The sequence below is a fragment of the Mirounga angustirostris genome, unplaced genomic scaffold, assembly GCF_029215605.1.
Source record: "Mirounga angustirostris isolate CCGP_5_RB_7025 unplaced genomic scaffold, mMirAng1.0.hap1 SCAF_15, whole genome shotgun sequence".
NCBI lineage: Eukaryota > Metazoa > Chordata > Mammalia > Carnivora > Phocidae > Mirounga > Mirounga angustirostris.
In genome coordinates this window covers 70,946,477-71,512,807 of record NW_026991723.1, presented here as the reverse complement: position 1 = coordinate 71,512,807, position 566,331 = coordinate 70,946,477, and the positions used below count along the sequence as shown (strand labels likewise).

The 566,331-nt window shown below is 43.1% G+C and overlaps 3 protein-coding genes, 2 long non-coding RNA genes, 1 other non-coding gene and 1 pseudogene across 14 annotated transcripts; 4 read left to right on the top strand and 3 right to left on the bottom strand.

The window, feature by feature from the left end:
* Nucleotides 1-41,500: 41,500 nt before the first annotated feature.
* On the bottom strand, nt 41,501-45,539 carry LOC123849235 (ADP-sugar pyrophosphatase-like; annotated as a pseudogene).
* A 14,266-nt stretch (nt 45,540-59,805) lies between these two features.
* TXN (thioredoxin) lies at nt 59,806-72,522 on the top strand. Its single transcript, XM_045882892.3, has 5 exons — nt 59,806-59,964; nt 64,340-64,444; nt 65,026-65,085; nt 71,787-71,852; nt 72,308-72,522. Exons 1-5 carry the CDS (start codon nt 59,941-59,943, stop codon nt 72,368-72,370), a joined length of 318 nt encoding a protein of 105 aa, XP_045738848.1. The 5' UTR covers nt 59,806-59,940; the 3' UTR covers nt 72,371-72,522.
* A 31,981-nt stretch (nt 72,523-104,503) lies between these two features.
* Nucleotides 104,504-106,568, top strand: LOC135362682 (uncharacterized). Its single transcript, XR_010407639.1, has 2 exons — nt 104,504-104,619; nt 105,787-106,568. It is a non-coding gene; the product is annotated as an uncharacterized LOC135362682 (long non-coding RNA).
* Nucleotides 106,569-113,361: 6,793 nt separating this feature from the next.
* CUNH9orf152 (chromosome unknown C9orf152 homolog) lies at nt 113,362-118,655 on the top strand. Its single transcript, XM_045882891.3, has 2 exons — nt 113,362-114,296; nt 116,941-118,655. Exons 1-2 carry the CDS (start codon nt 114,104-114,106, stop codon nt 117,465-117,467), a joined length of 720 nt encoding a protein of 239 aa, XP_045738847.1. The 5' UTR covers nt 113,362-114,103; the 3' UTR covers nt 117,468-118,655.
* A 15,182-nt stretch (nt 118,656-133,837) lies between these two features.
* PALM2AKAP2 (PALM2 and AKAP2 fusion) lies at nt 133,838-464,758 on the bottom strand. Of its 9 annotated transcripts, XM_054509339.2 has the most exons (11): nt 464,609-464,757; nt 395,535-395,615; nt 383,923-384,053; nt 344,536-344,650; nt 343,648-343,669; nt 338,029-338,130; nt 326,957-327,652; nt 267,311-267,396; nt 164,886-167,301; nt 147,827-148,005; nt 133,838-137,744 (listed from the first exon to the last, which is right to left on the bottom strand). In XM_054509339.2, the coding sequence occupies exons 1-11, from the start codon at nt 464,651-464,653 to the stop codon at nt 137,646-137,648; spliced, it is 3,972 nt and encodes a 1,323-aa protein (XP_054365314.1). In that variant the 5' UTR covers nt 464,654-464,757; the 3' UTR covers nt 133,838-137,645. The 9 variants fall into 9 exon arrangements, with proteins under 9 accessions (XP_054365314.1, XP_045738839.1, XP_045738840.1 ...); XM_045882883.3 differs by lacking the exon at nt 147,827-148,005 and having other exon boundaries at nt 464,609-464,758; XM_045882884.3 differs by lacking the exon at nt 326,957-327,652 and having other exon boundaries at nt 464,609-464,745.
* On the top strand, nt 241,934-280,041 carry LOC129046057 (uncharacterized). The gene is made up of 2 exons (XR_008506768.2): nt 241,934-242,408; nt 268,171-280,041. It is a non-coding gene; the product is annotated as an uncharacterized LOC129046057 (long non-coding RNA).
* On the bottom strand, nt 378,330-378,436 carry LOC123850301 (U6 spliceosomal RNA). Its single transcript, XR_006792268.1, has one exon. It is a non-coding gene; the product is annotated as a U6 spliceosomal RNA (small nuclear RNA).
* Nucleotides 464,759-566,331: the final 101,573 nt, after the last annotated feature.

Here is a 566,331-nt window from a genome sequence, read left to right as displayed (position 1 = left end):
GCGTCTGCCTTCTGCTCAGGTCATGATCCCAAGCTCCTGGGATCGAGCCCCACATCGGGCTCCCTGCTCAGCGGGAAGCCTGCTTCTCCCTCTCCCACTCCCCCTGCTTGTGTTCCTCTCTCGCTGTGTCTCTCTCTGTCAAATAAATAAATAAAAGCATGGAATGCATGGAGGAATACCATGAGGAACACAACTTTGGCCACTGCCACTAGCCCTTCCTCCAGGGAGTGTATACCTCTTCCCTCAGTTTAGATTGTCTCCAACTGCAATCTCCGGAAGAACAGATGAATTGCAACACTAGGCAGCTGTCATTCTCTTTGTAATGTTTCTGGATCCTAATAAAAGCGTATGAGAATGTACTGGATGCCACTGTTATAACCCAGAGAGTGGTGGCTTTATAGGTGCAGCACTGTGGTTGGGAAATGGGCCTTGAAGGCATACCTGCAAATGACTCTATTTAAGATCAAGAAACAATCAATTGTGCACATCAAAGAGAGGACTCTTCTCTGAGATTCTGCTTCCCAGATCTTCCTCTCTCTCTATTTCCAGTTACTCCTAACCTGTTTCCATGCCTTCGCCAATTAGCCAATTAAGTGAAGCCTTGTGTTTTATCTTGAAACCTTCAATTCATGTGGTTTCACATTTTTGGAAGTGGTAATATAATCTCCTAAATGCGTCTGCATTGGTTTTGATCGTGTTTTGTGTTAGTCTCTTGGGGGAGGAGGTTGGAGGGGAGAAAGGGAGGAAGGCAATTAGGGAAGGGATAGGGAGAGAGGAGAGCACAATTTTTTGATCAAGTACCAAACTGTTTTCCAGTGCCAATACTGGGCTGATTCACTACCAGCTCCAGTACTGAGGGAAGGCTCTTACAAGGTGTTTTTGTCCCAGAATTGTTCATTTAGGCAAGGTGGGAATTGCAGACTGTGTGCCTTTTCTACATCATGCAGCACATACAGAATATTGGAGTAGAGTTCTCAAATTAGATCCTGGCATATGTCCCAATGAACATCACTGAAAAGAATGACAGTGGGAAAGGTCTAGGGAGTTACAAGTGATTGAGCTGCTTACCTGATCATCCAACAGCTTCTAGAAAAATTGACTAAAACACTGAAATCTCCCCTTCTATGTTCCCAAACATACACATGCCATATTGCATGTATAAAAGCATGGTTTGAGATTTTTTTTTAAAAAAATGGGAAAGGGAGGAAGAAAGGAAGGGAGGGAGGGAGGGAAGAAAGGAGAAAGAGAAGGTAGTCTAGTTAAAGGGCTATATACTCTGAATTCTCTCTTGTTTTGCGTTATCAAAATCCAAAAGAGGATTTTGCCCAAGTAGGCCAAGGAGAAGGTCCATTTCAGTAAATTTAAGACCTAGGTTCTTTTTTTTTTTTTTTTAAGATTTTATTTATTTATTTGAGACAGAGAGAATGAGAGAGAGAGAGCACATGAGAGGGGGGAGGGTCAGAGGGAGAAGCAGGCTCCCTGCCAAGCAGAGAGCCCGATGTGGGACTCGATCCCAGGACTCCAGGATCATGACCTGAGCCGAAAGCAGTTGCTTAACCAACTGAGCCACCCAGGCGCCCAAGACCTAGGTTCTATTTAACGCTTAGATAGAACCTCTTCACTAGGTCATTCATCTGTATGCCTCAGTAGGTGCCCAGTGACTGCTCAGTGTCAGAAGGATGGCAATAGTAATCCCATGGATTTGGGGAGCACTTAAAAGCCTTCAAAGCCAATTTCCATATACAATCTCACTTGATCCTCGAAACGACTCAGTGAGGTAGGCAGGCCAGGACATCTTAGCCCCATTTTATAGATCAGCAGTTCTCAAACTATTTAGGCTATTTAGGTTTGGAGCGATCAGAGGTCCTGGTACTCTTTGAGGGACAGTGTGAACTATTGTCACTTTAAGTTACATAGCAACTAATTGTAGATTCTGGGGCAAGCAATGTCCAACTATAGGTCAGACAGAAGCCATGTGGGCTTTGGGAGAAGAGGTGAGTAGAGCCGGGACTTGGTTTAGGTGAGGGTGGAAGCAAAGTAGAGACCCGGAGGTAAAAGCAGACTTTTCTACAGAGGTGATTTGAAGGCTTTTTAGAGCCCAAATTCGAGGAGCAAGTTAGCAGGCTAAACTAGACAAAGCAAGAGGCTCAGAGTAACAGGCATGATAATGCAGAGAAAGGGGTCAGAAGGCCAGTTAGTTGGACTGTGAACAGGGTTGGGGTCCCTGGGTTCCTGCTAATTTCATGGTGGTCAAGTAGGAAACCGAAATTAGCCAAAAATTTGGAACCAAAATGCTGAAGTAAGGTCAGTGTTAGTCATCTTTTACCCTGATGAGATGGGCTGGACCCATCCTTCAGGACTCTTTTCCAAGACCTAGATGTAGCGTAAGAGAAGTTTGACTCTAATCTATTGATGATAGATGATGTAGGAAAAGACGTTAGGGTCCAAAGCTGATGGCCAAGAAAGAATTCTTGAGACATCTTTGGTGCAAAAAGGTGGTTTTATTAAAACACTGGGACAGGATTCGTGGGCAGAAGGAGCTGCACTGGGGTCAGGAGGAGTGGCCCATTATATACTTTCAAGTTGGGAGGGGGTTAGGGAATAGCGTAAGTCTCTAAGGAATTTGGAAGCAAGCTTTCCAGGACCTTGAGTGGGCTAGCTATTGTTGGGAAAAGGTCATTTATTACTGTTTAATAAAACCTGAGCCATGAGACCCTTCATATGTATATCGGTGAGTCATATGCTTGGGGGATGATTGCCAACATGTATCTTGGGGGGGTAGAGATAAAGGAAGTTTTCAAAGGAATTGTTATACGTTGAAGTAAACTTACAGGATCCTGGGGTTGGGCTAAGATTGCCTTTTGTCCTTAGCGAAGTATTAACATCGAGGCAGTTAAGTCCCTAGAGGAATGTCACTCTGCCTCTTTTGAGGATTTGTCAATGGGCTGTAAGTAGTAAGGAAATTTAGTAATTTTTCTTCTGCCTTTGTTTCCCACATCAATAGAGACCTCTACTGCAAAGGGCCCACATTAGGGCTTGTCCTGCATGGGATCTGGGGAGAGTGTAAGGAAGCTAAGACCACCAATAAATCAGAGCATATGAACAGTGATCACAACAGGACTCCTCATCCAAGGATTGATGGACCAAAAAAACAAAACAACAACCCACAGGAATGTTTGGATTCCCCTCAGAAATTATTTTAGAGAAAAATGACAAGGACAGAGTTTCTTGGGGGTTAGTTATGATCAGTTGAGTGGGAAAAGGATATGCAGCAGTCCACACAATGTTCCCATTTTGATCAGTGGTATTACTACTTCTTCAAGGTATAAGGCTCATAACAGTGGCATTCTCTGACTCTTTGCTGTCCTTTATATACCTAGAGTATATGCAAACTTGACAAGTATTCGTTGAGTGGGTGCCTTATGTCTATCTTACACGTGATGAAAACATTGCCTTCTGCATTGCCGCTCTTGTAAAATTCCTCCTTCTATCACAAATGAATTTCTGTAATTCCCAGTATGCTTTTCTGAATCCAGTGTCCCTGTCTCTAGCCTTTAGAGCATTATCATACTAATGGCTCTTCCTCATCATTAAGGCTCCTTCTTGGTTGCTTATTAACCTCAAAGTTCTCCCCTTGAAGTCCCTCCATAGTCTGACCCCAGTTTACTTATCATCCAACCTTAGTTTTCTTATACGTCCCCTCAAACCTGCCCTACATGGGGAGATTCAATGTTCAAATGTTTAACTTTCATACAGCTCAAATCTCCATATGTCATATACTAACACTCTGTTGGCCTTAATGTGAAAAACTATTTTTTATTTATCTTTACCAGCATCGATATTTTCTCAGAACTCTTTTTTCAGAGCTAAGTTTGCAGTGAGCAAGTAATCATATTAACTTTTATATTTTCATTAAATGTTTAACAAATAAATGTGATTCTGAGGCCAGAGTAAACACACAAGCCACTGGAGGAGAAAATGCTTAACATGCTGTATGAGATAGGACTTTAGTAGGTTATACAGGAAACATCACAAGGCAATGGAGAAAGACTGACTGACATTCAGTAAATTGACTCTAGAGAAATGTATGTATATTCTCCTCTCTTCCCGTAACAACAAATAGTGAAAGAAAGATTAAAATGTACATGGACACAGCAGGGAAGCAGTGTATGTAATATTTTATTTGTTGAGCGGTGGGTACATCTTTTATCCTTTATGTTGTTAAAAAGAAAACCATACGCCCAAAATGGCATCTTAGGTTAAGGACCCAAGTCAGTAAGCCAAGATTTAATACCTAACCTAACTGCAGTTTCAACCCCCCCAGAAATGTAACTTCTAACCAGTCAGTTAGGGATTTTCTAGTCAGTCAGTACTAATAAAGCAGTCTATCACCTGGGCCCTCTTCATCCCCTCACAGGAGGATAAGGTAATCCACCCACTAAAACCCTTTTGTCCCCAAATGAAGGTACTTCACCTATAATAATCCTTCTGTTTATGACTTCCTGGGCCTGCCTTTAAAAACCTTTCACTTCCTGTAGCCCTTTGGAGTTCCCCTCTACCTGGTAGATGGGATGCTGCGAGAGTCATGAATCATTTAATAAAGCCAATTAGATCTTCAACTTTACTTGGTTGGATCTTGTTTTTTAACAATGTATTTTGATTGTCTTAGGTTTTTATAATATGTTTTAATTTGAAACGTTTAATGTAAAAACTAGAATTACTTTTTGTTATTAGGATAAATATGGTACACATAAATAACCACAAGATAAGAGCATTTTTTCAATCATACAACCAATGCAAAAAATGTCAAAAGACACAATCAAGAGATTTGACTGAAAAAATTTAATTTCTGTACTAAAAAAGAAACATTAATTACTAAAACACTTAAAATACAAAGATCCTCTTACAAATTAAAAATTAAACGGATCTAGTAAAAAAAATTGGCAAATACTAAATAGTTTTATATTAAAAAATAGAAATGTGTTCAACCATTTTTTTTTTTTAAAGATTTTATTTATTTATTTGACAGAGAGAGAGATAGCTAGAGCAGGAACACAAGCAGGGGGAGTGGAAGAGGGAGAGGCAGGCTTCCTGCCGAGCAGGGAGCCCGATGTGGGACTCAATCCCAGGACCCCAGGATCATGACCTGAGCCGAAGGCAGACGCTTAACGACTGAGCCACCCAGGTGCCCTGTGTTCAACCATATTAGTAATCGAGGAAATACAAACTGAAAACTATAATAACAAGTACATGGACTGCTAGTGTATGCAAATTGGTATAAGCACTCCAGACAAAATTTGACATTACACATTAAAATCACTAACAATTCCTAGGAAATGACTGTAAGAGAAATAAGAGTTTCCACAGCGGTTTGTTAGACACGCATCACAGTGTTGTTTTATGACTGTAAGGTTGTAAAAAATAAGGAAAACAGTTCATTAAAACATGATGCACCCAAATGATAAAGTAGTATGCAACAATTAAAACTCATGTGGTATGGGGGCGCCTGGGTGACTCAAGTTGGGTTAAGCATCCAACTCTAGATCTCAGCTCAGGTCTTGATCTCAGGGTCATGGGTTCCAGCCCTGTGTTGGGCTCCACTTAAAAAAAAAAAAAAAAATCATGTGGTCCGACTACATTAGATAATGGGAAAATGACCCTGGCGTAACATTAAACATTAAGGAGTAGAACAAACACAAAATCGTATTATAATATAATGGCAGTTCAAACATAAGAATAAAAAAAAAATTAAAAAAAAATAATGGCAGTTCAGTGAAACTGAATTACACATATTGTGACACTGATATATAATAAGGAATAAATATTTGCTCTTCTACCGGTTCCCAAAACCCTGTGATGACCCCGTGGTAAGGGTGGTAACGATGTTTTTGTTGTGCTAATGAGCTGACTTTTGGAAAGCCCTGAGGTAACCTAATGCTGGGGCTGGTTGCCAGGGAAACCAACCTTGTGGTAGAAGGGTTGGAATTTTCGGCACCACCTCCCTCCCCAAACTCGGGGAGGAGAGAAGGGCTGGAAGTTAACTCGACTGCCAGTGGCCACTGATTTAATCAACCATAAGTATGTAATGAGGCTCCGTAAAAACCCCAAAAGGACTGGGTTCGGAGAGCTTCCGGCTTGGTGACCAAGTGGCCATTTAGGGAGAATGGCCCGCCTGGAGATGGCAGCGGAGCTCCAAGCCCTTTCTCCATTCCTTGCCCTGTGCATCTCTTCTGTCTGGCTGTTCCTGAGCTATCTCCTTCTACAATTAACTGGTAATCTAGTAAGTAAAACGTTTCTCTGCTCTGTGAGCCGCTCTAGCAGATTAATCGAACCCGAGGACAGGGTCATGGGAACCTCTCGTTCATAGCCAGTCAGTCAGAAGCCCAGGCAAACAAACTGGGCTTGTGACTCAGGTCTGAAGGGGCAGGGTCCTTTTGGGACTGAACCCTCAACCTGTGGGATCTGACGCTCTCTCTGAGTAGATAGTGTCGGAATTGAGTTGAATGGTAGGACACTCTGTTGGTGTCCCCAGAATTGCACACATTCTGCATATAAACGTGTGTGTGTGACGTCAAAATACCGTGGTGATAATACAGTCTTAGAGATCGTGTATCCCAGTTGCTTTTCTACTTTCTAGTTTTCAGTGTTTTCAAATGTTTTTGAAATAACAGTAATCAGAAATACATAGTTACTCTAGATTTATACAAGAAGCGTCGAGTCTGGGGGCGCCTGGGTGGCTCAGTCGTTAAGCATCTGCCTTTGGCTCAGGTCATGATCCCAGGGTCCTGGGATCGAGTCCCGCATCAGGCTCCCTGCTCGGCGGGAAGCCTGCTTCTCCCTCTTCCACTCCCCCTGCTTGTGTTCCCTCTCTCGCTGTGTCTCTCTCTGTCAAATAAATAAAATCTTAAAAAAAAAAAAAAAAGAAGCGTCGAGTCTCTTAGAGAGATTGCAAGCCTCCTGTGGAAATGGGGGCGATACGGTAAATGAAGATTTCCGGAGTTGGGGGATATAAAGAAAACGAAGTGTTATGGCGGTTTCCCCGTCTCACAGCGGGGCGCCACAATCTGCCCACAGAAGCCTGGGCAGGATTCGCTCTGTGCCAACTACTGCCATAATACTAAGTAACTCACTTGTGTGAACACTTGGCCCCGGCACAGTTGTCCACACTTACACTTTCCTTCACTTCCCTGAAGGCACAGTGCAGGGGTTGAGTGAAGAGTGAGAATGGCCCTTTTCCATCTGGGTCTTTCTTTTTCTCCACCTGATCCAAGATGTGTACTCTTCATATTATCCACCGTCGTGGCTCCCGACCCATTACTGGGAGCAAGTGCCAAGGGCCTTTCAAATCCTAGAGCTCCTTCTGGCTCTGTTCCTGAGGCTAGGCATTGGCTCAGGGACCTTGCATGGTTTTGCTTCCCAGGAGTCACGGGATCACTGAAGGTTATAAATTCCCATTTAGTGCTGAAACTCCAAGCAAATATGGTTGTTTATTTTGAATACAAATTTTTTTTTGGTCTGGTAAAAAACTTACATCTGAATGTTGCAGTTGCCCACCTGATCTCTGGAAAGAGCTGTTACATTTCCCATCGGTACCACAAGGCTGATCTTTGGTCAATACAGGCAGGAATGGCCAGTTTAACCAGTTGTTAAATTATTGGAATATATAATGGCTGATAAGTAGCCTCTGCCCCGAGCCCCACCCTCACCTCCCAACCCATTGAGGCTGACTCATTCCCTCCCCTAGGACATTCTGGATCTCCCTCAAATCCCGCAACCGAAGGTGTTAATACCTAGCAGAGCAGCCCTCCTTCCCCCCTCCCCACCGCTGAGCAGATGCACAGCTGTTGTCCATCCTGATTGATCAGCCTCCAAGTCACTCAGGGTGTTAAATATTTGGAATGACACTCCTGCATCGTTATGGTGTTAAAGACATGCTACACCAGACCAACATAAATCAATCCCATTGTTTAAAAAAACTTCTAGCCCAATGGTTCTCAAACTTGAGCTTGCAGCAGAATCACCTGGACTCCTTGTTAAAACCTACCCATCTGGGCCCTCCCCTCAGAGATTCGGAATTCAGCAGGTCCAGGGTGGGGCCTGAGAATTTGCATTTCTCAGGATTCTCAGGCAATGCTAATGCTTGTGCTCCTGGTCCTCGGTTCACCGACAGCTCCCTGATAGAAACATACCTCCAGAGCCCTGCTTTGCAAAATCGTTGTGCACAAGAATCCCCTGGGGAACCTTATAATAACAGATTCTTACGCAGTGAGTACCGGATGGAGGCTGAAGTTCGGCATGTCTATCAAGCTCCCAAGTGATGCCACTGTTTACAAATGACGACTAGCAAGGTTTTACAGCACTAAAGAGAATTCACCCTTCTCCTGCACATAAAGAAAGTCCTAGTTGTAAATCCTTTATCCTTTCTGTATGCAATTCCCTAATCTTCCTTCTTGCATTTCTTCTTCTTGTTGTTGTTCCTGTAGCTCCTCCCCCTAACAAATTCCCAGGTGATGCTGATACTGTTGGTCTCCGGAGCATACTGAATGGTAAGACACCAGTAGTAGGTCCAGTCCGCCGCCTCTCCTGCAAAGCGCTTTAGAGAAGCCCCTCCTATCTTTCCCTGGCATATATCCTTGAGTTACTCCCTCCCAGCGCTCACCCAAAGCCCAAACCTCCACAGAGAGGAAGATTTCACCAGGGCTTTTGGTAAAAGAGCACAAAACTGATAAGACTAATAATGACCTGAATTTTCTATTAGTTATTTACCTACTTCTGTGGTATTTAACATTCTTGGGGGAGTGGCGGGGGGGGGGAGCAGAGGGAGAGAGAGAATTTCAAGCAGGTCCCACGCCCAGCACAGAGCCTGATGTGGGACTCGATCTCATGACCCTGAGATCATGACCTGAGCTGAAATCAAGAGTCAAATACTTAACCCACTGAGCCACCAGGCGCCCCTATGGTACTTACCATTCTGCTGTGCCTCTGTAAATTCTGAGGTGGATTCCAAGTAATGTATAGGAATGATTTATCTATTTATTTTTTTCTTTTAAAAAAATTTTTTTCACTTTCTCTCTTTTGCCCTTCCTTTCTCCCTTTTCCTCTCATCAGCTTTTTTTCTCTTTACTTCTCTTCTGCCCACTCTGTTTTTTCTTGTCAATTTTTTCAAGGTTTAAAATTCACAACCCCACTCTCAGGATTCCACCCTGGATAAACTGAAACACACACATACACCCCCCCTGACTTCTCAGAGACTCCACCCAGACTACATACAAGCTTCCTGCTTCCAACAATGAGGTCAGAAATGAGTCTAGGAAAATACATGTGAGTGCATGTCAGGGAAACAAAGAAGGCAGTCAAGTGCAAAGGGGAAGGCTGGTTGCACTTTTCTAGAAAAGACTTGACCAGGAGCTTTTTTCCAGGACTTGAACTGTGCTCTATTTACCGACTAAGCACTTTCTCTGCAAACCATAAAAAAAAATCCATTTTTATGAAGCTGGCCATTTTCTGGGTTTTAATAGTGCTTAATTCCAGTTAAGAATAAACATATTTCTGTGAGCTGTCAACTTATACTCTGACAGTACGAGCAAATTCTGTGGAAAATTCTACAAGTACTGACAAGGCAGAATTACCGGCCCTCCCTTGCTCACTTCCAGGAACCCTAGGATGTGGCAGGAGTTTGTTGGTACAGCAGCCTGAGAGTTAATTCTGTACTACTTTCTTTACAAATGCAGTGGAGGAAAGTTCAGGAAGAGCTAAATGTATGGGGAAAAGTAAGGTAGAAATGATAGATGTGGTCTTGATGCAGAGAAAAAAGAAATTCACTCCCCAAGTTCAGTTCATCCATTGCTAAATGGCTTTCTAAGAGACCTGCATATTTTTAGCTGACCCCACGTTCCTCCCTGCGTGACAGTGACAGGTGACCCAGACTTGAATTCTAAATTAATTCTGCCTAAGGTAACTTGTCTAAACTTGCAGTACTGTACCTTGATCATCTCACCTCTGGAGCAGACACAATCACCTTAACTAACTGGGTACTTGCAAGGTAACCTAAGTAAAGTGATGCCTAGAACCAAGCCCACACTTCAAAGCAGTGATTCCTAACTGCTTGTTTGGAGGATGTTCAGTATGTGTCAACATCCATCTCTCCCTCTTGGATGAAAAAGAAAGAAAAGGAGAAGGAAATGATAAGATCTTCAGTATATGGCCAGGCAGAAAATTCCTGGCTGTAATGGTAGAAACATCAGCGTCAGGGGTCTCAAACTCAAATGCCAGTCGAAGCCAGGCAACTAGTATAAATAAGTAGGGCCACCCTAGAGGCAAAGAGAAAGGAATAACATTAGAAATACTTCAAATACCTATTGTAGTAGAGGTCAAGTAGCTGCACACTCACAACAGAAAGGCACCTTGCCACCCTACCTTGAGTTCTTTTTTTTTTTTTTTAAGATTTTATTCATTTGACAGAGAGAGAAACAGCAAGAGAGGGAACACAAGCAGGGGGAGTGGGAGAGGGAGAAGCAGGCTTCCCGCCGAGCAGGGAGCCTGATGCGGGTCTCGATCCCAGGACCCTGAGATCATGACCTGAGCCGAAGGCAGACGCTTAACGACTGAGCCACCCAGGCGCCCCTCTACCTTGAGTTCTTAAAGTGGTAAAAGATGGTGGGGATAGTGGTTAACTGGAAAGAGTATGCCCCTTCCAGAGGGCGGTCACTACTGTCCACCTGCCAAGTTCTCATGCAATACAAGACTACAGGCCCAGTGCTGCCAGAGCTTATGACTTTTGTCAAGACGAATAAGAGGCTTTGTTTATTCCGAAAACATTTAGTTTGTAAATGTTGGCCAACACTCTGGTATGGCCAGCCTAGCATGCCATCAGAGGCTTGTGGGCAGCTAGGTTTTCTTTCTCTTTTTAGAGTTCTGCCAGCTCAAAAGGGAGCACATTGAATTTCTGTTTGCTTTCTATTCTCTAAGAGGTAAGAAAGGCCTTTCTGAAGCATGAACTTGGGAATCCAGAAGGAAATGCATGTCTTTGCTGGCTTGGGCTAGGACTTGTACACATGTGACTAGATTTTTTTTTTTTTTTTTAATCTCTCTTCATTCTCACCACATCCCTATGAGGTGGACATTATACCCATTTCACAGATGAGGAAATAAGCAGTAATTTGCTCGAGATCTCAGAAGAGCAGCTTTCATATTTGAAACCAACTTATTTTCTCCAAGTGTAGCCCCTGTCATATACTATGAAGTGGAAAGATAACATTTGTCTGAATCCAAAGCTCATGTTCCTTCTACGTTCTCCCTGGGTATTCCAGAGCGTTAATGAATATTTTGAGCCTGGATATATCAGAAACCAGAATTTAAATTCCCTGAAGTTAGATTTTGGTCTATTACCACATACCTCGTGTGAGAAATTTTAAGACACCCATGATGAGGTTAGTCACAGTGTTTGCAGTTTGACTCAAGTGGAGAAATTTCTATAATATTGTATCTGAATACTTTCCGGGTAACTATCAGAAATCCCACCTTAATCCAGTTTAAAGTATAAAGGAATTTATTGTGGAAATGAACATTTCAGACTTAGCTTAAGCATCTGGCCACGCTTAATCCAATGGATCAAGGTATCACCAAAACCCCAACTTTCTTCGATGTGTCCTCACATCTTTGTGGAATATTGGCCTTAAACAAAAACTGGGTTCCTGTGTGTTTTGTAGGAGCTGCCAGCCAGCATCTTGTTTATATCCAGATGAGGAAAGAGAAAGTTTTACTGACGCTGTCAGAGGTGCTAGAAATGGCATTCTCTTGCTTGCTTCTCTCTTTATTAACTCTTGACCTAAAGGTAAAATTGTTGGTGGATTAAGATAATGAGGGTCTAACCCTGGATTTAGGGTTAGATTAATCCCACACAATCTGCATAGCTGCTATAAAATGGAAGAGGAATAAATTCACCCACAGGAAAATCAGTGTATTTTTGGTGGCAAGTGGAGGAAGCAGGTACTGGGAGGTGACTGTTGATATCTGCTACAAAAGCCAAGTTGGCCTGTGGCCATACAGGAAATATGCATACTTCATCTAATACATACAAAAAAGGAAAAGCAGGCAACTCATTCCTGAGAGACCTGACTGGATGTATGGAGAGGCCAGAAAGGAGGATTTTGCTGTTTTTGTGTTATTCTAGAATTCTGCAACTTCTTTCATTTTTCTTGTTATTTCTCTGAAGAAGATTTGGGGAACATCGGTCATGGCCACCTTTGGGTTATTTTCTAATGTTAAATTCTGAAAAATGACAAATCACCATGTGTAGGGTTTGGCAAAATGCTGTTTTTGTATGGCCCGCCAGCTAAGAATGGTTTTTGCATTCTTAAAAGATTATGAAAACAAAGAATAGGTAACAAAGTCCACATGCATGTGGTCCAGAAAGCCCAAATTATCTGGTTCTTTACAGAAAAAGTTTGCCAACCCGTGATCCAGTCCATAAAAGTGGTATTTCATTTCCTCCTAAATAATTAGAGCAAAATTACAAAGTTTAAGGAATCTATGACTCATAAAACCTAATTTACAGGAAACGTACAATTATAGGATTAAGGCTTTCATATTTTTCTCAACTGCAAAATAATCCCTTCAAACTCCTAAATGAAAGTAATCTTCATCTATTTAATATTCGCTTGCTTATTTCTCATTTGGTGATTGCAGGGTGTGGAAAAGGAAGAGGGGTCATGGAAATAGATGACAAAAGATCAAAAGTAGACAGACTTATTATTGGGTCTGCACACAAGGCCTGCAGTTGGCTGGCTCTTGGCTAACCACAGGCTGACTACCCAGTCATGACTGAAAAGTGAAATTTGCTTCAAGTCTGCCAAAGTTCTAGGTTCTGAGATGTCATGTTTAATGATGTCATAGAGAAGTTATCCTTTTATTCCAGCTAGAATCCTTTAACGAGAAACTGCTACGGTGAGCCAACTGAACCAACAGGCGGGTTTCGTCAGCAATTCCCAGTAAATCATGGTTCAGATTATTAAAGACATGGCAAGTATTTATTTGGCTTCACTGATATTTCAAAAGAGACCACCTTGAGAACAGATTTGATAAACTTTAAGAATGATTTCCTCTATTAGTATTCCTTCACTGCTCTGTAGCAAGAGGAGATTTTTTTAAGTTTTGCTCTCCTTTTTATTGCTCGAGGGATGGCACTTTGTAGAGAGTAGACAAGGGACGAATTGATCAAAAGGGTTTTGTTCCTCCCTGATTCTCATTTCTTCCTCTGACTCTAGCTGAATCCAGGCCAACTCCTAACACATCCTGTCCTGTACCTGATCCCACTGATTCCACCTTAGTTGTACCTGGAACACGCTATGAAAGTAAAAGTCCGTATATTTCTCTTATTCTAGAAAGCAGAAACCTCAGACATGCCTATGCAATAGGGTAGGAAAAATGACAGTCAATAGTATCAACAATTTCTTCGGTGGTATTTTATAAAGCCATTTTCTATCCATTATCCAGTGTTACTGCCACAAAAAATCTAAATGTATAGATAGGCTAGGGAGATTTCTTTATGTATAAAGAAGAAATTTGCCTCTAAAAGAGTGGTTAAGGTCCTACACCATATTGGAGGGAAATGGACATTAGAACCCAGACATTCCGATGCTGGGCCCTGTTACAGGAGGCATGGACCTGGAGGGAAGGGGGAAGGCATAGGGCCTGGGCCTGCCATCCATCAGCATCTTCTGACTTAGACTTCTGATATTTTCACCAAACACAGCTATATATAAGGTCACAAAAATGAGGCTGATCAGATTGAAAGAAGGCATTGCTGTATAGATTTGCTATAAGAAAATGTTTTAAAATAGCACACATTTGCTAATGTATTTGGTACTGCTTTTTTTTATTTTCTGGGAATGTCAGAGAATAACCCAGGGTCTCGCTAGCCCCCTGAAACACCCTCTCCATTCCTCAGAGACCTCTCTTGAGGGCCTGTTGTCTCCTTCATGTCTGTATCCAAATGTCGCCTTCTATTTGAGGTGGACCTTGGCCACCCAGACTACAACTCCAATCCAGCTCATTTCCTTCCTTTCAGCTTTATCTTTCTCCTTTTGTCTTTATTAGCAATGATCACTAACACATTGCATATTTTACTTACTGATCTTACCATCGGCTTCTGCCTCTAAACATAAGCTCCAAGAAGGCAGGGAAATGTTTTTCTGTTTTTTTTTTTTTTTTTTTTGTACACAGCTGTATCCTAGCAGTGTGTCCATTACTTGGCATAGCATCAGTCTCAATAGGTACTTGTCAAATCAGTATGTATCCTATGGGGGTATTCCCTTCAGAGGACTTAGCCAAGTCAAATTCATGAATCCCGCTAGGCCAGTTTACACCCTAGCAACTGCTGAGAAGTAAGGGTGTTGAGGGCTTGTGAGGATGGCATCTACTGTATAATTTCAGAAGCAAGTGAGAAATGGAAGCTTGGCATAGCTCTCTTGAGGAGTTAAGTAACCCCCATCCTAGAGGAATATGGGTAAAGAAAGAGAGCATATCTTCTTTAAGTCATCTGTTTCATCTGCTTGAAACTAAACCAAATGGCAACATAATTGTCAAGATTCCCCTATTACAGAGCATTATGCCATTTGTATGGAATTAACCCCATCCCTAATTCCAATGATAGACCCTGCTTGACTTGATCTAATTAATGATCCCATCCCCCATCTTGATGATTGGTCCAGGGATGAGCACATGATAGAATTAGGGCCAGTGAGAGGGAGAGCAAATCCCATTGCTAGGAAGAACTCAGGGAATGATTTTGTGTAGTGCTTAAGGAAAGGGACTCTGGATTAGGCTGCCTAGGTTAGCAGCCCCAATCAGCTGCTTGACCAGGAGAAAGTTAATAACTTTTGTTTTTTTCATCTGCAAAATGGAGATAAAACTAATACCCACTCCAGGGGGTGGTTGTAAAGATTAAGGGAGAGGACACCAGGTGCAGAGTACATTAGCTACTATTGTTGCAATTCCAGTGAGAAAAGGAAAAATAAATCTTGAACAGAACACTATATATTAGCAAATCATTCATCAACTAAACACTGCATGAGCACTTACCATGTGCCCAGTCAGAGGCCATGGAAGTTCAGGAGCAAATCAGGATTGAGTTCTGTAGGATGTTGGGGAGACAAGCCATGAGGGAAAGACCTAGTGTGGGCAGTCATTATCCATAAAGCAAGGAAATTATGATAAAATGATCTGAGGTTCTAGAAAGGGAAATCTTTACTTAGGTGATCTGGACAGCTGATGGAAAATTCAATGAAGATATTCAGTGAGAAGCATGTCAAATCCTTAAATGTGTGGTTTGACTACAGCTTTGGTAATGATTACCTCCCAAAACAAAACAAAAACAGGAAATGGATTCAAGGTGTTAGATTACTTCTTCTCGTTTTAAATTTCACTATTAATGCATGTTTAGGTCCTTGTTAAAAAAGTCAAATATAGATGTCCACCTTGAACAACTATCCACCACTACCCTTCACCCCTTATCTTTCATTGGCCAATCTCACTTCTCCCCGCAGGTAACCTATCATTACAAACCACCACTTGGTAAATACACTCCTAATCACTTTTTGCAGATTTATGCGTCACTTATATATACTTAGAAAGGTAAATGTATGTGACCTCAGGGACTTTTAGGAAAGGTGTGTCTCCTGGAGAACGATAGTGGCAGGGTAACTCGTTTAGGTTTTTAAGAACTGAAGTGTCATTTATTCTCTGCAAGGCTTTATGAGATGCAGTGATTATGCATATTTCTTCATTTATGCTCTGGTGTCAGGATGAATTAAAAACATTTTTGAAAGCTGCCGGATGCAAACTTGTGGTGGTTGAATTCTCAGCAAAATGGTGTGGTCCTTGCCAAAGGATTTATCCTCTTGTTCATGTAAGTATCACCTGTATATATTTCCCAGTTTTAGAAGGAATTTTAAATCCCCTAATAATTTTCTCAAGCTTAAAAGTTTGCACTTATGAGCCATATGGAATTCATTTTTTGAAGCATCCTGATTATCCTGATGATAATATACCAAGATCTAATTAAATCATTGTATGCTCACCCAGAAGATTAATACTACTTATCTATGGATAATTCTGCAAGGAGCATCAAGATGTGCAAAAGACTACAATTGTACAGATGAATGGATTATTCATAATAATGACATTTTACCAAAGTTCCAGAGTTCAGAACTTTTAAATATTGGAATAGTTTATAGAAAAAATATGAAACATAAAAATATGTTTTTAACTATAATATAAAAGAATAAATTTCTCCCATCCTTCAACCCTATTATCACATCTTATGTCTTACATATTCTTTCATGTCTTTTCTACTTTATAAAATATCTTAGTAAAATATTCTAATTAGTTATAATCATATAATTTTATTTGGGTCTTTTTTCCATGTACACATTCATTCATCTTGTAGGGTCTCCAGATTATAACTTTAATGTCTATACAGTGTTTTATGTAGTTAATTTCCTTATTGCTCCACTTAAAAGTTTTCACTATTTTATTTATTTTTGGTATCATATGCCACAGAAAGAACCTCAGGGCATTTTCATTAGTCCTTATCATGGAGAAGTTTCACACTTATGGTCAATTTTGTGAAATCTATTTCTTCAAATTTAAGGAAGTTTTGATTTCTCTACACAACTGAAAATACTCTGGTTTCTTTTCGGCAAGATTTCTAACATTTCAATTTGAACTCTTTTTTTTTTTTAATTTAAATTTTTTTGTTTCCCTGTTCTTTTTTTTTTATGTTCAGTTAGCCAACATATAGTACATCATAAATTTTTGTTGTAGTGTCTTAAATCTACCTGAATTCATTCTAACTACCGCCACAACCTTTGACAGTGATTTAAAAACAAACCTATATCCAAGTACAGAAATTGGCTACATGACATCTCTATCCATGCTATGCTTAAAATTCTTGGAATATCCAGAAGAAACATTTTATTATCTCATGGGCCCCTTTATTCTGACACTCAAAACTTGAAGAAAAAAGTGTTCAGTGTTCAGCTTCCAGAGTATAAATATACTCACATGCCACAAAGTCAAAGCTGATCAAATTCCAGCAGCCAACATGTAACATTTTCAGACAGTGCAATGAAATCTAAGGCTTAGTAACTCCTCCCTTCATACGTTTGCCCTAAAGGCAGTAACAGCTCTGCCACTCTTTAGTCCAGGCTCCTGCAGCTCTTCCTATACCCATTCCTACCTTTATAGATATAGTTAGCCCTTTGGAGATAAACTTCCCCAAATGATCCTAATTTGAATGTGCCATCTGTTTCCTGTTGGAATCCAGATTAATGCAAATATAGTTTTAAAATAAATTTTGGTGCATTCATTCTGAAATACTATCCAGGTGTTAAAAAGAATCAAGTAGACCCATATGGAATGGTGGCATTGTCTCCAGGACAATGTAGTATTAAGTAAAAAGAGTACAATATAGAAAAATGTATATAGTATGGTCCCATTTATGTAAAACAGACATATACATGTATGTGTATATAAACACATGTATATATGTACAGAAAAGGGGAACAGAAGGATGCATATCAAAGAAGCTTTTTTTTCAACAAAATGCTGTTAAATTTGGATTCCTTTATTTTTCTTGTAATGTTTGAACTTTTGTGTGATAATGTATTCAAGTACCATGTGCATAATTTTTTTAAACTCCTAGTACATAAGGGGGTGGAGAAAAGGCTTTACTTACCCTAGGTCACTTTATTAGTCAGAGATCAAAGCAGGCAACAGAAACCAAATTAAACAGAAAAAAATTTTAATACAAGGAATTCATTGCTTTTAAAATTATTGAAAGACTAGATGAATAGGTTCCATGAATGACTCTCTAAGAACACCACATACCCACCTTTGGGGATCCTGACTTAGCCATAATCAGAAGTGAGGGGGGAGGAAAAAACAAACAAACTGACAATAGAGCAGCAGTTGGGAATCAGAACCAGAATCATGAGGCTCCTGCTGTCACGAGTGCTTCTGGACGTCCAGAGAGCTGATGTCTGGGCACCAGAGCCTGAGTCTGGTTTCTGCTGCTGCCTCCAGCACAAACACTTCCATTACCCAGAGTCTTGCTTTCCAGCAGAAACATCCAAAGACAAGAAGAAAGTACCTGCTGTCTCACTTCGGCCTTCCATATCTTTCCTGCATGTATCTAATGGTAAAACCAATTTGCATCCAGAACTCTAGCTGCAAGGGACCCTTTGCCTTCCCAGGCTTTGCAGGAAGGTGGAATGGAAGTTAGCCAGCTAAACTTCTGTAAAAGGACAAGGCAGTCAATATTTTCAAGTTTGCGGGCCCTGTGGTCTCTGATAACTACTCAGCTTCACTGTTGTAGTGCAGAAGCATCCAGTGGCAATGCACAAATGAACAGGCAAACCGTGTTCCAATAAGATTTAATTTACAAGACCATGTGGAGACCTGGCTTTGTTCTACAGGGTGCAGTTTGCTGACCCTGGGTGAAGAGGATCACCAGGCATAAAACCCTGAAAAGAGCACTTCTGGGAAAGGAGAAGTTATATATTTGTTGAGAAATTGCATGGTATGATCATGGGAAGACAAATAGTCTGTGAGGCTAACTTAAGTGTACACGGTGGGAGTGGTGACAAATGAGCTTCAAATGGAAAGTTGAGGCCAAATCAAGAAGGACCTTATGTTATAATTTAATGAGTTGCTGTAGATAGGAGAATTTTAAAAAGGGTTTTGCCATGGTCAAATGGAGGTTTGTAGAGAATATTTTTAGCCATGCTGTATACAAATGGATTAGAAAGACTGAAGGCAGGTAACCCAAGGTGACAACAATCTCAGTGATAGGTTTTCCAAAACTAGGGCAGTGGTTTTGGAGAAAAAAGGAAAGATCAAATTCAGCAGATAATTAAGAGTTAAGACCAACAGAACAGGTGACCAAATGGTAGCAGACTACATATGAGGAAGAACAGAGCAGAAGGAAGAGTGGTTGGGGTTGGGGATGGGGTCCTAGGTGGATGGAAAGGGATAATGAGGGAAGGCAATGTCCATAGGGGAACCCCAACCTAGCAAAGAACCTGTATCTATCCCATGTATATGTACTACTTGATGCAAAAATGGCAACTGCCATAACCCTATCCATTTCCTGACAGACTTGTGAGGTTCTGAAAATGTCATAAATACAATTAGATGTCCACATGGGTGAAACTCATTCCCATGACTCCTACTAGGGAACATCCATATATCTTCAAACTCTAAAAGTGCAAGTCAATTGCCCTAGAGTTCGTGGGTGATACCATTTTCCTGCCAGACATAGAGATGCTGCTGACCAAAATCAGCTTCTTTTCTGTCTGAAAAATACTCTGAAATCCCAGAGGCTTTTGGGTCTATTATCTAAGAGTTTTTCCCCATTTTCACAACCTTGATGGGTCGCTGAAGAAAGAACTCCCACTTCGGTCCCAACCCACAGACAAACAACTGGAGAGAATCCCTACAACAGAACTCTGCACATATCCACCTAATGTCCCCATGCCATGCTTCTCCCTGCTTCTCCGTGGGAGCAGCTCCCAGTGCAAGCTCCGTCTGTTCCTGTCTCCACTGTCTCTGGACACCTCATACCATCAGAAAGAGGTCCCATTTGAAATAGGTCACTGGAAATGCCTGAGATAGGATGTTAAAGCAAACAAATCAAGATGCTATTAAGTGTCCTTAAGGTATGAACACAGCTGTCTGAAAAAAAACCCCAAGAGCTGACATTTACCTGCTGCTGCTGTGTCCACTACTCTCAGACCCGTTATCAACATCTTTGTCACCATTGCTGCCAAAGATGCTTTCAGAACAAAACAGAATCAGAAGAGAGTTGCTTCTTTCCTCCTCCCACCTTCTGTTTTCCTGCAAATGCTTCCCATTAGCAGAACCTACATGGAAGACAGCTGACAAAGGATCCTGGAAAGTATAGTTTCAAAACATAGTAGAGCATGGAAGACGTCAATGGAAGCAAAGAGCAATTGGCCAGGGGTCAGCGCACATATTTTTATATCACCTCGGTCATAAAGGCCTCTCAAAAAACCTGGCAAAAGGTGAAGGTGAAAGCAGAGTTTGGGTATTTGGTTCAGAAATCTGTATTTTGAAGACCACTGAAGGCAGCCCCCCACCTCCGGCCACTCCGGGACAAAGCTACTACCTGTCCCTTCACCCTGCAGAGTAAATCTGGACCCACCACACACATGTCATGATTTCTTTGCATCCTGTCCTTTCCCAGCTTCGAAACTCTGACCTTCAGTCTGGTTCTTTAGCCTCTGGTTCTGCCACTGATCTTTCCTTGACCTTGGTGTCATCCCATATTTGACTTCGGTGCTTCAAGTTCCAGGCCGTAGTGAAATGCCAGAGTGATGCTTAGCTCTCCTGAACAACCTTTTTGTCCGTTGTTTGTTTTTGCCAAGAGACAAGTGTGTAATTCTAGTGTGTGATTTAGTATTAACGCTAAGCTAATAGGAGCTTTTATTCCTTTATTTTGAAGGCAATGTCTCTGCAGTACCAAAATGTAATGTTTGCTAATGTGGATGTGGATGATTCTCAGGTAAGCATCTTAAATCCTTCCATGGGGATACATAAAATCCAAATGCACTGTCATTTACAACACTACCTCAGTGACCATATAATCAATTTTAAGTCGAGTAGAATTTCATGATTTTTTCTGATGATTGGTAGTAAACTTCCTCATAATGTTCTTGTATGTTTTGTATTAATTTTGAAGTATGTGATCAAGTATGTGACTCTCTTGCTGCCCCCTCCCCTCCCATACTATGGCAGACTTCCCAGCATTTTTCTCCACTTGCTCTGAGCTCTGCCCCAGAATCCTGCTGAGCAGAATTGCTCTGTGCAGATAAAACCAGGTGGTGGTGTTGGGCTCAAGGTGAAAAGTGGCTTTCACCCTTGTAGTAAATTATGAATCAGTTTCTAAAACCCAACTCAATGCATTACAGACATTTTAATATACCTTGCTTTCCTCTTGCTTTAGCTTATGCTTTTTGTGGGGTTTTTTTAAACATCATAAGTAATTCCAAGAAATCTTTCCTTCGTTTCCCTCCCTAGACCCTTCTTTCCTCACCCCCACAAAAATAATCAGCCTCATATCCTCAGTCGAAATGTGCCCTATTAATATACACAAAGTTTCTGAAAAATTATTCTTCCTAACATTTGTCCATTTATAACTCAGAAAAAAAAAAAACAGTAACAAGTGATCTTTGCACATATTGGATTGAATCTGAGCTTTAGAATATTAAAAAATCTATTATCCACCCATCCTTTTCTTTAATAGTTTTGTGACTTCTTATCACCTATAAACTTCAGTTTCTTCATCTGTAAAACAGGGCAAATAATATTTAACAGAATATAAAATGAGATAAAATACATAAGATATATGACATGGTGCCCAGAACATAATAGAAGTTCCATTTCTCCATTTCCTTCAGGCTTCATCAAAATGTGACAGTGTTTAAGTGCCCTTTACACTGAATCATATATTGTGCATTCAGAATACACCTAGGATCATTATCTCTTTGTCCTTTTTTATATTCACAGAGTTGTGCAACCATCCCTATCATCAATTTTAGACCATTTCACCACTCCAAAAAAAAAAGACTACTTTTGGAGTTCCAGTGGTCACCCCCAGTTCCTTCTATCCCAACTCTGGGCAGCCATAAGTCTATTTCTGTCTATAGATTTGCTTATTCTGAACATTTCATATAAATGGAATCATCGAATAGGTGGTCATTTGTGATGAGCTTCTTTCACTTAGCATGAGTTTTCAAGGTTCTTCCATGTTGTAGCATGTATCAATATTTTATTCCTTTTTATTGATGAATAATATTCCATTGTATGGCTACCCCACCTTTTATTTAGCCATTCAACTGTTGATGGACATTTGGGTTGTTTGCACCTTTTGACTTTTATGAGTAATGCTAGTATAAACATGTATGTATATAGTTTCATTTCTCTTGAGTACATATCTAGGGGTGGAATTGTTGAGATATGTTGTAGCTCTGTGTTTAACTTTTTGAGAAACTGGCATAATGTTTTCTAAAGCAGCTGCACCATTTTATATTTCCACCAGCAGTGTGTGAGGGTTCTGATTTCTCCACCTCCTCACCAACACATATTATTGTCTGCCTTTTTGATTATAGCTCTTTCCCTTTTAAGGTGAAACAAAATGCACAATTTTCTTTAACAATAATTTATTTATTAGTTGTCATTGCTGTGGTCATGAAAATTATAATTTAATGTGTGTGTGCATATGTGTTATGGGTGGCAGAGGAGAGATTCACCCCATAAAATGATAGGTATATTAGAGAGAAAAGTCCAGTTCTGTTGATCCTGTGGGTGGCTAATTTTCTTTTGACTCTTGAACAAGATAAACAAAAACTGGCATTTGAAAGCAGATTGTAATGGATTAAAACAATTGGAATTCTGACATACTTTCTTGCCTTTTGGTTCATCTTTCACAAACATGGGCAGTGAAGGGGGAAGTAGGGCTTAAAAGAAAGAGACACGTAAACCTCACTTAACATGCAAGACGAGCATTATCACCCCATGTCTCAAGTGTGCGTTATAAAGATACCTTTATTCTTCCTTATTTTTGCAACGTGCTGTGTCCATATTGGGTTCCACTGGGGTCCCTCTGCAATCTTTCACAAGTTCTTTTAAATAGAGCTTGTTTAGTCCTTTGGCATCTGTTCTATTTTGGCCTCCATCTCTCAGCCCTCTCCTAGGGCTCTGGGAGGAGAAAACTCAGGAATTCAGAGAGTAACCATTTTCTATTGTAACATTCCTAGAAGCTTTGACATTCCTTGGCAAGAGAATCTACCAAGTGTTAGCTGTCCCTGGGCTTTCAGACATGCCTCCTGAGAAGTCACCAAGTTCCAGGCTCAGTATAGAGAGAGGATACCAAAATTGTGACTTCATGCCTTTTCTTTCCTTTCCCAGGAGTTGGCCCAAACTTATCATATCAAAGCAGTACCCACATTTCAGATGTTCAAGCAGGCCCAGAAGGTATGTTTCCATGGTAACTGGCAGAGTTGAATTATAGAATCATCAGAATCTAAAAAAAGACCTGGGGGTATCCAAGATGGATGAAACAACTGCATTTATTTTTAATATTTAGCAATGGAATTCTTAGTTTCTGAACTTCCCATATGGGCAAGGAGTACCAAAAAATGCAAGAATTATAATAAATCTCCACATTCAGACCATCTGAGATATCCAAATCCATAAGAAATATCTCACTATTGTTCCTATCTTATCCCTTTTGATGGGACAGAACCATCAAAAAAGAATCTTACAGAAAAGGACATGATGAAATTCTCACACAAATGTCTACAAATTGTTAGCAACACTTGGGGAAATAGTAATCAAAAACAATCACAAGGCAATATAACCTAGTGGTTGAGCATGCAGGCTCTGGATTCAGGTCTCCGTGGTTCAAATACCTGTTCTACCGCTTCCTAGCACTTTACTTAAAAACCTCTTTGATCTCAGTTTCCTTATCTGTAAAAACAAAGATCATAAGTTTTCCCCCTCACAGGGTGTTGGGAGAATTAAATGAATTAACATGACTCAAGTTTGTAGACCCATCCTGACACACATTAAGTGCTGAGCATGTTATGGTAGTTGTTATCACGAAGATATTAATGAAATAAGATGTCTAAAATACTTCATGTGTGATGAAAGTAGGAATTCCACAGTATGGCTGGGAGCACTGAAAATTGTACATACCTTATGAAAAGTGGCTTTGCAGCATGCTTAAGAGGAACAAATTGTTTATTCCCTTTCACACAATTACCCATTCTTGGGAAATTTGCTACAGAAATACCTCAAGGAAAAATAAGCGGCTAAGTGTACAGTAATTGTAGCATTACTTCTAATGAAATACGAAAGCAAGCTAAATGTCTTTTCTAGTAGAACTGCTAAGGGATTTGTGATACATCTAGCGTGCAATTAAAAGTGTAAGGAAGAACATATGTAAAGCAAAAATATTCAGGCTTAAACTTTGTGAAGATTGTGTCTACAGCATAACAAATGAAAGCAGTTGATAGGCTAGCTATAGAATTTCATTTTCAGCTTCTATTTGTTGGGTATTCACTGTCATAATTGGTGCAATAGATATAAATAATTCTTCAAAAAGAATTAATACTACCTATTCCCTCTTGAGTGTTTCCTTGAAAATTGAACCTTTTGAGCATATGCACCCTCAACTCCCCACCCCCCACATATCAAATTGTTCATGTGTCATTTTTTATCTTCTTCTCTTCCATCTCAGAGTTGAGAATGCTTCCTTCTTTCGAAATGGATTTCATCCATTGTACCTTTTTTTTATTATGTTATGTTAATCACCATACATTACATCATTAGTTTTTGATGTAGTGTTCCATGATTCATTGTTTGCGTATAACACCCAGTGCCCCATGCAGAACGTGCCCTCTTTAATACCCATCACCAGGCTAACCCATCCCCCCACCCCCTCCCCTCTAGAACCCTCAGTTTGTTTTTCAGAGTCCATAGTCTCTCATGGTTCGTCTCCCCCTCCGATTTCCGCCCCCTTCATAGCTGGGTGATAGACACTGGGGAGGGTATGTGCTATGGTGAGCTCTGTGAATTGTGTAAGACTGTTGAACCACAGATCTGTACCTCTGAAACAAATAATACATTATATGTTAAAAAAAAAAAAAGAAGAAGATCATCCATTGTACCTTGATTGCATTCCCTCCCTTATGCTCCAGGCCTCGATCAATCAGCTATCTTCTTTCAGACCTGGTGTTTGGACACTCAATTTTGCTACCGACTGCCATTCTTCATTCTCTATCAAGAGTTCTTTGATTTTCCTCCAGGGAACAATGCCCTTTCCCGTTCTTGGTCCATGTGCTTCCTTAGGGCTCCATCTCCAAGCCTGGACCTACGAGTGAACTCCATCCCCATCAAGAATGGGCCCTTGACTCCGATCAAGCCAACTGAAGCCCAACCAGAGCTAATTCTAAGACTTGGTTTAAGCAGCTAGGTAAAAGTCTTCTCTTTTGATTTCACTGGATTTGAACTTGGGAAGATATGAGGCTGATGGTAATACAACTAGCTTGCCACCACAGGGATCCTGAAAAAGAAGCCACCATACAGCAAAAAAGCAAAGTCAAACCAGGAAATACCAGGAGTGTTGATTGAACCCTGAATCTATCCATGCCTGAAGCCTGAACTACCCCCACAGATTCTTTAGTTATGCAAACCTGGGGTTGCTTTTGCTGTTACTTGCAACCAAAAAAATTTCTAATGACAAAATTAATGCTCTCTCAGACTACTCTCCTTCATTTCATGATGTAACTCTTGAAAAAGTAGAATATACTTATTGCCTTCAATTCTCATTTTCCACTTCTTCCTTCATCTGCTCTTTTAAAAGTCACAAGGGTCTTCCAGCACCTAATTCAAATAGCCATTTCTCAATCCTTGTATTCCTTGGTTATACAAAAGCACCATTAACTAATTAGCTTCTATATCCTGAAAACTTCCTTTTTGGCATCTATCCCTGATCCTTTCCCCCAGCTCTCCTCTAGCTTGGCTCCTGCTGTCCTAAAATATGAGTGTTTCCCAAGGTTCTCTCTTTTCCCCATTCTACTTCTTCTCCTCTAGTAATTTCATCCCTACGTATAGTTCCAGCTCTAACTACCTTTAACATAAACAAGTGCGATAGCCCTCCTCACCCCCAAGTTCACACCATAGCTCTGTTCTCTTCTCTAAATAGATCCTGGCACGGCTCCATGTATGTCATTCCCTTATTTAAAATTGGATCCCTCTTTCCCTCCATTGACTGCAGAATCAAGACTAATTCCTCAGATTCGAGTCTAGCATTCAAATTTCTCCACAATTTTGTCCCAATCTACTTTTCCAAGCCCATTTCAGTTTGACTCAGGCCTTAACTTCATGTATTTTTCTCATACTATTCCAAGCATCTGGAAGAGTTCCTGTCAGCGTCTAGAAGAATCCCCCCTGGGTAGAGAATACTCCTTTTGTGTTTGACTCATGAGTGAATGAACAAATGAAAGAGTAAAGGAAAGCTGCTGTCTTTGGCCCGCCTCCCACCACCAGCTCTGCCTCTCCTCCTCATTCTGTCCTCATGCACATCTAACTCAGGTTTCTCTTCAGCTCAGAACAGCTCTCCGCTTTCATCTCTTCTGCAGCTGATATAGCTTAAGGTCTGCTGCAACCCAACAGTTTGTTCTCCACTTTATTAAACAAAACTTGAGCACTAGTGCTCAACTACTGTATGTCTAGGCTCTTGAGCAAATCCATAGCTATGCTTTTGAGGAAAAGCTTGGCCCTGCTTGGTCTCAGTTCTATATGGAGGTGGAGGAACTCTCAGTGGTGAGTGGGGTGACCTCTTGCATTCAATTATTTCTGAACAGGTTTCTACAGGATATGGATCCCTTTGGAATGGTTGGGAAAAAATGCCTGTATTCTAGGCATCATGAAGGATCTGAAATTTGAATTTTATGCCAGTTAGCTAATGGAAAATAAAATTAACTGAATTGATGACATTATTCATTAAGCTGATCTACCTCCCTATATTCTAATTCCACAGTCAGCCAGCCAATATCTGATTATAACATGGCTACCCATGTTCTGATAAATGTTCTTGAGAACTGAGTGTCTCATTGAATATTACCAACTTAGCATCCTGGTTATGGAGTTATTTAAAAAACAACAACTACTTGAGATCATTTCTGTCATAATATTACAAATAAGTCTACTTCTAAACTTTGTGTAATCATATCTCCAGAAAGATTCATACTCGGATCAATTTAGACATCATTTGAAAACTTGCAAAGATTTGCAATGCTGGCTTCCACTTGACAGAGAATATCTATCTCCTGTGCAAAAGACAACAGCAAAATTATGGGGGCAGGAGATCCTAAAGAGACGGTACTACAAATCTCTTTACCTTTTTCACTCAATCCCCAGCATTTGGTATCTGAGATCCGTATAGGGCTTCTGGAGGGCCCCCCACTTCTTCCACTGCATCCAGAGCTGCAGTCAAAACCTGAGACCTCTGAAATGCCCCCCAGGTTCTATCTTGCAATGATCTGCACAGGAAAATAACTGGAACCAGAGAAAATTGGGGATAACTGTGCAAAAGGACCAGTCTATGTGAATTTCCCTCCTCTCTCAATAGAATTGATTAGGAAATCTGCCAATGACATTCATTGTTCTCATTGGGGTGGAAAAAAATTAAATTCACTTCTTTGAGACCACTTCCATCTCTCTTTCATCTGGGACAGCACAGCTGAAAATTGACTTAGGAAAGCAGTTAAGTAGTATTTATCTAGTATTAAACAAAAACAAAAACAAAAACAAACCCAGAATCCAGTTTCTATTAAGGGATGTTATAAGAAATATGCTCACATTTCTGGTAAAACATCTGGCAAAGAACCACGATCCATATGCCTTTTAAAATATACATTGTATAAAAAGCCCTGTGATAATTCCTCATAGAACAGAGTTAGGAGAATATTTGCTACCCTCAAAAATATGATCTACTCCCTTGCATTAGATCAGAAGGCTTAGGGAATCCCTTGGGTTTCTCTTTTTTCCATTGCTGCCAATAATCTCAAGATTACTTCCTTTACTCAAACACAATAGCCTCCCTTATCTGCAGTTACCTGGCATTCCCTAATTGCCATCTCCATACTGAATCATACCTGAATGGTTTTGTTACTTTATCTTGCCCTTGATTCTAGCTCATTTCAAATATTTTCAAAATACACAAAATATAAACAAATAAAACTTTAAAAAACTGAAACAGATAAAGCTGTGTAACAGTGACTCAGGGTCATGGTGGATAATGGGCATTACTTGATGCTGGAAGTTTTCATGCAGATTTGGATGGCCACCTAGCAGGGATGCACCATAAACACCAGTTGTTATTTCACAGTGTTGGGGCATAGGACAATGAAAGCAAATTCTAGGTAATAATGTGGGATTGTTCTTCCTGCTGTATTCCTTCGTGTTTTCACCTGGGACATCACATCCTGTTCCAGTAAGATTGACTATGGTTAAAAAAAAAAAAATTCTGCGGTGTCTTTCAGATGGGCCATTCAAACCTTGGCTGATTTTTTTAACCAGAATATTATACTGTATTCTATTATATGTAGAAAAATACATAAATTACAATGTGCATATAGTACTAGTTATTCATTGAGTCTCTGAGGCCCATCTGTAGATCCCCTGGGTTAATAACATTGATTCCAGACCAAAGTTGACATATGTCAATGGAATAGCAGAAAGGAAGAGTAACAAAGATTTAGCAACTCTTGGCCAACTGCTTAAACATGGGCCAACATCAGAAATTGGTTCCATCTTTCATTCTTTGATATGAATAAATGGCTTCTCAAAGCACTTTAATCTATTCATAAGAGCAATGGGATATAGGTGCATAGATGCTGGTAAGTGAGTTATTTACAAATGATTAATTCAGAAGAACTGAGAGTTCCTATGCTCACATCGAGTGGGAGGAAGTGCCTGCCCCTTTGCTTGTGAACAGCAGGGTCATAGAAGTCATTTCCAACAAGCTCCCTTCTTCAAGTAGGTACAGAGATGAAAAGAATCCCCAAGGGGCAGCACCATTGTGTGCTCCAGAGGACAGGATTGATGTCTTCAAGAGATAGAGAAAATAAATGAGACAATAGGAAGTGAGGAGGATGGTGGTCCTTGGAGAATCACCCTCCCAAATGCTCAGCGTTCAAGTTCACAAGAAACAGTGCTTGACCCACTGCCCAAAAGAGTGTCTGTGGCTAGTTTTTGCTGTCTCTGGAGTCAGACAGCTGCGGGTTGAACCCCAGGTCTGCCTTTTATTAGTGGGTGACCTTGGGAATGTGCCTTCACCACCTTGAGTTCAGTTCCTTCTCTATGAAATAGGGGCTATAGCATGTGTCTTTGAACTGTTGTCATGAAAATTTGTGATAATGTATATAAAGTGCTTTAGCACTGGACTTGGTACATATTATAAAATAAGGTTATTGCTAGAGCCCCAGAATCTGTCTGTGCTCCTATCTCCCTGAAAATCTATGAATAAATAGGAATTTGGAAACAGTAGTTAGGAAAGACCTCAAAAACTCTTTGAATAACTACAATACCCATTTAAGCTAAGTCATCTTAGCATTCAAGAGTTACCGACCAGGGATATTCAAACTGTTAAGGATGGTGTTAGACACAGAGGGGTTCCACCTGAGGGAAAATAAAAGCACTCTCCCATAGTGTTCAGGTCCAAAACAGAGTTACATGTCAGCCCCATAAGTAGCTGATACATTGGCAGAGATTAATTGACTGGAAGGGGCAAGAACTAAGTGAAAGTGAGATGGAGGGAAAGTGAGAGAGATGGGTAGCAAACATTTAGCACCATTTAGCACCATTGCTAAAGATACAGGGCAGGGATTAGGGTGAGGCAAGTGAGGCAGGCAGGAGATTGCAAGTATAGGGTGGAATCCTGTCTTTATTTGAATTTTTGATATCTGTTTATGATGGATTTTTGCATTAATGTTTAACTTTTAAAATATTTATTAAAATATTATTTATCTTGATTACTGAGTTCTGGGAACCCCTTAAATTTTACATCCTCCTCCTAGCCCTGCCCTCTAAATTTTAAATCATTGAACTGTAGGAGTACTTCATTCAGTGATTGGCTAGAAGGACTTAAAGATTCAATAGCAGGTTATACTTATAGCTAAGATTTATTACAACAGAAAATACAGAGCAAAAACATCAGGAAAAAGATAAGCATTGGTAGAGTCCAGAAAGGTCAGCACAAGCTTCTGATGTTCTTCCTAGGCTGGAGACACATAGGAGTGCTCTGTTTCTCTCTCTAGTAGTGAACTTCAAGGACATCTGTGGAATGTTTCTGCCTAGGGATGCTCTTTTGAAGCTCAGGGCCTGAGGCCTTTATGGGGGCCTGGTCACATAGACATATCTTGCTAGGCAACCATTGCTACAAAACTAGCTATGACAATGGAGACTAGGACCCCAACAATAAAACCAGGTGCCCATCATTAATATTGATGTTTATGCCAAGCAAGCCAATGTGGCTTGGTCCATCACTCCAGGTATATATAACAAAATCATCAATCATTAATACAAAGAACACTTTGGTGGGGGAGAGGACCCATTCTCTGGGGGGTCGATGACGGATCAATCATGGTTTCCTTGGAGACAAGCAAGAGATAAGGAACCAGACCTGCTGTGTTAACTCTTCTCACACAGAATCATGTGGACAATTGTAAGTAGCAGTAGCATTAAATTGTGCTAATTACAGAACATGGCTTGGACGCATGTCAACAGACTTCCTATGATTCCCTTGAAGCCTAGACTTTGGAAATGACCCACCTAAGGGAGAATCTTGGGCTGCAGAGGAGAAACTTACCCACCTAGGTGAAGGAGATATTGCTGCTTTTCACAACTTTCATACTTCAAAAGTGAGGAGACAGGGTGATGATGGCCTTCCCGTCCTACCTGAGGCCTGTTTCAGATGTGCTTTCCAGAAAAAGAAAGACAGTGGGAGGAGAGCAGACCTGTCCCTTGGGCAGAGCACCTTCAAAAAGGCAGAGGATAATCATAAACTCATTCCTTTGTCTAGGCTCCACTGATATGCTCACCTCAACCTGGGGAGAAGTCAGTGAAGGGATTTCCCAGTATTGGACAGTTGAGCAGATTTTCCAATGGGAACATGAGAACAGGAGTATAGGCCATTGAAGGGAATGGCTCTGCAACCATTATTATCCCCATGAACAAATTTTCATCCCATACTTCTAGTAATGGGCAGAATGACATCTCTTCCTGCCAGAGTCCAAAATCACTTTTCCTGATTCTCAGTGTGGCTTAGGATAAATTCCCACATTAGACTCATGCTCCTTTTCCCCTTCAACAAAAAACCACATTGTACTGAGTGATGAGCTCTTAGGCGGCTTCACGTGTATGCTCAACACCTTCAGCTGATGGCAGTAGACTAAGGATGGCAGTAGACTAAAGCTTGGCAAACTGTGGCCCCAGGGTCAAATCTGACCCTCCACCAGTTTTTTGTAAATAAAGTTTTACTGGAACACAGTCATGTCCATCTGTTTAAGTATTGTCTTTGGCTACTATCACACTACTATAGCAGATCTGAGTAGTTTCAACACACAGCATATGGCCTGCAAAGCCTAAAACAGGTATTGGGCCCTTGCAAAAAAAGTTTGTCAACCCCTAACATAGAAAAGCACCTTAGTCAATATTTATGCCACTAGGCTTAAAAACAGGTAGGTAGCCAGAGTTTCTAAACCAGCTATAAGAAAATGAAAGCAAATTAATGTTTTACTGAAATCTCATTATGAACAAATTGAGAAGAAGACCAGTGTAGCTTAGAAAGAAATAGATAATAGATTGCTTTCATATGCTTTTTTCCTGAATGCAAATGCATATAAATTCAAGCTGTTTGAAACGACTGTTTCTAAGAGGCCCTGCCTTCTCGGTTTGATTTTGCTAAAGTCCGAAAACCACAGTTGAGCTGCTTGCATTTGTAAGGCCTGCCCTGCAACGTGTTGTGAAAGTCCAGGGAGAAGTGTGCAAACACCTGCAATGTGATGCAGATGGTCCTGGGCAAGGCATGGGTCTGGTTGAATCAGAGAAAGAATCCAAGATGGGATCAAAAAGTAATCAACACTGTCCAGCTCTCAGCAGGTGGGGGTACTTGTCAATCTCTTGTTAGACATATTCCTCCCATCTCATTAATAAGATTTAATGCCTTAGCAAACCCTTTGTAAAGAAGAAAAGGAACATCATACTATTACAGCTTATAAAATTATATTGTATGTACAAACATTGCTACAGCCTTCTCCCAAAAAACTGTCTTGTGTTGGTTGGTTGGGCTCTTTCGTTTGTGTTGTTATTATTGCTTTGAGGATTTTGTTGTTGTTTTTAACTCAGTAAAGCAGTCTGGAAAATTGGCAAGCTTTCATTCAGCTGGTCCAAACCTAACTTCAGTATTCACTTAACCACATTGCCTACCAACTGTCCAAAGTATTTTATTATAATTATTCTATGAATGCATCATTAGACTCCTTAATTGATACTCTCAGAAGTCCATTTGTTAGGAAGGGACCCCCGTCTCTGGACCTTTTGCATTTTCTCAGTAACAGTAATATACTTTTTGCAGGTGATTGAATGTCTTTGGCATAAAAAAAAAAAAATGCTGCTGGTTGGACCTGGGTGATAGGTAAATGAGGGGGTAGGGAGTCACCTTATTATTCTCTTTCTGTGTATGTGTTTGAAAATGTTCATAATGAGGGGTGCCTGGCTGGCTCAGTCAGTGGAGTGTGTGACTCTTGATCTTGGGGTTGTGAGTTAGAGCCCCACATTGGGCATGGAGATTACTTAAAAATAAAATCTTTTTTTAAAAAAGTTCATAATGAAAGATTTTTTAAGTGACTGTTGGACATAGGTGGTTCTATAATGCATGGGTAGCCCCCCCCATATCCCGTTGGGCTCTGCAAACTGGAACTCACCATTTTCATTAGCAGTCATTATGGGGGTGGCAGCACTGCTTAAACTGAAGGCGCTGAGAGAGAAGTAAACATTGCTTCCTAATCCCTCATAGTGGAGCATGCCTTTGAGAGACATAGCGAAACATTCAGATTAAAATGAGAAAATATTTTGAGCAGAAATTATATGCTGGTTTCCTTGCATATATCTCTCTTCAAAAGAAAGCTACCTATGTAATAAGCTCTTATCACTAAGCTGCTCCTCATTCATTAACTACATATATGAAGCTCCTGTGTACAAAGCCTCATGCTAGACAGGGAGACATATTCCATTTGCTTTTGGCAAACTGGACAAAAAATAAAATAGATAACACCTGGTCTCTGAAGCCTAACACTACCCAGAGTCTTGGATCTGTTCTTCAGTGGCCAGAAATCAGCTTAGCTCAGCTCACTTCAGGCCTAAAATCATTAACAGAGCATCTGCTCTGTATACGGTTCCTCGCTAGATACTAAAAGTATGGAGGGAAAAAAATGAGACAGAGTCCTCGTCTTTGGTCAGCTGCAAAAGATGATGTAACAAAATCAACTCTTGAGTAGTGGAATGCCCAGGTTCTGTGAGATTACAAAGACTTCATGAGTTAAATCTTGAAGGATGGTTAAGACTAACAGGTGAGAAAGAAGGGAAGAAGTGGGAGTTCCAAAACAGCGTGGGTATGTATCAGGAATTTTTTGATAACAATACGATAGTATAAAATTATCACTAGAATATGAACTCCAGAGGGGATTTTTGTCTGGCATGTTTACAATGGCTGGCTCATAGTAGACACTTATTAAGTATTTATTCAATTAAATAAATAAGTGAATCCAATTATAATGCGTCGCTAGAGGTCAGAGTTTCAGGTGGAGGACAGTGAGGTAGACAGGACAAAATCAAGGAATCCCCGTAAGGACCTTGGATTTTATGGTGGTGGAGAAACACTGAAGAATTGTACAAAGACTAGATTTGTGTTTTTGATCTTCAAGGAGAAAGGGAACTAAGGGACGTAAGACTGAAGACAGACAAGTCATATGCTGTTGCTTAAGTTCAAGGGAAAGTTGATGAGGTAAAATCCATGAAATTCGGTGACAAATTTAATGTCCCCTAAAGCCACCAGAATGGCTAACACGATAAAGAATGGGCAATACAAAGTCTTGTCAAGCATATGGAGCATATAGAGCACCCAGAATATTCATCCTCTGCTGGTGGAATGTAAATTGATAAAATCACTTCGGAAAACTGTTAGCCAAATCTGGTCATTCAGGTGGCCAAGCCCTGCCTATGTTCATGCCAGGGGTTCTTGTCTTTGTACCTGCCATGGGCTCAGGGGATTATGAAACTCCTTTCATGCCTATAGACACCATCCAGCTACCACCCGACTCATAGAAATGAAACACATTGTAAATCCTTTCTGACACCTTCCTCCCCGGCAGCCAATGCTATGAGAACTATTTATAGAGGAAATGGGTACAAACCAGGCAACCCAGATAAACCATGAAATTCTGCACCCACACTTAGGTAACCTTATTCTCAAGACTAAAAAGAGCAATTTGCTGTAATGGAAGTGGATTCATGGGCGAGCCGGTAAGTGAAATGGGATCAAGATGGAGTCAGAAGTCTGGGCTCTACTTTCAAGAAATAGAATGAACCATGATGCCCACAGGCAGCACCCAGATAGAATGCTGCTGCCTGGGGAAGCAGAATCATTAGAAGCAGGGATAGTTTCTTCTCTGCTATACACTGAGCATTGAAGTTGTTCTAGAACTTTCCAACCCCTGTCCCAAAGTCCTAACACCATTTCTGGCTGCTGAAACCTCCCTCACTGGAAACTCAAATCTTCAGCTAATCCCGTCCTCAGTTTGCCCAAATTCTACCTTCTCTACAAGCACATCATACAATTGGTACTAAAGTGATAATGCATGGTAAGAGTCTTAAACTTCCATATTTCATCAAATATAAGATGCCCATTGACAGAGGCACCATTATGTTACATACGACTGAAAAGTGTTGCAAATAAAATATACCACCCACTATGAGATACATCCTGAGTCAGAGATGTGACAATATGAAAAGAATATGTGCTTCTTAGAATCAGTTGGTTATAATACTGTCACCTGTGCAAAAGTCAGGGCATGGGAAATCACGTCTCATTTGATTTCAGGAAATCATATGTATGAATTAACAAGTCCTTAAGACCAATGTATAAAGGCTCTGAAAGGTTTCAATGATTGAGTTTTCTCATTTCTAACACATTATATGTTTTAGATCTCAGTTTAGAAGACTATTAAGGAGAATTATATAAATCTGGCAAAATGTTAGCATAAACAATTTTGAAAAGGTGCCAAATAATTGAAAACATCATGAATTTAATGTGTTAGATATGTATTTATATTTTAAGTATCTTTCAGACAATGGAAATGAGTAGAGGGTAATTTAACAGGAACAAAACTCCTCAAAGCTTTAACGTCTTTGTAAATATTTAAACCAATACATATTTCCCCTTGTATATTTGTGAACAGATTTTTGAATTTTGTGGAGCCGATGCTCAAAAATTGGAAGCGAAGATTCGAGAACTAATGTAAGCTGATCTCCAAGATAAAATACACTTGCAACATTTTAAAAGGCCGTGGCTAGTGTGTTTGCATTTTTATTTGCAGCGAATATTGTTAATGCTCCATTCATTGGTCTTTCTCCTAACGCTTTACAGCTTGAAGTCCACCTTTTTTGCAGTCTCACTGCAAAATTGCTTAAAGCTCTTGTGGTATCAGAGAATGTATCACTTCCATTCTCTAACTTGGCCTTTCCACTTTTCATGCACATCTCTTAGGCAATGTTTTTATGACCTCCACAACAGAGGCCCCTGCATAGCTAAGTAATACCATGCCATTAAGAGGGCTTTCCAGAGATTGCCAAAGATGGGATTTTTCACAGTGATCAAGAAACAAACAAGTGCCGGAGCACCTGGGTGGCTCAGTCAGTTAGGCGTCTGCCTTTGGCTCAGGTCATGATCCCGGGGTCCTGGGATCAAGTCCCACATTGGGCTCCTTGCTCAGCGGGGAACCTGCTTCTCCCTCTCCCTCTGCCTGCCTGCCTGCCTACTTGTGATCTCTCTTCTCTCTCTCTGTCAAATAAATAAATAAAATCCTTAAAAAAAAAAAAAAGAAAAGAAAGAAAGAAACAAGTGCCATTTTTCCCTAGTGTCCTCCAAATACATAGAAGCCACTGCTAATTGGGCCATCATTTGTGGTATAAAATTCTTCTCTGATGCATCAGTTTGTATTGGAATGGTGTCATTTTTCTCTCCCCCAGTGCCTTTCTAAAATTCTTTTATAAAATTAAAAAAAAATCCACGCGTACACACAAAAGCTAGAAAGTCCTTTTACTAGCTATAATGTTTTTGTTTTTGTTGTTGTTGTTAACTGAGACAGCTCAGTTAACTGACTCTCTGTGTCCTGAGTTTGAGCCCCATGTTGGGGGTAGTGGTTACTTTAAAAAAAAAAAAAAAAAAAATCGACAAAGCAGGAAAGAATGTCCAATGGAACAAAGACAGTCTCTTCAACAAATGGTGTTGGGAAAATTGGATAGACACATGCAGAAGAATGAAACTGGACCACTTCCTTACACCACACACAAAAATAGACTCCAAATGGCTGAAAGACCTCAATGTGAGACAGGAGTCCATCAAAATCCTAAAGGAGAACACAGGCAACAACCTCTTTGACCTCAGCCGAAGCAACTTCTTCCTAGAAACATCGCCAAAGGCAAGGGAAGCAAGGGCAAAAATGAACTATTGGGACTTCATCAAGATAAAAAGCTTTTGCAAAGCAAAGGAAACAGTTAAGAAAACCAAAAGACAACCGACAGAATGGGAGAAGATATTTGCAAATGACATATCAGATAAAGGGCTAGTATCCAAAATCTATAAAGAACTCATCAAACTCAACACCCAAAGAACAAAGAATCCAATTAAGAAATGGGCAGAAGACATGAACAGACATTTTTCCAATGAAGACATCCAAATGGCCAACAGACACATGAAAAAGTGCTCAATATCGCTCGGCATCAGGGAAATCCAAATCAAAACCTCAATGAGGTATCACCTCACACCAGTCAGAATGGCTAAAATTAACAAGTCAGGAAACGACAGATGTTGGCGGGGATGCGGAGAAAGGGGAACCCTCCTACACTGTTGGTGGGAATGCAAACTGGTGCAGCCACTCTGGAAAACTGTATGGAGGTTCCTCAAAAAGTTGAAAATAGAGCTACCATATGATCCAGCAATTGCACTACTGGGTATTTACCCCAAAGATACAAAAGTAGGGATCCGAAGGGGTACGTGCACCCCGATGTTTATAGCAGCAATGTCCACTATAGCCAAACTGTGGAAAGAGCCAAGATGTCCATCGACAGATGAATGGATAAAGAAGATGTGGTATATATATACAATGGAATATTATGCAGCCATCAAAAGGAATGAGATATTGCCATTTGCAACAACGTGGATGGAACTGGAGGGTATTATGTTGAGTGAAATAAGTCAAACAGAGAAAGACATGTATCATATGATCTCACTGATATGAGGAATTCTTAATCGCAGGAAACAAACTGAGTGTTGTTGGAGTGGGGGGTGGGGTGGGAGGGATGGGGTGACTGGGTGATAGACACTGGGGAGTGTATGTGCTCTGGTGAGCGCTGTGAATTGTGCAGGACTGTTGAATCTCAGATCTGTACCTCTGAAACAAATAATGCAATATATGTTAAGAAAAAAAAAAAGAAGAAGAAGAAGAAGAATGTAGCAGGAGGGGAAGAATGAAGCGGGGGAAATCGGAGGGGTAGACGAACCATGAGAGAAGATGGACTCTGAAAAACAAACAGGGTTCTAGAGGGGAGGGGGGTGGGAGGATGGGTTAGCCTGGTGGTGGGTATTTAGGAGGGCACATTCTGCATGGAGCACTGGGTGTTGTGCACAAACAATGAATCATGGAACACTTCATCTAAAACTAATGATGTAATGTAAGGGGATTAACATAAGAATAAAAAAATTAAAAAAAAAAAAAAAAAAAAAAAAAAAAAAAAAAAAAGAATAACACCAAATGAAGACTTCCATCTTGAGTAATAAGAAGTGATTGAAAGACAATAAAAAAGGAACCAAGAGGGGATATATGGGAACTCTGTACTTTCTGCTCAGTGTCTCGTAAACCCCAAACTGTTCTAAAAAACAAAGTCTATAAATTTTTTTTTAAAGATTTTATTTATTTATTTGAGAGAGAGAGAATGAGAGACAGAGAGCATGAGAGGGAGGAGGGTCAGAGGGAGAAGCAGACTCCCTGCTGAGCAGGGAGCCCGATGTGGGACTCGATCCTGGGACTCCAGGATCATGACCTGAGCCGAAGGCAGTCGCTTAACCAACTGAGACACCCAGGCGCCCAAGTCTATAAATTTTTTAAGTGTATACATAAAAATAAAATTAAGAGCTTTAAACTGAAAAAAAAAAAAAAAGGCAGATTAACACCCCATGCAAGTCAAGGTTATTTAATGCTGCATTCCCCAATACTATGCCAAATCATCAGAAATTATTACCTAAAATTACCTCCCGCAGTAACATTGGTCCATGGCCCACATTTTGTAATAAAACACTTCTTAGTCAAAGTCTGATTGTATGAAAAAATAAGAAAAAGTATTTGGTTGGGTGGTTTCCTACTGATGGTAGAATGAGGTCTGAATCCTTCACCTTTCTACCAAAGCCCTTCATGACCTGCCCCTCACATTCGTCTCTGCCCTTCTCCCATTGATCACACACTCCAGGCATTATGTCAAATTCTGTGTTCTTCCTGCATCTGGAATTTCCTTCCCCTCATCTTTGCCTATCAAATCTTATTCAAGATCACCCTGCAAAGGCACCATTCCTTTAAGTTGGCCCACACAGTCATGTGAAGGTTCCCTTGGCTATCCTTCTCTTGTGTGCCTACAGAGCTCTATGTGCACAACCATTAGAACCGCCATCTTTTTGTTGGGTGTGGTGGACTTTTATGTCTGCCTATGGTTTCCAGCTAAACTACATGGCACCTGGTTAAATTATATTATCCAGATAAACAGGACAATTTTTTAGAGTAATTATGTTCCATGAAATATTTAACAGGGTATCCTGTATTTTTTATTTGCTAAATCTGGCAACCTTATGTCTGTCTCCAATGAGACTCAGCTCCCTAAGGACAAAGGCTGTGGTTTTCCATCCTTGTGGGTGCAGTACTGAGGACATCACCAAGCACTTAGTAAAGGCTTGGTAACTGTTGGATGGATGACTGCCACCCAGACACACACAGGAAACTCAAAGATTTCAGCTAAGATCAAGAATACATTTCTATTCCTACTTGGAAATGCAGGTTTGGAAGGAGGAAAGACAATGTGCTCACATTTAATTCATAATCCATAAACTCGACCTGTCAGAAGGAGCAAAACATGTCTGCATTATTCTCTATCCTGTCTTTAACACGTATAATAACAAGTCACACACTGCATGGCTTCTATATACTTTACAAGTCTATAATCTGCTCCCACACAAATCACATTATGAGGGTGAGACGTTGGTGTACTGAATCCAAAACGAGGCAGAATAAATAGTAGCAGCAGCCAAGAACAAATCTACTCTGTGTTGGGGCCAATTCTGTCTCTATTAATCAGGTTGAGAATCACCATGCTTTGCTGTAAAGCTTTCTTGTGAGGGCAGTGTGCAGTGATGGAAGGATCACAGGCTCTAAAGTCAGACAGACTTGGGTTTGCACTTATGACTCAGGCACTGCCAAGCTGGAAGCCTCTCTGGGGCTCAGTTTTCTCATCAGTAAATCGGGTTATAATAGAACCTCCTAAAGGTCAATGCGAGTATTAAGTGGAATGATGTACATGCTGTGTTTTGTATGGTATCTATCCATAGCAAGTATTCAAGGGTGTTAATGATGGTGGTAAGGATGATTTTGCTTTTTCTGCTGCTGTTGCAGCCAGATTATAATCTCTTTGAGCATGTCAACATATGCTTTATTTATTTTTAATTTTTGACTTCTTTTTCATTCTCCAAGGGGCTCTAGTAAAATGCGCAATAAAGAGTACTCGTCTTCTAGACTTCCAAAGACTGAAGTGTTAGAAATGTTCAGTGTTGGGGCGCCTGGGTGGCTCAGCCGGTTAAGCAGCTGCCTTCGGCTCAGGTCATGATCCCAGGGTCCTGGATCAAGCCCCACATCGGGCTCCCTGCTCAGCGGGGAGCCTGCTTCTCCCTCTCCCTCAGCCTGCCTCTCTGCCTACTTGTTCTCTCTGTATGTCAAATAAATAAGTAAAATCTTAAAAAAAAAAAAAAAAGAAAAGAAACATTCAGTGTTTCAGTGCTTTTCATAAAGCTGATGACATTTAACCACAGTTGGTTGGATAAGACCAAAAATTATCCTTTGGAGGTGACTGGTGGATTGTACACTATCTTTCATAAATCACTGATAGACTAAATCTGGGTAGATAAGAAACACTAGCCACTTCCTTCTTAAAATAGTAAAGAACAGTTTTTACATAAAAACTGTTCTTCCCACATTTTTCACCAAGATGTTCTATTGGCTGTGTGCCCTAATCACAGGCATTCACCTTGAGTAACATATCTCCATGAGGTGATGCTCGCCCTTCTCACCACCTGCTCAGGAAAAGAGTTCAGAATGATTGCTAATGTACTCTCGGCAAATGAATACTCATCAGATAGAAGTCATTCACTAGTCTTTGTCCTTATTTGTTCCTAGCTTAATTTAACTGCAGTCATTATTAAACTTCTATTTCTGTATTAAAATATCTTCACTTAAATCTAGCAGAGTCCTTGTTGGCACCTGCTTTTATAACCATGTCACCTCCCCGACCCCACCCCCTACCACCAAGTCTTCTTGGAGCTCTGTGGCTTTAGACAGTTTACCTGGTATATAATTTTTTGCATCTGTACAATGAGAAAGTTGGAACTCTAAGCTTCCTTACAGCTCCGTATCCTTAGGACCCCATCCCTCTCTGCCTTATTACATCTCTTTTAATTGAGCCAGAATGTCCCCCATGCTAAGTCTCAGTCTAGGAAAGACTACATTGGTCAAAGTATTTTTTTCTCATCATTTTCACATTCATTTCTAGGTCAGCTCAAATGTGTACTCAAACCGATTAAGGTAAAAAGGATCCAAAGGTGGAGGTTTAGCTCTAATTAACCAGAAAGTCCACTGACCACTCTTTCACAAGGCTTGGGGATCAAAAGGGGCCTGACACCTAGAAAACATACAGTGATTGTTGTGTCATTGCTGCTACTGTTGGCATCACTGCAATGGGGAAAATTAATATATTGGAATTATCCCATCCTTGTGTATGCCATTGATTGGGCCTGGAAATGCCATCCCTCTGGCCACTCTTTTGTGCAAAAAAAAAGCCAAGATACAGGAAGACAGAGAGAATTAGCTAAGGCTAGCGGCATGGATTGGTCCATGTGCCAAAATGAGAGAACAGAGTTAGATCTTCCCAACTTTTCTCTGTCTCTTTACTCATTCATCCCAGGTTGGTAGTTCGTATGGGGAGCTTGTCCATGTTGAATAATTTAAAGGACTCCAGATGTCTTGAATTACACCAGGAGTTATTCATTTCCTTATGGTTAACAGTATCCTCTGCCAGTGGTCTTTAAAATGCAAATATGGGCGCCTGGGTGGCTCAGTTGGTTAAGCGGCTGCCTTCGGCTCAGGTCATGATCCTGGAGTCCCGGGATCGAGTCCCGCATCGGGCTCCCTGCTCGGCAGGGAGTCTGCTTCTCCCTCTGACCCTCCTCCCTCTCATGCTCTCTGTATCTCATTCTCTCTGTCTCAAGTGGATAAATAAAATCTTTAAAAAAAAAAAATAAATAAAAAAAAAAAAATAAAATGCAAATATACCCAGGTGGTAACACATAAAATTCCTAAGTAACACTTTTTTTTTTTTTTTTAAGGTAAGTTCCTTGCGGGGCAAAAAGGAAAGTAAGAAACATCCTGAGAACAGTTCAAAGTTAGAGATCAGGCAGAGGGAGGGTGGTGGTGATGTGGGTAGAGAAAAGGATGCTAGGAGGGGGGACAGGATTCTAGAAAGGTGGGACAGGGGACAGAACACACATTCCCACTTGCTTTCTGCTTTCATCTCTGGGCTAAGCTCCACCCACCCACCTCTTGCCACTCCTGGGATGCTAAGAGTCTGGGAGTTCCTTTGGGAGCCAGATTGGCCACATATGGGTCAGTGGCTCTGTGCCTGTAGCGGTTGTGACTTCTGACAGCATCTCAATGCCCTGTCCTCAGGAGACCTGGAAGAAACAGCCCTAGGATACTTGGTGATGAGTCTAACTCTAAGGATATCACTGAGGACATTGCAAACCACACTATGACAGGGTAATGATGATTCTTCTTGAGAGCAGCTGGTTTCTACTCTGTGGGCACTGTGAACCTTGAAGCTGAGCAGGATTCCTCTAGTGGATGCTGTAATGTCCCTCAGATCCCCTACACCAAGTGAAGGTCCCCACCTCTCAGTTGTTGTGACTGTTGGCTGATGATGGCTTCCAGCTGCCTCGCTTCTTCTGAGGATTACACTTGGCTGATGAAAACCCCTTGCCCAAGAGGTATGACCCCTCTAAAAGCAGCCCGTAGTCAATGACTAGCTAATTGGGTGACACAGAAGGCCTCTTTCCTCAAGAGAGTAAAACCGTGATGGGCTTATGCTTCAGAACCCACTTCCTATGGATCAGCTAGAGGCTAGTCTTGACTTGAGACCCTGCTTATAGCTCTGTTCCTTCCCTCTCCTGCTGCACTCCCTCCCTTACAGGCTTTTTGGAAAGAGCACTTCTCAGTAAATTATGTAAACCCCAATACCTCTCTTTGGCTCTGCTTCTATGAACTTGACTCTTGGACATTCTACTTTATTGTATCTGAGACACTACCAACTGTGAGACTATTATTTTACATATCACCAAGAAAGAAAAAATGCTGACAATGCATACGTGACACATAAGATGTGTATGTAGTTGTAAGACACGTCATAATTTCAATGAAAAAAATGTGCATCTTTGAATTAAATATGGTATGTTTAATATATATGATCTCAGTACATTGCATACATCTCTCTATGTCACATGTTTACACATAGGCAAACAAACTTTGTTTCAACTATCTTTCTATACATACTAATTTACAAGTCTGGAGAACCATTGCTATGGTCTGAGTGTTGGTGTCCCCTTCCAAATTCATATGTTGAAATACCATTACCAAAGGTGGGTCCTTTGAGAGGTGACTAGGTCCTGAGGGTAGAGCACTCATAAAAGGGACCCCACAGAGCTCCCAGCTCCTTCCACCATGTGAGAATAGAAGTCTGTCCCCGAGAAGAGGGCCCTCACCCAGCCATGCCTGTGCCCTGATCTCCAACTTCCAGCCTCCAGAACTGTGAGCAATAAATTTCTGTTGTTTACAAGCCACCCCATCTGGGGAATTTTGTGATAGCAGCCCAAACAGACTGAGACATCCTAGTACCATATCTAAATTCAGTTTTAAATCTCTCTTATTTATGGCTAAGTTTCATCATATGCTGAGCCAGAGCAAGCAACGAGATCTGTTTTAAATAGTAGGGGAAATAATTGTACATTATACAGTATAGCTGCTTATCAAGGGCTTCCAGAAAAATTATTCTCACCCACAGAGAATGAATCAGACTTTGAGACAGTTTCAGATTTACTAAAATAGAGCTAGGGAACAATATAGGACAATGAGACTCTGGGAGAATATCACTGCTTTCAGGATGAAGACTTAAATCCTAACATGGTTACAGGGCTCTGCATGATCTTACCCCAACCTACTTCTCTACCTTCCTTCCAGAACACTCTGGCCCCCATCTGTGTGTGCATGGCTACTCACTGTAGCCACTCTGGCTTCTTTCTAGTTTGAGAAGGTGCTAACCTCTTCCCCACCGCAAGGCCTTTTTCACATGTTGTTTCCTCTTGCTGGGATGTTCTTCCCTCCCACCTTTTTGCCTATTTACCTTTACTCAAAGGAGTCTTCTTCCAGGAAGCCGCCTCTGATTTCCCAGATTGAAAAGGGGCCCCTTGGGGTGCTTGGATGGCTCAGTCAGTTGAGTGTCCGACTCTTGATTTTGGCTCAGGTTGTGATCTCAGGGTCATTGGATCAAGCCTGAGTCAGGCTCTGCACTCAGCAGGGAGTCTGATGCTCCCTCTGCCCCTACCCCTGCTCATGCTCACTCTAGCACACTCTCTCTCTCTAATAAATAAATAAAATCTTTTAAAAAAAAAGGAAAAGGGGCCCCTCATTTTATATTTGAATAGCACTCTATGGTTCTCCTTTCTGTTACCGCATGTTGCAACTTTCCATTTATTCCTGTTATGTAATCAAGACCTATTCCCTTACTGAGTTATGCAGTCCGTGAGGGTTAGCTCCAAGTCCTTGCTCACTGCTGGACCTGTCCCCAATATATGGGGCACCCAGTGACTCAGTTGGTTGGCTAATTGGAGTAAATCACAATAGCCTTCCTTGATCAGGTGCATGAGTGCCAAAGAATAGTATAGTACAAGGGTTACCTGAGTGTTTAGACCTTAAATCAACTGCACAGTTCAGGAGGAAAATCCTGGCTCTGCCACTTACTAGCTGTCGGGTTTGCGGCAGCTTAATTCACATGATTGCGTCTCAGCTTTCTCATCTATAAAGTGAGCAGAATACTTTGTATTTTATCGACTCCAAGTGGCCCTTGATTGTAAGACACCTCGTATACGATTGAAGAAAAACCTACCAATTAAGCTAGAACCCAATGTTTTCTTATCACTGAGGCTTTTTCCAGGCAAAACCAGCCCCTGTTCCATCGAAGGATGAGCCAAGCAGCATTTCCCAAAGAAGCTCTCCCCTATGCATGCCTCACCTGCTCCCTCCCCTATCTGGGAGACTTTCTTTCCTGTCACTGGCACCCATTCTGCAAGATGATCTTAGCAGCAGATGTCAACAGAATGTTTCAAGCAAGAACCAGGAAGCTGTTACAAATAACAAATAACTCAGCACATGCAGTAGCAATGCTCATAATTCAACTGAAATGCTGAAAACATAAACAGCCATGCCCAACTGTGTATTGTAGACAATGTCCCCATCACTACCATACCCTGCAGACCGTACCTAGGAGAGACCATGGCTTCTAAGACACCCCTCAATTCCAGAGAAGTTAAGATGTGAAAAGAGGTACCTCGGCAAATTGTTGATTGATTGATTGATTGCATTCTGTGCTGCTTTTATTTTATGAAAAAGCTCATTTCAAATCTATGTGAAACTAAGTGGAACACAGAGTCTTAGTGAAGGAGGTCTGGTGGTCTCATTTACAAAAAACATATGGCCTCTGTCCTTTGGCCTTCCAGTTCCAGGAAGGGCACTTCAAACAGCTTCGCATTTGCATGGTTTGGTGCCAGAGCCCGGGAACAGCTGCTGGCGTCCATTATTGGATGTCCTTCAGCCACCAGAGTATTGGGTCTCTTCAGCAGGTCATTCCTTGGTAAAGAAATCATTTCCACAAATGCTCCATCCCCTGGTTTTGGCTTAGGACTTAAACGTTTTCAGCCTCATCTCCATTAGTAGTTCTTGTCACCATGTGTGATCAGTACAGTGTGACAGACCTGGATCCATCCTTTCAGCAAGGTCACCTTCACAGCCAGTGTCTTCCTCAAGCTCCTGAAGAGGAGCTGCAGATTCTGGGCTTCCATCGTCAGCTATGACACCTGCGGGGAGTTCTAGGCATCAGCCTCCCCACTGGTGGCTGGAACGGCTTTGCCGGATACATTCATCACGAAGAGTGAGTTCTTCGCAGCCATGGAACCACCCCACACCACCAGTTGACTGTCCTCTCCTGGTGTGTGTTTCACGGTGTCCCAGCCTCTTGCTGTACCAGTAAGGAGCCATGTGAGTTGTTTTTCCCAAGCTTGACCCATTTTCCTTCTGAAATGAACTCCCCTGAAATAATAGATTGGTGGGTATTTTGAGACCAAGCCATCAGTTCTTGGTTTTTCATTTTCACACTAGTCAGTCTTTATAGTCTTCGGACAGGAAGTTCATGCCCCAGGTGTGGGGTTCGGGGAAGGGTATGCCTTTGGGAACGGGGACAAGAGAAGAGACGACAAGGCTGAGGCAGCAGTCTGAGGAGATGCAGTGCTTCTGCTTTGAGATCTTAGGTTGTTTGAGAAGTGTGTTAGCATATATGAAGCGGAGGGCATATTCGTGTGAAATCCTGGGCAGGCAATAACGAATCGTGATACTATGGCCTCTGCCAAGCAGTCTGTTAGCCACAGTGTCCTTCCCTTGGGCCCCTTGGGAAGTACGAGGCCAGCTAACCTTGCACGGACTCAGACTCAGCACAGCCCTCGGGCGAACCCATCCTTTCATTCACTGTAGCAGTGGAAACAATCAAGAGCCGGGAGAAATTCAGGTTTTTTCAATTTTGTGGTCTTTGGAATTACAGCTCCCCGCAAGAACTCTAAGGGCCATAACGGCCAGGATTTTCGACTGCTCGTTCCCTGCCGTAATCCCAGTAGCCAGGACAGTGCTTGGCACTTAGCAGGTACTTTGTAGGTTTAGTTGAATGAATGGGCGAAGAACCCCTTAGATATTTACTAGAGTTTAACTATGGTGATATGAGCAGGATATGACTCATAGCTGAGTCAAATGTAAAAAAGGCTTTAGTCCTCTGCGGTCCCCTTTTCTATGGCAGCCTTTAAAATATTGCAGTTTTATGGGGCAATTTTAATGGAAATAAACCTAGTAAGTTAAAGTTATATAATTAATTCTATTCAGCCTCCATTGTAATTACTTACTGATCTGAGGCTGCTCGTGGAACACCTGGCAAACAGTGAAAGAAAAACAGCAGCAGGTGTTTGGACTTAGTTCGTGCTTGCTAACTAATTAGATGAGGATTTTTCCCCTGGAAATCCTAAGCAGTTTTCATCTGGTTCAAAAATTGAAAGTTGGAACCCAGGGGCCTCAGCCAACTGTTTATCCTTTCTTGCTTCTGGACTAGAAGACATTCTTTGTTTTTTTTTTTTTTAAAGATTTTATTTATTTATTTGACAGAGACACAGTGAGAGAGGGAACACAAGCAGGGGGAGTGGAAGAGGGAGCAGCAGGCTTCCCGCAGAGCAGGGAGCCTGATGCGGGGCTCGATCCCCAGGACCCTGGGATCATGACCTGAGCTGAAGGCAGACACTTAATGACTGAGCCACCCAGGCGCCCCTGGACTAGAAGACATTCTGTCATCAAGATGCTTTTACACAGGACTGATCTTATGCATTAGAAGTCAGTTTTGTAGTTTGCCTCAGCTTTCTGATGATGCCAGATCTTACGCAGGGCATCCAGAGCACCACCTGGAATCAGGCTGTCATGGGTCAGGTTGCAACTCTGCCATTTACTAGCGGTGTGACCTTGAGCGTGTTACTTAACCTTTCTGTGCTCCAGTTTCAAAATCTGTAAAATGGGGATAATGATAGTATTTACCTCACTAGATTATCATGAGGATTAAGCAAATAAACAATGCCTTGGACGTGATAAGTGCCATGTGTTTTTTGAATAAATCCTTAAAGTTAACTGTCATTTCCAATATGTTAGTTCCCAATAAAATTTGTGTCAATAATTGATTATATGATAACTTGGGCATATGATGGGAGTTATTATAAAAAGATTGATATATGTGCCTCATAAAAATTAAGAAGGTAGCTCCTAAATAAAGGTGTGGTGTGGTCAAGGGTTGTTTCGGTGGAGTGTGTCGGCTAAGGCTTTTGACAGCGTGCATGCGAAATTCGCTCTGGTTACCTGACACAAAACCACTGGGGAAGCCTCCAGAATCAAGCCTCAGAAAGGACTGGAATCAGGCATTTCCAGGGATATCAAGAGCCTGGACCCATGAATGGTCCCTTTAGGAGTGATTCCAGTGAGTCTCCCTCTTGCATCACTCCCTAGAGAGTTACGTTCTTTGAGAGAGTTTGGTCTGAAGTCACATGCCCACCCTTGGGCCTCAGGGTAGGAGCAGATGTGGCACCTGGATGACTGGTCCCAATGGGATGACACAAAATGGGGGGGAGAGAGTATCCTAAAGAAAAGCCAGGTGTCATCACCCAAAGAAGGGGGGAGGGTTGCTAGGCAGGCCAAAGAAGCAGCTGTCCACCTCATGAAGAAAGAAAGAGGGTGGGAAATGTTTTCCGAAATCTTGCTTATGTTTGTACTGCTGGCCCTTCCAGGAATTTAAATGTTTCTCTCTTCAGAGGGTACTCCCCGAGAGGCTGGCTCATCCTCAGGGCATTCATGCAAAAAGAGCAAGAATCTGGCACTAATCATAAACCGCTTCTCTCCCTGGCTTAATGAAGCTGCTCTCTAGTTGTTTGTGTTGCATTAATTTAAATACTAATCTTTGCCTCACAATTTCATAATAGCAATAATTTCTAGTTCAATCAAAACACATTATGCTGAACTTTCAGAATTCAACAAATAACAAGCTTACAAAACTGGCTCGCATATTCATGAATCCTTCTTTTTCGGTTGGGTTGTTTTTGGCTATAAGTACGAGAACCCCCAACTTGATGTTGCTTAAGCCAAACAAAAATGTCTTGGTGCCCAGAACTGAATGTCCAGTTGTAGGACAGGCGTCAGGGGACTGAATCCAGTGGTTCCAACTCGACTTCTCTGCGAATGCCATGAGGCTTTCTGCTTTTTTTTCCTCTCTCTGTTCTTTATCTCAGGCTGGAAGCAAGATGGCGCAGGATTTTCAGGCCTCTCCAGCACCCAAAACAATAACCGGAGGAAGATGAGATCATTTTTTAACGTAAGTCTCAGGAATAAGGTAACTTTCCCTAGAATCTTCTAGTGCTTTCCTCTCATCTCCTTGATCCAGACTGGATCACATGGCCAATCCTGCAAAAGTCCTTGTGGCCAAGAGGATACCCTATGCTAACTGGCTTAGATCTGGGTTCTTGAACCAGTCACTAGCAAAGAGAATTATATTATCCTGCCTGGCCCCCAACTCACCGGCCATTAGACAATGAAAAAGAGGAAGAATTTATGTTAAAGAAAAATAGAGTAGGCCTTGATCTTTTTTTCTCCCCCAGTATCTGAACCTCACTACCGCCCCACTCCATGTCTGAGGAATTTAAGACTTAGTGGAAGACAGAGGCCACTTTCCACAAACAATGGAGACACCATCAGCTCTCTGACCTTCCTCAAAGGCGGAGCAGGGGCATGGCACAGAGGCTCCGCTGATCACACATAACGGTTTCAGTGAGGTTCATTTTGGAACCCATGAGGCCAAGAGCCAGTAATGGCCTGAAAAATCTGTTTGAGTGGTTATGGTAGCTGGTTTCCAAGGACAGCAATGGTAATAGCACATACATTTAGTAGAGGGTTGCCAGGTTCAGCAAATGAGAGTACAATTAAATTTGAATTTCAGAAAAAAAAAAACCCAAATAACTTCTAGTATAATTTTTTCAGTAGATTTCAAATATTGCATGGGACACAGTTATACTTTTAAAAACTCATGCAGGGTGCCTGGGTGGCTCAGTTGGTTAAGCGACTGCCTTCGGCTCAGGTCATGATCCTGGAGTCCCAGGATCGAGTCCCGCATCAGGCTCCCTGCTCGGCGGGGAGCCTGCTTCTTCCTCTGACCCTCCCCCTTCTCATGTGCTCTCTCTCTCTCATTCTCTCTCTCTCTCTCTCTCAAATAAATAAATAAAATCTTTAAAAAAATAAAAAATAATAAAAAAAACCCTCATGCATTCTTCCCTTAAAATTCAAACTTAACTAGGCATCCTGTTTTATCCAACTATAATCCAGTGGCATCGGAGTGCTCAGTGGCAATGGCAAGAGGATCCTCAACCAGACTGGGTTTGTGGCTGGTTTTGGGTTGTGGTCCATGCTGCTACCCCCACCCCCCTTGCTCCTGCTCCGTTTCCAAGCCGCCTTCTGCATCATTACCAGAAATTCTGTGAGAATCAATCGTATGGCGTAAGTTTCAGTGGCTTGCAACTGTGAACTAGTATCACACAAACCTCAACATCCATTACAAAAATTTGAAACTGTCCTTTAGTATTGATATCAGGATGAGAGACAAAGAGGAAAAGGAACGTTTTTAAAGCAGAAACAGCATGGTACTGCCTTCTGCGGTCTGGGCCCTAAGGAACTAGGGTTTGTTCTTTTTTTTTTAGAAGCTTCTGCTTTATCAGTGGCTTAAGGAATTTCACAAAATGCCTCCTGCTTCGACTGACCTAAGCGTGAAATGGAAACAATCCTGGAATGTTAGATGAATTAAAAATTAAGGATTACAAAATTCTGGCATAGACAACATCTTTCCCTTATTATAAGGACTCTTCCTTTCCTTTAGCCTATCGCGACTGATACAACTAAATTCTTCTCGTATAAATAATCACCCTATTATTAAGTTTAATAATATTATTAAGTTTAATTGAAAACCTGTAACATGAAATGCATTATTAATACTTTTTGGCTCCTACATTCTATTGTATTCCTAGTCACCTTCTTTCTTTCCCAGAACAATATGTTTCCTCTTGGGGATCAGGGGCCGATGCTGATTTCCTGCTTGTCATTGAGTCATATAATGAAGCAATTTAATTACACTAATGGTTATAAACTGGAAACACTGCCCTTCTTTCTTCTCTAGATATGAAAGAAGCATCTTGGTTCCAGATCATGAAATTTGTATCTTGCACACATGCCGGGGGATACTGGGTCTCTTGGGCTACTGGCTTATTAAGTGATGATAAAGTTTGTTGAACTTGGTGTTTAGATGCTGGACACAGCCTCCCTGGCCTTTTCCAGCTTATTCCCTCGCAGCTGGAGCTGCTGTCATGGCTCTAGAAGCCGAATCTGAAGCAAAGATTCTCTTAACAATTGATCATTTTAGACATGCACAGACTACAAAAGGGGTGGTGAGTTTTTGGTGTGTTGTTTTTTTTTTTTTTTTTATACCCAGGGTCCATCCCTCTTTTTTGCACAGAGAAATACAGACCCCACAATAGGAAATTTAAGAGGGACAGTAAAATCACAGCCTGCCATCCTGAAGAAGCTGAGTGGTCCCTGAAGATTCCTTCTATGGGATCCTATTTCTCATTGTCCAGTCTAGCCAAAGTGGTGGAGCATGTGACCTTGGCCTGGTCCCATATGTGATCATAATGACTAGTCCTCTCAACCACAACCAGGGGACACAATAAAACCTGGACTGGGGCTCCTGAGGAAGGAAAAAATTTGCCCTTTTCCCCTGGATTTGAAGTGATAGTAATTTAGGTTTGGAACTGCAACAACCAAACTGCTACCACAGTAAAGAGGCTTGTCTGAAAATAGGGCAAAGCAGAAGTTGTAGACCCGAAGATAAAAGAGAAACGAGGCCCTAGTGACATCCCTTGACCTCCTTCATCGTTTCTATGCCAGACCTACCCCTAGAATTGCCAAAGTCCTCTTTCTAGGTCAGTTTGGTTCCTAGGTCAGTTTGGTCACTTGGAATAGACGGAGTTCTAGTTGATACAGTGGGGTCTGTCCCCCCCTCCACCCCGCACTTGCAAATGTGAGACTGTCCAGAATGAACAACACTCACAGCCAGGCCTGGGACCATGGCCTGGGACTTCTGGGTCACTATTAGGCAGAGTCTCATCCAGGATCTCCTGCTGTAGACCATGTAACTTCAGACAGGTCATCTCTCTTGGGTGTCTCTGTCTCCTCCCCATCAGAAGAATATTCCTACCCCCCCTAGCGACTCCCATTGCCATTGTGGGGATAGTAGTAGGGAAGGAACTGATACGGCAAAGCACTTGCTACAGTGTTATTCTGCAATAACACAGCAGTAGTCTACTTGCTTTCCAAGCAGCCTGGGGAGCTTCATCCACAGAAGCAACTCTGGGACCACACTTTATTGTTTTTGTTTTTTCCTGAAGGACATGATGTGTTCCAAACCCAGAGAGTTTACACGATAGATTAGCTTTTTATTCAGCCACCTTGCAGGTCATGTTTTGTTTCATTACGTGTTTGGGGTCAAACCACATTTTCTACTAAGAGCTCATGGCTTGTCTTTATGTGGGAATGGTTAAAAGTTAAATGTGATTATATCTGTTTGGGGTCTATGAATAATTTTGATAATAATGTTCAATACTTGTTATTTCATAAAACCCTGCCCTCAACTCAGGATTAGATGGAATTGACATACTGGTCTGTTTGGTCTGTTTGAGCAGAGGTGGGACAGTGCTAGATGACATGTTTCAGTTATCAGATTTCTAATAGTTTTCCAAATGTGTTCCTGAGAAAAGGACCAAGTGTGAGTGACACTACAATAAATGTCCTGTGAATTAGAAAAGTGAAAAATCAAAGAGGAGAGAAAGCTCAATGTCTCTACAGTTGTTTTAAGAATTGTGTTAACGTGGTAATGATGCCATAACCTGCCAGTTTCGTATTAGAAAAAGTATTTGCTGGTTTCTACAATCATCAAGAAACTAGACAGAAAGGGTCCTGAAGTAAGTGGAGATGAAACCCCTATATCTCAGTCTTTGTATTTCCACAAGGAAATTTTGGCTCCCAAGAAGGTCTAATTATAGCTGCACATCTGTTTTCCAATCCAGCATTTTTAGGAATAAAACTGATGTTTTGATCTTCATGGGTCTGACTCCTGTGTCCTCTTTCATGAGTTTGGAGTTGATCCCAAAGTGGGAACATTTTGGAGAGAGAAACTGAGGGAAGCATGATCCTGTGGCCATGGTCAGCGTTCGTGTTTTATTCAGGGGACGACGAAAAGATCATTGAAGGGTTTCCAGTAGAGTGACGTGCTCAGATTTTCATACTGTTGTGTGAAGAATGGAGTATAGGGAGCAAGAATGGTGGAAGGGAGATAGGTTACGAGGGTATGGCTGTGGTCCAGGTAAGGGATGGAGTGGTTGGAACCAGGAAGGTAGCAGTGGAAGGAGAAATGAAGAAACTCCAAGTACTTTATTAGAGTAAAGATATCATTTATGAGCAAAATAAAGATCACTTCGCATTTGGTGTACATTTATTTACAATGATACATTTTTAAGTTTCATTGTCTCTTCAATTCCCCTTTATTTCTGATAAACACTCTATTTCAAGGATTTACCCCTGCTTCCCTGGGAGAGAGTCATGATAGAACATGCTTCACAAACATGTGCCAAGTTACAATGATAAACAAAAGGTAAAGGCCAATATCATGTAACAGTCTGACTGATAATGTGTTTACGTCCTAGCTTGTGACACTTTGACCGTGCCCTCAAAATTGTCATATCATAATAATCTTGAATGTGCTTATTGGACCACTTAATTACTTCTTTGTAGTCAAGTGATATCTAAATGGTTCTAGGATTTGACATCCTGTACAGCCATGTATTTCAATGGAACACTTCTTTTATGTGTTAAGGATCCAACCATGTACAACTCTTTTATGGGGTCAGTTTTGTTTCCTTAAAGTTTACCTGTTTGTAAGAATAATTGTGCGTAGTTGGATTGTTAATAGAGCGCTGCTGAATGACCTGGCATACCATACTTAGGTAAGGAGCAGATCATAAAAAATACGTACTTCCTGGTTGATTTGTGGTTACAGATTAGCAAGTTGTCCTCCCCACAAGAGTCAGGATCACCCTTGGTTAATGGCATTGGACAAAGATATTCTACTCCCATTAGCTTACACGTTTTGGAGAGATAAGTTTTCCAAAGTAAAATTACAGGAACTGGATTCACCCAGCTTCTGTGAAAAGGGTTTTATTTCTTTTTCTTTCCTTTTTTTTTTTTTTAGAATTTGCAGAACATATTTATTTATGTAAGATGATTTTGTGAAGTCAGAATAGATATCCTTATCCCAATTTTGTTTTATTCTTCAATGGCTTTTAGTATATTCACAAGGTTGTATGATCATCCTATTATCTAATTCCAGAACATATTCAAGACTTAAAAAAAAAACAAAAAAACAAAACAAAACAAAAAACAAAAAAACACCATCCATACCCCTTGGGAGTTCCCCCAGTTCCTGGAAACCACTCACTTACTAGCTCTATGGATTTGCTTATTCTGGACATTTCAGACAAATGGAATCATTCAATATGTAGCCTCTTCTGGCTGGCTTCTTTCTCTGGGCATGTTTTCAAGGTTCATCTATATTGTGGCATGCATCATAACTTTACTCCATTTTATGGCCAAATAATATTCCATTGTGTGGATACACTACATTTTGTTATCCATCAGTTGGTGGACATTTGGGTTGTTCCTACATTTTAGCTATAAAGAATAATGCCGCTATGAACATTCATGTATGTGCAAGTTTTGGTGTGCACGTGTATTATTAACTTTGTTGCGTATACACCTAGAAGTGGAATTGCTAGATCATATGGTAACTCTATGTTTAACTTATGAGGAATCGCCAAACTGTTTTTCATAGCAACTGTGCCATTTTCATTCCCACCAGCAGTGTGTGAGCCTTCCAGTCTCCCCACGTCCTCACCAACACTCGTTCTTGTCTTTTATATAGCAGTCTTAGTGCGTGTAGTTTGTTCTAGTAGTTTTGTATTTCCCTAATGATTAATGATATTGAACATATATTCTTGTGCTTATTGCCCATTTGTATATCCCCTTTGGAGAAATGTCTATTCGAATGCTTTGCCAATTTTTTTAATGAGTTGTTTTTTCACTGTTGAGTTGTAAGAGTTCTTTATATATTCTAAAATCAGGTCCCTTCTCATATATATGATTTACAAATATTTTTCTCCACTCTGTAGGTTATCTTTTCACTTTCTTGGGTGTCCTTTGAGGCACAATTTTTTTTTAAATTTTGATGAAATCCAATTTATCTCATCTTTTTGGTTGATTGTTCTTTTGGTGTCATACCTATGAAATCATGGCCTAATCCAAGGACACAGAAATTTATGTTTCCTTCTAATAGTTTTATAGTTTTAGTTCTTACATTTAGATCTTTGATCCATTTTGAGTGAATATTTGTGAATTGTGTAAGGTATGGGTCCAACTCATTCTTTTTGCCTGTGGATATGCAATTGTCCCTAGCACCATTTATTGAAGATACTATCCTTTTCCTGTGGATGGGCTTGTACTCTTGTTGAAAATCAACTCAACATAAATAAATAAACCCATGTTTATTTCTGGACTCTCAGTTCTGTCCTATTGATCTATATGTCTGTCTTTATGCAAGTACCACACTGTTTTGAATATTCTAGCTTTGTAGTGAGTTTTGAAATTAGAAAGTGTAAGTCCTCCAACTTTGTTCTTTTCAAGATTGTTTTGGCTATTTTATGTCCCTTGGATTTCCACATAAACTTTAGGAACAGCTTGTCTACCTCAGCAAAAAAAGGCACCTGGGATTTTGACAGGGATTTTATTCAACCTACAGATCATTTGGGGAAGTATTAATGCCTTAATAATATTGTCTTCCAGTCCATAAACATGGGCTGTCTTTCCATTTATTTAACATTTTAATTCCTTTTAATGAGGTTTTGCAATTTTCGTTGTACAAGTCTTATATTTCTTTTATTAAATTTACATACAAGTAATTCATTCTTTTTGAATTTTGTATGTTGAATCAAATCCTACATCCTTGCTAAACTTGCTTATTCTAATAGTCTTTAGGATCTTTGGGAGTTTCTATATATAAGACCATGTCATCTGCCAAGAGAGTTTTACTTCTTCCTTTCCAATCCAGATGCCTTTTTTTTTTTTTTTTCTTAATTGGTCTGGCTAGGAACCCACAGTACAATGTTGAATAGAATCAGTGTGCATTTGGTGTGACCAGATGACCTCTTTGAACCTTAATTTTCTTCTCTGTACGATGGGAAGAATCGTATCTATTTCCTAGGGGCTGTTGAAAAGAATGATGCAAGATACCTTGCTCCAGACTTGGCACTTAATGACTGTTCCACATGTGTATAGTTATTCCCTTTCCTTTGATTATCTCCTCTACTATAGTATTTTGAGCTCCCTATTTTATATCACATACCATGTTCCTATCTCAACTCTCTTGCTAGACAGTCTTCAAGCCCCCCCCCCCGCTCCCCACGCCAAGGACTGTTATTACTTATTTATTTAATTTCAGTATATATGACATGCAATGTCACATCAGTGTCAGGTGTATAACAGTGATTCCATACATCATGACCTGCTTACCACAAGTGTAGTTGCCATCTGTTACCATGCAATGCTATTACAATATTATTGACTATATTCCCTATGCTGTGCCCTTTATTCCTTGTGACTCATTCATTCCATAACTGGAAGCCTGGATCTGCCACTCCCCTTCACCCGTTTTGCCCATCCTTCCAACCTCCTCTGCTCTGGCAACCATCAGTTTGTTCTCTGTATGTACAGGTCTGATTCTGCTTTTTGTTTATTCATTTGTTGTGTTTTTTAGATTCCACATATAAGTGAAATCATATGGAATGTCCAACAGTCTCTGTCTGACTTATTTCACTTAGCATAAGATGGACCCTCTGGGTTCATCTGTGTTGTTGCAAATGGCAAGGTCTCATCCTTTATTATGGCTGAGTTAATATTACATTGTGTGCATATGTGTATGTGTGTGTGTGTACATTTTTTAAATTAATTCATCTATCCATGGGCACTTGGGCTGCTTCCATATCTTGGCTATTAGAATTAATGGGGCAATAAACAGAGAAGTGCATATATCTTTTCAAATTAGTGTTTTCATTTTCTTTGGGTAAATACCTAGCAGTGGAATTACTGGATCATATGGTATATCTATTTTTAAAATTTTGAGGAACCTCCATACTGTTTTCCATAGTGGCTGTACCAATCACAGTCTTCAAGCTTAACTAATGCTAGCTTCCTCTGAAGATGCCAGGGCAGTCTATCAAATCTTAGTGTTAAGATGCAGATTCCAGAGATCTACCCCAAACGATTGTTTTTCCATGTGTCTGGATGTGGCCCAGGAATCTACAGTGTCATCAAGTACCCCCAGCTATGCTGAATGGGATGGTCAAGGGCCACACTTAGGGAAAGCTATGATCTGACAAAAGCTTACTTTAGAAAACTTAGAGCTGCATTTTCTTCAAATTTGGACCTGTACAAAGACAGCAACCCTAGTTCTCCAGGCCCCCAGGGAGCCTCAGATGGAGCTGACCCAGAAACGTGACACAAGTTCATCACCCACGCTCCTTGTTTCTGTTCTTTTTGACAATGTGGATGTATCATTTTTGCCTGTCCAGCATCCATTTCCCCTTTCTTTGCTAATCCTCTGGATTTTCCACATTCCTAGTCCAAATGGTTCAAGCCAGGCTGATGCCCTTCCTCCCCAACCCCAACTCAAGTCAGTGAAGGTCAGCCTCCAGGACATTTACTAGAACAAAGGAGAGGAAAGCTTTTCCTCCAGGGATTGGAGGATGGTAGGAACCTAAGGCTGGCGCTGCTTGGGTTAGTCTCACATAAGATGGAGAGCCCACTGAGAATGAAACAGTAAAGATGGTGCTGTGACATCTTTAGCCCTCTGGAGTTCTTGGTAATATGAGTTACTAATTCTCTTTTTGGTGTGAGTCAGTTTGAGTTGGAATTTCTTCTTACAGCTGGGAGTTCTGATATGCAGAACCAACCCCTCAAATGGAGGCCTTGACGTCATCCTGTCTCTACTCTTCTCTCACTACCTCTGTGCCCAAACAAATCTTCCCTCAGTGGGCTGTCCCAAACAATACCCCTGCACCTCACTTTCCTCGCAGAATGTCACCTCCTTGCCACAATGGGACACAAGTTTCCCATGTCCCTATAGGTGGGGGCCTTGCTCTTTAGGGCCAGGTCTAGCCCACTTTTCTTCTACCCTTTGGGGCAGAAATCCTTTTCTTTTGAGAGTCATGTTATAGAGCTCACTGTTCATTACCGATTTCCTGATTACTTGATTCACTTAGGACTCTGACACCTGTTTTATAGTCTCTCCTTCCACCTCTGCCGTCATTCCAGAGGGATTTCACCATTCCATTTAATAGCCTGTAATCACAGCTCATAAGCATTTACTGTGTACCAGGCATAGTTCTAAGTAGCTTACATATATTTTGGCTCACTCAACCCTTATAACAGCATGAAGTATTATTAGCCCCATTTTATAGATGAGGAAACTGAGGCACAGAAAGGCTATTTAGACTTTTCTAGAGTTCCCCAGCTACTAAGTGGTAGAGTGGGGATGAGAACAAGGAGTCTAATTGCAGAGTCTGGGCTCTTAACATACATGCTAGCCTCCCAGTTCCCTTTTCTCTAAAATTTTAGCATCCCCCATAGCCACTCTATATTGGTCCTGTGAAGGTGGGAGGCAGTCAGTACCTCCTCCAACTGAGTCACTGTGTACCTGGAAGGTCCTTGGAGAGAAGGAGAGGTCAGCTGAGGGCGGTTTGGATGGCCATTGAAGACCTGTACTTCACCTTTCTACAGCACATGATTTACTGTCATCTCCCATGTAAATGTACCCACTAATACATAAGCCCAGAAACTGGTGTTGAGGTTGGGTTGACAACACAGCAGCAGAAAAGAAGGCTATAGGGACGCCTGGGTGGCTCAGTCGTTAGGCATCTGCTTTCGGCTCAGGTCATGATCCCAGGGTCCTGGGATCGAGCCCAGCATCTGGCTCCCTGCTCACTGGGAAGCCTGCTTCGCTTCTCCCTCTCCCACTGCCCCTGCTTGTGTTCCCTCTCTCGCTGTCTCTGTCAAATAAATAAATAGAATCTTTGGGGGAAAAAAAAGAAAAGAAAGTTATATATTCTGTCCTGGTACCCCATAAAACCTCTTTTCTGCCCCAATAGTCCTTATACTCTGTGGGAATGCATTCAGGTCATTCCTCAGATAAGGAATGACCCTTGTCCTTTGTCTTACTCACGGCCCTGTGCTCCTCAACCTTGTAGAAGCTTGGCACGATGGGTTCAAAACCTCTGGTTTTCTTCCTTCCTTTGTCTGCAAGAGAAGGGAGGCAGGGGGGCAGTTTCACCATCCCAGCCAATCACACCTAGACGTAGCTCCATCCAGAGCTGCTCCCCCCTGAAAATTCCTACTCAGGACCCCACTCCATCATCCCACCTCCAAGCCTTCATTCCTCTCTCCAGCTCAACAGTTTCGCTACCTTCACTTCCGGCTGCTGACGCCCCCCCCCCCCCCCCCCCCCCGTGGCTTCACAACGCCTCCTAACCTGCCAGACCCAACCTGCAACATGCATCCCTGGATCAACACCTCTGCTCCAGGTTCTACCACTGGTAGAAAAAACTCACACAAGTGTGTACTGGCACCATTATAAATATAAGGTCGCCAAGATCAGCATGCCTCCCCCCTCACCATGACACCAAGCAAGCCTAATTAGTACTCACAACAGCTTTAATTATAACTATTGAGTACTTACTACGTGCCAAGCACTGTCCTAATCACTTCACGGCACTTCATTTAATCCTCAAAACACCCCACCAGCATGAGTTGGGGACCAGCATGATTCTCATTTTACATAAAGGAACACTGAGGCACCGGGAGGTCAGGACCTGCTCATCAGTCCAGCCGCAGGTACATCCACCCCACAGCAGCTGCCTGCTGGTCAAGTCCGTTCCCGGGCCGTCTGTCCCGCACTAAACTGCAGTGTCACGCCGGAGCAGCGGTTTCATCGGTGAAAGCCAAAGAACAGGAAAGAGTGAAAAGCAGACAACCATCGCGATAAGCTCCAGAAGGGAGGCGGGGGCGCAGAGATACTTCCTGGTCACCGTTACTCAGCACTTTGTGGGGCTTACGGGGTTGGGGGGGGCGGGAGCGTGGCGGACCTTTTCGAGGAATCCAGCCCTACCTAAGCGGCCCCTTCTCGAACGTGGGAGCGTTCCGTTGAGGCCGGCTGACCACTTCCCTGGTGGCCCTGTGGCTCTGGGGATGGCCGTCCGCGTCCCCGCTTCCCCCGCCCGTGCACAGTGCATGCGCCCCGTAGGCCGCTCGGCGGCCGGCATACACCCCCACTCCCAGCGGGGGTGCGGGCGGGCGGGGCAGCGGGCTTGGAGCCCAGGGCGCTCCGTAGAGCCCCGCCCAGCACCCGCGCGAACTCCGCCCCCGGGGGGCCCCGCCCCCAACCGGCGTCTCGGTGGTTCCGGAAGGCGGGGCCTGGCCGGGGCGCCGTGGCGGGCGCGAGAGGCCCGAGCGGGCGCGCTCCCGCAACACGCACGCCGCGCGCGCCCGCCTGCCCCGCCCCCAGTTGCTATAAAGGGAAGGCGGGCTGAGCTCTCCGCAAGCTCTGGCCGGCGTTTTGGATCCACTTTCGTCGGTGTTTACGGTTGCTTGTCAGACCCCAGCCGCCAAAATGGTGAAGCAGATCGAGAGCAAGGTACGCGCTTCCCGGGGAAGCCCAGGGCGCGACGCGCAGCCTCCGTAGCTGGGGAGGGCGAGGGCGGGAGGTGGGCAGGCGCCCCTCCGCAGCCCGGGGGAAGGGGACGCGACGCCTTGGCCTGGGGCTGCGGGAAGCCCGGGCTTGGGCGCGCCTGAGGCGGCCGATCATGCCCTGGAGGAAAGGAGGAGAGGGGCGAGGGCGCCCTGGAGGGCGGGCTCTGGGTGCCCAGCGCTGCCCGTGTCCAGTGCGCCGAGCGTTCCCCCCCAAAGCGCCCCCCTGCACCCCAGTGCTCGGGAAACCCCTGTTGGCTGAGAGGATGGAGTCTGCTCTTGGCTCCCGTCCGTCTCTGGATACGGGCCGGGCAAGGAGATGGAGGGCCCCTTGAAAGCGGCACGGGGTTGCGGGCCGCCGCTCCCTCCCGGGTGGGCGGCATGATCACCCACGTTGGGCAGCGTGAGCTCCCTAGGGAGCGTATCCGGGCCGGAGACCCCGGCTGCCTCCATCAGTGCCGGGCCCCAGAAATGGCGCGTGCTGGCCTCCGCGCAAGGGGGCGGCTCCGGGCTGGAGACCCCCTCGCCTGTACGAGGCGGGCCCCGCGGCCCGAGGGGCCCAGGTGGCCGCAGGGAAGTGAGGCCGGGGCCGCGCCCTCGGGACTCCTCCTCTAGCGGCGCAGGGCGTGTTTCCGGCAGCGCTGGCTTTGGAATGACTCAGTCCCCAAGACTGAGCCCAGGGGCCTCCGCTGCCCTGCCCGTCCGTGATTCACCCACGGTGGGTGGGTTTCGCTGCAGCCAGGAGTGCCCCCGAGGCGGCCCTGGAGTACCAGGTGGTGGTTCTGCCCTATTAGGAATGTCCAAGACCTTGTTCCATCTTCGAGAGTTATTGCAAGCCTCATACCCTCCTGCTCGGGAAACTCAGAGCCTGACTTCGTGTTTGGTATACTGCAGCCATTCAAGAAATGTTTGTTAGTTAAATGTAGTCAGAAAAGGGAGTGGGAGAACATTGATGTTGCTGGAACAGTAGAAGACCCTCGAAAGCGTTTACCCTGCGGTACCTCCCATCCCAAGCCCTCGCCCGCCTTGAATGTCTGGACCTGAGAGATGCTGGGTCGCTTTGGAAATGGAAGTTTCTCTGTAATGGTGCCTTGTCTTTTTGTTACGTTTAAAATCAGAAAGCATATATGATCATTGTAGTAGATTTAGCAAGAGAGCGATCTTCTATTTCCTAGAAGCGGCTGCGAAGTAGTTGGATTATTTTATGTATCCTGTTTTGTTCCTGAGCTTTTTTTTTTTATTCTCTCCTCTAGTTTAGCCTGAACCCTTTTTGTGTAATTAGAAGCTTTGTAATCATTTCAGTATCTGAACACATTGCTGGACATTTAGGCAGCTTTCAGTGCCTCGGTGCATATTTTTGTTCATAACCCTTTGTACAGAGTTCAAGCTGTTTCCTCAGGTTAGGGCCCAGTGTAGTGATTGAGTCAAGGGGTGAGAACCTTTTATTTAAGGCTTGTAAATCCCCAAGAAGCATATGAGAGTGCTCTTTCACTCCACCCCCATCAACGTATTTTCCCCCAACTTTGGCCAAATCATTATTAGTAAGAAAAATTGTCTTGTATTTCATTTCATTATTAGGGACTCTGAACTCCACTTCCCCACACATATGTTGATTGACTAATTGCAGTTTGTTATCTGCTTGTCCTTAATCAATTTTTTCCTAATGGCATGTTTTATTGTGTGAGCTTTTATATTAAAACTAGCAACCCTGTCATTTGTTGGAGAGGTCATTAATATGGAATTCCCCCTACTTTTATTCAGTACCTACTGAGTGACAAGTATCAGTCTCCGTTGGGGGAGGAGGGGTGTTGTCCAGGGTCTGACCACATCATCAGTATAACCTAATAGGTGAAAACCCATAAACGGAGGGAGAAGACTTTGAGTGGTTTATAGTAGTTGTCTCAGAATCCATACACTACAAACAAAATCGATTGAATCCTGGAACACATCTTTCAGTTTTCCCCTATTTTAGTTGTCATAGTTTTGGCACCCTCCTCCCCTCATCAATGAGAAGCTGTGCGAGGGTGACCAGAAATTGGTTACAGACTGGGGCGCAAAGACCCTGGTCATCAGTTGGTCTTCAAAATTATGATCCAGGGACATTGATCAAAAGTTAAGCTCAGTTCAGTGTTACTTGTAAATGTCGAATACACTTTAGATTTTCATCCTGCTGGACTAAAGTTGGTGCCATTGGCCGTCTAAGACAGCTCTTTCTGAGGTGTGATAGATCAGAGCCACTGGTATCTATTTTAGAACAAGTGGGATAATGGACTGTCAATGTGATGAGAAAGAAATCAACACACAGTTGTATGTTGTTTAAGAATGGTAGCTGCCTTTTATTGAAGGCCTGCCTTCTATACATGGGCACTCTTATGCTTGCTAATTACCTTTGGAATGGGTATGTTTAGGAAAAGAGACACTAGAGTCTGTTCTTATCTACCCCAAATACATTGTTTTGTTTTCAGAATATTTAGGTCCATAATGGGGACCTTTATTGTTCCTCATTGTTAGTCTCTGAGTGTTAGACAGTCGTTTTCAAAAGATATCTCTTTTAGACAAACGTAAGTATCAGGAGAAGAGAATTTGTTGTGAAGTTTACACATACCTGGCTCTGTAACTCCTCAGTTAAGCCAAAAGTTATTGTTGCATGCTTCTTTTCTTTTCAGAATTTTAGGTAGTTTTGCTTGAATTTGATTCAGAATTGTTTGGGAAACCATTGAGAGTGTATATTTTGTTTTGCAAGTAATCTCACCAAGTATTTATGGAGGGCCAACCGTGTTCACAAAACAGTGCATTCGTCGGACGTTATCATTCCTTGATTTTTTTCTTGTCTAACCTGGTTCTTGAAGTAAAGAATGACTGGTTTGACTTTTTTTTTAAGATTTTATTTGTCAGAGAGTGAGAGAGAGCACAAGCAGGGGGAGCGGCAGGCTCCCCACTGAGCAGAGAGCCTGATGCGGGACTTGATCCCAGGGCCCTGGGATCATGACCTGAGCTGAAGGCAGATGCTTAACCGACTGAGCCACCCAGGCCCCCATAGTTTGAGGTTTTTAAAAAATCAGGTTAGAGAAGGCTCCAAATTAAGTTCACCCGGAAAAACTGGTGGTTTGGAAAAATAATTTCTATAATTCTAACTTGTTCTCTCTCTCCCTCCCCCCTACCTAGCCCTCACACACAAATATCTCCCCACACCCCAAAGGTGGGATGGGAACTTGTATCTGAATAACTAAAAAGGTTACAGAAGTCAGGACATGCGAATGCCACTTGTGAATTGTTTCCCCCCAAAAAACATGAAGTAGAAATTAGAAAAGTAACTGTACTGCAGAGAAATTCACTTCATATTTTTTTTTTTAATGATGTTTACTTTACTGAATAGGATCTGATATGATTCTTAGCTTTCAAGGGAGGGGAATGTTGGTTTAATTAAACCAATGTGACCAGCACTTTCCCCTTGAGGGAAAACCCAGACTTCAGATACAGATACTTGTTTTGATTGCTCTTTGTTGCCCCAGTGTTGGTAAGCACTAACTGACTAAACTGTGGTTAAAAAGAAGTCCCTTTTAACTAGAAGGTTAGGTTCCTAAGGTTACAGTATCAAAACCATTGGTAAATTATTCAGGGAGATTGGTGGTAAGGGATTTCTTGATCAGGTCTCGCTGGTGGAATTTTATTTGACATAATTCTAATGCAAAATAGCACCTAAGGAAAATTCCCTGCATGAGGAATTAGAGCTATCATTTGGTCACCGGTAAGGGCAGAGTTCTGAGATAAAGGGCAGACATCAACAATACACAGTACGATCTCCTCTCCGGAAACCCATTAAGGAGAGTACGGGGAAATATGCTTAATGTCAGCAGTGCCCCTCTGAGTGTGAGGGTCTGGAGGAATTTTATTTTCCTTGATATTTTTAAAGCTTTTGACATGTTCCATCGTAGACAGTTTTAATCAAAAAAGTGTTAGCTTTTAAACTTGTTTTCATTGCAAAATTCTGTGCTTTTGTGACTTATTTGATCGAAGTGACCCTCTTCATCAATTGATAAGCATTTAGTGCTTGTTTACCATATACCTAAATTTGATGTGGAAACCTAATAGAAATGTCTTTCCATTTGCTCCGTTTGAATATAGATTGATGTAGACATGAATAATGATACACTATATACATCATACTTTTTTCATCTTTAACACTACACACTAGGATTTTTTTTCAAGTTTATTTGGTTCCTTTTAGTTTATTAAGTTTTTAAAAAGCAGTACGTCACATTCTCTCACATTTGATCAGGACTTTGGGAAATTTAACCCATGCTTTTCTTTTTTTCTTCTAGTATGCTTTTCAGGAAGCCTTGAACAGTGCAGGGGATAAACTTGTAGTAGTTGACTTCTCAGCCACGTGGTGCGGGCCTTGCAAAATGATCAAGCCTTTCTTTCATGTGAGTATGAAGCTAGCTAGTTCTGCTTTATCAGAGTTTCTATATTTCGGGTTGGTGGTGGCAAAGCTAGGGACAGAGTGTTTGTGTTGTTGTTGGATATTTGGTCTGAAAGTAATAGTGTCACAATTTAAGGGGCACCTGGCTGGCTCAGTCTGTAGAACATGGACTCTGGATCTCGGGGTCATGAGTTCGAGGCCAGCGTTGGGTGTAGAGATTACTTAAAATCTTTCAAAATAAAGTAATAGTGTAACAACTTAAATAATTTAGTTTTGACAAATGTGTAGCCCACTCAAGACAACTGTCAGAACTTAATCTGGTTGTCTTAAATGGTTTTTCTTTTTCTTCGGGTTGAAACCCAGGCCCTATTTGAAATTCAGGCCTCAGAAGTTGATGTGCCAAATTCTTTTAGGCTAGGAGGAATTTGATTCAGAGAGCGCGTATGGCCTTTGTGCTTACCTGGTCCTTTGGATCTTTAATGAGTAGTTTCTACTTTTATTATTTTCTATTTAAGAAGCTTGAGTATAATGACTGCCGTTACCCAGTTCTGAATCTTTCTGGATTTTTCATTTTAAATTTTCCAGTCCCTCTCTGAGAAGTATTCCAACGTGGTGTTCCTTGAAGTAGACGTGGATGACTGTCAGGTATGTGCCTGGAAATTTGACTACTACTGCCCTTTTCACATTGGCCTTTTTCTCTGAATTGCAAGTGCTTGTTTTCATACATGTCAAGTAATAGGAGAACTACAGTCCTAGCCAAAAAAGGTAATTGTGCCAATTAGGAGCTTATGCTAGCTATCAGGAACTATGTATATCATATCCTAAAATAAGCATAAAAACAGATGGTTGAGGCTCTGTACCTTACCAGTCACCTTTCTAAAAGCTTAGACATTCAGTGTAACACTGAGGCGCTCAGTAAATCGATAATTGAATTTGATTATAACTAAATCCATAGACTTAAAAATTGGGAGACCACTTTTAAGATTCGTTGTGAACTAGTGACATGAGAAAGTATAATCACAAGCTCACTCATCTTGCTTGTTTTTAGTCAGTTAGAAAACCCAGTGTTGTAAAGAACACACACCAAGGTGCTTGATAGAGAGCAGAGAGAGTAATTTGGAGGGAAATTTGAGGGTTGATTTAATTTTACAAACACTTATTTCAGACTCTCTGTACCCAGTACTCTTCCACATGCTTTACAAGTATTGATTCATTTAATACTTGGTGCTGTCCATCCCCATTTTACAGATGAGAAAACAGAGAGGTTGTCCATGGAGTTACAGTTAGTAAGTGGCAGAGTCCGGATTTAAAATGAAGCGCTTGTTCTTCAGAGGAGGCTCTGGCCCAGGGTGGGTACAGATCCCGTTCCTGGCCTAAGACTTGCTTCCCACACAGCCCACTGAACTAGGATAGCTTGTTTATGTTCAAGAACAGCACCTAGGAGTTCTTTACAGATATGTGGACATTTTTCCCCTAGCCGCAGGCAGGCAGGAGGGTTTAGGGTTTAAGGTGGCCAAAAGGGTGCTCACCTGGGTTCCAGGCCTGACTCTGGGACTTCTGCTTTAGGCTAACCTCTCTTGTCCCTTGAGCTTTAGTTCTTTAAGACCAGGTCTTAACACCTGCCCCATTAGCCTTCCGGGGTGGTTTGTTCATTGAGCAAACATGGAGTGTTTAATAAAGGTACTGAAAGGTTTATAAAAACAGGTTTTTGGCAGTATTTTCTAAACCTGTGAGGACCTATCATCACCATGTTGCTTTTTCTTAGCACATTTTCTGATTCCACACACAGGCCTTTACTGGTGGGGTCTTCTCTACCTGGCACATGCTTTCCTTTCGTACCTCAGAAACTCCTAGCTGTAAGCTTCACACCTTCTCCAGGAACCTTTCTCCACCCAGACTAGGTTAGCTTCCTTCCCTCCGTGTCTCCAAGTCGTCCTCTACCTCGCTTTTCCCCTTGCATTTATGGTAGTAGAATGGGGCAGATCCCCTGCCTAGACTTCCTGCTTTATTTGAGCCTTCATAAAGGAGTTGTCAGGTGACATGATCCCTAGAAAGTGCCTAGAGTAGTGCCTGGCACGTGTTCAGTGAATCTTAGCTAGTATTAGTCTTTTTGTCTGTCCTTTACCATTAGTCCCTGTGAGTTTCTTGGGACCAGAGACTCTCTTATTTACCTGGCTGGCATGTAGTAGGTATAGAATGGATTTATTATATAAGGTAAAGTGATTGTTCTGAGGTGTTCCAGAGTTTTAAGAAAATGAGAGTAGATATCAGGTGCTTGTGAACAAATTCTTGCTCCCAAATCTAAACCTAATTTACAGACTGACTTTTTCTATATGGTCACTTTAGCCCGGTGAAAATGGGACCTGGAAGGGACTAGAGAGATTGCTGACTGGTACTGTGGCCCTATTAGATAGTAAGTGACTCTCATAAGTTTTTATTGGAAAGTAATAACATGTGCTAGATGGCTATACTAGGTCCTTTAGTCCTCAGGCAGCTATGATAACTGTTTTTATTAGTACTTCCCTGGAACAGATAATGGGACTGCAGTACAAGAGGAGGGGTAGGTCAAAGCAGGTTGACCCCTTGCCAGACAGGTGTTCTCACTGCCTGAATATGAAACCTTGGGGGGAAAGATATGCAGAGCAGGCAAGGACTTTGGTGTGACAGAACTCTTCCTTCATGTCTGATTAGCAGATACGCCCTCTAAACTTTCTAGACCTTGGAGTGACCCTCTCACAAGTTGGGGACCTTTCACTTTGCCTCTGTATTCTAAAGATTGAGCAGCGCACGGTGTTTGAATACCTTTAACGATACTATTACAACACCATCTAAATAGCCTCATCGACCTGTTAAGGAGATAAAAATTGAACTAATTCCAGAATCCTTTGGTCCCATACATGTAACAATGTCTGTCAGCCCCTACTCACCTGGCCATTCTGAATTACCCTCGTTGCTAATTCTATGGAAAAGCAGTTCATTAAACAATCAGGCAGTTGTTTTTTCCTCATGGAATTTGCAGCTCTAGGTAAAACCATCCCCTCATTCGACTCTCAAATAGAGATAGGGATAAACATTACGTCAATCACATTTCTCAGTATTAAATCATATCATTAATGGATGAAATTTTTAATGACTAGTTTTTAAATTTTCGTGCAGATAATTCCCTGCTGATGAATTTCAGACTTAGGGTACTTTGTAGTGTCTTCGGCATAAGCAACATATAATTTTAATAGAAGGCTCTGTAAGCACCTGGGCAGGAAGGAGTTACCTTTCAGGTGTAATAGAATGAACTGGAAACTTTTCCAGGGCCTGGAAGAATTAGGAGGCATGGACATATAATGTGATACACGAAGAAAATTTTGTATTTATAGAAAAGTTAGGAGTCCCAGTCCTTTGGAAAACGATAGACTTGACTCTAGGCCAGACTCTGTATAGGGTAAGATACTTACTTTGTAAATGAAAACAAGAAACGAAGTAATTTAGACCGGACAATTGTGCAACCTTTTAGAACAAGGTGTGTTTCCGTTTTGATTAGATGAGTTAATAGGAGTGACAAAAGCAAGTTTAACGTTACTTTGGCTGTAGGGAGTTTTAAGCTAGAAACCAATGAAACTAAATTTAGTAAAGTAAAAAGTAGTCTTATTACACTTACTAATAAAAACAAAAAATCAGATTGGGCAAAACTATAGGGATGGAGAACAGATGGGGGCAGAGGGCTGGGGGAGGATTGGAGTATGAAGGAGCTGCTGAGGAAATTTTAGGGGAGGGAGGGAACGGTTCTGTATCTTGATTTCATTTGTCAGAACTCACAGAACTTAAACATTCCCTAAAAAGTGAATTTCACTGTTTTTAAAATTCCAGATTGTTTATAAAAACAGGTTGGAGGTATTAGTTTTATTTTTAAGTGAGGAAAGTGATAAATTTCAATTGTAACTAAGTTTTTATGTACAAATATCTTAGAGTCACTATTGGAATAGGCAAATTAGTCCATAAAAGATCTTAGGAGACAGGTGTACTGTGTTCCTGGATAGTGACTCATTATTATTAAAATGTCAGTACTCCCAGGTTTGTCTGATGCAGTCTCAATCTGACATTTTAGGGCCATTGACTGACATTCTGAAATAATACAGTCAGGAAAGTCCTGGAAAGTATTTATAAAAACAAACACTAACTGGGAGAGAAGTCGTGGGGGATGAGAAAGGTCAGGCCCCATAAAAATACAGTGTATTAGCTGCACTTATGAACACAGTGTGGTCTTATAACCAGAGTAGGGAGGTATACCCATGGAATAGAATAGAAAGTAAAAAAAAAAAAAGTATCTATTAAGCATGTATTAATCATTAACTGTTAGGGGTTAAGATGCTGCAGCTCTGCCTCATTTCCTTAAATGTCTTCTAGGTTTTACTTGGGAATAAACAAAAATCCTAGAAAATACTGAACATACTTAGAGAAATGATGGACATTGTTAAGCACATTAACCATTCTAGTTCTTGTAGTCTCAAGAACTTAACTGTTTTCCGCTCTTGCCACTGAGGACATGGGCCTGGAAAAATTCTGTCACAGAACTGAAGTCTGTTTGATGCCTAAGCTAAAGCCCATGCTTTTAATGAATGGGGTAGAGAAGGGCTGATGGCAAAAATCATGATAAATATTGATCAGTTAATACACATTCAAATTGGGAGGTCATTTTAATATGTATCTAGAGCCCTTAAAAGGAGCATGATTCTTTTTCTTAGCAGTTCTGCTTCTGGGGGTGGTGGCCGAACCAGATACAATTTATATAGGAAGATGCAAGTGTTTACTTGAAGCAAAAATCAAAGCCTTTTACATATTGACCAGTGGATTAGTTCCATTGATGCCATGTCCATAGAACCATAAAAAAGAACTGTGTACTTTTTCATGGGGAAAAGGCCATTGTATGTACATTATACCGAGTATATAGGTATAAGGTCCCTAATATGTGTACCATGCACACAGCATAAGTTTTATAAAGAAAAGTGTTTAGATACAATAGTAAGATGTTTTTAGCAGCTAGTCGAGAATAGGAATGGTTTCCCTCTCCCAGTTTTTCTGCAAATTGAATGTGGGTTATACTTAAGTGAATAAAAATGATCTTAAGATCAGCAATTTCACTTTATTCATAAGGATGTACATAAATTGCAGATAACAAAGCCTCGCTTTGGGGAATTAAATTATGGTTTGGAATCCTAGGTCACTTTAAAAGAAAAGAGCAAACCATTTTCATACCCAGTGAAAGAAAACTCAGTTCTTTAAAAATTTCCCATGTAAAGATTTGACCGCAATTTTTAAAAGTATTTTAAAAATCTTATTCATCCTCTTCTCTCTCAAAGCATTGACACCACTTCTGAGCATTCATCTTTTTTCCAGTTTTAGGATTTTATTGTAAATTAAGCAGTTGTACCAGTGTAGGAATGCTGAACTTCTGGGTAGGTGAGGGGTACGGCATCCGGAATCTGAGGATTGACTGAGAGGAGAACCCTGTATTTTCTGTTGAAAAGCTTTCTCATTCGGAAAGTTGTGCTGACTTTCCAGGTTCCTTTTACCTGCCTTTGTGTGTGATACAGCTCAGTCAGTCCCCCTGGGAGTTTCCAATTAGCAGTGGGGAAGAGGATGGCTCATCGTTTTCAGGTGGCTGCCCTTCCACCATAAATATAAAACAAAATGAACATCCTTCTCCTTTGAAACTGCTGCCAACTGCCTGCATGAAAGGTAGCGTCCAACCAGTGGCTCCCATGTGCATGAGAGAGGGAAGGGGCTGAGGCAAACAGCTGCTCTCCCCGGTGCTGTGAGGGCTGAGCCTGGTGTTCCCAAATACTCAAGTTCAAGAGGTATCTGCTATTGGTCAGCCAATGCAGAGATTCGCTCTAAGCTCTTGCACGAGCCAAGCAACGTATCTGGACCAGATTCAGCCCCCTAGACTACCAGTGTTCAATGTTTTACCTCAGCCAGCCCCCCTCTCCCTTTCTAACTTGTCATCTTCTGATTTCCTGAATCCTTATCCACAGTTCTTCCAGAACCTGGACACATGCAGTTCATAGTCTTCCTGTCCCCTCTTCACCCCATTTTCAATCTTGGATGCTCTGGCCACAAGGGAATTACTGGAATTGTAGAACCTTCATTTTCGTGGTCTTATCACATGTTCTTGGTAACTTCCCTGGGCATTCCGAATCTATTAGCCATTTTTATCCCAGTTATGACTGTCCTTGTGCCTCTTTGTCAGCCAGCATTTAGAGGAAAAGTCAAGGTTATCTGGAAGGAACTCCCAACGGTAGTGACCACTACCCTTCCTGCCCAAGCTACCAGCAAAGCAAATTTATAAAGCTATAAAACCACACTTTTTTTCCCAGAGGAGGAGGTGAACTTCGGCTGGCACACTGCCATTGCTAGGGGCTCAGACGGCTCCATTTTTTTAATCCTGTTCCCTCCCGAATACTAAACTAGAAGTCACCACGACACCTTCCTTTCCTCTGTAAGCTCTTTGGGTTCTGTGATCTGGTTCTCAGAACTCCGCCTCTTTGGGTGCTGTCCTTCACTGCCATGTGGTTCTACCTTTCTTTCCCAAGCCTCTTGAGGACCATTCGGACATTTTCAGTCCCTAACAGATCTCTCCATCTGAAACTCTTGTCCAAAACCATTTTCCGAGGTATTTCCCCCCCAACCCTTGTGTGAACAAGGTATTGAGAGGCGGGTGGGTGTTAGAAGCTCCCATTTAGTGTTCCTGTAACAGAATTAGGGAATGCTTGATACTTGAGGCACCTTTGTTTCGGATATGCAGCCAGATTTAAGAACCTGCAAGTAAATGTTTAAAGCAGAAAGAAGTGGTGTGGAGCTTTGCCTTTAGGTTACTAGGCCTTTGTTCTTGAACAGTTCTTTGGTGAGTGAATTGTTGGTTCTCTTGCTAACGCTGTTTTAGTCTTTATGACCATCAGCTGTGGACTCCACTGCCATAATAAGACTGGAAAAACTAGGAACAGTACTAATTCTGAGGAATAGTTAAGATTATAATCCTGAGTATAGTTACAGAAGGATTTGTTATTGCTTCTTTACACTTGAAATAGCCAAGATATAATTGGATTAAACAACTCACTGGGTCATTGTATTTATCTGATGGATTCTGCTTGTTGGTGGCCCCCCCAAGGGGGGAGTGCATGTTAATTTTCATTGAGAATATAACCAAATTCATTCATTCTATCAATTTTCATATGCTTAAAGATCCTGATGCTGACTTGTGAGGTATATAACGGGGCGAAAAAGTCTGGTTAGAGATTACTTCTGTCAAAGCTCAACCCTCAGTCTTGTTCTTATCCTTTCCCTTCACCCCACAGGATGTTGCTTCAGAGTGTGAAGTCAAATGCATGCCAACCTTCCAGTTTTTTAAAAAGGGTCAGAAGGTAGGTACATCTGACCTTATATCCAGCTGGCCAATAGGAAGACATGGTGTAAATTAAGACACTGAAGGGACTTAACCCTTCACGTGGAAAAGCCTGTCCCCATATTCTACTTTTAATAATATTTAAATAGGTCATTCTTAAGTACATGTTGTGACATCTAGTTGAAAATGGATCTTTGTTAGAACTGGTCACTAATCCCATGATTGGTGCTTCATATTTGTTAAGTACGTTTATCTTTGAGAGGTAAAAAGTTCTGTGTCTTAAACACAAACTAAGGGGGGCAAAAAAAAACAAAACAAAAAAAACCCCTTGTTTTTAACCTAAAATGTATTTCTCTGGCTTACAACCAGCTCTCAAGTAAGATTATACTTCTCCCATTCTGTGATATCTCAGTCACAAAACACAGCTACAGTGCGTGCTACATCCCTAACCACAATGCAATATTTTCTTAACAGGTGGGTGAATTTTCTGGCGCTAATAAGGAAAAACTTGAGGCCACCATAAATGAATTAATCTAATTGTGTTTTCTGAAAACATAACCAGCCCTTGGCTGTTGAAAACTTGTAAGTTTTTTTATTTACAAAAAGGAAAGATCAAGTATGAAGATTCTATACCCGACTTCCATCTGATTATAAGTGACAATAAAATATTAATTCTACCCTTTTTAAAACTGTCTGGTGTCTTTGAATAGCTTTCAGCATAAATGAAATGTGGCCATTAGATGACATTTAATGTCCTAATTTCATATATTCTTGGTAACTTTTTAGTGACTTGGTAGGCCACTGAGTAAGATTAAAAATCTTGTTGGGGCCAATGCAGATAATGGGGTCGTATAATTGTTTGACTCCTGTGAACAGAGAAAATCATGTTCTCTGTTCTAGCAGGTATATATCTCCCACTGTCTGCATGATCCTCAGGACCAAAACTGAGCTCCACCCGTGAAGGAATTGTCTCTGGTTTAAGATTCCATTCTCAAAGGCCACAGTGAGCTGCTGTTTGGTTGCTAGTGGTAACTGAGTCCTGTTCTATCCATTTTAGCACTTCTTCATGGTTGGTTCACAAAGGAGTTCTGCAAACATTGCCATGGGAATTTTGATTCTCTCAAAGTATCTAAAACTGGTTTTATAGGCCAGATCGACATACTAACCTAAGTGGTAAAGGGTGTGGCATTTACTGGTCATTTCATTAAAGAACACGAAGGGTTTCATAGATCAATGTTACAGAATAGAGAGCCTAGAAATAAACCCACACGTGTGCTCAGTCTGTGACAAGAGTGTACAATGGGGAAGAGTCTCCAATAAATGGTATTGGGAAAATCGGACAGCTACATGCAAGAGATGAAACTGGGCCACTTTCTTACACCATATACAAAAAAACCCTAAATTTGAGAGACCTGAATGTATAAAACTCCTAGTACTCAGATATCAGCCCCAGCAATGTTTTTCTACATGTGTCTCAGGCAAAGGAAAAGAAAAGCAAAAGTATTGGGACTAGGGCACCTGGGTGGCTCAGATGGTTAAGCATCTGCCTTTGGCTCAGGTCATGATCCCAGGGTCCTGGGATCGAGTCCCACATCGGGCTCCCTGCTCCTTGGGAGCCGGCTTTTCTCTCTCTCTCTCTCTCTCTCTGTCTCTCATGAATAAATAAATTAAAAAAAAAAAAAGTATTGGGACTACAACCAAACTAAAAAGCTTTTGCACAGAGAAGGAAACCAGCAGAAGGCAACCTACTGCATGGGAGGAGGTAATGCAAATGATAGATCTAATAAGGGGTTGATAATCCAAAATATAAAGAATTCACACAACACCAAAATAATCTGATTTTAAAAATGGACAGAATCTGAATAGACATTTTTCCAAAGAGGACATACAGATCAGCCAACGGACACATGAAAAGAGGCTCCAACATCAATCATCATCAGGAAAATGCAAATCAAAACCACAATGAGATATCACCTCACACCTGTCAGAAGGGCTAGAATCAAAAAGTAACAAGTCTTGACAAGGATGTGGAGAAAAAGGAACCCTTGTGCACTGTTGGTGGGAATGTAAATTGGTGCAGCCACTGTGGAAAACTGGAGTTTCCTCAAAAAAATTAAAAAGCACATAATACAGGATTTCCACTACTAGGTATTTACCCATCAAAAAACAAAACACTGATTTAAAAAGAGACATGCACCTATATGTTTATTGCAGCATTATTTACAATAGCCAAGATAGGGAAGCACCCAAGTGTTCATTGATAGATGACTGGATAGAGATATGGTATGTGTTATATACACAATAGAGTATTAGTCATAAAAAAATGAGGTCTTGCCATTTGCAACACGCGTAGACTAGAGAGTATTATGCAAAATAAGAAAATACCATAGGAGTTCACTTATATGTGGAATCTAAACAAGAATGAACAAACAGAATCAGACCTATGAATACAGAGAACTGATGGTTGCCAGGGGGGAGGGGGCGGAGTGGTAGATGGGCAAAATGGGTGAAAGGGAGTAAGATCCAAGTCTGGAATGAATAAGTCACAAGGATAAAAGGTACAGCACAGGGAATATAATCAGTGATATTGTAACAGTGTTATGACATGGTAACTACACTTGTGAGCATAGAATATATAGATTTATCACTGTTGTACATTTGAAATTAACATGTGTCAACTATTTTTAAAAAAAATATTTTTCCAATGGGGGAAAAAAAAAACCCAGAGTATATTAAAAAAAAAAGTGTTTTTATGTTCTAGACACAGCAAAGGGCTAGAGATGTAGAGTTTTTAAATTTGTATAAGGAAAATCATAATCAAATGCAGTGCACCATCCTTATGTTAATTTCTACAACAATCCTAGAAGATAGGTACTGTGATCCCCATTTCCCCAGTGAAGAAACAGGCAAAGAGGTTAATTCTCTGGTGTCACCCCAGTCAGTAGAAGATCGGTGATTTGAACCAAGGGAATCTGGAGCCCATACACCTACTCTCAACCACTATACTGCCTCCCAGTTAAAAATCTGAACAACTGGGGCGCCTGGGTGGCTCAGATGGTTAAGCGTCTGCCTTCGGCTTAGGTCATAATCCCAGGGTCCTGAGATCGAGCCCCGCATCGGGCTCCCTGCTCTGCAGGAAGCCTGCTTCTCCCTCCTCCACTCCCCCTGCTTGTGTTCCCTCTCTCGCTGTGTCTCTCTCTGTCATATAAAAAAAAAATCTGAACAACTAGTAAAACAATGAGCCCTTACCTAGTTTTCTTTCCTCATCTAAAATTGGGATGCTGAACTTAGAAGCTCCCTCAAAATAAGTAAATATCTTCTGTGCTAGATAGGACTACAGCTGTGAATAAGACACCCTTCCCATAGAGCTTATAACTCTAGAAAGGAAGGCAAACTAGTGAATAGTAGCCTAGTATATCCTAGGAGGCCAAAACAAATGGGCACAGTAATTGAGAATAGGGGGACTTGCTTTGGATGGAGTGGTTGAGGGGACTAAGCTGTGAGACCTGATGAGTGAAAAGGACTCCAACATGCAAAGAGCCAGGGAACCCACGACAGTAGAGAGAACGGCACAAAAGCCCGGAGTCAAGAAAAAGCTTGGTGTAGCAGAACCATCAAAAGCATGAAATAAAGCTGGATAGAGTGGCAGGGCCCAATAATCTGAGGCCTTCCTTATAGGTGCAAAGGGAAGCCATTGTAGGGTAAGCCAGAGATAATGTGCTCTGATAGTCTATTTTGGCAGCTGTATACAAAAGTGGGTTAGAGAAGGAGACTTAAGAACTGGAAAACTAGTTCGTTTTTGCGTTTACAGTAGGCCAGATAGTGATTAGGGGAAGGTGGGCAGGTGTAAGAATGGGACAATGTGTACGAGCTCAATCACATTTAGGAGAGAGAATCCAAGGACTTGTGGGAGTAGGATTTTAGAGTAAATCCCCAGATTTTGGCTTAATCAACTGAGTGTCTGGGGTACCATGTAATGAGTGAGAGAAGGATTGGCAGAAGTAGGTCAGATTCCCTGTAGACATGTTGAGAGATGCTTCACTGGTGTGCATTCAAATGACGATGTCCTACAGGCTGTTGGATACTAGTATAGAACTCAAAGGACAGGTCTGGACTGGCATAGGAATTTGGAAGACATGGCCATGCCTCAATGACCCATGTGTCTAGATGGCTCTTAAAAACAGGAATCTAGATCACCCAGGAAGATAATCCGGAAGGAAGAGGGCTCAGGACAGCCTGAAAAACTCCCAATATTTAGAGACCAAGTAGAGCAGGAACCAACAAGACACACTAAATGGTTTTTCTCCTTCTTGCTGGCCACTGTAAGAGGGTTTTATCCCAAAAGCAAAGAGGAGAATATTTAAAAAAAAAAAAAAAAAAAAAGGCATATCAACTCTCAAGTGCTAAAAAGATGCTGACAAGCTAAGAAATAGCAGAGGAAAACAAAATGGAGGTGGTGACTGTGACAAAATAAATCCTATAGAAAGATAGGGATGGAAGCTGGATTGCTGAGAAATGAAGAGTTATCAGAAATAACCCAGAAATCACACTATTCAGTGTAAAGAATGTCCAAGGATGATTGTTATAGGATTGTTTATGGCAGCAGCTCAAAATCTGATCTCTGTCAATAGTGGAATGGTTAAATTCAATATGAGAAATCCTTTCAAAGTAACATAAAATAAGGAGCTCTTGATACTGAAATAGGAAAATACCAAAGTCACAGAAAAAAAAGTTGTAGAACAATATTAATACAGAACAGTAGAATTCCATCTGTATAAAACATGAGACATGCTAGCTATCTCTACAGGTAAACCTGCATGTAAAGAATAGATCTCGGAGGAGATTTTTTTTTTTTTAAGATTTTATTTATTTGACACAGAGGGTCTTTAAAAAAATTAAGTGAATAGAATATAAGGAAAGGGAAGCAGAATTTGTAGAACTCATGAGAAATTTTGTCCTAAAGTAGAGCTGAGAGGTGGGATTAATAAAGCCTTCATGTTTAAGATAGCAGGTTTGCTAGCATGCAAATGGAAATGTACAGAGGTAGAGATTGATTTTGTAGGAGAAAGGGATACCTGAAAAAAGGAATTCCTTATGTAGTCAAAAGAGAATGGGATTTGGGAGTACAACAGAAAAGACCAGTCTTGGATAGGAGGAAAGTCATTTCCTCCACCATAACCAGTGGAATAAAGATGGGTGCATGGGCACCTAAATATGTAAAACAAGTTTTAACAGACCTAAAGAGAGGAATAGAGAGCAATAATATAGTAGGGGACTTCAATAAGTCACTTATATCAGTGGATAAATCATCCAAACTAAAAAAATAAATAAGGAAACATTGGCCTCAAACAACACATTAGACCAGATGGCTATAATAGATTATATAGCACATTTCACCCAAAAGCAACAAAATAAACATTCTTCTTAAGTGCACATGGAACATTCTCCAGGATAGATCATGTTACGCCACAAATCAAGTCTTAAATTTGAGAAGATTGAAATCATATCAAGCATTCTCTTCCAACTACAGTGATATGAAGCTAGAAATCAATTAGAAGAAAACTAGAAAATTCACAAATATGTGGTGATTAAACAACATGCTATTGAACTAATGGATCAATGAAGTCAGAAGAGAAATACGTTGTGACAAATGAAAATGGACTACAAACCAAAACTCATGGGACACAGCAAAAGCAATTTAAGAGGAAAGTTCATAATGCTAAATGCTTACCTCAAGAAACAAAAATCTCCATTTAACTATACACCTCAAGGAACTAGAAAAAGAATAAAGCCCAATACCTAGGAATACACTTAATCAAGGAGGGTAGAAGACCTGTACTCTGAAAACTACAAAACAATCATGAAAAAAATTGAAGATTATACAAACAAATGGAAAGATATTCCATGCTCATAGATTGGAAGCATTAATGTTGTTAAAATATTTATACTACCCAAAAGCAATCTAGATCCAATGCAATCCCTATCAAAAAACCAGTAGCATTTTTTACAGAACCAGAAAAAAAACCTAAAATTTGAATGGAACCATGAAGACCCTGATTAGTCAAAACGCTCTTAAGAAGAACAAAGTAGGTGGTAGTACAATCACAGATCTCCACATATACTACAAAGCTGTAATAAAACAGTATGGAACCTGCACAAAAATAGACTCACAGGTCAATGGAACAGAATAGAGAGCCCAGAAATAAACCCATACTTACATGGTCAATTAACCCACAACAAAGGGGGCAAGAATATACAACAAGGAAGAGACATCTTTTCAATAAATGGTGCTGGGAAAACTGGACAGCTATGCAAAAGAATAAAACCCACTTTTTACACCATACACAAAAATAAAGTCAAAATAGATTAAAGGCCTAAACATGAGACCTGAAAACATAAAACTAGAACATTGGCAGTAATTTGGCATTGACCATAGCAACATTTTCTAGATAGTCCTCCTCAAAGTAATCAAAAACAAAAATAAACTATTAGGATTATACCAAACTATTGGGATTGCACAGCAAAGAAAACCAACAAAATGGAAAGGTAACCTACTGAATAGAAGATACTTTCAAATGATCTGATAAGGGGCTAATATCCAAAATATAAAGAATTTATACAACACCCAAAATATCTGATTAAAAAATGGGCAGAGAAGGACACCTGGGTGGCTCAGGCGGTTGAGCATCCAACTTGGTTTCAGCTCAGATCATGATCTCAGGGTTCTGGGATTAAGCCCCATATTGGACTCTGTGCTCAGCGTGGAGTCTTTTTGAAATTTCCCTCCCTCTGCCTCTGGCCCTCACCCTGCTCTTTAAAATAAATAAGTAAAATCTTTTTTTAAGAAAATGGGCAGAGAATCTGAATAGTCATTTTTCCAAAGACCTACAGATAGCCAAGAGACACATGAAAAATGCTCAACATCAATCATCAGGGAAATGCAAACCAAAACCACAGTGAGATACCACCTCACACCTGTCACAATGGCTAGAATAAAAGAGACAAGAAATCGTGAGTGTTGGTGAGGAGATGGAGAAAAAGGAGCCCTTAGGCACTGTTGGTGGGAATGTAAATTGGTATAGTCACTATGGAAAACAGTATGGAAGTGCCTCAAAAAAATAAAAATAGAACTAGCATACAATCCAGTAATTCCACTACTGGATATTTACCCCCAAAAAACTAATTTGAAAAGATAAATGCACTTCCATGTTTATTGAAGATTTACAATAGCCAAGATGTGGAAACAACCCAAGTGTCCATCAATAGATGAATGGATAAAGAAAATGTGATTATACAGCCCCACACACACACGATTATATATAGTATGTATACACACATACATATATACACATAAATACACAATAAATTACTCAGCCATAAAAATAAAAAAAGAGGAGATCTTGCCATTTGCAACATGTATGGACCTCGAAGGTATTATGCTAAATGAAATAGATCAGAGAAAGACAAATACTATATGATTTCACTTATATGTGGAATCCAGAAAAAACAAAAAGCCAAAAAGCAGAAACATACCCATAAATACAGAACAAACTGGTGGTTGCCAGAGGTGAGGGAGTCAGGGGCGGGTGTGCACAAAATGGGTGAAGGTAATGGGAGATACAGGTCTCCAGTTACAAAATGAATAAATCCTGGGAATAAAAAGGTACAGCACAGGGAATATAGTCAATGGTATTGTAATAGCATCATATGGTGACACATGGTAACTACACTTGTAGTGAGCTCAGCATAACATATAGAGTTGTTGAACCACAATGTTGTATACTTGAAATTAATGTAACTGTATGTCATCTACATTTCAACAAACAAATGCTTTGATGGGAGGGGGGAAGGAAACCTAAAACTGAGAAGGAATAACAAATATCAGAGCATAAACAAATGAAATAGAGACTACAAAGACAACAGAACAGATCAATGAAACCAAGAACTGGTTCTTTGTAAAGGTAAATAAAATTGACAAACCTTTAGGTGAACTCAAGGACAAAAAAAAAAAAAAAAAAAAAGAGGAGACTCAAAGAAATGAAAGATGTTACAACTGACACCACAGAAATACAAAAGATCTTAAGAGGCTACTGTTACTATATGCCAACAAGTTGGACAATATAGAAGAAATGGTTAAATTCCTAGAAACATACAACCTTCCAAGACTGAATCATGAAGAAATAGAGAATCTGAACAGACTGATTACTAGTAAGGAATAATCAAAAATCTCCCCACAACAACAACAACAACAAAAACTACATGACCAGATGGCTTCACTGGTGAATTCTAGCAAACATCTGAATACTAATCCTTCTAAAACTCTTCCAAAAAAAAAAAAAAAAAAATAGAGGATGTAGGAACACTTCCAAACTCCTTTTTTGAGGCCAGCATTACCTTGACGCCAAAACCAAGACAAGGACATTGCAAAAAAGAGCAAATTATAGACCAATATCCCTCATGAACATAGATGCAAAAACCTTGAAGTATTAGCAAACTGAATTCAACAATACAATAAAAGGATCATATACCATGACCAAGTGGGATTTATTCCAGGGATACAAGGATGGTTCAGAATCCAGAAAAGTCAATCAACATGGTATACTACATTAACAAAATGAAGGAGAAACATTACATGATCATACCAATAGATGCCAGAAAGCATGACAAAATTTAACATCCATTTATCATAAAAACTCTCAGAGTAGGTATAAAGGGAACATACCTCAACATAATAAAGGCCATATATGATGAGCCTGTGGCTAAAGCTGAAAGCTTTTAGTCTAAGATCAGGAACAAGACAAGGATTGCCCATTCTCGCCATTTTTATTCAACATAGTACTGACTGTCCTAGTCAAAGCAATTAGGCAAGAAATATAAGGCATCCAAATTTGAAAGGAAGTAAAACTGTCACTATTTGCAGATGATATATTATATATAGAAAACCCAAAAGAGGAGCAAGATGGCAGAGATGTAGGAGACCTGGATTTCGTCTGGTCCCGGGAATTCAGCTGGATAGGGATCAAACCATTCTGAACACCTACGAACTCAATAGGAGATCGAAGAAAAGAAGAGCAACAACTCTCTCATTAGAAAAGCGACCACTTTCTGGAAGGTAGGACGTGCGGAGAAGTGAATCCGAGGCGATATTCGGGAGGATAGATGGCGGGGGAGGGGCCTCTGTCGGCCGCTTCTGGCAAGTGATGGAGCCGCGGAGCACAAAATCGGAACTTTTAAAAGTCTGCCCCGCTGAGGGACGTCGCTCCGGTGGCTAAGCGGGGGGTGGAAGCCTCAGGGGACAGTGTGGTCTGAGGACCCTCAGGGTCACAGAAAGACCGGGGGTGCCCGAGTGCGGCAGAGCTCCCAGGTATCGGAGCAGGGAAGCCGGTGGCAGAGGCAGAGCCGAGGCAGGGGCTCTCAGCTCGGGGTGGCCATAAACCGTGATCCGCGGCACAGTCGGGCCCCTGCTCCTCCAGCAGGGACCCAACAAGCGGCAGATCCAGGGAGACTCACCTTCTTCTTCCGGGACGAGCCGCGCGGGAGCCGCGCGGGAGTGCACCGCAGGGATCTGCTGGGTTTTGGAGACTCCACCCGGGTCGGGCCAGAGATAGAAACGCGCGTCACAGGCCGGGTGAGCACGGAGTGGTGGACGGAGAGCCGGGGAGATGGGAGTGACTGACGGCTTTTCTCTGGGGGCGCACTGAGGAGCGGGGCCCCGAGTTCTCGGCTCCTCCGGGGCAGAGATTGGGAGGCCTCCATCTTCACTCTCCGCCTCCAAAGCTGTACGGAAAGCTTGCAGGGAACAAAAGCCCCGGAGAGCAAACCCGAGCAGATTACTTAGCCGGGAGGGGGCAAGGGCGGGGCAATTCCGCCTCCAGCAAAGACAGTTGGGAACCACAGCAACAGGCCCCTCCCAGAAGATCAGAGAGAACGCCATTCAAGACCAAGTTTACCGATCAATGAGAACGGCAGAACTCCACGGCTAGGGAATACTGCACATAGGAATTCATGGCTTTTTTACCATGAGTCTTTAGTCTTCAAAGTTAAAAAAAAAAAAAAAGGCAGTTAAAAAAATTTTTCCCTTTTTCAACCAACATCTTATCAATCTCTTTTTTTAAAAATATTTTTTATTTTCATTTTTAGAGTCATATTCTATCCCTTCAGAGTAGTTACCCTTATTTTTGGTATATATATATATATATATATATATATATATATATATATATACATACACACACACACATATATATATGTTGTTCTCTTTAAAATTTTGAGATACAGTTCTTTCTAACAGATCAAAATATACCCTAAATCTCTAGTGTATGCTTTGTTCTAGTCTCCTGCCTGATCACATTCTTTTTTTAAAATCCTCTTCTTTCTTTTTTCAACCAACTTATCAATTCCTTTTATAAAATCTTGTACAATTTTCATCTTTACAGTCCTATTCCATCCCTTCATCATATTAACCCTTATTTTTGTACATATATAGTTTTTCTTTCTTTAAAATTTTGGGAGGCACTTTCTTCTAACAGACCAAAATACGCCCAAAATCTAGTGTGTGGTACTGATCTATGCGCCAGCCTGATCATATCTGATCATATCCTGTTTTGTTTTGTTTGTTGTTTTTATCTTTTTTATCCTTTTCTTTTTTCTTTCTTTCCCTTTCTTTTCCCCCAGCTTCAGGTCTCTTCTGATTTGTTTAGAGTATATTTTCTGGGAACATTGTTACCCTATAGCATTTTGTTCTCTCATTCATCTCTTCTCCTCTGGACAAATGACAAGATGAAAAAATCACGTCAACAACAAGAACAAGAGATAGTACTGACTGCCAGGGACCTAATCAATACGGACATTAGTACAATGTCAGAACTAGAGTTCAGAATGATGATTGTAAAGATACTAGCTGGGCTTGAAAAAAGCATGGAAGTTATTAGAGAAACCCTTTCTGGAGAAATAAAAGAATTAAAATCTAACCAAGTTGAAATCAAAAAGGCTATTAATGAGGTGCAATAAAAAATGGAGGCTCTAACTGCTAGAATAATGAGGCAAGAGAGAATTAGTGATATAGAAGACCAAATGATGAAAATAAAGAAGCTGAGAAAAAGAGAGATAAACCAACTACCGAATCACGAGGGCAGAATTCGAGAGATGAGCAATACCATAAGATGAAACAACATTAGAATAAATGGGATCCCAGAAGAAGAAGAAAGAGAGAGGGGCAGAAGTTATATTGGAGCAAATTATAGCAGAGAACTTCCCTAATTTGGGGAAGGAAACAGGCATCAAAATCCAGGAGGGCACAGAGAACCCCCTCTCAAAATCAATAAAAATAGGTCAACACCTCAACATCTAATAGTAAAACTTACGAGTCTCAGAGACAAAGAGAAAATCCTGAAAGCAGCTCGGGAGAAGAGATATGTAACCTACAATGGTAGAAACATTAGATTGACAACAGACCTATCCACAGAGACCTGGCAGGCCAGAGAGGACTGGCATGATATATTCAGAGCACTAAACAAGAAAAATATGCAGCCAAGAATACTATATCCAGCTAGGCTGTCATTGAAAAGAGAAGGAGAGATAAAAAGCTTCCAGGACAAACAAAAACTAAAGGAATTTGCAAACACAAAACCAGCCCTACAAGAAATCTTGAAAGGGGTCCTCTAAGCAAAGAGAGAGCCTAAAAGCAACATAGACCAGAAAGGAACACAGACAATATACAGTAACAGTCACCTTATAGGCAATACAATGGCCTATATATCCCAATCAAAAGACACAGGCTATCAGATTGGATTAAAAAACAAGACCCATCGATATGCTGTCTGCAAGAGACTCATTTGAGACCCAAAGACACCCCCAGATTGAAAGTGAGGGGGTGGAAAACCATTTACCATGCTAATGGACACCAAAAGAAAGCTGGGGTGGCAATCCTTATATCAGACAAATTAGATTTTAAACCAAAGACTGTAAAAAGAGATGAGGAAGAACACTATATCCTACTTAAAGGTCTATCCAACAAGATCTAACAATTGTAAATATCTATGCCCCTAACATGGGAGCAGCCAATTATATAAGGCAATTAATAACAAAAGCAAAGAAACACATTGACAACAATACAATAATAGTGGGGGACTTTAACACCCCCCTCACTGAAATGGACAGATCATCTAAGCAAAAGGTCAACAAGGAAATAAAGACTTTAAATGACACACTGGACCAAATGGACTTCACAGACATATTCAGAACATTCCATCCCAAAGCAACGGAATACACATTCTTCTCTAGTGCCCATGGAACATTCTCCCGAATAGATCACATCCTAGGTCACAAATCAGGTCTCAACTGGTACCAAAAGATTGGGATCATTCCCTGCCTATTTTCAGACCACAATGCTTTGAAACTAGAACTCAATCACAAGAGGAAAGTCAGAAAGAACTCAAATACATGGAGGCTAAAGAGCATCCTACTAAAGAATGAATGGCTCAACCAGGAAATTAAAGAATTAAAAAATTCATGGAAACAAATGAAAATGAAAATACAACTGTTCAAAATCTTGGGGATGCAACAAAGGCAGTCCTAAAAGGAAAGTATATAGCAATACAGGCCTTTCTCAAGAAACAAGAAAGGTCTCAAGTACACAACCTAACCCTACACCTAAAGGAGCTCGAGAAAGAACAGCAAATAAAACCTAAACCCAACAGGAGAAGAGAAATAATAAAGATCAGAGCAGAAATCAATGAAATAGAAGCCAAAAGAACAGTAGAACAGATCAACGAAACCAGGAGTTGGTTCTTTGAAAGAATTAACAAGATTGATAAACCCCTGCCCACACTTATCAAAAAGAAAAGAGAAATGACCCAAATCAACAAAATCATGAATGAAAGAGGAGAGATCACAACCAACACCAAAGATACAAACAATTATAAGAACATATTATGAGCAACTCTATGCCAGCAAATTAGATAATCTGGAAGAAATAGATGCATGCCTAGAGATGTATCAACTACCAAAACTGAACCAAGAAGAAATAGAAAACCTGAACAGACCTATAACACTAAGGAAATTGAAGCAGTCATCAAAAATCTCCCAACAAACAAAAGCTCAGGGCCAGATGGCTTCCCAGGGGAATTCTACCAAACATTTCAAGAAGAATACCTATTCTTCTGAAACTGTTCCAAAAAATAGAAACGGAAGGAAAACTTCCAAACTTGTTTTATGAGGCCACCATTACCTTGATCCCCAAACCAAACAATGACCCCATCAAAAAGGAGAATTACAGACCAATATCCTTGATGAACATGGATGCAAAAATTCTCACCAAAATACTAGCCAATAGGATCCAACAGTACATTAAAAGGATTATTCACCTCGACCAAGTGGGATTTATCCCTGGGCGGCAAGGTTGGTTCAACATCTGCAAATCAATCAATGTGACACAATACATTAATAAAAAAGAACAGGAACCATATGATCCTCTCAATAGATGCAGAAAACGCATTTGACAAAGTACAGCATCTTTCTTGATCAAAACTCTTCAGAGTATAGGGATGGAGAGTACATACCTCAATATCATAAAAGCCATCTATGAAAAACCTACAGCGAATATCATTCTCAATGGGGAAAAACTGAGAGCTTTCCCAAGATCAGGAACGCGGCAGGGATGTCTACTATCACCACTGCTATTCAACATAGTATTAGAAGTCCTAGCCACAGCAATCAGACAACAAAAAGAAATCAAAGGCATCCAAATTGGCAAAAAAGAAGTCAAACTGTTATTCTTCGCAGATGATATGATACTTTATGTGGAAAACCCAAAAGCCTCCACCCCAAAACTGCTAGAACTCATACAGGAATTCAGTAAAGTGGCAAGATATAAAATCAGTGCACAGAAATCAGTGGCATTCCTATACACCAACAACAAGACAGAAGAAAGAGAAATTAGGAGTCGATCCCACTTACAATTGCACCCCAAAACCATAAGATACCTAGGAATAAATCTAACCAAAGAGGCAAAGAATCTACTCAGAAAACTATAAAATACTCATGAAAGAAATTGAGGAAAATACAAAGAAATGGAAAAACGTTCCATGCTCATGGATTGGAAGAACAAGTATTGTGAAGATGTCAATGCTACCTAGAGCAATCTATACATTCAATGCAATCCCCATCAAAATGTCATCCACTGTTTTCAAAGAAATGGAACAAATAATCCTAAAATTTGTATGGAACCAGAAAAGACCTTGAATAGCCAGAGGAATGTTGAAAAAGAAAAGCAAAGCTGGCGGCATCACAATTTCAGACTTCAAGCTCTATTACAAAGCTGTCATGATCAAGACAGTATGGTACTGACACAAAAACAGATACATAGATCAATGGAACAGAATAGAGAGCCCAGAAATGGACCTTCAACTCTATGGTCAAATAATCTTCGACAAAGCAGGAAAGAATGTCCAATGGAAAAAAGACAGTCTCTTCAACAAATGGTGTTGGGAAAATTGGACAGCCACATGCAGAAGAATGAAACTGGACCATTTCCTTACACCACACACAAAAATAGACTCAAAATGGTTGAAAGACCTAAATGTGAGACAGGAGTCCATCAACATCCTAAAGGAGAACACAGGCAGCAACCTCTTTGACCTCAGCCACAGCAACTTCTTCCTAGAAACATCACCAAAGGCAAGGGAAGCAAGGGCAAAAATGAACTCTTGGGACTTCATCAAGATAAAAACTTTTGCACAGCAAAATAAACAGTCAACAAAACCAAAAGACAACTGACAGAATGGGAGAAGATATTTGCAAATGACATATCAGATAAAGGGTTAGTATCTAAAATCTATAAAGAACTTATCAAACTTAACACCCAAAGAACAAATGATCCAATCAAGAAATGGGCAGAAGACATGAACAGACATTTTTCCAAAAAAGACATCCAAATGGCCAACAGACACATGAAAAAGTGCTCAACATCGCTGGGCATCAGGGAAATCCAAATCAAAACCTCAATATCACCTCACACCAGTCCGAATGGCTAAAATGAACAAATCAGGAAATGACAGGTGTTGGCGGGGATGCGGAGAAAGGGGAACCCTCCTACACTGTTGGTGGGAATGCAAGCTGGTGCAGCCACTCTGGAAAACAGTATGGAGTTTCTTCAAAAAGTTGAAAATAGAGCTACCATACGATCCAGCAATTGCACTACTGGGTATTTACCCCAAATATACAAATGTAGGGATCCAAAGGGGTATGTGCACCCCGATGTTTATAGCAGCAATGTCCACAATGTGGAAAGAGCCAAACTGTGGAAAGAGCCAAGATGTCCATCGACAGATGAATGGACAAAGAAGATGTGGTATAGGGACGCCTGGGTGGCTCAGTCGTTAAGCGTCTGCCTTCGGCTCAGGTCATGATCCCAGGTCCTGGGATCGAGCCCCACATCGGGCTCCCTGCTCTGCGGGAAAACTGCTTCTACCCCTCCCACTCTCCCTGTGTTTCCTCTCTCGCTGTGTCTCTGTCAAGTAAATAAAAATCATAAAAAAAAAAAAGAGGTGGTATGTATATACAATGGAATATTATGCAGCCATCAAAAGGAATGAGATCTTGCCATTTCCAATGACGTGGATAGAACTGGAGAGTGTTATGCTGAGCAAAATAAGTCAATCAGAGAAAGACATGTGTCATATCACCTCACTGATATGAGGAATTCTTAATCTCAGGAAACAAACTGAGGGTTGCTGGAGTGGTGGGGGGTGGGAGGGATGGGGCGGCTGGATGATAGACATCGGGGAGGGTATATGCTATGGTGAGCGCTGTGAATTGTGCACAACTGTTGAATAACAGATCTGTACCTCTGAAACAAATAATACATTATATGTTAAAAAAAAAAAAAGGAAGAAGATAGCAGGAGGGGAAGAATGCAGGGGGGGATATCAGAGGGGTAGATGAACCATGAGAGAGGATGGACTCTGAAAAACAAACTGAGGGTTCTAGAGGGGAGGGGTGTGGGAGGATGGGTTAGCCTGGTGATGGGTATTAAAGAAGGCACGTTCTGCATGGAGCACTGGGTGTTATATGCAAATAATGAATCATGGAACACTACATCAAAAAAAAGAAAAAAAAAAGATTTCATACACACAAAAAAAACCATTAGAATAAATGAAGTTATAAGATACAAAAATTGATATATAAAAATCTGTTTCTATACACAAATAAACTATCAGATTATATAAAGAAATTAAAAACAAAAGTCCCATTTACAATTGCATCAAAAAGAAGAAACTATCTAGGAATAATTTAGCCAAGGAAATGAAAGATACATATGCTGAAAACTATAAGACCTTTATGAAAAAAAATTGAAGAGAACACAAATAAGTGGTAAGATACTCTGTGCTCATGGATTGGAAAAATATTCTTAAAATGTTTAAAATACCCAAGGCAATCTACAAACTCAATGCAATCCTCACCAAAATTCCAATGTCCCTTTTCACAGAAATAGAACAATCCTAAAATTTTTATGGACCCACAAAATAGCCAAAGCAATCTTGAGAAAGAAAACCAAAGCTGGAGGCATCACACTTCCTGATTTCAAACTATTACAATCCTATAGTAAATAAAACAATATGGTATTGGCATAAAAAAACAGATACATCAATCAGTGGAATGGAATAGAGAGCCCAGAAGTAAATCCATGAATAAAGATGCACATAAATATAAACAGAATTGTGGGTTTGGGGATAGAAAGACTGAATGGTCATCTTATGGTTTCTATTTTCTAAGAGGAAAGTAGGAGGAAAGCAAGCAGGCAACTTTAAAGGACAAAGTATGAAACAGTAATTGTCAAAATGGGGAAGTACACCATGGTTTCTAGGCAAGGTTGAGTGCCCCTGAGAAGTTTGCTAGGACTTCAAAACCCTGTTCTGTGCTTCTCCAGCCATTCAGCTGCTTCAGAGGTCAGGCAATCAAAGGTGGAGAGTCAGAAGGCAAGCAGCATAGGGTTTTAGGAGGTGAATCCAATAGAGGGAGGAAGCAAATGAGTAGACCATATTTTCAGAGGATTGACTACACTGATGCAGTGTTTTTATAAAAGGAAATAATCATGGCGAGATAAAGGGAAAAGCAAAGTTAGGAGGAACCTGGTGGAGATGGAAAAAATGATAGTCTGGGGATCGGAAGTCTTGACAAGGTCAATAAAAGGTAGCAGTGGGAGTGATTGATCAAGTAAAGGGACAGATGGGAGATGAGGAGCAGGGCAGGATTTTAGAGGTAATGCAGATTCCAGGGAAGATAAGGACTAAGTGACCATGAATGGGTGGAGAGGTGGCATAGAGGAAAATGGTTGGAACTCAGCAGGTCAAGGATTGGAGGCCAGGGGATTACATGGTTGCTGAGAAAGAAAATGAGAATAGGGTAAGAAAAGTATGAGGTGAACCATCTTCACTGAAGGAGGGGGTTGGTAGACAGCAGACGGCAACAATAAAGAGGGTAAGAAGTTGGTATAATGATGTGAATGAGTTTCAAAGGAGTGGGAAATTTTGCAGGAGGTGGTTTATAAAGGGCACTGGAGGGCAAGCACAAAATCCAAACACCTCCTGACTCTGGGTATGTGGAATGTAAAAGATTAGGGAGGAAGAACCCTTACAAAGTTTCAGTTAAGGAAGGAGTAATGTTCCAAGAATACACTGAGGATACAGAGAGAGCTCCTGATCTAGAGTCCAGCAGATGCTTTGAAAGGGATTGGGAGGGAGGGAAGAAGGGTAGGGCAGGATTTGGTCAGATTAAGGGCATGTCTCCTAATCCTGGCAGTACATTGGAAGGTTTTAGAAGGGATTTAAGCAACTAATTATGTACAAGGGAAACCCTATAAGGATATCAGCTGATTTTTTAGCAGAAACTTTGCAAGCCAGAGGAAGTGTCACAATATATTCAAAGTGCTGAAAGAAAAAACTTACAGCCAAGAATACTCTACCCAGCAAGGCTATCATTCAGAATAGAAGGAGAGATTAACTTGTTTGGGAAATTCTGTAAGGAATTCATGACCACTAAACCAGCCCTACAAGAAATGTTAAAGGGGAGGGGACTCTTCTTTTTTTTTTAAGATTTTATTTATTTATTTGAGAGAGTGAGAGAGAGCATGAGAGGGGAGAGGGTCAGAGGGAGAAGCAGACTCCCCACTGAGCGGGGAGCCCGATGTGGGACTCGATCCTGGAACTCCAGGATCAGGACCTGAGCTGAAGGCAGTTGCTTAACCAACTGAGCCACCCAGGCACCCCTAAAGGGGACTCTTTAAGGGGAAAAGAAAGACCATAAGTAGAAGTAAGAAAAGTAAGAAATACAGAAGCAGTAAAAATAAGTATACCTATAAAAAAAAATCAGTCAAGGGATTGACAAAAGGAAAAGATGTAAAGTAGGACGCTATATACCTAAAAATGTGGGAAGGAGGAAAGGAGTAAAGAAGGATTTCAAACTTCAGCAACCATCAACTTAATGAAGACTGCTATACATATAAGAGGTTATATACAAACCTAATAGTAATTACACATCAAAAACCAGTAAATATGCAAAAAATAAACAGAAAAGAATCCAAGTATATCACTAAAGAAAGCCAGCAAACCATGAAAGAGAGAAAGGAATGAAGAACTACAAAAACAACCATAAAACAAAAAACAAAATAGTAATAAGTACACACCTATCAATAATTACTTTGAATGTAAATGGAGTAAATACTCCAATCAAAAGATCAATCTATTTGCTGCCTGCAAGAGACCTAAAGACACATGCAGACAAAGTAAAGGGATGGAAAATCATTTATTATGCAAATGAAAATGAAAAGAAAGTCAGGGTAGCAATACTTACAGTGGGCAAAACAGACTTTAAAACAAAGAAGGATACTATATAACCATAAAGGGAATGATCCAACAAGATACAAATATTTATAAAGATGTAAATATTTATGCATCTAACATGGGAGCACTCAAATGCATAAAGCAGCCTAATAACATAAAGGAAGTAAATCAATAGTCATACGGTAATAATAGGGGACTTTAACACTGCACTTACATCAATGGATAGGTCACATCCAAACAGAAAAATCAACAAGAAACAGTGGCTCTGAATGATACATTGGACTAGATGGATCTAACAGGGGTGCCCGGGTGGCTCAGTCGTTAAGCGTCTGCCTTCGGCTCAGGTCATGATCCCAGGGTCCTGGCATCAAGCCCTGCATCAGGCTCCCTGCTCCGCAGGAAGCCTGCTTCTCCCTCTCCCACCACCCCCCTGCTTGTGTTCCCTCTCTCGCTGTGTCTCTCTGTCAACTAAATAAATAAAATCTTAGATGGATCTAACATATTCAGAACATTCCATCCCCAAATGGCAGAATATACATTCTTTTCAAGAGCACATGGAATATATTCCAGAATAGAACACATATTATGCCACAAAACAAGTCTCAACAAATTTAAAAGATCAACTTCCAACCACAATGCTATTAAACAAGAAATGAATCAGAAGAAAAAATCTAGGAAAAACACAAATACATGGAGGTTAAATAACATGCTACTAAACAATGAGTGGGCCAACCAAGAAATCAAAGAGGAAATAAATATACGGAGACAAATGAAAATGAGAACACAATAGTCCAAAATCTTTGGGATGCCACAAAAGCAGTTCTAAGAGCGAAGTTTATAGCAATACAGGCCTACATCAAGAAGAAAAATCTCAAATAACCTAACCCTATACCTAAAGGAGCTAGAAAAAGAAGAACAAATAAGACCCAAAACTAGCAGAAGGAAGGAAACAATAAAGCTTAGAGCAGAAATAAAGGAGAATTATATATTTATATATAACATATAAATTTTTATTATATATTTATATATAAGATATATAAATTTATATATATATATAAAATATATAATAAATGAATCAATGAAACCAGGAGCTGGTTCTTTGAAAAGTTCAATAAAATTGATAAACCTTTAGCCAGACTCATAAAAAAAAAAACCAACCCAAAAATCAGCCATGAAAGAGAAGAACCACCAACACCACAGAAATAAAAGGATTATAAAAGGATATTATGAAAGACTATATGCCAAAAAAAAAAAAAAATCGGACAACCTAGGAGAAATGGATAATTCCTAGAAGCATATAACCCTCCAAAACTGAATCGGGAAGAAATAGAATACCTGAAGAGACCAATTACCAGCAATGAATCAGTAATCAAAAAATTCCCCAAAAAACAGAAGTCCAGGACCAGATGGCTTCACAGGTGAATTCTACCAAACATTTAAAGAAGAAGAGTTAATACCTATTCTTCTCAAACTATTCCAAAAACAAAACAAAACAAGCCAAAAAAACACAAACAAAAAACAAAACAAAAAAACCCAAAAACAGAAAAGGAAGGAAATGTTCCAAATTCATTATATGAAGCCAATATTACCCTGATACGAAACCAGATATAGACACTCCAGAAAAGAGAACTACAGGCCAATATTTCTGATGAACATAGACACAAATACCTTCAATAAAATATTAGCCAAAAAAAAAATCCAACAAAACATTAAAAAAAAAAACATTCAATATGATCAGGTGGGATTTATTCCTGGAATGCAAGGGTAGTTCAATATTAGCAAATTAACCAACATGACATATCACAAGTAAAAAAATCATCAGTTCAATAGATGCAGAAAAAGCATTTGACAATTTCAATATCCATTCATGATAAAGACCCTCAACAAAGTACATTTAGAGGGAATATATTTCAACATAATAAAAGCCATAAATGAAAAACCCACAGTGAACATCATTCTCCATGGTGAAAAACTGAGCTTTCCCCTAAAATCAGGAACAAGACAAGGATGTCCACTTTAACCAATTTTTTCAACATAGTACTGGAAGTCCTAACCATAGCAATCAGACAAGAAATAAAAGGCATCCAATTGGTAAGGAAGAAGTAAAACTTTAATTATTTGCAGATGACATGATACTATATATAGAAAACCCTATATAGAAAGACTCCACCAAAAAATGACTAGAACTGATAAATGAATTCAGTAAGGTCATAGGATACAAAAAAAAAAAAAATCAATATACAGAAATCCATTGCATTTCTGTACATTAGTAATGAATTAGCAGAAAGAAAACAATACCATTTATAATTGCACCATAAGGAATAAAATACCTAGGAAAGGGCCCAACCAAGGAGGTAAAAGACCTGTACTCTGAAAACTATAAAACACTGAAAAAAACTGAAGATCATACAAATGGAAAGATATTCCAGGCTCATGAATGGACAATATTGTTAAAATGTCCACACTACCCAAAACAATCTACAGATGTAATGCATTCCCTATCAAAATACCAATAGTATTTTTCAAAGAACTGGAGCAAATAATCCTGAAATTTGTATGGAACTACAAAAAGACCCCAAATAGCCAAAGCAATCTTAAAAAAAGAACAAACTGGAGGTATCACAATCCCAGACTATGAAGCTGTAATAATTACAACAGTATGGTACTGGCACAAAATAGACACATAAATCAATGTAACAGAAAAGAGAGCTCGGTAGTAAACCCATGATTATATGGTCAGTCTTTGACAGAGGAGGCAAGACTATGCAATGGGGAAAAAGGCCATTTCTTTAATAAATTGTATTAGGAAAACTGGACAGCTACATAAAAAAGAATGAGATTGGACCACTTTCTTATACTGTACACAAAAATAAACTCAAAATGGATTGAAGACCTAAATGTGAGACCTGAAACCATAAAACTCCTAGAAAAGACCACAGGTGGTAATTTCTCTGACATCAGCTGTAACATTTTTTGTAGATATTGAGGCAAGGAAAACAGAGGCAAAAATAAACTATTGGGACTACACCAAAATAAAAACTTCTGCACAGCAAACAACAGAAGAACAACCTAGTGAAGGGGAGAAGATATTTGCAAATGACCTGTCTAATAAAGGGTTAGTATCCAAAATATATAAAGAACTGATACAACATAAAAAAAAAAAAATTCCAGTTAAGAAATGGGCAGCAGACATGAGCAGACATTTTTTTTCCAAAGAAGACATACAGATAGCCAACAGACACATGAAAAAATGCTCAACTTCACTCATCATCAGGGAAATGCAAATCAAAACCACAATGAGGTATCACCTCACACCTGTCAGAATGGCTAAAAATCAAAAACACAAGAAACAGCAAGTGTTAGTGAGGATGTGGAGAAAAAGAAACACTCATGCACTGTTGGTAGGAATGCAAACTGGTGCAGTCACTGTGGAAGACAATATGGAAGTTCCTCAAAAAATTAAAAATAGAACTACTCTATGATCCAGCAATCACACTACTGGGCACTGGGTATTTATCCAAAGAATACAAAAATACTAATTTGAAAAGATATGTGCACCCCTATGTTCATAGCAGCATTATTTACAACAGCCAAAATATTAAAGCAACTGAAGTGTTCATTGATAAATGGATAAATATGAGGCACACGCGTGCGTGTGCACGTGCACACACACAGGCATATTACTCAGCAATACAGAAGGAAATCTCACCATTTGCAATAACATGGATGGATCTAGGGAGTATAATGTTAAATGAGATAAGTTAGAGAAAGACAAAGACCATATGATCTCACTAATGTGGAATTTAAGGAACAAAACAAATGAACAAAGAAAAAGACAAACCAAAAAATAGACTCCTAACTATAGAAAACAGATGGTACCGGAGGCGAGGTGTGGGCTAGGGGATTGGGCGGGGGGCTGATGAGTGAAATAGGTGAAGGGGATTAAGAGTATACTTATCATGATGAGCACAGAGTAAAGTACAGAATTGTTGACTCACTATATTATACACCTGAAACTAATGTAACACTGTATATTAACTATATTGGAATTTTTTTAAAAAGTGGTAAAATTAATTAGATCTTAAAAAGTTAGTTAAGGGGACTCAAAGATATAAAATATGGCAACATATGCATAAGACAGTGGGGGGGGGGGGAGTAAAAATGAAGTTCTTTTAGAATGTTTTCCCATTTAAGTGACCAACCTAATGTAGACTGTCAATTACTTAGGATGTTACATATGAACTTCATGGTAACTGCAAACCAAAACCCTGTAATAGATACACAAAAAAATAAAAGAAAAGCCAAGCATAACACTAAAGAAAGTCCTCAATCAAAAGGAAAAGAAAACAAGAAGGAACGGAAGAACTACAAAAATGACCATAAAACAATTAATGAAATGGAAATATATACCTGTCAGTAATTAATTGTAGATGGTCTAAATGTGCTAATCAAAAGATAGAGTGATAGATTAAAAAAAAAAAGCCCATCTATATGCTGCCTACAAAAAATTCATTTCAGAACTAAAGACACATACAGATTGAAAGGAAGGGATGGAAAAAGATACTCCAGCAAATGGAAGGAAAAAAAAGCTGGGGTAGCAATACTTCTATTAGACAAAATAGACTTTAAAACAGACTGTAACAAGAGACAAAGAAGGGCATTACATAATGATAAATGTATCAATCCAACAGGAGGATAACATGGCAACAGCTGAATACATAAAGCAAATATTGATAGAGAAAGGGAAAACAGACAGTAGTACAATAGTAGGGGATTTTAACATTCCACTCACATCATGGATACATCATCCAGGAAGGGGGAAAAAAATCAATAGGGAAACAGTGTCTTTGAAGGACAAATTAGACCAGATGGACTTAACAGATATATACATATACAGGACATTTTATCCCATAATAACAGCATACATATATTTTTCAAGGGCACATAGAAAACTCTCCAGGATAGATCACATGTTAAGCCACAAAACAAGTCTCAAAAAGTTTAATAAGATTGAAATATCATCAAGCTTCTTTTCTGCCCACAATGGTGTGAAACTAGAAATTATAAGAAAAAAATGGAAAAAATAAAAACATACATATGGAGGCTTAACAAAATGCTACTAATCAATGGGTCAATGAGGAAATCAAAGAGAAATTAACAAAAACATACCTTGAGGCAAAGTCTTTGGAGGCATGGTGAAAGTTCTAAGAGGGAAATTTATAGGGATACAGTCCTACCTCAGAAAAATACCAAAGCCTAAAGTTAGAAGGAAATAAAGATCAGAACAAAAATAAATGGAAACAAAAAAAAGAGAGAAAGAAAGAAAAGATCAACAAGACCAAGAGCCTGTTCTTTGAAAAGATAAAGAAAATTGATAAAATTTAGGCAGACTCACCAAGAAAAATAACTCAAAATCAGAAATGAATGAGAAATAACAACAGACACCATAGAAACAAAAGGTTCATAAGAGACTTAAGAAAAATGTCCCAACAAATTAGACAACCCAGAAGAAATGGATAAATTTCGGGGCGCCTGGGTGGCTCAGTCATTAAGCATCTGTCTTCGGCTCAGGTCATGATCCCAGGGCCCTGGGATCGAGCCCCGCATCGGGCTCCCTGCTCGGTGGAAAGCCTGCTTCTCCTTCTCCCGCTCCCCCTGCTTGTGTTGCTGCTGTCGCTCTCTCTCTCTCTGTCAAATAAATTAATTAAAAAAAAAAAAGAAATGGATAAATTTCTAAAAAATAATCTTTCCAAACTGAATCAGGAAGAAATAGAAAATCTAAACAGACTGATTACTAGTAACAAAATTGAATTGGTAATCAAAACCTCTCAACTAATCAAAGTCCAGGACCAAATGGATTCACTGGTGAATTCTACCAAACCTTTACAGACGAGTTAATACTTACTCGCCTCAAACCACTGGAAAACAAAACAAAACAAGAACACAAGAGGAAAGAAAACTTTCAAATACATTCTACAATGCCAGCATTACCCTGATTACAAAAACAAAGACCATTAAAAACAACAACAACAAAAAAACACCCAAAACTACAGACCAATATCCCTGATGAACTTGGATGCAAAAATCCTCAACAAAATATTAGCAAGCCACATTCAACAATACATTAAAAGAATCCTTCACCATTATCAAGTGGGATTTATTTGGAGGGATTCAAGGATGGCTCAATATCTGCAAATCAGTGTGATATACTACACTAACAACATGAAGGATAAAAATCCTATGATCACCCCAGGACCCTCAGCCACTCCAGCCACAACTCCAGCCAACCAGCCAAAGTCATCAGACACACACGGTCTCCACAGGGGATGGCCATACACAAGACCACTTCTTCAAGTTTAGGAGAAGTAGCTGTTTTGCCTAATTCATAAGAACAAATACAGAAAGTCAAGCAAAATGAGACAGAGGAATAAGCTCCAGATGAAAAAACAAGACAAAACCTCAGAAAAAGAGCTAAATGAAACAGAAATAAGGAATATGCCTGATAGAGTTTAAAGTAATGATCATAAAGATGTTTGCTGGACTGGAGAGAAGAGTAGAGGAACTCCATGAGAATTTCAACAAAGATTTTTAAAAATATATATTAAAAAAAGAACCAATCAGCACTGAAGAATACAATAACTGAAATGAAAAATACATTAGAGGGAAATAACAGATTAGTGGATGCAGAGAAACGAATCAGTGATCTGGAAGGCAGGGTAATGGGAAGCACCCAGGTTAAACAGAGGAAAAAAGAAAAATCCTATAATCATCTCAATAGAGGTTAAATTTTATCAAAGGCTTTTTCTACGTCTGCTTATGATAAAACTCTCAACAAAGTGGGTTTAGAGGGAAGATACCTCAACATAATAAAGACCATATATGATAAGCTCACAGCTAAAAGCATACTCAATGGTGAACAATTGAGAAAGAATGTCGTCTCGCTACTTTTATTCAATACAGTACTGGAAGTCTTAGCCACAGCAATCAGACAAATAAAGGGCATCCAAATTTATAAGGAAGTAGTAAAACTATCCTGATGTGCAGATGACATGACATTATACTGGAAAACCCTAAATACCAAAAAAACAAAACCAAAAACACTATTAGAATAAATGCATTCAGAAAAGTTGCAGGATACAAAATACAGAAATCTGTTTCCATATACTAATAGCAAAGTAGAGAAATTAAGAAAACAATTACATTTATAATTGCACCAAAAAGAATAAAATAATTAGTAATAAACTTAACCAAGGAGGTGAGAAGACCTGTATTCTGAACACTATAAAACACTGAAGACCATACAAGCAAATGGAAAGAAATTCCATGATCATGAATGGACAGATTATTAAAAGGTCCACATTACCCAAAACAATCTACAGATTCAATGCAATCTCTACCAAAATATCAACAGCCCTTTTAATACAACCAGAACAAAGAACACTAAAATTTGTATGGAACCACAAAAAGACCCTGAATTGCAAAACAATCTTAAGAAAGAAGAACAAAGCCAGAGGCATCACAATCCCAGATTTCCTGCTATACCACAAAGCTATAATAATTGAAACAGCATGGAACTGGCAGAAAAATAGACACCTGGATCAACAGAACAGAACAGAAAGCCCAGAAACAAACCTATACGTCTATGGTCAAGAAATCTGCAACAGAGGAGGCAAGAGTATACAAGGGCGAAAAGACAGTCTCTTCAATAAATGCTGCTGGGAAAACTGGACAGCCACAGCAAAAGAATGAAGCTGGAGCACTTCCTTACACTATACACAAAAATAAACGCAAAAATATGAGACCTCAAACCATAAAACTCCTAGAAGAGAACACAGGCAGTAATTTCTCTGACATCAGTCGTAACATTTTTCTAGAGGGGTCTCCTCAGGCAAGGGCAACAAAAATGAAAATAAACTATTGGAAATACACCAAACTAACAAGCTTTTACCCAGCAAAGGAAATCATCAATAAAATGAAAAGGCAACATACTGAATGGGAATAGATACTTGCAAATGATGTATCTGAAAAGGGAGTAATATCTAAAACATAAAAAGAATTTACACAACACCAAAAAACCCCCAATCTGACTAGATAAGCAGAGAATCTGAATAGAGGTTTTCCCAAAGACCTACAGATGGCAAACACATAGAAAGATACTCAACATCACTCATCATCAAGGAAATACCAATCAGAACCACAATGAGATACCACCTTACGCCTGTCAGAATGGCTAAAATAAAAAAACATAAACAAGTGTTGATGAGGATTTAGAGCAAACGGAACCCTCATGCACTGTTGCTGGAATGTAAATTGGGGGCAGTCACAATGGAAAACAGTATGGAGGTTCCTCAAAAGAATTAAAACTGGAAATACCCTACAATCCAATAATTGCACTGTGGGGTATTTACCAAAAACCAAAAAACCAAGACACTAACTTGAAAAGATAATATGCACCCCTAGGTTTAGTGCAGCATTATTTATAATAGCCAAGATATAGAAGCAACTCAACGGTCTATCAATAGATGAATGAAGAAGATGTGACTAATAATAATGGATTATTACTCAGCCATAAGAAAGGAATGGTATCTTGACATTGTGACAACATGGATGGGCCTAGAAGGCATTATGTTAAGTGAAATAAGTCAGATACTATAGGACTTCATTTATATGTGGACTCAAAAAAAACAAATGAACAAAGCAGAAATAGACCCCAAAATACAAAAAACTGATGGTTACTAGAGAAGAGAGTGGGGGGGGGGCAGCGATGCACAAAAGTGTTAAAAGGGGGGCGCCTGGGTGGCTCAGTCATTAAGCATCTGCCCTCGGCTCAGGTCACGATCCCAGGGTCCTGGGATCGAGCCCCGCATCGGGCTCCCTGCTCAGGGGGAAGCCTGCTTCTCCCTCTCCCACTCCCACTCCCCCTGCTTGTGTTCCCTCTCTCGCTGTCTCTCTGTCGAATAAAATCTTAAAAAAAAAAGGGGGGGGTGGGGAGTTGAAAGGAAGGTACAAGCTTCCAGTTATGGAATAAGTCACAGGGATGAAAGGTACAGCACAGAGAATATAGTCAATGGTATTGTAATAGTGTTGTATGGTGACAGATGGTAGCTACATTTGTGATGACCTTAGCACAATGTATGGACTTGTCAAATCACTAGATGTACCACCCGAAACTAATGCAGTGTGTCAACTAGATTTCAGTTAAAAAATAAGTAGCAGAAATAATTAAAGCTCTTAAAAAAAAAAAAAGTAATGCTTCCACCTCCAGAGATTTTCACTAGACTTAGGTGTTGCCTGGACACCAGAAGATCTGATGTGCGGCGAAGGTTTAGGGGAGGGTAATATGGCCGGGGGATAACAGGAGACTAGTTGAAGCTTGGACTTTTGGCAGTGATTATGGTCAACGGGGGTTTGGAGCCTGACAGAAATTCATTATGATTGTCTTAGAAGGAGATGGACAAAGGTCCAAATTGTTACAGGGGACGTTTACCCTATCCACCCCTCCAAACACACACACTTCGGAAGAATTTTAGGAGATGAACATAAACATCAAGGTATTTCTTCTTCCCATTTGTACAGCTCTAAAGCCCTTTCTTGCCAACCTTCAAAACAAAACTTCAGCTGCTAAGGTTGGTTGCTTTGTTATGGACCAAGTGTAGAGATGCTTCATAGCTTGAAGAATACCTTGTTAGCTTTACATATAGGGGAGTTAATGCTAACCCCTTTAATATTAAAGCTACAGGCTAGCTTATAAAAATTTCAGTAACGGTATACTTGAATGTCATAGAAGATTCTGTTGTCCTCAGAGTGGATGACTAATGAATCTAGAAATAATGGTAAGCACTTTTCACTTGTTACCAAATTCATGTAATAATAAAGATGAATATTGGACTTACAACTCCACAGAATATAAAAGGAGGTCATGAAAAGGCAAATATTGTTAGAGGCATATATAATTTATTTAAAAATATTTCATTTTTTTTAAAGATTTTATTTATTTGAGAGAGCGCACATGAGAGGGGGGAGGGTCAGAGGGAGAAGCAGACACCCTGCCGAGCAGGGAGCCCGATGCAGGACTCGATCCAGGGACTCCGGGATCATGACCTGAGCTGAAGGCAGTTGCTTAACCAACTGAGCCACCCAGGCGCCCTATTTAAAAAGATTTTAAAGATCTATTTGAAGAGAGAGAGAGTGCTCACACGTGAGTGCGGGGAAGGGGCAGAGGGAGAAGGGAAGCAGACTCCCTGCTGAGCGCAGAGTCCAACAAGACCCAGAGATCACGACCTGAGCTGAAACCAAGAGTTGGCCACTTAACCAATCGTGACACCCAGGCTCCCCTATAAGTTGTAATATGGCACACAGCTCTAGAGTTGTTCATAGTCTAGCAGAGGAAAAACAGGTCAAAACAATGAAACATGACTTGATCAGATCATGAAGTGTTGTGAAAGAATAATTAGTCTAGGAAATCAGAAATTCTTTTGGTGGTGGTGTTTTATCAAAGCCCAGAGGAAAGAAAGAAGAGCATCCAGGGCATTCTAATAGTGGCATGGCAGGGTCTTTGGAGAAAGGCAAGTGATCCAATGGCTAGAATTTGAAGTAGAGCAAAGAAAGCTGCAAGGGAAGGCTGGGACCTTGAAGGCCTTTGAAATATGTGGCCTCTGGGTCCCTGCCTCACAAGGTTTTACGTTAGGTCACAGTACATAAAATATTTGAGCAGCTTACTGGGTTAAAGTGAGAGGATTTGGGGACATCTATATGTGCCTTAGTGAAATGCTAACTTATTTGAAGTCATTCATACAAAACCCCAGGACAAACAATTAGGAAAGATAATACAGAATTTGTATACAACTTCCCTCAAAAAGATCCTAATTTTTTAAAGTAAAACTTCAAGCTTTGTTTCCATGAACACCACTTAAAAGGCTTGTGAAATACAGAGGATATACAAAACACATGCACAAAGATAAATGGAATCACCATTCTGTTTCTTGCCCTTACCTTCATGCATGTGAATGTCATCCGTGTGAATATGCAGTTGTAGTTCATTGGTCCTCCTGACCGTATAGTAATACATTCTATGGCTACACCATAAGTTCTCTGTCCATTCCACTGTCGGTGGATTAGGATTAGTCTCAGTTTTTGTTTACAGACAATGCTGTCATGAACAAGGTTAAGGAATAGGCATGGAGTGAAATCACTGAGTCACAGAGCGATGCTTCTTAAACATTATTGTGTACATGATCTTGTTAAGATGCCGATTCTGATTTGGTGGGGCTGTGATTCCGCAGTTCTAACAAGCCCTCAGGTGATGCAAATGCTGCTGGTCCGTGGACCACGTGTTGAGTCAAGTATGAATTTGCTTAAGCTTATTGAATGCCAGTTTTACTAGGTACTACAGGAATAAGTTTGTTACTCCACATACTCCCCAATTTAGTATACTCAGACCTCTAAATTCAAATTAAATCCAACTTAGTGGATGTGTAATCCTATTTTGATTTTATTTTGCATTCCTGATTAATGATGTTGAGCATTTTCACCATGCTTATTGGATACTCAGATTTTCTCTTGTGAAGCACCTATCCAAGTCTTTTCCTCTATTTTTCTATTGATTGTTCATCCTGATTTTTCAGCATTCTTTGTCCATTCTGGATGCTAGCCTTTTATTGATTTTATGTCACAAGTGTTTTTTCAGCTGGTGACTTTTCACCCACTTTGTGGATTTTTAAAATAGTATTGTCATTTAACATTTAAAAAAAAATCTCATGTCAAGAATTGAGAATGTCCCCTGGCCCCATTTCCTCTTTCTCCCATGACTACCATTATCCCTGACCTGTGGTACCAAACACAACGCTACGGAGCTCACTGTGCCCGGAAACCACTTCCAGTCCTTGTCTGGCGCTCAGGAACAGGAAGCCTCTGGAGTGATCATTAGCTGTGCAAGAGCTAGTGGGATCAGGCTTAGTGGCCTCTAGTTTCACTTCAAGTGAGCAGGCTCTTTCAATGAGCATTTTTCAGAACATCTTTCAACATGATCCAATGAATGGACCAGCAAGTTACCTTCGTGGAGTGTTTGAGTAAACGGAAGTTCATAATTTTGATATTGTTGAAACCTTGAAGTCAGGTAGATAACCGCTTTTAAACATCTGGGAATGTTTTTGTTTTCATAGATTATGCTACACACAATTCCTGGTCAAGCTTTTGCAAGTTTCCTCCTCCTATTATAGCTAGTAACCATCAATTTAAAACAACAACCTTTGATCACCCCAGGTGATAAAAACTTGAAACAATTTAACAACTGCCGTCTGAAATGTTTAAGAGAAATAACAGTTCCTTTTGTTCCATAGCCCAATACAGTGTTAACACAGTGATAATGCCAATAGATTTCAAATCCAGTTTCGTGTTTTTAGATCAAATCTTTCCCAGTGATAATGCAACTAATTTTCAGAACGCATGTACACTATTGGAGGAGTCACCTGTAACCACGGAGAGGGCATATCAGTAACAATTGGGTGAAAGAATCAAATATACATGATGACAGAGATTTGGGGGACCACTGCTTGCAGATGGGCTTTCCACCCACCCCAGTTCACACAACACCCCTTCCCCAAGCAGCCATACCTTGGGGTTGAGGTTCCTGGGCACCTGGGCCATGTTCTCCTTCTGCACTCAGTGGGGACCTCATCTACAGTGGGCAGCAGAAAGCGCAAGGTCCTGGAGAAAAAAGCAAATGCAACTCAACTCAAACTCCCGTCCAAGGAGCTGTAGGAGAGGATACTTAAGAGTGGGAGCCTGTGGGCCCAGGAGCAGCCTGATTACTGGCAGGTCAATGTTTCGTACCACACCTGTGGCCTGTTTGCCTTCTGCCCGGATACCCGCAGGGAAGCTCTGCTCTAGGAAAGAAGGAACCTTAGAAAATTTTAAGGCAGGGTAAGAAAGACCAAGGGAGGCAGTGCATGATGAGAATGGTCATTCTCCACTCTGGCTGCACAGTTCTATTTACTGGGTTGCTTTAAACTATACTGGTAGCTGGGGTCTCAGTCCCACAGAGTCTGATTTAATTGCTATGAGCAAGGTAGAGGCATCAGGAAATTTTTTTTTAAGATTTTAGTTATTTATTTGACAGAGAGAGAGAGAGAGAGACAGCGAGAGGGAACACAAGCAGGGGGAGTGGGAAAAAGAGAAGCAGGCTTCCCGCCGAGCAGGGAGCCTGATGCGGGGCTCGATCCCAGAACTCTGGGACCATGACTTGAGCTGAAGGCAGTCGCTTAATCAACTGAGCCACCCAGGCGCCCCAATCATCAGGAAATTTTTTAAAGTTCTCCGGGTGATTGAAATGTGCAGTTGGTAATGAGAATCACTGCATTGGTGTGTCCTGGAGGGGTTGTATCAGTGAGGAGTCTACGCAGGGAGAAAATGGTAGGGGGTGAGGATCTGAATCGTTACTACAGAGTTAAAGAGGAGGTGCTGGTGTAGATCTATAAGATCAGTGGTTCTTAGAGTGTGGTCTGGACACTTCCAACAAATGCAGACTCTATATAAGCAGAATTTCTGGGGTGGGACCCAGGAATCTGCATTTTAAATAAACTCTTTCTAGGCGATTCTTAGAACACTAAACTTTGAGAAGCGATGGAGGTAGAACCTACAGGATTCTATCATTATCTACAGGCATTAATATCAAGACGAAAAAACTGTAAGACTTCACTGCAGTGTTAAATGCCCCCGAGGGCATCTGTGCATACATTCGCCAACAGGCCTGCACTGGAATGAACCTCAGTGAAAGAGCGTATGTGACCACCTTCAGAGAACTAATACATTGCTCTCCACGCAGCCTCGGTTCTGAGTTTGTGTCATAGCTCCAACTGGTTCAGCCAATACATATTTCGGCTGTCGTGGATGTGGGAGACAGGCGTTAACTGCAGAGTGCAGAGAGGAACGGAGCAAAAAAAGAAATGGGTAAGAGAAAAGAACATCACTTCTTCACCGTCAACTCTTCTCAGCGGGGAGGAGGCTGTTTCTTGTAATACAAAGTGTCATTGACCGGTCATGCTAGAGAAACCTTCTTGTTTCTCTTGGTGTTTCAAGTCTCAGTTCCTGAGGTTCTCACCAAGTAGTACAGCGTTTGCAACAATGGCCCTGGGCAACCCAGGAACATTTTGCAATATTACAGAATTCATATTACTCTTGAACTTGTATATAAACATACAGGCCTGGATGTAACATGTGAAAATGTGATACTAATTATATTTCTTTATATTGGGAAGTAGATGGACACTGAATACTAGAGTGGGGCTTTGTTTTTTATAAAAGTATTTAACACAATTTGTTTTCACAAATAAAGTAAAAATGTTGGCCTTTTTGAATAATTTCTCTATATTTTTGTCCCTTAATTTTTGAGGCAATTTTGAATATTTATTTATTTTTAAAGATTTATTTGAGAGAGAGAGAGCCGTGCAGGTGTGCCGACATGCATGGAGGCAGAGGGGCAGAGGGAGAGGGAGAGACAGTCTTAAGCCGACTTCTCGCTGAGCAGGGAGCCCGACGTGGGGCTCGATCCCATGACCCTGAGATCACGACCTGAGCTGAAACCATGAGTCCGATGCTTACCTGTCCGCACCACCCAGGCGCCCCTGGCAATTTAGAATATTTAGAGAAAAATAATTTTTGAAGACATGAGAATGTTCTAATTTTTTAATGTTCTAACTTTTAATTTATATTTTTAGATTAAAAGATATTCAAAATTTGAACATTTGATTAAAAACCTCACACATTAGTTTTTAATCCTTTAGATCATTGAAATGAGTTCAAGTCAAGATCCTAGTAGAAATAATGACAGGATGACAGGAGAGAAAAAAACTGAAAGGGGAAAATAGAGAATTTTCAAATAAGAAGGCTGCTGAAATTTTAAAAACTAGCAGCAATAAAAGTTTGCAGACTTTATTGAGTATAACCCATATAAATTCAGAAATATGGCACTCTAAGTTATTTATTAGTGAAGATTTAATTATTTAGGAAAGTTAATAAGAAAATTATTCTGATCAAATCCACACCTTGAACTTCAAGTCTGACTGAATCCTTGCAACTTCATATTATTTGGTAAATGATTCTTTTTTTTTTTTTAAGATTTTATTTATTTATTTATTCATGAGAGACAGAGAGAAACAGAGGGAGAAGCAGGCTCCCAAGGAGCTGGAAGCCCGATGTGGGACTTGATCCCAGGACCCTGGGATCATGACCTGAGCCGAAGGCAGACGCTTAACCATCTGAGCCACCCAGGCGCCCGGTAAATGATTCTTTAGCTACTAATTAAAACACTGAGATGGAAAAGAGAATTCTTCATGTCAAATGCATAATTCAGAAGTAAATGTAACTCTGGGCTACACCTTGTGAGATAAAATTATATACACAAAACCAGCAGATTGATCAAAAAGGACAGAATCTCTGGTGTGTCACTATGTTTGTTGGATAATGATACTGGAAAATGTCTCTAACCCTTTTGATAGCATGAAATTATTTCTAGCAAAACACTGTGCTTCAGATAAATGGGAATGATTTTCCACTGGTTAACATGGGGTAGACAATGTAGTCTTTCATTTAACACCAAGTCTTTCAAACACAGTGTATTAAGCACGTCTTTTTATCCTGATGTTTCAATGTGCGGGATCTTAGTGAGTCTGATAGGACTGCCTGGTCCAGGGCCAGCCAATTCCTAGGGTTAGTAAAGCACTCACCTATGAGAGTGACTGTCATATGCAAACCAACCAATTTTGAGTCTGTATACCTCACCGCCTCTCAATCAGGCTCTTACACTCAGAGACATGATTCACCTGTCCTTACCACTCCAAAGCCAAAAAAAAAAAAAAAAAAATATTTTGTTAAAAATCCATAGTGTGTCTGTCAATAGATGAATGGATAAAGAAGATTTGGTATATATACATACACATATACATACATGCACACACACAATGGAATATTATTCAGCCATAAAAAAGAATGAAATCTTGCGATTTGCAACAAGATGGATGGAGCCAGAGAGTATAATGCTAAGCGAAATAAGTCAGAGAAAGACAAATACCATATGATTTCACTCATATGTGGAATTTAAGAAACAAATGAGCAAAGGAAAAAAAGAGAGAGACACACAAACCAAGAAACAGACTCTTAACTATAGAGAACAAACTGATGGTTACCGGAGGGGAGGCGGGTGGGGGGGGGATGAGGGAAACAGGTGATGGGGATCAAGGCGGGCACTTGTCATGATGAGCACCAGGTGATGTATAGAATTGTTGAATCACTCTATTGTACACCTGAAACTAATGTAACCCTGTATGTTAACCACACTGGAATCAAAATAAAAATTTTTTAAAAATCCATCGTGTGAATTCCCACCATGTGTCACAAGGACGGAAGCCTAAGGTTTCCAGGTGACTTCTCCACCTGGCTCCCTCCGGCACAACATTTGCTCCTCCGGGCTGAAAACCAAACATAGGTGTGTTTCTAAAAGTTGGAGTGAAGGGCCCTCACTACTCGGGTGAGCTGAACCCACAGCTCAGATTCTGAAACCCCAAACCCGAGGCCTGACATCACCAGGAGGGGAAACCGGGTACGAGGCCGCTGGGGACAGTTCCTGGGCCCTGGAGCCCACTGCCAGTGTTGAAACTCACCGACCCTCAGCCTGTTTGCCCTGCCTCTCCTGCTCCTTCCTGTGGAAGCCACAATAAAGGCACTTGCCTACGTTTTCCCTCATCCTTTCCACGCCCTGCCTGACCCTGGTGCTTCCCCATGTGGTCCTTGCACGGTGTGGTCTGCCCCTCACACGAGGACTGTGAGTCACAAGCTATCTTTCCAATGGCAGACAGCTCCTGATCCGTTGGCCTCATCATATCTGAATAGTAAAACCGACATTTTAAATCACAGAAAGAAGCTGGGGGACACTGGCTTGTACATTTGCAGTTCACGGAACAGTATTTTATTACTCCCACACCATGGTGTACAACTAGTCTTTGGAATTCTCTTTGGCCAATGTTGGTATGTATGACTGTAAACTAGATTCTCCACGAAAGCGATATGAAACATCACTTGCCCATCAAAAGAAGCACGTACAGAACTGTCAGAACCGGGAGAAGAAAAGGTCGTGAACAATGGATGATACCAAACAGACAGGTCAATGCTGACATAGGGTAGTGGCTCGAAGCTCCTCTAAAAAAAAACAACACACCAGCACTAAGCCAAGAATTGTGTGTCCTGGCTAAGCATCTTTGCTTAGCTGACTGCACAATAGCTACAGAAAATAATGGAAAGTAGTATAAATGATTTTGAGACTAGGTGCTAGAATAAAACAATGAGATGGAGGATTATTATCCAGGAAGAAAAATTAAAAATGGAATTTATACATAGAAGAAATGATCGTAATAGGTTCAAATGAGAAATTTATATTCAGTTCAATTGGATGATGACAAGGACAAATGTCAATTCAACTAGCAGTTATTAGATGTATTATTGAACTACCAGAAGAAACCAGGAAAGTTGATGTGAATATTTCATTCCTTTTAAGTCTATTATAAAAAGCCCTGTTATTGACTTCAGTGTTACGGAGATTGAGCATCTTTCCATATGCTTACTGGCCTCTTTTTTGAAGTACCTGTCTTTTGACTATGTCTGTATTAAATGTCTATGTTTTCTTGTGGCTTGTAGTTCTTTATATCTTCTAGATATGAATCTACTGACTGGTATTTCTATTTGGGGGCACAGAAGCTAGAGACTCATCAAAGGCTTATTCTTTAGTGATTCACCATTGAGGAAGTGGGGAGGCCACCCAGGCCTGTCTCTACCCAGAAATTCTGAGGAGAAAGAACTAAGCAGCCCAGGAGGCATGGAAAGAGAAATTCCAGGAGATGAAAGGTTCCAGCAAATGTTTAACCTGACTTCAGGTCTCAAAAGCCTTTGTGTTCTTGCCCTTATCACCTCTCCAAATCCACCCAAACACAGAAATAGCCCATTAAAATACATATCAGAAATAAATACAATATCACAAAGAGTCAGATGTCAAAACTTGACAGGGAAGTGAGGCCAAATTGAGCAACTCTCACCTGACTAGTTCACGTGATTTCTGTAAGCCCAGGGGTCATCAGCCAAACCTGCTGGGATCCAAAAGTCATTTTCCAAAAAGCCACAGATGTAAGACTAGAAACAGTAGGAACGGAAGCAGAGAAGAGTAGGACTTTCAGTAAATATCCTTGACGTTCAGGGCACACAACTGGATCTGTGCACAAATTCACATGCCATGGAGAGGCCCACGGTGTCGTTTGTGAACAGCAGAGCAGAGACACGGGACTTGGACAACACAGTCTAAGCAGAAGCTCTTGGCCTGGGTAACCTGACAGGGTGACATTGACAGGTCAGTCTGGGCAAGAAGCCTCTGAAATTAGGCTCTCTCTTCTTCCCCAAATCTTTGCAACAGGTCTTGAGTTCACAGGCCGCAGTGAAGAGGACATACCTGTCTTGAGATCGGACAGAGGGCTCGGAGCAGGGAAACTGAGACCTGGAGCAGATTCCCTTCTTCCACATCCCCCACCCCGCATTCCCATATAAATGCATCTCTGCAAACAGACCTGCCAGGCCTGTGAGCAGAAAAAGGTTTCTCCAAAGCTAGGCAGCTTGTTAAGTAACTATTGAAATAGTTCAGTGGTTCTTGGCTTTGGTTGCACCTGGCAAGTTTAAAGTACCAATGTCTCGCCCCCTCCTTCTGTGATTTGGATCCAGTGGGTGTGGGATGAAGCCCAGGCATAAGAAGCTGTAAAAAGTTACTCGAGTGATTCTTACTGTGCAGTCAGGATCAAGAACCCCCAAATTAGTTTAAACATGTTCGGACTGCAGCCATCACACTATAAAGCAGAAAACAGTCCCCAAGAATGTGGGCCCAAACTGCTAGGGAAGACTTTTCAGTCAATGATCAGATTCAGGATGAGGTGATTAAAGGAAAATTTACAGATTATGGAACAAGGGATCAAATTGTTCCTGGATCTTAACTTACTATTATTATTATTTCAACTTTTTATTTTAAGAAGCCTCCGCACCCAACATGGGGCTTGAACTCACAGCCCTGAGATCGAGTCACATACTCTACCAGGTACTCCCCTGGATATTAACTTATTTTTATGGCTCATACAAAACACTATCTGAGAACCTGATTAAAGTTGTTTAACCAAGGTATTTTTAAAATAGGATTTTGCTAATAATAAAAAGTGAAGGAATATCTAATCTCATACTCCCATTAGACTCAGGTTTCAGTACCACGGGATATGGGTTTTGGGAAGGAACTCAAGCTCTGATAGCAGAATGAAGTGGGTGCAAATTCTGTGCTGCCAGTTATTAGCTGTGGCACCCTGGGTAGGTCAGACAACCTCTCTGAGGCCCTATAAAGGGGGTAATAATACCTGTTTCTCAGAAGGCTGGCAGGGATGAAATGGGACAGCATATTGGAAGCATCTTCGGTAAGGCTCTTTGACACTGGATCTATGTGGATTAACTCAGGGTTATGGTAAAGATATTCAGGGAAGATAAGAACAAGGCAATGGTCACAAAACCCACTTGGACTTGCCTGGAGCCACTACTGAGATATTTTGGGAATGGGGAGCAACCCTGCCTGGTCAGTAGCAGGCATTCTTGGCCCTGATGCTCTGCCACCAGCGTGGTTCAAATACTTTCCATCTGTTTCATTGGCTGGGTCTTGCTCTATTTGCAGGCTGATTAGCTGGGCCTGTCACCCTCCTGTATGGGTAGGCCTATTTAGTAGATCTTCTACCCCAGGCCACGTCATAGGTCATTGACAAGTCATAGATGGGCCCAGGGAGGGTGGTGAGGTCGCATAGCACCAAGCGTGCAAAAAGAAGCCCTCTGAAGGAAGTTATAGGCTTGTGGGGCCTGATACCTTGCTGGGCATCCCAACCCGCCAGAGCTCATTAAATAGCAGAAGAAAACACCAAAACCCCTCAACCTTTCCCAGTTGTTTGGGTGGTTATGACTCAAAGTCCCCACTAGAGGGCAGGCAACTTTAATTTAAGATGATGGATTTTTTTGTACAGGTGAATAAACTGGATAAATGATAATCATTATTGGTACAATAAATAATCATAGGTAACATTTATTACACACATTCTAAACGTTGGGAACTCCCCCAAATGCTATATATGCATTATTTAATTTAAATTACTTATTGTATTATCATAAATAATACAGTTCTTTCCCCAAAACTGCATTGGAAGTTCCATGAAGATAATGTCTGTTGAATTTGCTATTCTGCACTGATTGATTAGTGAGTCTGGAAGATTGTAGTAACTGAATAAGCACTTGTTGAATGAATACATGTTAAATGAACTGAATCTTAAGTTCAAAGCCAAAAGGTGGAGGCTGTTATTCTTATAGCACATTGTGCTTTGTCATTAGTAAAATTGTTTTTAAATTTTGTAATATATCTTTTTAGGTATTTGAAATTATTAAGTAAGTGTCCCAGAGCGTTCCTTTAATAGCTTTTATATGCTTTATGTTGGGGGGTGGTGGGAAGTATTCTTTAATATTCTTTAATATTCTTCAGGCCTCCTATTGTCAAAACTAAAATCAACAAGATCCTTCTTTAGAAGAACTTGTACTATTAACTTATTATCTTGATTAAAGGTATTGTAATTATCTGGACCAATCTGTAAATTTACCTTCAACAAGGTCTTATAGTGCTGACCTCATGCCAGGCACTGCTCTAAGGACTTCATACTCTTATAATAAAAGTGCTATCATTAGCCCCATTTTACAGAGGGGTAAATGGTAACTATTATTGGCCCGTTTTAGAGATGGGGAAACTGAGGCATGGGGAGGATTAAGAAAAGAGTTTTCACAACCAGTAAGTGGTACAGCCAGGATGAAAACCCAAGTGTTCCGGTGGGAGATGTCTCCCGGGACCTGTCACCACACCGCTTCCACAGCTCATTACATAAAGTCCTCATTGCACAGGAAATGATGCTGATAGGCCACAGCAAAACAAATTTGGGGAAACTTTCATGCATTTTTATCCTGGACTTTTCATTCACCTGACATAATAGTGTTGGGAAAAGGTCAGACGGTGTCCTGGCCTCTCGAAATCTTGCTTTTAGACAGGGAGTTATTCTGTCATCGCATGATAAGAAATTATAAACAGTGATCCCCTTTCCAAAACACCAAACACACCAATTTGCAAAGGCCAGCCTGTTCCAGGGCAGAGTTCTTGGCGTATCAACAGAAAAACCAAAGCATACAATGCAAACATTTTTTTAATATCCTCAAAATGCAATATACTTACAGCCAAGGGAGTTTTGCAATGAAAACAACAGGTAACAACCATATGACTCAGCAATTCTGCTCCTAGGCTCTGTCCCCAGGGCAGGCACCCCTAGTCACCAGAAGAACTGTAGACAAGTATTCAGAGAAAAACCTATACGTGAATATTCAGAGCAGCACGATTCAACTCTTCCAATAACGAACTGTATCATTTTCACCAAGGACGACATTTGCATGTCTCTACCAAGCTGCTGATTCCCTCCTGATGACCCAAAGGCCACAGGCACCCCTAATACACCATCTAAAACACACCCCTTCTCCTCTCCCACACTCCAGTCTGCTCCTCTCCCAGGCCTAGCTCTGTGACTGGAACTACCATTCATCTACCTGATATGGGTTAAATTGTGTCCCCCTAAATTCATATGTTGAAGTTCTAACCCCAGTACCTCAGAATGTGACTGTATTTGGAAATAGGGTCATTGCAGATGTAACTTAACTCAGTTGAGTTAAGATGAGGTCCTTAGAGTGGGTCCTAATTCAACATAACTGCTGTTCTTATAAAAGGGGAAATCTGGACACAGAGACAGGCTCACAGGGAGATCACTATATGAATATAAAGGCAGAGATCAAGTGATGCTTTTGCAGGCCAAGGAGCACCAGAGATTGCCAGCAAACCAATAGAGGCCAGGGGAAAGGCCTAAAACAGATTCTCTCAGAGTCCCCAGAAAAAGACCAACCTCGCTGATGCCTCGATCATGGACTTCTGGCCTCCAGAATTCTAAGACAACACATTTCTGTTGTTTAAGCTCTCCAGTTTGTGGCACTTCGTTATAGCAGCCCTAGAAAACTAACACACTGCCCAATGGAGATTTACTCTCACTCGCACACCCAGTGACTAGATCCCATGCAGTTCAGCTCCAGAACAGCTCCTAGAATTCAGCCACTACCCTCTTTCGAGGGCCTCTGGAGGTGTGTTGGGAAATTGGTTCTCTGCAAGACTCATGTTAGGACAAGATAGGAAGGGACTTTGTTGACCAAATGGCACAAGGATAGATCCAAGCTGGCACAGGGGAGAGAGGGTCTAGGACTCCATGGGGATATAGAGCCGGTGGGGCTGGCCAGCAGGGGTGAGGGCGCACCTCGCCATGGGTAAGAGAAACACCAGCTCCCTGCTTGGCTGGAGAAGGCTGAGACCAAGGAGGCTGGTGCAAATGTCAGAGAGCTGGGGCTGCCCTGGGCTCTGTCCCCAGGGCAGGCTTTGGGGCTGGGCTTTCTCCTGGGATGTGTGTGGTGCATGAGTGGAGACTTGGGGGCACCTTTCCTGCTGGGGTTCCCTCGGGCATGGCTGCCGCGTGCACATCCCTGAGGCACCAGCTCTGTGAGGCTGCAGAGGGTGCGCTTTTCCAAGGCAAACCAAACGGACGGGTTTGCTGATGAGATTCCAGGTTTCAGTCCAAGAGGTGCGAGCTGAGCAGGCACCTGGCACAGCCCAGCATTGGCTCTGGCTCTGCCCGGAAACAGGAAATCTGGGAATTAGACTCTAAACATTGGGATTGAGCAGTGAAGGACCTGGAGCCCAGGGCCTCCTGGGCACCCAGAAGGACTCCGAGCAGCTGTGCTTGCCTTGCTCTTTCTCCCCTACTCCTCCCTCACCCCATGCCCCTCAGTCCCTCCCTCCAGGTCCCTCCTTCCCCCTGCCTACACCTGCCCTGATCTCCTCCCTCCTCTCTCATCCTGTTAGCCCCCTTTGCCCTACCACCTTCCTCCTCTGTTCCTTCCTTCCCTCTTGGGGACTCCTTTTGTCCTGCTCCCCAATCTTCCTCCTCCCTCTGACTCTTCCTGCTCCTCCCCGCTTCCCCTCTCCTGCCTTTCCCCTCCTCATTCATGACTCCCCACCTCGTTTTCCCCTCACCTGTCTTCCTCCCCCTGCCATAGCTTCACTCCTTCCCCTACTTTCCACTTAGCCCTGCCTTCCCCTCCACCTTCCTTCACTCCCCTTACCTTTTCCTCCCCCTCATTTTCCCCTTACCTTTCCACCTGCCCCCCTCACTCCCCCCTCCCCCCTCCCCCCGCAGCTCCTTCTCGCCCCTCCCACGCCCCCGCCCATCACTGTTTGCTTTTCTCCCGGATCCTGATGAAGGGCTTGCCCTGCCCCTGCCCTGCCGGGCCGCATTTCCTGCAGCTGGGGTCTTGCTTCATGGCTGAGGGCTTCGGGACGCAGACCCCGGGGAAAGAGCCCCCGCTCAGCATCCAGGTCCTGCGAGCCCAGTACGCAGGCTTGCGAAGGCAGCAGATGGCCCAGGCCCACCTGGTGGTGCTCCCGAAAGGTAGGGTTGGGCAGGTGCTGGGGGCAAAAGTGGGGGGGGTGCCTGGCCGTGGGCGCAATGGGTGGTGGGCTGCGGCCAGGGTGGGGCCAGGGCTCTGTGGGCCCTCCCGGTGGGAAAGAGCAGGGATGGCAGCAGAGCAGGGCGGGGAGGCCCGTTCCGGGCCGCTGTGCTTGGCTTGGTTCCCCTCCAGGGGCCTCAGGCAGGCTTCTGGCCAGCTGCCGGCCGTACCTGGCCTCAGCTCTTATGTTCTCACCTGACCAGACTGTTCTGCCTGGTGGACGGTGGTTTGGCCCCCTGCTGGGCCAGGTGGGGCGATGGGAGCTCTTCCCCGCTGGGTCTCACCTCCTGCAAAGCTGAGAAACGGGCTCTGGAGAGAGCCGATGTGGTGTTCCCGACAGCCCTGGAGCGGGCCAGAGGAAGAGCGGGGCTCAGGGACTCAGGGACTCAGGAGGCACCCTGGCTCACGGAGCTTGCTTATCACCGTCTCAAGCAACTTCCAAGGAGGCGTGAGATACAGAAGCCTCAAAGGGAGAATGCCTCTTCCCTCTGGGAACTCAGATTTTATTCCTGGAGGAAGTTAGCATAAGGCTCCATCCCAGCCCTTCCCTCTAACGGAGGAATGAATGGGTCAAGGGAGGTGGGAAGATCAAGGCTGTGCCTGGGGGTTTCTGTGGTTATTTGTACACTTCAGGACTCATGGAGTAGCCCGCCCAGCACTAGGCCAGCTGGGAAGGAATCAGGGGCCAGAGGGACATCACCATCCGGGGCAGGAAGAGTGCTGCCTTTTGGAGACCAAAGTGGTATCCCGGAGCTGAAGGTGCTCATCTCCCATTACTTGGGCTGTTGCCAGCCAGTGGGTTCTGTTTGAACTGAACTGGCACAGCCAAATAGCCCTCCATCTCTGCAGGGTATACACTGAAAGGTTCCTAAAGCCCTAGTCCATCCTCAAACGTATTTATTCATTCAGTCATTCAGCAAATATTAAATTAAACCACTATCTAATGCAAGTACGATGCTTAACAGACCCACAATTCAGACTTACAGATCCATGTATGGGCACATCCCAAAGACAGTCCAAGTCGACATGCCCCAACCCTCCCTCTGGCTCTTTCTCCCACACTCTGTAACTCAGTGCGCTGCCCCCCGCTAGCTAGCATCAGGTGGTCAGTTAAGGCAAGTTAATGCCGGAAGGGCTGGTCAGACACTGCTTTGTCAGGGAAGACTTCTGACTCCCAGGCGAGGTCAGCCACTCAGCAGTATCTATGTGGGGGTCGGGGTCCAGGTGTCCCTCCCACTTTGTCTTTCTCCTTGTCCCCTGCGGACCCCAAGCTGGGACTGACAGCTAAGGAGGCTCCTCTCTCCAACCAAGACCTGCCCATCCACATGGACATAATGGAGAGGATACTAGTTCCTATGTTCTCCCATCACGTCCCCTCTTCCTCTGTTCTCAAATAAGCACATAACATTTTGACTTTTTGTGAGAGTGTCCATGTTTGTCATGCTTAGAAAAATCTGGTAGTCCTGAAGTGGGAACACATTTTCAGGCCCTCCACTGTTGGCAGAGATGGCCGCACCAGTCCTGCTTCTCTCAGACTCCCAGACCCGGAGCTCAGGGCCTTCCCTCTGCCTTCATACCTCAGCACCTCCGTCTCTCCCCTCCTGCATGCAGGGCCTCCCGCTGTGACAAATGCCAGAATGCTCAGGGGAGCTCCACTGAGGATTCAGAGGCAACTAACTGCAGGCTTTGGAACACCTTTCAGGCATTCCCACAACCCTCTCTGCCACCAAGGTTGACCATAAACTGTCGTGTGCCACAAGGTGGTAAAAACAGGTCCCTGAGAAAGAAGAGAGACACTGGTCTGGGTCCTCATCCCTGCAGCCAGTTCGGAGAAGCAGGAGGTGCTGTAAATGTGTTCCCAGAACAGGGTCTGTGGGATGGGAGAAGGCGAGGGGCCAGTCCTCCAAAAGTCGCTGCTTTGAAATACAGCTCCTCCCTCCTCCACCCTGGGCAGTAAACCCATTACGGGAACCCCAGAACACAAAACCCCGTAAGTGAAGAGTACTCCTTTCCCCTGGCCAGTGTGCATGTGAGTCCGTCCCATTCTTTCAGTCAGAACGCTGGGGTCACTTCCTCACTGCAGTTAAGAGGTGGAGTCTATTAGTAAACTCTGTTCTGCTTGAGTTTTTCTTTATAGCATTGGTTTCCACCTGCAATTTTATTATAATATATTTGTTGGCTTACGTCTTTCTACCCCACTAGAACATATCTGTGAAGATGGGGATTTTTGTCTCAATGTTTGCTGCCATAGTCCCAGAACCTAGAATAAATAAAGGCTGGCATGTAATAAGTGCTCAATAAATACTTGGCGAATGAATGAATACTTGTGCATGAGTGTGTATGTTAGAGAGCGTTTGTGTGGGTGTGAATGTGTGGACATGGGAGGGAGTATACACGTGTGAGCATATGCAAGTGCGATCACGTGTGATCCATGTATGCGTGTGTGCAGACATGAAGTGTTCTGACTACCTCGCTTCCTTGACATTTTGGGATAGCATTCCTACGGCTCGAAAGCTCTGAGACCCCCCAAATGAGAGCTGCCCCTGTTCGTTCCAGTGGTGACCCTGCTGTGCCTTGCTTTGTCAGGAGGGTACACGCCTGTTCCTGCTGAGTCCATGGTCAGTCCTGTTTGGATTAACAAGGAGAGAAGGCATTCGCTGTCCCTGGAGGAGGCAGATCCGGAGGCAGAGGGGATGCTGGAGGAGGCTGACGGAGGCTGTCTCCAGGCCCCTGAGTCTCCATGGCACACACACCTAGAGATGTACCGCTGTATCCAAACCTTCCACCAGGAAGCCAGTCTTCCAGTAAAACACAAGGACAAGCTCACGGGGTCTGAGCAAAGGCTCCCTCAGGAAGGAGACCCAGGCTTGTTTGAAAACAATCAGATGACTCGGCAAGGGACCACCATCCTACAAACAGCCCAGCGTGAACGTCCGGTGGGCAATGCCAAAATAAACGCAGTGGGATCTGGCTTAAATAAGGACATTCAGCTTCCTCCTTCCAGAAAGAACCCACACTGGTCTGGAAAACCAGCTCACTATCCATTTCCCCAGAGGAAGACTCCCCGGATCTCTCAAACTGCCAGGAACCTGGGATTGTATGGCCCAGCCTGAAGTCTTCTCCTCAGCCAAATATCTGTTGAAACCATCAATGGCCTCATCAAAGAACCCAGGAGGTGGAGCCACGACTCGGGCCTCTACCTATGAGCAAGAACGGGACTGACTCAGTTGTAGGGATTTTGAACTTCATGGTGGACGCACAGTCTCGTCCTTCAAAAGAGAAGAGATTGGCTAGGCCAGATCTCACACGGTCTAGGATGAAAGAGTGCTGTCTGATCAATGTGGCCCGACTGTGCTTGTATATAAAGACATGACGATGGAGCCCTAGATGCCCGTTCCTTGGAGAGCTCCAGTAGGACATCTCCGTCCCTAGAAATGGGAAGTTTGAAGCATAACACCGGCACCCTAGCCAAAGGAATGCCTCAGCAGGGCCCTGGAGCCAATGGGTGTGGGCAGTCTTGTTCTCAATGTCTTCTGATGATTTCTCACATGATCTGGAGATGAGCTCTGAGAATTGCCTTTTTCTGGTTACTGTGTCTGGAGGCCAGCTCACTGAGAAGTCACTACATTCATTGGTAGTGACCATACCATTTCAACTGAGGCTCCCAAAGTATGGTCACTGTGGGTTTAAATAAAAAACAAAACCCTACTGTTTTGTGTGTTTAAGGGGTGTTCAGGAAGGGTGGTCATCTCTTCCCCTTCCCTGAGACTGCACGTTCCAATGTCATTACAGGTGTATTTCCTCCCTCCTTCCCTCTCATCTCCCCTTCCTTCCTCCTTTCCTCCCTTCCATCCATCCATCCCGTTTGTCTGTTTTCTCACCCTCCCTCCCTTTCTCTCACTCTCTCCTAATTAAGTTCTTATTAAACACTGCCGGTCATTGAAGATATATGGTTAAGAGGAGCCTGAGCAGGAGACAAGGAAATACTCCTGCTTGGAAAATATGTATCTCCCACAAACTCCTTCCTTTTCAGCCAAATTTGAAGCATTCAGATCCTTCCTGGGATATGTTAAACTTAAGACAAAGTGAAGCAGGTGTTACTGCCTGGGTGATGGGAAGAAAGTAGGTCTTTCCTGGTTAATGTTTAACCTTTAAATGATATTTAACCACACCGAAGGTGCCTTTCCCTCACATCAGACAATCTCTCTGTAGAGTTTCACTTGTATTTTCCTCTTTTTTCCCCAATGGTGATCCAGTTTTGCCCGTCTACACCCAGAGTGGTTAACTAGGTGTGTCATTACCTGGCAAAAATACATATGTGCCTGCTTCTTGGATCACCCAGAAATCCACTCCAATTTGGGGATTTGTTGCAATTCCTTCTGTGAATAATCAGTGAGAGCCATTGTTAATTTTTTTCTAGTCTAATGAAAAACAAGGACATTTTCTGAAAACCCTTTGTCCTTTGCTTTGTTGTAAAGAGGACTGCCACAAATAACCCCTCTTTCTACAACGTATCAGTCAGGATGGGCTATGTTTTGCTGCAGAAACAGACCCTCCAAGCTCGCAACAGGAGCTTTTCTTCACTGATGAAAAGTCCACGTGGATTTTGGCGGACTTCCCAGGGCAGCTCTTCTGCATGTACTGCCAGGATCTCAGGCTGCTTCCATCTCGTGGCACCTACGGTATCAACACTGGTTTCCCTAATCACTGTAGCAGGAGAAGAAAGTGCGCTAACAGTCACGCACTCTGGCTTTCGAATCACTTCTACTTACGTTTCATCGCCCGAAGCAAGTCTTGTGGTCCTGTCTTCACTTCAAGGGTGTGCAGTCATCCCGTGTGCCTGGAAGGAGAGAAGAAATGGAAGGCACAGGGGAACGGCACTAATGGCTAGCAGGGGCAGATAGCCTTCCAACCACAGAGAGGACACCCCGATGTGGCTGTTGGGGGCCGGGTTATAGCACAGCATTCGATTTCATTCTGAACACAGTAAGTAGCCATCAAGAGATTTACACACGAGACCAAAATGATTTAATGTGCAGTTTAACCAGATTACTCTGGTTGTTCTTTGGAGAATGAGTTGAGACACATTAAGAGGCAACACCAGGGAAAAAATGGCCAAGGCAAGTTCAGTGGGAAAGATGCTGGTCAAGCAAGAGTAGGAGCCGAAGAGATGGGGAAAAAGTGGATACACTGGATATGTATCTTGGAGCTAGAGTCATTAGGATTTACTGAAGGAAGATTAGAAGTTCAGTTTGAGGGATCCTGAGTTTGAGATGTTCGTGAGACACACAAATGAAGATATCGAATGGGCCAGTGGATAAATGAGACCATAGGTCTGGGCTGGACATGAATTTAAGTGGCATGAGTGCGTGGAGGTACTGAACAGGACGAGGGCATACCAGCTGACCTATACATAGTATAGAAAGAAGGCAGGGTCCAGAATGAGTCCTGAAAATGCGTAATTTCCTTACTTGAAAAATCTCTAAGGATTTTTCCAATCCTTTAGGAGAGGTGGGGAAGAGGGAGGAGGGGCAGTGAAGGACACTGAAGAGCAGGACCCTGACTGGGGAGAAAAGGAGAGCCAGGGTGCTGGGGAGTCACAGACCTTGAGAGGCAAGATGTGGCCCAGGTCACTGCCCTGACTAGCCTTCCACAAATCCCTTTTCTAGATCCACATTCCTCAGTCTGAAGTTGCTTTTTCTTGAGGATGGGTTTAAAAGGCCAGAGTCTGGGGCGCCTGGGTGGCTCAGTCAGTTAAGCGTCCGACTCTTGATTCAGCTCAGGTCATGATCTCAGTGTCGTGAGATTGAGTCCTGGGTTTGGCTCTATGGTCAGCGGGGAGTCTGCTTAAGATTCTCTCTCTCTCCCTCTCCCTCTGCCCCTCCCCTGCGCTCAAATAAATAAATAAAAATAACAACGACAACAACAGTAATAATAATAAAAGGCCAGAGTCCAAGAGGCAATGCCCGAGTGGAAAAACTTTTCAGCCAAGAACAGGCCAGGTCAGTGTCAGCAAGTTCAGGTCAGAGCCAACTGCCTGCCTGCCATCGAGGCTGACCTGACAGGAAGACACCTTTGCCCCCAGAAGCCTGACCTTCCCTGGGACTGAGCTGTTCTCATGCTGGGGGTGGGTCTGAGGATCAGGTGTTCCCCTCAGAGAACTTGAAGGGAGGGAGGGCAAGAGCAGGGCTGGTTTGGAATCCTTCCTCTTCCCACAAGGCTGCTTCTGCCAAGAGCATTGGACCAGAACCATCCCTCAGTTGCTCAATCACACTCATGCATCTACCAACCACATGGGCTGGCACACCTCCTCGGGCAAAGGGTTCAGCTTAGTCTGGGCTGTCACACCACCCACAGCTCTGACAACCTCTCTCCTGTGCTGGGCAGGACTGGAGCTAACCTCTTCTCCACGGTGCTAGCAGAGGAAGGTTCTCGGGAACTAGAGACCAACCAGCTCACACTGTGAGTCCCGCATCGGGCCTCCTAGCCTTCCAACCACAGAGAGGACACCCCGATGTGGCTGCTGGTGACAGGCTTCAGTCTTCCAGGCTCCAGTCTCAGCATTGCCATTGGGAGACATGACCCTGGCTGAGTTAGACATGAGGGGACAATAGCTCCTGGGGGCAGGAGCCAGGACAGGAGGGTCCTTGGCATTCGCTGGCAATTCTGCTACATCCCCACTAGGAGGCAGCCTCCCCTCATGCCACCTCAGCCTGATTCCCTAACTTTTCATCCCAGGTCTTACCTCTCACTCAAGTTAGACCCCACCAACCTCCCTCCCTGTCCCAGCACAGCCGGGGAGCACATACCTTTAAGGCCAGCGTTGGGGGGCATGGTCTCCTTGTTCATACAGCCCTCTCTCATTATGAGGGTACAGCCATTCGGCATCAGGGTGGAAGGCACAGAGAGCACAGAAGGCTCTTTATGTGATTGGCTGTGTTGTCTTTTGGGTCTCTCTTCCCTTGGCTGTCTACGGTGACCTAGCTCATGGTCTGTAGGCTTGGTGTGGACAGGTGGGGGCCCCACAGGCTCCTGCAGATGAGGGACTCCCTCCCCTAGCTCCAGCCCTCCCACCCCCTCTGCATCAGAGGTCCACCTCTCTTTACCAGGTGTCCCAGTCTCATCTACTCTCTGCTGGCCCCGCTGGGGCCTGTGCACATAGGCAGGAGCCATCTTTGCACGTGTATGCCCTGCCACCCCCTTTGTAAGAGAAGCAAACCAAATCCACCCGTAATGCCTCAGGTTACAAAATTGAAACCTAAGGACAACCAGTCACACACAACCAACTAGGCGTTGGGCTATTGCCAATCAATAATTTCCTCACTTTGCTTCCCTGTCTGCTGTACCAAAGTCTCTCCCTGAGCTCCTCCTGTTGGTGGGGCACCCCTAACCACCTTTAGTTTGGGGCTAACTGGTCTGAATCGATTTTTGCTCAAATAAACTCTAAATGTTTACTATGCCTCAGTTTATCTTTTAACACTACTATGTTAGACTGCTTCCTTCTGATTCCTTCCCTTCATTTATTTCTATATCATAGCTAGGAAATCCTTTCAAAATATTTTTGACTTGAAAACTGTCAGTGGTGAAATTGGTACTTCTATCTGAAGGCCAGAGAGAACCCTATGACTTTTTCTAAATACTCTGCTTCTTAACACCTAACCCTGCCCCAGCCTTCCAGGCATTGGTTATCCCTACTTTGCATGAACATTCCTTTAGGTCTCCTCCTTATTGTTTAGAAAGACCCAACTGACCCACCATCAACATTTTCCATCTGCACATAAATTACTGAAGTTGATTTTTTTCCTTACTGCTGTGATTACATTTCTTCCACAGCTAATGAGCAATATGATTCCTAGAAACAGTATTCAAGGGATTGAACATTTCATTTTAATTTTATTCCTTGGCTCTGGGTTTGTGGCAGTTACATGAAGATTTCCCCTTCACTTCTGTCCAGGAAGACAATACACCCACTATGTATTTTTAATCCTTTGATCTCCCCTTTGTTCATTGATGAATCTACCACCTGGCTGTTTTAATCCACCCCCTGAATTCCCCAATTCCAGGATCATAACCAAAGCTGGGCAGCATGCCAACCTTTCAGCCTTGGCCAAGAAATGGAAGAAGGAAGGGAAAAGGTGCTGGGGGTACTTTCTGCCAACCCAAACTTCAAGTGTTTTTAAGCCCAAGCTGGCCCTCAGAATCAATGTGAGAGCTGGGTCAGCAAGTATTGTCCCAATGCGGGAGCTGTTCCCCTTCACAAGAAGAGTGGTGCTCTCTTGGTTGGAGGGTTCTGAGAGAGCCCGTCCCCATCCCCACCCGAGCCGTGGATACCTGCCCCTGCCAGTCTCAGGTTCCACTTGCCAGATTCTCCCCCAATACTAGACCCTTGCTCTCTCCTTTTAAGGTTCTGCCCACAGCACATGTGGCCATACTCACAACCCTAGGACCAGGGGAGACCGTCCCCAGATCCCAAGCTCCTCTCTGCTGAGCTCTACCACATGCTGACAAAATCGATGGGAAGACCCCTGGCCAGCCAAGGACCACCACCAGTCCCCAAAGGGTGTGTGTGCAAAGGATACTCAAAACAAGTGCTCGCTGTGGTAAACCCTGGTGAGTTGGCCCATACGTGAGCTGGCGGCCCACTTTTGCCCCTCCAACCTTAGGCACGTACCTGGGTTGGCCCTGTTCTTGAAGACAGTGCTTTCCAACCCTGACTGCACAAGGGAATCATCAGGGGACGTGGAGAATATCTAACTAAATTACAATCTCTGGACTAGGGCCAGAGCATTGATATTCTATATTTTACTTTTTAATCAAGGCATAAAACATATATGATGTGGACAGTAAGCTAATCTTTAGTGTATATCTTAAAGACATACACACACACACCTATTTTCACAGATAGATACACACACACACATACACACCACTCAGCATAGATCAAGATAAACGTTTCCAGCATTCTAGAAATTCCCTTCAGCCTCTTCCCAGTAACCAACCATATTTTCCCATTGTCCTGTTTCCATTTTTTGCCATCATGAATAAAGCTAGTATTGTGCTTTGTACATGTCCTTTGTTTTCATTTCCCTTTGTTAAATTCTCACCCCCTCCTTTTTTTTTTTTTTTTTTTTTTACAGATGTCTGTCTAGACAAGCTGGTTTTGAGCAGGGGCACTTTTTGAAAGCTCCCCCTGGTGGTTCTAATGTGTGGTCAGCATTCAGACCCACTACCTTAGGACCACATGGATTGCAAACCAGAGGCTCAAAGTTACTCAAGGGACAGAGGCTCCTCTGTGAGACCAAGCACAGCATTTGAATTTTCATGTCCCTTCTCCTTTGGGTCTCACACTTCTTCTACTTGACTTCCTAAGGAGGAGGAGCAGGGAAGGGGGACTGTTCTATGGGGGAGCAGGGATGGGGGGCTGTTCTGTAGCCCATGCCTATTGTTCCATGCTAGCTTTGTGGGTGGGAAGATCTACCTCCGCATCTGGGGCTCTCTGAAAAAGAAAGTCGACCAGAAGGATCATTGATCGTCTTACCAATATGCAGACCCAACTGTATTCTGTGCCAGGGTAGAGTTATGTGGGGAGAGAACACTTTGGACTGCCTCGAGGGCCCACCTGTGTGCCCTTCTCTATACATGGAACCAGAAACATATTGGTCACTTCTGACCGCAGGGTTCTGTAATTTCAGGGTTCTTCTTGAGATGAACTAGAAGCCATCCACAGACGAGGATGAACTCCATGATTACGATGAAGAACACTTCTGGGCAAGGGCCTAGAGCAGTTTGGTAAAAATGCTCCTGAGACCACTCTCTGTGGTATTTCTCTGGGGATGAGGAGTGTGGGCAAAGAGTTATTTTCAGAGTGTTATATAGACACTTTAAAAATTTCAGAGTGATTAACTTTGGAGCGATTGGGGTTACCAGTGGTACCCCAGCAGAGCACCTAGCTCCATGGTCCGCAGACCAGCAGCATTATCTTTACTGGGCACAGGTCAGAAAGGAGAATCATCTGGCCCCACCTGGACCTGCTGACCCAGAAACTCTGGGCGTGAGGCCCCACAGTGTGTCCTAGCAAGTCCTCTAGGTGATTCTGATGCCGTCTCATGGGTCATGGTACAGGCTGTCTCCTGCCTTCATGTGTGATTGGTATGCATGAGTCACATTTGCTAGATTTCCTCTTCCAGATTTAAGCAAAAAAAGATCCTGTCAGTGTTCCAAGCACTTGCATAGAGACGTTGGAGAATTGCTTACTGGTTTTGGAGAGACTGAACCACTGTAACACGTAAGAAGCATTGCTTACTGACTTTGGTCCCATTTTCCTATTCTGGTCCAAAGAAAGGCAGTCCTGGTAGCCTTTGCTGAACAGGGACGAAAAGTCACCCCTGGAAGCCCCATAGAAAGGGAACAGAGCCCCCTCCCCTTTGTTCCAGTTGGCCTCTTGCCTGTGGCTGAGTAGCCCGAGTGTGCTTGCTTGCTGAGTCCAGGCTGTTGTGGGTTAGCAAGTGAACCGTCTGCTTACGGAGAGAGAACGCACCTTTTCCAGGTACTGAGCGGCTTCTGCCTACCAGGCTCTGCGCGGCGACAAAAGAGACAGAGACACAGGAATGTCACATGCTTTGTTCTTCCGGAGGGTAAGTAAAGCTCAACCACATTGAACAGGCACCACTCATGGGCTATAATCATAAATCTAAATCATAAATCACGAGCAGTGGTGCACACAGAAACGGAGTCAGAGGAAGGGGAAGACTAAGTCGGAAGTTCACTTTTTAAGCAGTACTCAACTCAGTGGACCTGAAAAATTTTGGCCATCCCAATTCTTAACACCACACCCTACTCCAGCGAAGTCATACTATGGTAACAATGACCAGAAGCCCGAAGAATTAAAATGCCAACACCAAACCTTACCTAACAGCTCGGGTCTATACTGCTCCCTTGCATTTTAAACACGTTATTTGGTTTTATTAAAAACAAAATGCATGGTCGTGGATGAAGTTTATGGCTGGGCCTGTCGCGTTTCTGATCACTCACAGAAATGGGAAGTGCTCTGGCCACTAAGTCACGAAACACTGTTTCAGTTCGGAACTTAATGCATTCTGTCTGGTGTAATTTAAAAAGGTAAAAGATTTCTGCTTTCATTCAAAGGAAAACTTCTTCCTCTGCATCTCTGTCCACAGTGGGAGGGTGGGAAGCTTGGTTGGTGCTCACCTGCCTGGAGCTTCTGGTTCTGGTCCTAAGTGCCTTGGAGAGGGCTGGGAGTGGGTAGTGGCTGGGAGGGAGGGAGGTGAGGTAAGACCTTACTTGACTAATATCACCATGAGGTGGGCAGGGAAGGAATTAAAGCCAACACGTTCTCTTTCTTGTTTGGGAGACCCACCCTCTCCTTGCTGGGATCTTCCTTTGACAGGGGAGGGAGGATGCACCCCTGCTCCAACTGGCTGCTTGGAACTTGTCCTCTTCTATGTGCAAGGGTGAACCTCCAGCTTCTCTCTGCAGCTCTTCCCGCCCCTCTCTGGGCAGCCGTATGCACAGGATCTAAGGAAACCTCACACCTCTTCCATGAGAGGCCCATCTCTGCTCCACCGGACACCCGCACCGTGCTTCGTGCCCACCGATTCTAGCGAGGAGGTGGTCTAATGTCCACAGCCAGCTAGCTCAGCTACATTGTTACGAAGCCGGCAGCTACAACCTGGAGCCTTTCGTAGGGCTCACGTGTGTCCACCTGCCAATTCCCCCATTTCCCCAATTTTCAGAGAACGTATACCAAGCTGCTTGAGGGCCCCTTAAATCCCTTTCAGCTTGAGGAGAGGACGGCACCCCGGCCCCCTCTGCGGGGGTGGGACTCTGAACTCACTCAGTTTTCTCTCCAACAACCCTCTGTTAATCCCCAACTCCTGACACGGGCGTGGTTGAAAGTTATGGATGGAATTAAACCGGATTTTCAAATGACTCCTCAGTCCCACTCCTAGGTATGTGCCCCAAAGAACCAAAAGCGGGGACTCAAGTAAGTACATGTCTGTGCCTGTTCACAGGAGCCTAAAGGTGGGAACAGCTCAACTGGCTACCAGCGGGTGGATGGATAGACAGAATGTGGTCTGTCCACACCATGACAATACCACTCAGCCTCAGAAGGGCAAGAAGTTCTGACACATGCTATAACCGGGACAAACCCTGAAACCATTATGCTAAGTGAAAGAAGCCAGATACAAAAGGTCACATATCGTATGATTTCATCTACACCAAATGTCCAGAATAGGCAAATCCATAGAGACAGCAAGTAGATGAGTGGTTGCCAGGGGCTGGGCGAGGGGGACTGAGGAGTGACGGGCTTCTGTCGGGGATGACGAAAATGTTTTGGAACTAGATAGAGATGGTGAAATAGTGCAACATTGGGAATGGACTAAGTGTCCTGACTTGTTCACTTTTAAAATGATTAATTTTATGTTATGTGAATTTCACCTCAATAAATTGCCATTTCTTTCAAGTCAAGTATGCTTACCCAGCCAACCCTCTGGTTCCCTCTTGCCATCTCTGACTGCATCCTGTCTCATCCACATGGCTCTGCCCTGGTGCCCATCTCCTTTCACAGCTGCCTTCCTCCTGGGAGAGCTGCTCTATGGTGTCCCCTTTCTCTTCCCTGCAGGTGATTGATTCCCTGTGGGAGACCCTTTGTGCTTCATGCTTTTATGTCTCACACACAGGCCGGGCAGAGCACCTGCATTCTCTTTGGTCATATTTATGGAGCCCAGAGAGTTACAACCGAGAGCCCTCATTATTGCCCCTGTCATGAGCCTTTCCCTTTCCAGGTCACCAGACTGATTGCCAAGGACCAAGTGCACCGAGCAAGCAGATGGCTTAGGTGACATTAAGAATGGACTAAGAAGGCTCATCGAAAGAGAATGTGTGTTAATTACACATTCATTACTTCAAATGTTCTGCTGCTGAAAGGACTCACAAGATTCCACCGTTTTATGCTCAGATAGCCTTGTCCCAGGGCAAGGGTGCAATGCAGGAGACACACATCGGAAGGGGTCTGGTACTCTCGGGGACAGTCTTCCTGGTCTTCCCCTTGCTGAGTCACCCAGGTCCCACATCACCACCAGTGTATGTGCAAAGAGCCTGAGCACTAGGAACCTCAAGTCTACTTGTGGTGGGCGTCTCCTTACAGTGAGCTGGTCCTCAAAGCACAGTGCAGCTACGTGGCCGGCCTTAAATGGTCAAAACCCCATGGGCTCCACAGTGGTATCTCTGTTACACAAGGAGGCAAGCATTATTCGTTGTGTTAAAAGACAAGGGAGATCCTGATCAGTCCAGAGGGCTTTCTAGTTCTCTGTTCCTCTTATCTGTCCTTGTAACTATTCATCTTCTTATAGGTTGTGCTGTTATAACTCTGGAAAAGGATAAACTAGATGTGGACTGTGGACTGGGAGAGGATACACAACCCTAGTCACATTTTTTACCAGCTTATTCCTTTAGGCTGCATTTGGGTTGTACCCTTGCCAGCTTCCATGGTAGCAATGGAAATTCTAGAAATAGTTTCCTAATCTCTAGAAGCCAGTCTATTGTCTGTCTCAATGCAGGGAAGCCGGGGCCCCTGAGGATCCAGGGAATGAGCACACCTATGTTTTCAGTAAATGGCTTGCCTGCATCTTTCGTTTCCTAAAGCTGGACCATGCCCATGACCACAGGTCCTGGGGCTGATGAAGGAACAGGATGAAAAAGATGCCAACTTAAATAAATCTGCCCTCAGGACTTGAATGCTCCCCCTTGGACTGTAATGTGAGAGAGAAATCAACTGTGTTCTTTCAGACACTGAATTAATTATTGGGTCTCTTTGTTGGCAGTCTAGCTTTACCCTGCCCAGTCCAGAAGCAGACATCTAGAAATGGAGTGATCCTGTAAAATGTGTGTGTGTGTGTGTGTCTGTGTACGTGTACATGTGAACAGCAGGGGCCAAGGAACACATGCTGTAGGCGAGAGAGCTGGAGATCATTTCTATGGCCCACCAGAACCTTTGCATGGCTCAGTAGGCACTTGTGATAATTAGGAGGGCAAACCACATGCCTTGTTGGAAAGAACCAGAATTTCAGCATGTGGTGGTTCTTCGCGACAATGGCAGCTTTTAAGCAGACTGTCAATTTCCCCACCCATAGCCCCGACGTGGATGTACACACCCAATTTCCAGCTCCCCAGGAGCACCATCTCCCTCTTGGCGCTGCTCTGTGCTAAAGGCAGGCTCTACTGGTCTGAGAGAAAGCGGAGCTGGCCCAGGACCAAGACGGGAGGTGTGTCTGCTACTGAATCAGGTCAATGAGAAGGACAGTTTGGGAGGGAGGCTCATAGGCTCTGGCCCAGACAGCCTGGATTTGAACCTCCTTGCACCCCAGGTCTTGTCACGGGTACCGAGTTATTCAAACTCCCTGAGTGTGAGTCTCCTCATTTGTAAAGTGGAGACGATACTACTAGGATGTCCCTCAAAGGAGTATCATAAGAATGGAGTGAAATAACCCACCCAAAGCGCTCAGCACAAGGCCTGGTGCATTGCGGGCCAGTGCAAGGGCGATAGATGTCTGCTGCCCTCTGGGGGCGACGGTCAGTTTTCCACTGAAATGGAAGTCTAAGGAAAGGGCCACATTTGACCTCCACATAGGATTGCACACGCGGTGGTTTCCATTTTGGTGTTTTTGGTGTAGCTATATGTACGATCTCAAAAGATTCCTGGGCTGTGCTAAGAGTGGGAAATGTCCCGACTCCCCCGGGAAGGCTCGTGGCTGGGGAAGCGGCTTTCACCCTAGAGACTATCGCCACCTAGTGGCCACATTTCATGCTTGCAGGTAAAGGCCAAAACAAAAAGTGAGAGACTCCATCCACCCTTCCTGTTACCAATGACGCGATCCTGCAGCCCTCCTGTTCATCCAGGGAAGTTCCTTCCTCCGTGTCCCCTGGCAGGTTCCTAGCACCGTATGACCCTCCACTGATGAGTTCTGGAATATATCTGGCTTCTTCTAAACATCTTTTCACTTGAATCTCTCTCTCTCTTGCCCAGAATACCATAATTATATGGGTCCTACGCTAAGGGGAAAAATGAAAAGCATGCTAAGAGAGTGCAGGACCTGCACAGGATGGCCCTATTTAACAGGCAGGTGTGGACACAGTGCCTGACTTTGCAGCAGGTTTGTCCCCACATTCCCGATGCTAAGAGCTCCCCCAATCCCAGTGAAAACCATCCCAACAACCCTTGTTTTCACTGTTCTTATATCCCCAGCATTTGACACATAGTTGGCACTCAATAAGTATTTGCTGACTGAAGCCAGGGCTTTCCAGGAAGTATACTCTGAGCACATCTGTACCAACCATTTCTATTCATTCCCCACAGCAACTCCAGAAGTCAGAAATCCAATCTAGAATGGATAAAGAAGTGGTATATATATATATACAATGGAATATTATCAGCCATCAAAAGGAATGAGATCTTGCCATTTGCAACGACGTGGATGGAACTGGAGGGTGTTATGCTGAGCAAAATAAGTCAATCAGAGAAAGACATGTGTCATATCACCTCACTGATGTGAGGAATTCTTAATCGCAGGAAACAAACTGAGGGTTGCTGGAGTGGGGGGTGGGGTGGGAGGGAGGGGGTGACTGGGTGATAGACACTGGGGAGGGTATGTGCTCTGGTAAGCGCTGTGAATTGTGCAAGACTGTTGAATCTCAGATCTGTACCTCTGAAACAAATAATACATTATATGTTAAAAAAAGAAGAAGAGAAAGATAGCAGGAGGGGAAGAATGAAGGGGGGAAATCGGAGGGGGAGATGAACCATGAGAGACTATGGACTCTGAGAAACAAACTGAGGGTTCTAGAGGGGAGGGGTGGCGGGGATGGGTTAGCCTGGTGATGGGTATTAAAGAGGGCACGTACTGAAAGGAGCACTGGGTGTTATATGCAAACAATGAATCATGGAACGCTACATCAAAAACTAATGATGTGATGTATGGTGATTAACACACATAATTAAAAAAAAAAAAGAAATCCAATCTAGAATAAGCAAATGGTCAAAGGTTCTGCTGAAAAAGTGGCGGGCCCCAAGTCCGAGGTCCCTGTCTGATCCCAGAGGTTTGTCAGAGAGACACTGACACTCACAGTGAAAATACTATATGTCCAGGGCCATGGTCCGCAACACAGGCTCTCTGGTGTCGCAAATGTGGTCTTCCCAGCATCCCCTCCTCCCTCTCCCCCTGCCACGGCCCCTGGCAACAGGAGGGGGCACAAGTCCTAGGCGGAGTGGTTTTGCTATCTGGGACTAATCACGAACATCCGAAGAGACGGTCACGATCCTGAGCCCCTGATTGCTATCTGCTGTGACTGGTTCAGAAGAACCATTCAGGCGAATGATGGCTCTGTTTCTGGGGCTTTTGCTCCATACCTCGAGGTTATCCTGTTTTCTGATCTCCACCAATTATTCAATATTCAGGGATTTGTGAACCAGTTGTTAAACCATTGGCATCTTGCAATCAGCCATTGTAGGAATATTTATACCACAGAAACCAGCAAACGCTTGTAAAGACAAACAGAATGACCATGGCTTCATCTCCCAGAAATAACCCTGTGACATTTTTGGTTTTTGTCCATTTCCCTTCCTCAGTGAGCAGCCATTAGAGGCTAGAACATGCCTCCCTTGTAGCTTTCACATTCCTCAGTTTCCCCAAGAGTTTGAACAGGTGGGCCTGCTGTCAGCCGGAGGGTTGGAGGGAGGAGAGCTGAGACTCTCAGATGGGTAGCAAAGTCCCTTTGCAAAGCCCCCCCCTCAGCCATCAACACTGCCCTCTGTCTCCTGGGACCCGTGAGATGGGCCGGTTCAGCCCCTCAAGGCCTTTTACTCATTTCGAGGCTGCCCCCGAAAACTTTCTGAATAGAGTCAGGCCATGAGGCAAACACATTTCTCCACTAGACTAGCGATTCTCAACCTTGGTTGCACATTAGAAACACCTGGAGAGCTGCTAAGCTATGCCCATGTTCATAGCCATGTCTGAGCCCAATGAAGACAAAATACATCAGAATATCTGGCGGTGAGGCCCAAGTGCCAGTATCTTAAAAGCAAACACCTGGGGATCCTACGTACGGTGCAGCCACATTAAGAGCCCCAGCGCTGGGCAGGGATGCTCAAGGCTTGTTGCAGGTGAGTCTCCTGGGATGCTTTTTAATCGCCAGCCCAGACCAATTGAACCCAAACTTTATAGCTCTCCTAGTGATTCAGATGGAGTCAGAATTGAGAAGCGCGGTGTTAGACCAAATAAGAATTACCTCTTATTTTGTATCTCATCTCAAATTATGCAACCACATTAATACAAAAAAGACTTACGGGGTCTTGATGTTGCTATCATCCCACACAATAAAAGCTTCTTCCAAAGGTCAAACGAATCCCTGGATCTTACCCTGAAATCAGAGTCTGAACGTATATAGATACTACGCTCTCTTCACATTTTCTTCTTAATTCGCCCAGCCCCTTCGAGGGGGGCCTCTCTGGAGACTCTGAATGGAATCGAAGCTCTGGTTCACCAAGACCCACAAAGCATTGAGCTGGTGTGCTGGGCAAAGGCACGAAACCCCACCCCCCCAAATACTCAAAACAACCCAGGACCACATGTGACTGTATCTGCAGCTTATAAATCATGCATCCATTCCACAGTTTCCAAATGTTAAGTGGTATGCCCAGACCCTATTCATCACTTACTCCAGGTCGGTGATTCTCAAACTGAGGTTCCCGGACCAACAGCAGCATCTCCAGGAGACGAGTTAGAAAATTCTTAGGCTGCATACCCTAGACCTACTGAATCAGAAGCCCTGGGTATGAGGCCCCAATCCGTGTTTAATGAGCCTTCCAGGTGACAGAGATGCTTGCTCAAGCAGGAGAAGCTGCGCTCCCCAGAGGCACGTCGATCCTATGAGCTGAAGACCACTGCAGAGACAGAATGCGGTCTAAATGGGTGCGCGGAAAACAGCCAAACAAGGGAGAGAGAGATTTGTGATTTGATTTTTCTGGGGTACCTGCACATCCATCCCAGGTATTCAGAGCCTACCACCTGTGAACTGAGAACAAAGCAGCCAGATAATTCTCCCATCAGGGTTAACGGACACTGAGAATACTATATCATGGCAGAATTTTTAAAAAAAAATCTTTATTATGCAAACATTCTTCTTTCTCTGAAAAAAAAAAAACATCTGAATGCTTGGGCAACATCTTGAAATTGCTAGTGTGCCATCTCCAGGGATTTTTGGAGGCCCTGTTCTTTGCCTTTGTGTCTTCTTGTACCTTTAAAACCCTTTAAAGTCTCCCTTTGAATTCCCCATTTGTTCTCTGTGTTCCCAGCAGCCCAATTTTGAACTTTGTGTGGGTTCTGTGTAGGGAGGGACATAATCACCACACTCTTGTGGCTCAGGCATCCCATAATGAAAATGAGCAATGCTTCGACGTCACTTCATGGCCTCATGTGTCCCCCAGTGATTGTCTGACACTGATAAGTACAAGGGAGATGAACCTGGCGTAGTAGGGACGGGAGGTCTCGGCTACAGAGCAAAAAGCCTGCATCCCTGCCATCTACCCATTAGTGGTTTTAATGCCTCACACTGGTTTTGCTAAGAGCCTCCTCAGTGAGAATCCCTGAAGATACCTTCTACCTGGACTATCCCAGACTCTGTGTCCCATTCTGAGTGCCTCTCCTGTGTACCTTGACACCCTAGCTTTGCCCAGCACCCCCAGACATTAGTAGTGATGGATGCAAAGACCAGGACACAGGCTCCAGAGCTGATCACAACTCCGTTGTCTCCAGAAGATTGGAAGAAGTCACATACAGCAGGAGAGATGGAGGAAGAGACCCCAAGGAGAGGGGTGGGGTGGGGCGGGGGTGGGGAGGAGCAGGAGACCGAAGGTCTGGGGCACAAGTACTTGCGAGGGGCCACTCGGGGAACAGCTGGCTGTGAGGGAGGGGATAGGAGGGCAGGAAGAAACTTGGGGAGGAACCTGCGATCTTCATATGCCCTTCAAAGTCTGAAAGTCTCCATTCTTCAGAGGGGAGCCAAATACAGGTGCTGGGAATATAATAATAAAAACTAGAACCAAGAGCCACATGCGAAGCTTGGGTTTTACCGTTTGTCCTGCTGTTTGCCCAGCCATCCCCTTGACTTTGGCGGTCTACCTACCTCATCCAGAGGCACCCATATCATTTCTGGGGTCCCATCAGAGGTTTGCAGGCTCTAGCTGAGGCAGCTGGAGACAGCATCACAGAAAGAGGCACTGGGACAGCCTGTCACAGTGGTGCCCCACCAGCTGGTATTGCTTTTTCGGTTCCAGATGTGCAAGACGCAGGTACTGCCACACAGAGGTCAAGACCAAGGGCGCCGGCGTGTCGTCGCGTGGCAGATCCGGCTTCCACCCCCAGTCAAACAAGCAGCCATCATTTATAAAAACACAGCACACACTGGGTTTTAATGAGAAAATAATTGTATACTTGCATTGAATGCCTCACAATCACTATAAAACCGAAGCAGGATAATAACATTTAAGTGGTTAACATACACAGGAGAGCCAGATACAGAGTATAATTTTCAAACACAGTATTGCTGCTTTCCCCCCTCCTCCTCCTCCAAAAAAAAAAAAAAAAAAAAAAAGTCCTTTGGGTAAAGGGCAACACAAAATCAAAATTGGCAGCTCACTCACTGAATGCTTAAAATTCAGGAAATTGGTTCTGTCACTAAAACTGGATATATTCACCATCTCTAAACACTTAGGCTATTTTTTTTTTCAATACATAGTTTAATTACATCCATTATTTAGTTGGAAAAATGTTTGTCTTCAGAGACAAGAGTCAACACTGTTTTAGTGTTTCTTGTGACGCTTTATATGTGTTGTGTTGTGTGTATATGTGGACACTGATCTATATACTGCTTATATGTCATTGTCTAGGGTGGGCAGCATGCAGAAGTGTAAAGAGGCAAGGAAATCGCATTGTGTCATCCGAGTAGAACACAGCTCAGCCTCCTACCACTGACAGACCCTGTTTCCATAATTTCTGGATGAGAAAGCCAAGGCATGTCAGTAATCAGCTCCGGAGGAATGGGAGCATGTATAAACACTGTGGAAAGGAACGCTTTCAGGAAAGCTTTGAACATCTACAGCATCTAAACATTTGTTATAGTTGAGATTAACAAGCTTTCGTGCCATTTGGGGGCAGGGACGAGCATCAGAGGCCCATTTTTCCGACAAGCCTCTTCCTCTTGATGGATTAGGCAGGAAGGACCCTCCTCCTGGGGTCTATTGCATTTTCAGAAGATTAAAGGGGTTCATTTGGGATCCCAGAGCCTAGCACGGTGCTATGTACAAAGCCCAATGTTTTCGGAAGGAATAAAAAACTCAAGAGCGCAGAGAAAATCGGGCTCTTGCAAGGGAACTGTTAATTTACATTTGAATAGGATCGGAAGTGAGTGGAGCAGTCATCAGAAGGCAGCAGAGGGAACAAGCAAATGTTGGCCATGTAGGGGCCATAGTTAAGCAGCTTTGAGGCTAGGTTGGGGTCATGGGAACTCTGCATTTGTTGCCTTATCCACACACGGAGCACAGACCAAGGGAGTGGGCTCTAGAACTCTGCGCGATGCGATTCATGCTTCTGGTTCAATCGACTGTAGTCAACGGCCAACTGGTCTGCCTCTAAAGCGATTCCATGAATTGTGTGACCTCCTAAGTTTCCCAATCAGCTGCAAATCCCCTGTTTTCAAATGTAGGTGTAAGGTGGGTGGGTCCATGGCTTCCTTCAAAACAGAACAAAAACCTGCCAGTGGGTCCTGAGGGCTGTTTCCTCTTAGGAAAGATGGTGTTGGTCTCTCTCATGTCTGTATCACTACCAGATGCAGAGTCAGTTCCATTTTTGGTGCCCCTCATAAAATCGCTCTGCTCCCCAGCCATCCTAGCTACCACTGTGCCCCGGGGACACACCAAGTCTCGTCCCAGCTGCTTTCGGTCCCGTGCCTGCCGTGGGAAGCCTGGAAACCCTCAGGCAAGGCGGCCTTCCTGGGTCCTCCCATTTTACCCGTCAGGACTTCCCCCCTAACACAGACCTCATTTTCCTGGGCATGGCTGTCTCCATGCCAGCCTCCGCCACTCGAAAATGAATTCCTTGCAGCAGGGATCTTCTTTGTGTCCCCAGCGGCTAGCACATTGTGTTGAGTGTCCCTTCAGAATATTCAGGAGAATACCCCATACAACGATGGTGCCCACGACCCACCTCTAGAGTTTGGCTTCAAATGGCAGGTTCCCTTGGCAGTTTTAAAGGATCCTTGTGAGTTATCAGACAGTTGCATGTGTACGTTATGCCCACTGCTTGTCTGTGAATAAACTCTCCCCCCTAAAGTCAACACTAGCCTATTAAAAGAAGCAAAGATAACGTGCCTAACATCTACATACACACTGTTGCGACATTGCTACTTGTCGGAATAACATATTAGAGCTTATGACTTAACAATATAAAAACAGAGAGGAATTTTAGTGAGGTCTGGCTTAATTATTGCTCTTTAAAAAAAAACAACATAGTTTTAAAACAAACAGGAAAAAAAAGGCTGGTCAGTTTTTTTTCTCATGGCCAGATTTTAAAATGTTTCTCATCCAGAAATTCGGGGCACCCAATTATTGAATACCCTTATCATATTGCTTTAAATGACAGAGTAAACCTGGCATCCTCTACAGTATACTAAGCTATGAATACAAAGCATGAGAATAAATATGGTACTTTTCTAAATGTCAAATTACAAAACTGCTCAAAACTTTTCAATTGTGACTCATGCAAATACCAGGTTAGGTCGATTTAATATTACAAATACTGTATCAGGTCGGTGCCTCTATATCCCTTTTCATAAAAAAGAAATTCTCACTCCTGACGCTGGCAAATAGCTTTGGAGGAAATAACTGTACACCCTTGTCCCATGATCATTCTGGAATTTTAATGCTTGTACACACACTTTACCCAAACACACAAAGGCACGTGCACACGTGCGCGCACACACACACACACACACACACACCCCATCTTTAGGATCTGTAGCTGATTCCAAGCCTGCGCTTAAATTTCTATTCTGTATTTTTCTCTTTATCATCCTGAAAAACGCTGGTTGCTCAGCAAAAATAATCTCTCTTATGCCTTATTTTCCTACTTTCTCCCTCCCTGTTTCTCTGTCTACCTTCATGACCTTTTATGATTCCCTTCTGATCGATCCAAAATAATCTATCATTCTTCCTACCAAGGTCCACTTTATAATATAAAACATAAACACCTTTTTATTTCCCGTCCTCTGCCTCTTAAGGCAGAGTTTGCCCTTTTTCAATTATTGCCATTCTAAAAATACCCCTACCATCTTGAGCCAAGCTGTTGAATGTGTACAGATTTTACACATGGATATACTCCCCCCATCCCATCATAAAAATAGTTGTTGCCCACTAAATATAGTTTTCATATGAAGAAACATAATTGTGAAAATGTGTTCTCATAAACAGCAAATTAGTCAATACTATAAGCAGATGAGATCCTAAAGCTAAGACAATCCATTTGGTTTGGCTTTCTCCCTCTTTCTCAACCCCTTCCTGTAGAATAGATTGTGTTTGCAACATGAAGAAACATTGTCTTAAAAATGTGGATTTTATGTATTGCCATCATCAATTGCTCCCCATTAAAAACAATTAAATGTAAGAGAAATGGAATCCTAATTGCCTCTTCCGGGCAAATATAGAGAAACTTGCATTTCACTTTATGGCTGCTGGAGTAAACAAAGTTATCCCAACACCTCGGATGCCACGAGTGAAGGTGGGAAGCTGGTGCAGGGAGCATCCTACGCCCTGTAGACTGCACCAGTGTGGGTTCTACTGCTCTAAATGGCCCTGTTACCAATGTTTGTCCTCATCACCCAGCGAGGCTGGTCTCAGTTCTGCCTGTAGCAACCATGTTGATTTGCTTGTCCTTTTGGATCAAAGGACTGGTCCACATCCAGGTGATCCTTTGAGTCTCAAAAAAAAAAAAAAAAAAAAAAATCTTTTCTCTTTTGACTCCTGGGTGTTTTATAGAGTTTGATGGGTGGGTTCTTTTTACTTGATTTTTCATCGTTGGTCATTGCAGCTTCTGGTCTACGTAAGGATTGCGGAGTTTGTTCGCACTTTAATAAATATTCCATTAAAATGCTTCAGTGTGTGGATTTCTTGGTTCCTTGGTAACCCAAGCACCAAAGAAGCTTCCTGGGTGGAAGGAAGTTTGTTATTCATTGTCTTCTTCCTCCTGGTTGGCATAGATCCCTGCCTCCCAGCGCAAGGCCAGGGCGCTCTTTCTTCGATTAACCCGTGTGGCCTGAAGGACCTAAAAAGAAGGAAAAAAAATGAATCGGAGTTCATGGATGTTCACCACGTAAACCAACGAGCTTTTCCGGTTTTTTGTTTTGTTTTCTTTCGTTTCTGTCCTTTCCCTCTCAACAGCATCCAAGAAAGGGAAAGTAATAGTGTCTGGTATGGCCGGGAGGTAGAAGAGACGTGGCAAATAAAGTAGGGTGGGAGGTTCTGGATATGCATTCATTTCATAGCCAAATTTCATTTGCTCTTTGACCCACAGTTTTCAGTATAGAAAGATTTAATTTCCCTGACGTGTTCTCCACGTCTTTTTTTCTTCTTCCATTTTCATTGAAATTCTAGTGACTTAACATATAGTGTCATGCTGGTTTCAGGAGCAGAATTTAGTGACTCATCACTTTATATATATAACACCCAGTGCTCATCACAGGTTTGCGCATGTTTTTGAACTAGACTTGACTCTGCATTAAGTGTTTTGATAACACAGTAGGTCTCTACATGTTATCCGATCAGTGCCGTCTGATGGAAATGTTCTGTATCCGTGTCAGTAATATGGTAGCCACTAAGCTGCACGGCTATGGAGCACCTGGAATAAGGCTAGTGTGGCTGAGAAACTGAATATTTGATTTTCATTAATTTTAATATCCTCATGGACCTTGTGACTACCATATCGGACAGCACAGGTATCAGTTGTCTTAGTCTCTTTGCAAGCAAGCAAACCGGAAAATAATCCCAAACAACTGGACCAGTGTGAATTCAACCCATCAAGCTTTGTGGACATACATAAGCTATGATCATATTTATATCATAAAAGTCTACTTTGGTAAGACTAAACTTCCAAGAGAAACTAGGTGGAAAGAAAAACAGCTTCCCAGGCCAATAAAAAGCAATCTGAGCATGAGGATGCAACATCAGGGCACAGGTGCTAATAAATGAAATGCAAGGTGACAAAATCCAGGACAGGTAGGCTCACCACTGTTGGGGTAAGGCCTCCCTCCCTCCAGTTCACTAGAATAGTCTGTGGACTCCAGAGGGAAAACCTCAACCAGGCTGCTCCAGCTTTGGTTTGACTGAGATGAGATCCAGATGGATGACATTCAGGTTGCCAACATATGAGAAATGGCTCAATTTCATGACACGGCACCACAAGCAAGCCCATGCATGCCAATCAATTAAATTACGGTGGCATTAGCTTAGGATGTGCAGGTTCTGATATTAAAGAAAAGTCTAGCAGAGCCAACACTGGTTGACGACCCAAACTGCAGTGAAGGCTTTGCTTATTCTAAGAACCATCATTTTGGCAAGGGACGGAGATGCGGGCAACTCCAGAGAAGCAAGGAGGTGCAGGTTGCAGGCAGTATTGGGAACCAAGGCATAAGCAAGTTCTGGGTAGATTCACGGTCTGGGGCTCCATCTCAACCTGCTTCTTTGGACCTCTGACAAATGGATGGACTTCCCAGACCTCCCATGTGCTTTCCTCTGGGAAGCCTTCCCCAGTCCCCCCAGCTGGGACAGCTGGACCTAACATGTAGGATGCACTCAGCCATGTCTCCTAAATGAATGTTCATCGTTAAGCACATAAGCCATATCATAGTGTCTTGTGTGTAAGCATACCATGGTCACTTATTCAATATTTAAGAATAAGAGACCAGTAGGGGCAAAGAATGCTACTAAGTCTGGTATAGTTAAGTAGAGGATTCGTCTAGAAGGTCAGTGCGTGGTAACACGGTACTGAGACAGGGTACTGGACTAGATCTGGAAGTCCTGACTTTCTTTCCAGTTCCGTCTGGAACATGGTGTTGTCCGTGGCATCTCGTGTCTCAGCTTTCTTCATCTGCAAGACGGAGACAGCACCTGCCTTGGGTTGAAGGCTTTCTCCGGAGACAGCGCCGACTCTGAAGTCCAGGCAAGTCTAGATTTAAATCCTAGTGACTGTGTGACCTTAGAAAAGTCACTTACCCTGGGGCCTCAGTTCTCTTAGATGTGAAATGGGAATCATAAAAGCTATAGTACAGAGCTGGCGCAGGGAATAAATGAGACAAAGTCCATACAGCATAGTTCCCAGTGCTCTGCGAGTTTTCAAGCAATAATTATTTCTATCATTATTTGAAGGGGCTTTGTAAACAATGAAGTGTTCAGACGTAAGGCATTTTTATAAGGAGCACTACATCGTGTTGTCTCTGGGTAATACAAGGCTTCTGGTCTAGGACTGGCTCAGGGGTGAACACATCCTACAATGGCTTTTTGAAGATTCAAAGGCTAAGCTCTTGGAGAAGGTATCTAAATGAGCATTTATTCCATAATTAATTCAGAGTACAGTATTGTGTGTGTCTATAAATCTCAAGCAAATCTAGAGCTCTGATACTTTAGTTTCTGCATATTAACTTTATTTCCTAAAGTTCACTCCTTTCTTTTTGGGGCAAAAAAAGCACTTGCCTCCGGAGCTGTAGTAATAGTAAACACATCACACATACTGTGAACCACTTACTGTTTTGATCCTCAAGACTGTTCTACGGGATACATACTATTATTACTCGCATTTCCCATAGGAAGAAACTGAAGCACGGGGAAGTTAAGTTGACCAATGTTACTCAGCTGGGGGAAGAGCTGAGGTTCGCACCCAGAATTCTGGGTGTGGAGCTGATGCCCTAGGCCACCATGCTACATTGTGGCTCAGTGCCCATCAGGAGTCTGTTGGGAGAAGCAACAGAAAGAGCAGTAATACTCTCTATAGGAATGGAGAGGGGAAAACATAAAAAAAAAAAAAAATTAAAAATAATAATAGAAAAATCTGATTTAGATGGTTTTATCATTTTCACAAATTCAGATTTAGGTCTGGTGAGAGGGAAAAAAATCAATTCTCTTTGAGCAACCCTCTAATATTAATTTTCTCTCTCTCAAGCTGGGGGAATTCAAGCAAATCGCTCATCTCTGTGTAGAAATCAACAGACAATTGTATTTGGAGTATGGGTAACAAAAGGCAGAGGGGTTAAGTAATGTCAGTCACTCCATTTACATTAATATTTTGTCTTCCTAAGTCCTCTTCAATTGAAGATAGACTGGGCCCAGTTTTATTTTCCTTGAACATATTTGACCAGATTTTCATTATTCTTAATTATGTTAACTCAAAGGGGATGGGGCCTAGGGCCTAATTCTTCCACTGCCATTGCCTAGAGGAGAACAACAATTAGCCACTGAGGAGGGTACATGGGATGATATATCTTTTATATTTCATTACTCATTTTATATCTTATGAAAGAATACTCGTATCTTTTGAAAGAAAATTACTGATAATCATCAGCTCCCATCTCTGGTACTAATTACTTTGCAAGATAGGGAGATTTTAAAAATACATTGTGCTGTAAGTTAGCACAACCATTCTGAAGAATAATCTGCAATATGTAATGAATGCGAGGATGTAAAATCCCTCTAACCAGTACTTCCCCTCCTAGATATATAGAGAGAAATTCTTCCAGAGCTTACACAAAGAGAAACGCGCGTAACATTCACTGAAACATTGTTTGTAATTGCAAAAAATAAGGAAAGAAAGAGAGAAACAACCAACATTTCCATCAATAGGAGGATGAATAAACAGTGATATATTCATTCAGTGGGATACGACACAACAGTTATAATGAATGAGCTGGAGTCTTAACAACTTGGAGGCATCTAAAAACAATGTAGACAGAATAAAGTAAGGAGCAGAGGATGTTACAATGTGATATCGTTTCTAGAAAGTTTTAAGGCATGCAAAACCAAGATGTTATCCATGTAGACAAACATATGAAATATAAAGACATGCATAGAGATGATTAACAGCAAACCTAAGAAAAGTTACCCCCAGGAGAGAGAGAAATGGGGATTGGGGAGAAGTAACAAGGGGGCTTGAACGGTATTTGCAAGATTAATATTCTTGATATTATTAATATGTTATTAATATTAATAATTTAAAAATATTAAGCAAATATGAAATGATAAGAATGGTCAAAGCTGGATGGGTGGGCTTTATTGTTTTATTATCTCTTATTATTGGAACATCTGAATGCCAACTCCATGACATCGAGGACTTTGTTTTGTCGACTGCTCTATTTCTGGAACCTCAAAGAGTGTCTGGCATGTACCAGGTCCTCAATAAATTGTTAACTGAGAGAATGAATGAATGATTCTCCCTACAGTTCTGTACATTTGAAATAATTCTTTTAAAAATAATAAAATTCTAAAGAAAAAATACAAAAACATTGTTTACCCATAGCAAAAAAAAAAAAGGAAAAACATTTAAAAATTAGGGGAAAATGAAAAATACTGTGACTTTTCATAGCATAGATAATTGTGAAATCTGTGTAAAAGGAAATTGTAGAAGAAAGGAGGAGACTTGGAAATTCAATGCTTAAATTAAGGAGCTTCCGAAAACAAACAAACAAAAACCAGGTTTAAAGATGGGAGCGGAGAGGGGAGTGGGCAGTGGGATGGTTCACTTTTGGAACAACTTATCCTGAAGATTCTGAGGCTATGGAGTGGAGCTATCTGGATTTATGTTATGGGAAACAAAGAACTGGATCAACAGCTCAGGCCTCTTGAGTTGCACTGTTTTCTAACCAGACCAGAGTTATCTTTGCTATCAGTGCCTGAAGAAACTAAAGTCCGTGCCCTTGAATGCAAACACCTTCCAGATCCATGAGCAGGGCAAGGTCTTCTCCAGCCCCACCACACAGCACAGCAAAGCACAGCAGCGGGGAGCCCTGTCGCATGTACCCCAACATTTCCAGGCAGTCCCCAGTTCCGAAAAGGCTGGAAGAAAGAAACACAGAGACGAGCTGCTTCCGTGCCCGTCTCCTCGAACACATCGGGAAATGGCAAACCACAAGAGCATGCACCTGGGTCAGGCATGCAGGAACACCAAGACAAACAAGTGGAAAAGTACCTCGGAAGTCACCTTGCAAGACAGTAACTTAGAGGTGTACTGGCAGAGAGGGAAAAGAGCAGGTTAGTACAGAGCACAGACACACTCACACAACACCCCCCAGCTGGAAACTGGCACCACGCTGGGTGTGGGAGGGAGGGGAAGTAACATGGGGAGACCATCACACACCCACGCCAGACTCGCTTCATCTGATATTAGTTTATTTAAAAATCTGTATCTTTTGGAGCATGTAGATACCCTGCTATTCATTAATAAAAATATCAGATAAGCCATACTTTGTTAATTCAAGATTCGTTGCTTCTACTTTCTGTGCTTTGAATTAACAAGAGTCTTCCCCGCCCCCATATACAAACAGCTGCCCGCCAGTGCGGTCTTTGATGGCCATTTTGGATTTGCTAGAATCTGTAGCCAACCAGCCTCTTCTCTTCCTGTAGTTCCTTTGAGCCCCATAGCAGTCTTGTAGCCCACTGTCCCACGAAAAGAGGACCCTAAGCACAGGCTCAGGACTTCATTTGGATACAAGGTTTGTGGGGGCGGGTCCTGTGAACCTGAGCTGTGGATGGCACTGACTAGGGAGGGCACACAGCCATCCTTGTCACTATTTTGGGGGCCTGGATAAGTTTCTGACAGTGGGGTGATCATGTAGGAACTAAAATGACCCTTTAGTTCCTGTAGGAAACTAAAAGTCTCTGCAAGAAATGCTCAGAACAAAATGGGCCAGCTATGGGAAATGACATAGAAGAATGGACTTTGGGCAGCCCCCTCCGGAATTATGGTAATGGTAATGACCTTGCATTTACACAGCTTAGGACACTGGAGGCATTTCTCGGTCTTTGCCACTGGCATCCACGGACTGGTTAGGTGGGGTCATATGTCTGTGGTCATTAACTGCTTCTAATGTGTAGCACTAAAAATGATAGTTCTGTAATGATCAGGCTGAGGACTCGCGTCTGATGAATTCTCTTTGCACCCTCACAGGGTATGAGCAGCTAGGAGAAATCTGGGCAGCACAAAACATCCTTGCTTGTGGCTAAGCTTCCCATGGAGCCTGCGGTGTGGGACACAGGATGGGCCTCCCTCATCCACTCACTGAGAGTAAATATGGCCACGGGGTGTCTTGCTTTGAGGGGGAATGTGTGCGAGGAATTCTTAGAAAAGCGGTAACGGCTAGCCCCCAGCTTTGACTTAATCCAGGAGAACAGGTGAGGCCTTCTCTTATTCCAAGACAGGCAGTGATGACTGAAAGACGTCTCAGTAACTATTTTGGGGGTAAGAGAGAGAGTAGAAAACCCACCAAGAGTAGATCCTATGCTAGAAGCCGGGTTGGGGCTAAATGCGTCTAGGAGGCTGTAATTTGGATGCAGGCCAGCATCTCTTCAATTGAGAAAGGGAAAGCAAATCCACCAACCTGTTCAAGAGCATCACTGACTCAGGAACCCATCATCTTCTGAGGCTCAGGGAACAACTGGCCAGAAAAAACACTTTCGCCTAAATATCCTTCCTTTGCAAGGCATCAGGGAACCTTTTAGGAAACTATGATTCATTAGTCCATTGTGTGTTACATGATGGACCAGAGATGGCATCAGGTCCAGCTAAGGGGACACTTCCACAAAGAAAACATTTCCAGATAAGAAACATGACTGTTGCGTCTGGCTGGGTGATGCGTGCAAGGCACAGAAGCAGCAGGCTGAGGGGGTGGATGGGGTTGCAGCTCAGTTCCCCCATTCCCCTCACAGTGTGGCAGGGGCCGGGGTGCATCCTGGAAGAGGAAAAAGGATGCCTTTTTCTAGTTCTTACAAGGGCCTTGTGAAGGCTGGTAAACAGCCAGGGTAAGGAGGTAAGGGTGGGGATAGCAACCTCCCTAGCCCCAAATTAGCTGAGGGGTCACTTAGTCAGTGGGGCCTGGCTGAAGCCTTGAGCTCAGAGACACTCATCGGTGACCACATCACACACAGCGTGGAAACCAGCAGGTAGCACCGGCCCCAGGTCTGAGCTGGTAACAAAGGTGGCCATGTGGGTATCACTTCTCAAGAAAAGGGACTTCTTCCAGTTCCTCGTTACTGACTTTTTCATCAACTGTGAAAGCAGGAGGACATCCACAGGTGACTTAAGATCCCCGATGCAGTGACTTGTGGGTAGGTATCCCAAAAGAGAGTCAGGATTGAATTTCCCATCTTCTGTCGTTCTCTGAGCCACCCCCTTGTTTCCAGCAGAAGAGAGGGACAGCTCAGGGACATGAAAAAGGCCACCGAATACGGCAGCTTCTCCCCACACCATCCCCTGGCAGGGGATCCATGAACCAGCGGCCTCCTTCTGGTCCGGCATATGATTTTTTATAAAGTGGGAAGATTTAAGCTGGAAACAAGCTGGGGACAGGACTCCAGAGACCACTGCTGCTCTGGGGCGGGGAAACTGAATCTGTTTGGAATGGCAAGGATATCTTTCTCGGGGGCTGGCAAAAACCACTCGTGAAAACTACAGGCACAGCTCATAGCTTCCCTTGACTCCTCTGTCTACTCTTTCTTCTGTCCTTCATGCTCAGTAAGACCATGTGTCTACCGTATCACTACACATACATCCTAACTGCCCCATTTTGTTTTTAGGTCTTCCTTCTCCTTAGCAAGCGAGTAAGAATTCTTTTCATTCCAGTCAGAAAGAACTCGCCGCTTCCTATGAGCAAACAAACACAAGGTTTGCTCCTGATCATCTGTGAGGGGCCCAGAGTGCGACCAAGTGACTTTACTGGAAAGAATGCTTGCAGGTGGATGCATCAGGTGACACCGGACTCAGGTGAGCCATGTGAGGCTTCTGGAGGGTGGAGGAGCTAAGAAGCTGTGTTTCACCCTCAGAATAGTGTATGTGAATGGCACCGGGAAAACAGGACTACCAGCTTCTGCGGCAGGGAAGCCAGGTACGCAAACATCAAACAATCCACTGGCTCCCTATGATTATCCTCCTGGTAGGAGAGATGATTAAAGAAGGGGCCAGAGATCAGCTAGGAAAACAAATGAAGTTTGTTCATTCCTACAGGGAAACTTTAACACGTTCTCCAGTGACTGATGTAGATCCAGTAGAAAGTATCCCTTGAACTAAAAGGCCTAAGGGATGAAAGAACAGGTGGCTCTAAAATCAAGTTTGGCTGATGGTCACATATGTGCTTTAGAAGCAATCCGAGTAGGTTTTTGAAGTTTTGGGTCTCTTAAAAGAGGATATAGTGGATTGGATAGATTTTGCTCTGTTCCTAAGAGTTTCCTACAACAAACTTGGTTCTCTTGTAATATCAAGAACAGCGAGCACAACACCTGGCTTTGAATCCAAGGTCTGGGGATATTAACAGCCTGATTAGTTAATAGGTTTCTTCCTTACGCAAAATGTTTATTTCCTTGAGAAAAACAGAGATGGGAGGCTGCCACTGGTTGAGTATGTGAGGGATAATTAGCATATTGAAATGTTGATTCCAAGTAGATTCCTGAATACAAAGGGGATATCCAATCTGGTTGCGTCCTGAGTTTGCACGAGGGTGGCTTTCAGCCTGTGTGTGTGGAATGAGTGGCAGTGGGCTCTTCACTTTCGTGGGGAGTATTTGCCTCTAATATCTGCACTTCGACAACGTGTGGACTGTGCTTAGAAAACACCTGCAAGGGTCACATGCAGAGTGGTTCCGTTCATTCTTCCCCTTCCATGCCAGGATGCAAGGGGGCCCCCCAGCTAACCTCTACCACAGCTGCTGATATACGGTGTGGACTCACTGGGAGAAAAGAAAACAAGCCATTTACAGCACTGAACTTCAAAAGCACAGGCTCCAGAAAATACCTAAAGGTAAACTCCGTATTTTCAGTGGGGCTGCAAAGAAGTGCTGGCTAAGGTGACCTTATAGGCAGAAGTCCTGTGGGCTTGGGGAAGGAGCCCCAGCAGCAGAATTGTCTGCAACAGTGACCGAGGGCCAGGCCCCATCCACCGTGCGGTAGGAGGAACGGCCCCCGAATGCTCCAGCCGAACAGAGCAGCTGAGGCAGTGTTCTAGGCAGCTTAGGTGGAAACCCAAGGGAGAGCCTGGGGGAAGCAAGTGAGTCAGCAGCTGCTATAGATGTGTCCGCTTTCTTTATCACTAAATATTTTTAAAAGCATCGTTCAGCATCTGGCTTCAGGTCCCGAAACCCTTGAACTTAGCCAACCAGGATATGCGAGGCAGTAAGTAGGCATGGGATTCCGACTGTGAGCCCGTAGCATTCAAGTTTAAGGTGACCCAACAATTTATTATCCAAACTGGGGCAGTTTTTAAAAGTGAAAGGGGATGCTGTTAAAAATTACACCAGGAACACAGGCATAAACCAGCACCGTCCGGGTCAGCTGGGCAATGTCTTCAACGGACCCAAGCTATTTGTGACCTAGGTGAAACTGGGGGGTGGGCAATGACCACTTCAATAAATGGACGAGACTGAGGCCACCAGACCCCCAGGAAGTCGGCATGGGCCCCCTGAGGCTGGTCCCCGGGCTCCTGGCTATGGAGACTGTGTCTCTGACTGGAGAAAGAAACTCCAGAGCAGATGATTTCCTTCACGGCTCATGTGAATGTCACATGCAAAGGCGCTGAGAACCGAGGGTAGCAGGGTAGCCCTGTGGTTTCTAACTGTCATTTTAAATGGCTCTTTCCTGCCAAACTGTACACACATGCTTGGTAACAGCCCAAAACCCATTCAGCCTTCTGCACGCTGTGTCACATTTAAGGGGACTGCTCAGAGTAGACAGTAAAAGGGACAGCATCATCAAAGTTCTCTAGAGAAATTAAACCTCTACGGGGCAGGCCAGTGATGGTAGCAGGGAGTACCCGGAGATGATTTGGGGGTGCCTGTGTCCTTCCTCCTGTGTTGTGCTGACGTGGTTTTTTTTTTTTTCTATACAGCAAACATCCCCTGCACCAGCCTCGCCGGTGGGTTCCAGCTACACTTGGCAGCAAAAGGACCCACTCCTTGCATCATCCACATTTTTGAGAAACATGGCAAAACACCCAAACCCAACTCCAGGCACGTTAAACGGACACATTTGAGAATTGGTTTCAGAGCCAGGACACGGGCCAGACGACAGCATACACACCCGTGCCTGAACGGGGATAACTGCATGCCACGTGGACGTTCGCCCTCAGAGAAGTGAAAGAGGAAAGGAGGAAAAACTTACACTACTATCATCCATTCTCTCACGCCTTTTAGATTTGTGGGTCTCATAGTCTTCCATGAGGGTCTGCATCAGATTCTTGGGCCGCTGGGATCCGGCAGCCTCTTCGGGGGCTAAGTCAGGCTGTGAGCTGGGGCCTTCAGGTGAGGGGGATGGAGGAGGTTTGACTTTCTCTATTTTCCCTGAAACAACACGAAGAGAACACCCTTTCTAAGCTTGTCTGCTCATGGCGGCTTCCAGAAAGAACACTGGCAAAAAGCAACCTCTGACAGAGAGCGGTACCAGAATGGTTGTTAAGTGTGGGTCACCGTACTGCAGGGACCAAAGGTTAAAGATGATGTCACAAACCCATCCGACAAAGACCTCAAGGACACAGTGCTACAAAGTCAGTCAGACCAAGGAGGCCTGCAGGCACTCTGGAAATGTATGTCAGACCAGACACTGGCTCCAGTGGTTCTGGGGACGTGTCCTCTAGCACAGATTCCAGAATTCGACTGTCAGAGGTGGCGGTGCGGCCAAGCCTTAGGAACCCACGTTCTACAGTTGAGGAAAACAGGCTCTGCAAAGGGGACATCGTGTCGAGGGCCCAGGGAGCTGGGCATGGTTCCAGGTCTCTTGCTTTCCTCACCAGGTTCTTTCCTTATATCAGAAGCCACCAGTGGGCAGCTGACCTGCCCAGCCTTTCTGCATGGACAGCACAGGACTACAAAACATTTGAATGAGAACCAGGCTTGTTGTTCCCAGGTCACCCCAGTCTTCTACTGGCCAGCTTCTTTCTTGACCTTACCTGCCGGGGTCCTGAGAGCAAATGGTTTGAGACTCTCAGACCTTAGGGTCGGAACACCAACAAAGGCAGGCTGGATGTTGTAGAAAGGCGTGCGCCAGACTTGGGAAAGGTGAGATTTTTAGCTTTTGAAGTGCCCTACAAGAATTCTCAGGATAAGGACATCGGGTCAACTGTGATGCCGTGGTGACTCCACACACTTTCATTAAGACCGTCTGCATCCTTCCCTCTTGGGAAATGCCTGGCCCATCACGGGGTGGGTTTCATTGCCAGAGCCCCAAATGCACCTCTGAGAGGTATCTTCAGGTGCAACAGCCATGATTTTTCCAACTATGCCCATCACGGGAGACACAGATAGGGTGTGTGAGCAAGGAAACACACAAATAAATAGGGCCATTCGAGTCTAAAAGTTTGGAAACCACCAGGGGAGGAGACAGATCCATTTCGCCCCTTTCATTTGCAAGTGGAAGGTGGCTTGTTTCTTCCTCTTCCCCCCCTTGACTTCTAACTTGGCAACTGCTATAGCGACAGTCACAAGTAGAGCCTGGGGACCATGTCTCCATGTGGACTGCTACAGCTCTTTTCTGGGCATAGCTCCTTTTGATGGGAGTTGGACAACCTCCCCACCCCCTAGAGTTCAGAAAACTCAGGTTTTAATTCTTGCACTTCCATTCACTAGCACTGTGTTGACTGTAAACAACCATTTCATGTTCCCACTCTTATCTTGGGCTGATCACTTAAGATCTCTAAGCTTCAACTTTCCTAGTTATAGAGAGAGAATTTGGGAAGAAGTTGTCTTTGAAGTCCCTTCTAACTCAAACATTTTGCTATTCTGTCAAATATTTTTGGCAAGAGGATCAATCTTTACTGGTTAAAAAAAAAAGGCATATGGCCATTATATTTGTCAAATTAGGTGTAAAGTGGTTTTTAATACACAGAGCACTCTATCTGTAGACTCACCATTCCATCATAACTTAGTGAAACTCATTGTCTTGGCCTAAATTACCCAGATCACTAATGAAAAGTCTTTTGATATCGAGAGTAAGGCAATAAATATTTCTAAGTCCTCAAATTCACTAGCAATGGATTCTATTTTTTATTATGGAAACAGGGAATGCTATCATGATACCTATAGACCCATCAACTATATTAAATAGTTAGCAACATTTTACCATGCCTTCTCCATCTATTCTTCCTTCCTCTTTTCATACTGAAGTATTTTAAAACAACCCTAGACCTTAGGTAATATCACCCCTGAATGCTTAGTATGTGTCTCTAGAAATTCCCATTGACTTTTTAAATGAAGCCTTGAGAACTTATACAGCATAGTGGTGAGCGTGCAACTCTGGAGCCAGCCACTTGGGTTTGAATCCACCACTTAGCAGCCAAATCTTGGGCAAGTTACTTACTGTTTCCATGTCTCAGTGTCCTCATCTGTAAAATGGGTATGATGCTAGAGGTACCTACCTCACACAGTTGATATAAGGACTAAGTTGATATTTATAAAGTTAATATTTAAAACAGTGAGCATCCAATGAATCTAGTTACTTCTATTTGTAATCTCAAAGAACAATATGTCTACCCAGTGAGAATGAGCAGTTTCAAGGGCAAATTCTGCATAAGATTTTTGCAACTCTTATAGAACTAGAACTAGACACCAAATTGCCAGGGTGATCATTTTTCAACCGACTACACAGGTGTCCAAATAATTTCCCAGCAGTCGCCTCTCCAGTATTAACCTTCTAGAAAGCAGAGTCCATATTCACTGCTCTAACTTCACCTTTTCACACATACCACAGTAGGACCCCTGGCTCATGGCACTTTGTTTATACTTCTGTGAAAGCCTTTTCACATACTGACTTGTATCACACCCGGTTGTTTAAGCTTCTCTTCTCAGTTAAGCTATAATGTCAACTCAGGATAGGGATGATTTCAACCATTATGAATCCCTTAACTCATCTGAATGTAAACTCCATTAGAGCAGGATCTTGTCTGTCCTGGTCATTGCTGGATCCCAGCACCCACTGGGTATTTGGCACAAGGCAAGAGCTCATGTTTGTTGAATGAACCAGTAAGTACATTATGACATATACGTAGCATCACTTGTTAAATGCTTGTGGATTGGGACAAAACTCCCAGTAAAGAATCTGAGCAAAGAGTTTAAATGTTTTCACCAAAGTCATGAAATAAAGCAATCTTGGTGTACAGAATCACAGACTCAATGGCTTTGTAGTAATAGCAAGCACATTTATGTGTCATTTTATTTATAGGCTTCATGTCATTTGATCCTTACAACAACCCTGGGATGTAGTCAAGGTTGATGCCATGACATCTGTGAATGGTTTAGATTACAGAGACTCAGAGGCTAATGCCAGCCCAAGTTACCGTTAGCTAGAGTTAAATCAGAGTTGGATCTGGTCTGGAACCCAAATTGTTGATTATGGCTAAATTAGATGATGGGCTGTGTGCTGAAGGAGAATCATAAAGAGGGCAAAGGGTTAATATAGAGAAGTAGTCAAGTATTGAACATTAAAAGACATTTTCCTGCTTCTTCTTTTTTTTTTTTTTTTAATTCTTAATATTCCAGCCCAAACCACCCTCCCTGGAGCAAGTTTTACCAGTTCTAGCCACTAGAGGTCACATGAGTAACAGGTAAGAAAGACGGGCTGAGCAGGTCCGGAAAAGAAGAGGTTAAGAGGTCTTCCAGAGAACAGGTTTCAGATTAACCAACCCCACGTCAGAGCCTCAAGGGAAGCTGTCATGGGTCCCCAGAGAAAGGAGACACCACAACTCGTCCTTGGATTTCTGGCCATCAGTCTGGTTGGGATCAGGGGAAGTCAGCTTGGCTGGGCTTCTCTGCAGGGCCCTGTGATCTCCAACCATCCTGCCCCCCAGTACGGTTCAAACTATGCACTGTGCCATCTCAGGAATCACACAGATTGCCAAATAGCTGGAGGGGCATCTGCTCCATACCCAACATCTTCCTCAGAGGGCCCAAGATTGCAGCCAAGAGTCCTCTCGATCGTGAGGAGACTTCTAATGCTCCTCCCCCAGCGGCAGAGACTAAACACACCACCATTGTTTGGGTCTCAGAGATCATTACATGAATGTGATGCAAAATGGGCTGTGCCACAGACATGGGAAGTCTGTCTCACCTTTGTCCCTGGCCCTGTAAGGCCCTTTGAAATTCCTTGGCCCAGAGGACATACCCCATTACAATTCCAGAGCAGGGACGGTTATCTTTGGCGCTCACTGGTGCACATCTCACACAGCACTTCCCAGCGCCAACACGTTCCATCCCCACTTGCTCCATCAAAACTTGCTCTCGTGTTTATTCACTCAGTGAATGACTGAATAGCTGATGGTAGCTGAAAGGGGCCTCTGTTTGCAATGACAAACACCCTGCTGTCTAGCTCCTCGTCTGGACTGTATACTCTACAAACTAGCTCCCTTGAAGGACACCCCTCACTGTCCCTGTGGAACAGCATCAACAGAAAGCGTCATGAAGACCCTGGGGCACACCTGCGTTGGTCTTGGTCAAGGGCTGGTACCTGACCTTTACAGAGCAGAGAGCAGGTGCAATGTGAGTTCTAGGACATCTGACATAAGGAACCAACAGAATAAAACTCGGTGGGAATTCTCAGTGGAGGGTAGGAGACATTTTCAAGTTTCCTTCATAAACATGATTTTGTTCAAACCATTCCATCTAGAGTAACTTTATTTATTGATTAGTTATTATTTTTTTTAATTCATTTTTTACAATTCCAATATAGTTAACACACAGTGTTATATTTGTTTCGGGTGTACAATCTAGTCATCCAACAATTCTATACAGTTACTCAGTGCTCATCAAGATAAATGTACTTACTCTTAATCCCCATCACCTATGTCATCCATCCCCCCTACCCACCTCCCTCTGGTGACCATTAGATTGTTCTCTATAGTTAAGACTGGGTTTTTTTGTTTGTTTCTTATCTCCTCTGTTCCTTAAATTCCACAAATGAGTGAACTCATATGGTATTTATCTTCCTCTAACTGACTTATATCACTTAGCATTATACCTTCCAGATCCATCCATGTTGTTGCAAATGTCAAGATTTCATTCTTTTTGATGGCTGAGTAATATTCCTGTGTGTGTGTGTGTGTGTGTGTGTGTCTTCTTTATTCATTCATCTATCAGTGGACACTTGGGTTACTTCCATAGTTTGGCCATTGTAAATAATGCTGCAATAAACATAGGGGTGCATATATCTTTTTGAATTAGGTTTTCATATTCTTTGGTTAGATACTCATCTAGAGTAATTTTAGACTTAATAAGCTCTTAAAGGTGTTTGAAGGTAAGCAACTTCATTTGGGTGGGACGATTCCAGAGCTTTTTCTAAAATTGTGTCCTATTGGCTTAGCTTTGTAAGGTAGTATTAGCTGCTAACAAATAGTCATTGGTAAACACTTGGTTAAAGAAAGCTTTAAAAATAAAATGAGATGGGTTTCTTTACCAGAGGACCTCTCCAAGGTTTTAGTGCTACTGTGATTGTGAATCACCAATTCAAGGATGGGTGGGTAATATTTCTCAAATTCATTTAACCAGAGAACCTCATTTCATAAAATCCCTATTAATATCTCAAGGAAAACAGTTTATGAAATGCTGTTCTCTAGTGTATACCAGTTAGCTTAACCAGCTCCCACAAGTTCAGCTAATAATTAAGTATAGGCACAAAGCTTATGTACAAGCATTTTTACCATCGTGTCTTTGTATAACGACACATGTGGAAACAACAAAGATATCTGACCACAGGAGAATGATTAAATTAGTTTTGACTTACGCAGATAATGAGGTATTATTTAGTTATCACAAATCATGTTTTTTAGTCTCTCAAATTTAGAGGACTAGTTAAGGTCATGGGAAAATACTCAAAATACTTTAAGAAAAAAAAAAAAAAAAAAACCCAACAGGCTGCAAAAGCAGATCTATTCCAGGGGTCTAAGAAGAGTACAGGCTCTGGATGGAGCCAGACTGCCAGGGTTCAAATCCTAGCTGTGTGAAAGAAAGCAAAAGTGCATGCGTGACATCTGGCAAAACTGTCCTCCGTGTAAGATGAACAGTCCTGTGATAGCAGAATAATAGCCTCCACGAGGACGGCCACACCCTAATCCCTAAAACCTGCGAAGATGTTGCCTTCATGGCAAAAAGGACTTTGCAGGTGTGATGAAGTCAAGGACTCTGAGTGGGGAGGACGATCCTGCATTATCCAGTTGGGCTTGATGTAACCACACGGGTCCTTATAAGAGGGAAGCAGGAGGCTCCGAGAGAGAAAGAGAGAACGGAAGGCACTCCACTGCTGGCTGTGGAGATGGCGGAAGGGGCCACAAGCCCAGAAATGCAGGCAGCCTCTAGAAGTGGAAAAGGGAAGGAGCCCGAAAGAGCCGCTGGAAGGAAGAGAGCCCTACAAACGCACTGGTTTTAGCCCAGACAGACACTATCTCAGTCTGCTTGAGGAGCCATAACAAAGTACCATGGACTGGGTGACTGACCCAACGGAAGTTTATTTTTTCACAGTTCTGGAGGCTGGGAGTCTAAAATCAGGGTGCCAGCGTGGTCAGGTTCTGGTGAGAACGGTCTTCCTATTTTGCAGATGGCCGCCTCTCACGGTGTCCTCCCGTGGCCGAGACAGAGAGCGAGCTCTCCGGTGTCTTCCTAGAAGGGCACTAATTCCATCATGAGGGCCCCACACCCTCCTGACCTCATCTAACACTAATTACCTCTTATAAAGTGCTCATCTCCACTGGGGGTTAGGGCTCAACCTATGAATTTTAGGGGGGAACACAATTCAATCCATAGCTGACATTGCGAACTTCTGACCTCCAGAACTGTAAGATACTAAATTTGTATTGTTTAAAGCCCCTATACTTATGGTGATTTGTCACAGCAGCGATAGGAAGTTAATACAAATATAAACCCAATATTATCTTCCATGCACGTATGTGCATGTGGAAAACTAAGCAGGTAGCAGTTAGGATTATGAGTCACTTTTATTTTTATCTTTATTCCTTGTTTTCTATTTTTTTTCCTACAATAAGCATGAATTAATTTAAAAATATAAAAACAGAAAAAAAATCTTTTAGATATTATCAGCCATGCTGAGAAAAGTAGATAAAGCTGCCTGCTTTAACCTCCATGGACGAGGCAATCCACAAGCCTTTCCATCTCACCGAGGAGCTGACACGTCTGCAGGGCCTCTGACCTACAGCCGTACTCGCAGGCTGTAGGTCTGCAAGGTGGACTAAGGAGTAGAGGGGGCAGCTACATCTCGCTCCAAATTAGTAAACGCTGTGTCCCGTCATGAGTGGAAGACTAAAAAACTTGACTTTGTGTTTCCTGTTTCTGTTTCATAAAGAAACTATTATTATAAATAACTATTATTATAAATCGTTAAACCAGTTTCTGGCCGGGAGACAGAAAGCCATGCCTTGGCTGCACTTTTGGATTTTCCAGGCAAGAAGGATTTCCCTTGGGCATCTGTGATGGGCTGTGCTGCCCGGGGGCTGCAGACAGAAGAACCAGGAACCCGAGCAAGGGGCGCACGTCCTGGGAACACACAGCTGTCAGCACCCCTGAGAGCCCAAATCCTCCTTCTGTAGGAACAAGGCTAACTTCTAACAGGCCAAGAACATGGGTTCTAAAAGTTCAGAAAATTATTTGGACCGAACACTATGATTTGGGTGATTATTATATTCCATATCTACTGTATCGGAGTTCTTAAATCAAAGATGCTTTGTTTCGGGGGCATCTGGGTGGCTCAGTCGTTAAGCGTCTGCCTTCGGCTCGGGTCATGATCCCAGGGCTCTGGGATCGAGCCCCACATCAGGCTCCCTCCTCCACGGGAAGCCTGTTTCTCCCTCTCTCACCCCCCCTGCTTGTGTTCCCTCTCTCGCTGTGTCTCTCTCTATCAAATAAATAAAATCTTTAAAAAAAAAAAAAAAGATGCTTTGTTTCTACGTTTCTCAAAAGAAAAGAAAAAGCCGTCACCCACTCTTACTTAAAAACCGAACCGAACCGAACAAAGACGCCCACTAGATGCCATGCCTTGGCCAGGCCTCCTTCAATGACCTCCTTTCTTCACGCAGCATGGGGATAAGATTGCAAACATCTAAGAGTCAAGTCACAAGTCCCCAGAAAGAAGTGAGCTCACAGACTTGTATTTTCTTTCTTTTTTTTTTTTAAAGATTTTATTTATTCATTTGAGATACAGAGATACAGAGAGAGAGAGAGAGAGAGAGAGAGAGCATGAGCAGGGAGAGAGGCAGAGGGAGAGGGAGAAGCAGACTCCCCGTTGAGCAGGGAGCCCGATGCGGGGCTCGATCCCAGGACGCTGAAGGCAGACACTTAACCATCTGAGCTACCCAGGTGCCCCCACAGACTTGTATTTTCAATTTCATTTCCTCCCAGTAAAAAGGAATATCCTGCCTGTCAGATCCAGAGCACAGGTGCTTGTGGGGTTCCAGCTGTGACCCACATACCAAGAGCTGGTCCCTGATCCTTTCATCTCTTTTTCTGAAGGCCGCAGCAGTGGGAAAATGCAATGACACGAATTTTCCGATCGTAAGCCTAGCTCAGACATGAGAAATAGCCCTGTCTGGCGAAACAAGCCTGAGAAATTTCCAAATATTATTCCTTAAAGGTCGGGGTGTTAGATGAGTTGCTGATATGGGGTATTCCCCTATGAACAGGACTGGAAGGTAAAACCCCTAGAAGGAAAGAACTCTGCTTCTCTAGGGGAAGCAGAGTTTAAGACCAAAAAAGCAAAAAATTTAGTTAAAACAGGAAGAATGAAAATCATGGCAAGTAGCAATTCCCCCACCAAGATCTTTTCTTTGCTGAAAGCATTTCCACAAACATGGTGGGTCCGACTGTGTGACAATTACCACCCCTCCCCCTGACAAAGGGAAAGAAAAAAGGAAACATTTTTATGAACTTGCCATTTGATTGTTATCTAACACACTTTGTTTTTTGAAATCACAGCTGACTATGGAAAACTAATTCCTGAACTCAGATTTTATAAGTGAGGCTTTAGTTTTAATGAAGTAAACATGAAAATAACACCAGCTGGGAATAGAAAGAGAGTTTATAATGCATGTTTTGACATTTATTTTAGGTTCACAGTAGCTATAGAAGAGCAACCTCATAAGTAATTCTGTAAGGTTTTCTAGGCCTTTTCTTAAAACATAACAGTAACTATAATAACCACAAAACAGTAACTCTTTGGGAGAGCCTTCTGTGTCCTGGGCACGGTTCTAATTTATTGTTGAGGTTGGTACTAGCTTATTCCCATTTTACTGGCGAGGAAACGGAGGTTTACAGAGGTGAAGTAAGTCGGTCACACAGTTAGCAAGCAGGGGAATCAGGATTTGAACTTTAGATATAAATCCAGAGAAGTGATGGTCACATGTAGGCACCTATTTTCCCTTGACTAGTTTTTTTTCTAGAAGGTATGAATTTATATTTGAGAAGTAAAGACAGGCTGGAAATACCTGTGAGGTCAGACGCACACAGGTTTTGGGAAACCTTTGAAGTTTACAGGGAAAGTCATGAGAAATAAAATATCATGACATGAAATACAGTATGTATTCTTTGGTGCTTGAATGGCATGTCTTACACACTCCCCACCACCGCCCCTAGTTGATCACCCCTTAAGGAGTAGCTTATTCACAAAGATCAAATGGATCCGAAATACCAGTCTCCTGTGGGAAGTAACAGCAAGTCATGATGGCTGGTAAGAGACGTAGTCATATCCTGACCGGACTCCAGCAATCACAGGGGACATCCTGCTCCCATGCCTGGCTTTGATTAGCTCATATTTCTTACCGGGGGTAGAGCAGGGATCTTACAAGAATTAGGTCCTTTGATTCATCTTTTCTTTCTCAGCTCAAGATGACATCTTTTTTGGCATGCGGTGGAGTCTTGAGTTTTTGGAAGCCGCTCTCCTAACTTGGATCATGGAGCAGCCACCCATTGGGGTCAAAGGTAAGCAGCAAGGGCACCATGAGGTGGCCCCAGAAAGGCTAGGGCACCTTGAGAGGCAACCCAGACTCTCTGGATATGTCAGAAGACCAGCACAAAGAGCAGTGACAGCAGAACGTGCTTACAGAAGGGAACTATACTCATGGAAATGTAGTGGCCTTTCTAAAGTTCTTCCCAGAAGCCATACCCCATAGACTTTGCATGGAAGGAAGACAGGAGTCCCTATCTTCTCAGGAACGAGGCTGACAGGTTTAACCATGGCAGGTGTTCTTTTCAAACCCTGAAGGAGAATGTCCAAAAAAGAACTTTGAATTCTGTAATTTGAAAAGCCCTGCTTTTCATCACATACACTCGCCCCTTGCCAAACACTCCTTCAATCTAGCCTTTTCTTGACCATTCCTTCCCAAATGGCATGCCTTTTTAAAAATGAACATACTTAGGGCACCTGAGTGGCCCAGTCGGTGAAGTGCCCGACTCTTGATCTCAGCTCAGGTCATGATCTCAAGGTCATGAGACAGAGCCCCCCATGTCGGGCTCTGCACTTAGCATGGAGACTGCTTGAGATTCTCTCTCTCGCCCTCTGTCCCTCCCCCACCTGTGTGCTCTAAATAAATAAATAAATAATAAAAAATCTTTAAAAGGGTGAACATATTTGCTGGATTCAGATGAAGTAAAAACACAGGGAGCTTTTGGTCCAAGGCAAAGGATCAAACTTGAGCAAACGAGAACAGGAGAAAGCAGTCACAGTGCTCAACAACTACCAATAAACACAGCTGGCTTTGACCCCACTCCACCAAACATGTTTGGTTAATGGAATGAACACTTACTCCTGCTCGTCCTCAAACTAAGAAACTGATTCTTTGAGTACCCAATTCTTCCAAAGATTTCAGGGAATGGGCCTGTTTCTGGAATGGATGATTGTGTTTCTTTTGGGGAATGAACTTTCAGCAAGAACTCACGGGAACCATCAGGCTAGAGAGCTGACACAGACTATGCTCGTCCCCTCTGCCATCTGCTCAGCTCTTGGAACAGCACCAGCAATTTTGCCTATTGTAATCTGGAGCATTGGCGTTAAGTTCTGGAACCACTCGGGGTCACTAGGGCAGCACTGCCTCATGGCCTCTGGTAGCAAACGCATTCACCCAGACCACCGTGAGCAGAGGATTTCAGAGCTATAATGGTTCCAAAAAGCAGGGGACAGGAAGGACCCAAGACAATGCAGGGGTCAGGTCTGATACTGGGAGAAGGTGGGAGGAGATTGAGCTCAATCACTGTCGGTTGGAGAGCGGAGCTGTTACTACACCTTGTAGACCTCCAGGGCAGAGGGGCAGGCTCTGCAGAGGACAAGAAAGGGTATAGAAAGAATACGGACTTCGGAATCAAATGAGCCTGAGTTTGAACGTGGCTCTGCCACTTCCTGGCTGAGTGACCTCAGGCAGGTTACTTAATCTCTCTGGATGCTGGTATTAATTCTTTGAAAAGGGAATAATATTATAGGTCCATGATCTCTTATGTCTAGTTTCAAAATCCAAACAAAGCTCTGAAAACCAAGCCATAACCTATTTGGCAACAAAGCCTGGCAAGATCTGGCATGAGGCTCTTCTTAGGCTTTATTTATCCTACTTAATGTAACTAAGTCTTCCTAAGTTTTATAGAAGAAATCTAATTTCTTGATAGGGGGTTGCTCCAGACCCAACTGGGTGGGTTAAGTAATAGTATATGCCTTGCATTGCTTTTCTAAATAACAGTTTATACACTTTATGGCTTTTCTGAAATCAGAAAAATTCTGAATATTTCTGGCCTCGGGTAATTTGTATTACATCTTAGAAGATTGACAGGAGGATTAAATAAGCAAATGAAAAATGAGAAAATGTGTGTAAAATAACTAGTATGGTACACTCTTTAAGGTCTTGGTAACCCGTAGGAATCATGATACTAGGCTTGTGTCACCAGAGAATGTTCAGAGAAATATGGTAGTAGACAGAACGCTCTGCAAGATGTTCCACATTAAGCCTTAGTACTTTCACAAGGCCAGCTGGACCCCTGTAGCTTGTACAATCTGTGCCTACCTGCAGGAAAGGGAAGCACTGTATACCCCTGAAGGAGAACCTTCTCTCACATGGGCCTGTGACAGAATCTTTCCACCAGTTGCTAAGACAAGGTCTTTTGTGGAGCATTGAGGGCATCTCAAGTGAGACTTGGCCTCATCCAGCTCTAATTTTGCATGGAATAAGCCATCAAGCTCTCCTTCATGAATATTGTGCTGACATAAATATTTTCTCCTGTCCAGGACTTTGTGATATTTGAAGATAATGAAGTGAAAAGAAAAAAGACCCCGTCACTAATCTTTATAATAACGTAATGGTCACCTCATCCGCAATCTTAATTCAAACTGACAGTAGAAGTTGAAACTCCTTGGAAATTTCATCTTTATAAGATGTATAGCTATCACATCTTTCCACATATTAAAAGACATGAACAGACGCTCCACGTTATGGAACTCAATATCCACACCTTCTGCTTTACCACTCCCCATAACGTCTCACTGGGCAAATTATCTGACTTGGTAGATCAGTTCAACATCTGGCATGAAAACGGAAACTATTTTTAAAAACTAAAGTAATCACCACCTAACTAGCTGGGTTTCTCTGACATGCCTAGAACCTGGAAGTGAAACCAGGATGTCTAATAATAGACAACAAGCACTAAAGTGAGAACCGTCTGTTGACAGCTTTAATATGAAAAGATATTTGAGAAGATCTAAATCATAACTTCAATCAAAAGTTTGAGTTTTCCTCCCAAACTTGATCCTCAAGAGTGTCTGCACCCGGATTGCAGGTTGCACCTTCAAGTTAGGCTAGGGCACCTGCTGGAATGCCTCCTTTCTTCTCTATTTTTGAGGACTATCAACAGAAGGCACATATGTGCGCACTCTTGGGGATATGGCCTCTCACACGGCACACGGCCTTTGTCAAGATGGCAACATGCCGTCAGAAGTTCTTGTACACAGGAAGAGCTCAATAAAAGCTGGTGGAATGGACTCATTAAAGCAGCTCTTCATTGTCTGGCTCCAAACCAACTTTCTTTCATTTTGTTTTAAATCTATTCCTTTAACCCACCCTAACCTAATTTAAGTACCTCAAACATAAGTTCTCTCTTCCTTTTTGGGCCTCCTTAGGTGTCCTCCCTTCTCAAGAAACAATTGCCCCCCACCCCCAAACCCAACTTCTACTCCTTCAGTTCAAAAGTTGGATGGTAGTATCCTAAGAAAGGAAGACTTCACGTATACCCCCAATGAGGTGATCTTCCTTGATGTGGGCTCCTGTAAGTTTTCATGCTTCTCTGCCATGAAATTGCCATCTTTGTCTGATGTTGTTTCTCTCATTGAACTGTAAGTTCCCCGAGGGCAGGAACTGCATCTGCCTTGCTCACCCCTGTATGAGCAAAAGTCACACAGACCCTATTTAAGTGAAACTTCTTCCTTTAAAATCACATAAGAGCCAACAAGATAAAATTTCCAAAATAATTTTCCTAATACCTTGCTTTTGAGAATGACAGCATCCTTTTAAAAATCTCGTCTTCATCTTTGAAAGGCAAGGAAACTAAAAGCAAAAACAAGTTGTCTTTTCAACACCTGGGGAATGGTTGGGAGAATCAGCAGATCTGTGTTTCCCTATGACATCTTGGCTCTCAGTGGATTCTACTTCCCTTAGGTTTTAGGATTCCAGCATGTTTCCAGCATGATCTCCACCAGAGGAGAAGTTAAAAATTGTATTTTTCATCACCTAATATCGAATCACCAACCTGAGTCATGCAACAAACAGGCTGAATCCCCTCTTCTGGTGGGAGATGTGGAGTATTGCAGCAGGAACTTAGCATCATCTCCATTCACAAAACCAAAGTTGGAGCAAGCAGTTTCAACCCTGGCTATGAATCGTCCAGTTTGGCTGCTCAGAGTGATGTGTCAGCCTCCTCCCTGATTACGAACTTGGAGGCTGGCTAGCCAAGCAATTCGCCAAACATTTCCAGGCATGGATAGAAAGAAAATTACATTTTGTATGCAGTTGTTGTTTTTTTTCCCCCCAATCCATGTTGTAATTCTGGGAAGCCCTGCCACCTACTTTAAATGTTCTAGAGATAAACATGAAGGAACGAGGTGCACAAGCGTCATTATCATGACTACGTTCAGTGCAACAGTTAGACCACTGCAGTACACAGACCTGCCTGGATGAATTACCGTGCAGAATCAATCCTCTGGGAGGGGGTATGGGGGAGGATATTAGCATTAGCATAGAGGGAAGTGCTGGGAAAATCAGGCCTGGGCTGCTGGGATGCTGAGGGCAAACACAGAACCCTGTCTTATTTTAAGCCTGGTGGGGAAGCCCGAGAGACCACAGCAGGTCAGGGAATAGGGGAAAGTGTTGAAATGTTTTATTTTTGTTCACATGCTAGAAATAAAGGAGGGGAGCAATACAGTGGGAGTTTCAATTAAGAGGTAGAGTAAAGAAAACTGAAAATACTCACTGAGCATGTGCACTTTAAGGAAGGTTTTATAATGAGATAATGTAAAGGGAGGCTTAGGCATGTAGGGCCAGCTATAACTGGTAGGAGAGACATGGTATCCACCTTCCATGTGGGCAGAAGTTGCTAAGATGCCTGAAGAAACTTCCTCCATTAGACTTTGAGTTCCTATGCAGGACTTTTAGAGTCATTAACTTGTCAAGTAGGCTTCTTAGACTGGGCTGAATTCAAGTGGTATGAAAGCTTTTTCTAGGATACTATATAGAATGCCCACTGGCATCTCTGTGCCAAGCTAGCCCACAAGAATTTAAAGTGAACTTGACAACTAAGGATCTTTGGGCAAAGCCAACCAGTCTCTCTAAAGCACACCCACACACAAAATGCCCTTGAGAGTTTTCTTTGCCTCACCCAGCTGGCCATTGCCCTGTGACATACAGGAATTAAAAATCATATCAAGAAAGTCACCATGCTTTTCCTCTTTCTCCTCGCTTTCTTTTTTTCATGAACAATTCAGTCCAAAAGCCATTAGGGAGGGGCTCAACAAGATGGTATCTGCAGTGGGGGTGGGAGGAGTCAGTGATCACAGGACCACAGTGTGCTGGAGCCACAGCAGGGTGGGTGGGGAAGAGTGGTGATCCAGCACATGGTACTGGAGCCGAAGATGGGTAAGGAAAATAGGAGATTGGTTACATAAGGTGAGGAAGGGATTGATCAAATAATAAATATATTGAAGGTAGTAGGAAAGAGGCATTTTGTTGTTAGGAAGGTTACAAATATGGAGAGAATATGAACCCCATGGTACTAGATTAGAATTAAAGGTATCAAGGTAAGCTCATGATTTTCAAGATAGGTAGGTAGGTAGATGGACAGATAGACAGACAGATGGAATCTGTGTATATTCTCTAATTCTGTTTGTTGAGAGTGCCTGGGAGCAGTGACAATCCAATAGCAATGAGCACACCAAGCTCCCAGATGAGATGAGACTGGAACATCTTGTGGTGTCAGAAAGTGAGGACATGCCCAGAGAACAATGAGGACATGTCAAAAGGACGCTGAAGTTAGCTTGAAAGGGCTCCCATAAGCTATATCTAAACAAATTAAGAATAAAAGTAATAGAAATGGATTCTAACCCATTGAATATAATAGGAATCCACAAGACTACACTGACATAAACAGATAAATGAATAAAGTTTGATGAGGAGTGGGATAAAGATTACATAGTACCAAAGTAACTCCCCAGAGAATATTTATTACTTACAAAGGACACAATAATTTTACTGTAAAAGCCTGTCAGATATTCCCTCAAACAAGTGATCAAAATTAATATCATGTGAAAAAAGTCAGTATCTGTCCCTGTAAGGGACACCTGATTGGATATAGTGAGAAGAATATAGCAATATTTTTGTGGTATTCCTACCAAAGATGCATAACCTAAATGTACTCATGTGAAAGCATAGACAAACCCAAACTGAGGGACATTCCGTAAAATTGGGCATGATGGAGCATCATGTTGGCAATTTACCCTCAAGTGGTTCAGAATAAAAGATATTTGTACTATACCTGGGAACTTTTCTTTAGGTTGAGATTATTTCAAATCTAAATATTTATAATCAAAAGAATTACCCTGAGTCACTGTAGATTTGATGGAAGCCAAGTGTCAGATGGGATTAAGATCTGGGTAAACCAAGTCAAACGCCAGCAATTATATGTTAGGATAATGCTTTTTAGATGGTTTCCAGTGAAAGAAGTTTTCCCCTCAGTCCGTCATGAGCCAATACTTTTAAAAAACACAAAATTCCACACTTGGATTTGAGGACAATATCAAACTGCAACAAGAATTGTCAAATGCTTGCTCTCAATGTCTGTACTGATTCTCAGTGTGGACCTGGAACAAACAGTCCATGGACTAGCCCAGACCACACTTCGAGCAGCACTTCTCCACATTAGGATGTGTGGCGCTCAGACTGCCATCACATCCAAATGGGAAATGAAAACAACTGGTCACACTGTTAATCCATAATGGTAGCAACATTAATTACCACCATAATTAACATCAACCATTTATACAAAGCATTCAAGAAAGGGACTGCCCAGGCAATGGGAAGGGACTAAAGTAGTCAATTTCTCCAAATGTGTCATAGGGCAAGAATGAATGAGACCATCCCTGATTCCAAAGCAATTGCATTGTGATGACTAAAAGGAAGACAAATCCAATCATACAGAAGAGGGACAAAAACATCTTCTATGGGTCAATCTGCACCGGGTCATGACTGTCATTGTTAGAAAGGGATCTCGCATTTAGAAGGGGTTAGCAGAGCACATCCCCCAAATCAGATGGGTTTGATTTAACCACAGATACTAAGGGTCCAAGCCAGTCCACATGCAGGCTCACTCTGCCAGGGTCCACGCCACACACGGCCCCTCCCTCAGCCAGAGGCAGCCCTTTCAAATAGAAGAGAACAATTCTCTACTAAAGCAAACCCAGAGCAGAACAACGAGGAAGAAGCAATTGTACCCTCAGGGAAATGGCACACCATCCAGGCCCAGGGTTCTTCTAGGGGACATTCGGACCTCAGTTGTCTGTCCCTGGATGGACGCGAAAACCCTCGTTACCAGTGCCCCCCCCCCGCCCCGTCACTAATCCTAGCCACACACAGAGGAGGCTCCACAAAGACTCACATAAGCTGGAGTCACCCTTTCTGTCCACAGCATCTGTCTTTGGCGCGTGGTTGGCTTACCTGGCGCGGTTTTGTAGCATGATGTTCGGGAGGGCAGCGACGGGGCATTCTTTGCCCTGGGGCTCTGGGTACTCTGCAAGACTTGTCTCTGCCTCTTCAGCTCCTCTTCCCTTTCCTGGGCTGCTCGGATCTCTTCCTCGATCATGGACAAAGTCCGCTGCTTCCTGGACCTCAGCTTGAAGGGCCCAACCATCACATCGGACTCCTGAGTGGCCAGGAGCGAGGCTGTGCTTCTCAGCTCAGCTGCCTCCGAGTACTTGCTGAAATAGCTCCCTTCGGGCCTGGTCTCCTCCATGTTTACCGGGCCACTGGGCTGCACTGCAGGCGTCGGCTGGGAGGGCTCCCTTTCCCTGAGTGCCCTGTCTTCGGCAGGCAGAATCTTTGGTAACACCTCCCTTTTCTCCTGAACAGGAGAGGACACCTGGGGTGGCTCAAACGTGCTCTGAGGCTTCTCTGAGCCGGGAGCCCCAGTTCCGGCTTCCTCTAGAGTTGCTCCAGGTCGCTGCTGCTCTGTCCCACCCTGGCTGGTTTCGGACACGGCTCTATCCACTTGCTCGGCTATGGCTTGTTGAATGGCATTCTGCACCAGGAGACCAGCCTGATATTCCAAGGGGTCATCAACCGAGGGCGAGTCTCCCAGTGTGGACGAAGGGGAATAGAAACCGTGATCACTAAATGACTTGGAGACGCCTTCTCCCCGGCCCTCGGAAGGGTTGTCAGTTTGCGGAGTCTGGGGCAGAGAAAAATCGGCCAGTGAGTTTTCCTGGAGGGCATTGGTGGTCTCATTGGATGCCCCGCTGTCACTGATGTTGTCCATGCTAAAATCATTGGACAGGGTCTCCAGGACAGTGGTATCCTGGGACCTCACTGACAGTTCATCCAAACCAGAGTCAAGCTCCTCTTGGGTCAGAGAGACATTGACTGACCTGGAAAACTGATCCAAGATCCCAGGGTCGTCATCCTTGACCACAGTGAGGACGGCCCGGGCACTGGTAAACTCCCCGTCCTCTGCCCACAGTTTGGATAAGGGCCCGCGTTTGGAAGTCTCATTGTAGGGCCCTTCCTTCCCCTGAGGGGCCGTGCTGCCCTGGCTTCCCCCCGAAGACTGGCTCTCCAGGGCACAGCCGGCTTTCTGCCCCTTGGCTGCTGATGCACCCCCGTCTTCCGGTGGCCCCCCGATGGAAGCTGGTCTCGAGACGGTCGGTGGCTTGTCTGAGTTGATTGACCCTAGAGGCCTGTAAAAGGGCTTGATAGAGAAGAGCCTGGGTGTACTCTGGCCCTTGGCCACTGCTGGCCTGGAACTCTCCATGAGCTGGAACTGCTTGCGCGCGGCGGAGAAGTCGATCTGCTCGGTGACGACGTCCTCCTTTGCGTGCTCGCTCGCGCCGGCGTGCTCGCTCGCGCCGGCGTGCTCGCTCGCGGCGGCAGGGGCCGCGCACAGCTGCGGGGGGAGGGGCTGCCGCGGCGCCGGCCCCTGCTCCCGCTGCGCTCTTCTCTCCTTGCGCTCCTTGTACTTCTTGTGCGACTCCAGAGACTCCTCGTCCAGCTGCTCCTCCGTGGTTTTGGCCTGGGGAGGATTCCACCATTTTGCCGCAATGCCAGGATTCTTTTTCACCGCCTGACTCCGGATGAGCTCTCTCCTTTCCTTTTCCAGCTCCAGCATCTCTTCCGAAGGCCTCACCTTCCTGACACAGTACTGTTCCTTCTCGTTCTCGTCGTCCTCAAAGAGCTTGGAGGGCTTCTTGTCCTCGTGGAAGGCACGCAGCTCAAACTTGGCCGCCTTCTTCAGCGTGGTGAGCGTGAGCTCCCCGTCGCGGCCCGAGCACCGCGAGCTGGTGGAGGAGCTGGGGCTCGCGGGGGCCTGCGGGCTGTCCCCCAGCAGGTCTCGGGGCTGGGCGGGGGAGTGGCCATTGGCTTTTCCGCCCTCTGCCATGGCCTCAGAGTAGCTGGTACTGAGCTCAGTGTGAGGAGGGGCCTGTCTACCTGCTGCCCTCTCCGGGGGGTCCGGCTGGACGGCTGCGTGGCCGGGTGGGCTTGGGCCACCCCCCACGATGGCTGCACCCGGCTCCGGGGACGATGTACCGTTGTAAGTTCCGTCCACAGCAGAATCACAGCAGCTGGCCTCCAGCACCTCGTCTAGATAGCGGATCTCTCTGGCCACATCCTTATCCAGAGCTTCATGGTGATCACCCAGGAGGCCATTGTGGGGGGGTGAGTAGAAAGGGGAGGAGTGGTCCATGGAATGTGGGGTACAGGTGATTCCGGGAACACTTTTACATTCCGCAACAGAGACCTCAATTTCCATGTTTTTGTGGTCTGGGGGAAGGGAGCTGGTTGCAGGCTCCGAGGGGCTGGCACTGCCTTTGTCTCGCTGGTTTTTTAGCCGGATATCATCCTCAGAAAGCTGGGGAGGCTTCTGGAATAAAGAGACAACCAAAGTCAGAGTTAGATACTAATAAATCTCTTTTGGAGGTGAACCCTGAGAAATTAGTTGGTAACTCACTGGAAGGAAAACTGAAACGATGACAAGTTCTTCGGACCTGAGATTTCCCTCTGGTAATTCTTCACGTATTCATTTTGCTGTGCTGATTCATACCTAAACCTCTCCATGTTACAGATTCGGTTTTGTTTACTGGGTGTCCGGAGAACTTTCCATAAATGCTAATCCCATTTTTAAATTTCAACGTAGGGGCGCCTGGGTGGCTCAGTTGGTTAAGCGACTGCCTTCGGCTCAGGTCATGATCCTGGAGTCCGCGGATCGAGTCCCGCAACAGGCTCCCTGCTCAGCGGGGAGTCTGCTTCTCCCTCTGACCCTCTCCCCTCCCATGCGCTCTCTCTCCCAAATAAATTTAAAAAAATTAATAAATCTCAATGTAAATTAAGATTCAGATCATTTGAAGACACTGTTCAAATATCTTCTAAAGTAGAAGAGATTATATAGCAATTATACCAGAATTACTACTACTATTGCAGAAATGTAATAGGACTATTTGTGTGTCCCCAACTATAATAAGATGGTCCCTTTGCATGAGCAATTCTTCTTGAAAACATGATTCTCTGCCAGATGTAATGCAATTATTCTGGAGACAAGAAACTTCTTGGAAAATTTTTCCAAAATAAAATACTGGAAAACAGTAGATCCCTTCCAAGGCCACTTAACAGCTACAGTGCCCCATCACTATGGCTCTTAATTCAGCATGTGCATAAACACCATAACCAAAGCCACTGACTGCACAGTTCTGTTCTCTGGGACTACATCAAAACAATACTCCTTAGGTTAAGGAGTGAGGGTTGCTTTGAAAAGTTAGTGACGAGTGGCTCCTCTCTGGTTCCTAAAATGTTCTCTATGTGATGGTTCCAGTCTTACTGTTAAAAAAGAAAAACCACATCTTAATGTTTTGAAATAAATCCTACTTTCCCACCAATTACCAATCCCATGTAATTTTGTTATTTGGCATTAGTAAAATTAATTTTCAAATTCTAGGATGATATCTTTTTTCATACCCAAGGACTCTGGTTTATCTCAGATAATTGAGTGGTAAATTGTGAGGTTTAGGGGCGCCTGGGTGGCTCAGTCATTAAGCGTCTGCCTTCGGCTTGGGTCGTGATCCTGGGGTCCTGGGATCGGGCCCCACACTGGGTTTCCTGCTCCGCAGGAAGCCTGCTTCTCCCTCTTCCACTCCCCCTGCTTGTGTTCCCTTTCTCACTGTCTCTCTCTCTGTCAAAAAATAAATAAAACCTTTGAAAAAAAAATTGTGAGGTTAATTAGTGAGTGTTCCTCAAGGATTTCACGGACACCTTGGTCAAGTTTGTCTTCCTCTCTCAAGTCCATAGTGTGCCTCATATTATTGACATACTTCCACGCAAAACTGCAAGATGGCATCGTTTTCATTTGTGTCCATAATAAACGATTTGAAAATCTTAGAACATAATGTTAAAACACCACCTTAGGATGATTCTCGGGGGATTCGTTTCAGAATCCCTCCAAGGAAGGTGCATAATTACAGATTTGTTCATGAGACCTAGAACAACATGGGAATTCACCCTATGTGCTCTGTACTGCTGTCAGAATGCTGAAAAATTCTCATGGTTTTCCATGAACTAGAAGGTTCTCCATGAACTAGAGGTTTCCTTCACTCTGCATTGTTTACATTCCCCTCTAGACTTAATCCAATATGTTCCTTCTTCAGTCATAGGCAACAATAACAACTATTCCTTTGTCAACACTTTCTGGTCTTGGATGACCTTCCTGTCTAGCTCTGGTCTTTGTCCAACTCTGGTACTTTAATATCATTAATATTTATAACACTAATATCTTTATTTTATTTTTTTACCATCATTAACTAGTGTTCTTTTATCTTTAGAATGAACTCAAAGACGTTTTTACTGCCTTTTAAAAACATTAACTAGACTTCCTTTTGGTAAGGCAATTGCCAGTGACTTCCAGGTCATTAAGAATTACAGAAAATTTGAATGCCTGAAACTTACAGGCTGCCGTTCAATTTCAAATAAACCTAGGTCAAAATTAGCCCACTCCTGTGGAAAGCTATTACTGGAATAAACATCAACAAAAAGAGATACGAGGCACTGCTACTGTGAGAATCAGATTATCTGTGACCCTCCCACTCTGGCTTCATTTGGCCAATGACTTACTGCTAACATTCTTTATGGGAATAAGTAGAGCTTTTCTTATATCCTTTTTGGTTTGGGGGAAAAAGGTAAGAAAATGGTAGGAAGCTGTTGGAACTGAATTATGGTTGAAAATCACTGCCCTCCTGAAACATAAAATACTTCAGTTGACATAAGAGGAAAGAGGGCAATGTAACAGTAAAGGAAGCTAAAAGGCAAATAATTCATTCTATACTTCATTTAGTCATTCATCCATTCATTAAACACGCAGGAAGCTTGTTTTGTAGGGTCATAATGAGATTAGCAGCAACCATAAGCTCCAGGAGACAACACTTTTTTCTTAACAAAAATTGGACTTCCTAGGAAGCCGTAAGTCTATTTTGGAGTTTATTTACTCTAGTCAGGAGGAGTGAAAAACTTGCCTACATGATCTCCTGTTGCTAATCACAGAGACAGGAGGTCCTGAGTCCACCTCCACAGCACGGCCCATGAGCACCTTGTCTCTTTTTCCTGGGTGCTTCAGGTCCAGTGTTGGGTGATGGACAAGCAGATGCCCTATCAGCCTTTTTTCTCTTTTAGAACTTAAAAATTCTACCAAGTCTTTCCAAGGCATATTTTCTGAAGTAGCAAGTGTTCCAATTCAAAATTTTAAAAGTCTGAGAACAGCATCTGACAATACATTTTTGCCGTGTCCAAAAAAACTACCATTAGCTCTTTGAATCAGATATGATGAGTCTCGTTCCTTGAATGCCTTCTATGATGTGTCAAACCAAGATTTTAAAAATGCGAATTACTGGATAAAAGTCAGAGTTTGGAGTCCCAGTGTAATTTGAGACGATTCCGTTCCAATACACTTGTTTAAAAAATTGAGACACTGGAGGGTATAAACAGGAAACGGCTCTCTCTGCTTCCTGTTACTTACAACGGGGCTCCTCCCACTTCTTTCCACAAATTCAGGAAATTTTTCTTGATACTCCATTCCATCTACTTCAGGGAGTAGCAGCTCTACGCTCTAATCAGGGTAGAAGTAATGAAAGAGATAAGGCTGCATTACTGATTCACCATCAGGCATCAGAGGTCCTGAGTTTTTGTAAGCAAAGTTAGGCAACAATTATAACAAAAGAGCAAATTCCTGAGTTCTGTTCTCAACAGGATGAATTTACCTTCCTGAAAGAGGGCCTGATGCAATCAAAGCCACCAGTAAGTACACCAGGTAAATGGAAGTGGGCCGGAAAGTCCACAGCACGGATTTGGCAGGAATCTGGGCTTGGTGTCATTAAATGATGTTTTGCTTAAGCCAACAAATGCTCATTGCTCCCTTTGAAGATTAGAAAGACTAGAATTTTCTCCATGCTTCAGATAAGATGAACCTGATTCCTGATTCGGATAAAATGCACATTCATTAAATGAACTGGAAAGTCCTTTCTGAAATAAACCATGCCCCAATGCAAAAAAAAAAAGATATAAATGAACCATCAGGGGTGCCTGGCTGCCTCAGTATGTAGAGCATACAACTCTTGATCTTGGGGCCTGGGGTCCTGAGTTCAAGCCCCACACTGGGCGTAGAGCTTACTTAAAAAAAAAAAAAAAAAAGAACCACCAAACTGGATTTTGAAAGGGTGCTAAGAGACTGAAGGGAAATCCTTGGATTCCCCCTGCTAACCCTCCAGGTGGAGCCCTAACTGCATGACGAGTATTACCTGCCAACCTACTGGCTTCCTGGAATAGCTAATAGCCAGTCAGGATGTCTACTATTTACTTTAAAATATGTGGACAGAGACAATATAATACAGCTGTGTGTGTCTGAATTAGTTTAAATTCTATTCAGGGACAGACAGCCGTCCTAACTGGGAATATATACTCCGAGAGTGGTCAACCAGGATCTAATCAGAAATTCCAGGCTCTGTAGGTGGCGTCCTTCCTGGGTGGGCTAGCACTCTTTAACTCCCATGGCCCCCTGAGGCTTAGCTAATTGGCATAATTAAGGTGAGAAACGGGTTTTCATCAGTGAAATTAGTGGCTTGTCAATTAGCATAATAAACGTTAGAAATCGGTGAAATTGGTGGTGTTCAAATTTGCGGATTAGAGATGTTCTCTGGCCTTTCCTGAATAGGATTTACGACAGAGTGAGCACCATGGCTTGTGTACCCTTAGGGATGGTGATGGAGCCCGAAAACCAAACAGCCCTTTCCGCAGCCTTTGGTTCAGAGGAGTTTGGTTGTTAAACGACTACTATACAGCAAGGGAATCCTGCCTTTTTAAAACTGCCACATCTATCTTCATGCAAAGTGAGGTTGGGAGCGTCTAGAATCTTCCGGAGCTGAGGTTTCTTTGAGGTTAAAGACAGTAGGTTTTATGCCTACTTTTGCAAAGGTTTATTTAATAACTATCTGTATGAGTGCCAGAACTTGGTCCAAGACCTGCTTTTATTATAACCTGGTAGCCCGGTTGTGTCTCAAGCTGCCACTATTTACAAAATCGCGTTTAATAGTTATGCAAAGCAAATTATATGGGTTAATTTACAACAAGGGGGCCCGTGTCTCCTGTGAAAGTTCTGCCAGACCCTATGCAAGACAATCATGGGACTCCTCTTGGAAGAATAGAACTCCTTTGTAAGCAGGACTCATACCAAGATCTTTCAAATCTGTTTTAGGAATTTGATTAGATAATGTGTTTAAAAGTACTACATAGTGGGGTGTGAGTGGCTCAGTCAGTTAATCGTCCCACTTGATTTCGGCTCAGGTCATGATCTCAGGGTTGTGAGATCAAGCTTGTGTCGGGCTCCGTGCTTGGCAGGGAGTCTGCTTGAGATTCTCTCTCTCCCTCTGCCCATCCCCCACCTCATGCGTGTGTGTGTGTGTGTGTGTGTGTGCGCGCGTGCGTGCGCGCGCACTCTCTCTCTCAAATGAAATAAGTAAATAAATGTTTTTAAAAAGTCCTATGCAGGGTCGCCTGGGTGGCTCAGTTGGTTAAGCGACTGCCTTCGGCTCAGGTCATGATCCTGGAGTCCCGGGATCGAGTCCCGCATCGGGCTCCCTGCTCAGCGAGGAGACTGCTTCTCCCTCTAACCCTCCACCCGTAATGTACTCTCTCTCTCTCTCATTCTCACTCTCTCAAATAAATAAATAAATCTTAAAAAAAAAAAAAGTACTATGTAAACTGCAAAGTGTTTAATGCAAATGTTCCTTATTATTAAGCAATTTTACACTGAAGTGTAAATGACCAATATTAAATTCTCTCTGGGAGCTGGTTGACTTTCTTGGAGGAGGAGTGGGGGGGTGATGATGAAGCTTTGATTTTGAGAGGAAATCAACATGAGGCGTTTAGAGGGGAAAGGCCCAGCAAGGCTAAAAGTCAGACCTAACCTCCCTAATCTTTTCCTACCCCAGGTCCTCAAAAGTTATTTTTAGCTAAAGCTCAGCACAACTGGAAGATGCATTTGCTGCTGCAATAAACAGAATAACTGCATAAAACAATTGTTCCTGTCTCTAAAAGTCAAAATCTGAGGATGCAGTTGAATGGACAGTCAAGAACCACACCCCCTTTCACTGTGGACACAGTGTTCACAGTGCACATGCATATACACTCCCAGCTGATACTGGTAACAGGGCCCTTTGGCATGCAGGAAAGGCAGAGTTTTCTACTTTCATTTTACAACTTTAGAACATGAGGTTTAGAGAAACTGAAAGATTTTTCCCAAGATCACCTGACTAGGAAGTGGCACAGCCAGGATTTGAAAGCCAGTTCTTCAGTCTCTCCCCATACCTCAAAAGTATTCTCAGTGACAGCAGGCTTCCAAAATGCCTAGCGATAGGTTAAGAAGGGTGAATAGTTTTTATTAAAGAGTATCTACTTGGCTTTCTGGTCAACATTTTGCACACTTGCATCTCTAGAAGTGATGTGAGACTCATAATTTGGCTCCAGAAGTCAGAGACCCCTCTCCCATCTTTATCCAGAACAGAACAGAGACAGACTTCCTGGAGACTGAGTTTCCACTTCCTACCTTCTGCTCTACCCACAGGGCCCTCCAGTTAGAAATGAGGGTACTGACTTCCTGCTCAGTCTGGGAATTTTACCTTTCGAGCTGGCTGGCCTCTAAAGGAGAGTCCTCCGCTTCCTCCAGCAACAATCCAGGGGCAAAAGATTAAGATCCCACATCCCAGGCATTGCAATGGACACCACACATTAAAGCTGCAACTCCTTCCCAACAACACAGGTAAGATTCTAGAAGACCGTTTTTAATTTGCACAGAAAACACCTCAGGGTCCTGACACCTGCCCCGCTGGGTGATGGACGGCAGTGTGCTCTTTCTTCCCACGGTATCTGGGTCAGTGGCTGGGCGCATGGTGAGCAGAAAGAACTTGCAAGAGGTACGTTTTCCTTAGCAGATCTGTCTGGGCCCAGGGGGACACCGGGAAGGTATCCTTTTTTTTTTTTTTAAAGATTTATTTATTTATTTATTTGACAGAGACAGAGATAGCGAGAGCAGGAACACAAGCAGCGAGAGTGGGAGAGGGAGAGCAGGCTTCCCGCCGAGGAGGGAGCCCGATGTGGGACTCGATCCCAGGACCCTGGGATCATGACCCGAGCCGAAGGCAGACGCTTAACGACTGAGCCACCCAGGCGCCCCGGGAAGGTATCCTTTTTTACAAGGGCAAGCAAGAAGCTGAAGCTTCCACTCCGCTTTCAAGGCTGGTTGTGTTCACAGCTTCCCCACCACCCTCAGGCTGTTACCTCTTGACAAGCCTGTTACCAGCTGTGACCTCCCGGGCTCCTAGCCTAAATGCACAGTGTGACCCAAATCACTCACACCTCAGGCGCCCGCTGCACCACCAGCTTTCTACTCTGAATAACCCAGCTTACTTCCTACAAAGGCCATGATAGTCAAATTAGAAACACTCTTCCCCAGATACTAGGTGACCTGATCCTTTAATCCAGTTATTTTTAAGTTCCACCAAAAATACAAACTCATTCTTGGCCTAGGAACAGAGGCGTGGCTATAAAATAAAACTTCCGCATAGCTGTGCAACCAGAGAGCATCTCCGTTTTCCTTTCTTACCCTTGTTCTCTCTCTCACCTAAGTCGAGTTCTGACTACACAGGACACGACAGCTGTCACGGCAGAGCACTGGTTCTGTGGTCTGTGTAGTGGAACCATCTAGAATGCTTCTTACAGGACTCCACTTCCTGGCTATAGTTTCTGTCACAAAGGTAAATGGAAGGAGGGGATGCATCCCGGGTAAGGGAGCCTGCCAAGACACCTGCAAGGTGCCCACATGAGTCTCCTGAACTTGATCCGACTTAGAGGCACCGGGGTGGAGCTATGGGCTGGAGATCTGGGGCAGAGGACTCCCCAGGCTGAGGGAACCCCAGGGGTGTAGGAGGGGAGCCCAGGGGCCGAGGGAGGTCAAAGTGCAAGGATAAGCATGCCCTGAGTACCTACAGAGTGGCAAGCCCTGGGCTGGGGCCACGGGGTGGGGGGTGGGGGCGGGGAGGCCCCCTGCGCTCTGAGGTGGCCCCTACTCAGCAGCAAGGAGTGCGCGGCCTTGGAGGGAGAGAGTTCCAGTTCCCATAAAGAGAGCAAAAAGCACCAGGCAGAGGAAGTGCTCAGTGGAAAGAAAATCCCAGCCCTGTTCAACAGCACAAACTGGGCTGGCTAGAAAGAGTTTGTGGAGAAAGCTGAGAGCACCCGAGTTCCTCATCTGCTGGCCTGCAGCTCCTCGGGCCCTCCCTGCTGAAGATGGCAGGCTCGGGCCGGCTGGAGAAAGTGCGGGGACTTTGAGTGGGCCCCTTCCACCCACCGCTGTGAGGGAACAGAGAATGGGAACGTCTGAGAACGCCTTGCTTCCTTCCTTGGTTTGCCTTTGGGCCTCTGGGCCAGGAAGCGGAGGGGAGAGGCCATCACCCGGGGCACATTCCAGGCCCAGGCAGCCTTTCGTCTTCCGCCCCCTCGCAGAGCTCCTTCCGGCCTGGAGGACCAGGGGCCTGTGTTGATTATGGGAAGCCAGAAGCCTTACCACTCCCCGAGAAGGACCCCTTCCTGGTTGATGGAAACAGGCCAGACTTAAAGCCCCTAAGCTCTCCTGGGCAGTGGCAGGCTAAATTTAGGGCGGGCGGGCTCAGGGTTAACGCTGTGACCCCCGATAAAGGGAGCGAACACTCACAACGGCTCTCGGACTGTCTGCCATGACGCATTACGGCCGAATGCGACTGGGACAGCTCTAAAAAGATGTTCCTGCTCCCGCAGGCCCAGCCTTTCTTTCTGAGAACTGCCAAGGCATCACCACTAAGCAATTCTCTCTGGCTTAGGGTACAGACACAGGCTTGAAGAGGAGATGAAAATACTCTGGAAACTCCCTTCGCTGGGGACAAAGGATGTCTTGGCTCACACTTCTGTTCAAGGAAAGTGGGCCCTTTATAACATAATGGAGTCTCCCCAGGACCACAGCCTGCCCTATTAATAGCATCCCCTTCACCCAGCCGCAAAGTCACCGACTGGCTCAGATGTCAGGCTACACATCTGGAAAATGTCAAGGTGTTGTTTGATTAACACATTTATAACTTGGGCTTTCCATGAAAGCAACTGAAGATGTGGGGGGCGGGACGCGGCAGGCAGGGGGATTGGAGGGAGGGAGGAAGCCGTTTCCTTTTCTACAGCCACTGGTGAAAGGCTTGCTTCTTTCAGCTGCGTGGAGATCCATTCCCTACAGGAGTGACTGAGAATGGTAGGGGAGGCTTCAGGATTGCTCCTAACTCAGGAGAGAGGCCTCCTTTCCGCTCCAAGAAGGTCAAGGTTCACTTCCTCCTCAAAGTAACAAACTCCGCGCTCTGTCAAGGAGTCCTCAGATGCTCTTCTCCCCAAAAGCCTTTTTCACCAGGAGGTGATTTTTACAGGGCAGTCCCCACCTCCAGAATAAACCAAGATCAAGGCCCCAGAGGGAACTTTGGCTGCTCCAGCAGGCAGAAATTTCTAGGGTAACTAATTCTGCTGAAAGCAAACACAGGGCTAGCTTTAGTTCTTTATAACTCAGCTGTGTCCCTCTTGGTTTTAAAATAGTTCAGGATCTTGGGTTCTTGCCTGGCCAACCACTAACAGCAGAGAGCAAAAGCTGAGCACCACTGTGGACCCAGCACAAACCCACGATGTTGAGGCTGAGAGCCAGGAGCAAAGAGGAAACAGTGCCAGATGCTTCTGAGATTAACCCCTTGTCCACAGATGACACTCTATGTAGGAACAGAGCTGAGGAGCTTCTCTTCCCACCCCCCCTGGCTCCTACAGGGGACAGGCACGCACATTCCCATGAAGCCCCAAGTCACTCCATGAATGTGGCGGGGCCCACAGCACGGCCTCGTTAGGGACTAACTAAATACAAGGCGATCACTAGAAAACCAGCTACCAGAATCGCTGGGTCACTTGCTTCTGTTCTGGACAAGGACAGACACATGCACGCCCCATCTTCACGGCCTCATCTGCCACAGAGGACTTGTGAATCTTGGCGTGCACTGCATGGCTGGGGCTGTGCTTCCTCCTCGCCCTCTAACTCCAAAGCGGGGAGTTTGACGAGGTTTCAAAGAGAAGCAAGTCGCCACTCAGAGCTCAGCTGCCCCGTCTCCCTCCCTCCGGCAGGAAAGGACTCTAGAGCTCAGCCCTGCTCGGTCCCCACTCCGAGGCCCCCTCCACCAAGACTGGCCTGGGAAAGGAACCCACTCCTTTCAGATTAGAAGGGAAAGGACAGTCAGAGAGGTCAGCAGACTTGGCTTACCCTGCCCACAGTGTATGTCTCAAACGTCCCCAGTCAGAACTGCCTCTTTTTCCAGACAGATTCCTGCGCACTGCCTCAAGTTGGACAAATTCCTTCCGAGCCTCCTGACTGAAGACTATGATGTCACAGCTGCCCCTCCCTCTGCTCCCTAAAAGGCCATTCACACAAAGAAGGACTTTAACCTCCTTCAAAGAGGCCCAGCCCCTCCCTAGTGGCCCAGCCTGGAGGGCAAGTGCCGTCCCCAGGCAGCTCGGGCCGGCGGGGTGCTCAGAGAGGTCCCGGGCTCGGGGCTCCGCAGTGGTTGATAGGAACCAGTTACCACTGCCTCCATGGAAAGTCACGGATGGGCCTTGGGCAAGCAGGGGATTAATAATATCCTGGCGATGCTGAGGTAGCAAAAAATCTGAAAGATCCCGAAGATCCCGTAAAATGGTCGAGATAGATCTAACAGATCTATGGGCATGTGTGTCTATGAAGTAATAAGTGCTCACCATTGAAAACTTGGAAAATAAAAATTATTCCTCTCCCTTCCACACAGAAGAAAACAGTTCCTATTTTATTGCATTCCACTTAGTCTCCTTTGTAGAAATATGTATTTAATAGTGTGGAGACCAGACAGTACATGCCGTTTTGTAGCCAACATTTTTTAACTTTGTATTATCTCACAAACACTTTCTATGTCCTCTAATGGTCTTTGGAAGATCTAGTTTAAAGGGTTACATGATGTCTCACGCTGAAGTGGGACAGAGGAATCTGAAGTCTGGGATGACTGCTGTAACTTCAGGGAATGTCCAGGGCAAGTGGCCCCGCATTCTCAGAGCTCACCACTATCCTCCGCCACCAAAGAACAGCAACAACCAAGAAAACAGATCTCTACATGCCTTGGGTAGACACGAGTGTCCCAAACATCCCCCACTCTCGGCCACAGAATCAGACCCCCAGCACTACACGCTAAGGCTAATAAGGGAATTGATGTAGGTCAGCCTGCCCAGGTATATTCAGAGTAGCCCCCAACACTGCCCCCTGGTTCCACCCACCTGGCCCCCAACTTTGGGTTGACCTAGAAAAAACTTGGCATAACTCAGTGTCCGGCTGACTAGAAAGTCAGTTGGAATTCAGGTCCCCGCAGGGCCATGGAGAACTCATTCTGGAGAAGACAGAGAGAATGGGTATTTACAGTACACAGGGAGAGGAGGGAAAATGCCAGGCATGGTCCTGCACAGCCAGAAGTTCATGGTCAGCTTGGGAGCAGTTCCTCCTGGTGAAGCAGCCGAGCAGCCCAAAGCTGGTGGCAGGACTGCCCAGCGGTCTGCAGTTTGGCCAGCAAAGCTGACCTCCTGGGACCTCCCGAGAATACAAGTCCAGGAAAGAATAATCGGAGTAGAGGGAGCCCAGGCAGGCCCTTTTGAAAAGGAAGCTTAAGGTATACCATACTTGACAACTCTTTCCAATATCTACGTGACATTTTTAATATTCTGACATTTATTTAGAAAAATCCAGGGTTTTCTCAAGGGCTAACTTGGTGATACCAAGTCACCAGGGAGTGCTATGGAAACTCTGAATTTATGTGCCCTTTGGAATAACTGGAATGTTCTGTAGTTTAGCCAGAGGCATTTCAAGATGCTACTTAACAGTCTAAAGGAGCATGAGGTGGGGAAATCACACACCAAAGGTGGCATTGCTCTGCTCAAGAGTGACAAACAGGGCCTTCAATGAAGAGGTGTTTTCAAGCCAAGAGGCAAGAGTGGTCCTAGGACTTTCTACATAATCACACCAGCTCCCCTGCTTCTATGAGGAGGTATATATACATATATATATATAATCGTTTTAAATCTTCCCTGTTCACAAAAGAGAAAACAATATGTGCTCTTAAAGTACTATTATCTAAGGCACACCTGGCTGGCTTTGTCAGGGGAGCATGTGACTTTTGATCTTGGGGTTGGGAGTTGGAGCTCCACGTTGGATGTAGAGATCACCAAAAGTATAAATAAACAAACTTTAAAAAATAAATAAATAGGGGCGCCTGGGTGGCTCAGTTGGTTAAGCGACTGCCTTCGGCTCAGGTCATGATCCTGGAGTCCCGGGATCGAGTCCCGCATCAGGCTCCCTGCTCGGCAGGGAGTCTGCTTCTCCCTCTGACCCTCCCCCCCTCTCATGTGCTCTCTCTCATTCTCTCTCTCTCAAATAAATAAATAAAATCTTTAAAAAAATAAAAATAAATAAATAAATAAATAAATAAACTAAAAAAGAAAAAAAAAGGTACTATTATTTAAATAGTGGCTGGCTTCTTTTTTTTTTTTTAAAGATTTTATTTTTAAGTAATCTCTGCATCCAATGTGGGGCTCGAACTTACAACCCCAAGACGAAGAGTCTCATACTCTACCAGCTGAGCCAGCCAGGCGCCTCATAATTCGTAGGCATGTTTCTGACTGGAGTCTGAGATGTTATAGTTCACTACACGCACGCACATACATGCATGCACACACACGCACACGCTCACTGTTATGGGTTGAAACCCAACTTCATATGTGTAAGTCCAAACATACAGTACCTCAGAATGTGACCTTATCTGGAGATAGGGTCTTAAAGAGGTAGTCAAGTTACACGGTCGTTAATCCAATACTAGTGACCTTAAAAAAGAGACTTAGGCGCAGAGAAACACCTAGAAACAAGACAATGTGAAGACACAGGAGAGAAGGACTGCGAGATAGTACATTTCTGTTGTTCAAGCCGCCCAGTTTCTGGTACTTTGTTATGGCAGTTATGGTGGCCCTAGGAACACACACAGACACACACACACACAGCCTCCTTCTGGTTGCAAAAATAGGGTGGAGTTTAGGAAAACTGGTTTATACTCGGAGGCAGAGGGCAAAATTAAATCAGGTCAATGTAGGCGGCAAAAGCATACCCCGAGCCGCCCTGCCTTTGATGGCAGTGACCCTCCTGTCAGGACTGAGCAGACTAAATCCGGTGTGCACGCCTCACCCCTGCTCCCCCCTCCCCCTCCCCTCAGCACAGCCTCAGAGCTTGGGGTGGTTTTCCCGAATTGACGAAAATACATCGGACTGCCGGTTGAATTCTCCTGTGCTGTAACCTGATCTTCCGTTCAGTCTCTGAGGGCGTCTGGCTCTGGGGGAAATGAAGCCATGTTGAAATTTGGTCCCGGGTGGCTGGGAAGCGGAGGGCAATTTGCGAGCAGTCAGCATGGGAGGTCTAAAGGCAATGGATGCTCTAAAGCCCGCCATTCAGCGAGTGTCTTTTGCACACCTGCTGGGTGCCAATCTGTGTCACACACCCTTACTTACATAGCTTCTCTATTCCTCCACCAAAAGCAAGGTAGAGTTTCTCACTCATCCCACAGAGGGGCAGGCCCCAGCCTGCGAAGCGGAGTCTTCCCTAGGGTGACACAGCTGGTCAAGAACAGATCTCTGGCTAGAATCCACGACTCCCACCCACAGAGTAGGGTTCTGCCCTGGAAGCCACAGTGGGCAGCTCAGGAGGGAACCCAGGAAGTATGCACAGGATCAAAGGGGACAGCAAATGCAAGGCAGAAATAGGCGGTCTCTGAAACCATGCACCTGCTGCTACATGACTTTGGGAAAGCCGTATTTATTTTCTGGGTCTCAGTTTTCTGGTCTGAGAAATGGGACACCTAAACCAGGTGCACCCTCAAAATTCACTTCCGTTCTGCTCCTAACCTCTGTGGTTCTGTGATGCCAGGGTGAACCTTGGGCAAAAAGGAAGTGCTAGGTAGTTCTGAGCCAGTAACAATGAGGGCAGAGCTGAGAGCAAGCCGGCACAGGGGCGCAGGGCTGAGAGCAAGCCAGCAAATGGGAGCAGGGCCAAGAGCAAGCCAGCAAAGGGGAGCAGAGCTGAGAGCAAGCCTCAGCCTTTGAAACTGCTTGATATTTGTGCCAAGAGAGACTGCAAGGATTCCCGGCCAGAACTCAGCTGTCTTAGACATTCCCCTTGTCGGAACTTCACTCCTTTGGTTGAAGGAGTTTATTCTGCTAAATGTAGCCATCCTGTGCATATACCTTAGTGTGACAGAATGTTCCAAAGTAGATTTGCTGGGATCAGGAGGAACCAGATGGAAGCAGGCAATGTGGAGAGCGGCTGGCTTTAGAAATGGTAAGACCCAGCCTGCTGCAAGGCATTGCAAAGCAGAGAGGAGGGGAGAGGTCGGCACTGGGAAAGCTCCCTCTACATGCTGCCCAGGACGGAAGGGAGCTGGAGGTTTGCGGCTTTTCAAACTGCTCCAAGGTCCAATGCAAGGCACATACCGAAGGAAGCCTGGGTCTCGGCACCTCCAGATGTCCTTTCTAAATGGCCATGGCTGCCCTTTCCCCAACTACCATTCTCAAAGTCTCAGCTCCACATGACTTCACACCTTAGCATGGAGCCAGTCTTCCAAGCCCTTTGCACTTAAATGTGAATTTGATGGGAATATTGACAATTTAAAAGTTACCCAAAGGAAACTCTAATTGGGGTTAAGTGTGAGAAACGAAGACATACCCATCCTTAATTTATTGAGGGAAAATTGTTGAGATGAGAACAGAACAGGGACTTTGCTTAGAAAGGCTTTAGGAGGGGCATCTGGGTGGCTCAGTCGGTTAAGCATCCGACTCTTGGTTTTGGCTCAGGTCATGATCTCAGGGTCGTGAAATCGAGCCCCACACTGGGCTCCATGCTCATTGGAATCTGCTTCAAATTCTCTCTCCCTCTGCCCATCCCCCACCACGGTGCGGGCATGTGTTCTAACAAAACAAAACAAAACAAAACAAAAAACAGACCAAGTCTTACCTACTTGATAGGTATTGCAGTACCTCCTAAATTCCATTTTCTATCTCTACAATGAATACTAAGCCTTTACTCAGCCATGATGAGCAAATGTGCATCAAAATGCAGCCTGCCCCCGAGGAACTTGTGCTTTCTTGCTGTGATCCATTATACTTTTAGGAGCAGTGTCTCTCTGTACATCTTATGGTAATATAATCTTCCTTTTCCATCAAAGATAAGTAATTGACTCCTGTTATATACGGACATTTTCCTTCCATGAGCTTCCCATCCCCAGAAAAGTTGTGTAACGCTATGTGAGTAACCAAATTCCTCTTGGGAAGTCGAATGTCATAGAATGCCATGAACTATGTCACAGACAAGATATGTCATAGGAAAACCCCATTGAAAAATTTCTGAAGGTCTGATCAGGTGGTAGAGAACAAAACTTGGAGGCTGACTATCTATTATTCTAACCAATAGTTGGGTTTTCTTTCTCCATTCAACTTAAATGTGCAGGCGAGTCCATCTAGTAACCTCCCCTGTAAGACAGACAGATTGGTGGACACACACACACACACACACACACACAGTGAATTTAAATCAATTTTTTGTTCTAGTAAAGTATTTTAAAGATTTGAGTCAAGTTTTAAAAATAATATTTGGGGAAAAAAAACATTTGGGGTTTGGCAAATCTGGTAATCTGTAAGCAAAACCATCTCATCTCTTATTAATGTCGAAAGTGAATGCTGAGCAGCTTAGAGACGGGCAGTAACCACACTGGGGCAATCCCGAACGCTGGGCCCTGGACCCAAGTGCCAATTCTGCTTCAGGATTCCCGTCCACCCGTCCCCCAGGTCTCAGCCCTCGGGCAGCAAGAGGACTTAGCCTGGAGCTGAGTCCTGTAGTAGATTCACCCACAAGCTCTTCCCAGCCGAATGCCTGTACCTCCCCACGACTATGCTCACAAGTCTGGAGAAGAAAGGAAAACACAACAATCAAGAGGTACTTTTAAAATGAAATACCTGGTGAACTCCAAGAAAACTCAACAAAAGCATCTACCACCTACCAACAGGAGAAAGGTTTGGTCCTATTGAATCAGCTACCTGTGAATTGCAAGGGAACTGCTGGAAGGCTCTAGAAGGTTTAGACCCCCACTCACAGAACGGGTTTCATCATCGTAGTTATTTGTGTCACTATATACTGCCACTCAGTTTTCTTCAGTTTCTTCAAAGGCGCAAAGCCACAGGTGAAGGCGGACTGGGTAGCAAACAGACCCCCGATCCACCCAACTCCGTGCTCTCTGGCAGCAAAAGAAAACTCCAGATGGTCAGTGTGAGGGTCCTGCTGTGCCAGGATTTAGTGGCAATTCTGGATCAGGACAGGTGCTGGGGACATTGGTCTGCTGAAGAAGAGCAAGGTGTGGAGGGCAGCCAAAGGGCAAGGAAGGCTGAAGCCAGGCCCACCCCAATTTTTGACTCCCACCTCATGTGGCAAAGTGATGCCCTTGAAGACACGGGATTCTGAGGCTGGTACCAGAGTGGCATTTGTATTTTAAGCCAAGGTGAGCTTGCCCCAGACTTTGAGGACCTGATCCTGGTTCTGTCCTGTGCTTTAGCCAGAACGAGGGTGAGCACATGGATCATTCCCTTCGGGCCCCTCAATCCTGCCCTGGGCCAGCTCTGCGGGGCCACGTTCTGGTAAAAGTCTGGGCAGCTGAGCTCTGGAGGCAGCCGAGGGCCAGTCACCTGCTTCCGTCCACTGCCTCTGTGGCTCCAGATGCCAGGAAGGAACCTCTGCGGGAGAAGGAAAGCATGGAATTTCTCCATCCTCCTAGGGGATGCAAGATAAGCATAAGCCAGCAGTAAGACGGGGTGCAAGAGAGCTGCAGGGGAGTATTTGGCTTCACACTAAGAAATGTGTTCTTTCCTTTTGCTCAACGCCAACAGAACCCGACAACTACCTCATGTCTCATTTATGAGGAATCTCTCTGCCCGGCCATGGAATCCCAGGAGCAGAGCACTGTGGTTGAGAGTTATGCTGATCATGCCAACAGGATAAAGTCTGAGAACCAGCAACAAGAAAGGGGGATACCATTCACTTGCACATTCTGCTTCATCCTGTTCACCCCCCAGAGGCCCTCTTTGATCTAGTAGCTGACCGCCGCTGACCATTTTGCTGCCATGATTTTTAGAGCCTTATTTTATTCTCCATTTATTTATGTGCAGTAAGGTGATCCAGCGGGAAGAACATGAGTCTTAGAGAAAAGGCGGTCAGGGTTTGAATCGTCTGGTGTCCCAAGCGGACTGCATGATGCTTACACAAAGGATTTGCTCCTCTGGTAAAGCTCAGGATCCTCATCTGTTAAATGGGCATAATTACTGTAGTGGGTTGAATAGTGTTCCTTCCAAAATTCAAGTCTAGGGGCGCCTGGGTGGCTCAGATGGTTAAGCGTCTGCCTTCGGCTTAGGTCATGATCCCAGCGTCCTGGGATCGAGCCCCGCATCGGGCTCCCTGCTTGGCGGGGAGCCTGCTTCTCCCTCACCCTCCTACTGTTCCCCCAGCTTGTGCTCTCGTGCTCTCTCTGTCAAATAAATAAATAAAATCTTAAAAAAACACAAAAAACAAAAAAACAAAATTCAAGTCTACTTGTAACCTCAGAATGTGACCTTATTTGGAAACAGGGTCTTTGCAGACATAGTTAGTTAAAATGCTGTAGAGTGGATTAGGGTGGGCCCTCAATCCAATGGCTGGTATCCTTATAAGAGGAAAAAACACACAGAGATATACACAAAGAAGGAAAACTCCATAAGAAGACGGGGTGGAAACTGGAGTGATTCATCCACAAGCCAAGGAGTGCCCAAGGCTTGCTGGCAACCACCGGAAGCTAGGAGAAAGGCATGAAACAGATTCTCCCTCATAGTTTCCAGAGAAAACCAATGCCGCCATCCTTGATTTCAGACTTCTGGCCTCCTGAACTGTGAGAGAATACATTTCTATTGTTTTTATCCACTAATTTTGTGGTAATTTGTTACAGCAGCAATAAGAAACCAACACACCCACCTTCTGAGGCTGTCGTAAAGATTCCCTAAGAGACAGCATGTGAAGGCAGCTGGTCCCATGACAGGGACAAGGTAAGGTGGCCACACAAGGCAGTTCATTCTGGCTTTCTGTGTTGGCAGCAAGCCAGTAACATAATTTTTAAAGCTTTGTCAGAGGTGAGTGGCCTCATGGCATTGGCACTTTTTAAAATTTGCGGACCAAACAGGAAGAGCAAAGGGATAGCTGTGGAATAAGGGCATACTCAGGCTTACCAACTGCCTACCCGGAACAGAAGCACATGTGGGTACCATTGCCCACGGAAGCCGATTTGCAAAGACTGAAGCTTCAGAGTCTCGAAGCTGGCCATGGGATGCACCCTGTGAAACTGGAGAAGGAAGACAGGGCCCTACCGATCTCGAAGGTATTGGGTGAGGTTGATGATCAAGTGGTCATAGCCTTATGATAAGCATTTATGAGATGCTAGCCATTGCCATTAAATGATTTCAATGCACAGTCACATTTATTCCTCAAAACCAGCCTCTGAGGCCAGGACCCCTGACATCTCTAATCATACAGCTACAGAAACTGAGATCCAGAGTTTTAAGTGATTTGCCTCAAGACACTGAGCAGTAAATAGTGAAGCAAGGATTGAAGCTAGGCCGCCTGTCTAAGAACAATGAACTATGACCTTGTCTCACTAAGATTTGGAATCAGAAGTTGGGACAATCTAGACTAGAGGCTTATCAAACAAGGAAGATTAGCTCCGGGATTCCTTGTCTACTTTACCACCTACTCTAACTGGATCCTAGAACTCTTCTTCTGTGTGCCTTCTGGCTTAGTCGTGTGCCGGTTTCCTTTATGGGAAGTAAAAATGATAGGGATGACAAGGGTCACAATTATTAACTGGACATTACAATGTGTAGGCAATTTACTATGCCCTTTGCATACGTTATCTCAATAAATCCACACAACAATACCCTGAAATAGGGTATAATTTCTATTTTTCAGGCGAAGACAATGAGCTCAGAGTTGAAGAATTTTGCCCAAGGACGCAAAGCAAGTAAGTGACAGAGTTGAGATCTAAGCCCTGGCTTATGCAGCTCTTCAAAGTCCACAACAAAAAATCAAATGTTGACATCCTTTTTGCCTTCCCAAGACACATGATGTGCCTTGGCTCACCGAATGGAAAATTCACTTTGAGCTCTTAGCTGTATCTTGGATGGTAGTCTTTTTTTTTTTTTTTTTTAAGATTTATTTATTTGAGAGAGAGAGAGGGCACGAGTGGGGGAGGGAGGGGCAGAAGGAGAGGGAGAGGGAGAATCTCAAGCAGACTCCCTGCTAAGCATGGAGCCCGATGCGGGGCTTGATCTCACGACTCTGAGGTCATGACCTGAGGCAAAATTGGATGGTAGTCTTAAAAGGTTGTGTCTGCCATCTGCCCCTATTTGAGATGCCTGGAGTTCTCCTCTAAATGCTCTAGGTGAGTGACTTTCTCTTCAGCTGAATGGTTGGAATTCTCTAGATAGTGTCTGGCCACTCCCAAAAATGTCTATTTGTCTTGTACACAGTTTGGGCCACAATAGCAGGGAGCCCAGAGAAGCCAGTCCATTCCGGATGTGGACGCCTCCCCCAAAAAGAGGACAGAAGGTAGGGATCCAAGAACAGGAAATAACAGGGGCCAGGAATGCAGGTGGGGACTTCAATGGCTCAGGAACACAATCAACAAACATCTCAAGCTGTGAGATGCTGGAACCAAAAGGTTGGCTTGCGCCACAATGTTGCTTTGTTGTGTTCTAAAACGCTGAGTCTCCCATTTTTTACCCCTTAGATTTTCTGAGCACCTCCTATGCAAAGTGAAGAAATAACCCCAAGCCACACTCCCTGCATCGGTGATGACATGGAAACCCAGAACTGGCACAGATGGTTAAAACTCCGACATGTCAGCTTGGCAAGGTGTTTGGCCATTAGGGGAATGGAAAAAGGAAGGGGCAAGACTTTACCTGCAAAGAGTACAGCACTAATAAGGGGTTTGTCAGCTCCCCACTAAGTCAGCCTCCCTCAGTGTCACCGTGTGGTGCCGAAACAAGTAAGTTGGTGCATTTTCTTGTCAGTACCGTGGTTGAACTTGTCATGGAAAACATTCTTTAAGATCACTCTTGATTTCATGAGTTCATATTTAACAAAGTATTGGGCCAGTGAATTTCAAAGTGGGGATATGAACACAAAACAATACCTTGAGAGAGTATGAGATGTTTAACACCTTGATCCCAATTAGATTCACATATCCAGCTTGCCCCTGTTTTTGTAAGCCTGGATCCATCTTTGCAATATTTAAGAATTCAGGAACATAAATGCACCACATCCACCATGTCTGGGACCAGATGTCCCAGGAGCAAAGGAAGTCAGGTGTGTGGTCTAGAAAAACGCACCAGTCTGTGATCTGAACCCTGGTTACCCCAATGGATGCTTGAGATCAGTGATACCATTGTGGTTTTGCTCTGGATCTTCCTTCCCACCACCAAAGTGTAGCACAGACATTTCCTGAGGGTCTATAAGTCCCGAAGCCCTGACTCGGGGGCTGTAGAAAAACTAAAGGAAGCAAGAGATGGTCCCCAGATGAGGCCCTCAATAAATGTCACTTGGACTATTTTTTTTTTTGAAGACACTCCTGAATCTGGAATTAAGGGTCTGCTACCCTTTCCAAATCTGATCTGTTTTCCTCACTGGTACCCCCTCTCTCTCACTCAGCTTTTCTGCAGGGCCCAGGTCAAACCTGCTTCCCTGCGAAGTCTCCTGGTGCAGCAACATCCCGGCAGAATGAATTGCTCTGTCATACCTGGACGTCCTTCTCGAGGACTTACCCAGTTATTGTTGAAACTCCCTGAGGGCAGGATTTGGCCTCCCTTGTGTTGGGGAGCTGGAAATTTAGTTGGAAAAGTTATTCATTTGTCATTTTCAGTCAAGGGCCATCATCCATCATGGCTACCCTCCTTCCCAGGGGAGGAGGACGTCTCGAGGAGGCTGTTGACGAGGAGGCTGTTGTGTTCCTGGAGGGGCTTTAATGACCTCAGCCTGAAACATGATGTCTCTGAGGTTTCTGAAGTTTTATTTTATTTTTTTAAAAGATTTTATTTATTTATTTGAAAGAGAGAGAGAGAACAAAAGAGAGCATGGGGGGTGGGGGCAGAGGGAGAGGCACACTCCCTGCTGAACAGGGAGCCCCATGCGGACTCGATCCTGGGACTCCAGGATCATGACCTGAGCCAAAGGCAGCTGCTTAACCAACTGAGCCACCCAGGTGCCCTGTTTCTGAAGTTTTAATAACATGCCACTCCACTGCTGAAAATTCTCCTCTTAAATTTTAGGCTTATTTCAAAGACTAAATAGTGTTAAAAAGTTTTGGTTTTTGAATCTCGTAGAAAATAAACCCCACACTAACATTTTCTCCCAGCGTTACAACTCTGAAATCTATCAGTGCTCTACTTCTCAAAAAAGGAAAAAAAAAAAAAAAAAAGGCAAACAATGTTGGGGTCACAGCTTTTATATACTTTTTTTTCAATGTGGTGTTAAAAAGAAAACCAGAGGCCCCAAATGGCATCACTTGAGCCAGGCCAAGTCACCAAACCAGGGCTTAATACCCAAACTAATTGCAGTTTCAATCTCCCCCAGAAATCTTAACCTGTCAATCTGGAATTTTCTGATAAGCATCAATGAGATCATCTGTCACATGGGCTCTCTCCATTGCCCCCCAAAGGAAGATGAGGTCATCTACCTAATATGACCCCCAGCCCTTCTCCCTAAGGGAAAGTGAGCTTGCCTGGAATAATGCTGTCTTCTCTTTTGCTAAAAACTTTCTTGCCCCTTCATCCTCCTTCCTATAAAAGCCTTCCGTTTTATACACCTCCTTGGAGTTCCCCTCTACTTGCTAGATGGGATGGTGCCTATTTCAGGAATTGTTTAATAAAGCCAGTGAGAACCTCAAATTTACTCAGTTGAACTTTGTTTTTTTAACAATGGGAAAACATATATATATATAAATATATATATATAAAATACATATATATAAAATACATATATATATAATACATAAAAGTTGCCTTTTTTCTTTTATCATTTTAAGTGTACAGTATGGTGACATTAATTACATTCACAATGTAATGCAACCATTACCACTATTTCTAAAATTTTTTATCCCCCCTCAAAAGAAACTCTGTACCCATTAAGGACATTAAGGAACATGGGGCATAATTTCTGAAACATTCTATGAGGCTGAGGAAGTAGGAAATAGAATCCAGGTAGATGGATTACATTTTGTAGTAAACATAAGGGAAAAAAGACTAGAAGAAAATAAATTATTGATTGCAGTAGGGTGGTGGAATAATTACCCAATTCTACTTTCTATATTTTTGACAATATATATTTTAATAGCCCCGTTTTGGTTTCCTATACATACTAGAAAACAGAAGGCACCCTAAAAAAAGTAACAGTAAAATTAGCTCAATTTATGCAATTTATATTTTCCTGAAAAGCTGTATATAAATTAGCACTAGAGTTTGTCAATATTTTAAGATATTTGAAAGTCAAAATAAAAAAAACTTATTTTGACTTGCAAATCTCAAGCACACAATTACCGATTTGCTTCATCTGCATTGTGCTTAAATTCCCAATATTGCTAATACTCTTATAAAAAATACTCATAAAAATAGATGGTTCTGCTCACTTTTTGTAAAAAAATAAAAACAAAAACCGGAGCAATTTAATAATATTAGGACCAATTCTTGAAGGAATTCAAATGGTAACTTATTTGGAAAGGAAACTATGGTCATCTCCATCCCAGGCTCAAGTGACCGAAGATCCAATTTCTAGAGTGACTTTCAAAACAAACCAAATAACTAGAATACTTCTGCACCCTCCTTACACTCTGTCTAGGTGGAGATTAAGCCTTTCCATAAGAATATATCCCAGATAGATAACATCAACCAGTGGTTAACTTGGAGATAAATCCCTTCCTTGAAAAGTCTGCTTTCAGCTTAACCTTCCAGTTGGGTTAATTGATGACTTATCTTCCATTAGGAGAGCCTTGCACATCAAAGCATTGTTTGGGAACCTCGCAAAGCAGACTAGAGAGAGGGAGGCTCTATAACCCTCGGGGCTAACTGCTGGAATTGAATATTTCCTACAGGACATAGCAGCTTTCAGTTTCGTAAACAAGCCATTTGTTTGAGAACTGAATGGCAATCCAATTTCTGGACTGTTGATGGATGTTGATGCACACATATGCTGGTGCACACACACAAAGCAACACAAGCCTTTGTCTACCAACCCTCTCCGATCCACTCCTGGTTGCTCTTCTCTCTCTCTACTGGTCTCCTATCTTGCTCTGCACCTGGGAAAGCACAGTGGTCCTCGGTGCACCTGGAATCATGGAGCCGCGTGCACAGGGACAGAAAAGCACTGGGCGCATGTGACCCGTCTTCTCAGTGACACTGCTCCAGCACACCCCCACCAAGTCCTCTTCTCTCTACCTGAAGAAGCCTGCGGCATTACACGTGCCCCAGCAATATTGCCCAGGGGGATCCTGAGGTGGTTAGAAGCACAGACTTTTCCCTTTTGGTCCAGTTCCCCACTTCCCACCCTAGAAGCTGCTCTGGGGGGTTAGAATCTTCTTATTTCTTTTTTTAAGATTTATTTATTTATTTGAGAGAGAGAAAGAGCACACAAGCGGGAGGGGCAGAAGGAGAGAGAGAGAGAGAGAGAGAGAAAGAATCTCAAGCAGACTCTGCTGAGCACCGAGCCCGAAGCAGGGCTTGATCTCACGACCCTGAGATCACAACCTGAGCAGAAACCAAGAGTCGGACGCTTAACCGACCGTGCCACCCAGGTGCCCCAGAATTCGAATCTTCTTCCTGCAACGTAACTGTGGATCCAGCTCTCTGGACTCCTGGTCTTCTTTGTGGTCAACCCAGATTTTAGTCACAAAATCTAGTCTGGAGGTCAGAGTTATGACCCTGCTAAGACCCTGTGTGGTTCTACCTGGGTCTCCACCTCAGAAAAAACTAACCTGATGAACCCCAGGTTCTCCTCCCTCAAGAAAACCAGACCATGTTTGTCAAAGAAGTGCTCCCCTCTGCAAATTATGCAGATGTAGCCACTTGATATTTTCTAAGATCTCTAAGGCTATTGGTGACAAGTAATAATTTGTGTAATTTTATTGTGAAAAACAAGAGTAGGGAGTTTGGCTCTCACAGAAAGAATCTGAAGGGGAAAATAAGAGCATTACGCGCGAGAGGGTATAATACATATATAACAACCTGGACTGCTTTGCTCTTTCAAGCAGAGGCCGCTTACCAAGTTACACAAAAAGCTTTGGAATGAAAACCACATAGACTATTGAACAAAATTAACTAGCTGGCTGAGGTAGTTTGCAAGTCTAACAGGATACTTGTAATAGAGTTAGTTCCTCATGGATTTGCCTGCTGATAAATTTTATGCCCACCCACATGCAAAAAAAAAAAAGTATGACCAACTCCAGGAAGGAGCAATGAAAATCCAGCAGGACTTAGGCATCTCATTAGCTCTGTTGATCAGCACTGACAAATGGCAGGATATGATGAATAGGGTCAAATATCAGGGATTTGAAAACATATGAATTCGTAGTCACCAGATGGACATTATTAAAAAATTAACTGATTATTTCTTTAATGATATATATAGAGTAGGTGTACATGCAGATAAGTAACCAGAGTCCCTTAAAACAATCACTACTGAGGCCGCCTGGCTGGCTCAATTGGGAGAGTATGCAACTCTTGATCTTGGGGTGGTGAGTTCAAGCCCCAAGTTGAGGATAAACTTTACTTAAAAAAAAAAAAAATACTACCTAATGTCAAAGACAAAATGTCCTCAAAACTGGAGGGAAACAAGAGGCTTCCATCAAGTGCATTGAAGTTAATTCAGTTCCCAAGTAGGATCCACAAAGCAACCAAATTTCAAGGAGCAATAAGAGAAACATTTAGATGCTATAATGAGAACACTGCCATAGACTACTGCTATTGTCTAGGAGCTACAATGCAATCATTTCCATCACAAATTCCCTCTGTGCTCTGCAACCCCCCCCCCCCCGCCCCACTTTCTGGCATGATTAACCCAAGGGCCTTCCTACAAGCCCAGCTCAAAAGACATAGGAGACATGCATATCTGAAGCTTCTGAAGCGAAAACTCTTCAGAAGACTAACCATTAAAAGGTATACAGAGCCCTGCCTCAATTTATAGGCAATAAGGGGTTCTAGCCTTGATCCTCTGCCATCTTTATTTCTCCTCCTATAAAATAGGGGTGCTGTGTAGGATGACACAGTTTATAATCTATGGGATATTATTACTAACCTGAGTAAGTTTATCAATCTGTCAACTAATACCTCAATTTGGAGATTGAGTTCTAGAGAGAAGGGGCCAAGATAGTCTCAAGAAACATATAACAACACGCCAACTACCATTTTGCATTTTTGCAGCACAAAGAAGATGGAATCAACTCTGAAAATTTCAACACGGCCTTACGAGATAGCTTGGAATTGCCATCATTATGTTTCAAAAATAAATACACAAAAAAGCATAATTCCAGGTTTGAAATATTCTAACCAGCTATAAAAATCTCAAGTGAGTCCAGGTTTTAAGCACATTACAACTGAGCAGAAGAATCAGGTTTAGAAAGGGGTTTCATTCCACATCTGTGAGTTTTGGCAGCTCTCTATCTTGATTCTGCCTTCTTGGAATTCCTAAGCTGGGTCCATTCTGATCATCCCAAATATTCAGGTCTAAGGAGTTTCCAGGCCATTGGAGCTGATAAACCAAAGCCTTACATTAGCTGTAAAAACCACCCCTCAGAACTTGATAAGATGAGGCCTCAGAAGTGTTGATGCTTATTTTCTCAGTCACTGAAACATTAGCAGATTAATCGTTAACTGTTTTTACCATGAGTGTTTACAAGGAATGCAGAGATTCAAGATTCAAGAACTGCACTTAGGGTAGCTTTAAGTGAGGGACGATTTGTGCTCCAGGAGGAATTTTAAGCAAATCTGGAACTGTTTCAACTTACATCTCAATTTGTTTGGGGCTAAACATCTGAAATCCAAACAAAAGTCTGGACAGAAACCAGTTTGAGACTGAAATAAACTCAAAATATGACACCTTGCCCTTTAAAAAAAAAAAAAAAAAGGAGAACTCCTCAAATGTGCCAGGCTGCATTTAGATTACAGAGAAGAGGAAGAATAGAACTGAGTGTCCAAATGACAAACAAAGAATAATATGGGAGCCTCCCAAGGGAAACTCAACAGGCCTCCCTGTTGTGGGATGGAGACTCTTGAGTAGTTCCTACAAGATGATGTGACTGGCATTCCTTTAGATGTTCAAGGGATCAAACATAGCCAGAAAGGAGAAGGAAGCAGATGCATCCATATTCATGAGGCCAAGAGAAATCTGAGCAAGTATGAAAGTGATAAAAATTTAAAAATGGGTCTTTTGCCAATAAGGCAAATGATGTCTCTCTACTCAAGGGAGCTCTGGGAACAAGGGCCCAGCTCTCCCTAATCCCAGAGGTCTTGGTTCTATATATGCCACATGGATTCATAAGGGACAAGCCCCTTCAGATAAAAATTCAAGGACAAGTAGAAAAATCAACCAGAGGAAAAACTGCAAAGAAGATGCTCAAACAAGAGCCATACTCCAGTTTCCGATTCCTGAGCAGAATCACCTGAGGTGAAAGATCAAAGCTTTATCAAAATCTGAACCTGTGCAATTCCCTTGTTCTTCTCTCAAAGAGCTCTCCGTAGGCTATTTAAGCCAGAGATGGTCTAAAAAGTCTGGAAACTCCAAGTGAGAAGCAACAAGTTCTCCTTTTATTTATTTTATTTTATTAAAGATTTTATTTATTTATTTGACACAGAGAGAGAGAGATAGTGAGAGAGAGAGGGAGAGCGCGCACAAGCAGGGCGAGGGGCAAGCAGAGGGAAAGGGAGAAGCAGGCTCCCTGCTGATCAAGGAGCCCAATGCAGGCTCTATCCCAATGACCTGAGCCAAAGGCAGCCGCTTAACCGACTGAGCCACCCAGGCGACCCCAAGTTCTCCTTTTAAATTTAACACCATGGCTAAGAAATGTGAACTGTTTACCTGCTTAATATTTCCCTTGCTGCAACTTAGCACGGACTCTGCAATCTCTGTGAGCAGATCTGAATACTGCGCTGGGCTTCACTTCATTCATGCATTCATGCATTCATTCACTCTTGCAAGTGAGTACCTGCTGTGGATCAGGCACAATGGGGAGAACCAGGCATGGAGCCGCCCTCTGGAAATTGATTGCAGTGGGAAAACAAGACACCTTGCAAACTCAAATACATGGAAAGTTGCATTTGTAAGAAGTGCTTGGAAAGAAAGTACTTTGGCAGTCTCTAACTGGGGAACATGAGCTAGTCAGGGAGGTCAAGGGAGGCTTCTGGGAGGAAGTAACAAATAATCTGTTATCTGAAAGATAAGGCCTTAACTAAGCCGTGAAAGGGGACAGAAGCTTGTTCCAGGCTTGTTCCAGGCTGGTGGCAGTTTCCAGAAAGGCCCTGAGTTAGGAGCAAGAGAAGCAAGGACAAAAACGGCAGTGGCTTTGGTGCTTTGGTGTCTGGTGAAGGGGAGCAGAATATGCTACCCCAAAGTATGCCACTTGGGCATAGAATTATTTTGAGGTGAATGCAATCGAGATGCAACACATACAAGAAAAGCTCTCCGTGGGGTGCCAGGCTGGCTCAGTCCATGCAACTTGCAACTCTTGATCTTGGGTTTGTGAGTTCGAGCTCCCTGGTGGGTATAGAGTACTTAAAAATAAAATCTTAAAAAAAGAAGAAAAGAGCTCTCTGCTTTCCCCCTATTTGCCTAAAAACAGGGCATGAATTTGTAAAGGTGCCCCCCCCTTCCTCTCTCTACCAGGCAGCACAGAAGTTAATCACTGAGACAACCTTAGACGCTCATCAGCCCAAACTTGGCATGAGAAGAACATCCCTAACACACCTTGCTTCTCTACCATTTGTTTCCCCATCTGTTTGCCTTCTCACAATGTATCACCCTAGAAACTCAAAGTCCTTTTCCTTTGTCTTGTTACTTTTCTATAAAATTATCACTTTGCTAAGATGCTACAGAAGTTCAAGTTCTAACCACCCCTTTGAGTTATTCATCACCAAGTATTCCCATGTGGATGCATATGCACACATGACATGTGCATTAATAAACTCCTATTTGTTTTCCTCTCGTTACTCTTCTTTTGTCAGTTTAATTTGATAGACCCTAGACAAGAAACCTAGACAGATAGAGTAAAAAGCCTTTTTTCCTCTCCCCTACACTGGAATGAGGTAAGGCACTCATGGAGGAAAAGATGTCTGGAGAGGTGGATGGGACCAGACCATGGAGGATTCGGGTCTTCATCTTGAGAGCATTTGAGATCAATGGGCCATTGAAGGGATTAAAGCATGGAGGGTACACGTGGGGGAGAACATACCATTTGCTTAGCCCGTCTTGGTTTTCTGTCCTGACACTGGCCTGCTTCTCCCACTACCTCTGGACAAGGCCAGGAGTCTGATCAAGGAATGAAATTTTGGCAGTGTTCACGTAGCCTCGGGCCTCCTAGAGGCAGTGGTCCAAGGACTTCGGGATTTCTGTTCCAGAAGCAGTGAATCTGAGGCCAGGCCTGAAATAATTTATGTACTTTTGCACATCAGATCTTTTTTTTCTTACGTTAATCTTTCTAAATCCAGCCCTGGAGATAACACAAACGAAAAATATGTGATGCCAGTAACAGTGGATGGAAAATCTATTCTCTGCTTGATAAAGCTTATACTCTAATACATAGTAATAAACCCCTGTGTGATTTCCAAACATGTTGTGTCTTTCTAACAGTTCAGTGAATACTGTCTAGAATACACAGGTAAGCCTGATTCCTTTAGGCACGCCTCTGCTAATGAGGATATTCCTGCTTTGGGAGGGTGTTCAGTTAGCAGTTAGGACACTCTCGGTGCTGATATGAAGCAAAATGCACTGCACGGATAGGAAGTGTTGAACTCAGCATCAAACAAAACGGGTTTCGGATCCTAGTTCTGTCACCTGCTCGATGTAGGGCAAGCTGCTGGATCTCTCTGAGCCTCAGTGTCCTTATCTGAAAATGGGATGGGCGTAGGGTCTTTGGAGTATCGCTGAGCCCAAGGAGACTCTGTATTAACATCATCAGAGGGAGTCCAGCAAGCAGGAACTGTCAACCGTGGCAGGAAGGTCATGATAGAAGGAATAATCTGGAGAAGACTCCCACTCCCCAGATCCCTGGGGGCCAGCGATCTGCCAGGCTGCCTAGCAAGAAGGTCGCACATCACATCCAAAAGGAAAGGGAACCGTGAAAAAGAAACTTTTTCCTCCAGATTACCCTCTGCCGACAAGGCTTTCTTTATTCTCCTACTAAAAGCACATGAGCAGCTGTGGATGATTTAGGGCAGGCCCAGAAGTCAGCTGCGTCCTCTCTCTGGGGAGGCTGGTGGCAATGGCAACAACAGCTGCCCCAAGATTTCAGGCAGGGAAAGGCAGAAGCGCGTCTCACCCCAAAGCACCTGAGGGAAAGTGGGAGCCGTGGGAGCCGCGTCCTGGTCCGGCCCCTGAGAGGCACTGCCCCGTCCTCCTACCTTCTGTTTGTCTTTTAGGCACATCCAGAGAGCAGATTAGCTCCCAGCAGATGTTCTCGACACAATGAGAGGAGTAGGGGACCCAATCGCTGGGCACACAGCCTTGGCCCTCAGGGCCTTCGGGAAATAGAAAATGCTGGACCCTGAATGCGCTGGCAAAACTCCCAGGGCCAACCCTGCATCCCACGTGCCTTGTTTTTTAAGATTTCTGTTCTAGCAAAGTTTGATCCCTAATTTGATAGAAAAGGGGCCAATATCCACTAGAAAGCCACAGGGTCACCTTATGGACCTTAGTGACACAATGGAGGTTTGTTAGCACTCAACAAAAGCTTCAACTCTAAGAAAATGTTCTTCATAATCCCCATTCGCATTTCTTCTATTCTAGATTTCTGGGAAAGTCTGAGGGAACATCTCATGGATGTCAGGAGGCATCATGACTTGGCTTCAGGGGACCTCCTCCAGGTAGTTACTCACCACCCAGAAGCTACCCCTGGCTCACTTAGCAGAGGCCACCGGCCTCCCATAAGTCCTCAGACCAGTGTCTTCAAGGTAGCTGGGAGAATCCACTTCTCCCAAGGCTGAGGAGGGCTTGGGTCAACCTCGCATGTTCTTGTCATGGGCCCAGTATGAGAGCATCGCAGGGATCCTTGTAGTTATTCAGGATTTCTAAAAATGTTCCTTGACACAAATTTTAGAAAACAACTCTCCTTTTTGCAAGAGTGCCCTTGTGGCCATCAAGGGGCCAGGGAGCCAACGTGGGGTGTGTGCATAACAGAAGCCAGATGACACGGTCTTCTGCCTCTCTTTTAGCGCAAGGAGATTCTGGGACACAGTAGAGGAGTGAAAAATTAAGCCGCCCATTTCTTTTTTTTTTTTTTTAAGATTTTATTTATTTATTTGAGAGAGAGAGAATGAGAGAGAGCAAGCACATGAGAGGGGGGAGGGTCAGAGGGAGAAGCAGACTCCCCGCCGAGCAGGGAGCCCGATGCGGACTCCATCCAGGGACTCCAGGATCATGACCTGAGCCGAAGGCAGTCGCTTTAACCAACTGAGCCACCCAGGTGCCCTTAAGCCGCCCATTTCTAATGGCCTTTCTCAGGACCCCCACCCCAGCCCATGTAAACAGGAGTCTTTGGGGGAATCACCTCATTACCCGAACCAGAACCTGAACCCATTTTTATTAAACAACTCCATAGAGTCTTATGATAAGTTGCCTCAGCTTCCTCCATGTGACTGAGGGGACACTAGGTCCATGGACAAACATGGGGTAAGTGGACAGTGATCAGCTTCCTCCCAGATTGGGGCGGGGGAGCTCTATATGGCCTTCTCCACCACTGTCTCCCTGTTCTAGAAGAGCGGCACTGTGCTCTCCTCTGGGGGCCCAGTGCTACCCATCATGCCCTTTCGAACCTCAGCTTAGGTTGAGGTCAAAAGTGTAACCCTTGATAAGTCAGATTTATAAACGGCCTAAGGTTGTTTGATGAAGGGAATCTATTACCGGGCTCTTAGCACCTTTCCAGATAAAATGCTCAAGTGTGTTGTGTGTGTGAATGGAATGAGTCTCTTCTTACCATCCCCTCCCCCTCCCCGTTGCCCTCCAGCTATCTGCTTTCAGAGCTAAATTATATGCCCCAGATGCTACAGTCCTAGAAAAAAAGAGAGAAGGGAGGGGAGCCACCAAGGTGTTTACAACTGGTTTTGTTCCTACTCACAAGAAATGGAATTCAATTAAAAACCCACTCCATCACAAAAGTGCACCATTACTATGATTATTACCTGCCAAGTCGGAGCAGTTTCAGGGCAACACTGATTTACACGGGGAGCTGTAAGTTACAGTCCTAATTTATCATTTTTCATTTTTAAGATTTTGTTTTCTTGGGACTCCTGAATGGATTCATGCAAAGCAAATGAGATTTCGTAATAGCCTCCGCCACAATTCCACCCTGCTGGGGGCAAACCTATTCATTAAAATGCAGTGAGGTAATGCTGCCCATCTGCTAGGAAAAGCCGGCTATGTCTGGGCCATTGAAGCAAGAAGTACTTGGAGTTCATCTTGGGGAAATGGATGCGCTGAAAGCTTGTACCTTCTTATGTTTCCTTCCGCAAGATAGTTGCTCAGGACGCTCAGAGAAACATCTCATTCATAGGTGCCTGGAAACATGAGCCATTTTTTTCCTGATAGTATTTTCACTAGTTCAGGGGAAGTCATTTTCCCTTATCCTGAATACCAGATGTCAGGAGAAGGAAGAAACCCCAGAACAAAGCATATGGCAGAGAAAAAGCAGGAGGCTGACGGGAGCCCAAGGCTGCAGGCAAGTCTGGATCTAAAATAGTGACTATATAAATGGATCCAGCAGGGAGAAACAGTGACATTTTATTTTTAAAACACTTCTCTCTTCTTATGTACTCTAGATTCTTTAGACTTAGCTAAGAAATCTCAAGAATCAGTGAGATCTTCTTCACCATGAGGACAAAATTTGTATTATTAGTTTTTGGTAGTGGTGGTAAGAAGGGGTGGTTTTTAAATACTATCTCTGTCTTGTAATAGGAAGCTTTCCTTTCCTTTCTCCTTTCCTTCCCTCCTTTTGTCCTTCCTTCCTTTCTCCCTTTTTTCTTTTTTCTTTTTCTTTCTTTCTTTTAGAAAGCTCTAATTCCTAAATGTCAAAGTTGGGAAATTAAAAGCAATAACTCAACTGGAAAACCTAATTAAAAAATATCCATTCTGTATCTAGAGCTGGGGTGGGGAGAATGTTGTCATATTTTCCACAGTGTATTTACATAAGTGTTTACAATAATTTGTCTGAAGTTTTGAAAACAGAGGTGTGGCTGGTAAGCAGAAGTGCTGGAAACAGCTCGTAAAGGTAGAAAGCTAAGGTTCTTAGGTCATACCACTATTCTTTCTTAAAGTCTGGTTAAGAAACTGACCTCAGCTTCCAATCTGAATTGCAATCTTCATTTTATTCTGACCATTTGCAAAGAGGCTGGCTTGTGCCCCAGGGGACTTGAGCTCTAGAACCATCTGCACTCGTTCACCTTGAGTAAGTTACTTACCTGTCAGTTTTAAAAAGGCAGTGCTCAGCACATAATAGATAATTAATTTTCTTTTTTTTTTTTTAAAGATTTATTTGAGAGAGAGTGAGCACGTGGGGGGTGGTGTGGGCAGAGGGAGAGAGAGAGAATCTCAAAGCAGACTCCCTGCTGAGCATGAAGCCAGACGTGGGGCTCGATCTCATGACCCTGAGATCATGACCTGAGCCAAAATCAAGAGTCAGACGCTTAACTGACTGAGCCACACAGGTGCCCCATTCATCTTCTTTTTTTTTTTTTTATAACAGCTACATTGACATACAATTCACATATCAGAAAATTGACTCTTTTAAAGTGTACAATTCAGTGGTTTTTAGAATATTCACAGACTTATGCAACCATATCCACTAGTCATTTTTTGAAGAATGAATGAATCAGTATTTTAAAAGTAACCTGGCTCTAAGTGCCAGGCTTTATTCTGAATACTTTTTTTGTGAATTAATTCACATAATCCTCCTTACAAATGTATGAAATTAGTACTATTATTATCCCCATTTTACAGAAAAGTCGATTGAGACCTGGACCCAGGCAGTCCAGATACAGAACCAGCATTCTCAATCTGTTTGAAAATTCTCTGATTCTATTAAGAGTCTGACATAGTCAAGTTCCTTACTGAATACATCATTCATGCTATGAATAAAAAATAAAATATCAACAGACTTCCTTTTCATGTTTAGGACAAATTTGCTGTCCTGGACCAAAATGTCTCTTTCCCAGGAAGTAGTAGGAAGACTGCTAGCTGTACACCCCTTAATGCAGGGATGCATGGGCCTCATTTTGGGGTCCTCAGCACCTGACACATAATGGAATTTCCATAAATGACTGGCTAGTCAGTCAGGAAAGGACACTGCCTGCTATGCATTATACATGAGCCACCTGTAAGTCTCCACTCTGGCTAGTCGAAAGGAAGAGCCAGGTGCCTATGTGTGGGGGGGTTGGGGTGGGGGGGGTTATTAATGAGATCCGATCAGCCATCTCCAACCAGTGCCAGGGGCCCTTGGACCTGAAACTGACACTGATGCTGCAGTTTTGTTTTGGGAGCAGTAAGAATGAATCAGTCCAGATAAACCAAGAAGAAACACATCCCCCTCCATACTCAGAAGAAGTAGCATGAAACTGCCCAGCCTACTCCACTCTTATTGGAAATCAGATTCGAACTTGTGCCTTCAGATGTCACAGGCTCACTGATTGCGGGTTTGACTGCATAGTGTTGTGCATTTAAGCTGGCCGCGGGTGGTGGGGGGAGGGGAAGATGTAGAGATGCTCTAGTTCAACCCCACGCCCAGCCCCAGCCCCAACAGAGGATAAGTATAGCCTGCCCAGGCCATCCTACTCCAGGAGCTCAAGACTTAACAGACACCACTTTTTTACTGCTATGGCCAAATGTTGTGATTCAGCCCAGGGTAAAAAAGCAGAGCGGAAGTGGGTAATGGAAGAATTACAGTAATGTATTTTCATGCTAAAAAAAAAAAAGTTTCTTTCCCCTCTCCCACTTGCTTGGTGCAGTTCCCCAAGAACAAAAAGGCTATTCTCATGCTTGACAGAAGCCCATATGTGATCTGCTTTCATAGCTCAGGGTCCATATGAAATCCCAGAGTAAAAAGGAAACTCAGGGGGAAGCCTGGGGTGGCTGCAGGGAGAGCTGGCTCCCTTCCGTTTCTGAGGCATGCCACCAACCCAAACACAAGCAGCTCAAGTTAAAAGCAGGCCTCCCCCTGCACTCTCCCCCATGGGACTCACTGCTAGCAAGATCTTGCAAAGCAAGACCACCAGAGTCCTCTTGGTCCGCAGTCTTTAATAACTAAATAGACATCCACCCTGCTGTATTCAGTATGACCCATTTAGACAGTGTCCTCCACTTACATGGTTTTCAGAGTGATCTCCATGATGGAGAGGATTTTCAAGAATTCCTGGCAGCCCCTTGACCCAGGGGAAGAGGGAGCCAGCCATTCATGCTTGGCATAGGAAGAAAAAAGTCCGGCAGTTGGAATAATCAAGATTCATTAGTTCCGCTCTCAGAATTGTTACTTTCTGATTTTTCTTTTCTTTCTCATCAAATTTCATCAATCCAGATCCCCATGTACATATGATAAGAAAAAGCATCATAGTCAGAAATGAAGGGAAACAATAGCATAAATCTTTGCCAGAAGCAACTGAAGGATGTGCCAGGCCACCCAGTTCACCAGGCAAGATGTAAAATTGGACAGAAACCTAGGTACATCTCGAAAAGAATTGGAAGCAAGGACCCAAACACGTACCTGTACCTTAATGTTCATAGTAGCACAATTCACAGTAGCCAAAAGGTAGAAAAAACCTGAGTCCCTCAATGGATGTATGGATAAACACACAAAAATATTATTCTGCCGTGAAAAGAAATGGAATTCTGACACATGCTACAATATAGAGGAATTTAGAAAACATTATGCTACCCGAAAGAAGGCAGAGAGAAAAGGACAAATCGTATATGACTCTATTTGGGATGATGAACAAGTTCTGGAAGTAGATCGTGGTGATGGGTGTGTAACACTGTGAATATACTTGATACTGCTGAATTTTGCGTTTAAAAATGGTTAAAATGGTAGTTTTATGCTATGTCTCTTTTATCACGATTACAAAACAAAAAAGCAAAGCAAAACAAAACAAAACAAAAAACCAGACAGTAAGCCTCTCAGAGGCTGAGATCCTGTCTTAGCCACCTTTGTGTCCCCAGCACCCAATACACATCAGCTCAGAGGGGTGACTTCACAATGTCTGCCAAATTGGCCACTTACGCAGTGGAATGATACAGAGTTAATGCTTTCATCAGTTTGCAATGCACCCCCGCCACCAGACCTATATGATGCCCCAGGATCCAAATCATATTAGAGTTATCATTCCAAGAATTCATAAAATGATCTCAACTGCAGAAGTAAAATTTATCAGCTATATTTCTCCAAAAGCTTCACGTCTATTAATCCTGGGAAAGTGCCATATAGATTTTATTTCTCTTGCTACAGGAGCTGAACATTGGCATTACAACCTAGGTCATTAACATTAATGATTAAAATGGCCCCAGATACACATCTATTTGACAAGAAGACAGACATAGCTCTTGATGAGTCTTTGCACTCACTGTTATTTTACAGAAAACGCACAGATTTGGAAGGGGTCTTTGGAGTAATTTTCTCCAAGACCCTCAACTAAAGCATGAGGATTAAATGTCTTCAACAAAGATTCAATCGAGCATCTAATCTATGCGAGTGCCCACCATTCAGGGATGAGGTGTTAAAAGACAAAGTGCAAGGCAGTAATGGGGAGAGGCAAGGCTGGAGAGTTAGGCTGGGGTAGGTCACAAATGTCATGTTTGGGAATCTGGACTTTATTCTGGAAGCAATCACACTTCATATGATTAGACAAACCACGCCTGTCTTTAACCTTCATGAATTCTCATCAAATGTCCCTAATAGCATTTCTATCCAAAACACTATTCCTGCTCTTTTTTTTTTGGACACAGAGAGAGGGACACAGCGAGAGAGGGAACACAAGCAGGGGGAGTGGGAGAGGGAGAAGCAGGCTTCCCACCGAGCAGAGAGCCGGATGCGGGGCTGATGCGGGGCTGATGCGGGCCTTGATCACAGGAGCCTGGGATCATGACCTGAGCCGAAGGCAGACGCTTAACCGATTGAGCCACCCAGGCGTCCCGACACTATTCCTGCTCTTTCAGCAATGCTACTCTGGGCTCAGTTTTCAGTCAGTTGCCAATCTTTTTTACCCCTGGCTTTTTCCTCGGATGCTAGGTTCCCTACTCACTGATAGGCACAGGACTGATTTTCCTCATGTCCCATCAACTTAACTTAGCACAGTCCCATAGTCATTCAATTTCCAGTATTCTTTTCCAAAATTATTACATCTCCCATTCAGTAAAATCTTTCAAGTCCCCACTCAAAAAAAAAAAAAAAAAAAAAATCAATCAATCCTGAACTTTTTTTTTTTTTTACTGGTTTGGAAGGTCAGCCTAGAGTAGATGTTTATAAAGATGATTTAAAACAAATACAACTGACTACATGGCCTGAATGTCTCTGTAGAGGACATGTGTTGTCTTGGTCTATCTGACATACCTGTCCCTCAATTTTCCTTAAAGAACTATTACTTCTACTACTACATCCTTCTGGAGCTCTAGGGTTGAGCATGTGACCCAGGACCGGCCAATTAGAACACTATACCTCACCCCTCCCAGTCCTCCAGGGCCACAAGGGGCAAGAGACAGAGCCAATGAGATTCCATTCCAAGGAATGGAAGGAATTGAGAAAATGGGATAAAAACCTGCAGCTGCTGTCAGAGAGTCATACTGATCCCACAAGGAAAAGAGCCAACCAAGAATGGGCCAACAGAGGAAAACACAGGTGAATGGGGGGAAAGGGACATTGATGATGTCATTTGAACCCCTGGATTCTGCTGTGCCTGAAGCCTACCCGGAACCTCTCAGTGATTTGAGCCACTAAATTCCCCTTCGTAAGCTAGTTTGAGTTATGCAGTCCTTGCATTTCAATTTCCTTAAAACCCCAGAACTAAATTTACATAAAAATATACACCTCAACTCCTCCTAAATTAACTTTTTTTCATTTTTAGTATATTACTTTTACGAATTACAGTATTTCTTACAAATTTCTTCAGTTATTTTTTAATATATTGTACCAAGCATTATGCTGTTCTAACCCACTATTATAATATGAAGAAACAACAAATCAAACAGTGCAACTTTGCCATGAGTGACTCTTTGAGAAAAAAAATCAGCAAATCAGACCTTGCTTCTAACATCTCACTCCACTTTGGGGTGGAAGGTGTCAGACGCTGTTGTGTTATTTGTAACAAAATGGTTTGGCTTCACCTTCAGAAGTAAGAGTAAACTAGATACCCAAACATGCCAACAGAAATTGGAAATAAAATACATCTTGACTGTGGAAACAAATCTGCACCTGCATGCATTGATCCAAACCCCTACGCGGTACTGTAAGCAAAAAGGGGTTTACTGTGTGCATATAAAAAGTGAATAAACCTTAAACAATGATTAAAATATACATATATATCTCAATCAGCACATGCAAATTTGAAAGAGTTCTGAAAATGAAGTCATCTCTCTTGGGTTATGAGGATGATTTTTCAGCCTTATTGACCTTGGGCAATACCTGATCATCGTGAACTTGAAGACGTTCAAGTGTGCAGCTCCATGCTTCCTTTCTCTACTTTACCATCACTATATTGATGTAGGCAGGATTGCACATATATCCCTATCCTCTTTGCCTTGGGCTAAGGAAGCGCAGAAATATAAAAACTGCCCCCAAGCCCCTGTGGGGTACAGAATGCCTGGCCAGAAGTGGGTCTGAAAGGGAGTTCACATAATAGTTTCAAACACTAAGAAGGATAGTCTTTAGCTTTACCCCCAGGCCTACCAACCTTGCCAACATGCTCAAGGTCAGTGGCAAATAATTTGACCAGATTTTAAAGCATAGCATGGTTACCTTTCACGTATTCCACATCTTATGAGCGCTGTATGCCTGGTTTCCTAGCAATGCGTCTAATATCATTACTAACTGGTTTAGAAATAATTGTAGCATTAAATCATCAGGTAAAAATCCCAGAGAACATTTCCACTTGAGCTTTGCCTCCCTGAGAAGAAAACCGCTATATAAATTGAAGGTCCTACGATATTACAGTAATTACTAGGGAAAGAGAAATAATTCACAACAAAATTGGAACTTGAAGCATAGCATTTTTTTTAAATAAAATCTTTTTTTTTTTATTTTTATTTTTTATTTATTTGAGAGAGAGAGAGAGAAAGAAACAGCATGAGAGGGGATAGGGTCAGAGGGAGAAGCAAGCTCCCCGCTGAGCCGGGAGCCCGATGTGGGACTCGATCCCAGGACCCTGGGATCATGACCTGAGCCGAAGGCAGTCGCTTAACCAACTGAGCCACCCAGGCGCCCTTTTTTTAAAAATTTTTTTTTTTTTTAATTGAAGCATAGCATTTCTAACAGCCTTAGCGCTATTCTGCTTTAGCTTTCTTAAAGGAAACTTGGCCATGGAAGCACACCATTAGCTACTTAGAACTTCCAGGCCCTGAAATGTCAGGGACGTGCTTTTTCTTTCTGGGTGACTCCCATGCCTTGAGTTCAAAAAGGTAATTCCCCTGAAGAATAATGGGAAATGTGCCCTCCTGAGTTTGAGACCCTAAAAGTGCAAGTCCGTCGTCCCCCCCGCCCCCCGCCGCCGGCACGCAGCAGAACTCCACGATAAAAGTAAGTAACCTAGGAGACCTACCGTGAAGAGCGAGAACAGCATCCAGGTGGCAATCATGACCTAACCGGCCCTCAGTTACAACTTGATCTCGAGAACCAGCTGTTCCTAAAGCTGCAACCAGGTTTCCCTTTCCTCGGCTGAAAATCCGATGCAAGGACACAGCCTTCTGCCAGGTCACAGCCTTTCAGGTGAAGTGGGACTGGGCGGGCAACCCATGTGCGCACGTACCTGGCGGACACTGCCCCAGGAAGCACACGGACTGCAACGTGAACCGCCCCAACTTCTCTGATTCAAAGATACAGTTTGGAACCACGTTAGAGCCTTCAAGGGCAAATGAAACAGGAGTCGAGTGTATTTATTCTTACACAGCTCCTAATTATCAGATTACATTTTATCAGATCAATTATGATTCAACAAACTCTAGCTGTCAGTTGGGCTCAATTGTAATGGGCTCATAAGCCCAGAGGAGGCAGTGTGTGGTTCATTTTTTTTTTTTTTTTTAAGTCACGAAGATTTATTTTATAACATCAGAAGGTGACCTTGAAGACTTTTTTCCTCCTGTGAAGCTTTGGTTCTCCACAATAAGGAGAGTTACTGGACACTGTGTTTACAGTAAAGGCAAGTAACTCTATTGGTTTAAACAAAGGCACCTTTACAAAGAGAGGAAGAAAACCTGTTTAGCAAAGAGGCAGGAGCAAAAAGGGACGAGCTTCTCCTGAAAAGGGAGACAAAATGAAGTCAAGGCACAGATGCTCCTGTTTATAAAACAAGAATATAATTCTAGCCTCTTAAGACACAAGAGTCAAAATCCTACTTTTACTAAGAACCATATTAAGAAGGATTTTAAAAGACATTATTCTGTTTTTAAGAGATCTGGGGAAAAGACCGGGGAAATTATGTTCTTGGCTGGCACCCTCCTTCTAAGGCTGAGAGGCAGCAAGTGACCTCAACCCCTGGCCACTGGAGTCAACCAGGATTTCTCTCCGAGTCAGGACATGCCTTATTCTTCAATAGAGGTCTTTTCTCCGTGATTTTTACATACTTAATATTATCTCTAGAGATCATTTTCATTCTCCTTTTAAAAGTTCTCTCAGACCCATCTAATCTTGACTTCATGCCCAGTTTCAACAAGTAAAAGGGAAGGAGGCAGTTCTTTGAAAAAAACATCCATGTACTCTTCTGTAAGTAATCCAATTTCCCTTTCTCCCCTGCTTCTTACATCAGTCTCACCAATGCCTTCCCTCCCCTCTGCTTGATACACTCTACCCATGACTGTCTTCCGGTCCCTCCCACACGAGTCCCATCATGCCTCAAGGCCTTTGCACTTGCCGGTCCCTCTCCCCCGAATGCTCTTTCTTTAGCTCAGCTCCGTCCAATAGAACACTCCTGTGATGATGAAAATGTTCTCTATTTGCGCAGTCCAATATGGTAGCCACCAGCCAATTGTTGGCTATTGACTACTTGAAATGTGGCTAGTGTGACTGAAGAACTAATTTTTAAATTGTATTTAATTAATTTAAGTAGCTACGTGTGGTCAGTGGCCACCACATTGGACAGTGCCGCTGAACTCTTTATTTAAGCAGCTTCTTTTCGTCATTCAGCACAAATCCTGCCTCCACAGAGAGGCCGTCCCCTGGTCCCCATGCCTAAGTAGCCTCCTTACCCCATACTCCCTTGTCTCCCCTTCTCAGTACCTGGAATGATTTTGCCTCTGTTTGCTTTGGATTGTTTGCTTCTCTGTTCTAGAATGGAATGTCTTCAAGGATAGAAAACTCATCTTATTCACTGCTGCCTCCCAAGTCCCCAGAACAGTGCCTGGCACAGAATATACACTGTACATATTTGTTGAGTTAATCAATGAATGAATCCATTCACCTGGCCAAGGTGCTTCCCTGGCAGAATGGAAAAAGAGGGAAATCCATGTTTCTTGGCGAGTGAATTGTGAACTGTTTTCATTGGAACTCTGACCCATAGAACCATGTCCCACAGATCATCCACAGCATCTAGTTCTGCATTCAGATGGTAAGGAGGTGAAGGAGCCTCCGAACCAGGATCATAAGGTTGGACACTTGGAGGCCATGGCCTTGGGATCCTCGAGGAACTGACATGAAGCTCCTCTCACAGAAGGGAAGAGTCATCTCTAAACAAGTGGCTGCAACCCTGAAGACCCCCACGATTAGTGTCAGCCCTAGTGGGAGTCAACTGTGTCACATGCAGGGCAGAGGGCACTGATCAAAACAGATGGGACCCCCGACCCATTGGGTATTCACCTCCTTCTGGAAGAGATAGCTACATCAATAATATTATGATGATGCATTAGCTCTGGGACCCGGTGAAGGGGGCTTGTATCTGTGCTATGAGAGCACAAAAGGAGACACCACGCTCAGCCTGGGGTACTCTGGGAAGGCTAGTTGGATCTTGAAGAGGAACAGAATAGTTAGAACTTTCATGATAGTAGGAGTTGGGGGTTAGGACTGACAAGGAGCTGGGGAATGGCTATTCGAGGCAGGAAGAATAGCAAGAGCAAAGACATGGGCAGGAGATGGCAAACTGTTTACAGAGAACTGTAACTTCTTTGGTTTTACTCGCCTGTAAAGAGTGAGGCCTGGAGGGGCAAGAAATAAGGCTAGAGAAATGGGTGAAGGGTGAAATCGTAGCTTATATAGACGCTAAATACCCCAAATTTGGGGTGTTACTCTCAAGGCAGTAGGCGAGGGGCTTTGAAGAAGGATGACATAACTATCTGCTTTTTAATGATTTTCGTGATCCTAGAGAATGTATTGGTAGTGAAGAAACTGGAAAGGGCTTAACACTTGAGACAGATACATGATGTAGGTCAGGGACGGAACATACTGCCCGACGGCGTCAATGGGGCCAGAAGTGATATGGCTGTCAATGATATGACACAGTCACGTCATTTGGACTGACTTTACAGCCTAATGCATGTGCACACATGTATCTGCACACACGTGTGCACATGTGCGAGCACACTCACCTGTGGGGTCCTGAGCCCAATGCACACCGTGCAGCAGTGATAATCAGCCACGGCAAGAAATGCCATCTTGGAAGGTCAGGAAAGATGGCCAAATTATTCTTACAGCTTTTCAAGTAACTGTTTCTTAGTCTGGTCAAACATGCTTGTTTTAGATTCAAATCCAGCAAATACTGATTTATCACCTACTGTGTGCAAGGTGCTCTCACAAACATGATCTCCTTCAATAATCACAGCAAACTCATCTCTTAACAAGATTCAAGAGCCTTTATATTGTCCACACAGCTGCATACAGATTGTTTTCCTATTTGAATTATTTTATATCTTCATTAGGGTTAAAATATACATAGCATGCAAATAGTTTTTTAAAAATCAAATGGTCATGGAAGGGTTCAACTGTCAAATAGTTGTCCCACTCCTTTCTGTTTCTTAGTTTAAACCACTTTCAAATCTTTTTAATTATTTCTTATGGTATTTGCCAAAATTTTCTAGAGAAGATGTTTATGTTATGTTACTCTATCAGTTTTAGACAATCCCCACTGACTTCCCCTCTGCTTGTCCTCCCAGCACTTGTTACTTACTTCACAAATGGTGGTTAATTACTCTTCACTATTTACATTACTACAATCATGTAAATTTCATACACTGCTGACCTCAGAAGTACATTATATTTTCTTGTCTAATTTTATTCCTTTTCTCTGGAGTTAGTAATTACCTCATTTTCTCTAATTCTTGGTATTTTATGTACAAATCACTAACTCTTCCCATAAATTCAGAAGGTCTGCAAAACCTCCCAAAGACATTTTCTGAAGAGTTGAGTTCACCAGAAAGTTGATTAGCTCCATTGTGTCCCTTCGTCCTGTTCCAGTCTTGCCTGGGTGATCACTAGACTCCAGTGGGCACTCTCTGAACTGGGATCCCCGGCTTTCTGCATGCCTTCTGCTTTTGTTATTTACTCCCTCATTTTGCTGGAGCATATCCTTCAGTACCTTTCTCTCTCTTTTCCCCACATTCTCTTCAATTTTAATTACTCTTTCTATTAAAGATATATAGGCATATAATTTAAATTGCCTAATAGTCCTGTGGATTTTACAGAACACAAGGATCCCTTAATCCCATTCCCTCACCTCACTTCCCTCCACTTCTTTCCTGGTTTACTTATTTCAGTGGGCTACCTCTTCTAGTTGCTTCCAGAAAACTTGTATGTCTGACATCATTAGTCTACCCTTTCGTTCGACTAAGAGTTTGGCTGGATATAAAGTTCTAGCTTTAACATCATTTTCCTCCAGACTATCCAAGGCATGGCCCCACTGCCTTCTGGCTGTCAGTGTTACTGTGGACAAGTCAAAATTCATTCTGACTCCCGATCTTTGCATGTGATCTATTCTCCGCCCCCCCCGCCCCGGAAACTTATAGGATCTTCTCTTTGCCACCAATAAAAAATTTTAATAAAACTTTGGGAGATGGAAAGCAGACACATAAGTAGGGGGAAAAAAACCCAAATCATTTTGCAGACCTGAAAAAAACAGGACCCTAAGCTGTCACTGGGGAAGGCTGAGAGCCAACTGACTCATTTAAAAGACAATAAAAGACTCAGGAATGTTTTGACATTCTGAAAACAGGCCAGTCCTCCTTATTCTAACCATAGCTCTCCCCTTCAACGCAGTGCCAAAAATTGTTCCTATTCTCTCCTCTCCTGCTATCCTGGTACTTGTAGATTTGTGCCTTTAAAAAAGCTCCTTTAAGGGGCGCCTGGGCGGCTCAGTCAGTTTAGCGTCTGCCTTTGGCTCAGGTCATGATCCTGGGGTCCAGGGATTGAGCCCCACGTGGGGCTCCCAGCTCAGCGGGGAGCCTGCTTCTCTCTCTCCCTTTGCCCCTCCTCCTGCTCCTGCAAGTGCCTGTTCTCTCTCTCTAATAAATAATAAAAATCTTAAAAAAAAAAGCTCCTTTAAGTGAAATAAGCCAGGGACAAAAGGGCAAATACTGTTAAGATTCCACTTACATGAGATACCTGGAGTAGTTAAATCCATAAAGACAGAAAGTAGAAGGGTGCTTACTGGGGGCCGGAGGGAGGGAGGAATGAGGAGTTGGTGTGCACTGGGTACAGAGTTTTGGTTTGGGACGACGATAAAAAAGCTTTGGAGTAGGATGGTGATGATGTTCATACAAGGAGAAGGTACTTAACACTACCAAACTGTATGCTTTAAAATGGTATTTTTTGGGGCGCCTGGGTGGCTCAGTCGTTAAGCATCTGCCTTCGGCTCGGGTCATGATCCCAGGGTCCTGGGATCAAGCCCCGCATGGGGCTCCCTGCTTGGCAGGAAGCCTGCTTCTCCCTCTCCCACTCCCCCTGCTTGTGTTCCCTCTCTCGCTGTGTCTCTCTCTGTCAAAAAAATAAAATCTTAAAAAAAAAAAAGGTAAATTTTATATTACGTACATTTTACCACAATGAAACAAAAACAAACCTCCTTTATATCACTTTAATGAGGTTTTGTTTGGTAGGGAGCAAAAGAAGGCGTGTGTCTTCAATCACTACCTTTATGTGGAAGTCTTTTGCAGATAAGATTTTTTTCTTTAATCCTATTGGCCAGATCAGTCACTCTAAACTTGCGGGTATATAAGAAATTTTGTAAAGGGCTGGAGACACAGAACCGCATGTTGTTTGCATTTCCTTTACTTTGTATGTGATTTCAAGGGTGTTTGTAACTATACTAGTTTTCACCCTTGAGAGCCTGACCCTCCCATGGTATGATGCTACCCTGGGCTATAGTAACAAAAGATTAAAACTAAGAGCCAGAGAAGTGATATTCTGATCTAGACACAGGTTCCTTTCTTGATTCCACAGATTAAGAAGGTTTAGGTTAGTGGTGAAGGGCTTTAATTATCAACAGAAATACAGATGGAGGAATTACAACCTGGTGAAGAAGCGGGGGTGAGTTGGGGGGTAAGGTGTGAGCATGAAGATAGTCCTTCGAACCTCTGCTATCTGAAGGGTTCTCACAGGAAAGAGGAATTGCACAGATTCTGTGAAACCCCCAACAAGAACAAAGCTCAAGAAGGGAAGTCAGTGTGAAAGATTCTAGTTCGGGAGAAGGGAGAATATTCTGTCACTTGGACATTGCCCAAATATAGACTGGCCTGCCACTGGACAATGAGGACCTGGTTGCTGGCAGAAAGACCACTTGGGAAAAGGGAGCTGGAGCCTGGACTAGTTGACCTCTTTTTACGAGCTGTTTCAATCTCAGGATTGTCTGTGAAAAGGTTCATGTCCACAAAACATTAGCCCAAGCGGTAAATAAAATGCTGGTCCTTGCCAAGCCCGAGAATAAATGTGCTGTGCTCTATTTTAAGACCACAATCCGCCAAGAAAAACAGGCTCTTAAAAAAAGAAATACATGATTATAGGCAACATGCAAACCACGATTCCCGTCCCACCCCTGCCTTTCCAAAATTTCTCTTTTTAACAATGTGAATTCCAAAACACAACCAACAATAATTCTCAATGAAATACTATGGCGTGAGTCGTGATTTTTTTTCTCTCCCTGAGAAAACGATCTTTGAGTTCATCGCTTTGCATCAAGAGGAAAACATTCAACTTGAGCTAACTTGATTGATTTTCCAAAATATACTTTTTTCTAGAAGGCTTTAGAAAACTAAGCAAATAGAGTATCAGAAGAATTGCCTTCTCTTATTTATTAAAATGTGCATCTTCTTCCTGTAAGAGTCCCAGAGCAATAACCATATATTACCAGGTTCAAGCAGTTCTTCTTTCCATATACTGCATTTACTTTAAATATACATTCTTCATTCAATCTCTGGAAAGATACAAAATAGTTTCTTAAAGATTTTATTTATTTCTTTGACAGAGAGATAGAGAGCTCAAGCAGGCAAGAGCAGCAGGCAGAAAGAGAGGGAGAAGAAGACTCCCCACTGAGCAGGGGGCCCGACGCGGGGCTCGATCCCAGGACCCTGGGATCATGACCTGAGCTGAAGGCAGACGTTTAACCAACTGAGCCACCCAGGCACCCCAAAGTATTTTCACCCAAACCACAGATTCTTGAATTTCTGTCCGTTGGTTTCCTGAGATGCTCAAAACACTTTAAATATTTGGCTTATCCAGTTCATTCTAAATTACCAGTGGGCGCTGCTTTTATAGGCAGAGGAATAAAAAAAAAAATCACTGGGGATGACAACACTCTAGGGACAGGCCCCCATATCTAATCATAACCCCTGTTTGTGCCATGCAGACTTTCTACACTGTGCTTCCCACCTCTCAGCCTGTCTGCCATCACTCCTCTATGGTTTTGATTATCTAAAATTACCAAACTTACTGGCAACTTCTTTTGAATCTTCCTAATGGCATAAAACACAGAGCTGGAAATTGAAGGAACGTATGGTTTTTTTCTCCCCAGTTTTCTTCCTCCTGGAAAAACTGAGACACTGGAGACCTTATCTATCTATGTCTGTGACTACCATTGGTTTCCCTTCTAGGACACAGCGTTCAAGTTACCAGAACATTAACAGTAATGGGTTACACGTTTGCATCGCCAGGGATACCTAGCACAGCACCTTGCGCATAGTAGCTGTCAAATGCATGTTCACAAAACTGGATGCAGAGACAGAGAATAAAGATCCTTTTTGAGAAAAGGAACCCCACACTTCAAGGTCTATACCCTCTCCTAGTAAGCAACAAGTACAGAGAGAGATGCATGACAGTGCTGTGCATCCTCTAGACATGACTGAGCTGCTCTGTTCATTGGCTGAATCACAGTGATTTCTTCCCCAAGTCTTTTCCATACAATTCCTTGTAGAAAAGCCCAGGGAGGGGCACCTGGGTGGCTCAGTCATTAAGCGTCTGCCTTCGGCTCAGGTCATGATCCCAGGGTCCTGGGATCGAGCCCCGCATCGGGCTCCCTGCTTGGCGGGAAGCCTGCTTCTCCCTCTCCCACTCCCCCTGCTTGTGTTCCCTCTCTCGCTGTCTCTCTTTCTCTCTCTCTCTGTGTCAAATAAATAAATAAAATCTTAATTTAAAAAAAAAAGAAAAAAGAAAAGCCCAGGGAGACCAATGATTCACCTAACAGCTCAGCTTGAAGATGAAAATGAGCTACGTGACCTCACCCCTCAGTATACACCAGAAAAGTATACTTGCTTCCTTTCAGACGAAATGTTGACCGTTGCTAGGAGATTCTGAGGCACTTCATCAAGTTCTATAAATGGGGAATAATAATTCTTGGCAGGCTAATATAGAACAACCATTGAGGGCAACAAAGTACTGATTTTGAAAGAAAACATCTTTATTCAGCCAAGGTTGAACTACCCAGGGCAATATTTCAAATTAACTACACAAGTTTCCTAAAATTATTTGTCATATGGGTTTTGCTATCATCGGACACCCTCATGGACAAAGCACAGCTAGTCATGTACATAATACATGTATTTTAGACCGAGGGTCAGGAGGCCACCACCACCATTTCCCTTACCATGAGAAACATTCTTGGGGAGCAAACACCCCATGCGTATCCACAGGCTGGTTCTTTTCTAGATTACAAAGGGTAGTTGTTTACTTTTGAAAGAAAAAAATGTGTCCTCAGCCATTATTTTTTTTAATAATTTGAGTCAACAGTAGTATAAGTGCAAGGGAGATGGCCTTCTAATTAAAACAAAAGCTGTTTATATCCCCAAAGAGAGTTTGCATTAAAAATTACCTTCAGTGCGAGAGAAAAAAAAAAAAAAAAAAACAAACTAATGTATGATAAACACTAAAAATATCTGAAAATATTTTTTTGATCTACATTTGGGGATAAAAGCTCTTTTCCCAATCTCCTTTAAACATCGTTTCAGGATGACGTGAAACAAAAACAAAATAAAAAATTCATAGGTGCTAAATAAACCATGATCCTTTTTGTAAAATATAGGAATATATATCTTGGAGGAAAATGCAGATTGATAGAAGCTCTCACGTATCCAGCAAGCAGTGACCACAGACCTACTATGTGCCAGGCCTAAGCTACTAGAGGATTCTTCACTATGTCTGAAAACTCAAAAGAAGGTCCCTGTGTGGCCAGTGCAATGAAATGCACATGCCCCCTCCCAGAAATGCACTGATTGGCCAGATCACCAGTTGATAAAGATAGCCCAGACATGAGCCAAGTCTGATGGCCACTGGTTCTCATGCATAAGGTCCTACTGGAACACAGCCACGTCTGTGGGCTTAACATATTGTCTAAGGCTATTTTCACGTTCCAACAGCAGAGTCAAGTAATTGCAATGGATGTCATATGCCTGCAGAGCCTAAAATATTAACTGTTTGCTCTTTATAAGAAACATTTGCTGATGCCTGGCCTATATCAAGACATGTCCGTAGGAGAACCCTGGAGTTTACCCAACATTTGCCCGAATAGCTTTGGATTTCCAGGTACAGAGTTATGAAACAGGCAGCAGACCACAGGGAAATAGCTCTGACCTGTGAGGCAGAGAACGGAGATGAACGTCCCGCCTCACCATGTACCGGATGCATAGACTGTGCAACTCACAGCACCTCTGAGTGTGGGCTTTCTCATCTGTCCGATGGAGGCACTGACCCCTGGCTTGCCTACCTCCCAAGATGTGAGAGTGATTTGGGCCACTGCAAAGCACAGCCTCAAAGCGAGTGGACTGTTAACGATCATTATGAAAGCTAACGCCAAATTCGTGCTCAGAATGTGCCGAGCGTCATGCTAAGTGCGTTCTCTGTACTATCTCATCCAGTCCTTAACAACCGCCCTATTTAATGGGTACCATTATGATTCTCCTTTTACAGATAAAGGAATCAAGGCTCAGAAAGGTTAAGGGATGTGCCCATCGTCATACAGCAAATGAGTGGTGAAGCTGAGACTCCAGAGCTTACGCTATTAACTGATTCTCTGATCCACTGAGTGGTATCTACCAAATCTATCCACTTCATTGAACAAGGGCCTACTGGAATTGTTCCTGAGATAAGCCCCGCCTGAGCCTGGCACAAGCTCTGTGTGTGAGCTTTACTCATGTGCTAGAGGTTAAGCATTGCCCATAAAATAAACATTAAGCTTGATCTATTCGAGCATTGAAAGAAAGCCCCCAAGCAATGATACGGTCAGTAATCTTACCTTGACGGGTGCCGGGGTCAATTTCAAATTAGTAGGTAATTGCCTACAAAATTTGCCTTGTCTGCATTGACTCAGAGGGGCCACCTCATCTCCCGTACACTTGTAACTACTATGTTTGCGTAAGTTGAGACCCTGCATTTCTGCTTAGCAAAGCACATCTAACAAGACTATTAGGGGAAACTTAAAACTAGTAACAACATAGAATATATCCCGTAGCTCTTTATTTTATATTCCTGGATTTCAAACATGGAGCTTAATTTGGCAACTTATGAGATCTTACTGTTGCCAGTTTTATACCCTTCTACAAAGCAATTTGGAAGTCTGTCTCAGGAGTCTTCATACCCATGCCAATTTACCCATTATTTTCATTTCCAGGATTCTATTAGATCGAAATAATCAGGAATGCTTACAAAAATATAAGTGTAAGGATGTTTGTTGCAGTATTACCATTTATAAAGGCAAACATCTGGAAGCCACCAACCCGTCCAACATAAACCATTATCTAAGTACATTTCAGTGGAATCTTTTGCAACTATTAATAGTCATGTGTAGGAAACAGACTAATCTACACAGAGGGTCATTGCCTGGACTCCTCACAAATGTCAACGTCAAGGAAAGGGCTAAGGATCTTTTCCACATTAAAGAAGGCTGTGGAAACATGGTATCTAAATGATCCTGGATTGGGGGGGGTGCCTGGGTCGCTCAGTCGTTAAGCGTCTGCCTTCGGCTCAGGTCATGATCCCAGGGTCCTGGGATTGAGCCCCGCATCGGGCTCCCTGCTAGGCGGGAAGCCTGCTTCTCCCTCCCCCACTCCCCCTGCTTGAGTTCCCTCTCTCGCTGTCTCTCTTTGTGAAATAAATAAATAAATAAATAATAAAAATAAAAAAATAAATGATCCTGGATTGGAACCTAGTTTGGGGGTCAAAAAAAATTGCTATAAAAGGGCATTTTGAAGAAACTTGGAAAACTTTGAAAATGTAGTTTATAGTAAACATTAGTAGCATATGTCAAATCTCCTGAACTCAAAAACTTCATCATGGGTGCCTGGGTGGCTCAGTCGTTAAGCGTCTGCCTTCAGCTCAGGTCATGGTCCCAGGATCCTGGGGTCGAGTCCCACATCGGGCTCCCTGCTCCGCAGAGAGCCTGCTTCTCCCTCTCCCGCTCCCCCTGCTTGTGTTCCCTCTCTCGCTGTGTCTCTCTCTGTCAAATAAATAAATAAAATCTTAAAAAAAAAAAAAACAACTTCATCATGACTATACAAAATAATCTGAAGGAGCATGATGACTGCAACTTGTTTTTAAATGGTTCAGAAAATATTGTATTAAAAATTATATGGGCGCCTGGGTGGCTCAGTCGTTAAGCGTCTGCCTTCGGCTCAGGTCATGATCCCAGGGTCCTGGCATCGAGTCCCACATCGGGCTCCCTGCTCGGCAGGAAGCCTGCTTCTCCCTCTCCCACTCCCGCTGCTTGTGTTCCTGCTCTCGCTATCGCTGTCTCTGTCAAATAAATAAATAAAATCTTTAAAAAATAAAAAAATAAAAAAAAATAAAAATTATATATAATATACATATATTTATAAGTACACACACACACACACACACATATATGAATATGAAGAGAGAGGGAAAGCCACTATGGAAAATGCTAACAATTGGTGAAGGGAACACAAAAATTCTTTGTACTATTCTTGCAATTCTTTTGTAAGTTTAAAAGTATGTTAAAAGGAAAGCTAAAAAATACTGACACATTTTGTGACCTGGGAAAATGTTTTCCTAAAATGAGTAAAAACAGGGGTGCCTGGGTGGCTCAGTCAGTTAAGCGTCTGCCTTCAGCTCAGGTCATGATCCCAGGGTCCTGGGATTGAGCCCCATATTGGGCTCCCTGCTCAGCGGGGAGTCTGCTTCTCCCTCTGCCCCTCCCCCCACTCCTGTTCTTTCTCTCGCTCTCAAATAAATAAAATCTTTAAAAAGAAATAAATAAAATAAAATGAGTAAAAACATTAGGATGCAAAACTATATATTCAGCATGATGTCTCAAGAATGGGGCAGTTTAAAACAGTGTATTAGAAAGAAAAAAGCCTGAATGTTACCAGTGGTATGTTGTCTGTGAGCAGTGAGATTCTTCTTTTTTTTTTTAAGATATATATCTCTTTTTAAAAAAGATTTATTTACTCATTTTAGAGAGGGAGAGAGACAGAGAGAGGGAGAGCGCAGCAGGGAGGGCAAGAGGGAGAGGGAGAGAGAGAATCTCAAGCAGACTCCCAGCTGAGCGTGGAGACTGATGCAGCGCTCAATCTCAAGACCCTGAGATCATGAGCTGAGCCAAAATCAAGAGTCAGTCCAACGCTCAACCAACTGAGCCACCCAGGAATCCCACTGAATGGTGAGATTCTATTTGAACTTTATTTTCTTTGTATTATTTTGCTGCTTCTTGTGTATCTATGGTTTTTATAGTCAATATGTACTATTTCATAATCAGGAAAAAAATGAAATATTATAGGAAAGCTACATATTTTTATGAATCACATAAACATCTGATTTAGTCTTTCAAAACTTGTATTGCACTAACTTAATACTTCGTGTCAGAGGAATTTGAAGATAAGGTTTCTAAGCTCTAAAACAGATTAAATCCTGTTTACAGCAGTAATATCACACTGGTAAATTTTACAACATATTAGAAACTATTTTTCCTTCAAACCTGAGAAGAGCAGGGGCAGACTATAATATTGCTGTGTGAAAAAGCTTGCACTCCAAGCTTTAGCTAGAATTTTTTCAGGATCGTCAAACTGACAGCCTAAATAATTGTCCCTGAATTAAAGAGCATTAAAAAATGTTCCAGTGCTTTTAATTCATCTCTTACGATACTGTGTTTTACCTGTTTCCACTCTTAAAAATTAGAATACTACATGGTGTGTGTGTGTGTATGTGTGTGTGTGTATAATTTTTTTCTAAATCATTGGAGTCAGTTGCAGATATAATGCCCTATGATTCCTAATACTTCAGTATACATTTCCTAAAAATAAGGATATTCTTCTACCTAACCACAGTAGAGCCTCAAAATCACACAAATAACATCAATAAAATCCTACCATCTAAAACTACAGACCCCATTCAAATGTCAACAGTTGTCTCAGTGATGTTCTTACCAACAAAATGGTTCAGTCTGGGGTTCCATGTAGCATTTAGTTCTCATGTCTCTTTAATCTTTTTCAATTTGGGGCACTTTCTTTTTTTATTATTTATTTATTTATTCGAGAGAGGGAGAGTGCGTGCATGGAGGAGGGGGAGGGAGAAGCAGACACCGCGCTGGGCATGGAGCCCGACACAGGGCTCCATCTCACCACCCTAAGATCACCACCTGAGATGAAATCAAGGGCGGGTAGCTTAACCAACTGAGCTACCCAGGCACCCCATTAATTGGGGGCACTTTCTTAGTCTTTCATGACCTTGACACTTTTAAAGATTATTTTGTTGACTGTTTTTCAATTTGGGGTTATCCGGTATTTCCTTATGGTTAGATCCAAGTTGTGCATTTTTGGAGGGATATCACAGAAGTGAGGCTGGGTTTTTCTCTTGTTGATCTTGTTAAACGGCGCTCAATGTCAATTTGTCCAATTACTGACGACGTTAACTTTGAATGTTTGATTAGGGTGGTGTCTGCCAGGTTCCTCCACTGTAAAGTTACTATTTTCCCCTTGCAATAAATATGGATTTTGTAGAGAACTTCATTAAGCTATATAAATATCCTGATGGGACAACAGAACAGTTAAAATCTTTATTCTGAATTGAAACAACATTCAATTCAGCCTCAAGAAAACAAACTAACACATCTTCACAATATATTTGCTATAGTTATATTTAAGAAATATAGTACCCCTAAAAAGATTTCTCATAACCTGCATGGAGAAAAGACTCCTGGGGGGAGTTTCCCATAATATAGACACTGCAGTTTCAAAAGCAAATCTACTTTTATCTGCACAGGTTACAGACATGATGACATTTAGATGTGCAACCCGTAATCCCTGGGGAAACAGTGCAAAATTTACATGATTCGCCATCGAGTTCTATCCTTGGAGCTCGCATTGAAAATACAACGAGTTTTTGACTCATCTGAACTTTCTTGTTGTTCTTGTAACAAAAGGCTTTTAACTGAGCTAAAACAACAAGCCAGGCTAACCGTGGCTCGAGTCTGTACAGGGTCACATACAACATGGGTCCTTGTAAAACATCCTATAAAAGCTGTGTCAGCCGTGGCAAATCTCCACCAGGTCAGGAGGCTCCCTTGAGGTGTCCCAGTTCTGAAGGGTTCCAGAAACTCCCACGGGAGAATCACCTGTCGTCTTTTTAGTCAAGCTTTCTCCCCCAGAAGCTTTGTGTTAACTGAAAAACACAGGACCTACGATGACAATGACGCACTCATGCTCAGAGCACAGAATCTATCATTCAGATGGGCTTGCAGAGAGAGGCCTCGGGGCTCTGCAGTAGAGACTCACTCTGTGCTTTAGAATTGATGATGAGGTTCTTACAAGAGTAATCAGAATCAACTCGAACTTTCTTTTCTTGTCCCTGGCAAGCACAATGTAGAAACCTTTCCTAAGGTGATCGCTAACAGTTTGGGTTTGTTGTGTGAATTCCTAGGCCTGAGTAAAGGTGGCTCTCATTGCCTCAGATTTCCGTTTGCTAATAAAATGTTCTCTTTAGAGACTGAAAATGAGGCCGATATGCAAAGTCAAGCAAGGAAGGCGAGGGGAAAGCCAGCTAGGTGAGCCAGAGAAGAAGGGTCAATTTGGGGTGTCAGATCAAGGTGGACCTGGGGCAGAACTCAGGAGACAGGGGAAGTGAATTGAGTGGCCTGAGAGGGGAGAGCCGGGTACAGGGAGAGGAGTCAATTAATTAGAGTCTAAGAGCCGGCTGCTCCCGAAGTGGGTTATCTGGGCACACTAGACTGGTTGCATCGGAAGGGCAAGAATCCCATGGATAGATGATGCCTCTGGTGGTTCACAGACCTCTAGAGGGTTTACCTTCTACAAACCCTGCTCCCCCAAATAAGACTTCACTCCTGCATGCAAGGATGACTGTGTCCTCACTCCAAATCTCTCTCAAACCAATGTCTTCTCCATCTTCATCCCCATCCTTTCCTTCAAACCCTCAGGGCCATTCTCAGACCCTGGAGGATGCAAGACAAGTAATTTCTCTAAGTCTCCCTTCGGTCTTTTTCCCTCCTTTTCCATAAATGACATCATGGACAAATTCTATCATCTGCATGATGCTAGAAAGATACAAGCTCAGCAGGGGCAGTGTTTTGAGGCTGCTGATAGACCAGGGGCAATCATGTTCCTCTTGGCCATCTGACAGGCAAGCCACGGAGCTGCTCCAGAGGGAGCCCACCATCTGGAGGCATGGTGGACAGCATGGCTGCAGGGTGTTTGGAGAGGTTACGTTTGCCCTCCCTGCCTGCGCTCTGCACCCCTGCATCCTCCACACACTGTAGGAAGTGCGGTGTTGCGATGAGCCCTGCTTCCACCCCACCAGCAGCCTGGTCCACAGCTGGACACCCCACCCCGCTTCTCTCCTGGCTGATGAGTTACTGTTTTTCCAGAAGCAAGAATTCACTTGGTAAATTCCCAGAGCACAAGGTAAGTCTCAGATCTTGAAAGGCTGCCGTGGAATCCTGCCCTCACAGAGGAGAGAAAGACAAAAGGTGGAAGGATGGGAAAGGAGCCAAGGAGAGGTCACGTGAATGGTCAGGGAAGAAGAAACATGTCTCTTCCTTGTCCCCAGTGCCATCCCCGGTTCGGGCCTCGGACAACAGCAACCCCCTCTGCCTCTAGCCTCCCAAGGTCACCTGGGAAATCTAACTAAATTAGACAACTTTTTAAAGGATGTTTTAACCTTACTTAGGTCTGGTTTCTTAAAAGGTTGTCTACCCTTCCGCATTACCTCTTACTGACAGTCCCTGCTGCAGGGCAGGGAGGTAGTGACATTTATTCTTCCTCTTTTCTCATTTCTTCTACTTCCTGTGTTTATCTAGGCTGCAAGTCTCCTAAGATGACTAAAACTATGTGGACAAGTAAAACAGATGACACACATCTGCAGTTTTAATGAAACAAGATAAATCTTGGAAATGTATGCAGAGAGATGTATGTTACCGCCAGGCCTAAGATGCTGTTGAGTGAGTTAAGTTGTATATAAATGTCGGCTTCCTTTTTCTTAATCATTCAAAAGACCAAATGGAAAGGATTAGCCTGTCACTTTAGGGAGTAGAAAATTGAGTTGAATCCTGTGGAAAGTGATGAAGATTTGGGATTTTCTCATTTTGTCTCACATTTCTTTCTCCACCACCCCCATCCCATCTGCTCATGTCAACAGTTTGCTTTGAATGAAACGTGGTTAAGTTTCTACATTTTACCAACAGGCTTGAGCAATGTATTTCTCTGGGTGTTATATCAGTTCAGAGACAATTTTTGATAAGAAAAACTAGGAAAATCTAATAAAATGAATTAAAAATATGAACTAATGATAATTCACCCTTTGCTGTTTCCCTACCATTTGTTCACGGTCTGTATTGTCTATAAATATATAATGGGGAGATAATCACAAAGAACCAAATTTTCTACTTACAATCTTAGATTTTGTATATTGACAAATGAATCATCTGAAGCCCAAGGTCAAGCATTTAGTTAATAGCACTGTGATGTCCAGAAGAGAGGTATCTCTCAAGTCACCCCAGGCTCTTATCACTCAATAATACTACTTCAGTTTAAGCAAATTGTAGAGATATCCTTTTAGCCAAAACCTACCCAACAAGAAACTATGTCAGTGCTAAAAATCCTGAAAATATACTCATTTTCTAGGCATCAGTGAGGCCGGGCAGTTATTGCATAGGAAAGTTTCTGACCTAAAAATAATGGATCTTCAATGAAAGAAAACTGGACCCATGTATATCCAAGAAAGCAGTAACAGAATGAGAGGAAGTGAACCAAGCCAGGAACTGTCACCATCAAAAGGTGGAACACGACGTGAAGGGACATAAGGGGGGTGAAGCTCAAGGAAGTAGAAGGTTTTCAAAGTCAGAGAGCAGCTACCATATTTAAGAAAGCGTAAAGCCATAGGTATGTTCCTCATTTCCTTGAGAAAAGGAAATAGTCATTTGGGATCCAACTATAATATCCGTAAGAATTATATTTTTATCTCCTATTACAGCTAGAATAGTTTATTTACTTAGTGCCTATCAGACTCTATATTTTAGGTTATGCTGTATGAAATTCCCAATATTTGATTTCAATCTATAAAAATGGCTATTTCAGATGGATTTGGCCTAATTCATTATCTCTAATGTCTAATTCTAACCTTGCCAGATGGGTATTATTATTCCCATTTACAGATGGAGAAACAGATGTAAAGAAGAAGAGCAATGTGCCCCGAGGTACCAAGAGGTGCCATGTTCCCACCCTGGGTCTTGCAGACCCCAGAGCCAAGGGCCAGGAGCCTTCCTCCCAGTAGCACAGCCTGGAGTTGTCTGTGTTAGCAGGTAGCTAAAGATGTATTTAATGGAATTATGGACCTTAAGTCATCACATTTAGTCTATTAAGTTTTGAAACATATTTTATACCACTAGCCAGCTTATCACATTGACCAAATTACCTCATTATATTTATCTAGTCTTCTGATCTGTAAAAAGGAGATGATTAGGCAAAAGGGTTGATTAGGTCCTTTTTCATTTTCTTAAATTTGAATAATATTTACAAATACAATAAATAGAATTTTTAGTTTTTTAAAAAATGGTTACATAAAAAATTATCATTGTTCTTTCAAAACTATCCAACCAACACAGAAAAGTTTAAAGTAGGAGAAAATCTTTCTAGACCTTCCCTTCTCCTCTAACTTTGGTAGTCTCCATCTGGAATTTTGCCAGATCCAAATGTGTGACCCTGAGCCACTCACTTTAGCTTCTCTCAGACTCAGTTTCTTCGTGTGCAAAATGAGTGGATGACATCAGCTCAGCCTCCTCCCAGAGGAAGACGAATGTGTTAAAGTAGGTGAAAGTGTCCCCAGGATGGGCTTGTGTGCAAGGTTTTATACCTGTTACTGGGAGCCGTGATCATTCGCTTCCCTCTCTGGAATTTGCCAGGATAACCAGCAGGTGGGAATGCCTGCCAACCCTCTTCCTCCCCAGGGTCTCACTGTTAATTAGCGAGTTACCTCCCTCAATGAATCAGGACAATAAAGGTCGGGTATCTCTGAGCTAATCAAATGATATTTAAAAACTGGAAATAGCCAACAAATGATGATTCAACCAAAATAAAAATTCTTATAAAACCATCTCTGACTCATGTTCACATCACTCCTGATAAACGAGACCAGGAGGAAACCAGTGAGTGTGAGTGGACTCCTGGGAGTCACCTGATTACATCTCCTCTGCCTCACTCATCTCCCCCGACCCCCCCCCCCCCCCCCGCCCAGACACACAGGTTCTGTGAGGTTAATGGACTGTTTGGAAGTTTTCATTTCCTCTGTACCACCTGCCCACTGACCCCCATCATCTCACGACTTTAGAGTTAAGTCAATAAGTAAATGCACACATCATTTAATTTTGGAGCTGACAGGGGCCCAGAAGATCATCTGGTAACTTACAACCCAGAAACACAGTTAAAAATACAAGGTTCTGTGCCATCAAGAATATGGATGGGTTTCGGGGCGCCTGGGTGGCTCAGTCAGTTAAGTGTCTGACTCTTGGTTTTGGCTCAGGTCATGATCTCACGGTAGTGGGATTGAGCCCCAAGTGGGGCTCCGCGCTTAGTATAGAGTCTGCTTCATATTCTTTCTCCCTCCCCCTCTGCCCCTCCCCAAGCACACACTCTCCCTCTCTCTTTCTCAAATAAATAAATAAAATCTTTAAAAAAAAAAGAATATGGAAGTATTTAAATTAACCACATTAATAAGCCACATACTAAAAATGCACCTGTCTTGTGATCAAAGGATATTTCTCTTCTGTTGCTGGAACAAACAAATGTTTTAAAGTCAACTAAGAGGGGCACCTGGGTGGCTCAGGCATTAAGCGTCTGCCTTCGGCTCAGGTCATGATCCCAGGGTCCTGGGATCGAGCCCCGCATCGGGCTCCCTGCTCCCCGGGAAGCCTGCTTCTCCCTCTCCCACTCCCCCTGCTTGTGTTCCCTCTCTCGCTGTGTCTCTCTCTGTCAAATAAATAAATGAAATCTTTAAAAAAAAAATTAAAAATAAAGTCAACTAAGAGGGGCACCTGGGTGGCTCAGTCGTTAAGTGTCTGCCTTCAGCTCAGGTCATGATCCCAGGGCCCTGGGATCGAGCCCCACATCGGGCTCCCCACTCAGCGGGAAGCCTGCTTCTCCCTCTCCCACTTCCCCTGCTTGTGTTCCCTCTCTCATTGTCTCTCTCTCTCTGTCAAATAAATAAATAAAATCTTAAAAAAAAAAAAGAAAGAGGCGATCACAAACAATAATTAATATCTGTAGTTTTCAAAACACTTTACATGTCAACTCACTTGATCCGGGATGCTGGAGGAAGGGAATTTACATTTACTTAAAACTACCTTATTGAAAATGTGAATAGAAAAACTTAAAAAGGAAAAAAGAAAGAAAATGTGCCAGCACATTGGATTTGTTACTGCACGTAATCCTTAATAGCAACAGCTAATCATAGGTATTATTAAACCCATTTTGCAGTTTACAAAGCCAAGGCTTCGGGAGGTGGACTAGTTTGATGAAGTCATTCTGAGTTGCCCACCTCTGCAGGGCTCTTTCCCTACAACCTAGTCCTCTTAGAGACTGTACGCTTTGGTCTTGATGAGTCTGTGGGTTACTCTATGGCTTTAGAAAATAAAGCATTTTCAAATTAAAGTCAGGCTGATGCTGAAAAATGTCAACTTTCTTCCTACACTATGTTCTCACTTCCACAGTGTAGGATCCCTCCTTGGTGGGCAGTCCCACGCTCTGCCAACCAAGGTCTAATTATTTCAGGACCTTGTTTACCCAGAAGTGTTCTCCTTTAAGAGCGCTCCAATCTTGCCCTCACTGGAGAATAGCCCAGACCCACCCCTGGGGCAGCCAGAGTGGGGGTTTCCATATCACTTCATTATTAGCCTGGTCTGTTACCAAGCGCGATACAATACCCCTTAGTAAATGCACCACCGGGACGCCTGGGTGGCTCAGATGGTTAAGCATCTGCCTTCGGCTCAGGTCATGATCCCAGGGTCCTGGGATCGAGCCCCACATTGGGCTCTGTGCTCAGCAGGGAGCCTGCTTCTCCCTCTGCCTGCCTGTCTGCCTACTTGTGATCGAGCACGCTCTCTCTGTCAAATAAATAAAATCTTAAAAAAAAAAAAAAAAAAGTAAGTGCACCACCACCCAGACACCTTATTTTCATGCAGTTCAGCTGACCCCTTAACAGGAGTAGAACAGAAGTCTAATCAGGAAAAAAGGAAAAGAACAAAAGAGCAAAATAAACCAAGTCAAATCTGCTGGAGTCTTTGTCCTATTTATCCAACCCCTCATGAAAGTTTGAATAAAATATACAACCCAAAAGGATTATACATTCCATGACATTCTATCTGCCCCAAGTTCTGTTGATACTCAAAATATGGCTTTACAAAAAAAAAAAAAAATTTTAGGACGTAAACAAATACAAATCTATAACTAATCTGGGAAATTCTCACTTGCTAAAAGCCAGAGAAGTATTTCAACTACTGCCGCCTTATCGCTCTCAAGAGATTTTGGCAAAAAGAAAAACATCCAAATTTAAATAGAGAAAATAAATCTCCAAGTTTTGTTTTCATTTCTGATGACAAATATCAAAATACATTTAAAGGCCGCACAGCGCACCTTTACCCACCCCAGCAGATGGAGCATACAAGAAATTCTTGATCAGAAGTGCTAACAGGAAGACACCACCAGGATAAACTGAAGGTATAAAAAGAACCTCCAGGAGGAGTCTACGCAGCCTTGAATTAACCTAAGCAAACTCCTAAGTCTCCATATTCAAGTGCCAACCACCCAGCTTTAACCAGTCCTTGGGGTGGGGGTGGGGGGGCCCTTCATTATTACTAATAAACAAAAATACAAAACAATATGTCAAGGAAAGTTGAGACCTTGATATTTTTCTCTCTCTCACAACAGTAACTTACAGTTTAGCAACAGTTAGGGTGGAGGGAGGAAATCCCTACATTCATACCCATCCCCCTCGAATGTCTTTCTTTTTTTTTTTTTCCTTCAGAGGACTGTGTACAATGCATTTAAAAAATCCATTGTTGGGGCAAGGGAGACGGAGATGTTTTTTCTCCCGGCTAATAATGGATTCAATTGCCTTGAAGTCAATGAACTCCTGGGTAGGAAATACCAAGCAGACAAACAGGAATAGAATAAGCAATGCACCATCCAGATGATGTGTGTTAGACCTACATTCTAGACTACTTAAAGGGCACCCTTTAAAAGGAAAAAACACTTCACTCAGCAAAACGATTCCATTTTACTTTAACCTTAAAAAGTTTCCTGAATTATTACTCGAAAAATGAGAGTGTTTCAACACTTGAGATTAAAGTAATCTAAATATGAAATCTTCAGTTGCGAGAACAGCCATGAAAGCGCTATCCACCCAGGCAATGTCATCAAGACCTACTGTTACCAAGAGATTGGAACCTGGCATCCTATTCTCTCTAATCCGAGCCAACTCCCTTGTCAATTAGATGAAGGTTATCTATTAACAGTCATTCTCCTTCCTCATTCTATATCTTCCCACAGATAAGAAAGCCAGGCCATATTTACTTTCATTATCAACTATCTGATAAAAACAAATGAAGAGCTTTTTCTCCACTTGATAATGAGTCTCCGAAATCCGTTACTGTCGTGCTAAAACTACAACGCTAACCGGGGGCCAGGCTCTCTGTTAAGCTCTTTATCTACATTTTCTTTTCTTTCTTTCTTTTTTTTTTTTTTTAAGGCTTTTTATTTATTCATTTGACAGAGAGAGACACAGCAAGAGAGGGAACACAAGCAGGGGGAGTGGGAGAGGGAGAAGCAGGCTTCCCGTGGAGCAGGGAGCCCGATGCAGGGCTCGATCCCAGGACCCTGGGACCATGACCTGAGCCGAAGGCAGACGCTTAACGACTGAGCCACCCAGGTGCCCCACATTTTCTTGTTCAATCCCCCAAGAACTCTGTGGGGAAAGTACTATTATCCCCATTTTACATCTCAGGAAACTGAAGCTTACAAAGCTTCCACAGTTGAACCTTGCTCCCAGGCAACATGGATTGCAAGTGACCAAGCCCGATTTGAGCCTGGACTTGGAACCCTGGAGTCCTTGCTGTGAAGCATGCTCTCTCCAACCCGTCCATTTTGCAAATCCACACCCATGCTCTCGTGACACATCTTGAACAGAAGTCTCCTCTTCTACAACTTTCTACACCATGATTGACTCTTTCCTGTGTTTGTGCTTTGGCACTTGCTAGGGATAGTAAACCCCTTGAAAGCAGGCACTGGGGATTTCTTTTGATTTCCTGAGGACCTCACAGATGGATCACACCTCTCAAAAACAATGGAGAGACAAAAGGAGGAAGCAGCCCAAGTGTCCCTCAAGGGGTAAATGGATACACAAAGCGTGGTGTCTATGCAAAGGAATATGACTCATGAATATTAAAGAAGAAAGAAATTCTGACACATGCTATGACATGGATGAACCTTGCTAAGTGAAACAGCTAGTCAAAAAAAAAAAGGACAAAGACTGAATGATTCCACTTAAACGAGGTACCTAGAATAGGCAAACTAACAGAGCTAGAAAGGAGAACATGGCTGCCAAGGGCTGGAAAGGGAGAAGAAAATGGGGTTCATGTTTAATGTTTCAACTTTACAAGATGAAAGAAAAAGTTCCGTGGATGGTGATATCACGACAATGAGCATCTACTTAACGCCACTAAATTGTACATTAAAAACGGTTAAGATGGTACAATTTATGTTCTATGCACTTTACCACAATTAAAATTAAAAACAAACAAGGGCAAGAGGAGTGCCCGTCACAGAAATGCCTCGACATGCTTGTTGGGGCTGCTGGAGGGCAGAAGTCTGGCCGCTGGCTCAGGTGTCAGGGAGCTGCCCCCCACCCCCACCAGGGAGTCATCCTGCCGGTGTGGCCTGGAAGTCCCCTGACAAGGACGAGCCATTCAGGGCTGCCACTCCTGTGTTTCCACAGCCTGGCGACACGCAGATCACTCTCAGAATGCACCCTTTCGGACAACCGTGGAAGCACGAACTGACAGCAAACTCCAAGGAGGAATGTCTTTGAGACCTCGATGGGCACCTCTTCCTGTCCCAGAGGCTGGGCCGATGTAAGGGTGCAAATGCCAGAAGGCAAGTCTGGGCATATATCATCTCCCTTGTTATGGAGCCATCGTGGCAAAAACAAAAAGGGGAAAGGTAGCTTCCACCCTGGAAGTGGGACAAGCCAGAGTTCATCTGCAAAGGAAACAATATTCAGAAATGTGACAGCTTGGGATTCCTTTGATGACAGAGGGGTGGCAATTAAGGAGCTGCCCTCCTCCAGGGGACAGAGGGCTGCCTGGACAGGGAAAACGTAGCTTGGCTCATGTCCTTCTCTTCCAATCAGAGCCCTGTGGCCTCCAATGACTCATGTCCTTCTCTTCCAATCAGAGCCCTGTGGCCTCCAATGAGGCCACCATTAACCGCCCAGACTTGTCCCACTAAGTGCGCTTCGAGGGAATGGACCCCTTGGGCCCTCAACCACTCTCTGGGCCAATTCACTCCTGGGTGTTTAGGGCCTCTGTGTTCAAGACCCAGGCTGGTCTCAGGGGTCAGACGAGACGGGGCACTTCCCCAAGGAAAGTAAACACATCCACCACTGGAGGATTCAACTCTACTTTTCTCCTTTGGCATTCAAAAATTTCTCATGAGCTTCTTTTTGGAGGGTGACAAATTCTTTATTTCTGTCATTTGGATTTATCTTTTTACTATTTTTTAATTAGGCTTTTATTTTAATTCCAGTATAGTTCACATACGGCGTTGTATTAGTTTCAGGTGTACAATACAGTATTCAACACTTCCATACATCACCCGATGCTCCTCACATGTGCCCTCCTTCATCCCCATCACCTACTTCACCCATCCGCCCACCCTCCCTCTGACCGTCAGTTTGTTCTCTATAGTTGGTTTTACTATTTTTTAATGAGTCAAAGTTTATACAAAGGAAATAAAACTTCTGCACTGATGACTATGTTTTATTGTGGTAAAATATATATAACCTAAAATGCACCATCTTAACCATTTTTAAGTGTACCGTTCTGTGACACTAAGTATGTTCACGACTGTTGTGCAACCATCACCACTAACCGTCCACAGAACCCTTCTCATCTTGCAAAACTGAAACGCCACCTATTAAACACTGACTCCTTATTCTCCCCTTCCCCCAGCCCCTGGCAACCACCATTCTACTCCACGAACATTTCTGAGACCTTAATAAATGCCTTCTCCTTTTACTTTCTCTCCTCCTTAGGCAGGCAACCAAGCTTTTAATTTAAATGCTTGCTTTGGGGATGTGATGTCAAGGAGTCAAAGTTCTTCCTGGCTTTTGTAAAAATCTAAGCCATCAACAAGATTATGCAAGGCATTTTAGAAACCGGTCCTTTCTCCCTCCACCCCTGGGTGTTTTGCTCTGTTCCCTGGAAGTTCCTAGGGGAACCGGCAAGACTTACAGAGGAGACTCCAGGCTTCAAGTTCACAGATTTGTCAAGGATCCCTGTGTGCCCTGCATGGACTAGCAGCTTCAAACTTGACCACGTGGATAGAAACAGTCAAAAGTGATGTAGACATGTGACTGGAAATCACAGCTAAAGCCAGTGCAGACAGGTGTCGGGATGGCCTCCTTCCCACAACCTAGCACCTTCTAAAGCCTTAAATCTTGGATATAATCACAGGGTGGGAATATCCCCCAAAGGACTGGGGTTAAATGTTCTGTTAGCTGGACAGGTTGAGGGCTTGGAGACAAAATTAAGTTAATTTATGTAAATTTTAAAATGTATTTTTTTTTTTGCAAGCCTTTGCTTATGGACTGAGATTCATAACTTCAACCACAGTAAAAGCAGAGGGCTAGCTTAGCTTGTAGTAAGCACTAAGTAGGCAGAATAAAGACGGTAATGATTAAGAGACTATAAAAGCCAGACTACAGGGATTCAAATCCAGCTTGCCGCTAGCTATATGCTCCTGTCCTAAACCACAGTGTCTCGGTTTCTTCATCTGTAACAATAATGAATAATAATGGTATCTTCCCCAACAGAATGTTACAAAGGTCAAAGATAAAAATACGTACATGGCACTTGAAAGAGAGCCCAACTTTCAGAAAATAGTCATTATCAGAAGCAGCTTATATCTACTTTGCTCTCAGAGTATCTGCTCTTAGGGAAGGCTGAACTCAGAAAAGAAATAAAAGAATTTGAACTTTTCCAACGTTACGCTCTTCTGAAAAAAGCTCAATCACACTTTGTGGTTGAAAATAAACCAATGTTAAAGGTTCAAGGTTTTATTCAATTGTACACATACTGTATTATGTCTTCCTCTGTTCATATAAACTCTATCCTTGGTTTGGATCCATTCTTCATAAAGCCCCAGTAATCGGTACTTTGTATTTGTCCAAGTATTTGCAGTAGTCGATTGTGTAATAATTTTTGCTTGCATTTTTCCAGGCCAATTTTGAAAGGTATCATTTGTGGCAGAAAGAGTTCAGTGGAACTTGCAAGAGATGGCCCACATTATCAAGCCCAAGAGGACCCTTGAGGAGTTCTTGAGCCATGCCAATGCACCTAGAGTGCGTGGGTTGGAGGGAGGAGTGGTACCTCAGGGGACAAAGGCCTCGAAGGTTTTATACACCTTTAAGGCAGGTGCTAAAGACAAAATTGTTTCTATTACGGATTTCCCAATTCTCTCAAAACAATGACTAGGAAGCAAATACCAGGTGACAAATCTCCCCTTTTGGTGACAAAACTGATGATCCTCCATGGCAACTGCTCTCATGTTCTCCGACTCCCACTCTTCCCTAGAAGTCCCCATCTTCCAGTTTAAAGCCCTCTGGAACTGATCGGCTGGTCTGCTGGAAAACCACAGGCTTCCCTGGGGAAGATCATTCTACCCTGGCCAGAAGCCCAGTGCTCTGGCTTGTTCTGCCTCGGCCTCTGGATCCCAGGGCTGGAGCTGGATGCGCAGCACAGCCTGGTGGCCGCTCCCCACTGCCTCCATCACGTTCGTGGCCCCACCTTTCATTTGCAAGGGATAATAAAGGTTATGAAAAGTGGCTACCCAGAAGTTGCATAGAGGTGTTGTTTTCCTTGGAATACCTCAGTTATGAATCCAGTTCGGTTCTAAAGCTTATCAAGAACCTTCTACTTCGTGGATAATGGTCATTAAAAAGTATTGGGAAATGAATGTTATAACACCAACCATGAGAGAAAGCTGGAAAAGACCATAGAACCTCGAAAGAACTCTGTTTTCAAATTATAGAGCTCAAGAAAAGCTAAGTGGAGTCAGAGTAAAACAAGTAGGTAGAGACATTTGTAGTAATGTTGAGGAGACTCTCACAATGGAAGGTGGATGACAGGGGCTCTTTGTTGGATATAATTTCCCTTCAGAACTCCCCCCCCACTTTAATATACATCAGGCGTGTTGGTTTCACTTCCCAGTCGTGATTTGGGTTGATGTTCCACTTACAAAAGGAAGAGAGGAAAGGAAGGAGGGAGCCAGAGGGGCTGGAGGGGAGAGAGTTCCAGATGTCCAGGGCCAGAATCTAAAGAGAGAAGGGACAGAGGATGGGTGTTTAGCAGTGAGTGAGTTGGAGCTGACCAACACAGCTTCCTTGGGAGCTGAAAAATAGGACAGAGGCCTGGGCAAGTTTGGGGAGTAAAACTATGAAAGGAGAGGCACCGTTGTCAGGTAGGATGGGTTGGGGGAGGGAGTGACGGGGGGGGCGCAGGGGGGAGCATTTCCACTGCCTCCTGAGAGCCAGATGCTCTCAAAATTCTAATGGAAATCTTTCAGGCTGCAATTTAAGCTCTTTGTCACTTTTCAAGTCCCAGTAAAAAGAATCACATTCGCATACCACGCTGCACTTCGTATCATCTCACTTAAGATCCGCTCGCTAGAGAGTTGCATTCATCTGAAGCTACAGAAACACATACAGGATGTGAATTCTAGATATGGGCAACTGGACCCAGGTATCTCAAGAGCAGCACTCTGGACATTTGGGGCAGGGTAATTCTTCATTGTGGGGGAGCTGGGCTGTGCGTTGTAGGCTGTTTAGCTGCACCCTACTAGATTCTAGTAGCACCTTCCCCACTCACAGACCAATCTCTCAGGGCGGAGTCTGCTGATTCCAGTCTGGAAGCTTGGCTAGTTTGCATGGTGTTAACTGCCAAACCTTCCTCCTCCCAGCTGGGTAAGGGAGCTTCTCACACTTCAGTGTGCATACAAATTCCTGGGGATTTTGTTCAATTGCGGATTCCGATTCAGTAGGTCTGAAATGGGGCTCAGGATTCTCTGGTTTCAAGGAGCTCCCGAATGATGCCAAAGCTACAGGTCCCCAGACCACACTGAACAGCAAGGCCCCCACCGCACTGGTTTAGGAATGGGAGGGAGCTGGGTAGGAAAAACAGGTGGAGCTAGGACCCTGTGCAGCTGTGGGACCACTTGGCTGATTCCATAGCCTCTGAGCACACCAGTATCCTCATGAGAAAAATGGTGGTGATTCTAGGATTAAGTAAGATAGTGGAGATAAAGCAACCAGTTTAGCATCTGGCACTCAAAAAATTCCCTTCCCCTTCCCTCTGAGCTCCTCCCAGCACCAGCCTAGAAACCTCAAGATCAAGGCATCCCTGGGGATTGCAGGGAATTCCCTAGAAGAGAAAACGAAATTCCCTTCTCAATAGTGGTTGGAGAGGGAGGGGTTTCTTCTCTTCTCCATCTTCTATTTTATCCCCTCTATGCTGGTTATACTATAACATCTGTCATCCTTGGGAGGCTGTGAATTGTTTTGATAATGAAGCATATGATGAAAAGAATATTTAAAAAAACAATGTACACATTGTGATTTCATGCAAAAGCAATGCCTCCCACACTCGGGGCCCATCTCTGTGCTGTATTAAACACTGATCTGAAATTTTTTCTAAAGGAAAAATGATCCCAAACAGGGATAATCACAAGTGCCTTGGATATGATCTAAGTTTCCAATACAGTTTGATCATTTTCATCCCCAAATGAATGGATTCTGCCCATTTGGAATTGTGTCAGAGGAGAATTCCTGCTATCCTTTGCAAGGATAAAATGCTCTAATGCAAAATACTAATTTGCGAGGCTAAATATAGCCTTGGAATCACACGGCACACGGGCCTTGATTTTAACACACATACAGAGAGAGCTTTTGAATTCAGGGTTGTGAAGTACTTGAATTTTCTCGAAACTTAATATGTATTCCTTTGGCGCTCCCCCAACCCCCCACATAAAGAGGGCTAGACAATGGGTTTCTTTCTCTGTATATAGGCTGTATCACAAAATTTACATGAGGCACCGCTCCAAACAAAGTGTTTCTGCATTATTCCCCTGAGCAAATGACATCATGATAACGTGAGCCAATCCGGTCAGGGAGAGGGGCTGAGAGCAGCCAGTTAACCGCCTACAGGAAAATGTGGTTTGGCCTTCCTAGAACCTTCTATACACACTTCACCCAGGTGTGCGGCTCAGGTAGGCCCCACAGAGCTCTGCATTTGAGACAACTAACTGGGACGGGGGGAAGGCAGCTAGTGTCCCCCCCCTCCCCTGCCCAGGGTCGGGCTTTCTCTGCTACGGGATGTGGTGGTGGCGGGGGGTGTCTGCAGGGCTGGTCTCTGCTGCGGGACACTGGCTTGGTCCTGGCCCCACAGGTTCACTAGGGACATCGTGCGAAGGTCATGGGCTACAGAGAGGCTGGCCATGGGGAACCCCTTCTCTTCACGGTCCTCAGTGTAGTGTGGGGGGCAGCTCTTCACACACTCTTCTAACAAAAGACTAAAAACCTGGAAGTCCTGGGCAATTTCTCTACACCTTACAAACCCAGGGCACTCTAAGCTCCATGCAGAAACCTCCAGCCCAGCCTCCTGTGACAATCCAGGGAAAACTACTTCGGCATCACTGTTTAGCTTGCACTGTAAGAACCTTCTCGAGGCCCCCTCACCAAAGCACGTGCGAAGCACGCTGGGTAGTTCAAAGAGAGGTTAACGTTTCTGGACCAGCATTCATTTATCTTTATGTATTGACTCGATTTCTCTTCAAGCCTACAGAGCAGGTAAGGAGTATAGGGGCTCCGCAGGGCAGAAAGCTCAAGCAGAATCCACAGACCTTTAGAAGCACTTCCAGAATCACCTCTGGGTCGGAGCAGTGAAAACTGTCAAGACCTGAGGCAGGCAAGTCAGGCTGGATCAGCTGATTTCAGAACGTCCCTGGGGACCTGGTCCAGGGCACATTCCCATCTCTCCTAAATCAGAGTGGGGCGCTGCACGCGTGGGGGCTCGGGTCCACTGCAGACAAGAAGTTCTCAAGCTTTATCTGACATCACCAGGAGAGCTGGGTTAAAAGGCAGTATCCAGAAAAAATAAATAACTGACTGTCTGTGCCAGAGCCCAGGAATACCTCTATAGACACTGGCGAGGCTGGACTGCATGTCGAGGTATGCTGCCCCAGTGAACAAGGCAGATTCCCAGGACGTTGGGTCTTCAATGTAGGACTTAGAGTAGAGACACTGGGGGCGCCTGGGTGGCTCAGTTGGTTAAGCGACTGCCTTCGGCTCAGGTCATGATCCTGGAGTCCCGGGATCGAGTCCCGCATCGGGCTCCCTGCTCGGCGGGGAGTCTGCTTCTCCCTCTGACCCTCCTCCCTCTCATGCTCTCTGTCTCTCATTCTCTCTGTCTCAAATAAATAAATAAAATCTTTAAAAAAAAAAAAAAAAAAGATTGCTCTTTAAAAAAAAGAGTAGAGACACTGGAAGGTCACTGAACATGACTTGGACAGTCCCCTCTCTGTGGGACATTTTAAGGGGGGGGACTTCCCTACTGCAGACAGTGACTAAAAAGGAAACTTCACAGAGGCATCACAAACAGGGTCAGGAGCTACAATATTCTGCTTTTTAAATCATGTTGCTTGTAAATCCCTGGTTACTTCTTCTAACCGACTCACTTCCTTAAATGTCCAGGCTTGTCCTAGTAAGACCCCAGGGCTGGCTGGTACAGAGGATTTGCTGGAGAACTTTGGACCAGAGGGGGAGAATACCTTTTATATGTCTTTGTATAAAAGAATGATTTGTAACGCTTACAAATTTACTCAGAATTAATGTTTCTGGTGTGGTCACCCCACCATGGTGCTACTTAATAATTCATCCACCCTGCAAGATCTGCAAATCTGCGAAGTTAAATGGTAAGACATAAATGGACTGGATTGACCAGGCTTCTCAGGCTCTTCTGAAAGCCTTTTTAATTTTAACCTGAACTGCAACTCTTAATAAATTAATCCCTGTTCCCATCTTAGTGACTGAGTAAACTCATTAGAGCCGGCAAAGAATCTTGCAGGAGTTACGGAAGGGAAGTCCCATTGACATCCATCACACTATGGGTCACTGAGTGAGCTTAAAGCCCAGGATTAGGGCCCTGAAAATTTGGGTCCATTTGCCCAATGAGGAGCCATTTCTGACTTACTCAAAGCATAAAGAGGAAGCAAGTAAAGAAAAATGGAAAAAGCCTCAGGAGTGCAAGTGTTTTGAGGGTAAAGAGAGAAGAATGTCAGCCAGACTCCCCCAAGTCGAAAGGAGGCTGGGGGGGGGGTGAGGTAGGGTTGGAGAATCTCGGTGCTCAAGGCTTTTCCATCTGATCAGTGTGAGGGATGAACCACTGACCTGCTACACAATTGCTGGATTTTATAAATTACACTTTAAAAACCATTCATTTGCATCTACCATAAAGATGAAAGGAGATTCCAGGGATGCCTGGCTGGCTCAGTTGGTGGAACATGCGATTCCTGATCTCGGGGTTGTGAGTTCGAGCCCCATGTTGGGTGTTTAAAGATTATTTAAATAAATAAGTAAATCTTAAAAAAAAAAAAAAGATGAAAGGAGACTTTGTTAACTTAGGAAAACAGCCAATTTGGGGAGAAACACAACACATGCGAGGTGCTTCCATATATATCTCGTTAAACACAAGTTTTCAAATAGGCAGGTTTTGGTATCCCCATTTTTATAGGTGAAGGAACTAAGATTCCATTTCAGTGACATGCTCAAGATCTTATCGAGAACTTGATCAAGGCACTAATGTGTTTTGGTCCCACCAAGGTTCTGGATCTGCTCACTCAGGCTGCTCCACGTAAGCATCAAAACCAACCAGAAAAGCCCTGCACAGAGCTAGGAAAGGAAGGGGCCAAAGGACAATGACGTACATTCCCCACCGAGTCCTGTAGCTCCCCCGGCTCCCCTAGCATTCATACCATGATCCCCTCAACCAGGACATGTATCCTCCAAGACTTACAAGACCAAATAAAAACACCCAACTTCTCAAACCCACTTGAGGGAGGCTCCATCATCTTACCCCCCCTGCCCCCCGATTGTTGTCTTCTGCCTGGATAAGGAAATGAGTAGCATTCTGCCTCCACAGGCCCCCTTCTCCAGTGGCATGGCCCATTTGGTCACTCTGAGACTCCCACCTAGATGGGAACAAATACCAGTTACATGTCCCTGATCCCACTCAAATGTGCCCCCCAAGGCCTGGAAGTATGGCCGCGCCTGGATTCTAGAGACAAATACTACACGGGGAAGAGGTAGGTGGGCCCAAGGATGCCCTCAGGCCCTTCTCCCGAAGGGTCTGTCCTCTCTTGCACCTCCCCAATCTCAGAATTTACCTCAACAGGTAAAAAGAACCCTGGGCTGAAACCTGGAGAAAGCACATCTTGCTGTGCCATAGGCAAAGGAAAGGTCATGATTAATTCATTCTTCTGGCACTCAACTCTCCAGAGAGTGGGGCAAAGAACAGAAATGATATTTGTATTGGGATTTGTTTTCTCAAAAACCAATCTCCAGAGGCTGTCCCAGAGTGGATTCCACAATGACGCTTCTGCACTCCTATAAATCATAATTTGTCCCTCTGCTAACATCACCCAGAGACCACAAAGTCCTAAACTGTCGATGGAAGGACAACAATATATTCACCACAGTCAACTCACAAGGCAAAGGGCAATCAGGGCAAGATAGCCATTCATTACATCTTAGAAACACACTTGTATCAGCAACAGTTGAAACAAATTTTTTAAACTTAGGTTTAAGCATATATTACTTAGAGTACTTCATTTCTTAAGTATCCTAGTTCATCAAGTGCTACTGAAAATCACATAGGCAAACTATAATTTTCTCCTTGAGCAAAATCCTATTGGAATAGAGCTGATTTCAACTTTCCTATAATAATACATTCCTGAAAAACATGTCTGAAGGGCAAAGGTCTAAAACTTGAACAGTAATCATAGATATTCTTAGAAGGGGATTCTCTTGCAAAGAGCCTGGATCTCATCATCACGGATCATGGAGGCACTGCCACGTGCTGATGGGGAAGGCCGGTGCCAGTGAGGAATCCCTAACCTTAAGCTTTTTTAGCTTCACAGAGAAATCTATCCATGGGTGTAGAGTTTACACAGTATAAAGAAAATGATGCCGTTTCCTAGCAAAACTTACCAGAACTGTTGAACCTAATAAGTACATGAATTAATTGGTTCAAGTTTCCAATAGTTGGTGAAGGATCCCTGATCAATAATCTAAACAAAGGATGACTCCTGTTTCTCAAGATCAAAGAACAGTCATTCCAGAGGCTAATTCAAGATTGATCATCAATTCCACCAGCAGTGAGAAATGTATAAAATTAAAGAATGGAACTACACATCACCCTTTTGGTCTTTAGAAGTAACTTTCAACATGCTCCTGTTTCAATTGTTTAAATTCCTCAACACAAACTCCACCCAAATTCGATTTCATTCTTATCTGAAACATTTCTCATTATCTTAATAAGTAGAGACTTGCAGTAACACCCGTGATAGAAATCTGAGACATGGATGCTTTCCGAGTCAACCAAATCTCTAAGGATGCTATCTAGACAACAATTCTAATAATTAACCAGAAGGTCCAGAGTGTTAGCATTTCTCAAAGTAATATTTAATAGTTAATTCCATACTAAAATATGGAAAGTTTTAGAGTAAAACAACCAGTGGATCATTTCCCCCTCACTTGATAACAAGTTAAGACAACCTGCTTCGTCTTACTACCCTGCGATCCTGAGGCTCCTGAGTCAGAATGAGCCACTTATGGAAATGAAATAATCTCTGACCACAGGACCCTGAACTTTGCAGGCCAGGAGCCGTGCCAACTGTCAGGCCAGAACTATGAGATAATGGATATTTCAAAATGTCTGTCCCATCTCAGAGCCTGGCCACCACTCTCACACCAGCACCTCAGCATCCCAGAGAGACACTGAAGTGAACTTCGCTGCCAGAGAAACATCTCAACACCTAACTGCACGCAGTCTGCTAGGGAAGGGACTGCGAGGCCCAAGGAGGATTACTTTCATTTTTCTTGGCTCCTAATTTTATTAGTGCAGCCCCAAATAATTGCAGGACCTACATAACCCAATGGGGTACCCACCCAAAGGAGAAGGTGCCCTTGGAGCAAACAGCCTGTGTCAAAACTGGGCAGGAGAAAGCCAGCCGTGGACAGCTATTTAGAAAGTATGTCAGGGCAAGTTTTAATTTTTAAAGGCTGTATGTTTAACAAAACAGAGGAAGCTCCTTCAGAGATATACATCATTTTTAGACATGCTTACTCTGAAATTTTATTGATCAAGGTTGGGGATGCTGCCAGGCATCCCCATTTAATTAAATTAGGACCATTTCCAGGAAGAAAATTGTGATGCTTAAGTGAACTCTCTTTAATTAGAACACAACCAGGGAAAGAAATCTCCTGGGTTACAATGGTGGGCGTTGGCCTCCAGATGCCAGTGAATACTGAAGAGGGAAGGTTGCTTCCCCTGAGGAACTTGTTGGCAGATTCGAAGATGAACTCTACAGAGATGTATAGTTGTGTGTTATGTGTGTGCGATCTCTTTTCAAAGGTAGATACATTTAAGGGGCGGGGCGGGGGGGGGGGGGAGGAAGCTTGCCAAATTATTGGCTCTGCACTTAAAACTGCTGCAGAGAAGGGTAGAGATTTGTCAAAGTCTGACCACACAGCCTCTCGGCGCCAAACCAGTACCACCCCACGCGGGAAACTGGGTTTACTGGGTCTGGAGAGACAACCCACCCACCATCTCTCCAAACAAGTCAACTTCCTTTCGACGCCCCCTTTTTGAGGATTAGGGAGGGATCCCCAGGGCTGGCGAGCGTCTGCCCTGAGGGCAGCGAGCTCAGTAACCCGCTGCCCGTCCTGCTCCTCCTCACTCCCCACTGCACACAGCCGGCCCTCAGCCTTCAGGGCCCCCCACCCGCCCCGCCTTCCTCCGCGGGTTCCCGGGCTCCCAGCACTCACGGACTTCGATTCAGTCCCCGTCCTCCACTACGTTTCTCCAGAATTTCTCAGGGCCGCCAGGATCTCCTCGCTCTCGTCCCTGAGGGCACGCCACCCCCCACCCCCCCATTACCGGCACCATTTGCCCAGCGCTCACCACCACGATCCACCCTTCCTCTCCCAAACTGTCCCCACAAAGGACCAAAAGAGACGTACCCTGGGCTTTATCCAGGATAAAAGAGCGGATCCTAGCAGCCGGGGTCTCAGCCTCAGGCCAAACTTCCAGGCTCAGCGCGTACCCCTCCGTCCCCGCGCAGAGAGGCTGCCCTCTCGGCCCGCGTGGTCTCTGGAGTGCAGTTCGCAGACCCAGTCCGCAAGGCTCCGGCTGGTCGGGGAGCCGGTCCTCCCCGGCCTCGGACTCCCGGCGCAGCCCCTGAGCCCCCCAAACGCCCCAGCGCTGCCATTTAAGGACCCGCGTCTTCCTCGGGAGCTGGAACCGGTGGCTCCATCCTCTGCTGCTCCCGGGTCCCCAGGGGCGGCCACGGCCATTAGATATTCCCCGCTTTTCCTGTACAGCCCGTGTGTGTGTGTGTGTGTGTGTGTGTGTGTGTGTGTGTGTGTTAGGGAGCAGGGGAAATGGTCCTAAGTTCATTTTAAAAAGCACATATGAGTATTGAATAAAGCAGCCAAAGGCTCGGCCCTCCCCCAAACCTAGGAATTCAAAGCCACATGGCCACAGCCCTTTCCAGCCAAGCCCCCTCCCCGCACACGCTCCGCTAGGCAAGGCCATAAAAGCCCTTTTAAAGTCCGCGATCCTTCCGAGGACTCCCCAGATCTGCGGCCGCTCCCGGGCCTCCCTCTCCCCACGCCTGAGGCCCCCACATCAGGGGGGCGCTCTGGGGACGCGGTGTCGGGGGTCGCCGCGCCCCCGGCCTGGGCCACCCACCTCTGGGCGCGGGATCCCGGGGGACGCGGTCCTCGAGCTCCCCTCCCGCTCGGCCCCTGCCTCCTCGTTGGGGCGTCCGAGACGCTCCGGCGAACGCGTGCGGCAGCCCGGGACCCGGCCGAGCGCGTCTGCCTGGAGCCGCGGCCGCGGGGCGAGCTGGAGGGCTGGGAGCGCCGCCCGTCGGCTGCCGGCCCCGGAGCCCGCCCCCTCCCCGCCCCTCCCCGCGCCCGGCGCCCGCGGGCCGCCCCTCCGCTTCCATGCCCTCCCCATGCACCCACACCTCTCTGTGGCTTCGGCGGAATCCAAGCCCAAACCGAGAAACCACGAAATGAGTGAATGCATAGATTGGAGGGATGGCGAGATGGGTGAATAGAGGGACGGGCCAGCGAAGCCCTGTTATTTCCTAACTGGGGCGAGGGCTCTGTGTCTGGGGATGAGGACCTGTGTCAGCGTACGGGTGGGCGTGTCGGCGTGTGCACATGCGGACGTGTGTTGGTGTACACATACGTGAGTATGGGCAGGTGGAACCGTGTGGGTGCCCGTGCGCGCTCGCAACGCCAGGAGCTGCGAGGAGGGAGCGATCCTTCGTTTCTTACCCAGCACCACGACGGGCCCCGGGTAAGTACCACCGCTGGCAGCGGCTAGGAAGTGCGTCTTGGTGACAGGGATGGGGTCTCCCCGTATTTGGGGCCTCCCCCGATATGGCCCAGAGGCCGAGGCGTGGACAGGGCTGTTTCTGGCTCTCCGGCTAGCCAGAGCCGTCACACTGCCCTCCCCGTTGTGGCAGCCGGCCGCCTGGTGTCAAAGCGCGTGTTAACAAAGCCAGCGGTGGGGAAGGAGGCAGCTGATACACAAGGTGCGGCTCCCTTGGGCCGGTGGCCGGCCATCCCTCACTCTGGAGCGGTCTGAAATTTCAGTCTGTAATCCCCTCCCCCACCATGAATATTTAACTAATGTTAATGACCCTTTGGAAAGGGACTGTCTCAAAATCCTCAGAGGACACACACAGAAAACACCCCACACTGAAAGGAGCATGTTTAAAAAGCAAGCGCTTATCTTCCTCTGCTCGACCTCTGCAGAGGAAAATAATATAAAGCCAGGTTTCTTGAATTCAACTTTCCACTAGCAATGATGGGGGTTTTCGTTTTCCAATTTTTTTCCCTCCAGCTTTGCAGGTCAGAACCCCATTGCTCTCCTTTGAGTTTCCATGCTAGGTAGGCCTGCTTCTTTCTGAACCCCTGGCCAAGGTCCTGGGGTCCTCTCCGGAGAGTCAATTCTGCATGCCAAACTCAGCAGGAAAGACAGCTGCCAGTCCCGTTCTTCTTTACTAATCCACAAAGGTCCTTGATCTCCCATACAAAGAAATGATATCATCGGGAAGTGCTCAGCAAGCCTGTCCACGCTAATGACACGTTTACAACAGCACCCTCCGGAGAAAAGGCATCTTTCCTGTCTTGAGCTTTATTCACACCTTTACTGGAGGGAGGGGCTAAGTCCACAATGGAGATGTCTGTTGTTCTCCTCGGGGTTCCTGAATGTCAATAGGCTTCTTTTTCTTGCCACTTAGGAATTGTTTCAGCAGCCTTCGGGTAGGTCTCCACTCTTGATTTCAATAGAATTTACTGATCCATGGTCAGAAATTATAGAGCTTCATCCTCGATCAATTCCTGTTCTTTCTCTTCCCTTCCTTTTCCTTCCATCCATCCTTTCTTCCGTCCCTCCTTCCCTCCCTCCCTTCATTCTTTCTTTCCTTCCTTCCTTTGTTCCTCCTTTCTTCCTCTGTCCCTTCCTTCCTCCCTTCCTTCTTTCCCTCCCTCTTTCCTTCCTTCCTTGTAGCTCCTCCTGTCACTGACTTAAGGAGTTAAATATCTGGGTGCCCTACATCATGATCTATTTTTAACATTTTAGTAACACATGAAAAACTCACATTGAAATGAGTGTGTTTGGGTAGAGTTATTTATTTATATGGACCACAGACTCTCCAAGGAAAGATTCTAAAATTAGAGCAGAGGTAAGGTTTTATAAACAGTATTATGGCAGGTGCATCATGACTCTTTCTTCTTATGTTTCTAAATTAGAATAAATGTAAAGTTTATCAATCAAATTTGTTTCATTATTAAAGTGTACAGCAATTCACACCGACTGAATTACATCTTTCCTAAAGCAATGTCGATGTTAATATTAATTTTTTTAAAGATTTATTTGAGAGCAAGAGAGCGAGCGCACAGGGTGGAGGGGCAGAGGGAGAGGGAGAGAGAATCTTAAGCAGACTCTATACTAAGCGCAGAGCCCAATGTGGGGCTCATCTCACAACCCTGAGATCACAACCTGAGCTGAAACCAAGAGTCAGACGCTTAGCCAACTGTGCCACCCAGGCGCCCCAATGTTAATAATAATTTTAATTTAATATTACTTTTAATACTGATTAATATTAATTTTCTGTTATATTAATTTTAAAGCTCTGGTATATCTTATAGAAAACTACTGGGAATATTAATTTAGGAAAAGCGCATGTTCAATAGATATTAATTTACAAGAACATTTCCTTTTCTTCCATCTCATAAGATGTTAAGGAAGTAGCCATGATTAAACATTTTTTAATATAAAATGCTTGTACATGCCAAGTGCTCAGAAATATTTTTTTAATTTGTTCAGTGAAATCAAGGGTATGAACATCTGCATGTGAAAGTAAAAACTGTTCTTAATTAGCATTTTCTCATTTATTTCCCCCTCCGTCAGTGGTTCTCAGTCAAGGGTGACTTGACCCCCCAGGGAACATGTTGACAATGTCTGGAGACATTTTTGATTGTTTATAATGGGGGGTGCTACTGATACCTATTGGGTGAGGCCAGAGATATTGCTAAACAACACCCCAGCAACAAGATTTATCGTGTCCCAAATGTCAATACTGCCGAGGTTCAGAATCTGGCCCTGTACTCAAAGCCAATACTAAGGACCACAGACATCAGAACCACTACAGTTCTCAAAAAGGCAGATTCCTGGGCCCCACCTTTACCTACTAAGTCAGAACCTATGGGGGCAGGCTAGGAAAACTTTTTTAACAGCTGCTTGGTGAGCATAAGAACATGAAGGTATGAGAAATCCTAGAGATGGGAAAAGTGGGCTTTACCACCTAGTACATTCTTTTTTTGTTTGTTTGTTTGTTTTTTGAGAGAGAGAGAGCCCGTAGGAGGGGCAGAAGAAGGGGGAGAGAGAGAATCTTAAGGAGGCTCCATGCTGAGGGCAGATCCTGATGCACAACCCTGAGATCATGACCTGAGCAGAAATCAAGAGTTGGACCCTTAACCGACTAAGCCCCCCAGGTAGCCCATCACCCAGCACATTCTTATGGGTATATCACATCATATATCTCTTAACATGATAATGATTATTAGAGCTGAGAATATTTTATGAAAGAAGCACATTTAGTCTCCTAGATGCACTTTATTTTTTTTTTTAAGATTTTATTTATTCAGGGGCGCCTGGGTGGCTCAGTCATTAAGCATCTGCCTTCAACTCAGGTCATGATCCCAGGGTCCTGGGATCGAGCCCCGCATCGGGCTCCCCGCTCCGCAAGAAGCCTGCTTCTCCCTCTCCCACTCCCCCTGCTTGTGTTCCCTCTCTCACTGTGTCTCTCTCTGTCAAATAAATAAAATCTTAAAAAAAAAAAAGATTTTATTTATTCATTTGTGAGAGAGAGAGAGAGAGCACAAGCATGGGGAGTGGCGGGCAGAGGGAGAAGCAGGCTCCCCACTGAGCAAGGAGCCCGATGCGAGACTCGATATCAGGACCCTGGGATCATGAACTGAGCTGAAGGCGGACACTTAACTGACTGAGCCACCCACATGTCATCTAGATGCACTTTAGAAGCACATTCAAAGCAAAGAAAGGGCTACTAATTCTGTGAAATAAAAAATCTACCTGCGATGTGTAAATGTTAAATGCTCCCAAAGCCCTATATCATCTAGGACACAAAACCTATGGAAATGTTGCTTAGCAGAAGAACTCAGGATTTCTTTTGTTATGTCAAAATGTACATTTCTGCTCATTTTGCATCTGCCATGCTGCTGACCCACTTTAAACTGTGCCCTGAGCAACAGTGGCCTCCAGGGAACCCAAGAAATACAAATATACTTACTAAAGAAACATCAAAGGTAAAGGTTAGTTTCTGGGAAAGAAGTCAGCCTAGACACAGTTTGACAAAACCTCTTCTTTCTCTCTTCTCAAACTGAGCAAAATGAAATCCAAATCCAGCAAATACTGGTCTGTCAGTAGCTACATGCCTCCAACCTTAGAGAAGAGTAGTAGTTGAAAAAAAGACTTGTGAGTGGCTCAGAGAGGTGACTTGCAAACCCAAAGGAGGGCAAAGACTGGCCCATTATAAAAGAGAATTTGCCACTTCCTCCTAGCAAGGAGAAACATTGAAAAGCATCAGCTGGATGTAATCCTCGTATGTTAAATGTGTCCCCCTGAAAATAAAGGTTTGCTAAGAAAAAGGAGGAAGAGGAGGAGGTGGGGGCAGCAGGAGGGCAAAGGAAACAAAACCAACACCAAAAAGGCTGGCCCCCATCAAACCAATAGCCCTAGATCTTAGGGCTTTCCCACCAAGCAACAGGTAAAGTCATTGGAAATTTAGGAACAATCCCAACCCAAGGGCATTTCCATGGGACCAGATGTACCACTGAAAATCTAAGAGAAGAAAAAAACAGGGGAAGTATTTGCAACATATATAACAATGAGTTACTATCTCTAATATGTGAAGAGTTCTTACAAATCAATAAGAAAATCACTAAATACCCAATAGAAAAAAAAATAACCTAGTAGTTTATAGATGAATAAGTATAACTGGCCATGGAACTTAAGAAAATATGCTCAAACTCTTCATAATTAAAGAAATGCAAGTGAAAATATTGCGACAATATATTTTGCCTGTGAAATTGGTAAATACATAAAAACACAAATTTTACTTATTTTTGGTGAGGGAGTGATGAAAATTAAGTGACTGTTATACTCCGTTGATGGGAATATACATTGACATTAATAAATTGGTAAATTCAGAAGACAAATTGGGGCTATCTCTTGAGATAAAAATGTTGATACACTGCTCAAGGGCAATTCACTTTGGGAATTCAGAAGTTTATGAAATCTATGGAGTCAGATGAAAGATTGGGGTGGTGGGGAGAAGTCAGTGAATGAGAAATTCCTGATCACCGATAAGGCCCAAAGAAAGAGAATATTTAACATACACTTTTCGAGTCATTTGCTGTGCTGTGTTTTGATATAAGTACTTCTGGTAACCTGTAAACCTCTTAAAACAGCATTTGTTTGGAGAACCAAAGGCAAGGGGCTTGTATGAGGCTTGGTACAGGGTGGGTATCAGGCAAGATGGATGCGAAATGAAGAAGTCAGACAAAATAAGAAATCAGAACAAGAAGTGACCAGAAGAACTACCCCCCCACACACACCCCCTGCTACTTGAGTTCATCACTTGAGTTAAAAGCCCATAAAAATAGTGGGGTGGGCACTGGACATCTTCCACTTTGTCAGTAGGAGTTCAAATAATTTTACTTTAAGTATAAAAGGAAAGATTTATCCCTGCTGGCTTCACGACTTGGGATAGCCAACCAACTAACTCCTGGGATTCACACGGGTCATTTGCTTGCTTTCTAAATCAAACAGTGGTTTTACCTTATTCATCTGGATGGTTTGTATGTTTACGGATTTCCAACTTAAGACATTTCTCCACTGATCCTGGATTCTTATCTAAAGACAAAAAGGGCATCTCTAGATAATGTGGCTTTTTCATAAAAGGGATGACCCATCCATAGAACATTTTAACCATCAACTTTTTGACTGTCCAACACCTAAGACTGACATGGGTCAGTTGATGGACTATTTGTTTGGACTTATAGTTGTATTTTATCAAATTAAAAACACCCTTCTCAAAGCCAACTCTTCTCTAAGGTCAGACCTGGTTGCTAAGTGGTAGTCAGCTCTAAAGACTGCAAATCAGTTTCCCAAGCTAGCTCACATCAAGAGTAGCTTGGGGCCGGGGAGGGGGGGGGGTTGTTTTCCTGAGGCCCAGGAATCTATATTTGTTTAAGCTTTCCACATGATTCTGTTCCCCAGCCTGCTTTGGGAGGCACTTGGGGTGGACGCAATCCTTAGGCAGGAGGAGAGAGGCTCGTGGACACAGAGCTAGGGACCATGTCATATGAAAACACTTGGCTCTTTGACCATGTTTACCACCATTCTTGGCCTCCGTAGCGATGCCTGCCTTTCCTTCCTTTCCTCTCCAGGGTCTCTGGCTTCCTGTACCCCAGTAAGTTCCTTCCCTGCCTGTTCTACATTTATTTCCTTTTCCTGCATCCTCACACTTGGCCTCTCCTTTGCCAAACCTTCTAACACAAGGAAATGGTGACCTGATTATATTCACCCCCGCTGTCTGAGACTCTTTTTTTCAAAAGACCTTGAAAAACACTCCAAATGAAACATTCCAAAACCCAAGCAACTTTTGCCCATCTCACTGTCTTTATTTTGTCCCACCTTGTAGCCGGGCTGTAACTTCTCTACATGGAAAAAGTGAGAGCAAATCATCCGGATTGCCCAGTGTAATATACCATTAAATGGTAGCATAAAGAAAAAGTCATACAGTATTCCAAACTAAAATCTTCAGTGAAAAGCAGCAACATGGGAAGCCCTGTGCTGGGAAAGGGGGAAGGAAAAACTCAACTGAGGGAGGGGAAATGCAGGGTGGGGAAGGAAGAGGGCACGGAGGACAGAGTCCCTTGGTAAGGGAAGCGAGAAGGTGCCAATGGCTACATGGGACAACTGTGGGTCCTACATCCTCAGTTCCAGAGGCCTCGAAGCTCATGTGCTAATGACAAGAATGTACTTATGTATTACTTTGGTATTTAACAACAATAAAGCCCTGTAAAGTGGAGGTTCTTTGTTTCTTGGTTGAGGATTTTATCCCATTTAACAACTGAATCATTTAAAAAATCTACTAGGGGCACCTGGCTGGCTTAGTAGGTAGAGCATCTCTTGGTCTCAGGGTGGTGAGTTCGAGCCCCATGTTGGGCATAGACATTACTTCAAAAAAATTTTATTAACCATTCCAGAGTGCATGCTTTAATGGAGACAAAGCATGAACTGAGGCACTTTTTAAAGCATGGCATTGAAAACATAAAATATGCCCAATATTGAACTTGAACTGTACACACTGTGTTCACAGGACACTGGGCAACAGTGCCCCCCAATGCCCAGGACAGTCTTCCCTGAGTAAACTCAATGGATATGCTCTTCATTAATGATCAATTTTAAATGCAAAATTCCCTTTCTTTCCAGTGGTGTTCAATTCCTTTTGAATTTTAGGTAAGATGGAGAATTATTTTTCAATTTTCATTTATTTTTTTAAAGATTTATTTATTTATTTGAGAGAGAGAGAGAGCATGAGCAGGGGGGGCAGAGGGAGAGGGAGAGAGAATCTCAAGCAGACTCTGTGCTGAGCGTGGAGCCTGATTCGGGGCTCAGTCCCACGACCCTGAGATCACAACCCAAGCTAAACCAAGAGTCAGATGCTTAACTGACTGAGCCACCCAGGCGCCCCTATTTTTTATTTTTTTAAAAATGGGACTGTAACATTTTCCCAGGAATTCCCAAGTTTCCTTCTGAACTTTTAAGTACAGGTTGTTTGTTCATTTATGGAAAGAACCATAAGGCTTTTCAGTAATATTAGGGGTGGAGAAAGACTACATCTTGACATCTTAAATAATTCTTATTATTGCAGAGGTAGTTTTCCCAGTAGTTTCTGACCTAGTCATCAAATGTTTTAATATTGAGAACTATCCAGTGAGAATGTAGACTTTTTCCTTCTACAACACAAAACACATTAAATTCCTTATCCTAGTGTTAAGATAAGTTCACCAAAGATGATGAACTACATTGCAAAGGCGTTTTAAGTTTATATGATGTCCAGAGTAAGTTATTTACTTACCTGGCCAAAGTGTTAAGATCTTTTAAATATGGAGAATGCTAACCGCTGCTTCGACAGCATGTTTAAAGCTTCTGTTGGGATGGGACCATGGCCAGTGTAAAATCACTTTAGAAGCCACAACAGCTTATGATAAGGTCAACTAAATATGCAGAGCCACATTATTCACGCAGACTCTGCACCTCCTCAGGTCAACGGCTTCTCCACAGCTCCTCCTTACTTGCTTGCTCTCCTCCCTCCCTCCTTTCCTGCCTCCTGTCCTCCCCACCGCCCCCTTCCCTCTTTCCTTTTCTTTTTAGACCACTGCCTGGCTAATTTTAGGAGCAAGCACTGCATACTTAAATACCTTAAGAAGCCTGTTATTCTGACAGATAACAGAAATGGGTAAAGCAGCCAGGTATCCGAAACAGTCTGTGACTCCCGTGAGGGGCTCAGGCACTGAGGAGCCCGGGTGCTGGACTGATAAGTAATTTATAGCCTGGTTGAGATAAGATAGGCAGGCACCGAGACCAGGACAGCGTGTTTGGATAGAAGACTGTTGATGCTCCTGTTTTTTATTTTAAGCATTTTCTGTACTTGCTTGGGATGGGGGAGGGCATATCACAATGCCAGAGCCAGGAAACTAAGAGCTAGGGGGAAAAATGACTTGTCACCCAAGCCACGTCCCTCATTTGACAGTATAGCCAAGTGTCCATGAAATATAGAGTCTCTGGAGCGAGAAGCCTGGGATTGGATCCTGATCTGTCCCTTATTAGCTGTGTGAACTTGGGAAAGCCATCTCCCCGAATCCTCACATGTAAGAGGCAGATCAGACTTCTACCATATATGGTTGTTGTAAGTATAATGAGATCATCCATGTAAAGCTGTAAGCTCAGGGCCGGCTACAAGGTCAGAACTCAGTGTTAGTTGTTATTAGCAAAGAAAATGAATCCTAGGTGGGGAACAGAACTTGCATAGAATCACCCAGCAAGACTGGGTCAAAGTCAGGACTCAAATGCCAAGCCTGCTCACTCTCAGTCCAGTATGAAGTTCTTTGCTGTAAGTTTGCTTCCCTTGGTATTTTCATCATTTCTATAGCAAACAGTAAACAACAAGAACCCTTTCCACCTCACACTCTTCCCTTCATCCAGAAAGCCCTGCTCACCGGCCCTGGCCTGTCCACCTCCTCCCCTTCAAGGGCCTCTTCCTCAGCCTGCCCCCAAGGCTATTATTCCCCAACCACAATCTTCTTCCCTCCATTCCCATCATCCCGACCTTCCCCTGGATAGAGACATTCTATTGAGTGCACCCTAGAATCCTACCTGCAGCTTTGCATCTTCCCTCAAGTATCCATCAAACCCACTTACTCCAGCCAAACTCTGTACGTGCCTCCCTGCCCCTCAGTTCCCCTGCATTTCCTGACTGAGGGTCCTGCTGTCCCCATGGCCACCTCTGCCCTCTTCCTCACCAAGGTCCAGCCACTGTGGTTTCTCCTACTGTCCCTACTGCCTCTGCATGGTCCAATCCTGCCTCCTTTCTCACCTGGACCATTCACTGGACTCTTAACAGGCATCTCTGCCTTCAGCCTCTCCCCCATCTTGTCTACAGTGTACGCAGGTCCTAAACCACTCTCCAATGGTTCTTCTTGCCAAAATTAAAATTCCTTCTTATTCAATCATTCACCCATTTCACAGATATTAAGGTCCTGCCATGTACAAAGCATCATTGCATGATGATATGGGGGGGACACATAGGCAGAGGCTTTCTCTCTCTCTGGGACCACTGAGCCTGGAGGGGGGATGGGGGCTCTCCTTGCTATTTCCTCCAGACTACTGTCCTCCTTTCTCAGTAAACTCTCCTCCCTCACCACTTGAAGATTTCAGCACCTGTCACTCTGTCCACCACCATTCTGATCATAAATCATTACAATAAAATGCTCTTCTGACTGGTCCCCATTTGAGTAGGTTTCTAGGAAATTTCTTTTTAAACACAAAGGACCAACTCCCAAAAATAACCTTTTAAAGCACATTGAATAAAATAGTTCTTAAACTTTTAGTTAAAAAAAAATTGCACTTTTAAAACATCAAACAAACTAGACTTTCCTGTAAGGCAAATTCTAAGAAGAATTTGTTTTTGTTTTTGCTTTTTAAGATTTTATTTATTTATTTGACAGAGAGAGAGACAGCAAGAGAGGGAACACAAGCAGGGGGAGTGGGAGAGGGAGAAGCAGGCTTCCCACGGAGCAGGGAGCCCGATGTGGTGCTCGATCCCAGGACCGTGGGACCATGACCTGAGCTGAAGGCAGATGCTTAATGACTGAGCCACCCAGTTGCCCAAGAATTTGGTATTTCATATGAAAGGATCAACGACAGTCTGTGACTCCTGTGAGGGGCTCAGGCACTGAGGAGCCCAGGTGCTTGACTGCTACATCTCTGACATTTACCATGGGTGGATTCGGTTGGCCTTTCCTTTTCCCTCCTATTATCTGTGTCATTCTTCTCTCTTTCATTCTCTTAATCACAAACACCGTCTTTTCAGACATGTCACTTGCACAAAAAATGTGTGGCTTGAAAGTTACTGATTCCCTCCATGAGGAAAGCATACTTTTTGGTCTTTGCTCTGGATCTGAACTCCAGGTGAATGGCTGCTTGTGAAGTTAACCAGCTCAACATTCCTGAGAAAAGGAAGAGCGCTCACCACGGGCAGGAAATCCGCAGGCAGGACCTTCCACGGATTACTTTACCTTCCTGTGCCTCAGTTTCCCAGTCTTTAAAATTGGGACAATTACATAGCTATCTGTATCAACAACCTGTGGTGAGCGTTGGATGCTCACAAAGTCCATAGAACCTACCTTTTAGATTCTCAGCAGGTGTTAGCTACTTATGATTTATCTGTGCCTGTCTATGTTCTGTAATTTCCCGATGTTTGGTCCCAAGAGCCAGAGTGGTCTTAGATCAGTTCAGCTCTTGACTAACTCCTTCTCCTAGAGGATCATAACTATTTTCCTGTTGTTAAATTTTAATTAAAATATTTGGGGGCACCCGAGTAGTTCAGTTGATTTCAACTCAGGTCATGATCTCGGGGTCTTGAGACTGAGCCCTGCATCAGGCTCCACGCTCAGCTGGGAGTCGGCTTGAGATTCTCTCTCTCCCTCTCCCTCTGCCCCTCTCCCCTCCCTCTCTAATAAGTAAGTAAGCAAGCAAGTAAGTAAGTAAGTAAGTAAATAAATAAATAAAATATTTTCCCAATTATAAAAGAAATGGGTCCTCATTATATGGAAAGCACTAAACTGTGGGCTCTGGAATGTTACAGACTTCCGACTGAATCCTAACTCCACTCTTACAGATTCTATGACCTTGGGAAAGTCACTTAACTCCTCAGAGCATGGATTTCTGCATCTGTAGCACCGGCGGGACCAGGAGGGTACCTGCCTCACACCTGCCTCACAATGTAGTTGTGAGTGTTAAATGAAATAACGCAGGTCAAGTAACATAGTGCCTGGCCCTAGTGCATGCTGGGAAAGAAGGGGAGGACAAATCAGGAAGGGAAGAAAGAAGCAAAGAAGGGAGAGAGGGAAGGAGGAAGGAAGGAGAGAGGGAGGGAGGGAGAGAGAGAGGGAAGAAGGAGAGAGGGAAAGGGAGGGAAGAAGGGTGAGAAGATAAGAGAAACAGGAAGGTGGGTCAAGACTATCACAGGATAAGAAAAGCCTGATGAAGTCCACATGAAGGAAAAAGGTTTATTTTAATAAACTGTCAAATACAATGAAAAATGCTTAGAAACAGGATGCATTTTTTCTTTCAAAAAGAAAAAGATTCTCTGCCTCTTTTGCAATGCCATTTCTCTTAAGAGGGATTTTCCTTTGTCACTCATGGGATAAACTTAATATAAACTTGGAAATTGTTTTCATATTTGGGTTTTGTTCATACTTTCTTTGCAAGAACGAACATATTTAAAATACATCAAGAATAATAAAAATAATGGCTCTTAGTGGATGAATGTTTGTCTGTTTCTCAACCTTCAATAAGCTTTGATAGTCAAAATTTCCAGAGGATTTAGTGACATTAATTTGAAAAATCACCCTTAACATTTGAATCTGTTTAAATATGGTACACCTCATATAAAAGCATGCAACACAACATTCGATAAATCCGTTTTTTACCTAAAAGCTAACAAATGCTGTGTAACAGAGCAGTGCAGGTATCTTAGGAAACACTAAATGAAGAAACTGCCCTAAGCTCAGGCATGGTGGGGATAACGGTCTCCTAATAAATATTGCAGGACATCTATATGCTGAATTTCTCCAGATTCCACAGAAGGTCTATTTATTCACTGTGGGCCAAGCTTCCCTTATTTACTGAAGAGGCAGTTCTGTTTTATCATATTCATGAATCACCACAGTAGAAAGATAACGAAAATGTAATCAGAATATAGATAGGATGAGGACCAAGGGCAAGTCTGAAAAACAACCAAATCTCGGGCATGAAATCTAATCTTATCCCACCAGGTAGACTCCAGCTTTGTATTGAAGAACAAATGCAAACAGAACTACATAAAAGCTCCCTTATTGATCACGGGCTGTGAGAACCACTTTATACATTTGCATACAAGCTTTGTCATTCTGTTCTACCAAGCAAAGCAGTGTGACATAGTCATTAAGAGCAAGGGCCGCCTGGTTAGATCTGGGCTCTGAGACTCCTTGGCTATGTCCTTGGACAAGTTACTTAGTCTCTCTGTACCTTTTCTTCCTCTGTAAATTATTCATAGTACCTCTCTCACAGGGTTGTGGTAAAAAGCAAATAATATAATCCCCTAAGCATCCAGGGCCCTGATCCATGAACGACACATGGAAAGTTCTCAATAAATTAGAATAAAGAAATATTCTTTAAGAAATATCACTATCAATATTATGCATATTATTCTCATTATTCATTTTTCTAAACTGAACTAGACTAGAAATTCATCATGTTAGAGATGAAAACTTAGTGGTCTATGAGCATTTGGAGAGCATGATGACCGATTCAAGATTCAATACCCTACCCGCTTAGCCCAGTTCCCTTTGGGAGAGGGAGTGGGGATTGCAGCAGCTGGGACTTTTTCCTTTTCAGAAATAGACATAAGTGTGCTGAGCTAAAATAAATGTCATATCTCCATTGGCTCATTGCTGAAGAAGCAATTGTTGCAATAACAATAGGCTCAGGCTCGAGTTACATCAAAACAGCCTTGCTCTTGGGATGGAAGCCTGTTGGTATTTTGCCGTCTGTTCTCCTAGCCAATCAATCACCTTGTCTGAGCATGTTTTCTCTCTTTACATCCAACTTACACATATGTCATGATTTTCACTACATTAACCACAAGTTTGCACTCCAACAAAAGAAAGCAAGGAGGAAGGCCACTGGGGGATGGGTAGAAGAAAGAGATGGAAGGGAAGGCATTTGCTAATTTATCTAAAGGAACATTAGATGCTCACTTAAACAATCTTAAATACTTGTATAATGAAGCAAGATGTTTCTGCCTATGAATCTGACAGATATTCCTGAGAATTACACTCAAGATTTATGAGACCTCCGTGATGCCCAACTTGTTTCAGAAGGACAAGGCCTATTGTAAATGGCTACATGAATAATTTGTTTTTTAGGAATGACTTGTGACCGTTCTAAACGCTCCCAGATAGTCATGATAATTTATTAATAAATGAACTTGAGAGGCAAACCCCTGCTTAAGCGGGACCCGATTGGCAGCTTTCCAAGAGCACCAAAGACCAGTGGCTTCTGCCAATGGGTTCTGCATTTGATTCCCTTACCTTAGTTCTATGGGAAGCCATAGATTTCGGTACTTGCCAATGAGCCCCTCATAAGAAGACAGGCTTATCTGCAAATGGGCTCTGACCTACATGGACAGAGACTATTTCTAGAGCTTTATCATCATTAGTTGCTCCCACTGCTGGAATGTTAGAAATGAACATAAGAGGAAATGCACTGGTGTATCCAGGAAATATTTGTGAATATATCAGAACTTTGGCTTGGAAGATCCAGGCCACTGTCATCTATTTTAGGAGGTGACCACTCAGAGAGAGGGAAATTTTACCAAGTAATAGAGTTGGTAAAAGTGCAAGAATATTTCATCAACATTTTAAAAACCGGGATGATGAAGCTATCTGCAGAAAATGAAATCAGGCCAACACTGATAGCCCAACTAAAATTAAAATTCTAGAATGGGCTTCAGAAAAATCATAACATGCCCAGATTGAGGAAAATTTGTTGTGTGTTTTTTTTGTTTGTTTGTTTTTTTTCATTCAGGAGAAACAAACAAACTGGGGACAGAGTTCCCTATAGTTTCATTTCACAGAGAAACCAATGAGGTACAGATCTTGCCATGAGTCAGGTTTGGAAGCCTTTATTTCTAGAAAAAAAAGTTAGGAGAGGTCTGTTGATAGGCTATCAGTATATTTTGTGAACGGAAACTGTATCTCTGTCTGATTTAAAGCTTCATATAACACATTGTAATCCCTGAATGAAGTCATAGTTAAAAAAAAAAAAAATCCCAAACCACAATAATCAAATGCATTAAGCAATTATCTTCACCTCCTTTGCAACACCCCCTCCTGACTAGGGCTGCCAGACTTAGCAAATTAAAATATAGGATGCCCAGTTAAGTTTAAATTTTAGATAACCAATAAACAGTTTCTTAGTATGTCCCAGGCAATATTTGGGATACACTGATACTAAAAATCTATTCATCGCTTCTCTAAAATTCAAGTTTAATTGAGTGTCCAGTATTTTATCTGGCAAAGCTACTCCTGCCCCATCCTGAGAGCACCCCTGCTTTAGCTAATAGTAAAGCTAATCTGCATTCATTAATACTCAGATCGAGAGGTTAAGCGGTGTCTTTCTACTGGGTTCAAATTCTCCCTTTGAGATCTTTGATAAGTTACCTAACTTGACTGTGCCCCACTAGCCACATCTGTAAAATGGGATTAGTCAGAGTCTCTCCCTCTCAGGGTCAATTTGAGGATTCTATAAGATGGGACCCGGAATGGCCTCATGAAGAACTGAGCTCATAGCAGATGCTCGATCCATATTAGCTATTATTGTTGACAAGGGAAAATGATGAAGAAATAAAATGGCAAAGAAGGACCTGGATCTTTGCTTTGCCAGGAATATCCCTTATCTATACATAGATAACGGAGAGCTGTCGATGGCTATGATTTCATTTATTTGACTTTCATTTTATTGGATAAATAGGGAGTAACACGTAGGAATGATAATAACCAAGTTGATGCAGCTTCTTATGGTCTACAGCATCGCCTTTCATATCCATTACCTGGTAACAATGCAAAATGTATATTTCAAAAAAAAAAAAAAAAATTCAAGACCGTGATTGTCCAACAGGGACTACTGTGAAAAGGTAGCAGTAGGGTCTTGGTATACCTCCCACCCTCTCAGAGATCCACTACTCTACATAGCTTAAAGGATTAAAACAATCTATGATAAAAATATCTCCTTTGGCAAGGAAGCAAATTGAGAGCAATCTTTATGTATGGACACAATGTGGAAATGACTTCTGCCCCCCCCCCCCAAACAATCCTCGGTGTTGTCATCGTCAAATACAAAGGGCAAGTGGTTCCACAGAGCTGGAACAAAAGACCCTCAGCAGAATGGCTTTTTAAAAGCCACGTCCACAGAAAGCTGTAACCTGTGGCCTCTATTCATCACCGGAAGATTCTAAATGCTTTCCCCCTTTTGTAACGGAGAACATCTGCCCTGCCAGAACAATCTCTCTCCCAGCGGTAAATTTTACATATAGAGAAGCAACATCCTTTTTTAAAAATGTTGCTTTCCCACATCCTTGAGTAGGAAACGTGCCCTTGTTAAATGGTTTTACAGCCAGAATCTCCAACCTGCCTAAATGGTACCCATCTCGTTTCTCAGCTAAGCACAAGTGAGAAATACTGCATATGTTGTTAAATTAATTAAACAAAGAGGCCATTAGACTGAGGTGGTTCCATTGCCATGTAAGAAAACCAAAATCTAAGCCTGTAAATGCTTCAAGGTTATAAAATCAAAACACTAAGGACAACCAATTACAAGAGCCAACTAGGCTTTAAGCTGTAAGCAATCAATAGTTTCTTTGCTTTGCTTTTGCCTTTTCTCCATACAAATCTCTCCCTGAGTTCCCATCTTTGGAGCCTTGCTAACCACTTTTGATCTAGTGCTGCCCAATTTGAATTGATCTTTGCTCAAATAAACTTAAAATGTTTAATAGGTCTCAGTTTATCTTTTAATAATGTAAATAAGAACAAGGCTTCTTTCTGAAAAAAAAAATTTCTGCTGTGTTAGAATTTTCTGGGCTCCTTTTTGCAAATACGTTAAGTTTTTAGTACCTCTATACAGAACAAGAGGGCAAGGTACAGATGGCATTTGGGATTTGGTTGGTGTACATATCTGATTAAAATGACTCTTTTTTTGCAAATACTTAAGTTTTTAGTATCTTTATATAGAACAAGAGGGCAAGGTACAGATGGTGTTTGGGATTTAGTTGGTGTACATATCTGATTAAAATGACAGACAAGTCACATGCTTTCTACTCAGAAGATAGTTCTTTAGCACAGATTGATAGAGTTCCAACACGACTGATGTAGTTTTTGAACAGTCATCAAACAAACAGAATTCAAGAAAACAATGCGTAGCCCAACAGGTGCAATTTCTGGCTCCCAGCAATGCACCCAGCTGAATAAAGCCAAGACACTTCCAGGATGTTGGCACTGGGTAGTTTACGCCACAGAAGAAAGAAAGCCCTGTCACGAGCAAATTCATTTAAAATCTAGCATTAAGCACCTTCCTAGCGCCTTTATTTGCAGCACTACTCTTAAACGTCTGTAAAGTGATCGCCTTTCTAGCTTGCCTTGTCCACAGGATAGGAAAATGCTAGGTTGGGGCTTAGCCATTTTACTGGCTTTTTAAGATTAACGGGATGTACTTAAATTCCCTTTGAGAAAACAAGGAAATATTATGATGTATAAAAGGTAACACTGAGGTGGTTGCCGGGAGCTGGAGAGTGGGTATTTAATGGATACATTAATGGAAAAAGTTCTGGAGGTGGAGGAGGGTAGGGATGGTTGCAGAGCAGTATGAATGACGTAATGCTACAGAACGGCACTTACAAATGGTTAAAGGGGTAAATTTTGTTATGTATGTTTTACCACAATAAAAAAAAATATGCTAATAAAGATCATCAATTATTTTTAAAAGCTGAGATGTGAGGGGAAAATAAGCAGACAGAAAAGCGAGGAAGAAAAGAAAGGAAAAGAGGTGGAAAGAAAAGAGTCTGATGAGCCCGCACCCCTACCCAGGGCAGTGGTGTGGCTGATGTCAGTGATACTAAAGAGGAAAAAATGAGTTGAGCCCCTCCCCCCTGTCCCCTAACTATACTCCCACCCCGAGTCAGGAAGAGGGTCCCTCACTTGGAAGACATTGACTGAGCCCTTGAATGAGAGGGGGCCTTGAGCGGTGGAGAATTTATTAACAGAGCCCACCCTTCAGTGAATAAAGGCAATCAAGCCATTAAAAACTTAGCTGCATACAAATGGTCCATAAGCACATGGAAAGATACTCAGCATCATTACCCCTGGGGAAATGCAAACCAAAACCAAGGTGAAATACCACCTTGACACCAACTAGAATGACTACAGTCAAAACACAGACAAAAGCAAGTGGTGACTAGGATGTGGAAAAAGTAGACCCCTTATCCATGGCTGGGGTGAGTATAAAATGGTGCAGCCACTTGGGAAAACAACCCGACAGTTCCTCACAAAGTTAAACATACATTTACCATAGGACCCAGAAATTCCACTCCCAGGTGCATAGCCAAACACATGAAAACTTACGTCCACGCAAAGACTTGCACGCAAATATTCACAGGAGCATGATTCATAATAGGCAGAAATTGGAAACAGGCACAAAGTCCATCAGCTTGTGAAAGGGCTAAGAAACAGCAAAACACTGGCATACCCATTAAAAGGAATACTATTTAGTGCTAAAGGAAATGAACTACTGGTTGAGGATACAACGTGGATGAATCTCAAAAACACCATGCTAGGGATTGAGCCCCATGTCGGGCTTCCTCCTCGGCGGGGAGACTGCTTCTCCCTCTCCTGCTCCCCCTGCTTGTACTCTCTCTCTCTCTCTGTCTGTCAAATAAATAAATAAAATCTTTTTTTTTAAGATTTTATTTATTCATTTGACAGACACAGAGAGAGAGCGCATGAGCAGGGAGAGAGGCAGAGGGAGAGGGAGAAGCAGGCTCCCCGCCGAGCCAGGAGCCTGATGTGGGGCTAGATCCCAGGACGCTGGGATCATGACCTGAGCCGAAGGCAGACGCTTAACCATCTGAGCCACCCAGGCACCCCTAAATAAATAAAATCTTAAAAAAAAAAACCCAAAACATGCTAAGTGGAAAAAAAACCATACACAAAAGACCACATGTTATATGATTCCATTTATATGAAATGTCCAAAACAGGTAAATTTATAGAGACAGAAAATATGCAAGTGTTTGCTTGGGATTGTGGAGGGAATGGAGATTATCTCTCATAGGGCGTGAGGGATCCTACGGAAGTGATGAAATGTTATGAAATTGGATAATGGTGATGGTTGGTAAATTTAAAAATTGTTAAATTAGGGACACTTAGGTGGCTCAGTCGGTTAAGCATCTGACTCTTGGTTTCAGCTCACGTCATGATCTAAGGGTCGTGAGATAGAGCCCTATATTGGGCTCCACAATCAGTGGGGAGTCTGCTTGAGATTCTCTCTTTCCCTCTCCCTCTGCCCCCTCCCCCACCCATGCATGAACACATGCGTGTGTACGCTCCTTCTCTCTAAAATAAATATATTTTTTTAAAGATTTTATTTATTTATTTGAGAGAGAGAATGAGAGACAGAGAGCACGAGAGGGAAGAGGGTCAGAGGGAGAAGCAGACCCCCCGCCGAGCAGGGAGCCCGATGCGGGACTCGATCCCGGGACTCCAGGATCATGACCTGAGCTGAAGGCAGTCGCTTAACCAACTGAGTCACCCAGGCGCCCCTAAAATAAATATTTTTTTAAAAAATTGTGAAATCATACACTTAAAATGTGTGAATTTTGTGGTATGTAAATTATATACCTCAATTAAGTTGTGTTTAAAAAAAAAGAATGGTAAATCTGAACTGTAATTTAGAGGCTCTAGCAAGTGAAAAACAAACAAAACCCTGAGGAAAGTGGCACATGAGAGGAAAGCAAGAAAGGAGCCTGAAGAGAAAGACCCTGAGGTGAGAATATGAGGACTAAGTTTGGGGAAGGCCAGCCATCCAGCCTGATCAGTCTAGATAAAGACTGGTCTTCATTTGTTCATTGGTACATTTGTTCGTTCGACAAATACTGACAGGTGCATACGATGTGCTGGACACTCCGCCAGGTGCTGGGGATGCATGCCCTATGGAATTACATTCCAGGAGGGGAGACCGGATGTTATGCATGAACATCTGTGGCTATTTATGCGACTGGCTAGGAGAAGTATTAGGTTCAGTGAAAGCATGTGACCAAGACTGGTCAGAAAGTAGTGCTGTTTGCGGAGATAATATTTGAACCAAAGACTGGAATATAAAGAGAAGTTAACCATGTTAGGAAAGGGAGGGAGGGAGAGGAGGAAGACCAAGGAAGCCATGAATAAAAGCCATGGGGTTTTAAATAGCAGAGCACTTGCTGGAGTTTGGTTTGGGTGCTCAGGGCAATGGGAAGGACAGCAGGGCTTGAGTGGAAGGATGGTATCAGGTTGGCCTTTTGAAAGGATCACTGTGGCTACAAATAGGCTGGGTGGAGAGGGCAAGGATGGGTACAGAAAGAGACGTGGTGGAAGACAGGCTAGAAATGAAATTGCAATTAAGGTAAGGAAATCTGGAAAGCCAGAAGGAGACACCTGAGCCTTGGTCAGTGTTCAAAAGGAAAGGAATGGAATCAAAGAGTTTTGAATAGGGAAGTCCTTTCTCAGGCTAGTTGGAAACTAGAGAACCAGGAGCAGTGACAGGGCTCACGTGGCCACACCTGACCCTGTGTTAGTTGTATGTGGATACAATGTTTCCCCAAACTGACCTCCATAGTCACCTGGAGCACTCCTTAAAAATGCTAATTCTCAAACCCAGATCTTCTGAATCTGAATTTTGAAAGAAGAAGCCTGGGAAGCTGTATTTTTACTGTTTTGTTTTTTTTTTTATACACTGGCTGCAGGTGATTCTGAGTCATGCAAGTTTTAGAAAATTCTGATCCATCACTTTTCTAAAAAAACAATGTCTAGACAAGCAGCAAAACCCAATAAGGTATAATATAGAAGCTATTCTGAAATCTGAGTACCCTTTCCTTCTAGTGAACAGTGGTAAGTGTCCATCGATAGACAAATGGATAAAGAAGATGTGGCATATATATGTGTATAATGGAATATTACTCAGCCATAAAAAAGGGATGAGACCTTGTCATTTGAGACAACATGGATGGACCTAGAAGGTGTTATGCTAAGTGAAATAAGTCAGAGAAAGACAAATACCATATGATTTCACTTATGTGTAGAGTCTAAAAAACAAAACAAATGAACAAACAAACAAAGCTGAAACAGACCCATAAATACAGAGAACAAAGTGATGGTTGCCAGAGGGAAAGGGGTGGGAAGATGAGCAAAATGGGTGAAGGGGAGTGGGTGATACAGGCTTCCAGTTATGGAATGAATATCACAGGGATAATTTATAATGAACTTATCCATTCATCTATTCGATGGACATATTGGATATATTAGGATCACTTTTTTTTCCAAGTCTATTCATTTACGCAATCTCTACATCTAATGTTGGGCTTTAACTCATGACTGTGAGATCAAGAGTCGCATGCTCTTCCGACTGAAGCAGCCAGATGCCCCTACTCTGTTCACTTTTTAAAAGTTGTTTTTACCTGTTCTTGTTTCAAGAGAACCACTAACCTATTTCAGCCTGTATCTATTCCCTAGAACACAAGGATGGTTATACTTTAGGATAACTTCTACATTACATCTTACTCTGTTTTGCTGCTTGCCTAGACATTGATTAAAAAAAAAAAGGCATGGATCAGTATTTTCTAAAACTTGCATAACCGTGAGAATCATCTGCAGCAGTGTGAAAAACAATAAAAATCAATACAGCATAAGGAATATAGTCAATGATATTATAATAGTGTTGTATGGTGACAGATGGTAGCTATCCTTATGAGCAGAGCAAAAGACTGACTTGTCAAATCACTATGTTGTGCACCTGAAACTAATGTAACATCGTGTCAACTTATACTTCAATTAAAAAAAAAAAGGTGAACATAGTATACTAAGAAAACAGTGATGGGTGTGTAGAGTGCTGGTTTTCCGCATCTATGGCATTGGCACTCATGAAAAGTCGGTACAATTCCTGGTAGATCTGAGTGTATTTGTTTCCTAGGGCTGCCATAACAAATTCCTGCAAACTTGGTGGCTTAAAACAACAGAAATTTATTCTTTCTCAATTTTGGGGTCAGAAGTTTAAAATCAAGTATTGGCAGGGCTGTGCTCCCTCTGAAGTTTCTAGGGGAGACTCCTTCCCTGCCTCTTCCAGCTTCTGGTGGCTCCATGTGGTCTTGATTTGGGCCTGCACATATTCCAATCTCTGCATCTGTCTATTCACGTGGCCCTCTTTCCCAGGTGTGTTTTCTCTCCTTCTGTCCCTTGTAAGGACATCATTGGACTTAGGGCCCACTGGGTTAATCCAGGGTGATCTCATCCAGAGATTCTTAACTTAATCACACTGCAAAGGCCCTTTCTCTAGGAAGAGGTCACATTCACAAGTACCAGGGTACAGGACTTGGACATCTCTTTTCGGCAAGGGGTGGGGGGGAGGAATGGGTTCACAATTCAACCTACTACTCCAAGTAATTTAAAATTGGTGAGCAGGCCCATATGATGCTCCTACCCACATTGGTATATTTAGAGGGTGTTTTTAATATAAATGCTCTTAGTTCAATGTTCCTCAGAATGAGAGATGTTTATTTATGAATGAATTTACTCCTCTGAGTCATGTATATTTTTAGAAGCATGACTCTGTCATTTCAAAATAAGACATGGTCTTAAAAGGCTACATGTAGTAGACAAAACCACATTCAGACAATTGTGACATTGCAAAAATTATTTTGCACCATTTTCAGAAAAAATTTCTAAGCACTAAGATAGATATGTCTATTATAAGAAGAGCAATATGGAGGATACTAAACTATTTTAGTGATTTCTCCTGATATTCCCCTTGACAAGTGTCAATGAATTAAGTTTTATTGTAATTAGAGTTTTAATAGAATAGTTTGTTTTCCCAGGGCAGAAGGCAAGGAATAGCTGATATTGCCAGGCTATATGAAGTAGCTATTAGAAACAGTAATAGCTATTAGAAACAGAAACATAGATATATGATGAGGAGTCTGTAGTTAATTAATGAACATTGGGCACTTATAGTCACAGGAAAAAAAATAGTACTTTAGGATAGGTATAAGGACAGGATAGATACATAAAGCAGTATGGGGTGGGAACCACAGTAATAAACAAAGGAAAAAAATTAGTGATTGCTGCATAACTGGGAAAACCAAAGGAGAAGATCTAAACAGAAGCAGTTCCTTAAGTTATATCCACCAGAGGTTTCACAAATTCTTTAGTGAGTAGAGACTGGCATTAATAGAGGAACTTAATAGTATTTGTAGAAATTTATCGGTGTATTTATTTATTTATTTATTTAAAGATTTTATTTATTTATCTGAGACAGAGAGAATGAGAGAGACAGAGAGCACATGAGAGGGGGGAGGGTCAGAGGGAGAAGCAGGCTCCTCGCCGAGCAGGGAGCCCGATGCGGGACTCGATCCTGGGACTCCAGGATCATGACCTGAGCCGAAGGCAGTCGCTTAACCAACTGAGCCACCCAGGCGCCCCATCGGTGTATTTAAATATACTTCTATTTTGGTTAACTTTTAAAAGTGTATGGTGTCCATTCCTCAGAGTGGGTTCAGTTCTTAAGAACTAAAAATCCTCTGTTAAACATTCCCAGCTATTCATTAAAAGAGAAGAGAAAGAGAGATCAAGAATGACATCTATCCATCGATAGATGAATGGATAAACAAGATGTGGTATATATATGTACAATGGAATATTAAGCAGCCATCAAAAGGAATGAGATCTTGCCATTTGCAACCACGTGGATGGAACTGGAGGGTATTATGTTGAGCGAAATAAGTCAAACAGAGAAAGACATGTATCATATGACCTCACTGATATGAGGAATTCTTAATCGCAGGAAACAAACTGAGGGTTATTGGAGTGGGGGGTGGGGTGGGAGGGATGGGGTGACTGGGTGATAGACATTGGGGAGGGTATGTGCTCTGGTAAGCGCTGTGAATTGTGCAAGACTGTTGAATCACAGACCTGTACCTCTGAAACAAATAATACAATATATGTTAAAAAAAAGAAGAAGAAGAAGAAGATAGCAGGAGGGGAAGGATGAAGGGGGGCAAATTGGAGGGGGAGACGAACCATGAGAGACGATGGACTCTGAAAAACAAACTGGGGGTTCTAGAAGGGAGTGGGGGGGAGGATGGGTTAGCCTGGTGATGGGTATTAAAGAGGGCACGTTCTGCATGGAGCACTAGGTGTTATCCACAAACAATGAATCATGGAACACTACATCAAAAACTAATGATGAGGGCGCCTGGGTGGCTCAGTTGGTTAAGTGACTGCCTTCGGCTCAGGTCATGATCCTGGAGTCCCTGGATCGAGTCCCGCATAGGTCTCCCTGCTCGGCAGGGAGTCTGCTTCTCCCTCTGACCCTCCCCCCTCTCATGTACTTGCTCTCTCTCATTCTCTCTCTCTCAAATAAATAAATAAAATCTTTAAAAAAAAAACTAATGATGTAAGGTATGGTGATTAACATAACAATAAAAAATTAAAAAAAAAAAAAAGAATGACATCTAAACTGGCTAGACCCAAATACAACTTTAGTCAAGATCCTGGTTCCAAGGATCAGCAGACTGGGATTAAGCAGCAACCTTATACAATGGGACTTGGACAAGACTTGCTTCTATCAGAATATGCCATTTGCCTTTATAAAACAAACTCTAGCCTTTCTGATCATTTAAATGTCTGCACTGCATCTGCAACTGTACTGGCAACACAGCTCAAAAATGAGTTCTTAAAAAGATGACAGATTTCAAAAGGGAGAATCTAAATCCATCAAGTTCATCTGCCTGTCTCTCTCTGTCCAAAGTGGCCATAGATGCAAACTTCCGTTTTTGCAATAATAGCCAGTGAAACACTAATACACCATCGAATCTTCATTATTGACTTGCAAATTCTGCTAAACATAATAACATATTTATAAGCAAATGAACTTTCAGTGCTGGATAGTTATTGTTTAGATTTGTTGACTTTTTTGACCGATCAGGCTACTATCCCTTCTTTCATTTAATTTCACTGTGGCTTTTTTGTTTGCTTTCTCTAACATTTGAAACATAGATAGCGCAAGTCCAGCCTTCACATTACAAAGGAAAGCTTGGGTAAATTCATCCTGTATATTCTTTTGTACAACCTCTACTAATAAATCCAGGAGTGAAATATATCTAGGTATATCTCAACGTAAAAAGGGACACTACTTGGGGCACCTGGGTGCCTCAGTCAGTGGAGCATATGACTTTTGATCTTGGGGTCATGAGTTCAAGCCCCATGTGGGGTCTAGAGATGGTTTAGAAAAAAGGGGGACACTACTTTTTGCTTTTCAAAGAAAAATTCATAAGTGGCATATACTTAAATTCTAATCATTCAAGCAAAAATGTTAGAAAGCCCTCCTACTCCCCAGCCTCTGTTAACTGAATCATAAACAGAATTTCAAGAAGGAAGAACCATTCCTTTGTGTCTAATCTATTAATAGAGAGGAAGTGGTTGAGTCTAATAAATTTTGTTATGGATTCCTTAATCTAGGCAATGACTATAAATTCATGCATTTAATTTGAACAGTGATAATTAGGTTAATTTCCAGATGACTCATTTGGCCACTGGTGTTCCAGCTGGAGTGGGTCACATGCTGCCTTCCCACTGAAATCACTGGAAATCTTGAGTTAAGATCAAGGCTCCTTTTCCCTCTCTGACCTTTCTTCACAATGCACAGTGGGGTCCCAGTTTCTGAGCTCAGAATGTTCAGATTTGCTCCACTGTGCCCATGGGGTTACCACTTGCAGACAACCTACATGCAGGTATTCACTGGAGATGCTGCAACAAGCCCATTGGAATTCACTTCTTGGATTCTAGCTTTCAGGTGGTTTCCTAATCCAGATGCCAAATTTCAGAAAATCTTATGTCTGGCTGACTCATGGAGGATCCAGTGAATAGAGAGAGAATCCCAGCAGGGTTGAGGGGCAGTGCTCATTTGGCCCCTAGAAGTCTTCCAGAGGCTTGATTTCCTCTAGTGATGTACTTTGAGAACCGAACTAAAGAAGAGATCTCTTACCTTGACAGTCATGTCTGCGCTGGATGTTTCTGTGGCATCTGAGGCTGCCTCATCTCCCTTTAGCAGCATACTCTCCCACCCGACCCCTGAAAAAAACAAAAACAAAAACAAAAGTGCCATTTGAGCCAAGTGCATTCAGCTGTCATGGATAGACACCTAACTGACATTTTGTAGGTTCTAATCCCATGTGTGTTTTAAAGGAAACCAATGTTGCTCCACAGTTTACCTACTGGGTAAGCATCTTTTCAAAAGTGTGGCCAGTCAATACCTCCTTTGTTTTTCTCTAATCTCCAACTTTGGAGTCCATTGTCCAAATCCGGTACCTTATAGACCGTTCCATTCCCAGGCCAGAGTGGAGAAGAGGTTGGAATGAACTCTTCCAGAATCCAGCCCTCCTACTGAGGTCTTATTGGGGGCTTAAAGTGAATCCCAGGACACTGAAACACCCACATCTGAATCTATTCAACACAGAACCAACTCCAGATTATTCATTGCCCTCCATTCCACACACGTACTGGAAATGACTGAGAGTTTGTATTCACTTTTAAAATGTATATATGTTTTCTCTCCAAGTCTTGATAAATGTTAGTGTTCTTTTTCTTCTTCAGCTGCCAAATAATCTCCAAGAGTAGACACATTGCAAGATACAGGTTTTGCTCTCTTCACCTCAAAAAGGAGATCAGGGCTTGGTGTTCAGAAATACCCATGAACACAGTATTGTCTAACTACACCAGATCAGCTGCAACTATGTATGTGAATTGAGGTGGAATGGTCTATATTAGAGAAAAGTATGAAGTAATGACAAGTATATATATATATATATATTTTAAAAAGATTTTATTTATTCATTTATTTAACAGAGAGGGAGAGAGCACAAGCAGGGGGAGCAGCAGAGGGAGAGGGACAAGCAGACTCCCCACTGAGCAGGGAGCCCAATGCAGAACTCAATCCCAGGACCCTGGGATCATGACTGAGCCGAAAACAGACGCTTAACCGACTGTTTAGCCACCCAGGTGCCCCGACATTTATTGCAGATAAAGTCATCTTCTTAAAAGCTAAAAAAGTAACACTGAGTAAAGTTTTGAAGGGACAACTTTAACCAGGAGATACAAATTTCATAATTGGTGTAATAACTGCCTTCTGGGATATGAATGCTCATAGCCTAAAGTATTAAAAAGATTGTCTTCTTAAATAGGTTAAAATTAGCTGTGTAATATCTGTTTTCATTGTTGATTTCCTTAACAAATAATTTTGTCTAAGGGCAATATTCATCCTGGACCTGTGTGAATAGTCCAAATTTGAAAATCTTAATTATCTATTATTACGTTAAGTCAGGATTGGCAAACACTTTCTGTGCCACACAGTAAATATTTTAGGCTTTGTGGTCATGCCCTTTCTGTTGCAACTTCTCAAGCTGCCATTGTAGAGCAAAACAGACAACACATAAATAGCCAACAGCCGACATATAAACAAATGGGCATGGCTGAGTTCCAGTAAAACTTTATTTACAAAAACAGGCACTGGGCCAGATTTGGCCCATAAGATGTACTAGACCAGATGGATAGTGATGATGGTGGCGCCACATTGTGAATGTATTTAATGCACAGAACCATGCACTTAAAAATGGTTACAATGCAAATTTTATGTTATATATATTTTACCACAATAAAAAAATGATTTTGCTAGGCAATATTCAGATTTTCAATTTAACTGATTCTGTAATTACCCACTGAGTTGGAATACCATTACTTACTTATTTCTAAAATGTTTGATATTTAGGTCATTTCTAATTTCTCATCAGTATAGATAATGCTAAAAGGAGTACCTCTTTGTCTAAATGCTTTTCTTCTCAAGAATAATATCCCTCAAAATGATTCCTAAGCAAAAAGTATGCATACTTTTAAGGCTAATGGCATGTGTTCTCATATTGCTTTGTAAAACAATGATGCCAATTTTACAACCACCAATAATGCGTAATGTAATAATTTTGCTATCACTGTAACTTGCTTGGTAGTGTTATCATTAAACAAATTGTGTGGTGGTGGGGAATGATTTCTTTAGCAAGTTGTAGGTACATAAAATATTCATTATAGTATTCCACATATTTCTGTGTATGGTATTGTAATGATTTTTGTGTCAATTTGTATTAATGCAATAAAAATGATATAATAATTTTTTAGAAGATACTTTATCAGCTTCTGTTCTAAATCAAGAAACCAGAAACATGAACAAGAAACACTGTTATACTCCAGCATTTCTGTAAAGACCAACTGGACAAAACAGATGGTGAAACAGAAACAATTTTTGTATGACACTTTTAAAAAACTAATATGAGATTAATTCAATTTTAGTATTTTAGCATCGATTACATTATTTTATATTCTGGATCCCCGAGAGCCTCATTTTACAGGACGTATGCACAATGGATTACTCAAGATCCATGCATTCAATTTATTGCAAGTTGCAAATAGTTGTCTCTCACTAGGTTGTAGAAATTGGGTCAGTTTGGTGAGCTGCCCTACAGTTTCATCTAGAGAAATTGCTACAAGGAGGTTGTCAGCTTTTTGTTAAAAACATGTTTCTGGGAGAGCAATCTTTGCTCCTACATGAATGGATTATTTCCCTGACACATCTTGCATTCAACAGAATAATAGCTCCTCCTGGTTTAAGACACTGTTGGCCCCTATTGGATCTGGCTGGCAGAGAGACACAGATGTTGGACATGATGGACAATTATATGATATTCACTTTATAGAATATTTTGAATTAACATTCAGCAAATATTCATTCCCCTCCTTTCCCACTGTGGGAGAAATTTTCTTCCCTGTCCCACTGATGTTTCCTCTGGCCAGTGGGATGTTAGTGGACATAATGCAATCAAAGGTTTGAAATGGGCTTGTGTGGTGGTGCTTGCCCTCTTGCATTTCTGCTATAGCATGAGAAAGACATGCTCCAGTTGGCCTGCAAGGGACTGAGAGTCATGGGGAGCAGACCTGAACCCCATCAGCACCTTGGAGCCAAGCCAAGTCTTGATCAGCCAACCCCTAGCCCAGCTGCGCATGCATGACAATAAAAGCTATTAAGTTTGGGGATGATATGTCAAGCAGCATTATTGTAATAGTAACTAATAGATACAATCTATAAGCAAAATTATACATGAAAGTCATTTTGGATAAAGCACATTTATCTTTATGCAAGTGTAATTCCCTTTGTTACATAGAAATCTCAGTTACAAGTATTCATTCCCATCTCTATCTACCTATCTATATATATAGATATAGATATGTATAGATAGAAAATATTTATATATATATATTTTTAAGTAAGCTCTACACCCAACATGGGACTTGAACTCTCAACCCTGAGATCAGGAGTTGCATGTTCTAATGACTGAGCCAGCCAGGTGCCCCCGTATCTCTATATATTATACCATGTGGGGAAGAATCTTTTCTCTGCTACAATCCTTTCATAAGCAATACAATCTTTATTAAAGGATATATGGCCCTAAGAAAGAGACATAAGACATATTTTATTCTCAAAATTTTAGCCTGCAATCAAGAAAACACCTTTTTGTTTGTTTGTTTGTTTCTTAAGTAATCTCCACACCCAACATGGGGCTTGAACTCACTACACTGAGATCAAGAGTTGCATGCTCTACCAACTGAGCCAGCCAGGCACCCCAAGGAAACAGTTTAAATTAGATAACCTATCATTTCATGGCAAGAGTGAGAGAAAATAGACCTAACATTTTAATTTGAAAATGTTATTAATCCTAATAATAAGTTGTGAGGACAGGAAAATGTTATCTTAAAAGTTAGAGGCAAAATTCCTTCCAGGGAGAAAACTGAGTTTTGGATGTGATGGGTCCTACATCGTGGAAGTAGGAGAAAAAGGAGGAGGTCCATTCAGAAGAAGGAGAGAACCTGAAAGAAGCTGGGATGAGAATTGGCAGTAAGAAATCTCCAAGGGCAATAAAAGGGACTCTTGAGAACCATGATGTTTAAACATCGATTTTAAATTTTTTATCATGCTGTCTCATGATGTAATGCTCCCCTCAGTCTTATACCTTGAGTGAAGATCTCTTCTACACAATTGTCTTGTGTTGGTGTTGTTTGGTGGAAACAGAATGAGGACATCAGTGTAGAGAGAAGAGAAAGGCCATGTGCACATAGGAGCTCCCTGCAAAATTGGAATCTGAGGAGGACATAATGATGAGAATCTGGGACAGGGTATTAGACCCAAATATACACAACAGAGCCATGGGTCAATTTTATTTGAACACCAAAGGGCAGCAGACCCTTTCATCCTGAGGACTTGGAGAAGCAAGGTGATTGACACTTCTAATAAGAGGATGCTCATACCTATAAAAATGCGACTTCTATTTCCACAATGGTGATTTCCATACCACCAATGTGCATTGCACCACAAGTAGGCAGGGGGATAGTTTGAAATGCTTGTTGGAGATCCTTCTGCTCTAGGATTTTATTAATGACTGTCAACATTTGCTTTCATGTCCAAGTTCCTGAGATGAATTTCCACTCAACTAAGGTCCGTATTTATAACAATTGCACACACATTTAACAGGTCACATGTGTAACTGCAAAAGACAACACATTCCAGACTTACATATTTCATTATGAGTCAGTTATGTAAGCACAATCACCTCTGATTTCAGGGAAATAACCTATTTAAAGAATTTGACCTAAGAATTTAGATAATTGACAATGATTGATCGATTTATACTACTTTACATTTATATTTCTACACACTCTACTTCCAAATAACTTTTTTTCTCTTGTAACCCTTTTCCCCTTGCTCAAGCTCTTATTTATAATTTCTTTGATAAGAGAGAGCATATTACATATTGTTTCTATAATCCCTAGATTAAAATAACATCTTTCTCCCAGAGGAGAACAGGTTTGCATTTCCCAGTAGTGGGAAAAATTGAGACCTGTCTACTTGTAGCTGAGGTATGTTTATAAGTCCCCCATCAGGGACAGTTGTACAAAAATCTTTCAGGAATAAGTAAAATCAGCCAACCAATTGTTGCTTTTTATATATCTCTTCACTTAGCCACAAGTCAGATGAAGAAATCTGTTAGCTCGAGCTCCCAGTTCCTTAGCACCCACATGTCTGGTCTCCATACACAAGATGCACTCTACTAACTGGCATGGCTCCTCTCTTTGATTTCTGTTGGGAACAGCGTATGTGCCATTGACAGGGCAGTAGAAGTAGAAGGAAGGAGGCTAAGCTCTGGGCCTGGCTGGAGAAGTCAAGGGCACACATGATTATCTGCAAGGTGAGGGATTTGGTCTGGTAGGAGGGTAGCCATGAGGGCTTGAGTATAGTAACCTGGAGACAACATGGCTTTTGTGTTTGAACAAAGGGAGACAGGACTAGGCTGAACAAAGAAGAGGATGAGCTGCTAAGAAGGCTTGTTGGGGAAGCAACCAATAGAACTGCAGAGAATACTGGGTAATTTCCTTATTTCCGATTCTGGTTAGGACTAAAAAATAAATAAAAGTAAAAATACAAGGTCAGAGACCTAGAGGAAGAGGGTAGCACTGTAGAGGACGGTGCTATCTATACCTAGATCCCCTGAGACCACTGTGTGTTGCTAGATAAAAGCAGACTAAGAAAGAAGGACAAGTCGATATGGACCCTTATGTACAACACAGTGGACCTTTGCTCTAGCTCATCTGTCCACACAGATTTCAGATAAATTGTTGGACAAAGTGGGTCATTAGTGCTGCTCACCAAATATTTCCAGTTCCTTCCTCTGGTGGACACATAACAGAATTTCACTTCCTGGCCTCCTTAGAATTGGTGGTCCTGTGACTAGTTCTGGCTGACGAGTGTGGGCAGCAGAGGCATCCATCACTTCTAGGCTGGAGCATGCAGGACACTCCAGAGCACCCTCTCCTCTACCACAGTGAATGGTAATGTTCCAGATAGTGTGATTCTATTAGCCTGAGTCCCACGGTGAGGATAACACAAAGCAGAGACACAGCCAACCCACAGCGGCCATGTAGGATGAGTGAGAACTAAACCTTTATTGTTTTAAGACATGTGAATTGGGAGTTGTTTATTACAGTAGCAGAACCTAGCCCAGCCTAAGGAGAGGAAGGGGTCCTTCCAGACTTGCCTTTCCCATCAACCTCTAGTTCCCATCATAGAGAGTTCTTTAGGCAAATCTGTGTTCTATTCCCTAAATCAATCCTGCCATTTAAATTTTGTGTCCACAACCAGCTATAATGATCCATACTTTCTACTTTTTTGGAGCCAATCTGTTTCCATTATGCTGAGTGCTTATTGCATAGGTTAGTTGCATCTCATGAAGGCTTTATGTCCTAAAGGCAAAAGGCCTCATCCTGCACAGTCACAACTGCTCTTGAAAATTTCTTAAATCTCCCATACAGTCCAAAATAGCACCATGCTTCAGAAAACCCAACAGAGGCACATTTTGTTCTAGCTTTGGAACAGTCCATTTCCTTTGTTAAGTACCAGATGATGCTGTTGGCTTGTGCGAAGGATCATGGACAAAAAATACAGATCTGGAAACTGTAGAATTTCTCGGGGTTTGGAGATGCTGAGACTGAGAGATAGAAGGAGAGACCAGCTGTGGGACAGCAGATTAACAACTGCTTTGTCATCCTCACGCTGGGGTGTACCATTTAGAGTGTTTTTGGCTGCAGGTAACAGAAAGCCGACTTAATAGATGACTAAACAATAGAGGATTGAGTGACTCATGGAACAAGAAGTCTCAAGGTAGTGTGGTACCAGAGGTGTTGGTGAATTCAGTGGCTCCATGGTCTCAGCCTCTTGGTCCCAGTTTGACCTCTCTGCCATTCTCTTGATTTTCTGCCATGGTCCCAAGATGAACATAGCAGTTCCATGTGTCATGAAAACATCCAGAGGCAGGAAAAGGGAGGAGTAAATGCACTTCCACAAAAGCACCCTCCCCACACACCCGAAGTCTCACTGGTCAAACACGTAGCATTAGTCCATCTCTAAACCAGTTGTAGAAAAAGCGAATGGAACTCTCAAAATTGGCTTGGGGTTAATTAATCAGAATTTACCCCCTGGGTCAGCATTCTCTTAGCACACAGCCACTTGGAGGATAAACAAAGGAACAAAACAGGATCTTGGCCAGCAAAAAGAAGGGGACAGGTTGATGGCTTTCAGACAAGCAAATAGTAGGGTCTGATGGACATGCACATAGGTTGGAATGTCAGCAGAATCCCTGATATTTTTTAAATGTCTATTTTTCTCTTATTATTTTAGCTAGAAATATACACTCAAATTCACAGAAGTAAAATACACAGGTGATGCCAGTACTCAGCCTTGCTTTCTAGTGCCAGCTCCTTGGTGAGGTGTCCAGAGTGACATCACCACCTCCTCCCTCCACTGTGAACTCACAGCCCTGATCATTAGTACCACTTTTTGGGGCACTCATTGGGGCCTGAGCAGGGAAAGCCCTTAAGTGTGTCTGGCTGACAGCACTGGCTCATCAATGATGCCTGAGAGGGCCCTTATCAACTAGCTTGTAAGCACTTGTGGGCAGGGACTTGGCCTGATACCCAGTTAGCCTCCCCAGGTATCAGTTAAATGAGAAGTGTGAGTTTTGGGCAGCCAGGTTGGAGGGATCAGAGCTTCAGAGTGGGGCATGGGGTGAGAGTAGAGAGTGCTTCAAGGAGGATGAGGGACGCTGGAGGATAGGGTGTGGAGGTCATTAGAAAGAGCACCACTGCTAGGCTAATTCACTCTAGATGCTAAAGAAATAAACAAGCTGTCATTGGTCCTGTCTTTCCAAGCCAGGCAAGGCCTGGTGGCCCTAGTCACTTGCCGGCAAACCCAGATATAGGGAACATGTGGAGGTGTAGTCACCGGACATAAAACATCTGGGTGGTAGGACTCTGAGCACTTCGAGTGATCTCTATACCCAATGTAGGGCTTGAACTTACAACCCCAAGATCAAGAGTTGCCCACTCCACTGACTGAGCCAGCCAGGCTCCCTAAGGTCTCTGAGTACTTTGAAGACAGGGCTGTCCATTCACCAGCCCCACCCAGGCCCACCTTACCCTCAATCAGCCCAGTGAGGGCCGGCATGTAGTGGGAGCTCATTAAATGTTCCCCAGGTTGAATTGGAGTTGAAGGGGTCTGAAGCTGACTGAGCTGCTTTCTCATCAGGATAGGAAGCTCCTCTACAATGTCCTCAGCCTCTATGTGGTAAGGGAGGTTCCCTCTTTTCCTAGGCACCTTCCTTACCACCACCCAAGGTCATGCTGATTGGACATCTGGAATGTCTTAAGAATCACTGAGCCACAAACAGATTGGGGAAAATAGAGCCCAGATGATGACCTACATCGCCTGGCTTTAAGGAGAGAACAGAGGACACAGTAGAGTCCCCGAGTGCTAGGAGATTGCCCCTCTTGTTTGTGGGGACTTTGGTGGATGGAGCCTGCTCAGAGGCAGCCAATCTTCCTATCCATCCTGGGTATTCTCCTCATCACACATCTGCCTCAGCCCTCACCAGCCTACTGATCCACACATGGCCCTGGAACTTCGAGGAAGTCTAGGGTCCAGCCTTCCATGTTTTCCAGAGAGAACTGAGACCTCAGACAGAAAAGAGTGGCCAGGATCTCCCCGAAAGTCGCTGCTGAGCTGGAATGAGAAAAGACAAGATTGCCTGATTTCCTAGACCAGGGTTCTTCCTGGGGCCCAAATTGGGTCAACCCATTTTACAGACAAAAGATCAGCCCACTGTGAAAGCATTTTGCCTGATCACAATGAAAAGAATAGGGCTAGGGTCTGGGTCCCACCTCTCTCTTCTTCACCCAAGTCTCGGCACAGAGTGTTTTGGGATGGAGACTCACTCAGATATTTCTCTTCTTGTAATTGCCTTTGGTTATCCTTGGGTTTTAAAAATCTCACTTGGTTCTTGAAGGAGTTCTCAGAAGGGTGGTCATTAAAACTTAGCGGAATTTCAGAACAATGATTTGCCTTTAAACACTTGGCTTTGGGAAACCCCACCCAAGGATAAGCTGATGGGGCCTGCTTCCTCTAGAGGGAAAGCCCTGCCAGGGGCTGGAGGAGCAAGGCAGGATGTGGCCTCAGCCCAGCCCAGCCCAGCCTGCTCCAGGTGGAAGCTCATCCTTGAGCCTGAGCCCCAGCTTTCTCTTTCACGGGACAGATGGAAGAGCCAGGCCCCGGGGCCTCCAGGAGCAATGGTGGCAAGGGCAATTTCCCCCCTCTTGGTTCCTCTCCCTGAGAAGAGCCCATTGGGAAAGAAAAGGTCCACCTCTTGGATGACAAGTTATTTTCCTCAAACTCACCCAGAGGTCAGTGAACTCCTTTCCCCACCCGTACATTCCTGGGGAAGGGACACCTCTCTGGGTGCTTCTCAGGGGCCGATGTTCAGGTTGCTCAAAGATGCACAAAGAAAAACCTCAGGGTCTTGTCAAGTGTGCCCTCCATGGCTTTTTTTTTTTTTTAATTTTTTATTCTTATGTTAATCCCCATACATTACATCATTAGTTTTAGATGTCGTGTTCTATGATTCATTGTTTGTGCATAACACCCAGTGCTCCATGCAGAATGTGCCCTCCTCAATACCCACCACCAGGCTAACCCATCCTCCCACCCCCCCCATGGCTTCTTGACCCCATTGCTGTCCCTCCAACATGGACACAATAAAACCAGTCATGACAACGAAACTGTCCTGGAGATGTACTGTGGGTCAAAGGCTTTACCTTTATGTATAACATTGCATTCAATCTCAAAGAATACAGGTACATGAGGTAGGTACAATACTATCCCCACTTTACAGATGAGGCTCAAAAGACTTAAAACTGAACTATTAAGTGATGGAACCAATACTTAAACCAAGCGCTCTGACCTCAGAGGCTATTTTCTTAACCAGTACACCTTATTACCACCCAAAATATTAGTATTTCTTTCATTTTCAGAGATAGGAGAACAGAAACCTTGAGGACATATTGAAAAAAATCAAGATTCACAGAAGGGAAATTGTCTTCCCTGAAGTTTCAGTTCAAGCGCACAATACATATATCAATAAAGTTTTTATGGTGGGGCCCTGAGAAAAATATACAGCCAGGCACCAAACCCAATCCCGTGCAATTCAGCAAACATTTGCTAAGGGTTTACAGAGCCTCTCTGGGGCAGCTAGGATGGGCAGTTCTCCTTTCATGCAGGAAGAGCTACAGGCTCAGTCCTGTGGGATCCCACACAATCTAATTCTGCAGAGGGTGACCTGAGCCTCAGAACTTTTGGAAAATGGAAGAGGATTAAGACAGTGACAGTACCTAGGGCCTCTGAGTGTCACCTTGGGTTTTGACAGCCCACAAAAAAACCCTGGGAAAAACTTTGGGTGATTGAAGAGGCAATCATACATAGGAGAAGAGGTGAAGACTTAAGAGGTACCTGAAGCTGGAAAATAGTTTGCTGATTCCACCTGACTCTCTCCCTGCAAGCACAGGGTAAGAAGGAATAACAACAACAATAATAGAAGTTATCAGCTCTTGAGTGCTTATTATACGCTCTTCATTGTGGTATATTTAACATATATTATCTCACTAACAGTCAAAAGCTCCAAGTGAAGGAGGCACTATTTTTATCCTCATTTTCCAAAATGCAAAAAGGAGTCTTGGAGAGGTAAATAATTTGCCCAAGAACCCAAAGAAGCAGACCTGGGATTTGGAGAAGGCTCTCCAAGTTCAGTGCTCATGCTCCAGTATGCTATTACTAATCACCTACGCTAACCAAGATGCCCTTGGTGAGAAGGGCAAGAAGGAACACCCCTCTTGAGACCAAGAAGGTATGCACACACATGTACGTGCCTGCCACATGCATATTCTCATATGCATACACACACATGCAGACCCACATATGCACTCATGTATAACCCGTGCACAAACCCATGTGTGCATGTACACACGTGCATGTCTGGGAATGAAGCTGTAACAGTTTTTCAGCCATCACTGTACACTGAGGAGTCTTGGACCTCTCTTTAAGGAGAAAAGAGCCTTTTTCTCTCACAGCATCTGAGAGTGTGTTGAGAAACTGGGTGTTTCATCTCCTGCTCTACTCTCAAAGGTGCATTTTAAGCATCCCTCATAATGTGAGGGGGATAGCAAACTCCAGCTGCATGAAAAGGAGAGCAAAAAAGCATCATGGTACGGTGCTTAAAATGAATTTTATGAGACTCTGAGGCCCAAACCAATTTTTAAAATGGTTTGTTTTGGCTGGCCTGAACCAGTACTCAGAAATTAAAGTCTTTTTAGGCAACCATGCTACTTGCAACCAACTCAAGGGATTGCTCACAAACAGGTTCCCTACTCAAAGGTTAGAGAACTAACAGCTTAAAATCTGGTTTACTCTCAAATTAATCTGCAGATGCTACCGTTCAGAGGGGCTTCTCCTCAAGTTCAATAAGAGATTCTGTTATATTCTCTAGAACATCCTAATTATTACTTCTGCCATCCTGATTTTACTAGGCTGGAAAGATCATTTGATTTTTAGTCCCTAAATAATGTGATATAAAATTAAATAAAAACCCAAGCCACCATCTTGGATTTAGTTTCCATGCAGAGATGTATATTAATAATTAAAACAGCCAGTGATGGCTGGGGCATATTCAAGGTCTTTGGGCTCTTTGGAGGGTCAACCATCCAACTGGTGTGCTCTGACTTCTCTCTCTTGGCTGTGAAAAGAGCACCATTGGACTGACGGCACAGTGGAGCATGGCCCTTAGAGACATGAAGAATCTGGTCTCTGCTATGCCTTTCCCACCAGATCCCTCATCTCTAGCCCCACTGCATGTGCACCAGTTCAGGCCCTCCAAGGTCCCCACAACTCAGATCTGTCTTCCATATCATCACCATTGTTATTTTTCACTCCCCACCCCAACCTCATTCCTTGCATTTCGGCTGTTTGCCAGGCCCTGTGCTTGGGCTGGAGAGACCCAAATGGAAACACCTGATCTGGGTCTGGCCCAGGGAGCTGGCCATCTGGGAGGAGGAGGTTTTCTCTTTGGGCAATCTGATCACCAGCACCACTCCTTTCCTCACTGAATGGGGCCTTCCCTGGCCAGGCAGCCAGGATGTTACATTTCCGCCCTGAGTTCTGGGCGTCCTGCCAGCAGAGCTTCCTCTCCTCCCCTTGGGGGGCTGTGGTGGTATCAGATGACCTGTGAGAGTTCACCCAGCCATTCGAAAAACCCACTTAAATCAAGTAGAAGTGCATAGGAGAGAATGTTTATAAAAGAGTCCCCTGAAAAGTTCAGAAAGGTTCTTAGGGTGCTCATCAGCCCAGAAGTTAGGAATGGTGACCCTTCAGGCTTGTAGGCATGCTTTGTTTGATCTGCAAGGCATTGTTGTTGTTTTAATTTTTTTTTAAGTTTTGTTTATTTAAGTCATCTCTACCCTCAATGTGTGGCTCGAACTCACAACCCCAAGATTAAGAGTCTAATGCTCTTTCCACTAAGTCAGGTACACCAACACTCTTGTTGTTTTAAATGACTTAGTTATCTGTATTCATTCATTCATTTTAAAGGTTTTATTTTTAAGTAATTTCTACACCCAGTGTGGGACTCAAGCTTACAACCCCGAGATCAAGAGTCATATGCTCTACTGACTGAGCCAGCCAGGTGCCACTACTTAGTTGTCAATATTTAAATACATGAGAATGTACATGAACATCCAAACATCTAGCTTTTCTTGAAAAAAGTTAGAAGACTGGCAAAACCAGGCCCAATATCTATGGCTCTACGTGGAGGCAACTGCCAAGAGCTCCACCACATTCTCGTTTTATTTGTTGGTTGATGTCACTCACTAATCCTAAGGGTCTGGTCCCTGATGGCATCTGAGTTTACAATCCCAATATGGTTTAATTCCCTTAGTGTCCCTCTGGAAGAGCCTCACAAATTCCTTTTTGAAGAGTTTTTTAAAGCAGATTGAATTTATTTACTTATTTTTGAGAGAGAGAAAAAGAGAGAGAGAGTGGGTAAGGGGCAGAGGGAGAGGGAGAGAAGAGAATCTTAAGCAGGCATTATACCCAGCACGGAGCTGGACAGGGGCCTTGATCTCACAACCTCGAGATCATGACCTGAGCTGAAATCAAGAGTTAGAACCTCAACTGACTGAGCCACCCAGGTGCCCCAAAGTAGATTGATTTTAAACCATCAATTTAAAAAACAGACTTGGCCACAGCTGGTTAGGAGCTCACTGTGGGAACTGGCAGGAGAACCACAGGACCACGGCAAGTTACTTCTCCACTCAAAGTCATAGTTTTTCTTACCTGTAAAATCAGAACAGTAATGGGATTTGGTGTGGATTAAATGAGATAATACATGTAACTCGACAGCTCAGTGCCCAGAACATAGCAAGTACTTGATAAAAGTTAGTCATTATCTTTATTCTTTGATACCATAGTGGCTTGACTTTTAAATCAACGACTTCCAGGAATATGCAGCAACAGAAATTGCAGCTAAGAAAAGTGCTGCCAGGAGAGAGAACATATATCCAGATCTAAATAGAAGCTTCTAGAGTCTTTTGGGGGCTGGGATCATAGCCCGTCTATTGGATTGTTCAGCTAACTTAATTTTTTCCAGAAATAGTGGTGATGATTTGGTCCCCTCTTTGTCCCCAAATGATCATAGTTCTTACTTAGTCTTAATAGAAATTACTTTAGCCACATGGGAATGTCTGACTCCCAATTTTTAGCAGATTTGGGGGTCTGTAGTGGGAAGTCAACTCGCCTGGTGTTATGAGCTGATTATGTGCCCCCCTCCCTCCATTATACTGAAGCTCTAACCCTTATACCCTCAGAATGTGATTGTATTTGGAGACAGGGTCTTTAAAGAGGTGATTAAGTTAAAATGAGGCCTTTACAGTGAGCCTTAATAGAGATGGACTGGTGTCCTAACAAGAAGAGGGTATTTGGACACATAGGGGCACTGCATACTGAGGGAAGACCATGTAAGGACACATGGAAAAACTGGTCATCTGCAAGACAAGGAGAGCAGTCTCAGAAGAAAGCAAACCTGCTGACACCTTGATCTTGGACTTCTGGCCTCTAGAAGTAAATAGAAATAAATGTCCATTATTTAAGCAGCCCTAGCAAATGAATCCACCTGGGAACCATAGGGTCAAGGCATAAAACAGAAGAGCCTCTGACTTGCAGCTGATGGATGTGGGACAGCGGGCAATCCCAAGAAGCTGGTCGTGGCAGGGTTTGGGACCAGAACCTCCCCTCAGAGCCAGAGAGTGAGAAAGAGCAAGACCAATGATGTAGGACAAAGAAACAGGAGGTGGTCCGGATGGATTCCAGAGACAGAGCCACAGCCCTTGACTGGGATTTTAAATGCTCTTAGCAGGCTGCTTGTATGTGGGGGAGGTTGGTTTGTTTAAAGAGTTTTTGAGTCTGAACTGTCACAGGGCTAAATGTGTTGAAGGCAGAAGGATAAGTGATATCAATTAATTTTTATATTGTTTGATGACCCAGTGTTGTTTTCAATTCAAGAGTGCTTGTGTGATTGGAAACAAACAAGTCTGATGTTTCTCAAGTTTAAAAACCCATTTGGGAGTTTGGCTTGACCCACTACAGAAGTCTGGAAGCTAAAACGCAGACACTGTTTGACTAGACTTTTGGGATGCATCCATAATTTCGCATCAGAGTATTTATATCCCGAAGCCTTCTTTTACCATCATGTGCAAATTTATCTACTTTCCTGGACACAGATGCAAATTTTTAAAGCACCCACAACTCAAAATGACAAAAGATCACTCTGGTGATTTGATAGATGATGGGGACAAAATTATTAATGTGAGTTCCTCCCTTTCTCCCTCCCCTCAGCTTCTAAAGGAATCTGGTTTTAGCTGGCTCCATTTTTCTTCCTTCCTTGCCCTTAAAGGAGAGCTCAGTATTTCCCAGCCTGGTAGGTATTTACAATTCAGACTTTGGGAAATAAATAGAAAGAGACAAGCTGGAAAGGCAAGAGGAATATGCAAGAAAAAACCAAAAGCATATGCTCAGCTGCCTAGATTTTAGATAGATAAGTAGATGGATAGATGAATGGATGGATGGATAGATAGATAGAAATAGAAATCTATTTATCTACCTATCCATTCATCTATCCACCTACCTACCTATATCCATCTACCTACATACCTATCTATCAAAAGACAACAGTGGTTTGAAGCAAGAAATCAAAGATTCATAATGGACAGTCATTGCTTTGTTCTATCCAACAGTGATTCCCATTTATTATGTTAATAGTACCCCTATTTCCTTTTGGGGATACTGTCCTCCATTCCTAGTCTGTGTGATTTAGATAGGGCTATCTCCATTTTTCACCTTCCCTCCTCAAAAGGTAAGCAGAATCCCAATGATGAGTTTGGGATGAGTATATGACAAATGCAAGGTGGTAAAGTTGAACCAATGAGAATGAGCCCTGGGACTTGCCTTAGAATGCTGGAAAAGGAGAACTTTCTCAATGAGTTTGCTAAAATGCTAATATTTAAGCCTGGGGGTACTGGTAGACACCATATGGGAAAAGTTTTTCTGAGAACAAAGCGAGCCGAGAGGAAGACAAAGCTGGGAAATGGAATTCAAGGCAAAATAAAAACTCCCGGACTTCACAGTTTTGTGAGAAAATTGGATCTTTTGTTGAACACTACTTTGAATTGGAATTCTGTCATTCTGAAGAGTACTGACTAGAACAGAGGGACCCCAAGAGGAGCAGCTGCCGGGGACAGAAAAAGGAAGTTCTATTGAGGCTTGTCAAGAATTAAAAGTAAGGATGGGAATTCCTTCTGGTGATTTTTAGAATGTGGACTGTGTTTCTGTGCCTATGACATTTCACCAAGACTGGACCAAGTGTGGCCCCAGAATTCTGTAGAGTCCGTCACAACAGGACTCATAAAATTAGCAAATGCCATTGTTGGAAGAGATCCTAGAAGACACCTGGTCCTGTTCTCTACTTAATACTTGCATCTCTTTAAGCATCTTGAAAAACAACTCACTTTGACTCTATTTGCACACTTCAGGGGATAAGGAAATCACTCCCATAGAGGTAGCTGGAATTGTGTTCCCCAAAAAGATATGTTGAAATCCTAACCCCTGACACCTCAGAATATGACCCTATATATGAAATAGGGCCTTTGCAGATATAACCAAGGTAGGATGAGGTTGTGAGTGTAGACCCTAATCCAGTATGGCTGGTGTCCTTACAAGAAGAGAAGGGGCCCTTACAAGGGGTGCCTGGGTGGCTCAGTTGGTTAAGCGTCTGCCTTCGGCTCAGGTCCTGATCCCAGGGTCCTGGGATCGAGCCCCTCATAGGGCTCCCTGCTCAGCAGGGAGTCTGCTTCTCCTTCTCCCTCTCCCCCTGCTTGTGTGCTCTCTCTCTGTCAAATAAATAAAATCTTAAAAAAAGAAGAAGAAGAAGAGAAGGCCACATGAAGACAGAGGCAGAGATGAGAGGTATGTTGCCAGAAGCTGGGAGAGGCCAGGAAGGATCTGTCCCTAGAGACTTCAGAGAGACTGTAGCCCTGACAACACCTTGATTTGGGACTTCTGGCTTCCAAAACCATGAGAGAAAACATTTCAACCCAGGAAAAAAATGGTTGTTTTAAGCCACCCAGTTTGTGGTACTTCATTATGGCAGCCCTGGGAAACTAATACACAGCCCGTTCCATTTTTATCAAGTTCCATGTTGGAATGTACTCCTTGATACTGAGCTAAAACTTAACTCAGCACAACTACTGGTCCTAGCTCAGCCTTCTGGAGTCAAACACACTCTTATTTCTGCCTTGAGGAAACAGCCTTTAAGTATTCCAGGCTGCAATTATGTCCCAGTCAGAGGTCTCTTTGTTTATGCTCCTGGACCATTCATATCCTGGTGCCTCCCAAAGTCTGGTTATGATAACCATGGAGCCTTTCCCTATTTCTTCAGCAGCCACCACAACTCCATTATTCAAAACATCCTTAGTACCTTCTTCTTTGAGATGTGAGCTAACAAGGCTTTGGGATAAACTGCAACCCAGCATTCAGGGAGGCACTTGCTACCACTGAGAATCCTCCCAAGTGACACTTTTTCATCATCATCTTAAAGAAATATGGTGGTGGTTAAGACATGATGAGAAGCTGTTGAAGAAAGAAGCGAAACCCTGAGACATGGAGAGAAGGTTGCCAAAAGGCAACATTTAAAAAAATATCCTGGCTCCTTTCCCAACTGGGGATGCAGGAATGTTTCTCTCGAAGCTGGTCCCACCCCAAGCTGTGCTTCCAGACCCCCTCCCCCCCCCCCCCCCCCCCCCCGGCAGGAACAGAGGGAAAGGGGAACTATTCTCAGGGAATCCATATCCCTGGGCCTTAACTCAGAGGAAGTCCCCGTTAACCAAAGATAAAGTCCTACATTAGTGGAAAACAAATTACTCAGTGCTGAGGGGAAATTTGGAAAACAAAGAGAAAGCCTTTGAACATCGTCTTCTTATTTTTTCTCCAAGAATAAAAATATTACCACAGACTCACAGGATTCTGGGCACACGCTGATCTCACAACAGACAAAATGCAAGGTGTTCTGACAAATGTGCCAATTTCTGGCAACGTCACTGACTCCGACGTACACTCCCACATTCGAATGACTTGTAGCTTTGGTCTGATGCCTAGTGGGGTAAAGAGAAGCTGCCTTTGTCCTATTTAGCCAGGGATCTTCACTTCTGCTTTAATGGAGCATTGAATCTGGAGGCCACTTCAAAGGTAGCTCTTGGAGCTCGGATTAAGAATCTGAAGGGCTGGTTCTAGATTCTACCCTGGGGCCCATCTTTAGACGGGGGTCAGTTTGAGGTCACTTATGGGAAGTGCTTTGACAACACCATATGGAAACACGTGCATGCACTGTGTACCCCCTTGTGCCCACACGCTGAAGGGCAGGACTTCTCTTCTTCACAAGGGCTTCTATTAGCCAAACCATAAGGAAACAATGGGTTAAGCAGGGGTGAACACAAGGAGTTTGTTTTTCCCCTAAATTCTTTCCATGTGGGAATAAGAAGAACTGAGAGGGAAAAAATGCATTTGTCAGAGAGACAATTCCTAACTGACGTGGCAATTCAGCATTTAGATTAGGATGGGGTTCTCTGGAGACAGACCGAGTGATGATCTATGTCCCCATGTGGCCAATGGTGAAGGAGGCATCCACCCACAGCAACTCACGACTTAGATGGGACGAGAGAGGGTGGACCAGGTTTGAATGACAATGGTAGCAGCTTGCAGAGTTTCTCTGGGTGGACGTCCAGACAGCCAGCTAAGAGTGGGGCATGACAGAGCTCTGGATCTCTTCACTCTTGTTAACCCCAACAGAAGTAAGTTCCCCCACTAAGGGTCTCTTAACAGAATAACATATTTATTCTTTTTTTTTTCAAGATCTTATTTATTTATCTGTCAGAGAGAGAGCACAAGCAGGGGGAGCGGCAGGCAGAGGGAGAGGGAGAAGCAGGCTCCCCGCTAAGCAAGGAGCCTGATGTGGGGTTCAATCCCAGGACCCCGGGATCATGACCTGAGCTGAAGGCAGATGTTTAACTGACTGAGCCACCCAGGTGTCCCCAGAATAATTATTTAAAACAACCTATCTGGAGTGGTAAATATTAGAGAAAAAGCTTTTTGCTGTTGTCGTTTTAGCTAGGGTCCTCCAGAAGAATGTGAGTATTCGAGGCAAATGGAACCAGGGGGCACAATAAGGGGGTGACAGCTTGAAAGAGGACTCGCCTGCCCGTTTGATCACAAGGGAGAGGACCTTCTGAGTAGCAGTGAGGCATCCAGAGAGGAGAGTGAGAAAGTGGCTGGAATATCCTCTAGGTTTGGAGAAGATTTATGACAAGCTACAGGTGGATGGACCCAGCTGCTTGCCTTTCCAGTCGCTGTGGGGCAGGATGATAAAATGGCAGACTTGATGCTAGGATAGGAGGGAGGGAGGGACTGTTAGGAGAGGGCCACTCACTGTTTGCCAAAGGGGCGTCCTTCTTGCTCCAGCTGCAATTTGCCTTCCCTTCAATTTCCAAGTACCTGGAATGCTTTGGCAGTGAATACCTCCCAATACACTCCTTTACCCTTTTGCTTGCTTGCTTTTTCCTATTTATAAATGTTGACATCTTATAAGGAAGACTTTACAATATAGGCTTACTTAGTAGGTATGATCTCTGATTGAAAATTGTATAGGGATAGTGAGTGGTGGTAAACGCCTTTGCACAACTGCTCTATAAAGTTGGTTAGATAGGGGTTTTCAAATTTAGTGGATGTGAAACTCTAAAGAAACTGCAAACAGACTAACTCATCCTAAATGGACTGCATATACCTTGGTTGTCATTAAAGAAACACACATTAAAATAATACTTTCATTATATATAACGAACTTTCAAATTTATAATGATAAGCAAAAAAGATAGAGACAGCTTTGTCAGAGAACAAACACACTTAGACGTTGCAGGTTGGTACTGTAAAGTGATTTTGTCTCTTGAGAGAATAATCTAGAATACATGGAAGGGAAGTATAGCAGAAACTTATCCTTCCTCTGTAGAACAGAAACCATCCATTCCAGGTAAGCTGCTCTCCTTCATGTGGCCCTGTGTTTCACTAAATTAATCATAGGAATCCTATGCTCCTTGCCATGACTGCTGTAGGAAAAGCACTGACCAATGAAACACTGAATGAACGATGCAAGAGAAGCCAGATATGGCCCTTTGGGAAGTATTTCCCTTGCTCTTTAAAAGTGACGTGGATGAAGAAATATCCCTCTCCTCTTCCACTGAATGTTGCCAAATCTCTGGGGGCTGGTGATGCCTGGAATGTGGCAGCCATTTTGTGACCATGAGAACAGCGGCTCAGTGACACAGATGACCCCCTCAGGCTGGCGGAACAGAAACATGGAAGCAAGCTGTGCCCTTGAGGATGTCACCATGTAGTGAAATTAACTCCAGAGCAGCCCCACCACAGAAGTTATTATGGGCAATTATATCGCTTCTTTATTGTTTAAGCCAATTGAGAAATAATTTTCTCTTACTTGTAGCAAAAGCGCTCTAGGAAACTGTAAGATGGTTTGTAGTCTTTGACACAATAATTCATTTTGGAGGAGATGTATCAAAGTCGTGGCCAAAAGATTAAAATTTTCTATCCCCAAACTGAAAAATTCAGAGACATGTGTACATGAAAATCACATTATGAAAAAGAAAAGCAGAATATAAAAGGGTAGGTATACAATCTTAACAATGTAAGTATTCACACGGCTTGTACCAAACATCATAGGAAAATTCAACTTCATAGTGATAGCTTATCGTTGAAAGTGCGTTAGATTCTGTTTCTATAAATTATTACTCAAGTTGAAGTTTTTATTTTATTTTATTTTATTTTTTTATGGGGAAGTTTTTTTTCTGATTTTTTTTTTTGAAGATTTTATTTATTTATTTGACAGAGAGAGACATGGCGAGAGAGGGAACATAAGCAGGGAGAGTGGGAGAGGGAGAAGCAGGCTCCCCGCGGAGCAGGGAGCCAGATGCGGGGCTCGATCCCAGGACCCTGGGATCATGACCTGAGCCGAAGGCAGACGCTTAACGACTGAGCCACCCAGGCGCCCCTGAAGTTTTTATTTTAAAGTTTATGAGACAAGAAACAACATCAGACCCCAAATATGAACTTTTGCACAAAATAAATGGCAGAGAAACAGCTGTTGAAAAGGAATGGCATGTGCTTTAGGAAATGCTTCTAGAACTAGTCATTCCGTGTCTGTGATTTGGAGCTTTCTTCTTTGATGTAATTACCCATTACAGTAACCCAAATGTATGAAACATCTTTTCAAAGAATGTCAAACACACAGACTTCAAAGAAGAGAAAGGGTAGGATTCTAGAGAAATGAAGAAAGAAGACCACAGGAAAACAGTGCAGGAAACTGTCAACCTCTCTTACACAATGAATTTCCGAAAATATGTCATAAGCACAGCCTGAGGCTTGGCTTAATTGGCACAAACACAAGGGAAATAGAAAATCTAAGTCAGAGGGGCTGTCAGACTGAAAAATTTGTCTGCATCTGCCTGAACATCAGAGAAAATGTGGAAACATCGGGGAAGATCTGGACAGAAAGAAACCCTATCAAATTCACATCCGATGGAAAGGCTATAGGAATATTTTTGTAGTAGGCAATTACAGTGTTTTATTTTTGGAATTCCTTTTTCAAGCATCACCAATGAAAGTGAATTCTGTTATTCATATTGACAGCTAAATTAGGACAGCTCAAAAATCAAGGCCAAGAAAATTACTATAATATTGGGAGGTTTGCCTATGAGCTGCAGCAAAATAATTCAGTAAAATACATTTAGTTACATTTAGTCAAATTCACTTTCCCCCACTAAGCTTGCACACATCGTGCTGTCATTCAATTTCTCAGACATCGACTCAAACAACACCTTATATCAAGGCTTTGTTAAATATTGGCTTTTTTTTTTTTTTTTTTTTTGAGCCACAGCTTAAGGTTAAATGTTTTCAGATCTGGATTTTGGTGGGGGTCAAATTTCTTCTGAATTTGATGAAGTATTCCCAGTTGAAGCCAGTTTAATGAGATGAAAGAGATGTCAGGTTACTGAAAGGTGTGCAGTGGAATAAAAAAAAAAATCTCAGAGTTTTAGAAGACAATTAAGCATATTCCACATAGAGATTTTACCTTGTTTTAGATAGCAAACGTTTAGGGCAGGAATAGTCTACAGATGTGCCCTGCTTTCTAAAAAGTTAATATACTAAATATCTGCAGTTGTAAAGCATAAATTTGTAATTCTAAAAGGAGACATCTTGTATTGTCTTTAAAAGGTCGGTTCTCCATGGAAATAGCCATTTGATTTTTTTTTTTAAGATTTTATTTATTTATTTGAGACAGAGAGAATGAAAGAGAGAGAGAGCACATGAGAGGGGGGAGGGTCAGAGGCAGAAGCAGGCTCCCTGCCGAGCAGGGAGCCCGATGCGGGACTCGATCCCGGGACTCCAGGATCATGACCTGAGCCGAAGGCAGTCGCTCAACCAACTGAGCCACCCAGGCGCCCCATAGCCATTTGATTTTTATAATCAATGATTTGTAATAATTACACATAAAGGGAGACTTTTAGAAATATATTTGTTAAAGATCCATTGAAGAGACTAGAGATATATTTCAGTATACTAATTTATTTTAGCCTCTCCAATAGTGTCATTGAAAATAGAGGTTTACTGATTTCCAAGTCAATGGAGAAGTTAACTCCAAAAAATGGTCAAGACAAAAAGGGGAGATGAAGTCATATGCACCTTGGTGAATTTTTATTACCTCATCAGAGTTCTTTTTTTTTTTTTTTAGGATTATTTCTTAAGTAATATTTCACCTCTTGATGTTGAAAAAAGATAACTACTTATGGTGATTTATGCAATAAATTCATATCGCATTACTTGTTTTCTGTGTAAATGATCTTTTCGATGCCACCAGGCACTCTGACTCACAGGGTTTTAAACCAGAATATCCTATGGCGGACACTCATGTCCAGAAAGCCCAACCTCACACCGAATGCTGTGTCTCCCATCAGTCAGGGTGTCTCCAGGTCTCAGGGGCTCTGACTGCCACACCATGGGCTTCTGCTTGGTCCCTACACTGTAGACAGCTGAGCCCCACCGGAAGATCAGTAAAATGGGCAGAATATGCAAGTTGGAATAAAGGACATGAACACATTGGAATATTATGCAGCTCTGTGTGTGTGTGTATAAATATGTTCAGATGTACTAACATGGAAAACTCTCCAGAATATGTCATTAAATAAAAGGAAAAAAAAGCTGCAAAATCCTATAGGTAGTATTACACCTTTTGTATTAAAAAGGGAGGAGAATAAGAACTTATTTTTGAATTTGGTTATATTTGCATACAGGAACACATGGGTAAGAAATCCACTCAGAGTGATTTACCTTTTTTGGGGGTGGTGGCAGAGGGGGTAATAGTGGGCATGCGTTCCAAATAAGCTATCTCATTGTGTACCTTTGTATCACATTTTCACTTTGAATCATGTGCATCTATCACCTAGTGGAAAAGCAATTCATTTAAATAGGAATAAACTCAGCAATGCTCTTCTGTCGTGTTAACCCATGAAAATATTTTAAGCCTGATGTTCCTAGTCTGTAAGCTACTTTACATGTTTTACACACGGGTCACTTTGTGGGCCACAGAATTCAGGCTCACGAATCTGTTCCCAGAGTCAAAATGTCCATTTCCTACTCACGCTGGCCTCAGCCATTCTAGCAGCCACCTGTTTACGTGTCTATTACAACGTGGGCCTCCTCCAAATGGACTTTTGTATTAGGCAATCAATTAAGCCAAAAGGACTTCACTGATGCACAGTACAGTTGTGAATATCTGCCCCTAAGCTTAAAAAAAATCTTCTAAGTCATGTTTGACATTTTTTTTTAAGATTTCATTTATTTATTTGAGAGAGAGAGAGAGCGCGCACGCACGAGAACGGGGGAGGGGCAGGGGGAGAGGGAGAAGCAGACTCTCTGCTGAGCAGGGAGCCCAACACACAGGGCTCGATCCCAGCAGCCCGAGATCACGACCTGAGCCACAGGCAGGCGCCTAACCGACTGAGCCACCCAGGCGCCCTCATCTGAATCTTTTACGATTTATTTATATTTTCCTAATTTCTGTTTCTGCAAGCCACCTTTAATGGCTTGTGAGCTACCGGGGTAAGGACATGGGAACAGGTAGAAGGAGCAGAGAGGGAGGGAGGGAGGAAAAGAAGAGAGAGGGAACGTGAAGGGAGAGACAGAGAGAGGGGAGAGACCGCATGGAAAAAAAAAAAAAGGGAAGGGGGGTGTGTAAGAGAAGGAGAGAGGGAAATATATTAACCCAAAGCAGCACATTAACCAGGTGTTGCAAACCATGAGCACATTTGAGCAAGAGAATAAATGTAGGTTTTCAGGCAAGCCCACAAAAGCCTGTCGAGCTGGTCAAAAGGACCATTTTTTCACCCATTCCTGAGTGTGGAGAGCGATGGAGGGAAAATGTTTTAAGTAGATGAGACCACTTCCGGTGTCCAGCTTCCATACCTTGCCACCCCCCTTCCAGGACTAATGGGCTCTGGGTTTCATGTAGCTTGGAGACCCTTAGCGGGCCAACGGCCAGCTGGCTCTTCCTTGTTAAGAACCAAACCAAACCAAACATTTCCCTCTCTGATCACCATCCTTGTCTCAGTTAGACATTAGGGAGAAGTTTGCTCAATTATATGTACGCACTAATGACTTACTAACCTGCTCAGAGGCATTTTCCTGCTTGGAACGTCCTTATGACAGCTGTGGCCGGTGGGGGCCATGGACACGGCTCAGACTCGTACAGCATCTCACAGAAATGGCCAGACCACTGCCCACGCTCAGGTTTTCTGGCTCCCCTTCCAGACTTTCATGGCCTTGAATCTTAGCTGGTTTTTCAAAGCCACTTAGAATTTAAAGCAGCAAAAGTGCCTGGAACCCAGGCAGCAAACAAGTACTTACTGAATGTTTACTGGTGTGGGCAGAATGGCTGGGGAGGATGCAGATGGATGTTATTAGACACAGCTGAACCTGCCTCTAAGCTGCTGGATGAGCCCGAAGCCTGGAGAGAGCAGAGAGGCAGCAAGAAAGCAGCTCTGGATGGCAGGAGCTGGTCTAGGCAGATGGGACCAGGGGCAGAGGCCCTGGGCAAGCTGCTTACCTCTCCTGAGCCTCAGTGTCCTAAAGGAACATGCAGAACCCTTTTCAAATTGTATAAATCCTCCCGCTTGATCCCCAAATAACCTCGAGAAAGAATTCGAGCAATTAGTAAGTAATTGAGGTCAGCTTAGTCCAGGGGCAGGCAAGGGTGATGACACCCCATTCTAGAACAGAGGAAGGGGAGAGTGACCATGACTCGATGACTTTGTCCAAGGACACCAGGAAGAAGTGGACTCATGGCCCAAAGCCTGGTTCTTTCTTCCATACCGGGGGAACACCCTTTGTTTGCAGAGCTCGGGGACCCCAGAACTGAGAAGTCATGGTGGACAGGCCCATACAGGTATGGGGCACAGGTAAGGGTCAGAGAGCACAGAGCAGGCCTCCACTCCAGAGACTCCGGGGTCAAGATCAGGTGTGACAGGGAACTGAGCATGTGTGGTGTGGCCTTTCCACACTTTTAGGAGCATCCCAAGGATACTTATTTCTCTCTTCTGGTCTTCAAAAACTGGCCTGCTCTTGGGGGGAGGCCTGTGGTTGTCCAGACCTGTCTGAGACTGGGTTTAATTCAGGTGAGGGATGTATTCAGCCCACAGATCTAAACCACATTTTCTAATCACCTTTACAAAACAAACAAACACCCAAAACCTCACTGCATCTTGTTTTTCTTTTTCTTTTTTTTTAGATTTTATTTATTTATTTGACAGAGAGACACAGCGAGAGAGGGAACACAAGCAGGGGGAGTGGGAGAGGGAGAAGCAGGCTTCCCGCCGAGCAGAGAGCCTGACGCGGGGCTCGATCCCAGGACCCTGGGATCATGACCTGAGCAGAAGGCAGATGCTTAACGACTGGGCCACCCAGGCACCCCTGCATCTTGTTTTTCAATGTAGTCTTAATTTAAAGGGGACTTAAAGGGTGTTCTTAATTACCATTCCCCAAACCCAACAGTATGATGGGAGAGTGGCAGGATGGAGATTGCTCCTACTCCACTTCAATTTACATGAAGAGTTGAGCTCATCCCCTCGTTAGCTCCATTCATGGGGACAGTGCACTTACTGGACACCTGTTGTGGCCAAGCATGAGGAACAAGGATAATAAAGACAGGGGCCACAAAGCTCTTGGAAAAACAGGCACAGAGAAAGGTAATGCCCATGGGGAGAGGACAGAGATGATGGCAGACAACTTTAAGCCTGGTTTACTGCATTTCTGCAAAGGTTGGCACGGTGTGTTGGGGGGAGGGTACTGGCATTCATTCCCATTGCCAATGGAATGGGACACATGGGTGACAGGGACACCATATTGCTGCACAGAGTTCCTGAAGCCATCCGTCCCTCAAATTCTTCCTCTGTCCTCCTGGCCAGACTTAAAATGGAAGGTCTTTTCCAGCTATGTGGAAAAGACAAAAATAACCAAGGAGCCCAATGACACCTACCTGCTGTCCTCTATGCCACCAGGCACCAGCTCACCAGTCAGAGAAATGGAGACAAGTGTGTCAAATGGCTCAAGAGGATTTGCCATGATTGCTCCATTTCTTTAAAAAAGTCTGAAAGGCACAGCTTGGGGTAGCAAGGAGTCCCAGGGAGAATCAAAATCCCTCACCTGAATTAAACCCAGTCTCAGACAGGTCTGGACAACCACAGGCCTCCCCCCAAGAGCAGGCCAGTTTTTGAAGACCAGAAGAGAGAAATAAGTATCCTTGGGATGCTCCTAAAAGTGTGGAAAGGCCACACCACACATGCTCAGTTCCCTGTCACACCTGATCTTGACCCCGGAGTCTCTGGAGTGGAGGCCTGCTCTGTGCTCTCTGACCCTTACCTGTGCCCCATACCTGTATGGGCCTGTCCATCATGACTTCTCGGTTCTGGGGTCCCCGAGCTCTGCAAACAAAGGAACAAAGGAAATCAAAAGACATGACATAAAGGGATGGAAAAAGAGTCTCTGCTCAGGGATCCAGAGTAGGCAAACAGAAGGCACAGGGCAGACTAACATTCCTCTCTGAGATTACTCTGCAAGGGCTGCAAGAGCCTGAGTTGGTACAGGAAGAAAGTCCTTAACGTGGCCATGTGAGCAGGGTGGGGACAGCCACCAGCCACGATGTACATGCTTTTTCTCAGGGAGCTTTATGAACAGCTTTTCGAGTGACTGGCTGACCGGGGGCAAGGCTGAATGCCACCTGCAGGCATTCCACTTGACCAAGTCCATTGAGTGCAGGCATGTTCCATAACACGGAGTGAGTGCTCACAAGTTGGCTGTGGGTGAGCCTGGTCAGAAGAACCTAGGTTTTCTCAAAGACGTTGTGATCCTCCTGCCCTGCCTCCCACTGTGATGCGCAGAAATTCCTACCTAGCTTCACCGACATCTATGGCATGTCTTAGCCTGGTTTCTAGATTGTGAGCTCCGGGAAGACCGGGCTTTTCCGGGCTTACCTCTCTCCCTCTACTGCAGCTGCCAACTCGGTGACTGAGACTAAGAAGACATGCATCCTTCCATTCACTCACCTATTCACCTGTGGGGTTTATCTTCCTGCCCAGCATCTCCTCCAGTGTTCTGGAAAATGCCCCTTCATTCAATCCAACATTACGGTTGGAGGGAGATCTCACATCCTTTAAAAACCTATCCCACCTCATCCCAGATAGGACATAGGTAGACAACTAAAATGCCCAAGGGCTCTGGTCCAGGGATGGACAACTATCCAGGCTGGGCTACTCAGAGCTCTTTCCAGAATCCTGGAACCCCGTCTCCTTGCTCCTATTGCAAGGTGGGGCTGAAACAGGAGGGCTTGATAGTTGATGGAAGCCGTGTCTCCAGCTTTGTGGACAGAGCCTGCCTGAAAGGCTGAGGCTGACACTCAGGAAGAGGCAGAGGCCGTGGGTGAAGGGCCGAGGCCAGTGGCATTTGGAGCCCTGGTCCGTCACGCCTGCAGCCCAGCTGCCACCCTGCCCTTCCTGTGACCACGCTCTGTGAGTCAGTAAGTGCCCGATTTTCCCAGTCCAGTTCAAATTGGGTTATGCACTTGTAACACCAAGACTTCTGACTAATACATGGAATGAATTACTAATTGGTATAATTAAAGCCCCGTGGAGCCTGGAGAACCACCAGGAAACACGTGATCATCATGCTCTTCCTCCCTCACAGTCATGGTGCTTGAAGTCTATGTCCATCCAAAAAGCACATCAGGTTTGGAAAAGAGGTGGTGGGACATGGGGCTGCCTAATCCCTAAAGCCCACATGAGCAGAAATACGAAGAGCCTGGACAATCAAGAAGCTCAGTACAAGTATCAGAGAAAAGGAAAGGTTGAAAACTCAGCAGTGGGTTGATTCTGATCTATGTACCAAGAAGGAAGCATTTTCTTTTAGTTACCTCCTGTGCTCATGTTTCCCGCTGCAGCTGAGGAGGGCATTGCTGTTGTTGGATTCTGTAGAGTCAGTATAGGTTCTCAATGTCTGGTTCTTGGACCAGCAGCCTCAGCATCACCCAGGAATTTGTTAGACATGCAAATTCTCAGTTCTGCCCCAGACCTCCTGAATCAGAATCTCTAGGGGTGAGACCCAGCTATCCATTTTAATAAACCCTCCAGGGGATTCTGATGCACAAGGACGTTTGAGAACCTCTGGTGCAGGGTTTGGCTCAGTTTGTGGCTCTGGTGCCAGGTTCTTGGGTTTTGCTGGGACCACAATAAGAACAATGCCCCCTGGGTTTGCATTCTGTGTCAGCTCGTTACCATCTGTGCAACCATGAGCAAGTTACTTAACCTCTTCAAGCCTCAGACTCTTCCTCTGTAAAACAGAATTAAGACTAGTAGCCATTCATTGTTAATTTGAAGATTTAATGAGATAATGCACCTAAAGTATTTAGTTGCATACCCAGCATACAGGGTAAGCACTGAATAAATGCTGGTTATATGTATGATTTTGTTGCTGCTCTGATTCCATGGTAGGGCCTGGGCCCAGAGAAGCCAGACAGGACCTCTCCCGAGGGACTTGCTCTTCTAAAACCCTCACTTACTGCAGCCTGTACTTGTTCTTTCTGTCTAGCAAACTCCTACTTAACCATCAACCCCTTTCCTCCTCTATGATGGCTTCCCAGAGCTAAGTCATCCTTCTTCCTGCTAAGCATCCTCCATTCAAAGCCATCGGACTGCCTGGATATAAACCCTGGGCCTGCCTCTTCCTGGCTGTTAGATCTTGGGAAGCTTCTTCACCTTTCAATGCCTGATCTGTAAAATGGGATGAATAATTGTATTTATCTATGGGATTGTTGGGGGGATTCAATGAGGCACTATGTGCGAAGGCTTACAACAGTGGCTGGCATACGGTAAGTTCTCAATAACTGTTGGCTCTGTCTTCTGGAGCTTCCCACTCTGCAGGTATAGTACCCATGAGGGAATGAGGGAATGGATATGGGGCAGGGCTAGGTCTGCGGTGAGGTGAGCAAGGGCTTGCCTCGGGTATAAACCTTAAGGCGCACAACGAACTTAGTTCCAATACAGCTTGGAATCATTCCAATTAAAAAGAAGTTTCAATAAAACTTTATTTACAAACACAGGCAGATGGCCCATGGCCAGAGTTTGCTAGTTTGATTTTTTTGAATATTGCATTAAAATATTATTTGTCTTGATTACTGAGGCATGGGGCATGGGACATGATGGCTTAATCTGCTCTTTCCCCTCTGGCTGAACCTCCAAACACAGGGCCCATGGCTCCCCAGCAACAGGGAGCTCTTTCTTGATCCCCCAGGGGTCTCAGACTCAGCAAGGAGGTTCCTGCCCATAGCCTGGGCTGAGTCTGTCAGCTCAGAAGAGGCTCCTTTCTAAACTCCAAGACTGAATTTTTAAAGGGAGTATAAACTCAACGCATATTAATGTCTACCTGCAGTTTTCAGATAAAATCAAAGAAGAGTGTTTATACATATTCATATATATATACATACATATGTATAATTACATTTAGCTTTGTGATATTTTCTTTTTTTTCTTTTTCTTTTTTAAAGATTTTATTTATTTGAGAGAGAGTAAGAGAGAGCGAGAGAGAGCATGAGCTGGGGGAGAGGCAGAGGGAAAGGGAGAAGCAGACTCCCCGCTGAGCAGGGAGCCCGATGCGGGGCTCGATCCCAGGACCCTGGGATCATGACCTGAGCCGAAGGCAGACGCTTTAACCGACTGAGCCACCCAGGCGCCCCTTTTGTGATATTTTCTGAAATTTTCAAGGATGTGTGTGTCTGTAACCAAACTGAAAATAGAGTCCCCTCTTGCAAAAACATTTCCTCGGAGATGCGATGCGCGGCCAGAAGGCTCTGCTGCGGAACATATGTGCTCCCATTTCGGATGCCTTCCTCATCCCAAGAGGGACGGTCCGTGGCTGTGCTGGTTTTTTGCCGGGCTTTTGCCTCGTTAAGAGGCAGCCTGTTTTGCGGCACAACACGTCATCTTTGTTTGAGGGGCAACTGCTCGCTACGCAATGGGTTGTGCTTGCAGAGACAAGCCAAATGCTGGCCCTCATGCTCTAACACACAGGCCGCTGGGATAAGAAAAGGGGCTTTCTTCCTCTTTATAGTACACTTTGCAAACCGTGGAAGGGGATTTCTTTCCTTCTTCTTTTTAATTACCGTGCCTTTAAAATGGAAACCATTCGGGGAAGTGAGAGTGGTGTGCTCTGGCAAGCTGGCGACACGGGTAAGCGTCACCGCGCTGATTCAAATCAGATCAAAGGCAGGTTTCCCTTTCGCTTTCAGGCTGACGCTGAAGTCTCTGGACTTTGTCCTCTGTGGCATGCGAGGCGCTGAGTGGGTCCACTGTGGCGGGACGAAGCCCCAGGAGAGGCTGATGAGGGTTTTGGATCAGACAAGATGCGCCCATCTGCACTGAGTTCCTGGGAGTGCCTGTTAGAGTTCCCAACCCCAAACTGTTCTTGGCACTCACCCTGCCAGACAGACAGGAGCCATGTGCCTTGTCCTTCAGCTTTCAACTACTGAGCTGTCATCAGAGAGGGGCTCCCACCATGCCTCTCGCTGTGCCCTGATCTCCCTGGGGAAGCACCGCTCATGCGATACGAGCTTCTTGTTTGCTTTCCTCCTCCACTGGACCCTAGACTCCACGAGGGTAGGGGCAGTGCCTGCCCTGCACGTCACCATGTTTCCAGTGCCCAGCCCAGTGCCAGGCACACAGTAGGTACTTAGTAGGTGTATACTGAATGACAACACCTATATGAAAATGAGTCTTCAAGAAGCTGCTGCCGGGGCCAAGGCTGGCCACATACCCCTGGGACCAGCATCAAGTCAGGCAGCCCCATCCATTCCTGGCTACATCCTAGGCAGGTTAGTGAGCCATACCAAGCCTGAATCCTCCACTCCATTAAACAGGGATAATAATACCTACCTCATAGGGTTATCGTGAGACTAAAATTAGATAGATAGCACTCACGAAAACATGTGGCAGACTGGATTAGTCTTCCCAGTTATTTTTTGCCATCCCTATAAGAGGATCATACATCCCTGCCCACTGCCAAGAGACTTGCACTGCTGCCCTAGGGGACGTTTACTTCCTTACCTCATTGACTCCACATGATTTGCTTTGGCCAATGGAACACAAGCCACACCTGTCATATCCAAACATGAACTTCAAGAGCCATTAATGATTCTGGTCTTTCTCCTCCGACAGGAGAATGCTATGAGAATGGAGTGTCCCACAGAGGGGCTGCTCCTTCTCCCTGAGTCCTGGAATGAACACGCTCAGAGTGCCAGCCAGCCTGCATCTAATATAAAATATAAGCCAGAAGGAAACTTCTGCTGGGGCTGCTTGTTACAGCAGCATGATCTAGAGAGAAAGCTGGCTGATACACAGTGCTGGTCACAAAGCAGGGGTTAGTAAACCTCTGAGCCATCGATGAACACAGCGTAGGCCTTCTCCCAGATCACCCAGTGCTTCTGGCTTGTTTGGCTGTGGGACATTTGATCACTAGAATAAATTCAGGGTGGCATTTTGTGGCATAAAAACGAAGTGGATTTTTTTTTTTTTTAATGGGAGCAAGGCTGACATACAGCAGTGTCTATGGCCTAGAAACCTCATCCAGAGTTTCCTTCATGGATTATTCTTTCTAGCTAATAGTATTTTGTATTTACTGAGCCTTTTTGCTTATGTTTATCAAGCCATTATTGGAGAGCAGTGCACTAAGCCCCCTACACATGTTACCGCGTTTAATCCTCACATTGTGCCATGAGATTTGGTGATATAGTTAAGGGCACATGGTACTTGGGGGGATGTCAGTTTTGCCAGGCTTCTCCCCACAACACTGTGCCAGAGTCTGCAAAGATTAGCATCCTCATGGCACTCCCTGTAGACCGCCAACGGGGTCAGACGTCCCCACCTCGGTTTCCCCTTCACCGGGCCTCTGGGCGGGGAGGCACTAACATTATCCACATTATACAGATGAGGAAACTGAGGCTTTCAGAAGTAAAAAGCGTGCCCAGGGGCATCCAGCCAGTCACAGCAGAGCCTGGATTGGAAGCCAGCCATGCCCCACGTCAGAGCCCCTCGCCCTGTCTTGGCCAGCGCCTGTGTCCACCCACAGCCACCGTGGTCCCTTCTGCCTCAGGCTTCAGCTTGAGGATGACTCACCCTCAGCTGCACAGGCCTTAAGTTTGGAACCACTGTCGGGCTCATGCCATCAGGCCTCCCAGAAAAGAGCCCCGACTAAGGAGGCCTTAGAGAAAAGTGGTAGCAGGGCAGTGGCACGGGGCTGTCAAGAACATTCCTCTTCAATTCCTAATCGCAGGAAACAAACGGAGGGTCGCTGGAGCGGGGGGTGGGGTGGGAGGGATGGGGTGGCTGGGTGATAGACATTGGGGAGGGTATGTGCTATGGTGAGCGCTGTGAATTGTGCAAGACAAATAATGCAAATTTGCAATAATTACAAAACAAATAATGCAATATATGTTAAGAAAAAAAAAAGAAGAAGAAGAAGGTAGCGGGAGGGGAAGAATGAAGCGGGGGAAATCGGAGGGGGAGACGAACCATGAGAGATTCTTTTTTTTTTTTATTCTTATGTTAATCCCCATACATTACATCATTAGTTCTAGATGAAGTGTTCCATGATTCATTGTTTGTGCATAACACCCAGTGCTCCATGCAGAACGTGCCCTCCTCAATACCCACCACCAGGCCACCCCATCCTCCCACCCCCCTCCCCTCTAGAACCCTCAGTTTGTTTCTCAGAGTCCATCGTCCATGAGACTCTTAATCTCAGGAAACAAACTGAGGGTTGCTGGAGTGGGGGGTGGGGTGGGAGGGATGGGGTGACTGGGTGATGGACACTGGGGAGGGTATGTGCTATGGTGAGCGCTGTGAATTGTGCAAGACTGTTGAATCTCAGATCTGTACCTCTGAAACAAATAATGCAATATATGTTAAGAAAAAGAAAAAGAAAAAGAAGAAGAAGAAGGTAGCGGGAGGGGAAGAATGAAGCAGGGGAAATCAGAGGGGTAGATGAACCATGAGAGACGATGGACTCTGAAAAACAAACTGAGGGTTCTAGAGGGGAGGAGGGTGGGAGGATGGGGTAGCCTGGTGGTGGGTATTGAGGAGGGCACGTTCTGCATGGAGCACTGGGTGTTATGCACAAACAATGAATCATGGAACACTACATCTAAAACTAATGATGTAATGTATGGGGATTAACATAAGAATAAAAAAAATTAAAAAAAAAAAAAAAAAAGAACATTCCTCTTCTGATCGGTACCTGTGAAGCCTGCTGACCTTATACTCACAGGTGGGAACGTGTACCCCATGAACATTCATTTGTATGCCCTGCATTAAGTGAGGATACTATTCAGGTGTTCAAGATGCGGCCCCTGGTTCTTAAGGATTTCCACCTTAGTAAAGAGACAGATGTGCAAATAATTAAGTAGATGACAAAGCCTTCTAAAGAGGGAGAACGGAAGGGAAGATGAGTCGATGTGGAGGAGAGAGATGAACTCTGGCCAAACATGGGGGCCAGTTCCAAGGAGCAGGTCACATTTACACCTGGCTTAGTAGAATGAGTCATCTCTCACCAGGTGGGAGCTCAGAAGGGCCTCCCGGAGGAAGAGCATGCCCAGAGCAGGGCAAACGGTCCCTACTGGGTACCACGTGGCGGGTCACAACACCTAGAAACATCGGTTGGAGCCAGATTGTGAAGGGCCTAAATCCCAGCCTAAGAAGATCTGGTTTTACACTCTGAAAAGATCTTGAGTCCAGTCCTAAACACCCTGCCCAGGAAGGGCTCAGACCTGAGAGGCAATTCAAGTCTTTCTTGAACGTGTGGGTCTTTGGAGACAAAAGTCTCGAAGAGCCTGAGGTTGAAAAACATGCTCTGGACACTAAGTCGGGTATCAGCAGAGAGGGCAACTAGTCCTCCCCTTCTCCTAAAGAATTAAGAATAGGATAAACATGGCTGTCTGAAGCTCAGCATGGGTGACAAGATTGATTCATGGGTGAACAGATATTTGTTCAGCACCTACTGTGTGCCAGGCGTGATTCCAGGCATTCGGGAAACATCAGGGAATAAAAATCCCTGCTCTCCTGAAGTTTTCATTCTAAGGAAACGTTTTAATAATAGCAAGCATCACTGTGTGATTATCCACTTATTAACTCATCTAGTCTTTATAACAACCCCATGAGATAATGCTATTATCATAATTGTACAGATGGGTAAACTGAGGCTCGGAGCTGTTAACTCATCCTGAGTCGAGGCAGTTAAGTGGCAGGGCTGGAATGCATTGCCAGGCACTGTGTTCCAGAGGTGGGCTCTGGGCCCCTTTGCAGTGTCCTGCCTCTCTGTGCTGAGGGGCTGAATTTTAGTTTCTCAGCTCACTGGGGAAGGCTGTCCCTGTTTCTGCCTTCTACTTTAACCTCTTGAAGAGTCTGTACTTCACTAAGCTCATTTAAAAAAAAAGATTTCATTTACTTATTTGAGAGAGAGAGAGCACGAGTGTGTGTGTGGGGGGGAAGCAGAGGGAGAGGGAGAGAGAGAATCTCAAGCAGACTCCCCACTGAGCAGGGAGCCCGATGCGGGGCTTGATCCTGGGACCCTGAGATCATGACCTGACTAAGGTCCTTTTAGAGGTGAGGAGACACTATCTTCCTTTCTGAGTGCTCTAAAGCCATGCTCCTCAAAGTGTGTGGCCCCCAGCGTGTGCCCTTCCACAGTCAGACACCTGTCTGTGACGAGGTGAGGCTACACAATGGAGAGAAAATATTTAGAAACTTTTATAGCAATTTGTTGAATCTAATAAAAATTGGTACCTGTATTCTGTGGAGTTGTTTTTTTTTTTTTTTCATTTTTCTAATAGTTTCTTTCATTGTACTTCACAAAATTATCATTTTGGAATGAATTGGAAATCTCAATTTAAATTTAAGAAGAAGAAAATAAAATGTGATTCTTCACCAAGATAGAGAAGCATTGTTCTCAGGGAGTTCAAGTTCAGGGGCTGGGTGGATTTTATTCCTGAGAACAGAGAGACCCTAGTGGCAAGGTCCAGGAAACATCTGTGGGGGTGCTTCCTATGTGTCACCCTCCTTTCCATTTCTAGCAGGTGGGTGGGTTTTGTGCTCTCTTGCTTGGGGGAGAGGAGGGATTCTGGCAGAAGCTGTTTTTGGTCAATGGGCCTTCAGATCTTTTGCAAAAGCCAAAATTCATTAGGGAAATTAAGGTGGGCCTCCTGGGGGAGGGGTGGGCACTTTCCTCCCAGAGCTAAAGAGGGGAGCGCTCAGCTAGGCTGCCGCTGGGCTCAGGGTGGAGGAGAGCTGCGGGGAGAAATAATGTGGTGTGTGTGTGGAAGCCGGCTCCTGGCCTCTGCCCAGGTCCTCGTCCCCAAGTAGGGCTCAGAAGCTGCACAGGCTTCCTGAAGGGGCCGGGGGGAGTGGTGGCCCAGAACAAGGCATCTGAGGACAAACCAGTGGGGCCCAGTGATGGTGGGCCTCCCCCTACCCGCAGTGGGGAGCATGGCACCTCTGCACAAGTCTGCATCAGAGGGAATCCCGAGAAAGACTGAGATTGAATTGCCTGCCAGGCCAGCAGCTCTGGACCTCAGAGTCTAATATAATTTGATTTAAAGAAACTAAGAATTGCTTCTTGCACGTGGGTTTGTGGAGCAATATTTATACCCACTGACTTTGGGAATGAAATTTAGCAGTTTCAGTGGATGAGAAAGGCACTGGAAGGTTAGGAGAGAGGGCATGGATCTTTTCAGAGAGAGCAGTCCCAGAGGCAGGAGAGCCCCGGGTGTGGAGGGAGCCACAGCTGTGCTCCTTGGGCCCAGAGACCAGCTACGGGGCTGCAGAACCTCTGCAGTTGCTCTGTGTGCCCGCCCACTCTTGGCGTTGCTACTTCTCTACTTTTTCAGGTGTCAGCTGAAATGTTCACAGAGCCTGAGAGGGTGCGTGTGTGCGTGCGTGTGTGTGTGCTGTGTGATGTACGCACGCATATGTGTACGCGTGTGTGTATACCCACGTGATGTGGACACGTGCGCGCGCGTGCTGTGTGCCAACACGTGGCACACATACACGTACATGTGTGTATATGTCCACACGCGTGGCACGCACATGTGTGCATGTATGTACACGTGGGGTCTGCGCACACATGTGCCACGTATGTGTATGTGCATGCGTGTGCACATGCAGTCGTGCACATGTGTGACATACACGTGCGTGCCTGTGTACGTGGGGGGGAGGGGCAGAGAAGAACTGCGGGTCAGAGGGCCTTGCAGTCTGCAACCGTGCAGCTGGGCATTTGCTCTCCTATCCCTGTTTTAGCCCCTAAGTCCCCAAGTGTCCCTCTGTCTGTGGCAAGCTCCACAGTTTTGTAGCCAGGATAGGAACTGGGTCTCGGGTCCCTCCCTAAAAACCCAGGGACCCTGTTCTATCCCTTCAGGAGAGCCTGAGATCATCTGCGTGCAGACCGAAGGCCTGCCAGGGACAGCCTTTCGGGCTGGCCGGGCTGACAGTGACGCACAGCTGCCCAGCGGCCCTGAACGTCACTCCGCGGTCCTCGGGGCCTCCCTGCCTAGTTCCCTCACACTGACTTCACCCGGAGTCCCCAGGATCCGGGGCACCGGGAGCCGCTACGCGTGGTAGGTGCTGAAGGCCGGACACAGACCTGGAGGCTCTTTCAGCAACCCACACATCCCACCCCCACCCAGGGCACGATCAAAACTGCCTGGCTGGCCAGAAGAGTCCCGACGGCTTCCTGTTGCTGCCCTGCCTTGAAGTCCCCAGAGAAAAGCTTCTGTGCAGATTTGGTCACTCTTGCTCTTAGTTGAGGCTATAAACAGGAAATGGGGAGCACTGCTTAGAAATGAGATAGCATTATAATCAAAAGAGCCACTGTTGATTTTTATTTTCTCCTGAAATGCCGGTTTCAGTTTCCATTCAGCGGAAGTCAAGAGGGAGGTTTCCCAGCCCCCGCTGGTGCAGGGGCCCGAAGCTGCCCACAGACCAGACCTCTAGGGCCACCATGGCCTTGGAGCAAACAAGGAGTCCCTTTCTCCGGGGGAGCTATGCCGAAGAGGCTAATCCTGGGGGCGGTTTCCAGAATTTCTGAGCCTCCGTCCCAACCCCTTCCCCATCCATCTGTTCATTTAGCCAACAACTATTTATGGGGTCTGTTTATGCACCAAGCACTGTGTGGGACTCTCGTGCTGGGACCGTTGCGGAGAAAAGGGCCGTGTCCTTTGCTTTCATGAAGTCAGGCTGGTGGTAGAGACAGACACCCAGCTATTCACACGCCCTCCTGCCTGCTAGAGAAAGAACCCCCATTGAGCCCACCGCGTACCTTAGACCCCTGAACACCACCAAGGTAGCAGTCCCCGGTACACTCGTTCTTAGTTTTCCGTTCCTGTGGAGCTTCCTGAAGCAAGCCCCTGGTGGCTTTAAGACATGTCTGCAAAGGTCTTGACACTTGTCCCTTCCAGACATGGAGTCGAATGGCTCTCCCCTCACCTATTGCTTGGCTTTAGCAAAAATGCTTCTTCCTTTTTTTTTTTTTAATACTTGCATATATCATATTTCAATGTTTGGATATACAGTTATTTGGCCCTCAGCACTCAAAATAGTTATTGTTCTCCTGCATGTTAGGTCTCAGCGGTGACTACGTGCTCCTCTCTCTGACGTGAGATACGCCAACCCCGTCCCCGTAGCTCTTACTCAATAATTCCTGAAGAGCAGGCACTTTGCTGGGCTTAGTCTTGTATGGGGCCTTATTAAACTTTCCCATCTCCAAAGAAGAAAACGGTTTGACAAGACGTGGAAAATGAGGCTCAAAGGGAAAGAATACGCCTGGGAATTCCTTCGCCTGGAAATGACAGGGTCGGGATTCTCCTTCTAGCTCTTTTTTCTTCTTTGGGGGCTGTCTTCAGTGGCCATGTACTGCGTGAGACAGAGGCATTTACTTTTTATTGGGCTCCTAAATACATACATATTTTCACCGTTTTTAAGTATACGACTCAGCGGCATGAAGTACATTTACAGTGTTGTGGAACCATCAGCATATCCAGCTCCAGAACTTTTTTATCATCCCAAACTGAAACTCTGTGCCCATTAAATACTCACTCCCTATTTCTCCCTCCCTTCAGCCCCCGGTAATCTCTATTCTACTTTCTGTCTCGATGAATTTGACTAGTCTCAGTGCCTCATATAATATTTGTCTGCGGTCTGGCTTGTATAACTTAGCATGATTTTTCAATGTCCATCCATGTGGTAGCATGTTTCAGAATTTCATTCCTTTTTGAGGCTGAATAATATTCCACTATATAGGTAGACCACATTTTGTTTATCCACCTGCCGATGGACACAGCTGGCTACTGGGAATAATGCTATTATGAACATTGGTCTGCTGTTCAAGTCCCTGCTTTCAATTCTTTTATGCAGGAAGCATTTAAAAATCTATTCCCAGAGCAAATCTGTGGTAGGGATTGTTAGTTCTACTTCATAGATGAAGAAAATTAAGGTTCAGGCAAGTTAAGTCACTTGTCCAAGGCCACATGTCTGGGACTTAAATATTTTCCTGAGGATTCTGATTTTACTAATAAATGCTGGCTCTAGAACAGATTAGAATCTAATTTAGTGAGAATTCTATAATTCCAGATGCCATGTGTGATCTCTTAATTCTGAGGGTAATGACAATGGCCAGAAACAGGTGGGAAATTGACATCCTGTGTCCAGCAAAGGTAGACTGGAAATGCCTTCTCTTCCAGCATGAATCTGAAACCTAAGCCTTCTGATGAGCCTTCTGATGAGTCTGAACACACCCTTGCCATGAGAACTGATTCTGCAGCACCTGGAGGGATACCTCTGTGGTCTGAGTTATTTGCCCTAGTCAAGAAAAATTTTTGATTTATGGTTGAGGAATAGAAATAGCTGGACAGTTTGCTTCCAGAAGCAAAGTTGTCCTCAGGTCCAAGTGCCCCTGGTTCTTAGGCGGCTCAGCTATAGTAAGATCTCAATATGATGGGACCTGATGTTTAGGTCCAACCTTCCCAGTGTCAGTAGAACTGAGGAGTTTCCTGGGATGCAAGCTTTCAGAACCGAAACCAAGAAAGTCCCAGGCAAGCTGGGATTGGCCATCTTAACCTAAAGATCATTGTGCAAGAAAAAGAAAAATTTCCTATTGTTCTGTCCCTTCCTTTCTTATTCCCACTCGTTTAGACCTAGGACCGCCCCCCCCCCCCCAACTGGCCCTCCTGCTTCATTGTCTACAGGACACACTATGCCCTGATCAAAAGTCTTCAACTTTCTTTTGCACTAACTGCTCATAGCAAGGGCCACACTCCTATGCCTATAAGGGCCAGACAAGTTATGTCAATGGTGTAAAGTCATAGGAGCCTCTGGGGACTGCAGCCAGTTCCTACTTTAAACTCCCAATAGTCAAGAAGCAGGATTTGAGATGGGGTTTGAGGCTTAGAGCCAGTATACAAGTGGAAACCACATAAATATGTGTCAATATTTAAAAGTTGGAAATCAAGCTCTAAATTATTAAACTATGTTACCTCCCCCTAAGTTGGCAAATATATTTCATGCTGACTCAGAAGGCCAAGTTCAAACTGTGTTCCTGCATTCCTAGGAGCCCCAGGTTGAGACCTGGTGGTACAGAGCAAGGTCCTCTGGCCTGTTACCCACATTCCTTCTCTTCTGGCTCCCGGCTCTGTCCTGCATCTTCAGGGGACTTGCAGGCCATGGTGGACACTCCAGCTTGCACTTCAGAGCTCCATCTGCACATCCCCTACCCCCATCACAATCTGCTCCCCCTTGGTACACTCCTCAGTGTGTCCCCACCCTTGGAAGGACAGACCTAGGGAAGAGACTCATATAACTCCTGGAGGTGAGCCTGAACCATCCAAGCAGAGAATTCTGAGTCCTGGCCTCTGGAACAGACCTACAGGCTCTGAGAGGTCAAGTCCCCTTGAAGCCAAAGACTTATCATATGGAAAAGGATGTGATCAGAGTAAGGGCCTACTAAAGTCCAGGGCTCAGGAGAGGGGCTCCTCTTGCTTGGGTCTAAAGATGGTACTGAGTAGGCCTGCAGGAAAGCAGGTGTCCCATCTAAAGGAGGCAGCTGAACTCAACTCCAGCTATTTCCTGCTTCCTAGGAATGTGGGCCCAAGTGTGACTAAATACTTTGCTTTTTCATGAGAAGATAAAATTGTGGAATGTTTTATAAATCCACATTAAAACCAAACCAAACAAAATACCCTGTGTGAGTCAATACAGTAAAGGCCAAACACAGTACGTCCACCAGCCTGTCCTTGAACTTTCAGTCCGTAACTTCTTCCTTGAGGAACACCCTGTCCCTCTGCAACCTGGCCTCAAGCCACTTCTTGCACTCCATGACCTCAGTTCCACCAGTCGCCTCCTGTTCTGCAAAATTAGATGACCAGACACAGCCTGAGCTTCCCACTTCAGACCCTTTGATCAATGAGTTCCTTCTGTCTGGAATGCCCTCCCCCGGGTCTCATCCTTGCTTACTGACAGTCACACTCGTTCTTCAAGAGCAAGTGCAAACCCACCTCCTTCAGGACGCCTGCCCTGGTGACTCCTGAAATTCTGGGCCTAGGATCAGGAGACCGGAGTATTCATCCTGGCTCTACAATTTGACACAAGTCACAAGTGCTCTGAGCCTCATTAGGTAAAATGAGCTGATATTTCCATTGACCTTGAAGAGCTACTTCTTGTGAAAGTCAAATTAGATAATATATGTTAAAAACATCTAGTACAGTTGAGGGCATTTAATCATTAGTCAGTAAATGCCAGTACACTCAGAAAGTGAATTTGAGTATCTGACTTATGCTAGCAATTTTTTTTTTGTGAAGTACTAAACAACAAATATTTGAGGCTTCATGTGCCGCATGGTTTCTTTCCCGACAACTCAACTGAGCATTCCTAGACTATATGTAAACAAGTGGGCATAACTGTGTCCCAATAAAACTTTATTTTCAAGAACAGGCAGAGAGCCATATTTGCCCCAAGAATGATAGTTACTGATCCCCGGTTCATACCATTCTCAGAGCTTGCTCTGCGGCTCTCAAAGCTGCTGTTACTATTCCTACTAATAGCTAATATTTTAATTCTGCCCACATTCACCAGGCAGTGTCCAACTTACAAGAGATTTAGCCCTCATTACCACTTCATACAGGAAGAAACTGAGGCACAAAGAAGTGGCCATTAGACTCGAGAATCTGAACTCTGAGTCATATGTGCACATGGGTTCAGGCCTTGGGCAGCATCTGCACAGTCTTATGGGTATTTCTTTTTTTTTTTTTTAATTTATTTTATTTATTTGAGAGAGAGAGAGAGAGTGAGAGAGTGTGAGTGGAGGGAAGGATAGAGGGAGAGGCAGAGGGAATCCTCAAGCCGACTCCCTGCTGAGCATGGAGACCAATTTGGGGCTTGGTCCCAGTACCCTGAGATCATGACCCAAGCCGAAACCAAGAGTTGGCCACTTAAACGACTGAGCCACTCGGGCGCCCCATCTTGTGGGTATTTCTTGGTTGTTGTTGGATGAATGTGCATTTGCAAAGGACTCTGTCACCCTCCACCCTCCCTCCCATGCACTGGTGGTAAATATAACTACTGAGTATCCGCAACAGTCAATCTCCTCCATCAACAACCAGGGACAGCAGGCAAATGACAGGGGCCAAGAGCCATGTCCCCTGCTGAGTCTGTGTCTGGCTAGTAAGTACTGAGTTTGATGGTTTTCTGCTTTCTTTAACTCTTCCTCTTCATCGCATGCCCATAGAAATATGAAACCAACCATAAATGGCAAAGAAAAAAAGGAAATGATTTGATGTGATAGCTGACTGTCCCACGACACTCTGTCTGATCCTTCATAATGGTCAGTTTTTGTTTTGTTTTGTTTTGTTTTTTTAAAGATTTTATTTATTTATTTGAGAGAGAGAGAATGAGAGAGAGAGAGCACGAGAGGGAAGAGGGCAGAGGGAGAAGCAGACCCCCCGCTGAGCAGGGAGCCCAATGTGGGACTCGATCCCGGGACTCCAGGATCATGACCTGAGCCGAAGGCAGTCGCTTAACCAACTGAGCCACCCAGGCGCCCCATAATGGTCAGTTTGAGTAAAGAGCCCTAGCTGTGCCCTGAGCACTGCTCTGCATCATGGGGAACTGTCAAAGGATCAATCAAAGGAAAGGCTGGTCTCAGGTGAGGGGATGGTGATGAAGCAGAGACTCCCATCTGCATGCCGGAGGTGGTGTGGTCATGTGCTCTATCATCAAACTGGAACACTGTTGAGAATTAGGCCGGGGAAAACATGGGCAAACATGGACATAAGGTCACCTGGGTCAGAGAAAACTTTCTAAGCAGCCACTGGGGAGCCTCTCATGCCTGAGCAATACTGTTCTGCTTAGAGAGAAGAGCAACTGGCCGTTTACCTTCTGGTCCATGATCCCAGCTACAACACCATGCAACATTCATCCTATACTACGTGTTTAGACTATACCATGCTAGACTTAACTGGAGAAAATCAAGGAAGAATAGGTCCGGTCCTGAAAGGGTGCCTTGATTACTGGTTCTGAGGAGTTAAAGTCAATAGTTCTTGGAGTTAAAACTGGCTCTTGCAACTTGACATACTATGGCAAGTTTAATATAGGTGTAATGCTATGTTTACAATGTAAGTTTCTGGTTGATTTTTAGCTATGTGTTCCAAAGAACTTATCTACTGCCTGAGCAGGTACATGCCTGAGCATGTACAGTGTGCATGCCATGCACTGCATAATTCTAAGGGCACCATTCACATCATATTCTATGTGAATGGAGCCCTCTAGGATTCTGCAGTGTACAACCTGAACAATCATATATGGTAGTCTTGCCGGGACACTCTAGCCCCATTCCCCACCAGCCAGAACCGGTATACTTCAGCAGTCTAATCCTTAAATAGCTGGTCATCCTCAGTCTGGTGTCTGCTTGCCTACTCACCTCCAAAAAGTAGTGAGCACCTACCTACCCATACTTTCGTCCTATGAGGCACACAAAAATGTTTTGACTATGCTCTGCTGCTAAACTTTCCTGGCACCCACTGGTAGAAGTTTAGTCTCTTCTCTGGCCTGACAAGAGAAGACCATGACTGTCAGCACAACACCAAGACCTTCTTTTCTGACAAGGAGGGAGAAACTAAAACCATAATTCCTTTTTTTGGGGGGGGGAGGGTAGGCAAGGACACTTGTCCCATCTTTCCCTCAGAGTCTTGGGAGCCAAGAAGTGGCATTAAATCATGATTATGGTTTTTGACCCAGAGTCTGGGTAAAGTTAACTAATTTAGAGAGAAAAGATGCTGCTTCTGATCCATTTCTGGAACTAGAAAATGAGTCTTTCATCATAGGAACACAGAGGACCCATGGAAAGTCTCAGCATGAATAAGGGGAGCAGGAGGACAGAGGACAGAGGGGGCTGATAGAAATGGAGCTGAGGCAGACACACGGGGAATGTAAGATGAAGGCACTTGAGCTTGGCCAAGCGTGATGATTATGACTTCACAAAATGTGGAGAGGAAAAGGGCTATTCTAGATGTGTACCAGACAGCATGAGCAATGCAGGGGGTGAGTGTGGCCAGTGAGAGGCAGGTCTGGACTCCTGAATTGGATAGGAGACTTTATGTTAGGAACCAGTGGGAACTCACCTGTGGAGGAGAGGGGCAATGGAGGAGAAGGTGTTACATTTTTTAGTAAATTCTGACTTTCAGAGAGAAGAGTCTGGTCTTAATTCTGGAAGGAACAAATAAAGCAGCAATTCTCTGTTCTTGTCAAGTTGGGCAGTGCCTTGGTGATGACTTGATGGAGGCTTCTACACGTGCCATGAAGGATACGATACCCGCCTTAGCCTCAGGAAATGACCTGAGAATTCCCATTTCTTCTCCCAACATTCAGCCAGGGGAATTTTCTCCTGAGAGATGAAAAGACCTGAAACCAAACTATCTTCAGCTGAACTTCAGCCAACTAACCCCATTCAACTGGGAGCTTCTGTGACTGGCATTTTATCTACTGCTTCTAAAGCTCTTTGCATCAACACAAACACACTTATGCTTAGTTAATGGTCTGTGGCATACTGCAGAGCATACAACGTGGCCCCAAGAGACAGAGCTACGAAGGAGCAGAACTGATTTATTGATTTCAGATCCAGTTACACTGGACATTAAGCTATGGGGAACAAGGGAAGGAGCTTGTATTTTACCCAGAGCATCCATTGTCTAGGGGAGAGAAGCACTGTCATTCTGTGGCTCAAATATTTAAGGTTCTTTTGGAGAGACCATCTAGAATGGTTGAGTAGTGGTATGTGGCTGTTGCACTCACCTCCCATGAGCCTCTTAGGTGGGTATTTACCCACTCTCCAAGACTCTTGGGGTCAGGAAAGAGTGGGGCATGAAGATGTTAGGCTTTAGCTCCTAGTAAGGCCAGTTGGTTTAGATTTTTAAAAAGGAATCCAAACTCTTGTTTTCAACCATGGAGGACCATAAGTCTTGGAAAATCAGGTGTTCCCCTACTAGATTTTATACACAGGAAAATGGGCATCAGATTTCCACTGGGCTTGGAAAGACCCTGAAGGAAGGCAGTGATAAGGGATTTGCCCAGGGGCTCCTCAGAGTCAGGCCAGAGCCACAGCAGACTGCTGATGTTTTGGTTTTAAAAGGCCAGAGATTTCTGGACCTTTGAGGAAAAACACCCCTCCCAGCTTGGTGTATTTTTCTTTTCTTTTTTCTCCCCCCCTCCCTCCTTCCCAGTCCTCCCTCCCTCCCCTCCTTCCTTCCTTCTTTCCTTCCTTCCTTCTTTCTTATAGAGAAAGACTCCTGATATTAACATCCACCTAGAATGTCACCCAGAACTGCCTTAACAGTCATCTAGTAAAATTACTCATTTTATAGATGAGAAAGTTGGGGCCAAGAGAGGAAAAAGGACTCTTCTAAGTCATACAATCAATGGCAGAACTAGGACAAAGTCCAGGCCATGGGTCCCTTCACACTAAAAAATGCTGATTGTATAATTTCATGTTTTTTTCTTTTTGAAACAGACCTAAGAAATTAGAATTCAGTGGTTTGGTTAATAAAGAAGAATCATGTCCCACATTTTACAAACTGAATTGCTCAAACAAAGGGGAGAGAGAGAGAGAGAGAAATACACATTCAGAAATCTATGCTAGATTGAGTCCTCTAGTTTTGTCTTATTTTTCTCTTGACCCGATTTCCCTCTATATTCTTTTCTGCTGTGTCTTTTCCTATAAACTGCCTCAAACACTTTCCTTTTGTAAGGGGAAAGAAAGGAGAAAGGGAAAGAAGAAAGAAGTCTTTAGAATATTCCTAATAGGAGCCGTACAAAGTATTATACTCATTTTACAGAAGAGGAGACTGAGGTTCGGTGAATTGAAATCAATTGTCCAAGAGTACCCAGTTGGCCAAAGACAAACCCAGAATTTGACTTTGGTCTTGCTTCCAAAGGCTCCTTTTCTTCTTGGTTTTGTGAGTTGAGACAAAGATTCCAACCTAGACCTCTCCTCTGGACCACTCCTGCCCACCCTGGGCTCCTCTGTGCTGTTGTTTCCAACCCAGCAGCCCCCATTAGAATCACTTGGAGTCATTTAATAAATGCCCCAGGCCTCATCCACACCAATTAAATCAGGATCTCTGGGGTGGGGTCCTAGTATAATCCTATTTTTAAGGAAATGTCCCAGATTGTAATGTGCAGCAAGCAGGAAAGGAGAAGCAGAGATCTCCAGCATGGCTCTTCGTGGGAGAACTCACGGGCTCTTTGAGAAGTCCAACTCACCCTACAGGTGGGAGTGCATCTCACATGGACAACAACTCATTCAACAGAAAAGACTAGAGAAGAGAGGAATGAGGAGAAGAGTGAAGAGAGAAGAAAAGGGAAGAGAAGAGAAAAGGAGAAGTTGAGATGTCCCTGAACTTGAGATGGTTCTTCTTCCATTAATATCTTCTTCATCTCTAGTTCCGAGAGTTTTACAGCTTGCATCGACTAAATCCCTGACTCTTCGAGAATTAACCAAGAAAGTCTCCTGAGCAGGCGTCCGCCTGCTAGAGCGCAGAAGGCATGCCGAACCTGAAGGCAGGAGTCCTGCACGGAGGATCCAGACCCTCAGCTCCCCCTCTACCTGGAAGCGCACATCTGATCCTGGAACTTTGCTCAAGTGAGGCGGAAGGAGCCCAATTAGATCTGGCCTCCATCAGTGAAAAAGTGCTTACGCCAGAGAGCTCGAGCTGGAACAGATGTTAACTTTTGTTTGTTTAAATGATGGAGAGCCTTATGGAGACTTGAAGTTGGCTGCAGTATATTCAATTCATTCCTTATGCAAGGCGCAGCGGGGACAGGCACCTGGGGTGACAGAAAGAATTTGAAGTACCCCCCGGACCTGGGTGTGATTACCAGTTCTGTGTCTCTGCTCCTTCTTTCCTGGGGCTTCAGCAAGTCACTTTTTATTTCTCACCCTAATCTTCAAAATGGCAAACTGGGATTTTTTTTTTTTTTAAGATTTTATTTATTTATTTGAGAGAGAGAGAGAATGAGAGAAAGAGAGCACATGAGAGGGGGGAGGGTCAGAGGGAGAAGCAGACTCCCTGCCGAGCAGGGAACCCGATGCAGGACTCAATCCTGGGACTCCAGGATCATGACCTGAGCCGAAGTCAGTCGCTCAACCAGCTGAGCTACCCAGGCGCCCCTGACAAACCGGGATTTTTAAGGGAATATAACAGGGGAAGAAGTGTTTCCAAAATCTTAGCGGTAAATGAACATGGTACTAAATAATACTGAGCCACATAGTGAGAGAGTGATTACCATTTTGGTTCTCTTTCATTCCATCTGGTTATATGAAAGAGATGGAGGTGTATGTCTGACAGCTTGCCAACCTGGTCATTCCCTTCTCTGGCAATGAGAGAGCTGGTCTCAGGTAACTGTACAATTAGGCAACAGTATGCAGCTGGGAATTAATGATGTTGATTCGCCTTTATTTTGACAGTTACTTTTTTTTCAAGTTTATTCATTTATTTTTTTTAGTAATCTCTACACCCAGTGTGGGGCTCAAACTCACGACCCCCGAGATCAAAAGTCTCATGCTCTTCTGCTTGATCCAGCCAGGAGCCCCCCTAGACAGTTACTTTGTATGGCATGTGCTACCTATTTAAGGTAGGGCTACAAAGCTACATTTTAAGTAAATTTAAGTCAAATAAGTGGTTAAAAAAACCAAATAATGGTCCACAAGTAATGTATATATATAGGATAAAAATAATTAAAGTGGTGCCCAAAAGTCAACGTTTAAGAAAAACCGAATTAAGGTATGTGACAGAATCTCGTACTGCGTCTCTGAGTGTAGTTAGGATTTGGTTGGAATTCAGGGAAAGAAGAAACAACTGAACCTGTTTATGTGCTCTGGATTGAAACCACTCTTTAAGACATGGAATTTGAGACTGCATATACTGAGAGTATGGATGGGACGCGTCACACTGACCCCGGACTGCACCTCGCTTCTAAGTTGCCCTCCAGGCTGACCTACAATCCTGAACTGGAAAGAGTAGGTCCACTGCTGATATTTTTAATTCTCAGTGACTTGGAAATGAAAAGAAAGTGGGGAAATACGATGATCATCTTAAATTTGATTAGCCTCTAGTTAAAATTAAAAAAAAAAAGAAAGAAAAGAAAACACTAGATTGCATTGGTCTTTGATGACAAGCCAAGGGAGGAAAGATTCCCATTTCCTCTGTTCTCTGAATTGTCAAATTTCTTGCTGATTGCTTTTCTTAATAAGATAGGGAGTAAACATTAGAGAACATTTCTATTCCATGACCATATAGCCTCGGGAGCATGACCAAAGACCACGAATTAGGAGAGGAGAGAAGACCACATTTAAATTTAAGTATATATGGGATTTGCCTTGTATTTTCCCTAAGAAGAGATGTGAAGCCGCCAGAACTATTCAACTGTTGATTACAAAGTTTTTGTTTATTTTTCCAGGAATGAAGCTTTTTACCAAAAAGCGTATGATACCACAAAGTTCTTAAAACATTACATTTTCATTTAACCTAAGGAAGACAGAGTAGGATAATCTATATACTATAAATTGTTGTAGGAAAAGGATTTTTTTCCCTTGAGTTGTAAATGAGCTCACGAGCCTTGTGATAATCTATCATTATACAAGTAGGTGGGTTTCCCTGTCAAAAAGTAAAAGCACCAGCTACTGAGATGGGTTTTCTGCCCACAGCTTGTTCAAAATTTTAATGCTTCTATCAGATCCAAAACTAAACATAGTATAAAACCTCGTGCTTCCAAGAGTTCAGGAGACTTCATCCCTAGCTCTGGCTCAGCTATTATCTTGCTATGGGTAAGTCTCATCTCCCACCTGGGACTCATTTGACCCAACCATAAAGTGGGTGGATTATAGTAGATTAGGAATGTCAACAGGGGCCAGGCAGATGACATAAACAAAGGAAGCTGACCAGGAGTGAGATAATAGGAAGTGGTGGTGGTGATGGTGAATGAGAGTATAGATCCTCTAAAGGGGACAGGCGGCCATCAGTTCTATGCAATTGTTAGCTAGGGAAACAATCGAAGGACAGCACAAGCCTCTTATCCCTGGTGCTTCTCTCACCTTTAATTTATTCCCTCTTAACATGCTTTTCCCCCCTGACCCTCCTGCCATCCTCTACCCCCAACCTTCTCAGAGTCTCCTAGACTTAAGCCCTCTGCACCAAGTTTCTCAGGAATGCCCATGCCACCCTTGGTTCCTCTTGGCATTGGTCTTCAGTCCTATCCTGGGAGCTGGAGCCTGCATATCCTGGGACATCTTGCCTCAGTTGTATGATTCTTTCCCATGGGCTTGATTTTGCCCTACGTAGTTGGACACAACTCTGTGCTCTCCCAGAGAGTAAAGCTGTTCAGCACCAAGGCATGGGGCTCTGTGCATGGAGCTCTTTGCACACCCATACAACTTGGAGCCTGGTGCCTTCCAGTGCTCCCAGGAGGAGGCATCAGAGAAAGACACCCTGAGTTTAAATGGCCTGACACCCTTCTCCAGGGAAGACCTATGAGTCTGAACAAAGAGCTGGTGTATACTCGTTTATTGTGTAAATGTCTAATGTATAGTGGAAACTTGTACAGAATAAATAACTTTGAGACTTTAAAAAAAAAAAAAGACAGAGGCTCTAATATCTAGAGAAGCTGGAAACCCATACTTTAAAAATGAGAATTCTCTTAATATTTTTGGCAATGAATTAAAAACTATTTGAAAGCACTAGGCAGGCAAAATTTATATAACTGAAGGCCAGATTCAGCCTATGGATAGCCATCTTGTGATTTCTGTACTTGATGATCTCTTTCAGATCTGGTAGCCTGAACTCCTAAATAGCAAATCTTTGCTTTTGTGCATCGTCCATGAAGTAGAGGATTTGACACTGTGTGAGAAAAGCAGGCGAGGAGCTGGGCTGCTGGGGAGGTAGTGGTGCTGCCGAAGGGTGACGCAGCCTAGATCCGAAGGCAGGTGCATAATGCCAGCCCTGTTTCTCTTAGCTGTTTGCGACATGGGTGATTTAATAATTATAATAGCAATCCTATCATCATCAGTAACAACAACAAAACCACCTGAGCTTATTCAGAGATGGACACGCCACTCCTAGAGTTTATGGAGTTGTTTGGGCAATTTTGTTAATCCTTTTCCTAAATGGGGAAGGAAAAACGATCAAGCGGTAATGAACAGAGAACAGCGGGTGATTTTACCCTCTGCTTTTCTTTTGGGATGGAAGTCGGCAGAGACACCTCCCAGCCTCCAGGGGGCGGTGATATTACAGAGCGTTTGCCTGAGTACGTAAAGGTGCAAAATAAGATCCGGTGCCATTTTCTGGGTTTTTTTGGTTTTTTTTTTGCATAGACGGTTCCATTCCCCAAATCTTTTCTGTGTCCAGCCTTAGCTGCATCCTCAAACCACTTTCATGACATACAGCCTTCTGTATAGAAGTAAGTTAGAGCTGGGCTTGCAATCTTGTCCTTCCCATGCCCACCCCCACCCCAGTTTGTAGCTCTGCTACATTGGGCGAGGTGCTCACTATCTTAGTAACTCCGTTTCCTTGTGTGTAAAGGAGAACAATAGCAATGTCTGCCTCATTGGGTCGATGTAAGATCATAGGAAATCCTACACACCCAAGGGAAATGCCTAGTTCTGTGTTGGTGGTACCGAACCATGTTCCCTTTCAAAGTTCTTATTTTCCTATCTAAATTCCTCCTGCTGTATTTGGAGTTCTGGTCATTTTTTGCCCTCTCTGATGGAAAATGATCCCCAGAATAGAATTATTAGATTGAACTCTATGGAACTGTCAACGTTCAACACTATTGATCTCCAAAATGTCAATTTCATATGGTTCAAGGTAATACAAAAGTAGTCCCAAGGCCAAAGAAGGGAAAAGCGGCTTCCATTTTTACCGGAACAGCCTATACTCTTTACATTTGGGAAAGGTGAACCCTTTGGTAGAGGGACAGACACTTTCTCATCACATGTAAACTAACATTTGTTATCCACTTCCTGCTTACCAGGCACTTTGCGTAAATATAATTTCCTTTAACTCCACAACAGCAATGGTGGTGGATAGAAACACACAGCTCCTGGTGTTTCACTGTTAGTGTGCCCTCGGTTATGGGATGTGTAATGTGCCATTGTGGTTCCGGCCCACATGTCCACACCCGAAAGAGTATTTCAATTAACAAAGAAAGTAATATAAAGAAAGCCCTGCCTTCACTGTATAGGATGGCCCAGACAAAATGTAGTTCCACAGACGTTTGGATCAAATGCTCAGATATTTAGGGACCATCCCCAGTGCTGCTGACAAGGACGAGACGTCCTTGTACTTCTTCAGCTATCTACTGGTTGAAACTCTTGTTAACTCGGCAGTTTGAGCTGTTTACAAGGCACCATTCATGCTTTAAACTTTCAAGTTAACTTCCATACATAAAGACATGAAAAACAAAATCCACTATGGAACCCAAACAGATGAGAGCTCCCCAACTGATTTCTTTTACTCCATATCCTCAAAGAAAACAAATTTCTATGACAGTTCTACAGGTGGTATCACCTGTCCATTCTATCATATAATACCTTTTCAATATTTTTTATTGAGTACCTACTATGTGCCAGGTCCCATTGGAGGCCAGGGATTAGCACACTACAAGCCTGAGGGCCAAATCCAGTCTACTGTCTATTTTTTATACATAAGGTCTTTTGGAATGTAGCCACACTCATTCATTTATGTGAAGTGCATGGCTGCCTTCTGGCAGAGTGGCCTAGCTGTGACAGAAATCATCTGGCCTGCAAAGCCAAAATACTTACTATCTGGCCATTTCCAGAAAAAGTTTGTTGAGCCTATTCTAGATAGAGAGGATACAGTGGTAAAGAACAATAACCAAGTCCCCATGTGTCTTCAAATGCTCCTGTTCCTAAGACTACAGTGCATGAATACTTACTGCCTAAGGGGCAGCCCACATCTGACCCACGGGATCACAGTCGATGCCACTGCTAGGGGCTTGCAAGGAACAAGAAAAAGGACGACAGGTGTGGAGACAGATGTGCAAGAGCAGGTGAGAGAGAGGAAGTGCTGGGGAAGTGCATTAGTGTGGAAACCAGCTGGAACAGGCAGGCCACAGGGATGCCCCCTGTGGGGCCCCCAAACCCACGGATGGGCCAGGAACCACATGTATCAGAATCACCTGGAGACATTATTAAAAATGCAGGTGAGCAGGCCCCACCCAGGAACCTGAATCTGAGTTCCAGAGGTGTGACTGAGTCTCCACCTTCTTAGCGGGTCCCCCCCACCCCCCGCCCCATGTGATTCTGAGGCACGCTCCAGTTGGAAAGGCACTGGGTTAGTGTTTAGTGTTAGCGAGCGGTCGAAGGTGCTCCCGAGGTGGTCTGGCCCGAGATCCACTCGTGGCAGGTGGGAAGGGAAAAGAATCGGGGCACGGACACACAGAGGTAGATGCAGTGAAAAGGCAGTTTATTGTCTATTCATACTGTACAGAGGAACAGAGAGAAGCCACAAGGACAGCATTGGCTGTCACTGGCAGTGTTATTTCTGAAGTCGGAACAGTCAAAGTACACTTCAGGTTACAAAGTACAGCAGCTAGCCCAGTAAGTCTACTTCAGAGTCAGCACGACAGGCCCCCACCCCACCCCCCAACCAACCACAGAAATGGAAATATTTACAGAGATGTCACTCACCCCGAGTGAGCTGCTAAAGCTGAAAATTCCATCAACAACCTACATTCACTGAAAAGCTGCATCAGACACAACATTTTCTGGAACCCCTGTGTGATTTCAACTCTACTAAGTCAGGAGCTTGAGAGGAGGGAAGAATGTCCCAGAACCCCGCAAAGGATAGGACTCCTTCTGCTTGCCTGAATAGGATATCACGGAATTGGAGTTGGAGTTGCACACAGAACAGTTCGGATCAGGCCATTGCCTGGTGGCTTCTCTGGATGTAAAGACTGGTTGCAAAACCAAGGACCCGGATGGCTCCCTGTCCACCTCATCTCAACACTGTGAGGCTCCCGTGGTGAGATACGAGATGAGAGCATATCAACTCTCCCTTAGCACCTTCAGGCATCTGCATAGCTCTTTCATTCTGAGAGCTGTCTCCATGACCCTGATGTTCATAGCTGGGCTTGAACTGGGCCTGTTGGAGGGATTCTAGTGATGATGGAATTGAAATGACTTGCATGGGAACCAGACAGGTTATTTTTCTTCACTTGGAGAGAATGCTTATGACTTTGCCTTGTTGGAAAAGGCTCTTGGTCTTTTAGGGTCATAGAAAAAGGGTCCATCTGGGGCAAGGACGCTACCTGGGAAGAGAGTCTAACAGGGGTGGTGAGCAGACTCTGAGGCCTAAGCTGCTCTGTCCATCAGACAGAGGAACTGGTGTGGGTGAAGATCTTTAGGAAACTGAGTTTGATTGCAGTGGAAACTTGGGAGCTTGGCAGAAAATTGGGGGGGGGGAATCCAAGAACTCTAAAAATACAGAATTTCATTAATGGGTAGATAAAGATAATTCTTTTCTGTGTCTACTTAACTCTGAAAATGTGGTGCAGCCCCATTGGTATTTACAAGGCCAATAATACCTCCTAAGTTTTATATTGTTGGTTTATACATTTAGGTATAAACCGTAGATGGCCAGAGGCTTCTGACTCACCATTTTACCCATATCATTTAGATGTACCATAATGAGTGGTCCCTTAACCTCCAATGAAGTGATTAGTTCTTAAATATGTGAAATAGTTGGACTTTGATCATTGCCGGGGTTGGCTTACAGTTAAAATGGCTATCCCCTTCCAAAACATCATTATTTATCATTAAAGGTGTAGCCTAGAGAGCTATCAAATGACATGGTTTACCTAATGACAGGCATAGAAAGCTTGATCTTACAACCTAGGTCTGTTTGGAAACACTGGATTTCATGCAGTGGAGGCACATGGGCAGGCCACAGGACCTTGGATCATGCCCCTCAAGGTCTGGGCGTGTGCTACAGAACTCACTAGAAAGTTACCTTAATGGAATGGAGAAATAACTCAATCAAGGGTGTTTTCAAACTCAAGCTTCATAATGCATATAGATTTCATTATAAAAATATCATTCCTTAAAAAAATACATAAATGTAAAATATTACATTTCTAATTACCACTCCTTACTCCCACCCCTGTGGTACTCGTCTTAGACTATCATGAATGGGCACACCTCTCAGTTATGGCTCAATCACACCATCTGAGCCCATCTCTCTTCCTTTTTCAAACTATGACACTTGTGCTTAAAAATATGCTCCCAGACCCAGAGAAGGGGTCCACAAGTTCCCCTCCTTCCCTGTGAGAAGGACTGCGGAAGATCATATGCTGCCTGTGACCTGCCCAGGAATGTCAGAGCATGATATTCAGACCCAGCTGAGAACATAGGAACACGCTTGGTTGATAGATGGGCATAGACAATGTCCAAGCTATGTCCACTTTATTCCCCTTGGGCCTGACCTGCAAGGTCCTGCCTCAAGGCTCCTGTGATGAAATTCACAGCTCTGAAGCAGTCTGGGTAGGGGTGGGGAAGAGAATGTTGTGTTAATACAGCTTTGGAATACAACCTGCGTTTTGTTTTTTGTTTTTTGTTTTTTTAAAGGACAGAAAAGAAGAACATAAACAGCAATGCTAAGGCAAACTTTCAAATGGCACATCAGAACTCTGTTTTTGTCATTCATTTTGTTCACATCACAAGGCAGATACATTCTGTAAACATACATACCATACAGTACAGTAACCATAGGAAAATAAGGAGAAAGCCACCCTGTAATTCTTTTCTTTCTGTATTTCTGTTCTTTCACTCCAGAAGGACTGCCTGAAGTCTAGGGAGAATTTTATGGTTCATGAAATATACTTTTCTTTTCATAAAAATGCAGTGACTTGCAAAAAAGAGCCCCCCGTTGACTAGGAAGAGGCATTATGGGGAGAAGAGGACCATTTACCCCTCAACCTATAGAAACTTAGAAAATAGTCACAAAATCTAAAAAAGTCATTAATTTTCAGGAAACATTTTGGTTTCCTGCTTAGTAAAAGAGAGCATTGAAAAATTGTTTTTGTTTTTTGTTTTTTTTACAAAAGTTAAGGCTGTCCAGATCTTTGATGCAGAAAGCCTGCGATCCCCAAAATTACATCTTATATTTTCAAGTTGAAAGCAAGGTTTCATGCAACGGTTCTGACTTTATGTTAGATTGGAGCAGAGAGGGGAAGCAGAGGCCTATTTAAGTCATATAAAAATTAAGGGAGGTGAGTGAGGCTGGTCTAAGGATCCCCAGGGAAGTTGCCTTTGGAAACTTTCAGGATGTAATCTTTATTTTATATTTTTCTACATTCAAATAATAAGCATTTTGGTTTTTGTTAAAATGGGAATTTTATCTTAGAGTTCGCAGAAGCTATGAAAATACAGACACATAATTGCATTGTGCTCCTCACAAAAGCCTGATTTTTCTTTGTCCCTAGAAAATGCAGGCCAGTTTTCCTGATAAGACCGGAAGAAGGCTATATAATGAAAGCCAACTAGCAGCGAGAATCAAAGATCTCATCTTGCTGGTTTCTTGGAGCTGTTTTGGGATATATACCATGACTCTGTTTACCTGCGGGTTGTACCGTCCAACAGGACAAAGGATATTTGCTGGTTCTACCCTAATCAGTGGAGTTCTATATACCTTGATACATAGTAAATTGAGGAGCTTCTAAAAGATTGCATATTTATGAAGTTTCAAAACTATCTGTGGTTTCCATAACTGAAGGTGCATGGTGTGGAAATACAACTTAAAACTGCTTGCCTTGGCATGGTTTTTACTGTAAACAAAGTTAACCCTTTGGGAGATGAGACTATTCCCACAAGGAATGGGCCCTTTGGTGAGCGGAACTCCACAGTGGGTCCAGTGACAAAGAGAGATGGCTGAGCATCTAGATATTTTGTCTGTGTTCACCTGTGTTTTAAATGGACAGGGCGAATGCTTTTTAAAAAGGAAGAGCTGGTTTAGTGGTTCGATTTTTGCCTCTGTCACCATATTCCCTCCCTCCTCTTTCGCTATCCATTGGTTCACTGGCATTAAATAAATGGTCATTTCAAGGGTGTTCCGTGGTCCCTTGAAATGAAATTCTGCAGGAAGCGAAGAGAAATGAGCTGTTTTCCTACTTGGCCTGAACATTTTGCTCCGGAGAGGATACTGTACCTTGATGTTTTTTCCCCTTTTATAAAAAACTTAACCCTAACCAAAACAAAACATTCTACTTGTATGTAGGAAAAAACATGTTTATGACCAGGAAGTAAAACGGAGTTGGTGGGAATTTAAAGCTATACATGTACATTAACAGTTCAAAAAGGAGTCGAATCTAATGAACTCTAGAATTTGAGTTTCCTGAAAGTCTTTGAATACTTTTAGGTTGCTCAGGAGGCTTAAGGATACCATGCTTTGGGTTTGGCCAGAAGGGAATTCCCTCGCTCCTCATCCTCTCTACACCCAGTATTAAGTGACATCACTGGACACTATCAAATCACTTTTAGAGGCAACAAATTTTGCTTATGGAAGGAATTAATAGAATTAAGGGCAAAAGTGGTACAAGGTAAAAAAAAAAAAAATTCCCCTTAGTTTGTCCTATTGCACATCAAAGAAAACAAAGGCAAGGATGTACAAGTCATCGAGATTTGTCAGGATATGTAAGGTTAAACTTTATCATTTTAACCATTAAAAGATCTTTAGTTCAATGCCACTGAAAATCTCTAACAAATGAAATATCCCTCCTTTCCCTCTTTCTCCTCTTTCCATTTAAATTGGAACTGGATATATAATTTTAGAAGACAATCCAACTAACCATTGGCTCAAAAAGACCATGGTCTTACAGCTTTGTTACTGGTTCTCTAATTAGGTTATGTAAGTCAATACCCTGTATTTTTGGAAGGTGTGATACCATATATAATAAAGTTTTTACAGAGAGAATAATGGCAAGGAAGGCAGAACGTTCTCCATCACGACATTGAGGATCTGTTCGTTATGTAGTTACTTGTTGCTGTAGGTGAGATTATAGGTCTCATCCTATAAAAGTACTGGCTGACCCTAAATCCTCTATTTTGATAGGAAAATGATGCAAAATAAGCAAATATATGCCATATTCAAACAAACCATTTACTATGGCCACATATCATTTTAATAAAGGTAACATGTCTTCCTTTAAACCATTAAATGATAAGCTTTAATAGTAAAACTATAAAGAGACCTCTAATTCATATAATTTGCTAATCCCTATAATGATAACTGATGAATGAAAGTGCAGATTATCATTGGTCTTCCAGATCTGCTGTGTAGGGTTGCAGTGAGAGGGGCAGATCATTTTCTTCATGAGGAACTAGCTCACTACGGAAGGACGGGTAGGTCATTTCTGGAACTTATCTGTCCTCAAAGACTGATTCTGTTTATCAAACAGCAAGCTCAAGGGTTCTACATTCTACCATTCCACTCACTAACTGTGCTTTTAAAAACTCCTATTGGATCATTGTAATCCCTAAGTGAGTAAAAAAAGATAAATTATGGTAAGCTTTTAGATTGTTTCTTTATTAAATAAATTATTAAAATAATAGATTGTCCAAACATTGAAACTGTTTTCATTTTCTACGTAAATAGGTTTATCTGGCACGTCATTCTCTTCGACATTTAAATGAAGCGTAAGTGACCATTGACTGAGGAGCGTGAAGCTGAGTGGGGAGATTTCTAGGAAGAAAAACCAGATGCTATTCCGAGATAAGACAGCAGCTTTACTCAACTGCAGCTGCTTTGGTGAACCTGAGATTATTTGGAGGGAATCCCCTCTACTATTCAAAAGCAAGCCATTGATGGAATCATCTTAGGAGGCAGAATTTAGCTCCTTTATTTGTTCCTTCTTAACTTTTTTTGCTTACCTATTGGTAATAAAGTGACTTACTTCGTGCTCATTGAAATATAATTTGAGAGAAATTAACTTTTAACAATAAAAATGTCATTTTTCCCCCCTTTCCATTTGGAATAAATATAAGTTCAAGCCAAGAAACTTATAATATTAACAGTTAGATTTAGCACTAAGAAAGCTATTTAGGACAAATTTAGTTGGTTCCATAAAGAAATTCTCTCAAGACTACCTTATTTTTTTCTTGTCTGCTTTCTACAGAGGCTAGACTTGATGGAGCATGACTTACTGTATAGTTTTTTAAAACTATGTTCTATAGAACATAGATATATCTTGTGAGTGGTTTGCAAGAGTGCTGTGAACATCTGGGCAAATAACTTCAAGTTAAGAGATCTCTGTTATTAGAACCAGTTAAAATGTTACATCTTTATTTTATTACTATATTATTTTTTTTTTACTCTATTGCTTCCCTTTGGTTTTACTACACATTGGTTGCTTGCTTTGGGAGAATGCTAAGAATTTATTTAAAGAATTGTTCATTGTGGTCTAGATTAAAAAAAAAAAACAAAAAAACTATTCTTTGATGTACTGAAATCTCCAGAAGTTTAAGAAACATGCCTTAAGAAGCTCAGCTATGTGCCACTCAGTTGGTACTTGTGGAATGAGTTTAAGTACTTAATGTGGAGAAGACAGGTCTTTCTTACACATTTTTTACATTTTCAAACTTATTTTGAAGGGTGGATAAACCTACATCGTGACGTTACGGGAAACATTCTCTTTCTCATGGAGACAGAAAGAAAAGAGTCCAGAAGTAAGGCTCTGTAATCAAGTGGGCAGGGAGATGAACAGGTAAATTCAGTTCCAGCACCGACCATCCACAATGAAGTGGAAACTTGGCAGCAACCACGGTAGGTCAGAAAGACTGTTCTAGAAATATGGTCACTGCAGAGATACTCCTCAAAATGATTCCTTCGTTGAAAATAGATTAACATGATCAGAAAATATCCGTGAAAAAGAAAACAATATAAAAATTTACATTTTTTTTTTCTGAGAGAATAGAAGCAAGGCTCATGGATATGCCTAAGTTTAGAGATTACTATGAATGCTCAAAACAATGTTTGCTTCATGTCCTTAGAAAATTAAAAATGGTGCTTCATATATAAAGGGTCCATCAGTTAAGCCACAGAAAGAGACGGCTGCTGATGGGCAGGTTACGGAATCAGTCCTACATTTCAGCTGTGACACGCACTGGGTTCCTTTTCTTTTACATCAGACTTCATTTCAGTTTTAACAGGAGGAAAGCCATAGGTGCACAACACTGTAATCTGGAAGCTTATGTAAGGCAGCAAAAAGCATCACCCTAGATTGAACAGACTAAGTAAGGTCCACTTTTGGCCACACTAACAACCAGCTGGAGCCAACAGCATTTTGCCACACACGATATAAAAGCAAAGATCCACAGCAAGGGAAGCAAGTGGGAAGCCAGCGACGTGGTGACATGTGACTACGTTATAGGAACACGCTACAACATGAAACCCCCAATGCCGTGGGTTCAATTCCAGTCAAGTGAATTAAGGCTACTATAGAACGGGCTGATGTGAAGAGTCCATTCCAACTGAGCAGTAAGAAACTGATTCACTCTTGAAGACACAAGGAAAGGTTTAGAGGAAAAGCAAGTTCTTGGAAAGATTGAAGCATACACATGCACGGTGTCTCTCAGGTGAGGAAACTGGAGAAAAATGAAAGGGGGAGAAAAATAAGAGAGACCCAAGCAATCCAACTGCGAGGCAAAGCAGGTGTTTGCTTCCAGTTCACAGTATTGCAGTTAGTGGTACAGTGAGGTCTACGGAAGTGGTAGAGAGCCCAAAGGCTGCCCAGAAGAAAAGGGAAGAAAGAAGTGGTCACATGACAACACAGCATTGACAGCGCTTTTTCTTTTGGGTACCTGGGGCTGGCTCTGTGGCCAGACTCTCTTCCTTTCCTTCTGGGGATGAGGGCTCTGTGGTGTCTGAGATCAGCCTCCCGGACACAAGCTCGGCCGCATTCCCATCGATGGTGGACACGTCTGTCACTGTCTTCTCCCTCAATGACTTCTCATCGTCTTCGTCAATGAGGACCAATTCCGCCTTGATGGTTTCATCATAGCCTAGCACCTTCTTTGTCTCCTCTTCATCCTCGATATTTTGGTAGCCCATGAAAATCATGGTGACTGGTTGATCCAAGTTGGCCTCGGGCCCTTCAGTGCTGGGGGCTTGGGGCTGCTGCCCTGGGGTCCCGGAAGAATGATCTTTCCTAGACTTATGTACCATTTCTAACTTGGCTTCTTTGCAGAGCATGTGTTCCTTCGGGTGGCCGAGGCTCCCGTCTGCGATCACAGTTCTTTCTGACACGTGCCCTCCTCTGAAGCTTGATTGTCCCGCCTTCTGAATAAGCGCTTCTACATCCTTTGAGCTTAACTTGTGCACTCCATTTTCTACCACAGTGCCTCCTGAGTGCACCTCATATACTACTTTGGTACCGTCATCATAGACTTTGACTCCTCTCTGATGGACCCCCTCTGGGCCAATGGTGGATGCAGAGAGAATCTTGGTCTCTCCTGTTTGTTTGTCTTTCTCCACATTAATTTCCATGGCGTACACAGCTTGAATGAAAACAAGAGAAAGGAAGTGCATGTTACAACAAAAAAAGCCAGTGAATGGTTAATTGCCAAACAGACAAAAAAAGGGTTTGTGCCCTTTCTAGTCTAACTGCCAAGCATCTTGAGTGTTAGAGTGAGTGCACAGTGTGGACAGAGGTGGTTATATATGTGTTTTAACACAGCAGCTTAATGCACTGGGAAACCAGATGTGCAGAGTTACCGTATCTCAATGGCACTTACACTTTTAAGGAAGATCTGCTAACGTAAGACCACAAGCGACTGTATAGATCCAGTGTAATGAATTCCAGGGAGGCTGGCAACATGCAAGTTTATTTTGATTGACAGCTTACCCTAGGCTTATAGACAATTTTAAAGGTCTTGGCTAAGAAGATTGTAATTCCAAAATCTTAAATCTTTTTTTTTTTTTAACTCTTTCACTAAGCGTTCTACTGTTTTTTTCTGCATTTCCTTTTACTGTGAATGGAGAATATGCAAAGGATTTTGCAGGTGGGGTGTGGCTATTCTCCACTGTACTGTAAACTAGGCTGTTTGCAGGAACTGAAGTTACAAAAGCAGTCAGGTTACATGCTCTGAGTACTTCGATCACTGAGCTGGGTTTCTGTAACAAGAACTAGAAAAAGAACAAGATGGAGGTAGTAGTGTCCCATGGCACTGGAATTTGAGGGTGATGATCACAGAAAGCCTCTTTCTTCAGCCATGCACACAGTGCCAAGTCCTCGTGACTCTGCCCCACATCGTCTTTCTCCTCGGTCACCTTCTCTCTCTTCCACTGCCACTACTCAATCTGAGACACTATTTCCGCTTCCCTAGATTATGGTAAGGGCTTCCTACCAGCTCTCCCCGTCCAGACTAACCCTCTCCAACTCATCCCAAATCCTGCCACCAACCTGGCTTCCTAAGGACCTGCTCTCCTCTCTTCTATAGTCTTGTGTGACACTCCATCCTCTCCAATCCATTACCTCCGAGGCTCCCTGCGAGGCACACATTCTGGACGCTAGGACACTGAGCATTGGTCCCAGGAAGCCAGCTGTCCCCAGGCACGCTTTCCCTGGATGATCCATGGATTACATCAACCTCCACAACTTCAACACTGAACTCAAAAGTGGTCACATGACAACACAGCATTGACAGCACTTTTTCTTTTGGGTACCTGGGGCTGGCTCTGTGGCCAGGCTCTCTTCCTTTCCTTCTGGGGATGAGGTCTCTAAAAACTCCCCCATAGTCTTCTTGGTTTTAAATAGTACCAGCACCACATAGTCTCTCAAGCGAGAAGCCTCAGAACCACACCTGATTTGTCTTTTCTTCCTAATTTCTTCCACAGCCAAACAACTATTGTGAGCTACTAATTCCATTTCAGACCTCTCCCCATGTACCTCCTCACCGTTGCCTCGAGCCAGGCCCCCTTCTGCTCTCCGCACAACAGCTCTGCCCCAGTCCCACCTGCCACTTCTCAGAGTGGGGGCAAAGGTAGCCCAAGGTTTGTTTTGAAAATATTATAAAAAGGAAATGGGAGGGAGTAGGGAAGGGAGGGAGGAAGGAAGGAAGGAAGGAAGGAAGGAAGGAAGGAAGGAAGGAAGGAAGAAAAGGCAATTTAAGAAAGAGAAAAGGAAAAAGAAAAAGAACAAGAACAGGTGACAGAGACCATATGTGGTCTACTCTGTCTAAAATACTTACAATCAGGCCATTTATAGAAAAGCCTACAGACCCTGCTAGCTTGTGCCCCATCCCGCCCATAGAACCTTCTTCGCAAACCCTCTGTGGGTTCCTGTGTCTGTATAGGAGAAACTCTAAACTTCTTAGCTTGGCATATAATTCTCTTGGGAATTTGTCTGCAACTTCCTTGCTAGGCTTGTCTCTCTGCCCCTCATTCCATGTATACTCCAACCATAGCAAACTTTGCACTATTCCCAGAACTCAGCATCCTTCCCTGCCTGGCTTGCCTTTCCCATGGGGGCATCTCTGGTTATCATCATTTTTGAGTCCCTACCTCTTTCTGAATACTACATGTTCCCCCAGTGTGTTAAGAAGATCCCAATGATCATTTCAACTGCTCCCCTTTTCTTTAGCACAATCAAATAACACCATCCCACACCTAAACATTTCTTGCTTTTAAGATTCCCTTCTCATGGACTGGCCGTCTTTTGAGAGTTTCTATCCATCCAAATATGACCTATCCATCAATGCCCAGTCAGCTGCCTCCCCACTTCCAGAAGGTTTCTTTGACCCTTCCATCTCTAAGTCTTCTCTCTCTTCTTAAGGCTCTCTGAACTTTTCTAAACCTCTCTGAAGGCACTTAACAATTTCCACTCAGAAGTATAATTATTTGTGGGAATGTTTTATTAGCTCCATCGATTTTTAGGATCCCTAAAGGCTAGTTTTTTGCCTGACATCTTTCTACCATTTCCCCACCCCACCAACACCTACCTTAGAGCCTTTTGCATACACGGTACCTGATATACAAATACCTGTGAAACAAATACTACTAATTGAAAATTCTACTTTGGTTGCCTTAATCTAGGCACAAAGACTTTGTATAACATGACACCAATGAAAAGGTACACACAGTAATTAATGTCTGAACTGGTTAGAAAAACAGCAATGATACTATTCCATCTGCTTGGGTAACAAGATACGCAGTCTGTTCACAGTTAACACTTAACTAAAAAGATGGTGAAGCCAGATCCAGTGCTTGATTTTCCTCATGTCCATTTTGAAAGTTTCACTTATTCAGCACAAAGATCTTGAGTTTCCTTCAGTGACATAGTGAGGCCAACCGATATTTGTCATGGAAGTACATGGGCTCACACAGGATGGTGATGTCAAGAGAAATATTTGTCTCGATTAGTTCCTGATTTCCCACCAAGCGTGTCACCAGAGAAACGGAGTAGGCATTTAAAATTGTGTGTGGACTCCAAAGCCTGCTCTTTAAATATTACGCTTACATTAAAAACACAGATTTGGGTTAAAATATTATGTCCTGTCACTATTAAAACACTCCTGGGACATATTTATAAATAAGGGTGATACTAATGATTGCCAGTTATAGGTACAATATCTAATTATCCCCCAAGCATCCAGTAATATGTGAACAAAATGACACATTGATTTGTAAACAATACAGAATATGGAACAAAACACTTCTATTTTTAGATCCATTGGTGATTGGGTACAAATTATTAACATGGGAATCTTTAGAGATGTTCTTCTTCTGCCCACCAATGAGAATGCTGTCATTGTTGCCCCAGTTTTCCTCTCTCCACCATCCTAACCCCCAACCCTCATTTTGTCTTTGCCTGTTTCCCGAATCAGAGACAAGACAGAAAGGAGGATGAGGAGGAGTTCTGTGCTAGAACAGCTGAGTAGATGCACACAAAAACGAGTTGAGAAACAAGGAGTTCAGTAGGAGAGAGCGTAAAAGCTGCGTGGGATATGGATGGAGAGAGAACATTTTTGTGGTGGTGGAGGGGATATGGGGAGTAAAGAAAAGGACATGTGAGAAGTGCTTCCGGGTGGGGATACGAATTGGAGTCCTTTTAATATCCTTCAGGAAAAATAGATAAAGAACAGAGTTCCTGGGCGCCTGGGTGGCTCAGTTGGTTAAGCGACTGCCTTCAGCTCAGGTCATGATCCCAGGGTCCTGGGATCGAGTCCCGCATCGGGCTCCCTGCTCTGCGGGGAGCCTGCTTCTCCCTCTCCCACTCCCCCTGTTTGTGTTCCCTCTCTCGCTGTGTCTCTCTCTGTCAAATAAATAAATAAAATCTTTAAAAAAAAAAAAAGAACAGAGTTCCTTTTTAGTGTTTTGTGTTATTTTGTGTGATTTTAAACCATATTTTGTTAAATGTGACATGGCTCTGGGATTGAACCACATGTGGCATGGTTTCATTAGGGTGACATATTTGTATTTATATTTACATGTTGTACACTGTTCTTTCAATATTTCTAGAATATGGAATAGAACATCATAGGACATTCTGCCAATAAAATAAGCCTAAATATATTATGCCATAAAATACAACATCCATCCATATTTTTTCCCCCAGATAAAATAAGGCTTCAAAGCAAAACAGATTTGTAACAGATTTCATCAGGGTCTGGCCTCACATGCTTTGTCTATATCCACTCTCCTCTCTAGGAAGGGATACTTAGGTGAACACTTTGAGAAGCTCTTACTTAACACAACGGCAATATTTAGACTTCATGGATAGACATATGAGAATGTTATCAGACATTCAGAAAGCCACACAGGAGGTGTGAATATTTATCTTAAATATGCAGTTTACGAATAAGCATTTTTATTTTGCTCCCGTTCTCAGCCAATAATATTTTAAATGTGAAGCAGGGTGGATATGAACCAGTAGGAAAATGAGACTAACATTTTAAATTCAACACTTTATTTTTGATGCATGCACACAATTAAAAAAAATCCTCCTGCTTTTTACTGCTGCCAAGTGGTATTTCCCAAAGGTCTTTCGCCTACGTCATGTTCTCGTGTCTAAGCACAAAAAATACTCCCTTCTCTTCCCTCAAGCTTCCCCTGGCCACATGGGATACACTACAATTTGCATAGTGAGGAGGGGCTGGTGCTCAGCTTACTGAAAAAGAGTGAGGAAGGGGTGCTGCTGAGAAGAGGGGGTTTTCTGGGGAGCCCTTGGAAGAGATTTTGAGAGAGCCCCATGAACATACAGGAAAGTATGTGAAGAAAAGCTCTCTGAAATTTCCTGCCTTGAGGAAGTTTCTGGAGTCAGAGAAGAAAGAAAGGAGACAGTCTGACGGAAGTCCCAATGACAGGATAACTGAAATCTGGAAGTTTTTACAAAACGATATATTTAATTACTGATTCCCCAACATGACATACTGATGACAATAAGGTTGGAAGGTATAAAGCATTTTTGCTATTCTTTCCAAGAACCTAGACAGGGGAGTAGATGTTCATGATGTCAATGAAGAATAAGAACCAAAGTGGTGAGTTTCTGCAATGAATACAAATGAATGATGGAATTGGTGCTTTGATGTTGGGCCTCTGTGTTTGGTTTACTAGGTCCTTGCCCACCCCTCCATAACCCTCTAGTCAATAAGGAGAACCTTAAAGAAACAGAGGCAGTCTAATGGGGATTGATAATCCTAGGCTCTAGGTTCTGAAAACAACCAGGTGTGGATTAGAGTGGGGGGGCCCTGGGATAGATACGTGCCTAGAAAACAGGGTGAGGGCAGGAGGTGAAGTACTAGGGTCCAGTACACTGCAGAGCCCGGAGACGTGAGTCTGAGCAGCAGAGAATGCTTGATTCCAGTGCAAGTTTATGTCAACGGTTCTAGGTACTCTCTTATTCCCTGTTCCCTTCAGCTTTGGTAAAGAGAAGACAGCTATACAGCCTCTAAGGAACCTAGGGAAGAGGAAAGAAGAGTACCTGACACAAGTGAGGGGCAGGGAGACCAACCACATGATTCCATTTCAGAATCGAGCCAAGAGCAGATCAAACAAGACACTGCGTTCTGTGAAGATGGAAAATTCAATCGTGTTCAATCCCTTGACTCTGGCTTCTAGCAGCTCACTTGCTTTGACTCACTGTGATCAGTGGGAGGAGGTAGAAGGCTGAAGGTCCACATGTAAAATATAAAATGACACAGCCCACTGTCATTAGTCAGTATGATGGGAGGTGTCAGAGAGAGGGAGGAAGACAGTGGGTCTGAATTCCTTATTCAGATGACACCCCATCTTTGGATCTCACTTTTCCCATTGGTACAAAGAAGAGTATCCACCTTTGATATCTTCTGGTGCTGTGCATAGCCTGTGTTGCTCATGACCCAATGATGTGTAAAGTACATTAGGAGGGCAGGAGACAGCCAGATCATGACTATCACCCAGAAGTGAGATCACTGCAATATAATGAACATGCAGTAGCTGGCATCACACCTGGAATGTGGAAGAGAAACAATGCACATGCTTGGCTTATTCAATGAACATATATGCATGTGACCATTTCCCTTTGGGCATATGAGTATGCATATACATATATGCTCACACCTTCTCTTAAGGATGGAAATATAAACTTGGCTGCTGTGATGGAAATAACAATGCAAGTGAGGAAATTAATTCAGAGTGGATCTTCCCTCACATCCCAGCAGTTAGGCAATCTCTAACTTCAAAAACCAGTCATCACAAATTTCTTGGAATAATTGTTTTCCCAGGACACCTTAGTACAAGCAGAAATAAGTCTGCAAAGGTGTGATGTCATGGTTAACAACAGCAAAAGCCAACTTTCCATATCTGATTTTGCTTCCACCTTCTTGGTCAAGAATGATAGTTTTCAGTCTGAAAAGTTCCAGAAAGAATATTGCTAAGAGGGAAGTGAAGCCTGGATGAGTGGAGAAGATGAGAAAATAATGAAGCAGCCAGGGATATAAATGCTCTCAGTGCTTTGGACCCAGGAATCAGTTCCCTTATTGATATATTTGTCTCAAGAATCTTGTACGCTGGGAAAGGTGCTAGAAGCAGACACCTGAAGTTCTGATTTAAAAAAAAATAAGAAGGAAGGAATTACATAAACTATGTAGAAGTAGCTTGACATCTTGGCTGGCTAAATTCTAAAGTTCATTTTCAAAGAGCAGAGACCACCAAGAACCAGGAAGGATTCACCAGGCAGAAGGTATACAGATGAATTTCATTTTCTTTTTGTTCAAGTTCTTGAGGCAATTTAGGCAAAGCCAGAGATAAAGCACATCTGGATCATCACCAAGTCCCTTATATTCCTGTGGACAAGACAGAAACATGTGCCTTGGGTGTCAAGACAATTGCCAGAACTTGTTGCTCATTAAATGATCATGTCCCATAGGTGCCTATTTAGGGTTCTCAAGGGCCAGGAGACCCCAAAAGTGTGTTACAGGCCTCTGACTTTGGTTCCAACTGTGCAATGTTTTCATCAATGAAATGATGAAAAATAATAGAAGCTTGCTTTTCAGATCTGAGATGATACTAAATTAAGAAGGAAAGTGAGGCTGTGAGGTGCTACAATCAATAGTTATAAAAATCCCAACAATAGAGAAGAGCATTTCCTATTTTCAAAACTGTGAAACCCTTTATTCAAATGGAAATCTGATGCAGAAATACAATACATAAACCCAAGGACCGAGGAGCTGCTGTTTCTGAAATGGGAGAGAAAACCTGAGACCCGACTACTAAATCCCTTTACACCATTGCCCTCCCCACCTTTCACAGATGCCCCTCAGTGACCCCATGGGGCCCTGACACTTACAAGGGACAATCTATCAAGAAGAAATTCAACAGTCACATCAAATCTACAAAGGGCAGAAAGGTACATAGCTCATTCTTACTTTTGCCTTTTGAGATTAAGAAATAAAGAAGTTTGTAGGTTCTCTGAACAGGGGAAGAAGTATGCGCACAACTAGGGAAAAAAGACTCCATGTTTCAGTGGAAATGATTCTGGAACAATGACTACACTGGATCAAGGGAATGAGGTTGAACAGTGGCATATGTCAAATGACTCTGAGGCTTTACTTTAGAACCTGAAGCTGAAGGGCCATGGCACCAGAAGAGTGAGTCACATGGTCTGCGGATTCTCGATCTGCTCTGGGGGGAGATCAGCCCACTCCAGAGTATGTGGAACAGCTATCAGCACTGCACTTCAGGGAGATAAGAGACAAAGTGGGGAGTGTTCAGTTGGGAGGGACAAGGATGGCGGAGGGTGTCTCAAAGCAATCTCATTATTTTGGGACAGCTGAAGAGACTGGGGCTGTGGATATTAAGGGGATGAAGAGTGGGGATCTAGGAAAGACCAGAAATGATAGTCATTTTCAAGTAGTTAAAGGGAAATCAACTTTGGTTTGTTCCAAGTGGCTCCAGGGGACAGGATAAAGACTGATGGGTGGAAGATGGAAGCAGACATCAGAGGAAGGACCTCCCAATGGTCAGTACCAATTAGACAGAGTGGGCCTCCTGGAGGGACACGAAACTCCAATCACAAAGGTGTGTGACTGTGGCCTGGGGACCTGTTTGCAAGGCTGCTAAAGCCTGGCTTCATGTTTGATTGGAATAGATGCCTCCTAATTCTAAAAGCAAGGATGTTAAATAAATTCCCAATTATATAGAATCCTAAACCTACCAAACTCCAAACAACCAGAATATTTGTCATAATACTGAGAAATAACAAGTGACATTTATTAAAATGGTCCCAAGGAGTGCCTGGGTAGCTGAGTTGGTTGAGTGTCTGACTCTTGATTTCAGCTTGGGTCATGATCGCAGGGTCCTGAAATCAAACCCTCCATCAGGCTCCATGTTCAGCATGGAGTCTGCTTGTCCCTCTCCCTCTGCTCCTCCTCCTGCTCTCTTTCTCTCTCTCTCTCTTTCAAATAAATAAGTAAGATCTTTAAAAAAATAAAAATTGAAAAAATAAAATGGTCCTGAGATTGTGCAAATTTCCAAAAGGATGTTCATAAAGCAAGATGGATCATGTCCAGGAGAAAGGATTCTAGTGGAGAGTGCCATTATTTGGTGTGCTATCCATGCTCTGTGTAATCACTGTTGGCCACAACTGGTAATGAATCTGGACACCCCATTCCAAAAACAGTCTAGACAAAGGAGTTAACCACATCAAATGCGATTCCTTCCAAAACTCTGCGTGTATGTATTTCCACAGTTAGATACATCTATGCAAATTAGTTCTTCAGTAATAAACAAAAGTACACATCAACTTATTTTTGAAGATTCTGATCACATAATACTTTTTCGAAAATGCATTTGCCATTGGATCATTATGTTTTTGCAGCACCTTCAACTATGAAGGATGCTAGGTTGCGATAGTGCCTGTATTCCCACACGCCCAGCGCTGCAATCACGTTAACACTTTATTCTTGCCCATTACACTCGTTGACTATCAATGCTGCTCAAACCCTTTTGATACCCCTTAAAAATGAGTTGTCACACTGTCCCTATCCTCTCCCGGAGCTGATCCATTAGTTGGATCATATCACATGTCCTGTAAGGTCCAGGAACCTGTCGTGGAGAGGGGCTGAGAGCTGGTTACCCATGCTTATCAGGAACTATCAGCACCCAAATGTCTAATAACCAGCAGAGGGTGTGTGACTCTTGAACGGCTATCACCCTAGTTGACCTCAGAGTGCTCCCTGGAGCATAGGAGAGCTTGCGGCTTAAGCCTCTGCCAGTGATTCTTCAGCTACACAGCTGCAGGCTCCAAGAACTGCTTTCTTGGTCCAGGGACACGTGAACCTGGCCAGGGTCTGACCAGACACCACTTAGGTCCCACCCAATTCTAGAACTCCGTGAGTTAGTATGCAAAAGTAACACGCTAGGATGTTTACGGAGATACCCAGCAGATATTTTATCAGTGCGCACGCCGACCATGTCAACACTTACTTGCCATTTCATGGTACGTTTACATTAAAAGAAGGAGGGACTATTTGCTTCACAAGATATTCAGTTTGGCCTATATAAATGATTTCTTCTGGCTTAAAAGCCCATGAGTGTTTTGTTTTATGCAAAGTGTCAGTATGTGATTTATTTTAGACATAAACTTATCTAGATTATGCAAAACATAATCGGATGTGCCTGTTTGAGTTCACCTACATTGTCACTAACGGTGCAACCCTGGCAATTCATTTTTTCATTTGACCTCTGGCCCTCAGTGCATTTCCGTGTAGAGTAAAAGGATAGGTTTAGAGATTGATTTTTCATGTCAATCCAGTTCTGATTTCTGAGGCACATTCATATTGAACAGAGCAAAGCATAGCTCTCTATAGACTTTATACTCGTAAATGTATTGTTTTTTAAAATCCACCATTGTGAAAAACATTAGCAAGAAACATAGTTCCCTGCCCCCGCCGCCGAATATACCGCAGTAGCTCAGAAATAATTCCAGAAATGGGAAGACTTGGAAATATATATTTATAATATACAAGCAGCTTGATTCCCAAAGGAGTTGGCAACATACTCATACACTTTGAAAATAATATTCCCCAGCTTGCATCATAGCTCATTTGATCTTGCACATTTCCAATATGGAAAATAAAAACCCCTGGAGGCAGAGTACAGATTAACTTTGAGAATGAGGAGAGATATAAAGACCATAAACACGAGAGACAGCCCACTAAAGGCAAGGGGGAAATGCTCTATGATTTTCTCAATATTCCCTCCTATTCAGTCCTTAATTATTCATCAGGGCCTAGTACCTACACTCCGTGGCCTGCAAATCCTATGTCTGAGGCTGGGCTGAGGACAGGGTCCCCAGTGGAAGGCTATCTGGGAATCCCTTATTATTAAAGCTCCGAGAAATGCAGGCCCCGTGGCCAGTCCTGGCATCAAAACCAAATAGCTCCCCAGGACTTACCAGTGGCTCTGCTAGTCCCGTCCTGCCCAGGTGATGGTTCTGCTGTTCGTGAACAGAGGATTGGCAGGTCAGGGAGCTGGGAGGAAATGTAATTTACTGCATCTGGTAGCAGAGAACAGGGAATACAATTAGGCACAGTGTCGGGAGGCCCAGTGGGTTCACTGCCGAAACAGCAGCTTGTCTGCCCTACATAATGGACCTCGGAGGCAGCCACTAAACGAGAGGATCAGGGTAAACAAAGACAAGCATTTGCCCAGTGACTGGTATTCAGCAGAGTAGCTGAGGTAGGAGGGATCCTGGCCAGAGAGCTCAAGCCCCAGGACTGCTCTATGTATTAAAAGATTCATCAGAAAGCTCTAGATTCTAAGAGTACAATGAGTTCGGTGGGGGGGGCAGAGGGGGGCAGGGAAGGGGATGGGCTAATGAGAGCCATTATCAACTTGGTGGGATTGACTAAACATGGGACATCAAACTAGAAATATGCCTTCAACAGTAGTGAAAAATAGATTTGGGGCTCAAAACTTGAACTGGAAATGTAGCTTCAGGTCCCTGATTCATTCAGAAGACCTATTTTATAGACACTAAAAAAAAAAAAAAAAAAGCTCCCAAAGCCCTAGAATTTATCTCACATTTTAATACTTCAAGTTGGTGGTTAAGCCAGAAAATCCTGAGATTCCAAATAACAACAGCCAGTGAATTCCCCATTAGCCCAGTTGCAGGAAATGCAGCTGAGCAAAGCAGGGAGACCAGCTCCACTTGGGAAAATAGTCTGACAAGCCCATTCAGGAAGGTGAGACCCTATGGGCATGAACCTCAGCAGGTGTGTCAGTGTCAGAGGAGAGGAGAGAATCTGTGTATCCCCCAGAGAGAAATGGGAAAGCAAAGGCAAGAACATTCTAGAAAGCTATGTAATGTGATTCCTCCTCATGTCATGAACTTGTCCCAAAGGCAATCCTGGAATTACTCCTCAATGATACATCGAGCTGCTTCCTGCACATCTCCACTGAATCTCTCCCAATCACCTCAGACTCAACATGTCCCAAAGGGAACTCTCATCTGTGCTCATCCGATGCCTCTCCTGTACTCCCTACCTCAGCTCATTGGTGCCATAATTCACCCAGGATCCCAGGCGGCACCCTGAACACCCCCTCTCGATACCAGGTCAGCCCCTAGCCTCCACCTCCTTCACATCTCTTACACCCGTCCCATCCTCTGTGTCCCCATTGATATTCTGTTAGGTTTCTTTTTTCTTTTTTAAATTTCATGCTGGAGAGGACCCAGACACTAGATCAGGATGAGGATTAGGATTAGTTCAGTTCTGCACCGACTAGACCATTTGCTGACTTGCATGTGAATGTCAACAATCCAGAATGTGCTGATATTGGACCGTTATGTTTTTAGGAACACACTCTGGGGCCGGGGGGTAGGGTGGGGGAGTTTCACTAAGGGAATGGATTTTTCCATATCAACCACTGGGGGAGAAGGAATGGGAAATCAGGAGTAGGCAGTCAGGCCTTTGGCCATGGTGAGGTTCAAGTGACCATCTCTCTCTGGGGCCTTGTGTATGTTGGAGGGTGGGTCCCGGGTCAGGCAGACATGGTTGAGGGTCCTCTGCTGCAAGGAAGGAAACTGGGCCTTTGAGATGATGGGGAGTGTGGATTGGGAGACAGCCATGAAGCAGCCTATCGGGCCCCCTAAAGATGGGCTTGGTTTGAGTCAAGGGTTCCAAGTGTGGCCACATGTTTAATGTTGTATGTTATTCTTATTCCTGAACTTTAGGTTACTCTCATCGTGGGGAGCTGTGAACAGAGTCCAGGCCCCAAGGCCACACAGCACAGGACCAGAAGAGAGCAGAGGCTTGAGATGAGCTGCTCCTGAGGGTGTAAGAATAGACTGCTGACAGTGGCCCAGGGGAAGATTTGAGCAGCAGTGTGGGGCAAGAGGGACAGTGTAGGGGGGACAAGACATGACCAGGGCAGATTTGCAGAGCTTCTGAGTTTGCCCTGAGGATTTCTAGAAATCTGTGGAATGAGATCTTGCTAAATCTGGTTTTCTGCATTCAAATGAGATGAAGGTTCAAGCCATTAAGACCAGGTGAGGACTCCCAGACTGTCCCCTTTATGTCTATACATTCTATGCTAAATGGAGAATTTCTGGGGCATCTGATACTGAAAGTTTTAGCAGCCAGAAACAAAAGGCACTTGCTAGCAGGGGCATCTGCCTCAGAAAGAGCACAGGATTCCAGTGCTTCTGCCTCAGCCTTCCCCAGGAGGTGGCTCCCTGCCCAGTGGGGGTGGGGGTGGCGTCCCCTCTCCCTGGTGTTCCCTGGCTGCAAGCTTGAGGACTGCAGCTCTTGGAAGGCTGGGATCACACACTCCAGCTGAGATGAGGGAGTGGCGAGGAGTCCCCTCAATATAGCATAAAGTAGTCAACACAAAGCTATGCAGCCGGGAGGTGGCCGACAGACCAACACCAGGAATAATTAATGGGGCCTCCAAAGCCTCCATGGGAAGAATTTCTTCACGTGGCCTCAGTCAGTAACCTGCCCTCTTCCTGCCAAAGTCAGGGGGGGGTCTACGGTCAGAGAAGGCAGAGAACGGTCACTGCCAGGGTAGACATGTAAGATGAGTGCTCCTTGTTAGTCCCAGCCCTGCTGAAGTATTTACCGTGACTATGATGGACATGCATAGCCAGAGCCAGAGAAACAAAGCAGATGAACACTCTCCGGAATGCATGACTTAGGGGCACCTGAAAACACACTGAGATTTCCCAGCAATGGCTATGAAGGAGTTGATATGGGGATGGCTTCCGGCCACCGCCGCAAGACCGGGACGGGATGGAGACCTAAGAGCAAGTATCGGACAGCAAGGGCGGAGACAGGCCCGGGACAACATTTTCCTTTGCCTGTTCTGGCCAATGGTTTCACCCCAGGTCCTCGGTGGGTAAACAATACTTAGCACAAGATATATACTACATGGAAATTACCGTTACACAAGACATTCTGCCTATTTAAGGCAGTAAAAACAACCCACCCAACTGATGAAGACTCTGCCATATAACAAGTGTGGATATGGGGTGGGGAGGAAGAGAGGGGGGTCGGAATGTACATGGCCAGGGAATTCTACTCAAGATTGGACTACATTGTTCTTGATGGCCAGGACTACCACGCAATCCAAAGCCATTGGTGATCTAGCAGTGCTGTACCTTTATGTCCTCTGACATGCATAGGGTGACATGCACAGGGACCTGAAGTGGGGTCACCAGCAGCCATCTCCTTGGCACCTCATTAAACTAGGGATGTTTTTGCTGATTATCTGCAGCATCTTGTACAGTTATATAATCCTAGTTGGCCTTGGATTCTGTAATCAGCTTTTCAGAAGTGGGGTATTTTTCTCAAGGCATTATTATTCTATAATACTTTCGGGTTACTTCTTAGTAACAACAGGTGGTTGATTCTGAGAGGGTCTTGGCAACTTTGATATAGAGGGGGCTTTGAAACCAAAGAATGAGACATTAATCAGATATTCCAGAGTCCCTCAACTGGATTTGCTTCAGTTTGTACTCTCAGACCACAGAGTGAGCTAAACACTGACAGCATTCTTAGAGGATGTGTTGCCTCCTTCAAACTTCTTTCTTTGCCAGTAGATGTGGTGCAACGGAAAGCTCCACCCAGACTTAGGTATAACCAGAGATGGCAGGAATCATAACCACAGATAAGACCACAAAAACCTTTCCCTGGCCATTTCTTGGGATCTCTAAGATGTCTACATCCTTGAGCCTGAGGTCACCTCTGTCAAAAAGTGACTGAAGACAGAGTCATCAGAGCAATTTTCTCTGCAGGCTCTTTTTAGTCACAATCAAGTTTCTTCCCACTTCCATGAACTGCTTAGGTGAAGGGATTCCAATTGTGGGAAGTGATGCAGGAAGAAATGAAAGAAGTTCAGGTTGAAAATGAAAGATGCAGTGGCAAGTGTTTATAATCTGGCTTCCGTGTTGCTTATTAACAAGTCATAGGCTATGTGGGTCTCCATGCCCCACAGAGCCTTCCCAGAGACATGACATTCAGGCTCCTTCCCTTCCCTAATTATAGAGAAAAGTGTAGGAAAGATTCTGGTTTGAGAAAAAAGAGGGGAAAAAAGGAAGTAAAAGCACGAAAGGTCAATGTGTACCCTTCCAGGATGTAGGTGTCTGTGGGTCGATGTCCCACAGCCCCATTCCAGCCTCACACATACTGCATGATTGCTGATTATGTCCCCTGCCTCGGGTCTTTCCTAGCACTAGGGAAGCCCACTATGCTTCCCATGCTGCCACCCTTTATTCCCCCAAAGAGGCAAGGCCACCTCCTCCGTCCATGCTCTATCCCCAAAACACAGAACAAGAGCCCTGATTTGGCCACACCCTAGAGAAGGCTTTAGAATGTCATAGGTCCTCCACCTGGAGTCCCTGCTAGTTTGGCCCTGATTTGTCTCTGCCCATATGTGCTGGGAACATGAAGTTTACTTTACTACCTTCCCAAAGATCACCTGGGGGCCAAAAATCCAGATTCCCTGCCTTTTATTTGCTGGAAACCATTTTCCCCCACCAAATAAAATAAAATAACACAATACTTTTTTTCTGGCTAAAGTCAGAATTATCCTTAGTGCAAATATCTTTGCTAATCCAGAAGAATACATTACCCATCTCTGCATTTTTAAATCTTTGCCCTTATATTTGCAAATGACATTGGCAAAACACTGATGCCAACCTTTATTCTGGCTCCTGATCATCTTCATAGTTTAGAGGATGACCTTATAAGAACCAGGAGAGCAAATGGCACCTGATCCTTCTGACAAGTCCTGGCCTTTTAAAGCAGGTCTAGTTGAGGGCCATAGTGAAAGTGGGAATGGAGTGGTTTTCATGAGTTTGTAGCTTAAGTGAGGCGAGCAAGGTGAAGGACGAGAAGCACAAAACCTCAAGTTCATTCCCATGAAATTCTCTTCCACAGGGAAGGAGAGTGGAGGGTAGGGCCATGGAAGGGAAGGGAGAACAGAAGCAAGACCCACTCCTGCCAGGATGGGGTCAGGAAGCCAGGGCCCTGCTCCCACCCTTCATGGGTTCAAGGCCAACTCCGCCACGCAGGGAGGGAGGTTCTGCCCAGCCTTGTTACCCTGGAAGGCTGGAGAAATAGCTGTTTCCTGATTCAGAATAAAAACACAGCCTTAGAAAGGCTTCCTAAACACCAGATGATGGCCTTCTGACATGTGTCATGACCTGGAGTCCTAGGCACAAATGGGCTCATTCTCGCCAGGGACCTGGTCCCGATGTCAGCACTCTAGGCAGAGCACCTTTCAAGAAAGGTCCAAGCAGCGAACCTTGAGGACCAAATGGGAAGGGGAGGAGCCAGTCCAACTGTGTAAGACTAAAAACGGTGAGTCGAGAAACCATCCTTGAAGAAGAGAGGCAGACAAGCCTGGGGACGTGTACTTCCTCAGGGCCCTGCACAGAGAGCTACTCCTTCTTTCTGATGACCTCACACACCAACACATCGCATCTCCCAGTGAGCCTGTATTCGTGAAGCCCACTAAGCTGACCGGGATAAGATTCTTCTATAGAATGGGGGCAGAGAGCTCTTCCACTTACCTCCATCCACACTGGAGAAGCTCTGTGGAAACAAAAGCAGGGCAGAGCGTCACTACACACGTGGGCGGACAATCCCTCATCCATCTAACCTGTCTCTCTCCCCCAGGTCCAGAATTTGACCGTGGTGGGTAAACCCAATGCTCTCTTTTCTTCTGGGAAATTTGTTTGGGATTCTGAAATTTAAGGGAATGTTTTATCATTCCCACCTCATACTGAATTTCTCCCAGGAGGGATTTATGTCAGTTATCCAGCAAATACCCTCGGCTGTGTTGGAGAAAGAAGTGACATCAGAAAATCCCATCTTAAAATTAAATTGGTTGGATTGTTTCTTCGGTCTGGGTACCTGGGCCATAAAATGGAAGGAAGGTCCTGAGATATTCAGAGACTACTGGCTTTACGCAGTCTCTCCTCTGCACTACACGGCACCATCTGTTTCCACAGTGTTTACACTCTGTGTATTTGAAATTCATATCCATTTGATATGGTTTTGCCTCTGGCCTTTTTATAAAGGAAAGACTTAAATTAAAGCCACAGGGAGCAGGTCTAATCTGCTTCATAAGAATTGGCTTTAGAATCCTGAAGTCCAAGGTAAGACGACTTTTCAGGAACCGGGCATATAAAGGGTTTGGACAATAGGTAGATGGGGTTGATTGAAAGGCTCTCCTCTGTGCTTCCCCGCAGACCAGGTGGTCCCACACCTGACTACAGGCCACGGTCAGGGTCAGAGAGCGACCCCCATGGGTCCTCACACACCTGCACCACATTTCTCAGAGCATGGGGCTCAGATTTCTCAGCAGTACTAACAGGTCTCGATTCCATTGGTGCCCATTTGCTAGTGCTTACTTCCCCTTGGATATAATCTGGAGAAATCACATTTGTTTTCTTTACCTTCTGAAAGTCCTTAAAGGATTTTTCTGTCTCCTTTAGTTTCTCTAGGATGATTTGCTCTTTGGCAGATATCTGGGACTCTTCGCTTTCTAGCGCTTGTATTTCCTGCTCCAGCCTGGAAAACACACAAACAGAGAACAGGGTCCTTTATTGTCCTGCCATCCCCAGGCCAGAGAGCAGCTCCTTCCTGTGGGGTGACTTCCTGGCAGTCTCCGTGCCCCATTATAATGCCAAGGTGCCAGGCCAGGGCACCTCACAGAGCACCCTGTGTGTTCAGCTCTGCCACTCCGCAGACAGTGATGGAAGAAAAACCACCCAGAGGGACTACCGCTAGCTCAATGCCACCGCTTTGCAATATGCCTTGGTGTCTCCCCCTGAACTCCGTCTTAATTTGGGGGTAGATATTTTTGCATAGCATAGGGCATAATGGCCAGAGGAAAAGAGCTTCCTGGTCTCCTAGTTATCTCAGAATAACTGTTCTTCTATCAGTTCTTCTAAAGAGGGAAAAGCTAATCTCGCTCAAAGGAAATAATGTTGCCACAGGCTGGTGGCCAATACCCTCCCGAGCCTGCTGTCATCGCCCTCAGGGGCCCATCCTCTTCCGCCCAAAAGAAGGGAAAAGGGACGGGGGAACTGATACAACCGGAACTTTCTTCTGGAACTTTCTCAGTTGTCACGGCCATCCTAGGTATTTTCTGAAAGGGAAATTTGGGTACTGCCGGGAGACTCTGGGAATATTCCAGAACAGTTTCAATCTGGGAGAGGTCTCAGTAACTTATTCTTTCAATGAAATGATAGTATTAACTATTAACGTTTATTGAGCACCAAATCTGTGCCAAGAATGGAGCTCAGAATTCACACAGTGGATTTTATTTAACTTTCCCAATGACCTTTTGAGTAGGGAGTCCCCATTTTACGGATGAGACCAGTAAGGCCTGGCAAGGTTAAGGGGCTAGCTGATTGCTGCAGAGCCTTGAAGCAAGACCTCAAGCCAGAAGTCAAACTCTAGACCCTACTCCTGACCATGGTGCTAAACTCTTACCACATGGGTTCTACAATATCTTGCATAGTTCCTGCCTTGCTAAACATTTCGTAAGTTGGCATACTAGGGTGACATTGTCATGCAGCAATGTCCTTAGGGTTATGAAGGGGTGGATGTTCCCCTGCCTAAAGAATTATTTGGCCTGAACATATTTGTTTGCTCATTCAATTTTTTTTTGAAGATTTTATTTATTTGACAGACAGAGACAGCGAGAGAGGGAACACAAGCAGGGGGAGTGGGAGAGGGAGAAGCAGGCTTCCCACTGAGCAGGGAGCCCAATGTGGGGCTTGATCCCAGGACCCTGGGATCATGACCTGAGCCGAAGGCAGACGCTTAACGACTGAGCCACCCAGGCGCCCCTGCTCATTCAATTTTGCTTTTGGTTTCTTTCCCCTCTATCGTGCTGGGAGCTTTGTGGCAAAATCTGGGCCCCTCTATATCTGTCCCACCACCACCCCCTTCCGTCTTCTAATCTGCTGCTGGGAACTGGCTAACCAAGTCTGTTCAACTAAGACCTAAGATAAAGAGTCCAGACTAAGATCTTCAGAGGGGTAAGGGACACCAAGCTACAGGCATTGTTCCATTTAGGGATGTACTGTGCCCCTCAGAGGTTTCCTTCCTGGGCATCCGAAAAATGACCTCTGGATGGATGAGACTTTGCAGCAATTACTTTGGATTATGAAGACAAGCTCTATGTACAATCATATTCCCTCCAAATGAACATAGATATATTTATCATTTCACTCCCAGTAAAAGTGGAAGTCCTTATAATGACTTAGATAGCCCTAGAGTAGCTAGCCTCCCAGTACCTACATGGCCTCCACTCTGGACAACAAGAACTACTCCTTATTTGCCCATTTGTGCCCCATGTTTTCCCCTCCTCCGAGGAACCCATCTCAAAACCCTAACCATTCTTGAAGTCTTAGCTCACACACCAGCTACCCCAAGAGCCTTTCACAGATGCACCACCAGGAAATAACACTGCCGTCATTTATTAGCACATTATTTTGGTTTATGAGAGGTCTTAGCAAGTCTACTATATGTTCAAGCAGTGGTTCTCAACCGAGGTGATTTGTCCCCCAGGGCATATTTGGCAATGTCTGTAGTCATTTTGGTTGTCCATAACTCAAGGAGAGTGGGGATGGTGCTCCTGGCATCTAGTGGGTAGTGGGGTCAAGGATGGTGCTGAACCCCCCACAATGCCCAGGACAGCCCCCACCACAAAGAATTATCTGGCCCCAAATATCAATAGTGCTGAAGTTTAGCAACCCTAAACCCCATATGATAGCACATAGAAATCATTCATTTCCCCTTCTAGATTATAAATTCATCATGGGGCTGGAGGGCACAAGAGCTCAACATATGTCTATTGAAAGAATCAAAGAAACTAAACCAAGTTGCAAAAAGACACGGCTCAGCCAAATGAGACCTTTAGGATTTCTGAGGCCAGGGTGAATTCTTCAGCAAGCCTGGATTTGAGAGGCTGTGTGCAGGCTGAGATGCAAACAGAATCTACAGGAGATGCGGCCGAGTGACAAAGATAAATAAACAAAAAGATACAAAACTCCTTTGCTGTTCCAGATGTGCAGCAAAATCTTCTACCCACCTCTGTGTAAATTATTCTGGGGGGGAATCAAGGAAAGGGATACAAATGTGCAATAGGAACAATACACATGGGGCAGTCAAATGATCCAGAAACTGGACTTGTTGAATGGGTACAGGAGCATTGGAGGAGGCTTCCTGGGAAGACTGGATGATAGCACTTGCCAGGTGGGTTCTGAGCAGACTGAATCACAGAGGACAGAGTTCCTCAGCAGATATGTAGGACGTGGGTAGAGTCTATTATTCTCAAACATATTCCCTCCCTCCCCTCTTCACCTCCATGGGAAGTGAAGTGGATACATCCCTGACCCACTGATGTTGGTCTTGACCACATGACTTGCTTTGGTCTCATGGTGAGTGAATTGTACTTTCCTGCCCCCAGATTATGGGCTCAGCCATGTCATCTGCTTTAGCCAATGGGATGTTAGCAGACACAACAGAGGAGAGGCTTGGAAGGTGCTTGCGCATTTGGGTCTGTCCTTTTGTGCCTTGCTAGCACCAAGAAAAGAGCTTCTCTGTTCAATGGCTGTCCCTTCAGCCTTGGCCCCAGGAAAAACACATAGGGAGTAGACTGGAGCCCAACCCAAGTCAGACACCATGCCCAGTTGATCCTATACCTGAAATTAGAGTTGCTTAGCAGAGCCCAGCCTAGATCAGCAAATACCCAGGGTAGTCACTGAAGTATGAGCAATAATAAGTGACATTCATTTTAAACCACTGAGTTTGAGAGTAGTCATATAGTACTATTGTGGCAACAGCTAATACAGATCAAATATTTATATATTATATGGGTATATATTATATATGTATGTATTATATGCTATACACATGTGAATATATATATCCTAATAAAACATATCCCAATAATATATATAAATTTGTAATATGTGTGTGTGTATCCCAATAATGCCTGAAGCTTTAAGATTAGAAAGAATATAATCTACCCCTGCTCCACGTCCCCCAATCCTCAGAAAAATCTGGAGTGATACAGGGCCCTCACTCATGAGGACTAAGATGAGAAAACAGGAAAACATCAGTGGTAGTTGCCTTTGGGTAATGGGATATTGGGGAATTTTAATTTGGTTCTTCATAATTTTCAATATTTTCCCAATTTTTAAAGGAATCATGTATTCCTTGTCTAACCAGAATAAAACCAATAAATGGCTTTTTAAAGAACCCTCCTTTGGCCTTGTGCTGAGAAGGCAGCATTTCATAGCCTGGGGCATGGGAAGGGAGCCTGCTTCTTCCATGTCCCTGAAGGGTTAAATGGGCACACTCCAACTTGGATTTCCATTCAACTCAACCAACATGTACGGACCTCGTGCAGCTGGACTCAGAGCTAGGCACTTCAGAGGATTCTAAAATAAACAAAATCATGTTCAGAATGGCTGACTGAAAAAAGGCGAGGCGGGGGGGTGAGGGAAGGCTGACTCTAAGTAGCTCATGTCTCCCAGTGAAGCAGCCCCAGGTGGTTAAGAATTCTCTGTGGACGGATGCCCACTGGCTGGCCGACTGTCTCCACAGCTTGCCCCCGGCCCTGTGGGTTTCAGGGCTCTCAGCTATATAGTTTAAGCACTAAAGATTTGGGTCATGATACTGCGTAACTGAGAAGCGGGAGAGAGAAAGAGGGAGAGAGGGTGAGAGGAAGGGAGGGAGAGAAAGCAACAAAACGAAACTTTCGCAGGAACAACAAATGAGTTTCCCTCAAAGGGGATGAATGTGGGAAATCGACAGTTTATGTAAGTCCAGGCAGGTCAGATCTGAATAGCAGATTTCTCTACAAACGCACATGTGGGCTGGGGCCAGGTCCTGAGGGCGCTGAATGGCCCAGGCCGCTATCGCTATCGTTCTGTGGAAAACCTAAGTCTCGGAGCCAGGGAGCGTCCCAAGAAACGGAGTGTCATGGGGTTAATAAGAGTCATCTCAGCCAGCTAGAGACGCCACTGCTTTGTAGTTTCATGACTGAAACCTAATGCAGTCTTCCCTGGAGGAGCCAAGGAGATATTGCTGAGCTAAAAATAAAGAATGGGCAGGAAGTGTAATTTATACGCAAGGTTAATCGAGGCTCTTTAGGCTGAGACAGGTGCACATAGCAGCCTCTGACCGGCTTGCTCAATTTCTTCTGAGCACAAAGCAAACTGTAATGGGCGGTAAGCAGAGGTGACACACTGCCTCTGTGCAGGCTTAATTTACCAGAGGTAAAGTTGCAATCATGGCCAGATGGTCTTATAAAATCTACCTAACCCTAACGGACCTCCCTCGCAGGAAAATACGAAAGACCTACGGCTCTGTGAGGTGCATCAATCACTCTCATTTCAAAATCCATTTATGCATTAATCCACACAACCTTCTGCAAGCCCCTTCATTCTATAAGGCACTGCGCTGAGCATCAGGGACGGAGAGTGAAGTCAGCCAGGTTGTCTGCTCCCGGGAGCTCTTGGCCAAGTGACCATAATAGCCAGGTAAACACACACATTACAAGGCAACTCAAAAAGCATCTGGACTGTTAGCTCCAGATTTGTAGGAGTTTAAGCCCCTGTTGAGGTCACAGCTGAAAGCAATTTCTAACTGCTAGAGGGTGGTGAGCTAAACTTAACTGAGGAGGTGATATGTGAGCTGGGCCTTGAAGGATGCATTCACCAGGTGGAAAAGAGAAGAAAACGTGCCAGGCCCGGGAGACAGCACAGGCCATGGCCTAGAATATCATATGTCCCCGCTCTCACCCAGGGCCATGTGGCCTTGTATGGCCTTTTCAGGCACAGCGAACTCTACCCTCCAGTTGACATGGCTCAGCACGATGGCCCCAGAGAGGTCCTCAGCATTTCTATCCCTCCTCCCATGGCACCTCCCCATGGCTCACTCTGTGCTTGCATTTTGCTGTGCCTCGTCTGGCCCAGAAAAAATAACTGGCCTGAAGGGCTCTGCAGAGGACCTACCTTCCCTCCTCTGCAGTGGAAGAAAACAAGGAAGAGGCTGCCTGAGAGGGACCCTGGGCCACTGATTCTCTAGCTACTGTTTCCCATGACCCTCTGCTGCACCTTTAACCTGCTGACTTATAGGAGCCAATAAATGTTTCCTTTGTGTGGGCATCTCTCAGTCGAATCCAAAAGAGTACAGACTAATACAAACTGGGTTTCCACTTGTCTTACTGCTTCGAGAGGACTTTGCCTGTAAACTCAAGTGTGCTTGGTTTTTCTTTCCTCATCAGTGGTGGTGATAATAATCATTACAATGCTCAGAATGCTAATACTGTTTTCGTTACGTATATACGGCTTGTATGCAGCAACAACAGTAATGATTAGGATTTCTGAGTGCTTACTGTGTGCCAGGCACTGTTTCTAAGTGTTTTACAAGCATTACGACACTGAAGCTTCATAATAGCCTATGAAGTAGGAACTCTTTAACTCCATCCCACAGATGAAGGAAATGTGGTACGGAAAGGTCACTGACTTGCCCAGGGTCACAAAGATAACGTAGGACCAGGATTCGGACCCTGGTGGTCAGGCTGGAGAACTGGTATTCTTTGCCACTTTTTTGGACTACCTCCCTATGACCACTTCCTCTTTTTGCCCTCGTTTCCTGAAGAATGCATAATGCAACATAATGTATTTTTCATGCCCACAGAAGGTCAGGCGAGGAGTGGAAGCTATGTAATCTAATTGCTTTTCAGAAACATGAAGCCCCTGAGCGGCACTCCACTCAACAGTCATCCTACCTCTGTTTGAAATCCTCCCCACACGGGGAGCTCACTACCTCTAAAGGCAGTCCATTTTCTCTTCTGGCAGTGCTGACCTTCAGATCAGATTGCTCCGATTTAGGCGATGTTCATTTCCCTGTAGCGTTCACTGTCTGAGCGCTACCATTTGGAAGTGCAGAGGTCAAGTTTAGCAAACAGCATGACTTGTAGGGGCTCCATTCTGGGAAATGAGAAGACCCAGGCAAATGGAACTTGCCACCCAGTTGGGGGGGGGCACTGATGATATGAATTGGGGCCCCGGAGTGGGGAGGGGGGTGGTGGGAGGAGTAGACAAGCAAGGTAGGAAGAGGAAGGGGGGGCTTGTGGGCTTCCCCATGGAGGAACTCAGCACTGAGTCTGCTGAGGCAAGAAGAGCGGCAAAGCAATGTTCACAAGTCTATTTCTGAAGAAGCCCTGAGCCAATGGAGTGAACCTTTACAGTTTTCCTCTCTGCTGAGAAACCCGAGCTAGGGTTACACACACACACCCTGAAAGGCCAAACACTGCTGCTCGGTTGCCATGCGTTTGAGTCTTAGTAAATTCTCCCAGAATAAGAGGAGGGTTTGGCAGTTGGCGAGCCGCTGAATTAAGACCTGTTCCCTTCTCCTGAACGGCAGGTCCATAGTTGAGCAGTCAAGTGGGGTGCCTGTCTGGCCGACCTGCCAAAACAAGAACCTCAGGAAGAATGTTTGTGTTCAGAGGAGAGGAGAGCAGCCCACATCTGTGTGTAGCCAGCACAAGGAAACATGTAACCGAGACTGTTCGTTGTTCACCGATTTCTGTCCTTTCTAGAACAGCAATGTGATCCCTAAGGTTTACCGAGGCATACAGCTGCACAGAATAATGGCCTCCCCATGACATTTCTCAGCCTCTTTTGTAGCCATGTACAGCATATTCTGGCCAAAGGGATGTAAGTGAAAGCCCTGTAGGGCAGATTCTAGAACCTTCTTTAGCCCTTTCTTCTTTACCTCTTCCTTCATCATTTGGCCTGAAATGCACATGTGTGCAAGTGGAGCTCTAACGACCATCTCAAACTCTGAGGACAAGGATAGGTGAGGGGTAAACTGAAAGAACTCTGGGTCCCTGAGGAATTTACATAGATGGCCACTGGACAGCTCTTGACCACTTACCTGTGGATTTTTACTGGAGGGAGAAATAACCATCATGTTTAAGCCACTGTTTCTGTGGGTCTCTTCACCTGCATCCACATTTAATTCTAATCAATACAAGACATTTAGTGCCTATGGTTGAATTTGAATGAATGCTCTTAGAAGTATGCTAAGGATGTGGGGCCCGAGCTACTCAAAGCCCAGAGCCTCATTAATGACTCAGCAGCAGCAGAAGGCAAAATGAGCAATCACAAAGTTTGGAATTCATGGTTGCCAATCAACTCCCATGAATGGGGCTTGGCTGAAGCTGTGCTTGACCAACCCCCTACCTCAAATCCCTGCCCCATCCAGAGTCTCAGCAGGGAAGTTCCTGCGTTTTGCTCAGTGCTAATCACCCATGTCTTAGCATCTCTTTGCTGGGCTGTGACTGTGATGTTTGTGTCATGTGACTCTCAGAGCCTTTGCCAGCGGAATTAGCATGAGAAAGAGGCAAGTCAGTGCCGTCTGTGTATACCTGAAACACCCTTCCAGCTGAGCTAATCACCAGGACGATATGACTTAACAATATGGCGCTCATCAGTGACGATAAAGTGCAGTTACATGATGGAAGCAGAAGACATATCCACATCGTATGTGGTTCAGAAGTGATTAAGAGGCCAAGGGGGCCAGCAGCTGGGAATTGTGCCTACCCCAGATCCCCGCCACTTTCCTTTTGGGAACAACATCCAGCTCCTCCACAATTCCTCTGGAGTGGCTGTGGGTTTGGTGAAACTACTCACTGATGAGGGGGCCCCACCTCCCTAGCCATGGAGTAGAAATATAACTAAGCTAGGTTGCCTGAACTCTTGGCCAGTCTGCATCTTGACAGGAGTGACCCAAGAATGGAGAAACATCGAGGGTGAGTCGTTCCCACAGCAGGATTCTGAAGAGTGCCCTGTTACTTCCTGCTTCCTGGGTCCTCAGTTCTGCCTGAGACCTGATCCTCCGACTCCTCCTCCATTCTTAGAATACATAGCCTGTCTCTCTCTTTACCCCCAACCTGCCTTCTCTTTCCCAGTCTCTCTCTCTTTCTCAATACTTCAGTCTCTCTGTTTCCATATTCTAGGTAGAGCATTGGGAAGAATATTGTTTGTTTTCACACAAAGAGATGCTACAAAATTCCTTTTCCATATTTCAGGAAGAGAGTACATTTGTTTCTATGGCACTCCCAAAATATTTTTCATTTGTGACTCAGTTTGCAAGGAAACAGCTTCCTTTTACTTAGATGAGCATATCTGGAATCACCCCAGATCATTTGGTATTTTACTATGAAAAAAAGATTAACGGCTCTTAAATAAACAGAGGATTTCCACTTCTCCTCATAACAGAACAGGACCTTCCATGACTGCAAGGTGTCAGTGGAAACTCAAGCCCATTTCATTTTTTTTTTTCCAATGTCATCACTGAGACAGAAATATGGCAGAGAAGAGAATGGTCCCATCAAGAATTCTTAAAGTACAGCTCATATCCTTTCCCTTGTTGAAAAACTCCTGGTGGCTCTCCATCACCTCCTTCCCAGACCCAAACTGCTTAGGTTGGAAGTTCACACCCTCTGTGCTCTGCTCTAACCCCTTCCAGCCTTATGCCCTTCACCCTATTCCAGCCAGAAGAGATAGTACACTGCCCTGTGAAAAAGCCAGGAATGACTCCCTACCCTCAACCCCATCTAACACACCTAACAGTCAAAACCCAAGCGAAATCCTGTCTTTTTAGTAATGTTTTCCTTAAGTCACTTCAACCCGATGTGCTCACTCCTCCCCATAGCATTTCTAGCGCTGTTAGGTATTTGGTACACACCATCTGATACGAGTGTTAAAAATGTGTTCACCCTACCCAACCTTACCTGTACTACCCCTCTCCTAAGGATAGGCTTATTGAGAGATAGGACTATATATTATTTTGATCCCTGTACCTATATGTTGAATGAATGAAAAGCAAGGCAAAGCAAGAGCACACTTTCTCAGTGGCTTTAAACCCTTTCTTGCCCAAGAAGTGTCTCTTTGTAAGAAGAGAAAAAGTCTCATCCAGCCTTCTACCTCCCGACTCTGACTCAGAGACTCTCCTGCTCAAGGCCGGTGCCTCCACATGAGCGCCTGACCTTGCAGATCCCTCTGGGATGGCGCTCCATCAATTATGCCCTCCCCTTATAGCTTCAACCTCTCCCCAGATGCCTCCTTTCCTTTAGTCCATACACAAGAATAAATTCTCTCACATTAAAAATAGGTGAACTTCTTATGACCCTGCATCCTGTTTGAGTTACTGCTGAATCTCTCTCCCAGATTCCCCCAACAGCACTCACCTCTGGCTGCTTCAACATCCTCGTATCGCAATCACCCTCCGACTTGCTCCCTTCTGCCTTCTGCCCCCCACCCCCACCCCGCCACTGTGTTGTATCTGGTCTCGTTCGTGCCCATGACGTCCTAACTGCTGTGTCTCATGGATACTCTTCAGGGTGAATCTATCGACTTTTCCATTTTTTAAACTACTGTGGACCACTCTTCTGCTTCAGAGGCCATGACACTAGATTCTTGATATGGGCTCCTCTTCTCTCCTTTATTAAATGTTCATTTGGCTCACTGTCCTCACTAGACATTTATCCATGGCTAATCACGTCAAGTCTCATGGTTTAATTCCCACGACATGCTGACATCTACCTAACCTATACCTTCAGCCTCTCTCCTAGACTCCAGCCTGTGTATACAATTGCACTTCCCGTGTCTCCATGTGGATAGTCCACAGGTACTTCCAACCCAACATAGGTGGGACCAAACTCCTCTTTCTCCATAAAGCTGTTCCTCCCTCTGGCATTCTTTACCTCAGTTCCTGGTATCACCACCAATCTATTCTACTTAAGATAGAAACCTGGAGTTATCTTGACCTCTGACTTGTCCCTCTCTGGTAATCACCACACATGTATAGTAGCACTAAATCCTGTTGATTTGCCCCACAAATCTCTTTCATATCTCTTCCTCTTCAGCCCTGTGAGAGCCCTCTCCTTCTTTCTCCTAAATGCCTACAGCAACCTTCTCATCAATCTCTGCCTCTACCTGGCCTTATTACCCTCAAATCCAGCATATGTGTGGACACACCACAATTGCATTCCCCTGCTAGAAACCCCTCACAGGCTCTCTGCTCTAAGTTCCTTAGTCTACATGCTGCCAGCCTCCTATTCATCTCCAGGAACATGACTTTCTTAAAGATCCCTGCACACAGGGTGCTCTTTCTTGCCTCAACGTCTTTGCTCCCACCACCACTTCTGCCTGACCTGCCCTTATTCTCCCTCCTCCCCTTCCCTTGGGTAATTACTGCACATTAAGAATCTGCTCGGGTAACCTCTATTTCTGGAAGTCTTCCCTGATGCATTTCCCATGAAGGTGCCCTTCCTCTTTGCTGCCTTATCCTGTGGACATATTTCTATCACCAATTTTCTCCCGTTGTATTTGAATCACTTGTTTATGGACTTGAAGTTCCCCTCCCAACCCCCTTTTGCAAACCTCTTGAAGAGGCTAACCATCTCTCCTTTAGCTTTCTTTGAATATGGCTTCTAGCATCTAGCTAGTTTACATCTAGTAAGGAATGTGGCTCAGGGAAAGTTCTCAAGAAATGCTGGCGGAGGAAATACATGTTTCAGTGAGTGTGTAAATTGTTTCTCAACTGGCAGCAGCCTCAAGGCAGACCCTTTGGCTCAATGCCTTCAGTAAAAACTGATTCTTAAAAGAACAAATTCAAATTGATGGCAACTCTAGATTTAGTAAAAAGAACTGACTGAGAAGCAACTTGTCTTACTTGCTTTCTCTGAGATAAGAAAATGCAGGAGGTAACTGCTGTGTTTCTTAGACTTTTTGCTCGCTTCCCCAAATATCTCAAATGTATCATTTCACCTGACCTCAGGTGTGTGTGTGTGTGTGTGCACATGTGTGCATGTGTAATGCACTGTTCTTCTTTACTCTGGGACTCACCTACATAAAACTACAGGTAGAGGACACACAGATATGCAGGAATTGGGCCAGAATGACAGAGAGTCTCAGCGTTTACTTTGTTTCACCCTATGATTCTCTTCGGGTTTGCCCTTCATGCAGGAAGCATCTGGGCTTTCATATCTGATTGTGAAAATTGTTTATGTGGCACATTCCTCTCATCCAAATCCCTGTTTACTCATTGTTTGTGTCTAAATCCAGTGCTCTGTGATAGCTTTCCTGCTGAGTTAGAGTTCCCCATTTACCCCTGAGAGAGAATATGTTTGTTTGTGTGTGTGGGGGGGGGGGTATATGTGTGTGCATGTGCATATCCACATGGCTTCAGCCACAGCTTTTATCAATGCCCAAACTGGGGATAATCAACACATTTTTGCCTGTTGTCTGTATTGGAGGTTACTCTGAGGGAGACTGATGGAGCTTTCAAGATACTTGAATTAGCATCTTTTTTTTTTTAAGATTTTATTTATTTATTCATTAGACACAGAGAGAGAGAGGCAGAGGGAGAAGCAGGCTCCCCGAGGAGCAGGGAGCCCAATGCAGGACTCGATCCCGGGACTCTGGGATCATGTCCTGAGCCGAAGGCAGACGCCCAACCGTCTGAGCCACCCAGGTGCCCTTGAATTAGCATCTTAATGAGTCATTCATCAGCAAATTATGTAATGTCCAACAGTAGTAGTGGTAAAAATAGCTAACATTTATGGAGCATTTACCATGAGCCAGACAATGTGCTAAGTTGTTTGTAGGCATTATTCAATTCTCTGCAATCTGCAGAGTAGCTATTACTATAATCCACACTTGACTGATGATCTACTGGAGGTTCAGAGAGGTTCAGGAACTGGTGGCCCAACACCAGTAAGGGGCAGAGCTGGGGTCCAAACTTGGGTCTGCCTGCTGCTGGAGCCTAGGGTTTTAGGCTGCCCTGTGTTGCCTCCTTCCAAGAGCAAACGAAACTGTTCCTACTCTAAAGGTCGTCAGTATTTCCTCTTTCTGGTGTAGAATTTTCTTTTCCAATATCTTGATCAAATAGATCGGCTCTGGTTGAGGCCTGAGTGGACTGGGAGCCCCTCCTGCTTCTCCTACCCCATCCTTGCCTCGTCTGGGCCTTTCCACAGAACAGAACATGGTTTGGAAACCACTGTTCTGTGAGAGTAAAAAGAGCATCTGGGGTATTCCTATGGCCCCCACAGTGCCTACAAGAGTGCTTTGTACACAGCCAGTGCTCAATCAATGTCTACCAGGGGAATGTGGTTCTGCAAGGGGGTACTGCTGCCTATGGCCACCTACAGTCTGAGTTTCCACGAGCTGCCTGACAGGCCAACAAAGGATAGAAAGCACCTCTGTCCTTTGAGCCTTAGAGGAAAGAATGCTCTCCATCTGGAAGGTACAGGTGACAGGTGAATTGTGCCTCAGGTGGACTCTCAGAAGGAGGTTGGCCCAGGGAGCCGTGGCTGGGGCTGGAAGACTTGGCAAATCCAAACTGTCTTCCTAAAGGGACCTTCCTCTCATGTTTTTTGAGTTTTTTGTTTTGTTTTGTTTTGTTGTTGGGTTTTTTTTTTTGTAACCATGTTTTCCATGCTTGATATTACCAGGTGACAGTTCCTCCTTGGTGGAGAAATTTGTCATCCCACTGGGATAATTCCAAAGTTATTCTAAGAGTTCCTGCTCAGAACAAATCAAGCCAATCAGGAAGCTCCTCCATATGGGCTAAGCCCAATGATTGTTTCCCACTTGCACACTTCCTGCTATTGTTCTCCAGCATGTTCTCAGAGACACAGCCACTGTGCCCTGCCCCTTCCTCTCAGGAGCCAAGGGCCGCAGTATGGCTATGGGCTGAGATGTATGAGACTCTGAGATCAGGCACCTGGCCAGGAGGAAAGGGCGGTTGCTGGCTGGAGCAGAAACCACAGTGTTTGGGTCTTTCTTGTCTGGGATGGGAAATACGAAATATTCTGGATCATTCACTCATTGCTTATCAAGCATGTGTTGAGCTATGTACAATGATGGTTGCTTAGTCTCTACATTTAAAAAACTCATCATCTAGGAATTCTTAATCACAGGAAACAAACTGAGTGTTGTTGGAGTGGGGGGTGGGGTGGGAGGGATGGGGTGACTGGGTGATAGACACTGGGGAGGGTATGTGCTCTGGTAAGCGCTGTGAATTGTGCAAGACTGTTGAATCTCAGATCTGTACCTCGGAAACAAATAATGCAATATATGTTAAGAAAAAAAAAAGAAGAAGAAGGTAGCGGGAGGGGAAGAATGAAGCGGGGGAAATTGGAGGGGTAGACGAACCATGAGAGACAAGGGACTCTGAAAAACAAACAAGGTTCTAGAGGGGAGGGGGGTGGGAGGATGGGTTAGCCTGGTGGTGGGTATTGAGGAGGGCACATTCTGCATGGAGCACTGGGTGTTATGCACAAACAATGAATCATGGAACACTTCATCTAAAACTAATGATGTAATGTATGGGGATTAACATAAGAATAAAAAAAATAAATTAATAAAAAAAAACTCATCATCTGATGGGGAGGCAGGTGTATGAACAATTACAAAGCAGTGCTCAGCAGAGCTCCAACTGGAGGTCCACAAGACTGTGGGAATGCAAAGAAGAGTCTGACTGCTGAGGGACTGGGCAGGATTTCGGGGTTTTGGAACATTTCAGTGGGACCTTGAGGGATGAGAAAAAGTATCAAGGCAGAGAGGTGTTTAGAAGGCATTTCAGGCCAAGGCAATAGCATGGACAAAGGGGCCCGATGTGCCAGGAGGGTTCGAGCAAGTGAGTGAGGACTTCTGTCAGACTGGACGCCTCCAAATGTGCTCATGATGGGAAGAGGGTGACAGCGAGGGTCGGGTCCAGGATGACATGGCGCTGGAATGCTACCTCTGGGGTTTAGATTTGATACTGAAGGCAACAGAAAACCACTTAAGCTTCTTGTCTATTTGTCTGTTTTATGGGAGTGCCTGGATCAGCTATGTTCTAGAAAGATCACCGTGGCAGCAGTGTGAGAATGGATGTGGATGTGTAGAAGAGCTGCAGAATGAAAGCATAAAGACCAATTAGGAGTTGTCCAGGCAAGAGATGAGGAGACCTACTGCGGGTAGCAAAAAAGGGCTCCATTTATTTATTTTTATATTCCAGTGACATCAAGGTCTTTCTAAATCAACTTTTGGCACTGGTGTGACCCCATGGGCTGGGCTGAAACAAATGAGCACATCAAATTGTGAAACTATGCCCCAAAGTAGACTGTGGTAGCCCAGTGGCTAGAGTTTGCATGGGTTAGTGAGACTCTGGGCTTTACTTTTCCCGCCCACCCCTCACTCGGCCACTTCCTTACAACTGCCCAACTGTTAGAGGTATCAGAGTGCTCCTATCTTGGAGAGAGGGAGGAAATACAGCCGAAGCCAGCCAGTTCTGGTCCTTTTGATGGTCTATGGTTCAGTGTTGTCCAGGAAATGAATTTGAACCTGGAGACCCCAATTTCAGAAGTTCCAGGGATTGAAATGGTTTCAAACCCAAGAGTTCCTACAAGCGAAACCAGCCCTTAGCCTGATTAGCTGCATCACAGTCCCCACGTTGCTGCAGCAGGAAAAGGTTCAGAGTAACAGACTAACAGATCATCATGGGTCTGGGCAAATGCCGAGGCTTCCCCTCCCTCTTACAGCGGAGACACTGAGTCAACACTGAACACTGTCCTCTTCGAGCGTCCTGTGTGGATTGCAGGTACAAAGTGGTTCTGCACTGTTGGTTTCCCTTGGCACATCCACAGGAGTCCCTCTGACAGCCCCCCTTGTCATTTTTCTTTCTTGCAGATACAATACAGACATTCGGTCAAAATGCCATCAAGAAGTCCCTATGGGGTCCCAGTGGCACAGACGGTTCTGAGGCAGAAACAGCTACATCCCCCATCTCTGGCTCATGCATGCCCCCTGGTGCCCCAGAGGCTGGGCAGGTAGGGATGGAATGGCCTTGGTGGATGAGCGCCCTTGGCCGGAGCTCTAAGAAACCTGGCATAAGGCTGCTGTGTGGGCCAATGGCCCAAGGAGGCCCTACAGAAGGTAAAGAAAGTCAGGCACCCCACATTTATTATGGGGTTTTGAGACAAAAACTTGAGGAACTACAAATAAAGTTACAAATATTCTCTCTGATGAACTTTATCCCTGTAGACTTACCTGCCCGAATTCTGTTTTAAAACAGCTAGCGTGGGGGCGCCTGGGTGGCTCAGTTGGTTAAGCGACTGCCTTCAGCTCAGGTCATGATCCTGGAGTCCCAGGATCGAGTCCCGCATCGGGCTCCCTGCTCGGCGGGGAGCCTGCTTCTCCCTCTGACCCTCCCCCCTCTCATGTGCTCTCTCTCTCTCATTCTCTCTGTCTCAAATAAATAAATAAAATCTTAAAAAAAAAAAAAAACAGCTAGCGTGTTAAGAAGTCGAGTGAGAGTGATGTCTACTGCTGGGTTTTCAAACCCAGAAGGCAAACAGAATTTTCCTTATTCTAAGAGCCTGCCAACGAGAACCTCCAGATACAGAATTATTCATGCCTAGGGATCAAAGCCTGGGTCGGACAGCATTACTTAAGCCAAATTGGAGGAGCTCTTAGGAGCAACAAGAAAGTGGCTTGCATCGGGTCCAAAGAAGAAGAATGCCCTTTAAAATATATCCAGAGACTAGTGCTTTTTAGTTGAAGGCCTCTGTCAGAGAGATGATCCGATTGGCCATTTGAAATGGAAACACTTGGGTACAGAAATAGCACACTGTGTTCCAACATAATGATTTAAAAACCCCATCTGCCTCTTGCTGGTGGTTTGGCTTATGCAGAGGTGGTGCTGGCCATCTTCCTATTCAGCTGTGCTCCCACCTCTGCAGTTTTCCTACCATTGTCTGTGATTTCTGGGTCTGAGGCTAAGGGAGAGTTACCTGCTGGAAGCACAGGAAAACCTCACTGCAATGCTCAACTGTAACAGTGCAGGGCGGACCAGATTTGTCTTCGTCGTAGCACAGACACCTCGGTGTGGGAGATCTCAAAAGAAATACTTTTTGTGTGAATGAGTGAAGGACCACACACCTCCCGGGTACATCGGGGAGTTCTACATTCCCACAAAACCCAAAATAACCCCATAATAACAGTAGTGGACATTTGTGTAATAACACAAAGTCCTTTCACAGCAATTAGAGATTGTTTTATTTCTATGTTTTCGAGAAGAAAATTGAAAGGAAGGAAAAAAGAGAAATCAGAATTCCGATATCTTTCATGCCACAACTGGATTTCTGCTAAGCCCCTCCTGATTGTTTTAGACCAGTGGGAGGCAGCGGGATGTAGTGCAAATGAGCCAGGATCGGGCGTTTGATTAGCCTGGCAATTCCTGGCTGAAACACAGAGTAAACTCCCTACTTTTCTTAGTCTCAGGTCCCTTAGTCTCAGTTCCCCTGTCTCAGTTCCCTTGTCTCAGTTCCCTTAGTCTCAGGATGGTTATAGTGATGTATACAGAAGAGCTATTTTAAGCTATGAAGATTAAATAAGTTAATATTTAAAATATCTCAGAACACTCCCTGCCAGGGAGTAAGTAAGCATTATTAAAAAAAAAAAAAAAAAAAAATTGAACCTAAAGACTATTGCTTAAATGTAAGCATTATTTAAAAAAAAAAAAAAAAACTGAACTTAAAGATTATTGCTTAAAGTAAGCAGTATTTTAAAAAAAAATTTGAACTTAAAGCCTATTCTGCTAAACACTGCATGGATTACTTTACAAGGCAAACCAAAACATACTATTTAATAGAACAGATTCAAACCCGACTTCTTTCTTAATCATGTAGTTTATGGCCCAGAGGATCTAAGAACTCCCAAAGATTTTTATGTTAAACCAATTTTCCAGAGAATGTAAGTTCTATCATTTGAATGCTAAAAGGGAAATTAATGAATTGCTTATCAGCTTCAAAGATGGTGAAAGTTAAGATTTTGTATCTGTGTGCGTGTGTGTACATGTTAAAAAAAAAAAAAAAAATCCAGAAAATCTACTTCAAGGTCGCTATGTGCAAAAGGTTTATGTGTACATGGGAGGCCATCTAGTGGCAGGTGATGGTCATATTCCACAAACTAAGGTAGTATGTTCAGGAATTTGGATAAAGCTTATAGGAAGATTTTGCTGTCATTCTGTAGATTTGGTACTGTGTGGTTATTTGGGAATAGAAATCTCAATATATCAACCCCTCCCGACACAGTGTCCTCCCTTCCACTGAAGGCCAGTCATTGGGCAGACATGGACCCCAAGGCCCATGGCACTTCCTGCTTCTGCAAAGCAGCAGGGAGGCCCTGCAGTCCTGTTCCCTCTCTGAGGCTGTCTTAGCACACATCTCCAGATCTGCGCATCCTGGCCCTTTCCTTAGGGAGTACAGCCCTTCCCTTAAGGAGCAGCTTTTTCACCTGTACATCTGGTAACCCAGTGACCAGGGCCAGGAATGACATCTAGCCCATGAGGTCAAGCACATAATGGGTTCATGAAGTCTGTGAAGTTCCAAATACAGAGGCTGCAGCTGTGTCATCCCAGGAACCCCAGTACCCAACAGAAGGACCTGCACAAAGTAGACCCTGGCTATCTGTGAAATTGAGGGGGGGGCTGCCTTTTGTGTGCATACTTGCTCCCCCAAGTTCTCCTCTCACTGGGGCCAGGGTAAGGGTATAGCTGTGTTCCCTTTTGGACAAAGAGTTCCACCTAGAGCTAACTGGTCATACGCATCTTGAATTTCCAAGTCCAGCTAGGGTCCAGGGCACAGTGAGAATCTAGGGAGAGACAATCAGGCTCTGCGATGAGGTCATGGGGCCTTCTACTGTGAGTGCTCACTGAGGAGTGACTGAGTAGCTAAGTAAGTTTACAGATGCACTCCACCTGTAGATGAATTAAACTCAGCAGAATTAATGTATATAAAAGAATTAATGATGACATATCTCACCGAACAAAGGACTACAAGCAGGACTATACTTGGGGTATCCAGCTACTTTACTGCATTAAAGTGATAATTTACTATACAGTCCTTCTGGGAGCCAGTGCCAAGTAAAACGAGGTATGGCTGAACTGACTTCATAGTGAAAGATGCTACTGTCCTGATGACATTCCTCCCATCATGGCTCTACCTCTGGCTAGAGAGAAACAGGATCCACAGAGGACAAACTCTGGGCTGTCAGAAGAGAAAGACAAAAGGATACCAACAGGAGCTGGGGAGCCATTATGTGGTCAGCACTGATTACATACTTTATATATATTAACTAAGTTAAGCCTCACAACTACCAAATGAGATACTTGTCACTGATTCCTGCTTTACAGACAGGTTTAAGTAGCTTGCCCAAGGGCCCATGCAATTAATGAGGTGCAAAGCCGAGATTCAGACCAAGGTCAGTCGATGCTGAAGAAGATACTCTTTTCACTGCTTCCGTAATAAACACCTCTTCAGCCTTTGGAACCCCAGGGGGGAAGAAGAACCCCTGACTAGAACCCCTGGTAGAACTCTATTCAGGCCCAAGATATTGCTGATACTAAAAAAGAAGAAAAAAATGCACAACTGAGCTGGGCTAGAAATGGTTCCAAGATTGGAAGTTTTCCTTCACAGTGCAGCAACGCCTCTCCCTGGGAAGTCTCTAGAGCCCTGGCCAGCCTCTGCGATGCCTCCTCTGGCCCAGGTATGCGTGAGGATCACGGGATTGTTGACTGACCAGTTTTATTGGTGCTCTGTGTCCTGGTCCATCCTCTGTCGGTGGACTGTCTTCTATCCTGCTCAAGTCAACCTTAAACTGGCCACCTGCCCAGTTGGTTCCCAGTCTACCCTTGACTCACCTACCCTTCTCTTTCTCTAGTTGCAGCACTGAGCCAGCATCCCACTTTCAGCACTGGGTTTATTACAACTCCCCTGCTCTGAAACTTTCAATCATACTCCACGGCTTCTAGAATAAATTCTAAATCCCTCAGCTTAGCATTCAAAGCCCTCTGTGATCTGGTTCCAGCCTGCTATTCTAGTCTTTTCTGCAGAGCTGCTTCTATAGTTAGATCTGTGACTATCCTGTCTTCAAAGAGATGGCAGATCCCATGCAGAAGGACCACCCATAACTGGCCATGCCTGGACTGTTGCTTCTGACAAAGAGAGTGGCTCTGTGAGAGAAGCAACTGTTACTGTCCTCCCTGTTTCCACACACCCTTCTCTTCACAGGGAGGGACAACATACCAGAGATAGCGACAACCTCCAAATGGAGCCAGGCCCCCTTCAGCTGTTTACAACAGGTGGCTGAGCTGTGAAGAGCCAAATGAGCTTGGTTAAAATGGAGCATCCACGACAACCAGCTGACCTTGCCAGTTAAGCTCCAGTCCAGCAGGCCTGTGGCCACGGTCTCTAATGATTGCATCATCCAGTAGCTCAAGCCCAGCTCTAGAGCCGGGATCCAACGTGAGGCTGAAAGGGGCCAAGGCCTCACTGAGGTTAAGGAAGGGCCCCCATTTTCCAGTCTGCTTGTATCTAATAATATCCATGAGCATTTGCTCCATCTCAATGGCGGCCATTCAGCGCACATCCCAACAGTGCCTTCATAGCTTGTTTCCTATGAGCCTGGAATTTCCTTCTACTGAATTGAGGCATATTAAATTCGACCTAGTATCCTTCATTTTCGAGAAGTGGAACCATAACTGCTTTACAACATTCAGGTGTTAAAGGTTCTGGGTTAGGACCATAGTGTACTGTCTAGAGTCAAAGTTAACTCTCTCTGGGTGATAAATACTTCGTGGAAGGGGACCTTCTAACATCAAATGATGGGACTCAAGACCAATAGAAACCTAAGTCCAGAAGCTTCTGGAGATCTCTGAATATCCAACGTTAAGGGACTTTGAAGAGTTGTCTCCCATCATAACTGAATGGATTATAAATCTCTTGAGGGTAGCAATGGTGTCTATCTTCATTTGTCTATCTCTAACTTAGCTCGGCCTCCAACATAAACATTCAGTAAGTTTATTGAATGAATGCATCAGTCTTAGAAATCCCACTGGAGAGAAAGCCCAAATCCTAAGGCCCTCGGTGATATTCCTTTCTCTGAACATCTACTATCTTGAGAATAGGTATGATGTGTCCTAGCACCTGTCATATGCATATACCATCCATCAGGCACCTAGACTGTTAGATTCACAAAGGCAGGGGAGAGGACTCCATCCTCCTTTCTATAATTCCAACACCTTACCACTGCTAGGTATGATACTCAATGAACATATATTTAATAATCTTGTTCCAAATGAATATTATGTCAACCACTGCAGAGCAATCAGTTGTGAGCATGGATGTTTGTTCACAGCAGTACTTGTCCATACTTCTAGGTAACTGAAAGCCTTGTCAAGAAAATAGTCTTCTTCCTTTAGCTTGTGTCATGATTACATGTCAATCAAAGGAATAGAGACAAAGGCCCAAGTTGCAGTTGGAAATGCCTGTGCAGAGAGAAATATTACTAGGACTTATTCTCAGAGTAACTGTGGGTGTGTCACTTTACTACTTTCATTCTCTTCTTCCTCCTGCCAGTAAATATAAGCAAAAGCCCTTTGTGCCAGGCAGTGTGCTTGGATATGTGAATATAAAGTAAACACTACACTCTCTTCACCTCCAGGAAGCCAAAGCCGGAGGAGAACAGAGTGAAAAAACAACCTCATATGTGCTATGATACAGCAGGTTCAGGGCTAAAAATGCCCATGGGAGACACTGAACAGCCCATGGGAGACACTGAACAGGCCAGTGTTCGGGGCTCAGGGAAAGTAGAGTCTTAACTGAGGCCTGAGAGGTCATTAGGACTTAGCCAAGTAAAGAGGAGCTGATGAGTGTTCTAGGCAGAAGGGACATCATGTATAAAGAACTTGACCCAGAGAGAGCTTGGTACCTCCAAGGAACTGCAGAGAGTACTGGGGTGGCCAGCAATGCGAGGAAGAGGAGGCAATTATGGGAGATAAGGCTGGAGAAGTAGGCAGAGGCCATATCATAAATGGCTCTCTAAGCCATATTAAGGAGTTTGGACTTTATCTTAAAGTCCAAGGGGAATGCGTGAATGCTTGTAAACTGGAGAGTGGTGCCATCAGATATAAATTCTGCAAGATACTTCTGGTGGCTGGGTGGAGTTTGGGTTAGAAGGACACAATGCCAGAAGCAGAGAGACGGGGTGAGAGGGTGTTGCAGCAATCCATGTGAAACACAATGGTGGCCTGGACTAGTGTCATGGAGGTGGGCACAGAAAAGAGTGGAAGGATTCCAGAAATACTTGTGATATAAAATTACTGAATAGCTATGGGGTCAAGAGGGGGAGAGGCATCAAGGATGGTGCCCTGGTTTTAGACTTGGGTAACTGGGTGCTCAGTGGTGCTTTTCCATGAAACAAAGAACCAAAGAGAGGGAACAAATTTGAGAAAGTAAACAGTTCAATTTTTGACAATCTGAGTTTTAGGTGTTTTGGGGAGATCCGAATGGATATAGACAGGAGGTGGGTGGATAGCCCAGGGGGCGGAAAAAGTGGGATGAAAGAACGCATTTCAAAGCCACGGAAACAGATGATACCACCAAGAAAGAGCTGTTCCAAAGTCAGCTACACATTCCTAGGCTCTTTCACATGGATTGTCTTGTTTTTACCAAGACTCCTAAAATTTAATCTCTCGATGGACTTTTAAAAGGTACAATAATTCAGCAGGCAATGTTGAGTCTGTCCTAATAAAGGAAACACTGATTGGCTTCTATGAATGTGAACATAAACGAGTCCAGGCAAAAGATATTTCTAACATATATAAAAGCAGAACCATGAATTTAGCACTCTGCAAAATGTGTCTTCAAATAGCTCAGAAAGAGAGGACTTTTGAGATGTGTGTCCTCATCTCTAAAATGGTATGGAAAGAAAACTTGAAGAACAGGAGTGTGTATGCACCTTTGTGTGCATAGGTGAAATTGTACTTTTACTTGGAATGTTGGGAGCTTGAACTTGATATATTGCTATGACCTGGGGAAGGTATGAAGGATCTAATTGTTGCCAAGGAAGTAAACCTCTTTGTTTAAATTCTTTTTTTCAAAGGTGTATCCATATGAATTCTCTTTAGAGATCAGAGACAGCCACAGATAGATTTCATAGGACATGTAAGTAAATTGAATTTTACCCTATTAAATCATAATTTTTGGGGTTTGTTAATGCGATTACCTGTATTTTAATGCAAATCCCCATACTCCTATGATTAAAGGACACTTCATCTCAACAGTAAGTGGTCCCCTCTACACCCCCCGTCTTACTGAATGAACTGGTAGCAAACACAGTGGAATTTTGGTGAGAGATGAGCAGGGTGAGACACGAAGGTCACCTCTAAAATGGCAATGTGGAATCATTCCCACTCCCCTTCCAAAAGAAGAAATCACAACTGTGTATCTATACTTCTTTTTTATGTTGAACACAATGAGTAGGATTTGGAACATGATTGAGAATCAAATTAAACCCCCCTCTAATAAATGGATAGTGAAAATACTTGGTCTGAGAATCCTTCCATTTGCTTAAAGCAAACACAGGCTTTGGGTCATGATAGATAATGTCAGCTACCATCACTGCTAGATGCTATTTTGAGCATTTTACATGCGTTACCTCCTTCGATGCTCACAGTTTTCCAAGTATGTACTATGAATATTTCCATCTTATAGATGAGGAAACTGAAACACAAAATATTAAGTAACGAGTCCGAGACCATCAGAGGAGGGGAAGTGAAGGTTTGAAACCAGTGAGAAATGTTTGCTGTTGTCCCCACACCACTCCGCCCCTCCTGTGAAGGATGCTAGGTTGGCCTCAGGGCTCTGTGCTAAAAGGTTGAGTGGTGAATATTTAAACCTTGTGGAAAATCCACATCACCTGTTATTAGCATGGGATTCGCATCTAAGGAGTGGCAAAAAGAACTCGGAGCTAATTACTAAGTGAAGCATAAGTTGGCTGGGGAAAATTCCAGTTAGGGCATTTGAAAGCCAGTAAAATTATACCATCTGAAGAAAAGCCCGAGAACATCTTAATAATGTTCTTTATCAGAACTGCATCTGGCTCCACTCGACATAGGACACACTTAGAACCGAAGTGCCGCCATCCTTGAGATATGAGGATGTCCCTTCTGACTCTCCACCTGTAGGACTGTGCCTTGAGGAAGCCATACTTCCTCCCTGCCTGACTCCATTAATATCGTGACCATGGCAGCACTTGCCAAAGGAAAAGCCACTTAACTGTAGAACCTCCTTTCCCTTCTTGAAAAATAGGAGAAATGTGCATCACTTAGAAATGGTGTAAGTGTAGTCCTACTTGAAGGCAGAGGGCTGAACAAGCCAAAGGACAACGGTCTCCCCGCCTGGCTCCACATGATTTATTTAAACCATGGAGAGTCTTCCAGAATGAAGAGCCAAGTTTTACTTCTGCCTTCCCACATCCATTTTTAGCCTGACAAAAATTTTAGATGTCCCCAAGGAGAGCAAATTTTATTGTTGTTCCTATTTACAGATTCAGCTGGGACATTAACTGATTTTCTCAAGATCACAAACCAAGACATCTGGGTGGCTAACACTCAAATGTCAGTGTCTTAGATCCCCATCCTTTGCTTTAACAGAGCAGACCACAGCACCAGCAGATGACCCTGTACGGAAGGCCTGAGTTGTGTTTGTAAACCGGCTGCACCCGAGAAAACCATATCATTCTGGGGTATTAATTTGGAATTTGTGACTCCTTGTTAGGGGCTGAAATTTGCTTTTGCATTGGCTACAGGAGAAGAATGGCAGCTTTGAAAGAGCACCAGGGACCCAGGTTTAGTTCCAGTTTACTAGCTGGCTGGGTCATTCTGAGAGTCCTTTGGTCTGCCCTGGCCTCAGGTTCTTCACCTTTAAGGTGAGAAGTGTGGGGAGGGGCCATTCTCAGGACTTTCCAAGTTCTTTTCTGAATCTAAAGATAAATGATGCACAAAGATGGCAATGGCAATATTTAAACATTTAGGCAAAACATGTGGTTTGGAGGCACATCATCTCTCTGCCATCTGGGTTGGGGCAGAACTTCTCAGACTCTCTGTGGTCAGGGCCTGGGGTTTTACCCCCCCAACTCCTCACACACCAGCACTCACACCTGGCTCATGATGCATGTCACTCACCACGGGATTGAGACAACACCCAAACCAGTCTGTTTGGTGAGACAGGTCCACTGATCAACCCCCCTGGTTGCCATGGCAATGTGAAATTGCTATTAAATTTCCAAACTGGCAATTTCTGTCCTTATCTTGTCATAGACCAATAATGAACAGTTGTCTGACCAGAAGCAGCCCATGGAGCACACTTTGAACAACATTGGGTTTAACCATTTTTCTGGAACAAAGCAAGTCTCCTAGGACCTGAGGAGGGCATCACTCAGACAACCTAGATAATTTTTTTTTCTTTTTAAAAATGTATTCATTTATTTTAGAGAGAGAGACAGCACAGGTACGCATGAGCAGGAGAGGCAGAGGGAGAGGGAGAGAATCTCAAGCAGACTCTCTGCTGAGCATGGAGCCGATGCGGGGCTCGGTCTCACAACCATGAGGATCCTGACCTGAGCCGAAACCAAGAGTCAGACACTTAACGGACTGTAGCACCCTGGTGCCCCGATTTTTTTTTTTTTAATAAGCAACTGGAAAGCACAAAGTACCTTTTATTTTTTTTTAATAACCTGCTGAGATAACTCCTGCCTCTCACCCTATTCAACCAAGTCTGCCCCACAATTGATCTGGATTCCCAAATCCATCTATCATATTGTCCTACTTCTTCTGCCCTAGGAGTTGTTCTTTATCTTCCTCCAGTGTAGCTGACAGCTCCTGGGCAAGCTGAGCAGCCCCGGCTGAGGGCCTCAGGGTAATAGACAAGAGCTGATCACAGGGCAGGAGGGAACCTGAGAGGCGAGAGGCAGGCAGCTGCCCTGGGGACAGAAGCTGCTTCTCACGCTTGTAAGGCAGAGCCACTCCACTTTCAGGGCTGTGCTCCCAGCCCCCCTTTCCCTCCACTGCCCTGGACCTGTCAGCGGTGAGGGCTGGTGCTTCCAAGTCACTGCTGGACTCGCATGTCCGGTGGCAGCTGACCTCTGAAACAGTGTGCCAGGCTTGGGAGGGGGGGGTGGCATCCCTCTCAGCTGTTTCTGAAAGTGGAGAGGGGGTCTGGTAAAATGAAACAATTGGGATTATTTACATATGGTACATTGTCACATCATTCTTTCATTTTTATAATAAAAGCTAGGGTCTATTGTGTACCAAGTCCTAGATCCTTCTAAGCACTCTGCATATATTAATTTAACCACCACCAGGAAAGTTCATCTCATTATTATTTTCTCATTTTTGTAGAAGAGGAAACTGAAGTAGAGAGAAGCTAGAGGAACTTGCCTAAGATTTCACAGGCAGCAAGGGCAGTCCCTGGACTTGAACCCAGCAAGTATAATCCTGATGCTCGTGCCCAAAGCCATGGCTCTGTACCATCTGGACATGGAAATGTTGGTTTTGAATCTCATAACAATCCTATGGATTATCTAAGGCTGATGCAGATCAGTTAAGTAGAAAAATATTTATTGAGCAACCTACTAGACTTCGTGCAGTATTCTGGGCACTTGAGATACACATAATGGGTGTAGAGTGTTGAATGGTAGCCCCCAGAAGGATATGTCCACACCCAACCCCTGGAACCTGAGAATGTGACCTTATCTGAAAAAAAGGGTCACTGCAGATGCATTAATTTAAGGATTTTGAGATGAGCTCATCTGATATTATCTGGATGGACCCTATAATGACAAATGTCCTTATAAGAGACAGAAGAGGAGAAAACATAGGGAGAAGACAAGGCCATAAGAAGACAGAGGCAGGGACGGGAGGGACGCAGCCACAAGCCAAGACTCACCTAGAGCCTCCAGGTGAGAGGCAAGGAAGGATCCTCCCCTAGAGCTTTTGGAGGAGCACAGCCCTGCAGACACCTTGATTTTGGACTTGTGGCCTTAGAACTGCGAGCAAATAAGTTTCCGTTGTCTTAAGCCACCAAGTTTGTGGTAATTTGTTACAGCAGCCTCAGGAAACTAATACGGGGAGGGGGGTAACCAATAAAGTCCTTGTTTTCATAGAATTTGCATCCTAGCTAAGAACCAACAGAATGGAATGGAATGAAAAAAGAAAACCACTGGTCTCACAGCTGAAAAGCATTTCTCCTCAAACATCTCCTTCTCCAGGAAGTTTTGTCTGCACTCCCTAACTCGAGTGTGAAGTACCCCTCTCCTTATATGCTCCTCTACACCCTTTTAGAACTTCCATGATCAGACCTTTCCAACCATTGTGCAATTGATGGTTCCCATGTATAATTCTGTGTTCCCCAGCTGCCTATAAAAAGCTTCATGTCCATCTCATCTGGACTCACCCAAGATCATGTGAGAATGGGAGAGACTGGAAATACCCTGATGACCAACAAGAAGGAATTGTATGGAGACCAAGAAGAGGGCAGCGCCACTGTTCATGCTCATCCAGCTTGTTTCTGCCCAAGGACACCAGCTGAGGGAGCAAAGCAGGCTGGAATCCACCCAGTGTCTTTCCAAGTGGTAGCCCACTGCCATCAAGAAGTAGAATCTAGGGCACCTGGGTGGCTCAGATGGTTAAGCGTCTGCCTTCGGCTCAGGTCATGATCCCAGGGTCCTGGGATCGAGTCCCACATCGGGCTCCCGGCTCAGCGGGGAGCCTGCTTCTCCCTCTGACCCTCTCCCCTCTCATGCTGTTTCCCCCTCGCTCGCTCTCTAAAAAATAAATAAAATCTTAAAAAAAAAAAAAAAGAAGTAGAATCTAATGAAATCTTGCCATTTGCAACAACGTGGATGGAACTAGAGGGTATTATGCTAAGCAAAATAAGTCAGTCAGAGGACAAATACCATATGACTTCACTCATGTGGAAGTTAAGAAACAAAATATGAACATAGGGGAAGGAAAGGAAAAATAAAATAAGATGAAAACAGAGAGGGAGACAACCCATAAGAAACACTAAACTCTAGGAAACAAACTGAGGGTTGCTGGAGGGGAGGTGGGTGGAGGTAAGGGATAATTGGGTGATGGGCACTCGATGTAATGAGCACTGGGTGTTATATGCAAATGATGAATCACTAAGTTCTACCCCTGAAACTAGTAATACAGTATATTTTAACTAAATAGAATTTAAATAAAGAATATTAAAAAAAGAAAACACTTCTTTTTTCATGAAAGATGTTAGTTGAATGATGTTCTTAAAAAAAAAAAAAAAAAAGTAAAGTCTAATTTTCCTCTCCGTGAGTCTGAGCTGGCTTTAGTGGCTCAGCTGAAACCAGTAAGACACAATAGAGGCGATGCTATGGGACTCCAGAGGGGCCAAGACAGAAGACGTCTTGTAGCTTCCAGCTGGGTCCCTTGCAATGCTTGCTCTCCAGACACTCCCCCTTGGGGTGCTCCCTGCAGAACCCAGCTGCCATGTGCTGAGAAGGCCAAGCCTGTGGGGGGGCCTTGGACATTAGTCCCAGCCTCTGAGTCACTCTAGCTCAGGCCCCAGACACGCAAGTGAAGAAGTCTCCAAGTGAGTTCAGCATGCAGCTCAAATTGAACCACCCCTAGCCTTTGGCGTTTTCCCAGCTGAGGCCCCACATGTTGCGGAGCCGAGGCAAGTCATCCCCACTGCTCAAATTCCTGACTTAGAATCCAAGAGCACAATACAAACAAACAAAGAGCAGAAGCAGACCCATCAATACAGAGAACAAACTGATGGTTGCCAGAGGGGGGTTGGGGCAATGGGAAAAATGGGCGAAGGGGTGAAGGAGACACAGGCTTCCAGTTATGGAAAGACTATGTCATGAAAACAAAAGGCACAGCACAGGGAATAGAGTCAACGGATCTGTCATCATGCTCTATGGTGACAGATGGCCGCTACACTTGAGGTGAGCAGAGCATAAGGCATCGAGAAGTTGAATCACCATGTTGTAGTTCTGAAACTAATGTAACATGTGTGTCAATGATACTTAAGTAAAAAAAGAATCCATGAGCACAAGAAACCTGAATTATTCATTCTGCAAATATAACTGCACATGTGTTCCAAATGGACTAAGAAGAGGTCATCAAAAGGGGGACAGGAAGGAGGATGTAGGCAAACCCATCCTCATAGATGTGCCCCAACACAACTCCCCTGGGACTGTGCACCCTTCCCTCTCCCTCAGCCTGCAGTCCCCATTGCTGCTGTATACACGTGGGGCAGAGAGCCAAAGAGCCCCTGATGGCAGAAGTTGCTTTCAGGGTGGAAGGAAGAAGGGGAATGTGAGTTTGCTAGGGGACTGGAAGCCTAGAACGGGATTGGGTCCGTACACTGATGGACTCCCATTTGCTGCAGTGGTGAGCGTGAGCGTGGAGGTGAGGGAAGGAGAAACTGGCAGGGCTAGTGGACTCAGGACTTGCCGGACTTGCTGTGACAAGTCTCAAGCAGCCTCTGGTCCTGCTGAACTTTTCTCTGGGGCCTCAGCCATGAAAAGAGGGGGGCTACAAAGCAGGGATGTGCCTAGGAGATTGACTTGGCTCCAGGCCCCGGCCGTGGAGTGTCAGACAAGCCTGCCTACACACGTCTGCTTCCCACCCGGGTCAGAGCCTGCGTGCCTCCCCATGGCTGCCAGGCTACAGCCCCCAGACTCCATGGTCACGAAGCCATGTTGTAAGATCACAGACAGTCCTCGCTGATAAGGATCTGAGAGACCATCCCCTGCCTTCACAATGCACAACTGATGGAGGAAAATATCAACAGGACACTTGATGTCTCCGTTTCATCAAGAATATAGAGAGGTTACAAGTGAGCATAGTACCAGCTACGGGGGTGGAAAAGTACAATTTTTCAGAGGGGAAACTTTCTGTAGAGGGGAGACCTGAGGCATGGCATTCGTAGGCCAAAAAGCCTGGGGCCAGCTACGAAGAAAGTTGACTTTGCACAATGTCTTCTAAGGGCTGGAAAATGCAAGCATTCCCCAAATGTGGCTCTTATGTAGTCTCAGTGTATGGACAAAATTCTCCCATTATTTTCATAATTATGCATACTTTGAACCCAATTTACCTGATCAATAATGAGGCAATTATAATGGAGCCCACAAAACCCAAATAAGGTAAGATGTTTGGGATCTCACGGTAGGCTCTTGGAAGTAGGCGTTTCCAACTGCTGCTACTAAGATACACATAGGCGATATTGCTGTGCTGAATGCAAGAGGAGAGTGTTTCCTTCCTGACCTGTCCCAGCTTCCAGAACTGACCACAAACCATAAGCATTCACATTTCAGAGTCTGTGAAGAGGGACTTTTCTATGTGGTCCCAGAGAGCAGGGACCAAAGAACTGGTGGAAATTGCAGGGAACATCCCAAAGGAGGATCCTTTGTAATAATGAGAGTTGTTCCAACGTGGACTTGGGTGTTACTTTGTGAGGAAGTGAGATCCCTGTCCCTTTCAGCCTCGGTGAGAGACTACTGGGTTCATTGCAAACTCAAGTGTCAGACAGGAGTTGATCCAGATTACACCTCCGTTATGTATGCTCTAAGATTCTACGGTTTTATGAGCTGTCATAAAATCACTGCCTTTGCAAAATCAGTGCAGTGTTGGATGCAAAAAAAAAAAAAAAGAAAAGAAAAGAAAAAAGAAAGAAAAAGGCCATCATTTCTTTTTAACTCAGAACTGACTTTCATGATTCAGTGCTTGAGAGAAGCCTTATACTACAAGCACCTGAAACACTTATGTCATTCTGCACTGAAAATCATGAATGTTATCTTCATAAATCTTTCCCCCCGGTTTTATTGAGAAATAATTGACATATGTCACTGTATGAGCTTCAGGTGTACCACATAATGGCTTGATTTACATATATTGTGAAATGATCACCCTAATGGGTTCAGCTAACATCCATCTTCTCATACAAGAAAAAGAAAAGAAAGAAGAAAAAAGGAAAAATATTTCTCCTCGTAATGAGAACTCTCGGGATCTACTCTCTTAATAACTTCCCTATATATCCTACAGCAGTGTCAGCTGTCTACACTACATGTCTACACTATATCCCAGTACTTATTCAGCTGCAAGTTTGTACCTTTGGACCACCCTCCTCCAATTTCCCCTTCCTCCCCGCCCTCCGCCTCCGGTAACCACAAGCCTAATCTCTTTTCCGATAAGTTTTGGGGGTTTTTTGTTTTGTCTAGGGTTTTTTTGTTTGTTTGTTTGAAGATTCCACATATAAGTGAGATCATACAGTATTTGTCTTTCTCTGACGTATTTCACTTAGCATAACGTCTTCAAGGTCTATCTATGTTGTCACAAATGGTAGGATTTCTTCATTTTTTATGGCTGAAAAATATTCCATTGTAGAATAATATTCCATATATGTTTTATCACATTTTCTTTATCCACTCATCCATCAATAGACTCTTAGGTTGTTTCCATGTCTTGGCTATTATAAAAGTGCTGCTATGAACATGGGGGTGCAGATAGCTTTTTTTTTTTGAGAGAGTGCGTGTGCACAAGAGTGTGTTGGGGGGTAAGGAAGGGCAGAGGGAGAGGAAGAGAGAGAATCTTAAGCAAGCTCCATGCCCAGCATGGAGCCCAACACGGGGCTTGATCTCACAGCCCTGAGATCATGACCTGAGCCAACATCAAGAGTCGGACGCTTAAATGACTGAGCCACCCAGGTGTCCCGGTGCAGATATCTTTCTGAGTTAGTGTTCTCATATCCTTTGGATATATTCCCAGAAGTGAAATCACTGGGTCATTTGGTAGCTCTATTTTTAATTTTCTGAGTAAACTCCATACTGTTTTCTACCAATTTACAACCCCACCAATGGCGCACAGGGTCCCCTTTTCTCCATATCCATGCCAACATCTGTTCTCTCTTGTCTTTTTGCCACATACATCTTTTTAGGATTCCGGGTTCTCAAGCTCCTTGATGGGGTGATTTTATCTTAGTATCAACACCTGTAATTCCAGGCTTTAGCATAGTGCTTCTTAGCTGGGGGCTATTTTGGCCCCAGGGAACATTTAGTAATGCTTGGAGACATTTCTGATCGTCAGATGGGGGGTGGGAGGGAGCTACTGGCATCTCCTGGGTAGAGGCCAGGGATTCTGCTAACGATCCTGCAATACGCAGGACAGCCCCCACAACAAATAATTCTCCAGAGCAAACATCACTAGGTGCTGCTATTGAGAAACCCTGTCCCAGAAGTATGGAGGAGAAGACAATAACAAAAGCACTACTCTTACTTACTGACAACCTACTGTACTTGGCCCCTCACAAAAGTTTTTGTGTTCTTCAGGAGGGGCATTGCTATTGCCAGGGTACAGGGCTCAAGTCCAGAGAGTTACATTGTGTCTAAGATCAAACAGCTTGCAAATGCAGAACTAGGGCTCGAACCCAGTCAGTCAGACTCGAAGGGCCAGGTTCCTCATCAGTATGCCAGGAGCCTCTGACATCATTACACACTGTTTGCAGCAGAGACTTAGGCTCTATACAGCCAAGAAAGTGCACTCAGGAGTAGAGGGCCTCAGGAAGAGGCAAAGGAACCGAGCCTAAAACGCAGCCTGTACTTCCAGACAGAACCTGAAGGGGCAGCCTCCCAAACCACGTGACCACTCTCAATGGCCGCCAAGCCCAAACCCTCCGGAGTCTGGGCAAGTTTGCTACACCGCTTCCTGAGGAGATGCTGGGGACTGAGGAGGGAGAAGCACCCACCCGCATCATGAGGTGAACTTCAGTGTGACTTCTGGGTGACAAACGTATCATATGTCTCAAAAATTTTGACCTTAAAATAACTTTTGTTCAGATTTTTGAGAATGTGCTTTGGAGTTAGACGAAGCCCAGCTGAAATACTGCTTTTTCACTCTTTTGTTGTTGTTGTTGTTGTTTTAAAGTAAGGTCTACGCCCAGTGTGGCCCTTGAACTCATGACCCTGAGATCAAGAGTCACATGCTCTACCTACCAACTGAGCCAACCCTTCACTTTTCCACTTATTAATGGAGTCGTTTGGGGCAACAAGTTACTTTATCTTCTAAGCCTCAGTTCTCCCAACTGTATTATGGGCATTCACGTCATCACCACTGCTTCATGGGAGTATTATGAGGATAAAAAACAAGAAAATGAATGAATGAAGTGGAGGCCAAAAAGCTAGGGACCCAGAAGCAGCTAAGAGACCAATGAATATTAGATGATATGGTGATACCACTGTATCACTATATGGTTTATAGTATACAGAGTTCTATTATGGTGAAACAAAGAGAATGGGGAGGAGAACAGGGCTGGATTGCCAGATGTGGCTGTGCGGGGTGGGGCTGCAGGCCAAAGTGCACAGATGTGGACCGCCCATGTGAGTGCTCCGTACTCTGTATCCTGCTCTGGAAGAACAGTGCATCATGGAGTCAAAAATAGCAAGTATGAAGGACAGAATGAATCCTAAGCAAGTGTCCTTTGTGATTTCAAGGGACATTTCTGTGGTTCCTTTTCTAGAACAGTTATTTGTGGATGGCTGTCATCCTGTTGGTTGCCAAAATCCCATCATGTAACACACACATGCTTCTGCCTAATGTCTCCAGTCTTCGGCTTTGAGCCTCTTAAGAATGTGGAAAACTAAGTGAATTCTGGTATCTGTCAGAGACCAATGGAAGCACTTCAGGAATCTTAATCCAGAAACAGAAATGAGCCAGTCCACTTGCATCTTGAACTTTTTTTTCAAAACGTTGCAATGCCTCTCTCTAGGTTAGGAGCTGGGACTTCAATATTTTATTCAATCAGTATTTGATGGGACATATTTTAGAACTGACAGTGGATCAGATGAATTAGTCATTGCGTTGATGAGCCAGTGATTCACACATGGGGCTTTTGTCTCCTGAGGACTTCACCTCTTTCCCCAATTCTGGCCTGTCTCCACAAGCACCTCCTTCTACAACAGTAGCATTTCTCCACACAGGTATATCTGCTCAGAAAAGGGATCTCTATTCAACTTCCCAAATTGGAGACTCTTAGAATACCAGAGCTGGAAGATCCTGAGAGACTCTTCACTGAAAAGATGAGGAAACCGAAGACAAGAGAGAGTGAGAGCCTTGCCCACAGTCACACAGCAAGTTAACAACAGTGCTAGAATTAATACCCTGGCTTTAGAACAGCTTGTCCCATTTTCATTTACCACTCCCTGAAGTTTCTCCTCTTCAGTGGGGTAATTCCAAAGTGGGGGGAACAGATTTCTCCCATATTTCTCACTAGTCAGAGAAAGTTAAGAACATTATATTTCAAAGCTTCACGAATTTGCGTGTCATCCTCATGCAGGGACCATGCTAATCTTCTCTGGATCATTCCACTTTTAGTATATGCACTGCTGAAGTGAGCACTAGAACACTGTATTTCAAACATCTGAATAAAACCTGATGAAATTAGAAAGAGAATCTTAAGTGGGAAAATCATAGGGCAAGCAGCAAGACTTGATGACTGGAGCAGATGTGAGGTTGACAAGGCTAGCGTGGATCTAATTGCCAGAAGTCTCCAAGAGTATAAATGTGAGGTCCCAGGGACCCATCACACCCAGTGACAATATGGACAGCGGTTGACCATGGGACCAAGCCAGAAACAATCCTTTGGGCTTTCTCAATATGACACTCCAATAGGAAATAAAGCATACAGAAGATGTGACATTTGAAATAAAAAAAAAAGAGAGATCTTTGTGCAGATTTTGCTTTCAACAATGCTGACCATATTTAACCGATTTTACTTTTGCTATCTAGAGAGCCAAAAATATAACCAATAGACTGGGCTATCCTGACATGGCCCAGGGAAAAGTTGTGCAAAAAAAATGACCATCTGTTTATCCACTGTAGAGACCAGTCCTCTCCTTCCTTTCCCACTGCTGTGATGTAATCACTGCAGTTCTATTGTGCTCTTAGTCAATTACATTTTATTTGTGGTCCATTCTTTTTCCATTCACAGCAATCTTTCTTGAACCTGACTGTGATTTACACAGATGATCAGGAGCACTCTTTAAAAAAGCATAAATTCCAGGGCTCCTCACATGGGTCACTGAATCCAAATTTTCTGGAAAAAGTCCTGGGAATCTATATTTTTTTTAAAAAGCTTCCCAGGTGATTCTAATGCCCAGGATTTAATAGTCTAGTTCCTTCCTCCTTCCCTCCGTCTCTCCTTATGTGCTGGCTTCAAAATCTAAGCACCACATGTAACATTCTTGGAAGAGAGACAATATTCTTCATTCCAAACAATCACCAATTTACAAATAACACTTTGGTAAAAGACATGCCCGGAAACCTGGAACTTGTTGTATGACTACTGGCACTATGAAGAATTGTAGACTCAGAAATGGAAATATGGTCATGTTCTTTCTTCCTGAAGATATCTAAGGAAAGAGATATGTTTAAGTGCAAATTCTTGTGCTTTATTTGAAGTCTTTATTATATTCAGACTTCAAGAATTAATTAATTAATTAATATTAACTTAGTTAATATTAATTAAATAGTCAGACATAAAGAATTAAGACATGGGGGCGCCTGGGTGGCTGAGATGGTTAAGTGTCTGCCTTCAGCTCAGGTCATGATCCCAGGGTCCTGGGATCGAGTCCCGCATCGGGCTCCCTGCTCCTTGGGAGCCTGCTTCTCCCTCTGCCTCTCTCTCTCTCTCTCTGTCTCTCATGAATAAATAAATAAAATCTAAAAAAAAAAAAAAAAAGAATTAAGACATGGACTAAATCCGGCCTACACTGAGGTTCTGAGTTAGGGTGCTATTACCTTTTCTTTCTCCAAACTTAAACAACACAGATGTCCCTTAATCTTTCCTTGTACTCATTCTCCCCGCTCTTTGATTACTATTCTCTATTGTTCCTTCAGGTTCTTCAAGCTACTCTTGGTTCACCAGCAGGGACTAAAATACCTTCAGGGCACAACGGTACCAATCTACTTTATGGTTTGAAAACATTTGCCCTTTTTTTTTTTTTTTTTAAGATTTTTTTTTGAGAGAGAGAGAGTGAGTGGGCTGAGGCAGGACAGAGGGAGTTGGAGAGGGAATCTTAAGCAGGCTCCACACACAGCATGGAGCCCGACATGTGGCTCGATCTCACATGAGATCATGACCTGAGCTGAAAAAAAGAGTCGGACGCTTAACCGACTGAGCCACCCGGGCGCCCCATGCATGTCTCTTTAGGAGAATTTATTTCACTACTCAGGAGTGACTTAGATTAGTGGACTCAAATCTAAAGATCTAAAGATTGATACTCTGATTCAAACAAAGGAAGCTCCTTTTAGAATTCTTTTATTTAGTGGTTCTTCTGCATTTGATCTGTAACCAATTTCTGGGATTCCTATTATATAAAGATCAGAATCTGAATTTGATCTCAACGCTATTCCTGTTTTTTCTCATTCTCTTCTCCTGTCCCTCTGAATTCTCAAGTTGTTTTAGCTCATCTTCCTCCTCATGAATTCGCTTTTCTATACTTTCCCTAATGCTTGCAGTTTTCTCTTGAACAATCACACTTCTGGAAGAGTGAATTATTAGCTCCCATTCTCACCCTTCCCTGCATCTGTGCCCTCTGCCACACAACTGTGAAGTTCCTTCCACCAAATGTGGACTGTCTGTCTCCCCACCTTGGTTTTGCGGGTGGCCATGACTTGCTGTGGCTAATGGCTTATGGGCAGTTCTGTTTCCTCTCAGTCCCCTGGCTCCTCTGCCATCGCCATAAAAGGAAACAGTTATGGTTAGCTCATTAGTGCTGGGGGAAGAAAGCACAGACTTGTCCAACCTATGTCTTGGGGTCACCTAGCTGAGCTCAGCCAAAACGAGCAGAGCCAGAACGGACCATCCACACAGACCATAAGACTGCAGGACACCTGTGCTTCCAATGAGCCTTTAGGGCTGTTCAAGTGGCTATAGGACTGAGAGAGCGAACTAAACCATGCCTGACTAAGGAAAGCAGCTTAGGTGGCTCAGTGTCCTTTAAGGGAAGAGGCAGGACAGCTCCTTTCTTCTCTGGGCACTGGAACTTAAAGACGCTAACGGTTCTCCAGCAGACAAGTTGTGAGTAAGACGAGGAGAAGCAGACACTGACTTCCAGGGTAGGAAGAAGCTCCTCCCTCCAGAGGCTCTGAGGAAGAACTGATGCCCACCGGAAGCCCTGCTCCAGGCAACATAACTCAGCCCCAGCAAATGGCCACAGCCCAGCAGAGCCATGACTGTGGCAGAAGGAAATGCCCCCCGAATCCAGGCCTAAGCACCTGCATCCCCACCCTTTTAGGCTGCTGTGATTTCTTCCCTTCTGGCTTGGCTATTGTCTCTTCAGTAGGCTCCAAGAGATTGCCTGCATACATGACTGAGCTCTTTATTCTGTTGACTCAAAAATAAAAAGAGATTCTCCTTATTTTTCTGAATATGGTAATGCTCACATAAGCAATAAACCAGCCCCTAACTCTTAGTCCTCACTCTGGGAGTCAATTTAGCCGAAACTGAGTCTCAATTTAAGATTCTCCCTCCATGTGATGGCTCATCCCACAGGTAAAGGTTACCACCTGTGAGGCCGAAATAATGGTCTATGAGTACACAAGCCAAAGCCAAACTGCCAATTTGGTAGGAAGACCATGTTTTCTAATGCCATTAAAAAAAAAAACAACCAGCAAAACAGAAAAGGTCATAGAACTAATTTTATCCTATTTTCCAAATCCTTTCTGCATTCCATCTATGACACTTAATGGATGAAATGAGTGAACAGGTCAGGTTCAGTGAGAAAAGATACCCAGTGTCTGAAAAATGATTTTAAACAAAATTTTCTGCCCCTCAGCGTGTGCACTGCCTCCTTTCACAACCGAGGTAGTGAATAGGCTGTGCTCAGGCCACTTGGCTGCTAGGATGAAGTTAGCCTGGAGAATACTCTTCCAGGCCTCCTCTGCCGGGCAGGGGTTCCCTGAGATGTGGCATACCCGGGCCCAATTCTTCATTCAACAAATAGTTGTGGAGCTTCTGCTCTGCGCCAGGCCTGTCTGAGGTGAGTACGTACAGCCAGTGAGAAAGAGACGGGAAAACGACGGAACCTTTAACAAGAGTAAAGACAAAGCGATGCAGCTGTATTATATCAACTGTCACCTACAGCTGAAAGCACCATGGACTTGCCACTTCTGAGACTTCCTGTAAAACCACTTCTCCGAGCGGCCTTTCCTCCCCAGCTTGTTGTCAGTATTTCCAACAATCCTTGGCTCCCTCGTCTTGTCTAAGAGACAGCCAGCTGGGCCACTTGGGAGGAGAGCAACTCCCGAGGCTCAGGACTCTGAGTGACAGGCTCCTGCCCCTTCCCCCTCTACCTTCTGGGCTTCCAACAGGAGACCTTTCCTACTTCCTAGAGGTACTTGTCCTCACCAGGGTGATGTCGTATTTCTAGGACTAAGATTTCTTCTTCTAATGATATATACATAGATCTAACTAGCTATCTATCTAAAATGGTAATAGTTAAGCCTTTACCCTTTGTATGCTAAAACGTGTGTGTATATGCACACACGTGTATACACATCCACACACGTATGTGCACGTGCACACATGTGCATAATCACATACACGTACACGTGCAGGTGGGTACTTAATCACATACACGTGTGTGTAATCGCATGCTTGCATGTGTATACGCACACACGTACACATCCACATATATAAATGTCTGTGCACATATTCACACACCTGTGTGTGTGCGCACATGTAGATACATATTCACATACGTGTGCACATGCACGCATGTGTATGTATTCACATACATGTATGTGTGTGTATGCACATCACATACAAACTTCTTCTTAGTGAGTTTCCCCCACAAGCAAAATTTAGCTAAGCTGCTCTTGAGAACTCTTCAAGGGACGTTAGGACCCAAGCAAACAGGGACCCAGGCCTTGAGGGCTTACGGCCAGTCTGCTTTTCCTTCTGGTGACCCTACTGGAGTCCCTAAGGACTCTTCACAGTCCTCGTTCACGCTTGGGTATAAAGGCTGGTAGTGAGGTAGCTCTTGCCCTTTGTATTCTAAATGAGCCTGCACCCTCAGGAGAAAGAGATGAAGCTCTTGAGGCTGAGATTTGAGGCGGGGTTTGGTGCGATGGGGTGGAGAGGGAGATTTGGTTCTAAGGCATCTCTGATCACCACCTTCCACCCCATCTCACATCTCTGGCTACATGTCCTGGGACCTGGTACGACCACAGTGTTTAAGTGCAAACCTATGTTTTTGCTCCTGTGTGAGCCTGGCCAACCACTGGCCACAGGAAGGTCACTTATCTCCCAGACGGAAATGTTCAGAACCTGGTTGAGAACCATAAAGGAACCAACTCACCCTCTGAGCAGCGCAAGCAGACCGTACAAAGTTAATTCTTAGAGCAGGCACATAACTCACAGTGGTGCCCTCATTCAGCACGTCTATCGTTCTCAGACCCTTGGCTACCGTTTCCCCACTTCACATTGATCAAATGTAGGAAACAGACCCACTACAGCAGCAATAACAGCTAACAGCCTGACTCACAGGAGGAAAAAGACAAAAGCTGGTGGAAGAACTCAAAAGGTGGGCGTTTAGTGAAGGGACAAGCTGCTTCCAGCACCTCACTGCTCCAGGAAAACATCACCGTACCGAATGACAGCCCCATACAGTAGTTAGTACTCAGAGTAATAACTCGGGGTTATCTGGAAACGTTAAAACGATACCAATGTGCTCTGTTTTTAGGAAGAGAATTCCCAAGCTCTGGGCAAAGGGTCCGGCACTGAGGAGGGCCCCCTAGAGGACAGTGGCGATTACTGCACTGTAAGACCCCTGCGCGGGGAGGAGGAGTGCGGGGGGGTGCCGGCGCTGGGAACCACCTACCTCTGGATGTTATCTTCCAGTTGTTTGACTCTGAACTCATCTTCCTCAGACTGCCGCCTCCTGGCTTCCTCCTCTTCGGCAGTTCCAGCGGGGATACCCTGCAGCAGCCATTTTTCCCGAAGCACTTTGGACTGTGGGAAGGAGGGAAGAGAACAGACTAGATGACACCTTTCAGTCCACAGCCTTCTCTGTGTCGCGGTGCCTCGGTTTTAGCTCCGCCCCTCATCAGTGGTCACCTGAATTGCTGCCTTCGCCTCCTCACTAACTTGGCTCCCGACTTCCCTCAGGCCTAACCCCTAGAGAGCCACCAAAGGGGTTTATTTCTGCATTTCCTACTATAAAAAGCTTTTGAAAACATACAGAAAAACAGGAAACAGTACAATGAATGCCCATGTCACTCATCTAGCTTTACAATGATAAACAGTTGCCGTATTTCCCACAAATTTTTCACCAAAGCATTTTAAAGGAAATAATAAACACCATGACATTTCACCCATAAGTATTTCAGTATGAATCTCTAAAACATAAGGACATTTTTCTGTGCTACTGCAATTCCATTATATAATTTCTTAAGATCACCCTAATATCGAGTCCATCTTAAGGTGTTTCTTTGTTTATTTATTTTATTTTTTTTTTAAAGATTTTATTTATTTATTTGAGAGAGAGAGAATGAGAGACAGAGAGCACGAGAGGGAGGAGGGTCAGAGGGAGAAGCAGACTCCCCGCCGAGCAGGGAGCCCGATGCGGGACTCGATCCCGGGACTCCAGGATCATGACCTGAGCCGAAGGCAGTTGCTTAACCAACTGAGCCACCCAGGTGCCCAAGGTGTTTCTTTTTAAAAAAAAAAAAAAGATTATGTCATGCTTCTTCTTAGAAGTTTTTAATGATTCCCAACCATCCTCAGCAGTGGTCTCCAAATGGTATTAAAATCATGCACTCCATTTGCACCAGTGTACTAATACATTGTGAAGTGAAATAAAAAGGTGGGTTGTTTTTTAGTTTGTTTGTTTTGTTTTTAGTAGGCTCAGGTGGAGCCCAATGTGGGGCTTGAACTCACAACCCTGAGATCAAGATGTGAGCTGAGATCAAGAGCTGGACGCTTAACTGACTGAGCCACCCAGGTGCCCCGAAATAAAAAAAGTTCTGACTTTCACATCAATGGCTGGGAGGGAGCCATTACTGCTTTGACAAGAGAAATGAAAACAGCTCAAAAGAAAGGCATGCTGAAACTCCCTAAAACAAAGAGTAAGGTGAGGAAGGCACGGGAGAGGATTTTTGATTTGGGTTTCCATTACATGGTCCCTAGATGGCCGATGGTGGTTATTGGATGTTTGCAGGGGCTGGACTCTGGGCATCATGGCTGAGCATCCCCTTGGCAGGTCGGTGGTCCTGGGAATGGAGTGCTGTAAGGGTGCTGTAAGCAGGGCATGTCACCAGTTTTTCCCTGGTCCCATAATGGCTATGAGGCCATTCAACATAGTGTAAGCATAGAGTAAGCACTGGGTTCCCTGGATCCCAGAATCACCTCCATCAGAATCTGGTTTGACCTCATCAGGCAGGCTGAGCAAGGTAAAGGAAAGGGAGCCCTTATAATGACTAAGAGCCAGGTTATGCATGGCTTGCAGCCAATTAAATATGATGTACAGAAATGAGAGAGTGGAATATCTCTAATATTGTGGACACAGAATTCATACTCACTTCAGTTTCCTTTCTACAGCTCTTATAAGCAAAAGGTAGACAATTCCAGAGGTTCACATTTGTCTTGAGATCAAGGAATAGGAGCTACTTATGATGAAGCTATAAAATGAGTTACTAAAAATTACCGACATTTAGTAATAGTAAGAATTCATTAACGGTTCTGATTCACCTTTCTATTGAGAAATCCAGCAGCTACGCAGGGCTCTGAAGCCCCTGCTGGATGCACAGGCGCAAGCTCCAATGGCTAGAATGCCTACACTTCTTTTTTTTTTTTTAATATTTAATTTATTTATTTGACAGAGAGAGAGAGACAGCGAGAGAGGGAACACAAGCAGGAGGAGTGGGAGAGGGAGAAGCAGGCTCCCCGTGGAGCAGGGAGCCCAATGCATGGCTCAATCCCAGGACCCTGGGATCATGACCTGAGCTGAAGGCAGACACTTAATGACTGAGCCACCCAGGTGCCCCCAATTCCTACACTTCTGAATGGACTTTTTGTTAGCAATGCCTCGGTGTGGTATCCAGGTAGTCATAGTCTTCACTGGTGTTATTCTTGCCCTTTAATTATAGATCGTTTTTGGTGGACGTCTGTTTGGTTACCCTTACATACAGTACATAGGGAAGCATATTTATGGCACTTGGCCTATAGCTTTCCACTCATTAAAGACATGAGGTTGTTCATATGTAAGTTATTCCAACTGTATGCTAAAGGGATTGTACACGGAAGCCGCCCTTACCCAATTTAAACAGTTATACATCATTGGTAACATGGTGCCTGTAAATGTATATACAACTACCACCAAGGATAGTGTCAAAAAAGTACTTTAAAAGTTTCTAGGGCATTATTTAATAATATAAAATCATGTGTAAAAGCTCACAGTACAATTTGTTTACATTGGTTGCTCTTTCTTAGGGGCTAAATTATAGCTCCTCCCCCCACCAATTCATATGTTGAAGTCCTAAACCCTCCTACCTCATAATGTGACTGTGTTTGGAAATAGGGTCTTGAAGGTTAAATGAGGTCATTGGAATGGGCTCTAATCCAGTATGACTGGTGTCCTTATAAGAACTGGAGATTAAGACACAGACATGCACAGAAAGAAGACCATGTAAAGACATCAAAGGAAGACACCCATCTACAAGCCAAGGAGAGAGCATTAGAAGAAGCTAACCCTACCAACACCTTGATCTTGGCCTTCTAGCCTCCAGAATGATGAGAATATGTCTGGTGTTTAAGCCACCCAGTCTGTGGTCTTTGTTATAGCAGCTCTAGCAAACTACTACATTCTCCATAGCTTTATTACAGAGATGTTTCTTCCACTGGAAAGTGGGGATGAGTGGGTTAAATTGGTTTCTCCTTCTAAGTGGGCTACAGAAAAAAAAAAAATTCAAAACCACTGTTCTCCACTCAAAATTCTCCAGGTATCATGCTCACACACAGTGAGAAGCCATGTCAAACAGTGGTTAACAGCCTGAATTCTGGGGCCAGTCTCCCACTTATTAGCTGTGTGACCTTAAGATAGTCTCATCTGCCTCACCAAACCTCAGTTTTCTCATCTGTAAAATGGACATGATGACAGAGCCCACCTCAGGCTTGTCATGAGGATTAAATGAGTTCATACGCAAGTGCTGAGCCCATACTTAGTACTAGAGAAATGTTTATTATTGTTGTCCATGCTGTTCTTCTGGCCTCTCCTCCCTTCATCTGAGAAAGAGCAGGTAAAATGAAGCCTTCCCCGTTCCCACTGGCAGGATCCATGGCTCTCTGCTCTGTCTCCTCTAGCAGAGAACATACTCCAGCGCACTCTTAACACTGTTCTCCAATTCTTTCTTTTTGTATCTTTCCTCCTCTGAACTCCCAGCTCTTCAAAGGCTGGGACTGTTCTTCATTCATCTTTGCATCTCATTGCTGCACCCAGCCCAGTTCCAGAGAATGAATGAGTAAATGGGTGAATTGGAAAAATCTCAACTGTCATTCTAATTACTCAGAAGGGGGGTGTTGCACTTTCATTCATAGTGCTCCGTGAGTTGAAATGTTTGATACTCACCTAGTTCAACCCATAGAGGGTAAAAACCCTGTTAGGATTACTGGGGGACAGATCTATTGGCAACCTTGGTCTTGGTGTGTGTACTCTTCTGAAAAGGCAGCCATGGACAGACCCAGACTTCTCTGCCCCAGCAGGGATGCTCTGCAGCCGGGGCTTCTTGAAACGTGACACAGTGGCTACTTTTGGGAATGTTCTATCTGCTCTTCTTCACACTGTGCCTCCTGCCACCCAGGAAAGGGTCTAACGGCTCATTTCTGGCTAATTGAGTCCTAGCCATCCATCAGTACTTCTGACAAGAGCCGCCTGGTGACCATGAACACCGAGAGCACGTGTGCCCTCACATCTGTCTCTTCTCTGGATAAGCCAAGCATCCCCAACAGCTGGAGCCAAGAAGAGAGATTCTTTTTTTTTTTTTAAAGATTTTTATTTATTTATTTGAGAGAGAGAATGAGAGAGAGCACATGAGAGGGGGGAGGGTCAGAGGGAGAAGCAGACTCCCTGCCGAGCAGGGAGCCCGATGCGGGACTCGATCCCGGGACTCCAGGATCATGACCTGAGCCGAAGGCAGTTGCCCAACCAACTGAGCCACCCAGGCGCCCAAGAAGAGAGATTCTAACAGAACAAGACAGTGGGCCTGGTCTCAGAGAAGTCTGTTTCACAAAAGTGTTTGGACATTACAACAACAAAAAAGCAAAGTTGATTTTTTTTCACTTGGTCTTAAAGTAACGCTGCTAGGGCAAACCACCGATTCTAATACGTTTACCACCGAAGGTTCCCTTAACCTACGCCAGATGCCCTCCTGTTGTCCCTGAGGGTCGGCTGTGCTGCAGCCTTGGAATATAATGCACTTGTGCGGGCTGACCACACACACCCATCGAAAGCACCAGTTTCCCTCTACTGTTCTGGTCCCTATTGGCTGCCTGAGTGTTTCAGAATTAAGTGACAAGCAGAGCACGGCAGAAGTGAACACTAAAAATAAAAACTTGTCATTTTTTTTTATGTCCGAACTGCATATACCAAAAAATTGTATCATAGCTTACAGGGGTGAAGAACTGTCAAACTTCACCTTTGTCAAGTGGATGCAACTATGAGGAGTCAAGACAAAGGAAGTATGCATAAGGCTTACAGGAGAGCTTGCGAAAGCACAGATTCCCACTCCCAGAGGTGTCGATTCTCGAAGTTTGGGATAAGGCCGAGGAATCTGAATTTTAATAAGCTCCCAGGTGATGCTGCCATTGACGGTCCTGGTCCGAGGTCCGCAATTTGAATAGCCCTGCATCAGAACCTGTGACTATCCAAACACCTGGAGAATGCATAAACTTTCCCACTGGTTAGCCAAACGCTGACCCGAAAAGGAGCTCATCATCCTTCCACATAGCTGTCTCTCCTCCTGCATCCCCGTCTCAGGAGCAGTGGTGTCCCCATCCACTCCCTATGTGCCAGACACTCTGCCAGGTCCTTCAGACACTGCTCTGGAAGACAGGCAAGTCCCCAGGATCACCAAGCTTTTGTCCCAATACACAAGGATGCAAGATAAATTCAGACTGTGATACATGCATGGCAGGAGGTAGGCAGGACAGTATGACAAACAGGGATGGACTGAGGACACTTAAGGTGGGAAAAGTCCCTGCGAGTACGTGAACATTTGAGCTGAGATCTGAGATCCAAGGAAGGGAATTTCAGGGGGAGAGACCGGCAAATGTAATAGCCCAGATGCGGGACAGAGTTTAGCGCATTTGTGGACCAGACAGAATGCCCAAGCGGCTGGACCATAGTGAGTGGGGGGTGGGGAAGGGAGGGTAGAACAAGCTGGAGATGGAGAGGAATGCAGGGGCCAGATTAGGTAGGGTACTGCAGACTTGCTAAGGAGTTTGGCATTTATCCTAAGCACCATAGGAAGAAAACAGACTGAAAGGGATAGGATTACAAAGTATAAGTGATTGGACTCTATTACATCATCAGGTGACAGAGCATGCTAGCTTGAAACCAAGGAGCAGCAGAAGAAATGGAAGGCACAGGGTGTACTTTAGAGGTAGAGTCAACATGACTTGCTGATAGATTAGATGCAGGGGCGAGGGAAAGTGTGGGATTAAAGGTGACACAGATATTTGGTTTGAGCAAAAGGGTGGATGGTGGTACCCTCACCTGGAGATTGGAAAGACTAGTGGAAGGACAAGGGCTAGAAGAGCAGAAAACCAAAACTTGTATTTAGGGCAGGTTAAGCTTGAGAGGCTTATAAATGGAAGTGGCACCATCTAAGTGGACATGTCAGGAAAACAGCTGAATACAAGAGCATGGAGTTCAGGGGACATTGCAGTTGGGATAAATATCAGTTTGGGAGTCACTGATGCATAAATGATATTTGAAGTCATGGTAGCGAGTGAGGAGGATGATGATGATGATGATAATTCTTATCACTCTTCCCCATCGACTCCCGGTAAGACCTTGGTTTGGTATTAAGTTTGTGTTACATGATTTCAGTCCACGCAGAAGCCAAACCAAGACTTCTGATAGAAGAAACCAAGTTCTAACTTCTACTCAAGCTCTATTTACAGGGCCAGTGGAGACGGGATGGGAGAAAGGGGGACATAAAGCTCCTTGACACTGTGTACCCTGCCCGTCTATTCAATATTTTAAAATTTGAAATTGGCCTTTCACACATACTAACAACCAAGAAAAGTCTAAAATTAGTGCTAAAGGTTCACAATAGTGGGAGCCACTGTAACATGTTTGCAGCAAGGCCCCTGGTACCTTCAGGCTATGTAGCAGATGACCTTGGTGAGTTGACAATAAATATCTTGTAGGGCCACAATTCAGTCTTTGATTTTTTTTTCCATTCAATCTTTTTGAAAGAAAAGGTTGTGGTTTTTAAAATATAATGACAATTTTCATAGCTTGGATTAGAAAAAAAAAAAACAACTCTAGTCAGGGTTCCCTGCTCATAAATAAATAATTCAAAGGCAGCTTATGTATTGAAGATAGGATATTAGCAATTTGATTCTGACAGTGCTGCCCCTGTCATACAGACCTTTATAATGGTGACAGTTCTAAAGGGATTCATGTGGCAATACATACACTCTGCCTACTCTTGCTGGGACCTTGGGCTGACCAATAAAATAGACAAATCTCTGGTAATTCAACCAAGAGAGCAAAGGGAATATTAAGTTTAGTCTGCCTGGTATAATATAATAGTTGATTTATTTTTTAAACTCACATTACCACAAGTCACATAATAAAAACGATGCAAATAAATAATTGTTTCCATAGAATACAAAGCCAAGACAATTTTTCAACAGAAGAATAATGATGGCTCTTGCCTTATGACATATTATTAATACATATTATATATTTAAAAAGCCAGAGGGATTAGATGAGGATGGTATTAGCACAGGAGTGGCAGATTCATGGAATAAGAAGAATCCACAAATGGTGGACTCGAGTATAAGGGAGAAATATGTATATGATAAAGAAGACATTTAAGTCAGTGAGGAAAAGAATGAATTAATCAATAAATCACGTTGAGGCAACTGGCTCCCCGTCGATAAAAAGTGAAGTCATTCCTATCTTATTTCATATAGAAAAATAAATTCTAGGTGGGTTAAAACTATTGAAGGACAAGAAACATCCTAGGTAAGTTTTTGAGATGTTCTTTGCAAGAACCATATCAAAGTCAGAAATCATAAAGCAAAAGAATGTTAGATGTGATGTCACAAAAATTACAAAGTTTTGTATGAGATTTTATTAATTAATTTATTTATTTGAAAGACAGAGCGCAAGCGGCGGGGTGGGTGGGGAAGGGAGAGGGAGAAGTAGACTCCCCACTGAGCAGGGAGCCTGACATGGGGCTGGATCCTAGGACTTGATCCCAGGACCCCAAGATCATGACCTGAGCCGAAGGCAGATGCTTAACCAACTGAGCCACCCAGGCACCCCTTTTATGAGAATTTAAAACAGCCCATACGCCAAAATCAAGAAAAGAGGCAAAGGTGAATGTATTTTGGACCTGAATGTTTAATATCATTTCATTTTCATCACCAGCTGATGAGGCCTATGAACAAGGGTCACAAAGCTTAATCTATAAAAATATACTAGAGAAAAAGCATAGAAGAATATACCTCTGTGTGAGTTATATCTGGGTGACCAGTATACAGTTGATATGCTTTTTTTCTTTATATTTTCCTGTACTTTAAAATTTTGCTTTTGCAGTGATCATGCATTCCTTTCTCTTATAAACAGCAAAAATAATTCAGCTATTAAAATTGCTTACTGATCCGATATGTGAGCACTTCTTGGAAATTCTTACATCATAAATATTAAATACTAAATATAGCTAAGTATCTTGTAAAAAGAAATCTGAGTTTAATTTGGCGAGGACTTCAAAGTACTTGGAGGTTTCCTAATCGCTGGAGTGTAGAAGCTCTTTCAGTACTTGGGTCTTTTATTGCATTGCAGAATTTATTAATTGTCCATATATAAAGTAAGAATATTCCGTTTTGTGGCATTGCTCACTGCATAATCCTAAATATCACAATTACCAAGAATATTAATCAAATAAGCATCAAAACTATTGTCTTGCATTCTATTTATTTGCTTTGACAAGAGACCAGTAAGTCTATCTAAATAATTCATACCTCATTGCATGAGAATAAGTGTCTATAGACTATTTGACAATGAGAATTATATCTTAATAAATATGAAATCTAATTCTAATGTTTTTCCATTTAACTTTGCACTAAGCATATATATTTTAGGGAGCATCCTAGATTTTATAAATTAGTTAAATAAATATTGTTGGCATAGTTCTTAATATTTTCTACTTATAGGAACTGCCAATAATCAATAATGTCTCCACATGGTCTAAATTTTCTGGAGTCCATTAAAGTATAACTTACAGTAAAGAGACAATGATGATGGTAATTGGCATCTCTCTAGACAAATTATTCAAAATGGAACATTTCATTTAAAGAAAACAGTGTCCTAGAGAAGGCTTGGTTTTGGAGGCAGACAAGCCCTAGCATTCAACCAGGGTTCCCTCGCTTATCATCTCTATGTTCTTGGGCAAATGACTTGACCTCACGAGTTTGTTTCCTCACCTGTGAGACAGGGAAAGTGGCCATTTAAGTCAGTGACGAATTTTGTGGCCATTATTGAGGGGACGTATTTAAAGTACCAGGCCCACAGTAGGCACTCAAAAATATGAATATTATCGAGGATGGACAAGGGATGACAAGGCTGCCATGCATCCAGGACAAAGCTGGCTGAGTCTCTACCAAGAGGCTCACAGAGGAACTATCACCTCAATGAATTTACTAACATCCACAGGTGAGGCTGCCAAGCTCAAAACTGAATGATCACAGGGAAGATGACTCACGCTATTCAAGTTCAGTCAACAGCTAACTGATTGAAAGTAGAACATATTCTTTTCTGGTGCCTGAAGTGATCATATCTCCCAGTCAGGCACCACCAAAATAACTCAGTTATTTTGGGAATGATGGACTCAGAACAAAGAGAGGCAGAGTCATGAGAAAAGTTTCACCTGATCCACTCCTTGCTTACCTCAGACCCCACCTCCCCAGAGCATAGAAACTTGGTACCTGCAGAGCTGGAGTTTCTCCAGGGAAGTCCAGATAAACCACCTTTGGGATCTCTGAGGTTGTTTTTGGTTTTGCTTTCATTGTTCAAGGTTACTGATCCACCCTCATTCTGTCTACATGGGCCTTCCAGAGAGAGAGAATTACAACCCATTGGTCTCCACTTACTAAATTGCCATCACTTCCAGTCTTTTCTCTCCAGGTTATAGGAAGATTACTTAGGTGAAAGTGCTGGGTGTTCCCTTAGATAGTCAATTTTATCAACAATGTGAGGATTTTACCAGGATAACCATAAAGAACTATCTGATTCCCTTGTTTCCAAGTCTCTGAAGGAGTCTCACTGCTTCTACATGCAATACTAAGTCCTCTTTACTGTTATTTCTGTTGATTGGGTGGCTGGATCCATGGATGGATGGATGGATGGATGGATGGATGGATGGATGGATGGATGGATGGATGGATGGTTGGATGGATGGATGGATAGATGGATACATGGATGGATGGATGGATACATGGATGAATGGATAGATGGATACATGGATGGATGGATGGATGGATGGATGGATACATGGATGAATGGATACATGGATGGATACTGTGCTGGACATCAGCAATGAATGAGTCCTTGGTATCTTATCTGGCATCCAGAATGATAAGAAGTTGGGACAAAAGAAACTTAATCTTCTGACATATGTTTATTGCCTTTTGATTCAAGGAAAGCAAAAGCAAAGAACCATGTTGAGCTTAAAGGGAAGAGGGGCTGTCTAGTCAAAACAGCCTCTCATTTTTTCAGTCTCCTTCATAAAAAAAATCCACCTTAAACCTAGAATTCACTGAGGTGTTAGTACATTTTGGTCTCTTATAAGGAGTGAGTTGACTGTACTCTGAGCCAGAGTCCCACCTCTGTCCAGATTGACCTTGAAAAATTCACTTGGTTCTATTAAGTGTTTTTAAGTCCCCCTCTCTGTAAGAAGAAAATACTAACTTTAGCCCTCAATGCTTCCTCAGAAATGTTGTAAGGAGAGAGTAACAGCATATGGGATATAGTGTAAGCTCCTACAAAGAAAGGTCCATAAATGGATTTACAAGAGCAAAAATAAATGGGCAATATTCTCAGTATCATGCTATTGTTCTTCCTTTTAAACACATTTCTCTGGTTAAAGTTGATAGTAAACTGATAAATATGCTAAGCGGATTTAGGTCATGCTGCTCTTTGAAACCAGCTTGCTGATAATTCTCATCTTAAGGATTCATTTAGCACCACCCTATCTTCTAGAGAAGAATGGGAAATACAATCATAAAGACTCATCTTGTTTAAAAGAATCTAAACTATCTATACCTAGCATCACCCTGAAGTTAGCCCCACCTTCCCCACCAGCCCTCTGAGCAATGCAGATCTATACATGACTGTCACAGCAACTTGAGTTGAGCAGGAGAAGGTTTTCCTAAAGAAAAGCCCAGAGCATTAGAAGGCATGCAGCAACTCCCAGCTGGTCACTGGAATGTGTTCACAATATGCTGCAAGCCTGCAGAAAGCAACATGCTATAGCCCGTGGAGTCCTTGTGACAGTGACAGAGCTTTCTCGTAGGCTGTAATCAATTATGATGCTTAAGTGCCTTATGTTTTAAAGAAAAATAAATAATGAAACATCTCTCTCTCTCTGTGCAACGGAGACCCAACCAAGTCAAATCATTTCAATGCCATCTCTTGGCCAAATGCTCGTTCTAAGAGAATACTTCCAAAATTGTGAAAGTAGAAACAAAACGAATGAATCATGGGAAATACACAGGGTTGCTCTTTTATCAGATCACAGTGCTTTTATCTCCCGTTTCTCCATATCAAGAAAGAAAATACTCAGATTTTTAATCTATAAAAGAACAGTACGTTCAATGTGTCCTTTGGAAGCTCTGAACAGACACATGCTCAGCACCTAATGCACTGGGGATGCAGCCCCGGAACACTGCCTCGCCCACCATGTGGAAATTCCCATCCAATTTCTATATATAACCACCACATTTCACATGCACACACCAGCCCCCAAACCCGTCCACATGCACACTGTAATCTCCTCATGCTTGCAGAAACTGGAATGCTGTAACAATGCCCTGCATTGGAGAAATTCACGAGAAAAGCCAAGAGATGGTTTCCTGACTAAAGGAGAAAGGGCTAGCGCAGTCGGCGGCAATGCCTTCATGCCAGGGCAGGCTCTGCCCAGCTCTCTGGAGTGTGATCTGCATGTCTAATAATGGAATAGGTTCGCGGGATCAGCCACTTACCTTGGAATGCTGCAGCAGAAGTATCTGCTCGTCAAGTTCCTGCCGCTTGCCTTCTATTTCAGTCTGCCTCTTTCTTTTTTCCTTGAAAATAAAGAGAGAGAGGCTGTAAGAGTAGGTGGGTGTTGGCTCCAGGAATTTTAAGGCTGGAAGCAGTGGTGGCAACACACATCTGTAGAGACGCTCACAGAGACGCTGGGCACACACACAGTGTCACCTGCCTCTCTGCCTCCAGGAGCTTTCTGCCTAACATGCCTGCTGTGGGCTCGGCGAGTGGGAGAGTCTCCTCCGTCAGCCAGGCTGCAGCAATTTCATCCAGAAGAAAAGGCGGTTTCCACACACACACACACACACACACACACACACACACACTCACAGAGTCATGTTCTATGCAGCGTTAATTTGGAGACAAAGAATAAAAATGTCTCCATCGAAAAGATAAAGGTTGTTATAAACTGCAAAGATGACAGAATGAAACAGTGGGGATTCTAGGGTTAGCTTTCTCTCATCGAAATCACATACACATGTAATCCAACACAAGTTCCAATTTCGTAGGACAAATCATCCCTTTCGACTTCACAAACAATGCAAATTAGATGGGTGGTCTTTGCTGAAACTAGTCTCGGGGTGGGGGTGGGGGAGCACTGCATGTGGGTGGGGCTCCCTGAGGTTATGTTAAATATGAAATCTGAAGTTGGTCTGCCTGGATCCAACTCCCAGCTCTGCCATTTGCTACCTGTGTGACCTCTGGCAAGTTCTTTTAACCTCCCTGGGTCCACACCTTCTCTCACATAAAGAGGAGATCATAATTTGTACCTAAACCATATGGTTGGGGCGTGGTTTCAATGAGATGATAATGTAAAGGATTTGGAACAGTGGTCTGGCACATAGTAAATGCTCAATAAACGTTATTTGTTCTTATACTTATTGCCACATGTTTTCTTCTAGGTAATGCCTAGACGCCGGCTCTAAAGGGAGGTAATTTCCCTGTATTCAGAGCATAACCTTTCCACTGGAGTGCACACTTAATGCTCTTCTTCCCCATACTTCTCAAATGCAGACAAGAGACATCATATAAATGTGACTGATTTAAGAACAGAAAGGCCTGCCTTTAATGACAGCTTACTTGTTCCACGTTTTGTTTCCAAAGTGCACAGTGGGGAGGTCTGCTGAGACATTTACGGCACTGGATTATTTTCCTTGACTCACATATGCAGGGAGAAACTTGCTAGACAGACAGAGTGGCATCCGACAATAGAACAGCCAAACTCTGGAGGAGACGATACTGTGGAAGGCTGGCTGCTGGGCTCTGTGCTAACAGAAGGAGTTGCTATGTTTTCTATTCAAGTCAACACAGCTATGATTTGTGTTACAACCAAGCTCCTCTGTGCAATGCACAGACTTGTAAGAAATATTAGTTTATAATCTCAAGCCGCTGGGAGACATGATATCCGAGTCAGGGATATAACCTCCCTGCCAAAGTGAGGCCCAAGAAGTTAACCATTTACCAAAGAACTCCGATCAGTGGTGCATTATGGACGCTGCCTAATCCCAGAGAATGTGTAAGAACATATAATATATGACAGTGGATGGGAAAGTGAGGCCTAATGAGAAGAGCCCCCCCCATCCAGTGCCTCAGAAGTGCCACATGACAAAGCAAGGACTTCCAGAACCAGCCACCATGTCTATATCCTAGCTACTCTAGCCCCTCAAGAGTAGGCTCACGGGACCTTATTGTTTGCTCCCACTGGCTATCCAGATATGTAGTGGTCCAAATTTAAATCCAGATCCAAGAGGTAGTATGTCACGGACACATGATGCAGAGACACAATACTTTCACGCATGTGAAACTGTGTGCTACGTGTTTGTTATAGACTGAACGCTTATGTCCTCCCCCTAAATCTGTATGTTAAAACCTAATCGCCAAAGTGACAGTAATTAGGAGGTGGGGACCTTTGGGAGGTGATGAGGTGATGAGATTGGATCCCTCCTGAATGGGACTAGTGTGCCCTTATATGAGAAACCCCAGAGAACTCTTTTGCCCCTTCTACCAGGTGAGGACACAGTGAAAAGACAATTATCTCTGAACCAGGAAGCAGGCCCCCACCAGACACGGAATTTGCCAGTGCCTTGATCTTGGGCTTCCCAACCTCCAGAACTGTGGAAAACAAATTCAGTCTATGGTATTTTGTTATAGAACCTGAATGCGCTAAGCCAGTATTCTAATTACACGTCTGGTCATTTGCAAACCTAGGCTTTCCCACCTCTGGGTCTTTGTTCATCTAGAAAATCCTCACTCCAGAGTTGCCCACCATGATATGAGTGAACTATGCCTTGAATAGAAAAAATATTCCCGATGGTATAAACAGTGAAATTTTACATCCCCAAGCAGTAGACTCACTGGTGGTCACTGTGAACAGACATGATCAGAAAGATGCAGGTTTTAAGTTGGTTCATTAAAAATGGGTAGGAATTAGGTAGATATAAATTAATGGGGCGCACATTCCAGGAAAAGGGAATGTGTGAACAAGGGTAGAAATGTCCCTGCACATTCCAGGGACAGTGAGGAGGGAAATCTATCTGAAGTGTAGGGCTGGCTCTTTGGAATAGAGATCGATGGTTCAAAAGATTGCCTAGGACTAGACCATTGAGGGCCTTGAATGCCAGGCCAAGAAGTTTGGATTTTATTCTATAGGCAATGGCATATTGCAGGGTTCTAAGCAAGAGAGTGATATGGTAAAATGGCATTTTGGGAACATTAATCTGGCACTGGTGTATAGGATGGATTAATAGGGGATGGAATGCTTTTTCTATAAAGGTCCAGACAGTAAATGTTTTAGGTTTTGTAGAACATACAATCTCTGTTGCAACTACTCAAAGCTATCACTGCTTTGCAAAATGGCCTTAGATAATATATAAATATATTTATTTATATAAATATAATATATATATATATATATTTTTATATATATATATATATAATATATAAATGAATGAGTATGAGTATTTTATATATATATGAGTATTTTATATATATATATATATATATAATATATAAATGAATGAGTATGGTTCTCTTCTTTTTTTAAAAGATTTTAGTAATTTGAGAGACAGACAGCACAAGCAGGGGGTGAGGGAGAAGCAGTCTCCCCACTAAGCAGGGAGCCCGACACAAGGCTCAATCCCAGGACCCTGGGACCATAACCTGACCCAAAGGCAGACACCTAATTGACTGAGCCACCCAGGCACCCCGAGTGTGACTGTGTTCTAATAAACCTTTATTTACAAACAGAGGTGGCAGGCCAGATTTAGCCTGTAGTCAGAATTTGCTGGCCTCTGGATGAAAAGATCATTAAGTGTCTTAGGAGGATGTTGCAATGTGGTGGGGATGGATAAGCTAACAAGCCCCCTGTAGCTTAGAGCTGTTCTGATCAGAACGGAAAGAAAAGGACAAATACAAGAACCAGAGCTGACGAGACCCTGGACTAATAGGATCTAGGGCGGGTAGGCAAGGCAGGGTCTTGGCTTTCAGCCACACAGACCAAAGCATGCTGGTGCAGGAATGGGCAACAGTGGGAAAGCAGTAGTTCCCCACTGGTGCTGTATTCATATTTTCTCTGAGGAAACTCCTTATTAGGTTAAAACTCAAAACCAAACAGTTGTTAATATACACAACCAGGCACCAGCATCAGCATGTTCACATTTGTGTTCTGTCTGCTGCAGACTCAGGCTTGGCCCCGTCCCAAGGACCCTTTGTTCATCAACGGCTGCTAGAGGAATCTTTGGTGAGTTGAGTCTGCTCCCACAGTGATGGGGTTAGGTCCTGAGGTCACTACGAACCCAACAAAAGAGGTACGACGTGCAGTCAGCCTCTGTATAGAATCAATTATGAGTCAATGTCCAGCAAGTTCCAGTACAACACTGTTGGGTTCCTGGGATCGCCTGCTTGGGCTGCTGAGATCTGAGCTGTGCTCCTCACCTGTTAGCCTGCTGCTCCCCAGACTTCTGCTTCCCTGGATGAAGGCAAAACCACTAACTCTCTTCCCACTCCAGACAGTTAGACGACATGATTCCCTTTAGTCTCATCGACCATACACGGTATGTTGATAACTTCCCCATCTGGATTTTCAGCCTAGGTCTCCCTTCTGAGCTCCAGATTCCCATATCCAATGGCCAAGAGTTCATACCCATTCCCTCAAATGTAGTGCTTGCCTAATCATCATCTTGGCCATCCCTCCTCCCCTAGCCTCACATCTTTCTATTCTTCATCTCAGCAAATGGCACTACTCAAATCAGAAACTGCAGTTATCCTGGACACATCACTTTCTCGAAAGACCGCTTCCTGTTGGTTCTGCTTGTCATTCTCTACATCGTCTGCTTCCCAAATACAACCTTTATTACTACCTTCATATTCCCTCCTTTATCTCCCCACCTGCACATGTAGAATATTCCACATTAGTATCTTTAGCAATCCATAGCACTTACCTGTTACACCCAATTTCCATCTGGATTACTGCAGGGATGTCCTCACTAGTCTCTCTGCTTCTGAGTCCTGGCTCTGAGCAAGTCCCTCTGCATGGCTGCTAGAGTGATACTCTAAAATGGAAGTGTATCTCCATCCCTTACTTCAAATCCCAGAATGCCTCCCATTGCCTGCAATGGCAAATAGTAAGTTTTCCCTCACTGCTTCATCTGACAAAAAAAGTACTGGGGCACCTGGGTGGCTCAGTCAGTCAAGTGTCCGAATCTTGATTTCAGCTTGGGTCATGATCTCAGGGTCATGGGCTCGAGTCCCACATTGGGCCCATGCTCAGCACAGAGTCTGCTTGAGATTCTCTCTCTCCCTCTCTGCCCTTCCCCCTGCTCAAGCTCTTTAAATAAATAAATAAATAAATAAATAAATAAATAAATAAATAAATAAATAAAATCTTTTTTTTAAAAAAAGTATTCCTCTTTGACAATACAGTTTAAATATCAATGAAACTAGAGTAACCATCTGCCCAGTCTTCTTTCCTTCAGAGAATTCACATACCCTCATTGTAAATGGAACTGGTGGGTATGACAGTCATAAGTTAATCACATGTAGCCAGGCTCATCTCTGCCACAAGGATTTGCATGTGACGCAGGCTGGACTAATCATTCCACCTTATCTCAGTGCAATAGCAGTTGGGCCAAGGGCTGGCTAAACGACCCCCGCAGGACCAATAAGAAATATTTCTAGGGATAGACACATGAATACTGGGAGAGAAAAGCTCCCTTTCCACTGAGGTTAAGCTGGGACAGTGCACATCGGAGTGGCAATCTTCCCAAGCCACATGGAAGAAATGTATCCATGTTGGAGAATGTCGAACATGCAGAGAGAAGAAGAGCTGAAAGACAGAGAAAGAAGGATCTTGATGACACTAATGGGTCCCAGGTCTAGTTATGCATGAAGCCAGAACCACCCCTGGCCTTCCTAAATTCTATACACTAAGACACCTCCCTTTTGCTTAAGCTAGTTTGAGTGGTGCTTCTATCACTTACAACTCAAAGAATAGTGACAAGTACAGATGCCTTTTCTGCTCCCTCCAAATAGAATTCATCATCCCTCTTTCTCTGCTCCCTTTATAGGCTGTGGGTCTTTCTGCATTAGCACCTTGAGCACTTTAGCACTTACACGTATCTTCTCCCTTTACCAAACTACATGCTCTTTAAGGACAAAAATCTTGGCTGATGCAGGGGCACTTGGGTGGTTCAGTCGGTTGAGCATCCAACTCATGGTTTCGGCTCAGGTCATTATCTCATGGGTGGTGAGATTGAGCCTTGAGTTGGGCTCCACACTCAGCAGGGAATCTGCTTGAGATTCTCTCCCTCTGCCCCTGCCCCTTCCCGCCTCTCCCTCTCTCAAATTAATAAAAAAAGTCTTGCAGCATCTCCAAAGCCTAGAGCCCTGCATGATGAAGATATGTAATAGTTATATCTGACTGAGATCAGATATAACTGAGATCATGTTCTATTTGTATAAATCCTTCACTCAAATGCGTTATGAATTTGCACTCATGACTTCAATGGCAGTAAAATATATCATTGAAAACACATTAGCGATCAGTCAGTAGAACCAGAAGTGTCTTTCTGTTGGAGACATTAGCCCATATGGAATAGACTATTATTGCCATGCATAAAAGAACAGAGTTGAAAAAGCTAACTCTGGGAAGGAATCATGGAAAGCTCATTCTGGGGAGAAAAGCTGGGGTAAGGGGAAATTCCAGGGAAAGCATAATGAGCTGACAGTAGCGAACCATTCAGGGGGAATGTGACTCAAGAGACATCTGGAATGAAGTGATCGCAATCCATTAGGAAGGTTTCCAGATCCCTCTACTATCTGGGAGGCCTAGCAAGTCACTTTCATTGTCTTTCTGTAAATTATATATTTTCCTGGCAAATATTTTCTGGAAGTATTGCAACATTATGAAACTGCAGGCTCTTAGCATAGTAAGGACCACCACTGGAATGGAGCACACTCTGGGCAAAGGTGGTTAGTCAGTACAAGGGCAAGTCCCTAGGAAGCCTATGTTCACCCTTGTGCAGCAGGAGGCAGACTCCCTCTTTCCTCCTCTGCCCGGGCTGCAACCCAGGCAAGGTGGTGGCTGGGGAGGCGTCCCAGATGAGTCACTGAGAAACAGTGAGAGAGGGGAAGAGGCTGAGCAGGGAGGGCAGTAAGGAGCAGAGAAAGGTAGTTCCCTTTCCTCTGTTGAGGCCCACATTGACTTGAGCAGATACTTAGAGCCCCAGCATGCATCTGTGGGAAGGAACCAGAAGACCTACATATTCAGAGCACTATTGCCTTCAAGAGATGCCAGAATTTAGATGAGAGGGGGAAAAAAAGAAAATATGTTAAAACTTAAATGTTGCAGTATTTCCTCCGGCTATTGCTAGATAAAGAGAAAGTTGCTTTGATGGCCGCCCATTGTGAGCCAAAGGGAATTGTGTGTCCCTTCCCTGAGCTCACACAGGCTTTTCAGTGACTCTGGGCCAGCTGGTTCCTAGGCTTTGCAGTGCAGATTCAGAGAAAGGGGCAGAGTGAACCACAGACCCAAACTGTTTTAAATAGTTTGCACTTGGAAAGGGAACAGGGCATATAGCTGATAGGGGGGAAATCAGACAGAGAAAAGGAAGGCAAGAATGAAGAAAAAAGAACTGAGATGGCTTGGGGACAGTTTGAAGTTCACTCATTTAAAAAGAAAAGGAACTGAATTATTAAGACCAGAAGATCAGGAGGAGAGAATCTTGTGGTATTTTATTGTGGCTTATCAAATGAATCCTCTTCGATGTACTCCCAAAGATTCCGGTAAGAATACTGGACTTTTCCTCAGTCTGTGCTTCTCTGAATGTGCCTTCTAGCTGAAATGGAATCACCATTTTATATAAGTTTTTATATAAAGCTTTTATATAAGCTACGCTAAATAGTAAGGTAATGGTGAGAATTAAATTATGGAAAATCAACTTGCAAATGGGGCCCCTGTGAGCTTTTTCTATTAAGGAATCAGAATGTCATCTCAGGCATGGTTGAATTGTAATTACCTGTTTAATGCCTCTGTAGAACCAGTGTTATTTATGTATCTGAGGAAAGAGAAGCAGGATGGTCGGTCTGAAAACTGAGAACCTGAGTGATCAAGGATAAAACAATCGAGGAGGTGCCCGCCCAGCTCTGTCCAACTGCCTGTCCAGATAACTTGAATGTTGAGTTTGCTCAGCGGACGTACCCCTACCAGAGATCAGTTATCTGATCTCAATGCCACCAGATATCAAACCTCTCTCTCCTGGCTCTGACTTGGAAGGTCACCAATCATGATTCTGATTATATCCTTGCTTCCCCAAGTAGTTAGCTAAATGGAGAGATAATGCTTGTTAAGCCCCCTGCAATGTCCATCCACCATAAAATGAATAACATGATGCTTGGACTTAGGTTGATGAGTGTATTGAAAGACAAGTTGTTATGTGATTTTCTGATCCCACAAAACTAAAGAGCAGAATCTGGAATCAGTTCATAAGTCTTGGTCAAAAGGACAAGTAAACTACATTTCCTATAATCACACTGCTTTGCCCAGCTGTGCACCCATTCAACCTACAACCATCGCCACATGAAGTAGAGAATTCTACAACTCTATTCATTCCCATTGCTTAGTTTGGACTAGCATTCCCATTTAGGTAATTATCTTTCATTCAACTGATTACTTGGCCTTGAACTTGCCATCTATTGGTAACAGAGGGAACTGCCTGCTTTGTTTTGCTTTTAACAGAAATTATAAAGTCAAAAGAAAGAATTTTAAATAGGAAAGAGCCACTGATTAGTTCAAACTTCCCTAAGGGTTTTTGAAAGGATACTTTAACACCTAAAATCTTAACAAACATTATACAGAGTTTAGATGCAAAATTGAACAGTTAATATAGCTAGCCTATTAGTGACAAGTCCGATGCACAACACAGGAAAGTTTTAGTTTAAAGTCTTTTGTAGGTACTTTATAGTCCATATGGATTATATCTTAAGTCTATTTTTAAGATATGTCCTCAGTGTTACCCCTTAAATAATTATTCAGCCATATAGCTATATTTTTGCTTTAATGGTCATAACATCCAGTTCTTTGCTAGGCGTGCTTCCCTTTAGCATCCTTTTCTGGAAACCAAAAAGGAGAGTGGTCTGACATGGCTCTCATGAGAAAGTAAGATCTGTTTTATGGTATCATATAGATAAGTCCACTGTGAAGAAAAAAATCAGGCAGTTTCTATACAGATGGAATGGTAGAGAACTCTGAGAAAGTCCCAAATGCCAGAAATAACATAACTAAATTCACCCACAGAACATAATCTCCATATCATCACTCTCAAAGTACTGCGTTACTCCTACCATGAAGCCACATGAGCACCAAACTAGGAGTCAGGAGACCCAGCTTTGGGTACAGGTTCGACCCCTAACCCCTGGATGCCTTGGATGAGTCTATTGTTTCTGGGCTTTCGATTCCCCACATGTGAACTGAGCAGGTTGGAACAGCTTCACTGTAAGCTTCCAGCTCTAGGAATCCAGGATACTAAGTAGAACAATGGCTTCATTCTAGACGGTCACAAGCCCTTCCTCATCTATAAAGTCACACTAGCAAACATTTACATAGTGCTTACTGTGCGCCTGGCACCATTCTGATTGGCAAATATTAACACTTTTAACCTTCACAACGATCCAGTGGGTTAGTTACAGTAATTACCCACATTTTACAGAGGAGAAAACTGAGGTACAGGGAGATACAGAGATGAGGCCAAATGGCTAGTGTTAAATAGAATTTGAACCCAGTATGAAATATGGAAATATAAATGTCTTAAGGTGCTATGTGAAATACAATAAAAAATGGAACCAAGCACATCTCCTGACAGAGTGCAGAACCCAGCAGGTACAGGTTCTTCCTTTGCACCTGGTATGAAGTTTTGGGCTTCGGATTTTGCCTAAGCAACTGCAATCTACTCATGGAACCAAAAATCAGATATGTACTGGTTGAACCTAAGAATAGGATGTTGTTGGTGGTAAAAATAACAACAACAAAAACAATAATAATAATGGTAATTAAGTTTGTTGACTACTTGCTATGTGCCAGGATCCCTCCAGTTTTTCATTTAATCCTCAGAACACTTCCTTTTTTTTTATTATTATGTTATGTTAATCACCATACATTACATCATTAGTTCTTGATGTAGTGTTGTAGAGGGGAGGGAGTGGGGTGATGGGTTAGCCTGGTGATGGGTATTAAAGAGGGCACATACTTCATGGAGCACCGGGTGTTATACGCAAACAACGAATCATAGAACACTTTCTTTTTTAAAAAAGATTTTATTTACTTGAGAGAGAGCACAAGCGGGGGTGGAGGGACAAAGGGAGAGGAAGAGGGAGACTCCCCACTGAGCAGGGAGCCCACCATTGGGCTCCATTCCAGGACCCTGGGATCATGACCTGAGCTGAAGGCAGACCCTTAACCTACTGAGCTACCCAGCGCCCCCTATTATGTTTTTAAATGCTCTATTTATCTGGGCTATTTATATTTCCTTCTTTGTACTTTTCTCATAGATATAGATAGATGTAGATATAGATATAGATGCAGGTAGATGGTCACCAGGTATTGACATCTAAAGCAAGAAACAAACAAAAACGTGATTGGCAAGAGTCAGGAAAGGTGTGTACATCTCTGTTTGGAATGATGCTCATTTCTCAGAGTTGGCGTTCCTTTGTTTTGAGAATGCCCCACATCGTGTTCACGTTCTATTTTTGTGCACACTATTTTGTCTTGTATTTCCAACAACCACAGCTCTGTTCAGGTGCATCCCAGCCCCGCTACTGGTCCATGGGCTGATGCTTTAAGACCTGCAAGCAGCCAGTGGGAGAAATGCTTCCCATGAGGTCCACGCAGTGTCCACTCCTGCTTCCGGCCGAGGGATATTTTCTGCAGGTCTTGCACTTCTTCCCAAGCTAGAACTGTCAGTTTAGTGGATTCCTCTGCCCCTTACTCTTCCTGTCATCTAATTTTAGAGATACATTCTAATACCTAGATGCCCCAGATTTAGAGAGTATCTCTACTCATGAGCCTGACATGGTAAATTGAGAGCTTTCCCAGCTGCTGCCTCATTTTGCAACCGTCCTTCTCAGATGAAAGGTTCAAATGGGAGAGACTCATTTTGCATCTGCTCTCCTTATGAAATCGTTCAATCCCCTGGAAGTGTCTCCTGCAGGGATTGAAGTAAATGAATATAGTGGTTCACCAGGAATTGCTGAAGGTTCCAATCCAGGCTCAACCTATTTCTGTTTGGAATTGGGAAATGCTCACAGATTTTGTAAAAGGTCTTCTGTTTGGGGGGTTGGGTGGTGGTGGAAAGATTTGACATCAGAATGTTTTGCATCCTCCACATCTCATTTGTTCTGGAAGGTTTTGGCACATGCGCATGAAGGTGGGGAGGTCGTGAGTTCCAAGTGTCTTGTGTGGAGCTCTCTCAGAGATAAGCAAATGTTAGTGGTCAGAACACATCTCTGTTCACAACAACGTGTTCAGGAATCAGATGGTCTGGGCTTCAGCCCCTGTTTGGCCACTGCCTAGCCCATGACCTTGGACATGTTTACTCACTCATGCTCAGTTTTGACTGTTCTCATCCTACTTGAAAGTGTTCTGGGGGTGCCTGGGTGGCTCAGTCAGTTAAGCATCTGCCTTCAGCTGCCTTCATCAAGTCCCACATCAGGTTCCCAGCTCAGAGGGGAGTCTTCCTCTCCTCTCTGCTCGTGCTCTCTCTCACTATCTCTGTCGTTATCTCTGTCTCTCTCTCTCAAATAAATAAAATCTTTAAAAAAATAAAAACATAATATAAATCAAGCTAATAAATATGTATGGTGAGAAAACTCGAACAATACACCAAGAAATAAAATGAATAGCTGTGTCTCCCTATACCCCACCCCCATTAATTTAGGTTTTTTATGTATCCTACTAGGGGGAAAAAAAAATCCACAAGTATACCAACCTATTATCCATAGAGATCTTTTATACTTTATATAAAAGGAATTATTACACATGCTTCCTGCTCTCCACCTTCCTTTTTTCTTAGGGATTTTTCTAACTCAGCACATGGGGTCCCCCCTCATTCTTTGTAATTGCTGCTTAGATTTACTTTATTTTACTGGTCAGCTGCTGATGGATTGTTTAGGTGGTTCCCAGTATTTTATTTGCTGTTATAAACAGGGCTCTAATGAATCTTTTTCTGCATACATCTTAAATGTATTTTTGTGGGGTAAATCTATAGGGTAAGTTTCTAGCAGAAGGACTGCTAAGTCAAAGGATTTGACTCTTTAACACTTTAATAGGGCCAAACTGCCCTCCCCAAACCATTTTCTCTGTGTCTTAAATGATATAATTCCAAGTTGAAAATAAGACTCAAGCAACTAATATAAAGGGTTTTGACAGTTTCCCCCTTTATTAGCCAAATCCTTAGTGACCCAGGGGGAGTTTAAATGAAAGAAAATATCTACCACTTTGTTAATCAACTGCAAGCTGCTCTTAAACCATACTTGCGTAATCTGTCTTTATTACAGACTATTATTCTGTGTTTTCAGGCTTAAAAGGACACTTTTCAGGTTTAAAAAAGTGATGCTTTTCTCCGTTCTGAACAGGAGTCTATCATGGCTCCATTAGTTTTCTAGGAGGAATCAAATTGGTCCCCCTCTTCTTTGCACTGTTGATGTCAGAATTATCATATAGCCAAGGTGTGCCCTTGTCTATAATGAAAGAGGGTTTATTTCTTCTGCTGTTGTACAAAATTTTCCATTTACCAAAATAAATTCTAGATGGACTTAGGCAATGTAAAAAATGAAAACATGAGAAAATACAGTGATTATCTGATTTTAGGAGGGGAAAGGACCTTAAAAACATAAAGCAGAGAAAGAAACCACAAAGTATGAACATTCATTATATAACTTCATTACATAAAACTTAAAAATGTGGTTTTTATAGTGCCAACGAAATATACAACTCAAAGGCAAGTGTCCATCTGGGACCGAATATTTGCAATATTTACATCAAAGGGCTAAGACCTTTAATAAATAAAGGTTCTTACAAAACTATATTATTTGTAATAAAGCCATGAACACTGAAATACACGAAAAAGAACAAAATATAGGGGAAATGTTCAACATTATCAGTAACCAAAGAAATGCAAATTAAGCACTGGGATGCCATGTTCCACCTATGAAATGTACTCTCTTGCTTCCTACACACCCTCAGTGTATTTTAAAATATCATGTGTTCTGTGTTGGAGAGGGTGTGAAGAAAAAAGACCCTCTCTTTAATCTCGGTCGGAATTACAAATAAGAATCGTCTTTCTGGAAGGCCATTTCAAAGGTTATTGATTGACTTCATCATAAAGGATTTATGCAGAGGAAATTGTCTTTGACATGCTCAAAGATTTTTGTAAAGGATGTTCAACCTAGAGATATATATGCAACACCAAAAAAAAAAAAATAAATCAAAGAGCAAGTGATTAGTTAAATAAGATGAATCTTATAAACCATCCAATGACTTCCCTTTTCAGTTGGGATAAAATCAAAGAAGCCCATCCGTGATGCATTGTCTGCCTCTCTCCTGAACCTCCTCTTGTCTCTCTTTCCTGGTCACGTCCCACTCCAGCAGCATTGGCTTTAACCAGAGATCAGCCAGGGCATGGGTGCCAGGCAAGTGGGCGGGGACCTGTGCTAAGTCTGCCACAGAATAAAACGAGACGTTGCTTTCCTTTGCCATTACCGCCCATGTATATCTCTCCCCAGGGAACCCTCCAGAGTTATGGCTATAGTCTGGTGCAAGACTCAAGATCTCGGGCTATAAATATCACGTAAGTGGTGCCCTGACCTCCTTCTTTCTAACCTCTGGCTTCCAGTCTCATCCAGTTCTGAACATGCAGAAGCCAGCTGGACGCCTCCACACCTTGACCTTAATTCTCCCCACAGTGTGCAACCCTAGATGACCATTAAGATTACCTGAAGAACATTACAAAGTACCAAGCCCAGGCCCCACCTCCTAAGACTTTGGTCTCATTGGTTCGGGCGCTGCAGGCTATGAATGCTCCCAGGTACTTTTAATGTGAGCAAAGGTGGAAAGTCACCACAGGGCCTGGGACAATCCCATGGTTCAGGCTGAGAAGCAGTTCCTTCTGTTTGGGCTGGTTTGAGCTTCCTCTTCATCAATCCAAAATAAGCTATTTGGTTAAATTTTGTGGAGGACTCAGCACAGAGTCAGTCACCTGCCTATTTTTGCCGTTAAGTCCTTACTTTCTTTGCTCTTCAAAATCTGTGTTTCAGCCCAAGGTCGATGGGGTTTTTGACGTAAGGACTGTAGAGTGTGTACTGAGCCCATGTCTCTCAAGAGTCAAGACTGCTTCTCTTTGTAGTATTTATCATCCCCACCAGCTGCTGTCTGAGTTCTCATCCCCTCCTGTGAGGCTCCTAGATTTGGTTTAGATTACAATTTTCTACCCCAGAACATGGGTGGCAAAACAAGTCAGATGAGGTCAAGGGGGTGTTGAATATAGAACCACAGAAAACACCTCAAATGCAGGTCAAACTGAATCTGGTTTCCATCAAAAGTAAACAAGTTTTGTGCTTTGAAGATTTACCTAAATGCCTGGATACTACACTACATTTCAAAATTAGGGAAGACCATGGTTAGGAAAAAGAGCATCCCTGAGAACGGATTCCTTCTATGCAGCTTCCACCCATAACGCCTGGCGAGTACTGAGAAAAAGCAATAAAGGTGAGCTGAGTAGGTTCTCCGCCAGCTTTGAGTTGCAAGCAGTCTATCCCACAGACCAAAGTCTCCCAGAATTCCCTCTTCGGTCTCCTCTGGGGGCTGATGACAACCTGAGCACGGGAGAGGGAATCCATACTACTGAGGGCCCATGAGACCCTTGGGTCTCTCCGACCTGGCTCATCCTGCCAGGGGGTACCTGACACAGAATGAGCACTTCTCCTTTGTTCTGGCACTTTCCAGGAACTTAGCATTTAGTTCAGGTACACTTCTGGTCAGGGGGATGACTGAAGATCCCAGGGTAATATTTGATAAAGGTCTCATCGAATGAAAAGGATAACGATAAGACAAGAAGGGGAAATCACAGACTTGGTAAATGGCACCCATATTATTACATGCCTTTTTGACATGTGAATGCCAACTAACTTATAAAAAAAAGAAAAAAGAAAAAGAAAAGGCTATCCAAAAAACAAACAAGATTATATTGTGACAGCACATAGTATTTCTCGATAGAGCAGGTATCTATCTGCAAATCCCGAGCTGGATGCCTTATGTTTAGCTCAGTTTGAGATGTCTACCTCCCTAAAGAGTTATTAACTAACACCAGCCTAGGGTCCCGGGGCTTCGGGCCCATGCATTTGATCTTTGGAAGATTCCTGCCTCCAAGCAGGGGGCTAGAAGTGCCATAGGTAACACCTAATATGGAGTATTGCATTTGTTGGGAAATAAAAGACTGTGAACTCTCTGAGTGATCTTTCTGTCTCTCTCCTATCTCAGTCTCCCTCGCTTTATAAGGAGTCCATGTTGTGTCCTGGATCCTATAACCTCTATCTTCCAGGGCAGGGCTTGGCAAACTCGCTCTGTAAAAAGCCACATCGTAAATATCTTTGGCTTCGCGGTCTGTGCCACAACTATCCGGCCCTGCCCTCGTCCAGCTACAGACAGGACATAAACAGACGGCCGTGGCTGTACTCCATCTGGCCCGCAGGCTGGAGCTTGCAGACCCCGGCGACCCCACGTCAAGAACGGCCTCCCGCCCCTTAGCGCTCTTATGGACTCAGGGAGCTCGGAGGGTCAGCAGTCGGAGCAACAAGCCGTGGGAGTGCCCTGAAGCGATCGTGCTGCTGGGGGTGGTGGGGCACACACGTAGATAAGTCATGGGGAAAGGAAAAACATCCCATCTCACAAGTCTTGAATTGGTGTACTCCTGACGGCCAGAGGAAAGGAGGGAGCGAACAAGGATGAAGCGAGGCGATTCTCACTGAGAATCCCAGGCACCTGGAACCTTCTGATTGTCCCGCACAATATTCTCAATGCCCAGAATGGTGTCTGGCGCACAGTAGACGATTAATTGATGAGCGAGCGAGCAAACAGACACACACCCGGCAAGTTGGGTCTCCAGTGAGGACGCTGAGCCTACAGGATTTCTGCCTCATCATGGAACGAATTCAGATGAGTGGGTTTTCTTTCCTTCCTCTCCCCAGGGCTGCGTGCTAAGAGTCACCCAGGAAAGCCCGAACACCCATTTGTTCTGCTCACCGGGGGCCTCGAGCAATTACACTGAACAGCAGTACGAAATGAACACAGTCTAACCCAGAAACCCTGAAAATCCCTGAATCTAGTTAATCGAGCAATTTTTAGCAAGTCAAGGCACTTTTTATGGTTGCCTCCTAGCCATCTGGGGAAGCAATTGCTTTCGCCTAAACTGGGAACTGTCTTCCTTCCAGCTTTCCAGGGCGGCCCAGGAGACAGCCATCAGCTGAATGACAATCAAGATAGGCTCTCAGCGACGATGGACTCTGAAAAACTAACAGGGTTCTAGAGGGGAGGAGGGTGGGAGGATGGGTTAGCCTGGTGGTGGGTATTGAGGAGGGCACATTCTGCATGGAGCACTGGGTGTTATGCACAAACAATGAATCATGGAACACTTCATCTAAAACTAATGATGTAATGTATGGGGATTAACATAAGAATAAAAAAAAAAATGAGGGCGCCTGGGTGGCTCAGTTGGTTAAGCGACTGCCTTCGGCTCAGGTCATGATCCCGGAGTCCCGGGATCGAGTCCCGCATCAGGCTCCCTGCTCGGCAGGGAGTCTGCTTCTCCCTCTGTCCCTCCCCCATCTCATGTTCTCTCTATCTCATTCTCTCTCAAATGAATAAATAAAATCTTTAAAAAAAAAAAAAGAATAAAAAAAATGAAATAACCATAAAAAAAAAAAAAGAGGCTCTCAGCATCACCACGGCACATGTTAAGAAACAAAGCAAAACTCTGTGGCCAGCAGCTCCTCGGCTCGCCTTTTAGATCAGAACTGCCAGGGACCCTCGGTTTCCTTTTGGGAGCTGGATGAGAAGATCAAGCAGAGGAATCCTCCAATGTACTTGCCAAAAAGAAAAAAAAAGGTCGCTGCAAATGGCCCTATGTGAGACGAGCATTTAAGACATAAACTGGTCATTCTGAGCCCTCCCTGAGTCCATCTTCATGACTGACTCCACGATGCCCTCCTACCAGCATATACACGCCCCCTCCCGACATTTCCACCCAGGGCACGAGACTACCACCCACGATGCAGGGTTTCTATAGCAAAGGTGATGTCACATATATGTGACATGACAACGACAGGGCATGTCATGTGTGAGTTTTGCAGGCTTCCCTCTGGCTGGTGCCCTCATAATTCCCAGGTGGACGGGCGTGCCCTACTGCTGGAATCACACGGCACGTGGGGATTGCAGCAGGTGGGCAGTAATGTGCAGAGGGGGTTCGAACGCACACAACCCTCTACGTGCCCACACGCAAGCATGCGTGTCCACACAGGTACACACGGGAACTCGGCGTTTCCATTTCTAAATACACTTTCAGTTTTAAGATAATTTTAGATTTATAAAAATGTTGCAGAGATGGTAGAGGTCAACCGATAAGCTTGACCTACCCAGCTTTCCCTAACGTCAGCATCTTGCATGGACATGGTGCAGCTGTCAAAACTAAGTTCACATGAATACAGAGCTATTAACTACAGACTCTTGGGATTTTACCATTTTTTTAGACTAATGTCCTTCCTCTCCATTTCAGAATCCAATCCAGGATACCACATTGCATGTAGGGCATTTCTATTTGAAGAGGTAGGATGGTACATCCCATCTGTTCCTAACAAAACGGGCTTTGCAAACAGAAAATGACTCTCAGGCCAATGAGACACTAAGACCCTCGCTCATACCTTTACTTTCCTTTAGTAAAATTACTAAACCTCTCTAAGGCTCAGGTTGCTAATGCCTAAAATGGAGCCAGTAGCAGACCTGCATCATGTGATTGTTGTGAAAACTGAATCATTCAGGAAGCGTGCTTAGCGGAAGGCTAGGCATACTCCCCACTCAGCAGATGTGAGCTACGGCAATCTGCCTTATCACTGGGAAGGGCAACTGCGTCCCAAGTTCAGATTTACCAAGACATGAATGGTCTGGAGCTAGTTTGAGGAGTAGACCCCCAAATCTGAAAAACTGTAGTTTTTGTGTCTGACCAACCAGAAAACTGAGTGTGGCTGGTGGGGACAAGAACTACGGATCTGAATCTTAGCTTGTCTTCACGGCTGTGTCTGGGGGTTAAATGCCAGGGTTGTGACAAATGCCCAGTGGTGACAGAAAAGGACCACGAGTAGGTAGCCAGCTGGCCACGTCCTGGCTCAGTGTGAGCAGCTGGGACGGGGCGAGGCCCAGGAGAGCACAGCTGTTAGCTTTAGATGCACCCTCTTCCAGAAATCACACCGACCTCTCTTTCCATCAGCAAGGCCTACTTCAGTACCACAGACTCCAGTCCAGGGGGACAGAGGATGGAAATGAACACTTATGCCAGGCTCTGCACATCTATTACACAGAGCGGCCTTCGGTATTTTTTCACACACCTTTATCTATAAAATATTTTCAGTACATACCATGTGCATGTATATAAATAATAGACATAATATATAGGTACCACTTAACCAATGTGTACCTTATAGAATATGCGCAAACTGGGCATTTAAAATGGATAATTTGTAGATGAAATAAGCAATCTGTTAAATCAATGAGCAAGTAAGAGAACTGTTCATGAGAGTAATCTTCAAAAAGTCTTCTTGATAATTTTTAACTGCTTGGGGCCAACTTCTTATCAGATATGACTAGCCTGTCTTTGTTTTTAACGTCTAGATGAAGCTGACAAAAAAAGAAAAAAAATTCCTTCCAGGAGAAGTGTTAGTTTGCCATCTTTTGGTCTATGTGGATACTATTAGTATTAGCTTTTAATTCATAGTGTCCGTGCAAAAACCTTTTGTAAGTCAGATCTTCAGTTTGGTGCAGTTTAAAATGGGTAATGGATTCTGTGAGCCCCTGTCACCTGCAGAGATGAACTGCAAAACAACACAATGTGCTGAGTGAAGACAGAGCTGCTCACCCCTTCTGCTTCTGAAACTCCCTCTTTCCTTTCGGGACTTGCCCAGAGCACACAGCATGCTGTGGGTATCAGGGGCAATCCTTATATTAAATATAGTGAAGTTTAATTTCTTACAAAGGAAAAAATAAATAGAAATGCTCAAATGTTCTACCGCCATGCCTAAGGATTTCCCCCGGGGGGGAGGGCGGTGTTTATCTCTCTTCGGATTCTGCTGTCTCCTTGCTCTGAATGATCACAAGAGCCCCATTAGGTGAGTGGATAACACCATCCCTTTTTCACAGTGAATGGGAAATGGGAATCGGAGCATGCATGATGTCATCCAGTGGGTCAATTTTAAAGTCGGGTTTAAACTCAGGTCTCTCCACTCCAGCTCCAGCCTTCCTTTTATGTCACCCTCCCCTGTCCCTCCTCCCCTGCCAACGTGTCTCTCTGCCCCTTCTCATCTATCGGGCTGTTGAAATTAAACGCCAGCTTCCACGAGGCCCAAATCTGAGCAGTGAGAGCGGCCGGCACCGTGGCATTGCGACAGCTGAGCTATCTAAGTGGGGCCCCTCCGATGTTGGAGGATTTACTGCCTGTAGTCTCCTCTAGGATTTCTGGGGTCTCAGGTCTCACAAATAAAAAAAGATGAAAAAGAAACAACAACAGCAACGAAGTGGAGACCCCCTCCTGGCATACGAACAAAGGGTTTCTATGAGAAGAGCTGCTCATTTTGAAGAATTTGAGATTGGGGGGGAATCAGACTGAATCTATAATGAGTAATAAAAGAGGCAAATCTAGCAAAGGATGGGTGAGAAGGCGGACGGTACGGTGGTCCAGAGTCCTGGCTCTGGATTTGAATAGCCTGAGTGAATCCCAGCTCCACTCTTCCTGGCTGTCTGACATTGGCTGCTAAGCCTCAGTTTCCCCAACTGCAAGATGCGAAAGCTTTGGTTGTTGTGAGGATTTAAGAGGTCCTTCTCAGCGCTCAATACAAAAGCTGTCACCTCAGCTTGATTTCCACGTGTGGTGATCTCAGGCAGAACTAAGACACTCTGCAAGTCAGGGCCTCAGGCTGGCCTCTCTTTTCTCGAAGACCCCACCCCTAACCTGGCCCCACTCCTCACACCACTAAGGGTCAGCCTCAGACTCTGTACAACTTTACATCCTGAAAAATGCTGATTATGATTTATGTGATTATAAATCATATTTACTCCCGAAGGCAACCCTAAGACTCTCATCTGCACATCAGTGGAAAAAATAGAACACCTTTTCTTTATAGAAAAAAAATTACAGGTGATTAAGGACCTTCTTCATCCCAACTGTTTTCTCTGTTATAAAATGACACTTCTTTCCCCTTGGTTGATACCATGTTAACTTATTTACATTTTAAAACATATAAACTTTGCTCACTGTCAAATTCAGTCCCAAGAAAGCACATCCCTGGAGAGAGGTGGTCATTTCAGGAGGGACAGAGCTATAGACAGAGAAAGAGCTAAATTGGAGGGAGGCCCTCAACCTGGGGCAGTATCATCCCACCATGGCAGTGCTTCCTTCCCAGATTGTCACAATGACAGGGTTGGGGCACAGTTGTCATTCAGTTTTGGGAGGATACAGATGCTCAATATCCTCTGATGTGTTGGGCAGTCCCACACAATGAATAATTATCCTGCCCTATATACCAATAACTCCCCGAATGAGTCATGCTTGGAACATTCCTTGATGCTCAAGGGAGTCTTCACACTAGGTGAGCCCACAGACCAGAAACTGGGACCTGTGGGCAGGCCTTGAGGGGCCAGGGTGGTCTGGGCCAGCACTGATCTCACGATCCTTCGTGAGCACCTTCATTATACATGGAAGCCCTCTTCTGAGGGTGTCTTCAGCCGGACTGTGAGCTCCATGTCAGCACATGCCATGCTGAATTCATCTTCATAAACTCCAGGCCCATCATGATGCCTAGCACACAGTAGATGCTCAATACATGGTTGGGAAGTTGACTTTAAAAGGTGAGACAGCTCGTCTTTAGTGGAGTGGTGTATCTTCCTCCATCAGGAGAAAGACCAAAGAGCACCTGCCCTGGGGAGACAGGTGCTGTAGGGATGAGAGGAACCCAAAGACCTAGGGCAGCATATCTCAAAGTGCTGTTTACTAACCGCCTCCTCAGAGTTAGATTGGTACTTGTTACATGTAGATTCCCAGGCCCCCATCAGCCTCTCTAGGGATGGGGCTTGGATACATGCATTTTAAACAAGCTCTAACCATTTGAGAACCACAGTGAAATTGTGTCAGATGATCTGTGACTGGGGAATGGTTTTGTTGGCATAAAGGAACTCTGGTGTTTGCAAAAGCTCTTCATCACTACTGATGAGGAATTTTCTAGATCAGAAATCTGTATTTCGTGGAACTCTTTTAAGGTATCTGGGTTTTTCTGATAAAGTATGGAAACTAAATTAGAAATTGGATTTCTAGGTACATTTTTCTTAACTTAAAAAAAAAAAGAACATTTCTTTTGAAAATGGCAAATGGCCTCAGATTACTATTTGGCAGGAAAGAAGGATTAATGTTAACTCCCGAGACTGAAATAAGAGCCCAGCACTGTGCCACCCTACTCACATGGATGGTTCATTTGCTCCTCACAACACAGCATCCTTATGAAGTGAGTGTGGTTACCATAATCCTATTTCACAGAGAATAGAACCAAGTCTTAGAAACATCAAGTCATTGACCATGTTTACATATTAGCAAGTGACTAAACTGGGTGGGATCTGAACTCAGCCAGTGAGACTTGTCAAACCTCAAGCCTGGAGCACTTCCAGAACCTTCCGTGCAGCCAAAACTGCCTCGCACAAGCATGCTCTGCTCTTGTCCCCATAAGAGGTGAGGGTCTTGCTTCTTCATGCACCGAATCCTTTACACCTCTTCAACCTTGCCAACTGGTGAGCTTTCCCTTGTGTCTATGTCTGTGACTGGGGGTGGGGCACTTGAATTGGAATAAAATGGAAAGAATCTGTGATGTTACCCCAAAAAGGAAATCTTTACACTTTGGATGGTTGGTTGGCTTCCAGTCTGCAACTTTAGTATTTGTAAGGCTCTACTGCTTAAAAATAATTGGCTTTTAAAATTTAATTGACAGTTCAAGTCACCCAAAACAAGGAATTTTTAGATCATTCTCTCTACCAAGACAAAAAAAGACTAGTTCAGCAATCAAAAAGACAGAATTCTATACTGACTTAGACAGTTGGCTCACCAGAGGAATGGATTGATTAAGCACTACAAATCTCAATATTTTCCAACGATTACCAAGAAATGCAGGGTGGTATCAATTATAAATTAAAAGGGCTTGCATCATTTTAGATTTTATTCTGTTCCTCTAACTGCATCTGTCACTAACTTTGGGATAAGTCCAGAAAAGAGACTATTGTCTAAGGGCCTGCAAGCAACTCCCAGAAGTTTCTGACTCTGCTAGGAATGTTCTCATTGTGATTTTAAAAAGTTGTCCAGCTTCATTTGATATGCATCCACCCCATGGGACTGATGGTGGCATAAGGGTATCAAGCGGTCGCATATGTTACTTGTCAAAAATCACCCCAGACCATCAGGCAGCTTCATCACCTTTGTGCTAGGAACACAGGGGCTTAAAGATGAAGGAGGCACACTCTCTGGGGCCTGGGTGAAGAGTTCCTCTATGTCAGTGCCCTAATACAAGGCAAAGTTCAGCCACAGAGAGGCACACATAGTTGTGGGTGGAATGGGATGAGGACAGGAACCCTTATATGGGAGATAACAGTGCCTCGTATGTGAGTGTGTATGTACAGGTGTGCACACGGGCTCGAGTACTCCTCTGTGTGGGGGGGTGGGGGCAGTTACAACTATCCACGAGAAGGAAAGAAGGCACTGGAAACCCCTATTGAACACTGCACCTCCAACTGAACAGCTCTGAATCCCAATGGAAGGTTTTTTTCCTCCAAGGCTCAGGGGACCCAAAGACTCACAATCTGCCCATTCTCCTGACACACAACCCCTAAACCTGATGTCCCGATTACATCTAGGGTAGCATGTAGGAGTCACCCTCTAGCCTTCAACCTTTGTCAATTTTACAAGTCTGCAGCGACAAAACTACAGACTCTGAATAGAGACAAGCCTGGGTTCTGGTCTAGACTCCGTTTTGTTGACTGTGTGGCCTTCCACAGCCCATGAGCTTCAGGTATATCGTTAGTAAAATGGAGAGAATTGTCCCTTCCACTTAAGACTGTCACGAGTATTAAACACAACACACAATGTAGAGCAGACAATAAAAACCAAGCATCCTCTTCCTTCTCCCTCTCCCCTGAGGCCATTCTGTTATTACAACCCAGCTTTAAAACTATTGGCTGGGGCTTTGTGGTTAAAATTCAGTAAACACACTCTATTCTCCTTAGTGAAAGGAACCATTGCCTGGTTGCTGTTGTTCTTCCTTTTCCTTAACAGTTCCTTACCCCCGCCCGCCCCATTAACTGAGGTAAGGAAGGCAGGCATGAAAAGACTTTACTCAGCCCCAGCTGGCAGCCAGACCAAGGTCAGAATCCTAGGCTTCGATGTGTTTTGTAGATCATACATCAGCACTAGCGCTTGGGTTGGTGAGCTGACCAGGCCCCCCTCACCCCACCCCGACCCTCCCTTCAGCCCCACTGACATATAGGACGTGCTCACTAAGCCTGCCAACCCTGAAGTCTATCTGCAGAACAAATCTTGCATCTCCAAGAAAGTCACATTCAGTTTCTAATCAGTGTATAAGGTGAAAATCATCTATCACCAAAATTGCCCATTAAACCCATTAAAATGTTCATAAAGCCTCTAGCACAGTGTCTTGCATGGAGTCCAATGCAGTCACCTCTTTCTTTCTCCTTCTGTGAACCAGGGCATGGCTTCTTTGTTTGACCACCGGATAAAGAAATCTGGCTTGTGCTTAGGGGCCATGAGGCATGAAAAACATATCCAAATCTTTAAACACTAAAATCATAAACAGAAGCCAGTAGAGATTTCAGTAAATTCATCAGTCTCCCACTCCATACCCACAGGAACAGAGGCTCATGAAGAATCATTCACACAATTCAAATAGGTCATTCTTTCTCCTTTCAGTTTTGTCTTTCTTTCAGTTTTTTGTTTGTTTGCCTAATTGAACTCGTCAAATGTTTCCATGATCAAATTATAAATCAAGGTTTATTTTGTATTGACTCCTTTCATAAAAATTACTAATTGGTTGATGGATTGATTTTTATAAGTGGACAGGATTGCCAAGCAGGACTGGTTATCTCGGTCCTGAGATAGTGAAATGGAAGACTTTTTTGTGTGCAGAAAGGAACATTTCATATTTTTTCAACCCAGAATTTTGTGGCAGGCAGGGAACTTAGAAACCTCTGTTTTTATCCTCCATCCACAGTGAGCAGGACAGTCCCAAGCTGCCTTGAATTACATTTGCCACAAGAGCCTACAACATGCTGTGCTCTTTGCTCCAGGGTGCTGGGGAAACCAAGATAAATAGGTCACTCTCCTAGTTCTCAAGGTACTCACAGTCTAAACAGAGGAAAGCAGGTGAGGAGACAACAGATGCGTTAAGGGCTGTGGTTATAACAAGACACACCTGGATGCAATGCAAAGGATGGCCTCTTGGGAGAGGATGGCCATAGGGCTTCCTAAGAGAGGGTGACACAACGCAGTATGTGCTCCCCAGACCAATGGAGAAGTGAGGTGGGCATCCAGGGGGAGAAACCTACCCAAATAACTAAGTTTAACCATTAGGGAATGTTCACGTTCTTAAAAAAATCATTCAAATGAATAAGCAATATTTCCTCTGTATGCTAGTTAGTGGCAGTGAATAAGAGCTGAAGCATCAAACAAACTCCTATGAAGTCAATAACCAAAGCATTATAAAACAAATCATATTTCTTCCATCTCTTCTGATAAACTGGAATCAAAGAGTCCATTCACAGAAAAACCTGTATACCCCATTGCCACATCACCACCTTTCAGGAGCACTCTTTTGAGATCCATTTTCTAATAACAGTAAATTGAACTTATTTTAGGTCTGTTTCTGAAGACTCACTTTCCCCCTTCCATTATTAGATTCATGTACTGATATTATTCTTTCCACAGGATCAGAAAATATAAACCCATCAACTCAATGTCACAACACTCGCCATTTCTTAAGAAAACCCAAAGTGCAATTTCTCTGTGTGAACTCATTTTCTTTATGAAACGAATTCCCATTTTGTGAAATAATGGTAAACATCAAATAAAAATCTCTGGCTGATAGTACAGCTGCACCCCAAAAGATAGAGTTATTTGTACACCTATCACTTTTATATTATAAAGCCCACTTGAAATGAGGTGGAAACTAGGCAGGGGAGTGTGCTATCACTCACAAATCATGAATGGGCCACTTATTTAGGTTGTCAATAAATCACTGACTGACACTTGATGAGCAAAACAGAACTAGGTTGTACAATATTGTGCTGATTCAAGGAGTTTCATGCATGGATGAATCCTGAAGAGATACACATGGCCATTCCATACCTGGCATATAAACTCAAAGAATAGGAATAGAAAGCATTTTGGTCTGTCACATTTGGAAAACTGGAATGAATGCCATGTGTCTCCTTATTAATTAAGAGATAGCCTAGTAGGTTGCCATGACAAAACAAATCAAGAAACAAGCAAATGTAGATGCCGAGGAGAACACAAATCCTGGCTTACTGTGTTTTAAATAAGTGATCCAATTCAAATCCTCCCAAATCTCAGAACTTTAAGTTTTTTTAAAATCTGTAAAATGTCAGTGACACTACTGACCTTGGAAGATTGGAGTGAGGATTAAAGGAGATGACAAGCATAAAGTACTCAACACACCATTAGGTAGGTCCTCAGTAAAGGTTGGTTCTACTTCTCCAAAGGTTCAAGACAAGGACTTGTCCAAGATTCCTGAGTTACTTCATGGTGGATCCATGACTGAAACCTAGGGCTGTTCCTAGAACCCCATATGAACCCTGTGAATGCTGCAACTCAAGTCAGAACCATGTCCTCTCACGTGGTTTCAGAGCAGGGCCCATCTGACCATCTCCAGTTAAATGTATAGCAATCATGAAAGGGATTTTGGCATATGGGCTATAAGTGTGTCTGTGTGTGTAGACCCAAGCATACTAGATAACCTTTGGGCATATGTGTTCCCCTTCTCTAGAAGCTAACCCACATCCAGAAGAGTGACTTCCAAGAGCCATTTTGAAACACTAAGTCTCTGGCTCCTGACCACACCTGATTTGAAGGGAGTCTCTGTGATGTAGCTGGGCCTACAACATATAAGCTTAGAAACTGTGAAGCCAACATATTTGATTGATCAGTGCATCAGAAAAGCAGAGGAAGCTAGGTAGAGAAAGAGTTACTGAGAGAGAGAGAGAGGGAGAGAAAGGAGGGGAGGGGAAAGAGGGAAGGGAAGGAGATGGATGGATGAAGAAGATGGGAAGAGAAAAAACAGAGAAAGGATTCCAGTGGCTTTCTGCTTTCCAGATTTAATGTTCTCCTTAGGTCCAGTCATATCTCTGTTTCTGATTCTGTGAGACACCCCTTATAATAACAACCCCCACCCCTTTTTCCTTGAGCTAGCTCAATCTGGTCTCTATTTTTAGAACCCCAGGCTTCTAACTAATACATTTCTCATGAAACATTCAATGATGAGTCTGGTGTTATTTTACCCTTCAAATCTGATTAGCTGCATGGGCAGGGGATGAATAAGAGAAGGGCATCCAGGTCTAGAAGAAAAAACATTAACTTATGAAAAACTATTTTTTCATTAAAAAAATAAAATGCCTTTGGTCCCAAATGCCTATTATAAGCAATGGAATCCGAGGCATTTTATTTTTTTACATGAGAAGGTCAGTTTACAAAGGTACCTAAGAGAATGGACTCCCTCTTAGGAGGAGTCATATCTAGGGAGGAGATGAAGATAAAGCAGGGCTGGCGGTCATGGGCAGATGCCAACAGACCTTTGCTAATCAGTGAACACAGAAACATGGTGACCAATTCACTGGGGTTATACAACACCCTACATCTATCTCAGAATATATTTTCCGTTAGATTGGGAAGTCTGTGATGGCCTTTTTCACCACTATATCCCCACCACTTAGCATGTATCTGGTACAGAGTATGTATTTAATCAATCTTTGTTGAGTGAATACATGAATGGATGGATACAGAACAACCTCTGAGAGGTCTCTAAATGAGCTGGGTCCCAGGAGCTCAGTTACCAAGGGTCTTTGGTAGGGAAGGGGGCCCATTCACTTACCCAGATTATATGAATGTCTGTTCATTCAGCCATTCGAGGACTATTATTCAGCACCTACTCTACTGACTGAGACATCTGGTGGCCTTGTTTTGGGTTGTGCCTGGTCCCACCTGGCAGCTCACAAAGCGGCCGCCTCCATGGGCAGAGATAGGAGTTGGAAGTGGTTATCCATGCCTGGTGCAGTGAAAGGAGAGCACTTTTAAAATGATCTGAAGTTGAGGTGATGTACCTAGACTGACTTCATAGGCCAAAACCAGGATGCTGTGTTCTATCTAGGAGATCCTGGGGGTCCTTGGGAGCCCGGCCGGGACAGTCATTAGGCAGCAAACAAGTAAATGAGTCCCAGCATGCTGCTCTAATTGAAATGTGCGGGTGGCTTCCGTGGCTGCCCCCGGAGAGAATACTTCAGCAATGAAAACCAGGTCTACAAAGCCCCTGGTGTATGTTGTGCAAACAGCTGTTCAAAGAAAAAGGTCGGGTCCACTTTCTCTAGTCACTCCATGGATCCCTCCAAAGACGACAACTGAAGGAGCCTTTTGAGGTTTCCTATGTCTTGGACAAAAGGTCTGCTCACAAGCCAGAATTCAAGTGACAAAAGAACAACTAGCATCACCTGCATCTTTGGTGAGTCCCTCCCAGTAACTCTGTGGGGCTGATGGTATCTTGAATACGAAATGTTAGAGTAAGACAGCATCTGCTTTTAAGGTCCCAGGAAACACTGCGATGGGTTGGCCCTTAATTATTCCACTTCCTTACCCAGGGGGCTTGAGCTAACAGTGGGCAGGAGGGGATGAGACTGAGCCCTAAGCCATCAACCAACATGTTGGACTGAGGCTACAGCCTCCACCTCTAGAATACCCCCAGACACACACACACACACGAGGGGATCTTGCCCCTAAGTTCTCCTTTGAAAAAGTCTGCAGCTGAAAAGGTCCAATGAGAATTCAGGTTACCGTCGCAATTTCAACCACGTTGGTATATTTACCCCAGGTGGTGTAAGATAACTTAAAAGGTCAATTCCAAAGATGTTTAAATTTTGCTGACAAATTTTTTTTATTAACACTAGTAATATATGAACACCATTTTCATATTTTAAAATCCTAACAATACAGGAAAGACCAAATCTAAAATTTCTAGCCCCTTCTCTATGTATTTACATAAGGCATGTGCATGTATACAGACTTTTTTTTCACAGTCAGTACATACAGATCAACTTTACAATTTAAGCTGCTGCAGAATGTTCCATACTGTGAACATACCATATTTAACCATTTCCCTTTTTTCTGATTGACTTGTTCCTAATTTTTTATTATTACAAACAATGCTTTAAAAAAAAAAACAACTTTCTAATTCATGTTTATTTGGGCAGATGCTCTCATTTCAATTGTAATTTTTTTAAAAGCTTATTTTTTTATTATTTAGTGGTCTCACAATGCCCAATGAACAAGGGCAGTATATTCCAACTCAGGGGCTAATCTCTATATATGCAGTGCTATGAAGAATAGAAGAAGAACACTCACAAAACCCCCAGCTTAATATACATAATACACACAGGCATATAATGCAGTCTTTGCTGAAGTATATATGTGTGTATTCAAACCACTAGGGGGTGGGTGGCGTTCTATGATGGGTGTAGAAGGAGCCGCACCTGCAATGTTTGCTATCGTTGTATCCTCTTCCCTTGGGTGGGGGTGGAGCACAGATCTCTCCAGGATAAGGTAGGAGACACGAATGGAGATACAAGACCAGACTGACCCGATCAAAATCTCACTTCCTACCCTGAAAACCTAGAAAAGAATCCTTGCTTTTCCCAAGCTTCCCTCCCCCACAAACAGCTAATGAGACATTACGGAAACTTGGCAAGTGCTTCTGGAATCAATTTGGGCCTTTCGACTTCATTGCTTTTTTCTCATTCCTCATCTGGATTATATGAAAGCTTTTTAAAGATTTTCTTTAAGGTAAATTTTCAAATGCATCGCATCTTGAAAAAATTTAGTTATGACTGAATAACTCAGAATTAAACTACGTTCGATTTAATGTTACAATCCAATGTTGATTTGCCATTATTTATATCACTCAGAAATAATTTCTCCTTGTAAAATGCTCTGTAAGAGTTTTCCCCATTAGAGGAAGCAGTCAGATATTTCAGCATTATTAATGCAACTGTGCACATCTCACTTATAAAACAAAATATCATTTTTCTGAATTTGGGACTCTGAGAAGGATTTTTCTAACAGGCGGGTGTCTTCCTAAGTAATTCTTAGTTTCTCTCTCTGACTGGTTACAAAAATGAACTTATAACCTAAATGGCCATTTCCATGGCAACCAGATGTTCTAAGGGCATTACTGAAATTGGACTTCTTTGAGGAGCTGAGAAGGGGAACATTTGTACCACAGAGAATTATAAAAGCTCAGATTCAAACACACAACAGGACAAAAATACAGTCTACTAAAAAGCATGATACATCTACTGAGGTAGACAACATATTAAGTTTGAATGATGCCACCAAGCCTGTGGATGCAAGTATTCGTCAGTACTTAAGCCTTATTTTGAAAGTATGATGAAATAAAGTGCCAAAACCATAAAACCCTTAGTGTTTTTGAGGTTGCTCTTAAAAAGGGCTATACATTTAGGTGGTGGTACGTTGGTCAAAAGTTTCCATATTTTTTTTACCTTTTTTTTATTATTATTATTAAATACAGGCACAGAAAAGACCATAAAATCAATGTGGAGCTACATGAGTTCTTATGAGGCAAACACCCTTATAACCACCACCCAGTCAAAATCAATAGAACTTGCCAGCCACTTCCAGAAGCCTCTCCATGTGTCCCATCCCAATCTCAACCCCTCTCCCTTGACTCAAAAGTAACCACAACTTTAGTTTCTGTATTATGAACCCCAGAGCCCCTGTAGTTATAAGACACTGCGGTTCAAAGTCATTATTTTTCACCATTAAAAGATTTTGTAGTCAATTAAAAATTTGTGAAGGGCTTATTTATACCTTTTTGTTTTACGGCTACCCACATGTCATAAATGCACTCACTAGCATATTTGCTAACTTCTTGCTAATTAAAAAAAAAAAGAGGCAGAACACATGCCAATAAGCCGCCTCCACTAGGCGGCGCTACATCCTTTTGACAACTGGGACGCGAGCCCTTAACCTCAGGCATCAATGCATTTCTATGAATGAAGTCACGGATGAACACGTGGTCAGTCCGCTGAATGATATCACAAACGAGATTCGCTGTCTTAAATTCAATACCCAAAGGTCCCCCAGAAATCCTGGTGAGTGGCAGGCTCAGCAAGAGTGAACCTATATTTCAACAACTACTTTTCCACTAACAACCAAACTCCATGAAATTGAGGGAGGGGGCCAAGAACATTTGGAACAGACAAAAGGGTCCTGTTTCCAAGCATAAATGAAATACAGCTGTTATGGTTGACAGCTGTGCTACCTTCCTCGCTTTAAGTCAAGTCACAAAACTTTCAGTGGTCACCACTACGATGTTAAGGAGTTCTGAGCACACCTATGGGCTCTGAGGCAACCAACTTCTTGCTTTCTGGATTTCATTTTTCAACCCTTATACACTGGACGGCTCACCAGAAGAGCTAACTTCCACTGCAAATGTACACGAGCCTGTATCATCCACTTTAGCCCCAGTGTCTGTTTTTTGCTTTTGTTATTTGGATAAAAAAAAAAATCTGAGTAATAGGGCTGTGAACTCTTTAATTATAGAGGTCTGAGAGGATTTTTTTTTTAGACGAAATTTGCTACCTCTGTGATTCACAGCTATTTACGTTTCTCCGATCTGATGATTCTTAGCATAACAGGCAGGTTCAAATGCCGAGCGTGTGTTAAAGGTAACAGGACATCATGGGAGCGCATGGGGTATTCCTAGTTCAAAATTGGCCTCAGATCAGATCAAAAGGCCAGCCACTGTGCCCAAGTGTCAGTCCAACAGCCACAAAAGTGCCAACTGGAATGTTTTCATGTTTTAAGTGTCCACTGCAGTCTAAATTTTAACCAGAGATTTATGCGATTAGTTTGATTAAAAGATGAGTGTGATGGTGCATGTCATTTAACTCCTACCATTTCTTGTGCCTAAGATTTATTCCTTAAAATATGGACTCACTGATTTGGAAAACTCAGTAGAGGTGAGTAAATCTGGTTGGATAAAGCAGAGAATGGGCTACTTTCTACAGGGTTTTTTTGTTTTTTGTTTTTTTTTTTTAAGGTATTGGTAGAATATCCAGGCAAACTGGTAGTTGTCAGTTCAATTTCAGATTCAGTGAACAGTACAGAATAGTTTTAAAAATAGGGCTTTTTTAAAAACCAGACTGTATCAAGATCAGGAAGTGGGTTTGCCATTTTTTTTTTTACTGCTTAATGTTGCTTCCAGACCATGACTCCTCTGACCTCCTGGAAAGTCTCGCTTGTTCCCTTGTCCTACCCTATCATCCTATCATCTCTGTCACCAACTGCTCTTCTAGTCACCTCCTCATTCCTACTGATGATGACTTCATTCCTTGGCTCCCAGTATCCATATCAAATCCCACCATCATGCTGGGTGACCTCAGTGTTTGTGTGCATGAGTCATCCAACCATTATTCCCACAGTTCCCTGATAGTCTCTTCTCTCAGATAACCTTGATCTACACCCATCCAGAAAAATCCCACACCAGGGTTAGGCACTCATCCTGATTTCCCCAGACTAAAAACCTGTGTAGGGTGCCACAGCGTGCTGGAGAAGATCATTCACACCGTGCAAGAGAATGCTAACAAACAATCTGCGGTCTGCAGCTTCAGGTGGCCTCTCCGCACTGTCTAGCAATCTTTGTACCTGTTCTTTGTCAATTCTCTAGTGTCAGTAAAAGATACTTCCTCCCCGGCACAAGCCTATGTTTAGCTCAGGTAGGAACTCAATATGGGATTTTGTTTTGGTTTTGTTTTTTCTGTTTATACATAAAAAAGCTAATCGTCAGTGCCTTGAATTCCATCATTTCATGATCTCTTAGAGATTGCGTGCCATCAATTTTCCTTCCACTCATCTGCAGCATTCCCCTCTTTATTGTCAACCCTCTCCTACACCTCAGAACTTCGGCTTCCTCTCAAAACAGCCATCCATATAACCCTGATGCCCTCCCCAGCCAAAGACTCACTTCTCTTTTTCACAATCACACCACTCAGGGAGAGAAAGGCTTCACTCAATCTTCCTCTCTTTCACTTCCTCTCCACGCAGCTCCACATCTCACCACTCTAACAAGTTTTCCATTCTGTCAGGGCCACCATGACCTTCCATTTGGTACGTTCAATCATGTTATTTCCAGAAATTGTGTTACTACCTGTCAGCCTTCACCATTGTGCGTCATTCCCTCCTTCTTGAAAGGTTCCTCTTTCATTCTCCCCACCCCCCCTCCCACCCGCCCTGATTCCCTACCTACCTCGTCTACCTCACTGGCCTTCTCATCCCTTAAATGTGACTCATCAGAGGGAAAAATAAAACAAGACAAAACCAAAGAGGGAGACAAACCATAAGAGACTCTTAATCTCAGGAAACAAACTGAGGGTTGCTGGAGTGGAGGAGAGTGGGAGGGATGGGGTGGCTGTGTGATGGACATTGGGGAGGGTATGTGCTATGGTGAGTGCTGTGAACTGTGTAAGACTGATGAATCACAGACCTGTACCCCTGAAATAAATAATACATTATATGTTCACAATAAATGAATAAATAAACAAACAAATAAATAAAATAAGTAAAAAAAAATGTGGCTCATCGTGTTGACTCTACATTCTACATTCTCTGCCTGGATGGCTTCAATCACTCCAGCACCTGCAGTTACGATTATATGCAGGTCTTTAAAATCCCCATATGAGATCTCCTTCCTGAGTTCTACACCTGTAGACTCCTACAAGTCATCTCACATGTATTTCCGAAAGCATCATGATCTTAACATGTCCAAATAAACTCATCACTTTCCCCCCAAATATCTCCCTCTCCCTGTGTTCCCTACCCTGATGAATACCAACAATCCATCCACTTATCTTAGCCAGATACCTGTGGAGCACCTGTATTTCTCCATACCTCTCCCACCTTATTCAGTCATTCCAACTATCAATTCAACCTCATAACTGTCATGTCCAGGCTTCTTCACCATCTCCACAGCTACTCTCATACTTCAGGCTTTCACTACTTCATCACTGGATCAGTGATGCCACCTCTCAGTGGTCTTCCTGCCAAGTGCCCTCCCTCCCCAAACTCAAATTACTTCCAGTACTACAGTGGAAAACTCTTTCAGAAGTGCATACCCAATTAGATCACTCCCTGAGAGCTTCCCTTTACCCACAGGATAAAATCTAAACCCCTTACCTAACAAAAACTTGGTCCACCTTTCTGTCATCTTTTCTCACCAATCCTAACCCATACCCTTCCATTTCGTTACAGGGAAACGCTTATGAAGTCACATGGTTTAGTGGTTGATAGACAAGTCTTAATGTCAGATAGCCCTACCACTTACTAGGTTGTGACCATGGACAAGAGCACATGCTCCGGGTGCCTGGGAGGCTCAGATGTTAAGCATCTGCCTTCGGCTCAGGTCATGATCCCGAGGTCCTGGGATCGAGTTCCGCATCGGGTTCCCTGCTCATTGGGGAGTCTGCTTCTCCCTCTGCCTTTGCCTCTCTCTCTCTCTCCCTGTCTCTCATGAATAAATAAATAAAATCTTAAAAAGAAAAAAAAAAGAGCACATGCTCCTCTCTTTCAGAAAACTCCACTTGGTTGTCCTTGAATCCCTAGCACCCAGTGGCCACCAATACTATGTACTCTGCATATGAGTAAATGATGAGAATGAATGAATTCTTCCAGTGACAGAAAGCTTACTTCTTCCTAGGGGCAAATACTATTCTTCAGATACGGCATCCAGAACCTTAGAAGCCTCCCACAATCACTCCTATAGGGTTTCCAGGCCTGTACTTTAATGTTTCTAGATTTTTCTTCACTTGAAAACGCTATCATTGACACTGTGGGGCAAGAGTACATTTAAGTACGTATGTGTTTACACTTCACGTGCATACAGCATAGCATTGCAATGGAACCATGCAGATTTTAGGTGGTAGTGCAAGTGTGTGCCATGTGCTTATTTTTGTGTGAACTACACTCACCCACTATGTCCTAATGTGGAACTGGGAGCTCTGTGGTGTCACCAAGGACACTCCGAACTCCTCCTATACCTCAGGGGGTGCGAGCCAGGGAGTGAGTCAGCCCGGTCAGAGCAGTCAAACAAACCCAAAGAGCCAAAGGTGGGTCAAAGTAGGCTGCAGGGCCAAGAGTTCAGAACGTGGGGTGATAAGGTTGATATAAGAGCATGTGGGGAACCAGCAAGGAGGATCCCAGGGGACCGTCATGAACCATCTTGTAGTGACCATGGCTCACTTTCATCAACTGGAATGCAGGGTATGGTTTGTTACACTGCTTTGTGGGCCTGATATAGGACAGATGAGAAGCATTTGGCTCTAAGTTCTTCCCACGAGTTCATGGGCCTCTTGGAAAGTCCAGGATGCCCTGGACTAACTACCACAGCCCCAGGCCACTCTGATTGGCCCCATATCCTACAGTGCAAATGAGAGCAGCTATCCAGGTCTCTGCTTCAGGACCAGCTCTCTGAGTTCAAAGCCAGCAACAAGCCCTCTTTTTATATCATTTCCCATCCTTACCTTCTTAGGGGGAGGCCAAAAATGGGAAAAATGGTGACCTCACAGTGTGAGGCATTAAAAAGCAGGGGCTTCAACAATGACCTGAGCATTCTGTCAACTAAGCTAACAGAAGAACAATGCAACCAGAGGCCGTTATAGATTGCCGGCAACTGGGGTTGAAATCTGACCATTTATTCTATAGGAGTGATGTACTCATCTCACTGGCTTCTGAATTAAGTGGACCCCAATTCAATAGGACAAGCTGAGAGAAGAGCAATCTTTTAATGCCGTGTCGATCTCTTTGCTCTTGACAAATCAAGACTCGGCAGCCACACGGTGGTTTTTCTTTCGCTTCCTGTGGGAAAACTTCTGGGGAAATCTGGGTCATTGATAGTGTACCACTTGATTTACAGCGACGACCAATTTCTAACTTGGCTTTATCTGATCTGCTCTGAAAAATGTTTTTAGCCACTATGGGCAGTCCTGTTAAATTGTGCAGACCTGCAATCATTTTAAAAAATCACTCAACCATCAAAGATTTGATTTGGTCTGCTTAGTCTGTGCTGACCTCACTTCATTTTGCAAGGCCTGGGCCACTGTATCCCATACCACAGAAGCCTCCCAGCTGAGCCTTACGTGGCATCTCCAAGAGCACTTCCATACCTCTTATCTCATGCTACTGAGACAACAGGTACTGCCATTTCCTGACCAAGGATGAGGAGACTCAAACGCGGGAAGCTCTTGTGCGAAGGCTGTGACACTGCTATATTCGAATCACGACTCATGCCCTGTAGAGTCACCCGCTTCACTAACCCACCACATACAGCTGCCCTGAGCAAGAATAAAGTCAGTAAGGCCAAGAAAAGGAACCTGTGGTTCCCCTTTACGCTGTCCTGATTTATGTTAAATATGGATAATGGGGCCATGGATGACATAAACGTGGACTTTGCCATGGATGATATAAATGGTGTGCCAGTATTTAGGTCTTCCATCTGCTCTGGGGGAAGAGAGCAGCTGGTCTTCGTCAGCCCCTCCTGGCTTCCTCTGCCCCTGCCTTTCCCAGATTCCACAGCTGGATCTGTCAGTGCCCCCACCCTTGGGCTCAGTCCTACCTATGCCTGAGCCAACACAGACCGTGGTGAGGAAAGTGTCTGAGGCTAAGAGGCCCACCCTGGTTCTCCCCTTTCTCCTGGGCTACCTCTGCTGTCTCTTAGATTCCATTCTGTCTAGTACATGGCCCTACTATCCTTTCTTCGATGGGTGTTCCCCATTGCCCACTGTCCACCATTCTTACCAGTTTGCTTTTCCTAGATTGGACAGGTCCTGGCTCTAGAAGGCCAGCTGTCCTCTCCTTACTAGCAGTCTCTGCCCTCTGACCAGACACTCCACTCATCACCATGACCAAAACTGTTGCTCCCTTGGCTGGTGGGGCGCCAGCTGCATCTTCAAATCCAGCCCTGGAGGCTGGGCCGATGACCCTTAGTTCACATGTGACCTCCACACAGATCCCTCCCAGTCAGCCAACAGCATCAGGATTTATCCATAATGCCTTACATCCCATTTCTTCCAGATATATCATAACTTGCTTTAAGAAATTGCAACATAAACAGCAACACTGAGAGATAATTTTTTACTATTATACAGGATGTTTCATATGTAAAAACTTACCACAGACTTTTTAATATAGTAACTCTCCATCATGCATTGGAAATACGATGAATTTATAAAAAGGAATCTGGTTTATAAAAGCATAATATAGTACTCTTTGTATACTGTTTTGATCCTATCATCCTTCCACTGCCTCTTACCCACCTCAGGCTTTCACTTCCCTCTTTGGCCAGATTTTAGATAACGCTATCAATAACTATAATCACATTCTTCCAAAAGACCAACTGAGATGAAACCCAACACTTTGTGTATTTGTACCTCTACATATTCAGTTGAAAATGCTGGAGAAAAACACACAACCATGTTGTCTGGTTTTGGTTTCAATTCATGACCTCAAATGACAGAAGGGCCTTGGAGGTAACCAGAAATCAAACTGCATTTCCCTAGACTAATTGCTCTTGAACTGTCCCCGAGGATTATATTCCACCTTTTATCTCCTCAAACTTCCAACACTTCTTCCCCCCTTCCTCATTGCTGGTGGATGACCTTGCTTCCCATTTCACTGAGAAAACAGAAGCAGTCAGAAGGGCCCATCCCTACCCTACCATCATAGGCTCTAGCCTACCCATGGGTCCCACAACCTGGACTATCACTCTCGTATGAGGACGATCCTCCATTTGTGCTCTGGATGGCATCCACACTCCCCAACTCAAAGATGTCCTTCCAGCAACTGTCATTCCTGCCTCATCAACTTTTCCCAGTCTCTGGACCATTCTCAGAAGCCCTCACACATGTTCTAGTATCTCTAGAGGAAGGCTCCTTTGAGCTTACATTGTTGTTCATCTATGCCTCCCTTTCTCATTTTTCCTTTTAAAGCAAAACTCCTTGAAAAGGTCTTGCTATTTTCTCTTGTCTTACTCTCACTAAAATACAACCCATTCAGTGTTCACCTCCACCTCTCCACCGAAACAGCCCCAGTCCAGGCACCAGTAGCCTCTACACTGTTAAACCAATGGTCAATCCTCAGACCTCAAATTTCTTGGCAACATTTAACAAAGATGATCTCTTCCCTCTTTATAGAAACACTTTCTTCAATTCCAGGTCACCATTTCTCTTCATTCTCTTCCTAATTCACCCACCACCCTTTCTTAGTTTCATTTGCCGATTCCTCAATATCCCTGGCAAAAGTCCAGAGCTCCATCCTTGGGCCTCTTTTCTATCTACTTTTACCCCCTTAGTGATTTCATCCAACCTCCTGGCTTGAAATGCCATGCAGATGTTGATGACTTCCATCTTTACATTATCAGTCCAGACCTCTCTTTTGAACTTCAGACTCATTCATCTAACTGCCCACTCAATATTTCCACTCAGGTATCAAGTAGGCATCTCTAACATTTCCAAGACTCAGCTCCTATTTTCTCTCCAAAACAGGCCTTTCCATAGTTGTCTCCAACTCATTAAAGTGAAACTCCATCCTACCAGTTGCATCAGCACTCTTGGAGCATCCTTTACTTCTTTCTTCCTCTCACATTACACTTCTACTCAACGAGAAAACCCCTTAAGCTGTACCATCTAAATATATCCATCATTCACCATCTCCACTAATACCATCTTGGTCCAAGACAGATTTCATCTGTCTTCTGAATTACTATATTTTCCAAACTGGTCTCCCTGCCTCCACACCTATCCCCCTCCTAAGTTATTTTTATCATGGCAGCTGGAGTAATCCTTTTAAAAAACAGGTCAGATTGTGCTCCAAACATTCCAGTGGATTCTCATATCCCTTAAAGTAAAAGCCAAAGTCTTTATCCTGGTATCCAGCTACCTTCGTAATCTAGACCTGGCCACCACCTCTTTGATCACATCTACCCACCATTGTACATTTGTCACACTGGCTTTCCTGTTGCTTCTTGAACACGCCACGTAGGTCTCAACTCAGAGCTAATGGCTTTGTTGTGCCTTTTTACGGGAGTGTATTTCCCTTAGATACCGACATGGCTCACTCCTTTGCTTTGTGTCAAACATCATCTTATTAATAAAGCTTTCCCTGACCATCCTCTGAAGGTCTCCCCACCCAGCACTCCCTAGCCCCATACTGCAAAACAACACAGTACATAGTCACTCGTCTATCTGTAAATCATCCCACCCTCCCCTAGATTGCAAGCTCCATGTGGGCAGAAACTGTTGTATTTACTGACATCTCCAGCACCCACAAATATGTCTAACACATAGAAGATGTTCACAAGATATTTGTTGACTGAGTTACATAAACTCAAACTCACTTGTTTGTTGATTGCACTTAATCTCATAGCTTTAAGTTGTTCCCATGAGTTTAATCAGCAAAACTTTCTATTTTAGTAGAACCACTCTTGCAAATAAATCAGAGGAACAGTGGTTTTTTATTTCTCCTTATTTTTATAATTAAGTAATGTCAGAGGTAGAGTCCACAGGAGGAACATGTAACTTTTGTTGGCACAGAAGGGGAAATCCATGGCATAAAGGGAAATAATAGAGTCATCTTAGCAGGCAATGAGGAAAAAGGTGTGCAACTGTGAATGGGGCTGGTTTACAGACCCGGTAATGGTTGGCCCCAAACCCTGGGCAGAGCTTTCTCACAGCACTGGAGCCTGGAGCCCAACAGGCAAATCCTGTCATTTCCAGCAATTACTCTATCCATTTCAGGTAACTATATTTGATCTGAAGTAACATTGAAGCAAGGTTCTACCACACAGCCAATATCCTAGATGCTTGGGGAAGTATTTTAGCAAACATCCCCTGATCTTAAAACATGGACATGTACAGATGTTAGAGGTCCCCTGGCCCACTTCACCAGATGCATAAGTTATCTCTCCCACCTACATACCATCTGTTCAGTCTCTGCATCTTGGGACAGGTTGCTCACCATCCCATGAAGTAATTAGTCCAAACTGGGCTGGCCCTAAATGTTGAGGAACATTTCCTTGTATTAATAACTGCCTCCCTGAAACCAATATCCACCGGTTTGAGTTTTGATGCTACTTTTATGACTGGTTGTACATCTGTGCTTCTAGGATCCAATCAGATGGTTGTAAATGGAGCACAGGATCCTGCCACTTACCAGGCAGGCAATCCAAACGAAATTCTGAAAACACAAAAATCAACTGCCCTTTGACATGTTAAATCTAATTCTGGCCACTTTACTCCAAGAAATCCACATTCCTCCACCACAGAAGCTGCAAAGTTATCAGTTAACCTTCCGAGACTTTTTTTGAGCTAGGGCAATCATGTGATCAGTCTGCAGGAGGCAAAATTTCCTGCTTCCCCTAGGAAGACCCCATGCCTGACCCATGGCAGCCTTCTCCAAGAACCGCAGTGCATCAAGAGCTCCTTGTGTCCCCACTGAGCAGTTCCCTTATCCCAAGAGCCTCGAATTGTCCCAATTTCTTCTCCCACGAAACTAAAAACCCGCTTAAATTATTGTTTCTTGGGTTTTCTGGTACTCACAGCCAAATGTACTCCTAACAAACAATTTTGCCACCAATTAAAATTGTATTTATAAAGAGTTTACAACAGCACGAGGAAATGTTCATAAAAATGTTAAATACAAAAGTTCCAACTAACATTTATATGGAGCATAATTACAACCATATACTATCTATGCACAGAAAATCCCCCAAATTTGTTTGGTGTTGAGATTATACACATTTTTTTCTTATAAAATATTAAAACATTTATTGAGTGTCAGGCCCCATGCCGAACACTTTTAGATTATTCCATTCTTTTCACTTTTTTGTACATTGCACACTTTGGTTTCGAATGGAAAACAATTATTAAAAATATTTTAAATCCTCTGTCCTGGAAAATCTAAAGGAAAAAAAAAAATCAACCAGTCATGAGTTGGGTAAAATTCACAGAAGTAAACTTTGCCAGTCCTCTCTGCTCTGCCATCATTCGCATTCCGATTTGTAAGCTAACCAGGAAAATGTGTACTGGAAGTAATGGAAGACTGGCAGGAAATTGACAAATTAACCTCATCTATAAAAAAAGTCCAATGATAACTGCTTGATTTCATTACTACTGCATAAATAATAATGATTGTTGAAAAATGAGGGGAAAACAACCAAGTTCCATGATGTCAGTGTTAGAATGATAGGCTGCTATTGGGCATATAAATATTATTTTGGAGGGAGAAGCTATTGAAATGCAGATCCATTCAAACCCAGACTGATATTATGGCTTGGAGTTAATTAACTGAGCTCCAATTGTGTGTAAACAGAATTTTAAAACATAATCAAAATATGTAGATGATACTATTTCTGACCTGCTGTGATGCCATGCTGACTATCTGGTTTCCCTGATGCCATGCTCCGTTTCATGAAATAAACTGCAGGAGGTTGAAATGTATTTTCTCCAATGATGAGGTGACACAGACATAGTAACATCCAGGTAGGTGAGGATTTCTGCTTAACTCAGGGTAAAGCAGGATATTTGGCTGCTTCCTTAGGTCCCCTGGGGAAACAATCCGAGTGCTTTTGGCAAAAGTACTGCCACAACTCAGCCCTCCAATTCAGCCGTCAGAGCCGGGCTGGGAGTTGTCTTTCTCTGAAGCTGCCTGGGAAAGGGTGGGGCTTCAGGGGATGGCCAGACAGTTGTGTTATGTGACAGCCTTTGGTTTTCTTTGGACTCCATGGGCCTGGTCAGGGACACAGCCACAGGGCTTCCAAGCTCCAAGGAATATACTTATGGTCACTGCCGTTGTTTGGACTCTCAAGGAGCCACACACCCATTAAATGCAAACCCTAAGAATTCCAAGCCACTGGCTGCATTCTCCATCTCCTCTCCCACCATGTCTACTACTGGAGGGAGAAGCAGGGTGAGGGATGGGGAACTGGGCCTGTGGTGGGTACCCCCTCATGCTGATGCTAAGTTGTTTTCGTGCCTCTGCATCCTTCCCATGCAGCCCACAGGCATGCCAGAGTTCCTTCGGCACCCCCATCCAGCTGTTGAGTGGATGAGAAAAATGGAGAAACTGGATGGGATGTGTCTAGGAACAAGCTTTGGGAAGCCACCGGGTCTCTGAGCCCTGCTTGGCAAATCACCAGCATTTTAAGAGGTAAGGTAAAATCGTCCACAAGATAGTCCTTTCTCTGGCCTGGATCGAGATGATCCAGAGGGCCTCTGAGCTTGCATTAATACTCACATCCAGAAGTAAGACTCAACAAGATGAAATTAGCAAGGAGAGGGCTGCTACTCACCATGGGATACCCAGGCAGGGCAACACTTGTGTTGATTCCAGCTCTGCCCTGATCTGCGACCCAGGTCTGACTTCAGAGTGAGCCTTGCCATACTCTACCCATCCCATTCCCAGGGCCAGGAGGCCTGACCCTACAGCCCAGGCCTATGACTGAGGTCCTGCCCCTTGCTGTTAGGCTTCCATTGTTTCTTGACTTGAGTTGGGGGTGTGGGGGGGGGTCATTTTTTTTTTAAGCATAGCAAAAAGGTTCTTTTTTTTTTTACTGTACCCTGTATCAGTGATCCATCTGTACTACCTTCCCTCCATTTCAACTGTTGAACCCTGTTTTAGCTCAATTATCTGGAATCTTAAAGGAATCATGCTAGCCTCCATGTACTGCCTGAGCAATATATTTCTATTATTATGTCTTAATGTTCCAGTTTTATATCTTGACCATGGACTTCCTCCTGGGTGGATTCTGTCTCATCCTGCTACATGGCTGAGTCCTCGTTTCCTCCTTGGCCACCAACCTGGAGATTGCCTTCTCCTTTCTCTTGTCTGAGCTTGCTTTTAAGTAGCTCCTTTCTCCCCATTGGCACTTCCAGCCCCAACTGTTGCTATACTTTTAGGACAACAGGCTTGCCTGCTGAGCTGACATTTTTCACAGCAACTGAAGCAGAGTGTGTTCCCTCAGAGTCTGCCCCATGATCTTAGGCTTCATCCCACATCCCCCCACCCCACTTTACCATCCTGCTATCATTAATCAGACTGGGCTACTTGAAAGCCTTATTGCTGCAAACAGCATGAGTTCCTGAAGTTCATTCCCCATTCCACTCATCACCACAGACACGAATACATAAGCCAATTGTCCATATCAAGGCTTCGAGTTCCTAAAATGTCATCCTTTCCTCCAAGGCAGTTGGATCCCCCTATTAAAGAATACAGAGTCTCTACTGACAGTAAGAGGAAATCCTGTTAAATGCTCTATTTCTTACAAGTATTTAGGAAATAAAAGATTATAAATAGATCTGTAGAAATCAACAACAACAACAAAAAGTCTCCAGACTTCAAGATGTTATTTTGAGCAAATTCAAAGAGAAAAATAAGAGGACAGATGGGCTTTATCTCAAGTATTAATGCTGGTCAGTTGGTCATAGGAACTATCCAGAGCACTGTGTTGAGAAGGATTGTGAGGCCAAATCTGAGCTGAGCAGGAAACAATTCCATGAGCAATTAGTGATTCCCAGGACCAAAGAGTGACAGCACGTGGGCTGCTTAGTTGCCAAACCTGGAGCAGTCATTTACATGAACTTTGGAGCCAGATCTCAGGTCCAATCTGGATTCAGCTACCTGGCCTTAGGCTAGTGTTTAACTTCCTTAAGTTAACATTTCCTCGCTATTAAAACAGTGATGACAATACCATACCTCTAACAGAGAATCGATGTTCCTGTTACACTTTTGCAAAGCACTTACCATAATGTGTAGGACCTACGAAAAAACCCAATAAACAAGAACTCTTATGACATTAGTTCTTTAGGTCTAAAGTCAGCTCTCAAATGTAAATGCCCTGAAATATGCTTCTCTGATTTAAAGGTTTGTTTATATTGGATTCTCACCCTCCTCCTCTCAAATCAATAAACCTTGCACTGGTGTGTAGGAGGTGCTGGGTAACATACAGTTGATGATAAATACAGCACTTCTGCCCAGAAATCTCTTCACCAATAGCACACTCTGCATGGGCAGGCAATGGGGACTCTGAGTGGCTCCACACTGAATTCTCGGCTTTCCCTAAAAATAAGCTCACAGACTGAGTCACCCCTTTATTCCCAGGCTCCTCTGAAAGTTGAACAGGATGTCACAATGTCCAGAAATAACCTCCAACATTCAGGCTCCAGATCTGTTTCCATTGGTTCTAAAGTTTTCAGCTGAAGTTGGTTAAGCTGCTTCTTCTGGATTTCAGTAGAAAGAGAATGATTTAAGTGGTTATAAAAGCTAAAGGTGACCTCTGCATGGAAGGAGCGGAGAGGCCACCTCAGAACCCTTCAGGAATGTCCCAGCTTTGGCAGTGATAGGGCTCTGGGTGGGTGCTCAGGGACCAACAGCAGCTCCCTGCCTCATCTTGCCTCCACTCTGCCACCAGAGCATTCTCTGATAAACCATGGGTCTTCAGTGGCTCCCACCACCCATGGGGCAAGTCCTGGCCCCCTGCATGGGGCACACCAGGACCAAGAACCTCCTGCTGTTCTAGCCTCATTTCTTGGGATGCTCTACAACACCCAACTCCATGTGGTTTTCTGATGCTGCTCTGCACCATCGAAAGCTTGTGCCTTTGCCCATGCTGCTCCTTGGGCCTAAACAGGGGACAAAGAATACTCTTGCCTTGGCCACCCTGACCAGGGGTAGGCTACTTTTGGCCCTCCTGAGGCCAGCAGGAAGGGTCAGGATTGGCTCCTGGAGCAGAGCAAGGGAATCAGTGAGACTGAGATTCAGGCTGCATGGAACACAATGTGGGAACCCAGAGGAGAAATGGAAAGTGACAGGGCAGGTGTATTGGAAGTCATGGCGAGAGAGCTAGCATAGATGTGTGGATGATGTTGCCCTATACCAACGTGGACCAATAGCTTAGCTGAGCTGTTTTCTCTGAAATAAAATCCAGAAAATAGTACTTGTTCTGTTCACTGAGGCCCCAACAAGATAATGGAAATGAGAGAATTCTGTAAACTCTAAATAGCCGTGAACCCACCAGGAATGTTTTGCTCACGACTGATGGTGAGTTAAGGGGTAAACCCAGGGTCCCAAACAAAACATAGACAGCATTAATGGTGGCCGAGTTGACAATCCGAGCTCCTGTGAGTCGTTTACAGCTTTGCCCTGTTTTTAACTGGCTTCCAGAGGGAGGGAATGTTTATGCTTTCTTCATCACACCTTAGTGTGAAATGCCATTCTGGGCCTTTCCAGATACAAGGCTTTGACTGGAGACCGAAGATTGAAGGATGCTGAGGGTTGTGGGTGCTAAAAGGAAGTCATGAGTGTGAAAAAAGGGCAGAGGTTTGAGGCATTAATGGCAAATGGGAACCACTACTTATGGGTTCCTGGGCCATTTCCCTTGGACATGATTTCTAGCACTATAGCCAGAAGCAGAGGAGGATGCAAACAACCATCACCATGAGATGCGGGTATCGCCTGACAACATGCAGGGGCCCTGTTATGGGTTGAAATGTGACCCCCCCAAAGAAGGTATATGGAATTCCTAATCCTCACTACCTAAGAACGTGACCTTATTTGGAGATAGCATCTTTACAGAGCTGAGGTTAAAATTATGTCATTAGGTTGGGGTCTAATCCAATATGAGTGGTGTCCTTATAAAAAGAGAAAATTTGGACATAGAGCCAGATGCACATGGAAGACAATGTGAAGAGACACAGAGAAGATGCCTACCTATAAGTCAAGGAGAGAGGCCTAGAGAAGACCCTTCCCCCACAGCCCTCAGAAGAAACCAATCCTGCTGACACCTTCATCTCAGACTTCCAGCCTCCAGAACTGTGAGTCAATACATTTCTGCCCATTTCGTGGCACTCTGTTATGACAGCCCTAGGAAACTACTACAGATCCTTTATGACAATCCAGGGGGTAAAAGAACCGGAGAAGCCACAAGAGTCCAAATTGGGTAGATATTTTCATTGGGTGAAAAACACTGGTACTAATCTCACACAGCACATTTTGGAAACTTGTAACCTTGATACCATAGGGAACTAAATTAGAGATGGCCCATTTTTGTTTGTTTTTCTTATGAAATTCTCATGAAGCAATCATCAATCCCCAGGCTGCCTAATTCACATACATGCCCCTGCCTTGATGGTCCAGAGCAAGGTGTGCCATAGGGATGGGGATGCCTCTGCAGAACTGCTCATGGCAGGTGCATGAGGGGGGCTCATCGCTGGTCAAAGGTCCTACTGCTCCCACTGCTCACTGCTGCTCCTGAAGTCACAATGTCCCCTCTTCCTGAGGGGACAAAATTTCACAGTCTTACTCTGTAGACCTCCAGGAACCAGGCAAACTAGACTGAAAACTTATGCTCTAACTGGAAACACTGGCTGCTCTCCACACAGAGGGGAGGCATCAAGAGTGGAATGACCTCAAACACAGTCCAAGCATCCAACAGCAGTGCCAGATCAAAAGGGTGAAGTTGGCAAAGTAACCTTTTCAACTCAACAAGTATTCATGGGGCATCTATGATATGCCCATTTTTCTCTCTCCTCTTGAGCTCAGGGGAACCATGAGCTGGGCTGAAAGCTTCCCTTCCCTGACTAAGCTCAGTGAGAAAGTTAGGAACCAAAGAACCATCTAGCTAGGAGAGTTTCGGTGGAAGGGAATGTGGAAGATGGAACCTGAAGAAATTTGCAAGGGAAGAGCACCCAAGAAGGTGGCCGGGGATGTGCCAGGCAAGAGAATGGAGGGAGCTTTCAAAGCAGGGGCCTGGTTAGGAAAGAATTCAGGGAATCTAGGGATAAGTCAGAAACCAGGGCACCCAGTTAAAGGTTATTCTCACTAACCTCTAGCTGAAATTTAGCATCATCTTTAGTTATGAACGTAAGCACAAGTCTCAGGAAAATTGTTAGTACCCATGACTTTGTCCTGACTAGAAATCACAGTTATACTCATCTCACATTATAGCTGTTTGAGATAACTCAAAATATCACCTATGCTCATCAATAATTTGAGATTGGACTATGTATTAGAACTGTCACTGGATTTGATTTAATAGAATAATAAAGTAGCACATCTTTTTCCTACTGCAATTTTCTAAATATTTTTCCAACTGTATTTCAGTACAAGAGGTTACCTTTTTAATCCTATGTGTTTTATTTTGTGCATTTCGGCTCTATTCTGAACTGAGTCCACAAGACTGCAAAGGGGTGCAAGATATAAAAGCAGTTAAGAGCCCTGCTTCAAGTCACTAAGCAGGTTTTGACACAATGCACAACGTACCACGGAAGCCAGCACATAGATAATGATGACAAGAGCACAGTTCTTATCCTCCAGGAGCTTATAAAAGTGGGGCAGAGAGATGGGCAGTTATACACTTTGCCCCTCTTGTTTTGCTTCCCTCCACTTATTCGCAACAGACCAACCTCAGCACCTCCGCTAATGCATATGACAGCTCTGTAGGATTTAGACACGACAGCTCTTAAAGACACCTTTCTGGCACCTGCCCTAGCAAATATACAACCATGTGTGAAGGGTGCCCTGGCAGCAGTTACCACCCCAGATAAAGGCCTAACTAATGAATCTCTGCACAGATGTTAAGTAACAAGCCTCCTTACACATGTACCCCTCATCTCTGGCATGTGAAAGACAACGCTATCATGGTGTTCTTTCTCCCAAAGCCCAATGCAGCCTCAGAGATCTTCCCAAGACAGTACTAGGGAAGGCTGCTACCCATCAGTCAGAGTTGACTTAAGAGATGAAAACCACTTGCCATTGCGGGCTTGAAGCTTTACCCTTCTTGAGAAACTTGTATTTTCTTGGGAAAGTCTAGAAAATAAAAAAGCTTCAAGGCTTAAAAATGAATCCCTAAGGATGAAAGCGAAGGCTTAGTGCAATGAATCTCTAATGCCAAAAATACGGGAAACGCATTTGGTTAGCTAACCCTTATGTTATACTGGATCAGTGGCTAAGAGTTCCTTCCTTCCTTCCTTCCTTCCTTCCTTCCTTCCTTCCTTCCTTCCTTCCTTCCTTCCTTCCTTCCTTCCTTCCTTCCTTCCTTCCTTCCTTCCTTCCTTCCTTCCTTCCTTCCTTCCTTCCTTCCTTCCTTCCTTCCTTCCTTCCTTCCTTCCTTCCTTCCTTCCTTCCTTCCTTCCTTCCTTCCTTCCTTCCTTCCTTCCTTCCTTCCTTCCTTCCTTCCTTCCTTCCTTCCTTCCTTCCCTCCTTCCTTCCTTCCCTCCTTCCTTCCCTCCTTCCTTCCTTCCCTCCTTCCCTCCTTCCCTCCTTCCTTTCTTTCTTTTTTAAGATTTATTTATTTATTTGACACAGAGAGAGAGAGAGATAGTGAGAGGGAGAGCACAAGCAGGGGGAGCGGCAGGCAGGCAGAGGGAGAGGGAGAAGCAGGCTCCCCACTGAGCAAGGAGCCCAATGCGAGGCTCGATCCCAGGACCCTGGGATCATGACCTGAGCCGAAGGCAGACGCTTAACTGACTGAGCCACCCAGGCTCAGTGACTTGAAGCAGGGCTCAAGCAGGGCTCTTAACAAAAGAAACTCAGAGTTTCTTTTGTCGCCCAGGGAACACGTGGCAATGTCTAGAGACATTTTTGATTGTCATGATGGGGAATGGGGCTTGGGGGGAATGCTACTGGCATCTACCAGATAGAGACCAGGGAGACTACTAAACATTTATAATACATGGGACAGCCCCATACTGCTAAGAATTATCAGGTCCAAAATGTCAATAGTGCCACAGTTGAGAAACTCTATACTATATGATTGGCATCCTCCTCTCTAAGCAGCTTCACAGGTTGCCCAGATAGAGAATTTCAGGGTCAGGAGTTTGTATCACCACAAGGGCAAAAGCCATCCACCTGCAGGGTGAGCAAGCCTGAGTACCCACACTGCCGCTCTCTACAGCATGTTCACATGGGCAGTCCAAGCATTATACTAATTTTTTTTTTAAACCTGATTTCACAATTATGGCTCTGTTATCTCACAAAACCTTGGGCAATTTGAAAATATTTACTGAGGCACCAAAGTCCCTTTGGAAATTTCCAGGCAGACAAGACTCAACATTGTGACTGGCCCTTTCTCTTTAATTGAAGTATAACTGACATACAATTTTATATTCATTTCAGGCACACAATGTAATGATCCAATAATTGTATATGCTGTGAAATGGGCACCACAATAATTCTAGTTACCATCCATCATCACACAAAGTTACCAAAAAAAATTTTTTTTCTTATGATGAGAACTTTTAAGATTTACTGTCTTGGCAACTTTCAAATATGTACCACAATATTACTGACTGTAACTATCATGCTGCACATTATATCCCATGACTTATTTATTTCACAACTAAAAGTTTGTATCTCTTGGCCCCCCCTCACCCCTTTCACCCACTCCCCGACCACCTCCCTCCAGCAACCACCATTCTGTGTTCTGTTCGTTTGTTTTGTTTTTTAGATTCTAATTACAAGTAACATTATATGCTATTTATCTTTCTCTGTCTTATTTGACTTAGCATTATACCCTCAAGGTCCACCCATGTCGCAAATGGCAAGATCTCATTCTCTTTATGGCTGAGTAGTATTCTCTTATGTCCATACCACATCTTCACCCATTCATCCATCGATGGACCCTTAGGTTGTTTCCATATCCTGGCTATTGTACATAGTGCTGCAATGATCATGGAGGTGCATATGTCTTTATGAATTAGTGTTTCAGATAAAAACCCAGAAGTAGGATTGCTGGATCATATGGTGGGGTTCTATTTTTAATTTTTTTGAGGAACCTCCATACTGTTTTCCACCGTGGCTGCACAAATTCACATTCCCAAAAACAATGCATGAGAGTTCTCTTTTCTTCACATCCTCACCAATATTTGTTATTTCTTGCCTTTTGATAACTTCTATTCTAACAGGTATGAGGTGATATATCATTGTGGTTTTGATTAGCATTTACCTGATGATCAGTGATGTTGATGTTAGTGATCTTTTCATGTGCCTGTTAGCCATCTGTATGTCTTCCCTGGAAAAATGTCTATTGAGATCCTCTGCCCACTTTTTAATCAGATTGTCTGTGGGTTTTTTGTTGTTGAGTTGTATGAATTATTTATATATTTTGGATAGTAACCCTTTATTGGATATATGATTTGCAGATATTTTCTCCCATTCAGTAGGTTGTCTTTTCATATTGTTGATGGTTTCTTTGCTGTGCAAAAGCCTTTTAATTTAATGTAGTCCCACTTGTTGATTTTGCTTTTGTTCCCTTTGCTTTTGGAATCAGATCCAAAAAATCATCACCAAGACCAATATCAAGGAGCTTACTGCCTATGTTTTCTTCTAGAAGTTTTATGGTTTCAGGTCTTATTTTGAGTTAATTTTTGTGTATGATTTAAGATAGTGATCCATTTTCATTCTTTTGCAAATGGTTGTCCAGTTCTCCCAACATCATATATTAAGGACGCTGTCCTCTTTTTCAAAAAAAGACATCCAGATGGCTAACAGACACATGAAAATATGTTCAACATCACTCATCATCAGGGAAATACAAATCAAAATCACAATGAAATACCATCTCTCACCTGTCAGGATGGTTAAAATTAACACCACCAGAAACAACAGGTGTTGGAGAGGATGTGGAGAAAGGGGTACCCTCTTACACTATTGGTGGGAATGCAAGCTGGTGTAGCCACTCTGGGAAACAGTATGGAGGTTCCTCAAAAAGTTGAAAATAGAACTACCCTATGATCTAGCAATTGCACTAGTAGGTATTTACCTAAAGGATACAAAAATAAAAATTGGAAGGGTTACATGCACCCCTACATTTACAGCAGCACTATCAACAAGAGCCAAACTATGGAGAAAGCCCAAAATGTCTATTCCCTGATGAATGGATAAAGATGTTGTGTGTGTATATATATATATATATATATATATATATATATATACACACAATACATGTGTATTGTATATACACACACACACATATATATAATGGAATATTACTCAGCCATCAAAAAGAATGAAATTTTGCCATTTGCAATGATATGGATGGAACTAGAGGGTATTAGGCTAAGTGAAGTAAGTCAATCAGAGAATGACAATTATCATATGATCTCACTCATATGTGGAATTTAAGAAACAAAACAGAGGATCATAGCGGAAGAGAGGGAAAAGAAAAAAGGGAGAGAGGGAAACAAGCCATAACAGACTCATAATGAGAGAGAAAAAAACTGAGGGTTGCTGTAGGGAGGTGGGTGGGGAATGGGCTAGATGGGGGATGGGTAGTAAGGAGGGCACTTGTTTTGATGAGCACTGAATATCACATGTAAGTGATGAATCACTTAATTCTACTCCAGAAACCAATATTGCACTGTATGTTAACTACCTAAAATTTAAATTAAAAATCATTTTTTTAAAATAGCATTTTCTAGTGGGGAAAAAGAAGTGAGGCTGTTTTTCTGTTGTTTGAATGACTTAATGTCTTAAAGTGAGGCTGTATTCATGTTATTACTTTTTTTTACCCTTTTATTTATTTATTTATTTATTAACATATAATGTATTATTTCTATCAGGGGTACAGGTCTGTGATTCATCAATCTTACACAATTCACAGCACTCACCATAGCACATCCCCTTTCCAATGTCCATCACCCAGCCACCCCATCCCTCCCACCCCCCTCCACTCCAGCAACCCTCAATTTGTTTCCTGAAATTAAGAGTCTCTTATGGTTTGTCTCCCTCTCTGGTTTCATCTTGTTTCATTTTTCCCTCCCTTCCCCTATGATCCTCTGTCTTGTTTCTCAAATCCTCATATCAGTGAGATCATATGATACTTATCTTTCTCTGATTGACTTATTTCACTTATCATGATACCCTCTAGTTCTATCCACATCATTGCAAATGGCAAGATTTCATTTTCTGATGGCTGCATAGTATTCCATTGTATATATCTATACCACATCTTTATCCATTCATCTGTTGATGGACATCTTGGCTCTTTCTATAGTTTGGCTATTGTGGACATTGCTGCTATAAACATTGGGGTGCATGTGCCCCTTCAGATTACTACATTTGTATCTTTGAGGTAAATACCCAGTAGTGTAATTGCTGGGTCATAGGGTAGCTCTGTTTTCAACTTTTTGAGGAACCTCCATACTGTTTTCCAGAGTGGCTGCACCAGCTTGCATTCCCACCAACAGTGTAGGAGGGTTCCCCTTTCTCCGCATCCTCGCCAACATCTGTCATTTCCTGACTTGTTAGTTTTAGTCATTCTGACTGGTGTGAGGTGGTGTCTCATTAAAGTTTTGATTTGTATTTCCCTGATGCCGAGTGATGTTGAGCATGTTTTCATGTGTCTGTTGGCCATTTGGATGTCTTCTTCGGAAAATATCTGTTCTTCTGCCCATTTCTTGATTGGATTATTTGTTCTTTGGGTGTTGAGTTTGATAAGTTCTTTATAGATTTTGGATTAGCCCTTTATCTGATACGTCATTTGCAAATACCTTCTCCCATTCTGTCGGTTGTCTTTTGGTTTTGTTCACTGTTTCCTTTGCTGTGCAAAAGCTTTTTATCTTGATGAAGTCCCGACAGTTCATTTTTGCCCTTACTTCCATGTATTACTTTTTTTTTTATTATGTCCAGTTAGCCATTATATAGTACATAAGTTTTTGATGTAGTATTCAATGATTCATTAGTTGCATATAACACCCAGTGCTCATCACAGCATATGCCCTCCTTATTACCCATCACCTGGTTACCCCATCCCCCAACCCCCCTCCCTTCTGTAACCCTCAGTTTGTTTCCCAGAATCCAGAGTCTCTCATGTATTACTTATAATAAAAAAAAGAAAGAAAGAAAGAAAGAAAATAGTCTTACTTTAAAAAAATAAATAAATTCTATCATTTTCACTGGTCTTGATAATACCAACAGATTAAAATCAGTTGAGGTTTCTTTATTATATGATACATGTTCAAATTTTGTGGCTATGTTCACATGTTTTTGAAAATAAAGTGTATTTTCTCACTGTTGAGGGCTGGGGGTCTATATATTAGAGTAAAATAAAACCTATCGATTTTATTCTTCAAGAAAAAAAAAGGAGACTGTCCTTTCCCCATTGTATATTTTTGCCTCCTTTGTCATAATTGACCATATATGCATGGGTTTGCTTCTTGGCTCTCTATTGTGTTCCATTGAGCTACATGTCTGTTTTTATGCCAATACCATACTGTTTTGAGTACAATGGCTTTGTACTATAATTTGAAATGAGGGTGTATGATGCTTCCAGCCTTCTTCCTCTTTCTCAAGATTGCTTTGGCTATTCTGCATCTTTTGTGGTTCCATACAAATTTTATGATTGTTTGTTTGAGTTCTATAAAAAATGGCACTGGGATTTTGATAGGGATCGTACTGGGTCTATAGATTGCTTTGGGTAATATGGACATTTTAACAATATTAATTCTTCCAATCCATTGGCATGAAATTTCTATTTATTTGTGTCTTCTTCTATTTCTTTTATCAATGTCTTAGAGTTTTCAGTATAAAGGTCTTCCACTTCCTTGGTTAAATTTTATTTCTAGGTATTTTATTCTTTTTGATGCAATTGCAAATGGTATTGTTTTCTAAATTTCTCTTTCTGATAGTTCATTGTTAGTATATAGAAATCCAACAGATTTTCGTACATTGATTTTGTTCCCTGTAACATTACTGAATTCTTTTATTAGTTCTAACAGTTTTTTGGTGAAGCCTTTAGGTTTTCTATATATAAAACCATGTCATCCACAAATAATGACTGTTTTACTTCTTCCTTTCCAATTTGGATGCCTTTTATTTCTTTTTCTTGCCTAATTGCTCTGGGTAAAACATCTAATACTATGTTGAATAAAAATGGCAAGAGTGGGCATCCTTGTCTTGCTCCTGATTTTAGAGTGAACATTATCAGCTTTTCATCATTGAGTATGATGTTAGCTGTGGGCTTGTCATATGTGGCCTTTTATTATGTTGAGGTACATTCCCTCTACACCCACTTTGTTGAGAATCTTTATCATAAATGGATGTTGAATTTTGTCACATGCTTTTTTAACATCTAATGAGATGATCTTATAATTTTTATCCTTCATTTTATTAATGAGGTATATCAAGTTGATTGATTTATGGATGTTGAACCATCCTAGTATCCCTGGAATAAATCCCACTTGATGATGGTGTATGATCCTTGTAATATATTGTTGAATTGAGACTGTCTAAGCAGCCTGATTTATTCTTGATAAGTCCTAGTTGTTAACGGTGTGTCAAGACCTGTCAGTGTTCCAAAAGGAGGGATCTCAGTCAGCATCTAGTTTCAGGCTGATTGAAAGCCAGATCCTCAGGCAGCAGCTTTTAAAGTATGCAAATAGGGGCAACTGGGTGGCTCAGTCAGTTAAGGGTCTGCCTTAGGCTCAGATCATGATCCCAGGGTCCTGGGATTGAGCCCTGTGTCATATTGGGCTCCCCGCTCAGCAGGGAGTCTACTTCTCCCTCTCCCTCTGCCCCTCTCTCTCCCTCTCTCTCAAATAACCAAATTTAAAAAAAAAAATCTTTAAAAATAAAAACAGAAAAAAATAAAGCATGTAAATATATACAGCCCCATGGGACCCCAATTGTAAACCCTCCTGGCCTCCAGACCAGGTAATCTAGAGGTGCCCCCTGGATGACAGTTGCAAAAACCAGGGCTTCAGACGAGTGTGTAAGCTCCTTTCTGAGAAGTACCAGTGAGCTGCAGTGAGGTCAAGGGAGAGCACAAAGATGGCATCCCCCAGCCTACGCTCTCTGAGGGTCCTTCTGTAGCTTCTCCATGTGTGGCAAACCCGAAGTCTGCCCCTCAGGCTGAAGCTCCAGACAAGTAAATGGGCTTTTTCACCACAAGACTGGGGGTATGTTTCAATCTGCTGTCTGTGTTGTGCCCTGGGGATGTTGGCCTGTTAAGAACTGTCTCTCTAATTGTTACAGTTCTGTGGAACTAGGAATGTAGGGCCCCCTGGCCACCAGAGGCAGGTGATCACAGAGCATCCCTTGTGTGGAGTGCATGTTCCCACCGGCTGTCAGAGGCCACAGGAGAGTGCAGGGCTGGGGTGCACCCACCAGCTTTCATGGGCGCGGCTGGGCCTTCTGAACAAGAAAGCCAAGAGAGCAGAAAGGAAACACTTGATTCAGAGAGGCCAGTGAGGATCTGCTACCGTAGGCCACCATCAGGTTTAACTGACGGTCACTTCATTTGCATTGACGGCAGTGACCCTCTGGGTTCCAGGAGGTAACTAACCCTCCATGAAGTGCTAACCAATGACAGGGCAGCTGGTCAGAAGCCACGGTTCACTGGCTTCCTGCTTGGACTCAGGGAATGTGGTAGATGTGTTCTCTGACTCCCACTCTGACACTTCACCCTCAAAATCCTCAGAGAGAGCAGAAGGAGGATTCTGGCAATTTCTGAGGAAAAAGAAAAATGACCTGGAGAATCACCAGTGGTTTTCCTCTACCTTCTCAGTCCCTGTCACTAGAAAAAAAAAAAAAATTGTTTTAAATGTAATGATTTATTTTTAGATGGGCCAAACCATTACCTCTAAGAGATCAGGGTTTCCGGCTTTCAAAAGGAAACAATATGCAGTTGGCTTAGATAGCAAGGATATAAGAAAATTCTAGTCACAAAACTCGCATGTGAGCTCTTCAGTGAGTATAAGCCTGTCATCATGGCAGCCCAGAAAACAGTACAAGCGTGTCTGAGATGCTTTATTGTTCTGGACCACCAGCAACAAGACAACAGTTACTTCTTTAAGGTAAAAGATACCCAGATCCTTAATGGCAAGACACGACCATAGAAGATATGTTATCTGGAGCAGAAGACAGAGAAATTTTTCTGGAAAGGGTCAGATAATAAATATTGCAGGCTTTGCAGGCCACATGGTCTCTGCTGGAACTACTCAACTGTGCTGTTAATAGCATGAAGTTAGCCCTAGACAACACACAAAGTGAATGGGAATGGCCATGTTCTGATAAACTTTATGTGCACACGTTGAAATCTGAACTTGACATAATTTTCACATGTCATGAAATATTCCTTAAAAGATCGTTTTCCCTTCTTTTATAAATGTAACAGCCACCTACGGCTCACAGGCCTTACAAACACAGGCTGCAGGCCACATTTGGCCTGTGGGCTATTGTTTGCTGACCCTTGGCCTAGACAGAAAATTGGAATTTCCATTCGTTCTTAACTCTTTGGCTGCCATATAACATTGATTTTCCTTCTTGTCTCACTGTGATTCTAAAATCACACTAGTAAAGTTGATAAACAAACAAACAAACAAGACAAATAAATCAACCATCACAGCACTCTCGACCAAAGAACCCAGGCTGGGAATCATCTGGTTGTGGCCACTGCATGAGTCATTCGCAACCCACCACAAGGCCCCACCTTGCTCAATGCAGTATAAGATATATGGCTTGCTGACGGCTAGCATTCCAGTGGTATTTTTAAACTCACTCAGTGTGAGCGATCTCCTTGTTTAGACTCTGCAGTTTGATATTATTCAAAGGTTGGGCTGAGGGAGGGGGGGTTAAGGGGGGCTGGGAAATGTACCAATTTCTGAAATTCAGTTGTTCTCCTTCCAACACACATTAGGCCATTTCTTATTCACCAGAAGAGATAGGTCAGGTGGATTTCTTGGAAACACGTTAATGTATTGATGAATCACCCTTATCCTTCCAATACGTGCCCTATCTCCCTATAAAAACACGTTACTATTTAAAACCAAGGAGTAGGGGCGCCTGGGTCAGTCGTTAAGCGTCTGCCTTCAGCTCGGGTCATGATCCCAGGGTCCTGGGATCGAGCCCCGCATCGGGCTCCCTGCTCAGCCAGGAGTCTGCTTCTCCCTCTCCCACTCCCCCTGCTTGTGTTCCCCCTCTCGCTGTGTCTCTCTGTCAAATAAATAAATAAAATTTTTTAAAAAAATAAATAAATAAAACCAAGGAGTATCTTCACACTTAAAACAGATGAGTGAAACATAGCCCTAGAAGAAGCGGGTTCTGAAATCGGTGGTGAATGCAACATGTATGTGAAGGTGATGGGCTCATCAGATAAAATACAGGATGCCCAGTTAAATCTGAATTTCAGATAAACACGTAATTTTTTGGTATGAAAGTGTGTCCCATGCAATAACTGGGCATCCTATATTTTTAGTTGCTAAATGTGGTAACACTCATAGGGGTTAGGGAAGAAAGGGGCCAGCCTGGAGCAGAAGGTAATTATTGGAGCAAATGAGAATTTATAGGTCTAGGAGGGGTACTTGTTATGAAAGAGTTACCCACCAGAAATTGGGAACCCCAGTTTCCTGTTCTGGTTAAAGTCAGGGTGCAAGGTGGGGGGCAGGCAGAACAACTTACATGCCAGTGTTTGGAGGAGCTTAAAACCAGTGCTTCTGGGAATACTGGAGGCTGACAGAACTGTCTGCATCCTGATTATGTCGGTGGTTACACAAATCTGCACGTGTTAAAATTCAGAGAAGTAAGGGCGCCTGGGTGGCTCAGTCAGTTAAACATCTGACTTTTGATTTCCGCTCAGGACAGGATCTCAGGGTCATGAGGTCAGACTCCGTGCTGGTTGTGGAGTCTGCTTAAGAGTCTCTCCTCTCCCTCTGCCCCTCCCCCCTCAAAAAAATTCAGAGAAGTATACATCAAAAAGGTCACATGTGCTCTGTTAATTTTCTTTTAAAGAGCGCTTTCAGTTGTTATGTCTTACAGAGAATTCACGAGTTCATCCAGCAAGCTGCATAAGGAACTGGTTTAGATAGCAGTCCTGACTCTAACCCGAGACTAAGGTTCTCTTACAGGGTCCCCATCCCCGAGGGCCCTTGGAGGGTTTCTGACAGGCCCACCCACCAATCTGCCCAACATGCCTAAACATATCTGCATCTCACTTAGCTTTAAGCTGTAACACTACCACCCTGTCACCTCCTCATACTCCTGGCAATTAAATAAAATATGCTGTGAAAGGCAGAAGTAGAAAGCTGGTGGCCTGGGGGGGTGGGGGGGGGGCGGGGGGGGGCGATTGGGATGGGAAATGAATCCAGCCCACACTGTGTTAAAAATCTCATTATGTTTGGTTTGGCCCACACAGTGTTTAAATCGTTGTGAACATTTAAACATCAACAGACTTCCTTCAAAAGCTGGATTTCCAGGTTCTTTTAAAAAAGCAGAAGATCCTGGGCATGTGCTCCCACAAAGTACCAGTCAACTAGGGTTGTGTGCTGTCTACCCCTGAGGAGCCCACCCTCTCTGGGTCACCACAATCTCAAGAGCTCAGCCATTGTGTCAACCTGGCAATCCATACACATCTGGGTTTTTAACACCACGCATGCAGCCGGGTGTCTGGCACATGGGAAGCTCTCAGGAACTGGGAGACCCCTCCTCCCTTCCCCTAAAAAAAGCAATGGGATGAAGTTGCCATAGTTTACTTTTTTTTTTTTTTTTTTTTAAGATTTTATTTATTTGGGCGCCTGGGTGGCTCAGTTGGTTAAGCGACTGCCTTCGGCTCAGGTCATGATCCTGGAGTCCCTGGATCGAGTCCCGCATCGGGCTCCCTGCTCGGCAGGGAGGCTGCTTCTCCCGCTGACCCTCCCCCCTCTCATGTGCTCTCTTTCGCATTCTCTCTGTCTCAAATAAATAAATAAAATCTTTAAAAAAAAAAAGATTTTATTTATTTGACAGAGAGAGACACAGAGAGAGAGGGAACACAAGCAGGCAGAGTGGGAGAGGGAGAAGCAGGCTTCCCAGAGCAGGGAGCCCGATGCGGGGTTCAATCCCAGGACCCTGGGATCATGACCTGAGCCGAAGGCAGACGCCCAACACCTGAGCCACCCAGTTTACTTGTTTTTAGAGCCCTGGGGTGCCCTGTCTCCCTACAGGGGAGGTGTTCCACACCTGCCCCTCCTCTGCTAAGGCAGTCTACTTCCAGCTTTTCTCTGTGGACCCAGACTTAGGGCAGACAGAGAGCTGGAATCACCCAGAGGCAGTAGGAGCGGACATGTCCAGACAGAGATGATGGTGGAAGGTGGGGGGGGGGGGGGGTAGCTGAGCAATTGAAATTACTTTCCCCTTCTCCTCCTCTTTTCTGTGTTGGTCAGAGTGAGTACTTTTCTTCCTTCTCCCCTCTCAGATCCAATACTGATCAGGTATCTATCACTCTCACTGCAAGGTGAATAAGGATGGAGGTGATCAGGCTACTAGAGTCTAATTTCTAGTAGTTGGTGGCATTAGAGAGTATATCCTAGCCTCCAGGCCCTGCTCTGCCTTTTGACTCATCCTCACCAGACATATCCCACCAACTGTTAAATATCATTCAGCATCCAGGGCGCCTGGGTGGCTCAGTCGTTAAGCGTCTGTCTTCAGCTCAGGTCATGATTGCAGGGTCCTGGGATCGAGCCCCGCGTCGGGCTCCCTGCTCAGCGGGAAGCCTATTTCTCCCTCTCCCGCTCCCCCTGCTTGTGTTCCCTCTCTCGCTGTGTCTCTCTCTGTCAAATAAATTAATTAAAAAATCTTAAAAAAAATATATCCTTCAGCTTCCATTGCGAGTTTTATTTGATGAATAGCACTACGTGTTGAACACATATGCTCAGACTTTACTATTCATGAACAAGGCTGCCTGTATAGCATCTGGTAAAGAAAAATGGGGCCCTCAGAGGCTCATCACTATCCCACAGGGTATTTTTGTTAGCCTGGATAAGCAGTGTTTCCTTCCAGGGTCACTCATGTTAGCTTCAAGCTTTTCAGATTTTTTTTAACTGATCTTTTTTTCCAGCTTTATTGAAGTATGATTGACAAGTAAGAATTATATATATTTACAGTGTGCATAATGTTTTGATATACATATATACTGTGAAATGATTATCACGATCAACGTAATTAATATATCCATCACCTCACATAGTTGCCATTTGTGTGTGTGTGTGTATGTGTGATGATAACACATGAGATCTACTCTCTTAGCAAATTTCCAGTATATAACACATTATCATGAACCTTAGTCATCATGTTATACATTAGGTCTTCTGAACTTACTCATCTTCTAACTTAAAGTTGTACTCTTGATTAATATCCTCCCTTTGCCCCCACCTCCCAACCCCAAGTAAAAGCCATTCCACTCTGTATTACTATAAGTGTGACTTTTTTTTTTTTTTTTAGATTTCAAGTATAAGTGAGATCACACAGTATCTGTCTTTCTGCATCTGGTTTATTTCATGTAGCATAATGCCTTTATGGTCCATCCATGCTGTCACTAACGGCAGAACTTCCTTTTTTAAGGCTGAATAATACGCCATTATAATATATACCATATTTTCTTTATCCATTCATCTGACAACGGACACTTAGGTTTTTCCATGTCTTGGCTATTGTAGATAATGCTGCAATGAATATAGAGGTGCAGCTATCTCCTCAAAGTAGTGATTTTATTTCCTCTGGATCTACACCCAAGAGCTAGAATTAGATTGCTGGACCACCTGGCAGGTCTATTTTTAATTTCTTGAGGAACTGCTCTACTCTTTTCGGCTTTTCAGGTCATACATGCCTCACAGTCCCACTGGAACAAGGAAACTTTTGTAGCACTTCCCACCCCATTAGAAGCGGCAGGTATTATCAGCCCAAGTTGGCAAATCAGGCCATAGAAACTCAAGTGTTTGAGACCAACCAGAAGCCCCAGAGAAGGCTCTATGCCTCCCGGCCAAGAGGCACATCTCCTAGATCCCAGCTTCTCTCTCACATCACAGATGGGACACGCATACTCTCAGAGCTGCCCAAATCCTGGAGCCCTGTGTGCTATTCACTGGCCTCAAAATTGTCACCATTTTTGCTCAAACTCAGATAAAGAAGATCCCCTGCTTACTACCAAAGGGGTTAAGTTTTCAAGCATATGTTTTTCTCTTAAGAATAACATTTTTTTATAACCCTCAAAGTTTTAAGTTTCAGCTCTGAATTTAAAAATAAAGTGAATACTCAGATGACTGGTTATAATTTAGAAGAGAGGGGGAAATCCCACCCACCTAGAATAGTAAGTAAACCAGTATAATTCAGCAAAAAAGTAGGGGCAGGTTTTACAACTGCCCTGAAGACATTTCATAGGGCACAGACTGTCAAGAGCCTAGTATCCTGCAGGGTAATGAACTCAGCTGCGGGGCGGGGCATGATGGGCGGGAAGATGCGTCCTGAGGTCTGACCCACAGTCTTTTCATCTACAAGTAGGGCTTTTATCTTGGGAATGCATATGGCTCTTCTTTCCCCTTCCATCTTATGCAAGGGAAAGGCACCAGGTTCGCTATTCCCATCTTCTGGCTAAGCTCATGTGATGCAACAGAAGCTAGGGTCAAAGACTAACCGCAAAGCATTTTTTATATCCGTTCAAGCATTATGTAAAATAGGCTATAGGTTGTCTCTGTCTGTCTTTCTCCCTCTCTCATGAACCTAGTAATCTCCTTTTGAAGATTTTAAGCCAACAAGAAACGAAGGGAAAACACTGACATAAGAATTCACCAAGGGCACATGTAGCTCCAGCACATACAACCCCACACAAACCTCAGCTTCTGCTGGCATTTCCTGTCAGAAATAGGTCTCAGCTGTGCAGTATTCTCCCAAACCCACAGCACTCATGTGCGAACATTCCACTGCAAAGTATCCCTCACTGGGCGGCCATCACCCACAATCCGTCCGTGTTCTCTTGGGCCTCGTCCTGTACAGTGCGGCCTCTGTGCATTGTGTTTTAGGACAGAGAAGAGTCTGGGTGAGCCTGAATCCTTCTGCACGTGAAGGGTTGGTTCAGACAATGGATGCTATAAGTCAGGGTGACGGAAGCTTGTACGACATCTTTGCGAGAATAAACTTCTCTTTGATATGCCAGTGACAAGCTATGCCCGTGTGCACACAGACTGGCTTAGAAGGATCATTAACCACCATCGAGTAAATGAGTCTCAGTTGCGGCTCATCCCGGATCCTACTAGAGTTGCCACGTGAGAAGCAGATGTATCACAAATCCGGCATGGGGGTTGGAGGGGTTGATCGCCTGGTAGGCTATGGGACCTCTCCATCTACAGCGCTGTAATAGGTACCATGCGCCTCTCAAAGGCCTCCTACTGTACAGCTGGGTATCTACGCCACTGCATGACTTCTTGTCTCACTGAGGTGTCCCCTACGTGAATTTTGTGGCCTATAGTTTTAATCAGCCAGTCCCACGCATACCCTTCAAACAGGTGTCTTCAAGTGACCAAGAGACAGAAATTTCATTATATTTAAATCAATTAAAACAACTACCCAAACAGAGACCTCTTCTTGATCAGCCTCTTGATGTGAGAGGAACACACTGCATCACTTTCAAACTGAGCTTTGTTTAGGCTCCCACTGATTGAGACTGAATTTGGTCTTTTATTCCCCTTTGCCTCTTGAAGATATCCACACCACACAAACCCCTGGACATGTCACAATGGGCACGTGGCACTGATGAAGACCCAGGCCGCCATCATCCTTTCCCATTAATCTTCTATCCCTTTGCCAGGGTTCTCCACTTGTGTTCCCCAGAACAGCAGCTGCAGCTGGGGACAGCATATCCTGGGAACTTATTAGAAATCCAAGTTCTCAGACCCACCCCGGACCTAGGGATTTAAACACCCTGCGAGTGGGGGCCAGCAACCTGTGTTTTAAGGAGCTCTCGGGTGATCCTAATGCATTAAAGTTTGAGAATCACCATTCTACACCTTGCCTGGCAAAATGTCTGTGCCCAATGGCAGTTGCCACTATTACCCGAAGTCCTAAGCCCTGCTGGGTCTCCCTACATTGTTTATTATGTGAGGCTGGTAATAAACTGATATCATATAAACACCCTGGGTGATTTATGTGAGAGGCTCAGATCTGTATACCTTGTTCCTAAAGATTCTTCTAGAACAGGAATTCCCCACCTCAAGGTACTGACTGTCTAAAATTTTTCTGTTAATTTTGAGAGAGCAATCACCCACCAAGGTGTGAATATTCTGGGTTACAAAAATGTTAGTGATTACCAAAAGCTCACTTAATATAAAAAGATACAGCAAATGCACACTGTTTTTCCAACAATCCAAACATTTGGGCACCAAACTCACAAAGCCCTGGTGAAAATACACCCTGATTTTCTAACATTATGAAACACCTACAGGGTGCTGGACGTACTACTTCACAGTATCCTCACGAAACCCAAATAAGTCCATGCATAAGAAAAGCACATCGTAAAGTTCAAAGCTCTACCTACATCTGGAGGTCACAAAAGGTTGACCTGTTGACCCAAAGGAATTTTGTTGTGTCCAGAAATTTTTTTTAAAGTTTTGAAATTAGTTCTTTCTTAAATGGGAGATCTCACATTTTCAAAAAGCAGATTTCTTACCTCTCTAGAAGATGAGTGGATGTGACAACATAGAACTCACATCCTCACACGGTATAAATTCACTGGATCCTAACTGAGAAGTGGCATCTGCTCTCCAGGTCCTCACTGCTGCCCCCTCAGCCTCGATGTTACACGTTGGCCCCTGGAGCCTTTAAATATGCAACTCCTATCCACTATAAACAATGCTTTTCCCTGTTATTATTAGTATCTATTACTAGAAATGCTCATGTAGCTACTATGTTCATCTGAAATTTCCAAGCTTGGCAAAAATGTTGAAGTTAATAGAATTCCATTTTCCATTCTTTGTGTCCATTTTCTGTTTAAAGATCCATGAGTTATGATTCCTTGATTCACTTATAATTAGAGAACTTTGGCTGAGTGCTTTCTGAGTCCTTGCTCTGAGCATGTCCCATGAAGTTTCTCAAATAACCTTCACAACAATTCCATGAGATAGGTATTATCATTATCCCCATCTTACTGATAAGGAAAACGAGGGACAGTGAGGTCATACAGATACTAAAAGAAAAGTCAGGACTTGAGCCAAGGCTTTCGGACCCCAGAAGCCTTGCTTCTAACTCGCCAGGCCGTGTGAGGCACACCAGCCCAGGGGACCACTGTCTCCCTGCAGCAGTGCCCATTTGCTGTCTCCATCAATGTCACACCACATGATGATTATTGTCAAGCGAGTTGAACAACATTCCCAAAAGGGATCAGTGATGAAATGCGGGTAGTTCAAAGGACCAACAGCAGGGGTCCCAAAAGTGTTGGGCAGCCCAGAAGAAATACAGAAGCACCAGTACTGAGCCCTGATTTCCCTTAAATATTGACAAATCATAACCCACAAGCCCCCCTGCTTGGCTTTTTTTATGATGACTTTTTAATGATGACTGCTATTCTTTCTCAGGGCCCTTGCCAGGGCAGCTGCTCTTTGTCCTGAGAGGCTAAAGCCTGAAATACTCAGAGGTCCAAATAAGTGGCCAGAGAGGTGTATGACCCTTGCACGGGTTTGTGTGAGGCCTGCCCGGGCACTCTCAGACCTGGCAATGACCCTAAATGAGCCCACGGTGGCTCCTATCTCCTGGGTGGCCCTGCAGACTCAGCTGGGGTGAAATCTTCCTCAGCACCGATATCCTGAGCAAACCATCATTTAGGTCTTAACAGGAAATTTTAGAAGCAGGGTATCACCCACATCTCTGAGATGGAGGACGATAGCAACGAGTGGCCAGGATCTTCAATTCTTCTTTCCTTTGCCAGCTACCTGCCAATGACACAAGTTCACAAGGGACATGTACGGGGATGGTCCCTTCAAGAATCGGGTTTTTTTGTTTTTGTTTTTGTTTTACTTGGGGTTTGGATCTCTAAATCCTCTGAGGGGTCCCTAACTTGGGAAGCTGGACTGGGCTGGATCACGTGGAAATTGCAGCCAGGACTTTTGCCCAGGCTATGCAGACCAACCTAAGTGGCCTGGATCAAACGCAGGCTGATTGGCACCCCAGCGCCTGGTCCCATATTCTAACCCTGGTGATATTCAAGGCCCTATCATCTCAAGGCAAGAAGAGGCAGTGAGACATGAATCCAAGGAAATGCCAAAAGTGTTTCTTTGCAAGTGCACGCTGAGCCAGCCTAAGCCACCCACCTAACATCCAGGCCTTCTTGGGACATAGAATGGGATCAGGTCGGAGCCACAGACCCACTAAACTGTGGGAGAGTTTCAAGACAGAGCGGAGGCCTAAGTGAGATCCCCAAAGGGGCAGATTTCATGGAGGCACATCCAGGCCCACATACCCACAAGCTCATCCCTCTCCTTCTGACCCTAGGACTCTAGCTCAGGAGGATCCTTGTGGCAGCCCCCAGTCTTATCAGGGTACCCCCTCCAAACTAGATGTGCCACTAATACAAGGAATTGGGAGTCAGGAGAGACTGGACTTAATACAACTCATCCACAGCTCACTTTGTGAGCTTGGATATCTCTGTATCCTCAACTGTGAAGTGAAGATACTGAGGCCTGCCCCACACAGCTCAGAATTAAGGTAACCTACGCAGGTGTCTGTATGTTGTAAGCCGGCGTACAGATACAAAAGATCATTTTTATTAGTCCACAGAGTGGGTTCTTATTAAATGACAAAATTCTCTAGAAAGCATGTGTAGGTTGGGTTGACCTTCCATATTTGTGAACATGCTCATGCTGGTCCCTGGCGGAGGCCGAGGCCTTGTCCACATGGCTCTGTGGGCTTTGACGCACGCTGACCTCTGCAACATGTACTTATCTTCCCACATGCCCAAGGAAGACCTTCTTCCTCTCGGACGTGCAGACATAACAACATCCTCTCCCAAAGCTGATTTCCATTGAGACACCATAGCTCCTTTCCCATGGGAGTGTTACTCATTCAGTTAGAAAGTACATCAGACATTTCTGTGCACTGAAACCCAGCTTGGAAGACTCTCAAAACAACGTGGGCCTCCCGGTTTGGCCTTTCCCAGTGCTACTGAATCAGCCTGCTTCTCCCTTGTTGGCTCCCACTGAGGCTGTTGGAACCACCTGCACAGTGTGCTCAGAGGAAAAGCGGAAGATTGCCACCATCTTGGGAGTAGCAATTCGGGGCAGTAGTCAATATAGGGGCTCCAGTGCCCTGAAGCATGGGTTCAAATTCTGGCCCTGACACCATCTGTTAATGCTGGGCTCTTTATCTATAAAATGTGGATAATATAGTAGTTCCTGCCTCATCAGTTTATTAGTATCAAATGACATTTATTAGTATTAAATGACATAATGTGTGTTAAAATGCACTTTCGTCTTATTACCGAGTTTGTGCCTTTAGCTACTGACTGAACTTCTTCATGCTTTTGGCTTTTCCTTTCTCATATTAACTGTTCCAAATAAATAATAATAGAACTAACGATAAACAAATAAATGCCTTCTGCTAATTAGGAAGGTTATTATGTAACATGTGATTTTACCCAGGCTTCAGGACTTGCTCCAGTGCCTCCTCTCTGGGGAATGTTCCACAGCTCCTTGAGGTTGGTTTACCTGCTCCACAGGAGTGCTCATTTGCATAAGTACTCCTGGCACTGTATGTAATGGTTCATGTGTGTTTCTCCTTTCGATTATTAAAAACTTAAGGGTAAAAAAAAAAAAAAGCAGATCACACAGTGCCTTGCTGAATAGATAATGTTCAATAAATGGCAATTGTAGTATTATTCTTTGGAATTATTATTCACATTCATTCTGCTACAGAAACGTTTTGCTATCTTCTGAAATTACCACTTTGGGGGTGTCCTTACAGGTGGAAGGAGAGCCTGCGAGTAGAGAAAGTTGTCAAAGACGCACTTGCTCTTCTTTTGGCAAGAGGTAGGATGAGATCCATCTTTTCTCATTGATAAGGCTCTGGATTCAACTGGAAGATTCAATTAAAGTACCACAGTTTCTGAGTATTTCATTCCCTTGGGGGTAAAAAAAAAAAATCCCAGATGACCATGTGACCAATGGGTCACAGGACATCTGTCCTTTCAGGTCATAAGTAAAAGGTAGTATCTTCCCTGTGATGGTTGAAATGTGGGGACACTGACTTTTTGGTGTTGATAGTACCTTCCCAGAGGAGGCACACTTAAGTACCTGCTGAACAAATGGATGGATGAGTCCTCGGGTGACAGCTCTGCACCTGCGCCTGAAGCAGCTGGAGGAACTGATGCTGGACACAGCCCTGACCTTTAGTCAGAATTAAAGAGCAAAATGTAAAAGGCTATTCAGACTCTGTACTTCAAAGGTGTTGCCTCTAAGCCTCATGGTACAAGGCAGTGCTATGGACAGGAATCGGGGACTCGGGGATTCTGCCTCCATACCATCTAATGACAACCACATGCCAGGTACTTCATCTGTATCAGAGCTAAACCTTACAAGGAGCCCGTGGGTAGAATGTGTGAGCTCATTGTACAGATGAAGGAACAGCAGTCCAGACTAAAGACTGCCCACAACCCCACAGACTAGAGTCCTTGTCTGTCTGCTCCGCCTCTTAGAGAGGAACCCAAGTTGGCGAAGAGGTAAGGACTTGTTCTCTTCCTCTTTCACATTTCCAGACCTACTGCAGGAGTGCTAGGCTCTGGAGGCAGGCTTGGGGGCTTCCTCCTGACAGTCCCCCGAGAACTCCAGGAGGGCAGCAGAGAGAGGCAAGGTTTGCCAAGTTTGGAGAATGTGCATTAGGCCAAAGCATAGCACAGAACTATTTACTGATATGGTCGCAAGACCCGCTGATCTCTCTCATTTCTTTCTTTTTTTTTTTTTAAGATTTTATTTATTTATTTGAGAGAGAGAGAATGAGAGAGAGCACATGAGGGGGGAAGGGTCAGAGGGAGAAGCAGACTCCCTGCCAAGCAGGGAGCCCGATGCAGGACTCGATCCAGGGACTCCAGGATCATGACCTGAGCCGAAGGCAGTCGCTTAACCAACTGAGCCACCCAGGCGCCCAATCTCTCTCATTTCTTAAGTGTCTCTCTCTCTCTCTCCCTCTCTCTCTCTCTCTCCCTCTCTCTCTCTCTCTCTCTCTCTCTCTCTCTCCCTCTCCCTCTCACTGTTAGTGTATCCAAACAAATAACCAACACGTATGTTAATGGAGACGGATATGTTCATGAGACTCATCAACACCTTCCTGGGTCCAGGACAAACTCAATTCCACAGCTGAACAGACACAAGTGTTTGTGTTTAGACTTATCATACACTCAAGAGAATTCTAAAAGACTGGCTTAATCTTTCTTGAAAATCCACTTGGCCCCTGCTGGGATTACCCAAACCCCTTTGGAAAGGGATGGCCCCAGTGTTAGCAGCTACTGGCTCCCCGTTCAGAGAGCAAGTCCTTTCACAAGGCTCAGCTGTTCCTCAGGCATCCAGGAAAGCTGCTCGCGCAAAGGCAGAAAACATGACAACTGTTGGAAACCCTCACACAGTCTATGGGAGCAACTGAAGGTTTTCTGGAGCAGCCCTATTATTCAGTTTCTATAAAACACCCACTAGCTACATGGCACCAATAACTGAATATCTCCATTCTTATCAAGTCCATGACACACAGGCCACACTGCCTTGCCACTAGCTTTAGAAAGCATAAACAACTTCATTAACCATCCAAATGCACATGCACAGAGGGACAGGGAAAAGAGAAAAAACAAACAAAAAAACCCCCAGCTTTCCTGAGTTCTGAAGGACCAAGTTCAAAGATTGCCCAACGAGCAAAATAAAAAACCCGTAGCATTTCAACACTGCCAACTAATGTCCCTCTCACTTCAGTGGTCAAGTCTCCAAGACATTTACAATTTGAAGACGTTGGTAGAGAGGATCTCAGTGCCCTGGGAACCATATCAAATGATTCTTTTAAAACTTCGAAGGGCCTGTATGCATTTTCCTCATGAAGAATCTGTCCAAAGGATTTTGAAAACACTTTAATATACTTTGCTTCCAAAACATTACACACTATTTCTCTGACAAATTTATATGTGTTTCCAGAGAACTCCTGGACCAAAAAAAAAAAAAAAGGTACTTAGGTAGAAGAACGTCTGGAGCTTCTTTTATGCCAATATGTGAACAGACCTTCTCTTTTAATTGTTATTATTTCATATAGCAGCAGTAATCATTCCCTCATCTGCAAAGGAAATATATAATCCAGCTGTGGTGGCTCCAGTAAAAATACCACATCTGTGGATCATTGACAACACTGTGGCAAGATTGCTCAAATCTACACAGTCCCAGAAAGTTCTCTTTTTTACTCAAGATGCACAAGGGTACACTTTTCTCAAAGTGCATGTAAACTTTGCCAAAACTGGTTGCTCCTTTGTATCCTGATAATAGGTTTCAGATTGTCCACCCCCCGAAGAAGGATGCTCTCTTGGAATATTATGCCCAGGACCCAGTCGTTAGAAGTCCCCAGACCCCTCCAGAATGGAGGCTTGTGCCAATGTCCTTGTCAATATCAAAGAGCACAGGGAAAATGAACACCCCGGGTTTCAGGACCGCGGGGCTGGCGGTGGAGCTGACTGCTGGTTTCCCACTTAGGAGACCGAACAGCTTCCGCAGGAAGGGTGGCAGCCACTGTTCTGGTCGCCGTTCTCTCGTTTCTCCAGTGGATGCAGTCAGAGTAGGACCGATCACTGGGTGATGATATTCCAAGAATCGCCCCACCCCCACCCCCATGAGTCTGGTCTTTTCCCAAAGCCCAGTAGCCAGCATCTTATTTCTAAGCCAATCTTCCACATTCAAATCCCCAGCCCAAAGCGCGCCCTGGGGGTTTCTTTCCACAGACGTATAAAAGAAAAAGCGCGTAGCTGAGCCTTGACCGACTTTTATCCCCCAAACACATGCTGGAATGTCGATGGCCCCGAAACACTCGGGGTCCCCTTCCATCCCAGACAATAGAGCAAGAAAATAAAATGAAAGTGGACTTACTGCTATGGCTTGCAGCCTTTCCTTGTGCAACTCCGCCTCTGCCATCCTGGAGAAGGGCACACAGGGACGGGGGGAAGAAAGAAAAACAAGACACACGCTGTAGTCACCCCAGGAAATGGATGGGCACCCCGGGGGGCTGCGCTAGAAGCCCGGCGGAGAGCCGAGGGGCGGCCGGGATCCGCTGGGGGAGGGGGGCGGGTGGCGGGCAGAGCTGCGCGCACCGCTGGCTCACCGCGGCTCAGCCTCCGGCCCCAGCCCGCCCGGGCGCCTAGATGCGCCCCAGCGCCGCCGCGCCAGTCGGGGACGCGGGCCACCGGCAACCGCCGGGAGGGCGCGCCCGCCCCGCGCAGGTCCTCCGCCCTGACGTCTCGCCGCCTCGCTCCGCCCCTGGGGTGTGGGGGGACCTGCGGCCACCGCCCCCCGTGGCTCTAGGCGGGCAGGCGACGCCGGGCTGTCGCCGCGGGGGAGGTGGGGACCCTAAGGCGCCGACGGGGAGCGCGCGTGCGGGTGGGCACCTGGGGCGCGGGCGCACGGCGAGCGGCTAGGGCGCACGGCTGGCTCCGGGGTGGACGCGCGCTCTCTGTGGAGTCTGAGCAGGGCAAGGTGGCGCCAGTGCCAGCCAGCAGAGGGGCCTCTGGCAGAAAGCGGGCCCCAAGCACGTGCTGTGACGTGCGGGCTGTGGCCACCGAGTGTTCAGGCCGCCTTCTAGCGCGGGCCAGATGCTTGGGCTCCACGTGGTGACACTGCCAGTAGGGAAGGGCTGCCTCTCCCACATGCCTTAGATGGCAGTGTCCTCAAAGGTCAAGTGGGCAAGGGCAGGGGATAGCTCAACACAGGCTACCTCTATGTGAGGCCAAATGTGGCTTAGAAAGACAGCGGAGAGTCTGTAGTCTCTGGCGCTCGGCTAGGTGGGGCTTGACAAATCAGCTGTGAAAACGCGAGCAACTTGCCTACCCACTCTGAACCTCAGTTTCCTCATCTGAAAAATGGAGTGTGGTCAGTAATTAATGAGATTAAATATATAAAGGTGCTTTGTAAAGGGCAAACTGTTCTTATCGTTATCCTGTGACATTCTGGGTTGAAACTCTTTGAGAGTCTTTATTTCTCTACACAGTCTCTGAAAGGAAACATAGGATTGGGCCACTAAATGCTTTAGCTATTCCTTTAAACAGTACTAAAGTGCATCTTTTGTGACCGGCCCTGGGCTGAATGTGAGAGATGGATAAGACCAAGTCCAAAAAGGAAATAAATGCTAAATACAAACAAAATACCTCTTAACATTCAGGAGGGACCTGCTAGAATTCCAAACATTCACAAGGAAACTTTCCTCCATAAAATGAAGTAATAAACACTGAATAAAAACAAAAACCCAACCTGACTTCTTTAGACCCTTGATGATTCTATAAACGCAGGACTTGAAAGGCATTTTAAAAGGTATGCACATCGAATTTCCCCAAATCACCTCTTTTCCTGGGCAAATTCTTGCAATTCAACTAAATTGCTTTTTCAACTTTCCACAGAGGTTTTACCTGTCACTTGATGATCAATTACTACTCTGCCAGAACACTGAAATTGTCACCAAAACAGTTTTGCTGACTGTTTTCTCTTCCTTTCCATAAGGGGTGTAGGTGGATGTATTTGTGTCATAAATCCAAGCCAATGCCAGATTCAGCATCCCACCCCAATATAGCCAGAACTCCTACTTTCTGGCTAAGATCTATCACTTTCTTCAAACACTTCATTTTCTCCTCACTTCCAGCACCAGCTCCCACAGGTCAAGTTCTTTGCAGGGTGTTTGCTCACAAATAAACAAAGCTGTTATTGCTTCAGCAGAGTGACTGTGTACCCAACAACAGGAGAGAATAACAAGATGAGAAAAGTGAGACCCGTGAGGTTGAGAGCCTCAGCCAGAGTCATAAAGCTGAGATTTAAACTCAGGTCAGACTCTCCAGAGTCCATGCTCTCCACCACTCAGCACCAGGCTCAGCCAGTGATACAAAGGTAGGGCAGGACCCTATAATAAGCAAGTAATAAACAGCTAATGGTCCTCCCTTGCCCCTTCCTTAAAAAGGAATAGAGGAGCACAACAATGTAAATGGACTTAATGTCACCAAACTATACACTTAAAAGTTGTTTAAATGGTAAATTTTATGTCATGTATATTTTACCACAAAAAAATTTTTTTTGAAAGGAGTCATGGAATGGGAAAAGATATTTGCAAATGTCTTATCAGATAAAAGGCTAGTATCCAAAATCTATAAAGAACTTGTCAAACTCAACACCCAAAGAACAGATAATCCAATCAAGAAATGGGCAGAAGACATGAACAGACATTTCTGCAAAGAAGACATCCAAATGGCCAACAGACACATGAAAAAGTGCTCAACATCGCTCGGCATCAGGGAAATACAAATCAAAACCTCAATGAGATACCATCTCACACCAGTCAGAATGGCTAAAATTAGCAAGTCAGGAAACAACAGATGTTGGCAAGGATGCAGAGAAAGGGGAAACCTCTTACACTGTTGGTGGGAATGCAAGCTGGTGCAGCCACTCTGGAAAACAGGATGGAGGTTCCTCGATAAGTTGAAAATAGAACTATCCTATGACCATCAATGCACTACTGGGTATTTACCCCAGAGATACAAATGTAGTGATCTGAAGGGGCACGTGAACCCCAATGTTTATAGCAGCAATGTCCACAATAGCCAAACTATGGAAAGAGTCAAGATGTCCATCAACAGATGAATGGATAAAGATGTGGTATATATATTACAATGGAATATTATGCAACCATCAAAAAATGAAATCTTGCCATTTGCAATGAGATGGATGGAACTAGAGGGTATTATGCTAAGCGAAATAAATCAGTCAGAGAAAGACAATTATCATATGATCTTACTAATACGAGGAATTTGAGAAACAAGACAGATGATCATAGGGGAAGGGAGGGAAAAATGAAACAAGATGAAACCAGAGAGGGAGACAAACCATAAGAGACTCTTAATCTCAGGAAGCAAATTGAGAGTTGCTGGAGTGGAGGGGGGTGGGAGGGATGGGGTGGCTGGGTGATGGACATTGGAAAGCAGATGTGCTATGGTAAGCACTGTGAATTGTGTAAGACTGATGAATCACAGACCTATATCCCTGAAACAAATAATACATTATATGTTAAAAAAAAAAAAAAAGAAGAAGAAGAAATGGGCAGAAGACATGAACAGATATTTCTCCAAAGAAGACCTACAAATGGCCAACAAACACATGAAAAAATGCTCAACATCACATGGCATCAGGGAAACACAAATCAAAATCACAATGAGATACCATCTCACACCTGTCAGGATGGCTAAAATTACTAAGTTGGGAAATGACAGATGTTGGTGAGGATGCAGAGAAAGGGAAACCCTCTTACACTGTTGGTGGGAATGCAAACTGGTGCAGCCACTCTGGAAAACAGTATGGAGGTTCCTCAAAAAGTTGAAAATAGAGCTATGCTATGACCCAGCAATTGCACTACTAGGCATCTACCCCAAAGATCCAAAGGGGTACTTCCACCCCAATGTTTATAGCAGCAATGTCCACAATAGCCAAACTATGGAAAGAGCCCAGATGTCCATAAACAGATGAATAGATGTGGTATATATATACAATGGGATATATATACCACAAAGAAGATGGTGTGTATGTGTGTGCATGTGTGTGTATGTGTGTGTGTGTGTATATATATATATATACACACACAGACACACATCGGAATATTACTCAGCCAACAAAAAATGAAATCTTGCCATTTGCAATGATGTGGATGGAACTAGAGGGTATTGTGCTAAGCGAAATAAGTCACTCAGAGAAAGACAATTATCATATGATCTCACTCATATGTGGAATAAGAAACAAAACAGAGGATCATAGGGGAAGGGAGGGAAAATAAAGCAAGATGAAATCAGAGAGGGAGACAAACCATAAGAGACTCTTAATCATAGGAAACAAACTAAGGGTTGCTGGAGGGGAGTGGGGTGGAGGGATGGGGTAACTGGGTGATGGACATTAAAGAGGGCATGTGATGTAATGGGCACTGGGTATTATATAAGACTGATGAATCACTGAACTCTACCTCTGAAATTAATAATACACTATATGTTAATTGAATTTAAATTAAAAAAAAAAGAAAAAAGAAAGGAATCTTGGAAGGGAGATGGGGTGGGAGAAGAGCCTGAGCATCCATTGGAAATGATCAGTTGGAAAACTCTGAATCTCAGCACGGAAGAATCAGGATTGGGGACACATGTCTGGGTGTCATCTATTTTGAGGTTATAACAAAAGACATGAGAATGGCCAGATTGGGAAAACAGAACAAAAAGAAGAGAAAGCCCAGGAAAGGAGTCTAAGAAAGTATCATCTGAAAAGTAGAATGAAAAATCAGGAGAGATGTTTGTATCAAAAGCCACAACAGGAGGAAAGGGGTTTTCAAAAGGGTCAGATGCTTCTGAGAGATGAAGAAGGATACGGACTAAGAAGGGGTCACTGGCTTGGGCAGTCAGGAAGCCAGAGGTGACAATGGGAGAGCAGTGTGTGTGTGGAAAGTCAGCCTGGAGGTGATTACAGGGAGTTGAGAATGAATGAAAAGTGGAGGGAAAGCATTCATGAGTGTAGACCACTCCTTTCAGATCTTTGGATATGAAAGATGAAGGTGGGTTGGAGGAATGGAAAGGTGGTTTATGGGAAGCAGGGTCAAGCTGAAGAGTCATTAGGTCAGATAAGACTTGAAATGTTTCTGGAATGAAGAGAATTTTGTCATCAGGAAAGTGAGGCCAAAGAAACAGTCAAAAGGGAAAGATAAGTATTAAGTCTCAGATTAGACCATGAGCACTGGTGGCCAGTTTAGCTTTGGAAAGAAGGAGAAATTAAGCAGGGCAGGAGGATGGAATGGGTAGAGACAAGAAGAAATTTTGAGTTGAAGGAGAGACAAGTTAAGTGAGTATGCATCAGGTAGTCTCATTTTCCCACCTCAGGATCATTGGTTGAGACTGATGGGGTGGGGGTGAGGGACTTCAGAAAAACAGAAATAATTTGTAAAGAAGCTGTGGGAAATGGCAAAAATTAAGACATGGTTCCCACCCAGAAGTTTGCATCAAAATTTCTTGGAGTACATTTTCCAGAACACGTACAGAAATAAATTCCTACGGGGTGAGGTAGGGTTGGGGATGGATTTAGAACCATTTTACTGAGTTTACTAGGAATAGACAAAAGACTCATGACCAATTGTGTGTACTTCCTCAGTGCTTTTTAACCACCTGAGTCCCATGATACACAGTGGTTGCATGTTTAGTCAGCATTGAGGACTGTCAAAGCAGATATGGCAAAAAGTCAAAGGAGAGAAGAGATTCAGAACGCTGAACCCTGGGGCTTTGTCCAGGTGGAGGTGTAGCAGACTCTTTCATATTTTTTCGTTGTCCAATTTGTGAACCCCTTTCCATCTTTGGGGAATGCCCATATTACAAACCATAGTGACAGTCAGAGCCACCTCTTATCATAGAAGCTGGGAAATGCCAGACACTTGCTTCCCCAGATCCCCTAGAAGCTACAATATGGCATGCAATCTGGGCTCAGTCATTCACGAGCACCTGCCAAGGATCTTGAAGACACAGCATCCAAAAATTTGGTCCTGCCCATTGTCCAAGCCTCCTTCTCTAGCCTTCTTGGCTATTCTGTGAATACACTTTCAGTTCATGCCTTTTCTACTCCTATCAACTTGAATCAATTTCTGTTGCTTGTGACCAAGAACGCTAAGTGAAACAGGAAGGCTTGTAAAATGAATGGCTGATGCTTGCCAAAGAGGAGAGGGGAAACACTTTCTTCTCTTCCAGCCCTCCTCCCTTCAATTCTCTAAATTTTAGCATTTGAAAATCATTGAATCCATTACAAACACAGACATTTTTAACACAAATTATGTCATTTCTTTCATAAACTTTTATTGTGTAGCTATTCTATGCTAGACATTAGGCTATGGCTTGGTATTACAAAGAATTCGTAGTCTAGTGCTAATATTGGTGACTTTTTGCCCTCCAAACATTTACAGTCTGGAAAGATCTATTACAATGGTACATAATGTGTGTAACAAATCACTAGTTCTTGCTGGGACATTAAATTGTGTTGCATAAGCACTACCCGTATTGTTTAATGGTTTTTCTGATAGATGCTGCATTGCAAAGCATTATATGGAGAGAATATGGAATGCTGGATTTGCAAAGTAGATGTTTTATTAATAAAAGTTTCAGAGTTTGTTTTAGAGCATGAGTCTTTTGGGAACCACAGATGGTCATAGCCCACCCCCCTGTGGGGACAACAGGGCTCTGTAAACTGAGAGGGAAATGACTTGCCAAGACCCCTTGAGTGAGTAGAAGTTAAAGTCTTATTAAGCAGCAGCTAGGAGTGTGAAATTTCAGAGTAACCTGAAGCTTTCTCTTGACAAAAGTAATTTTAAAAGGAATGCCTGGGGCCTCCAAAATGTTTGTATTCGTATGAGCTCTGTTTTGCCTTTTAGGGTCTTTTAGAATAAGTGGTCATTCAAAACATATGTGATGCTCTGCACAGAATCAAAAGGAGGGGAAGAGTGGTTGGAGGCTTTTGGCTCCTTTGGTTGTGAACAATTTGGGAAAGTTGATGGGATTTCAAGTATGTGCTGTGTTTCCCTATAGGATTCAAATGATAGATCTGTGCAGACAGTCTCCGTGCGGCAAAAGAGAGAAGTTAGAAAACAGATCCAGCCAAGACTAGCTGGATGTCACTTAAGGTATCTATTGACTAGGCTCTCTACTTAGTAGCTTCAAAATGAGCAGTTAGAAATCCATCCAGAAATGAACATTAGCATTTCACTTTTATGGTTTCCTTTTCTCTTGGTTAGCTTTGGCCATGTCAGCTGACTGACGATGTGCATTGTGAGAGGAAAGGAGGGGGTATGAGGAGAGTATATGGGAATTAGAGCAGGGTCATTAAGGATCATTTTACATTTGCTTTGTTTGATATTCGGATGTTGGTTCATAATAATCTTGTTACTGATAGAAGTTTTGGAAAAGTGCGATTAGGAAGTGGTAGGTGGGTGTGACACAGAAAAAAGGCATGAGCCTCACCCACTGCACCACTTTGAATTCCTTTGGTCCACATTTTCCTCATCTTTAATGGGGGAGAATAACTCTAACCCCATAGGGATGTTGTGAGAAATCAGGATATCATGTATAAGATGCTCAAGAGTGGCCATAGTAGCTGTCCCAGAAATGGTAGGTCCTAATCGCTCAGCCTAATTCTTGCTTCATTAAAAATGTCATAAACTGACCAAGTGAGTGACTTGATTTTATCCACCCTTTTATGTAGGCCTTTTTTTTTTTTTTTTAGAAAAAGAGAGTGAACTACTGTTATTCTTAAAATTCCTCACATTAGTAGGTACTTCTCTTTTCTCATCTTTTAAAAGGGGGGATTCAGCTCTGTGTCATTTATTGTCTAGAAATTTCATTACCAGACTTTCTTTTAAATGATTCATAGATACCTACAGTCTTATCTTTTGGAGTGAGTCAATTTAATAATTATAAATAAGAAGGAATGAGAAGGGAATGCTCAAGAAGAGATGGATGAAGTGCTAGGAAAAGATGGAAAACAAGCTTGATTTAGGAATGTCTAGAGAGCTACATACCTACATATTAAATATGCTCCTTGGTGGAGCTGACTCTAGGTTGGGTATGAATTAGCTACAAAGTGAAAAAGTCTTTGGGAAGGCCAATCTGGTTATGTAATGCCAGTAGACACAATTGGGTCATTGGCTTCTCAGAGCGCTTAGGGGCCAATCTAGTTTGCCTTAGTACAATGACCACGATGTGCCCTGTCAGCTTGGAATCCCTGTTTGCAGTGTGGCCATAGACATTTTCATTGTTAGCCATGATTCCATAATGCTGTACACATTCTGCAAGTCAGCACTGCTGACATGAGAGAGAGATGTCCCGTGGGGTTGGCAGTGAAGGGACAATGGCCCATCAGGTCAGTCCTGTGTGCCCTCTTGCTTGGAGAATGAGTAATGAAATTGGGAAAGCCTAGCTTTAGCCCCTCCCACCTTTGGATACTGAGCCCTTTGGAATATCTGGGGTCTCAATCCTGCGTACTCATCCCTTGCCCACCCTCCATACACTAGCAAATGTTTACTAAATGTAACTACCAGATTGGGCCTCCTGGACAAGCTACCTTCCCCCAAAGCAGCTCAAGGTAGAGAGCATAGGACCAAGTGTCAATCTTAGCTTCTAATTCTAACTCCACCACTTTACTGTGTAACCTCAAACAAGTCACTTAACTGCTCTGAGCTGAGGCTTTCTGTTTATAAACTGGGAAAAGGGATAGCTAACTACCTCACAAGTTTCTTGTAAGGATTAAAGGAACTCATGAATGAGAAAGTGTTCTGAGAATTATAAATGCTCTGTGAGTGTGATGGACAACACTGAAAGGGGTGACTTCAAAGTTAAGGACTTAGGGACATAATGACAGGTCAGCAGGGAAATGTTTGCAGGTCTGTGTAAAATTCTGTAGTAACCACTGGGCTCTGCCCAGTGGGAGAAAAGACTCTGCTAATATGGAAGACAAAAGAGGCTTCCAAGTTTCTGATGGGTTTCTAAGACAGTCAATAAATGAAAATGACCAACAACACCTAGGACTCTCTTTGACTTCTTGAAGTTCCTCCATCCCTCAAGTGATTTCTGCTTTCTTTGGTCTGAGGACAAACAGCCCCACAGTCTGATCTACGTATTTAACTCACTTCACTAAATGCAGAAAAAGGCGCAGGGCTCTGAGGATAAGATGGAAAAAACAGGAAAGAAGGAAACAGAAGAACTTGGATCTTTCGTGCCGATGGTGTGTCAAACCTATATTTGAAAGCTACTTGATCTGTGTTTACATGAATGTGCTCCACTTTCTGCATTCATTCAGAGCTAAATTTATCCCACTAGAGGGGAAGGCATACTTGGGGAGGTGGAGGTGGGAAAAGAGCCCACACAGAGGTGGCTGCTTGCCTGGGGGCCAGGAGCCTTGGGGGAACTCCAGCAGAGGGGAGATGGCCCCTCTGGAAGCTCCAAGGACAGAGCCTGTGCTGACTGGACAAAGGGACAGGTTTTCAGGAGAGCAGATGTGCCCTTCATTTCTGAGAAGGGTGAGAGCACCAACAAGACTTCAGATCTTGTGTGTCAGGAAAAGCAGCTCCCTGACTCCCCTGAGCTCCCACATCTGGCCTAGCCCTTCAGGAAGTCGACACTCAGCCGCTCTCCAGGCCTCCCCAGCGAAGGCAGTGTCTGTCCCACGAGGAAAAGTAGTGGAGAGGCCGGCAGGGCCACTTCCGATGCAAAGTTAAGCTTGCCTTCCATTGTGGTGTCATTCCAGTGATTTTTCTCTCCTGGGGCAGCTTTCTTGGGGTCAGGGATGGAGGCGAGTGAGGACACTGCATTCATGAGCTGTGTTGTATTAAGTACTGTGCACCCATAACCGAGGTAAGATCGTTTTGCCTGTGCTGGGACTCAGCTGCCTCCTGTCAGTCCTTTATGATTTCTCTTCTTCCCACTCAACTACTATCTCTCCTCCTGTAATTCCTTACCTTTCACTCGCCCCTGAGTCAAGCCCTTGTGAGGTCATCCTTTGCAAGCAGACAAGTCATTGCAATCGAAATAGGTTTTCATATGACTCCAGAGTTCTCTGCTAGAAGTGAAGATTTCCCTATAGAACAGGCAGTCAGCTTCCATCTGGGACTCGGTCCCTTTCATCTGTGGAAACTTCCCTTTGTTAGGATAGGGGAGGGGAGGCTCCACGGGTTCTGGGAAGGTTCTCCTTTATTTGAGACTCAGCTAAGTCACCCAAGCATCTTGTCAAAGCTTTACCCTGTGTATAGCCTCTCCTATCCTCTACTCCTCCCCGGAGAACTTGACACCTTCTTCATCTGTTTGTCCCACTCCAAATTTGGTGCTTTCTCATACCATATGCTATGTCTGGAATGTAGCCTCCCCCTCGCTTTTCTAACTGTCCAAGTCTCCTCTTGTTAGCATCACAGAGTTCCAGAAATCCCAGCCCCTCAGGGTATATCTGGTGGTCCCTTTGGGAAGGAAAATTGGTTACCCCTCCTAATTCCAAACATAGAGTGTGACTTACAAAATGATTGCTTGACTTGTCACTCTTTCAGTTAACTTTAAAAATCATAGAGTCAGACCCTGAAGGAGACCTTGGATTAATCAGCATCTCTCAGGCAGCCATGATGGCTGTTTGGATGTTTAAGTTGAGAGGAAGCATGGGTTGGACAAACCTGGCCTTAAATCCCAATTCTACCACATAATGACCTTGAGAAATTTACTTGACATATTTGAGCTTATGTTACTTTATCTGTAGAATGGAAAAGATAATATTATCCACTTTATGAGATTATTGTGACAATCAAATGAGGTAATGTATCCAAAGCTACTGGCATATTGGTGGTGGTCAATGAAAACTCTTTTATTATTATGAGCACAATCCCATTTATTCATTGATATCTGTATCACTCCGGCTGTGTTTTATATAGATGTGCTTGTGTTCGAGTGAAGGCTCCTGGGTTGCTTGTTTGGCCCAGCACCTGGGACTATGAACTGCAGATTTGTGTCCCCCCCAAATTCATATGTGGAAACCCTAATGTCCAACGTGATGGAGATGGGGCCTTTGGGAAGTAATTAGGTCAGAATGGTGGAGCCCTTATGATGGGATTAGTGTCCTTAGTAGAGGAGACACTGAAGATTTTGCTTTCCTCTCTCTCTCCACTGTATGAGGACATAGGGAGAAGACAGCCATCCGCAAACCAGGGAGAGGTTCCTCACTAAGAACCCAATCTATCTGCACCCCGATCTTGGACTTCAGCCTCCAGAACTGTAAGGAAAAAATATTTGTTTTTTAAGCACCCTATATATGATAATCTGTTATAGCAGCTCACAGCTGACCAAAACACTAGGTTTGCCTAGATGGCCCTTCAGACTAAAGCAGCTTGTGAATGCTCTTGACTACTCTTACTACTAGAGTTTGCCATCCAAGGTCTTCTTATGCTGTGCAAACTTTTTTGTGACATGTTGGCTTTGCCAAATTCTGCACATATCATGAGAGACTGAAGGAGACAAAAGTGCAAAGTGTTCTAAAGTGATTTATGTTACCATCTTGAATAGTGATTCTAAGCTTTGCAGGAGGGCAGACCACAGAATCCTTTTGAGAATCTGGTAGGAGCCATGAACTGTTTTCCTGGGGAAATGTACATGCATACAACATTTTGCATACAACTTCTGAGCTTCTAGGAACCTCTTGAATTCTTCCCTGGATACTCTAAGAGTACCCATGGATAGCTGATTAAAAAAAAAAAAAATCTCTGCTCTGGAACCTAGAATACCAGAAAAATGGAGAGATACAAGAGAGCAGATTTATCTCCAAGATTCAGGAAGCTCCCCTGGGTTATTAATACAAAAGTGTCGGAAGTCTGGGTAACACTGCTCAGCTTCCTTGTCCCCCCGACCTGGACAACAGCAGCCCAAGCTACCCACTAGTGGCTCTGAGAGCTTCCTCCCTTTGTTCCAACTCACAGCTCTTGGCAGAGAAAAGGGCCCATGAAGCCCCTCCCTGCACATGAACTACCTGTACTGTCTCTCTCCCAACCCACAGCTTTCTCTGACCCATGTCTATGCAGATTTAGTCCTTCTAGAGTGGCCTTCACCTGTCCTCCCCAGAAAAGATCTGTCTCGCATCTGTATACAGTAGGTAATCTTTCAATCTATTCTTGCCTCCCAGGATTAGCTGGAAACTGCTTTCTATCCTTGGTAGAAACAATAGAAATAAAACTAACAGATATCAGGACCCCGTGCCAGAACAGAATAATAAAATGATCTGTCCACATCACCCTCAAACAGCATTAGGTTCCACCTCATTAGGCACCATGATGAGCAGCCTGCAATATTCAAAATCCACTTTCCAAGGCTGGCCCCACTTTCCTGCTCCACCACTGCAGAGTGAAGTCATTCGACTTCCGGTTTGGAACTTCCAGCAAGAATTCAAGCTCAATCCAAAACCACTGGGCTCTCCAACTTCCAAGGAAAACAGACCGTCGCTGAACTAAAGACACTGTTAGGTTGGTTAGTGCCAAAAGAAAAGGAGCAGCCTTTTCCTTACTAGGGGGAGCAGCCTTTCTGAGGTGGTGAGGCAAAGCAGCAACCGAGAGTTGGATGGCAAGCCCCAGCACCCTGGAAAGCAAAGCCAATGATCCTGCCTTTTAGGATGGCTTCAGAGCAGCCTGAGAGTTGCCCTCTGAGCAAGTGAGATCCTGAACTTCATAGTCCCATTATTTAAAAAACATTGTAACAGCCCTGGCCTGTAGAGGAAACATTTATTTGGTAAGAAGATGACCACTGTGGGGAAAAAAAAATGGGCACAGATACATTTTTGCCATTTTACCTTCACCGGGGTATTTCCTGAGTTATAAGAAAGTAGAAACAAATTGATATAAGTAAAAAGCTGAAAGTTTCTAAATGTCTTTCCACATTAAATAAAGGGTTGAATGGAGTATTGGAGAGAATAGTTTGAATTTAAGGGCAAAAGTTTGGTTTTTTAAATTTAATAAACATTTACATGACGCTTCTTCTGTCCCCTGGATCACCTCTAAGGGCTTTGCAAACATTAATTGATGCAATCCTCATAACAGCCCTATGTGGGCTGCACTATTACTATACCCATTTTATAGACAAGGACATGGGGACACAGAGAGCTTCCAGTCACACAGCCTTTAAGTGGCAAATGTAATAATATCAGGTAATAAGCTTGTGCTGTTGGAAGCTCATACCTGTGTGGGGCTAGTTGAATGCTGGGAAGATTTAACCGTATTATAAATAATATGCAATTGAAAGAGATAAGAAGTAGAAGTGATTTCTTTCCTTTTGAGGTACTTGGAATATCATCCTCCAGAAGGGGTAAGACCTCAGATAACAACCATAAAAAGGACAATCAACTAAGCAAATTTCTTCCATCATGCCTCTCTTTATTTTCCCACACCTCCCTCCCTCCCTTTTCCTTCCTTCCTTCCTTCCTTCCTTCCTTCCTTCCTTCCTTCCTTCCTTCCTTCCTTCCTTCTTTCCTTCCTTCCTGGTACATGTATTGAGCATGCACTTCTCACCAAGCTTTGTCCCAGGTTGTGGGGATCAGCAGAGAATAAGGCAGCCTTTTTGCACTTACATTCCAGGGAAGGGAGAGAGACATTAAAAGCAGGGAAATCTATGATATAACCAGAAATGTTCTGGAGAAAACAAACCACACTAAGGGGAGAGAGTGGTATCGAGATGAAGAAGTGACTCTATCAGAGAGACCTGAATGGAGTGAGCGACAGAGCCATGCAAATATTGAGGGAAGAGTGTCCCAGGCTGAGGGAACAGCAAATGGAAAGCCTCTGTGATGTGACATGACTGTGCTCTGCATCTGGGACTGACCAGGAGGAGACCAGTGTGGCAAGGACAGAGGAAGTGAGGTGACAGTCATGGGAAAAGAGGCCAGAGAGTGGCCCAGTCGGAGCATGAACTTGGGAGGCTTTGGACAAGGTATGAAGGGATGTATTTACATTTGAAAAGATCACTCTGGCAGCCGTCAGGGAGGGAGGAGGGAGGGAAGAAGAAGTGAGCAGGAGACCAGCTGGAGGGTTACATGAGAGAAGATGGAAGGTGGTGGTGGTGGTAGACAGAATAATGGCCTCCAAAGATGTCCACGTGCTGATCCCCGGAACCTACACCTATGGCACCTTATGTGGCAAGGGGACTTTGGCAGAGTGAACATGGGTGAGCACTGATGGAACCATTGCATGGACAGACCCAGGAAACCTTTACTCCAGGTTGGAGGAGAGGAGTGGCAGGGGACTGAGGAGAGGGGACATGACTGCTTGGGTTCAAACCCAATTACATCATTTCTCCAAGATGAGATTCATCCACTGGGACATGAAAGTAACAGTGCCTCACCCATGCAAGTGTCTTGAGGGCCAAAGGAGACAATCCATTTGGAGTCCTTGGCACAGTGCTCTCATAAATGCTGAGTAGCATCATTCCTATGAAAGTAGAGTTAAGAGCATTGCCAGGATAGGATGCTCAGCTCAAATACCAGCTCTGTATTTATTAGAGGGGGGACGCTGGGCAAGGTACTTACCTTTCCTTGTGCCTCAATTGAGTAACTTGAGGCCAATAATATCTACCTTATGGGGTACATGGAAAGGTCTGTGTTGGCTTTTATTATTCTGGCCACGAGGATGATGAATAATGAATGCCTTTTAAAAAGATATAATTAGTATTGACTCTAGATCTTAGGAATCATAAAATATGAAATGAAAATCTAAAGGATCAGTTTGCCACATAAATAGCAAGTACCTTTGTAATCAGGTATTTAAATGACTCATAATTTTGCTTAATCAACATACAACAAAAAGATGATGTAACGTTAAGTTCACGCACAGTTAATGAAGATGCTCTGAGCTTTGCCTTCAGATGCTGAAGATCTGCAGATTTCCTGATGCTGTGAGTCCATCATATCCTCAGGCAGTGAGGGCCTCACCTACAACTTAAACCTTGGACAGGGCTGCTTTGAGGAAATCACAATGAGTCTGCAAGATGCGAATGTAGTCTTGGAGAATTAACATCCTCTGCCTGTTAGTCGGCCCTGATTTTTACCTTCCACCCCCTCCCTTGCCTAGTTTGATGGTAGACCTCTGAGTCACTATACCTGGAACCGAGGGCCAGGGATTTTGGCATTTAATGGTATTTGGAAAACACTCAAGTCGTTTGTGCCAAAACCAGAGGCAACAATACTATTCCCATTTGGCAGGGTAATTGGCTCTGCAGTTTAGACACACACACACACACACACACACACACACACACACAAATGGCCCTTTTATGGGTAAAACGATGACCCCCAAGCTCTGAAATCTGAAGAGCTAAGTGCTAAGTGTGTGGCATTTCCTTAAATGCCTCCTGAAAGGACTCCTGGGACAATAATGAATGTTCATTTGACATATCTTATCAGAGAAGTCAGAGAGAGACCTCCTGCATCTCCTCCCAGGGTGTGGCCGTGTTAGTGACAACTGGGGGAGTTTCCAGACAGAGTGTGGCACTAGGCATGGGGCAGGCCTGAGGGTAATCAGGGACCACCTGGCCTCCATCACAATTGGTCCCTGTGTTGACATCGAACCCCTGACCAAGCTGTACACTATGTCAGCTTGGGCTCAGGGCTTGTCCTCACAGTGGGGTCTGTGGACAGAAATATAGGCATCATGGTTGAAATGCAGATTCTCAGCTAGCCTGAAACCTTCTGAATAAAAATCTGCAGTTTTGTAAGATCCCTCGGTGATTTGTGTGCATGTTCAAGTTTGAGAATCGTCGGTCTAGGGCCTGCTGGGTCTCAATGTGACAGCACAGTAGACTTGGGATGCTTTAAAATAATATCCCTCCCTGAGACCCACTCTAAAACAACTCTATTGAGATCTGTTTTCAAATTTCCTAGGTGATTTTATTGTGCAGCTAGAATTAAGAACGACTGATCTAGAATCTCCTTGATGATGATGATGGTGGTGGTGGTGACACGGACAGCAATGATTGCAGGGAGCCTTAGCACTTCCGTATGTCAGACTCTTCTTATCACTGTAGTCACTCACCACAGCCCTAGGAAGAGGTACTATATTTTCCCCACTTCAGAGATGAAGAATTAAGAAACTATCTAAGATCATAGAGAGCAGATTTGGCAGAGACAGCATTTGCTCCTTTAACCTCTTCACAAACCACGGAGACTGTCCCACCCTGACTTTATCAGAATCTCTGAGGGTGGGGCCTAGGGATTTGCATTTTAAACTTATGTACTAGTCAATCTTTTTCATATGAAAGTATAATATGTGAGAACCTGTTTTATCCACTCCCAAAGTGGCTTCTTTAATTTAGGACCTTGAAAATTGAGAAGAATCGGAGTACTCTGGGGAGCTATAATGAGTTTGCTCAACAGTCATCTTGGGCATCATGTACAGGACTGTTTAGATACATAGTTGTTCATAATTTATACCATGCAGATATAAGTCCTAAGTAGCCACTTTCCCTCCTCTAATAACTGGTCAGATCTTCTAATTGCAGATGGCCCCAGTTTTAGTTCAGGTTTTACCCCTTGGTTCCACAGGATCCATGACTCAGTTTTCCTTTTCCCAGTTATTATTCATCCATCCATCCATCCATTCACCCATCCATCCACCCATCTATCCATCCATCCATCCATCCATCCATCCATCCATCCATCCATCCTCTACTAAACACCTTCCTTTACTGTACTGACATTGGGATGTAGAGTTGAGTAGGGTACAATGCTCAAAGAGCAACATAAAACCTTAACAGGCCTTTACAGAACAATAAATAAAGTTTGGTGACAGGGATAAGTCAAAGATGCATTGGGGGTAAAGAGGAGAACACCAATTCCTGGGACCTGAGGGAGAATGCTGGGGCAGGAGGTGGTGGTGGTTCCCATGAAGGTTTCTCAGAGGAGATGAAATAAGAACTGAACTGCAAAGTTTGCATAAATCCTCAGTAGGGAGGAGAATGGTTCATAAGGAAAGAGGCTGGGCAAGGCCAGGAGGCAAGAAAGAGTGCAGTCCTGTTTTGGAGAGGGATGTGCAAGGTGCAGGGATGTGGAAGATGGCACTGGTGGGATGAGGCAGGCACCAGGTCACAGCTCTGCTCAGCATGTCACACGTTCTCCTGCAGGTGGTGAGGAGCCACTGAAGGGTGTAAGCAGGGAAGTTACTTTGGAAAGATCACTGGGGCTATTTACTGAGAAACGATTGTCCTGTGAAGACTGTAAGCAGAGAGACTATTTTCAGAGTCCTGAAGAGAGACGGTAAGCTCCTGAATTGAAAATAATAATTATGACAACTGTAATGGGTTGAACAGTCCAGAAAAGATACCTCTGAATCCTAACCCTTGGTATCTTATTTGGAAATAGGGTCTTGGCAGATGTGATGAAGTTAAGGATCTTTCAATGAGATCATTCTGGATTTAGGGTGGGCCCTAAACTCAATGACTAATGTCTTTGTAAGAGAAAGCAAAGGGAGATTTGGGACACACAGACCCAGAGGGGAGAAGGCCATGTGAAGACAGAGGCAGAGATGGGAGCTACACAGCCAAAGGCCAAAGAACAACACTATTCCCGCAGCCACAAGAATGAAGGAGGGAGGCATGGAACAGAGGCATGGAACAGATTCTCCCTCAGAACCTCCAGAAGGAAGTGACCCTGCCCAGACTTCTGACCTTGAGAACTGAGAAGGGAGAGAGAGTACACTGTGATTGTTTTATGTCCCCCAGTGTGGAGTAATGTGTTAGGTTGGGCCTAGGAAACTGACACAGTAACTAACATTGACTCCTTACTCTATTCCAGGTACAGTGATTCACTGGTGTTTGCTCACTCCCAACAATTTCATGAGGTAGGTTCTAGTATTAGCATTCCCATCTATCAGATGAGAAAACTGAGGCACAGGGAGGATAAGTACTTTACCCAGGGTTACAATACCAGTGGGTAGCAGAGTAGGGCTTTCCACGCAGGTGGTCTGGGAGGAGAGCCTGGGGCCTCAGGGCCCTGGCCTAATGTGGGAGAGATGGAGAGGAAGGAGCAGACTTGAGCAGGTGGGAAGAATTACTAAAATATGGCAGTTCACAGGGCATCTGGAGAGTTGGCAGGAGGGATTGAGCCTTCGGGATTTCAGGTGCTGGGGTGCCTCCATCCTCTGAGTTGACGTCAGCCTCTGTTTTCCATGCCATACTGCCCCGCAGGACATGCTAACCTGTCCACCTCTCTAGTTCTGCTCCCTGCACCTGCTTCTCAAAGAATCCTTCTTGGCTCTCCCCAGATATGTCTTCAAAGTGGACCTACTCTTTGATTTCCTAGACAATGGTCTCTATGCCTCCTTCTCTCTCTTGGCTCTGGCTGAATGTTAGCCTTCTTTTTTTTTTTAATTAATTAATTTATTTGAGGGAGGGAGGGGCAGAAAGAGAATCTTCAAGCAGACTCCCCACTGAGCACAGAGCCCGACACGGGGCTTGATCCCATGACCCATGAGATCATGACCTGAGCCAAAAGCAAGAGTGGGACATTCAAGTGATGGAACCACCCAGGCACCCCGTTTGGCTGCATGTTCTTACAGCTTTGAGCTCTCCCTGGCACTTCTCCTGATCCTAGAATCCAATGTTTATTCTGGTTTCTGCTCTCAGCCTCCCTATTCCTTTCCTCCCCTGTCCCCATCCCCCTGCTGAATGAGAAGGAATAGCATCCATGTGAAGGGCTGGTAGGAAAACCATGTCTTCCAAGGCAAAAGGTCACTTCCTCTGTGTTGTTTTCCTATTTCCCTTTGTAAAATTTCTCATTCTCTGAGTTCAAGGCAAGTGACAAAAAAGGCATTCAAAAGTACTTTTTGCTTCTTTGTAATAATTTAGGGTTTTTCTTGGTCTACAGTGAGTTACATTAGTTTGGGTCCAGTGATAAGGCACAGAGTCTGCTGTTTTTGCCATATGGAGGGGTACATTGCTATTTCAAGAAATTGCCATCCACTACAATTCCCTCTGTGGGTTGGGATGGAAAATCTGCCAGTGGGCATAATCGATCAATAAATGTAAAGGTGGGTATTAGTATCATTCCACAGGTCTAGCATTAAAATAGACTTTTACTGGGGAGCCTGGGTGGTTCAGTCGGTTGGGCATCTGACTCTTGATTTTGGCTCAGGTCATGATCTCAGGGGCCTGGGATTGAGCAGTGTCAGGCTCTGTGCTCAGCAGGGAGTCTGCTTGAGATTCTCTCCCTCTGCTCCTGCTCACATTCTCTCTCTCTCAAATAAATAAATAAAATCTTTTTAAAAAACAATAAAATAGACTTTTACTATACCCTGAGATGAAATTGCATTGGAAGGCTCAGGATATCAAATACACAAATGTTTTAAATAAAAAATAGATACTTAGACCTATATAACCCAGGTGTCACTATACTTCCACTGACCAAAGTTCATCGCCCAAAGAGGAACCATTTTGGAGATATAATTATGTAAAGAGATAATGAGAAATCCAAAGGATTGAAAACTTCCCTGAAATACTTTGAAAACCTTTTTGGGAAGCACACGGGTTTATAGGATAGAATGCTATGTTTTACATTGTTCATTTTTGTCCTCAGACATCATTTTGCAACATTCCAGAAAGTGATATTGTCAACATTCCTGACATATTCATCTGCTTTCAAGCATTCAGATTGTTTGTAGAAAAGCAATAATCTTATTTGGGAAGAAATTTGCCATGTACCCTATTGGTTTGCCAGTAACTTAAAATACCGTAAGATTAGATTTTCCTTCAATTACAATACTCTTTCATGTATAGCCTATTTTGTATTCAAATATACCTAAGACATTAAATATTTATTAAATGGTTTCTAGGTCTTCATATTAAGTTCATTTTACCTAATGTTGACTTTTACTCCTTATGGCATAGAAATAGAACATAGTAAGTAACGAATAACTGAATATTGACTCTGGAATGGTCTTTAATGAATATAAACCTTCTTTCAAATGATAGACAATCCAAGAGGGGATAGTTTGGAACTTGCTGACACTCTTTCAATGCACGTGTTGAGATAATGTACGCTGACACAAAATCAGAGATTGGGAGATAATTTGCACTTCGTGTAGAAAAGCAAACTTTAAAAAATAAGAAAAATGTGACGCTTGAAAAACTCCCAGTGAGCTACTGAGGGAAAAAATTCAGTATATTTGCATTGGAAGGATCAGAAAGATGATTCTCCTTTTACTGGTTCATTTAATAGTATTTATTTTTATTTTTTTAATTTTTTATTGTTATGTTAATCACCATACACATTTAATAGTATTTAATGAGCACCTACCATATAGTGGGCATAGTGCTAATTTCTGGGCTTACAGTGACTGAGTTTCTGGGTGAGTAAAAAGAAGCTATTCCATCCCAAGCTTACAGGTCTTCTTTTTACTCCTCTTTTACTAGACTTCAGGGAAGACAGAGCCTGGAGAAGTCCACAAAATAAAGTCTTTCAAATCAGAGCTCAGTTCAATCCCAGTACTTCAGTCACTAAGGTTCTTTTTGGGGACAAACCACATGAACAGTCTGAACCTCAGTGTCCTCATCTGCAGAATGGGAATAATAACAATTTGTAAGGTTTTCGTGCAGATTACACAAAACACTGGGCATGTGGAAGTGTTCTACACAAAGCCACAATTTCTAAACAATCAAGAAGATTATAACAAATATTAAACTTTTTTCTGTCTCTGTCTCAATTTCTGTTCTGTCTCTCTCCCATTTCCTCTTCACTCCTTCCTTGTCACCACTGTCTAACCGCTCACATAATTTTGGTGAGCAAGCCTACTTAGCCTGAATTCCACAAAGCAATGGGGAAATTGTTCCCTCTGTGTTTAATTGCAAAGTACTGTGGCTTAGTATAAAAATAGCCAAACACAAAAAGCTGCAGAATATATGATTCCTTTTATATGACATTCTGGAAAGGGCAGAACTACTGTGACAAACATCAGATCAGTGAGTGATAGGGGCTGAACGTGGAGAGAGGGGACAAATGGTGAAGGGGACCCAAGGGAGCACTTTGTGGTGATGGAAATGTTCTGTATCTTGATTTTGGAGGTGATTATACACCTGGATACTGTACACTCAAAAAGAGTGAATTTTACTGTATGTAAATTATACTTCAAGAAACCCGACTTTAAAAAAAGAAGATTGTGGCTTGGGACCTTCAAGGCTTCCTTTCAGAAAAAAAACAATCTATAAGCAGTACAGGAAATTAGTGGTGCCCTTGGGAATACTCTTGTATGAAACGAACTATAACAAAAACAGACAATGATAATCATCCTAAGAGAGGTGCAAAGTTCTCTGGGAATTCAGAGACAAGAGAAATGTCCATCCAGGTATACCAAGACATACTTCATGGAAGAAGTTGCATTTAAACTGAGTCTGAAGACTGCAGTTAACTACTTTTTTTCCTTCTCTACCAACTATGGTCAATATCTTAGACTGTAGCTTCTGTTTATAAATTGCTTGCAAGATTTACTATAGGTTTGATTCATTTTCTGTTCTAAAAGTTCATATGTTGTGATGCATTTGCCAGCAATTAAGTGATTCACATTATCTTCCCCTTAAAAAAACAATCACAGTTGTGAGGCTGTTTTCTGAGTTTGTGGCATTTAGGAAATTGGTTTTTACATGTCCATTTATAAAATGTTTTTCCATTGTATGAAATGAAGAAAAGTACAATGTCATTAGAGGAGACAGCATGGCCAAGGGTAAAAGGTTGAAATGGGATCCAAAAACCAGGTTCTGTAACTCATTAAGTGGCTCTACAAATCAAGAAGAAGAAGATTAATAATCCAAAAGAAAAAGGGTGGGAAACTATAAAAGACAGTTCAGGAGAGAAAATACAGGGGCTCCTAAATGTACGAAAAGATGTTCAATCTGAATGTAATTAGCAAAATGGTAACTTTTCTTAATATATGCTTCTATGAATCAGTGAGACATAAGGTCAACATCCAGTTTAAAACAAAACAAAACGGGGTGCCTGGGTGGCTCGTCGTTAACGTCTGCCTTTGGCTCAGGTCATGATCCCAGGGTACTGGATCGAGCCCCACATCGGGCTCCCTGTTCAGCGGGAAGCCTGCTTCTCCCTCTCCCATTCCCCCTGCTTATGTTCCCTCTCTCGCTGTGTCTCTCTCTGTCAAATAAATAAATAAAGTCTTTAAAAAATAAAAATTAAAAAATAAAACAAAACAAAACAAAAGGTGCCTGGGTGGCTCAGTCAGTTAAACTTCTGCCTTTGGCTCAGGTTATGATCTCAGGGTCCTGGGATCGAGTCCTGCGTTGGGCTGCCTGCTCAGCTTCTGCTTCTCCCTCTGCCCCCTCTCCCACCCCACTCATGCTCTCTCCAATAAATAAATAAAATCTTTAAAAAATAAAAGAACAAAGGAAATGAATACAAATGAAAATACAAATAGCGCCTTGGAACATATGAAAAAATGCTTAAACTCACTCATACTAAGAGAAAGGCAAATTAAAACTGCACTGTGTTGGGGCACCTGGGTGGCTCAGTTGGTTAAGTGTCTGCCTTCAGCTCAGGTCATGATCTCAGGGTCCTGGGATCGAGCCCCACGTCAGGCTCTCTGCCCAGGGGACAGCCTGCTTCTCCCTCTCCCTCTGCTCTTACCCCTATTCGTGCTCTCTCTCTCACTCTCTCTCTCAACTAAATAAATAAGATCTTTATAAAAAAAAACTGCACAGGGAAGAATGAAGGGGGGGTAATCGGAGGGGGAGATGAACCATGAGAGACGATGGACTCTGAAAAACAAACTGAGGGTTCTAGAGGGGAGGGGGGTGGGGGGATGGGTTAGCCTGTGATGGGTATTAAGGAGGGCACGTTCTGCATGGAGCACTGGGTGTTATACGCAAATAATGAATCATGGAACACTACATCAAAAACTAATAATGTAATGTATGGTGATTAACATAACATAATAATAAAAAAATAAAAAAAATTAAGCATACTTCTAAAACAAAACAAAACAAAACTGCACAGTTTCAAACTCATCACCCTGACTAAGGTTACTGAATTTGTTAACAGCAGTGTAGGACAATCCACTGCTGCTGGGTCAAGCTTTATGGAGAGCCATTTGGCAATGGCTATTAAAACTACAAATGACTTTGACCCAGCAATCCCACTTCCATGAATTTTATCCTACTGATACCCATGTGCAAAATGATATGTATGCCATGTTACTCACTGCAGAATAGCAAATAAATGCCCCTCGGTAGGGTTGAGTTTTTCTATATCAGGCAATAGAATATACCTCCACTGTAAAAGAGAATAAGAAAGCTCTTTATATACGATGAGGAGCCATCATCAAGATATATTAGAAACAAAAAGTCAAAATGCAAATAGGGGACCATAGATTAGCATTTAGGTTAAAGAAGGGGATGGGGGTGGTGTTGAAGAATGTATGCAAATATTTGCTTGTATATACCTGGACTATCTCTGGAAAGATATGCAGGCGAATGGTACAGACTTGTTTATTGGGAAGCTCAGAGAAGTGGAGGGGTGGAAGACTTTTAGGGTATTAATCTTTATACCTTTTGAATTTTAGCCATGTGAATATACTACCTACTCAAAAATAAATAAAATTTTAAAATAAATAAAAATCAAAATAGATAAACCAAGGGGGGAAAGAGAGAAATCTAGGACATATTGTTCCCTCTACCATTATGTTTTTTGACCACAGAGAAGTCCCTTCCTTTTTTTAAGTGGGGTCTCCCCATATATAATATATAAATAAATGAATATTTAATATCAGTTATTCACAAGGGCTTTATAGAAAAGTAAGCAGGGTGAGGGGACAGGGAGGGGTGGAGGTGGGGGTTGGGTGCTATTTTGGGTCAAGTTGTCAGGGAAATGAGCTTCTTAGAAATCCAGAATCTTGGGCTTCACCCCAGACATCCAGAATCAGAATCTCTAGTATAACAAGATCCCCAGATAATTACTACACACATGGAAGTTTGAGATTGTTGGTCCAGCTGATTTCTACTCATGGTCACTTTGAATGTGACCTCCTTCCAGAAGTCTTCTCTCACTCTACATTTATTCTACCTAGTCCACACCAAAAGCCTTTCTCTGGTCTTCCATTATTCTATGTGTTTCCCTCCATATTTTTTGCCACATTAATAATTTTCTGGATTCTCCTGTCACTCCCATCAGAAGATATGCACTGCTGTCTCACAGTGTCCAGCATAGAGCCTAGAAATATGTTAAGGTGTAAGTAAATGTCTCTTTAATGAATGAATAAATAAATGGATGAACCAGGCCAAATAAAAGTATGTGGAAAAGTTTTGTTTAGTTATCTTTTTGCCATTTATGTTCTCTTAGACTTAGATGTTTCTCCCTTTGGGTTCTTGTTACATGCTCAACTGCCAACCCATCAAGAAAGCACCAGGGCACCCTTGGAAATAGCCATTTTCCCCATCCTCCCACAGGCCAATAGCTACAGGCATTTTAACAAATATGAGTCTTCAAGCTCTTTGCTTGCCTATAGATTCAATGCAGATTAGAAATAAAAGCTTGGGTTCAGATGACATTTTTGAAGGGCCAGAAATTCCCTAGAAATTCTAGCTTCGTCCTGCTCAATGGGATGGGTTTCCCAAACTGACTCAACTTCTTTATTTGCCGCAAAATTCCAACCACACAAAGGAAGCCGGCTGTAGGAAAAGCCCAAGCACATGGGGGTATCAGAAACGATTTACCACCCTGTAAGCATGTGACTTTCAGGAGTGAAATGAAAGGGATGCTAGCCAAATCACAGCATGGCGGGAGTTCCCTCCAGAGGCTGGTCACAGTGATGGCAAGAAAAGCAAACAAAAGAAACATTCTTTCTACTCGTGAGTGAAACAAAGACCCTACTGAGAAAACTGAAGTGAGCAGTAGAGCTGTAAAATCAACAGAAATGGGGACTGTCTGGGGGGGAGGCATCTGGTTTCAATGTAAACATCCTTAAAATGTTTCAAGAATGAATGTCCATTTGAATAATTTATTACTAAACTTTATTTACCATGGATATTTAGGAAAGATTCAGAATTGAAGATATCCTTACGTATGCCCAATTCAACTATAGTTTCCACGCAGTTTAGACCTTTTCTGAGTTGAAAACATTTGAAAGCAAATGGAACCGAATTGCCTGTGCAAATCCAGGATTGCCCAGCTGGATGAAGGTATATTTTGAAAGACTCGCACAAACAGAGCACATTAAGTAGATTGTATGGTTTGCACAGGAAGCCAGGGTAGGGGTGCAGTGGGGGTGCAAGAGGCTCTGTCTGCTTTGGTTTCTGTCTGGGGTTTCTTCAACAGGAAAGAAACTTGTCTTGAACTGCACTTTCTGCTTCTGATCATGAATATAATATATAAAGTTATGAAAGATGCTCTAGAAAAGAGGTTGTAAATTAGTGATCCAGGCATGCTCTGTTTGGGCTACTCTAGATCTTAAAAAAGAATGCCTTAAATTGGTTGCCAGTGTTTTAAAATTTTTTGCATGGCAACGATTGGCTGGATCGGAGTAGAATCCATTTGTTAATCACCTTTAGAAAAGATACACATTCCAACACACACACGCACACACACACACACAGAGCCAGCTCTGAGGATGAGAAAGAAATAAATTTTGTCTCCACTGATTGGCCACCTTTGGCCATTCGAATTTAGGTACCTTACTTGTTATTTCATGATTTTTCTTTTCCATATAGTAATAGAAATTCTTCTTCCTTTCTTCCTTCCTTCCTTCCTTCCTTCCTTCCTTCCTTCCTTCCTTCCTTCCTTCTCCTTCTCGTTTTCTTTATCTTGTACTACTTTTGCAGAATTATATGAACATTATGTTTTTATGTATATTTGCTTTTTTCCTTCTTTAATGAGGAACCAAACATGCTAGTGTCGGGGAGCATCCTCATTAGCCATCTTTGTCTCAATAAGGGAAGTGAGAGACCTTTCCTTGGCATTTCTTATTTTGTGCAGCTTCTTTGGCTCCCTGTCTGCCTGTTCTTAAATGTAGCCCTCTGGGGGTTTACCTACAATCTTGATTTCTGGTTTCTTCTTGATAAATCATGAGGTCTGGCAATAGTGGCCATACTGAAATCATTGTTACGGCACTCATGTAGGTTAAAGGGCACAATTTTCATCACTCATGGGAGCAATAAAGCCATGTCAATGATATCTGCCAGCCTGGATCTGTTTAGGCTCTGAATGCCAAAGGACAGCTAGGAAGAAAAGCCCATGGTCTCCAATATAGATATCTTTTTTTTAAATTTTATTTATTTATTTGAGACAGAATGAGAGAGAGAGAGCACATGAGAGGGGGGAGGGTCAGAGGGAGGAGCAGACTCCCCGCCGAGCAGGGAGCCCGATGCAGGACTCGATCCAGGGACTCCAGGATCATGACCTGAGCCGAAGGCAGTCGCCTAACCACCTGAGCCACCCAGGCGCCCTAGATATCTTTGACATTAGCCAAGGATCCTGAACATTCAAAGAAGGAAACAGGTTGATTATGAGCAACTTGGGAGCAGGGGCAGGACTTACTTGTCTCTGAACTACCAAATCCTAATTGCAGTGCTCAGCCCTGGTGCCTGGCATGGAATTAGTGTTCCAAAAATGTCGCTCAAATTGAGATGATGGAGATCACAGGTATAATTCTAGACAACAGCAAAATGGTCCTGAATCCTTCTACAAGATTACCTAATATCTTAACTTTTATAATGAAAATATTTCTGTGAAATCACAAGTTCTGAAAACTCCCAATTCCTAGAAAATATTCTGTGCGGTTTTTTTCCAACCTATGGAAACCCATTTGCACTTACTAGAAAATTCACATATAGTTGACCTTACAAATCATAATGCTCATAATTTTCAGGTAGGGAAACAAGCCCCACTAAAGAAAAAGACTTGTCCCAGAGCAGGCTACTGGCAGTCTGGATAAGAACCAGATCTCTTGATTCCTAGTTCAGTGATTGTTTTTCAGCACTAGGGATTTGCCTAAGCCCAGGTAAGTGGTTCTAATATGGCGGGGCACATGACCAATTTCGATAGTCTGTTGGAGAAATGTGGAGATGCCCTGCTACATTCCACAAAAGGCCTGGGCACCTCTGAAGGGCATCCTGACCTGTCAGACTGACTCCTGTGAAAGCTAATGGGCAGCCCAGGGAGATAGAGATGGAAATACAAGAGCTGCTCCTATCACCTCATGCTTTTTTTTTTTTTTTTTAAGATTTTATTTATCTGAGAAAGGGAGTGAAAGAGAAAGCACATGCAGGGGAGAGGGGAAGAGGGAGAGGGAGAAGCAGGCTCCCCACTGAGCAGGGAGCCTGATGCAGGCTCCATCCCAGGACACCAGGATCATGACCCGGTTGGGCAAACACCCAACTGACTGAGCCACCCAGGTGCCCCGTATCACCTCATGCTTAACGCAGATGACCCAGTGGTCCTGGGAACCCTAAGGGGTAACACATCCCACCCCAACATCAAACTCTAACTCCCAAGTCCAGAGCACAAATGTGTAAATGTAGTCATGACAGAACATGACATACGACACAGTACATGAAGTCAGTCACCTAACTTATGAAACATCATGACTCTGCTTCTAATACAATGGAATAAGGATTACATGTTATTTGATTGAGGTAGAAAAAAGCAAAGTCAACTGAGATTGCCATTTTACAGACCCCTTTACCCCAATTTTTCTTATTCCTCTTCCTATACTACCTGGTTACCTACAGAATCTAGTGCCCTACTGGGAATAAGGAATTGGGCAGGTGACATGCCCCCAAGGGCAGAAGGGCAGCCCAATTCACCAGGTCCAAATAGAAAGAGTTACAGCGGTTGGGTACATTTGCCACAGCTCATATTCTTCCTCCTTCATCTGCTTGGTCATTCCATTAGAGTGAGAAAAACACAACCCTACTTCATTCCAAGTGATTAATCAAATAAGTGCCCTAGAATAAATTGTGTAATTAAGAAAGTGGTCTTCTAAACAGCATAAAAAGCAATTTGAGCTTATAAATATTTTAGTGAAATTGGTCAGAAGAATAATTTCTGCCCAATCCATTTTGTGGTCTTTAAAATTATGGAGTCCTTAGCATTTTAGAAATGGGAAGACTCATACTTCCTTACTCACTATTTGTTAATGCCTACCAGATAGGCAGCATTTAGTAAAATTACGTTTCATTACGCCTTCTACTCAGAAATGTTGTTTTGTGACATGCAAGTGACTAGCAAGAAGGACTGTTTCTTTGGTTCTTTTTATGATTTTGCATGATTGTGTAGGATTTTATATCAAATTCTGCATGAACTCCAAGCCATCATTACCCAGGCAAATTTGTTAGCCATTACTTAGAAATGGAAGAGGATATATTTTTAAAAAATATTTCTAGAGTAAAGTAAAGACATTTTTAATGAAAGATCCAATACCACAGACTAACTGAAAATTAGTGTAGTGGTTTGACATGAACCACTTGTAAGACAAAGGCAAAAAGAACTGAAGCTGGTGCCCTTCTTAGGTACCTGCAAAGTACAGACCTAGATGATTATGTCTAGAAATTAGATTATTTCTAGATTATGTCAAGAAAAAAAACATGAAAATACTGGTTTTTAGCAGCAGTAGTAATAATAATAATAATTACGGTGCATCCACATCAGCATTCAAAGCCCTCCAAGATACGGTGGTAACTTATGCTCCTGGTGAGATTTCCCACCACTTTGTAAATATGCTCCAGTCCCACTAGACTGTGACTTTGGGCAGGTTTCTTAACCTCTCCATGCCTTGGTTTCCTCATCTGCAAAATGAGGAAAATAACAGTACTACCTCATAGGGCTGCTGGGATGATTAGGTGAGATACTAGATCTAAAACGCTTACAACAGTGTCTGCACCGCATCTACACCGTCCTCCATTCAACCTCCAGGGAATATTGTTGGTGCTTCTTTTTACTGGGCTAGCCCGCTAGATGACTCTATGACATGGGGGGACCCTTTGATATGGTTCTAGTAATCATTAATGAATAATGATTAATAATTAATAAGTCAACTTATTTCTGGTAACGCCGACTTAAAGATTGAATAAAATCAAATTATTAAATATTAGCCTACGTGATCAAGCACCTACTTTATAGCTTATATTTTGTTCCATTTCTTCCATTTATTTGGGGGCTTTCTGTGTCCTGTGCTTCTTAACTAATGTACCAGGGTGGGGGTGGGGGTGGGGGTGGGGGGAAGACATTCTTCTGTGCTTTCTAAAATAGAATCATCTGGCTAGCTGCTCTAAGTGACTCCTATTTCCCTCCAAGCCCACTGGCATTCGCAAGCTCATTATCAGAACGCGGGTTCAAAGACCAGCAGTTCAAGGCAGATAGGACATCCTGGAACAAGAGCAGAGTGGATTTGGGGCTGTCATCTGTTTCTCGCTGGCTGACACTCTAAGTGGTTGTCATTCCCTGGTGCTGAAGGAAAACACCATAAAAGGCAAGGCTGGAGCAGGCCGTTAAGCAGTCTGAAGTGTTGCTCGGGGCTGTGAACCCTCTTGGGAAAGAGCCGCACACCCCTGGCAAAGACCGCAGCCCACTTCACGGCAAACTTGTGCAGGAACAAAGCACATATTGTTACCCCCGAATGCCGAGCTCCACAGGCTAGTAACATGACGTAGTATACCTTTAATGGGGTGCGGGCAGTTGGCTTCCCCGGAACGTTTTGGACGGAGTCATAACACAAATAAACTGTATTCTGAGATCTGAATTTATAAAGCCCAGAGCCAAGCTGCGTGGTCACAACTGGGGCACCCAGACTATTGTGTAAATCAACTGTGGGAGCCAAGGAGTCCTGGCGGCACACCTCCGCATGCTCGGGTGTCGAAAAGACGCCTTTGAAACCCTTCCCAGTGGCCTTTACCGTCTGCTGCTTTTTCTACACGTGTTTATCGTTCAGAGAACTGAGGATTTCTGCTCCTTTTTATTGTTGCTAAAAATAAGGCAGCTGAGTACCATTTTGGATAACCGGGAGGGGGATTTAGTAAGACAGGAGAGAGGGCGAGTGTGACTGGTATAGTTCATGTCCATCCCTTCTTGGGGCTAAGTGTGTGCGTGTCTACACACACACACACACACACACACGCGTCCACTCAAGTTGATTCCAGAGATCAGGAAGGAAAGAAGTGAGGTAGCATTCACTGCAGCCAAGTCAAGTCACAGGGATAGTAAGAACTTTGAACAATGAGCCCCATTTTTCAATGGAGCCCATGCCTATAACTGGTAATGGTGGGGGGCTAAATGATTTGGGTCTGCCATTCTGCCATTTTAGGAAAGGTAATTCCTAACAGCAAATAGCTGGGGACCTGAAGATGATCCAAAAGGAAACCTGTGTGCCCTGATGAGATTTGATTTAAATGCCGATTAAGCTGTCAGAAAAGTTAACTTGGTGCCTCGGCTGAGAGGAAAGACTGTGGGACCCATAAATGATTGGGGGTGAGGGCACACAGTCCTTAAAGGGAGCTCAGAGAGAAAGTGTCTTAGGCTTTGCCTCTCCTGGAGAAGAGTACTAGAGTAAGAAGTCAACATAGCTGGAGACTGTGAGGTCCTGATGTTCCATTGAGAACATCCAGGCTCCTTATAATATTCCTGGAATCCCAGTTAACACATTGGAGCAAATGATGTTAAGGCAAGTAAAGCCTTGCGGGGGGAGTATCTTACAAGCACTTAAATCAATTGCTTGTGATGTTAAAATTGTCAATCACTGTTTTAGACCCTCTAACTCTCAAAACATGTATGAAATCATAAGGTAATCAAGTATAGCAGGGACCTAGTCACTCTCTGCCAACCTTCTCTTTTAAAGTTGAAGAAACTGAGGCTCAGAAAATTGCCCCAGGCCATGAAGCTAGACAGTGTCAGCAGAGATCAGAAAGATATTTTTCTTTATCCTCGTGATCCAGAAATACGGTCATTCATTGTGCCTGGAGTGTGACAACCACATACTTGGTTTCAGCCCAGAAAATTGTTTTTTCAAAGCCCGTATAATTATTCCTGTTCCAGTTATTCTTACTAACTCAAAAATACCTATTATTTTTCCAATCCATGAGCATGGAATGTTTTTCTAAGAAATCTTCAATTTCTTTCATAAGTGTTCTATAGCTTTTAGAGTATAGATCTTTTACCTCTTTGGTTAGGTTTATTCCTAGATATCTTATGGGTTTTGGTGAAATTATAAATGGGATCGATTCCTTGATTTATCTTTCTGCTGCTTCATTATTGGTATATAGAAATGCAATAGATTTCGGTACATTGATTTTATATCCTGCGACTTTGCTTTGTATCAGTTCTAGTAATTTTTTGGTGGAGTCTTTCAGATTTCTACATAGAATATCATGTCATCTATGAATAGTGAAAGTTTGACTTCTTCCTTGTCAATTTGGATGCCTTTTATTTCTTTTTCTTGGGTGATTGCTGAGGCTTGCACTTCCAGTACTATGTTAAATAACAATGATGAGAGTGGACATCCCTGTTTTGTTCCTGATTGTAGAGGAAAACCTCTCAATTTTTCCCCACTGAGTATAATATTTAGTTGTGGGTCTTTCATATGTGGCCTTTATGATGTTGAAGTATGTTCTCTCTATCCCTACTTTGTTGAGGATTTTTATCAAGAATGAATGCTGTATTTTATCAAATACTTTTTCTGCATCTATTGAGAGGATCATATGGTTCTTATCCTTTCTTTTATTAATGTGGTGTGTCATGTTGATTGATTTGCGAATATTGAACCACCCCTGCAGCCAAAAATAAATCCCACTTAACTGTGGTGAATAATTCTTTAAATGTACTATTGGATTCAATTTGCTAGTATCTTTTTGAGAATTTTTACATCCATGTTCATCATGAATATTGATCTGTAATTCTCCTTTTTAGTGGGATCTTTGTCTAGTTTTAGAACCAAGGTAATACTGGCCTCGTAGAATGAGTTTGGAAGTTTTCTTTCCATTTCTATTTTTTGGAACACTTTGGGAAGAATAGATATTAACTCTTCTTTAAATGTCTGGTAGAATTCCCCTGAGAAGCTATCTAGCCCTGGACTTTTGTTTGTTGGGAGATTTTTGATTACTGATTCAATTTCTTTCCTGACTATGGGTCTGTCCAAGTATTGTTAAAATGTTTATACTACACAAAGAAGTCTACACATTTAATGCAATTCCTATCAAAATACCACTAGCATTTTTCACAGAACTAGAATAAACAATCCTAAAATTTGTATGGAACCACAAAAGACTTTAAATAGCCAAAGCAATCATGAAAAAGAAAAGCAAAGCAGGAGGCATCACATTTCTGGACTTCAAGCTCTATTACAAAACTGTAGTCATCAAAACAACATGGTACTAGCACAAAAACAGACACATAGATCAATGGAACAGAATAGAGAGCCCAGAAATGGATCCTCAACCCTATGGTCCACTAATCTTTACAAAGCAGGAAAGAATATCCAATGGAAAAAAAGAAAGTCTCTTCAACAAATGGTATTGGGAAAACTGGACAGCAACATGCAAAAGAATGAACTGGACCACTTTTTTATACCATTAACAAAAATTAATTCAAAATGGATGAAAGACCTAAATGTGAGATGGGAAACCATCAAAATCCTAGAGGACAACATAGGCAGCAACCTCTTTGACCTTGGCCATAGCAACTTCTTACTAGACACACCTCTGGAGGCAAAGGAGACAAGCAAAAATGAATTTGGGGGACTTGATCAAGATAAAAAGCTTCTGTGCGGCAAAGGAAACAATCAACAAATTAAAAGGCAACCGATAGAATGGGAGAAGATATTTGCAAATGACATATGTGATAAAGGGTTAGTATCCAAAATCTATAAAGAACTTACCAAATTCAACACCCAGAAAACAAATAATCCAGTTAAGAAACAGAAGACATGAATAGACATTTCTCCGAAGAAGACAGATGACTAACTGACCATCACTCATCATCAGGGAATTGCAAATCAAAACCATGATGAGATATCACCTCACACCTGTCAGAATGGCTAAAATTAACAACTCAGGAAACAAGAGATGTTGGCAAGGATGTGGAGAAGGGGAACCCTCTTACACTGTTGGTGAGAATGCAAACTGGTGCAGCCACTCTGGAAAACAGTATGGAGGGTCCTCAAAAAGTTAAAAATAGAACTACCCTATGACTCAGCAATTGCACTACTAGGTATTTATCTAAAAGATACAAAAATACTGATTCAAAGGGTTACATGCACCCCAGTGTTTATAGCAACATTATCAACAATAGCCTAACTATGGAAAGAGCCCAAATGTCCATCAACTGATGAATGGATAAAGAAGATGTGAGATACACACACACACACACACACACACAAAGGACTATTACTCAGCCATCAAAAAGAATGAAATCTTGCCATTTGCAACAACATGGATGGAGCTAGATTGTATTACTCTAAGCAAAATAAGTCAGTCAGAAAAAGATAAATCCCATATGATTTCACTCCAATGTGGAAACAGATGAACATAGGGGAAGGGGGGAAAAAGAGAGGAAGGCAAACCATAAGAAACTCTTTTTTTTTTTTTAAGAGAGAGAGAGAAGGTACAAGTTGGGGGTGGGAGGGGTGGAGGGAGAGGGAGAGAGAGAATCTTAAGTGGCTCCACGCTCATGGGCCTCAATCTCATGACCCTGAGATCATGACCTGAGCCGAAATCAAGAGCCGGATGTTTAACTGACTGAGCCACCCAGGTGCCCCAAGAGACTCTTAACTATAGAGAACAAAATGAGGGTTGCTGGTGGGGAGGTGGGCGGGGGGGGGGAGTGGGCTGGATGGGGGATGGGCATTAAGGAGGGCACTTGTTGTGATGAGCACTGGATGTTGTATGTAAGTATAAGAGATGAATCACTGAATTTTACACCTGAAACCAAACCAAACCAAAAAACCTATTACTTTTGGGTTGGAATTCCGTTCCCTGCCCTCACTATCTAGCAATATCTTTACTGCCAATTGCCTACCTTTTTCCTTTTCCTCCGCACTCCAAGAGAGATTTCTAATTTATCTTCTCCAGTAATATGTTCAGTCCTCCACTGGCTCAATTCAGTTATTTACTACCTCTAATAAGGATTTTCATTCTGTTCTTAAGATTTTGGCTTTCAGGCATATTTAACCCACTTCTTGTTCTCATTTTCATCTCATTCCTCCCTATCCCTATGATCTTGGGATTTTCTATTTCTATTTTTTAATGGCCATATAGAACATAGACAGAGTACATCCATACACTAAACAAGAAACAAAGAGCACATTTTGTCACTTTCTGGAATTCATTCACCATTCATTCAGAATCTATAATGTCCCGAGCACTATGCTAGGTTTTAAAGCAAGTTATGCCCCCCTGCTTTCAAAGCATGTGTGAATATATATATATACATATATACATATATGTATATCTATATAGAGAGAGAGAGAAAAAAATGCACATCATAAACACACATCATAAACAACCATAATGCAAGGTAGAAAGTCTTCCTTGCCTTAAGAAAGGCTTAAATCTCTTCTGGGGTAGGGGCCTGTTGCCATTTTTCCAAAGAAGACATCCAAATGGCCAACAGACACATGAAAAAGTGCTCAACATCGCTTGGCATCAGGGAAATCCACATCAAAACCTCAATGAGATACCACCTCACACCAGTCAGAATGGCTAAAATTAACAAGTCAGGAAATGACAGATGTTGGCGGGATGCGGAGAAAGGGGAACCCTCCTACGCTGTTGGTGGGAATGCAAGCTGGTGCAACCACTCTGAAAAACAGTATGGAGGTTCCTCAAAAAGTTGAAAATAGAGCTACCATATGATCCAGCAATTTCACTACTGGGTATTCACCCCAAAGATACAAATGTAGGGATCCGAAGGGGTATGTGCACCCCGATGTTTATAGCAGCAATGTCCACAATAGCCAAACTGTGGAAAGAGCCAAGATGTCCATTGATAGATGAATGGATAAAGAAGATGTGGTATATATATATACAATGGAATATTATGCAGCCATTAAAAGGAATGAGATCTTGCCATTTGCAATGACGTGGATGGAACTGGAGGGTGTTATGCTAAGCGAAATAAGTCAATCAGAGAAAGACATGTATCATCTGACCTCACTGATATGAGGAATTTTTAATCTCAGGAAGCAAACTGAGGGTTGCTGGAGTGGGGGGTGGGGTGGGAGGGATGGGGTAGCTGGGTGATAGACATTGGGGAGGGTATATGCTATGGTGAGCGCTGTGAATTGTGCAAGACTGTTGAATCACAGATCTGTACCTCTGAAACAAATAATGCAATATATGTTAAGAAAAAAAAAAGAAGATAGCAGGAGGGGAAGAATGAAGGGGGGGAAATCGGAGGGGGAGACGAACCATGAGAGACGATGGACTCTGAAAAACAAACTGAGGGTTCTAGAGGGGAGGGGAGTGGGAGGATGGGTTAGCCTGGTGATGGGTATTCAAGAAGGCACATTCTGCAGGGAGCACTGGGTGTTATGCACAAACAATGAATCATGGAACACTACATCGAAAACTAATGATGTAATGTATGGTGATTAACATAACAATAAAAATTAAATATAAAAAATAAGAAAAAAAAAGAAAGGCTTAAATCTCAAAAGATATTTTGAATCCTGTACATTTTTTGAAATTTTCTTCTGGTTCTTACAATAAACAATTTTCAGAGGTCTCACTTTCTGCTAAATTTTTTAAGCTTGACTCTCCCTTTTGGGGGGTCTGTAGCAATTTTTTCCACTGGTTGCAAGTAGTCTTTTGCATTGTTTTTCTCAGTATGATTATTTAAATAAGATGAGCTCCCCTTAGACTTAGTGTCAGCAGTCCTACATGGCATGAGGTTGGCATTGTCAATGCACACCCTTCATTTCTATGATGACCTCACTCCTATAGCTGGAGGACAGGTGGATGTACAGCTTTTAACCAAACTCCAGATTCCAATGTAGCTCCCCTGAGGGGGCATCTCCTCCTACTCCCATTGTCTGATTCTTTGAGACTTTGACTCAATATACCTGAGAAACTACAACTTTGGCATATAGATGGCTTCTGCGATAAATCTTACCTCTTGGACCCACATGAGTGTTGAACTTACGGAATTATACTTCCCAGGATGCAATGAAGCATTACAAATGCTTCAGGGGGGAGGGGGGGAAGGTCTCTCTCTTTTTTCCATACTTTTGGTTTTGGGGAGCTGTTGAGGTTGGGTGGGTAAAGAAGGAAGAGTGAATAGGAAGGAGCTTTGTGGCTGCCTTAAAAGGAAGCAGCCTCTCAGAAGTAAGAGAAGGGGTACTTAGCTTTCTGGCTGGAATAGACCAATGGTTTCTTCAAAAGGAAGAATTTAGGAGGGCATGAAAAGCCTTTCCCTACTCCTTCCACCTCTGCTCTTCCCCCAGGGAGACTACTCCTAGGTCTTGGCCATAGGCTGTTTGACAATCATACTCTTCAGGGCTGTGGTGAACGTTCCTTCTTGTTTCTGAGTCTTTCTGGGCATTTTAGGAGTGAGTAGAGAGAGCTGCAGCAAGGGTACAATCCAGATGCCATGCCTCTGCTCTCCACACATGCCTTTTAATCTTCTCTACCCAAATGTGACAAGTAAAAACAAGAACAAAAATAGAAGCTAAGTTAACCAGGCAAAGGGCCAACATATGCGTATGTGGTATGGGTCAAAGAAATATATAAACCTGCATACACATTATAAATGCCCTGTAAATTGGAGACTAACAAACCTAAATGGAAATGGTCATAGTTTGTGTGGGAACCATATAGAGCACAAGCAAATGAATGTACTCATGTGCTAAACAAGAAATAAAAAGCTAACTTTGTAATTCGTTGGAATTCACTGATTGATTCATTGAGCATGTATGATGTGCCAAGCAATATGCTAGGTGCTGAAGTTGGAGATGAAAATCCAAGCAAGATATAGTGCCTGTCTGAAAGTGTGTGTGCACGTGTTTTAAGACATGCACATAAACAACTACTATGCAAGGTAGAAAGTGTTAATTGTCCTTCAGAGAGCTCTTCAAACTCTCCACAGATTTTTTCTCACTTGGAATAAAAAACAAACTCCTTCTGCTGAGATAACTCAATGGGAAAATAAAACATTTTAACAAACAATGCTGGAACTGGGTATCTGCATCTTCATCCTACTTTACCGTATACACAAAAATTAATTCAAGACAGATCTTAGAGGTAAACCTAAAAGCTAAAACCATAACACTCCTAGGAGAAAATACTTCCATGACTTTGGAGGAGAAAAGATATCTCTTATACAAGACACAAAAAGTACTAACCATAGAAGAAAAAAACCGAAAAATCAGATATCATCTAATTAAAAATCTCTGTCCATGAAAAGGTACCATTAAGAAAATAAGTTGGCAATGGGTGGCTCTGTCAGTTAGGCTGCTGACTCTTGATTCAGGCTCAGGTCATGATCTCACGGTCTTGAAATTGAGCCCTGCCTTGAGTTCCACGCTCAGAGGAGAGTCTGCTTCTCTCCTTCTCTCTCTGCCCCTCCCCCGTCTGCACACATTCTCGCTCTCTCTCAAATAAATAAATAAATCTTTAAAAAAAATAAAATAAATAGGCAAACTTTAGACTTGTATAAATAATAGGTAGACAGGTAGGTAGGTAGGTAGATAGATTGATCTATTAAAGGGCTCTTATCAGAATATATGTTTTTTAGTGCCTACAAGCAACAATAAAGACAATCAACCATTCTCTAACACCATACACAAAGATAAACTCAAAATGGATGAAAGACCTCAATGTGAGACAGGAATCCATCAAAATCCTAGAGGAGAACATAGGCAGTAACCTCTTTGACATCAAGATACATCTCCAAAGGCTAGTGAAACAAAAGCAAAAATGAACTTTTGGGACTTCATCAAGATAAAAAGCTTCTGCACAGCAAAGGAAACAGTCAACAAAACAAAGAGGCAACCCACAGAATGGGAGAAGATATTTGCAAATGACACTACAGATAAAGGGCTGGTATCCAAGACCTATAAAGAACTTCTCAATCTCAGCACCCAAAAAACAAATAATCAAGTCAAAAAATGGGCAGAAGACATGAACAGACACTTCTCCAAAGAAGACATACAAATGGCTAACAGACACATGAAAAAATGTTCATCTTCATTAGCCATCAGGGAAATTCAAATCAAAACCACATTGAGATACCACCTTACACCAGTTAGAATGGCAAAAATGGACAGGGAAAGAAACAACAAATGTTGGAGAGGTTGTGGAGAAAGGGGAACCCTCTTACACTGTTGATGGGAATGCAAGTTGGTACAGCCACTTTGGAAAACAGTGTGGAGGTGCCTCAAAAAATTAAAAATAGAGCTACCCTATGACCCAGCAATTGCACTCCTGGGTATTTACCCCAAAGACACAGATGTAGTGAAAAGAAGCGCCATATGCACCCCAATGGTGACAGCAGCAATGTCCGTAATAGCTAAACTGTGGAAAGAGCCGAGATGCCCTTCAACAGATGAATGGATAAAGAAGATGTGGTCCATATATACAATGGAATATTACTCAGCCATCAGAAAAGATGAATACCCAACTTTTACATCAACATGGATGGGACTGGAGGAGATTATGCTAACTGAAATAAGTCAATTATCATATGGTTTCACTTATTTGTGGAACATAAGGAATAGCATGGAGGACATTAGGAGAAGGAAGGGAAAAATGAAAGGGGGGAAATCGGAGGGAGAGATGAACCATGAGAGACTATGGACTCTGAGAAATAAACGGAGGGTGTTAGAGGGGAGTAGGTTTGGGGGATGGGTTAGCTTGGTGATGGGTATTAAGGAGGGCACGTACTGCATGGAGCACTGGCTGTTATAGGAAAACAATGGATCGTGGATCACTACATCAAAAACTAATGATGTATTGTATGGTGACTAACATAACATAATAAAATTAAATTTAAAAAAAAGACAACCCAATTTTATTTATTTTATTTTTTTATTTTTATTTTTTTAAAAGATTTTATTTATTTATTTGAGAGAGAGAATGAGAGAGAGCATGAGAGGGAAGAGGGTCAGAGGGAGAAGCAGACTCCCCGCTGAGCAGGGAGCCTGATGTGGGACTCGATCCCGGGACTCCAGGATCATGACCTGAGCCAAAGGCAGTCGCTTAACCAACTGAGCCACCCAGGTGCCCGACAACCCAATTTTAAAAGACTGGGCAAAACTCATGAACAGAAACTTCATAAAAATCGATATGCGGATGCAAAAAAAAAACCTTATAATGGTAATGTGCTTGATATGAGTAGTTAGTGGATAAATGTAAATTATAACTGCAATGAGGAGCATTTCCAACTACCTAGAATGATTAGAACAAAACAAACATGCTAGACAATACCAAATATTGGTGAGCACATAGAACAATTGGAATTCTTAGACCTTGCTAGTAGGAGTGTAAAATGACACCATTGCTTGGGAAAACTGACAGTTTCACATAAAGTTAAACATATACCACCCTATGACCCAGTAGTTCCACTCCTACATATGTGCCCAAGAGACACGAAAACATATATCCACAAAAAGACTTGTTCAAGCATATTCATGGTCAAACTCAGAAATAAAGAACATACTGATGGTTACCAGAGGTGGGAGGGTAGAGGATAGGGAAGATGGGTGAAGGCAATTTTATTCAAAAAAGACAAAAACAAGAAACATCCTAAATGGCTGCCAACAGGACCATGGATAAACTACCTGTGATATACATATACAGTCAGCAATGAACTACTGATAGAGCAACCATGTGAGGGAGCCTCCGAAACGTCATACTGAGTAAAAGAAACCAGACTCAAAAGCAGGCATGCTGCACAATTCTTTTTTAATGAAGTTTAGGAATAGTGATAAAAGTCAGAACCCTGGTTGTCTCTGGGCTGGGTGGGGAGTTGACTGGAAAATGTCATAAGGGAACTTTCTGAGGTGATAGAAATGTTCTATATCTGGTTTTGAGTGGTGATTATGTGTAATGGCCAAAACCCTTCAACACATGTACTTGAGACCCAGACATTTTATTATACATAAATTATATTTCAATTTTTAAAACTTTTTTTAAAAAGGAAAAAAATCCTTTAAATTGTTTTATGAGGCCCTGTGTGGTCCTGCTGCATCCCTGATCTCAACACCCATCACCCTCCACCTAATTCACTGCACTCCAGCGAGGCAGGCCTTTTTGCTGTTGCTTGAACACACCAAATGGTCTCCTAATGCAGAGACCACACCTTGTTGTGCCAGTGTCTGGAAAGTTTTTCTTCCAGGTGGCTACATGGTTTATTTCTCCACCTCCATCAGGTCTCTGCACAAATGCCTTCGTAGCAGAGAAGCCTCTGAACCATCCTATACAAAATCACAATCACTAGCACCATCTATACCACACTCCCTATGCCTCTTTGTCATAGATCTCATCAGCATCTGACATACAAAAACCTCATTATCTCGGGCACCTGGGTGGCTCAGTCTTTAAGCGTCTGCCTTTGGCTCAGGTCATGATCCCAGGGTCCTGGGATCGAGTCCCACATTGGGCTCCCTGCGCTGCGGGAAGCCTGCTTCTCCCTCTCCCACTCCCCCTGCTTGTGTTCCTGCTGTGGCTATGTCTCTCTCTGTCAAATAAATAAATAAAATCTTTAAAAAAAAAAAAAACACCTCATTATCTCTTTGCTGATTGCCTGTCTCTTTCCCCTGGAATAAAAACTTTCTGATAGCAAGGACATTGTTTTGCTCACTGCTATTTCCCAAGCAGGCAGATAGTTTCTCACCTGAAGTAAACACCCATTAAGTAGTTTGAATGAATGAATGAATGAATGAATGAATGAACAGAAGGTGATGGTACATTTGATGAAAAATACCATAGTAGATTCGTATACTTATTTTTGATTAGACTTCTCTTTCCAATTGCCGGCCAAAACACTTGCATTTTAACACACAAACAAGATGACTAGCAGATGTGTTTCAGGAAAAATAAACAACCTACTTCAAAGAATGCCATAATATTTTCAAGGGCCTACGTAGCCAGCCTTGACAAGCCCTTTAAGATGAGAAGTCGTAGAGCAAAGTGATACATGAGACTGTCCTTTGTGTTCAGGATGGACCAGTCCCCGGGAGGGACCATGTTCTGCAGTCCTCCCTCATGGCCCTGCAGAGGGTCAGGCAGAGAGTTTCTGAGCTGCCATCATTTGCATTACAAAATCACAACCATTCAAGACTAGAGACCTGAATGTTATTATTAAAATTGTCCAATACACACTAAAACCAGGGAAAATGATACCCACGCTTGAGGTGTGTTACCGCAGGACTGGACTAGAGTCTGGCTCTGGATTCAAGGACCAATTCTGTCACTAATCAGTGGTGTGACCATAAGCAATCAGCTAAAATCTTGGAGCTTCATCTCCCTCAATTAGGAAAGAGGGGGTTCAACCAGAAGAACTCTAAATCGCTTTCCAACTCTGAAAGTTTTTTGTATTTGTGAACTCTATACCCATAAATGAGGAAGAGTTCAACTTCTTATGAGTAAAGACTTCAATCATGACATCTATATATTTTTTTTAAATAGGCTTATTACAAATGAGTTTGCTATTCCTTTTTTTTAAATTTTTTTAAGATTTTATTTACTTATTAGAGAGAGAGAGATTCAGCACAAGCAGGGGAGAGGGAGAAGCAAGCTCCCCGCTAAGCAGGGAGCCTAATGTAGAGCTCAATCCCAGGACCCCAGGATCATGACCTGAGCTGAAGGCAGATGCTTAACCGATTGAGACACCTACGTGCCCCAAGTTTGCTATTTCGTTATACATCTGGTGGCATTCTTTAAAACATAAGCCTAGCTTCCCTTTCTCCAATCTTTTTGGAGCATTGACATAAGTAAACAGATGTAACAACCTGCATTTCCTTAAATGTATTCCAATGCTCAGACATGGTCTAAGTCAACAATCTGACCATTCGAATTAATGATATCTGTCTATGTCAGCCAAGTCTGGTGCTCTTAATGAATCAATGTTTTCAAAGCAGATTTTTGTTCCATTTCTAGCTCTGTTACCTATAAGCAACATGACATTGGTGGAGACAATAGCCCTCTGAGTCTGTCTGTCTGTCTGTCTATCTATCTATCTATCTATCTATCTATCTATCTATCTATCATCTATCTATCATCTATGTATGTATCTATCTATCTATATCATCTATAAAACAGATCATTTCAGTCTTCCTTACCTATAAAGTTATTGTGAGAGTCAAATATATGGGAAAGCTTAGTAAAAGATATTGTGTGAATATGAGATAGTATTATCATAGTATGTCACTTTGAAAGCCAACCTAATAACAAATGGAAATGCTAGGAGTTGAGGAAGAATGTTTGAACCTTTGGGCACTTAGAATAGAGAGTATATCAGGTCTCCCACCATCCACAGTACACATGGAGAGAACAGGGGTGTTGTGGGGAAAAAACAAGAAATTTTTGAGTCTGTGAAGCCAAAGTCCACACCCCAGTTCGCAGACTTATTAGCTGTGTGGTTTTGGGAAAATTAATCACTCTGGGCCCATGTAAAGGTTGGTTTGAGTTGTCTCAGCTCTTTGGAGGTAAAATGTAGAATGCTTTATTTTCCTCACAACTGTTCTCTGTTGACTTGCCTGGATAGCTGACTCCCTTAACAGTAAATCAGTCAGATCCTAATGCTTTCCAGGAATTCCATTTTTATAAGTGGAACATTTTTAAAAGTCATTTTCCAATTGTTCAATGCTAGTATAATAGAAATGCAATGGATGTTTGTATGTTGACCTTTTATCCTGAGACCTTGTTAATTCACCAACTTGCTTTTTTGTAGATTTCTTAATTTTCCATATAAACAACCATTTTACAGTGAAGAAAGACAGTTTTATGCTTCTTTTCCTAGCTGTATGTCTTTTATTTCTGATCATTCTTGAAGAATGGTGCACACATCAGCAAGTCCTCCGTAGCTGCTGTTGTTTCTCCAAACTGTAAGTTCTCAGCAATAGGCTCTGGGGGCCGCTGTGAGAAAAATGAGAGGAAGATCCTACTTGACACCTTACCCCACTGTATCCTTATCTTTAAAATGGAAAGAGTAATTCTACCTCCCGGGTGTGCTGTGAGAGAAACACAAAACTATTATGTAAAGAAATGCATGGCAAATGCAGTCGATTGCATATAGTTGGTGCTTAATAAATGAGTATTCGTTTTTGGCAATGCTGGTATCAGGAGCTACATAGAGAGATGGCAGTAGCAACAGGAGTGGCCGTCCATTTAAAGGCCGATCATATAATGATTGTCCCTGCCTCTTGCCATTTGGAAGACACAGTCAAGATTTTCCATACTGAGACACCAATGCCATGTTAGGCAAGTTGGTGTCCATCTACCTGGTCTCAGACTTCTTTGGTTCCAACACCTAAAAGACTTTGAGAAAACATAGAATAAAACCTTATAACTGGATGGAGACCATCCATTTTCGGATTAGTAATAATGTTTGAATGGGGCTTTTTAATTTGGTTCTTTGAAAGCACATGCTTTGGAACCCTTTGGGTAAGCTACTTATAGGCTTGCTAAACAATGTAGGGTCAAAATTCACTAATTATAGTGTGTGGTAACTAGCTATTATTCTTAACTAGTTATTATTCTTGTTGGATCATCAATTACTCTTACTATGAGGTCAGTAAATATACCTAGCTAAAATTAGCAAAGCCCCAGTTCTAACCCTGGTCCTGTTTTCCTTCGACCTTTCATTCTTATGTGCCTGGCTTCTGTCTTTTTGTCTGTGGCAGGACTCCTGGCATACTTCATTTCCCTTTACAGTGGCTGTTGCTACCGCGGCCTCTAACATTTCATTTGCCTCTGCCTCTTTACAGACACATGCTTGGCAGAGTAGGTGACACTTCTCTGCAGAATCAAGCCAGATCTCACCTTTGGCCACATGGTCATGGAGTCAGCGAGTCCTAGCTGTCCTGTCACAGGACAAATGGATCTATTGGTCACTCCTTTCTAGTTGTGATGACCACTCAGGCTACCCAGCATGTTAGTCCTGGATGTGGGTCATACTGATCCCTGGTCCTTCTGTCTTTTCCACCACATCTCCATAAGCCATTCTGATCAGATGGTTCCCAGGACCTCTTTGATGCCTTCTGTCCAGAATAGTGATCCCTAAACTTCCTCTTGTTTTTCTCAGGATTTAGGATTAGAAATAATGTTTCTGGGCAAAGACCTTCCCAAACGATGTCTCCTGGGAGATAAAAAGAATCTTTGGCTATGTTGTCTTCCTTCCTAATCAATTTTCAAATGCTTTCTAGTTCTCCTCCAATGGTGTTAAGGATTAGAATGGCTTAGCTTGATACGCAAGTGATATGGAGGAACTGGGCAGCTCTTCAGTTCTTTAAGGCTACTTAACTCTTTTCTGTCAACTGCACATGGGTTGTGCTTTCATACCAAGATTTTAGATGACATCAAAGGGGAAAGATGCTTTCTCCAGCCTTCAGAAAATGGTAGTCAAATCCCTTCACTTATAAAGTGAATGTGGCTGTGTGTCACTGTCTTCCACTAAAATTGAAGAAAAGGTAAGTCATTTCGCTAGGACTGGTGCTTGACTGTGGTGACTGTTATAAAAATCTTATAACGTCTAGACCACTATTTGAACACGTCTTCTAATGCATTAGCAACTCATTCAATTTAAACTTAAGTGATCAATTGCTCTCATGTTCATAGTCACTATAGAAAAAAAGAGATTGCCTCTGCAGAGTGTGTTTATACATACATTCACAAATGTATATGTGTTTATAACAATTTTTCCCCCCAAAGGACCAGACCCCTGGGACTTATTTTCCATATAGACAGATAAAGGCAAGACAAAAACACAGGGATTTTAACCCTGCTTATGTCTTGAAGAAGTCTGATCCTCGATGCTGGGATGATAGGCGATTTTCCAGATTCCAGGAATCAGTGCGAATTTGGCCCATAGCCCTTGAGCAGGCAACTTTCTCACAGTGGGAAATGACCTCACCATAGACTAAAGATAACCACCATGGGAGAAACGCCTACTTGGCTTTCTTCTTCACATTTGGCCCCATTCCTTAACATCTGAGAGCCAGAGAGATGGCTGTCTTCTGAAGCCTGTTGCACACAAACAGAAAGCTAACCCATGTTGCTGTCCTGAAGGGCAGGGAAAAAATGAGTCTTCATCCTGCTTCTCTCCTTCCCACTGCCAGTATGATGACAAGGTGCATAAAAGCCAACTTGCCACTGACGCTTTGAATAAAACTAACAAACATTCCAGGGAAAAATCTATTAAGTGAAAATCAGCATTTACACCATCTTCCCCTGTCCCCTGGGCACACAAAGCATCTTTATAAAGTATAGAACAGAATGAAGGGAACAAAGTTCCCTTCTTAATCATTCAACAGGAATTTCAGTTAAAAAAATCATTTGTTTATTCTATACTTAACATGCTGTGTGACTACAGGCATTTCACTGGCCCTCTCTGTGCCCAATTCTACAGCCTTAAAAATGGAAATCCTGGGATTCAGGCCTCATGGCTCCCTGCAAGACATGAATTGAGCTGGGATTTTGTCCCATGAAGTTGCCTTTTAATTGAGATTCAGCAGATGCAGGAAGCCCTTGGACCCACAGCTTCCAACAAGCCTCAGACACCATGCTCTCTAAGTATGCAAATGGGCACACATGCGCAATGTTTCCGTCTTTGCAGCACTAAGAGATCATAAATGATGGTGAGCTCAAACTGTACTTGAGTTTGAGTTGCCGGAGAGCAAGGTCAGCATGAGCCACAAAGGAACTCCAGGACAAAGCCCGTGGATCTAGTGTTCAGTGCAATAGCCAGAATCTGAGGGTAACTCTTGCCACAGTCAAGAGAAGAGCACGGAGAACAAGGTAAAGGTTCTCATTTGCCTCATCTTGACCAACGTAGTATTTAAGAAACAGAATTGCTATTATTTCTCTATATTCTTTAAAAAACAGCTTGGCCCACAGAGTCTCATACTTGGAAAGCTGTTTTGCTCCCTACATCGACTGAACAATGTAAATATGTTTGTCAAGAAGGCGTCCATCTATTTCTCCAAGGATGGGAATGGTTGAGTTCATTGCACCCTTATGATTATAGCAGATGGTCCTCTTTCCATCTGCTGAAAATACTTCTGGCCACTTTGCAAAATAACCTAAGCTCTTGGGAACACCAACACACTGAAAACTGTAGGAAACTTAGGCTCACTTTTCTTCCCTTGGGGTAATTAGTTGGTTCCAGCATACAGATCCATGGCTAAAGATGTCAGTGGCTAAAGGGTATGAAATTAAAATGTCATGGAAACTGTTTGACAAGGACCTCTTGCCTCTTTATACATTTAAAGAACTCTTCTCTTGATTCCAAGCCATTAAAACTCCTAGATCAGGATGTCCAATAGAACTGCCTGCAAAGAGGGGTGCCTAATGGCACAGTTGGTTAAGCGTCAGACTCAGTTTCTGCTCAGGTCGTGATCTCAGGGTTGTGAGATCAAGCCCCACATCAGGCTCCAAGCTCAGAGGGAGTCTGCTTGGGATTCTCTCTCCCTCTGCCCTCCCCCCAAAAAATAAATTAATTAAAAAAAAAAAGAATTGCTTGCACTGAGGCAAATATCCTATATCTAGAATATCTAGTGTCTACCTGGTAGACACTAGGCACATGTGGTTATTGAGCATTTGAGATGTGTCTAGTGTGACTGAGGAACTAAATTTTAACATTATTGAATCATAATTAATTTAAATTTAAATAGACACACGTGCCTAATGGCTGTCTATTAGCACAGTCCTGTTAGGTTAAATATTCAATGTGTAATTTATTCTCCTTTTACTAGCTACAAGATGCCAGTTCTGACGTATTGTTTGTGGTAGTCCAGACTGATTCCCCAGGATATAGCTGAAAGGAAAAATAACTGTAAGATCCTTAAAACATTTAAAGCCGCTTTCTAAAAAAGAGATAATTGAGTAGGAGGGATATCTTAAGTTAAATGAAAACAAAATGGACTCTAGACTCTGCCAAGAAAAAGAGAAGTAAGTTGTAATTATGGTCTCTCCCTTGGGCTTTCATTAAGTCAAGGTTAAGCCATCTAGAATCTGTTTTAGCTGTTCTTTAATCGAACTACTCAAACATGGCTGCGTCTCTCTCCCCTTATGCAATGGTGCACTCACTGTCGGATGTATGTCGGGGCTACCCAGAACCATCTTCTAGTCTCCTACAAGCCTTCTTTTGTGGTGCAAAAGAAATTATGATTCTGGCTAAGGGGCAGATGGCAGCAACTTTCGAGTCCCTGCAGCAGCAAAAGCAAAAATCTTTCCTCCATGCGGTTGCATAATCACTATCTGGGGGAGCGGTTAAAAGAAAAAAGAATCCCCTGATGATTTCCAGATTGATCCCCAAATGATTATGTTAAATGCCATGATTAAAATTAAGGACAAACTTACATATAGTTAGTTTTCTTCTCCAGGGGATAAAAGAACCATAGGGCTATAAACGGTCAACCTTGAAAGGGACTCAGGCTGGTTCAATGTCATTCCACAAATGAGGAAATGAGCTTAGACACTAAATGAAAGCAAAGCAAGGACAAAGGAAGAGGGATGGGGAAAGAAAGGCATACTTAATGAGTTTCTGCTTTGTACATGCCAGGGTATTTACACATGTATCACACTCTATTCTCACCCTGCCTTGCCATCATCAGACACAGCATTTCACACTCATCATGCAGGATCTACTCACCCTCAAACATTGTTCACCAGTGCAGAATTTCCTGAAGCTTCTCTAGAAAGAGGAAGTAAGAGCTTCCACCACACACCACACTCTGTGCAACCTAATAAAATGCTCCTTGGCCATTTCTCTTCTCCCTGAGATCCTCTGTAGCCAAGCCAATGGGAATACAGACCAGGTGGTATGTTTCTCCTCAACCCTTTTCCAAGATGTATCTAAATCACTCTACTCCTGTGTCTCAGCTTCCAATTCCTTCTAAACCCCCTCCCCTTTTAAACATAGCATCAACAGAGCATTCTTGTAAAAACCCTTCAAGAGATTCCCACCCCACTTAGGATAAAATCCAAACCTCTTGCCCAAGCCTCCCCACATAACTGGGCCCTGCCCACCTCTCAGCCCTCTCCTCTTGCATCACACCATCCTACACTGCCAGTCTTCTGAAGCAATGTACCCAAGAGCTGTGGGGAAAACACAGGGCAAAGAACACATGGAAGGATCATTGCTCTTATGCGTAATCTTTCAATACTGTTGATCTGTACATTGGTCTTTGCATAGCATCCAATCCCACACACAGTGAAGCAGGGACCTTGAAGTTGCTTTGAGGAAGTCTAGTCTGATAGGAATCTTCCTGTCTCATTGTCCTTTCTGCCAAATGACTTCCGCTGAAGGCACTAAGGTGCTGGGCTTCCCAAAGCACAGACCTGGCTGGACATCTGCCCAAGATATCATTTGTAGCACCATACCGCAGTCCCCATCCAGCCCTGTAGCTGGGACAAGAATTAAACCCAAGGCCATCTCATACCTTGGCTCCTCAGGCCAAAACAAGACAGAGATCTTACTCTTTCTTCTCTCCTGATGCATGTCACACCTGTGAATGTTCATATGTGCTGCCCCCCAGCACATTAACTCTCTTAACTCCCAACTTTAACTCTCTTCAGAATACATGTAAGAGTATGACATGATTAAACCTTGTATCATAAAAATTTTTCACAATCTCCAGTATTTAATTACCATTAGTAATAAATTAAATGTAACAGAACTGACACCTGAGGCCCACCATAATGAAGGATAATTAGGCAGTCTAATAATGCAAAGATAAGAATATCCTCACTTATAATTTCACTTTAATTTAAAAATTCAGTCCATCATTATTTCTACTGAATACAACAAAAGTGATTGCGTTGGGGCCATGAATCATTTTTTTTCTTTATTTCTGGGAGAGGGAGAAAATGGAGAGGAAAAGATAAGGGTTAACTTTGCTGAAAACTAAGCTACTCCAAGATGTTGAGAACGACATCATCTAACACAGAAAAGAGAGGAAACATGTCCAATATAAGCTGATTCGTTCATGCAGCCTTACTAAGCCCATTATTCATTAGCAGTAGAGACACAGATGGGACTGTTAGGAGAAAAAAAAAATCAGGAATTAAGACATCAATTCCTCTATAATTACTTTAAAATAGTTCAGCATAGACAGTGTGTCTATATGTATATGCACATATAAGTTAACTTTAATATGCACTCTGGGTGTGGTTAGTTAACATCTGCAGTACCTAATAAAAATTCATATTCCAGAAAGGTTGGTTAGCATTCGATGGTCCCTAATTGGAAATCACAGGCAAGCACCTCAGGAATAGCTATCTAAATCTGCACCAGATGGTTTGCTTCAGAGATATTACACTTTTTCCCCCTACTGGTAAATGAGTACTATACAAGATATGGGGTTGGTTAGAAAGATCACCAACATCCCCACCCTTACATAGGTAGGGTGTATAATCTAGTGAGCCCAGCGGCCTGACCTTTGGAAATGACTGAGTCCCCCTTTCTCTTTTGTGAAGCATCCCAGGGGGAGAGAAAAGGGTGATTACTCTTCCTGAAGGACTCTGTATGTATACACTAACTCTCCGAAAAGGCGATGAATGTGTTTAAAGATATAGTGATTTCTAAAAATTGTCTTAGATTTCTTAAGCCAGATGCATAGTCTCAGAAGTACACTATTAGCAAAAACATGGCAGTTTGCCAAAGACCAACTGTAGAATTTCCCACCTTATCAAACACAGAAGGTTAGTGTATTTTCCTGACCAGTCTTTGATTCATGAGTACTCCTGGTGATGCAGCCCCAGGCAACATTCTAGAATAGGTCGACATTAGGCAATAGCCTTATAAAACCAGCAGGGAGGAACCTGCCAACTTCTAGAAATGGTTCATCACCTCACAAAGGTAATTGGCCTAATATAATGCATATGTTGTGTCTAAAGTCCAACTTCTGACCAATGTCCACAGCAGGACATTTATGAATTGGGGTTTTATTTGCACTTTGTGTAAGTCTGTCATTTATTACCTTTTGTAAGATTTTACTCATGGATTCCTGCTATGAATTATTAGGTGCTTGAAGTCTATGCCTCCATTCCTTTGTGCAGGCTGTTCCCTGTTTTTGTGATTCCTTTCCCCATCCATGCTCACTTCTTTCACCAACACCCCCCACTCGTCCTTTGCTACTCAGCTCCAAAATCTCCTTGGAAAGGTGGTTTCTGTCTCCTCAGGGCATCTGCTCACCACTTGAGTGTGCTTGCTTCTTTCAAGAGATAGTTATTGGACACCAGCTGTATGCAATCACTGTGACAGACTCTAGGAACTCAGTAGTGAGCAAGATAGGGAGAGCTCCCATGCTTTTATTAATTTGGAAGAAAACCAGGCTTAACATAATTTCAGACAACATCACAGTATTCTTACCTACAAGTTTCCACCCTGAAAGTTCCTCTTTTCAGGAAATAAAGGGTCCCAGGGGACAGAAATGTATTTTCTTTTTTTTTTTTCTTTTTCTAACAGAAATGCATTTTCTGGTCGCTCAATTGCACAGAAAGATTAACAGGTCCTCCAAAAATGCCAAGCTCCAGCTAGGGGACTACCTTGCATTCTGGGTGAATCTGTCTCCTCAAGTTTTTGACAGAATAGCCAAAATGCATGCACTTTTAACTGATCCCCAGTTTAAGCTGAGGTCTATCATACAACCCTGAAAGCAGAATAGCTGTCTTCTGCGCTAAAGGGTTGATGCAGTAGATTTTATCATATTCGTCTCCTCAGTCAAAAACCAGCTGTGGAAGAGATCTTGTCTTCAAGATGCCTGTAGTGATGCTGGCCCGTTCATGCTTCTGATCACTGGTAATTATGTTTTCAAAGAATTAAGCCCACGTTTGAAATGTTGGAAAAATGTGTGTCCATTCTAAGTCCCCAGCACCCAATTTGGGACACACTAAGTTGGGGGTACCTCCTGGAGGTCCAGGTGGCCACCTCAGGTCAGCATTAATGCACCTAGAGAATTAAGGGAGCCTGCCTCTGGAACGTTCATCAACTGCATGTCACCTTTGATACAGGGACAATCCAATGGCATGAAATACATTGCAGTGATAAAAATCTTGAAAGCGTCCTCAATAGAAACTAAAATATTCCAACAGGATTTGAAAAAAGTGGCAGCCAACAGAGACCAAAATAAACCCCTTTAGGCTAGCTCAGTTCAACATGTTAAAATATCCCAAGACCTTTCCCAGCACATATATTATTCAAAGGTCAAAAAAGTCCCTGTGCAAATACCTAAAATATCTACAGGATGTTTCAGTGAAATGCCACATTAAATTATTTCTCTCTACAGTTCAGGGCTTAGGTTCCAGAATGGGGAAAGGGGGATGGGCTTGACCCATGAGCCACCACGTTCAGCCAGCTCTCAGAGGTCCTCACCTTTGCCAGGAAAAAAAATCATTGAATAATTTTTCTCCATATTCCTGAATTAAAATGTATCCTTTGCAAAGCTAAGGTTATGTATCTTTGCATTGGTGACATGAATTAAAACAAGTCTCTATCAAGTAGGATTCTTGAAGGTGCAAGTGAAAGAAAAACTGATCCCCCAAGATTTTGACCCCTTGCAACTGCAAAGTGCAGAGGCAGACTTGCCTTGGGCACAAATGACTTTAGGGCTGAATTGCTGCCGTTGGGACAAGCCTGCTCTCAGCTTCTTCCACCTCTCTCTTCTGTGTGCTGTGATCAGTTTCCATCTGCATGTGGTAGCAAGATGGTTGTGACAGTTCTACGTTTCAAATCCTCTCAAAGCCATTGGTTAACTATGAACCATAAGGCAAAGCAAGTCACTAAACCTCTCTGTGCCTGTGTCCACATTTGTAAAATGGGGATGTCAGTGAGGTACTTCATACACAGAAAATGCTTAATGACAATAAATGTTATCATAACGCAGTTCCCTATTAACAATGAGGAACGTCTGTTTTTCCTGTTAGAGAGTGCTAAAAAAGATATTCTAAACTACCAAATCTGCCAGAGCTTAATACTCTCTCAGTTAGAATAATACCCTTGCTTCTAAGGAGGCTTTGGCCTAACATTTTAATCTGGTAATAAAAGCTGTGGGAGCAGGAGATTCAATAGTGACAAGTTGATACTCTGTGTGTTTGAATTCCTGAATAGAAAACCCGTTGCAGGGGCTCACATAGTCTTTTGCTGGGAAGGATGACCAGGTGGCTGACCCAAAAATATGACTGGAAATATGTGACTTGGAAATATGTGCTTGAATTTTTTAAAAGAACACACAGTGTTTGAAGGTAGATCGTGTTCCCATAGCAAGGAATGAGTTGCCAACCATGAAGCTGGGTCACCCAAAGAGAAAGTGCAGATTTCAAACTTTGCTTAGTTGCAAGTTGCTTCTGATTGCTTAAACATTAACTACAAGGCAGTAAAGATATGACAATTGGGTAATTTGAGAAAGAGGTTGTGGTTTGAGCCCCTCACTTTGTTATTTTGCCTTTCACATCCTAAGCTTTAACACCAATAAAATGGGCTACTGCACATCAAATCTGGAATAAAGACTCATTCTAGATTATTTTTTTTAAAGATTTTATTTATTTGAGAGAGAGACAGATAGTGACAGAGATAGGGAGAGAGAGCACAAGCAGTAAGGAGAGGGAGAAGTTGACTCTCCCGCTGAGCAGGGACCCTGACGCGGGGCTCGATCCCAGGACCCTAGGATCATGACCTGAGCCGAAGGCAGACGCTTAACAGACTGAGCCATCCAGGTGCCCCTCATTCTAGATTGTCATCTCTACCTCCCTGACCATTGCCCACCAGCCCCAGAACTCTATTCTCAGCTCCCTTGAAGAGAGAATAAAGCCTCTGGATTACATATGGGATAATAGAAGTTCTGAATATTGATAATGAAAGAGACTTTAAAAATGATCTCATTCAACTTCTTCAGTTGACTAGTGAGGAAACTGGAATCCGGGAAAAGTTGAGTGGTTTGCTCAGAGTCAAATGATTAAAATCGCATATATATATTTGACTTTATATATAAATTATATATATTACATGACTATACCAGTCATAAACATGAAATCCCCTACTGAATTATATTCTTATGCTCACAGCAAACCTATGAAGTTGACAGGGCAAATGCTTTCACAGGAGACTTATGGCATATGCCTGAATAACTTGAACACATTCACCAGCAAGGGTTTGGCAAAGAAAGGGAGAAGGAAAAGGGAGGTTGGAAGGCACAGGGCAAGCAAGCACGAACAATTTAAAGATCACAAATAAAACATACCTTGTCTGGTCAGCAAGATTACTCATCTGTTAACATAAAATATCTGTGCTGCAATGAATATATTCCAAAGTGGTCTTTTCCTCCCTGTGATGGTTCGGTGAGGTGGACAAGTGAAATCTCAAGAACCTTCTAGATTGTGATAATAGAAATGTTCTAAATCTCACTGCTCAATACAATACCTAAGAGACACATGTGGCTATTGAACACTTGAAATGTGGCTAGTGTTACTGAGGAACTGAATTTTTAATTTTATTTACTTTGAATTAATTTAAATTTAACTAGCCACATGTGCCTAGTAGCCACCGCTTTGGACTATGCAGCTCTAGATGAATAAAGCTGCCCAAAACCTTACTTGACCTGACCTATAAGCTTGTGTGGGTTGTTTTTTTTGGGGGGGGTACCTAAAAGTGTATCATAATGAATGGTGAAATAAGATCCCTCCACAAAATGTATATGTGGCAAAGCACCAAAAATAAATATGTATGAGTCAGGATTCTGAGTTGCAAACAATGCTAATTTAAGCAGAAAAGGGACATATCAAAGGATATTAGGTCACTCACAAAGTCTCTGGAAGGCCAGAAAACCAGGTTTGGAGACTCCGTGACCAGAACCAAAGCACAGTCCTACTGCAGAGCTGGTCTGGGAAGGAGACACCATAGCCCCACTGCTGGACTCTGTAAAGCAGCCTGCCCAGCAGACTCCATAGATGCTGGGCCCTGGGTGCCACCACACGGACCCCTGCCACGGCTGCTGGGGGACACTGGATGGCTCTGCTCCCACCATCACCAGATTGGCTACTGTATAGGGCCCACGGCTTTGCATTGCTGGCTTCTGCTTCCAAGTCTGGGACAAGGACAGCTCACTGGGAGTAAACCCAGGTCACATGTCTGTGTTCTAGCTGCAAGGGAGGCTGGAATAGCAAGAATCTGGCTTCCACAGAGGGGAGCAAACTCTAAGCAGAGGAGTTTCCCTAAACAAAAACAAACAGCTATTACACCTGCCTTCTGCGGAGGAAGGCTAATGTGCTAGAAGCACCAGGCCTCCTAGGGGACAGGTAGAGCTACAGAATTGAAGACCTGAGGATCTGGGGAATGCGGTAGACTAACTGCTGACATGTGAGTCACTGTCTACTACCATGGGGAAAATAGGATATGCCAGAGAATTATGCGGAGGTGAGTTAGCAAAAAGAATCTTGAGAGACAGTCAAGAGTTTTAGAGTAGCTGCTATAATAAGTGAGATTTTGGTCAAGTGTAGTATTTCCTTTGGCTACATTTTCATATGACTCCAATAAAGACATTACTTTTTTTTTTTTAAGATTTTATTTATTCATTTGAGACACAGAGATACAGAGAGAGAGAGAGAGAGAGAGAGAGAGCATGAGCAGGGAGAGAGGCAGAGGGAGAAGGAGAAGCAGGCTCCCTGCTGAGCCAGGAGCCCGATGTGGGGCTCGATCCCAGGACCCCGGGATCATGACCTGAGCCAAAGGCAGACGCTTAACCATCTGAGCCACCCAGGTGCCCCAAGACATTACTTTTTGAGACTTTTTTGGAGTTGTGTGTGTGTTGTATAATTGAAATTATTGTACACATAGAGTCCTCTTTTTAAATGTACTCCTGAATACAATATGGATCTTTTCCTTTATGCACACCTCGATGCCATCATTTTTTTAAAAGATTTTATTTATTTATTTTAGAGAGAGAGTGTGTGTGTGCGCACGTGGGGGGAGGGGGAGGGGGAGGGGGGAAGATTCTCAAGAAGACACCACGCTGAGCCTGGAGCCTGACACGGGGCTCAATCCCGTGACCCTAAGATCACTATCTGAGCCGAAACCAAGAGTCGGTCGCTCAACCAACTGAGCCACCCAGGTGCCCCTATGCCATCACTTTTAATGCCTGCATACTAATCCATTGCACAAATACACCATATTTTATTTAACTAACTCCCTACTGATGATAGGTTAGATTATTTACAATTTTACAGTTTTTTTCTTCTGAATCATGCTACAACAAGCATCCCTGTACATATATTGCTGTGTACTTGCCCAGTCATACCATTAGTTAAATTCCTAAAGAAAGAATTGCTATATTGTGACTAACCACATCTAACAGGCTGATTTACATTTTTAAGTAATTCTCAAAGGTAGTAATAATTTATTTTTCCCTTTAGGGCTGGGACTGGGACAAGATGAGTAAGGCACTTCACCTTGGGCTCAAAATCTAAGGAGGCATTTAAAAAGCTCAGTAATTAAGACAAATAATATCTTAATACAATATTTTAAAAATCAAAATGAATGCACAGAAGTCCATGGTGAACAAAATAACAGAATTTTAAATAAAGGCAGAATCGGTATTACTGATTTTTCTTTTACCTCAGGCTCTGAGGCAATATGGTTTGACATGGCGCTGTTCCCACCAACATGTTCTAGGGAACCTTAGGCATTTATAAATCCTTTTACTCTTTGCCATTCTGATGGGGAAAAAATGATATCTCATTTTAATTTTCATTTCTTTGATATTGAAATTGAGCATCTTCTATGTTTATTGGCCATGCGTATTTCTTCTTTAATAAGCTGACCTGTTCATATAGATACCTTACTTTTTCTATTTAGAGATTCCCATATTTTATTGATTTGTATATATTATATATTAATATAATAATTATATATAGTTAATATAATAGAATTATATATTATTATTTATCCTGATATATATATAAATGTATATTAAGGATAGTAACCCTTTGCTATCATATGTTTTGCAAATATTTTCCTGGCTTTCATTTCCCTTTTAACATTATTTTTTTCCATCTATTGTTTAAATGTTTATATAGTCCAATTTATCAATCTCTTATTTTTTTTTTAATTCCCCTGTTTTTCACCTGCAGAAAGATCATTCCATTGTGATGGAAAATGAAGGCTTTTGAGTCTGAAAGCTTGGATACCACTCCCTAGCTTGCATGTAGCATAATCTCCATGCATTTATTTCTAACATACAGGATAACAATAGGACCTTCCTCACAGAGTTTTGTGAAAATTAAATGCGTAATAGAAAATGCTTAGAACAGCGCCAGGCATATAGTAAGCACTCAGTAAATGTTCGCTCTCATTATATGCTAAGTATGTATACACACATAGCCTGTTGCTGGATATTCTATCTGCTCCGTTTTTCTATGTGTTCTGGCCCCAGTACCACAGTGTTTTAATTACCATGGATTTATATAGTGCCTTTTGATCTGGTTAAGCAAGCTCCCTTCTCATTTTTCTTGGTTTTTCACATTTTTCTTGGCTGTCCTCATTCATTTATACATACAAACGAATTTTAAAAGCAATTTGTCAAGTACCATAAAATCCCACTGGGACTTTCACTGAAACTGTATTAAATTTATATATTATTTTAGAGAAGCATGACATCTTTACAATACCAGTCTTCCTGCCCAGGAACATGGTGTTTCTCTTTATTTAGTCAAGTCTTCTTTTTACTTTTCTAGCAAGCTTTACAGTTTTCTGACCGTATATCAGGCACATTCTTAGTTTACTTGGTATTTTAAATTTTTATTGCTATTATGTTATTACTAGCAATTACATATATGGCTAAATAGTTGGTGTTTGTATGCTTGTTTTGTAACCAGCCTTTGTTTTGAGCCCTTTTATTTGTTTATCCAAAATGAATGTCTAATCATGTCACTCATGAGCCTAAAATCCTGCAATCCTCCAGGACGAAGTTTGCATTTCTGGATCCGACACACATTCATTTGTTTCATATACAACAAATACGTGTTGAGCACCTCTTCCATGTCAGGGCCTGTGGAGCATCAGTGGTATGTCAATAAACAGACAAAAATCCCTACCATTAAGAAGCCCACATTCAGGAGGAATGTGTTCTTTGTATTAGCTCATGCCTATGGGTCTACCCCATCTCCTCTCCTTCTTTCCAGGTGCTGTGTACATCAGCTATACTGAATTAGTTGCACTTCTACCTGTCTTCCTGTTGGATACCTCTTTCTTTCCCTTGCTCCTTTTCCACTTGTCATCCTGAACAGCTCCTTTTATATCCTCATGATTCATGTCAAGTTTGGTCTACTCTTAGCAACTTTCCATGATCCCCCATGAAGAGTTTGGAGGTCTCCTTTCCATGGCCCACTGACTTCAGGGCTAACTTCTTCACTGAAATGTAACTGTTGCTCTATTGGCCCATGAGTTCTTTAGGGCAGGAATGGGCCTTGATCTTCTTTTTGCTACCTGGTGACATGGTATCAGGTGATGTTCAATAAATTTGTTGAAGGCATAAATGTATTGTGTTGGTTGGGGGCACAGCACGATCCCCCATGTGTCATGGTAATTGGCCACACAGGTCAGCTCTGGACAGTGCTTTGGGCAGTCACATTAGATTTACAGGAATTCAAGGGAGATCACCAAGGCTGAGTGCATAGGCACAGTTGCCTGGGGGGAGGTGGACCTGTAGGTGGTCATTGAAGGAGCTTGAAACTTCTGTTAGCTTTTTTCACCCCATTCCTTCTCCTCCCCTCCACAAAAGGGCCTAGGATCAAGGATAAGATCCCCCACCTGCACTTAAGAAAGGGGGTGCTATGGATAGGTCCAGTCTGAAGTCACTGACCAGGCCATGTTTTGTAGGGATGAAGCTGTAGGACAAGGTGCATCAACAAACTTATGTGTTAAAATCACAGTCCCTGCTCTTGCCAGTCTGCTCCCCCTTGTGAGGGGTGGTATGGTCTTTATGGGTCTCTGTCAGGTGTGGGCTTTTGGTAGGAAGGAGGTAAAGCAAGCCTTTCTGACACCAAAGTTCTCATCAGGAAATGTGTTGTGCTCCATGAACGGCCTAGTTCACTTAAGCTCAACATTGGAGTATGGACCGCACCAGTAATAAAGCGTCCACCAGACCAGTCTCACTCCAGAGAGGCAGTCTAGCATAATGGTCAAGTGCCTGCCCTTGGGATCCAGACTGCCTGGTTCTAAACCCTTCGATTTTCACTTGTTAGCTATGTGAGACCTAGGACATTAAGTCAGGTTGAAAGTGAGTGGCCCTAAAGAGGAAAATCTTTGATGGAGGCCAAAAAGTCATTCCATGAAGATCAATATATTATAGCAGCTTGCAAGGTACACTTGGTATGGAGCACAAAGTGTTTAAGGGCTTAGGACAGATTACATGGGTTCAAATCCCAGCTTCTCCACTTAGGAGCTGTGTGATCTTGGGCCAATGACTTGACCTGTGTGGGTCTCAGTTGTTGTATCTCTAAAATAGGGATGCTAATAATAGCTACTACATAGAGCTACTGTGACGATTACAAGGGTTACTGCAAGTTGAGTACTTGGACCAGTGTGCATGGCACAGACTGCGTAAATATTTGTTAGCCATCGCTATATTATTATGATTCCAATATCATGTTGTATCTGGTACTGTTTTAGTGGACTGAGAGTATGTTGATAGAATTTTACCATTTTCCTGGCAAAGTCACATGCACAGAGCACAAAATTTCTGCACTAGGAAAGGCCTCTGGGACCCAGACCTTATGAAATTCATGCAAAATAAAGACTGAACACCCGCCAACAAACACCTCATAGTCAGAGGATATGGCATTAGCTAGAAAGAGGACTCATTTATGGATCAAGGCAGGTTTCAAAAAGACATCGAACCATAAATGCACTTTCAGACCTTCTGAGCAACATCTCACCTGGAGGCTTCAGAGAGCTAGCATGGGAGAGGACAAGGGTTCCTTTCTGGGGACTAAGGAGCCCCACCCTGCTGGAGAGACAGCCCTCCACATGCACATCACCCAGGGGGAAAGGAGAAAGGTGGCGTTGGCCTCTGGTCAGATGGGATCTGGCGCTGGCATTTATTTCTAGGGCCAGGTAAGTTCACTCCCAGAGCTGCAGTGGGCAGGAATTTAGACTGGCGGGGCAGCCCCCCACAGCACACATTCGGCTATTATACCTCATTTTCGTCCTTTAAGTCAGAACCCGATGACTTGAGGGAGAGAGAGGTGGAAAGGATGTTGTCATTACAAATGTCACCATGATTCAGCAAATCCAAAAAGTGAGGAAAGGCTAACTTGAGAGAAGCAACATGTGACAGGCGGCTCATGGCTTTTCACTGAGGTCCCGGATGATGCGGGGTGTGTGGAACCGGAATTGACACCCGGCAGTTTGACTGTCTCCTGTTCCCCATTCCCCACCCCACAGGCAACTGATGTTTCTTAGGTGTGTTTCCAGGGATACAATGTATATGGAAGAAAATACATGCATGAGCATATGTGTGCATGTGTATCCTTCTTTTAAATGTTAGCTCTTATCATTTTACAATATAGTTTAGAGATCGTTAACCATCCGTATATGAAGAATTTCCTTTTTTTCTACCTCAATGGTAATCCAATGTGTGTATGAGTCATAATTTATTTAATCCATCCCTGATTAAATGACATTTAAGTCATTTCCTATCTTTTACTACTACATATGCTATAATAAGTAGTTTTGCAAATAGGTCATTTTGCATTGGTGTGACTATATTTGTAAGATAAATTCCTCAAAGTGTTAATCACTGGGTCAAAGGTAGGCTAATGCATTTGGATTCCAACCATGATAGGGATTCATTGAAAGTTATTGGCCAAAGAATGCATATACAGATAGTATTTTAAGAAACTGACTTCATATATAACTAATTAGATACGATAGATTACAAAAGACGATGGAGTTTAGGGTTACACTAAGATCATTAATGAAAATGACCAGGACAGCCAACATTTTGGGCATAATGGAGTATTTTCTCACCCATAAAGATTATCTCCTTCCCACCTCCAATACCATATAGGCTTTCAGATAGGTCTCAACCAGACAATGGAGAAAGAGCCCAGGGGAAGAAAAGCTTCCTGGATGGGAAATTACTTTAAAGAACCAAAGAGATTAGAAACATCTTCAGATGGTGCCATTAATAGAAATAGAAAATTCTAGAGGTAGAGTTGGCTTATCAACTAACAGGGACCAGAACATACTGGCCCCAAAATGGAGAAAATCTCTGATCTCTTAATTATCTGAGAAAAATTTAACAACAACGATAGTAATAATAATCTGGGAGAAATGATAAGGTGAAAAAATATAGATTTGCCTTCACTTTTTGGAGCTGGAAGACAACCTGGAGTTAGAATATTTGACAATGGATTGAAATGAAAGAGTTTCCAATAAAAAATTATCCCTGCAGGCTTTGTCCTCAGAACCTGCCATCTCAGATTTGAACCATGCCTTATGCTGCTCCCCTGTCATTTGGCAATGACAGTGTGAAGGCAGATCAAGGTCCTGTTGATGCCTCCCCAGTAGGAGCTCAGCCTACAGATGCCCAGCTCCTTGGTAATGTAAGACAGATGCCAAACCAGCTCAGCTTACTGATTAGCTGGGAACTCCTTTAAGGGAAGCATATTTTGGCTAGAATCCCGTAATTCAACCATCCAGTTAACCTTTTAAGTGAAAAAAAGACAAATATAACAGGGCCAAAGCAATATGTAGGAGGTGATGACAGGCAATTCTTTAGGAGGATAAAGGATCTTGGCTCAGTAAAAACACAAGCCTGTCTACATTCTGCTCTACCTCTTGGGAAGTAGGCTCTAAAGTATTTAGTGTGGGGTGGGGTGTGTGTGTGTGTATGTGTGTGTGTGCCACAATAAAACTCCACTAGGTAAGGGACTTGATCTGTTTTGCTCACTGTTGTATCTCATATCCCAATGGTTAGAATAATTCCAGGCACATAGTAGGTACTCTGTAAACATTGGTTGAAAGACAAAATGCATTTACTGTGAATGAGTGAATGAAATTAACAAATCCACTGAATGCATATGTCCTAGCTAATATTTGTGGATGTCATTACATAACATAAATCATATCTACACATGATTATCAATGTATCTTATGTTTTTCACCTATGAAATGACATTAAGTCACTTTGTAAATGTTTCCTAATGAGCCCTATATCTTCTGCTACCTCTTTCTCCTTACCAACTCCTCAAATATTAGTGTTCTCCTGAACCCCATCCCTTGGCTTCTTCTTAGTCTCTCAGAGAAATCTCACTTGGGGTTTCAAATCTCATCTATACATGCATGACTTCCAGCATCTCTCCAGCCCAGATTTCCATCAACTTCCAGATCTGGGTATCTACCTAGCATCTCAACATCTGCACTCAGATATCTCAGAGATGCCCTGCAATCAGTGTGTCCCCAGTTAAATGTATGATCTTGCCCCTTTCAAATCTGTTCCTTTGCACTCTCAAATTCTCCTACAATTAAAGAATAAAAATAAAGAGTATTATTTTTAATAGCTATCATGCTTATTGTGTAAACCATCATTCTCCATTCTACAGTAAGTTCTAGTTCTAAGTTCTAGTCCAGAGCTTCCTGACTAATGTGTGAAGGTATGCCACAACTGAGTTATAGGTTGATGTCCAAAAGAACAATCTTTTCAGCACTTGGGGTACCTGGGAAGAACCTAGGGAAGCTAATCATGCTACAAGCCAGGTGCCTTAGGCTTAAGCACCCTCAGTTGTTAACCTGTTTTCTATGTGTGTCATATCAAGAGGGTTCAAAAGCATTGATCTTGCCTTCAGTCCTCAAAATCTCACTAATTCGCACACATTTCATCAACACCATAGTTAGAACTTGTATTGTGATCTCATCTATAGCAAGATCCTAAATGCCAGGCAAATCATCAGATAATACACAAATGCCTTAGCATTTAGGGAATTTGATGGATGTTGTTGTAGAGTCTAGAAAATGGGGAAGACCTTAACTACCTCTCTGTCTTAGTCTCTGGGCTGCTCTAAAAAAAAAAATGCCATAGAATGGGTAGCTCATCAACAGCAGAAGTTTATTGCTCACAGTTCTAGAGGTTGAGATGTCCAAGATCAAGGCATCAGCAGATTTGATGTCTGGTGAGGGCCCAATTTCTCAGAGATGGCTGTCTTCCCTCTGTAACTTCATATGGCTGAAGGAGTGAGGAAGCTTTCTCTGGCTGCTTGTATAATCCCATTCATCAAGGCTCTGCCTGCATAACCTAATGGCCTCCCAAAGGCTTGACTTCTAATACCATACCCTTAGGGTTAGGTTTTCAATCTATAGAATTTGGGGCAGACAGAGACATTCAGACCATAGCACTATCTCTAACTGTCTCTCACATATATAGGCAAAGACATCAAGATCTAAGATGAAGTTACTTGTCTCGGATTATACTAAGAATCTGGAAGGTTCCCAGTCCTGTGTGCTCCTGCTCCCAACATTACACCTCGCTGACTTCTCTGAAAAGTAAACTTTTCTTTAGAGTGAACACACAGTGATTGTCTTATCCTAAACACTTAACACTCAAACAAAACATGCTTTGGCCCTTCTGTGGTAACTAACAGAGCTTTATTGTCTTTGTTCCTTGATATCTAATTTCCAGACTGAATCAGTGATGAATTAAGTAATTTTCAAATAGTTTATTTTTTTTAATTTTATTTTATTATGTTATGTTAATCACCATACATTACATCATTAGTTTTTGATGTTGTGTTCCATGATTCATTGTTTGTGGATAACACCCAGTGCTCCATGCAGTACGTGCCCTCTTTAATACCCATCACCAGGCCAACCCATCCCCCCACCCCCCTCCCCTCTAGAACCCTCAGTTTGTTTCTCAGAGTCCATAGTCTCTCATGGTTCGTCTCCCCCTCCAGTTCCCCTCCTTCATTTTTCCCTCCCTACTATCTTCTCTCCCCAACTTTTTTTTTAACATATAATGTATTATTTGTTTCAGAGGTACAGGTCTGTGATTCATCAGTCTTACACAATTCACAGCACTCACCATAGCACATACCCTCCCCAGTGTCTATCCCACCACCCCATGCCTCCTACCCCCACCACTCCAGCAACCCTCAGTTTGTTGAGATTAAGAATTCCTCATATCAGTGAGATCATATGATACATGTCTTTCTCTGATTGACTTATTTCGCTTAGCATACCATCTAGTTCCATCCACGTCATTGCAAATGGCAAGATTTCGGGGTTTTTTTTTTTTTTGATGGCTGCATAATATTAGATATTAGATATACCACATCTTCTTTATCCATTCATCTGTCAATGGACATCTTGGCTCTTTCCACACTTTGGCTATTGTGGGCATTGCTGCTATAAACATCGGGGTGCATGTACCCCTTCGGATCCCTACATTTGTATCTTTGGGGTAAATACCCAGTAGTGTAATTGCTGGGTCATAGGGTAGCTCTATTTTCAACATTTTGAGGAACCTCCATACTGTTTTCCAGAGTGGCTACACCAGTTTGCATTCCCACCAACAGTGTAGGAGGGTTCCCCTTCTCCACATCCTTACCAACATCTGTCGTTTCCTGACTTGTTAATTTTAGCCATTCTGACTGGTGTGAGGCGGTATCTCATTGAGGTTTTGATTTAGATTTCCCTGATGCCAAGTGATGTTGAGCACTTTTTCATGTGTCTGTTGGCCATCTGGATGTCTCCTTTGGAAAAATGTCTGTTCATGTCTTCTGCCCATTTCTTGATTGGATTATTTGTCCTTTGGGTGTTGAGTTTGGTAAGTTCTTTATAGATTTTGGATACTAGCCCATTATCTGTTGTGTCATTTGCAAATATCTTCTCCCATCAAATGATTTGTTTTTATGAGATGATTAAACTCCAGCATTTGGCCTTGAATTTGGAAAATGATTGTTTTTATTTTACCCCAGTTTGTATATTTTTTTCCTTGCCAGAACTATGCATTTCTGCCTGTTTCAACTCTGGAAGTGCAAAAAAATCATTTTGAAATAGTTTATTTTACATTTAAGGATGTAGAGAGAGATCCGGTAAATACAAAAATCAAGTAAGTGAGAGGAAATACCATTTGAACAGGGACCACACATTGATTCCAAAGCCTGGAGTAGGGGGATATTCAGGCTTCCGGGGAGAAGGAAAACATGGTCTTAGGAGAACATTTCTCAATTCCTGAAAACTCAGACTTTTAGAAGTATATGTCAAAGTTACACTAAGAAGTGTTCGGGGCCAACAGCATCCACATGCAGACAGTGAACTTTTCAACAGTTTAATATAAATCAACTCAGTAGAAAGCAACATGAGTAAGGAATGCCTCATAGAAGCTGGTAATGGCATTGCAAACATTTTTTGTATTAAAATGAAAAGGAGAATCAGACCTATAAATGCAGAGAACAAACTGATAGTTGCCAGAGGGGAGAAGGGTAGGGGTTTGAGCAAAATGGGTGAAGGGGAATGGGAGATACGGGCCTCCAGATACGGAATGAGTAAGTCACAGGGGAAAAAAAGGCACAGCATAAAGAATACAGTCAGTGATATTATAATAGTGATGTAATGGGACAGATGGAGCTGTACTTGTGGTGAGCTGAGCATAATGTATAATCTTGTCAGACTGCTAAATTGTACACCTGAAACTAATGTAACATTGTTACATTGTTACTTATATAAGAACTATACTCAAATAAAAGAATAATAATAAAGTTAAAACTAACTTAAATTAAAAAATAAGGTTATAATGCCTAGCAGAGATGAGTCTTTAGGATGTTTGGTCAAGATGCACAAATCAGGGGAACTAAGAGTCCAGAGTGCCTACATGTCTATATGGCCTCTCTCTTTCCATGTCTTTCCTTTTATCTCCTTTCTTTTCCTTCTTTTAATCTCTCAATCACTTCCCCCAAACTCTCTTTCTTGTTGGCTTTGGTGCCCCCGGTCCACCTGAATTTATTTCTATGACTTCACACAAGGCATTCAATGCAATTAATCAGTGGAGACGTCAGACCTCATGGAAACTGGTGCTTCTCTCCTGAGGACTCAGGCTGCTCAACCTGCAAGCTCCCCCCAGTGAAAACCTTTTTAGGACAGGTTCCTGCTGAGTGTGGGAGCCTAACCAGAGATCACACACAACCTACAAAAGCTTATTCCCACCTTTTTATAATTGTTTCTCTTTTTCAAAGGAAGAAGACCTTATTGCTTCTAGTGCTATCTTTATATGATGACTCACCTGCTTTTTTGGCCTGTACTTTTCCTGTTTCAGTCCATCTTGCATCCCCAACTGTTTCTGCTGTTTCTTCAGATGATGTCTGGTACATGACTGTTCTCTACCCCACACACAGTCCTGGCATAAATGCAGCAACTCTATGGCTGTTACCCTAGTCTCTCCTGAGCTACTCAGATCTTGGCTCTTCTGTCTGTCTCATGGGCCTAGCACCTCCTGGACCCTGGCCAGCCTGACCACACAGACAGGACACGAGCTGCCTTAGTTCCACTCCTGACTGAGACCCAGAATCAAACAGGCTGCCCCAGTAGGATCCGTACAGTGTTGGGAAGAAGCCCAGGACTCCAAAAGCCTCAAGCTCTTGTCTTCATTAACACCCTCTTCTCTAGCCACCACCATTTCATGCCATGCTTTCCAGATCCCCACCGGGTCAAGTGTCCTAACTATTACCCGAAGTCTCACCAACACTCTCTCTTCAGGAACCAGGACTTTCTCTTATGATTGGACTGCCACATTGGATCTCACTGGATCTTATTATCAGCCCAAACCAAGGCCTAGTTTGCCCTATAACTGAATATTGGATATTTGACAACGAGACATCCAGTCCTTCAGCCAAGCCAACTCTGCCATGCTGACTCCCCATAACCTCATCCTTCTTCCCTTTCCCAGCATATGGCTATGATGCCAGCACAACCAATAGCCAAACCAATGTCTACATTGGCCAACTGATTTTCTAGATGTACAATATGAGGCCATCTGTCTCATTCCCAGGCCATTGGTTATGCCTATCTTTCCAAATTGTTTCTGTTTTTCAAAGGTAGAACAGATTTTTGTGGGGCAATGTGAATTATTTTGACCTTCTTGGCTACCACTAAAAACATGCTCCTTTCCCCTTGCTCTGACTAAAGGCTTTACTCATGACCTAATTTTCTCCTTGGAGGGTGGAAGGGGTCTTCCCAGGTCCCTGTCAGCCTGCAGTTGCCAGATTTAGCAAGTACAATGCAGAATTCCTATTTATATTTGAATTTCAGACAAATAACATAATTTTTTAGTATAAGTATATCCCACACAATTTGGGGACATACTTATACTAAAAGGTTATTTGTTGTTCATCTGAAATTCAAATGTAACTGGGCATCCCATATGTTACCTAGCATCCCCTATGCCAGTCTAATGAGTGGAATCCAGACAACAGATAACCAAACTATCCTCTTTGGGTCTGGACATAGAATTTATATGTCCAGTGGGTACTAAATAGCTAACAGAAACCATGAGTTTCTGCTTCACATGTTTTTGATCCTCGATAATATTATAAACGTAAGAAGACATATTAAGACTTTCTTGGGAATGATGTGGCTGATATAGAGGGGAAGAGAACTCTGACAAGCAGAGTTATCACAATAAAATCCTTTCTTTTCCCTTTTTACACAATTCTCACTCCTAAATTACATCATGGAACAGTTTGGGCTTATTTAAAATCTTACTTATGCCTTGGCTGACACAACAAACGCTCACATAGAAAAACGCTCAGACAGTTCAGCAATTTCCCAGCTGCAGATGATAAAATGTTCTAGACATTCCAGTCAACCTGGCAGAAAAGTCCAGGCCCAATGGCATCCGAAAAACACATAGAAATCACATGGGCACCATAGACGTGGTAATAAATAGAAAAAGAGTATATCGGCTTAACAAAGCTGGTTAAAATTGGCGTTCTGGGGTCTATTACTCTAAGGAGCATTGGCAGACAAGTGACACAGTGATGTCCTGCTCGAGACACTTCTAATCTTCTGGGAAATGGCACAGAAGAAGTAGAAGAAGAGGTGTGCTGTCCTCCAGGAGCTTACATTCTCCACAGAACCCACCTCTGCTCCAGAGGGGATGGGAGGGCACTATGCCCCACTCTTCATATGTCCATAGAAGAGAGAGGTCTCTCTCTAGTCTCTCCATAGCTTTGAAGGAATATTTCAAATCCCATTCCCTCCTCACTGCACGGGGCTTCTCTGCCTGCTTGCTGAGATGGAACTGGTCTGGCCTCTTTCTCTCTCTTGGACCTGCTAGAATTCCATTGGGGCCTGGGATCTGGCTCTGCTCCTAGCCCCTGTGATAACCATACCTGTATCAGGCCCCATAGTCCAGAAAAGCCTCTTCTAAGCCAATATCCCCAAACTCTGAATTTTAGCATAACAAATTTAGTAGGCAGACATTGGCATTGACAGACAAGTGACACAGTGTTGAGGGTCCATATCTGGGCTCTCTATTCTGTTCCATTGGTCTATATGTCTGTTTTTATGCCAGTACCATGTTGTCTTGGTGATCACTGCTCTGTAATATCAAGTCAAAAATGGGCAGAAGACATGAAAAGGCATTTCTCTGAAGAAGACATACAAATGGCTAACAGACACATGAAAAAATGTTCATCATCATTAGCCATCAGGGAAATTCAAATCAAAACCACATTGAGATACCACCTTACACCAGTTAGAATGGCAAAAATGGACAGGGCAAGAAACAACAAATGTTGGAGAGGTTGTGGAGAAAGGGGAACCCTCTTACATTGTTGGTGGGAATGCAAGTTGGTACAGCCACTTTGAAAAACAGTGTGGAGATGCCTCAAAAAATTAAAAATAGAGCTACCCTATGACCCAGCAATTGCACTCCTGGGTATTTACCCCAAAGACACAGATGTAGTGAAAAGAAGCGCCATATGCACCCCAATGTTCATAGCAATGTCTGCAATAGCCAAACTGTGGAAAGAGCTGAGATGCCCTTCAACAGATGAATGGATAAAGAAGATGTGGTCCATATGTACAATGGAATATTACTCAGCCATCAGAAAGGATGAATACCCAACTTCTACATCAACATGGATGGGACTAGAGGAGATTATGCTAAGTGAAATAAGTCAAACAGAGAAAGTCAATTATCATATGGTTTCACTTATTTGTGGAACATAAGGAATAGCATGGAGGACATTAGGAGAGGGAAGGGAAAAATGAAGGAGGGGGGAATCAGAGGGAGAGATGAACCATGAGAGACTTGGACTCTGAGAACCAAACAGGGTTTTAGAGGGGAGTGGGGTGGGGGGATGGGTTAGCCCGGTGATGGGTATTAAGGAGGGCACATACTGCATGGAGCACTGGGTGTTATACGAAAACAATGAAGCGTGGATCACCACAGCAAAAACTAATGATGTATTGTATGGTGACTAACGTAACATAATAAAATAAAAATTAAAAAAAGAACAAAGAGTATGCTTCAGTGAAACAGCACAACTTAGAGTCCGGTTGATCTTGGACGCTGTCATAGACACAGTTCCCCATGAAGTAGATGCCAAGATGGAGATTTGAGTGCAGGAAGTTTATTGGATGCTGCGCAGGAGAGCAAGAGTAGTAGGGCAGTGGAGAGGAGCCTAACTGCAATGAAGTCACCACACATGCAGCCAGGCTTCGGGGAGCTCTAATACTCCAGTGGCTCTTTAGAAACGCCCTGCTTCAAGAAAAAGAGGTAGGGCGTTATACACTGTCACCCACCAGACATTGGGTATGGGCTGCCCCTGGGAGGTGGCTGTCTTCAGGTGAGAGCAATTCCTAGAGAAGGACTCATCTGAGAGCTTCCAGCTGACAACACTCCCAGCACTGGGCGGGAGAACAGGAGCATCCACCTGGGCACGCACCCCAGCATCTACTACAGGTGCTCAAAAAATGCTCATAATTATCCTTGTCAATTATCTTTGTTGGATCAGCTAGTGGCTGATCTTCATCCAGCTCCCTGTCCTGACCTCGTGGGCACATGCAATAGCTACATCTTTGATCATTCTACTCATTTGGATGGTTGGGAACAGAGACTTATAAATTCTCCAGCAGAGGAGAAATAGGATGAAATTGACATCAGCACAGTATTTTAATAGATGTTCGTGGGTGATCTTAGAATGCGGGAGAAATTAAAGATAAGAAGACCACCCAGGAGGCTCTCAGAGTAACCCAGGCTTGGAGTGATGAGAGCTCCTAGTCCATGGCAATAGTTGTATAAATCAGATAGGCCTGAGATTCCAGGCAGAGTAAGAGGAGAGGGGGTGGGGGAATTAGGAGGCAGGCAATAAATTGAATGTAGTAAATTAAGGAGTAACAGGAGCACAATATCCACTGAGACGAGCCCAAGGACCTCAGAGATTAGCAATTGGTGGTAAAGATATCATTTGGGGGGGAAATGTGGCTAATTTGGCTTTTGACATGAAATATCCCCAGGCAAACGGAGATATGGTAGTGATAAACAGACTGGTAATTTGCCTATCTAATGAGATTTTTAAATTATAGACTTTCTTTTGAGCAATTTTATGCTTTCAGAAAAACTGAGCGGGAAGTACAATTTCCATGCACTCCCTCCTTACCCATCTCCCAGTTTCCTCTATTAACATCTTGCATTAGTGTAGTACCTTTGTTACAACTGTTATAATTGATGAACTAATGTCGATACATTATTATTAACTAAAGTCCAGAGCTTAAGTTAGGATTCCTTCTTTTTCTTATACATCCTATGGATTTTGACAAATATACAATGACCTGCACCTGTCATTGTAGCCTCACACAGAATAGATTCAGTACCCGACAAATCCCCTGTGCTCCATCTTTTTATTATCTTCAGTTTTGCCTTTTCCAGCATATCAGAGTTGGAATCATACAGTATAGCCTTTTCTGATTGGCTAGCTAAGGAGATTTTGAACTGGATTTTGATTTGTTTGGAAATTCATTTGATTTTAAAGATAATCAGAGCATTTTATGGTACTCGATTCCCCTATTCCTAAATAAACTTACGTTTAAGGCAAACTTTATATACTATTGTACAAAGGAAAATAGTATCACCTGCTATAACAGAAGGAAACTGAAATATATCATTTAAGAGAGACAGATTTAAATTTAAATTGTAAAATGATCATCCATGTGCTATCTGAGAAGAATCCTTCTCACCACCTGTCAATGCCAACACTTCAGCAAACACTGATTTGAATATTTCCCAGCCCTCCCCTTCCCCTCCTCAGCCCCTACTTTCAACTCCATTCCTTTGATCTGCAGTTTAGTGGCTGTGAAAAGAGAAGAGCAAAGGGAAACAGATGTGCTGCCTTCAAGTGTTTAAAGAGCTGAGAAGTAGAAGGTAAAGGGGAACAATCAATAAACGCCCATGATATGCTAGGCACTGTGATGAGTGGTTAAAATATATTATTTGGTCCAAACTCCACAATAGCCCATGTGATTGGGATTCTGCTCTTCATTGGAGGGATCAGGAAGCCAAGGCTCTGAGGGATTTTTTTTTTTTTTAAAGATTTTATTTAATTGACAGAGACACACAGCGAGAGCAGGAACACAAGCAGGGGGAGTGGGAGAGGGAGATGCAGGCTTCCCGCCGAGCAGGGAGCCCGATGTGGGGCTCGATCCCAGGACCCCGGGATCATGACCTGAGCTGAAGGCAGACACTTAACCGACTGAGCCACCCAGGCGCCCGGCTCTGAGGGATTCTTAACTGCCCAGCTAGTTAAGCAAAGAAGCAGGGTCAAATCCAGTATCTCTATCCATTTGTCCAGACCATGCAGTCCATTATGGAGAAAGGGATTTACTCTTTGTTACTTTAGGAAGCAGAACTAGGACCAAATGTTACATAAGCATATTTTAGCTCAACAGAAGAAATTTCCTTTTGCTCTTATGGCCTAGCAGTAGAAATAGGCTGCCTTAGGAAGTGGGGAGCATCCCTCTCCCAAAGTGTGCAGAGACCACAGCTGGAGACCACCTAGAGGGAAAAGCCACAGAGGGTATCTCTCACCATCACCAAATGGAAGTAGGCTCGGGAGCTCTAAGCCCCTCTGGGGCAAAAATTCCATAACTCCAAGCCTCTGTGGTTCCTTGTGCGAACACATAAACTTCCAGAGAAGGTGCTGATTTGTTTGAATGTCGGCAGAGCATTAAATACTACTTTGGGACACCTCAATCTTTCTGCAAGCCATATTCTTTCTGTAGGCTTTATTAGGGATCACATGAAAGACATAAAGCATCAAAACAACTGTTTCCAGATGGACCTGACTCGCTGAATTATTTGAAAAAACATGTCACTGGAAAGCTAACAAGCTTCTGGAGACCAGGAAATCTTATTCCATAAGTCTATCAACACCACCTTGGATGGAGATAAAACAGCATCCTTGTGATGAAGTATGCTGACTCATGACTTGGGCATCAGCTTGCTGTTTAGCAAAAGGCTCTGAGATTAATCTTCTCTTTTGTCAGTAGATACTGGCATGGACTCTGGGACAACACATGGATAATGTTTTAGCTAATCCTTTAGCATCCTTATTTAACTACACTTTAAGCAATGAATTTCTGCCTAAGAGTCCCTGGGAATTCTGAGAAGGGGCATAAAAACAGAGATATTCTTATATTACCCATTTCATTGGATGAACAAGTTCATAGTATGCATCTGTCACTTCAGAAGGCAGAACTGAGCCGTTTAGAGACTACTTTTTATGTGAATTGCTCACATATGCAAGGACAGGCACATACCACAGGGATAACTCAGTAAATCCCACTCATTTGCAAAGTCTTCATTCATAAATATATACATAAAGATAAGAAAAGCCGTGATTTTGCTATCTCCTGCTCTGAAAGATCCGCAAGACCCCAGCCACTGGATTACCAAAGGCCATCTCACTAAGGGCCCTGATTAGACTTTTCAGTAACTCTCGCTCATGTATGATTCACAAGGGTTTTATAAACCATCAAAATCCTCTTACTAGTGCATATTAATATTGTATTTCAACAAACTCTTCTGTTCAGAGTCAGAAGATATGGAATATCTATGCTTCAGAATAGCCAGATAGACCCCTTGACAGAAAAGTGTCAATCCATTCTCCTCTAACCCAAGGCTAACACCCACCAACTTTCTTTCTGCCTTTTTTTTTTTTTTAATGAAAATGAAGTCATTCCTTTCTGCCTGACAAAAGCAACAACATCCAATCATGGCCATACTGGAATGAAGAACACTTTTCCCACTTGAACACTTACAGAGATCAAAATGGCGGTTGAAACATGTGTGTTCAGAGGCACCTGGGTGGCTCAGTCGGTTAGGTGTCCAACTCTTGATTTAGGCTCAGGTCCTGATCTCAGGGTCGTGGGACTGAGCCCCACACGTCGGTCTTGGCACTCAGTGGGGAGTCTGCTGGATTCTCTCTTTCTTTCCCTCTGCCCCTCCCCCATGCACTCTCTCTCTCATTCTCGCTCTAAAATAAATAAAATTTAAAAAAATGTTTAATGCTTGTGTTCATCGAGGAGCTTGTCTTAAATCAGTTTTGCACGTCCATAGCATTATATATGAAATAAAGGTGCAGAGTTGATTTCCTACTGCGGCCATGTCCGTGAAACAGTATTTCTCAACCCTAGTTCCTGTTTTCTCCCTTCTCGGTCCTCTCCAACAGCTCCAAGGAGCCAAGGGCAGACGCTACTGGCTGCCATGGCAAGAGGCCCCCATCATTCCTGAGCTGAAGCAAAGCCGTAGCACAGCCCCAAGCAGCCTTCTTGTACCTGCAGTGCTGATACGTTACCCAAGGTGGGAAGATGAACGGAAATAAATACCTATTGAGGAAGGATGGGACACCAAGTACTGCACATTGTCATCCAATCCTAATAACCATTCAGGGAAAGCAGAGGAATAATAATTCCCAGCAAGTAATCGTTAAATGCTATTTCCCTCCTCCTGCCCATTTGCAGATAAGAAAATGATGCTCAAAGTCATATTAATTTATGACAGCGTTAGAATCCCAGACTTTCTATCTGCTTCCAGAATTCATTCTTTTACCACTGTCCTGTGCTGAGTCCCTTTAATTCTCGTGGATTGGGGCTATGTTTCCTCAGTCTCCACCGGGGCTTTGGTGAATGGTTGTGCAGTTTGTGCCTGTGCCGTGCTCAAAGAAATCCGGCTTCTGCCCAGGAAGCCGTGTCCCCTTCCCGGAGGTATGTATTAGTCTCCTAGGGCAAAGCAAGAGACTTAACATGACAGAAATGTATTCTTTCACGGTCCTAGAGGCCAGAAGTCTGAAATCAGGGAATCGACAGGGTTGGTTCCTTCTGAAGGCTCTAGGGAAGAATCCCTTCATGCCTCTCTCCTGGCTTATAGTGGTTGCTGGCAATCCTTGGCATTCCTTGGCTTGTAGCTCTGTAGTTTCAATCTCTGCCTTCATCATATCCCTGTGTCACCCCTGTGTTTCTCCGCTTCTTATAAAGACACTTTTCACTGGAATTAGGGCCCAACCAGAATGATTTCATTTCAGGGTCCTTAACTTAATTATATTACCAAGATCCTCATTCCAAATAAGGTCACATTCACAGGTATCAGGGGTTAGGACTTGTATGTATCTTTTTGGGGGCCACATCAATCCATTTCAGGTTGTATCCACCTGGAAGAAGAGCAGCTTTTTCTAATTGCTCCACCTAAAAAGGAAGTTTTATTTTCTATTTAGCACAAAGACATCTATGGGCTAATGGATATCCTGGTCCCCTCAGTGTGTTCCCTGATTCCTGCTGCCCATCAGTCTAGGATTTTAACCCATTCTTTCTCTGCAAGGTTATCAATCTTGAAACCATGGCTGGGCCTCTGACAGCCTACTCATGCTACCTCTCTGAGAAAGAAAGCCTGGGGAAGTCAGCATGTGGTCAGGTCTGGAATTAGGTCTGCCTACTGGAGTGCATGGTGGGAAGACAGGTCCTGAGGGCACAGGCTCTACCTGGCAAGAGGTTGTAAAAGATAGCACTGATGAAAAACCATGGCCTTCACAACAAGCAGCAGCCCAGCTAAGCAAGTAGCCTCCAGGAGAGTTACTTAAAAGGCTCAAAGCTCACAGCAGCAAGAATGGGGTGATAGCCTTTTTGGGAGGGGCGAATGGGAGGCAAGAGGAGAGAAGGGGCAACTGTCAGTCATCCAGATGCTAGCCTGGGCCTTACAGTGGGATTTGGCCAGTTACTCTCACAGAGATCACATTCAGGGCCCAAAGCTAGGGACAGACCCAGCAATAAAAGGCCATGCTGTAATGCCCCAAAATGTGGGCTGTAGACCCTTCAATCTGTCTTAGGTCAGGATCTGTTTGGGGGCCCAGTGGCCCCAGTGAAGGGAGAGGAGTAGTCTAAGATGGAACCAAGCTCGATGTCCACTATGTCCCTGTCTCTCCTGACCAACCCTCCCCTGTTACCCTTGCTTTCCAGGTCCATCCTTGGAAGGTGAAATCCAGTCCTCTGCATTCTCTTGCTCAGCCTCTTTGAGTCACGGTTCATACCGTTTGTGATATTGTGGTATATAATAAGAAATATATATTTGGTCTTTGTCCTCATTTCTGTCACAGAGCTCCTAAAACTTTTGGAATTTTCTATGATACACAATAAAGGTGTCTTTGTTATGTTAATGAGGTAACTTTTAGAAAGCCCTTAGGTAACCTAAGGGAAGGGCGGGGTGCCAGGAGAACCAACCAAGTGATTAGAAGGTTGAACTTTGAGTCCCTCCCAACCTAGAGAGAGGGGCTGGTGTTTGAGTTCAATTGCCAAGGGTCAATGATCTAATCAACCATGCCCAAGGAATAAAGCCTCCATAAAAACCCAAAAGAATAAGGTTCAGAGAGCTTCCGATTTGGTGAACACATGGAGATTTGGGGAGAGTGGTGTGCCTGTAGAGGGCATGAAGTTTCTGTTCTTCTTCTTGCTATTTCTAAGTTAAATCCTCATGTAATAAATCAGTAATCTAGTAAGTAAATGTTCCTCTGAGTTCTGTGAGCTGCTCTAGCAAATTCATTGAACCCAGGGAAGGGTCTTAGGAAACTTTGATTATAGCCAGTCAATGAAAAGTACAGGTAACAATCTCTGGACTAACAACTGGAATCTGACATACAAGCAAGGGGCCCTGGAACCTCCAATCTATAGCTGGTTGGTTGGAAGGCCAGGTCATAACCTGGGCTTGTGACTAGTGTCTGGGGGGAGGGGCAGTCTTATAGGACTGAGCCCTTAACCTGTGGAACCTGACACTATCTCAGGGTAGATTGCGTCAGAATTGGGTTGAATTATCAGACACCTTGTTGGTATCCAGTAATTGCATATTGGTGTGGACAAAGCCCCACTACACACACACACACATACACACACACACATTGGAATTGGATACAGAACCCCAAATACCATCCCAGACCTTGCCCTGAATCTAGGCTTTAACTACCCAATGCTGACTACGGGAGGCAAAGGAGAACTCATAAAGTGCATGAGCTTTCCTTGGAAGATTTCCAGTGCAACTAAAGCAGGAAGCAAGCAGAACCTCATGACAATTTTATTTTTGGACTTCTTGCCACCAGTCTAAATGAGTAAGAATAGAAGTTCAAAGACTTTCTAAGAATGCTCATGTGTGAAAAGGCTTGACTGGATTGATTTCAGAAAGCAAACCTAAATTCCATTCCAGGAATTGTATAGCCTTGCAAGTTCTTGAGCTTCTAAATAAAAATCTCTGGGAATCTAATAATAAAGTCTTAATGGTACACATGTCTTTACAGTATTTATATTTAGCGATCATTTTCCACTCTGACATGATTTCCTGCCAAGAACATCACATTCCAATAGATTTTGTCATATGATGTTTGATGTTTATTTTATTGTTCCCCAAATCATCATTGCCATGGAATTTGGGGCTTGTGATGGAAGAGTGAATTCAATAATTTGTCTTTAGTCTGTCTCCAGATTAAGGAGATTTACTGAGGGCCTACTGTCTGCAGTAAATTGAGCCAGACTAAGAAAAAATGGGGCCTGCCCTTTTGGCATGTGATGGGCTTGTTTAGAATTACTGAGAGATATAGCCAGAGAGGAAGGCGGTGTCAGATGTCAGCAGTAAATGCCTTTCTGAGGTCTGAGCATCAAGACAATAGGGAGTAGGTACAGACTCTTGTAAAGAGGAATCAACAATACTTTTATGAAAAAATTTGGTAATGATGCCCACAACAATTTAAAGAAAGAAGAGAACAGAGGGAGGAAGAATAGTGGAGCCTTTTGTTCAGTAGATGGTGGGTGAGATGTGGCCGCAGTGAGAATGGAGAAGTGGCCACAAAGATCTAAAGGAAAGGTCACTGGACTTGGCCTGGGTTTATATCCACAAGTTATTCATGCCAATGAGCTTGTTTCCTCATTTGTGCAAGGAAGGCTAATAGTATCTATGTCACTAAGTTATTATGAGGAATAAATGAGGTAATGGATGGCACAAAGTAATCACTGAATAAATGAATGCCTACAGCCAAAAGGATGAATCCCAGAGAATCTGTAGGATAAAAATCATCCTGCCTTACTGACTATATCAAACAGGGTTCCTACTTGCAAGCAGAGAATCTGATCATGGAAGAAAAAGAACTGATTGGAAGGATATTAGTCTGCTCACACAATTGCTAAGAAGGTTGGAGGAACCAGACTTGGAAAACAGGCAGGACCAGAAGACGAAGTAGCATTCAATCACAGCCAAAATCAAGCCAAAAATCCACCCAATGAGATCACCCTTGTTGCTGAGCACAGTGACCATAGTTTGCATTGCTTCCACTGCCCAGCACTAGACACAGACACCATCCCTGGAAACACAGTTGGCTGTTGGCATTGCTCTCACCCCCATCAGAATGCATTCCCTACTGTCCCTGCTTCTTTGAATCTATCCCTAATGCCTAACTCCAAGTCTGGGGCAGGTTGGCCAAGCCTAGGTTGGGTGCCTCCAACCTTTGGCAAGCAACTACCTGTTGTTTTCCATTTCTATAATGAGAGGTGGCTGATGCACCTGCCAAAACTCATAAATTTGGAAATGGATTTAAATGCTAGGACACCAGAAAAATGACAAACATCTGTTAGTATTGCTGACTGGTAAGTGAGGCCATGTGGAGAGAGAAGGTAAGGCTTGTTTATTGTAAAGTATGAAGCCCAAGGCAAGGGAAATTGTGGTTCTATTTTCAACAGCTGGAGAAAATAAACTGATTTTTTACAGCTTTATTAAGATATAATTTACATGCCACAAAGTTCACTCACTTGAAGTGTATAATTCAATGTTTTTTTATCATATATACAGAGTTGTGCAACCATCACCATAATCTAAATTTAGAATATTTTCATCACTCCAAAAGGAAACCTCATACTCATTAACAGTCACCCCCTACTATTAGCTCTAGGAAACCACTGCTTTCTGTCTCTCCAGTTTTATGTATTCTGGACATTTTATATAAGTTGGACAATACAATATGTAGGCTTTTGTGACTTGCTTCTCTCACTTAGCAAAATGTTTTTGAGGTTCATCCATGTGGTAACATGTATCAGTACATCATTCTTCTTATGGCTGAATAATATTCCATTATATGGATATCACATTTTGTTTATCCAATCATCAGTTGATGGACATTTGGGTTGTTTCTCCTTTTTAGCTATTATGAATAATGGTGCTATAAGCATTAGTGGACAAGTTTTTGTGTGGACATATATTTTCATTTCTCTTGGGTAGATACTTAGGAGTAGAACTACTGAGTCAGATGGTAACTCCATGTAACATTTTGAGGAACTGCCAGGCTGTTTTCCCAAGTGGCTGCACCATTTTACATTCCCACGAGCATAAGGATTCTAGATTCTTCACACCCTTGTCAATACTTGTTATTGTCTGTATTTCTGATTATAGCCATCCTAGTGGGTATAAAGTATTAAATGGATTTTTAAGCTTGATAGTTTGCCATAGATATCCAAGAAAACCTATCCTGATGCTGTTAGTCATCATCATCAACATCACTGAGGAATCAAGTTGGAGGACTGAAAATATGGAATCAGCTGTTTTTCTTGAAATCTGTAATAAACCTTTTCTTGATTATTAATTATATCTTGGACAGATGTCATGGCTTTCCAGACATTTTCTGAAAAGTTATTAAAAGTTCCATCTAGTCAAACATTTCATTCTCAAATGTGATTTAAATCTCATCTCCTCCCTTTCCTTGTCTCCTGCACAGGTTTGACCCCTCTCTGGAGAGGTCTTCAGTGCAGAGAGAAACATGGTTTGCCCCTTAATTCCTCCACTCCTCCCTCACTGGGACTGGGAATGAGGCAGAAAGATTGGGAAAGTATCACCTTAGTTAACTGGGCAGTTCTGCCTCTCCATAGTACATCATGGGGAGGTATCTGGCTCCAACTGTTGTTGGCTCTTCTCAGAATGCGGGACATTTAGCAATGATTTTCCCACTTGACATCCAGTGGAAGTTCTCAGAGTGAATGGATACAAAAGTGAAGATGAAAATCTTAAGAACTGAACCACGAAATATGACACAGGAAGGAGAGAAGCCCAGCAACACGGTAGGGGATGGTGGAAGGTCACCCAAGGAAAGGCAGCATTTCAGGAAGTGTGCTCAAGAGTAGCCAAGTTTGCCTGGAACCCAAAGTGGGTCACAGAGAAGGTGGGGATAATTGGGGGAACAGGAACCTGGGCCCTCAATAATGGCATCCAAGAATGCAGGTTCGCAGGTACATTTTAGGAAAAGGTGATTAAATGGAAATACAGAATGATATGCAGAAAGGAGTATCAAATAACTGAAGGAGAATATGCAGAGGGTGCTTTATTTTCCAAGTAAAGAAAAAGGTGGCTCACTTAGTTGAAGAGAGATTACTCACAATCACAGCTGACATTCACAGAGCCCTGTCCTCAGGCTCCTAGTGCTTTCCAGATACTATCTTTTTAGGCTCACCAGTGCTCAGAGGTTAAGTTCTATTTACTATCATCTTGTTTTCCAGGTGCACTTAAGAAATGTGATGAAGGTCCTACAGCTAGTGAGTGCAGAGCTGTTGATGCCCACACCAACATACTCACACACTCACTGTACTATTTTGACTCTCAGAAGGTATGACTGGGGAGCTAAGGAGAGAGGAATAGTTTAAAAGAGCCATTTAGGAGATGTGCCAAGGAGAAAGGAAGAGAAGACTTGTCAAGCACTGGTAAGAGCCAAGCTGATGTGAATGGCAGCTCATGGGGAGCCAGGTCTTCATGGTTATATGTTGTCTCAGATCCTCTGGGGCAGAGGGGCAAGAATAGGGAGTGTAGACAGTGGCAGAGGTGGGTTTGGAAGTTGTTACAAGTGTGTAAGGAGACCCATGGGTGAGAGGGCCTGAGCGATGGAAAGGGCAGCCCTGAAACAGCACCATGGGTTACCCACTGGATCCCCATGCCTTTAAATTCTATGAGGGCAGAGACAATTTCCATTAGAATCCCCATTCTGCAGTATCCTCTCTGAATTTTTTTCTTCCTGCATTGAGGTACCAAGGACTACACTTTGCTACTTTTCTCCCTTCAATCGGAACACTTCAATAATTTACATATTTATATGAGTGAATTCATAGTCATGGCTCATCTGATTTCAACCATTTACACATCATGCATAGGGAGGTTATTCTGAGCCAGGGATGGGCTTAGCTATTGCTTTGTGGGCTAAAAAGTGGGGAAATTTGGAAGAAGCATGGATCTGAAGGCTTCACAGTCATGGTCTAGAACCTACCACATCTGAGCACCAGCCCTCTTGTCCACATGGTGATCCCCTCCCTAAGACTCTTCCCACATAAGGACATCTATTCTTCCTTTCAGCCTCTGTGCCCTTGCTTTTTCTGCCCTATGCACCATCTCAGGCTCCCAGAACCAGGAAACCAACTATCTATTATCTCAGAGATGGCCACTCACCATTATCTCAAGACTGAAAGGCTCCCCAAAGAGAAATCCAAGACATAAGGGCTGCCCAAGGGGTTTTTCAGAAGTGACGAGTGAGGACCAAAGATGAGCAAGTCCTTCCCCAGTGGTCTGGACTACATAAGACCCCTGAATTTTTGTATGACCCTCAGTCAGGTGGAATGAAGAGTGTCCACAAAACACACTAAGATTGACTTTCCCCCAGACATGGGTGTAGAGACTCAGAGCAGACGAATAAAATTTTAGGAAATAAAAGAATATGAGTACTCTGGTATGCAAGGGTTGTGTAGTAAAATTAACATTCTCCATAGATTAATTAACTAAAATATTTTCAAGCTATCAGGTAAATATTTTTAACTCTTCAACTGCTAGGAAAGATCTCTACTATCACTCTCAATCATTTATGAATATTAAATTCATAGATCTAAGGTTTCTGTTCCATGAAACACAACCACATTGCCTAGTCTTTCAGGTGAACACTATCTTTTTTTTAAGATAATGTTTTGGTTCTTATTTGAATAAATAAGTAAATCATTCCCAGGGATTCTTAATTAATCATAAAATTCCAAAGAGGACTCATCTAATTCCCACTTTTCTGATATAGAACAAAGATCTATTTTGAAATAAGTACATACCTGTGAACTTTTCCAAAAATTTTGCCACTACAAAATACCATTTTGAAGACATTTTCAGACATAATAGAATTATCAGAAAAACATATTGCCAAGATATATTGGGTATGCAATCTAATTTTTTTAATAAATGATATTATTCTATAATTTTATATATTGAAAACTTGGCTAATAAGAAAAACCCCTCTCTTTAGCCACAACACAAACATACTCCAAACCAAAACTGCTCCTGAAAATGAAGCCAGAAAAATATTTTTATGGTAAGTTATATAATGCTGAATAATTTTTACTGGGCATACTGACCTGAATACATGTAACACTGCAAAAGGGAACTAAATATGTACATGTGAATTTCTAAATTCAACCAAATGAAAGATGTTTTTAAGAAATTATTTTTAAAGTGCCATTAGTATGCCCAAGAATTTATTTTATAGCCGCAAAATGTAGGTTGTTCTGTTGTCTCCAACTATAACTTTTTATATGCCAGTCTTATAGTATCTCATAAAATTTAATTCTTAATGCAAAATCTTCTTTTAAGCATCCCCTCTTCCACAGCTATAAAAAGTTGCATTTCAGCCTGAATTTTCATGTCTACCATATGTGATATCCCATACTTTGTCCTCGTTACAATTCCAATCATATTATTGACCTAATACATTTTTGCCAGCTATGTTAATGTTTTGATTTTCCAATGAAAGGATCATTTTATCTGGTGTTAAATTGCATGATTTGAAAACATAAAATGGTGGTGGGGAGCAAAAAGGAAATAGGGAAATAATACATCTCCTTTCCTAAATTTTCTCCCTCTTTGTATATAAAGAACTCCATGGGTAATAGAGACATCCAGAAAAAGGGTTCAAATATATATTTGAGGAGGATGAGAACTTACAGAGTAAATTATCAGAAATAGCTCAGACTTTCCAATGAGACACAAGAAATACAATAGTGAACATGAAGTTACATCCTAGGGGAATTTTGAGAGTTTATGAGACAGTTGTATGCAAAAGGACATCAAAAAATTTTAAACGGTTTGAACAAATAGTCATTTATGAATTATATATCTCAACAAATTTGCTCCAAAGGGAAAAAAAATAAAACACTTTTGGCTATAAATATCTGGGTTGGGTGCTGAATGAGTTGGGTGGAATTCATATCTCTTCCTTCTCATTTGATATAAACTTTTAACATATTATAAAAGTATTGACTCCGAGAAACAAACCGAGGGTTTTAGAGGGAGGGGGTGGGTGGATGGGTTAGCCTAGTGATGGGTATTAAGGAAGGCATGTACTGGATGGAGCACTAGGTATTATATGAAAACAATGAATCATGGATCACTACATCAAAAACTAATGATGTATTGTATGGTGACTAACAAAACAAAACAAAACAAAATAAAATAAATATATACTATAAAAGTAATCCTTGTTCACAGTTGAAATTGGAAAATACAAAGAAAAATTAAAATAGAACTAAAAATCACTCCTTATTCCATTACCTAGAAATAACTTATTCCCTTCTGTCTCTGTGCACATTACTAACCTACTAGAGTTCTTACTGTGTTTTCCTGCTTTCTTCACTTTATAATAGATCTGAAGTATTTTCTCATATCTTTATTCTTCGAAAATACAAATTTTAATGGTGGAATAATATTCCCCCCTATAATTTCCTTAATAAATTAGACATCTAATTTTGGAATAGATTATTTGTAATTTTTCATGATTACAAATAATGCTACAATAAACATCCTTGTATAAAAATCTTTATTTACATCTCTGATTATTCCTTCAAGATGAAATTCTGAAAAGTGATGTTAGAGAGTCAACTGGCATAAACTGGTTTCAGGTTTTTGATTTACACAGCCTAATTGTCCAGTAGAGAGGTACCCAAAAGGAGACACCAATTTGCACCACCCACTGCTGTGTGTGAGAGTCTTTCCAACCACATTCTTACCTCATGAGGTCCTACAACTAAAACATTTTGCTAGTTTAGTGGACAAAATTTAAATCCTGATTTAATGAGATCATTTCTTGTGAATTGTCTGTTCATGTCTTTTGCCCATTTTTCTATCGGTTTCTTTGTCTTTCTGTTATTGTTAAGAGCAACCCACCCTTTTTTCTGTCCTATATGCCACAATCAAGTTGTCATCTTCAGCCTTTCAGTTTTGCTTGTGCTGTTTCTAGTGCACAGAACTATAAAATGTTATGGCAGTCATATAACACATATATATGTATATAGATAGATACATGCATATAGTGTTAAAATTTACACACACACACACATCGTTTCTCCCCTTCCTCTGTGTACATTAAGAGGGCATTTGCTTATTATCTTATTCTCATTTGCTTACTGTCTTGTCTCTAAGTAAGTCTGAACTTCACAAGGCTAGGTACCATATTTACCACTGTTTGCCCAGACCTTTAGCACAGACCTTAGACATAATTAAATGTTTATTAAGTGAATGGAAGAACAAATGTCCACCCCCACAAGATGCATTCATACCAGCCTTCCTGCCCTGTGTCTCCTGTGCCATCTCTGAGTGGGTATACAAATGTGGAAGTGGGTGAGAGGTGGGGAGGGGAGACGGTATGGGGGGAAGCACTTTGGAAGAGTACTTTGCCTGCCTCCAAAAGCAGCACCCATGCAGTTGAAGAGTGAAGGCCTGGTTTTTGGTTGTTATACATCGTGGTCTCAGGATGTACAGGGAGAGAGGTATGAGATATCTTTTATCATATTTCAGTTCCAGAGAGGTTTTTAATATAATCATGACCTCTGTTTTATGAGGCAGAGACAATGTGCAGTCTCAAATTTCAGGACTGTGCATTGACATTACTTGCTGTGTTTAAGCCCCAAGTCCAGCATATTTGATCTTTAACATAATGGACAATTCACAGCAAATATGTGTGTATAATTTGTGACCAAAGGCCAAGTATAACTAATAATGGTGTGATGTCTGTGTGGCTACAGGCATAAAGGAGGCAGGAAATCTATCATAATTAATGCAGCAAAATGAATGGCAATTAAGTTCAAGTTCAGAAAAAGCACACTCATTTAAATGAAGATACTTGCCAATTTGTGATAATTTGGAAAGGGCCAGTTGGAAGTTGCCATGACATTACCTACAAGAAAAGTGTTTACTGTGTAAATTAAGAAAATTACAGAAAGAATCCTTAAGATACAGATAATTAGATGATTTTTAAGCGCTCTCCAAGGACTTCAAAAACATATGTTTCCATTTAGAGTACTGAATGCTAAATTTTTAAAATGTGATCTATTCCTAAGGGCAAGAGAAAAGACTTCTGATAATTAACACTCTTCTAACCTAAATTTTTTAATAGTACTAATGGTTTTTGCTTCAACATTTTTGACGTAATATAACTTAATATGTAATTTATATATATGGTGGGATATTAAAAAGTAGAAGAGTATATAGTACCAAGTGCACTCTTCTTCCCTCCCATCTCACAGACCCCAGTTAGGTTCCCCCTTGGCATCAAAGCAAACGCTATTATCGTTTCTTAGTTATTCTTACAAGGATATTCTATGCAAACTCAAACATATTTGTGAATTGTCTATTCTAACATAAGTGGTAGTATATTACACATATTTAATTGCAATTTGCTTTTTTGCACTCTATTTTGGAGATCATTCCATATCAGTATGTAGAGAGCTGGCATAAACTGGTTTCAGATTTTTGATTTACACAGCCTAATTGTGTGTAATTTTACACAAAATTTTTTTAATGTCTAAGTAGTACTCCCTTATATAGAATACTATATTTATTTAACCAGTCCCCTGTTAATGGATCTCTTAGATCAGATTCTCCAGAAGCAGAGCCCAAGATGGAGATTCTTGCACAAGTGATTTCTTGAGAAGTGATTTCAAAAGAAACCTATCCAAAAGCCAGGGAGAAAAGATAGGGCTGGGGAGGACAGACGTTGGCTTTGGCTACATCCAGGGGTAACCTTCCAGCCATTTCCAAGTGAGAAGGATCCTTTTCAGTTGAGAATAAGTCTCTGGAGAAAGGTGCAGCCCTAAACCATTGACAGCCAACACCTATGTGGCTAGAGATGAATGTTCTAGCCCAGGAAAAGGGATCCGGGTGGAGTACTTCAATGGACATTAGGTCCTTTCCAATTTTGCCAGTACAAGCAATGCTTATATCCTTGCAGACACATGCCTCTGTATTATGTGCCAGCACCACTGAAGTAATCAATGCCTAGAAGTGGAATAACTGGGCCAAAAGCTATAAGCATTTAAAATTCTGGTAGATATTGCCAAGCTGCTCTCCAATTTACCCTCTCACCCAAAACGAATGAGAGTTCTGTCTTCTTTCACCCTTGCTGAAAATGTTAGTAAATTTTTTAGTTTTTGTCAATCTGATGAGTAGAAAATGGCATCTTGTTGCAATTTTAATGCACATTTCTCTTACTATGAGAATTTTTGAATATCTTTTAATATATTTCAAAGTTATTTTTATAACTTTTTTAGTGAACTTTTTAGAAAAGATTTTATTTTTAAGTAATCTCTACACCCAACATGGGGCTCAAATCTACAACCCTAAGATCAAGAGTTGCATGCTGTACCAACTGAGCCAGCCAGGCAACCCATTTTTTAATGAACTCTTTATGCCCTTTGCCCATTTTTCTATTTGGCTATTGGTCTTTTTCTTACTGAATCATAAGTGCTATTTAAATTAATGACAGCAACCCTTTTTTGTGAATAGATATATTCTCAACTATATATATATATATGGTTGAGTGACTTTTGACTTTGCTTATGCTATTTTTATAAGAAAACTTAAAATATTTTAATAATCAAGGGTATCATTCTTTTTAATAACATTTCAATTTTGTATCATGTTTCCAAAGGCTCCAAGATTGTAAAAAATTCTCTGGTGATTTTTTTTTTTACTTATGTTTATTTATTTATTTTTTTTTACATTTAAATATTTGATCCACCTAAAATTTGTAGTGATGTAAGAAGTAGGGACCCAACTTTTTAAAATATTTTTTCCCTTTTTTTGTAGTTTTTATTTAAATTCCAGTTAGTTAACATACAATGTAATATTCGTTTCAGGTGTAGATTTAGTGATTCAACACTTCCATACAATACCCAGTGCTCAGCACAACAAGTGCCCTCCTTAATCCCCATCACCTGTTTAACCCATCCCCCCCATCCATCTCCCCTCTGGTAACCATCTGTTTGTTTTCTATAGTTATAAGTCTGTTTCTTGGTTTGTCTCTCTTCCCCCCCACCCCATGTTTGTTTGTTTTGTTTCTTAAATTCCACATATGACTGAAGTCATACGGTATTTGTCTTTCTCTGACTTATTTCAATTAGCAAAATACTCTAGCTCCATCCATGTCATTGCAAATGGCAAGATTTTATTCTTTTTGATGGCTGAAATATTCCATTGTATATATAAAAAGAAATTTAGATGGCACCCCCTCTTACCTGAACACCACACGTTATTAATAATTTCTTCACTAAAATGAAATGGTGCCTTTATGACAGAATATGTTTCTATGTGTATTAGTGTGTATCTAGACTCTTGTTTTTCATCACTCTTTCCAGTGTCTGAGTTTGCCCCAGCATTATACACTTTTAATTAAGGTAGCTTTATAATATATTTTAATATGTAGAGAGCTAGCCACTTGTTACTGGTGCCCATTTTTCAGCATCTTCCTTTCTGGCAGATTTATTTTTCCTTATACACTTGAGAAATCTTTAGTGCTTCTTATGGCATTTCTTCAAATTTATAGATTAATTTAGGGAGAGTAGGTGTCTAATAATATTGAGTATTCTTTCCGAAGAGCATTTATTCACTTCAACTTTTGCATCTCTTAATGATGTTTTGAAGATTTCTTCATAAATATCTCAAACATTTTTGTTAAGTGTATTATTAGATATTTTATTTTTCATGTTGCTGTTGCAGATGGGATCTTTTCCCATTATATTTTCTATCTGGTTGTTGTCTGTGTTTCTCCTTTTTAATTCTATAAATAAAGTAGATGGGAATTTTCCTGAATTCTGAATTTAAGAAGCAATTGTATATGACATATAAGAAAATCATTTAAAATTAAATTAAGAAAAATTTGTGGATGACACATAAAAATAATTTTTATTTGAGGCTAATTTTTTTTCCAGGAAAATACGTACATGATAGAAGTTTTTGCATTCTTTATTCTAACCAAAAATAAAATGTTTTAAAGTATTCATCTGAGCACCATGGTCTACCCTGTGTAAAACTTCTAGTATATAAATTATCTTGGTGTTTTGAAGAAAGTTACATGAAGTCATATATTTGTTTGTTTAATCATTCATTCAGCCAATAACTGAGTGCCTGGTAAGTGTCAGGTGCTGGGAATACTAGAGTGAACAAGACAATTCAACTCCTGCTTTCATGGAACACACATTCCAGGTGTGAGGGAGATAGGAAGATTGCAAGACTAGAAAGTAAGCGAAGTAAACAAATCTACAATAAAATATCCTATAAAAGTAAATGTTATGGAACAAATAAAAGAAGTTGTGACAAAAAAGCAGAATGGGATAGTAATGGAGGGGGAAAAGAGTTGTTTTTTTTGTTGTTGTTGTTTTTGGAGAGCGAGAGTGAAGTGGGGAGAAGAGGGCAGAGAGAGGGAGGGAGAGAATCTCAAGCAGGTTCCACAGCCTGAATGGAGCCCAATGGGGGCTGGGGGTTGGGTCAGGGGTCTCAATCTCACAACCCTGAGATCATGACCTGAGTCGTAATCAAGGGTCAAGAGTCAGATGCTTAACTGACTGAGATACCCAGGCACCCCGTGAGATATTTTAGATTCCAAGGTAAAGGAAGACTCTTGGAAGAAGTGTTATTTGTCCTGAAGCTTAAATAATATGAAGGTGTCAAATATCTTGGGACAGAGCACCCAGGCAGAGGAAACAGCATATGCAAAGGTCCCAACTCATGAAAAACATCAGTGTGTCTGAGTAACAGAAAGTCCACTGCAGCTGGAGTTAGTGAAGGAAACAATGCTGGATTGATAGAAGGAGCAGTAAGAAGTCCAATCTACTTGCCCCTGGATAAAAATTTAAATGGTGCTGAGAAAAGAGAAGAGAATGTTCAGGATAAAAGTCTAATCATCATTGAGACACAATAGTTAAGTTTCTCATATTAAGAATTAAAAATTGCTTTTGAGACAAGTATGTCTGACTAAAATGGAGCTTGTGAATTTGAGATTGATAAAATGGGGGGGGGGGTATAACCTCCAAATAGCATAACCTTATAGGATGAGGGAGATAGCAGCAGCCAAACTGAATTAGGATAAGAAACAGGAAGAAAGTTTCATGTAATGATAAAACATTAAAATTTAAAAATTGAAGAGTGACTTTTGATTCTAACCAAGATGGAGTGATAGAGACCAGATTTGCTCTTCTACCTTAAACAACTAGGAAATCAGACAATATATATGAAATAATGTTTTTCACATATTGGACAATAGGCAGGACTGTGTTAGAGACGGATAACAAATAAGATAAACTCCTACTGACTGGAGGCAGAACCTCTGAGCTTGGAGGTCTCACTGAGTTCAGGGGTCCAGAAGAAGAAAATAGGTATAATTTACTGAATAGAGTACCAAAAGAAGAGAACTGCATAAAGAGTGAGAACCAGAGATCTGAAGAGGGGTCACCTTGACACTTTGGCTGAATACTGATATGGCCTTCCAAAGAGAAAATTACCCAAACTGAGGAAAAGAATCACCAGAAAGGAATAAGAAGAATTATTTTTGGAAATCACACAAAGTTGTTGAATAGTCTTCCCATCAGACATAGTAGAAAGACCTTATATACATGGGCTTTTGGGTAGAATACTCAGAAAAGTATTGCCTTTGTTATGGGGCCAAATTAGCCCTATACAAAATGTTGTTCTAGACAAATCCTTAAAATCTTAAAATTAAGGCTCCAAATGAGGCTTGGAATGAAATACCAACTGATTCCGTGTAATTTAACTGTCAACACTATTTAAAGGAATATGACAAAATCCAGGAACCCACAATAAAAAATGTGCAATGTCTGGTATCCAGTCAAAAATTACTAGGCAAACAAAGATATAGGAATATATAACCCATAACTAGGAGAACCATCAACCAATAAGATCTAATCTAGAAAAGTCATAGATCATGTAATTAGTAGACAAAGTTAAAACAGCTATTATAAATATGCTCTATACTTTCAAGAGGGTAGAGAATAACTTTACTATGCTGGAGAGAGAATGGATAATATACAAAAGCCCCAAATGGAATTTTTAGAGATAAAAAATACAATAGTTAAAATGAAAAAATTAATTGGATTGGTTGAAGAGTAGATGAGACACTCCAGAAAAAAAATAGTGAACTTGAGGTGGCTGGGTGGCTCAGTCAGTTGAGCATCTGACTCTTGATTTCAGCTCAGGTCATGATCTCAGGGTCCTGGGATCAAGCCCCGCATCAGGCTCCCTGCTCAGTGGGGAGTCTGCTTGGAGATTCTCTCCCTCTCCCTCCACCCCTTTCCCCACTTGCTCTCTTTCTCTGTCTCTCTAAAATAGATAAATAAATCTTTTAAAAAAATAGTGAACTTGAACATATAACAATAAAAACTATCCAAAAATAAAACTCAGAAAGAAAAAGACTGGGGGAAAAAAAATGAACAGAGCCTCAATGATATATGAGATAATACATCTATAATTGGAATTCCAAAAACAGAAGAGAGGAAATATGGGAAGAAAATTTATTTGAAATATAAAGACCAGATTTTTATCAAATTTGATGAAAACTATAATCCTGCAGTTCAATGAAACCCAAGCAGAATAAACATAAAGAAAACTAGACTACATTACATCATATTCAAGTTGTTTAAAAAAACAGTAATAAAGAGAAAATCTTAAAAGTAGCCATAGAAAGAAGATATATCATATACAAATGTTCAAAGATATGACTGACATTTCTTCAGAAAATATGAAAGAAGGAGACAATGAAATTCAATCTTTAAAGTAGTAAAAGAAAAAAAATCAATCTAGAATCTTTTAATGTTGAATATATCTTTCAAATATGAAAGTGAAATGCTTTTCAGACAAAAGCTAAGACCCACACTACAAGAAATGCTAAAGGAAGTTCTCAGAGTGGAAAGTTTATTAGAAAGGTATTTGGATCTATACACAGCAATGAAGAATTACAGAAATGGGAAATGTGGATAAATGTAATTTTTTTTCATTTTAATAATCTCCTTAAAAAACAATTGCCTATTTAGAAAAAATAATAACAATATATTATGGCATTTACACCACACACAGAAGTAAAATGAATGGCAATAGTGCAAAGATTGGGAAGGGGAAATGGTAATAGAATGTCCAAAGGCCTTACGTAGTTTGTAGAGTATTACAGTATTTGAAAGTAGAATGTGATAAGTTAAAAATAAATATTGCAAACACTAGAGTAACCACACACACACACACACACACACACACACAATTTAAAGCAAAATATATAGCCAATACAGAAGATAAAATAGGATCATAAAAATATTAGCTAATCCCAAAGAAGGCAGGAAAACAGGAAAAATGAAGGAAAACATATGGATCAATTAAAAAATAAATATCAGGGCGCCTGGGTGGCTCAGTCATTAAGCATCTGCCTTTGGCTCAGGTCATGATCCCAAGGTCCTGGGATCGAGCCCTGCATCGGGCTCCTGCTCAGCGGGGAGCCTGCTTCTCCTTCTCCCAACTCCCCCCTGCTTGTGCTCCCTCTCTCGCTGTGTCTCTCTCTGTCAAATAAATAAATAAAATCCTAAAAAAAAATAAATAAATATCAAGACAATAGATTGACACCTAATCATATAGATAATTACACTAAACACTAACAATGTAAATACCCCCAATGAAAAGGCGGAGACTGTTTCATTATTTAAAAAAAAAAAAAAAGTAAGAACAAATTTTGTGCTGTTTACTCAAGGAAAAAACAAACTAGTTTAGAGACACAGGTTAAAAGAAAAATAATGGAAAAGATGTTACCTGAAAACATTAATATAAAGAAAGTAGAAATGGCTATATTAATATCAAAGTAGACTTCACAGGACTATAGTTAGGGAGAAAAAGGGACATTTCACAAGGATAAAGGGCACAAATTCAACATAAGACATAACAATACCAAATGTATTTACACCAAATAACAGAGCTTCAACCCAAAACTTATAGAAATAAAAGTAAAAAGAGACAAATTCAAGTTATATTGGTGATTTCAATGCTCCTCTCTGATTGATAGAATAACAAAAGGGAATCAATAAAAATATAGAACACCTGGATATACTATCAATCACGTTGACCTAAATGACATCTATAGAACATACTATCCAATAGTGACTGCTATAAATTAAATGTATCCCCACCCAAATTCATATGTTAAAATCCTAACCACCAAAGTGATGATATTAGGAGGTGGGTCCTTTGGGAGGTGATTAGGTCAAGAGCCCTTATGAATGAGATTAGTGACCTCTTTTTTTTTTTTTAGATTTTATTTATTTATCTGAGAGAGAGAGAATGAGAGACAGAGAGCATGAGAGGGAGGACGGTCAGAGGGAGAAGAAGACTCCCTGCTGAGCAGGGAGCCTGATGCGGGACTCGATCCTGGGACTCCAGGATCATGACCTGAGCCAAAGGCAGTCGCTTAACCAACTGAGCCACCCAGGCGCCCTGAGATTAGTGACCTCTTAAAAGAGGTCTGAGAGCTCCCTTGCCCCTTCCACCATATGAAGACACAGCAAGAAGTCAGAAGTCTGCAACCTGGAAGAGAGCTCTCACCAGAACCCAACCATACCAGGACTCTGATCTTGGACTTTCAGCCCCCAGAACTGTGAGAAATAAATGTCTCTTGTTTATAAGCCACCCGGTCTCTGGTGTTTTTTTATAACAGCCTGAATGGATTCAGATACACATTGTTTTCAAATGCACATGAAACATTCACCAAAACACTACATTCCAGCCCATAAAACATGCCTCAGTAAATTTAAGGACTGAAATTTGACCCTAATGGAATTAAATCAGAAATCAATATTAGAAGAATGTCTTAAGAAGTCCCCAAATACTTAGAAATTGAGCAACCCATTTCTAAATAGCCCATGAGTCCAAAAGGTAATCACAAAGAAAATTAGAAAATATTTAAAACTGAATGAAAATGAAAACATAACATATCAAAATTAGCAAAAGGTAGCTAAAGCAGTGGTTAGACAGATTATCATGACTGAATGGAGTTCATCCCAGAAAGATAAAGTTCAACATTTTTAAATTAAACAAACAAATAAATAAATAAATAAAATAAAATTAGTTAAACAATGTAATTCATCATATTAACATATTCTATACAGAAAACCATATGATAATCCTAATAGAGGAAGAAAAACCATTTGACAAAATTCAACATCCATTCATTAAAATAACTCTCAGTAAACAGAATGTTGAAGGAAACTCTACAATTTAATAAAGGGCATCTATGAAAAACCTATAACTGTATCAAACCTAATGGTGAATGAAGAATGCTTCCTTCTAAAACTAGGAACAAGGCAAGGATATCTGCTCTCACCACTGCTATTCATCAGTTTATTGGAAGCTTATTGCAAAGCAAAGAAACAAACAGATAAGAAAAGAAGAATTAAAACTGTCTTTTAAAAGATGCCATGATTGTTTATATAGAAAAGCCTATAGGATTAAAAAAACTATTAGAACTAAAAATGAGTTTAGCAAGGTCTCAAGATACAAAGTCAAAATACAAAAATCAAATGTATATCTATACAGTAACAGTTATATATACGACCTGTAAATAATTGGACATTGAAATTTAAAATACCATTTAGAAACTATGAAATGGTGGTTTTTGCACAACTTAGTGAATATACTAAAAGCCATCAAATTATACAGTTTAAAGGGGAAAATTTTATGTGAATTATAATCTCAATTAAAATCCTATGAAATACTCAGAGATAAATTTAACAAATGCACGCAAAATGTGAGAAAATTATAAAGTATTGCTGAGAGAAATTAAAGACTACCAACATAAATGGAGAGATACACCATCTTTAGGGACTGGAAGACTCAATATTGTCGAGACATTAATTCCGCCTGAAAATGTAATTTCTTGAGATGGACAAGACTTGGATTTAAGTTAGAAAAAAAGGTTTATTGTGATCTGAGAGGTTTCTTCCAATATCTGAAAGAGTGTCATAACAGGGAGGCAGGCAACTAAATTTATTCCCCTTGGTTCCAAAAGACTGAATGAAAATCAAAGGATGGATGTTACAGGGAGAGGAAGATCAACTCAGATATGAGAGTTTTCCAATGGCTAGCACTGTCTGCAAAGAATAGGAGTCCCACATACTTTCAGAGCTCTGCATCCCCAGGCCTCTTCAAGTAGAAGTAGGAAGACTAGAATTTGGAAAGGCAGGCAGAAATTCCAAAATTTGGTGGGAGATCAGACTAGATCCCTTCTAAGTAAGGTTTCTTCCATCTCCCAGGATCCAGGAGGCTCTATGGTAAATAAATATAAATTATTCAAAGAGGAGAGAAAATCAAGGAAAGATGGGGAGGAATTTCTACTCCACTATTCAATCTCATTTCCCCCTCACTACCTCACCTTTCAGTCTGACAGATTACAGTTAGCTGCAGAACATATGAAACCATTTGTGTGTGAGTGCGTGTGTGTGTGCGTGCGCAGGCACGCGCGCACGCGCACACACACAATTTCAAAGAAATGCAGCATGCAGGCATCTGAAAGATCTGAGTGCTTTGGAGAACCTTTGTATATTTTATATTGTGGTCATATTTTAACCTCCTCTGATTTCATGCCAATAGCAAATTCTTCCACTACCCCTTCAACTTCCCTCTTCGACTTTCAAGATTTTCCTGGCCCCTCCTGAAGGCACTTAAAGGCCATTTTTACAGCTTTTGTTCAGAAACATACACATTCATTATTCATTCTGAGAAGTGGCCAGTGTGCCCATGCTGAAGTCAGGAGAAGTATCACAGACAGGCAGAACCCCTGTTGCGGAACTTATAAAACTCAGATCTTGTTTTATCTCACAGTTGTGTAGGACATGATCGTAACTTTGTAACCAGTTCCTACATGTGTTGCCTGCACTGGGAAGAAGAGAAGGAAGAGAATCTTTGTAATTTACACATTTGTAAGTTATATTTACTGAGCAAATGTGTATTTAATTATTTAAAACATTGTATCCAGGGTCTCTTTGTACTCTGTGTTAATTTTATCTTTGAATTCGGTTTTGGGGGAAAAACCCTAAATGTATATGTGAGAACAATTTAATTGCATATCTATTACAAATTGTGAACATGATGTATTCTTCCTGATTATGCAATATTAAGCTATAATGACTAAGGAAAATAGAAGACCATCTCAAAATTATGAAGAGTTTTAAAGTCAACTGGATTCTTTGAGATGGAGAGACATAAATTTAGAGCAGAGATCAGATGGGCCTTTGGAGGAATATGTGAGAGAGAATTTCAGACCTCCTCTTTTAGCTAGCATCCAGAAAAGATTTATTCTCCTAACTTCATAATTATCAAGATATAGTTTATCTACAGCTGTTTTAAGATCTTTTGCCAAATACTACATATTTTTAAAGTACATATTTCGAGATTATAAACTAAATTAAAGATATTATCTTGGACATAAGCCAGGCAGAACAACATACTGGTGAGCCAAGGCTGGTAGGTGTGGAGAATAGTCTCGCATGGGAGTGTCCCATTCTCCCTCAGGGGGAAGGCCACTCCATGGCTGAGCACAGGCTTAGTCGGTTAAGAAAACAGCTACTCCCATTTCCTGATGCTTATGCCCATGTGGAAGAAGCTCTATTTCCATGATACTCCTGGCCTCATTTCACCTCTCATTCACTCTCCCCTTGGGAGTCACTCAGTTGAGTAGTGAATTTGGTGGCTGGAATTTGATATGCAAAACCCTGCCTCTTTCTCTCAGAAGTGGGTCAGTCTACGGGGAGCATATGGATTTGCTCAGCTCCTCTGGAGACAGGCTTTGTCACCATGGCAAGGTCCAGTGTCACCTGAGCCTGGAAGAGTAAGTCTGCCCCATGCAGAGATTTAGCAGCCTCACGTGGGTCTCACGCTAGCTATGGACTCTAGCTTAGCCTCTACCAGTCATCACTAAGATGACATTTTTGTTTTCCATCTATTGATTCTTTTGTCTCATTTCTCAGTTTGTTCAGAACTCAGGCAGGTACTAGGGGTGCTATTTATTGTGTCCAGTTCAAGAGACATGTCACCGCCTATCTCATGCTGTGACCTCAACAAGGCTTTGAGGAAGGTGTTATTTTTGTCCATTTTACAGATGAAAAATTGCAGATCGGAAGGAATAAGGGACCCAGAGTTATCCATTGAACTCATTTAGTGCGTTTTATCCCCTCTAATGGGAATGTGATTCTGCAGGACTTCAACTACCCTCAAGAAGAGGCATGAAGCCCTTTATTCACTGATGCCGGAGAAGTACAGAAGAACTCTGGGGCCCTGGAAATGACGATAGCTCACATAACCAATGATTACAGAAGGAGATGCTTGGTGACACAAATGCTACAATGAAATTTTACTCTCCCTTGAGAGTTTCAACCTTTTATCTTCCCTGCAGTGCCTATATTCTTGGCAATCTGATGCACTGGACTATTCACTTTTTTTTAGAAGTAAACATTAATTTGCCTTTCATTCATTCCATAAAAATTTATTAGCATCTACTTTGGTTCCCTTTGGAGATTCTGAGGGAGGATCTATTCCATGTCTCTCTCCTGGATTCTGGGGGCTGCCGGCAATCCTTGGCATGCTCCTCATTCCTTGACTTGTATGTGCAGAACTCCAACCTCTGCCTCTGTCTTGACATGGCCTTCTCCTCTGCATCTCTGTGTCTCAAATCTCCCTCTGCCCCTTCTCTTATAAGGACACCTGACATTGGATGTGGGGCCCAGCCTAAATCCAGGATGATTCCATCTTGATATCCTTAACTTGGTTACCCGGCAAAAAACTTTTTTTCCAAATAGGGTCACATTTCTAGGTTCTGGGCTTAGAACATGGGTAAATTTTTTTGAAGGGTCACCATTCAAACTACTACAGGAAGAAAGTTCAGAAATAAAGTCAAGAAGTCAGAGAAGAGGGGAGGATGCTTCACCAATGACAAGTTATCCATTCAGCGTAAAATATCCAATGGTACTTGGTCAGGAGGCCCCATAAAACTGGCAGAGAAAAAAAATGTTCTCATGCAGCATAAAGCACACCAAACAAAAGATCAAGTGCCCTAAAACTACCCAAGGCTGGGACAAAGGCATTGGCTGAGTCCTACCCAAGGTCTATTACTAGGGAGTCATATGATCTTAGGCAAGTCTTTTCTCTCTCTCTGGGCCTGGAATTCTTTATTTACAAAATAAGGTAATTGGACTAGAGCATTTTAAGCCTCTTCTATTCAATTATTCTATGATTCTGCATAGTCGAAGGCCAAAGATGTGCTTAAACCGATGATTATATGAGAAACATATTTTCAGTAGAAGATGCGACTGTTTGATTATCTAGTGAACTGTGTACAGAGCAATATTTTTCCTACAGCGAACAAAGCAACATGATCCAGAAACATCAAAACAACACATATTCTGAGAAATGGTTCCATTTGTACCATTCTGATAGCTAACACTCTGGTCATTAGAGTTTACAAATTCTGTTTTGAGCTACATTAAACTGGCAGCTTTCATTATAAATCAGGGTGCTTCTAATAAGGATAAATAGCGGCATGCATGGATGATGGCTCTCTAATTGCCTTGACTAGTCCAGGAAAATAAAATCAGATCAAATTACTATGTGTTATTAATCCTCTTAAATTTTTGGTTTGGGAAAACCGACAACGATGTTTAACCAGAGTCTGAGAGCAGAGCAGTCCTTCAGATTAGCATTGTTAGGTTGGTGACAGATGGCATTTAGATGCTCTGTTCCTGTCAAAAAGCCAGAGTCACTTGAATTCTTTGAGCAATACTTTCATTAGGGATGAAGAGAGGGGTGTTGATTAAACCTAATCAGAAAAACTCGAGATTAATTATGCATTCTGAGAGGTTCCTACAAAATCATTATGATACACTGTATAGTAGCCTGGAATAAGACAGAGAATTGACATGTAATTTGAGGCCAGCAGTGATATTTTTGAACTCTATATATAGTCGGTAGACACACCTAGCTCTGCAACTTAAAACTCGACCTACCTTTCCACCCTTCACTTCTGCTACTCCCTTTCCTTCTCTCCTCAAACTTTAGTTCCTCTGAAAAGTCCACCATTCCCAGAAAAAAACATTCTAGCCCTGGGCCTCTAGCCATGGTGGCCCCTCAGTCTGCTTTTGTTTACCTTGTCTCATGATTAGGCATATACATATCTATCCACCCTCCCTCCTGGATTGTAAGCCATCCGCAGGCAGGAACCATCTCTACATCCCGTTTGTCCCATTGTTCTTAGCGCAATGCCTGCCATGGCTTTCTACATGGAAACTCTCAGCGATACTTGAATTGCCTTGTTGAACATGGGTGATGTATACCTGTGAGCTTACTGTGAGCATTAAGTGACATTATATCCCTGACAGAGGATATTCAATAAATGGGGGCTATTGAATAGAATTCCGCCAGAAATTTAGTAAGAGCTCTCTCTTTCCTATCTGATACGATATTATAAAGCTAGGCAGATGGTATTTTGAAGATGTTCTTAATCTGACATATTATGTTATGTTATATTATTTATTTTATTATATCATATTATGTTATATCATATTATATCAGGTTTTTTTCATTCAACAAACTCCACTGGCAAAAAAAGACAAGTAGATGGATAAGTGCAAAGCGACGTTTTTGTTAGTTTCTTAAACAGATATTTATTGAGGGGCGCCTGGGTGGCTCAGTTGGTTGGGCGACTGCCTTTGGCTCAGGTCATGATCCTGGAGTCCCGGGAAAGAATCCCACATCGGGCTCCCTGCTCGGCGGGGAGTCTGCTTCTCCCTCTGACCCTCTCTGCTCTCATGTTCTCTCTCTCATTCTCTCTCTCTAATAAATAAATAAATAAAATCTTAAAAAAAAAAAACATATTTATTGAGAGATGCTGGTATACAAAAAACTGTGCTAACCACCAAACTAAAACATTTATTGTTAGTGGTTTGAAATGCAATTAACATTCATGTGACTGCATTGAAAAGGAAAGCTTTCCATTTTTCTTATACTTATCTTTTCTTCTGTTCTCACTATTGTCTAAACCAAGGGTCCTTCACCTGGGATAGAATTCAGGGGATCCATAAACTGGTATAGGAAAAAAATTACATATGTATTTTCACTAATTTCGAACAGAAATTTAGTATTTCTTTCAATTACAGATGTAGGTAACCAACCACAATAGGATTAGGGTTTCTGTGACTTTGCCACCAATAGAAATCACAGGTGTTTTCAGGTTATATTCCAGTTGTTGCAGGTATGTTGGAATAACTGTTACACTCATCACAACTTTGAAATTACTTATTTGATTTGCTCCTAGGCTTAGTATTTAATGCATGAATAAAAAGTACATTCTAGGGATGCCTGGATGGCTCAGTAGGTTAAGCATCTGCCTTTGGCTCAGGTCATGATCCCAGGGTCCTGGGATCGAGTCCCACATCGGGCTACTTGCTGAGCGGGGAGCCTGCTTTTCCCTCTCCCTGTGCCTCTCCCTCGCTTGTGCTCTTTCTCTCTCTCTCTGACAAATAAATAAATAAAATCTTCAAAAAAATGTACATGCCTTACTACACCACAAATTTGTTTTGAAAAATATTTTAATGACACTATTTCAATATATTTTATAGGATTCTTTAAAGGAATCAATAGGCTTCACCAAACTGCCAAAGAGATCCATAGCATACAAGAAAGTTGAAGGACTCTTGATTTATGCCCTGACAGGAGTTATTCTTCACACATATCTGAGTTCTTTCTCTGAGGTAATGTCCAAAGCCAGCGCTGAGCTTTGAGGCTTAGTTGCACGTGGCCCATGCGCTTGCTCTGGGACTGTTTCCAGCCACATGTTGACAGCAGGGGAGAGAGCACGTGTCTACGCACTCCCATGTGACTGCCCTGCTCTGATCACCCATGAGTGAAAGTGGACCCATCCACACTGAGTCTGGGCCTGTGTGTGTGTGTGTGTGCGCACGCACGTGTGCACGCACCTGGGCTTCACTAACAGAGAAGGGAGTTTAAACATAATCTGCCATTTGGATGAAAACCAAACCATACACATCCCAGACAGGAGGAAAGAGACTCACAGATCCAAGTGTAGCCAGAAGCACCTGGGAATCTTGGTGGACCATAAGGCAAATGTGAGTCATCAATGAAAACTAGTTAGTTCCCAGAGCAAACAGAATGAAATATAAAATAACAATAGCATGTAAGAGTTGGGGGCGGGGGGGGGGGGGGGGGGGACCTTTCCTTGCATGAATCGAGAGAGATAAGATTATTATTCCATTTTACAGATTAACGATTCAGAATGACCAAGGTGACTTTACCAAGTCGCACAGATAGTAAATGAAGCCTGTTAAACAGAATTAGAAGATTATATCCATAATATAGTACTGCTACTTCAGGAACAATATTTCTTAGAACAAAGAGAATCTTGTTACCTAAGACTAAGGAAACACTAACAATCAACCAAAGGAGTTTCTTTACCCTTTCAGGGCTGCATTTTTTAAATGTAGGTCCAATTGTGATGGAGAAGACTTAACTCTGGATTCACACTCCTGGAGATGAGGCTAAGCCAGGTAACCTTGGAGCTTTAGAATTCTGTGCTTTGCAGTTTCTCTACATCTCCCAGTAGGGTACGAAACAGCCAAATATAATCAGTTTAGGTATACTCAAGTGGCACCTGAAGCCCAGAATTTCAATTGCTTTCCAAAGAAGATATAATAAGTCCGATTTTCCAAAGGCAAAACTCAGTGACAGGGAACGTGGGTTTCTTTCCCAAGAAGTAAGTGGTAATTCACTTCTGCTTGGTGAAGGACAAGGTCTATATCCATGAAACAGAAGAGAACAGGTCATCTGGCTGGTGAAGGAACCAGACCCAATTTCTCTTCACATGGCTTCTTGTTCTATACACAGTTCCCATCCCCATACCATTAGTCTTTTACTGGAATATCTTTGCTCTTCTCTTTACTGGAACAGCTGTCTTTGAGACTACCTCCCCTCTAATCTGGTACTGTTAAAACATGAAGGCATTTTCATTTAAACTAGTGCTCTTGACAGGAAGCCCTTCGCAGCCACAGCTAGGCAATATGTAATCTGGAATACTCACGGAAAGCTGCACAAGAGAGAGTGAATGTCATTTCAGGAAGATAGAAGCCTTGTTTCAGTAACAGAGACCCAGCACTGAGAGAGCATGGCAATTTCTGAAATGATGCTCCAGAGGTGAAGAGGGGCTTCTGTAACCAGATCTACCAGGGCAGCGCTAAGCCCTAAACTCAAATCTGCCTTTGCCATATTGCATTTCTCAGAGTCGACACCTCAAAAAGCTGTACATGTTGAAGCTTACACTTAGATAAACTATTTCAAAGCAAACATGTTACTACTCACTGAAAAGAAAAAACTATTGATTCCCAGCCACCTATGACTTAGCATTCATTACACTTATCAAGCCAAACCATCAGCAGTATAATTAAATTTTGGCTTACCTCTAGCCAGAAAAAAAAAAAGTCCTATAACATTTGGACAAACAATGATTTCCTCTTCCCAGAAATTTAATTTCCTCTGTCTATACCTTGTCACTGCTGGACCCTAGCAAGGCCCATAGATTATCTCTCCTAGATAAGTCTGTGCCCTGAGAAATGGCATCTATTTGAAAATCTTAATTATAAATGAAACCCAACGTTATCAGCTTCTAGTACCAAGTGCTTTGCTTCTCTTAGACTGAGTGCAAAGCACAGTAAACAGTGGAAAGGGGAACTGAAACAGATAATTTTTCAGCTACTCTGAAATGAAATGTGGATCTCGTTCATTTCAGAGGTTTTAAGGGGAATGAAAATCAAGGGTGCCACCCTGGACGATGAGATGTGAGGATCTATTGCAGTGTAAGTAACAGGACTATGAAAGCAGTCAGAATCTTTTAAATATTTAGTGCCTATTAAATGCCCCCTTAATAATGCTGCAAAAGTGAGGTACATAGTTGTTTTGCCCTCCACTTCCAGTGAGGGGCACTGCAAGGAAATTCCTACGAAATCTTCTTGTGTATTTATCATGGGTATGGACAGCATCCATGAGAGAAATCTCTCTCAAGCCTCAGTACTAGGAAAAAACTGTTTTCTCATTAATAAATAGATTGATTCTTTCAGTTAGGTGCTTGGAATCTTATAACCAAGTTTTTCCCTCTTTGTTTTAGACATTGGCAAGCTTAGAGCCAAATTTGCAGCCAATCTTTAGCAACTGAACAGAGCTATGTGATGTTGCATTTGCTGTGTACTAATCTTGCTCAGCTTTACTCTGTATTTCCAAACCTAATTTCCCTTTAGTCTTGATTTTATCACCCATTTCTTTTTTTCCAATTGTATTATTAAAATAACAAACAAATAAATAATATTTATTAAAATAGGCTATCTCAAAGCCTTTTTATTTTTTTAAAGATTGTGAGAAAGAGCGAGTGCATGCGCATACACACACACACACACACACACACACACACGTGAGTGGGGGGAGGGGCAGAAGGGGAGGAAGGAGAAAAGCAGACCCTTTGCTGAGCACAGAGCCCAAGCAGGGCTGGATCCCACAACCCTGAGATCATGACCTGAGCAGAAATCAAGAGTCAGACACTCAACCAACTGAACCACCCAGGCGCCCCACCCTCAAAGCCTTTTTAGAATGAACCAGTTCCACGGGTGCCTGGGTGGCTCAGTTGGTTAAGCGACTGCCTTCGGCTCAGGTCATGATCCTGGAGTGCCGGGATCGAGTCCCGCATCAGGCTCCCTGCTCGGCAGGGAGTCTGCTTCTCCCTCTGACCCTCCCCCCTCTCATGTGCTCTCTCTCTCATTCTCTCTCTGTCAAATAAATAAATAAAATCTTAAAAAAAAAAAAAAGAATGAACCAGTTCCTGTTAGGTTTTTCTGTTAATATTATTAATGTTAATAATTGCATGCTATAGTTAGGGGGCTTCAGGCAGCAAAGATGTCTATGATCCCTATAGCAACATAATTTCACTTAACAACTAAAGGATCCAAAAGTCTCTAATTTGGGTCCTGTGAAGCAT

Coding starts and splice junctions, on each gene's coding strand:
- TXN (XM_045882892.3), top strand. CDS start 59,941: ATGGTGAAGCAGATCGAGAGCAAG. Junction 64,445..65,025: donor TGATCAAGCCTTTCTTTCAT/GTGAGTATGAAG, acceptor TAAATTTTCCAG/TCCCTCTCTGAGAAGTATTC. Junction 71,853..72,307: donor TTTTTAAAAAGGGTCAGAAG/GTAGGTACATCT, acceptor TTTTCTTAACAG/GTGGGTGAATTTTCTGGCGC.
- CUNH9orf152 (XM_045882891.3), top strand. CDS start 114,104: ATGAAGGGCTTGCCCTGCCCCTGCCCTGCCGGGCCGCATTTCCTGCAG. Junction 114,297..116,940: donor CCTGGTGGTGCTCCCGAAAG/GTAGGGTTGGGC, acceptor TTGCTTTGTCAG/GAGGGTACACGCCTGTTCCT.
- PALM2AKAP2 (XM_054509339.2), bottom strand. CDS start 464,653: ATGGCAGAGGCGGAGTTGCACAAGGAAAGGCTGCAAGCCATAGCA. Junction 338,131..343,647: donor CTTCTCCAGTGTGGATGGAG/GTAAGTGGAAGA, acceptor CTCTGCTACCAG/ATGCAGTAAATTACATTTCC. Junction 267,397..326,956: donor GGCCACAGAGCCAGCCCCAG/GTACCCAAAAGA, acceptor TGTTTTTTTCAG/GGGTCGGGTGGGAGAGTATG.